This window comes from Marmota flaviventris, chromosome 14 (assembly GCF_047511675.1).
Source record: "Marmota flaviventris isolate mMarFla1 chromosome 14, mMarFla1.hap1, whole genome shotgun sequence".
NCBI lineage: Eukaryota > Metazoa > Chordata > Mammalia > Rodentia > Sciuridae > Marmota > Marmota flaviventris.
Window position 1 is genome coordinate 44,335,823 of NC_092511.1, and position 478,505 is coordinate 44,814,327.

Genomic DNA, 478,505 nt, shown 5'->3' on the forward strand with positions numbered 1-478,505 from the left:
GTGCCCACTGTGCATTGGTCCTGGGCTCCACAGCTGAATGGCATCAAAGCTCTCTCTCAGCTCTAGGCAAACTGAGACCTTGCTATCTTTTCCCCTTCATCTCACATCATCCAAGACCATTTATCTCATCATGATATTCCTTTGCCCTAGCCTTACTTAGGGTTAAGTTGTTTAGTTCTCAACAAATCAAAATTTCAGTTAAGAAAAAGCATCTTGGAAATGGCTGTGACCAGTTAGAGTTCATTCTTAATGAAGCCACACATATGGCAGGAAGCCCATATTAGTATCCAAGAAACCTATTAAAATACATGTGGAAGACCTGGGGATATAGTTTAGTTCGTAGAGTTCAATCCCCAGAAACACACACCAAAAAAAACATGATGCATGATGTGAGTAGTCCACGGATCTCTTGATTCTGGAACCTGGGTCTTTGGCACTTGCTTTTTTTGGTGCATCTGTACAGAATCCACTGAGGTCTGGAGGTGGAACATGATGGACAGCAAGAGGAAGAGCAGCATCAGGAGACCCCAGTCAAGACAAGTTCACTGCCAGGAGGGAGAGCCCATGCAGGGTGATGATCGTCAAAACTTTCAGGGTAATAATGGATCTTTCTTTTCTTTTATTCTCCCACTAATATTTTGAGGACTGTACCCATTCACTTTATTGCTATTATGTGCAATTTGTAGTGCTACAGTATGGGTGATACCTCGGGCCTGAGTATAAATCAGAAGAGTGAGAAACGTAAAAGTAAGTCTCTTGGATATGAAGTGGCACCCTTAGTTGAGTCAAGAGTGCCATTTAAAGTCACATTTAAACTCACAAAGTTAGGATGTGTCTTCATTGTTGTTTTAGTTGAGATGGCTGTAGTTTTCTTGGAGGTATTTAGGATGACGATGTTTCTTATAATTCATGGCATCTGGAATACATGAAACAGCATATCAGGCTGGACAGTGGGCACATTGTCATCTTCTGGCACTTGTAGAACTGGTTGTTACAGAGGTCCTGTGTTATTGTCCTTGGATACATTCTTTACATTTGTTAGAAGAAATATTAGGGGGACTCGGGTTGTGGCTCAGTGGTAGAGAGCACTTGTCATGCATGCATGAGGACCTGGGTTCAATCCTCAGCACCATATACAAATAAATAACAAAATAAATAAAGATACTGTGTTCATCTACAACTAAAAAAATATTAAATAAAGAAAAAAGAAATATTAGGGGTTAGGGGTACAATTCTATGGAAGAGCACTTGCCCAGTATATATGAGGCCCTAGGTTTGATGGCAAAAAGAAAAAGGAAAACAAAAAATACGTGTATGTATAATTTATCTTCATCTATTGATACAGTTCATATAGGAAAGGCAGAATAAATGCTTGACTTTTCAATTATTTACATAACTTCCATAATTTCCATATTAATTATAAAATGGTCATATAATCCTGAAAATGAGTAAAAAAAATTTTTTAATTGTTTTTAGTTGTAGATGAACACAATACCTTTATTTATTTATTTGTTTGTTTGTTTATTTATTTATTTATGTGGTACTGAGGATTCAACCCAGTGCCCCATGCATGCAAAGCAAGCGTTCTACCACTGAGCCACTACCCCAGCCCCCCAAATTTTTAAAATAAAAATTCAGGAGCTTAAAAATATCCGCCAAATTTTGTTCAAGTGAAATTCCCTCTTTTTAACTGAATATATTTTGTAATTTTAAGTTGACCTTCCTAAGCATGACCCCTAACCCAAAAAGCCATCAGAAGAAAGAACAGTTTATGAACATTGAAGATTTCTCTCCCCATTGAAGGTCAAGATGAAATATTTTACTTTACATCTCTCAGCAGTATCTGTTGATGAAATTATCCTTTTTGAAACTTAAGAATGCCCCATTTTTTAGTTGCTGGAAGTGTCCTCAGGTTGGCTTCAGAGACCTTTCAGTGCAAACCTAGTGGTCTTTGCCAGCTTCCTCCCCCTCAGATGACAAGATACTCCCAGCTCATTTAGTACAATTTCCTCCCTCCCTCCCTCCCTCCCTCCCTCCCTCCCTTCCTTCCTTCCTTCCTTTTTTGTAGATGTATACAATACCTTTATTCATTTATTTATTTTTTATGTGGTACTGAAGATCAAACCCAGTGCCTCACACATGCTAGGCAAACACTCTATCACTGAGCTACAGTCCCAGCCCCATCTAGTACCATTCTTGCCCACAGATCTGCAGTTACTTGTCTAAAAATCTGGTTTCTTGTGGTGGGAAATGGTATTTCAGGACCACAGCTGATCCTTATCACCAATGCATTGGTCTTTATTTCTAGACCATGTCAGTAGACAAAACTAAAGAAAAATAAGTTTATTCAGGATTTTAAGGGTGTTTTTGTTTTTTTTACTTAATGTCTATATTGTATCAAAATCTCCTTTTTTACTCAAGGATATAAGGAGCATAAAATTACAATATCATATAATTGTTCATTTGTTTTATCCCATGTTATATAGATAAACTGGGATAGTAATACCAGTACTGCTGCTACCAATTTAATTACTAAAAACAGTGTTTATGTTTTGTTTATTTCTGTGTGTTTGGTTTTGAGATGGGAGTCTCACTGTTTTACTCAGATGGTTTTGAACTCGGCTCAAGTAACCCTCCTGTCCAGCTCCGCTTGTGCTGGGAACTACAGGCGTGCAATTCCTTTTTTTTTTTTTTTTTTTTAAAGAGAGAGAGAGAATTTTAATATTTATTTATTTTTTTAAGTTTCCGGCGGACACAACATCTTTGTATGTGGTGCTGAGGATCGAACCCGGGCCGCACGCATGCCAGGCGAGCGCGCTACCGCTTGAGCCACATCTCCAGCCCAAGGCGTGCAATTTTTAACATGCAGTTGTTAAGAAATAATACCCACCCTTCACCCAGATTTCTGCAATGTTAACTTCTCACAACACTATAAAAAAGAGTCACATCCAGAATGTTGACATGGAGAGTCAGATACAGAACATCTCCATCATCACATTGTATAAATTTATTCACTTTCCACCTTCATTCCCTCCCCTCTTTAATCTCTGGCAACCACCAGTCTTCTCATTGCTAAAAAAATTTCCATTTAAAGAATGTTTTATAGCCAGGTGTACTTATAATTCCAGTGGCTCAGGAGGCTGAGGCAAGAGGAACCCAAGTTCAAGGCCAGCCTCAGCAACTTAGCAAGGCCCTGTCTCAAAATAAAAATGACTAGAGATGTGACTTAATGGTAAAGGGCCCCTGGGTTCAATCCCGAGCACCAAACATAATGATAATCATAATAATAATGTGGTATAAATGGAATTATATAGAATGGATTGGCTCCCCCCACCCATCACCCACCCCGCAACTTGGCATTATTCTCTGGAGATTCATGCAAGTAATACTTTGTCAATAGTTCCTTTTGTTACTGGATAACAAAGCATGGTATGGATGGACCAGGTTGTTTAGACATTCACTTACAGAAGGCCATCTGGGTTGTTAACAATTTAGGCTGTAAAACTGCTATAAACATTTATATGTGAAGTTTTATGTGAACATAGATCACTTTTTTGAAATAAAGAAATGCCCAGGAGTGCTGAGAACAATTTTTTAAAATGTTTTGTTAGGTAGTCTCTCCCTTCTCCCTTTCAATCTCATTTTTAGGTAGTTTTTACTATATCTGAAATACTGTGCAAATAGCTCATTTCTCTCTTTCTGATTGTTTTTTGATCCCTTGCTGTGCTGGGCAGCAGCAAAGAGCTGTGCAAGAGAAACTGTCATGTTGTACTGTATTGCTAAGCTATGACATTCAATAGGTCAGGTGTATTAATGCAGTTTTTTAAATAATGTTTTTAGCTTAAGATGGGTCTATTAAGGTATAACCCTGTAGGTTGAGGGGTATCTGAAGTTGTATGTCTAACCAGTCTGATTGTGGTGCTCTCTGGACATTGGTGGTGAGGTGTGTGTGTGTGTGTGTGTGAGACAGAGACAGAGAGAAATGTGTTCTCCTTGAGGCCCCCTCTTTTTTTTTTTTTTTTTGTCCATTCTCAAGTGTAAGAAAAGTGCTCTTTGGGGGCTGGGGCTATAGCTCAGTGGTAGAGCACTTGCCTTGCAGGTGTGAGGCCCTGGGTTCCATCCTCAGCACCACATAAAAGCAAATGAATTAATTAATTAATTTATAAGAAAAAAAGAGAAGTGCTCTTTGCTTTTAGAAATGAACAAAAATTTCCCAAAGGAGAAATGAATGTAAACAGAATCTTTTAAGGTTTAGATCCAACTTTAAAGAACACAGGCCACCCTAGAAAAATGACTTTTTCAACTTGTAAAAGAAAAATCCAACTGGCTTGGCTGTAAGAAAGAATGTCATATCCTGTTTGGAGCTTTGAAAGATGTTTGGGAAAGGTCAGCCTTCTAAAGGATGCTTTCAGGAAGCAGCATTAGAGGGACCTGGTCTTCCCCTTTGACTTAAGTTCGGGATGAAGATGTGTGAGAAGCCGGCCTCTCTTCCCTGCTATCCAGGGTATTTCCACTTCAGCCGAGAAAGCATCACCAAACCCTGATTCTCAAGGACCAGACTGACTGGAGAGAATTAATGATGGTAGGTGGGTTCATTGGTAGAATTCAAGTTATTCCAAGGTGATACCTTACCTAGACTCTTTTCTGCAGGAGTTTGGGAGACAAGCTTCCCCAATCACCTGGGTTCAGCTACCTGAGCTGCCTGGGTTGTCATTGTGCCTTTCAAACCTGCTGCAAGATATCGGGGCTTGTTTTTCTTATGATTTGGGACAAGTCATAGCAGGAAGAGGACACATAGGTATAGGACTCCTAAACTGAGACTCAGAGAAGCTGGAGAAGGGACTCCCTCATCCCCTTGCCTGCTCTGTGCCCACAGGCCTGCAACTGCTTCTTTGTGAGCCCTAGTTTTGTTTGGGCTGGTCCCAGCATAGACATCCTGGAGGATAATCATGTTGGGGTACAAGAACCAAGTGGCCTTGTGTAAGTTTCCACTTGGCCTTCACGGGTCCATTCTCATACTTTTCACCCTTTGAAGATCCACTGTGTCTGGGAGTGAGAATGGAGAAGATGGATTCTTAAAGGGAAAGGGAGTTTTCTCTCACATAAGCCCACAGGGACTTTCTCCATAGGGTGTGGCATCCTGCATTCCAGAGTCTGGGCTGGGTGGAGTCTTCTCCACAGGAGCTGAGGCCAAGTGCTGGCTCACAGCATTTCCCCCAGAGTCTGGTCAGCTTTCAGTGCCATTTCAGTCTCCCCATCACAGGGAATTATTTTCACTGTTGCTCTTCTTCAGGCTTAATTTTTGTGAAGAAAACAGTTGCCTGAGGTTTTAATCTCATCCAGGGTCTCCACCTTAAGGGACAACCTTAGGTTGTCCTACAACCCTAACTAAAATGGCCACAAAGAACCCATCTGCATCAGGGCTCACAAGTCTACAAGCTAAGCCCCGCTCCTGCTGCCGTCTGTACATGTTTCTCATATCTCATGCGTTCTAGGTGTTTTTTCTTTCCTGGGTGTATGTGAATTTCATTACTTTGTCTGGTATACCCAATCTCTGCTCATCTGGGAGAAGAACGTGGGCTCCAAGGCCAGAATGCTTGACCTGTGAATCTTCACTGGACAGCCCCATGACAAACATGACCTCATCAGCTCTGCCAAGCACCTTCTGTGCACCAGCCCTTGTGAAGTTTATAAAATGCTGCATTCCTTCACATAAGCCTCACCTGAGCCATGGTCTGCTTACCTTTAAAAGGGGATGGAATGACAGTGATGGACGCTGCACTCCATGAATCACTTCTGGGCGGGAGCCTCTTATTTTAAAACATTTGCTAACATATTCAAAGCTACCCAGACTTTGCACGTCTTGATAATGTCACTTTATTTTTCCTCAAAGGTACTTCTTTTGGGGCACATCTGGCCTTGGAGAGCAGACAGGGTTAACAAGTAGGAAGAGCCTCTGGGGTCCTGACTCATCTTCTACCAGCTACAGGGCTTCCTTATACAGCAGGCATGGGGTTACTCCAAACACTGGTACAGCTCAGCCGAGAAATGTGCAGATGTTGGGATGCTATAAACTTATAACTTAACTAAATGCCTGTCCAAGGAATTGGAATATTGTGAAAATTAGTATATAAGGTGATAACTAGCTGTTTCTTTTGAGGAGGTGAGTGCCCAACTTAATGGTCAGACCATTATTTGACCAAGAAACAACCTGTGTTGGTGTACACTGTCCCTAGGGCCCACCTTGTACTGTGGGTGCGGCTTCCTCATTTCTCAGCTTCCTGTTTTTTACAGTCTCCATCTCTGACAAGAGATGCAACTATATAGAGAATTGATGACATTAAGACCAAGGGTGTCCAATGTGCCTGAGTGCTTCCTGGTGAGATCAGAATGTGACCCAGCTGAGGATGCTGAGTCAGGGTCCAAGAGGCTTCCTGTATGCAGATGGGAGGTATCGGTGGAAGAGGGTGCTGCCTGTGCTTGGAAAAAGAAGACAGAATATCTGACATTTCTCAGGAGGGAAAAGAATTTAAGTTCCATAAGAAAACAGTTTGCAGAGATGAACCTGTCCTTATGTTGTCTTTTTAACTGTGGTGCTTGACATTTCCATCATTTCTCTATCACAGGTGGCTCTGGGAGCTGGGAGGAAGAAGGAACAACCCTGCTGGAGGAGCATAACCAAATGGCCCCCTATGTCTTAAATCCTTGGACTCTGGGAATAGGGGAGGGCCTGTGTGTCCCAGCCCATGATTGTCCTTGTAGCCCTTGAAGCTCAACCAAGAGGAGCACCATTACTACACTGGATATGACTAAAAGTCAGAATTGCAAGCACTTACGGCAAGCATCAGAGGCTGCCCTGGGCTCTTTATTCATGCCGTCTCACCTCACCTCAGTCAACCTGTACGGTGATGCTGTAATTCCTGAGATACTCTTAGAGCTGAAACCAGAACAGCCACCACAGGGAATGGAAGGCAGTGATCCAAGCCAAAGTAGGTAGAATTGAGGCCACAGTGTCCAGAGCACCTGAAGCTTTGACTAGTCCACCTGACTCCATGACCAACCTGGCCCCTGCCTCATCTGTAATTCAGCTGTCTTGACATCTGGAGCTTAGAGGGAGTATATTTATCAGGATGTCACTGGCATTCTGCATGACAAAGCCCAGGCTTTGTGTAAGTAGGAGTATGAGTGAGAACAACGGACCCCACAGCAAAAGGGAGAGGGTCTTTGCTGAGCAACAGGGGCTCCCGCTGGATCCTAACACTGGAAGAAGTCAGTCAGTGACAGACAGGGCACCCTGTGAAACTGGTTTTACTTGTTTCCACCCTTTGTCCTTCTCCAGACAGAATGACTTTATCTAATAATAACAGGTAACACTGGCTATAACATTGTGCCAGGCAGTGCCTGAAGCTCTTGGGATGCATTATCTCATCAACTCTTCCTGGCAACTCTGTGAGGTAATGTCTTGATTTTACAGAGAAGGAAACTAAGGCTCAGAGAGTTGTGCACTTGTTTAAATAGCATATGGGCATTCTAATTCTGACACATCTCTCCAGAGGCCACACTCAGACTATACTGACCATTCATTTGATGTTCCCCTCTAGAGATTCTTTCCTACACTCCTTTGTGGGCTTAGAAACAATGGGAAACAGAAACCATGCTAATTTAGCTCCCAGAGGGAACAGGTACATTTTCTCTTAACTTGACCCAACTTTTTGCTCTGTTGACCTATCAGGTTTAACCACTGTTATATATTCGATGATTTATTGTAAATTCTTCAACCTAGGCATTGTAATATAAATATGCATGTTTGCTTTAATCTACCATCTAAGACTATTCAATTGTCTTAATTCAGAAATATGCACTTCAGGTTCACTAGGCTATTAAAAATACTTGAGCTATCTTTATCTCTGATTATTAGCAGTAGAGCACCTCTGTTAATTAGCCAAATGGAAGTCATAAGTCCAGATGAATGGTATTCGAGATGTATTTGGAAATTACAGGCAATTCTACTCATATTAGAGTTTAAAATTTTAGAGTGGATTGTGACCAATAAAATAAAATTCTATGGAGTCATACTGATACAAATAAATGGAGAAAGGAAATTTCTTTCCTTATCATAGAAATTCAACAATGAACATAAAAAAAGAAATGATGGAATTAGAAAATCATTAGTGTTACCCAAAATTGTGGCTGAGAATTTTGTGACAACTGATATATTTATATAACCTTGAAGTGTCTTCCCAAGTATTGCTTTAATTCCAAAGGGGTAAAATAGGAACTTCATAGTGAAGAATCTTGGAGGGCTTTCTACCTCAACCAAACCATCAAAATTTGCATTACCAATTAGGGACAAACCAATTTTACATGCCTGTGATATGATTTGCTGAGAAGAACCAACATTATTTCTTGAGCATCCTTGTCAAAATGCATTCCTTATGAGGAAATATCAGATAAAACCAGTTGAGGAATATTCTCCAGACTGGAGAATAACTGGGTTTTATTGTTGAAAAATGTCAAGGTTGAGAAGGCCGGCGAGTGAGGAAGGTGGGGGGACTAAAAAGCTATTATAGATTAAAAGAGGTTTGATAACAAGGCAATGTGTAACCTTGGTGTGAATCCTGGAACAAGGGGTGGGGAGCCAAAAAGGACATTGCTGAGGCAATGACAAAATTTGAGTATGGATTAGAGATTAGATAAAAAGATTTGCATCAATGGTAAATTCCCTGATTCTGATATTAATCCTGTTCTTATGTAGAGGAATGGCCTTATTCCTATAAAAACAACACTAAAATATTTAGTGATGAAGGGCAAGATATCTCCAACATAGTTCAAGTGGTCTGGGAAAAAAAATACGCAGAGAGAGAATGATAACAGGAAAAATGCAAGCAACTGTTAAATCTGGATGAAGGATACACAGGAGTTCCTTCTACTAAAGTTTCAAATCACATCAAAATGGAAAGTTATGGGGCTGGGGATGTGGCTCAAGTGGTAGCGCGCTGCCTGGCATGCGCGAGGCACTGGGTTCGATCCTCAACACCACATAAAAATTAAAATAAAGATATTGTATCCACCTTTAAAAAATTAAAAAATAAATATTTAAAAAAATGGAAAGTTATCAGTGGGTGCACGCTTGAAATCCCAGTGGCTCAGGAGGCTGAGGCAGGAGGATCGCAAGTTCAAAGCCAGCCTCAGCAAACGTGAGGTGCTAAGCAACTCAGTGAGACCCCATCCCTAAATAAAATACAAAAGAGGGCTGGGGATGTGGCTCCATGGTGGTGTGCCCCTGAGTTCAATCCCCAGTACCAAAAAAATAAAAAAATAAAAAAGGAAAGTTATCCCCCAAAAAGCCTGTACAATAAAAGTAACCAAGTTGAAATTAAGTACTCCTTTTGGTAGCTCCCAAGGCTTGGTTCCAAAACTGTCCCATGTTCAGCCATTGGTTATGAAGACTTTTGTGCCTAACTGTTATGTCCTGCCACTAGAGTATTGTCACACGTGCATCTAGTTAGTCTTCCATGAACAGAGCATAGCTGGGATTACCCAAAGTCCTCGGAGCCAGTTATAGTACTGTTTTGTGCCTTCTTGCTAATAAACATAAGTGTGGCAGAATTCAGTCTAGGAATCAGCTTGAATAATTCATTAATTATACATATACGTTCATAAAAAATCTATTGTAGATAACTAAATTGTTTCAGATGGGTTTGCAACAGCCATCATTAAGCCTACTAGGGGTGTGGTACTCCTGAGGAAGGAGATCCCCCACCTCCTGGGGGAGTCCTGTTGCCATGTATATGGAAGAGCCACTGGTTTTTTGGGTCTCTTCCAGACAGATGCTGACCAGCACAGGTGGACTGATCACAGAGCTGAAGTTTTCATGACCCCTCATTTGCAAAAGCCCCTCTTAGGCTTTACATCTAATTTTGTATCCATCATTTTATGTTCTTTTCTCCTTAAGCCATTTCTTCCCTGAAAATTGTATAAACTTGCAGTTCCACCAAATCTGCTGGGTAGCTAAAGTACTGAAATGAATCAGAACAGTACATTAAGCTCCTTGGTCACTATTACACTAAGATAAAAACTTATCCCCTCTCCTGTTTAGGTCCATTCATATTGTTTATCACCAGAAGTTCTGCAATGAAAGAAAGTAACACTAATAGATTCCAAAAATAAAATTGGAACATTTTATAGAGGCCCCAGATGTAAATATAAAACCCCTCTTCCATTATAAATCTCAGGAAGACATAAAAATTTAAAGATTAGACTACTTACATGGTAAAGTCCAAAGACCGCGAGATCCAAAGAAACTAAATTTTGAAATCAAACTATCTTGCCCTTCAGAGTTGAAGTTCAAATGAATGGGAATTGATAAAAATTCATCTCCCTACCCTACCTCTGATTCCCAGCCGCTCCTAGATCTCGAAGCCTGGGTAGAGTTGGGACCCTCTTAGAAGTTATAACCTGGTCATCTCTTCCAGGAATGCAAGTGGTTCCTTTAGGCACAGCCTTAGTTCCCACCACATATTTTAAATGAGTGAATTTCCAGCCCTGAATCAAATTTCTCGGGGAAAATTTGCTTTTTTTTCTTTTGTTTTGTTTTTATTGTTGCTAAAAACCAAGACAGAGATCGATGGATCTAAAAAAAGGAGGAAAAGAATCCCTTCTTCCTCTGGCAGACCCCAGAGGGGTCTGAGGAATGTTCTGAGGAAGAGGAGGTCAACAGAGCAGCAGAAATGAACAGATAAAGGTCTGCAATATCATATGGAGCATGCCTTTATTTAACACATTGTGTGTCTAATGATGCCACACACTGTCTCCTGCTCTGATAACAGACTTTGACAATTGTGGCAAGGCAAGTGGGGTCCTTCCCCAGTACGGATGGGATCCATGCATCCCCAGATGTAGGTGGCCAGGATTTGCTCATAGTTTGTGGGGAGAACAGATTGACCAAGGCAAGATATTGGTTTGACTTCTTCATTTCTCCCCAGGTAACTGGGAGTCATGGTTCATCCTGATTTCATAGCAGAACAAGCCACCAAAAGAGGAAACATCTGGGAAGAAGAAAGTAGCCCATAGGTCAAAAAGCAAAACTAAGGGTAAAATAAAAAACAAACAAACAACAACAACAACAAACAAACAAACAAAAAAAAACAGGATACCTATTTCTTTTGGCCTTGCAGACATTCAGCTGTGTTGGCTTGGGTAGGCTTCTCCTGGGAGAGGGTGCCATTGTGTATCACGATACTGATCTCCCAGCAGAGAGATTGCTCACTTTCCTATTATTGACTATTAAAAGACTTGACTTTTTTCTGTTATTTCCCTATTACTTCTTGGGGCACAGTCATTCCTCTAATCTCCTTAGTAGCCATAATGCTTTAAACTCCTACTACTCAACTGGCCTTGCTCACTAGAAATACTCCTGCCTTCTAAGGTGTGTGTCCCACCTGAACATTCATCCTCAGCTAGGCGGCTACTCCAAATTGACCTTTCATTCCTCTACCTTGACGAAGAAATAAAAGAGTTTTAAACAGATGCAGCTGTTCACATGTCACAGTCCTTCATCTTCACAGAGTATGGAGATTCACATAATTACATAAATCCTCAACGGAGACATGAACAGTTAGAAGGCCAAGAGTTACAGCCATTATCACAAAGCAGATGTGACTTAGATGCTGGGGCATGCACAGAGTGCAGAGGACGGCTCTTGACAGTCCTTTATTTTACCCTCAAGACACTTATCAGTCCATGTTGAGGCTTTCTGTCTCCCTCCTCTCTCCACCCTTGAGTCCTCTCAGTCTGCATTTCTTAGCTGTGAGGAAAGGAAAGCAATCTAGACATCTCTGTGGCAGTATTAGAAGGGAAGTCCTAGGAAGCCCATGTCTTTCTTTTTTTTTTTTAAAGAGAGAGAGAGAGAATATTTATTTTTCAGTTTTTCAGCGGACACAACATCTTTGTTTGTATGTGGTGCTGAGGATCGAACCCGGGCCGCACGCATGCCAGGCCAGTGCACTACCGCTTGAGCCATATCCCCAGCCCCAAGCCCATGTCTTTCTGATGCTCTCAAGAATCTTTACAAAGGTGACAAGGTAGAATCAATTAAAGATGGAATGGACTCAGACATCTGGGGAGTCAACTACAACCAATCACTAATTCAGTCATTCTCTGATTTCTTGAATTTCCTTTCCATTTTAGTATTCTCACTTCTCCTGACCTGCATTTGTCAAAACAGAGCAAGAGTTCCCTGGGTGCACTGTTCATATCTAAATTAAGAACTGTTATTGTACTTGCAAATCATTGCCATACATTTGTTATTTCTATTTTTGCAAGGTTCTGTGGTCACCCCTAAAATTTAGACTGTGCAAGCAGAACATACAAATTGAGAACATACGGATTCAAAGCAACCAGCTGATTGCTCATTGTGATACCTTTAATGATTTTCCCCTCCCTGAATTAACAGAGTTCTAGGTGAGTTTGTCAAGACAACTTGTATTCCCAGAAAACCTAAATAAGGAAATCACTTTCCGGTATGAAAACAGAGCCACTAAATGGGCCAGATTTGGGATATATGTATAATCAAGAACGTTCCTTACTCTAAGGAATAACTTAAAAAATATAATAAAAGAGACTGTCCACAATAGAATCAAAATCCATGAAATACCAAGGAATACCTTTCTTGTGGTGCTGGTAATTGAATAAATTCATAAATTAAATAAAATTTCCAAAATAAAAAATACCAAAATACAACAAGCTGGAAGAAAAGAGAAAGGAATCTTTATTAGATCTCTGACAGAAAGGAGCAATATCAAAGCATGAGAGATGTAAATACATAAAGCCCCAGCACTCTAAAATGCAACAAAAATCAAAACAAAATGAACTGCAGATGACAGAGGACAAGAGATCTCCAATGTTAAGGATAGATGACATGTAGGACTTGCTGACAATTAAAAAAATACTTTAAAAATTTCTGGTGGCTGGGGTGTAGCTCAGAGATAAAGCACTTGCCTCCCATGTGTGAGACACTGGATTCAATCCTCAACACCACATAAAAGTAAAATAAACAAAGTAAAGATACTGCATCCATGTACAACTAAAAAATATATTTTTTTAAAGAGAGAGAGAGAATTTTTTAATATTTATTTTTAGTTTTCAGCGGACACAACATCTTTGTTTGTATGTGGTGCTGAGGATCCAACCCGGGCTGCATGCATGCCAGGCAAGCACGCTACCGCTTGAGCCACATCCAGCCCCCTAAAAAATATTTTTAAAAAAATTTCTATGACCTCAATATGGACAAAGGACTTAAAAAAATGCTTGGGAGGAACTAAACTGGTCACACAAATATAACAATGTTCACCTTCTTTAGTTGCCAAAGAAAATGTACAAGCAGATTAAAATCTGCTAATAGATTGAAAAATCTATTAGCAAAGTTTTTTTGTATGTGGTCATCAATGCTTTTAATAGTTCAATGAATCTAGTCAGGTGTGGTGGTACACGCCAATAACCCCATCAACTTTGGAGGCTGAGGTAGAAGAAGGTCAGTTCAAGGTTAGGCTCAGCAACTTGATGAGTCTGTGTCTAAAAATTAAAATAAAAAGGCTGAGAATGTACAGTAGTAAAGTGCCTCTAAGTTCAATCCTTGGTACAAAAAATAAAATAAAATAAAAAAGAAGAAGAAGAAGAAAAGGAAAAAAAAGTTTGATGAATCTAAAGTCAGAAATTTCTACTGACAATTCTTTTGGAAAACACTGACAATATTTATCAGGCCCTTTGAAACAGAATATCACTTTTGAGGATCTATCCTACAGATTAAAAGAAAACTTATGTATAAACAGACTTTTTTTCATCATTATTTCTTAAAGGATACAATAAAACAAAATGTTCAGCTACAGGGAAATGTTTAAGTGGATCTTGGTATATACAGTTAAGGGATTCCAGACTGTATATATTTGGGATTACAAAATTATGCATAAAAAATAATGATGACTCTTCAACAAATGGTGCTGGGAAAACTGGAAATCCATGTGTACTAAAATGAAATTAGACTCCTACCTCTCACCCTGCAAAACTCTTAAGTGGATCAAGAACCAAGGAATTAGACCAGAGAGTTGTGCCTAATAGAAGAAAAAGTAGGCCCAAAACTTCATCATGTCAGCTTAGGAACCAAATTCCTCAATAAGACTCCTAAAGCACAGGAAATAAAATAAAAAATCAATAAATGAGATGGTATTAAACTAAAAGCTTCTTCACAGCAAAGGAAACAATCAAGTATTTGAAGAGGGAGCCTACAGAATGGGAGAAAAATCTTTACCACCTACACCTCAGATAGAGCATTAATCTCCAGGATACATAAAAAACTTAACACCAAAAACAACAACAACAACAACAAACAAAAAACCCAATTGATAAATGGGTAAAGGAACTAAAAAGACACTTCACAGAAGAAATACAATTGGTCAATAAATATATGAAAAAATGTTCAACATCTTTAGCAATTAGAGAAATGCAAATTAAAACTATTCTGAGATTCCATCTCACTCCAGTGAGAATTGCAACAATCAAGAATATAAGTAATAAGGATATGGGGGGAAAAGTACACTCATACATTGCTGGTGGGACTGCATATTGGTACAACTACTCTGGAAAGCAGTATGGAGATTCCTTAGAAAACTTGGGATAGAACCACAATTTGACCCAGTTATCCCACTCCTTGGCATATTACCCATACTGCTTAAAATCAGCATACTACAATGACAAAGCCATATCAATGTTTATAGCAGCTCAATTCACAATAGTTAAAGCTATGGAACCAACCTAGGTGCCCTTCAACAGATGAATGGATAAAGAAAATGTGGTATATATACATATACATAATGGACTAATACTATTACTCATCCTTAAAGAAGAATGAAATTATGGCATTTGCCAGTAAATGGATGAAACAGAAGACTATCATGCTAAGTAAAATAAGCCAATACCACAAAAATCAAAGGCTGAGTGTTCTCTCTGATATGTGGATGCTAACTCAGAATAAGGTGGGGAGGAAGAATAGAAGTTCATTGGATTAGACAAAAGGAAATGAGGAGGGGAAGAGAGGATGTGGATGAGAAAGACAGTAGAATCAATGGGACATACCTTTCCTATGTTCATATATGAATATACAACCAGTGTAACTCCACATCATGTACAACAACAAGAATGGGAAATGATACTCTATGTATAATGTATGATATGTCAAAATACACTCTATTGTGATGTAAAAAGAAAAAATAACAAAATTTTTTTAAAGAGTAGCAGTGGGGCTGGGGTTGTGGCTCAGTGATAGCACACTTGCCTAGCATGTGTGAGGCACTGGGTTCGATTCTCAGCACCACATATAAGACAAATAAATAAATAAATGTCCATTAATAACTAATAAAAATATTTTTTAAAAAGAGTAGCAATGATGTTCAAAATAATATTATGCTGAGGAGGGAAGAAGCCTGGGTTTATTATACAGGATGAAATATATGTCTAAGAACTGATTTCAGCCCAGCCAAAGCTACAAAAACTATTCAAGTTAATATAATTTGGGCAAAGGGGAGATAGCTTCAGTGTGACTTAATAGTGCAGTAGCCATAAACCTAAGGCGACTGTATAATTCCTATCCCCCAACTATGACACCTTTAAATAGAAAAGGGTTAGAATTAACAATTCACCAGGACAGTAGGAAAACGCTTGCCCTCTTGCAGTATTGTCCACGCTGGTCTGAAGCAAGTTGGGAAGCACTGGTTCCCATGGTGCTTCATGCTTGTGACATCGCCACACAAGGACAAGCCTCTGGCAATCAATGAAGAAATCATCTTTAACAATGACAGCCCATGGTGGAGAGGCCAAGGGTGAGTAAAGCTTGTGTTATTCAACTGGCATTTGGAAGCAAGGAAACCAGGCTTCCTGCTTAAAGGAAAAAGGACTGTTTGCCTACCTAGTTGTACCTGTATGTGTGACTCAGATGAGGTTAGTTACAAACACATGGGTGTCAAATTTACATATTTTTGATTGTCCCGTTTTCAGGAGTTCTGCACAATATAATACCTATAAAATATTTGTCTCTTATGTATCACCTTCTATTTTGCAAAGTTTTTTTTTTATATTTATTTTTCAGTTGTAGATGGACACAATACCTTTATTTTATTTTTATGTGGTGCTGAGGATTGAACCCAGTGCCTCATGCATGCCAGGCAAGCGCTCTACCTCTGAGCTACAACCTCGGTACTATTTTGCAAAGTTTTGAGCATTTCAAAGCTAATTGAGTCAATAATTGAAAATACATCTATCCTAATTTCTATTTTAAAAACATATTTCTCAACATAAAACAGTTTCCCATTCCTATTAGATTTTTAAACTACTATGTCTACATACAAATACAAATAGAGATTTCCCTTTTAGCTCAAAAAGTAGCATTGCTGTTCTGACACTTGATTTTTATTGAAATAGAAATAAATCTAGGAGCCTTTTCCATATCAGTATTTAGAAATGTTGCTCTTTTTATTAGTTATATAGTGCTCCCTTGTGTGAAGGCAGTGTAGTTTTTTAACCAGTTCACTGTAAATATTCTTATTTTTTCCACATAATTACCTTGAATACAAAAAGGATTTACATTTCATTTATACACTTAATTATTAAAATTATTGATAAGGCTATTGAAACTGTCAAAATCAGTAGATATTTATTATAATTCAGAAATATTGAATTGCTAATTTCAGGAATTAAACATAAAGTCATAGAGATCTTCAAAGATAAAACTAATCACTGCAAAAATTTGCTCCTGTGAAGGCAACTGAAGATTCAGTGAGATGATATCATGACAATGTCCTTGAAGCACTCTGTCAGCACTTTCAGAAATCTGACTCACAATACCCAACCCTAGCCAGTTAGGCTCCTGGTAGAGGTGTTGGTGAGGACAGGGCTGCAAGGGGGTGGCATCTGTTTTTAAATAGCTCAGAGGTGAAAGCACATTGCGAGTATCAGACACCCTTCTGACATTTCAGTTGAATATAAATTTAGAGTTGAATCTTTATCAAAATGAAATGTGTCTATGCAGCGATGCTTTCCTGAGAGAAAAACCTATCGTAAACACCACATGTAATTAAGAAGGCAACTTAATACCACGTGTCCCAGCTATCTGTGTAATAAACCACCTTGAAAGATGGTAGCAAAGGATTTATGATTTCTTAAGATTCTGTGGGTTGATGGGGTTCCCCTGGGATGAGCTTCACGAGCCAGGTTAGCAGGCAGCTTGGCTGGAGGTAGAATGTCCAAATGGTCTATCATCCCCCAGGCTCTCTATCAACTTGACCTTTCACCCTTCCGGTGGTCTACCTCTATGATGCAGCATCTCAAGAAGACAAGATCCCACATGTAAGTGCTTATCAGGCCTCTGCTTGCACCACACTTGATAATGCCCCATTGGCCAAAGCAAACCCAGAGCCAAGACAGGAGTCAAGGGTGTGGATACACCAGAGTACAAATGCCAGGAAGGATGTTTCATTGGGGCACCAAGGTAACAGACTACCACCCTATGTTTTTCTGTAATGCTTTGTATGTAAAAATGGGCTCACTTCCCTCTGATAAAGCCACTAGGCTGAAGCAAGTGAAACACTGAAATAGGGCCAGGGGAGACACACAGGGGAAGTTTCTCTGTCCTTGCAAACATCCTCCCCAAACCTCAGAGTACAGCGGAATAATGGTGATTGCAACAGTGAAGCAAGTAACTGCAGCATCATTTCAACATGTGCCAGTTTATCCAGCTAGTGGAAAGCAAGCTTCATTACCTGGGTGGGTCCTCGGGTCCTTCTCCTTACCCAGAGTTCAGGAGAATCTCTCTTGGCAGGCCCCCAATTTCTCTGCAGTTCCAGTTATCAGGGTGAAGCAGGGATGAGTGTGACCACATGGATGGTGCAATGCTAGTCTTTGTTACTACCCAAAAGCTTGTGTCTCACTGGCAGCAGGTTGACACGACTGAGGATGAGTTCATTAAAAGCAAGCATTCCAACTCAAGGAAAGATGCTGCATAGAGGAAGAGTAATTAATGCAGGGCATGGTGGCAGGACAGCGGCAAGAAAATTGGGATTTTATAGATAAATTAAGCTCTTTTTGGAAAAAACAAACAGGCCAACTGAATCAACAGACTAACTGAATCCTGACCAGCTGGGAGCAGGTGTATCAGATGCTAATGTGGAAAATCATTCTGAAAATTTTAGAAAATTAATGACATCAAAAGAGTGAAGTTGAAAGAACTGCTTAAGCCCCCAATAACAATATCCAAGAGGAAAAGGAAAAAAAGGATAGTATTTTAATATAACGAAGCACCTCCTGCAAATACCTTAACTTGCTCGTTAAGGTCAGATAGCTTGGAACTTATTTTAATTTTCTTTTTTTCCCTCTCACAATTTTTAGAGTAAATGCTGAAAGAACATAAATTGGAATTTCAAATGTACATAAAAACTTATTTAAAAGAAGAAATAGATTGGCAAAAATGTGGTCTGTTGGATAAATTTGTTTTATCTATTTTTTTTTTTTCATTAAAGCCCAAACTGTCAAGAATCTAAGTAGCAATTAAAGTAGAGTGGCTCACTGGTTGCGGTGATGCACACCTCTGATCCTAGCAACTCAGGAGGCTGAGGCAGGAGGATCCCAAGTTCAAGGCCAGATTCAGCAATTTAGCAAGGCCCTAAGCAACTGAGTGAGACCCTGTCTCAAAATAAAAGGTAAAAAGGGCTGGGGATGTGACTCAGTAACAAAGCACCCCTGGGTTAAAAAAAAAAAAAAAGAGTGACTCATCAATCAGATTGACTGCACTTTGATAGCATCCGAAGTATAGAATGAACAATTTCACATTTTAAGCAATAAGCCAAAGATACTCCAATTATATTGTTTAGCTCTCAAAGTATTTTTCCTTCTCTAGGATTGACCAATACTAATAACTAGGCCTCTTTCTAAAATAAGGTCAAAGAAATGTTTCAAACAGTCCTCGGATCTCACACGGACGTGGCCCTGGAGCTGGGGTGATGACCGGAGCGTCCCTGTATCGAAGGCACAGTGTGTACCTGGTGCTGTTCCAAGTGCCCACATGCTCACTCTGCAAAGCTTCTGTTCATTATCCTCCCGATTTTACAACCGAGGACCTAACGACTCCGAGATCGTTTTCAAAAACTTGAGTCGCTCCTTTAGTGGAGATGGGATTTTAACAAGGCCAACTGGCAGCAGCTGTGACATCCCACTAATTTGGGAGCTGTATTAAAACAAGGGCTTGGATAAATGTGCTGGCAATAACCATAGTAACTGAAGAAAGGGACCTGAAAACCTGCTGTCACACCCAGCTCAGTGCTACCCCAATTTTCCTCTCTCTCCTCACAATCCCCTGCTTTTAATAACAAGGAAAACAAAACTGATCAAATAGTCCACCCTGAAAATTAACTGGAGCTTAGAAGTATCATTTATTTACACCATAAAAATTTCTTTGTAGTAAAGACAGGACTTCCATATTCTCTGCTTCAACAGCATGTGTTGGTCTCTTGTACCCAACACGTCCCTCTATAGAAGACACAGTCCTGTGTTGCCATCTTCAGGAAGAAATATAAACCTGTCCTCCGTCTTGCATCGTGCATTTTCAGTAACTTCAACTGAAGACTCAAGTACAAACAATAGAAATGGAATAATAATTAAAAAAAAAATCTCTTAGTGTACTTTGCAGCAACCTAATATTTAAAGAGGATATAAAAACCAGACTACAGCTCAGAGAAAGAAGAGTACTCAGAATTCTAAGTCGATTCTGACATGTTTAAGGGAAAGTGGGGCCTTTACCAAGCTCTACCGGTACTGAACTATTGCTTTGTAAATATATCTGTAAGCACAGTCTTTGTTTTCCAAAGGCTTTTGCTCAAAGAGCAGAGGACAAGCTGCATCTTATTTCTTTCTAAGGTTATTTCTGTTGGCATGGAATCCCTTCTTACCCCAGCGTTGTGTAGAACACACAAATTCTTTGCAAACAGGGACTCTAATCTATCCCCAGCAAACATCAAGGTTTGCGGCCTATTGTAGGCATTCAGTAAACACTTGTAAGTAAATGTTTTCCTTCTTGTGTCCCCTAATGAATCAATCTTTATTGCGTAACTTTTCAGATATCCTAAATTAAACCAAAAATTCAGATCGGGCCCAACCAGCTTGTCCTTGTCTTCTCAATGAGAGAAATGAGCTTTCTCCAAGGCAAGCCAGCCTTCAGGATTTTAAAATAAATAAATGACCTTTGATTTTCACAAGTCCCTAAAATCTCAATATGGAAGAAAAAAATCTGCTTTTTTGATTGGTAATCTTTAAGGGTCTCCTATTAAAATGTTTTTATTTTACAGGAAAATTAATATCTTATGTGCTATGAACTCTAAGCTTGCCTGGGTTAGGGGATACCTCATCAGGAGCACTCTAAGAATAGTGAAAAGTGATTGGTTGGAATATGGGAAGTGCTATAGTGCGGGTCTACACATTGAAGGCTTGGTCCTTAGCAGGGCCCCATGGGAATGTGGTGGAACCTTGAAGAGGTTGGGCCTAGTAGAAGTTGGGATACTGGGGCTGTGGCCTTGGAGGGGATAGGCGGATCCGGTCCCTTCCTGTCTGTCACTTCCTAGCTGTCACGAGGAGAACAGCCTCCTCTGGCACAAGCTCGCACCACAATATACTGCCTCACCACAGGCCTAAAAGCCAAGGCCAGCCAACGATGGACTGAAAGCTCCAATACAGTGAGCCAAAATAAACCTTTCCCCCTTTAAGTCTAGCATCTCAGGTACTTCATCACACTGGCTTCTCACTGACTAATGCAGGAAGAAAATATTAGAATGTCTATATGTTACATCTTTAAAATAACTGTTTTGTATGTTTATAAGATATATAACTAAATTCAGCTGTATAGTTACATAATTTATTATTATGTACAGCAGAGGTTCCTAAACCACAGGGAGACATTCTGAGGAATGCATTGTGCAAACCTTGATGGTACAGGTCCATTTCTCAGGATGGTCCCCTGAGGCAATCAGGAGACACAGTAAACCCAAGATGCAGGGGAGGCTGCTACCATAACACAGCACACTGTTTTACAGTAAGGTTGTTTTTCTTCTTTAATTTTTTTTAGTTGTTGATAGGCCTTTATTTTACTTATTTATATGCGGTGCTGAGAATAGAACCCAGTGCCTCACACATGCCATGCAAGTGTGCTACCGCTGAGCCACAACTCCAATCCCTGTTTTTGTTTTTTGAGTACAAGGAGTATAAAAATTATAATAGTAAATACATAAGCTGGTAACATAATTATTTGTTATTATCAAGTAGTAAATATTACACATAATTATCTGTGCTTTATTGATGCACGGCTGGTAATTCAGCAGGTTTTCTTACACCAGCATCACCATAAACACTTTAGTAATGTGTAATTCAGGCAATCACATAGACTTGTGTAATTAATTAGACATGTTCATAAATACTTATTTTATCCTCTTTGGGAGAGTTCTGTGGGAGGGAATTTAAAATATAATATATAACTGTAATTAACAATAATAAATATTTAGAGTATTTACTATGTGTTAGGTATAGAAAATGCTTTACATATTTTTTAATTCATTGAATCTTCACAATGTATTTATGAAATGTGTCATTGACTCTATTTTATTGTCATCTCTTTTTCTCCTTCTCATTTCACATTTTTTTAATTGGTGCAATAAAGTTGTCCATAATAATGGGATTTGTTGTTACGTATTTGTGAATGTGCACAATATAACGTATGATTTGGTCAATATCACTCTCTAGCACTTCCCTATCCCTTTGTGCCTCCCTAACCAGGTCCTTTTTCTCTCTGTTCTCCCTTTGAATTTTATGAGATCTGGCTCATCTTTCTTTTCCTTTTTCCTCTCTATCTTCCACATATGAAAGAAAACATACAAAAATTGACCTTCTGAGTTTGACTTATTATGTTTAACATAATAGTCTCAAGTTCCATCCATTTTCCTGCAAATGACATAATTTTATTTTTCTTTATGGCTGAATAAAACTCCATTATACACACACACACACACACAGACACACACATACATATATAAATATATATACATATCATATACATATATGTATCATAAATGGATATATGTATATGGATACCTCATCTGGTTCCATAGTTTGGCTACTGTGAATTGTGCTGCTAACAGGTCTGCATGCATCACTATAAAATGATTTGTCATCTCATTTTAAAAGGTGAAGAAACTGAGATATTGGGAGGGAAATAACTTATCCAGAGTCATATTTCTAGATGATACATGTGTTAGTCAATTTCCTGTTACTCTAACAAAATACCTGAGATAATTAACTTAGAAAAAGAAAAGTTTTATTTTGGCTCACAATTTTGGAAGTTTTAGTATATAATTAGTTGGTTCCATTGTGCCTGGCCTTTGGTGACTCAGCATATCATGGTAGGTGTATGTGGTAGACAAAGCCTATTTACCTCATGGATTGGGAATTAAAAGAGAGAGGAAGAGACCAGTGTCCCATAGGCAATCCCTTTTGAGGGCGTGCCTCAATGACCAAAGACCTTCCTTTTTTATTATTTTTTTAAATTTTTAGTTGTAGGTGGCCACAATACCTTTATTTTATTTATTTGTACATGGTGCTGAGGATCGAACCCAGGGCCTCACACATGCTAGGTGAGTACTCTACCACTGAGCCACAATCCCAGCCCCAAAGACCTCCCTTTAAGCCCCACCTCTTGAGTGTTCCACCACCTCCCAATAGTGCCAAGCAGAAGACCAAGCCTTTATCACATGAGTCTTTGGGGGATATTCAATGCCCAAACTGTAGCAGTAGAATTGATCTTGATTGTGAGTGTCTGATTCTAGAGCCCTAGTTCCTAACCATTACCTGCACTTTCTTCCTATATTTCATTGGAGAAAATAATAAACCATGATTTTACTTGATCCATGTTAATGAAACTATAATAAAAAAATTACAAGGGTAATAAATAAATAATTTCAGGTGGAAGTAAGCCCAAGAGAAGGTTATGTACAAGGTGCTGCTTTCGGGATAGTGCCACTTATCATCTTGGCAGTTAACAGAAAGAATGCACCCTAGCCAGGTATGCTGGTGGATATCTGAAATCCCAGCTACTAGGGAGACTGAGGCAGGAGGATCTCAAACTCAAGGCTAGCCTCAGAAACTTAGTGTGACCCTATCTCAAAAGAAAAAATAAAAAGGACCGGAGATGTAGTTCAGTGGTGGAGCACCCTGGATTCATTCTCCTGTACTGCAAAGACAGAGAGAGAGAGAGAGAGAGAGAGAGAGAGAGAGAGAGAGAGAGAGAGAGAGAGAGAGAGAGAGGGAAAATAAAAATGCACCCAGTTCAGGATTGTGGCTCTAATAATATTTGGGGCAGTTTTAAAAATATTTATTTTACAAATTGGTAAAACTGAAATAGGTGGTCCATTTCAAACATATATTTAAAAAAGCAGAATAGTATAGTGAACCTACATGTACCCAATACCCAGCTTAATTCGTTTTTTTTTTTTTTTTTTTTTTTTGGTTTTGGGGTTTTTTGGGTAGTACTGGGCATAGAATGCAGGTGTGCTTTACCCCTGAGCCACATCCCTGACCCTTTTTTTCTCTAATGATTTTTTTTAGTGCATTATATTTATGCATAATAGTTGGGTTCATTTTGACATAATCATACATGCTTAGAATTTAATTTATACCATTTCAGTCCCTGGTGCCTCCTCTTTCCCTCCCCTCCTCCCCTTTCCCCATTACCCTTCTTCTACTCCACTGGTTTTCCTTCTATTTATTTTTCTATTTTTAATTGACGTTTTGTAGCTATATAGAAAAGTGGAATCCGCTGAGGTGTATTTATACATGCACATACTGTAATTTGTCAAATTAATTTTGCATTTCATCCCCTTCCCTGTCCCTCCTCCTTCCTCCTTAATCTCCTTCTACTCCACTGATCTTCCCTCTATGATATCTGACTCCCCCACACCCCCGGCCAATTTTCCCCCTTACTTTGCTCTTGCTTCCACATATGAGAAAAAACATTTGACCTTGATGTTCTAAGTCTGGGTTATTTCACTTAACATGATGTTCTTTAGTTCCATCCATCTGCCAGCAAAGGCCATGATGTCATCCTCTGTGGCTGAGTAAAACTCCACTGTATGTATATATCACATTTTAAAATCCATTCATCTGTTGAGGGTACCTGGACTGGTTCCATAACTTGGCGAGTGTGAGACATGCTACTATAGACATTGATATGCCCAGCCCTTTTAAAAAGAATTTGATAGGGGAGGGGGGATAGTAGAGGATAGGAAAGGCAGCAGAACACAACAGACACTAGTATGGCAATATGTAAATCAATGGATGCGTAACTGATGTGATTCTGCAATCTGTATATGGGGTAAAAATGGGAGCTCATAACCCACTTGAATCAAAGTGTGAAATATGATATATCAAGAACTATGTAATGTTTTGAACAACCAACAATAAAAAATTAAAAAAAAAAACAAAAAAGAATTTGAAACAGGGTCTTGCGAAATGGCTGATGCTTGAACTTGTGATCCTCTTGCCTCAGCCTCCTGAGTTGCTGGGATTATAGGCATGCCCTACCATGCCCAGCCCATCTAGATTATTTATTTTAACTCAAGGCTAATCTGGCTTTATATCTATCTTACCCATTGCTTCCTACTTTGTCCAGAATATTTTAAAGTAAATTAAGCAAATTCATACCTTAAAACTTTTCATAGGTAAATAGTTAAACATGTATCTCTTGTTAAAACAAGATAATGGGCTGGGGATGTGGCTCAAGTGGTATCACGCTTGCCTGGCATGCGCGGGGCACTGGGTTTGATCCTCAACACCACATAAAAAAAATAAAATAAAGATATTGGGTCCACCTAAAACTAAAAAATAAATATTTAAAAAAAATAAATCAAGATAATGACTCTTGTTAAAAAGTATAACCACAATATCAGGATAGTTCTACAACTTAATAGTACTTTAATATCATCAAATATTAAGAGACTGTTCATATTTCCATGGTTATCATATAGTTGGTTTTTAAAAAAATTGTTTCTTCAAATCAGGATCCAAATAAACTGCATGAGAGGGTTGGTATGTCTTTTAAATATTTTTTACTATAGAATTTCCCCCTCAATCCTTATTTTTAATTCTTATTATTTATTTGACTAAAAAAATCAGGTTGTCTTTTATTTCTCCCAAATCTGAATTTTGCCCTGTGGTATTAATTAATATGCTCCAATATGATGAATGAAAAATATTTAAGTTTAAATTTTTACTTTAGGACCTATCTTTAGGGACCCATCTTTTTTTAAAAATTCTTTTTGTTCTTATGTATATCCTCAGGGATGTACAATTTTCCATATTTTAAAATCAGTATGGTTTGAATTTGCATTTTTCTTATTTTGAGAAATTTTTCTTAAGGGCTGTTTTGATTTATTTGAATATTAACTGCTTGATCACTTTTTTTCATAAAACTACTGGTTTTATTTATCAAAGAAAGCTCTTGTATTTTTAAAATGTACTATTCCTTAAATTTTTTTTAGTTGTAGATGGATAGCATGCCTTTATTTTATTTTTTTATTTTTATATGGTGCTAAGGATGGAACCCAGTGCCTCACACATGCTAGGCAAGCACTCTGCCACTGAGCTACAGCCCCAGCCCTAAATATACTATTCTTTCTTGATTACAAATATTTTTCTCAGTTTGCCGTTTTTATTTTATTTCACTTTATTATGAGAGTCTCTGCCATGTAAATGATCCTTAATTTTTTGGTAATTGAATGTATCAAGTGTTGTGCACATTGCTTCGGGATTTCCAGTCATAATTGGGAATGTTTTTCTCATATCCAAGTTTGTAGGTGAATTTACTCACATTTTTTTAGTACTAATGCTTTTGATTTTTTTTAGTTGTAGTTGGACACAATACCTTTATTTTATTTATCTTTATGTGGTATTGAGGATCCAACTCAGTGCCTTTTGCACATGCTAGGCAAGCACTGAGCCACAACACCAGCCCTAATGATTTTGAAATTTATCCAGGTGTCAGATGTAAGAAATAAATCACATTCTATTTTCTTTTCAACATTCAAGTCTTTTTTTCTTTTTGTACCAGTGATTGAACCCAGTGGTGCTTTACCACTGAGCCACATCCCCAGCACTTTTTATGGTTTTTTTTTTTTGTTGTTGTTATTTTGAAACAGGGTCTTGCTAAGTTGCTTAAGGCCTCATTAAGTTGCTGAGGCTGGCTTTGAACTTGTCATCCTCCTTCCTCAGCCTCCCAAGCTGCTGGGATTGCAGGGGTCAGGCTCAGTGTACATTCAGGTCTTTTTGAATTTAAGTTTTATTTTTTCATTCAGGTCTTTATAAAAGTAACGTAGGAGTCCGTTCAGTATGACCAAAGATGCATTCTCTGGTGTAATTAAAGTAGGGTGGACCACAGTGGGACTCTGCTCTGCTCTTCACTGACATTTCATCCTTACTGAAGAACTGGGGCTCACCACTAGCCCCCGGGGCCACATGGATAGTCCACATCCTGCTCTATTCAGGCCTGGACTCTTCTTCTCCCATGAGCTCTCACCCCATGCTTCTCTGTGCTGGCTTCACATTCACTATGGAATCTGGGTTAACCTGTCTTGGCACAGGTTAGGAAAGGTAACCTTTCCTTACCCCCTGTAAACTTGAAAAGTGGTTTGGCCCTTCTGCTTGGGCCTTGGGAAATCTCTAGCCTGAGAGCTTGTCTGTCATCTTCTCTTGGCAGTCCCCGTTCTCTCCAGTCAGCAGAAGAAAGATTTTATTTTCTACCATTATTGAGAAGAGTCACTTTCTTACAGTAGTAATAATAATAATAACAGCTATGAGCTTTGACTGCTCACTGTATGACAGGCGCCAGGCTTTCTTAACACCTGTGGGGTCAGGGCCAGACACTAAAGAAGGCCCATGTTCCATATGTCTACATACTTAAAAATGTAATATTAAGCAAACTATCTATCAGAAATGTTCTCCCCTCCTACCTTGTTAAATATGCCTCCATAATAAACTGGAAGGACAGCTTCAACGGTGGAGTTCTTGCCTCCTTGAGTAGGAAAAATGGCTCTGCCTCTAGCTTCCCCCTTCTCTCCCCACCTCCCACTTGGTTCCCACCACAGGGCCCTTACACACGTTTGTGTGCACTCAGCCCATATGTACATGTTCTCCCAGAAATAGCTGTCCCTTCAAGCAAACCTCTGGACTAGGCAGATACAGAAGATATCCCTGTAAGTAGGCTCTGAGCCATTGGAGCGGGTTGTTCCAGGGTTTAAACGTGATCTAAAAGGATGAATGGGGGCTCTCCTTTGCAGGGTGCAATCTTTGCTCCATAGGAAAAGGAGAGTCAAAATAGGGTCCTGGTTGCTTTGTATTTATTTAACTCATTCAATCCTTAAAACAATCCAGTGAGATAAGTACAATTATGTCCATTTTACAGATGAGGAAACTGAGACTTAGAGAGATGAAGAAAACTGTCCAAAGCCAGAAGACTACTAGGTGACAAAATAAGGATTACAGTTTGGACAGTCTGGCTCCAGAGCCTGTCTCCTGGATCTTCCATCACACTATTTCTTATTTTCTGTGTGTGCATGATGAATCCTTCCCATGCTCAGGCATTATCTCTCTGAATATACAAATGCTCAATCAAGTGGGTATTATAGACTGTTTATTGTCAGTGATCACCTGAGTCTCCTTTAATAGTAGAATTAAAATGTCTCTAAGATATCTTTAAGCTCCAGAATTCTGACTCGTAGTTGGAGATTATTACAATTTTCTCCTTGAAATAAACTTGACTAATATTCTAGGATATATATACCCAAAAGTAACACAATCATCAATGACTAGTAATCGTAGTAGTAGAAGTTTTTTATATGCTTCTTTTGAGATTAGAGATCTCACGCAAGTGTTTCAATAGAGGATTTATTAGAAAAGAGAACAACATGACTGAAATATTCCCAGAACTAATGTCTGGATTAAGAAATATCAAATGATGTGCTGAAGCTATCACATGTCTGTACATGGCAAGTTGGTCTCCAGGCGAACTAGACTTCAGAAGTAGTCCCAGCTAGTGACATTGAAAGACAGCTTCTCTCTGATTCTGGGAATGATTTTAGAATGGGTCTTTTTCAAACATGGGTTAAAGAGACCTTTTCTCTTTCAGCTGACTTGAGTCTTTTATGTTATGTGTATTGAACAGAGAATATAGAGGAATCCCATCTTCAATTAAAACATCCTGGCAACATTTCCTTGGTATGATCTCCTAGACTGAACAGTTGACCACAGCTCAATATACAGAGCCTCTTTCTCCTTTGCTGAAAATATTGGAAAAAAGAGGAAGGAAGATGAAAAACTGTCCATCTTCCCTCCACAAACTGATAACTACCCATTCCTTTTATCACTCGCATCTCATATATCTTCTAATGTGACTTGTGTAGTTTACCCAAGTGTTTAATATTCCTATGAAAATATTAAACATAGGATAGATTCTGGATGATAGATGAACTTTGGTTAGTTAAAATGTGGACTCTAACTATTAACTTTCAACCCTATTAGTTGATAGTTGGTGAAATATCATTGTCAATTTTTAGAAGTTTAATGGTATCTAGTTGTTAATGAAATTAACAAGGTTACAAGTTGGCTCCAAACAGATTGATTAGGTTTGTACAGAGAAAATTGTTGTTTAACAGCTGCACTCATACACTAACTCTATCCAATGCTTTAATAGGCTCTTGGTCTTGCCGGTTGTCAGGGAATGGATGGCTCACTCAAATGGTGTATTCTAAGGACTCTAAATACCATTTCAATTAAAAAAAACACAATTTATCAATAGATATTTTTAAAAGCAATAACTCATTATCAACAAAAATGATACATGCTCAATTCAAATATTTTTGAACTATCAAAATGATATAGAGAAGAAGTTTTCTGGTGGAATTTTTTGAATCTTCTAGTTATAGAATCATGTCATAGCAAATAGTGATAGTTTGAGTTCTTCTTTATCTATTTATGTCCCTTTAATTTCTTTCTTTTGTCTAATTTCTCTGCCTAAAGTTCCAAGGATTATGTTGAATAGAAGTGGTGAGAGAAAACATCCTTGTCTTGTTCCAGTTTTTATCGGAAACACTTTCAATTTTTCTCCATTTAGAATGATGTTGGCCTTGGGTTTCGCATATATAGCTTTTACAATGTTGAGGTATGTTCCTACTATCCCTAGTTTTTCTAATATTTGAACATGAAGGTGTGCTGTATTTTCTCAAATGCTTTTTCTGCATCTATTGAGATGATCATATGATCTTTGTTTTTAAGTCTACCCAAAAGTGATGATGAATGATGTTTATTGATTTCCATATGTTGAGCCAACCCTGCATCCCTGAGATAAATCCCACTTGATTGTGGTGCACCATCTTTTTAATATGTTTTTGTTTGTGATTTGCCAGAATTTTATTGAGAATTTTTACATCTATGTTCACCAGGGATATTGGTCTGCAGTTTTCTTTCCTTGATGTGTCTTTGTCTGGTTTTGGTATCCGGGTGATATTAGCCTCATAAAATGAGTTTGGAAGGGTTCCCTCCTTTTCTATATCATGTAATACTTTGAGTAGTATTGGTGTTAGTTCTTCTTTGAAAGTCTTGTAGAACTCGGCTGAGAATCCATCTGGTCCTGGGCTTTTCTTGGTTGGCAGGTTTTTGATGGCGTTTTCTATTTCATTACTTGAAATTGGTCTATTTAAATTATGTATGACCTCCTCATTCAGTTTGGGTAGGTCATATGTCTCTAGAAATTTGTCAATGTCTTTGATATTTTCTATTTTATTAGAGTATCAATTTTCAAAATAGTTTCTAATTATCTTCTGTATTTCAGACGTGTCTGTTGTGATATTTCCTTTTTCTTCTTGTATTTTAATAATTTGAGTTTTCTCTCTTTTCCTCTTCATTAGCATGGCCAGGGGTTTATCTATTTTATTTATTTTTTCAAAGAACCAACTTTTTGTTTTGTCAATTTTTTTGTTTCTTTTGTTTCAATTTCATTAATTTCAGCTCTGATTTTAATTATTTCCTATCTTCTACTGCTTTTGGTGTTGATTTGTTCTTTTTCTAGGGCTTTGAGATGTAGTGTTAGGTCATTTATTTGTTGACTTTTTATGAATGCACTCAATGCAATAAACTTTCCTCCCTTCATAGTGTCCCAGAGATTTTGATATGTTGTATCAGTGTTCTCATTTACCTCTAAGATTTTTTATTTCATCCTTGATTTCTTCTATTATCCATTCATCATTCAATTGTGTATTATTTAGTCTCTATTTGTTACAGTAGCTTCTACTTTTAATTTTATCATTTATTTCTAATTTCATTCCATTATGAATTCAGCAAAGTAGCAGGATATAAAATCAACACCCACAAATCAAACACATTCCTATACATCAGCAATGAATCCACTGAAAGAGAAATTAGGAAAACTACTCCATTCACAATAGTCTCAAACAAAACAAAACAAACAAACAAACAAAAAACTGGGAATCCAGGTAAATTGAAGAAAACCTCAGAAGATGGAAAGATCTATGCTCCTGGATAGGCAGAATTAATATTGTCAAAATGGCCACACTACCAAAAGAGTTATACAGATTTAATGCAATTTCTATTAAAATTCCAATGACATTTTTCATAGAAATAGAAAAGGCAATCATGAAATTTATTTGGAAAAATAAGAAACCCAGAATAGCTAAGGTAATCCTTAGCAAGAAAAGTGAAGTAGGAGGCATCACAATACCAGACTTTAGTAATAAAAATGACATGATATTGGCACCAAAATAGACTTTTAGACCAGTGGTACAAAATAGAGAACTCAGAGACAAACCCACATAAATATGGTTATGTCATACTAGACAAAGGTGCCAAAAACATTCACAGGAGAAAAGATAGTGTATTCAAACAAATGGTGCTGGCAAAACTCGAAATCCATATGTAGCAAAATGAAATTAAACCTCTATCTCTCACCCTGCACAAAAATCAACCAAGTGGATCAAAGACTTAGGCACTAGAATAGAGACCCTGCACCTAATAGAAGAAAAAATGGACCCAAATCTTCACCACATTGGCCTAGGATCTTACTTTCTTAACAAGACTCCTGAAGAGCAAGAAGTAAAATCAAAAATTAATAAATGGGATGGATTAAAATTAAAAAGCTTTTTCTCAGAAAAGGAAATAATTAATAAAGTGAGGAGGGAGCCTACATATTGGGAGAAAATGTTTACCACATGCACCTCTGATAAAGCATTAATCTCTAGGATATACAAAGAACTCAAGAAAATTAACACCAAAAATGAATGAATAAATAAATAAATAACCCAGTCAATAAATGGGCAAGGAACTAAACAGACACTTCACAGAAGATGAATTACAATTGATCAACAAATACATGAAAAAAAGTGTTCAACATCTCTAGAAATTAGAGAAATGCAAATCAAAACTACTCTAAGATTTCATCTCTTGTCTGAATGGCAATCATCAAGAATACAGGCAACAATAAATGTTGGCTAGGATGTGGTGGAAAAGGTACACTCATACATAGCTGGTGGAACTGCAAATTGGTATAACCACACTGGAAAGCAGTATGGAAAGTCCTCAGAAAATTAGGAATGGAACCACCATTTGACCCAGCTATCCCACACCTTGTTTTATACCCAAAGGACTTAAATCAGCACACTATAATAATGCAGCCACATCAATGTTTATAGCAGCTCAATTCACAATAGCTAGACTATGGAATCAACCTAGGTGTCCCTCAATAGATGAATGGATAAAGAAAATGTGGTATATATACTCAATGGAATATTACTCAGCTTTAAAGAAGAGTAAAATTATGGCATTTGCCAGTAAATGGTTGGAGTTGGAGAATATCATGCTAAGCGAAATAAGCCAATCGCACAAAACCAAAGGCCGAATGTTTTCTCTAACATGTGGATGGTAATTTACAATAAGTGGGGGGCACTAGGGAAGGATAGTATCACCTTAAATTAGGTAGAGGGAAGTGATGGGAGGGAAGGGGAGAGGATATGGGGATAGGAAAGATAGTAGAATGAAACAGATATTGTTACTGTATGTATGTATGTGACTGCATGAACAATATAATCCTCCAACATGTACACTCAGAAAAATAAGAAATTATATCCCATCTATATATAATATATCAAAGTGCATAAATGCATTCTACTGTCATGTATAAATAATTAAAACAAATAAAATTTCATCTCAACTAATTTTACTTGGAACAAAACAGAAAAAAACTTCAATGAAACTGAAGAATGAGTGAAGAGTGGTTTCTCTATTAAGTTAATTCAATGTTCACCTTCCATCTTTCTTACAACAATTTCTCCCCATTTCTGATTCTTTTGTTCACTTCTTGGGTGAATTAATATCATCTTCAGGAGATTTTTTAAAAAAGAATATGTGAGTGTGGCAGCATAAACTTCTGGGGAGCACCATTATTGTCCCCTTTCCTTCTGAAACACACATAGTGCCCCCCAAAATGCTTTGTACCATCTTAGCCTTCCTTACAGGTAGACGCATTTGGTGGCAACGTTCTTGCCATTGAGATATAAGCAAAGGTGTTACAAGAAACTTATGGAAAAAAAAATTTTACAGCCCATCTTCCATCCTCATTCCTATTAACTGGGATGCAAATGTAACCGCTCAAGTTAGATGTGTCATTTTAGACCATGAGGTGGATGATCTGTGCTCAATGTAATATAAAAAGAGAGGAGGCTTCTGAGTATCTGACAATTTCCTAAAGTTGCTGTGCAAGGCCTGCCTCCCTCCAGACTTTATGTGAGAGAGGAACTTCTTCGTTCTTTAAGGGATTATTTGAGGCCTTTACTCATTTTATTATTAAACTTTGTCATAACCATCATGCTACAAAATGCCCTTATGTTCTTTAATACTTGAGAATGTCTGTCTGCTGCCTTTCCACTTAAACAATTGAGTCAGCATAATTATTTTTTTAATAACACATATAATTCTATTTTATTTAAAAATCCATTTTTTTTTCCAAGAAGATGAGCATGAAAATGTCATTTGTGTTTGGATTTCTTTAGAGCCAGTACAAGAAAATCTAAAATCAAGATCTGTTAAATCCCTTCATTATCTAAGGTAGGTATAATTTGTATACTTACTGCTACTTGATAGAAATTCAAACTAGCCCTAATAATTGTATAAATGCTTCTATAGATTTTGGAATCAAATGAATTTTATAATTCAAAAGCATAAGGATATAAAGTAATTTGATCTCTGATATTATGTAAAACTTTATGTGTTGGAACAACAGAAAAGAAAATGTTTCATTTCTTAAAATAAAACTATATATGCATAATTTAAACATTTAAATTTATAATATTAAAAGTTTATATCTGTTTGTTAATCTTTTAATGTGTAGTCAAAACCATATTTTTGAGTGGAGTCAGCATAATTCTGATTGTACATGTTCCTTTTCTCTCAGTACTTAAAGACACTGCTCCAATTTTTTTTTCCTTCTGACATTGCAGATTGCAATGTAGAAAGCTAAGATCAGCCTGATTTCCATACCCATATCCACTTTTCTTTCTGCCTATGTCCCCACCAAAAAAAAAAAAATCTTTCCTAACTACTTGTAATTCCAACTACTCTACAAGGCTGAGGCAGAAAGATTACAAATTTGAGGCCAGCTGGGCAACTTAGTGAGATCCTGTTTCCAAATGAAAATTAAAAGAAAGGTTTGGAGATGTAGCTCAGTGGGAAAATTCTTATCTAGCATGAACAAGGGCCTGGGTTTAATCCCTGGAACAGAAACCAACCAAACAAACCAATAAAATAAATTATTTTAAAATATTTTTCCTTGAAGTTAAATAATTTAGCTAGGTTATGTCTCCATGGAGACTGTATCATCTTTTTTTTTTTTTCCTGGTATGTAGTTAACTGCATTAATCTGTCAATTCAGTTCTTGTATTCCTCTGTTTTTTTTTTTCTGAACATTTTTATATTCCATTTATTGGCTTTTCTAATTTAGGAATACCAATGATCTGCATGTTGGGTTAACTTTGTGCTCTATCAACCAACGTCTCTTATTTTAAACTACTTGTCCTTTCTCCTGTGTTCCTTGTGATGAATTCTAGAGTTTCTTCCATTTTGGTAGTTTGATTTCCAGTTCTTCTCTATTGTTTCAAATTTATCCATTATATCCCTAAATTGTATTAATATTTTTGAATTATTTCTTTAGCTTCGTTTTCTTTTGTTTTTACTATCCATCTTTAAATCCATATTGTAACTAAGTTCTTCTGTAGTAGAGAATCTGCTTCTTTGACAAATTTTCTTCCACACAGAGGACTTCATCCACCTTTTGAATATAATGCAATTTCCTTCAGGATTTTAGTTTGCTTTTGGTGTGTTCTTTCTTTTCATCTTGCTCCTGTTTGACAGGGGCAGCTCTTAATAGATCATTTATCTTTCTGATATTTCTTTTGTGTACGAGTTCTTCTTGACATATTTCCACCTTATTTGGGAATGAGTTGATTTCATAGCTAAAATCTGAGTTGATTTCATAGCTGTTACTGCTTTTTATCTACTTTTCTGGAACCTAATATCGGAAAAGTGTGGAGTAGGTAGACAGATGAAACTTATCAGGACTGAGTAGTTTCTGATAAGGGACAAGCCTTTGTTTTTTTATTGATATCCTATAAAATGACCAGTTCCAGGGATCATTCCTAGTAGTCACAGATGTATCTCAATCCCATGGATTCTGAATTATTTCTTTCACTTTACCTAGTGCCCTGATTATACAGGTCCTGGTAAAACTCTTTCTGCTGAAAAGACCAGGTACCATGTAGGGTCTTCTCTAAAAGTATCCCTTCTCCATCTCCACCCCTAGAATTGTATACTTATTCTCTCATTTGACTTTTATAAATTGGAGAATATTGTGAGAATTTCCATGAGTTTTAAAATTTACCTTTTGTGCTTAGTATTGATTCTTGAGAGTCTTTTCCCTATAGAAATTTGAAGAGAAAAAAATTCTGTGATTTTTGCCTTTATTCTTCTAGTATTTTTTTCAGTTTTTTAATAATAATAAAAAATGGATCTACATCTTGGATTGGGAGGTATTGGGGTAGTGACTATACAAGGTCTGTAGTTGGACAGACCTGAATTTGACTCTGATTCTGCCACTTATATAATTTGGTTAAATTACTTATTATCTCTGGGTCTTTTTACTCACTTTATAATGAAGACAGCTATCTATTCATAGGGTTGTTGCAGAGATTAAAGGAGATAAGAAATATAAAATGCCTTCTCTCTAATTCCAACAGTATAAGAAATATATGTATGTATGTATATATATGTGTATATATATATATATGTACATATGTATGTATGTATGTGTATATGTGTGTGTGTTGTGTATGTATACACATTGTGTGTGGGGGGTACTGAGGATTGAACCCAAGGCTTTGCATATAGTAGGCAAGTGCTCTACCACTGAATCACATCGCAGCCCTTTTAATTTTTTTTATTTTGAAACAGGGTCTTGCTAGGTTGCCCAGGTTGGCCTCAAATTTGTGATCCTCCTGCTTTGGCCTCCTGAGTATCTGGCAAGAACTCTCTATTTTTAGGTAGGCAGATAGTTGCCCAGAATAAAGACTACTTGCTAGATCCCCTTGCAGTTGTGTATGATCATGTAACTAAACTGAGACCAATAGGACATAAATAGAAGAGACTAGGGGTAGCTTTGAGGACCTTCCTTTTAAAGGCAGCCCAACATGTGCTACTTACCTGTTCTCTTTGAAATGTACTTGGAATGTACACATGATGGCTGGTGCTCTATCTTGAACCATGAGGTTCAGGGACAGCATAGCAGAATGCTGGCTTACTGGGAGTAGTGAGTATGAGAGGATTTCTAAGTAGAGCCAGCATATTAAGTCTGTATCACCTCCAGGTTTTTTCAAGAAATAAAATACTATCAAGGCATATTACATCTGTTGAGGGTTTGTCACTCACAGGTGATCCTACTCTTACTAATTTATTTCATAGTTCTTAGTGGTTGAGATCAGACCCTGGCTGGGCATAGTGGTACATGTCTGTAATCCCAGAGGTTCAGGAGGCTGAGGCAGGAGGATTGTAAATTCAAAGCCAGCCTCTGCAATGTAGTGAGGCCCTGAGCAACTGAGTGATACCCTGTCTTAAAATTTAAAAAAAAATTAAAAAGGTCTGGGGATGTGGCTTAGTGGTTAAGTGCTACTGGAACAGACCCTGGAGCCAGAATGCCTGAGTGTTCAAAACCAGCGTTTGTCACTACTATGTGCATTCTTGGTCGAGTTACCTAAACTTTTAAAATAAGGAAATAAGGAACAAATTCATGGATATTACTGGGATGAGGTCATTTAATACATGCAAAGAAATAGTTACAGTGACTGGAATATAGTAAGTGCCATTCATTATAATAATGAGTTATACTCATGGTTTTTCAGACTGCTTGTTTCCAAAGAATATGACTAAGACTTACATCACACTTTCAAAAAACTCATGTCTGTTGGCAATAGGAATGGTTAACATTTCTACAATGTTTTATAAATTGATTCTTTCAACATACATATTGCTTAGTTTCCACAACTATACTGTGAGGTGAGTATTGTTATACTTTATTAAGTGAGGAGAATAAAGATCAGAGAATTAAGTGATTTGTCTAAGGTTACAACTGCTACAGACCCAGAACTTATTCCCCATTCATCTAATAATCTAAGGAAGTATGGAGGTCATTAGTTAAATTAAAGATGACTTAGGAAATGTGCATGTTACATTCATTTCCAGTTGTTTAGGAGGGGCCTTTCAACATACTTTTATATTTCCCCTGAAATAAGTCCTTTTCCTTCTGGTTCATTGCCACTATCTTTAATGTAGTATCTCAGGTATCATCTCAGACCTCCAATACCTCATGTCTTTTTTTTTTAATTTAGAGACAGGGGTCTCACTGAATTGCTTAGGGACTTGCTGAGGCTGGCTTTGACGTGTGATTCTCCTGCCTCAAACTCCCGAGTTGCTGGGATCACAGACATGTGCCACTGCTCCTGGCATACCTCATTTTTTTTTTTTTAAACTAGCTATACATGACAACAGAATGCATTTCGACTTATTGTACACAAATGGAACACAACCTTTCATTTCTCTGGTTGCATTACAATGCAGAGTCACACCATTTGTGCAATCATACATGTATATAGAGTAATAATGCCCATCTCATTCCACCATCTTTTCCACCCCCAAACCTCCTCCCCTCCCCTCAATCCCCTCTGCACAATCCAAAGTTCCTCCATTCTTCTCTTGCCCTCCCCCGCCTCCCATTTTGGATCAGCATCCATTTATCAGGGAAAACATCTGGCCTTTGGTTTTTGGAGACTGGCTTACTTTGCTTAGCATGATATTCTCTAGCTCCATACCTTTGCTTGCAAATGCTATAATTTCATTCTTCTTTAAGGCTCAGCAATATTCCATGGTGTATATATACCACAGTTTCTTTATCCATTTATCTATGAAAGGGGCATCTAGGTTGGTTCCACAGTTTAGCTATTGTGAATTGAGCTGCTATAAACGTTGATGTGGCTGCAACACTGTAGTATGCTGATTTTAAGTCCTTTGGGTATAAACCAAGGAGTGGGATAACTGGATCAAATGGTGGTTCCATTCCAAGTTTTCTAAGGAAGCTCCATACTGCTTTCCAGTGTGGTTGCACCAATTTGCAGTCCCACCAGCAATGTATGAGCATACTTTTTCCCCTACATCCTCACCAACACTTATTGTTGCTTGTATTCTTGATAGCTGGCATTCTGGCTGAAGTGAGATGAAATCTTAGAGTAGTTTTGATTTGCATTTCTCCAATCGCTAGATATGTTGAACATTTTTTCACATATTTGTTGATTGATTGTATATCTTCTTCTGTGAAGTGTTGGCTCAGTTCCTTAGCCCATTTATTGATTGGGCTATTTGTTTTTTAAAATTCTTTATAAAATATTCTGGATATTAGTATTCTATCTGATGTGCATGCGGTGAAGATTTTTTCCCATTCTGTAGGCTCTCTCTTCATGTTATTGTTTTCTTTGCTAAGAAGCTTTTTAGTTTGAATTGATCCCGTTTATTGATTCTTGATTTTATTTCTTGTGGTTTAGGAGTCTTGTTAAGGAAGTCAGGTCAAGCCAACATGGTGAAGATTTGGGTCTGCTTTTTCTTCTATTAGGCACAGGGTCTCTGGTCTAATTCCTAGGTCCTTGATCCACGTTGAGTTGAGTTTTGTGCAATGTGAGAGAAAGGGATTTAATTTCCTTTGCTTCATATGGATTTCCAGTTTTCCCAGCACCATTTGTTGAAAAGGCTATCTTTTTTCCAATGTATATTTTTGGTATATTTTCTAGTATGAGATACTGTATTATACCTCTGTTTTGACTACTATTTTTATTGTTATTCCTCTCTTCAAAAATTAATTCAAGTACTCTTCATTATTTAAAAAAACAGTACAAAGCACTGTGTTCAGCTCCATTTGCAATCTTTTTTTGTTGCTTTAAATAAATTTTTTAGTTGTCAATGGATCTTTTATTTAATTTATTTATTTATATATAGCGCTGAGGTCAGAACCCAGGGTCTCACACATGCCAGGCAAGTGCTCTACCACTGAGCCACAACTCCAGCCCTCCATTCATAATCTTATATCCCTTTTCACAATGAATTTTCTTTTTCACAAAACTGGGTATATTCTAGATCTATATTATACTCCCACTTTTTTTGGAAACATTTTTAATAGACCCAGGTAGAATGCTCTTTCAATTGATTACTTATCTCAATTCTACCTACACCTTTTTTTTTGGTACTGGGCATTGAACCCAGGGTCTTGAACATGCTGGACAAGTGCTCTACCACTGACCTACATTTCCAGCCCTTTAAAAATTTTATTTGAGACAGATCCCACTAAGTTTCCCAGCTGGGAGTGCACCAATTGCCTTCCTATTTTTTACATGAAATTTCTACTGACTTCTTATATCTGGAAAAGTTCTTTCTCTCCCGAATTCCTACATAGAAATTAATGTCTCTATATAGTTCATTTGGTATGGTTTTATGGCACGGTATCATCAACTCTATTTTTTCTTATGTCTCTGCTATAGTTTGAATGTGTTTCCCCAAAATTCATGTATTAAAAACTTACTCTTCAAATTCATGTTAATGGTATTTGTAGGTGGAACCTGTGGGAGATAATTAGGGTTAGATGAGGACATGAATGTGGGGCCTCCATGATGGTTTTATAAGAAGAAAAAAAGCCCTTAGCTAGCAAGCTTGCTCTTTAACCATGGGTTGCCCTCTGCCATGTTATTATGCAATAAGGCATCATCACCAGATGCCTCATGCCATGTTCTTTGGCTTCCCAGTCTCCAAAATCATGAGCCAAATAAAATTTTCTTCATAAATAATCCAGTCTCAGGTATTTTGTTATAGCGATAAAAAGCAGGTGAAGACAGTACAAACCTTTTTCTGACCAAGTTTATTTTTATTTTTGGTAGTGCCCTTATTGCCTAGGCATTGCCATGAATATTTGTAGATTGTTTGCTTTAAAATAAAGATGCGACCAATGAACATCTTCATTGCTGGAGTCAGAAACTGTCACCTAAGCTGGCAGTTTTAAGCTTCTGGAGCCTTTCTTACCAAAGGACTGTATTAAGGCTTGAGGTAGACTGAAGAATTGAGAAGGCAATTTCATTGTGAGCATGGAAAGAATGTTCCAGATGTCCAAATCTATCAACCTTTTGCATGCTCTTACTCACTGAGATTTTGAAATCTCCTTTTCCCCAAAGCTGGCTGTGGCCCCAGTTTAAACACAGGCTGCCTCAAAACACTGTGGAGTCATAGTTTACCTCAGGCAGTGTTTGGGGGAAAAAAAAATGTTACCAGCTTCTGCCTTTCAGGGACAAAGTAAGTTAGTTATTCATGGTAAGAGCACCTTCCCGCTTCCAAATCTGGTTATCTTTTAGTAGCCACGCCCTCTAATTTAGAAGGCAGGTCCCACAGATCACATGCCAGGATTTTCTTAAATTTGGCAGTACTGCACTTGAACAAGTTAGAATCCATCTGAATAAATGGAAAAACTGAAGTAGGAACAAACGAGCTTGATTTAAGTGGTACAGCAAGGGAGGGACGTCCTCTACGGGAACGAGTCTAGGACTGGAGCAAGGGAATCTTGAGGCGGGCTGTAGATTTTCTCCACTCCAACTCCACTGCTCCCTCCAGAGACACGCCCTCCGACCCCGCGTCTCAGACCCTGTGGGACGCCAGCGCCCGCTAGCAGCCGCCGTAGGAGAGCCGCGGTACCCCGCCGAGGGAGCACCGCAGGCTCAGCGCACGACCTCACTGGCCTCTACAAGGCCCGCATGGGCGCGCGGAATCCTGGGACTTGAGGTCCGCTTTGAGCGCTCCCCCCGCCAGCCGGCATAGAGAGGACTACACTTCCCAAGATGCACTAGGGAAGGGGCCGCCGGGGCGGGGAAAGGAGGGGCGGCCCAGCCCTCTCGGGCGTCGGCGTTTCCTAGCGCCGCAATCTCGCCTAGTAACCCGTCGCAGCTGTCCCGGCAAGCCGCACTGTGGCCCCGCCCCCGGAGCCCCGACTGGAGGAAAAACCTGTCTCCCGCGGCGCCCCAGTGACGAGGCCCATCCCTGGGTGCGGGAGGCGGGGAGGGTAGGGAAGCGCAGGCAGAGGATTTCACTCGCCGGTGCGGGATCCCGGACGCGCCGGCGGCACTCGCTAGCAGCAGAGGTTAGAGGCGGAGAGAACAGGGATGCTCCGCGGGCGAGGCAGAATCTGGAGTGGGAGGAATGCAAGACTCCGCCAGGGCTGCAGCGGGTGCGGGTCGGGGTGTCCCTGCGGGTGGGCATCTCTTGCACCACGGCATAACTGTGTGTGTGTGTGTGTGTGTGTGTGTGTGTGTTGGGGGGCCTGCGGGCTATCCCCAGTGGTCCTACGCCCCCGTGGTCCTACGCCCCCCGCCCCCAAGTCCAGAGGCAGACCCAGGAGCCCGCGGGACCCCGTAGCTAGCACAGAGTTTCCTGAGAAGAGGTGCACGATTTTTGCCACTTGTTAATTTTTAAATTTCTCTGGACCCAGGGCATTTGTAGGTAGTGTTCTCCTACCTCCAACTGCACTAGTGCCTGGTTTCCTCTCCTCCGATTAAGAAAATCTTTTATAACGCTTGAGATTGGAGTTGCTGATTAGGGAGAACTGCTAAGTTCTTTATGGTTTTCTCAGTGGAAAGAAGGTTCAAAGAGGATACGAATTTTAATCACATACATGACAGCTAATTGGAGCATCTAAACGATGACCATTGCATGTTCGGCTGGTTTAATGGGGAAACAACAAATGTTCTTTCAAATCAGATCAACAACTACCAGCCAGCAGCATTAGGACATATTTCACATCATTATCGAGATCGATCTGAAGGGAGTAGTTGGCAATTAGGGGGGAAAACCCAACAACAAAAAACTTGGTTTAGTTTGGGGATCATTTTCTTGGACTAGGTGACTTATGAAAAAAAAAAAAAATCTGTTTCTTTCTTCCTCGGTCTCGCATCCTGGATATAGACTGTCAGTTTCGGATCCAAGGACGGTGATGGCAAAGCTTACTTGGGCTGCCTGTCAAACCCAAACTGTCACGGATTAAATCCCGCTGCCTGCTGTGAAGCCCCTGTGCACTGCAAACTTAGTGAGCGAACTGGGTAATCAGTGGTTGGATATGCAGATCTCTGACTTAAAAGGCGGGGTGACCCCCCCGAGAACATCTCCCAGGGGCCGAAGCCCGCAGGTGCAGTGAGGCGCGCGCGCGCACGCGGGTGCTGGCTCCCCCGAAGCCGCTTCGCCCCGGGGGAGGGAGCCGGGGCGCCCGGCGGGGTCTGGCTGCCGCGCACCGGCGGCGGCGGCTCGTCTCCGGCGGCGGCGGCGGATGATGGTGGCGGCCGGCGCGCTGGGCTGTGCCTGTGCGTCGCCTCGGAAATCAGCGCCCGGCGCTGCACACTGAGCCCTTGCAGGTCCGCAGCAGCCCGAGACTTGGCGAGGACAGACCCGGCGCGCAGGGGAAAAGGACCTGCGCGCAGGGGGGCCGGGGGGCGAGTGGGGTCGGCTTATCATGGCGGATCGGACAGCTCCCAGCTGCCAGCTCCGGCTGGAGTGGGTGTACGGGTACCGGGGTCACCAGTGCCGCAACAACCTGTACTATACAGCCGGCAAGGAGGTGGTCTACTTTGTGGCTGGGGTCGGGGTGGTGTACAACACCCGTGAGCACAGCCAAAAATTCTTCTTGGGACACAACGACGACATTATCAGGTAAGGGGTGAACTGGGGCGGCGGGAAAGGGTTGGGTGGAAGGATGGAAGGGTGGGAAGAAGAACGACCAGCTGGGCTTTCCCAGGGTCAGATCAGGGAGCCCCATGAAAGAAAAGATTCTCTCTGGAGCCTCATGGAATTACAGAGGGGCTACTGATCCTGGGGCTAGGGGAGAAACAGAGTGTGGGGGGGTGGGGGGGCGGTGCAGGTGGGGAAGGAGAGATCTCTTTTTTCTTTATCCTTCCGGAAGTCTTTTTAATTTCTAAGGAGTTAAGTGTTCTGATGCTTTTTTTTGGTGGTTCATTTCTGCTACAAGTGGAAGGACTGGGTACCTTTAAACACTTCTTTCCCTGCTAATTAGGTAAATGGTAGGACCAATAGATTAACCGTGGGTATCATCTTTGGGAGGCCCCTCAGTAGGTTCATCAGCAAGCAAAGTGGATTAAAAAAAAAAGAAAGAAAGAAAAGAAAAAGGAAAGGAAAAAACACAAAGAAATTTTGCTACAGGTAATTTGGAATCTTCATCTCAGGTGCTCTGGACCTTGGAAATTTCTGCAGTGGGTGGGGAACCTTGTTCTCTAATATTTCACTTTGCCGTGTTTTAATGCCCAAAGCATATTTACACACGAAATGGATGCTTCCACAACATCACTAAGGTTATAAAAGGCTGGCAGCTGCTAGACCACAAAATCCTATCAGGCATCCCACAGACATAGTCCAGCACTGACCGCTAGAACTCCATTGGTTGAATAACCATTGTAGGAGCCTTTCCTGTTAAATTGAAGGGGACGTATTTTGATTCTTGGCCCTATCCTCTCTCTGGACCAGACACATTTCCCTCCTGCCCTTGTCAGCTTCTTGTGTGGCCAAACAAGGTGTGGTCCAGATGCTGTTCATAGGGAATCCCTTTCCGCCTTTGGCAGTTAAGGAAGATTTCCATGATGTGGGAACCTCTGCTCACAAGGAAATGACTTGCTGAGGACAGACTACAACTGACAGAGATCATATTTTTACCTTCCAAACTTGTGTGTTTCACTGATGCAGAACAACTTCCATCAGAATATTGCCACTTTTACTCTGCCTTTCACAATGAAATAAGCAATTAAATATTGTAACACCAATAGTCCTAATTTTTCATTGGGGTAAATGACTTAAAATATTAGCTCCCCCCTCCTAATATTGTGCTTATATTCCTAAGCTTTTTTTTTTCCCCTCCTGAGACCTAAAGTTGAAAACTTGTTACAGAAAACTTGTTAAAACATTAAAATCTTAATGTTTGAAACTACAGGTGTGTGTGTGTGTGTGTGTGTGTGTTTGTGTGTGTCTGTCTGTCTGTCTGTCTTTCTATACATGTCTTTTTTGAAGATTTTAAGTACTTAGAGCTCTAATGTTCTTGAGATTTGTTGGAACTTAGTAAAACTTTCTTCATGTCACATAAGACAAAATAGCTTTCTCTTTTCCTCCCTGATACGGTAATGGTTGTGACTGAGGCATCCTTACTTAGTTCTGTCCTGCAGATTTTGCCTCTCTAATTGCCAGGCTGATTATTAAAGTCACAGGTGCAAATGATTAGCAGTGACTCATGAAAAGGTTAGATGTTTAAAAATTTAAACCCATTATGTTTTTGCTCTATCTTAATGCAGTGCTTTCCATTACTACATCAAAATAAGATGTAGTCCTTTGGGGGAAGGGAGAGAGTGGCAAACAGAAAATTCCCTGGGGTTAAATAGTATTAATGTGACAGTTCAATGAACTACTTGGAGAATTTGAACTCTTAATCCTCATTCTTTCTCTAATAGGGGAAAAATTAAAGGCACCATTGAAACTAAAGGTGGGAAAAGGGTGGAGTTGCAGTAGACTGTTGTTATGATGAGCAGTTGAGCTAGTGGGGCTTCAAGGCTATCAGGCTTGGATGATTACAGAAACACTCAGAATTGAGGGAAAGATGCATGAGTTATTTGTATAACTGGGTTTCTAGGGAGGCTTACTTGATGGAAAAAAAGATAATTTATCTTCTATTTATTAAGGTAATGGTTGTCTCTTTATGCTGATATTGACACAGTAGTAAGCCTGACTACAGAGAAAGGACTTTATTGCTACATTCTCCAGGTTATTTGATTGGGTCTGAGTATGTATAGTTGAGAAGAGTTCCCGAATATCTATGTATGTCTTTGCATGTTGGAATAAGATTAAGTCCAGTGGGTTAAAAAACACAAACCATAGATCATTATATAATTGAGAGCTGTTATTTTGTTTTATCTTATATATGTAAGTATCTTTTTCTGGTGAAGACAGTGCATAAACCACAATGAACAGTCTTTTATCTTTATGCATTTTTGTATATCTCAGCATACTACTGTTTTTCCACTTGAAATACTGAGTTCATGGAGAGGACTACTGCTAATGTTTCAATGCAAAAATATTTTGGCTTTTTGGAATCATTGCACGAACATTAAAACTTCTGACTCTTAATACATCAAATGAGATAGTGCAAGTAATTGTGCAGTTGGTACTTAGCTTTTACATTAGTTTCAAAGATATATTCCTGCACATACATTTCCTACTGCTCTACTTGTTGTGCATTGTTGCCTAAAATATTAACTAGAAGGCAGCCCAACAAATATTGGTAACAACACACTCCATTTTTGTAAAACAATGTGCTCTCTGAGATCATGATGAACCTTAATAATGATGTAGGATTTGGCAGAGCTCATTAGAGCTCAGCATATGTGTTTTCTTGCTTTGACAGGCTATGTATTTAACTCAGGTTTTTAAAAATGTTGATATGTGAGGCATGATATGATTTATTGGATGTGGAGGCTTGTCATATTCTTTCAATGCAGATAACAGATTAGAGAATGATGCTGTATTTTAGCTCTGATAAGATTGTGATGGGACAAGGAAATGCCGAAAGCAGCATTTACTGTTGGGCTAGCAACAGGATTCAAATCAGGCTTGAAGGCAAGGACAGTAATAGGGACTGGAATAATTACTAACTTGGTTTCGACTTCAGGTAGCAGAACATGACATAGAATGGGAGTAAATGAAAGAAAAGGTCATGAACACATTGGTTCCTGTCACCTGTTTTTCATTTTCACAGTGATTCCGGTTGAGACATTAATGTCCTGACTCTGGATCCTTATATTGCTTCTGGGGAGTTCCCTGTCTCCATTTTCTTCTGCCTTATTTTATGGTTCTCTGTTGCAAGGGAGGTCTATCTGCAGTGCTGTCTTAGGGGAAAAGACACTGATTTTTGACATCACACACAGAACCCACTCTGCCATTTACTGCAGGCATTGAATAAGTGGTGCAACCTCTCAGGACCTTCTTTATTTGCAAAATGAGGGTGACAATAGCTAAACTGCAGAGTCGTTGGAATTATTAGAAACAACATATAGAAAGGGTTTAGTGTGGGGTCTGGCCCTTAGTTGGTTCTCAATAAATGTTCTTAGTAATAGTGGTAGTATTTAATTAAAATAATTGAACATGTACACATCAAAAGCAAAGCAATGATTCTTCATTGCACTCAGGCAGAATTCCAGAGTCCTTTGTTTTCCATTCTCTTGGACCCTAATTTGCTATTATATCTTTATTTTCCATTTAAAAAACCCTCAAGTTGTTTGCTTTCCACTTGGCAATAATATAATTACTCTGTTGTTTCCTACCTCATACAGGAATAATTTATCTTCCTCCTCCCTCAGCCTCTCTCTGTGCAGCCTAGGTCTGCTACCAGTTGGGTGACTATATCATCAGGAAAACAGCTACTCTGTAAAATAGGGCTTACAGGTATTCACTTGAGTTTTTGTGAATATTACATACAAGGTGCCCACTACAGGGGTCCTGTTGTTATCCATATCCTGCAAGGCACCATCTGTTTCCCTCTCACCTTTGCCCGGAGACTTTACCATCCTCAGATGAAGGGATGCAAGTACTCCTGAAGTTTTGTATCTTTTGTGACCAGTGTTGCTGTGTATCTAGTGCCATTCTTTCATTCTGAGTATTTTCATTTGTAAATATATTTGGGGTCCTTGATGTTGAGAATGGATCTTAACATAAGCAGGGCTAACATTTCCTGAGCACCAGACTCAGAGCTAAATGTGCATACAGATTTGTCTCATGCATCCTCTCGGTAACCCTTCGAGGGAGGCAGAGTTGCTAACACCAGCCCACTGGTGGGGCAGCAGAGGCACAGAGTTGAAGTGTCACCCTCTGGCAGACTGGAGAACTCAGATCAGTCTGATTTCCAAAGCCCAATGCTATTGCTTCACTGGTATACAGCTGCTTATTTTTCTTAGTCACTGTGGTTCCTATCACTGTACATGGTCCTAACCAGAACTCAGTAGGCTCTTTCTTTCTTTTTTTTTTTAATTTTTTTTTTAGTTTTATATGGACACAATAGCTTTATCTTATTTTTATTTATTTATTTTAATGTGGTGCTGGTGATCCAACCCAGTGTCTCACGCATTCTAGGCAAGTGCTCTACCACTGAGCCCCAGCCCCAGTCCCTTTTTATTTTTTTAACTAAAAAAAATGTCAATGGATATTTATTTTATTTATTTATGTGCAGTACTGAGAACTGAACCCAGTGCCTCACACATGCTTGCAAGCACTCTACCACTGAGCTACAACCTCAGCCCAGTAAGTGTGTTCTTCATACCATTTATCATCTGTTTGTGTATAAATCCTGGGCTTTATTTAAGAGTACTTGAAACAGATTGCTAGAGCTCAGTCTAGAAATGGAATCATGTTCAAGTTCACTTTAGAACATCCCCACTTTTGAAACAATGTTTTGAAATAGTGATCTATGGGAGACATTTAATTAAAAATTGTGACATGGATAAAATAGACTAGTGTGGCAAATACACTTGCACTTGTTGGGTTTCAAGAGAGCGGTCTAACAGCCAAGATTGGGCATGGAGTATAGGGAAAGCAGGTTCACATGAAGTCCTGGAGATATGATTTCATTCTTATTTTTTAGTTTCTTGATCAGTTTTAATAGGGGAAGTGTGGAGGTACCTACAAAGAATTAAATTTATATTGGGTTGAGTGCCTACTTTCTACCACACACTTTATGTCATCTCATTGAGCTCCACCACTCTGGGATATAGCCTCATTTTTACAGGTATGCCTCTGAGAGGGAAGTAGATTTAAGCAGAGTCACTCAGTGGGATCATCCTAGTATTCATTGGATCTCCCTTTTTCTGTGCGTTGGCAAGAGCATGAAGCAAACATTTTTGATGAAAGCTATGGTTTGCTCATCAATGATCTCATTAGTGTTATTAAGTTATAGTCTATTTGGTTATTTCTGTTAAGATTTACTTATTCTCTAAGTTGGGTGGTTCTTTCTCATTGGTTTATTACATCTAAAATATGCCAGGTGCAGGGGGTGTGGCAGGGAATATGATGAAGTTCCTGCTCCTTGAAGCTTACGTTCTGGTGAGGGAGGCCAGGAGTGCCTTCAGAGGAAAACAGCTTGACTGAATGGTGATAAGTGCTAAGATGGAATAATCGTAGAACAGAGTTGGGTTGGGTAGGGGTATGGAAGTGACATTACATAAGGTTTGCAGAGCATCTCTTTAGGGAGGTGGCATTTCAACTGGGACCTGAAAGGCGGGAAGGGGCAGACAGGTGTAGGTATGGTGGCAGAGGAGAGAGTATTGCAAAGGTGTTAAGTGGGAAGGAGCTTGCTGTGCCCTGAATTCTGGAATAGACACCCAAAGAAAGACCAAGGTCATCATAATTCTCATTCAGGTTATTAAAGCCTCATGGGTTTTGGTACCATATGTCCTAGATTTCCCAGGACAGTCACAAATACTCCATTCAGTTATTGTCAAGGGTATACTTTTCCTTGCCACACCATGGATTTCAATTTTTAATTCAGAAATACAAACACATTTTTACTTGAAAAATATAGTTAGTATATAATGGTTCACTGGTTGAAAACATTGCCCTGAACTGTACTACATTATAAGGGATGATATCAGCCCAGTGGTTAGTCAGAGAAGTAGATTTCACTGTGGTGAAACTGTTCTATGGCAGCATCTCCAAGGAGGCCCTCCTACTCGCCTTCAGTCCCCAGGGATGTGGATCAGAACACCTTTGTAATGGAGGTGACATTTTGCTGCCAAAAAAGGAAAAGGAAGCTCTAGGAGGGTTGACTCTTCCTCCAGAAAACCATTCAGATATCCTTCCTTTAGCCAGTGGACTACACCCCTTCAGTGACTGGGCTCCTTTTGTTGATTAACTTTGAGTTTTTCAGGTGTGGATTGGTCAATTTCCAACTGCAAACAGTTCTCAAATATCACTTGTGTCAGGCGCATCTGGGCCCTTGCTAAAATTCAGATGTATGTCAGTAGGTCTGGAGTGAGGTCTCACATATTGCAGTTCTAACCTGCTCTCAGGTCCTGCTGATGTGGCTAATCCACAGAGCACATTTTCAGCAGCAAGATTCCAAGAACTTCTTTGGTATGTTGCAAAGCTCAACAGACCAGTGCTTTTCAACCCAAAAGGTTGCAAGCTGATGAAGTAGACTTGTCTTTTTGTTGTTGAGTTGTAAGAGTTTTTAATTTTGATGATGTCCAATTTGTGTATTTTTTTCCTTGTATTTTTAGTGTCATAACTAGGAAACCAGCACCTAATCCAAGATCAAAAAGACTTACTCCTGCATTTTCTTCTAAGAGCTTTATGGTTTTAGCTTTTACATTTAGTTTGATGATCTGTTTTGAGTTAATGTTTTATATGATATGAGGTAGTGCTCTGATTTCAAACTTTTGCACAAGGTTAATTGTGCTAACATCATTTGTTTAAAAGTTTATTTTTCCCCATGAAATATATTTGGATGCCCACAGTCTTTCAATTCTGCTAGCAGGGTACCCATTTCTCTACACAGAAGATGCTGAATGTTGAGGGACCCAGAAGTGGAAATAACCATTAAAAAGATTTATCTAAAAGTATTAGAAGTCAGAGGCTTTGGTTGCTGCCCTGTATTTGTAAAGATGCTGTAGACCTTATAAAGGACATACAAATTTTATATATTATAAAACAGAACCATTTAAGCCTTTCGGAATCAGTGTAGTATTTAGTAACTGTGACTTAGGGGCCAGAAATTGTGTACACATTTAATTCATGTATTCTCAATACATTTTTTAATTTTGGGTTTTTTTTTTTTAGTTATTGATAGAACTTTATTTTTATTTATGTATATATGGTGCTGAGAAATGAACCCAGTGCCTCACACATGCTAGGTAAGTGCTCTACCACTGAGCTACCACCCCAGCCCCACTCTCAATTCATTTTTAAAAATGAATTTGCAATGCACAAATAAAAGAAAAACAAAAATAGATTTTCAGATTTCAACCTTGCTGTTGGAAGACAGGTCTGTTGAGCCGGCCACTGGTTGTGGTAGTATAGAAAACAGATTTGTGAGAGATGTTGGGCTTTTATCTCTACCTCTTTATTAGTTTGTTTCTTTCTTTCTTCAAGGGGAAGTGGGTATCTGAATGGCTTCTATCATGAAGCTGAAGGATTTGGGGATTTCTCACTAGTTCTCTGCCACTCCTTTCCCATCAGCATAGACAAGAGAGCAACAAGCCAACTCTACCCTCTGGAGATAGAAGAACATCTCTGTACATAAACAGGCTGGTCTGAGTATTATTATAAGACTATTCAGGGGGCTGGGGATGTGGCTCAAGTGGCTCAAGTGGTAGTGCACTCGCCTGGCATGTGTGAGGCACTGGGTTCGATCCTCAGCACCACATAAAAATAAAATAAAGATATTGTATCCACCTAAAAAACTAAAATAATAATAATAATAATGATAAATATATAAAAAAAGACTATTCAGGATTATTTTAAGGTTTGAGCCTTCTTTTTTAATTTAAGTTTAATTCCTGTTTAATAATGTCATTAAAACATTCTTCTGTGTTCACTGTGAGTTGATTTTATAGATAATAAGAAAATAAGACCTACGATGGGGCTGAGGTTGTGGCTCAGTTGTAGAGTGCTCACCTAGCATGCATGAGACACTGGGTTAGATCCTTAGCACCACATAAAAATAAAATAAAGGTATTGTGTCCACCTAAAAAACTGTATGTATGAAATAAGACCTATGAATAATGGATTGTCTTCTAAGTAAGGGATTATCAGTTGCAAGAAATTAAAACTTTTTCAAAGAAGCACAATTAGGGAAAGGATTACAAGGTGCAAGACAATTTTGGACCTCAATTATAGGGAGTATGGCTGCCACTCATGCACTGCAGCTAGTCTGTTTCTATTTCTTTCTCTTGCTAGTGTCCCCATGTGTCACAGAGATTCACATACCTGCTTCTCTCTGAATAAAATATTTGCTTTTTTTCTGGCTTTATACTAGCTGCTTAACAATTCATTTTGCACATGACTTACCACCCTTGCTCCCCACCCACCCAATCTGTGTCAGTCCCTATGTCTGTCCAGCTTGGTCTTACAAAACCAACTGAACCAGTCTTATGAGTCCTGACTCCAAATTCTCAGGAAGGACAATCTAATTGACCTAGGATGGGTCATTGTGTATACCCAGTGACATCACTTGTTGCCTGGAGGGTGAGACCGTGTTACAGAGGGTTTCCCCTTTAAGGAAAATCATCTAATAAGGGCTATGGACTGAGGAGAAGCGAATGGCATCTGTACTGTAGAAGCTGGCCTAGAAGAAGAAGCAAATCAGTTTTGATTCATTAGAAACAAGGCTGGAGATGAGAAGTACTGAATTGAGGACAAGGAAAGGAATATCAACAGGGTTTAAATTTACAATATGGGTGATCTGCTGTGTAATGGAATTTTCATTTCTCAAAAGAGGCCACACCAGGTATCTCTGGGGAGTGCTGGCTCATCCCTGCACATGACATTTGGGCTGCCTGAAATGACCTCTCATTTCTCTGCTTGCAGAGTCTTTTCCTTTCTTCAACCTCAAAGCCAGTGTCGTCTCTCCCTGAGGTTTTATCTGACAGCTCCAGACTATTTTAGGCCATTTTTCCTTTGTGTGTCTAGACCACTATGCAGAAGCCTCCCTTAAAGACTCATTCCATCATGCTGTATTTGTTGACTTACTGCCTCTCCACCTGCTTGAATTCCATGTTGGAATCCCTATACCTAGAACCTTGTTCATGGGCATACTCAGTACATAATATATTTTTATGTGTTCTTTGTCCTTCATATTGGCTCGAAGGATCAAGGTGTGAAATAGGGGTGAGATTTTATATATACTTTGTGAGAAGAAAATCCTGAAAATATTCTGAGCTGGCACTGAGAAGCAGGCTTCAGATTTTTTTTAAAGAAATATTTGGATGACAGTAATGACCAATTCCTCTGGTGCTTTTAAATCTGACAGCAAATTCCACCTGACTTCCTTCTACTGATCTACTGGTCTGAATGGAAAATATAGCTATTGAGGAGACATTGTTTTCTCTTGAAATGTGGTCATGGACTTTACAAGGAATGAAACATTCCTTTTAAATTACTTGATTTTTTAACTGTATTATAAGGACAATATTGATTTGCATCCCTTCTGATTTAGCAAACATATGCTCTTTTGAAGTAACTTGAAAAAATGATGGAATGTTTATAAGAGGGTAATGAAATCTAGGTGTGTACAGAGATTGTAATATAGCACTTGCCAGCTCTAAATAAGTTTAAGTCTTTCCTAGCCCAGAAGAGTTTCTCCCAAAGATATAGAAGGAGTTCTAGGGCAGAAATTTAGGGGACTGCAGAACATCACTTTTGCAAAATAAAGAACAGTTTGACAAATGAGTAGAAAGGGAATAGAGGAAGAAGAAGGTAACATCAGGAGGCTATGTCTTGTACAGAGGTCCCGGAACTTATAGGAGCAGGGTACCCCAAGGGAAGAGAGAGTACTCTAGCTCAGCACTGCTAGAGTGAAGGTTGGGAGATGAACTGCATTAGGTGATATAGACTAGATCACTAAGGGATTTATTTACAGCTCATTCCACAAGTTGTGGGGACCAGTGAAGGGACTTAAAAGGGCAAGACAAGGCCAGTTAACATTTTAGGAAGATCATAAAATGTGGGAGACTTTTACTTTATTAAAAGTCTTTTATGATTTTTCTTTTCTTTTATTATTCTTTCCAATTCTTTCTTCCTTCAATACTAACTTCTCTGAAGAGGGAGCATGGTATTGTGCATGGGGACTGGGTTCCGTGGGACCAAACTCTGTTCTGGCTCTGGTTCTAAAACCAGACATGTAACTTCCTGGGCTTTGTTTTCCTCATCTAAAAATGAAGAGACTGAGTCTCTGATTCTGAGATTCTTTTTCCATTTATCCCTTCATTTTCTCATATCTCATTTATTCTTCAACATGATGAACTGGTTTTTACTTCTGCCAGCCACTGGAATCATTCTTTGGAGTTTCCCAAGTGACCTTGAGTGCTACGTGGGTATCCCACTTAACCTCTTCTACAGTTGACCACCTTCTAATCAGTACCCTTCTGATTTTTGCCGTGTTGTTGTGGCCCTGATGTTTTCTCTTACTGCCTGACAGCCTTTGTCTATCACTTCTCCCCAAGTCCACCTCTTATGTACAGGGACTCTCCAACACCACTTATCAGATTTTTCTGCCAAAAAATTTATGACTTTAAACTAATCATGAGAAATAGGCCAAAGCAAATTGAGGGACATTTTACAACATATCTGGCCTATCATTTATCCTTTGCAAAAATAATTTCATCCTCATTAAAAAAAAAAAAAAAAGACAAAAGCAGAATGAGTGTCCAAATTCAAAAAAGTCAAAAAAGATACTACAAATGTCCCATGTGCTTTGTCTTGGGGTGGAAAGGAGTTTATAAAGGACAGTATTGGGATACCAGGTGAATGTGAATGTGGGACCATATATTAAGAAACCTTGGCTTAGAGGAACAAAAATGCTTTACAACAAAGGTTTTTTTGAGTGCATATGTATTCCCAAAACTCTGTGAGGTACTGGGGAATCCAAAAGTGAGCAAAATTACCTCAAGAGACATATAACCACAAGGACAATACTCAACATAACTGTGCAGCTGGATATTGACTGTATGGAAGTTAGTTGGCCCAGGTATGTGAGAGCCTTAGGACATGGGCCTAACCCATTCTTGGGAAGGGTGGAAGTCAGAGAGGGCTTTCTAGAAGAAAGAGTATCATTAGGGTTAGGTTGTGGACTAGCCACTCTGGCTGCAGTATAGACAATAGGTTAGAGGAGAGAAGCTCTAGGGGCACTTGAAGTAGCACAGGGGTAAGATAATTTTGACAGTATTCAAGGCAAAATAACTAATATATTATGAAGATTCTAGATTCCTGATGACTGATTAGATACAGCCAGAGAGAGTGGGAGGGCAGAAAGAAGAGAGGGAGAAGGTAATCGTTAAGGTTGTGACATGAGCAGCTGGAGGGATGATGGTTCTCACTCACTAAAATAGAATGAGGAGTAGGTGCAAGGCCAGGGGAAACTGAGTTCCGCTTTATACATATAATCATGCGCTGTATAGTGACATTGTGGTCAAGGAGAGACCTCATAAACGACAGTGATCTCATCAGATTCATAATGGAGCTGAAGAACTCCTAATGCCCAGTGATGTCACAGCTGTCATAATGTGGTGCACCCGCTCACCCGTGTTGATAGTGAAACTAGTAAAGTAAACCTACTGAACCGCCGATCATATAAAAGTATAGCACATATGATTACGTACGGTACCTAATAATTGATAACAATAATAAATGGCTGTGTTATTGGTTTATGTGTGTCCTGTATTATAATATTTATGTTATTTTAGTGTGTACTCCTAGTTTATAAAAAAAGTCACTGTAAAATGGTATGTCATGTGACACTAGCACCAGCCTTGTCTGTTTCATGTTTACTATATCCTTTGATTGTGTCAATCACATTGAGTGATTGACCTGCGTCATCTATGTTTTTGTAAATGATGGTGGCACAGTGACACAATTGCTTAACAGTGCAGCTCTCAGAATGTATCCAAGTTGTTAAAGAGATACAAGACTGTATTTACATTTGAGTCTGTGATATATGCTAGAAGTGACTAGGTGGGTCAGGAGAGAGCCACAGGAGTTGTAGTATATGTGTAGGAGTGGATAAGATGTCCCAGGGAATGAAGGGAGGAAAGAGATGAAGTCAGGGTCAGGACTTCCAGGAAGATAGATATTAGAGACTGGAAGAGAAAGAGGTACCTGTGAAAGATGGTAATGAAAATAAACCAAGAGAATGGAGAGCTCTAGAAACCAAGATCAGGGAGGATATCAGGGAGGATGTCAAGGAGGAGACTCGACTGGATCAGTAGAATAGAATCAGGTATCTCCGGAAAAGGGCCCAGTGGATTTTGCATTGAGGAGGTTATTGATAAATTGCTTTTACTACTAAAAACTGGAAATATTATTTTTCTGTGGATTGTACTTTTATCTGGGTTTTAAACTTTCTGTTATAGCAGGGTCATTTCCTTTTAGTTTTCTTGTTACATCTCCTTTATATATTTTGCTCATGCTCCAGTGATTTTTATGCTGCAGTGGTAGCAAGCAGCATCACAGCTTAATGACTTCTATTGCTAGCAGACTTGCTCCTCTTCTTCTTTTATTTTTCCATCTTCTTCTTTTCTGACAATAAGAGATATTGTTATAGACATTGCTTCTTGCCTTGCAGGTCTATTTCTCTGCTAGTAGACATGAACACAATCACTTTGGCCAGACCACGTCTATCTATGTGAGAGCCTGGCCTACTGACAATGAATTCCTAAGTCATCCTTCTTGCCTTGAGTAAAACTCAGTTTCTAGTTTATATGATAAAAATATCATGGAAGAGGGATAGATTCTAGAATGTTTTACAATTATTTTCTTCCCCTATGTCACTTGAATTTTTAAGTAATCTATAGAAGTGAAAAGATAATTAAATAAACATGTGTTTAGTGTTCATTGTGTCAATGACAGTGTGCATGCCCCAGTGACTGCTGTCCAAGCAGGATGCCTGAGTCCTCCCTCCCACTCTCACCTCTCTTGTCCAGTCAGCTCCCAGTCAGTTGATCTTGTCTCCATCTTACTGCTTCTGTCTTGTTCACGACCCCTCAGCTTTTGTCTGAACAGTTACAGGAGCCTCCTAACTGGTTTTCTTGCCTCCATTATCACTCTTCTAGTCCATCCTTTGCCTGGCTAAACTTTAAAAAATTACAGATTTATGAGCCCACTCCTAAAGATTCTGATTCAGTAGATCTGAAGGCGAAGCCCCCAAATCTGTATTTTAAACAATCTCCCAATAGAAATATAGATAAAGGAGTATATAAATGAATATATATACATGTGCCCACACATACATACACACACACAAAGATCCACACGTATATTTCATTGTTCTGTCAATTTGTTGATCATGAGGCAGTGACACATCAGTAGCAGGAATACACCTAACACTGTTTCTAAATACTATTCCCCACAAAAAGACCAGAACTCCTTGGAGAAAACCTGCCTCTAGAGCTGGGGCAGGGAAAGCACAAGTTATATTTGGAATATTGTCTTATGTTAGAAAGTGTAAGAATACTCAAAGAATAAAGGGAGACATTAAAATGATATAAGAGTCAGCTTGTAGGAATTTCCACTGGCCACATCTGGGATTATTTAGGCATGAAATATAATTCACTGAATAAAATAAAAACCCATGCATCCACAGTGATATAAATAACTCAGTGGGGAGAAGGGAAGCTCTTCCTAGAGTCAAAAGTTAGTTTTTAAGTTTGGATGAAAGATGGAGGTAGAAAATCAGCAGATGCTTTAATTGGTGGTGAGAGTTTGTTGAGAACCATGTTATTTACATTGTACTTCACCACAAGATGCTTATTGATTCCAAAGGACAAACCATAACCACCGTGGGGAAACCTGTCCAGCTTAACCAAATTCTATATTAACATTCACAATATGGGACAAACCAATTCATTAAAAAAAAAATGTGTCTCTAGATGGTCTTAGTTGGTTCAAAACCCCTGTAGCATGCTAGCCCTAGGGTCAGTCCTCTACAGCACAGGTCTAATCTGTCCCTGTCTTGTTTAGACTCCTGCTGACTCTAGTGCTTCTGGAATCAGTCCCACCTGCCTTTTTGTTATTATTTCCTAGCACAGTTCCTTCTCCTGTCCTTCCCCACTTTTGCTCCTGTCACGCTCTACTCCTTGCAGTGACTCAAATGAGCTCCCTCTCCCCATGTCGCTGCATATGGCCCTGCTGCTTAGAATGCCTTCCCAGGTCGCTTTGTGAGGCAGATTCATGGACTCCAAGAGACATTGCTAGTGCCACCATCTCTGTGAAACCCTCCTAGACTTCTTGAGGCAGAATCAACGTCTCTGTCCTCTCTATCGCCACAGCATTTTCCATATACCTCTTAGAGCACTTTTCAAATTATGCTGTAACTTTCCACTTGTGTGCCTCCCCACTCCAGTGTGCGGCCACTGGCCCCTCTGTGACTGCAGATGCTTCAGATGGTGAGAAAAACTGGGGCTTGAGGGCCTGTCGGAGCTAGGCTGGAGTCTGATGCTACCACTTAGGAGTTGTTCCCTAAACAGCCTCAGGTTTTCCCTCTAGACCTCCTGGTTGGTTATTATGAAATCAACTAAATAAAGCATGTAAGGAGCTTTGTGAAGCGAGTCAGAGAATGACATGAAAGAGGAATAAACCCCTCTAGGCCCTGAGTAAGGCTTTTTATGCATGTACATACATATGCATGCATATATTTTATACATATACATTTTCCCCTGTAATCCTGCAAAAATTCAGAGATACAGTCATTTAGCTAGTAACTGACAGGCCCAACTTTAAACCACTTCTGTCTGACTCCAAAGCCATGTTCATTTTATTATGTGGAGATACATAAGCCAGGAGGGCGGGACAGAGAGAACCACAATTACCTTAAATCAGGAGCCCTTTGAGAAAAATGTTAGGCTGGAGACATATGTTCCAGATGTTTTTGATTTTACCTTTCTCAGTAAAATAATTTTGAGAATCTCCCAAAATTTTATTGTGTTTATAAAATATATACTTGTACTACTGCACTAACATGTTTAGAATGTGTAAAATAGCAATTTACATACAAATAACATTCTTCTTATGACCTCCCCCCTCAGTCATTTTGTACATCGTATTTAAAAACCCACTGTACTGGAGAAAAAAATGTAAGTTTGACTAGAGGGGTTTTGGAAGCCCATTCTGGAACCTGTTCTGGCATGGGCTGGTACGGGAAAGCATTACAGGTAGAGGTCATGGTTTGATTGAAGACATTATATTGCACAGCTTGGGGCTTGTGCGCTGAACAATGAATGAGTGGGCCAGAGGAGAATACTGTGTGTAAATCTGGGTAGTAATGGTAGTAATTCTAAGAATGCCACACTGAGCTGGCGGCCTTCTGTGCTAGAGGGCGTGCATTATATTATCAGTCTACGGTGAGGGACCCATGATTGCTGAAGATAGCTCAGAAGAAAACAAGAGCCAGCTGAGTACTCAAGTCTAGGGAGAAAGGGAAATAAACTCATGGTAATATCCTTTGGTGATAAAGTGACACTGAGGGATAAATTTTGGGAAATGTGTATGTAATTTTCTAATATCTGGATAGAATAAAAATCTAGTTGCAGAGGGGAGCCATTAAAGCTTGGAAATAAGCCAGTGACTATGATTGATCTGTTTTGGGGAATGTAGAAGTATATTAAAAAAAGTTGCATGCACGTGGGAATGAGGTGGTCATCAGGATCAGACACAGTGGACAGAGGCAAAGGAAGCCTTGATGGTATGGAGAAGGGAGAGCAAGGGAGGAGGCAAATGTGTGTCAGGGCTATGAAGACAGTGGTCCTCGGGGGAGAGGGAGCAGGGAGAGAAGTCGGTTCTAGCGTAGGAAGATGGTTGCCTATGTGAGCATGAGATGCCTGTTGAAAATTTGACTTTGGAAATTGGAAGTGCCCAGTAGAAACTCTGCGTGTTCCTTTAGTCAAAAAATATTTTCTGAGTGCTTTTCCAGATGCCAGTCACTGTGTACCAGTAAAAGGATGGGGTTGCATGTGTATGATACCCCCCCCCTGCCCCCACACACAGAGCCTTCCCTGGAGGCAGTCCCAGTGAAGGAATGAGGGGAACAAGGCCATGTGAGGATGGAGAGGAGGGGTGCCTGCCTGCACAGGGGGTCTGGGAGGACCTCATGAGAAGAGAAATGCCAGAGGAGATTCTCAAGGTAAGGTAAGAGGGATTCTCCAGGTAAATGAGTTAGGATGGTTCCCCTATTTCTGACTCTAGTGTGGGTTAGTGGTGCTGGTTTTGGTGAGGCAAAGAGGATTATAAGAACAATGAATTCGATTTTGAAGTCAGTTGGTCTTGAGGCAAGCCAATCTGTTATAGGCAATTTGCCAAGAAGAGAGAGACCAACAGTCTTCACTACAGATTTGACCTTCAGGGAAGAGTGGTTGGATGAAGATCCAGATGAGATAGTCTTTGTATGAAGGGTGATCAGAGGAATGAAGGTGACATGCATCTTACAGTCATTGTTGAGTGCCATCCAGGAGACCCTTCTGCCAGTTGCCACATGTGTGAGGTCAAAGGAAAGCACCAGAAGTCAAAAGGGATGAGGGCTTAGGCTAGAACCCTGGGGTAACTCTGACCTTCAAGTAGTGAGATGAAAGGGAACACCAAGGACCTGAGAAGGAGCAGAAAGACAGGAACAGCTAGACAAGTTCAGGGTCTTAGAAGCCAAGGAGAGAACAAACATCTCTCCATATCTGTGGGCTGGTGGTGGAGAGGTTAACAGTTGAGCTTTGCAAGATGGACCAGGAGTGGGACTCATAAGAAGTCAAGCGAAGAGCGTTTTCAAGTGATTTCATTTACGTGCTGTGGGGCAGAATCTAGATTGCTAGAACAATGAGTAAGAATGAAAATGTGGAGGAAACAGGAGTGTGTAGCCTAATTAAGACTGCGTTCCCACATATGGGGGCAAGGCACTTCCTGGTATCTGGTAGATCTGAGTTGTCTTGCTCATAAGTACCTATTCTGAGATATTGAGCACCCCCAAGATGCCATCTGTTTCAGTAGGGAGTATTTGAATGAAGGAGCAAGTTGACCATCAACTCTATCTCTTCTTCCCAAAGAGATCTCTTTTTTGCCAAGAGGGCAAATCTGCTTTAATGGAGCAACAAATCAGAGATTTGAAAATCTCTTGTTTCCCTGGAACACAGGGTTGTGGTTTTAAACTGATTATTATTATTTCTTTTTGAGACTTAACACAACATTCTATTTAAGTGTTTTAACAAACTAAATAAAGAAGAGGGAAAACAAATTTGTTTTTATTCATTCTTGGAGTATACCAAACTACCTAAAGAGTGAATTATCAGTTTGAATTTTACATAATTCAGAGCTTAATTTTCTGCACTAGGGCAGCTTTTTTCTTCAAGTGATATTTTTTGTTGTTGTGATATAGATGGAAAATGATTGATCTGTTTAGAAGAATATCTAATTCCATGTGTGTCCTAGTTTCATCTGAATGTCGCTCAAATCTCAGAAGCTAATTTAGCAGCATTCTCCTTCTGGGTGCTACCAAGAAAAAGAAAAAGAAAGAAAGAAATCAAATTTCTAGCAATAAATCAATGAAAATATTGAGCAGTCTCATGCCAGGAGTGATCACCAGAGGGGGCAAATCAGGCAGCCACTCCAGAGACATCCCAAAAGTGGCTGTGGAGGTACTGGATGTGTTATGGGATGTCTGAGTCGCCCTCCCCATGCCCTGATGCATCCCTTCAGAGACTGCAGAGTGAGCACTGCGATTTCCTACAGCCTTGACTCATTTGAAGTGAACACAAATCCTCATTTGACCTTTTCCCTTAAGTGTTCACAGGAATTTTAACTACAGGGCTTCAAAAAAGATTTCATTAAATGTTGAGGAGATATGTAACATTTTGACCAATATGTCTAGAGTATAAAAATAATTAATTAAAGGATTTTATTTTATTTATTTATTTATGGTGATGTAGTCCTTTTGTTCTGTTTTTAAAATGTGTTCTAGTTGGTTATACATGACAGTAGAATGCGTTTTGACACATCATATAAATGGATTATAACTTCTCATTCTTCTGGTTGTACATGTTGTAGAATCATACTGGTCGTGTAATCATATATGCACATAGGTAATAATGTCCGATTTACTCTACTATCCTTACTCCCCCTGCTCCTTTCACTCCCCTCTGTCTAATCCAAAGTACTTCTGTTCTTCCCTAGTCTGCACCCCCTTATTGTGAATTAGATCTGCACAGTATCCAGTTCAGTGATTTTCCAAATCACCAAATGTTATCATTATGCTGGTGGGTAAAATATTTTATTTATTTTCATATTTAGACCACAGTGTATGGTGACAGACCACGTTACCTTTTCAACCTCAAGGAAAGCAAATCTATCAAAAGGTCCCCTTCTTTTCATGCCAGCTATGCTTTCTGGATAATAAGGTAAAAGGTCTGCTGCACTGATGTTCTGGCAAATGATAATGGGGAAACAAGAAAATATACTATAATAGGACAAGATCTCAGAATAGTGGAGATTACTTATGAGATCTTTAAACTTTATTATTATTATTTCTTTTATTTAGATTAGCCTTATTCAATGGATTCAAAAACCTTCTACAGAAACACAATAAATGGTTGTGAAATTACTGAAAACAAAATCATTAACTACCCATTCTGCTATACTCTTACTTGTCACTAGACCAGAAGAAAATAGTATGTGTGTCTGAAGCCACATAAAGCATGAATTTAAGCCAGAATGTAGCTCCACAGTAGAGTACTTGTTGGTGTGTGTGACATCCTGGGTTCAATTCCCAGCACTGGGGGGAAAAAAGACTACATAAAGAGTGAAATTAATTCTCATTTTAGGCTCAAATGGCAATATAAAGTGGCCATTGTAGGGGGAATTAGAACCTTAAGTAAATGTATTTTGGGCTTTTTGTCTAACTTAAGTCTTAAGAAAAAAAATTACTATACTAATTAGAATGACTGATTTATGGTATGTTCTTTTTCCTTTAAGATATGTGAAATTAAGAAAAAAAAAACCCTTGGGATGTATATGAAAATATGTTAAACAGCTTTTGTTTCTGTGAATGTACTCATCTTAATATTCTTTATTTTAACTGTGTTGTAGAAATTTATCTAAGAGTATTACTTCACATTAATATTTAGACCACAAAATTGAATCACTATTACTCATTCTAATTTGTGCCTGGTTAAATTTATAATAATTTAGAGATTTATAAATTTCCACTTTAATACATACATGGTCCTCCAGTCATTTTGGAGAAAATGTGTTTCTTTCAGGGCAGTTTATTGCAAAAATTATAAAGGGTAAAGTTGTTTATTGATTTTTGGCAAGCCACCAAAAAGAAATTATAGCAATCTAACAGAAAACCCAGGAGAAATAAACAGTAAGATAACAGAGGAAATTATCAAAACTATGATTATATGGTGTCAAAGAAAAATTCATTGCACTTCATTTCCTTTTCACTCATATTTGCCTGATCCTTTTGGTGGGCATAATTTTTATGATTTTTAGTTGAAGTTATAAGCTACAGATCACAGACATTATTAAAAAGAATCTTTTAAGAATTGACCTGGATTAGGAGAATAAGGAGACTGACTTCTGTTTTTCTTCTTCTGGCTAAAAGCCAGAATCAGTCTGTTCAGTGTTATCATCACTGAGGGCCTGGTGTAGGGAAGACACTCAGCCTGAATCGATTCAGAGGCCACGTTTACCTGTATTTGGCTATTGGAAGGACTCCTGGACTTCTAATTTGTCAGCTCAGTCTTTGTTTTATGTCTCAGCATTCCTATTGATGGACATTTGTATTATTGACCATTACAGATACTGTATTGAACATCCTTATTGTATATGCTTTTTAGAGTACATGCATGTTTCTATAGCAGATATTTCTAGAAGTAGAATGTCTAAAGAATGTGGATGTTTTATGTTGTGATAGGTACCAACAGACTGCCTTCCAAAAGAGATGTACAGTGTACATGTAGGAGAGGGATGTTTCTCCACAGTTTCTGCACCTTATATCAGATTAATTTTAACTCCCCTGTTGTCAGAAGGAGTATAGACATTTTAGAATTTAAGAAAGCAAAGCATTTATTGGCAAAAGTAAACATAAAGATTCTTTTTTCTTTGGTTCCTTTAATGGGGATGTCTATATTTATCTATGTGAAGACTCACAGAAATAGATCCTATTAAAATATTAAATACAAGTATCTTTGATGATTTCACATGTGATGGTTTAATGGCTATCATAATATAAACAGGAATCATTTTGTGACATTTTCTGTGCAATGGTTCTATTAATATGTATTGTTGATGCAGACAGAAGATAAAATCAACATTTTGGATGTGTGCTTTACTGATTAATAATATATTATCATATGCTAAGCGCTTTGCTGAGCAATTTGATTATTATCTTCTTTAATCCTCACAAAATGTCCTTGAGGTAGATGCTGTTATTCTCCTATTACTAAAGAAGAAATTGAGGCCCAGAAAAGTAATTTGCCCAAAGACAACCAGCTAATAACTGTCAAGCTGGGATTTAAACTCAGACTTCAAATGAGATGAATAGATATTTCTCAAAATAAGAAGTACAAATGACCAATGAATATATGAAAAAAAAATGCTCAGCATCATGCCTATCAGGGAAACACAAGTAAAATCACATTGTGATTTCATCTCACCCCAGTCAGAATGGCTATCATCAAAACAAACAAACAAACATAAATGCTGGTGAGGATCTGGGGAAAAAGGAACCTTTATACACTGTTGGTGGAAAATATGAATTAGTACAGCTATCATGGAAAACAGTAAGGTGGTTCCTCAAAAAGCTAAAACTATGATCCCACTGTACCACCTGAAGGAATCAAAGTTAGCATACAATAGAGTACCTGCATACCCATATTTACTGTGGCACTATTCACGATGGCCAAGTTATAGGATCAGCCTAGATAGTCATCAGTGGATGAATGGAAAAAGAAAACGTGACATATATACACAACAGAGTATTGTTCAACCATAAAGAAGGATGAAATCCTGTTATTTGCAGGAAAATGGATGGTAGAGATCATCATGTTAAGCAAAGTAAGCCTCAAAAAGACAAATAGTGCTTGTTTTCCCTTATAGTGGAATCTATAAGGGAAAATAAGACACCCGAAAGTAGAAGAGGATCTATTGGGGGTAGTAAATCAAGGGGAAGGCTGAGGAGGACAATAAAAAAAAAAGTAGGGAAAGTGGATACATTCGAACCATATATGCATGTTTGGGAATGTTACAATGAAACTCATTAATTTGTACAATTAAATATGCTAATAATGATAATAATAATAAATGAAACCAGTCCTCTTTTACCCCAGACTCTAGTTCCTAACTTGCCTAATTGCCTGACCTATTGTTGTCACTCAGTTACTGTCATCTGATGGTGAGAATCAAGGATATTTTCCAAAGAAAAATAATGATAATCTAATATGAATACCCATTAAAGCTTATCCATTCATTTCTCTTCCTATTGAAAACACTAAGTCTCTTCTAAGAATTTCTGCTTGGTGTTGGGACCAGATCAACATTTTTTTCTTTGTGGTTGAGCTGAAAGCAGAGGTAACAGTCCCCATCACCTATTCCTCGAACAAAGGGAGATCAGTTCCTTCACGTGGAAAAGACGCAAGTTATGACAGAAACATTGTGTGCTTCAGCACTGAGCAAGGTCCTGCTGGGCGAGCTCCAGACTGCCCATAGTTCACTGCTTAACATGTTCCCTTACCTTGGCTGTCCAGATCCTCTAGTGTGGCTTTTGGATGTGGCTTGGAAGAATACAGGTTACCTTGCAGACTGGTAATCTTCAACTCCTGGAACTCAACTGAACTTTGAGACTGGAATGGCTGACCTGGAAGTCTGCTATTAAGAAGGCCACTTAGCAGCCTGTCCCACTGTAGGGTACTCCTCCTCTGAGAAGCTACAAGGAGTTGGTGAGAGCAGTTAGCTGTTGGCATTACCATTAGTTCAGCTTTTTTTTTGGTGACTTAAGATTTTTGGTTCAGATTAACAGGATCTCAAGGAAACAAGGGAATTTGGTTTATGTCACTGGAAAGTTCTAGATTTGTAAAACCTACAGAGCTTAAAGGGACTAAACTCTCCTGTCATGGCTGTGTTTGTTCCTCTCTGGTCGTTGACCTTATTCTTATATTTATTTGTTCTTTCTAGATATATGTGACAGTATATTTTGAGTATATCTTGACATATTACACATACATAGAGTAAATATAATTTGTTCCAATTAGGGTAACTGGAGAATATCATGCTGTGAAATAAGCCAGTCTTAAACAAAAAACAAAGGCCTTATTCTTTTCTTCTGCTGGCAGATTTCTTTCAAGCTCTGGGGGTGAGCAGGATGGTGGTAACATGTCATGGATAGTTTCTGGTTTCCAGCCTCCCTGCTGGATACCTTAAAGGAACCTGGGAGCTTTTCCAATACCAGCTCTTAAATTCAGGGACGGACACTCTGATTGGCCCTCATGGGGCATGTGACCATCCTTTGGCCATATGACAGTAAGAATGAGTATCACGGATGTCTTGCCATGTGCAAGGAATTGCAACCAAAGACCTCCCAGTTCCCATGGGATTAGGAAAGCTTAATTCTTATGAAAAGGGAGAAGAGTTATTACTAAAAGGGGAAAGAAATGTTGGGTTTACTAAAATAACATGCATTTCAAAGTTCAAAGTTGTAGTCACAAGAAAGTCTGGAAAGTGATAGGGCGTGGAGCTTGAAGTATCATTTAGAGAACAGATGAGTCAAGGAAGAGTAGATTCCTATTTCCTATTCCTTTGGCAAATATGAAACTTCCTGTTGGATTACTGATGTGGAGGACAGAGATCACTTCCTTGGTTTGATTTCTAGAAACATGACTATATAAGGGAGTTTAGGCAGAAGCTTCTTCTTACCTTGGGGGACTCTAACAAGAGTATAGAGAAAGTGGAAGCTTCTGAGCAGAAGATTCCCAATGAACTTCAGTTATTTGACGTATAACACAAGGAACAGGCAATTAAGTTAGAGCTTCCACTTGCAGAAAAAGAAAAAGAATGTTATGTTTAAAGAAAGAGAAACTCACAGAAGGAAGGACAAATGCTATGCATCACAAAGTGACATGCCCCTCCCTTCTGACCCCATATCTTTATTAAACTTTAGATCTGTTCTAAATCATGGGTTATTTTGTGGATTTATGTATAAAATGAATTTGCAATTCAGACAGAGCATGTTTTTCCATGTTGGCACACAGCAAGGTAAAACTTTTCTTTATTGATTGTACCTAGTTTATTATGCAAAATATCGGTGCCCTTTATTGTTAATTTCTGACTAATAAATGTCTTCAGTTTGCTTTCTGAAAACACAGGCAGTAAGAGAACATTAAAAACAGGATAAGAATTTTGTAATCCATTTGCAAAAAAAAGGGCAATGGACTTCTGGGTTTCATAATGATACCTGGAATGCTTTCAAGGCCTGTATTTTAAATGTTTAGTGATTTTGAAGATAAACTTGAACATCCTCTGTTTGTAACCTGGACTTCCAAAATAGTCTTCCTTCTTCCCCACCTTAAGAATGAGTTCACTCTAGGGCATCATTTTCAGCGTGTCTAGCAACCCAGTGTTTTTCATTACACTGTGTTTAAATTACACACTCTTATTAGATTTGTTGGGAACCTCACAGAATCTCAGTTCTGCATTTTTACAAAAGTTGCTTTTTTGTTCCTACTAAAATACTATATTTCTCATAATATGTTTTTTTTTCTCATGAAGCAAAATTTTGAAAACAAGACCTGAAAGGAAAAAAAATGAATACATCCACAAGAAATTAATTTAAAAAAAAAAACTATGGTAAATGGCAGAAAGATCAGTAGAGTAGAGGGAAGGAAGCTGGGGTGGGAGCAGGGGAGGGGTAGGAGAGGACCTGGGGACTGACTCAGTTAGAACAAGATATAGTCCATGCTTTTATAATTATGTCAAAATGGATTCTACTGTCATATATAACTAAAAATAACCAATAAAAATAAATAAATTTAAAAATCCACACTTGGACACCAATTATCTGTTTATATTTTTATAAGCTTAAATTGAAGTATGACATATATGTATAAAAGCACACGAATTGTCAAATGTTTGCACAAATTGATGAAATTTAACAAAGCAAATATACCCATATAGTCACCAGTTGGACCAAGAAATAGAACACTACTCTGACCGAGAATCTCTTACCTACCACCTACCAGTTGTTTCCCCTTCTTGACAATAACTATATGCTGATTCCTCTTAGATAGGTAAGCTTTGCCTGCTATTGAACTTTATGTAAATTGAATCATATAATATATGCTCTTTCATGTGGTGCTTAAATGGATCAAAATTTTGTCCATGAGATTCAGGCATACTGTTGCATATAGCAGTAGTTCATTCTTTTTTATTGCTCTATACTATTCTGTTATATGAATATAATTTATTGTGTTTATTATTGGGCCTTTAAATTGTTTCTAGTTTGGGGTTACTTCAAATAATGCTTCTCTGAACATTCTTTTTTTTTTTTTTACCTAGGAAAACATTTTATTTTTTTTTTATTGGTTGTTCAAAACATTACAAAGCTCATGATATATCATCTTTCATACATTTGACTCAAGTGGGTTATGAACTCCCATTTTTACCCCAAATACAAATTGCAGAATCACATCGGTTACACACTCACATTTTTACATAATGGCATATTAGTGACTGCTGTATTCTGCTACCTTTCCTGTCTCCTACTATCCCCCCTCCCCTCCCCTCCCATCTTCCCTCTCTACCTCATCTGCTGCTGTTCAATTCTCTCCCTTGTTCCCCCCCCTTTCCCCTCACAACCTCTTATATGTAATTTTGTGTAACATTGAGGGTCTCCTACCATTTCCATATGATTTCCCTTCTCTCTCCCTTTCTCTCCCCCCACTCGTCTCTGTTTAATGTTAATCTTTTCCTCATGCTCTTCCTCCCTGTTCTGTTCTTAGTTGCTCTCTTTATATCAAAGAAGACATTTGGCATTTGTTTTTTAAGGATTGGCTAGCTTCGTTTAGCATAATCTGCTCTAATGCCATCCATTTCCCTGCAAATTCCATGATTTTGTCATTTTTTAGTGCTGCATAATACTCCATTGTGTATAAATGCCACATTTTTTTAATCCATTCATCTATTGAAGGGCATCTAGGTTGGTTCCACAGTCTAGCTATTGTGAATTGTGCCGCTATGATCATTGATGTGGCAGTATCCCTATAGTACGCTCTTTTAAGATCCTCAGGGAATAGTCCGAGAAGGGCAATAGCTGGGTCAAATGGTGGATCCATTCCCAGATTTCCCAGGAATCTCCATACTGCTTTCCAAATTGGCCTCACCAATTTGCAGTCCCACCAGCAATGTACAAGAGTACCCTTTTCCCCACAACCTCTCCAGCACTTATTGTTGTTTGACTTCATAATGGCTGCCAATCTTACTGGAGTGAGATGGTATCTTAGGGTGGTTTTGATTTGCATTTCTCTGACTGCTAGAGATGGTGAGCATTTTTTCATGTACTTGTTGATTGATTGTATGTCCTCCTCTGAGAAATGTCTGTTCAGGTCCTTGGCCCATTTGTTGATTGGGTTATTTGTTATCTTATTGTTTAATTTTTTGAGTTCTTTGTATATTCTGGATATTAGGGCTCTATCTGAAGTGTGAGGGGTAAAAATTTGTTCCCAGGATGTAGGCTCTCTATTTACCTCTCTTATTGTTTCTCTTGCTGAGAAAAACTTTTTAGTTTAAGTAGGTCCCATTTGTTTATTCTTGTTATTAACTCTTGGGCTATGGGTGTCCTATTAAGGAATTTGGAGCCCGACCCCACAGTATGTAGATCGTAGCCAACTTTTTCTTCTATCAGACGCAGTGTCTCTGATTTGATATCTAGCTCCTTGATCCATTTTGAGTTAACTTTTGTGCATGGCGAGAGAAAGGGATTCAGTTTCATTTTGTTGCATATGGATTTCCAATTTTCCCAGCACCATTTGTTGAAGATGCTATCCTTCCTCCATTGCATGCTTTTAGCCGCTTTATCAAATATAAGAAAGTTGTAATTTTGTGGATTGGTCTCTGTGTCCTCTATTTTGTACCATTGGTCCACCTGCCTGTTTTGGTACCAGTACCATGCTGTTTTTGTTACTATTGCTCTGTAGTACAGTTTGAGATCTGGTATCACTATACCTCCAGATTCACACTTCCTGCTTAGAATTGCTTTTGCTATTCTGGGTCTTTTGTTTTTCCATATGAATTTCATGATTGCTTTATCTATTTCTACAAGATATGCCGTTGGAATTTTGATTGGCATCGCATTAAACCTGTAGAGAACTTTGGGTAATATCGCCATTTTGATGATGTTAGTTCTGCCTATCCATGAACAGGGTACATTTTTCCATCTTCTAAGATCTTCTTCTATCTCTCTCTTTAGGGTTCTATAGTTTTCATTGTATAAATCTTTCACCTCTTTTGTTAGGTTGATTCCCAAGTATCTTATTTTTTTTTTTTGAGAATATTGTGAATGGAATGGATTTCCTCATTTCCATTTCAGAAGTTTTGTGGCTGATATACAGGAATGCCTTTGATTTATGCGTGTTGATTTTATATCCTGCCACTTTGCTGAATTCATTTATTAACTCTAGCAGTTTCTTTGTAGACCCTTTTGGGTCTGTTAAATATATTATCATGTCATCTGCAAATAGCGATAATTTAAGTTCTTCTTTTCCTATTTTTATGCCTTTAATTTCTTTTGTCTGTCTAATTGCTCTGGCTAGTATTTCAAGAACTAAATTGAATAGAAGTGGTGATAGAGGGCATCCCTGTCTTGTTCCAGATTTTAGAGGGAATGCCTTCAGTTTTTCTCCATTTAGGATGATGCTAGCCTGAGGTTTAGCATATATAGCTTTTACAATGTTGAGGTAAGTTCCTGTTATCCCTAGTTTTTCTAGTGTTTTGAACATAAAGGGATGCTGTACTTTGTCGAATGCTTTTTCTGCATCTATCGAGATGATCATATGGTTCTTATCTTTAAGTCTCTTGATGTGGTGAATAGCATTTATTGATTTCCATATATTGAACCAGCCTTGCATCCCAGGGATGAATCCTACTTGATCATGGTGCACAATTTTTTTGATATGCTTTTGTATTCAATTCGCCAGGATTTTATTGAGAATTTTTGCATCCAAGTTCATTAGAGATATTGGTCTGTAGTTTTCTTTCTTTGAACTGTCTTTGTCTGGTTTCGGGATCAGGGTGATGTTGGCCTCATAGAATGAATTTGGAAGAGCTCCTTCTTTTTCTGTTTCTCGAAATAGCTTGTAAAGTATTGGTATTAATTCTTCTTTGAAGGTTTTGTAAAACTCCGCTGTATACCCATCCGGTTCAGGGCTTTTCTTGGTTGGTAGTCTTTTGATGGCTTCTTCTATTTCTTCCTTTGTTATTGGTCTGTTTAAATTGTGTGTGTCTTCCTGACTCAATCTGGGCAGATCGTATGACTTAAGAAATTTATCGATATCTTCACTATCTTCTGTTTTATTGGAATATAGGGTTTCAAAATACTTTCTAATTATCTTCTGTATTTCTGTAGTGTCTGTTGCGATATTGCCTTTTTCATCCCGTATGTTAGTAATTTGAGTTCTCTCTCTTCTTCTCTTCGTTAGCATGGCTAAGGGCCTGTCGATCTTATTTATTTTTTCAAAGAACCAACTTTTAGTTTTATCAGTTTTTTCAATGGTTTTTTTTTGTTTCAATTTTGTTGATTTCTGCTCTGATTTTAATTATTTCTTGTCTTCTACTACATTTGCTGTTGTTTTGCTTTTCCTTTTTTAGGTTTTTGAGGTGTAGTGTGAGTTCATTTATTTGTTATTTTTTTCTTTTTTTGAGGAAAGAACTCCAGGAAATGAATTTCCCTCTTAAAACTGCTTTCATTGTGTCCCATAGATTCCGGTATGTTGTGTCTATATTGTCATTTGTCTCTAAGAATTTTTTTATCTCCTCCTTTATGTCTTCTGTAACCCATTGATCATTCAGTAACATATTGTTCATTTTCCATGTGATGTAGGATTTTTCCTTCCTTTTTTTATCATTGATTTCCAGTTTCATTCCATTATGATCAGATATGGTGCTTGGTATTATCTCCACACCTTTATATTTACTAAGAGTTGCCCTATGGCATAATATATGGTCTATCTTTGAGTAGGATCCATGTGCTGCTGAGAAGAACGTGTATCCACTTGATGATGGTTGATATATTCTATATATGTCGGTTAAGTCTAGGTTATTGATTGTGCTATTGAGTTCTATAGTTTTTTTATTCAGCTTTTGTCTAGAGGATCTGTCTAATGGCGAGAGCGGTGTGTTGAAGTCACCCATAATTATTGTGTTGTAGTCTATTTGACTCTTGAACTTGAGTAGAGTTTGTTTTATGAACATTGCAGCTCCATTGTTTGGTGCATACAAATTGATAATTGTTATGTCTTGTTGGTGGATGGTTCCTTTTAACAGTATATAGTGTCCTTCTTTATCCCTTTTGATTAACTTAGGTTTGAAGTTGATTTTATTCGATATGAGTATGGCCACTCCTGCTTGCTTCCGAGGGCCATGTGAGTGGTATGATTTTTCCCAACCTTTTACCTTCAGCCTGTGTATGTCTTTTCCTATCATATGAGTCTCCTGAAGGCAGCATATTGTTGGATTTGTTTTTTTGATCCAGGTTACTAGCCTGTGTCTCTTGATTGGTGAATTTAGGCCATTAACATTTAAGGTTACAATTGAAATATGGTTTGTACTTCCAGTCATGTTTATTTATTTATTTATTTTAGTTTGGCTAGTTTTTACTTTTTGGTTATTTGCCTCCCCCTTTACTGAGATACCTCCCGCTGTTAGTTTTGGGCACTATTTTCCAATTCCTCTTCTTGTAGTATTTTGCTCAAAATGCTTTGCAGTGCTGGTTTTCTGGCTGCGAATTCTTTTAGCTTTTGTTTATCGTTAAAGATTTTAATTTCATTGTCAAATCTGAAGCTTAATTTTGCTGGATACAGTATTCTTGGTTGGAATCCATTATTTTTCAGTGTTTGAAATACATTGTTCCAGAATCTTCTCGCTTTCAAAGTCTGTGATGAAAAATCAGTCGTTAACCTAATTGGTTTACCCCTGAATGTAATCTGCCTCCTTTCTCTCGTAGCTTTTAATATTCTCTCCTTGTTGTGTATGTTGGCTATCTTCATAATTATATGTCTTGGAGTTAGTCTATTATGGTTTTGAATGTTTGGGGTCCTGTAGGCTTCCAGGATTTGGCAGTCCATTCCATCTTTCATCTCTGGGAAGTTTTCTAGAATTATTTCATTTAATAGGTTGTCCATTCCTTTGGTTTGAATCTCTATGCCTTCTTCTATCCCGATGACTCTCAAATTTGGTTTTTTTATGACATCCCATATCTCTTAAATAGATTGCTCGTGAGATTTAAGCATCTTTTCTGTGTTGACTATATTCTTTTCAAGTTGATAAACTTTGTCTTCATTATCTGATGTTCTGACTTCTACTTGATCTAGTCTATTTGTAATATTCTCGTTTGAGTTTTTAATTTGGTTTATAGTTTCCTGCATTTCTAGGATTACTGTTTGATTTTTTTTAAGATCTTTATCTCCTGGTACAGCTCGTTCTTTGCCATTTGAATTTGTTTGTTTAATTCGTTTTCAAAATATACTTTCATTGCTTGGACTTGCTGTCTCATGTCTTCTCTAATGTTCCTTTCCATCTGAGTTAGGTATGCCTTGAGTTCTTTCCCTATCCATGTTTCTGATGCTTCTAGGTCCTCCTGTAGATTTAAGTTGTCCTGCATTGTTTGTAATCCTTTTTTCCCTTGTTTTTTCATGTTGTTCACGTTACTTTCCAGCTCTATTTGATTGCTGTGTTTCTGCTCTCTCCTGTAGATTTGTTTTGGTTTTGTATATCTCTGTTGTCTCTCCTTTGTGTTGATAGACTATGCCTGCTAAAGTGGATTCCACTGGGAAGGAATTCCGGTGGCCGAGCTCCAGTGACGTCACCTCTCTGCTATGGCGGGCCCCAGGCTCCTTGCTGGGGTGTCCGAAGGTGGGGGTGGGACTGGACTGTCTCTGGTTGGTTTCAGCTCCCGGTTGGCTACTTCATGAAGGCCTGGCTATAGACCTCTTCCTAGAGTCTCTGTGCCGTACCTGCTGGGCTGCACCTCGGGGTCTAGCCACGCGGTCGCCGGCGGGCGGGTGGTCTCTAGCCGCCCAATCGCGCGGGCAGCGGGTGGGCGGTCGGTCACCGGCAGGCGGGCCGTCTCTAGCTGCCCAGTCGCACAGTCGGTTGCCCACGGGCCTACGGTCTCCAGCCGCCCAGTCGCGCGGGCAGCGGACCGGCTGTCGCCGGGTGATCTCTAGCCGCCCAGTCACGCGGTTGGTCGCCAGCGGGCGGGCGTTCTCCAGCCGCCCAGTCACGCGGGCAGCGGGTGGGCTGTTGCCGGCGGGCATGTGGTCTCCAGCCGCCCAGTCGCGAGGGCCTGGCCTCTAGTCCCCTGGTTTCTCCTGCTAGTCCTGGCTTCTCCTGCTAGCCCAGTCTTCCCCTGAGTGATGCCTCTCGGCAGTTCAAACTGTACTCTGAGCCTGCAGTTTGCTGGGTGTGGAGGGTGGCTATTGGGAACTCCGGCACTCTATTGTTTTGATTTTTTCTGCTTGCCCCTCCCCCAGCGCTGGCAAGACAGGTTTCATTTTCGCTGCTGATGGGAGGGGGAGTTGGAGGTCAGGTGTCTCTCCCTTTCCCCGCGTATTTATGCAGGCTCGTTCTGATAATCCCTCCCCCGGAAAGCCTAGGAGAGATTTTATGCGAATTCCCCACTGTATGGGAGATGGGCTGAGTAACACACACCTGTTTTATTGTTGCAATCTGTCGGAGACTGGCGGTGGTTACGTCAGCTCTCCAAGATGGTGGCCGCTGGCTTCCATGTTGGAGTTTCCGTTGTGGGGGATAGAACTGGACCTCTTCCTTCCCCGTCTGAAATCCCGAACTCAGCCCGGGGCTCAGTGAGGGCACAGCTGGCAGAATTCCACAGAATTCATAGCAACGTTTCTCTCAGCTTGCTGGTCGCTTCTCGGCGGCGCCCCGCCGTCTGTAGCCGTGGGGCGGGCCACGCGGATCAGTCAGCCTGGATCTCCGGTCGCACAGTTGGCTCGTGTTTAAGACTCAATGACCGGACCTCGGTGCTGGAAATCCTTCCTCTAGGTTTCGTTGCACCCCAGTTTTGCTGTAAATTCCTAACAAGATAGTTTTTTGTCGTTCTAACTCATTATTCACCTGCGCAGTGACGTGGTACACGGGGTGTGATGCACTCTATTTGCAGCCATCTTGGAGTCCCTCTCTGAACATTCTTATCCATGTATTTTGATACATGGATTGGTACTTTTCTGTTGGTTTGTATCTAGATCAGAGGGAGTGCACATGTTTAGCTTTAATAGATATCCTACCAGTCACTTTCCCCAGACGATTGTACCATTTTATGTACCAGCAAGGTGTGAGAGTTATAATTTTGCTACAGTTTTTTTTTCAGTTTTAATCATCGTGGTGGGGAGTAAGTAGCATGTTGTATTTTAATTTCATTTTCTCCAGTGATCAATAAAACTGTAGAAAGAATAATCTTCCTCCAAAGATTCCCATGCCCTAATCCTCAGAATATGTGACCTTACTTGGCAAAAGTATAAAACAAAAACATATTGAATATATGTGAATATGTGACCTTAGTTGGCAAAAGGGGCTTTAAAGATGTGATTAAATTAAGGATCTTACAATGCGGAGATTATCCTGGATTATCCCAGTGCACCTAGTAGAATCATAAAGGTCCTTATAAATGAAAGAGGGTGGCAGGAGAGAAGGAGGTGGCATAGTGGAAGCAGTGATGCAGCCTGAGGAAGACTCAGCTGGCCGTTGCTGGCTTTGGAGATGAAAGGGGCCCACTAGCCAATGAATGTGGGCAGCCTCGGGCAGGTGAAAAAAGAAAGAACAGATTTCCCCTAAGGTCCCTAGAAGTAACACAGCTCCGAGGACATCTTTGGTTTTGCTTCCTGAGACCCATATTGAATTCGTAATTTTCAGAACTGTAAGATAATAAATTTGCATTATTTTAAGCTACTAAGTTTGTGGTTATTTCCCATTACAGCTGCAATAGGAAACTAATGCAAGCACCTTTTCATCTTCTTCTTTGGTCATCTGGATACCCTCCTTTTTGTTAAGTGCCTATTCAGGTTTTTGGGTTTTTTTATCATTTAAAATAACTAGGTTGTCTGTTTTTTTCTTGTCAATATATAGGAGTTATTTATATAGTCATATGTTGCTTAATGATGGGGAGATACATTCTGAAAAATGCATTTTTTTTGTGATTTCATCTTTGTGCAAACATTATAGAGTGTACTTACCCAAACCTAGATGGCACTGCATACTATACACATAAGCTATGTGTTATATACCATCATATATGTTTTCTATCTTTGATTCAAATATTGTTATACAACGTATACGGGATATGAGTCCTTTGTAACACCTATATTCCAAATATTCTCTCTCATCTTGTAATGTTCTCATCTTATAAAGCACCTGTACTTTTAAGGGTGCTTCTGTGTCTTGTTGAAATATTTGCCTACTTCAGGGTTAAGAAGGTATTATCCTGTAGAGGACCACTGTTAATAGAATTTTGTGCAGTGTGGAAATTTTCTGTATCTGTACTGTCCAATATGATAACCCACTCTCCATATTTGGCTGTTGGTCACTTGAAATGTGGTTAGTGAAAACTAAATGTTAAATTTTAATTAATTTAAAATTAAATATAAATAGTCATACTTGGCTAGTGGTAAAGGATAATGTACTTTTAGAAACTATCATTTTACCTTTCAAATTTAGGTCTATAATCCAATGGAATTACCATTGAGGTCATGGTCATGATTGACAATTCTTTTTTTGCAGTTAGTCCAGGTTAATTACTGAAAAGACCATTTTTAAACCCAATGATCATTGGCCCCATTGTCATAAATCAGATGACCTTTATAAGTCTGTTTCTGGACTCTATTCTGGTCCATTGGTATTTATCTTTGCACTGATACTATACTGTTTTAATTACTGTAACTTGTAATCTGATAGCATAACTTCTCCAATTTTGTTGTACTTCTTCAGAATTTTCTTGGGCATTCTTGGTCTTTTGCATTTTTGTATTGATTTTAGAACTGACTTGTCAATTTCCATTAAAAATTTGCTGAGATTTTATTGAGATTACATTGATTGTATGGATCAGTTTGGAGAGACTTGACATCTTATTGAGTCTTATAGACCATGAAAGCAACATATCCTTTTATATATCTAGTTCTTTCAGTAATGGCTGATTATTTTGTGGGAAGGTCTTATCTTTTGATGTCACTCTTAGGTATTTGATGGGTTTTGATGTTATTGTAAATGGCATAGTTTTGCTTTTCATTTCCTAATTGTTTTGCTAGTATATAGAAATATAATTAATTTTTTATTATTGATTTGAATCCAACAACCTTGCTTAAAATTCACTTATTAGTGAAAAATTTATCCGTAGACTCTTGGATTTTCTATGATAGTTTTATTTTTCTTCTTCAGTTCTTAAAAGCTTATATTTCTATAAGTTTTTAGACACTTTGCCCTACTTTGCATTTGTCTATTGACTTTATTTATGGCATTTTTTTGCTTTGCAATATGTTTTCATTTGCCAATTACATTGTCACATATGAATTTTCTAATAAGATACATGCCTTATTACACAGCCTAATACCACCAACATGATGTTGAATGGAAATAGCAACACCAAAGATTTTTTTCTTGCCAACCCTAGAGTGAGGTCTTTCAATATTTCCAATTAAATATGGTATTTGCTGTAGGTTTTGTATGGAAAACCTTTATAAGATTAAGGATGTTTCTGTTCTTAGTTTACTGATAGTTTTTATTATGGAAGCTGTTGAATATATTCTTATTAACCTTTCTTACACAAAAGGTAGCATGCTATATCTGCATTTTTACTTAGCTTTATTTAGTAGTGTATCTGGGAAATCACCTCATATTTCATGGGGATTTCACTAATTCTACTTTTAAAAAACAACTTTATATTACTCCATTACATGGAAGTGTTATAATTTGTTCAGTATCCTATATAAAGGTTTTTGGGTTATTTCCAATATTTTGTCATTATAAATAATGCAATATGGGATAACTTTATGCTTATGTATTTTTGCATTTTGGAGGAGTTTCTCCAGGTGAATTCTTAGAGGTGTTTTCATGTAAATTTCTATGAGTAGGGTTTCTGTGTTAAAACATAAATAGTTCTATACTTTGTTAGATGTTGTCAGATTCCTTGCCATTGGGATGACAACTTTCTGTTTTCCCTCCAGCAATGAATGAGAGTGCTTGTTTTCCCATACCTTTGCCAAAATAAATAAATAAATAAATAAATAAATAAATTCATTTTTTGCCAATCTGATAGGTGGAAAAGAATACTTCTGTGCTGTTTCAATTTAGATTTCTCTTATTTTCAGTGAAGTTGAATATCTTTTTATATTTAGGAGATTTTTTATGTCCTTTTTTGTGAATTTTGTACTCACATTTTATACAGTTTTCTATTTTTCTTTTAAGTTAGTCTTCTTGACTTTTAAAGGCTCTTTGTAAAATAAAATAAAGTAAAATCTCTTTGTATACAGTAATATACATTATGTATGAAAATGTTCTGAGAATTTTGATGATGTTATTTTCCTCCGAAGGAGACTTAATTTTCTTTTGGTAGGCATTCATAGTAGGTGCAGATCACCTTGATTCATTAGCAATGGGGGTTTACCATGGCCTGCTCTTTGGTGGGCCTTGAACTCCAACTTTTGTCTTTCCCATGTGAGACTGCCTGAATGTCTGCTTAGGTTTTTAATCTCTTAGCTGCTTTCTGCTTGGCTGAGAAACCTTTTCACTCCATGTATATCCACAAATGCTGGAAGGAGAAAATGCACGTTGAACTTTTCTCTCTGCAATATCATTTTTCTCTGAATCTTGGCCTCTTTGGAAACCCTGAATTCTATTATGTTTCCCAGACCAGTGAGGAAGCTACCATCACTCATTGATGCTTTTTTTTTTTTTTTTTTAGTAACAATAGAGGTTCATTGAATCCACTCTGATGGCTGTCCAATATTTTCACACATCCTTTTAAAAACATACAAACACTTTAAATGTTCTTCAGTCAAATGAAACAACACACATGCAGTTGAAAATACAATTATCTCTTTTTCAAACAAAGAAATAATACCAGATATAAATCTCTTCCTGCAACCTAGCTCAAATCTTGGGTTATCTTTTATAGTATACATTGTTTCCCTTCAAGGAATTGAGTATGGCAACTCATTGTCTAAATGAAATAATCATTCATGTCCACTATATCTAGTATATATTGGTGGAAAAAGTAATGAAGAAATAAATACTCAGTAATTAAAACAAACAAAATCAAATAGTGACAAGACCAACCATCCTGGGATGTATGGGTGCTTTTCTCTTAACCTCTGTGATCTGCACCACAGATCTCTAGATGTCCCTAAGGAGGAGAAGTGGAGACAATACAGAGCTTCCTTCAATGCTCAGTATATTGCCTTTCTAAGAGAATCTCAGATCCTGAAATTCTGCTTGCGTGGGTTTGTTCTTTAGTGCCTTTGATTGATTTTGTTTAATTTCTTTAATTTTATCTAGGTTTCATAGTAGTTCTCAGTGGAAAAGTTGGTGTATTAAAATCCATTTTTTCAAATATGGGATGGAGGACTGGTGATGTAGCTCAGTAGTAGGGTGATTGCCTAGCATGTGAGGGCCCTGTACTGCTAAACAAAAACAAAAACATTGCAAGAAAGTTGTAATGTATGTCTCTGCTAACATTTTGGTGGATTCCCAATCTGTTTTCTTTTAACATACTTATACTTTTATGACTATGAACATGCTATTTATACAAGTCTGTGTTCTAATTTTATATGGTGGTGTCCAACAGTTGGACAGTGGGGTATTTCCTTTTCATAAATGGTGCTCTTGTGAACATATGTCTACAAAAGTGTTTTTCTGTATTTGGAATTATTAAAATATAGAATTACTAGTTTATTTTTGTTATTGCTTTCTCTGAAGACGTTAGGAATTTCTCTTTATTCCTGGCATGGTGAAATTTACTAGTAATGTGTCTTTGCTTGGGTCTCTTTATCCATTGTTCTAACCTTTTTGGGGCCTTTCTATCTGCAAACCCATGAACCTGAGTTCTGGAACATTGCCTTGTGTTTTGCTATGATGTCATTCACTACATTCTCTCTGATTTTTCTATTTCAAAGTCTTTTGGGCACCCTCTGAACCTGTAATTGTAATCTTGTTTTACATATTATTGTTATATTTCCTGTTTTCTGGTAGATTTTTCATTTTTATCTTCCAAACCTCTTATTTAAAATTTATTTCTATTACATTTTGTCTTTTGAAAAGCTCTTTTAGATGTACAGAATGTTTCTTTTTTGTAGCTTCTTGTTCTTTTTTCAATATATCACAGTATTCTCTCTTATTCTTCTGAGAATATTAATTATTTTTTCTTCTGTCTCCTTCATTGCCTCTACTCTGTGGGTATTCCTTTCTCCTCCTCTTTATTTGTATTGGTCTTTAACTTTTATTTAAGTTCACTGCTTTCATTAAATATGGGCAGCTTTTGGACTTCTTTTTCTGTATAAAAGCAAGGCCCTGAGGTTCATCAGTAGATCACATGCCTAGCATGTGCAAGGCCCTGGGTTCAATCCTCAGCACCACATAAAATAAAATAAAGATATTGTGTCTATCTACAACTAAAAAATAAAATATTTTTCAAAAAAGAGCGAGACCCTGAAAAAGCTGATGGGATCCTCTGTGGAAGGGGACAGGGCTTGTCGCTTGACTTCATCATGGGGGATGAAGATGGTGGTATGCCAGTTTTTTTTTTTTGTTGTTTTGTTTTTTAGTAGAGGATGCTAAAATGTCAGATGTGAGAGGGACTTTCTCCTGTGTTGGTCAGTTTCTCCAGAAAGGAATGCTCCAATCTCTTGGCTGGGGGTTAGTGGCCTGACAGCTGGTGTTCCAGTGGCCACGTAGGGAGGGATCTGTGGTTCAGAAGGTCGACTCTTAGCCCCCAATATGGGCTTTAGTCTGTCCTCAGCAGGGCAGTCTTACCAGAGAGGAGGTCTTCCAGACTTCCTCAGGGGTTGGAGGAGGATCTATGGTAAACTAAGCACCCTTTATACAAGCTTTCAACTAGTCCTCTCCCTGCACCCCACCCTGGACCCCTGCCTCCAGATATCTCAAGTCCTCCAGCTCTGAGCCCTTCCAGGTTTCTTTCTTTGAACTGGCTGCTGCTTCCTGGCTTCCCCCTCCTCCTCCCACTCTCACCCTGGTTGCTTGGATTTTTAGGGCTCTAAAATCAGTCACCACTTACTCATTTGCCTTCCGGCTCCTTTTCGTCTTTTAAAGCTTCTTTTTCATACTTTCTCCTTCTCTTTGTCTTCGTGGGTTTGTGTCTTTTAAAATAACTCATTATCTTTTCAGTTTAGTTTTGGCGAGAAGCTTAGATAACGTCTAGCTTTAACACTAAAAGTCCTGCATTGGGGTTTTGAATGTGATGGACTATCTTTTTCATTTCGAAAAGTTTTCTTTGCTTTCAGTTTTCTTCTGTGTTATTCTTGACATGTGGTGTTTATACCTTCTTTTATCCTTTTTAAAAAATTTTTGGCTTTTATTAGTGCATTATAGTTATACATAATATTTGGGTTCATTTTGACATAATCATACATGCATGGAATTCAATTTACTCCATTTAGTCCCTGGTCCCCCCATGTTCCCTTCCCTACTCCCTCCCACTATTCCCCTTCCTCTCCTCTACTGATCTGCCTTCTTTCTTTTATCTTTTTTTTAATGATTGTTTTAGCATTTTTTTAGTTTTATTGATTTTATTTTTTAAAATACACAACAGCAAAATGCATTACAATTCTTATTACACATATAGAGTACAATTTTTCATATCTTTGTATATAGAGTATGTTCATGCCAATTCATGCCTTTATACGTGTACTTTGTTTTTTGGGCATTACAATTCTTATTACACAAATATGACACAATTTTTCATATCTCTGTTTGTATATAAATCTATGTTGACACCCCATTCGAGTCTTCATACATGTACTTTGGATAATGATGTCCATCACATTCCACTGTCCTTGCTAATTCTCTGTCCTCTCCCTTTCCCTCCCACCCCTCTTCACTATCTAGAATTCATCTAATCCTCCCATGCTCCCCTTCCCTATCCCACTATGAATCAGCCTCCTTATATCAGAGAAAACACCCAGCATTTTTTTTAATATATTGGCTAACTTAGCATTATCTTCTCCAACGCCATCTATTTACCTGTAAATGCCATGATTTTATTCTCTTTTAATGCTGAGTAAAATTCGATTGTGTATATATGCCACATTTTTTTTTTATCCATTTATCCACTGAAGGGCATCTAGGTTGGCTCCAGAGTTTAGCTATTGTGAATTGTGCTACTACAAACATTGATGTGGCTGTGTTCCTGTAGTATACTATTTTTAAGTCCTTTAGGTATAGTCCGAGGAGAGGGATAGCTGGGTCAAAAAGTGGTTCTATTCTCAGATTTCCAAGGAATCTTCATACTGCTTTCCATATTGGCTGCACCAATTTGCAGTCTCACCCCACATCCTCGCCAACATTTATTGTTGTTTGTCTTCAGGATAGCTACTATTCTGACTAGAGTGAGATGATATCTTAGAGTAGTTTTGATTTGCATTTCTCTGATTGCTAGAGATGATGAGCATTTTTTAATATATTTATTGATTGATTGTATATCCTCTTCTGAGAACTGTCTGTTCTCAGCAAAAGAAATAATCTGTGAGGTGAACAGAGAGCCTACATCCTGGGAACAGATTTTTACCCCTCACATATCAGATAGAGCATTAATCTCTAGGGTACATAAAGAACTCAAAAAGCTAAGCACCGAAAAAACAAATAACCCAATCAACAAATGGGCCAAGATCTTTTATCTTTTTATTAATTTAAATATGTTTACAATCTTTCAAAGTGTTCTATTGTTTCCAAGTCTTACAGGGGGTGGGAAGTCAGTGTAGCTACTTTTCTTGTTCCTGTGTCTCCCGATTCTTCCTCATGGTGGTTTGCCTTCTATGGTTCTATGTAATATAGTTTTTGGTAGGTGTCTTGAGGACCCTGGTTTTAAAGACATCCCTACAGAGTAGGTTTCATCTTTGTTTATGCATGGACAGAATGTGCCCTTCCTTACAGTCTTTCTTATTTCTCAGCCTTTATGTACGTGGCTTCTGGAATGTTCTAGTTTATCATCTTTGCTTGACTGTCTCTTGCTTATCTTCTTAGATCTCTGTAGAGGTGGTTTTCTCTTGGACACTTTTCTGATCCCCTGTCCCATGTTCTCCCCAAGCGCCCTGTGCTTTTTCCATTGTAGTACCTATGTTACTCTTTAGCATAGACATCCATTTGTTTGCCTCTCTCTTCTGTATGAAGACTAAATTCTGGGAGGCCAGTCTCAATGGTGTCTTCTTCACTGTGAAAAACATAGTGCCTACCAAAGCACCTGGCCCTAACTAGGTGTTGGTAAATATTTTCTAAATGAATATGATGTTGTATCTTGTTTTAAGAGGCTTTGCAAGGATGGATTACGATTGTTCTGAGAGCATTATTTTTTTTCCCTGGTTTTTCTATATTACAGGATCTTCCTTCGTAAACAACGTGGGGGCAATGCAGGGATGCTCTGCAAGCATGAATTGTGGAGGGCATAGATGGTTCTCAGGTTGCTTTATACAGCTGTCAAAGGCAAAATTGCCACAAATTTTAAGATCTAATTGGCTTTCATTTGTTATTCTAGAATTGGGCCACACCTCATTCTGTAAAGTAGAATGGATGTTCGGATGAGTTCAGCAGAGGAAGCTGGCCTTATAGGCAAAAGGGCAAAAGCAAGCAGAAATAGGAAACAAAAAGCAGATAGGTAATATTTATTTTCTTTATGGAGTTAAAACAGAGTTGTCATATTACAATGACTCATAGAGTGGAATCTCCAGGGGTTTTCAGTTTATTTTTTTAACTGTTTCAAAATTCTGTTTGATTATGTGGCTCCATTCTGGTTTGGTCTGGTCTGCTGGAACACTAATCCAAAACAGTGTACTTGTATAAACTTTGTTGAATGCAACTATCCGGGTTCTTCCAGTTAATTGTCACTTCCACATGTATCATGTAAATGGGGCACGTGCTTGAAAACAAAAAATCATGCAATGCTTGGCACGTAGCTTATGTTGCAGGCTTGCTGTGGCTCCAGTCTTACAATGAAGCAGCTTCCATTAAGAGAATGTGTTGGATTCAGTTTTTTGCTTGTGAACTGTGTGACTGTGAAACAGCTGTGTAACTGTCTGTTATGTTGATAGAGCCTTCTTTACGGAAGAATTGCCAAATTATATAAGTAATTATTAATACGTACAACTAATAATTAAGCCTCAAGTTTACAGTGGTTTTGACTGATATTTCTTGTATTACCCTCAAAACTGGAGTTGGAATACTGCCTAAATCTTTTTTTTCTTTTTTAGCTGAATGAATGAGTAACTTTAGTTTTTTTGGAGTATTTCTATGGTAATACTAGAATGGAGAATGGTAGTAACTATTGTAAAATTGTAGGGAAATACTGTACTTCACTCATTCTGGAAATAGCAAGTATTTGTTAATATTTATTGAAGGCTTATTACATGCCAGGCATTCTTCTAGAAACTTGACATGTACCAACTTGTTTAATTCAAAAGAAATGTTGAGTTAGCAACAGTAAATCTTTATAATCCAGGAGAAAGCATTCAGAATCTGTTCAAAGTGAAATACAATTTAATTACACTCCAAATATTAGATTGTGCTAAAGTGATAACTGTAATTTTTTGACTGTTTTGTGTGAACTTACTCTTAAGTTTCTAGTAATGCCTAATGATGGACTAGTTCTCCTGGTGAAGGTAACTAAAAAGTTTGGATGAACAACAACTTCAGCTTCAACAACTCCTCCTGCTTCTCCTCCTCTTCCTCCTCCTTCTCCTTCTTTTAAATCTAAAAGCATCAAAAAATTAATAGACTTCTATTTATCTATTGACTGGTATCTAGGTCTGTATCTATCCATATGTCTACCTAACTATATAGATCTATCAATGTCTATGTCTGTATCTATCTAGAAAGATTTATTAAAATAAAAAAATTGCTTCATGTGATTATAAAGTCTAAGAAGCCTTCCTTATATTCTGCCCTACACAGCTGGAGACCCAGGAAAACCAGTGGCATAGTTAAAAGGCAGGAGAATTGGAGGGCTGATAGTATAGACTCCAGTTCATTATTATTATTATTTCCTCCTCCTCCTCCTCCTCCTCCTCCTCCTCCTCCTCCTCCTCCTCCTTCTTCTTCTTCTTCTTCACAGTTGATCTCTTTCATTTTATTTTTGAAATAAGATTTTACTGTATTTTAGAATGTAGTCATATTTTTTGTTGAAAAATAGCTGATACAGGAAAAAATTCTAAATAAATGCAAGCTCAATTACATTTTAGAAGTATAACATACTTATGTAAACAACACAAAGTCTTTCAGAAGGAAATAAAAGAATACTAGATGGTAACTTGAATTCACATGTACCAAAAAAAATGGTACATGACTAAGATCCCAGAATTAACCACTCTTGTCCCCTCTTCCAGTCATTTCCTGCCTTAAAGAATACGTACTATCCAGACTTCTAACCCTCTAGGTAAAATTCTTCCTAGTTTTAAACACTATATAAATGTAATTATAAGGTATATGTTTTGTGTCTGGCTTTTTTCATTTGATGCTACATTTACACAGTATATCCATGATGAGGCTGTGGTTGTAATTTGCTCATTCTTACTGATGTATAGGATTTCATTATGAGATTATACTTAATATGTTTATCAGTTATACAATTGATGGATATTTGGATAGTTTCTATATTAGGGGTAGCACTGCTATAAATGTTTTTGCATAATCCCTTTCAAGAAATATAAGTGCAGATATGTATGTATGTTTACATATCTATATGTATATATGTATAAACACATACATACACATTTTTCTTGAATATATGACTAGTCTTAGAATACTAAATTATAAGAGGTACAAGTGTTCAACCTAATTCAATATTTCCAAATATTATCCAAAGTAGTTGTACAAATGCACATTTCCTCTGTCAGTGTATGACAGTTTAGCTGCTCTATACCTATACTAATATTTTGATTTTTTTAAAATTTATTTCAGTTAATTTCTTAAGGCCTGTGAACTGGGAGCATGGAAGACAGGAGAAGGTCAATGTCCAGCTCAAGCAGTCAGGCAAAGTTAATTCTACCTTCCTCTGCCTCTTTGTTCTGGTTAGGCACTCAGTGGTTTGGATAATGCCCACCCATTGGGGAGGGCCATCTGATAGGTTACCTAACCTATCAATCCAAATGCTAATCTCTTCTGGAAACACCTTCAGATACACCAGGAAATAACGTTATCTGGGCATCCAGTGACCTAGTCAAAGTGACAAAATTAGCACTCAGGGAGCTTGGATTGATAAAGCTTTCAGGACTTCAGGAGCCTGGTGAAAGCAAGCAAAAAATTATTTGTGGAGAGTGATAGCATTCACACTTGAAGGTATTTCTACAAATCTGTTTTCATATACAGTGCCCAGTTGTGGTCAGAGATGCCTAGGCATATGAGTAGATAGAAGGAACAAAAGGAACAACAATCAGCAAAAATATGTAGCATATATTTTTTGATAATTCAGAAGAGGAAGAGAGAAAATGGGTAGGAAAGATATTTGAAGATACAGTAACTGAAATTTTTCTAGAAATGATGGAAGACATCAATTCTCATAATTAAGAAGCTCACAGAATCCCAGTTGGGATACACAAAAAGAAACCCACACCTAGACATATAATAGTGAATCTGCAGTTAATCCAAGATGACGAGAAAATAGGAAAAGCTTCCAGAGGAATAAAGAGATTACCTTCATAGGAGAACAGTTGACTGATAGCTGACTTCTCAACAGTAACAATGGAAGAAAGAAGGGGGAGATAAAGTGTTTCAGGCAGACAAAGCAAAAAAAAAAAAAACAAAAAACAAACAAAAAAAAACCTGAGAAGATTTGTTGCCAGTGAACTGTTCTAAAAGAAATTCTAAAGGATATTTTTTCAGCAGAAGGGAAGTCAAAGATGTGAAAGTGTCTAGTGGTAAATAGCATGGATAAATGAAAAATATATTGAAAAATAGTAACAATAGCTTCGAAGTTTTAAAAAAATATGTAGAATTTTTAAAATGCATAACAACAATAACTAACACTTTAGTTGAAAGGGGCTAAATGGGCTTAAAGTGTTGAGTTTTTTTCTGGGAAGAGTGTCAAAGTATGGATTAATGTTAAGCTTTTACAAGTCAAGGATATAAGGCTGGGGATATGGCTCAGAGACAGAGTGCTGGCCTAGTATGTGTAAGACCCGGGTTCATTTCCAGTACCTCAAATCAGACCAACCAATCAACAAACAAAAAAGAAGTCAAGAGTATATGTTGTAATTTCTGGAGTAACTTGCAAAAGAATTTACAAATTAGTTTATGAAATAAACCTCTCACTTTTGGTTAAAAAATTGCCAACATAGCTAACCTCTTATGTATTCCTAGTGCTACTTTCTTTAGCACTTAGGGAATAAGTATACATATGTGAAGGAATGGTATCTCAAGTCTTACTGATTAGGTTCAGACCAAGAAGCAAATGAATGCATCCATTGTCTCCTAGTGGAAATTACTAAGAAGAAATGGATTCCTACATCTTGCTAACTGCCTGCGTGTCCAAAAGGTATTCCACTAGACTCTGGGAGTCATTTCCATACCCTGCTGAAAAAGATTAGAGGTTTCCAACTCTCTAGAATCACTTACTCAAAGGCTCTTGAGCAGGACATCCCCCACCTCTTTTGGTTTTATGTTATTTATTTATTTAGTTAGTTGTAGATGGACACAATACCTTTATTTATTTTTATGTGGTGCTGGGGATCAAACCCAGGGCTTCACACATGCAAGGTGAGTGCTCTACCACTGAGCCATAACCCCATCCCCATTGGTTTTATTTTAAACCAAAGATTTTTGAGAGAATTTTCTGCTGGCATTCCTCTTCTCATCCCTTGAATCCTACACATGATCCAAGAGTAAAGTTTGAGGTCAGACAAATAAAATTATATGTAATACTTGTGGAAACTTCCTTTCTTCCTGATTTTTTTGTTTGTTTTTGGGCTTGAGTACAGATGAGGAAATCAGAGAGTTCTCTCCCTCAAGGTGTCAGTAGGATTCCTTATATACTACAGGATCAAGCCTCAGGCTCTGATTCTGGGACATTGCTCTGATGTAGCACTTCAGATTTAGCCTCATTATCACTATTACTCAGTATCCATTCTTTTATAGTCAAATTGATCTATGTACATTTTTACTTAGTTTTTAATTTGATCCAGATTTTTCTTTTTTAATCATGGAAAACTAATTTTTAATTACTTGATACATGAATAAATTTTCTCCTAAACTTTAGAACATCACAGATAAAGCTTTTGGGTTTTTTTTTAAATAAGTTTGATGAATATTCTTTCAGATCTTTATGTTCACGTATTTACACAAACATACAGAATATTGCTTTGCATTTCTTCTGTTTAACGTAATTTCTCATTAATAAACTTACAGGTTCCTTCAGTTTTTGGGTTTTTTTTGCATTTCAAATAGTGTTTCAATGAATATTTGTACATATGAGGGAGTGCCCTCTGGGTCACATAGCGGTGGAGTTGGATGGTCGTAGGGATGCCCATTTTCAATTTTAATATCTTCTGCAGACCTGCACTGCAAGAGGCAACAAGCCTAAAGGGTATGTATTTTACCATGACCTTGCCAATATATGACTATCAAATTTAATTCTTTTTTGCCAAATGTGATACTGTCTGGGTTTTCTTTCTTACATGCAGAAATAAGTTTTTGAATGTTCCATCTTTTCCTCACACAAGTAAACCTTGACAGATAACCGCTGCTCTTGCCCTAGAATTTAGAAGACTTCAAAGATGGTGGGGGTGTATGTGAGATTCCCTCTCTCCCACCTCTGCTTTAAAATTAAGAGAGTTTTTAACTAGAAAAGGAATCTGGGACAGATCAAAAGAAGGGAAGTTACCCTTCGTGTCTGGGTAAAACAGGCCTTCTGAATACAGAAGGATGAGGCTTAGCGTGATAAATGGTGACCAGTGGTGTTTTTATTAATCTGGGAAATGCTGAGTTTGGTAATCAGTGTCTTTGAGGTTTATGCTAGTGGAGTTAATCCCAAGGCATTTTAGAAACTAGATTTTTTAGCTTCTCTGCTCCATGATTTAAGTCCTTCTTTATTCTTAGTGGCAGTGCAACTAAGTGACAAGTCTCATCACTGCTGAGAAAATTTTTCCTTATCATTATTTGATCTGAAAATATGATTTTAAATGGATTATAAATGTCACAATACTTACAGTTTATGGAATGCACTTGTTCAATATTATAAACTTGAACTTTGCTTAGTTTTGTGAATTAGAAAATAGAATAGCATTTCTTTCTTTTTAAAAAAAGAAAGGAAAAAAGATTTCTTGAGATATTGCAACATATTTATATTGATAATTAAAGTACTTAACATGTCAAAAAGTGAAATGTACATCTTCCATTCACATACATTATTGAACAATAAATTATAATATTCCATAAAAAAGAAAATAGAATAGCAAATAATATACTTTGTTTTTTATGACTGCTTAATTGAAGAAGAGCATAAAAGAAAGTGCATGTTTTCATCAATCTTGGGAGAGGTACCAGGAATTAAGCAAATCTTGGTACTTCCATATTTATAGTTACTAACAAGGAAGTTGACTAAGAATGTTCTATTTTTGAGTAGTTTACTAGTTTAAAGTATGCTTTAATATATGAATGTATATCAAATATTTGGTTAATCATTCTGAAAATCATAAGGGTGCAAAAGTAGACATTTGCAATTTGGTTGAAAGAGCTTTTTATTGGCATAAATCATAAGCTGTGGATATCAATTTGCATTATAATATGGCTACATTTATGATGTTATAAACAAAAACAACAAACAAGCCTAATCATAAGTACCTATTCTTTATATTACAAACATAGGGTCTTTTTAAAATTATTTTGGAATAATTTTAAATTTAGAGAAAAATAGCAAGAATAGTGCACAGATTTCATCCATTCTTATTTGGACATATTTGCCTCATTTTCCCTCTTTGTAAATACATATTAATATTACTTTTTTCTGGATCATTTGAAAGTAGGTTGCATACATTATTCCCCTTTACCTTTAATACTAAAGCATGTAATTTTAAGAGCAAGAATATTATCTTACATAATTACAATACAGTTACTAAATTTAGGAAGTTTAATATCGACCTAATACTGTTACCTTGTCTACCAATCAAGTCATTTCAATAATTGCCTTTAGGGCAACTTTAGTTGCAGTATAGGATTAGGGCAACTTTAGTTGCAGTATAGGATGTAACCTGGACCATGTCTTTTACTTTGTTTGTCATGAGTTTTAGTTTCCTTTAGTCTAGAGAAGTGCTTCAGTCTCTATCCTAGGGCATTGAGAGTTTTTAAAATATAGTTATTTTATAGAATGTCCCTCAAGTTGCTGTATCTGTTGGTTCCTCCTGACTAGATTCAGGGTATGCCTGTTTGACTGGAGTACCTTAAGAGTGATAGTGTTTCCTTCTCAGAACCTCAACTCTGAAGATGCATGATGTCTATTTGCTTATTATTGATGATATTATATCTAATTGTGTTAAAATTGATTATTTAAGTGTTATTCAGTTTTTAATTGTAGTTATTATTTTTCCTTTTATAATTAATAAGTAACTTGTGGAAAAAATACTGTAAGACTGCATGAATATATTATTCCTCATCAAACTTCTCCCACAATCAAATTTAATATCTGTTACTAATTTAGATCTGACTTTATGGCTTTTAAAAACTTGATAACTCACATGTAACAATGAATCCTATCATTATGTGCAACTATGGTGCACCAATAAAAAATAACAATGACTTAAAAAAGTAAAAAACTTGATAATTCCTTTCACATTTATTATCAGCATTTTGCTATAATGAAGGGTTTCCTGCTCTTATTCATTCTGATGCTCAAATTATTCCCAGGGCCTGTAGGAGACCCTTTAATTGATATTCTTTGTCCTTTTTGACAGATGTTTATGATTTTTAAAAACATTTTATTACTTTTTGGCATAATTAGCCATTATAGATCCATCTCATGTTTTCCCTTCCCCAGAACTTGAATCTGCCATTTCTCCAAGGAGCCCTGATTCTTTTTTTGTTGTTGTTGGTGGGGGGTGGATACCAGGAATTGAACTCAGGGACACTCAATCACTGACCCACATCCCCAACCCTATTTTGTATTTTATTTAGAGACAGGGTTTTGCTAAGATGCTTAGTGCCTCGCCATTGCTGAGGCTGGTTTTGAACTTGTGATCCTTCTGCCTCAGGCTCCCAAACCACTGAGATTACAGGATGCACCACGGCGCCTAGCCCCCTGGTTCTTTAGTGGGACTGGTATTTAAAATCCATTATTCATGGAACATGAACTGGAACATAATTGTTTCTTGGCATTTTCTGCAGATAGAGCTGAGAAATACCTGTACACTTGGCCTTCTGTATTCATGGATTCTGATTGTGTGGATTCAACCAACCCTGGATTGAAAATATTCATGGAAAAACTGCATCTGTACTGTACTTGTACAGACTGTTTTTTTTTTTTTGCTTGTTATTATTCCCTAAACAATATAGCACATGACAACTATTTATGTAGCATTTATTTTGTATTAGTTGTCATAAATGATCTGGAGATGATTTGAAGTATATGGGAGGATGTACATAGGTTACATGTGCATCCCTATGCCATTTTGTTTAAGGGGCTTGAGCATCTGCAGATTTTGGTGTGTACTTAAGGTCCTGGAACCAATCTTCATGTGTACTAAGGGACAACCATACCTGTGCATACTCATAGATACTGGTAGAAAGCCAGATTAAAAATACATGAGTTTATACTGATACTTCCACTTCCAACACATCTCTTTTAATTATTTTTTTATTTTTATTTTTTAGGGTTTTAAAATTTTTTATTTGTTTGTTTTAGTTATACATGACAGTAGAATGTATTTTGACATAACATACATGGAGTACAACTTCCCATTCTTGTATCTGTACATGATGTGGAATTATATTGGTTGTGTATTCATAAATGAATATAGAAAATTAATGCCCATTTCATTCTACTGTCTTTCCTATTCCAATTCCCTCTCCCTTCCCTTTATTCCCCTTTGTCTAATCCAAAGTACTCCTATTCTTCCATACCCCACCTTGTATTGTGAATTAGCAACTGTGTATCAGAGAGAACATTTGGCCTTTAGTTTCTAGGGATTGGCTTATTTCACTTAGCATGATATTATCTAGTTCCATCCATTTACCAGCAAATGCCATAATTTCATTCTTCTTTATGGCTGATTTATACTGTGGGGTGTGTGTGTGTGTATATAATCTCACATTTTTTTAATCCATTCATCTGTTTAAGGGCACCTAGGTTAGTTAGTTCCATAGCTTTGCTATTGTGAATTGAGCTGCTATAAACATGGATGTGGCTGTGTCACTATAGTATGCTGATTTTAAGTCCTTTGGGTATATATCAAGGAGTGGGATAACTGGGTCAAATGGTGGTTCCATTCCAAGTGTCTGAGGAATCTCCATACTTTTTTCCATAGTGGTTCCACCAATTTGCAGTCCCACCAGTGATGTATGAGGGTACCTTTATCCCCACATCCTCACCAACATTTATTATTACTTGTATTCTTTTTATTTTTAATTTGCTCTAATTAGTTACACATGACAGTAGAATGCATTTTGACACATTGTACATAAATGGAGCACAACTTCTCCTGCCTCTGACTTTACATGGAGCAGAATCGCATCAGTAGTATAATCATACATGTATATATGTGGTAACCAACACATGTTTTTACTCCAAATTCCTCCTTGTCCTCCCCCCTTTCTTATTTGTATCTCTTTCCTTCCATAGTAAAAAGCCTGATTCACAAAAATATAAATATATGGACCCACCTGATAATCCTGCAAAATACATAGTCTCAGTATTACTAGACCCATTGACTATGAAAAACAAAACTACTAAGACAAGTTGAAGATTTATTTTTAGTTCTTTTATTTTTCTTTAGGCTAAGGATAAATAGTAAAAGTCGTTTGATGACTTAGTTCTGTTTTTCAGAATTCAGCATGGTTATGTTACTTATTTTAAATATAGTTGAGTTCACTTATTTTGGTTTGCATTCAGTTTTGAGGTCTTCCCCCTACCTTTGTTGATTTAACTTAATTTTTTAATGTTTATAGAACATTAACATGATTTCAAACCTCAAGACTATCCCCCCAAATTAAATAAATAAAAGAAAGAAAAAAGATGTGTTAAAAGAAGTATTATAAGATTCTTTTGTTATTTTATTTATTTATTTATTTATTTTTTAAAAAAATATTTTAAGTTGTAGATGGACACAATACCTTTATTTTATTTTTATGTGGTGCTGAGGATCAAACCCAGTGCCTCACATGTGCAAGGCATGCGCTCTACCACTGAGCCGCAAACCCAGGCCCTCTTTTGTTATTTTAAAGCTAACTATCTGCTTTTAATGACTACTTATAATTTAAAATCAAACATAGTGTATGGTTAAATGCCTGTGTTGTTTTTTTGGATAAGTACGTGTGTAGGGTATATTGGTGTCTGTTCTCCCAGGCATGGAGGATACCTGGAATGAAACAGTCTTTATCCTTCTACCAGGAGTTGAAGAGAGAGAATGTAATTCAAAATGTTTAAGATACAGATTTGGGATAACATTAATTACATTGGAAAAGTCCTTAGTAACCCCAAGAGTGGAGCTTGGAAGGCCATGGAACTTTCCCTATATGACTCTCAGATAGTGCCTCCCAGCCCTCTTCTCTGCTAGGCTGAGGCTGGGAAGGAAGGTTCAAGATCCCCAGCCCTCCCCAAACTATCTTGGTGGTTCTATGTCATTTTTGAGGGTTTTGAACCAGGGATCAGGGGTAAGTTGAGAGAAAGGGACATTTTTAGGTCTCTGGGCTTCTCTCCCTTTGATCTCCTTATTTTGTTTTCTAGTCAACATTTTATTTTGTTTAAGGTTGGCAAAAAAAAAAAAAAAATGGCTGAGTGTTAAGTAACCTGTCCAGGGTCATCTTTCAAACCCTGAGCTGTCTAATTATTTTTATCATGCCATTTTAGAAGTGTTGTAAAGAGCATCCATGTATGCTGTGCACCTGCCTATCAAATAAGATCAAGTCCACTAATTTCCTAATACAAAACAAACTGGCACAAAGTAGTCAGTGGGAATATTATCAGTCATACATTATGAAATTGGAAAACTCCAATGAGAACCATTTAAAGTAAATATGTGATTTGTGAGATTAGACCAAAAGGAAAAAATTAAACTGATAATTAATTCAACATCTGATCCCCCCAAAGTAATCTAAATTCATTATCCCTGTTGCTTGTGAAAGATGGGGATACTGCACCTGTATGCAGGATTCAAGGTGCATTAACTGAAAGTTGCACCCATCTGCCTCTTGCTGCTCACATGGGCTTATTCACATCGCTTGTATTAATATTTTTTTCAGCAGCGAAGTGAAATCCTCTAGCTTTAACTCTGGAGAGATAAAAATTAATTGTGCCTGCATCAGTTAATACAAGCGTGGGTTGAAAGGTGTACTTGATTTTTAAAAACATCTATCTTATCAGTGCAGTGGCTCATTAAATAATATTCTACCCAGGGAGAATCAAACCCAAGTTGGAGAAATGGGACAGCAAAAGGCCAAGGTGACCTTTGCAGCTTATTCCTGTTCAGTAATTGAGTGTAGAAGATGCCAAATTCTATTATTTAAATTCTTCTGTTTATAAAATTGCTTATCCTAAAATTTAGGCATGAGTGCTTTCATTAAGGCCTTTAGTGGATTTTCTTCATCTGGGGTTGCTGACATTTGATTAGTGGGAAATGGTAAGTTATACATATCAATAGTTAGCTAATGTTTTTCCCTTTCCAATCGTGTTTTTTTTTCTCACTACCTCTTTTTTGCCTTCATTATTAGGTCTACCCAAAAAAATTTTTTTCAGTGCTAGAGATCATGCACTTTCTTATAAAAATAATATTTTCTGGATGTATTACTATGAGTTGAAAAACCACCTACATTTCAAATCCAAGTGATTGTAAGTTTTAGAAGCAGTCAATATTTTTATTTTCAGCCTCTAGATTATTAATAACAATATGCACACATAAGCAGATCTTAGAAATTATGTGCAGATTAAAGATTCTGTTGTAAGAACAGAAATGCTGATAGATTTTATATTATGGACATGTAAACAGTGGCCCCAAATTGTTATAAAATACACATCCACACCTTTAAACTGTTTTGATTTTTAAATTGTATTAATCCTCTTTTCCAAATAAACTTAAACATGAAAATTTTTATTCTTTGTAGTTTATTTCTTACATACCTAGCAATATCTATATTATGTAATAGATACATAATTAATAGTCTATTATCTTTTATTCTTAATAAAATATTATAATCTTTCCTATGTATATACATTGTACTTTTTACTTTGAAATAATTTTAGACTTATAGGAAAGTCCTATACTAATACAAAGAATGCCCATGTACCCTTCACCTAGATTCTCCAAATATTAATGTTTTGTCACATTTGTATTAACATTTTCTTTCTCTTTGTCCCCCTTGTTCCCACCTCCTCATCTTATCCCTTCCTCCTTTCCCCTCTTCTTCCTTTACATCTGTTTGCCCACCTATCCATCCACCCATCCAACCATCTGTCTTTACACACATATATGCATACATATACAGACATGTAATTTTTAAAAAAAATTATTTATTTTAATTAGGTATATATGACAGCAGCAGACATGTACTTTCTTCATGAGCCATTTGATAGTAAGTTGCAGAACCAAATAATTCCCCTGCAACTTGTCATTCCTAAAAATAAGGATGTGCTTTTGTATAACCATAGTCCCATTCTCAAAAATCAATAAATTAACATTTATACAGTATTATTATCTGTAGATCTGACTAATATTTTGGCAACTGTCCCAATAATGTTCTATAGAGCAAAAGAAAACCCCAGGTTATAGTTAGATTTATTTATTAAGTCTCTTTAGTCTAATGTAGCCTTACTCTTTGTCTTTCATGACCTTGATATTTTTGAAGAGTACAGCCAGTTATTTTGTAGAATGACTCTTAATTTGGGTGTGTCCAGTGTTTCCTCATGATCTGGGTTGTCTAGTTTGCCAGGAATATCACAGAAGTAGTACTGTTTTAGTCAGCCTTTCCACTGCTGTGACTAGAGGACCCAACCAGCACAATTGTAGAGGAGAAAAGTTTTATTTGAGGGAGGGCTCATGGTTTTAGAGGTCTTAGTCCATAGAAGGCTGGCTCCATTTCTTGGGGCTTGAGGTGAGGCTGAGCATCATGGCAGGGGAGTGTGGACAAGGGAATCAGCTCACATCATAGTAATCAGGAAGGAGAGAGAGAGAGAGAGAGAGAGAGAGAGAGAGAGAGAGAGAGAGAGAGAGAGAGAGAAGAGAGAGACTCCACTGGCCAGATACAAATATATACCCCATAGACATGTCCCTAGTGAATCACTTCCTTCAGCCACACTCCACCTGCCTCCTACACATTTAATCCCATCAGAGAGCAATCCACTGATTAGGTTAAAGCTATAACTCAAGTCATTTTTCCTCCAAACCTTCTTGCATTGTCTTACATGTAAGCCTTTGGGGGACACCATATCTAAACCTTGTTCTTAGTATTTAATATCAAGAGGTGCATGATGTTAATCTGTCCTGTTACTGGTGATGTTAACTTTGGTCAGTTGGTTTAGGTGTGCTCTGCCAGTTTTCTGTACTTTAAGTTGCATTTTTTTCTTTGTAATTAATAATTATCTTTTAGGAAGACACTTTGAGACTATGTAAACATGTTTCTTGACAAACATTCACCCAGGAGTTTTAGCTTCAACTGATAATTCATTCCTTAATGAACCATTACTATAATAGTTGTCGGATTAGATTTTTAAAAATTTTTAAATATGTATGATCTTTGTTTAGCTTCAGAATTTTCTCCAAGTTCTTAGTATATGCCTTATTCTATTTGTGCAATAAATAGCATTTATTTATTTCTCATAAACAAATAACTGTATAACCAATACTTTTTATGATAGTAGGATCATCTACTACCATTTAAATTTGCAATTGTAGGTTAAGTACACCAAATGTATTAAATATCACCAGCAGAATAGCCGGCTTTCACATTGCTTTAGGGGAAGAAATATGACATCCAGTAATATATACTTTTCTTGTCAAAATTACTTTGCTTGAATGAGGTACTCAAGGTAGGTTTTTATAAGAGTGTCTATTTTCTGACTCTGTGTCATTAAAGCATCTTGAATATGCTTTTGACACAGTTGTTATGACAAAGGATTAACTGATGCAGCATAAACACAATCTAATTCAGTATTCACATGACAGTGTGACAATCCCTAATCTTTTGAGGATGTTATATCAATGGAGAAGAATCTACAGCTAGAAGAAACCTGGACTCTCATGGATCAACACAGAGAGAGTGTTGTTATTTATTATCTGGAAATAAAATAGAATCTACTAGTAAAAAAAAGTATGTAAGTATTTTTATTAAAACTGGATCACATATTTTACATTAAAAATAACAAAGCTTATACTTTTAGTCTCCAATCTAAAATGATATTTCACAGGGCTATTATTTTATTTCTACCTTCCCTGTTTCAATTCAGTTTTGTATAACTCAAATTTATTGAGTAGTCTCCCAGAGCCTGTGAAGTAATTAGGTAATATGAAAAGAGAATAGAGACATATATATGTATATACACATGTACAAATATGCATACGCACAATACCTACATATATGTACACACATGCACACAGTGTGCATATATGTGTGTATGTGTATATGTGTATATGTGCATAATATTATCATAATAGTGGTAACTTTTGAAAAAATATTGGAGGACATAATTTTAAATTCCACTTGCAAACATTTGCATGAGATCGCATTCTGAATAATGACTCTCAGGCTTCATAGAAATTGTGCAGTTGTCATCTGGGTTTTTTTTTTTTTTTTCTGGGTAAATTTTTGCGCAGGTTCAGGCACCGACCTTCAGAAAGGCATCCTTGTGGGTGAGATCATATTCCAAGCCTGCTTCCTGGTTGGTAATATCCTGTTTCTGTTCTCTCATAATTATAAACAGATCAGAAAAACAATTTTTTGATGATTCATTAGTTTTTAAAAACAACAAAACATTTTGTTTTAGATTTAGCTGATCTCAGAGATGATACTCATGTATGTACTTATTTTTTAATTAAAAGGATTCAGCAACTAATAGAGAATCAAACTGATTAAGCAATGTTTTGGTACCTTATTGCTAGAACTTACAGACAAATGAAGCATCTCAAGGATTACATGCAAGGACCTTTTCTAATTTGCCCCCACTATTTTCATTCCCAGTGTCAGCAAAGGAATTGACTGTTCTGTAAAATTTTCAGGGTGGCAGGCAACACAGTGACAAAAGCAATTGCAGGCAGTTTATATTAAACAGTTATAATTCATTGTTATCTATTAAATTTGCATAAATCTGTGTCTTGTGGAATGTCCCATGAGAATTTATTTCTTTTGTGATAAGCAATGTATTGGAGATACTGGTGGTAGTCAGAAGGCCCATCCTCCTTTCCAAGATCTGCTGTCAACTTTCTGTGTGATCTTGAGCAAGCTATTTCCCAACTATTTCCCCGGAGACTCTTTTCTCATTTGTGAAAATAACAGATTAGATCATCACTAAGGATTTTTATAATTCTAAAATTTTTCTGATTCATTATATATACTTATTTATAATTGGTTGTATTCAAAATTATTTTTATTAGAAAACAAATGGGATTTTTTTGGTGAAAATTACACAAAAACTCTAAATTTAAACCTATGATTTATTGGTTCTAGTTTAAATACCTTATATTCATTTCTACATAATGACAACAAGTGTGGATAATGAAGACTTTGCAAAAGGTTTTGATTGTGTGGGTTTCAGCTTCAAACTGAATGCAGGATAACTAAGAACTACTATCCAAGAAGCTGGAAAAGGACTTATTCTAATTAATCGAAATACAGTGTTCATCTGAGCTGGTTGAGAAACTAGAATTGGATGGAACTTTTAAAATAAACTGGCAGATTTAAAAGAGCACTCTGGCTGCAAGGTGCACCTGGTGGGTTGTCAGGAGGTCGTAACATCAGAAGCCTTCACCATAATTCTAGGCTTGAATATTGCCACCAGGATGCTGCAAAGGATGTCTAGTTGTACTGGAATTTATCTGTCAGAGCTAGCAACATTGAGTACTGCAGGGACCAGCCCCAGAGAAATAGATTTTAATACTATGCACCTGGTTGAGGATGAATTCCTATGTTTGAGAGATGGATAGGTATGTTTTAAAAATCTTCAAAATCTGTATTACAAAAGTAAGACACATTCATTGTAAAAAGAAAACATAAAAAACTAATGAAGTATATTTAATAGAAGTTAACAATCCTTACCCCCATCCACCTAAACCCTACTGAAGTGTAATCACTAGAAGATAACAGTCCTTACCCCATTCACCCAAATCCTTGCTCAATTTACATAAGGGCAGCTATGTAAATTGGCTTTAAAGCACTTCATTGAAGTTATGTTTGGCATATGAAAAACTGTACATATTTAAAGTGTATTACTTGATGAATCTGGAGATAAGTATATGCTGTAAAACCATCACTCAATCAGTGCCATACACATGTCTGTCACTCCCAAAAGTTTCCTTCTGCCCTCCTCCTCCTCCTCCTCTCCTCCTCCTCCTCCTCCTCCTCCTCCTCCTCCTCCTCCTCCTCCTCTTCTTCTTCTTCTTCTTCTTCTTCTTCCTTCTTCCTTCTTCCTTTTTCTTCCTTCTTCTTCCCCCCCCCCCTCCTCCTCCTTCTTTCTTCTTTCTTTTTTCTTCTTCTTCTCCTCCAGGGGTGCTCTACCACCAAGCTATACCCCAAGCCCTTTTTTATTTTTTTGAGACAGGGGGCTCTCTAATTTGCCCAGGCAGGCCTCAGACTTGCAGTCCTCTTGCCTCAGACTCCTGAGTCATGGGGGTTATAGGTGTATACCATCAAGCCCGGTACAACCTGATATCTTTGAATAATTACACTGAAACAACAGGTATGAACCAGAACTGCCTGGACACAGGTCACTCCAAAGGCTGACATTAGCACACTAGGGGTCACTTGCTTTCTTGTTCTGTTCCATCATTCCTCATTCCTGCTGGCTGACAAGGCAGCCCACTGGCCCTAAGTCATGGCTTAGGCTTGGCTAATGCCTTAGTTGATGGTTAGTGGCTTTTTTGCCCTTTGGTTTCTCTAATAGGGACTATGCTGTAATTCTTAGAGGAACCTGATAGCACCTGTTGCTTAGTCTTTCAGGTCCTTTAATTCCACAGTGGTTTTACATGTGTCTTTTCCACTTCTCACCTCCCGTTTTCTTCTCGGTCACCTCCAGCTGGGCTTCGCTTGCTGCCACTCTACCTCCATTCACAGACTCACTCTTGTTAATGGCATTAATGACCTCTGTGTTCACAAGTCTAGTGGGTCATCACACTACTGCCCTATATTGGTACAACTGGTCATTCCTTCCTTCTTTAGAATGTGTTCTTCCCTTTATTTCTGTGACCCCCACACTCTTTCACCTTCTCTCCATTTTCCAGTGTTGTCCTTTCAGTGTACTTTGCTGGCTGCTTCTCTGCTTGGTCTCATAGTGTTGAATTGCTCCTCTACCCCAGCCTCCTTGGCTGTAGTTACTTCTTCATGTTGGTGAATGCTGGAACCATGCCCTGAGACGAAAAGGCTGGGAGAGGAGCAGGTTTAAGGTGCCGGGGGGGGGGGTGAGAGAAGAGTAAAGACTCTGTTTTAATCATGTTGGGCTTCAAACGTGTATCATGTCCCCAGATGAAGATGTCACATGAACAGTTAGATACAAGAGTCTTGAGATCAGTGGAGGATTGAGACCGAAGTGTCCTGTCATCCAACCTTTGTAATTTGCTGTACAGTTAATCTTAATGGCATGCTACACATTTTTGCAGTTTTAAGCAGAGCTTAGTCTTACTACCGTCTCACCAGATCAACCTCAAAACCTTTAAGCTGGACTGGCAGTGTCCCTTGGTACTCTGTTCCAGTTCATTCTTTCTCGTCATGCTCATTCGGCACGTCACCTATGATGCCCCAGGCAACCATTCCTTACTTATACCAGAGTGAATATTACCATGAATATTGTGCATCCTGTATACATTTATTCTAAAGCCAGTCTTGACATTATTTATCTTTTCTGCCTCAACTGGTCTTCGTCAACTGTTTACCAGCTGTGTCTCTGTTGTTAATTGCATAGATGAATGCAGATGCAGGAAATTCTGCATGTAGGATTTCTTCTGTGAAAATGAATTCTGATGCCATTTTCAGAATGTCTGCTACAAAGTGGCTTCTATGAAAAGTCTGTATAATGTGGGTGTTATGTGTATGCATGTTGTCCAGTAATCTGTTGACTGATATAGTGTCAGTTGCTTTTGAAGCATAAAATGAGTACTGGGCAGAGAACTGCAGCTTATTTTTCTACTCTGATAGCTTCATTTGTGTTACCTCCTCAAGAAGAAATTTAAATTGACGAGACAAGCAAAGCTTAAAATTGAATTAATTTCAGATTTGTAATAAAAAATGGAATCTCTCCTACTCGGTGTTAACTAAGACCCTGTGGGCTATACAAATTAAATTGACAGTCTCTCATTAAAATGATATTTTCTCCAGTGAAATGTACTGGCACTAAATGGTCTCTGAAATGCTTTATGCTCCAGGATCACAGCTGCCATCAGGATTATGGAACTGAGAGCATTTTTCATGAAACCCGTGGAAGCCACAGCATTTATTAAATTGGTGCAATTTTACCAAGTATTTATGGAATTCCCACTCCGTGCCAGACATTTCAATAGGCAATTGGGATTAAGGGTAAATAATTTGTGATTCTTGTCATACATAGCTTCCAATCTGATGGGAGAAAGAGATAGCTACACATGAAACCAGGCTTAAAGTGAAAGTGATTCTGTTAGTGACATGAGAAGAGAGCTGTAGAAATATGGATGGAGAAGGTGACTGTTGCCATTTGGTTGATATGGACAAAAAGAAAATAGGTGACAATAGATGTGGACTTTGATGGATTTCGCTCACCCAGGACTGTGGAAATTAGAAAACATTTCATGTAAAGTTAAATACTATGGAACTAATCCAGTTTTAGCTATGTGCTTGCCTTTAAGGAGATCGGATAATTTCATTCTAAGAAATAATTTCCCCTAAACCAACTCTAATTTTCTGTAAGTAGGAATGGCAAATGTTTATTCAACACCTACCACATGCTTAGATGCCTGTGTCCCTTTGTCACAGTCAGAACTGCAGCTCAGCAATGTAGTTCATATCATCCACATCATTTAGAAGGGAGAGGTCACGAGCCTTGCACATGGTTATGCAGCTGGTAAATGGCAGAGCTGGGCTTTACACCCAGTTCCTTCAACTTCAGAGGCCATGAGCTTCCCCCCATATAATACTGCCTCTTTCACACAGGACTGTTCACAACTGTGACTGCTGGTCGGTGAAGGTGATGTCATTGGCCCAGTCCATACAGACTCCTCTGGATTAATTTAACAATTGGACAAGTCTTGGAACCAGAGGCTTTTTGCTATTTTGTTGGTTTAGTGATCTGAGAGTCTAGGTGCTGGTCAGGCCCAGGGCAGGACAACCCTGGCCTGTTTTGCTGTCCCCATATCAGAGGTAGCTGAATCTTGGAGAGTAAGACCAGTTGCTCAAGAGAATACTGAGTCCCTTGATGATTCCAAGTGAGCTGCCTCAGGAACTGTCATAATGTTGGCGTGGTGGGATGGAGGTGAGCTAGGTGTCTGGCTAGAGCCCCCTCCAGGGGCTAGTGTCAAGGGCCTCTGGCTATGTGAAGAGAAATATTTTCTTTTGAGAGGCACTGGAGTAAGTGACCTTGGTCCTTAGGGATTGGATGGTACCACTTAGCAACAAGGCTCACTGTGTTGCCCAAAGCTGGGAGGACAAGACCCTTGAGACAGCATCAGAACTGCTCTGCCTGCATACTTTGTGTATGCCCACCTCTCTTTTGTTGGCATTCGAAGCAGCCTATCACTTTGTTTATCACAGATCCCCAACTGAACCTGTCCTCCTTTCTTGGGCCCTTACCCAACAGTCATAGCTGGGGACAGCTACTGGCTCTTCTTTCCTTGTTCTAATGGATCTTGCCTGAAGGGCTGCGCTTTCTTCCACCTCTCATCACTCAAGTCAGAAAGAGGCACTGGTCATTTTTAGAAAGGAATTGCAAAGCTAAAAGGAGATCATGAGCTTATCAATTGCTGACATCTATATCTCTGGGCAAAACATCACTAGGTAATTATGTCCAGTTTACATTGTCTAAATCTCTCAGATCTCCATGGAAGGAGCCAAATCTCTGTCTTCTTCTTTTTAATCTCCTACAATATTTACAACTGGGAACTTATTTCTTGCAGCTAAGTTAAAGTTTGCATGCTTTACTTGAACTTCCATGTCTCTTTATTCAATATTTAGAGGAAATGGATAGTCATTATTTGCACTTCTCCCTTTTCTCGCTTTTCTCACTTTTCCTGCAAATGACATGATTTTTTTCCTTGATGGCTGACTAATACTCCATTGTGTTTCTATGCCACATTTTCTTTATTGACCCATCAATTGACAGGCAACTAGGCTGATTCCATAACTTGGAAATTATCACGGCTCAGTGTAGTATAAGTACAAAAACTTTGTGGTCATATCTGGATTTAAGTGTCTGATTCTGTTGCTTACCATCAGTTTGACCTAAGGTATGCTGTTTAACTTTGGGTCAGTTTCCCCAGTTGTCGCAAGGGGCACCATGACCTACTTCATAGGATTAAGTATCCAGTGCCTCCATCAATGACAGGCACAGAGCCTACTTTTCTCCTACTTCTTTGCAATCCTTGATAAGAAGGCTGCTCCCACCCTAGGCTTCATGTCTGTGTACGTGGGCATGGCATATAATCCTTTTTATATACTGTTCTTAAGATCCAGTTCTCTGTTATGTATTTTATTTAGTTTTGACAAGTTAGAATGGCTATCTATAGTTTTCTGCCATCTTTATCTAGTTTGGTTAACCATAAGCCCTTATTATGGTTGTGCCAACCTTACAGGACAACTTAGGAATGCAATCTATTTTTGTGCTCTGGAGCACAAAAATAATATTGGAATCCCTGTGAGTTTAAATAATATTGGAATGCCTGTGAGTCTAGGTTTGGTAAAACTTGTCTATAATAAACTGTCTGGGTTTGGTACCTTCATGTTTGGTAAGAGTTTGATTATTTTTATGATTGTTGCTCTATTTAAGTATTTTGTTTTTCTTGATTCAGTATCTATAATTTCATCTTTTGGAAATGCTTTCATTTTATCTGGATTTTAAAATGTAAGTAGAAGGCTCCTAAAATCTCATGTCTCTATTTCCTAATCTTATTTATTTGTGTTTTCTTCCCTTGGTCTTAATCATGCTTGTTGAAATTTCATCTACTTTATTGTTATTTTTTAAAAAATCCTTTGATATTATCCATCAAGTCTGTTTTGCGGATGTGGTTGTCTTATTCCTTATTTCCTCTGGATTTCTTTTTATTCTATGTCAGTTGCTGAAGCAGAAGCAGCTTTATTCCTGGGTGCAGCATTCTTGCCCGCCCTCTGAGGCCTGGAGGCCCCACATACTCAAACCTGCTTCTCTTTGACTTCAACACTTACAGAAAGGGAATCTCCCAGCCCTGGATACTTCATTTGGTTCAAATTTCAAAGGTTTTTCACATGTAGTCAAAACCGTTTTAGTGCCAGCTAATTATTTGGGGTAGGGTGGAGGAGTTGTGACAGTGAGGTGATGAAGAGGTGCCTCTCATTGGTTCAGCTTTTCTACAGGATTGAGTATCCTGATGACTTCACATCTGCTTGTTATATTTGACTCTAAAGTTTGAATTCCGAAGCCCATTTTTTTAAATTGAATGTTTTTTTTGCTTTCAGTTCCATGTTAATTTGAGCCCTCTGCTTTCTATATTCTAGATATACCTCAAAAATTTTAGTCTGTTATCAGCATCATTTCTCAGTAGTTAAATTTTCAGTAAAACAAAACTCTAGCCGGATCTTGCTGGTATGGGACAATCTCTGGAAAACAGAAACATAATTATTGTCTTGGTGTGTCCTTGTGGACCTCATTTAACCCATGAGGCCTTTAATTGGTCATTTGGGAGACATGGGAGTCAGTTCTGCTCAGAACTAGAATAATTTCTTCCCCATAAAGTGACCATCTGCCCTTAACTCAGCAATCCCCAGTATAGGAAGCGCCCTTTCCAGCCTTGTATATTTCAAATAGGCATGGAATGTTATTTCAATTAGTTTGATGAAAGTACCTATATTTTCTTTGGTTAAAAAACAAAACAAAACAAGAACAACAATAAAACTAAAGGTCCAGAAGTTAATCATTTTATAATATGATTTATTTATAGCAGATTTCTATTGCTCTCAAAATACTTTATAAAATAAATTTAATGAAATTATTGGGAAATTTGTAGATGTGAATAAATATCATAGTTCCATTTTCAAATCTAAGCTTATAGAGGAAAAGAAAAAAGAAAAGGATTTTTAAAAAGACACTAACCCCAAAGATAATGTAGCTCTTTGTTACCGAGACAGTCATAGAGTAAAAATATTGACTTGATTAGACTATGTTTTCTCTCCACCTGTTTGGTGTTTGTGTTGGTCTGTTTTCTGCTGCTATAACCAAATACCAGAGATTGATTTCTTACAGTTTTGGAGACTATCAGAGGTCAGCCTCTGTGAGGGCCTTCTTGCTACGTCCTGCCATGGTGGAATGCAGAAGGGCAGGAGAGCAAGGGGGGCCATAATCATTTTAATAATAAGCCCACTCTTGCAGTAACCAGCTACTCCTACAGTACTGACCTCAGTATTTTCATGAGGGCAGACCCCTCATGATCTAATCACCTGTTATTAGGCACCACCTCCCAAAGCTATTGCATTGGGAGTTGAGTTTTCAGCACATGAATATTGCGGGTCACATGAAACCATAGCAGGGTCATTTAAACATGTTGGGTAAGAGTTCTTTCCCACTTACAAGTACCCATGAATCTCTAAATGTTTGGCTTGCTTGGTATTATGTCAGTGTGCAAATCCAGAGTTAATTCTCAAAAGAAAATGAGATATCATCAGTATGCTGTTATATGTGAAGGATTTGTATAAGATTCTAATAAATCTTATTAAAGTGTCAAGATTTATTACTAAAGAAGGCTCTAAAGTTTGTACTACATATACATAGAGAGAGAATTAAAATGATTATATCTCATCCCAGCAGATGACATAATTGAGGAAAAAAAAGAGACAGAAAAGAGAGGAAAGAGTTCTGTCTAGGACAAAGAGAAGAGTTCTGTCTAGGACAATGAGAAAGCACCCCTGCCCCCTGCAGTTGGGGCTGAACCATAATTCTGATCCCCTACATTTGGCTACATTTCCAAATGGTGGTCTTGATCATAGACTGTCTTATCATTTTGTGAGAAATGTTGAAGCCACATCCTAAATCTGGTCCCACATATTTCTTTTTATTGTGGAAGAGAAAGAACTAAAATATATTTAGAAGTGCATTTTTAGGAAGAGAACATTAATGTATCTTAAATATATAAAAATGTTCCTTTATACTCTATATAATTATTATAGCAATAATGGCTGAATACTTTATACTTTTACCTGAGAAATGGCAGAGCTTCAAAATTTGATTTAAGTACAGTGTTAATGAAATCCAAGAATGTGTTTTATATGAACCAATAGGTAGGATGGCAGTTGTGTGAACTGGTCACTGGTAGAATTGGAGGAGACTCCAAGATTTTTAACATCTCAATTTCTCTTACCCTATCTGAGATGACACTAGCTTATTCTTTTAGAGGAGAGAGAGAGAGAGAGAGAGAGAGAGAGAGAGAGAGAGAGAGAGATATCTCATGTCTAGAAAGTAGAACAAGATGGTTGTAAACCTTCAAATAATACAATGTAGAATGAGACCCCCTCCCACTACTTCTAACTAATTCTACTTTCCAAAGGCCACTGCTGTTCACAGTTGGGTTATATCCTTACAGACACTAATAGATGCCCCTGCTAACATATATATGCCTTTAACCAACTGGGAGACATGTAGCTGTTCACAGTTTTTCACCACTACAAATAATAACATAACTCAATGCCCTTTTACCCAAATAGTATAATATTAGGAACTCAAAAAAACTTTACACACACACACACAAACCCAATCAATAAATGGGCTAAGGATCTGAACAGAAACTTCACAGAAGAAATACAATCAGTCAACAAATATATGAAAAAGTATTCATCCTCTCTAGCAGTTAGAGAAATGCAAAGCCGCGCGTGGTGGCGCATGCCTGTAATTCCAGTGGCTTGGGAGACTGAGGCAGGAGGTTTGCGAGTTCAAAGCCAGCCTCAGCAAAAGCGAGGTTGAGGTGCTAAGCAACTCAGTGAGACCCTGTTTCTAAATAAAATACAAAATAGGGCTGGGGATATGGCTCAGTGGTTGAGTGACCCTGAGTTCAATCCCCAGTAACCACCCCCCCCCAAAAAAAACTAAGATTTCATCTCACTTCAGATAGAATGGCAATTTTCAAGAACATAAGCAATAATAAGTGTTGGCAAGGATGTGTACACTCATACATTGCTGGTGGGACTGCAAATTAGTGCAACCACTATGGAAAGCAGTATGGAGATTCCTTAGAAAACTTGGAATGGATCCACCATTTGACCCAGCTATCCCACTCCTTGGTGTATATTCAAAGGACTTAAAATCATCATACCACACTGATGCAGCCACATCAGTGTTTATAGCAGCTCAATTCACAATAGCTAAACTATGGAACCAACCTAGATGCCCTTCAACAGATGAATGGATAAAGAAAATGTGGTACATATACATGATGGAATATTACTCAGCCTTAAAGAAGAATGAAATTATGGCATTTGCACGTAAATGGATGAAACTATAGAATATCATGCTCAGTGAAATAAGCCAATCCTAAAACAACAACAACAACAAAAACCGAAATGTTTTCTCTGATAAGCGGATGCTGATCCAAAGTAGGGTGGGAGATAGGGAAGAGTGAAGGTACTTTGGTTTGTGTTGAGGGAAGTGAGGAAAGGGGTAGGATTTTGGAAGGACAGTAGAATGAGACAGACATTATTACCCTATATACAAATATGATTACCCTTCTGGAGTGACCTTGCATCTTGTACAGCCAGGAGAATGAGAAGTTGGGCTCCATTTATGTACAGTGTGTCAAAATGCTTTCTACTGTGAAATAAATAAATTAATTAAAAAGTTATTATAAATGAATAATACATTTGATATGGGTAAAAACTACTTTCAGTCTGTACTTACATAAGCCTAAACAATTTTCTAGAATGTCTTGGTTAAAATTTTAAGAACCAGAGTGAATTAATATACCTTATCATTTAGAATGCATTGGCAAAAATGACATTTGTAACTTCAGACTTGCACAGATAGATGGTTGACTCTCCAGGAAAACAATTGACCTACTAATGCAGAGATGATCTTTGCATGTGCTTGCTTTCCAAAGGGCTGGTTAATAAAACCTCTCATTTCTTCCTATATTCCTTATTAATTTTCTTCATATTTAAGTAAACTTTATCTATAATATTGGCAATCTGGAGGAAAAGTCAAGGTTAAAAATAAATCCACAGCAATTATGTCATCTGCTGGGATGAGATATAATAATTTTAATTCTTTAGGGGAATACCTCACATGTATCACAGTTTTCTGTGGATTAATTGCAACCTGGTTATAAAGATGAAATGATAACCTGAATAAGATATTTTCACAGAAACATAGTAAAAGTGCACTGCTTAGGAATAAGCTGTGTATTGCTTGTGTGTCATGTGAATAATGATTTGAATTGTGAATGCTGGAATTGTTGCATTAGTATAATAGATGGTTCATTCTTACCTCTAAGCATTTAACGTGCTACTTAGTTATGAAAATTCATATCCCATGATTATTTATAATTATGTGATCAGTATGAAAGGAATTTTTAGCCCTGGTACTATGGATTTATATTTTAAAAGGTAATATTGGTTTCTGGTTTTCTGTATATGAAGATATAGTACTGAATAATAATAATAGAGCAATTTACTATCAAGTCTTTATTGTGTGCCTTCTACATTGCTCTGAGGGCTTAAACATGGGATGATCTCAATTTATACCTACTACTCTCCCTAGTGCCTTAGTCCATTTTGTGTTGCTATAACAAGATGATTGAGGCAGATTGCTTTATAAAGAAAAGAGATTTATTTTGGCTCAGGATTCTGGAAATCCATTGTTGAAGGGACACATCTGGTTATGGCTTTCTTGCTGGTAGAATCTTGAGGTGGTATGGGGCATCACATGGCAAGAGTCAGGGAGTGCCTGTATATACACACATCTCTCTCTCTCTCTCTCTCTCTCTCTCTCTCTCTCTCTCTATATATATATATATATATATATATATATATATATATATATATATATATATCTTTCTCTCTCTCTTCACACCTATACCAGAGAGAGAGAGAGAGAGAGAAAGAGAGAGATGGATAGATAGATAGTAGATAGATATAGATAGATACGGATATAGATATGTAGATATATAGATTCCATCTAGTCTTATAAATCCACCAGTAATTCAATCATGGGGCCTCTGCTCTGATTACCTTATCTAATCTAATCATCTCCTAAAGGCTTCACATCTAAACACCATAGTCGAATTAATTTTCTACTCTCTTAATACCTCATCATGGTGATTAATGTTCAATACATGAAGCCTTGGACACACTCAAACTATAGCACCCACTTTTTTGTGGGGGAGGATAGTGGGTATTCAACCCAGGGGCACTTAACCACTGAGCCACATCCCCAGCCTTTTTAAAAAATATTTTATTTAGAAACAGGGTCTTACTGAGTTTCTTACTGCCTCACTAAGTTGCTGAGGCCGGCTTTGCAATCCTCCTGCCTCAGGCTCCCCAACCACTGGATTATAGGTGTGTGTAATCTGCACCTGGTTTATAGAACCCACTTTATTTTTTTTTAAAGAGAGAGTGTGTGGTGTGTGTGTGTGTGAGAGAGAAAGAATTATTTTTTAATATTTATTTTTTAGTTTTCGGCAGACACAACATCTTTGTATGTGGTGCTGAGGATCGAACCCGGGCCGCATGCGTGCCAGGCGAGCGCGCTACCGCTTGAGCCACATCCCCAGCCCCTATAGAACCCACTTTATACACGAGGTACAGAAAGGGCAAGTGTCTTGCCCAAGGACACTAGGCTAGTGAGGAGCAAGATGGTATAGGTGTGAAGGGATTTTTTTTGGTACTGATGATGGATTTGCACTGAGTTAGTTATCCACTCACATTCCTGTCCAGACCCTTCTGTGGCTAATAAGAGCCATGAGATTTTGAAAAATAAATGGTTGCGGTGAGAATAAGCAGCCTCTGGCTGTGGAATGGGAAACACTTTCATCCTTGGGGAATTGACTCACATAGTAATTAAAACAGTATCACCATGCTTAAACTGTTGTAAACACCCAAATTATGGCAGTTTCCCTCCACTTCACCTGGAAATTTTGACACAATGTTATCTAGACAGTCCAGATAAGTTTTTGAGGTTAGGGAATCCTAAAATGGTATAAATAACTTTACTGGACCAACTTGGGTTTTTTCCCCTAATTTCTCTCTTCTTCTCCAAGATGCTTTCGCATCCCTACCCTCATTCACTGCTCATCCCCACTCTGTCCCTGTCTAGTAAACCTCTTATTCCTTGACTACAGGCCTTAGCCGCCTGTAGCAAGAATGCTGGGTTTCAGACCTGCACCACCTGGCAGCCACGTGGCCCATGGTGAGCCCCAGGTGCCCAATTAGTAAACAGACGAGGAGGTTAGTGCCTGATTCAGGACTGTTGGGATGATTAAATTTAATGAAATAATCTGTGTAAAGGGCTTCGCGTCGTGCTCGGTGCATAGCAGGACCCTGTAAATTATAGTTGTTTTTATTGCTGTCAGTTACCATTAGCTTTGTCCCTGCGGTCATTCTACATGGAAGGAAGTTAATATATGTATGTATGCCTGCATATTTTACGTCCATCAGCAAATAGTAATGACTAAGACTCTGTCACATCCAACATGGAAAATGCTTTATTACAATGACTGGGAAATACCACCCACTGACCTCATATTGTGTCTCATGAAACAAGAAATGACTCATTTTCCATGACAATTGATAAACATATATATATATATATATATATATATTTATTGTTATAGATGTCATATAAGTAATTAAACATTGTGCTAGACTGCAAGCAAAAACCAAACTTAAGTCTAGATTTTTTAGTTTATGCTTTTAAATCTCCCCTTTAATGCTTTAAATAATCCTCAGAACATCACAAACAGTTTTGTATATTACCATATGGTCAATTTGTATATAGCTTTTAAAGTCCTCTCCACATCTGGAACAAAATTGTATTTGATTTTAGGAGCTTATCTAACTAGCTGTGAAATAGACATAGACATGTTTTCTCATTCTAATTTTAAAAATGTGCTCAAATGTTAGTATCTGGTGTTGCACAGAAAGCAATATGTCTCTGTGTATAGGTAGCTGAAGTTTATGCTTAATTGGAGGTTAGTTTGACTCAACTGTGACAATTACATCTGCTGAAAAATGGTGAGGCTTGATTTTTTAAAGAGATTTTGAGAAGTCAAGATTTTTAAAAATGATATTAAAATCATTTTCACAACCCTAAAACTTGACTATTTTTTCTTTTTGCAGAATATAACATGTATAGGTATATATTAGTATAGTTATAATGAGACTGTACATGCTGTTTTGTATTTCTATTATTTTTAATATAAGTAAACCCACATTACAACATAATTATCATTTTAAATATCCATGCCCTGGGTTATCATATTTATATTCCTTAACCTAGTAAAATGTTTCCTTAATGTTAGAATTTTATGTACTTGTAAACTTTTAATTCAGTTATCTTTATTGTATTATATTTTGTTGCATTAGGATAAATACTTATGAGTAGAATTATTGGTAAAAATGTTCGAATATTAATGAAATTTCTGCTACATATTACCATATTAGTTCCAAAAGTGTTGTGATATCTTACCATAGCACTGTTAATGAATATATATGGCCAGCTTTGTCAACATTGTTATTATTATTTATAAATTGGTTTTCTTTTTTTTGCAATTTCCATATGGTTACAGCCAGGAGGAGGTGGAATGGCTGGCCAGAGTGTTGTGGCAAAGGAGTTAACTAAGAGCATCCCTGTAGAGCGCCTTCTGTTTTCTCTCCCTTAATCAATGTGGGGCTTCCCAAGGTCAGCGGTAGAGAGGATGAGATGGCTGGACCTGGGGTTCATCTGCTTGTTCCCTGAGAGACTTCTCTTCCTAAAAGGAGAAAAATCTGTTTCATCTTTAAGAAAATCTGCTCTTCTGTTTAGTCTCTGGATGTAACCTTTCATAACTGCTCTTATCTTGAACACCCTAAGATAGCAGAAGATGCCTCGGTCTCAGGTGTCAAGTTTTTGGCAGCCAGCAATCTACTATAAGTAGTATAAAGAGAAGAGGGTTGTTTTGTTTTTCCCAGTGTTGGGGATTGAACCCAGGGCCTTGCACATGCTAGACAACTTTTCTACCACTGAGATACATCCCCAGCCCCAGGAGAGTATTTTTTTTAAGGGTATTGGGATATTCACAGGATCCCCAGAGGGAACCGCACAGCCAAGAATAGAACCCAACCACATTGGGCTCCATGACCCCCTCAGGTGGTGCCACTGGGCCCTCTGCCACTCCCAGCATGTTGTGGTGAAGGAGGTGTGTGCTCTACCTTCTCAGGGGACATAGTTCGAGGGTAGGTAACAGTTCACACAAGGTAGAAGCCACAACTCACATTCCTCTCCATTATACTAAGTTTCTGGAGAACACTGAGGGCCACCACTGAGTCCACATTTCAAAGAAGAAATGGAACCATCAATTAAAATTACTCCCAGTTGCTTGAGCTTTGACACAAACGAATCCAAAACTCTGTTGAGACAGCCAGGTTCTAAAGCCCAGTTAAGATCTTTCAAAATAGCTGTTTTCTCTGCCTTGACTCTTTATTTAATCCCAAGTGCAGCTGTAGTGTGCCTCTGATTCTGTATTTGAAAAGAATGAGGCCCGTGGAGGTAGAAACCGAGGAGGCTTGGTTCCCATTATCAAGGTAGGTGCCTCAGGTGAGCCCACTGAGGACTCCAAGGAAGGCAGGCATTGCCCTAGGAGGCTCAGCTGGACTCCAAGGTCTCAGGTAGTGCCGATTGGTGGGGGAGGGGGCAGATGACATTCTGGCAGATGGCACAGGAGCTAGTAGTAATCAAATTGACCAAATGTTCGTTTTTCCAACAATACCCTAACTTTTATGTGAATCTTGGCTTTCCCATGCCGTGAGCCTTGTCTTTGGGGGTGCAGTGAGGAAGGAAACTTTGTGCCTAGATGTCAGGTTTTTTAAAAAGGTGCATTATAATTACATATAATAGTAGGACTTTTGTTACATATTTGTACTTGCACACAGTAAAACAATATAATTTGGCCAATTTTACTCCTCAGTCCCTCCCCTTTCAGATGTCAGGTTTTCATGAGTATTTTAAAAGGGATGTAGGGCTGGGGATTGTGCTCAGTGGTGGAGAGCTAACCTAGCATACATGAGGCCTGGGTTCAATCCCTGTCAAGGTTGGGTCCAGGACAGGAGTTACAGGGTGACTGACAGTAGATACCAGTTTCCTGGGAGAGGGACACCTGGTTGTGTGTCAGATGCTTAGTCATTAGACTGTCCAGGATAAAGAGTACTCCATGATAGGCACAGGTAAACAGGAAGGGTAAGAATTGACACCCCCTGTCTTGAGAGAGAGAGATCTCAGGACCAAATTAGAGGGAAGTGCAGCATTTTTTTTTTTTTTTTTAAGTAGAATTATCAGACAACACTTCACTGTTTTTTCTTTTCTTTTTGGCTGATTTTACTAATTTAGAACTGAACAGAGTGATGTATCAGCCACATTATTGGAAATCCTGCAGGTGTTTATTTTTGCATTTATTTTGGTGTGAAATGGTGATGAAGGTTGATTGGATATGACCAAAGTTCTTGAAACATTTACTTCAGAAGTTGAAAAATTATTTCCTCCTGGGGTTTTAATGATAGTATCATTTAAAATATATATGTTTCCATTTTTCATGTTGCCAGTGGAAGTGAAAATCATTTCTGACTGGCTGGTGTACTGCAGTCATAATGCCAGCTGCAAATGCTTAGTTACCTTAGCTTTTTATCCACTCCTACCCTTGCCCCTTGCTTACATTTCCTAATAAAACCAAACAGGTTTGCTCTCTTTTTGCTTTTTATTTTATGTCTATAATTTTTTATCTTCTTTCATTCATAGGTTTCCTCTGCCTAATTCCTTCTGCATTGCAGTTCTATTCCAATAAAAGCTTTTAGAAGATAAATAAAACAGAAGGGAAAATACTGATTTTTAACAGGTGTTAATGGTGGAGTTCAGAAAACATGTGCTTTCCAGAATAGACAAGGGATAAATGTTACTGGCTCACTCAGGCCTATATCTTCAATGGTTGCATTGCGTTTTCTTAAACTAGTCTGTGTCTTGGTTGTTTTTTTTTTTTTTTTAACCCTCACAACCACCTTAAAGGTGGTTAGTAATATTATTTCACAGATGAGCCAATTCAGGCTCAGAGACATCCTTTTTAACTATAATAAGTCCTAGAGATGAAATTTGAGCCCAGTCTGTTTAACTTCAACACAATTGAATTGCCAATTTCCTTACCAGTTTTTTTTTTTAATTTTTAAAATTTGTTTTAATTAGTTACATATGACAGTACAATAACCTTGACATATCATACATTTGAATCAGATGGGATATAATTTCTCATTTTTCTGAGTATACAGGTTGCAGAATCACATTGGTCATGCAGTCACGTATATACACACAGTAATAATAATGTCTATTTCATTCTACTGTCCTTCCTTTCCCCCCATCCTCTCCCTTTCCCTCCCCTCACTTCTCTCTACCCAATCTAAGGTGGCGCTATTTTTTTTTTTTTTTCATATCTTCATCCTTATCTCTCACCATGCACAAAAGTTAACTCAAAATGGATAAAGGATCTGGGAATCAAACCAGAGACTCTGCGTCTACTAGAAGAAAAAGTTGGCCCTAATTTCCACCCATCACATGGGGTTAGGCCCCAATTTCCTAAATAAGACACCTATAGCAAAAGAATTAAACCAAGAATCAACAAATAGGACAAATTCAAACTAAAAAGTTTTTTCTCAGCAAGAGAAATAATATGTGAGGTGAATAGGGAGCCTACATCCTGGGAACAAATTTTTACCCCTTACACATCAGATAGAGCTCTAATCTCTAGGGTATACAAAGAACTCAAAAAGCTAAACACCAAAAAAACAAATAACCCAATCACCAGGTTTTCTTCTACCTGTATGTCTAGCCAGTAAGTAAAGGACAGCTTTGGAACACAGGGTATTTACAAATGCTGATTGACTTCTCTGGTAATTGGACACTCATGTTAGAATAAACTTTATGGTGTGTGTGTGTGTGCGTGCCTCAATGTTTGAAAAGTTATATGCATGTTTATTTTTATTTAATTTGTTTTTCTTTTGCATGCTTATTTTTAAATGATGAGAAATATAAATGGTATCTGTACATTATAATGTCTAACTAGAGGAACACTGAAGAATAGTCAGGATTCAATAAATATTCTTGCAAAGAATTTCTTCCCAAGATATTGGACACAATTTGTAGACCTTAAAACTCATTAATTGCTAGTGATCTTAATAGTAAAGATTGAATAATGGGCAGTTATTTATGAGCTAATTGAAAATGAAATTGGATACTTTGCTGTGGGTACAATGGCAGTTCATTTGCTTCATATTTTATTTCCCACTGGTTTTCCATGTGTACATGCTTTCATTGAAGTATTAGTGAGTTAATTAGGTTAAGTTTTATATCTTTAGGAATATTATATTTATAAGCAAGATGTTAATCTCTGATTCATTGTTGGGTAGAAAAGCACCTTCCTTGTGAGTTGTACTCTGAATCATAGAATAAACTTCTGACTAGTGGGAAATAGGAAACATTTATATGGTATTCACCGAATCTCTGTGTGATTACTGCATGGGCTCTTCATAGTCACTGTGCATTCCAGTGACCAGGGATGCTGAGCCACTGAACCACATCCCCAGCCCATTTTTAAATTTTTGAGACAGGCTCTTGCCAAGTTGCTGAGGCTGGTTGAACTTTCGATCCTCCTGCCTCTACCTCCTGAGCCACAGGGATTACAGGTGTGAGCCACCTCACTGGACCTGAAGGCCTGTTCTTAACTTGCATTATGATATCCAGGCATGAATTTAGCCAGGCACCTAAGAGTTGGAAGCCAAAAACTAGTTATATTTTAAAAACTAATCACCAGGCTAGGTGCTGGTACACACTTGTAATCCCAGTGGCTCGGGACGCTGAGGCGGGAGGATGGCAAGTTCAAAGCTAGCCTCAGCAACTTAGTGAGACCCTGTCTCAAAATAAAATATAAAAAGGGTTGGGGATGTAGCTTAATGGTTAAATGCCCCTTGGTTCAATCCCCCAGTACCAAAAAACAAAACAAACAAAAACAAAAACAAAAACAAAAAACCCCCCATAATCCAAACAAACAAAATCCAAAAACTTATCACCAGGATTTCCCATTGCTAATTGGTCACATACATTTTAATATTGAAACCTCATACTGTGTAATGGACATTTGTCTTTTAATTTTTAAAATTTGAATCAAACATTTACCACAGGCCTAAGTGATTGCATTACCATCTGAATTTGTTCTGAATAAAGATTACAAAACAAATTAGGTATTGAAATTAATTCCAAGTATAAGGTTTTCAACTTTATTTCCTGTTTCCCTTTAGTTGTGCTTGGGAACAGGGATCTGACGAGTATCAGCCAGAGAAATGGCATAGTTAGGGTCCCACACTTATGGAAGTGGGGCTTTTTCTCATCTCCTTTTAAGATATTGTATTGGAGAGGTGCCTACATTCTTCCAGTTAGAGAAGTTAGTGGTTGTTTGCCAAGATGAGAATGAACCCTAGTTTCTTTCTTTCTTTTTTTTTTTTTTAACCGAAATTTATGTTCCTTCAAAAGAAACTGTGGCAGCCTTCCTCTCCCTCTTGTACCTGTGACAGATGATTGGAGTGGTTCAGCAGTGTGGACCCTGCAGCCGATCAGTTTGTTCTTACTTCTAATTCCAGTCAGTGAGTTCTATAATTAGAAGGAAAAATCGCTGAAGTGCTATCATAAAATATTTACACTAAACAAATAAAGCCACACAGTACCTCTTTTGTTCCTTTCTCTCTGTGTCCTGGGGAAAGTAAACATCACACCTGTGATGTTGGCCTGTGTCTAGAATCATTGAGAGTTGAAGATTTCCATCAGAGAACTACCTTGAAGGCTCAGGAAATGACCTCCCTTCTATTTACCCTCCCTTTGTGTGAAGTTCAACCCTGGATTAAACCAGAGTCGCTTGTGCCTTTAGGTGAGTCATTTCTCCTCTCTCTCTTTCAAGTCTGTGACCTGAGAGGGTGGGGAGAGATTACATTAGTGTGCTTTTAACCCTGATTTCTATGAAGGAGTAATAGGTCCTGTTTGACTCAGAAAATCCCAGCAGATCTCTTTAAGGTTTATTGTAGTAGCATTTATTCCCTCAGCAAGCTTCTCTTTAGAAGCTACACATAAGCAGGCATCAGAATGCACCAGGCCCTCCCAAAGTCAAACCCATTCTCTTTAATCTTTTAAAAGTTCAGAAATGTAATTTGTAGGAGGAGTAATGGAAGGGAAGGTAAATTACAGTTGGCAATGGAAAAACATTCATCTTGAAATCATATATTTCCCTGTCCCTCTTTCACATCTAACATTTCCTCTTTTTTCTTGTGTTGGGCAGAATGAAAAATGGATCTTGATATATTTTGTCCCTTCAATTCTAGCCTACTTTACTAATGCCCCTTGGGCTATCTCCTATGGTATTGGTGCCAATTTCTCTTTTTAGTAAGTCATTATGCAGATCTTTGGGGATGATTGTCAAGGCACTAAATCAAAACTAGGTAGCTAAACTAACTCTGGGTTTGAGGCTTTGAGTAAGTATCTGGTGGCCCCACAGTTAAGCTCCTACATATTTACCCAAGTTGAATGAAAACTTATGTTCACACAAAACCTACACAAAGGTTTATAGCAGCTACATTTGTAATTGCCAAATACAAAGGGGCACAGGAGAATTTTTGGAGGTGATAGAACTGTTGTCTATCTGGAATATAGTTGTGGTCATGTGACCACAGTCACAACTCACAGAACTGTACACAAGAGGGTGAATTTTCCTGTATGTAATTTTTTTTAAACAAAATTCACATTTTATTTAGATTGAAATAAACTATACAAAATTGATTTTATTCACCAAAAATAACAGCAATATTTTCTGTATTAAGTGAGTGGTTTTTTTTTTTTTTTTTTACTCCACCATGAGCTATTGCCACGATGTACTGCCTCACTATAGGCACAAGAGCCACAGAGCCAATTGATCATGGACTGGAGTCTTTAAAATGGAGTCAGTATGTTGACTTATAAGTTGATTATCTCAGGTGTACTGATAGAAAGCTGATTAACAGAATTCAAGTATTTAGTGAAGTGTTTTTATACCTAATACTCTTCTGGGAATGTTGGGGTAAAATAAAGAGACATTAGAGGAATAAGACAATTGTAAATAGAAACTTGATAATTCAAGGAGATTGAAATTTAGAATTTTGAAAAAGATATCAGGATAACTTATTACCAGCAGCTATTTCTTAGCCAACCAAAATAGGGGAAAAGCCAAAATGTAAAAAAAAATATAGAGTTAGCATTTGTTTTTTTAAAATATTGTTTTAAAGTTTTATGATCTTTCAATGTTGGGGAGGAAGATGGGAGGAGAACTAAATATAATAAGATCAGTCTTTTTTTTTTCCTGAAAAGGTACAAGGTTAATTAATTATGAATTAACTTTTGACTTCAGCATATAACTACTTTTGACAATCCCCATTTCAAAAAACATTATGCAAGCAGATCTATGTATATTTAATTTTTCTGTGCTGTTCCAGGAAAGCAAATGATTACTGTGATCACTAATTCTGTTGAACTTTCTCACATGCATCCCACACAGGCAACTGTCATTTCAAGTGCCAGACATCTATCAAAGACCTGTTCTCCCCTTTCTTGGCAGTAGAACCCCATTTTTTTTTCAAGAAAACAATGTGCCCCTTAAACTACACATCCCAGCTTGGAGTCGGGTGTGGTTGGGTGACTGGTGTTGTGTAGACTTGCAGGAAGGCGCTGGAAGCATCTGGCCCTGCTGGGTAGTGGTGTAGGTTCTGCCCTCCCCACCTCCCAGTTCCTGGAATGCAGCCCTGGTGACTGGAACTCCAGCCTTGGGTCCTTTCTTTTCCCTCCTCCACCACTTCATTGGCCCACTAGGAGATGTTTCCTTCTCTCCATTGAGAGAATAGTTTTTACTGATTTCTCTGAAATGGCTCTTTTGTCAGGCCACTTGACTGGTCCAGTAAACATAAAAATCGACCCTTCCTGCACATTTTCCACTTCCCAGCAGTGTGCTTAGCACTTTCCATACTTTATCATGTCGGTCTCATGTCTCCACAAAGTGTGTCCTCTTATTCCTGCATGGCACAGATAAGGACATCAGAAGGCTAGGATAAATTGGGGAGCTGTTACTGCTTGGTGATGGGGAGCTGGGTGAGGCCCTTTTGCTTCCCGCACATTATCCGGCCCATTCATCTGCACTCAACCCTTGTTGCTAAGGACCATTCAGAGATTAAATCCAGCCTTATGGATTCCTATTCATCACCTCTTTCTCTATTCTTGAATATTTTCTATATTGTGCAGATTTTTCATGGCAGAAGTTTTAATTTTACTACTTGCTGACCAGGTGATTTCAATATTAAAATATCAGTTCTCAATCCTTTTCTGGCAGAAACATCTGGAATATGTGCAGTCATTCTGCAGTATCCAAAAGGAATTGGTTGATTACAGGAACCCACGTGGATTCAAACTCTGCAGATGCTCAAGCCCCTTATGTACAATGGCAGGGTGTTTGAATATATCCTGCGCACATCTTTCCCATGGTGTAATTCATCTCTAGATTACTTGTAATACCTAATACAAAGTAAATGCTGTGTAAATAGTTATTATACTGTTTTGTTTAGGGAATGATAAGAAAAAGTCTGTATGTTAAGTGTAGATGTAATTTTCTCCCTAAAGTATTTTCTGTTCCTGGGTTGATTAAATCTGCTGATGTGGAACTGGCAGGTACATAAGGCTGCTGGATGTCTTTGTGGGGTGGGAGTGCAAGAATCAACTCATTTCCCCTCCTACTACATCCCTGTGAGTTCCTGAATTGCCTGGTTCTGATGCCCCCCTAAAGGGTCCTATCCGCCTTCTGTTTTCCCCATAAAATCTGGTATCCACTGGCCCCTGGTTAATGCTCTTTTTTCCTTTAAGTGGAGGAAAGTCTCCACCACCCATAGGTGTTAAGTAAGCTCAGTGATTAAAAGTAAAAAGGTTCTGAGTATCTTCACATGACAGGTGTGATTGTTGTTTGATAAATACCTGAAGGAGTTGGAGATGAATTTGTAGTAGGTTATGGTACCAGGCTGGTCCTCATTTGTATGACAGCAGCTAAACATTTTCGAATGTTGATCCTGTGAGAAAAGATTCAATTCTTCTGTGACTATTTCAGTTCCCACTGACCACTTTTTTTCCTACTCCTTTTTCATGTATAACCTTCCTACCACCATTTGCTATGTCATTCTCTACTACATAGTTGGTTCTCTTTCTCGAACTAGATTGTAAGCTTCTTGAGGATGCACAGTAGTATTGTTATCCTGCTCATTTATTCTCATTCAAACCCTGTTGCTGTAAACCAGAGATGGGAAATTCAGCATGAATTCCTATTACCTTTCTCTGTTCTTTTTTTTTTAAAATTTTTTATTGTTGGCTGTTCAAAACATTACATAGTTCTTGATATATCATATTTCACACTTTGATTCAAGTGGGTTATGAGCTCCCATTTTTACCCCATATACAGATTGCAGAATCACATCAGTTACACATCCATTGATTTACATATTGCCATACTAGTGTCTGTTGTGTTCTGCTGCCTTTCCTATCCTCTACTATCCCCCCTCCCCTCCCCTCCCCTCTTTTCTCTCTGCCCCCTCTACTGACATTTATTTGTCCCCCTTGTATTATTTTTCCCTTTCCCCTCACTTCCTCTTGTATGTACTTTTGTATAACTCTGAGGGTCTCCTTCCATTTCCATGCAATTTCCCTTCTCTCTCCCTTTCCCTCCCACCTCTCATCCCTGTTTAATGTTAATCTTCTTCTCATGCTCTTCGACCCTACTCTGTTCTTAGTTACTCTCCTTATATCAAAGAAGACATTTGGCATTTGTTTTTTAGGGATTGGCTAGCTTCACTTAGCATAATCTGCTCTAATGCCATCCATTTCCCTGCAAATTCTATGATTTTGTCATTTTTTAATGCCAGTAATACTCCATTGTGTATAAATGCCACATTTTTTTTTAATCCATTCGTCTATTGAAGGGCATCTAGGTTGGTTCCACAGTCTTGCTATTGTGAATTGTGCTGCTATGAACATCGATGTAGCAGTGTCCCTGTAGCATGCTCTTTTTAGGTCTTTAGGGAATAGACCGAGAAGGGGAATAGCTGGGTCAAATGGTGGCTCCATTCCCAGCTTTCCAAGAAATCTCCATACTGCTTTCCAAATTGGCTGCACCAATTTGCGGTCCCACCAGCAATGTACAAGTGTACCCTTTTCCCCACATCCTCGCCAGCACTTGTTGTTGTTTGACTTCATAATGGCTGCCAATCTAACTGGAGTGAGATGGTATCTTAGGGTGGTTTTGATTTGCATTTCTCTGACTGCTAGAGATGGTGAGCATTTTTTCATGTACTTGTTGATTGATTGTATGTCCTCCTCTGAGAAGTGTCTGTTCAGGTCCTTGGCCCATTTGTTGATTGGGTTGTTTGTTCTCTTATTGTCTAATTTTTTGAGTTCTTTGTATACTCTGGATATTAGGGCTCTATCTGAAGTGTGAGGAGTAAAGATTTGTTCCCAGGATGTAGGCTCTCTATTTACCTCTCTTATTGTTTCTTTTGCTGAGAAAAAACTTTTTAGTTTGAGTAAGTCCCATTTGTTGATTCTAGTTATTAACTTTTGTGCTATGGGTGTCCTATTGAGGAATTTGGAGCCCGACCCCACAGTATGTAGATCGTAGCCAACTTTTTCTTCTATCAGACGGGGTGTCTCTGATTTGATATCAAGCTCCTTGATCCATTTTGAATTAACTTTTGTGCATGGCGAGAGAAAGGGATTCAGTTTCATTTTGTTGCATATGGATTTCCAGTTTTCCCAGCACCATTTGTTGAAGATGCTATCCTTCCTCCATTGCATGCTTTTAGCCCCTTTATCAAATATAAGGTAGTTGTAGTTTTGTGGATTGGTTTCTGTGTCCTCTATTCTGTACCATTGGTCCACCCGCCTGTTTTGGTACCAGTACCATGCTGTTTTTGTTACTATTGCTCTGTAGTATAGTTTGAAGTCTGGTATCGCTATACCGCCTGATTCACACTTCCTGCGTAGCATTGTTTTTGCTATTCTGGGTCGTTTATTTTTCCATATGAATTTCATGATTGCTTTCTCTATTTCTACAAGAAATGCCGTTGGGATTTTGATTGGCATTGCATTAAACCTATAGAGAACTTTTGGTAATATCACCATTTTGATGATGTTAGTTCTGCCTATCCATGAACAGGGTATATTTTTCCATCTTCTAAGATCTTCTTCTATTTCTCTCTTTAGGGTTCTGTAGTTTTCATTGTATAAGTCTTTCACCTCTTTTGTTAGGTTGATTCCCAAGTATTTTATTTTTTTTGAAGATATTGTGAATGGAGTGGTTGTCCTCATTTCCATTTCAGAGGATTTGTCGCTGATATACAGGAATGCCTTTGATTTATGCGTGTTGATTTTATATCCCGCCACTTTGCTGAATTCATTTATTAGCTCTAATAGTTTCTTTGTAGACCCTTTTGGGTCTGCTAGGTATAGAATCATGTCATCTGCAAATAGTGATAATTTAAGTTCTTCTTTTCCTATTTTGATGCCTTTAATTTCTTTCGTCTGTCTAATTGCTCTGGCCAGTGTTTCGAGAACTATGTTGAACAGAAGTGGTGAGAGAGGGCATCCCTGTCTTGTTCCAGATTTTAGAGGGAATGCCTTCAATTTTTCTCCATTCAGAATGATGCTAGCCTGAGGCTTAGCATAGATTGCTTTTACAATATTGAGGTATGTTCCTGTTATCCCTAGTTTCTCTAGAGTTTTGAACCTTTCTCTGTTCTTGAATATCATTTTCCTACGTTGATAAACCTTGATCTAACACATCTGTACCTCATGGATTCAGGGAAGAGGGAGACCAATTTAAAATGTCTGAGCATCCTGCAAGGAGTGGATGCCCCAGGGTAAGTCTAGACTCCTCAGTGGACCTCAGCACTGTACAGTCTTTGACATAAACCTTGTGCACCATACTGTGCCTGATGGTGAGTTAAGGAACTGAGTACCAGCAAATTTTAGAGTCCAGTAGCTGGCATAAGTTGCTACCCCCTTGAGACAGTCACTTTAGTCCACTGACAGTGTGACAAATAGGCTTTGGGGAGGTACGTCTTGAGAATTCAAGATGAATGTTACTCATTTGGCTTCTGAAACCTCTCTTGAGTGGATTTGCATGGTTTCTAGTTCATGGACATACTTACTGGGCTACAACTATAAGTACACAAGGCCAGCACCAAAATCTAAATGAGATGAGTCCATCATCTACATTTATTAAAAAAATTAAGTGCTAGATAAAATTATGCAAATAAACAAAACTATAATCTTTCTCCATGAGAAAGTTTGAAATGGATTTCAAGGAATTTCTATAAGAAATAAAATGTGGTGATACAGAGCCCGTCAGTGTATAAATAAAATCCTGGGATATCATAGGATTATATGACATCTCTTTGTCTCTAATTTTAACCGAAAGAAATCCCTTTGGAAATCAGTCTGATTAATGGTTTCTAAAAATGACTGATGAGAGAGAAAATATCTTCTCCTGAATTTCCCTATTCTTTACTCATTGTACTCAAAATAACACAATAGCATAAGAAGATTAAATGACCTATTTCCTTGAGAATCTATTTCTTAAAGAAAAATGAAATACTCCTACTTCAGGAAGAATTCACATTTATATAATTTATGTCTTTTTGAAGAGCAATGAGTAAAGTAAGGGTTCCGTTTTTTCCCCCCTTTGGTAAATTGAATATTAAATGTTTGGAGAGCTCACTATTTTAAAGGAAGCTTTACTAAATCCTTTTATGATAAAAATTGGATACATTAAGTGTGCTCACACATAAGTGGCTGTCATTGACTCAGTGCCAGGTGACTCAGCATAACAGCAACTTAAGCATACCTGGCATCCAGTAAAGGTGTTCGTGACCTCCTCAGCCACTGCTTAGAAAAATATTTCAATCAACTGTAGTGACATGAAGTGAAAACAGAACAAAACTTTTGGAGCACCACCAGGCCATGTAGAGTTAAGTGCAGCAGTAAGTGATTCAGTTAGGACTTTTCATCCTGCCATGCTTTACCCCTTGTGGCCACAGGGACTCCTTTTAAAAGGTAAGCTCTGATCCTGAAGGTCCCAGGTGGGGCTGAGGCTGTGTTTGTGAACCCTGCCTGCTGAGGATGTTGCTGGTCTGAACACCACACTGAGTAGCATTGAGTGAATAGAGATGTTAATAACCATAGGAGCTCAGAGAAATGAATGTGGTCTGGCATGGAGACCTCCCTCTAACCCTATTACCATGGGTTATAGGAATAATCATGTCTTAATTCATCTGCTTTGGATATACATGCATCTTAAGCAAATTAAGGCATTATGATCTTATATATACTCCTATTCAATGAGTCTTAGGAGTAGCTCATCTCCACCGCTTTATCTACAGAGAATATGTTCCATGACCCCTAGTGAATGCCTGGAACCACAACTAATACTGAACTCTACACTATGCTTTTTCCTACTGTAAACCAAGAAATTGTAAATGAGGCTAAAATAAAAGCAAAGATAGTTTTATTTGGGTGCAGAATAATTTGCATATAGAGAGAACAGAGACTCTGTTTAGAAACCAAGCAAGTGCTTGGCTAAGGTTAAGCAGTACTGAAGCCTTTATAACAAAAAGGAAGCTTAGCATGCTCTGGGGAGATAAGTCCAGGCAGTTGGAAAGTGATGCAAACCAGGGTGGTCATAAATTTTGTAAGTACATTGGAATGCTCAGGTCAAGAAGCAAAACTAAACCAATCCAGTGGTTTTCAAACCTTGCAAGATATTGGAAAATTGTTCCTCTGGTGGATTTAGTTCTAGACATGATGCTTCTGTGGTAATTTACCCATGTCAGAAAAATCTCTAAGAGACAGAAAAGGATCTTTGCTTTTTTCTTGAACCATTCTGCAGCCATTTTGTTTTTTGTATTATCACTGTGCATACCTGCCTCAGATAAGGCCTAATTTATAAACTGGGCACAGTAAAAGATTAAGAACTAAGTCATAAAATGGATCAACTATAACAAAATACTGTAGTAAAGATTATGCAAAAGTGGTCTCTAGTATAGAGACCTGCCCTTCTTGTGAAGATGTGGAATGATTCAATTCTTATGTGATGAGATTAAATGGAGTGGACCATTGTGATGTAGCATTAGGCTGTTATGTTAAGGTTACTCGAATACAGGCAACTGTCAGGTGGATAACCAACAAGGATGCTAAGTGACCGACAGGTGTGTCAGAAGGATAATTGACTCCTGTACCAGGCAAGATGGCATGAACCTTTATCTCACTACTTGGGGGAATGTGATTTAAAACCTACAAGGTGTTTATTTCTGGAACTTTAAATATATATTTGGGTCGAGATTAACTGCAGGTAACAAACAAGGAAAGTGAAATCATGGATGAGGTGGACTACTAGAAATGGATTTTAGGGGGTAAATTTTAGAGGAAAATCTGCAAAACCTTTAGTAAAAGGTTAAGACTTATGTAAAATAAGGATTTTCTAGTATGGAACAGTTACAAATAGAAGTGAATTTCAGATAGAGTTAATTTTCTAAAAATAAATGGTATTTGATTCCCCTATTTTTTTAAAAAATCTTTTTCAATAATTTTACATTTGTGCATCACAAATGTAAAACAAATAAATAGGTATGGCGAATTTAGGTCTTCAAGTACATAGGAAATCATGTAGTGACTTAGAATTTTCCTTCTCTCGCTCTCGCTCTCTCTCTCTTTGATACTAGGGACTGAACCCAGGGGGTTAGGTACCAGGATGTACTTAACCACTGAGCCATATCCCCAACTCTTTTTAATATTTTATTTAGAGACAGGGTCTTGCTGAGTTGCTTAGTGCCTCTCTAAGTTTCTGAGGCTGGCTTTGAACTCACTATCCTCCTGCCTCAGCCTCAGCCTCCCAAACCACTGGGATTACAGGTATGGGCCACTGCGCCTGGCTTGATTTAGAATTTTCTTGGGAGTTGTCCTAAAGCCTGTTTTTCAATGTGCTGAAGTATCTTAGTGACTGTCTCAAGGAGTTCTGGTATTGTTCACATCTAATTGTATCATTGAGCATGGTTGCTTTTGGGAGCATGTGGCTTTAGGGCCAGCTCCACAGTTGGAGGGCACATCTGTACATAAGATCACCCTTACCTCTGATTCCAACTGAGTTTTGGTCCCTAAAACCACCCTCAGTTTTGATAATTGACTAGAAAGACAGAACTCACTGAAAGCTGTTCTACTCATGATTATGATTTATTGCAAAGAAAGGGTACAGATTAGTATCAGCCAAAGGAAAAGATGTACAGGGCAGAGTTCAGGAAAGTTCTAAATACAACACGTCCATTGTCCTTCTCATGAAATCTGGGAGGCCTTACCCTCCCAGTATTGATGTATGAAAATACACTTGGTGTTGGTAACTAGAAAGCTTACCTATACTTCATGTTCAGAGTTTCTACTGGGTTTCATCATTGATTGTCCATCTATTTGATCTCAGCATCCAGATCCACTGGTAGGTGTGATTCAAAGCCACATTGTTGGTTTCTCTGACATGGGCAGCCCATCCCCTATGTTTCTGTGGACATGGTCAGTTCCTACTCTGAATTGTATTGTTAGACCATGTGAATCACTTAAGATCCTCAGGTAAGCAAAGGCATTCCAATCAGGTATGACATTCCAAGGATCCAGAGAGTACCCCCTAGGTGTGGAGGACAGAGACCATACCATCTCTTTAGGAAGGCCAAATTCTTTATTCTACATGGAGTATTTTTAAGCTGCTGGTCGTGACCCAACATGTCCAGCAAAATCAATTTGAATGATACCATTGGCATTAGTACAACACTGGCTTAGAGTAATGTAAATGAAATTGAACTGCTTGATTTCCCTTGGGGGTAGTTCAGGTGAAACACGATTGCCTCAGTCGTGACCACACCCTCTGTAAACACCTACGGTTTTGTTTTTCTTGTTTTTATAAGTGCTTATCCATACTTAAGCTGTTGCTTTAAATCTTGGGTTGTGGTGGGGTTTTTTGTATTACTGGGGAAATCTTTGTCATTTGAAAGCAAAACTGACATTGATCTTTTCCATAATGCAGTAAATATATCAAAATAAGAACATCAAAGGCGACTGTAAACATTCTCACCATGAATAAACGACCTCATTTGCATATGTATGTGTGAAAAGAACTGGTAAACTGTAAATTCTCTTATCCATTAGAGATTATTGGGTAAAGCAATAATCCAGAACCATCCTTCTGTGAGTTCATGGCAGCTGTTCTTCACCCTGTCTCTGCAGTGTGCACATCACAGACCAGATCTAAATCCATTGAATTTTTTTCTTGCAAACTTTGTTGGGGCTTAGCTCCCCAGACAACTCTGATGGAGATTGTTCTACCCCCTCCCCCAGCTCCTGTTCCCTCTCCCTGTGGGCTCTTGCATTCTTGGCTACTTCCAGGCATGGGAATCCAGATTGCTACTGTGTGCTCCCATCTTTTTTTTTTTTGTACTGGGGATTGAACCCAGGGATGCTTTACCACTGAGCTACATCCCCATCCCTTTTTTACTTTGAGACATGGTCTTGCAAAGTTACTAATGGTCTCAAATAAATTGCTGAGGCTGGCCTTGAACTTTTGATCCTATACCTCAACTTCCCTAGTTGCTGGGATTACAGGCACATGCTGTTATACTTGACTGTGTGTTCCATTTTATAATTCCTTTGGAAGATTGTAGCTTTATTTTCATATTCGTTGTTCTCAATACTTGCTCCTGAGCCTCACCTGGTATCTGGGGCCTTGCAAAGGACAGGTTATTCTCTTCAGCTCTGCCTGCATGCCTTGAATCTGGGGCAGCTGACTGCTCTGCATCCATTTCCCATCTGCTAGATCACCACTGTGAGCCTTTCCTGCTGTCTCTGCCCGGTTCCTGGCTCATCCCTGGAAATCCCAGGCTGGATCCACACCTTTCTGTCTGTCCTTCAACTAAATGGTGATGCTTTGCAACTGAGAAATGATTATTCCAAACTGCTTGCACAACTTTAGAATTTTTGAAATCTGTTGCTACTCTTTGAAATTCAAGTGTATCAGACATTTAAAATTATTATACTGATTCGGTAATCTTTTTATGCACATTTGAATTTGAGAATTTAGTCAGGTGTATAAGCATCTGATATTTGTACCCAAAAGAGATACAGAGTAAATATTGTTTAATTTAGTTTTGCTTCACATAATAAAAAAACCTATCTCTTGGGGATTTGTATTGGGTGATAAATTTTTTCTTTTTCTTCATAAAAATTAGTTTACACAGTGTGTGTTACAATAGCTTCTCCCCAGCTGTTAACACTTAACATAGTTGTCTTACTAAATTCACTGTTTTGGCAAACACAAGCTCCTAACATTTAAGGTAATAATCCTGATAAGAATCGATTAGTTCATATGTGTCCATTATTTGAGGAAGAATTTACCATTGTCATTTCATCACATAGGATCGTCTTCTGGGTTAATGAAGAAGTACATGCTAAGAGCTAGATTGCCTCAGTGTACGAGGATGGGTGGAAAGAACAGGGCCCTGGGGTATCTGACAATCCAGAAGAGAGTATGGTGTGGATTAATTTACATGGATTGTTTAAAGATTACCACAAAGAAGGGAATGAACCCCAGGGATCTACATTTAGCCACGGAGAGTGCTAAAGCCAGGAAGGCAAGTGAATGAGAATGGGGACATGTCCTTTGACTTTAGCACTGACGTGGTGTGCATTCTCTACCTGCCAAATCTGTGTCCTCTGTCCACCTCTCTAGGCACCAGAATGAAAATTCCAACCCCTTTCTAGACATCTAAAGCTGCCTGAAACTTGACGTATCCAGAATGGGAGTAGTCATCAATCCAGCAGTTACTCACCAGACCCACTTTGTGTCAGGCAGCAGGGACATAAAGGGCAAGGATCCTGCCCTCAGTGAGTCCAGAGTTCATATTCTCTCTCTGCTGACTTTCCCTGTTTCCTTCCCAGACTCGCCCTGGGAGCAGTTCCCCTGCCCCGTTCATAGATCTGCTAGCCTGCAAGTTGGCTGAGCCCACCTCCATGGTTTACTTCCCCATTCACCCTCTCCTGTGCATCCCTCTCTCACTGCCCTGTTTCACTGCTTCCCAGTAGCTTCCTGAATGTTCTCAGCATTCCTCCTTTTGCTTTTATCCTTTTGTGCTTTCTCTTTGATACATGCATCCCCAAAGTCATTGTATTTTCCTCATCTGTCTCCTCAATTCTTAAACCCACCTGGAATTACAGTGTCTTATTCATCTGTATATGCCTAGCATTACCACAGTGGTGTTCAGCACATGTTTGAACAAATAAGAAAGCACAGCTGTGTCCTGGTAATGTGACTTAGAATATAGCACCAGATTTGAATGAAGCTACTCTTTCCCCGTAGTGTGATTTAGGTCTCAATTTACTTACATGTGTAATAACTACTGTGCTTCCTAAGGGTTGGTGTGAAAATTTGATGTAGATACCATCAGTCAAAATCGTCAAGTTGTTGGGCTGGGGTTGTGGCTCAGTGGAGGAGTGCTTGTCTGGCATGAGTGAGGCACTGGGTTTGGTCCCCAGCACCAAATAAAAATAAATAAAAGTATTGTGTCCATCTACAACTAAAAAAAATTTTTTAAAATAATCAAACTGCTAAGTTGTTGTTAATGTATGAATCATTTTTGCAGCAGCCTCTGCTTTCTAAATTAAAATTGGTTAATATGTTATTTATGCTTGGCATGGCTGGGTTCTATGTAGCTGTTCTGGTTCCTCCCTGTCCTGTGCCCTTATGGATTTTGTGCTTCCTGGTTCCCATTTCTGGGACACTCTGGCACCCCTGCCTGAATTGTCTCCCACCTCACATCTTTAACCTAATGCAATCCTTCTGGGTCCGTCTCAAGTGCTACTGGTCTTCTCAAAGACCACTGTATCCCACTCAGATTTAATCATTTTTTTGTTCCCAGCACCTCCTCCTTTTTCCTGCTATACAATAATTTTGTGTGTGTGTGTGTGTGTGTGTGTGTACTACTTTTAAGACTATTCATAGTTATTCCAGTGTTCTTTCCTTCCTGGAACATGGTGGGATTGTACATCCTGCGCATTTAGGGTTGGGTTGGCCATTGTGACTTGCTTTAGCCAATGAAATACAAGGAGTAGTCACATGTGTTGCTTGAGCTTCAAAAGCCAATATATTAAAAGAAAGACCAACGGAGTAGAAGAAAGGGATTGAGGGAGAGGAAGGAGGGATGGGAAAAGTAAGCAATGGTGAAATGAAATCAACCAAACTATCTTATGTACATATATGAGAATACCATGGTGGACCTCACCTTTATATATATCTAGAAAGCACTAATTTAAAACAGTTATGAATAAATAGAAGAAAGACCAGTAGAGTAAAGGGGAAGGGAGGAGGGAGAGGAAAGAGAAGTACTGGGGACTGAAATGAAGGTTATCTTCCATGATCATATGATTGACACAATGAGCCCTAATACTGTGTATAACTGGAAATCGCTAATTAAAGCCATGCCATGCCTCACCATGATCATCTTCCTCTGGTACATTCAGGTGGTGCTCTCTCAACTAGTCTAAGTCCCTGAGAGAGCCCCTTGGCTGACATGAACATATATGTTGTGAGGAGGAAGGAGTCAACTGCTGAGACTGTGGGGCTCTGGGTTAGTGTGTGATTGGTCTAGCCTAGTTTCTGCAGTTTTATAGGCTTATCTTCCTCCCTGAATTACAGATGCCTAAAAGGCTCTGTGTCCAACTCTTTTTTTATCCACACTCATTCCTAACCTCCCTGACCTACTTGCTGCTCCAAACAATTTTATTTGAATCTTCCTGAAACACAGGAGAACAATAATTAATTTGGAGAGAGCCAGGAGTGAGTAATATATACTACATTGTAGAGTAAATGTCCTATTTCAAACCTTAAAGGGAAAAAAGCTGGGTAAAGAGAGGAAGAGCTAGAGGGAGCAGCATGGAGAAAGGTTTACTGCCACATTGCATCACCTCGCTTGCCTGGCCACTGAGAAATGTTGGCTCTGTACTTTTTACTGTTAGCAAACAAATTCTAGAAAGACACTTGAATCTTTAGCTTTAGCTTAACACTGTTCATGAAGTTTCGTAAGTGCCATATTCTATTCTTTGGCTTTTTATTGCTAAATGCATTTTTCATAAGTCAGTGATATGCAGTAAATTTTAAAGTCATTAGCATGAATTAATGCAGCAGTTTTTCCTAGATTTATTAGCAAGATGTCTCTTTTAACATGACTTATAGAGGTAATTTTTTTAAATGAAAGAAGGCCAAAGACCTGAGTCATTCTAATTAACTAAATGTACAGTTTCCACAGTGTTAATAGAACTGTTTATTTCACCAGCTTGAGAAGACTAATGGTTGGTATCCTTGACTGCACCCCTCTTCCTCAGTCAAATCTATGATTCACAAATTTACCTCTGGGCAGCTGGTTTTGGGCCTCCACAGCATAGCCATTTTTCCAGAAAAGGAAATAATTTTGGGGAGCAAAAATATAGCCCTCCACTCCATCCCCCACCCTCCTCCTTCTCCCACCCCAGAGTTACTCTTTCCACAGGAATTCACTCACAGTGACCCTGTGTGTCTCTTCATCAGTGAACCCTATGCATAGAAATCATATTTGTGACTCATAACTCCTCAGATATATTTTTGTTGAAAGAATTTTGGCAGTTTAAACACAAATGGATTCTTTATTCAAAATTCAATTTTTTAAAATTGGGGATCTGTATTTCATTAAATTTACTGTTTATTATTCCATTAAATGAATACGCCACAGTGTCATCCATTCTTCTCTGGATAGGTAGATCTCTTGTACACGTGGTCAAAATCATGGATGTAAGTGATAAGAAATAGCCCAGGGGTGCTTAACCACTGAGCCAAGTCCCATCCCTTTTTTTTTTTTTTTTTTCATTTTCAGACAGGGCTTCACTAAGTTCCTGAGGGCTGGCTATGAACTCGTGATCCTCTTGTGTCAGCCCCCAGTTTGCTGGGATTACAGGTTTGTGTCACCATGCCCAGTGACAAATGTGACTTTTAAGAAGGCTTTTCAATCAACTGTAAGCAGCAGGTAGACATTTAAAAAGGATGTACAACTTAAGGGTTGGAAAACTGATATGCAGGCCAAACCCAGACTGTCACTTGTTTTATGGGGTCTGTGAGCTTAGAATGTTTTTTTTTTTTTTTACATTTTAAAATTCATTTTAGATAATAGAAGGAAGAATAATAACTCATGACATCTGAAAGTCATATAATTAGATTTCAGGGCTCATAAATGAAGCTTTACTGGAACACAGATGCACTCGTTCATTTATATATTGCCTATAGCCGCTTTCATACCTGCCCCTCCGAGTGGAGTAGTTGCAAGGGAGGCCTTAAGACTTGCAAAGACTGAAATATTTGCTCTCTGATCCTTTACAGAAAAAGTTTGTCAGCACCACTATAATGGAAATGAATCTGGAGTTAGGTAAAATTAGCTCTAAGTGGATAGACAAACTTGTTTGAGTCTTTGCTCACTCCTTACTACATAGAGCTCTCTGACCTTCAGTAGAAATTATTTAAGAGGATGGTGAATGTGAAAATAGCTAGCAAACTAGCACGTGCACCTTAGGGACTCAACTGTTCCTTTTGTGGACAAATTTATGGCTTATGTTAGCCCAAAGGATCTGGCAAGACTTCTCTTTGCAAGATTATACTAGTCATAGTTGAATAACATACGTCTGAGTTTAGTCAGGTCACCTTGTACCAAGCCTCAGTTTTCCCATTTATGAAACGGGAATAATAACTGTCTTCTGAGATTATGCTAAGGATGGGTAACATCAGTGGTTGTGACTGTTACTGGCCTAATCCCTTGCTCACTAGCTAGTTATCTATGTGGTACCTTTCTCCAGAGAACAAATTGATCATTTGAAATTTGGTCTGTTTTAGGTTAGCAATAGGGCTGAGATCAAGAGACCTAGGTTTAACTTAACTTTGACACTAGGTTTTGAAGAGCTAGACTAGTTACTATTCATGTCCTTTTTCCTTGAATTTACTTAGCCCCAGACATCAATTTTGCTCTTTAAAAGTTTCTCATTATTGTTGAAAATTATTTCCTGGAACGTGTCTAAGAACATGAAGTAATGTGACAGGGGCAGGTGGGCCTGGGCACTGAGGTGATGCCTACTAATTCCCATCACTTGGGAAACTTGCTTGACAGTGCAGGCTTATTCATGCGCCCCACTGTGATGTCAAGGGCTGAAGAGGACCTCCTCTGTGCCCCAGCTCTGAGGAAAGCAGAGTTGTCTTTTTTTCTTTTCTTTTTTTTTTTTGTGGAATAATAGAATGTAAATGAAGCTCTGTTTCCTCCTGAAACCACTTGTGCTGAACCAAGATACAAAGGAAAATTGATGACCTTGAATTACACTGGTTCCCAGTGTTCTTGGCTTTCAAAGATCCTTTCTTCTTTTCCATTTAACATTTTCTTTCTAAGCAATCTACTTTAAGGAATCGAATATACAATTTTTCAACACCAATATCACCCACCTACTTATTTCTCTTTCTTTTTGTACCCCATTTGGGTAGAAAAAATGTGAGACCCTATCAATCAAAATGTTATGCCTTTCCCTATCTAAATGGCACTTTTAAAAATTGGATTTTCATTTTATGGATAATTTCAAATATTTTTGGAGGACAATATTGAGTACAAATGTTCTTTTTCATGACATTTCTTTTGTGTAGAAGTCATAACAGGGATTAGGAGCATGAAGGATGCCTTGTCATTTAATGTGTTCTTTCCCCCATTTTATTCCATTCAGAATCGGGAGCTACATTTACTTGTTTTCTCATTTCAACATGTATTTATAAAAATATCCATTTGATGCCAGGCACTGTGTTGTTTTATTATCATTAATTAAAAAAAAAAAGACTAAAATCCTGACCCTTTTGTAGCTAGCATTCTTCAAAACAACAATAACGGCAGAATTAGGCTGGGTGTGGTATAGGCATGCATGTAATCACAGAGACCTGGGAGGCTGAGACAGGAGAAAAGCAAGTTTGAGCCCAGCCTGTAACAAATAAAAAGGGCTGGGGATGTGGCTCAGTGATAGTGTGCCTTAGTTCAATCCCCAGTAGCAAAAACAACCCAAACCGAAAACCTCCAATAAGGACAGAATCAGAGCTATTGCTTCCAGTAGGAGAAAGAATAAGAAAAAGATTATTTCCATTTTCATTTTCCACATGTAAAACTCACAATAAGTAATTCACCTGGTACTTCCAAGGGTTTGGATGTTTTTTCACTTGGTCATAAATTCAGTTGTTTTGATAAAGGACCTCGTCCCCTATGGCTACTATTTATTGAGTGCTTACTGTGCCTGACCCTGAAGTGTTTACCTTAGAAAACTGTAAAATCTCTACTCAGAAACATACGTATATGGAATCTTAAAAGGTTTTCATAGTCACTTATGCCAAGTTCACAGTCATAGTGTCACGGTGACAGATCCAAACTTTTGAGACTTGAGAGCTATGGTCAAGTGTCAAGTGTGGACTTTCAGTTGGAAACCTGGGAGCCTGAAGCGATGTAGTAGTACACATACTCTCACCCCCCCACCCCCATGAACACATGGAACTTCTAGATAAAACAATACCCCCTGTAAAGACAGAAACTTGGGGAAGGAAATAGGAAGGAGAAAAGAAAGAGGAGCCAATAAAAACACAAGGGGAGGTGTTAGTAACCAAGAGTAAAATAAAACCCAAAGCTCTGCGAGTTGCTATCCTGTGGCGTCTGCAGGTAGCAGGTGGCCCGGGAGCCCTCAGAGGCAAGTGTCCTGAATATGAGTTGTCTGATCAAAGTCAAACCCATCAATTGGATGGTTGAGCCTGACTTTATTAGAAAAGGGTAGGGCTTCAATTTAACATATACCGCTTAGCCTGAGAAGTCAATCTCGTGAAAGGGTCAGGAGTGAGGGTGGCAATGAAATGGTGAGCTCTGTTCCCCGCTTCACCTTTGCCTCATGCCTTTGTGAAACCACCTCAGACTCCTCCAGCCACTCCAAGCCCCCACTTAGCACTCGGGTTTAAGCATTTATCTTTGTCCCAAGTTGGTGAAGTGATTAATATATTAAAGTCAACATTGTCAGTGCTTTGGATACCTTGTGTTTGACCCAACTGGTTAGGGGATTGGTAAGTCAGAGGTTAATTCTACCTGATCAATGTACTGTCATCATTTTAAGATTGTCATTTTAATGTACTTTCACAAGGCTATGCAACCTTGTAATTAAAAACAAATCAAACCTGGCCGTGTTTCCATTTAAGTGAGCCCCAACAGGAAGGAAATTCTTCCAGGATTCTTGTCTTGAAGTCTAATAATCTCATGGGCATGAAATGTTGTTCACTGCTCCCAGTGCCCTCCTATGGGACACCATCTGAAATGCTTCCAGAACATTCTGAGGAAGCAGACCAATGAAATCACTTTGAATTCAATAGTGAATTCACTAGGCCACTTAATACAGCCTTGAAATCTTGTTGCTCAGTTGGTGTGGTGTTAACGCAGTTGTTCAGCTTGCCTTCTACTTTCCAAATCCCTTGATAATGTAAACAAGCAAATTAAGACTTACCCCGAAAATGACTGCATGCTACTCTACAATAGAGGTACAATATTCCAGGAGCAGAACAAATAGAGGTAGTAACGGTTTGCCATCTGGCAAAGCCCCTGGACCAGATGGATTCACTAATGACTTCTCTACAGTACTTAATCAGACCTTACTGGAACACATGACTGGCATATTTAATTATCCTAAATGAACAGGACTTCTGCCAGATATAACCCTCAATGCTTGAGTCATGCTCCTTGCTTAAAGAAGGGAAAAGAGAGATGAATAGATCTAGAAAGCTGGGTTTCGCATAGACCCCTCTCATTAGTGAAACTTCTCATTAGCAAATTGTTGTGTTACAATCTTAGGCAGTACTTCTTTTTCAAAGAATGCACCGTGAGACTAGCCATGCTGATCAAATTCATTTTATCAGTAACAGTTATACTGATGAGAACATCTGGGGGTAGATAAATCTGATATCAGACCTCCCTTCTGACTTCCTGCCCGTGGAAGACTTCTGAATCACCAGATGCCTTCTTTGTGTGTGTTTGTAGGGGAGATATTTTTGTTTCTTTAGGATCACTTTTATTTGATTTAATCTTTTATTTATCAAGGCAATATAGACATACAATTCAAAAATTACAGAAAGCCTTATAATGAAAAACTGTCCCTGCACCACCCTGCCCTTTTCCATCCCTAATCTACTTTCCAGAGGAACATTTTCAGTCCTTTGTGACTGTTCTTTTTGGTGGTTATTTCCACATGTTTAGAACAGTATGATTGATGGCTGTTTCTTGATTTACCCACTTCAGACATGATTAACCTTTAAAACACATGAAGATGGAGCTTACATATACCATTCTTAATCCTTTTTTCTCCTCCTTAAAGGGTGGTTTTATATCTTTTATTTCCTTAAAATTTATCTTGCATCTTTAGGTTACATTTTCACATCTGTATACTTTTGGTTTATCCACTAGAGATAACACCTCTTAGTTCTTCATCTATATGATGAAGACGTTAGTGACTTGATTATTCTGAATGCTCTAGATTATTCTTCTGTTCAGTATACTGTTTTTGACATTCATCCATGCTGTGTATGTCAGCAGTTCATTTCCTTTTTTTTGCAAAGAACAATTTCATTACATAAATATACAATAATTTGTTTATCCATTCACTTCTTGTGGGCATTTGAATTATTTCCAATTTCTGACTATTATAAATAAAGCCACTATAAAAATTTATAAACAAGTCTTGGTTTAGTTATTTACTTTTATTTCTCTTGGGTAAATACCCAGGAGTGGAATTGCTACGTCAAACACAAGTAAGTGTATATTTAACTTTAAAAGGAAATACCAAACTACCGTCCAAAATGACAGCATATTGCATTTCTAATAGCAATGTGTATGTATTCCAGTTGGTGGACACCCTCAGCAACACTTGGCTTTGTCAGTCTCTTTTATTTTAATCATCATTGACATGTTCTAGTCATTTGATTATATTTTAAGTGGGCCTGTGTTATTAAGTAGTAATCATTATATACTCTGGGTACAAGTTCTTGGTGATTTTTTTTTTCCCTGTTTGTGGCTTGTCTTTATATTTTACATTTTTATAATGGTATCTGTCAAAAACCAGAAATTTTGATTTTTGAATTCCAACTTATCCATATTTTTCATATGGTTCATCCTTATTTTTTTCCTCTAAGAAACTATTATCTTTCAAATGTCACAAAGGTTTTTCCCTTATATATTTTTCTTTGTTGTATATTTTAGTTCTTGTTGGTACACTTGAGAAAATTTTTGTATATTTGATGAGGGCTGAGATTGAGGTTTGATATATATATATATATATATTGATATATAAATATATATATATATATATATATATATATATTTGATATATAAATATATATATATATATATTTTTTTTACATGGGTATCCAATCATTTCAGCACTATCTGTTGACAAACTGTACTTTACGCATTGACTTGCTTCACCACTTTTGTTGGACATCAATTGACTAGGTAAGCGTGTGTTTATTTCTAGATTCAGCTATCCTTATGCCAGTGCTATATTATCTTAAGTCTGACTCCTTTTTATAAAGGCTTTTTGGTAGAATTCCACTTTTATTAACATTTTACTCTCAGATGTCTTGATTCTGGGAGAGCAGTACTGTTCTCTCTTGTCATTCATGACTGGATTTGATTTTTACACCCTGTCTTTTTCCTGTACCTGCTTTCTCCCTAGTGTGGCATCTTTGGAGAACCCATCTTGTCTTTTACGAGTGTTTTTTTTTTTAAAATCAGTTTAATTCTAGGAGGATAGTCTTATTTTAAAGTCTTGCTAGGTGGATAGTCTTATTTTAAAGTCTTGCTAGATACCTGAGTTCATATAACTAGCTCTCTATGTACGTGTTTCCTTGACTTTGAATGTCAGTTCTTGGGATAAGGGATATGTTTCATGTGTCTCTCTACATGTGGGAAAGAATAATAATAATAATTAATAATAATAATAATAATAATAATGCCTATATTCTGCTCACTGTTTTAAGAACTATTCTAATCACTGATTTAGGATTTATTAACTCCACATAGCACCTTCTTCAAGGTAGGTACTGTTGTATGGATGAGAAGCTAGGCACAGAGAGGTTGAGTAATTTGCCAAAGATGATTTATAAGAATTTTGGCCAGCAAATGGAGAAAACATACTTTAGTGATGTGCTGGCAACTGTTTAACAACTGCTTAAGAGAAAAAAAATTACACATTTTCATAAGTTTATCATATTTTCTGATATAAATGATACATAGCATGCAATTTATAAATAATGGGATTATATTATAAATTTTAATACTCTATTATAAATTCTACATAGCTAGCCAATTCCTATAGAATGCTTTCATTGATTTTATTTATTTATTTATTGGTAGTTATAGATAGACAGCATGCCTTTATCTTTATGTGGTGCTAAGGATTGAACCCAGTGACTCACACATGCTAGGTAAGCCCTCTACCACTGAGCAACAGCCCCAGTCCCTGCTTTCATAGATTTTTGCTGAATTTTTGAGTCTGGTCAACCAATAGTTGCAGTTAAACCATGATTTGGCAAAATCAAATGAGGAATTAAACACTTGATTACTATATGATTCAGAAAAGAAGTTTCTCACATCATTGACAAATGAGTGTAGTTCTAACATGAATATTGATAAGTTCCATTTAAGACAAAAACAAAACAAAGCAGTGTTTTGGAACTTTAATCAAAGATTAAATGATTTAAATCATTTGCTGTGATGTGAGCAACTTCTCTGAACGGTATAATGGTGTTTCAATACTGAAATATTTTCTCAATTTTATACATGGTGTAACAGATAACATTTATGCTATTTCCTAAGTCTACACAATCAGCAGAATAATAAACCACGCCCTGATTCAGAGCTTTTGTTGATTCCCATGATGTAAATTCACCTAGCATGGCTTATTTCAAGCTACCAATATGACATTGAAAATGAACTTGGGAAAAGAGGAGCAGTATAACACATCATTCTATGATATTTCTGCCATTCAAATGGGATAGCAATAAATAACCTCAAAACTAGAGTAATGGAAAATGCAAAAATAATTACAAAATGATGAATATAATATTACCTTTGTTTTTAATACCATTTATTTAATTGTAAGTTTATGTAACTTAATTTTTAACAGTGGCTGCTTAACAGTTGGTACATAAAGTTGGTGGAATTTAATAATCGGGCCTTGCTGGCTGGTCCAACCCGGCTCGAGCCATGCACTGTGTGCTCTGATCTCAGGCAGCCAAACCACTCCTAACTTAACTCCTTTTATGTGGTGTGAAGCTGTTCCTGGAATATAGTTCTGTACTGATGCAGTAGGTGGCACTCAGTAGGCAAGATTATAATTTCTTTCTCTAAATCACATTACTTCTCGGTAGATATCTCAGTCATTGTGTTTGTTGAGAAGTGCAATTTAAAAGATGCTGCTCAACCATGGATTAAACTAGTGCACAGGTACTTATGTGGTTCAGGAAAATGGACTGGATTCTGGTCTCTCCTAGTTACTGTCATGCCCATTTGTGCTGCCCAGGACCACTTGGAAGGGGAGGCCATCTCCCTGTTGTTAGGAGAGCTCACAGTTCCTGCAGTGGTACTGTACTCCAGGGCCAAGTACATTCCTGGGGACCAGGACTGGACCACCTCCATCCCTGTCTGAGGCTTCTCTACTTCCAGACCACTGTGCTCAAGCCTTCCTTTGCCTTTTCTGCCTCACACAATACATCCCTGAGGTCAGTCCACATCCCTTCAACCACAAGTAGCTGGCCTTCCCTCTGCCCTTGAACTCTCCAGCCCAAAGACCTTGATGCATGTAGGCCTCTAACACTGGAAAGCGCTGCTCAAGGTTATATGCAGAGAAATGGAGGGAGAAAGCTTTCATGCTTTTCTGGTAGTTTTTTTTTTTTTTTTTTTTTTAATGGTTCTAACAGTTATTCAAAGAATCACTGAAGCAGCCTGGGCAACAATGAAATGAGGTTTCACAAAGTAAAGTTAGAATCATCAACACTTTTTAAGTGCTATACTTGAAATAAGTATTCAAATATTTTTTGCCTTAGGGAGTCAAGAATGATTAGTGTTGATTAGCGGTTTTTGTCCAACCTCAAAAGCAAGCCTACTTCTTTCTCCAATCCTATTAATCCTCATCTTCTCTCCTACTCAACATATTTGGAAATCTTCCTGATCTCATCTGACATCAGGAAGACATGCTTTTGCCCTCCCGGCGTGTTACAGAAACAAATCAATTTCTTCTCCCAGATAGTTGATGAAAGTCCTTCTCTGCAGTGCTTTCTATTGCTATGGTAACAGAAGAAGGGATTTCCCAGTGGAACTAGATTTATACATATACAGAGAAAAGCAGCTCTTTCAAACCTCCATCCCTTTTTTTGTTGTTGTTGTTGCCATGTGTATAATACAATAAACACAATAAATTAAGAGCCAAAGGAAAAATAGAATGGCACTAAACCTTTTATGTGGATGTGAAATAAGTCTTCCATTTTATTGAGACCCTTGGTGAAAGGGAGTCAATGTGTAAAATCTTAATATTGTGACATTACTGTTGTAGCTGTAATAATTTGCAAAATTTGCACAAGCTTTCTTAGCAAAGAGTTGGGTTTATGAACTGTGAACTGGCAGATAGACTTGAAATATAAGTAGTATTAGTACTTCTAGTCACAGAATCATAACAGTATGTTATGGTAAAGAGGATGAGAAACCCAGGGGAGAACAAATGTTTTGTGTAATGATGGTGCTCTCCACTTGGATAATTTCCTTGATGGAAGGACATAGTAGTTGGCTATAGCTCATGAAATCTTACCACAAGCCCAGGAATTCAGGTGATGTGATTCTCTCCATCATGATCTCTTAATTGAATATAGAGATCTAACCTTAACTGTGGGATTCACTGTGATATTTTCATACATACATGTATCATGCGTTGATCATGTCTACTTACCTTATTCTACCCTTTCCTCCACTACTACTTCTTCCTGCTGCCCCCCACTTCCATGCTCCTAAGAGTCCCTCCTCTACTTGAAGTTTTTTTTTTTTTAAAGTATTCACATATAAGAGAAAATATGCTAGGCTTGTCTGGCTTATTTCACTTAATATGATGTCTTCAAATTCCATCCATTTCCAAACAAAGGACAGGATTCTATTCTTCCTATGGCAAATACTCCATTGTGTGTATATGTCACATTTTCTTTATCCATTCATCTGTTAACAGGCATCTAGGTTGATTCCATGTTAGCCATTGTAACTAGTGCCACAATAAGAATGGGTATGCTGGGTGTGGTGGTACATACCTGTAATCCCAGTTATTCAGGTGGCTGAGGCAGGAGGACTGCGAGTTTAAATCCAGCCTCAGCAGCAACTTAGCAAGGCCCTAAGCAACTTAGTGATACTCTTTCAAAATAAAACATAAAAAGGGCTGGGATGTGGTTCAGTGGTTAAGTGCTTCTGGGTTCAATCCCTAGTACAAACAAACAAAACAAAACAAAAAACAAAACTTGGTATGCAGTATCTCTTCAGATATTACCTTCATTTCCTTCAGGAGTGAGATAGCTGGATCATATGGGAATACTATTAATTGTGTTTTTTTTTTTTTTTTTGAGGAACCTTCACACTGTTTTCCGTAGTGGCTGTACTAATTTACATTCTTACCAACAGTGTGTAAGGGTTCTTTTTTCTTCACATCCTTGCCAGCATTTATTGTTGTTTTTTATCATAGACACTTCTCCTTGGGTGATAAGGAATCTCATGGTAGGTTTTTAAATTTTTTAAATTGTTCTAATTAGTTATACATGACAGTAGAATGCATTTTAACACATCATATATAAATGGAGTATAGTATAATTTTCATTCTTCTGATGTAGAGTTACACAGGTCATGTAATCGTATGTGCATTTAGGGCAATAATGTCCAACGCATTCTATCCTTCCTACCCTCATACTTCCTCCCCTCTGTCTAATCCAAAGTACCTCTATTTTTCCCTAGTTTTGTCTACTCCCCCCCATTATTGTGAATTAGTATTCACATATCAGAAAACATTCAGCCTTTGGTTTCTTTTGGGTTGGCTTTTTTTTGCTTAGCATAATATTCCCCAGCTCCATCCATTTACCGGCAAATGCCATAATTTCATTCTTCTTTAAGCTGAGTAATATTCCATTGTGTATATACACCACATTTTCTTTATCTATTCATCTGTTGTTGAAGGGCACCTATGTTGGTTCCATAATTTGGCTATGTGAATTAAGCTGCCATACACATTAATGTGGCTGTGCCACTGTCATATGCTGATTTTAAGTCCTTTGGGTATAAACTGAGGAGTGGGATAACTGAGTCAAATGGAGGTTCCATTTCAAGTTTTCTAAGGAATCTCCATACTGCTTTCCATAGTGGTTGCATCAATTTGCAGTCCTACCTAGTATCTTGATAGTTTTCCCTGTACATTCTTTTAGTATTTTCAGAGTTTTGGGTCTTACTACATTGAGGTTTTTGATTCATTTTGAGTTGATTTTGTATGGGGTAAAAGATGGGGGTCTAATTTCAATCTTATATGTGATCCAGTTTCCCAGTACTATTTGTTGAAGAGGTTCTTCTTTCTTCAGTGTATATTTTTGGCAGTTTGTTGGAAATCAGTTGGTTGAAGATGTATGGACTTACTTCTGGGTCCTCATTCTGTTCCATTGGTTTGTTTTTATGTGTCTGTTATTTATGCGAATGCCAGACTGTTTTGGTTGCTGTGGCTCTGCAGTATGTTTTGAGGTATTATGATGCCTACAGTTTTGTTTTGTCTTTGCTCAGAATTGCTTTGGCTATCCAGGTCTTCTGCGCTTCCATGTGAATTTTGGTATCCCCCACCCCTAGTTCTGTGAAGAATATCACTGCTATTCTGATGGAAATTACATTGAATCTGTAATAGTCCATGAACATGGAAGGTCTTGCCACCTTTCAGTGTTTCCTTCAAGTTTTTTCTTCAATATTTTGTAATTTTCACTGTGCAGGTCTTTTATGTCCTTAGGTTTATTCCGTGTGTGTGTGTGGGGGATGGGTATTGTATAGGGGATTAATTTCATGATGTTTTTCTGTGTTCATTTTTTGGTGTGTAGAAACATTAGATTTTTGTATGTTGACTTTTGTATCCTGAGAATTTTCTGAGTTTATCAGTTTGAATAGTCTTTGGATGGGAGTCTTTAGAATCACATCATCTGCAAAAAGTAATAATTTGACCTCATATCTGTGTGCCTTTTTCTTTCTCTTGCCTAATTTCTCTGACCAAAATTTCTAGTACCGTATTGAATAAGAATGATGAAAGTGGACACAACTTGTCTTGTTCTTGATCTTTGGGGGGAAAACAAAGCATTTCTTCTTTGAGTATGATGTTGGGCTAAGGGTCTGTCATATAATAGCTTCTGTTATATAGAGGCATGACCCTTCTATACCTAATTTCAAGACCTTTATCATGAAGGGGTGTTAAATCTTATCAAATGCTTTTTTTTTCATCTATGGAGATGATTGTAATTTTTATTCTTGATTCTGTCGTTGTGATCTACTCCATTTGCATATGTTGAACTATCCTTGTATCTGGAATAAAACCAACTTTCTCATGGTATATGATCTTTTTAACGTGCTATTGAATTCTAATTGCTAGTATTTTATTGAAGAATTTTGAATCTATGTTCATCAGGATTATTGGCCTGTACTTTCATTTTGTGTGTGTGTGTGTGTGTGTGTGTGTGTGTGTGTGTATGTGTCCTTGTCAGGTTTTGGTAGCAGGGTAATTCTGGCCTCATAGAATGAGTTTGGAAGGGTTCTTTCCATTATTCATGGAATAGTTTGGAATCACTGGTGTTCCTCTTTAAAAGTTTGATAAAATTCAGCAGTGAAGTCATCCTCTGGGCTTTCATTTGTTGGGAGAATTTTTATTCCTGATTTAATCTCATTATTTGTTACTGGTTTATTTAGGTTTTTTATATCCTCTTGGTTCAATTTTGGTAGGTCATGTGTGTCTAGAAACTTGTTCAGTTCTTCTAGACTTTCCAATTTATTAACATGTAGTTCCTCAAAATATTCCCTAATGATCTTTTGAATCTCTGGGGTTATTAGTTGTAATGTCTGTTTTGCACCTGTAATTTTATTTATTTGGGTCTTCTCTTTTTGGATTAGAGAAAGGATTATCAACTTTTTTTTTTTAAGAACCAGCTTTGCTTTTTTGATCTTTTTTTATGTTCTTCCAGTCTCTGTATCAGTTATTCCTGTTCTGATCTTATTTCTTTCCTTCTACTGATTTTGAGTTTGATTGGTTATTGCTTTTCTAGGACCTTGAAATGTATCATTAGTTGTTTAAGATTTGCTTTTTTTTAATGTAGGCATTCATTGCTGTAAATTTCCTTCTTGGTACTGCTTTTGCTTTATCCCACATTTGTGTTGGTATGTTCTGTTTCATTTTCATTTGACTCAACAGATTTTTAATTTTTTTTCTGACTTGCAACGAAAAACTGTTTGTTGAAAATGTGTTCTTCAGTCTCCATGTGTTTGTATAATTTCTGTACTTGTTGATTTCTAGCTTCATTTCATTGTGATCAGAGAAGATACAGGATGTTATTTCAGTTTCTTAAAATTTGTTAAGATTTTGTGGCCTAGTATTTCAGGAAAAAAAAACTCCATGCTCTGATGAAAAGAATATGTACTCTTCAGCCATTGAATGAAATATTCTGCAGATGTCTGTTAAGTCTACTCAATCTGTAGTAAAATTTAGCTCTGATGTTTGTTATTTTTTTTTTTTGGTCTTAGATGATCTATCTATTGGTGAGAATGCAGTATTAGAATCATCCACTATTATGTTACTGTATTGGGTCTTTCTCTCCCTTTACATCTAGTGCTGTTTATTTTATATAATGGGTGCTCTGATGTTTGGTGCATATAAATTTATAATCATCATGTCTTCTTGATGAATTTTTCCCTTGATCAATATATAGTAACCTCCTTTGTCTACTGATTTTGTCTTAAAGTCTATTTTGTTAGATATAAGTACAGCTACTCCTGCTTGCTTTCGAATTCCATTCACATGATTTTCCGTCTGTTATTTGGATGAGATGTCCCCCCCAAAAGTTAATGGTAGACAATGAAGGAAAGTTCAGATATGAAATAATTAGATTATCAAAGTTATGACCTAACTGGTAAATCAATACATCTGATGGATTAATAATTTTGTATGGATTACAGATGGTAACTGTAGGCAGGTACGGTGTGACTGGAGGAAGTAGGTCATGGGGAATGTGCCCTTGAGGATTATATTTGGTTTCTTGCTCCTGCTCTCCTTTCTACTTCTGGCTGCCATGAGCTGAGCAGCTTTCCCCTATCATGATGTTCTGCTTCATCTCAGACCCAGAGCAGTGGAGTTGTCTGACCATGGAAGGACCCTGAAACTAAGCCCCAGATAAACTTTTTCTCTTCTAAGTTGTTGTCAGATATTTTGGTCACAGTGATGAAAAGCTGACTAATATACCATCTTTTCACCTTCTGTCTGAATATCTTTGCACATAAGGCAAGTTTCTAAGAGACAGGGTATTGTTGGTTCTTATTTTTAATCAATTCATGCAGTCTGTTGGGTTTTTTCTTTTCTTTTCTTTCTTTCTTTCTTTTTTTTTTTTTTTTTTGAAAGGGGGGAGTACTGGGGATTGATGTACCACTGAGCTACATTCCCAGGGATGTTTTACTTATTGTTTTTGAGACAGTCTCACTAAGTTGTCAAGATTGGCCTTGAATTTTTGATCTTCCTGCCTCAGCCTCCTAGTTGCTGGGCGTATCGGTGCACGCCATCACACTTGGTCTTTTCATCAGAGAATTAATACCATTTATATTTGGTTATTACTGAAAAGTATAGACTTTTCCTGTCATTTTATTGATTTATTTTTTTCTGGTTATTTTTCATATTCTTTGTTTTTATTCGTCTTTTAAGTTTGATAGTTTACTTTATTGATAATGTTTCATTTCTCATTTGTACATCTCTTCTAATGGGATTGATTCTTCCATGTGCTGTCATGATGGTGATTATCTTTCTTCCTCTTTGAGGTGTAAATTTTCCCTAAGCCTCTTTTGAAATGTTGGTCTGGTGGTCATGAATTCCCTTAGTTTATTCTTTTCTTGGAAGGATTTTCTTTGTTGATTCTGAAGGATAATGTTGCTGGGCATAGTAATCTTGGTTGACAGTTGCTTTCTTACAGGATTTGAAATGCATCCATCATGTCCTCCTGGCCTTTAGGGTTTCTTCTAAGAAATCTGCTGTTAGTTCAATGGGTTTGACTTTAAATGTGACTTTCCCTTCCTCCACCATGAGAGATCCTCAAAGGCACAGGGGGCAACCAAACCACCAAGTTCTGTGCTGGAATGGGGTAAAGGAACTGCAGGATCTGTCATCCTCAATCCTGGTGTCTTTAATCCTGGCTCCTGGGCAAAATCACAGCTGACTATTCTTTCCCCAAATCTCAGAGGGCAGACCCCTCTGTCCATTGACTCCAAAGGGCAGTATCCTATGCTTTTCTCTGCATCAAGACCTACAGAATAGAACTCCCAGCAGGCTTGTGTTCCAGTCACTCCCTTGAACCAAGACTCTTATGTCTACCACTGCCCAGCCAACGCAGTAGGGTGTCCACAGGGTCCAGGAGATATGAATATGCTGGGGCTTCTGAACCACAAAGCAGTACAGTTTCAGACAATAGGACCCTTCTCAAGGGGGTTGCAGTGAACTTCTCTAAGGTTAACCTGCTGGGCAGATTCCAGATCTCTTCTTGCTTTAGGCTGTATGTCTGTAGGGTATAGACTTCTGCACCATCCTTCAACTTTCTCTTTCACTTTTAGAAAGTTCCCTTCTCCTGGATGTGGTGCTTCTACCAGGTGCTGGGGTTCTCCATTTCTCTTGCTGTAATTGCTAGTTTATGAATTTCACCAGGTCTTGATCTCTCTGCTGTTGATTTCTGGTACTCGCCCACTGCTACTTAACCTGCATGTATGGTTGTATGCCTGTTGCTTTAGTCTGTCCTGTGAACAATTTCTGGATGCCTCGATTGCACCATATTGCTCCCTTCTGCAGGTATTTAATGCTTACTCTGCCATATCATGTTCTAGGAACTATTTAGTGTTGGAAAACAACTGCTTTTATTAAGTATGCACTCAGTCAAATCCTCTTATTCATAGCCCTTAGGACTCCAGTGCTCACCTGAGGACATCTCCTTGGTTTCCCCACTAAAAATTGGATGGAATTAAGACCACTTTTCCCAAAGTCAGACTCACAGGCTTCAGATTCTAGTATACTCTGTGTGTCACAAAACCCTGTTGCCCAAGCCAAAAACTTCTATTGACTTTGACATGCTCATGTTTTTCCTTAACCTCAAACATTCTAAACTTTCTTTCTCTCTTTCTCTAAAAGCTCCTGATTCATCCTTTACCTATCTTATCTCATTATCTCCCCCAGAGCTCCTAGCTGATTTCTTTGCCTCTCCCATGAATACCCATGACATATCTGTCCTTTGCCTTTTACTGTGAAACATGCTTGTAATAGTTGGTGGTGATCTAACTTCCCAGCCTGGTTAAGTGGACTTTCATCAGCTGCCCTTGCCTGCTGGACCCATCTCATTTTGTGCCCAATTGTCTTTTCCCATGAATCCCCTTTTGCATCTTGTCTTTTATATGAAGTTAAGCTCTCTCTAATATCCTGGGTAGCTGGTCTCTCCATGTTCCCTCTTGCTCTGTCATTGTATGTGTGGGCATGCATACATGTATATGATATTATATAATGATTTCTTTATATGTCTGTCCTCCTTAAGGTGGGCTCTGTGAAACACAGGCAGGGTCTTTTCTGTTTATATATCTATTACACTATATCTCACATACCCAATCCTTAGTTTTGTTTAATGAGTTAATGAAATAAAATATACCAGTTTGTCACAGGGTTTTCATAGACAGCCTCCAGCCACTTCATTTAATGACACATGAATGGCATTTCTAATCTTCCTGCAGTTTGCTAGGACATTTCCTGTTGTAGTTTGCATCTGAAGTGTTTCCCAAAGGTCCAGGTAGTGAACACCTGCTCCCTGGGGGCTGTTGAGAGGTGTTGGGACCTGGTGGGAGACCATTGGGGGAAGAGGAGGGGGAAGAGCCCTTCCTCTTTCACTTCGGTTTGCTTCTCCCAATCATGATGTGTTACTCTGTATCATGTGCTGCTGCATCATGCAGTTGGCCAAAGGAATGGGGCCAGTTGATAAAGGACTGAAACCTCTGAAACAGCCAAAATAAACCTATTCTCTCCTTAAATTAGTTATCTCAGTTTTTTTAGTAATGGAAAATTATCATACTTATAAGCCATCTACCAGATATATCCCCAAAAAACAGACTTGGAGGCTCCTTTTATACTTTGTCTATCATCTCCTAACAACTCTAATTGCTAAAAGGTACTACAAGCTTAGAAAGTTTCAAAGCCCTATCATTCACCTGTTGTGAATGAGTTTCCTTTTTTTATATTACTTCCTTATAAAGATCCTCAAGGATATTTTCTAGAAGACACTTGTACATGTCTAACTGGCATTTAAAACTGTTTGGGTGCAACATGCCCTTTCAAAATCAAACAGACATGCATGTGTTGCTCATATCTATATAATGCCAGTCACACAGCTGATGATGATGAAACTTGTACTGTGCTCAGTCTGTGCTGGGCACTGTAGTAAATGCTTTAGATTGATTACATCATCTATTTCTATATAGTATCTCCATTTGGTTGATGAGGAAAGCAAGCAAAAGAGAGCAATTTGCCCCTAAAAAATTATTTTGTCCATAGAAACCAGAGATAGTAAGAGGCAGCCAATAGGCAAATCCAGGTGTCCTATTCCAGAGCATATACTTAATAACATATGGAAATTAATAAGAGTACACATCTAAGAGTAGACTCTTAAGTCTAGTTTTCTTCACTGAGCAGATACTGAAAGTTGAATTTGTGAGACATTGTATTTCAGAATTATCAGTTTCCTTGGGTAATGTGCTCTTTTTTGTTTTTATTTTTTAAAATTCTAACACATGTTTTTAGAAGGCACAACTTCTTCATGCAATGAATTTGAAACATTATAGTGATTTCTCACCTAGGAATAATGATGATAACCTTTCTCTCTTGACTGCTACAGATTCCTTCAATTTTTTGACAAAGTTTTATTTTGATTGGACTACTGAGGAAAATTGCTACAAAAAACCACCAGCCTAGTAATTGGCAGTTCTCTTGGTGTCACAGTAATTTACGTAAAATGGAAATTTTCATTTAAAATGCATAATCTATGACAATGGCCTCAGAAACAGCACTTCACTTTGGGACCTGTCCGTGCTTTGAAATCCTAATGAGGACAGTATGCAGTGTTCCTGCAGGCAGGTTTAATTGATTGGAAAAGTGAATTTTCTCCTAGCAACAGTGTTCCCCCCATCAAATTTAAGTCAAAAGCTAGCTTGAAAGTAGAGCAGTGTTTTGTAAGTACCCATCATCATATAAAGCATTATAGACTCATACAGATTTTCTAATTGGAGAATTATAATAGTATCTGCTTTACAAGGTAACCAAATAGGTAAGATCAGATGAAATCATCAAATTGTACTAAACCTCTCTTTACCAAAGCTAAACATTTCAACTTGGACCCATCAGGTAATTAATTACTTTGGGATACCTTAGACTCTTGGTTTTGAAATCAGCTCATTATATGATTTAAAATGAGAAACAGATTTGAATAAAAGGTGATCACTGTCTGTCTTTTATGTAATTGGAAGATGTAAAAAGAGGACATTTTTCTCTTTCAGCCTTGCCTTACACCCAGATAAAACTCTCATTGCAACTGGCCAAGTTGGGAAGGAGCCGTATATTTGCATATGGGATTCCTATAATGTCCAGACTGTGTCTATTCTCAAAGATGTTCACACACATGGAGTTGCCTGCTTGGCTTTCGACTCAGATGGACAGGTGTGTATCTTTCTCTGTTTATGTTTTCCTTAATTACTTTTTACAATTCACCTAAAATTAGAAGGCAAATAGCCAACCTTTGCTGGCTTCTCTTGGCAGCCTTCTTCCTTGAATTCCTCACAGCTTTGGCCCTTTTCCAAACTTGTTGTACTGTTATCAAGCTCTGTATATATGCACCAGCGTTGGTTTTCCCAGTCCCACTGTCTGGTTTAAAAAAACCTCCATAGAAGAAGTCATGAGCTTATGAAGGTAGGCCCACCATGATTCAGCAATTCCATTTTGACATCCATTGTAGCTTCCCCCTTAGAATAAGGACTGGACCAAGCCATTTTTGCAGACCTCAAGTCCTGAGCATCATGTTCTACCCCTTGATTTCAGAAGGTAACATCACCTAATAATCCACTGAGAAGATTCTCTTTGACTCTTTACCTTGAGGTCATTTCTGACTCCTTTTCCCCACCATTCCCAGTCATCAATTCCTGCGTATTTATAAGTTTCAAGTTTCTTTACAATAACTCTGACATTCATTCTCCCCTTCCCATTCTCAGTGCCACTGCCCACTAAGTTCCAAATTAGAGCCATGTCCAATTTAGTTTAAGTAACTTCTGGTCCCCTCTTAGTTTCTTGATAACGCTTTTCATCAACTGAAGGAAGCGTTGAACCATTCTTTAAAACCAATACAATCTCAGGGTACCACTGAATGAATTCCACACTTTGTAGATGGGCCTTCTAGGTTAGCTCCAAGTTCCAAAGTAATCAAATTGGACAAGTTAGTAAGATTCCTCTGCCAGGTCTTGTGCTTTGCTTACTTGCGTGGCCCCTTGAAGAGAACCATTCTTTGAAGACACTTCAAGGGTCCTTGTGAAACCTTCCCAGTCTCTACAACAAAGATATCCCCCCTTCACTGGATCTATAGCAACGCTTGCCAGAAAAGATGTTAATATGTTACAGTAAAGGATGGAAACAGGTCATTCCTGGCTGCCACTGCATGTGCCTTCCTGCTAAGGCTGTGCTTCTCCATGTGCCTTTGCCACCCTTCCTTTGTCTTTATCATCTTATGTCAGTTAATTCCTTCAATTCAGTTTTTGGTAAATTTTGGACTTGGTTTTGTAAATCAGTGCCATGAAATGATCTGGGATATTATTCACAGAAGCTTGACAAATAGGAGTTTATAGAAAATTCAGTAGTTATAGGAGGTGACCAGGTTTGACTTCTTTTTAAATAATTCACATTTACTTGGTGTTTTCTGCTAGTTTAGTCATTATTCAGTCAAATTTAGTCGTTATTTTTTCTAGCGCTAGATTTATTATATATGTAGGCCTCTGACATATGTGATTTTAATTTTACTAGTTGGTAACCTCATTCAGTTTTGTCAGAATGATGCATACATTCCGTCATAGTGCCACATCTAAAGAGCAGTGGCAGCTGGGTAGTGATAATTTGTTCAGGCTTGTGGTTTTATTGACTTCCTGATTAAATGGAATGAATGTGTCAGGATGCATATGTATGTATAAGTGTAAATTTGTGCTTCTATGTGTATCTATATGCACATTCTCTAATCTCATTACTTCAAGCAAACATCTAAAATTTGTTCTGAAATATAACAAGAAAATGTAATGCAGTGGAGGGTGATCCATCTTTAACTATCAGTTCTTGGTACATGTTATTTCATTTAGAATCCCAGCTATTCCCTTAGGGCTTTATTTTGAAGGGTGGGATGGGTGGATTGCGGATAGGCAACTGTCAATTGAGAAAAATAACCTCTTATTTGTTTACAATTATGGATTTCACGGCTTGTTGATGCCTATTGCTTCAGGTCTGCTATATTCCCTGGACAGAGTTCTCTGGAACCAAATGATATTTAGAAAACAATAAACGGCCCATTAGTTCACAATTGACAAAAGGCAATAGAAATGCTTATCTAGGGGTAAGTGGTTCAGTGGTAGAGCACTTGCCTAGCATGTGTGAGGCACTGTGTTCGATTCTTAGCACCACATATAAATAAGTTAAATAACGGTCTATCAACAACCAAAAAAAAATTAAAAACAAAAAAATGCTTTTGTAGGTAACTATAGGACCTGTCACTACAAATGAACAAAATCTATTTCTTTTGACTTTTTTTCATTCAAATAAGAATCTTACCTTTCCCATGTTTAGCTGCCTTTTTTTTTTTTTTAACTACTAAAAACTGAGTGGAATTCACCCATTCTAATTTTCTTATATGGATAAAAGCACAATCACATCTTATTTCCATTGCTGGAAACCTTGATGAAAAATTACAGCAGAAACCTTTCTTAAAGACATGTTTTAAAATCTCTGAGGTTCCCTAGGTCTGACATTAAGATTTTAAATTTAAAAAAATTAAAAATTTATCCCTTGCCTTCAAGTCCAGGTCCTATAACTTCTGCTGATCTTTCAGGACCTTGTGAGAGTTTGAATATGTTTTTCCTTTTTTTCAAAAGGACATATGAGCAGTGGCTTTTAGTTTTTTTAAAATTTTGGTACCTACTAATGGAAGTCATGTATTATAATACCTTTTGCTCTGTGTTTAGAATGGATTTCAAGAAATCAATTTATAAGAAATTCAATGCCTATCCTATAGGAAGAAATCACTATTTGTTGAAAGTAAACATGAGTAATAGGAAATCTTCACATCACTTTCAGATATTAAATTATTCTTTTTTTTTTTTAGCGTTTAGCCTCTGTGGGATTGGATGCCAAAAACACTGTCTGCGTTTGGGATTGGAGGAAGGGAAAACTTCTGGCTTCAGCCACTGGCCATTCCGACCGGGTAAGACCTTTATTAGATCAAACTATGCAGTTTTCAAAACTGTAGCATAATTGTGATACTGCTTCTCAGATTAGTATATTTCTAAAAAATAAATTGTGTTACATGTAGGTTTTTTTCCCCTACAAAGTCAATTTATAAACATTATTTCCTTTTTACTAATGATGTAGTGTGCTACGTTAGCATCATTGCTTCTAGAGATCACATACTTTGAATTTCTACTGCTTTTCATAGATGAAGAAACTTTTTTAAATCTGTTTTTTCTTAAGTTGTATATAGACTCAATGCCTTTGTTTGTTTTTATGTGGTGCTGGATTGAACCCAGTGCCTCATAAGTTTCGAGGCAAGTGCTCTACCACTGAGCTACAACTCCAGCCCTAAAGCAAATTTTTGATGCTGGCACTTGACTTCTTCCTAAAATAAAAATAGAATTAAAATTTAAATTATATATGTAGTTTAGATGTATTCATTTAGACATGGAAATAATTGCTAGAAATATTCACGATTATAAGGGTATGCATTTTAATTTTAAATGACCGTAATGACAATTTTGTGATTGTTATATTTGAGAATGTTGAATGCACATGTGGCCTGATTACCATTCATATTGAAGTCAGTGTGATGAGAAATGATAATTCCATGTAGTCATGGCTGGCAAGGTAAAGAATGGGCAGCTATATGCACACAACTGGTCAGAATTCAAATTTCTCCATTGTCTTGCATACTTGAATAATTCGACTCCTTTCTTGTCTTGCTTTCTAGTTTAAAAGAAAAATGAATTTGCATGAATATCTTACCTTGAATCTCTAGTTGTTTTGTGTTTCTATACAATATAATTATCTTTCTATATAGAATGAGGCCATAATTAAACTTTAAGTTCATTATCTCTTGCATAATTGGAACTCTGAAAATATTTTATAAGAATGTTACGTTCATCTGGAGATGTATAGTTATGAAGGGACTTCACAGCTGTTGCAAATTCCTCTCCAGGAACAGGTCTTCACAAAACCTAGCAGTGACAAGCAATATAATTTAAGTGTTGAAAAAGGACTGGGGCCCCTTTGATTCAGTGGATCCCAACCCTAGCTGCATGTAGAATCCCCTAGAGAGATTTCACTGCATAGTAACAAAAGGACTTTACCTTCAAGGATTTTATTTCTTTTTTTTCTCTTTCAGTGCTGAGGTTTGAACCCAGGACCTTGTATATGCTGGACAAGCACTGTCCCACTGAACTTTTCCCCTGGCCCCAGGGATCTGAGTTTAATAGATACTTAGTACTTAATGAAATATTTAGGTTGAAATATTTCAGTTCTTGAGTTTTGGTTGCTACTTTTCCTGCTCATACTGTGATCCTATCATACATATCTTGCAAGTTGTGTTGGACTGGGTTAATACATGAACAGACAGTGATTACCAAAAGTGGACTTCAGACCCAGTACACAGGATTGGGATGCCCTAGCCAACTCTGATGAAAACAAACTTCATGTAATTTCTAAGTAATTCTGAAATTACTACTTCTAATTCTGCATCATTTTATACAGCCTGATCTAATATACTGTATTAGCCTGGTTTAATATACTATATGTTAGACTTTTGAACCTATTGCCTTGGAAAAAAGTGTTGTAAATACAGTAAAATATCCTTACTTAGAAAAATGGCCTAATGTGCAGACCTTTGTATACAAACTTTCTATACCTTTGCATATATAAAGTGCTTTTAGTGTGTTGTTAAATTCCTGTTAAACTAAATTTGGCCTGACCCTGCCTCCATGTCTTAAGTCCCTACCAATCTACAAACCAAAAACCTAACTTAGAAGTGTACTTTTGAAACAAATAACTGAGGCTCAGCCTATCATAGCAGCTGAGCTTCAGTGAATTGCAGGCTGCCAACCGAGCAGACCATGGGTAAATGAGGCAAAAGCCAAGCTCTAGCACCATCTGAGCTATTGGTACCTGACTTATGTGTCCTGCCTGCATATGTTTCAGAATGGAGCTCCTGAATCTATGCTGGTCCTGAGGGCTGTCCAGTTTGTAAAGGCCTCTGTTCAGTTAAATTTTAATTTCTCTAAGTTGCTGCTTGTAACATGTCACGTGACCAGCTCATCTGATCTCAATGACTGTCCTTTTTGCTCAGTTATATTTTCCAATTGGGGGTAGATTGTAAAAAGTGCAGTGTTAGTCTAGTGAGAAATGAGTCCAGATTGCTTTAAGGAAATACCTTACACTGTCCCTAGGCCCTGTTAATTTGTATCACATAGTTTGTTCTTTATTACTGATGTCTTTATTATTGGTGCCAGTATGAGTTATTGGTTGCTTATGATTAACTTCAAGATTATTTTAGTCACTAAAATACTTAACATATTACATTTGTATAATGGTGCTTTATAACCTGCAAAGTGATTTCATTTACATTATCTTAACTGATATTATATATATATTTTTTAGATGTTGATAGGCCTTTATTTTATTCATTTATTTATATATGGTGCTGAGAATCAAACCCAGAGCCTCACACATGCTAGGCAAGCATTCTACCACTGAGCCACAACCCCAGCCCATCTTAACTTATAACCAAACTGAGGTAGAATTATCCATTTTGGAGACAATGAAGTTAAGGTTAGAGATGCTGGGACTGAGCTCAAATAGGGAAAACGAATCCTTGGACCAAGTCCTTTTTCTTTAGTGCACTTTCTAGAGCTCATAATTACTCCTTTCTAGGTGATGACAAGCTAGTGGCTTAGGTTCCTTCGCTTGTCTAGACTTTGTCCCTGACAATTGTTCCCTTCCCCTTATGAGTACTTCACAGAATGTGGTTCATGGACCACCTGCATCAGAATCTCCTGGAGACTGTTTAAAAGTTCAGGTTCTTGGACTCTATTCCAAAACCACCTAATGAGAGTGTTTTGAATGAATCCTGGAAAAACACATTTTAAACAACAGGACAGACACATTTGACTTTCAGTGTTGGTGGACCTCTCTTCCCTGTCTCCAAAATGGAAATGGAACTCCCTGTAGACTCTCTGGTAGCTTTTAAAGAATGACAAATAAGATTAGCTCCTGTGTTTTCAGTTCCTTAGAGAATTGGAAATGTGAGTATTTTGGGTCAAATTAAAATGAAGGTTTAAAGGACTATTTTAGGTGGGCTAATTAGTGTCAGACAACTAACTTTGTCTCACATTCTGTGATGATTAGAAGATGTTGGCCACATTAAGTTGTAGTTGACAAAAATTTTCCTAGCTAAAAGGAAGCATTTTATAATTCTTTTAATTTTTATTGAAAAACTGTCTCCAAAGTGTTTTATCTGCACTGCAAATAAAGGTAGAAATTTGGTTTAAAAATTACCCTAAATCATGAGAATTTGTTTACCCCAGATGAACAAAAATAAAATATGATACTAGTTCCCAGTTCTGGGGTTAATTACCTCTCTATTCAGGCCAAAGGTAAGTAGACATGAGGTGGTGAAGAGTTAGCTGTACCTGACTTGTTCCCAAAGCTGAATCCCAGTTTTCCATTCTGTGCAGGTTACGTTGTACGCTAAGTGTTTTAGGATAGAGACTTAGCAGTTGTACTGGTTTTCAGAAGAAGATAGAAACACATAAAATGACCAACTTTTTTTTTTTACAGATTTTTGATATTTCCTGGGATCCATATCAGCCAAACAGAGTGGTTAGCTGTGGAGTAAAGCATATAAAGGTAAAGTAGTTATTAAACAAAATTTTTATACCTTGTATGAAAAGAATTTTAGGTGTCAATATAATTGGGGGTTGAGAGATTGCTTGACTTTACTTTTTTTCCTTAAACTTGAAGCCCTTTTACCTGTTCCCCTGATCCTGAAGCAAGCCAGCATCAGCTGATAGTGCTCTTTCAGAAATACAAAGTCATGATAATCAAGTGAAACACTCAGCAGGCAGCTGAGAAAGAAACTTTGTTAATTAAATACGCAACTGGATACTTCTGATACTTCTAGAATGTTTTAAAATAGTTGCACTTTTTAATATTATGAATTAAGTTTTTAAATTATAATGAATGCTTACTGATATTGCTCGTTGAATCTTTGACACATTGGTGTGTTTTCTTAGGTGTTTAACATAGGGATATAATACAGTCCTTCCTAAGCTATTGGTGTTTTTTTTTAACCTTTTTAACTTTTATTTATTTATTATTTTATGTGATGCTAAGGATTGAACCCAGTACCTCACACATGCTAGGCAAGTGCTCTACCACTGAGTCACAACCCCAGCCTCTAAGCCATTGGTTTTTTAAAATTTTGCAGTATTGGGGATCAAACCTAGGGCCTTGTACATGCAACATAAGTGCTATACCATTGAGCTACATCCCCAGCCCAGGCCACTGGTTTTTAAATGCCTCCTGCCTTCCTCTAGACTATACAGGCTGAACCTGCCTCCTACAAGGCCCACATTTGCTTCTTTTTGTTTTGTTATACAGCTAACAAAATTAATACCATCAACATACTGTGCTTTCACATAGCAAGAATTTCTCCTGAACTATGGGATATGGTGCAGGATCTTCTGTCTATAATGTTGTAGATAATATAAATTCAAGTCCATAAATAAGAGTACAAAAATCGCCCTGGTGAATGGAGCATGTCTGAATCTCTGTTAATACAAAAATGGTACTTTTCTATATGAATCGAGTAGATCCTGTCATTCCTCCAAATTGCCCTTCTTGTTTCATCACATTCCCAACTTTTCCCTAGTGTACGTTATTTATATGCAGGATTTCCCTTGACATAAGTACCAGTAACACATGGACCTAGAAAACTCATAAGGAGAAGCATACATTATTGTTTTATTATAATAACAGCTATTTCTCTGAGGTCAAAATATCTAAAGATCACACAAATTTATATTATCCTGTTATGAAAAGACTCTAAGCCACATCACTCTATTCCAAATGAATGGGGTGGGAAGTATGCAGAAAAAGTACATCTCCCTTTAATCTTCTTCCTACAGCTAAAGTTTAGATCATATAATCTATCAGAGGGGGTAAAAATCTGGTGGGTTAGTTACAGATAAATGCGGCCACACTGTTATCACAAGAAATTTTGGTAATAATTTTTGTAGTGTGGTATTTAAAGGTATAAGATGTTCTACCAAGACCTTAAGGCTTCATAAACATTTTAAGTTTATGGTATAAGATGGTATTCAAAGTTATAAGATGTTCCGCTCAAAGGTATAAGATGTTCTACCAAGACCTTAAGGCTTCATAAACATTTTAAGTTCTTGTGCAAAGACCTCATCTTCAACCTGAGAAGATGTCTGCTGGCATGCACTTTTTGCTTTAGTGGCAGATGGAAGCTCCTTCCCCTATGCTTTGTACAGTACACCTGAAAGGCCAAAAATCTTGTGCCATTTAATAAATACTTGCTGAGTTTGAACTATGTGAAAGAGCAAGCACAGACCCTGTTTTCAGTAACTTGAAGTTTAGAGGTTAAAATGTTGGAACAGAACATCTATAAGAAAGGCAAAACTCCAAACCTCCCGGGGTATAAAGGAGATCCCATATGGTATGAGGTACATTGTTCTGGAGCCTTGGTAGGCAGCAGAGCCCAGGGAGACTTTCTCTTTAAATCAGGATGTTAGGGAGGCTTTGGTCACCCATGGAGTCATGGCACTGGGGAGCCAGGAAGGTCCTTGGCTCTTGATGTGTGCCAAGATTACCAATGGTTGCATCATTGAAGAACTTCTTTATGTAGTTTGCTTTCTGTGAGAACCATTGTTTTGAAAGATTTTTTGGCACAAAATAGTAATTAAAGAATAGTTCCCTTAGCAGCCTTTTATTGATCAAATATGTGTCTCTGCGGCGTGAGTTTCTGATCAGCTGAAGATAGGAAGAAGCACTGAGTTGTTTTTCAAGTAAAGTAGTAAAGAATCATGAGGTCATGATGAGCTGATTTCCATTAGGCTCTGGTGGTTTCCTGGATATCTGGGAGCCACAGTCCAACCTCCACTGTCCAGCCTTCTTCCACAGGAAGCTGAGACCCAGGAGGGTACTTGATTTTGAATCCTGATTCTGTTTCTCTTTCTTGACCCTGGTCAAGCTATTTAATCTCCGTGAGACTGACTTTCTTCCTCTCCCCACCACCAAATATGGGGATTGCTACCTCCTGAATTCATTGAGTTGCATTAAAGAGTGTATGGTACCAATAGGGGCACAACAATGTTAATTTTTCCTTATTTTCTAGGATCACAGAAATGGTGGCAGGGAGATTTAAACGCATCCTTTGGCTCCCTTTGTAGAGTTCTTCCTACAGAGCAATTCTCTCTTTAATGGTCTGTCTTGGCTTAACTTTTCTCCAAAACATAACATTAATTGGGTTCTAACTAGATGAGCTGTTTAATTGAAAGAATTCTCCAGCTTCCTCCCTATTTCTTTCCATCCTTGGTTAACTCTTTTAGTTCTAAACACACAGACAGATAAAATTCTGGAGCTTTATTTGAAAGTACTATGCTGGAAAAAATTATCCTGGAAATAATATCCTGTGGAAAACAGTAGCATTGACATCATTCAATCCCCTTCAAAAATACTATCCTGTTTTCCACTTATCCTGTTTAGTTATTGTAGCAGATTTATGCATTTTTTTCCTAAGCAAAAATGAGCATCTTTACCTCAAATGGAAGAATCTGCAAATGTCCACCCAGAAAGTCTTTATGAATTTTATTTAGAAATACAGAACAAATTTAAGCAGGCTTTGATAAGTTGTCTTCACTACCTATATTCTAAATTTGGGTTCCAGAATTCCTCCACATTTTTCTCCCTCCCCAACCTGTGTTAACGTTGAGTGAATGATTCTAGTCACAAGTTGGGCACAAAATCTTTGCATTTCAAGAGAACATTTTTATGTGAAGGTTTTGTAGCTAGGGTAAAAATCCTTCCTGGTTTTGTAAGTTCTGTGTTTGGCAAACAGGCAAATTACAATTATCTGAAACGAATGCTTGCAAAACAGTAACAGTTGAGCATCATCTGCTTCATTGGTTTTACAGCAAATGAGCCTACAGGTCTGTGCATACTGTTGAGCCTTCTCCAATTTCTAGTTGTAGACCTCGGAAGCCTGGGGGACTACCTAGGGCTTGATGAACTCCGAGGCACCTGCCAGTTCTAACAAAATTTGCATTGCAATTTGTGAATGGAGATTGGAGAAGATAAACAATGTCTCTCCATTGGATGGGGATTTAATGATGCCAATGCTACTCTTTTCCAAATAGAAAATGGTCTCCAGAAGAGATAATATCTTGGGTATTTTCCATTCTCTGCAGAAAATCTTCTGGCATTATATCTACATATGCCTTTTAAGAGAACCCTTTGATTTATTCAGAATGTTTCCTGTCATTACACTAACTGACTGGGTGATTGTTTTATCAGAAAACCTTTATCTGATCACATCTGAGGGTGTTCTTCTTTTTTTGTATGCGTGTAGCTGTCCATCAAAAAAATAATTAACTGAAGCTGGCAGTGCACATCTCAAGTCAAAGGACAAAATACTCTGTTTAATCCTCCTTCGTGAGGAGACACGAGAAAGGAAAACACCTGCCCTGGGCATCTCCATGAAGCAAGTTCTTCGTCATATTTGTATTAACAGTAATTATTTGTGTCCAATTGTACAAATTCAGAGTTAAAACCTCAACTTAGCTTAAACCTAACTAGCCTTTTCCCTGAATGTTTTTATTCTTTCAATGTACACTTCAGTGCCTTTTCACAAAAATAACGCCACCTAAAGAAATGAATGGTGCTCCTCCCTCAAGAGGAGCATCCTGAGTTGCTCCCCATAGCTGCACACCTGCTTCTCTTCCCACTTCCTCCAGGGCTGCCACAGTCCCCACCATGCTACCAATGGTGCAGTCATCCCCAGACTGCCTCCCTGTGTACCCAACTACACCAGGGGACCTCCCTTTTCCTCTCCTGTGGTCACATAGTATTAGGGTAGTCACTGAATTTCTTTTTTCCTTCCTCACACACTGCTGTCACCGGGTGGTGTCTGGTCTGGTCCTCCTGAGCCTTATGTAATTTCTTCCTCTCCACTGAGCTGAATCCTATCCTTGTTCATTCCATTTAATATAACTCAGGGGTTCCTCTAGCTTTGAATTCCCTTGTCCCTTGTGCATAATCTGAATATGATGTCTTAAAATTCTCACTCTTTTTTTCCATATATACATTTTAATTCGACTTATAGATCTCAGAGTAAATATCAAGATTTCGTTGGTTCCTCGTGTATGACCCCCATTTACCCGTACCTTTGCCAAGTCACTGATGCCTCCTTTCCCTCACTGCCCAATGGGGACAGTAGTTGAATCTGTCTTTGGCCAGTTCTCAAGCATATTAAGTTATTATGAAACACTTCTGTTCTTTAGGAGATCAAATAGCATGTGGAGAAACTTTTATAAACTGTGAGGTGCTATGTAAATGGCAGTGAAATTATACCACTTCATACTTTCAAAACTATATCAAAGTAAAGTGTTGGATTTCTGTATAATTATGAGTGTCCCTAATAGTAATGGTCCTCCCTTGAATTGTGCAACTAAAATGGAAAAACCTATTCAGTCCTTTGACTGTATGGAAATATCACTCATATTTAGAAACATATTTCTACAGTATAGAGGTGTAAAGCTTTTAGTTAGAAAGCAATTATTTCTAAATATATATACACATTAAAAATGCCTGGGCAATATATCATAGGCTTATACGAACTTACAAATAAATATTAAAAGGAAAATTATTTATTTCTAAACCTCACTGCAATAAACCCATACTAATGGTTGAGTCAGCTTTTTTTTTTTTTTTTTTTGTCACTGTGACCAAAAGACCTGACAACTTAAGAGGAGGAAAAGTTTGTTGGCTCATGGTTTCAGAGGTTTAGTCCATGATGGGTTGACTCCATTGCTCTAGGCCTGAGGTGAGACAGAACATCAAGGTGGAAAGACCTGGGAAGGGGAAGCAGCCCAGGACATGGCAACCAGGAAGCAGAGAGAGCTCTGCTCACCAGGAACAAAATATAAACGGGAAAGGCATACCTCGAGTGACCTACATACTCCTCTAGCCACAACCTGTCTACACCCAGTTAATCCACAACAGTGGATTAATCCACTAATTAGGTGATGGCTCTCATAACCTAATCACTTCACCTCTGAACATTCTTACATTTTCTCACACATGAACTCTTGGCGGACACGTCCTGTCTAAACCATAACAACTAGTTTTATCATTTGACAAAAAGATAAAAACATGATTTATCTCCCCTTTTTGGGGGGAGTACCAGGATTGAACTTGGGGTCACTCAACCACTAAGCCACATCCCCAGCCCTATTTGGTATTTTATTTAGAGACAGGGTCTCACTGAGCTGCTTAGTGCCTTGCCATTGCTGAGGCTGCCTTTGAACTCTCGGTCCTCCCTCCTCAGCCTCCTCAACAACTGGGATTATAGGCCTGTTCCACCACACCCAGCCTGATTCATCTACTTTAAAAAAAAAAAATGTATTTGTTCTTTTTAGTTAAAAATGACAATAAAATGTATTTTGATATATCATGCATACATGGACTATAACTTCCCATTTTTTTGTGGTTGTACATGTTGTGGCATTACACAGGTTGTGTATTCATATAAGAACAGAGGAAAGTTATGTCCAATTCATTCTACTGTCTTTGCTATTCCCATACCCCTTCCTTCCCTTCATTTACCTTTTTCTAATTCAGTCAATTTCTATTCTTCCCCCCACCCCCCATTCATTGTGAGTTAGCATCTGCAAATCAGAGAGAACATTCAGCCTTTGGTTTGGGGGATTGGCTGATTTCACATAGCATGATAGTTGCCAGTTGTATCCATTTACCAGCAAAGCCATAGTTTCATTCTTCTTTGTGGCTGAGTAATATTCCATTGTGTAAATGTATCACCTTTTCTTTATCCATTGATCTGTTGAAGGGCACAATAGCTTAGCTATTGAGCTGCTATAAACATTGATATGGTCGTGTCACTATAGCATGCTGATTTCAAGAGATTCATCTACTTTATTTATTTATTTATTTTTAAAATCTTTATTTTGTTTATTTATTTTTATGTGGTGCTGAGGATCGAACCCAGTGCCTCACATGTGCAAAGGCAATTCTCTGCCACTGAGCCACAACACCAGCCCTCATCTACTTTATTCCAAGTTTGAGAACATTGGCATTTTCTATCATATTGGTATTAAATATTATGCAAAGTTTTGAAATTTTGGAACATTGGAAGTTTAAAAAATATTATTACAAGGTTTTCTCATTGACCTAGAGGTAGGCTGAAATGTTTTCTTTGCTGTCACTATGAAACAATCTGTGCCTAATTCAGATATAGTAAATTATGTAATATGCACTGACACGAAAATACCAGTAACGCAGCACATCAGAGTACTCTATTTTAGATCCACTTATTTTATCTCTTACTTGCTAGTTTTGGACACTATGTGGAAATGCCCTAACTGCAAAAAGAGGAATATTTGGCAAAACGGGGGATCTTCAGACCATCCTTTGCCTTGCATGTGCCAAAGAAGACGTCACCTACTCTGGTGCTTTAAATGGTGACATCTACGTCTGGAAAGGGCTCAACTTAGTCCGCACCATTCAAGGAGCACACAGTGTGAGTATTACCATGTGGAAATTTGGAAATGACTTACTCAATCAGTTAAGATCACATATCCCTGTTGTCGAATACTCCTGAAGTGTTCATGATTTCCCAAAGTGTTTTTGTTCATCGAAGAGAAAAAAATATTTCATAATAACTGATTCTGTCCCAGTGGATCTGGGATTCTGCTGCTGCTCTGTGGCCCACAGTTGGACTAGGAAGGTCATAGGCAGCTCTTGCTTTCATGCTAGTTGGTGAACTAGACCTTCCTCACTCCATTGAGGTGGTGGGTGTTGGCCCCCTGCATCAGTGTCACAGGTTCCTAAAATGTAGGCAGATCCATTGGGTTCCTAAAACGTTGCTTTTTAAAAAATACAATCTGTGATCAATTTAGAAATGGTTAAGGAGCACTAGAAGTACTTGGGGCAATGGTTATAATCATTGCAGTACTGGAGAGTGAACCCAGGGCCTCACACATGCTCAGCAAGCAGTGAGCTATATATCCAGCCCTTTTTATTCTGTGACTGGGTCTCATTAAGTTGCCCAGGCTGGCTTCACACTTGTGATCCTCTGGCCTCAGCCTCCTGAGTAGCTGGGATTACAGACATGCACCACTACTCTGTTGATTGTTTTTTCTTGTTGTTTTTTAATTTAGCTGAGATGAAGACTGTTACAAATGGCTACTTGGTCAATTGTGAGAATTTCAGTAGAGAACAAGCTGTTTTATTTTTTTGTTTTGCTCTTGTGTTTTTAAATCAAGATTCAACTGTGGCAACTATAATGATTGCAGCATTATTTATTAATCAACAGGCTGGAATATTTAGCATGTATGCTTGTGAAGAAGGCTTTGCCACTGGTGGGCGAGATGGTTGTATACGATTATGGGATACTGATTTCAAACCAATAACCAAAATTGATCTCAGGGAGACAGAACAAGGATACAAAGGTAATATATGTATGAATGCTTATCTGTGACTCTGAGTGTTAAACACAATGCAAAGTTCTTTATTTATGTTTAAGAGGCATCGAATATAATGTGAAATTCTGTATTTCTCTGTACCTCACCTTATTCTATAAAGGATTAAGGAAGTTTATGTAAATATATTGAATAAGACCAGCAATACATTAAAAATAAGTGGACATCCTTTTTCCTAAGTGGCACAAAGTTGTCTGTATATGCAGGAGGTAGTTTTCAGTGATCAAACTAAGAAGTGCTGGACAAGTTTGTCACCCTAGATGTGACTCTTCTCAGTCTCTGAAAACAGAAATGAATGATAGGAAAAATGGGACAAGGAAAATATTCTTAAAAAATAGCTTTGAACTAGTAGCCAGTTTAGAACTGGCTACTAGTTTAGTAGAAGTTTAGAACATGAACTCAGAGTTAGGGGGCCTGGGTTAAAGTCCAAATTTTAACTCATGATTTGAGACCTCGGTCAGATTTCTTAACATCTTTGGGCCTGTGCTTCCTCATAAATGAGTGTAATATTAGCAGGGAACTCAGAGTTTCATGAGGATTAAATATACTTACACAGTGCTGGGGATAAATCATGATGCATAGTCAGCACTCTGTAAGGGGTAGCTGTAATTCCAACATACAGCATGTGGGTGTAGAATACCAAGCAGCTCATACACATTTTTGCGCTCTCAGGGTAGGCCTATTACCTTTTCATAGATAAAGAATTTGAAGCTCAGAAATAGTAAAGTAGAAAATGAAAATAGGAAAGATAAGACACAGTCACAGCAGCGTTAATATTCTAAGCACAGATGGTCCCCAGACCTGACCCCAGGCTCCTGTAGCCAGTGCTGTGTGAGGAGTGCTCAGTACCATGAGTCCTAGGATCCACGAGATGAAAACTTCAGTATTCTTCAAGTGACGGGGAATCACTTCCCATTTGAGATCAGAGAGAAATTTCATGTGAGTCTTCTTAGTAAGGACCCTTGACATGGAGGTCCACAGTCTCCAGAAAGCCTGAAATGAGTTGTTCTTCATGGATCTTTATTACAAAGTCTGTACGTGGGCTGATGGTGGTGCTGCCACGCATGTTCTGTAGGCCACATCTTGTGGCCATGTGTCCCACTCTCTGATACCTGGGGTAGATTTCAGAGGACTGAGAGAAGAAAGAAGGGACTGCACATCCCTCCGGCCATCCTCCTTAAATAGTGTTTTCAATCAAGCTTTTTTAAAAATTGAGCATCTGGGAAAGTGAGCTGGACATTGTACTTCCTGTTTGTTACCCTGAGGCCAGCTTCTTTATATAACCATTAAATGAAAGAAAGTGTCTTGACAGTTGGCCCTTATAGAGATTGGACTGTTCCTTCCCAGAGAGGCTCAGAATCCTGGTGTGGATCTATCTCTGGATACAAGTCGCAGTGGGTGCATAGAAAGCTGTAGAATTTGAGGTTTACTTTGGTGTATGGACAAGGAGAGATCGGATAAAGGTCCTTAAGTTCTCCGTCTAGAGCATGATTCAGTGTAACTTAAAAAAATATTTAGAAAAATATTTCAAATAGATATGAGCAAGCGGGCTGGGGATGTGGCTCAAGCGGTAGCGCGCTTGCCTGGCATGCGTGCGGCCTGGGTTCGATCCTCAGCACCACATACAAAACAAAGATGTTGTGTCCGCCAATAACTAAAAAAATAAATATTAAAATTCTCAAAAAAAGATATGAGCAAGCAAGTCCCTGTAACAGCAATATTTGAAAAAAAAAAAAAGTAAAGCAGTCAAAATGTTTGACCTTGAACCTTCTTGACATCCTTCAAGGTATAACTAAAACCAAAACATTTCCTTAAATAACTGGTAAGTTAACTTGCTAGATAGGATGGTTGACCATAAACTGGCTAAATATTGGGAGAGCATAGACTTGACTTGAAATAATGACTTCCTTTTGGCAATCACTTTGTTCACCTCTTTCAAAAATCATATCTTATAATTAATGTGTAAAATTTAAAGCACAGGGATCAGGACAGACGCCATTATTAATTCACCCTGCTATAATTTTATTTTAATCTGATATGAAGTCCTTGACCATGACTCTCAAAGGCCAGTTTAGGAACTGGTTCTAAATGAGCAACTATGTAATGAGGGTTTGTATTGATCACACACAATCAACCCCATGGCCAACTCCTGTTTCCCACGTCAAAGGAGGACAGTCAAGGGTATCCTCCACCTTTTATCCCTCTCAGCAGATTCCCACCTGCCTTTGCAGGATCAAAGCAGATCTGGATGGTGCATGGTGAACAGATGGAACTTGAAATAAGCCTGCATCCTGTGAGATATGGCCTGTGGTACCTGGGTTTGAGGTATATTGGGGAGGGACTGCTATGCCTATTACATGAATGGTTAATGGGACAGTAGCCTATATTTCAGGAGGAGAAATGGACTCTGCTTTTAAAGATGTAGATTATGTTCCTGTTCAAGCTCAAGGGAGTCGTAACTGGGGTGGGGAGTGGGAAGGAGCTCCCAGGAGAGTCGGGGTGGGGACTGCTCAGAACGCAGCCTCATAGATCACTGAGTGTCCAGCCATCTTCTTAAGTTTTAGAATTGCTGCTCCTCGCTGATACTCTTGTCTACTTTTTAAACTGATGTTAATGCATCTTTTTAATAAAACTTCTTATGGTAATTAATGGTAATAGTATTAATGGTAACATGGGCTTAATGTACTTTTTTTTGGCTCATTCAAGTTTTAATTATTGAAATAAATTTTATCCACATAGCACCCATTTAAACACACCCCCCAGCATGGTGCCTGGGATGACCTACTTTGGGAGCTCTGTCACACAAGTCTCCTATGGACCATGAACTTTAATAGAGATGCTGGTGTCCGTTCCAGCTCTCAGTGGAAAAACCATACACATCTCAAGTGAAAAGAACAAGAGGCTCCTGACTGAAGTGTTGGTAAAAACCAAATCCAACCCACCCATCACCCCAACTCGGAGTTCTCCAGCCTTCATGGCCTGAGCTGTGCAGATCTTGAGCCAGAGCTCGGTGCCAACTTCACGCTAAAGAAGGCAAGGAGGCTGTTGTGTTTGGAAGCTGCTTTTGCACAGCTGAAACCCCAAGAGAGTCTCTGAACAGGCCTCCTGTTGTGATCACTGAACCAGCTCTCCAGGGACAAGGGTAGGACCTCTAGAACACATGGAGATGTGTCCCAAGGCCACAGTGAGGCAGGAGTCCCCAAACAGGTGTGGGACTTAAAAAATGTAGGATCTGAGGAGGAGATCAGAGGTAATGAAGAGGTAAACGGTTTTCTGGCCTAGACAGGTACCACGCCCTTGATCCTTCAGCCAGGGCCTTGACCCTTTCAGCATGCCTTTTAGTGTGGGGTTAAAGAAGAGGGAAGAAAACAGGGTGCAGAAAGGACAGAACAGAAAGAATGGAGTGGACAGATGTTTGGGGTAGTTTATCACACCCTGAAGGAAATCTTGACCCTCTGTTCTATCTACTTTTTGTTTCAAAAGTGGAAATGAAGTACATTTGAAAGGAGCAAATCCAGGCAAGGAAATGTTAGAACATCTAAGCTTTCAGTTTGAACATGAACCTACACGTATGGATGGTTTTACAAGAACTTCTCCATATACATGAGCTTGCTTTCGTATTTTTGTTGTTTGGGTAACAATGACTGTTGAATTCATTTCCATGGAGATACAGTGATTTCTCAGTTTGCTCAAATGGCTTTCTAAACCAAATTTAGCCACAGAATTAGGGTCATATCCCAATACTCATGACTTGGTACTAATAATTATCTGTGTTTGTTAAATTAAAAAAAATTAAAATTAAGAAGCCAGTACTTACCAGCATTTAGAAATCAAGTGTAATGTGATAAGCACAGTGGGCTACCTGTAAAGACTTCCATTGCTTCTCCTGTAGACTTGTAGACCTATAAAATTAATCTGACAATTTCCAAGTTTTTTTAATGTAAGGTTTGCATACATTTGCATTTTCTAATAACTTGTTAGACATGGAGAGAATGATTTTAAATGAACTGCAATACATACTAAGCTCAGAAAAAATAATTCAGCTTAATTATAAAGAGACACTATTATTTCTCTTACATCTTTGTAGTCAAGCTTGAGCTAATTAAGACATTTGACTTCCAGTGAAAACAATTAACCCTACTTTAGATTGAGGGTGAAATCAGTTTAGAGTCGGGTCATATTCACATCAACAAGAATCAGTTAAGGCCGGGATTGATTCTTAGGGCTCCTTCCTCCCCAGCTTACAGCTTATTCAAAGAAAATGTCCTTCACATAATCAGGAAGACCATTCCTCGATCAAGGGAATTGTAATGTTTTAGTTACACCAGCGACTTGGACATCTTTTGTGAGTTACTAGATTTTTTTGTGTTCAAATTTTCTCTAGTGCCAATTGTACATGATGAATCAACAACCTAATTCATGTAGTGCGTTAGCTTTCTGTCACTGACAAAATATCTGAGAATGATAATTTAAAAAGAGGGAAAATTTTATTTTGACTTACAGAGATATCAGTCCACTAACACTCAGAGCCATTATTTCTGACCTAAAGTGAGGCCGAACATCATGGCGAGGAAACATCATGGAGGAGGGAAGCTGCTCACTCCATGGAAGCTGGATGCAAAGAGAGAAAGGAGCTGGGGACAAGATGCATGCTTCTAGGCACACCCTCAGTGGCCTCCTTCTTCCAACGAGGCACCACCTCCTTAAGATTCTACCACTTCCAAACAGTGCCACCACTAGGGACCCAGCCTTTAATACATGAGCCCCTGGGGGACATTTCATATCCAAACTATAACACTGAGCATCTTTTACCTGCAATTCTGAAAGTGAAACAGTTTAGAATAAAAATTTTGCTGACAAATAAAAATTTGTTAGCAGAACCCGACCTGAATAGTTATGAAGCTGGTTGGTGTCTTATACATATGAATTTTCCATAGGTTTCACTACAGAAATGTTTGATTCGAAGTGGTATCTCAGATCCCAGTAGACATATTATGATTCCAAAGTCCAAACTTCTCTAAATTCTAAAATGCACCTGGTACCAAAGGATTTCAGATGTCTAGGATATTGGATTGCCAATACATGTTTCAGTGAATATCAAATTCTGGAATTTCCAAGCTGGAAGAGATATTGGATGTCGGCGAGAACTCTTATCACCTTATAGATGAGTAGAAAGAAGCTTAGGGTCATTAGCATCGAGCTAAGTGTAAACTTAGGGCTCTCACTCATATCTCACCAAGCTTACTAATGGTGCATTTTGAATCTGATCATTTTAGAAGCTAATGGCTCAGTGGGGTAAAATAATGTAGCTTAAAATGATTTATGGTAGTGGCAAGAGAAGCCAAAAATAATCCTTAAGGCAAGTCGACCAAAATGACTTCTATGGTGATAAATTCTATGGTGATAAAATATTTTGAGTTAATGGTTATAAATGAGTATGTCTAAAGGAATACAGTAGTTAGTCACACAGCATAAGATGTATTATTTATCCATTTGGTAAATATTAAGCACCTACCAAGTGCCAGTTATGTTCCTAGGAAGTGGGTAGACCGTTCTAAAAAGCCTGCTCTAGTGATTAGTACATTTTGTTTGGGGGAGAGGGTTGTTTTAATTACAAGTGCATATTTACTGTTGCTGTGTCTAAAACTAAACTCCTGTCAGAGCGATTCTGCATTAAGCTGATCACTAAGCTAAAGGTAGAGGCTGAAGCCCCCAGGACAGAAGATTTTCCTCCTTAGACTTGTCACCATCTCTACTGCCCAGTCCTTGCCTGGACTACCATCATCTCTGACACTGATTACTGCAGTTGCTTTAAAATTTGTGTTGCTGCTTTGACCATTGTTCTCTGCACAGCAGCTACAAGGACTGTTCCAAGTTTTCATGAGTCAGATCTCATTATTCCTCTCCTAAGACCCTGTGATGATTCCCCATTTTTTCCTCAAAAGGCTGAAGTTTTTACAGTGGCCACCTTCCTGCTCTGGCTCCTCCTTGTCAGGTCAGGTTGGCTCACACCTTCCACTCTCTGCATTCCCAGGCTGCTCCCTCTGCCTGGAACACTGACCTCAAGAATCTGAACAAAAACTTCCCTCCTCCTCTTCAGGCCTGCTCTCTAGTGAATCTTCCCTGATAACCTACCTGGAGTTGTAGCCCCCTCTGCCTCCACCTGCTGGATGCTCATCCCTTCTCCAGATCTACTTTTCACCTCAATATACAGCAGAACTGATGTGTTATGTGTACGGCCCTTCTGTTTCCAAAGGACGAGGGTCTCTCATTTCTTGGATACCTCTAGAGCATTCACAACAGTACCTGGCACATGCTGGAAATAACTGTCAGATGAGTGAAGAGTGCATTCTGTGATGAGAGCGCAGAGCCCTGCTGTAGATCCAAGTGACAGCCATGCAGAAGGAGGAATGGATGACTTGTTCCTTGGTATCAACCTGCTGCATTCAAGCCTGACCCCCAAGGGCCATGATAGGAGGTCTTAGAACAGGATTAAGGAAGCGAGTGCCAAGGTCACATCTCTACTTGAGTTCTCGCCCTCCAAGGCAGAGAGAGGATAGGGAGGGATGGGTGAAGGTGGAGGCCGGGTTATAATTCCCTTCTATTCTTACCATTTTTCTCTGAGTACATGAGGGTCATATAGCCTAGCAGCTCTCAGCCAGGGGCGATTTCATCTTCTAGAAAACCTTTGGCATTGTCTGTAGGTGTGACTGGCACTTGCAGGTAGAGGTCAGGGATGCTTCTATATCTCCTACAACACACAGGATAACCACCACAGTGAAGAATTATCTTGCCCCAAATGTTAATAGTGTTGCACTTGAGAAGCCCTGGTATAAAATATTCAAAAGGCCAACTCTCGAATCTGAGAGCAGCCTTGTTTACTGTAGAAACATAACTCGCCCACCCTGTTCTGGTCTCTTGGGTAGCTTCATTACTTGCCTGTACTCCCCGTGGCCTCTGTCACACTTTCCCTGTGTGCCCACCATTCTCCTTTGGGCCAGGCCCTTCTGTCTCACTGTCTGTCCTTCTGCTAAGAAGGTGGCACAGAGGCATATGGTGTGGGAGCTGGGGACAGTGAGGCATGCCGCCAGGAGGCACAGCGGTGTTTGCTCAGACCCTGCATGCAATGTGGTGTCAGATGAGCAGAGGGCTGGCTGGCTGTTCCTTCTCCTAATTTCCCTGTAAACATCTTTCTGAGTCAGCCTCATATAAAAGCCAGCCTGGGAGACTGCAGGTTTCTACCTCTGCAGCCATGTTCGGCTGTATGGATCGAGCTTGGGTCCTGTGGGATGGATTTTTTTTTTAAATAACCAGGGATTTTTTTCAAGAACCACTTTTACTATGAATTCAGTTGGAAATTTTCAGGGAAAGAGCCCTTGTAAAGGGAAACAGTAGACTGAAGACTAGCCACTCTCCTTCAGCAAGGCTCAGCATTTAAGGGTGGCTCTGAGGCCGCCAGGCACACTCTACACAGGTTTCATTTAACCTTCAAACAGCCCTGGGGTCCCCAGGTAGGGTGGCCTACTGGGCCCAAGATCTGGATAGTTACACAGGGTGCCATATGTAGAACCAACCCTATACTTGATTGAGAGCTTTGCTGTCATTGCCTTAAAATTCTTAATTTTCCATTTTTAAATCGAGCTAGGGGTATGAACGTCAAGTACAGCTTTTTTTTTTTTTAATTTTATTTTTGGTTAACACCTATTTTCATATTAATGGTCCCTCCCCCCATATTCACTTTTTTTTTTAAGCTTCCATGTATAAGAGAACATGTGGTTATTGTCATTCTGTGTGTCATTTTGCTGCAAATGGCAGAATTTCATCCTAATGATTGAATCCTATTCCACAGTGTACATACACCACATTTTCCTTATCCATTCATCTGATGATGGATACTAGGCCAATTTCCTACCTTAGCTCTTGTGAATAGTGCCTCAATAAAAGTGGAAGTGCAGGTATTTTGGTATGTTGATTTCATTTCCTTGAGATACCTAGAAGTGGACTAGCTGGATCATATGGGAGATCTACTTTTAGTTTTTAAACAATCACTGTACTGTTTTCCATAAAGACTGTGCTAATTTACATTCCCACTAACAACAAGTAAGAGTTCCTTTTTCTCCACATCTATGCCAGCATTTGTTGTTTGTATTTTATTTTTGATAATAGCTACTCTAATTATAGTGAGATGGTATCTCGTAGTTTTGATTTGCATTTCCCTGCTGGCCAAAGCTGTTGAGCATTTTTTTCATATTTGTTGTCCACTTGTATTCTTTTGAGAAGTGTCTATTCAGATCATTTACTCATTTTTAAATTGGATTACTTAGGTATTTCTTTAAGCTCTTTGAGTTCTTTACATAGTCAGGATACTAACCCTCTGTCAGGTGAATAGTTGGCAAATATTTTCTCCCATTCTGAAGGTTCTCTCTTTGCTCTGTTGATAGATGTTGTCTTTGTTGTTCAGAAGCTTTTGAGCTTTATATAATCCTGTCGAATTCTGCTTCTGTTTCCAGTGCTTTGGGGGTCGTGTCCAGAAAATAATCAGCTGTACCAATGTCATGAACTATTTCTCTACATTTTCTTTTAGTACTTTCAGAGTCTCAGGTCTTATCTGTTTCAGGTTTTGTTTTGTTTTGTTTCATTTTTTAAATCTTTTTTAAATTTTGAGTTGATTTTCTACAGGGTGAGAGACAAGATCAAAACTTCTGCATGTAAATTTTCAGTCTTCCCAGTGTTACTGAAGATGCTTTCTTTAGCGTATATTTTTGACCCCTTTGTCAAGAATCACTTGGTTATAGATGCATGTGTTTAATTGGGGGATTTCTATTGTGTTCCGTCCACATTTGTGTCTGTTTTTATGCCCATGCCAGGCTGTTTTTATTACCACAGCACTGTAGTATGTTTTGAAATCAGGTATTGTGATGTCTCTTAGTTTTGTTCGTATTTTGATGGTGAATGCATTGAATCTGTAGATTGCTTCAGGTTGGATAGATATTTTAAAGACATTAATTCTTCCAGTCCATGAATGTGGGAGCTCTGTCTGTCTTTCTGTGTCATCTTCAATTTCTTTCATCAGTATTTTGCAATTTTCACTGGAGAAGGATTTACTTCCTTGGTTAAACATAGGTATATTATTTATTTTGTAGCTATTATCCATGGGATTATTTCTCAGCAAATTTGATATTTTAAATGGAAAAGCTATTGACTTTGTTGATTTTGTATCCTGCTATTTTCTAGAATTTATCAGTTCTAATAGCCTATTGGTGGAGTCTTTACATTTTTCTATCCCTACAAACCAGGATAATTTGACTTTCCCCTTTCATATTTGTATACCTATCATTTCTTTCTCTTGCCTAGTTTCTGTGATTAAAGTTTTCAGTACTGCCGGGCATGGTGGCACATGCCTGTAATTCCAGTGGCTTAGGAGGCAGAGGCAGAAGGATAAGAATCTTGAGTTCAAAGCCAGCCTTAGCAACTTAGCAAGGTCCTAAGCAACTCAGTGAGACCCTGTCTATAAATAAAACACAAAAAGGGCTGGGGATGTGGCTCAGTGATTGGGTTTAAAAACAAATCTAGTACTATATTGAATAAGAATGGTAAGAATAGACACCCTTGTCTTGTTCCTGTACTTAGAGGAAATGCTTTCAGCTTTTCCCCATTCAGTGTGATATTGGATGCAGGTTTATCATATCTGCATAGCCTTTATTATGTTGAGGTTATGATTCTTTTATACCTAATTTATTCAAGACTTTTTCATGAAGAAATATTGAATTTTATCAAATACCTTTTCTGCATCTGTTAAGATGATAGTGATTTTTAACGTAAAAATATTTATTAAAAATTGTTTATTTGAAAAGAAGAGACCCAGAATAGCTAAAGCAATCCTTAGCAGGAAGAGTGAAGCAGGTCTCATCACTATACCAGACCTTAAACTACACTTCAGAGCAATAGTAACAAAACAACATGGTATTGGCACCAAAATAGACTGGTAGACCAATGGTACAGAATAGAGGACATAGAAACTAACCCATAAAATTACAATTATCTTATATTAGACAAAGGTGCCAAAAACATGCATTGGAGAAAAGATAGCCTCTTCAACAAATGGTGCTGGGAAAACTGGAAATCCATATGCAACAAAGTCAAACTAAACCCCTATCTCTCACCATGCACAAAACTCAAAATGGATCAAGGTCTTAGGAATGCAATCAGAGACCCTGCATCTAATAGAAGAAAAAGTAGGCCCTAATCTCTATCATGTGGGATTAGGCCCCAATTTTATTAATAAGACTCCTTTGGTGCAAAAATTAAAACCAAGAATCAATAAATGGGATGGAATCAAACTAAAAAGTTTCTTCTCAGCAAAAGAAACAATCTGTGAGGTGAATAGAGAACCTACATCTTGGAAGCAAATTTTTACCCTTCACACATCAGAAAGAGCACTAATCTCTAGAGTATATAAAGAACTAAAAAAGTTAAACTCTAAAAAAACAAAAACAAAAACAAATAACCCAATCAATAAATGGGCCAAGGATGTCAACAAACACTTCTCAGATGATGATATATAATCAATCAACAAATATATGAAAAAATATTCATCATAGCTAGCAATTAGAGAAATGCAAATCAAAACCACTCTAAGATTTCATCTCATTCCAGTCAGAATGGCAGCTATTATGAAGACAAACAACAATAAGTGTTGGTGAGGATGTAAGGCAAAAGGTACACTCAAACAGTGCTAGTGGGACTGCAAAATGGTGCAGCCAATATGGAAAGCAGTATGGAGATTTCTTGGAAAATTGGGAATGGAAACACCATTTGACCCAGCTATCCCTCTCCTCAGTCTATACCCAAAGTAATTAAAAATAGCACACTGCAGGGACACAGCCACATCAGTGTTTATAGCAGCACAATTCACAATAGCTAAACTGTGAAACCAACCTAGATGCCCTTAAGTAGATGAATGGATTGAAAAAATGTGGGGTTGGGCTGGAGATGTGGCTCAAGCAGTAGCACATTCGCCTGGCATGCGTGCGGCCCGAGTTTGATCCTCAGCACCACATACAAACAAAGATGTTTTGTCCGCCAAAAATTAAAAAATAAATATTAAAAAAATTCTCTCTCTCTTTTAAAAAAATGTGGCATATATAAACAATAGAATATTACTCATCAATAAAAGAGAATAAAATCATGGCATTTGCAGGTAAATGGATGGATTAGAGAAGATAATGCTAAGTGAAGTTAGGCAATCCCAAAAAACCAAATGCCAAATATTTTCTCTGATATAAGGAGGCTGATTCATAGTGGGGTAGGGAGGGGGAGCACAGGAGAAATAGACGAACTCTAGATAGGGCAGAGGGGTTGGAGGGAAAGGGAGGGAGCATGGGGTTAGAAATGATGGTGGAATGTGATGATCATTATTATCCAAAGTACAGGTATGAAGATACAAATTGGTGTGAATATACTTTGTATACAACTAGAGATATGAAAAGTTGTGCTCTATATGTGTCATAAGAATTGTAATGCATTCTGCTGCATATATAAATTAAAAAATTGTATTTGTGCAGGCACTGAGAAAATAGAGCTGTGGGGAAAAGAAAGACAAAGGCTCTGCTATTATAGAGCTTTAGGTTCTAATGCAAGATGATTGATATACTATACTATATATATGTGTGTGTGTATATATATATATATATATATATATATATATATATATATGTGTGTGTGTGTGTGTGTGTGTGTATGAGAGAGAGAGTATTATGAAGCAACCATATGACCTAGTTCAAATTAGTGAGATGTTTGTGGAGGTGATTAGTGCCACTTCCTGATCTACATTAAAAATTTCCCATGTATGATCTTCTATTGTTCCCATTTGCTGGTTAGATGCCAGTTCTTAGGGAGGCCTTAGAAGTCATGTGTTGAAGATGGTAGAGGCTCCGTTAGCCTGAATCTATGTTTTCAATTCGTTCTAATTAGTTATATATGATAATAGAATGCATTGGGGTACTCTGACATTAGGTACATATAGATTTATAATCATTTTTTATATCTTGTTGAATTGATACATTGATCATTATGTAGTGACTGCCTTTGTTGTCTTTTATAATTTTTTTTCTTAAAGTATACTTTGTCAGATACTAGTATAGCTACTCCTGCTTGTTTAGGTTTTCATTTGCTTGGAATATCATTTTCCATCCTTTCAGTCTGTGTGTATTTTTACTGGGGAAGTGAGTTTCTTGTAGGAAGCATATTATTGGATCTTATTTTGTTTATGTACTTTCAACCAGCTAGTTTTCATTTAGCCACTCTATCTTTTAATTGGAAAATTTAGTCCATTTACATTTAGGTTTATTATTGGTAAGTAAGGAATTATTCTTGTCATTTTGTTGATTTTCTTTTAATTGGTTCAAATATTATTCTCTGTCCCTCCTTATTCATCTTTGTGGCTTGATGGTTTATTGCATTGATACTTCTTTTCTGTTTCTCTTTTGCATATCTATTTTGCTAGTGGGATTTACACTTTCACATATTTTCATGGTGGTAGTCATCTTTCTTTCACTTCTAGAGTAGGACTCATGTGAGCATTTTTTATAAGGCTGGTCTGGTAGTTATGAATTCCCTCAGTTTTTATATGTTTTGAAAGGTCTTTATTTCTCCTTTGTTTCTAAAGTTAATTTTGCCGGATATAATCTTTCTTTCAGGACTTGGAATATGTCATTCCTTTCCCTTCTGGCCTGTAATGTTTCTCTTTTAGTTTAATGGGTTACCCTTAAATGTAACTTGGCACTTTTGCAGATTTGAGAATTTTCTGTCTTATACTTTTGAAATTTTTATCATAATCAGTTATGGTGATTTTTTTTCTGGTCTTGTCTTTTTGGATCCTATAAGACTCCTGTACACAAATGTCCATATCTTTCCAAGATTAAGAAAGTTTTTACTGTCATTTCATTGGATAGGTTTTCTTTGCCCTTTCCTTCTCTCTTTTCCTTTGGATATTAAGAAATGTGGATATTTGTCCATTTAATGGGGTCACATTGGTCTTTAATGATCTCTTCATTCCTTCTTCTTCTTTTAAATATCTCAAAAGAACCGTTTTCAAGTTCAAGTACTCTTTCTTCTGCTTGATCTGTTCTGTTGTTGAAGCTTTAACTTTATTTTTATTTAACCTACTGAGCTCTTCATTTCCAAATCTTTTTCAAAATCCCTTTGCTGAATTTCTCATTATCTCATTAGGAAGACAATATCATTCATTGTCTTTCTAATTTCATTTAACTATTTATTGGTATTATTGTGGATCTCATTGTGCTTTTTCCCTATATTTTTTATTGGTGCATTCTAGTTGTATATATTGATGAGATTTGTTGTCACACATTCATACATGTACACAATATAACAATAGAATTTGGCCAATATCACTCCCTAGCACTTTCCCCTAATCCCCTTCATTGCACTTTTTTATAATCATTCTTTTAAATTATCAGGGATTTTATCCATATTGATGTCTATGTCGTTCATTGCTAGAGAATTTCTGTGTTCTTTTAGAGGCATTATATTGCCTTGTTTTTTCATATTTCTGATACTTCAGAAATTAGGTTTACACATCTAGTGGATCAGGTAAGTCTACCACGTTTACAGGATGACCTTCTTAGTAAGTGGTCTTCTCTAGAAGATATGTCTTGGGGTGTTGGTTTGTTAAGCAATGCCAAATTTATTTCCAGGCGAGCACTAAATAATATAGTCTTTCTGTAGCTTCTTTGACTATAATTATTATATTGGGCACAGTGCATACCGCAGTGCAGTTGGAGAGACAGTTGTAGGTTACACAAAAGGAGGGGTACTTTATTTCAGGGGTTCCGGTAGGTATGGGGCACACAGCAGTGAGTGTGGGGTGCTCACTATGTGGCTACTCTTACAATGGGGCTGGTAGCTTCAATTGAGCAGTAGAGGTTTCCCCAGGCACTGTTAGTGCCAGCTCTGCTGCTAGTAAGGGTCTCTGGCACTGGGGGCCCAGACAGTGGTGAGGGGTCTGCAGCACTTGTCCTCTGCCTAATGAATGGTGCAGGCTCAGACGTTACACAGGGAGAAGTGGGGGGAGGAACCGCATCACCGCCTCAGTGGTGGCACTCACACCGTCCTGACAGTGGTGGATCGTTAGATGAAGTGGGCATATGGAGTGGCAGTGGGAGGCCAGTGTGCCTCTCTGTTGCTTTGCTGGCAGTACAGGTATATGGGTGAGGTGGGGGCTGGAACTGTGGAGTTGTTACAGACCCCCTTAGCACACTGCTATGGGCAGAGCAGCAGTGGGAACTACTGGCCATCCCTCCCTACCCTGTCAACAACAGGCACCTCAGCATGGTGGCGGGGCCGGGGGATAGCAGGAACTGGTTATGTAGAGGGTCTGCTGACAGTCTTGGCACTGACCTGAGTCTACATGTGGTTGACCGTGCTGTGGATCAGAGGACAAGCCCCTGGTCTTCTGGTTCTCGAGGGTATCAACTGCATTCCCCTCTGTGTCCCTTCCCTTCCATGTGGTAATATCCATCCCTTACAGTGCAGTGCACCCAGCAGGTTTGGGCCTCAGTTGCTCTGCTGGGTTAAGTTGGGTTTGCAAGGCAGTGAGTAGACTGTGGGGTCCCAGAGGACTGTGGAACTTTCCAGTAGCTAGGGTTGCCAGTGTCTGGACTGATATTTTTGTGGGACTTTCCTCTGTACCCTTATCCCTACAAAGGGGGAGTCTCCCCTTCCCTGGCTGTGGAACTAGAGTGGCAGATACTGGGGTGCTTTCTCTTTCTATGCTTTTGTCCCAAGTCTTCTAATCTTAAAGTCCCAGTCTCTCTCATACTGATTCCCATGTTGCTCACCTCAAAATTCATTCATACGCTGTTACTTTAGTTCTTCTTTGTGGAGGAGGAAGGTGCTGTGCACCTTTTATCCATCCATATGAAATTCTTAATATTTTTAAACAAGGGGCTCCATGCTTCCATTTTGTACTGGATCTCAAAATTCGTGAGGCCAGTTCTCTCTCTCAGTCAATCACTGGGGAGATGCGTATCTTCCTTCCTCTTGTTTCCTTCTGGTTCCCAGCCTTGCCCTTAAGACATCCCATCAAGGCCGGGAACTTCTGAGTCCAGGCTCCTAGGTGGTCTCTTTCATCCTTGAAAAGGGGTTCAAAGGCCCCTAACACTTGCTTTTACATCTGGGTGAAATCTTGTTCTCTTACTGCCTCTTATTTCCCTCACCCTCCAGGCACTCCTTGGAATTGCATCTCTAATGACATTAGGTTGACAGGAGACAGCCATCACCTTGTCTTGTTTAGTAATCTTTGCTGCGTGCTGTGGGTACACATCCACGAGATAGGAAATATACCTTTGTGGGGAACAGTATTTGCTTCCAAATTGAACTGGCAGAATCTTTTATTTCTGTTGCTTGCTTGCTCCATGACTTGGCAAGAAATATAAACTTTCTATGCTGTAATCTCCTCATTTATTCAACAACTATTGATATTTCAACAACTATGGACGCCTGGTGCAGTCCATGGAGTTAATGATAGCACCTCCCCCTAAGTCACCACCAGCATTCATGAGCTCGGGGCTCAGTATTGGTGGTGAGGATCCTTATTGCCCACTTTCAGGACTCTCTTGTTGATTCAGAATCAACAAGCTTTTAAGGCTGGCACAGTGTTGCACACCTTTAATTTCAGTGAATTAGGAAGGCTAAGACAGGAGGATTGCAAGTTCAAGGCTAGCCTCAGCAAATTAGCAAGACCTGAAGCAACTTAGTGAGATCCTGTCTCAAAATATAAAGGGCTGGCAGTGTAGCTTAGTGGTAAAGCACCCTTGGGTTAAATCCCTAGTACAAAAAAAAAAAAAAAAAATCAGCTTTCCAAGGTTGCATTGTCTCTGGCCTGTAGTGCATCAGGCCTCAGTCTTTCTGCCCTGCTTCAGTAGATCTGCCAGCTGCAGCTGAGGATCCATCGCTTGAGCATTGTCTGGTGATGCAGCCTGGTGCTCTACATTGCCACCCGTCTGGCTAAAGTCCTAGAACACTGTAACTGGGCTTGGCAGGCAGTGTTCTCAACCCTGGTGACCTAAAAATAACTATGCCTTGCCCAACTCCAGACCAGTTGAGAGGAATCTCCGAGTGGTGTCCTGACATCTGTATTTTTTAAACCCTCCATGTAGATTCTGATACACAGTAAGTGTTGGGAACAACTGCTGTCAGATCTTCACCATATTTTCAGGCCTTGGAGCAGCAGACTTAAGAACATCATTAAGAATCAAACTCTGCCCTGCTGCCAGTTTTCTCCTTAGGCCAAATAATTGAGAGGCCATTTTATTCACGTAATTGTTCTCTGTTGGACAGCTCCTTTGCTTCTGAGAGTTTGTAATGCTATCCCATCAAAATTATAAAACAACAACACAAAAGAGTTGTAACACAAGAACTATCTGAGACTTGGGGGAATGTATGTGTGGTAACATCTTCATAGCTCTTGGCTGACTCTATGGGACTGGAATCTAAATACACACACACACACACACACACACACACAGTGAGTTGTGCTACATTGAAACATAAACGACCCTGACAAGGCACAAAGACCTGATGGTTAAAATAATAATTTATATCGATGGATTCCCTCAGTGCCAGACATATGTAGAGTGTTACTGCATCGAATCCTCATGATGCTGTGAAGTGGGAGTGCTAATGTTATCTTCACTTTACAGATGGAGAAACTGAAGATTTGGAAAATTAAATAACTTGGTATGTGTCCCTAGGACAGGCTGGGGCTGGGATTCAAATCCAATCTATTTAAACAACTAGTGAAAAATAAGCACTGTCCTTTAGTAATGAGGTCTGTGTTATTTTTTCCTGGACCAGATCTCCCTGAGCCCAGGTTTTAGGATGGTAGCAGAGAGTATTAGAAGGATGCTGTTTTCTACTTTCTCGTCTGAATGTAAAAACCAGAGCAATGTGCTGGTAAGAATTTGATCTTGGGCTAAGGATGTAGCTTCATGGTGTATAACACTTGCCTAGCCTGTGTGGGGCCTTGGGGACCATCCCCAGCATAATGGTGGAAAGGGATGGGGGAGGAAGTTTTGGTCCTAGCCTTAGAGGATTTTCAGGTTTAAATGGGTGGTTTGCTCCCTGCTGCCATCTGCTGACCATGTGTACCAAGCTCAGCCCAGAGCTCCACATTTCTCATAGCAAGTTGTGGAGAGGGGCCATAGGATCCAAAATGTGGATGCCTCTCCCTACTGTCAGAAATATCTACAATGTGCATTTTTAAGAAGAAAAGAGTGTTACTGAGGCTTCATGTAATGACATGTTTTTTTTCTGCCTCTCTTCATTATTGGCATGCTTCTCATCATTTTCCAAATCATACCCTGGGTTTCCCTGACTCCCAGAATAGAAGATAAAGAAGCAGAGAAAGGCTTGATTATTACCCAGAGCAATGATGGCCTTGGCAGTCTGGCTAGGGCACCACAGTCATCTTCCTCTTCTCTGTGTTTGTAATAGGGAAGTTAGACCAAGCCTGGATACACAGGGGGAAGGGAAAGACTGTCAGAACCTCATCAGGGATCTGTCACTCTGCAGAATGGCTCCAGGATGTGCCCAGAAGAGACTGTGCTTCTCTCCATACCTTTTGCAGGCAGAGGAGCAATTAGGTTTAGAATATTGAAACCAGAGTGTTGCTAGGAAGCTTGAAATACAATTCTCTCCTCACCGATGTGCTTCAAGAAGTAATTCCTATTTAAAATTATTATCTTAAGAATGAGAGTGACCCTGCGTCTCCTCAGTTGCCTGGTAGTAGACTCCAGGGGTCAGCTTGTCTGATGTCACAAAAGATAAATTTTAATATGGCATTATGTAAAAATGTGGATGTGTAACCGATGTGATTCTGCAATCTGTATTTGGGGTAAAAATGGGAGTTCATAACCCACTTGAATCTAATGTATGAAATATGATATGTCAAGAGCTTCGTAATGTTTTGAACAACCAATAAAAAAAAGAAAAAAAAGATAAATTTTCTGTTTAAAGAACAGAAATGTGTGGAGAAGCTCAATTGGTCTCAGACATACTCACAGCTCACTAAGTTTGTTGAAAATGACAAAAATGTAGCACTCCTCCTCCTCTCCTCCTGCTCCCCTGTCCCCTCTCTTTTTCTGTCTTTCCCTCTCCACTGCCCCCATATTCAGCCTGAGACATCCCTGGTGGTGTAACCTCATTGCCGTTTTTAAGCCCTCTTACATTACTTCACCAGAAGCCCCTTGTCTCCTAGTATCACACAGATCTCAAGGCACTGACTAAAGGGTGGGAGCCTCAGACCCCTGCCTCTTGATCTCCTGTTTCCCAGTCCTCTCCTTGCCGGGCCCCTGGAGCTCCTCTGAGAATGTAGTCTGAAGAGGGTGTGTGTCATGTAACTTAAGTCTGGGCTGAGTTGGAATGTTCATCTTTGTTTCTGAGCTTCTTTTGGTACCAGGGATTGAACCCAGGGGTGCTTAACTACTGAGTCACATCCCCAGCCCTTTTGATATTTTATTTAGAGACAAGGTCTCCTTAAGTTGCTTAGAGGGCCTTGCTAAGTTGCTGAGGCTGGCTTTGAACTGGCCATCCTCCTGCCTCAGCCTCTGGAGCAACTGGGATTATGGGGATGTGCTACCACACCCAGCCTAGCAAGACTATTTTTTTAAATGTTAATAGTTGCCAATTCCAGGTGATAATTTGTGGATTTCTTTGTACTTTTCTGAATCTGTTCCCACAAATAAGGCTAAAAAAAATAGTGGGGTAGTAGAGAGAATAATGTTTGTACATTGGACCAAATAGAACCTCAGGTCCTTGGGAGAAGTTTGTTTTCAAGCCATTTAGCTTGACTAGACATGGTTTTAGAGACCAGGGGGAGAATTGGTGTGTTTGTGCCTACCGTGAAGACGTGGATTTCAGGCCTGCTTGGAATAAGGCAGTGGCTTTGAAACAATGGGATTTTAAAAGGACTTGTGGCTTGAAAATTCAATATCAGTTAAAATATATAGCACATCATCGAGCCTCGCTTGTTCAATATTGAACTCCAGTGTCACTTATATAGTCATTTTTTTAAATGAATATATCCTTCTTCCTTTGTTCTCACTGAGAACAGGAATAGTATCTTTTATTCCTTGGTTATACTAAGGACTTGAGAAATATTTGTGATTTTTATATTTGCTCATTCATTCATTAATTCTCATTAAGCATCTACTACCTGCCAGCTATTTTGCTAGGTACTGAGGACACAACAGTAAATAAAACTGAGCTCTCTCGTCTTCACAGAGGAGGAATCAATGAGTGAGTGACTGATGTTAGAATATCGTTAACTCTTTACTTCCTGAAAACTCTGAAGAGCAAGTGCTGCACCTCTCTGTAATAAAATTATGGGTAATGCAAAGCCAACTAAGGAGGTGGCAAATCCAGCCCCTTCCTGTCGGCCCCCTGCAAGAGCTCACAAAACACAAGGGAGGAAGCAAGAACATGGGAACATGGGAAGAGATAAGGATAATTGGGCCAAAACTATTCTGCAGGCCAGTGGCCCCTGCACCACAAAGCTGTGTGCCATTGGCCCGTCTGGGTGCTTCCCCACGCATCTTCTTCCCATCCTTGCAGTCCATCCTGATGCTTGCGGTGGAGGATTTTAGGTGGCCGTGAGCCAGCTGTTGCCAAGGTATCCCCACACACAGCAGGAATAAAACATCTGCCTGTGTGCTTTTTTCCTTCCACTTCAGGACATGAAATGACAAATTCGGAGTGAGGAATAAGGAGCAGTATCTCATACAAATAGCCTTGTGTCCCAAAGAAAAGCAGATAAAAACCTCACCAAAAGTCATATACCCACTGCCCACACAGGCACAGTCTCCCTGACTCTCCACACCCTGAGCAGAGCGTAGGGTGGATGAACCTACATCGATGCAATATCACCACCCAAAGTCCATAGTTAGGCTTTACCCTTGGTGTTGTATATTCTGTGGGTTTTGACAGATGCATGATGACATGTGTCCTATGGAATAGTTCCACTGCCCTAAAATTCCTGTGCTCTATTCCTCTCTCCTGAAGTTTCCATCTTGTCACAGTGTCATTAGAATTCTGTATTTGAAATATTTTTGATAGAACTGGCCTTTCAACCCACTAGAACTACTTTCTTGGTCAATATTTCTTTTAAAAAATTTGTAAACTTAATTCTTTATAGAGCTTCCTTTTGCTTTCAAAGATCTCAAATTTGGATGATAAGTTACAGACTCTCCATAATTACAGTCTATACCTTAAAGGGAGAAAAACTGATCTCCAGAGAAGAGAGGACTTCCTGGAGTTCCTGGCCAACCAGATAAAGAACAAGAGTGAAACCTGGGTCCTGGGCTTCTGGAACACTATTCCAAAGACATGATCTGGACAGGCAACTCAGATCGCAAAGCTTATTGCAGCCTTGCTGAATTTTAAGAGTTAAGAAAATGGAATTGCTTGTGTAATTTCTAACTCAGATGTAAGAATCTTCATTACAGAAGTCAATGAATAATGAACTGGGTCAGGAATGGAATAGACCGCAAGAGGTCAGAGATGAAAACCTAAGTTGGGAAGCGAGAATCTGCCTAGAGAGTAAGAAATACTACAGAGGTAGAAGTTTGGCCTTAAAAAAGAGTACTGTGTTTTTAGAAGAGATTCCATAAATTCAGACAAGGAAGAATAGCATCTTCACTGACAAGTGTTCTGTGGTATTTTGAGACTGAGATTAGTTTAATTTGCATATTCCTGGGACATAATACATCTGTTTCTCCAGGAGAATGAGTCTAGGTTTCTATCAAATACACATTCAACCTGCCTAATATGATAATTAACGATTTTCTAGTTTTGCCCACATGTAATTTCAGCACAATGTTATCCTGAAGATTGAAGTGATTACTTTTTCATAGCAATTCAATAGTGGTTCATAAAAACTGATTTCTTCTTTTATATTCATTTTCAGATGTAGTATTTCAAATATATACCGCTGTAAAGACACACAGGTTTCTTAAATCAGACAAGAATGGCCATGGTAGGAGACAAGGTCACGCGGGGTGGTGAAGATGTCAAAGTACATTGTATTATACTTGCAAAAGAGACACGATAGTGTGTGGGATTGATTCTGCACCCCCAGGAGTTTTTAGGATGTGTCATCCAGATGCCAGCTTGGTGAAAGGATGTTTACTCTGGGTGTTTTCCTTCCATTTGTGAACCATGTGAGAAATGCTTGTATTTATTTTTGTTAGGCCTCTCTATCCGGAGCGTGTGCTGGAGAGCAGACCGCCTTCTAGCTGGGACCCAAGACAGTGAGATATTTGAAGTGATAGTGCGAGAGCGAGACAAGCCAATGCTGATCCTGCAGGGCCACTGCGAGGGGGAGCTCTGGGCCCTGGCCCTGCACCCCAAGAAGCCTCTGGCTGTGACAGGCAGCGACGACCGCTCTGTCAGGTGAGGTTGCAGCTGCCAGCACCTGGGAGTTATCCCAGGGACTCCCCCAGGGATTCCTGCAGTACAGAACCCTACATTTCCCAATTGGAACATTAGGAGGTTTAGCTAGACTCTAGCTGGTTTCATGACTTTTCATTATCTTTCTGTGGCTCCACCTTATTGGAATTGTTCTTAGAAGTGAAAATACAGGAATGCTGTTTAGGCTGGCTTGCCATTCTCTCGGGTTCAAGATGTGAGCCAGGCGTGCTCCTATGTGATGAGACCACATTTCCCCCTCTATACTTGGTCCTCTACACGGTCAATTTGCAGTTTAGAAACTCTCATTCCTCCATTCCTCACCATCAGAACTTCAGTTCTGATTTTTAAAGTTGTCTTCATCACATGAGTCAATTATTATTTCTTTGTAATTTTTTTTCTTGGTACTAGGGATTGACCCTAAGGGTGCTTAACCACTGTGCCACATCCCCAGTCCTTTATATATATATATATATATATATATATATTTTATTTAGAGGCAGGGTCTCACTAAGTTGCTGAGGCTGGCTCTGAACTCAAAATCCTCCTGCCTCAGCCTCCCCAGCCTCTGGGATTACAGACATGTACCACCAAGCCCAGCTTTCTTAGTAAATTTGAGATGAAATTTTGAACATTGTTTTCAAATCCACAGTGAAGGCTAATTTCCAAAAAGGTGCACAGTGTTATTAGTGCCTTCAAAGTTCTTGCTGTGATTCATCTATTCTTTGAGAGCTCAATGTTTGGGAAAAATTAGTATGCCATCAGGATCCTGATGATTATTGAAGGAATGACTATATGACTTAAACATTTGAGACTAAGATTATTGCACTGATTTCAATATTTAGGTATTTATTATAAGCTTTAAATGTGCTTAATAATAGGCTACAGAGAGGAAGAGAATGATTGATTGATTGTTTTTGTGGATTTTAACAGCTGAAACAGAACACTGTCAACTAGAGTAAAGGTCACTGCTTTTTCCCACTTATTCTGTATGTTTATGATTCTAATCAAGATACAGTCTGCTCATTTCTGTTTTTTAGTGTCTGCCAAGCATGAAAGCCGCATTCATCTCAGGAAGGTAGAGACAGCTACTCATGTAATGAGTGCTTATTTGACTTATGCTACTGGTGGCTCCCTTCTTTTTATTCCTTTACTCTGAGTTTTTGCCAAGTAGCCAAAACAATGCCATAAACTCATTCAAATACCTGTGTAACTTGATCGCTCCCATTCAGAAAGGAAGGACTTCAGAAGGTCCTGGGCTTTCATATTTTAAGAATCATATTGAGTCTTAGAACTTTGAGCTCCTTGAGGAGCCCTGGCTGCAGAATCTGTTTTATTCCCCCTTAATCATTAATTTGGCTAAAACTTTAAATGCTGTGTTATCTTGAGTTTGAAATTTAGGAAAGGAAAAAGTCATAATTTCTTGAAGGGTTATCTTGGCAGCTTTCTAGGGCTTCCTATACCATTTACTGAAAAGGGATGGGTTCTTCAGCCCACTAAAGCAAAGCTTACATTGCTTAAAATAGTACAAGACTAAAAACAGCCCGGGATGATGAATAATGGATGAGGTATTGAGAGACTATCATAAGCTTTAGGCCAAACAGTAGAGGCTGCCTAAGGGACCATGAACTGTTCATTATGCAACCCCACATTGTAGGGGGTGTGCCTGCCTCTCCTGATGGCAGATGATACTTGGGAAAGCACCACCTGTTACTCACTCTTGCCCTTCTGTTGCAGGACGATAGGGTTTCCATCCCCCTAGCAGATATTGTTGTTTGGTTGTTAAGAGAAGATTCTTGAAGTCCTGACAGGTCGGATGCCATAATTGTAACATGGAAACCTTTATTTGAATTTCATAAATACTTTGCTGTGGTTCACTTAGTTTGAGATGCCTGAATTAGGTGTTCTGGAGATGGGAATACGTGTAGTTGGCTCTGCTGAGAGATCAAGTAATTGCACTTACCATTTCTCCAGCAGTGGCTGTGCTCACTGGCCATGAGCACCATGAAGTGTCCCCCCACAAATAGTGGATCCTTTAGTAGTGGGGCATCCAAGGACCTTGAGTGATAGCTATGACTATATACAACCAACTTTGGAGCCATCCTGGATAAGGGGAACCCTTCATTCTTAGATTCACTTTCTTTCCAGGGAGGCCAACAAATGTGTTTCAGTCTGTATGTGCTCAAATATCAGTTACTAGAGCAGTACTCACATATACTTTTTTTCTAAGTGGTACTTAGGGATTTGAACCCAAGGTCTCACACGTGCTAGGCAAGTGCTCTGCCACTGAGCAATATCCCCAGCCCACATATTTTTAAATTAACAATAAAAGCATTAGTAGTTCTTTACCTATAATGTGATTAACAGCCACTAGTATAAGCAAATTAATTTTTTTATTTCCAATGAGATGAGAAGATCTTATGTGAAGTGGCCTTTATATTTTCCCTATTCATTTAATCCCCAAATATTTGGAAATGCTACTTTGTACATGTTGCTGGTCTTTTTCAAATGATGAAAGTGACCCAAAAATGGACAAAATATCCTTACAGATTCCCTGACAGGCCTCGACAAAGATACTAGTGGGAAATTCCTGTGTCCTTTCTTGCTATCCTCAGTGGCTGGTGGTATGGGGGGAAGCCCTTCCTACCTGGGGCTGACGGGTGACTCTGAGAGGTTGGTCTGGCTTTACTCTTACTTGCTCTTGGCGTAGGCTGTGGAGCCTGGCTGACCATGCCTTGATCGCTCGCTGTAACATGGAGGAAGCAGTCCGCAGTGTCGCCTTCAGCCCCGACGGGTCCCAGCTGGCCCTGGGCATGAAGGACGGCTCTTTCATCGTTCTTCGAGTCAGGTATGTGCCAATTCTGAAAATGGTTTTTAGAGATGGTCTTTTGTTAGAAGCCAAGATTCTCCTGGTCATAACATATGCCAGGACTTTAGGAAGCATATTTACCCTTTCAAATAGGAGTACCATTGTGCCTCAATTCCCTACCTATAATTCTGAAGTCCGAAACACTCTGAAAATCCAAATTTCTTGTTAATTTAGAGCCTGATCCAACGAACTGACGTGAGGCTATTTACAGTCTCTAGGAATAATAACATGTCATGTTATCTGCTAAAAAAAAAAAAAAATGTGTTTAACTCAGGTGCTGTCCCAGACCAGCATATTAACCTTTCTAAAATCCAATGAAGAACAATTTTCCAAGCACATCTGATCCCAATGGCCTTCAGATAAGAGATCGTGGGCTTTGTAGTTAAGCCAACAAAAGAGGAAGGAAGAACAAAGCAGCATCCAATGGCACTAGATATTTTTATAGGTGGACTTGAATGAAAGATTACTTCCATCCAAAATTGACACTAAAATGAAATATTTCCTACTTGCTAACATCCTCCATTATTTTTACTGGACAAAATTATGACCCATCCTTGTAAGTCCTCTGAATACATTGTTTGCTTGGCTCACACATTTTGTGCTTACAGAAAAGAAATGCATTGTAAATTACTGCATGTTCTGCAAAGAGAGAAGGCTATATGGCCTTGAAGAATGCTCTTGGACAGTTGATCACACTGCATTCTCATTGCCAGCCACACATAACTCATTACCAAACTGGTGGGCAACATTTTATTCCTCTGCTTAGTGATAAGATGGATAATTACTAGATCTCCTCTATGATAAATTTCCCAAGTCCAAGCCAGAAAGCCTACACAATCTATTTTATGACATTAGAGTAAACTAGAGTGCCACTAATAAATGATAGCAGGGATTATTATGGAGAAGCAAATATTTGTTATTTGTGCATTCAGTTTGTTTTGGAGTTGATGAAGCCATCTTTACTGGCTCAGGAGACCTGTCAGTCAAAATCCTGTCTCATGGTTGGAGGAAAAAAAATTCAGTGAGCTTTCCAACGTGGACAGAAATGCTTCAAAGAATCTTGTCAGCAAGCATCCAAAAGAGCCCAGTGATTCAGTGTATTCATTATTGACCTTTCATAGTGAATATTAAATGATATAATAATCTAACACTTACATAGATAATTTCTTCTGCTTTTTGGACTGACTTTTTACAGCAATAAGCCTTAAGTTTAACAGTCAGGATCTTGTCATTCTTCGAGTATAAAAACAATGTTTTATTTTCATGCCAGCCTTGATACATTTTGCCTTTCTCCAGGACATATTTAAAAAAATAATTTTTAAAATTCCAATGTTTTATATAAAAGTTTTAGGGAAAAATAATATATAACTAAATAGAAAAGAAAAATGCTTTGTATTAAATTTTTCTGTACTTACTTTAAAAACCCAAAGTTTCAAGTATTTATTTTCATAAACGTGTCATAGATTTGAAATAATGTTTCATGTCTTTCCTCAGAAGTTAATTTTTTCATTCTCTTTTCTCTTCCTTTTGAAACCTTTTTTCCTCCTTTGAGATGTGTATTTTAAAATATCAATTGGGTTTTCTAATTCTCAATTTTCTGCTTATCACTTGGCATTTTGACTCTTACAGAGATATGACAGAAGTGGTTCACATCAAGGATCGGAAAGAAGTCATTCATGAAATGAAATTTTCTCCTGATGGTTCTTACCTCGCAGTGGGATCCAATGATGGCCCAGTGGACATCTACGCGGTTGCCCAGCGGTACAAGAAAATAGGAGAATGCAACAAGTCCCTTAGCTTCATTACACACATTGACTGGTCCTTGGATAGTAAATACTTGCAAACTAATGATGGTGCGGGAGATCGATTGTTCTACAAAATGCCATGTGAGTCATACGTAGTCACTGGGTGTTTGTGAAAAGCAAACTTTCAACTACATGAAGAAAATGTAAGAGAATATCCTTATGATCTCAAGGCAGGGAATGTTCTCCTAAATAAGATCCCCAAATCATAAATCCTCAAAGAAAAAGTTAATGAATTAAAACACATTAAAATAAAAAAAAAACAACATTAACTACACAACTAAAGAGACCCTGAGTTAAAATTTAAAAACAAGGAATAAATGAGGCATAAATCCTTGCAGTTGTTGTAATGGACAAGGAATATTTGTCTAGAATATGTAAAGAATGCCATAAGTTAAGTGTAAGGGCCAGACATGGTAGCCCACACTTATAAAACCAGTGACTCTAGAGGCTGAGGTAGGAGGATCTCAAGTTCAAGGCCAGCCCTGGCAACTTAGCAAGACCCTATCTCAAAGGGGTGGGGATGTGGCTCAGTGGTAAAGCACCTCTGAGTTCACTCCCCAGTACCTACTGCCATTCCCCCCTCCCCCCCATAAAAGCTAAGGGAAAATACTAGAAAAAAATGTACAACTCTTAAATGACCAATGAACATCTGATAAGGAATCGGAGATGTGATAATTTTGACAATGAGAAACAATTTTACACTATGTAGACTGGCAGAAAAAAAAAGTCAATATTAAATGATGAGAAGAGGGGGAATGGAAACTACACACACTACTATTGGGAACATGCACAAAGCCACGTGCACAGAATGTTTACTGTAACAGTATGCATGAGAGCCAGAAATGAGCAGTTCCCAAGTGACGATCAGCATGAGGAGGGTTTAATTAAATATGGGACAGTCACATAATGGAATGTGAGAAAGAACCTGAACTGGAGCAATTTGTGTCAATGAGGATAGATCTCAAAAATAAACTGCTGAGCAAGTAAAAGTGGCAGAATGATATGTACAGTGTATGATCACTTATATAAATAGGACAAATTTGATATATTATTTTTGGCTGCATACATATTAGTAATATGTTTTAGAAATGGGTGGGAATAATAAACACCTAATTCAGGGTGTGGGTTACCTTTAAAAAAAACAGTGAAATAAGATTGGGGGGAGTACCCTGGATTTTAACTACCTGTAATGTTTTCTTTAAAATTCTTTGCTAAAGACGAGATATTAGGATTTGTTAAAATGGGTACTGCACACACTTGTTCATTATATACTTTTTTATATACTTGAAATACTTTACAATTTTTTACTTTCAGGTTGTGGAGACAACCTGAAATAATTGTACGGCCAACGTCCCCGTATTTCAAGGTTCATGACCCATTTAGTTCTGTATCCGAGTCTTTTGATTTATCGGCTGTTCCCTCTTCCTTCTTTGTTCCTGCTCTTTGTCCATTTCATTTTTTCATTAATGCATCTCTAAAAGGTTGAATAAATGGCAGTAATGCAAAATAGTCATAATGTCTCTATTAGTGCATTGCACACAGTTCAGCAGAATCAGAAATGAATAAAAATGAGCTGGAGGTGTAATCTGTGGGTTTCAGTTGCCAGACAGTAGCACCCCATCATACCCTTGATACCAAGAGTAGTTGGCTCTAGCAGAAGGACCTATTAAAACAGGCTGGCCCTGGGAAATTAGAAACTGTCTCTGGAGCCAGCCTAGAACTCATGCACAGGACCTCAAGATTAGAATGACTTCTCAAAGATTTGAGGATCATTATGTCAATTACTTTGATTGCTTTAGTCCCAAATAAGTGTTCTGTATAATTAGGACCCTTTATTATATGAGTATTTGGTGAAATATGCTCATTGGGATTATAAAAAGTCACAATTTTTTATTTGTGACCACGTGTAAGAGATTTGTCTGACATAATGCTAATTTAGTAACAGTTTGTAATACTGAGTGTCTTAAAAGTGAATTACTGAATTATAATCTTTGATGATTTTTAATGTAAGAGGAAAAAAATTAATAGTACTCTTGACCTCAGATAATTACATTTTGTCTTAAATCTTTTATTAAAAAATTATTTACCATAAAATAATGTGTAACATAACAGAGTTTCTGTCTTAGCAAATTCATCAATGTACCATTATTAGGTATGTATTTCTTTGTGTCTGCACTCTTTGCTTGATATTATTTTATATAGATATATTTTTCCATAGTGTGGAAACATGGAACACATTTGTCATTTGCAATAACAAAATAATATCCTTCTCGGTGATGATATCATTATTTACTTTATCGTTCTATTATTGGCTGTTTGGGCTATTTCTGGTTTCTTTGCTCATCCAATAGTGCAGTTCCAAATACTTCTTGTATATGTGTGATTTTTCTCTTCAGAGTTACTTCCTGGGAGAGTTTTCTCCAAAGAAAGAACACTGGGCCAAGGATTGTGTTCCAAATAACTACAAACTCTGATTCTATTGTCATTTTTTAATATTAAATGATCAAAGTTTAATTTTGTTAAAATCATAATATTCCACAGCGTATTTACAGATTCAGCATAATTAGGTCAAAATCCCACTGTTATTTTATAGAAGTTGGTCAACTGACACCAATAATCATAAAGTGCAAAAGAAATCAAATAATCAAATATTGAAGTAAAAAAACAAAACTGGCTTTTGCTAAAAATATTTGTTGCAAGGAAAAGATGTGTGTAGGATATTGAACTTAGGGTAATTATTTTTAAGTTACTGATTAGTGTTTTAGTCAGCTTTTTCACTGCTGTGATTAAAAGACCTGATAAGAACAATTTTGGAAAAGGAAAAGTTTATTTGGGGATTCACAGTTTCAGAGGTCTCAATCCATAGATAGCTCCATTCCTTGGGGGTCAGGGTGAAGTAGTCATCATGGCAGAGGGAAGCGGCTCACATGATGACTGGACAGCAGAGACTCCACTTGCCAGATACAAAATATTAACCCCAAAGGAACACCCCCAATGACCCACCTCCTCCAGCTACACCCTACCTGCCTTCAGTTACCATTCAGTCAATCCTATCAGGATTAATACACTGATTGGGTTAAGTCAATCATTTCTTTTCTAAACTTTCTTGCATTTTCTCACACATGAGCTTTTGGGAGACACATCACATCTAAACCATAACAAGTAGCATTCCCTGTACCTGAAGATTCTAATGTCTTTTTAAATGAATTTTTACATAATAAGGTTACAGTCAAGAATTTTGGGTTGCCAATTTGACCATGCACATTGATATACCAGGGCATCTGTTCTCACAGATATTTTATTTGAAAATGTTATAGAGGATATCAAGAAGTATGCTTCATTTTATTGATTGTGAATTTTAAGATGGTGTGTGACTAAGTATTTCCCAAACATTGCTTTATTGTTTTCCCCCGTGTGCTTTCTGTGGACTTCACGTTAGCTGCTGCTGCTGGAAATGGATTGTTCCCTAAGTTTGGGGACATACCCAGAATGAGTCTCAAGACTGTTTCCCCTGACCAACTATACTTATTTCAATTTTAGATTTAAGTAATAAGTCTAGTATTTTAAAAAACTAATTTATAGAAGCATTTTTTTTAAAATCATTTGTAAGCATCCCTAAAGTATGAAAAATTGAAATTTAGGATAAACATAGCAAAATGTTGACTCAGTGCGGTAACACATAATTTACTGATTTCATCAACAATACAAAGCATAATATCACCTATACCTAAGTAAATACAGATAAGTAAATATTAGTAGTTTGAGACATTACATCTAGTATAACAATCATTTTCTATTTTCCTTATAGGGAAGTTTTGAGCATGTGCTTTCTTTAAGCCCTGCTACCTGCCTCCAAATCATAAATTTGGTCTTTAGAACCAGTAGTTTCCTTGATTTTATTAGAAAAAATTTTTAAAGAGCTATAGAGTTTAATAAGAAAAATGAGCCAAGTAAATTAGAGTATGTTTTTTATGTAAATGTAGCATTTATTATTTTCAGCTGGGAAGCCTTTAACAAGTAAAGAAGAAATCAAAGGGATTCCCTGGGCGTCCTGGACATGTGTGAAAGGGCCTGAAGTGAGTGGAATTTGGCCCAAATACACTGAGGTTACTGACATCAACTCCGTGGATGCAAATTATAACAGCTCAGTGCTGGTGTCTGGAGATGATTTCGGACTGGTCAAGTTGTTTAAATTTCCTTGTCTCAAGAAAGGTAAGGCTAAGAGGGATGTTTCATTGGATAAAGATTTACTCTGGACTGGGAATGCACTACGATTAAGGCTTATGTTCTTGGTGTCTATTCAGCCGACTCATTTTCTCTCAGATGTGTGTTGTTACTCTGTAGCAGTTTTTCCATACAGCTGAGAGGGTGAGTTGTCAAGGTCACCTTTGTTTGCCATCATAAGACACATGCTTTTGCAAATTTAAGCTGGAATTCATTGATTTAATACCATTTTGTGCTTCATAAGCCTGGTGTTTCACAGTTCAGACAATCTTATTTTTATTTATACTTATGTAAATATTCATAACTTAAATTCCATATATTTCCATTAAAATATTATACAGTTTTTTTAATGCTTCTCAGCACTTGTGCATATATAGGGAAAGGCAAACCAAATCTTTTAAACATAATTAAAATCTGAAAGTAATTATTCTGGTGACAATGTATTTTATCTCTTGTCCCAGCACTAATTTTGCAAACCAGATTTGCAAAACTATGATGAATTTTTGAGAGAGAAGTTGAGTTCAAAACAACCTTCCCTGTCATGTTATGTTGTTGAAATTGTGTCACTTCAATTATGTGGCCCCTGTAGACTTCAAGTGACTGAATTAACCATATAATGACCCTTTCCTCCTCTTTTGCGAGTTTAGACAAAGACCTCACACAAGCTCTTCTGAGACTCCTCTGCTGTTTCCTGAAACTATGATCTTACAGCAGTAATCAGCAGGGAGCATGCTGCTGCCTGAAAACTCTTTCACTTGAATGATTTTTAAATTAAGCAAGGAAGGAATTGAAAAATATAATCAGAAAGTCATAGTCAGCTGACAGTTTTGAAGCAGTGACAATTATGGTACAAAATGGAGCATAAAACACCTAGCAAACCCACCGTCCCTTACAATTGACAAAATAGCCATCAGTTTAAAATATTTGAGGCACAAAATTACCTCAACGTGCCCAATTCAAACTTTCCGTCTCTCCCCCTAATGGCCCATGTGAGTAATGGGGCGTATCTGGTTAGATTGAGTAATGTACTTGCAGAGGGAAAGTTAGGCAAGTTAGAAGGTGCCTGGGAATTCAGGATCCAGAAGAAACATCATTGAGGTCAGAAGCATTGCTACTGGTCTCCAGGGTCAGAACTGGGGAGTGACATGAATGCAATGAGAGTTGGCATCTCCTGTGCTTCCCCTTGTAAGGTGGACTGGAGTCTGGAAAATAGCCATAGAGTAGTAGACTTTTATTGGAGCTGAGAGAGGGTGAGTAATCCTGTCAAAATGAGGCACTCTTTGGTGAAAAGTTACCCTGTGGGTGAGGCACACAGGGCCTCCAAGTGAAGAGAGATGGACAGTGGGGTGACAGTGTGGGGAGAGTAGCAAGACCCACTTCAGCATCGAAGTACTCATGCCCTCTTAGCAAATTAACTTGTTTTACTTTTCATGACACATGGCATCTGAGGCTCATTACAAGATTTATAAACTTTCAAGTTCTTGTGTCTTTTTCTTTGTGCCAAAACTGGTGGTGGGGAAGCTAATAAAATAGTGTTGGAGTTGTTGATAGGAATAGTAGTTGGTAGAACTCATCCCTCTAACCAAGGGTACCAGAGACACACATTTCCCCTGAGTTTTTTATTTTTTATTTTTTGGTGGGGTCTACGAGGGGTTGAACTAAGAGACACTCAACCACTGAGCCACATCCCCAGCCCTATTTTGTATTTTATTTAGAAACAGGGTCTCACTGAGTTGCTTAGCACTTCGCTGTTACCAAGGCTGGCTTTGAACCCATGATCCCCCTGCCTCAGCCTCCTGAGCTGCTGGGATTACAGGCATGTGCCACCGTGCCCTGCTCCCCCTGAGTTTTGAACCTGCAAAAAGATAAAGATGAGTAGAGGCTGATGGCTGTGAGCAAGTGTGGAAGCCTAAGTTTTGTAGTTTTCCATTGTGATGAACTATAACTCACAACCCAGTTAATTTGACACATTGGGAAATGCGTATGTATTCTGTGGTCCAGCAGCTAAATGTATAAGTGTTTTGCAGTTAATGGAAATTACTGAATCGATGTTATTTTTACACAGCCAAAGCACTTCATTTTTCTTACTTTGGCAATTTTCAAATCTTAAAATAATTAACATCAATGCTGACAGTTTTCTTTGGTGCCACTTAGACTGCTTGCTCTTTGACACTGACGTGAACAACCAACTCCATTTCCCATGACAAATGAGCTAGGTAGTGTGGACTTAGGTTGCAGAAACCTGAGACCTTGGAGGAGAGAGTGTCAGCCTTCACCACACTTGGGTGGGGTTGGTTTAGAGCAGGAACAGAATGGCTTGAGCAGAATGAGAGAGAGTTGTATACCAGGAAGATGGAGAGGGCCCATGGGCTGTGTCGTGAAGTTCCTTGTAGCCACTACTGAAAATCAGGTCTCACTCTGTGTAATTGAAAAATCACTGAGGATTTTAAGTGGAGGACAGACGGGACCAATGTAAATATTTAAAAGACCACTTTGATATTGTGTGAAATAGGTTAGGCCCCACCAAAAAGGTGATGTGGCTGAGAACAGATACAAAGAGTGTTCCAGGCAGAGGAAACAGCCTGGCACTCTTAAGGAATAGAAAAGGGGCCAGTATGCCTGTAGCAGAGTAGGCGAGGGAAGGATAGGGGAGAAGATAGAATCAGAGAGGTAACACATAAATACTAATGGCAGAATGCGTCTGCAGGTTCTACCTCCAGCCAGCCACATATTAGTTATTTATTAATTATTAATAAGTATTAAATATCTGTTATTATGTATTACCTATTATTTCATAACAGCTCCTCCCTCAAATTTAACAGCTCAAATGAAAAAATATATCACAAGTAGTGGGGGGGATGAGATCAGGGATTCATGAGCCGCTTAGATGGGTGGTTCAAGTTCAAGATGTGGGAGGTTGCATCATCTGAAAGCTAGACAGAGGATCCATTTCCTCTCACTTTCATGGCTCTTGGGTGGAGACCTCGGTTTCTTGCTACAAGAGCTGCTGGGTAGACTGCTTGAGTGTCCTTACAACATGGCGTAATCCAAGAACAACAGCACAGGAATCTGCAGTGCTTTTGATGGCCTCCTCTTGGATGTCACACAACCTCGTTTTTGACATATTCTATTTGTTTTTACTTGTATCAAAGAATTCTTGGACTATTTTCAAACCACTCTGAAAAGACAGGTTAAATGATCCTGTACAGACGTTAGTGTAGTAAAGGATAACCCCTCACTTTCGGATCTACAGAGGTATAGGAAGGATATACCTCTTTTCCCAATTATTGAATTATCATCCAGCATTTCCAGCTGACCCTAGTTGAAACAGTTTGACTTTGTTGCCAAAATTGATTTAGGCAAATGTTTGAAATAAGCAACCTTGCTTTTGAGACACAGTGCTTTCTTTGTGGCAGTATTTCTCTAATCTTTTTTTTTGGGGGGGGGGGCGTGTAGGGGAGTGTACAGGGGGCCTGAGAAAATAAGGCTTACTTGGTCAGACATGCCCTCAAGAAAGGGACCTGCAGTAGTCATTTTCACCTACATATAAAATGAAATCATGGTATCTCTGGTGGATATTTGAATTTTAAGTATGTGATAGTTGAATGGGATGACCTTTTCCCTCCTCTGAAAAGGATTTCATTTAGAGGATCTTCAAGAGTTAGAAGTGTTTTCAAAGTGGGGATGAGGAGCTGATGATCTTCTGAAATCTCCCATAGTCTGGAGTTCTAGGCCTCCACATGAAATGGACCCAGCTCATTACCACCAGGGCCTTTATCCTGCTGTGTTCTGAGCATACACTGGAGTCTTTCTTGCAAAAGTTCAACCACAGATATACTTCAAATAGGTTTTTCTATTGCACTCACTACTGGGACTGGTGTTTACTGAATAAAGCAACCAATTTAAAAGAAAAATAATTCATTCTCACAGCTAAGTCTATGTAACCCCAATAATAATAATAATAATTTGATTATTTTCACAGAATTATTTCCTGCTTCCCTGTGATATAAAACATGTAGTCCTTTACTACCATTTAAATAAGAATATGTAAGATGTTCATTCTTGATCAAGAATTATTTTCAGAATCAGTGATAATAATAAGCATTGTTTGGAACAGGTTTTAGTTACAGAGCTTAAATCTAAGAATCAGCGTCAGATTGATCCATATTGGAAAAATTAAAGTGTCTTTTAGAGTATTTTCTTGCTTATTATAATATGTAAGCCTGAAAATAACTTTATGATATATTTTAAAATTTTGCTTGATATGAATAGGAATGTGATTTCTTTTTTAACCAGTATGTTTTTGGCATAACTAATCTTCTAAAAAAATCTTTTTTCAGGAGCCAAATTTAGAAAGTATGTGGGCCATTCTGCACACGTCACAAACGTCCGCTGGTCCCATGACTGTCAGTGGGTGTTAAGTACAGGAGGGGCTGACCACTCGGTTTTCCAGTGGAGATTTATTCCAGAAGGTGTCAGCAACGGCATGCTGGATACTGCTCCCCAGGGTAAAAACCACTCATAACTTTTCCATGTCTGTTTATTTTTCAGTGAACTTTTCAAGGAATGTTCTAATGTCTGTTGCGGAGGTCAAGCGTTCAAAGCAATTTTGATAAAATTTATTCCTATAATAAATTTTGAATTTTTTTTAAAAAAGAAAAGCTTTTGAGATTAATATAGGTCAGATCATTTCCTTCAAAGGATTTTGCTTACACCAAATACAAGTTGAAGACTTAAGATTTATGTGAAAAATTAACCTTTGAAGATAGCATAAAAGTACACTTGGCCACCTCCTTGGTATGATTGTAATGAACGGTGTGCCTGCTCCATCAGGCTGCGGGCTGACCGGGTAATCTTGGAATGGAAGTCGTCACAGATTGGGTTCCAAGAATGTCTCACAATTTGGGGGCTCCTGTGTTCCAGTTCAGCAGCTGTGTCATATTTTTAGTTACATCTACTGTGATGTCCACACAGTGAGTAGATGACCCAATGAACAACAATTTGAGAAAATGTGTTTATTGGGAAGGATTTTGCAGAGATTTTGACTATGGCAATTACCAGCACTTAGTGGCATGTTAAGCAGAAGAGGATCTTTATTAAAGTCAGCTGCTGAATTTCCTTTTGCTCCAGCTTTTCCTTTGGTAAAACTTGCCACTTTTATATTTTTAAAATCCAGGGATCCTACTGTCTAATAAAAGGAAACATGTTCTATCTGCTTGGGAGACTGTTTTCCCAGAAGTAGTTAAGGGCAGGCCAAAGTTAGCCAAATGATGAAAGTAGGAGGTGGTGTTTTCAGGAATCTGTATTAAATTAAAACTACGGTGCAAATATTTATTAACTAGGATAGAAGAAAGGAAAGATTTCCAGTAACATTTTTAGCTATTTAAAGTCTCAAGATTTTGCTTGTTTGTGGGTTATATTTCTGCAGAAGGTGGCACCGACTCCTACAGTGAAGAATCTGATTCAGATTTATCTGATGTGCCCGAGCTGGACTCTGATATTGAGCAAGAAACTCAAATCAATTATGATCGCCAGGTCAGTATGAAGGAGCAATAAAAAATGTGTAACCTGGAGCCTGGATCTCCTTAGATCTGGACATTGCTGAAAATGGCTGGGACTTACGTAGAAGAGAATGATGCCAAAAATAAGAAAAATTGACTACTTCTTGCCTTTAAATGCAATCTTAAAATAAAGCATTTGCCTTTTTAGATCATTAAAAACATTAAGTGGAAGGTAGTTGCAAAGTTCCAAAACTGAGCCCATGATAGTTGGGCTTTTTGCCCAGTGTCTTCCATCTAAAACTTATAAATTTATAAATATCTATGCATATATATATTGGGGGGTGGCTATTGGGGATGGAACTCAGGGGCACTCAACCACTGAGCGACATCTCCAGCCCTCCCCACCCTTTTTTTTGTATTAAGAGTCAGGGTCTCACTGAGTTGCTTAGTGCCTAGTTGTTGCTGAGGCTGGCTTTGAACTTATGATCCTCCCCTTCTGAGCCGCTGGGATTACAGTTGTGTGCCACTGCACCCGGCTAAAACTTATAACTATTTTTTTCAGAACAAAGAAATACCAGCTCTTGGTGGCATGTTAAGCAGAAGATAATCTTTATTAAAGTCAGCAACTTGTTAAGCTACAAGTTTTTCATTTTCTTAGTAAATTGTGAAAGCTTGTATTTTCAGGATGAGTACCTGCAGGATAGTTTGCACGTAGCTATTATCCTCATTGGTCTCCTAACTCATGGCAACCATTGTCCATTTAATTAAAGTAAAAGCAAAATTACAACATGCATTCTCTCTCCAGTCAGATCATATCTCATAGGAAAGTTGGTCAATTGCCTGCAGTTTTCTTGGAAGTTGACATTTCATCACTGTTTAGCACTAAAGAGTGATTTTTAAAGAAAACGGTCTTTCAGAGGAATCTGGACACTCACCACCTTGTCATTGGTGATGACCATAGGGTTTGTTTTCTTTCCTGTCATTTTTAAAGGTATGTTAAGCAGATTCTATACATGAATGTGAACTGAATAAGATGTCAGATTTCAGTGTTGTCCAGATAGGCAGGTGGCAGCTACTGTGCACCTGAGAGGTTAGGGGATATGCCCACTCTTAGCATAAGAGTGCTGGGAGATGGTATTAGCCAAATTCTATTGTTACTTTGTGTGCATGAATGAATATAATAATGTAATAACAAATCACATCATTATGTACAACTATAATGCACCAATAAAAAATGTGGAAAGGTGGGGAAAAGGAATCCTGATCTAGGTTTTTCCCCAAAGCATATATTCTGTGCACTACTTGGTTTGCCTCTATATCAGCACTGGATTTACTGCTTTTCAAATGATTACACTTTTTCCTGCCTATAATCATCACTCACTGATTTTGTGTTTGAGAAATTGGATTAGTTCAAAGGTGGTCCAACTTACGGTTCGTGATTAGATCAGCTGGACTATGTATTGATGGATGCATTATGCAGTACCACCACTGAAGAGATGGATTTGAAGGGAAATGATTAATGTGGGACTATCAGGCAAACACTAAACAACATACCCTGACATCAAGGGTAATGAAATTTAAGCAAAGCGAATGTTAGATTTAGGGGGCAAAGCCATTTTGCTTAGATGGACAGTTTTTATTTAATGAAATGATGGTAGTTAAAAAACGAAAAGACATGATGGTATTGAAATGCATGCCCAGGCTTATGGATTCTCCCTGACGTCTTATCTGTCAGTGCTTTTACCTATTATTTGGTTTTATGCTCTCAGCATTCCTGAGTTATTCCTGAGAGCAGGGACTTTCATTCTGTTCTACAGATGGGAAATTGAGGCCCATAGAAGCTACAAGACTTGATCAAATAAGCAGCAGAAATACCCTAGGATTTAGTGCTAGGAAGTAAATAATTGACCTGGTAAAACATCATGATCCAGGATCTGGTCTGTCAGGATGTGTGAGGCCATGAAAGGAAGAGAATTCCAGAGGGCAATCCAAGGGGAAAAAATGACTCAAAAATGACCCATTTTGCAAATGTCAGAATCAAGAGATTTCTTACTTCAGAAGAAGTAAAAATATATTTTATTGAAAATTTATTTTGTTTACTAATATATCAACTTAGTATATTTTTTCTGGATATAATATACCTAAGAAAAATAATAACAAATAAGAGGGGAAGAAATTACTTAAAATTCCAGTCATTTGGAAAATATTTCATGTTATTTTGCTCATTAAGAGGAAATAGTATTCAATACTACGTCTTATGTTTTCAAAACCATTTATTGAAGCTTCAATCCATCCAACAATGTCAAGATGTTGATGTTTTGAAACCTGGAAAAGGCATCTTAGCGGAATGACTCTGTTGTACTTTTCAGGTTTACAAAGAAGATCTACCTCAGCTAAAGCAACAAAGTAAAGAGAAAAACCATGCAGTGCCCTTCCTCAAACGGGAGAAGGCTCCTGAGGACAGCTTGAAGCTCCAGTTCATACACGGGTGGGTGGCCTGCCCTGGGCACCTGTGCTCCTTCATTATCTCTGCCGAGCCTGTCATCAGCCTTACCTCCAAGATAAAGAGGTCCCTCTTTCTGGTGCTCTTGTCCCCAGTTTGCTCACAGACCTGGGGCTAATGTTTTAACTATGACCCTTTCCAGTTTCCTCAGTGCGCCAGGGCCATCACACTGTGGTGGTCATTAGGCTTAGTGTTCTTCCTGAAGATCTGTGGCAGCTGGTCACAGCCATCCCTGTTTCCTCTCTCCCCCAATCCCTTGCTGTGTTTTGCTGGCATTAGCCTAGGACAGTAAATTCTCAAATATTGTTCTCACATATGCCTAAAATGATTTCAAATTTTGTAAAATTGTTTATGACTTTGCCCATTTGAAGTCTACCCCTGAAAGGTTTCAATGTAAGTTTAAATGGTGGAGAAAAATATTATATAAACATTCACATCAGTCATCTAAGTGAACCCAGAGGAACTTGAATGCCAAAATACTTCATGGACTTTTAAAATTAATAACAGGGGGAATAAACAATGCTTCTACCACAGAACACTTTATATCATTTATATTTCTACTGACACTCCTCTCTCCATTCTAACTCTCTCATAAATTTTACCTTAACATTTTTTTTTTGCTTGAGTCTTTTTAACTGTACCATGAGAAAAAAGCCTACATGTTCAACTAAAATTTCATTTCTTGTGACCATAACTCTGTGAAATACGTATCCACTGCCCCACATGGCTAGTGAGCACTTCAAATATAGCTAGTCCGAAATGAGATATGCTGTGTGGGTAAGACACCTATTTTAAAGGCTTAGGATGAAAAAAAGAAGGTATAATATCTCTTTAAAATGTTTTTATATCATATTTTAAATGGAAATGTGTTAGGTTAAAAATATGATCTTAAAATAAATTTCATTTTTAAAAATTTTGTGTGTATAATACTAGGGATTGAACCCAAGGGTACTTTACCACTTAACTACAATCCCAGCCCTTTTAATTTCATTTTTTTTTTTTAATTTTGAGACAGGGTCTCTCACTAAATTGCTGAGGCTGGCCTCAAACTTGTGATCCTCCTGCCTCAGCCTTCTGAGTTTCAAGGATTGCAGGCATGTGCCACCACACCTGGATATTTTTATTATTTTTAATATGGCAACTAGAAAACTTGACTATGTGGCTTGCATTGTATTTCTATTAGACAATGCAGTTCTGTTACTTTTTTAGATTGAATTGTTATAATTATTAGTAAAAATGACCAAATCAATATAAATATATTACAAACTATGATAATTGTTAAGCACCAAAAACTTTATTAGATTTATTTCAATGAGATGAATTGTTTTCTATTCAGTTATCTGTGCATGTAGATTACTCATTGCTAGAATGTGGCAGAGTTTAGTGTTCACTCTATCCCCATGTTTTTTCTTTTTATAGATGTAAACACTGAGTTTATTCTCATAAATAAGTGAGAATGGGAGCTGGGGTTGTAGCTCAATGGTAGAGCACTTGCCTAGGATGTGGGAGTCACTGGGTTTGAGCCTCAGCACCACATAAAAATAAATAAATAAAGTTAACATGTCCATCTGTAACTAAAAAAATTTTTTTTTTTAATAAGTGAGAATGGAAGTGATTTTATCATGGCAATGTTGTTCAGTTCTTTATAAACTCCTTCTGTATTATAGACCCCCCAAATCACTTTTTTTTTTTGGTACCAGGGCTTGAACCCAGGGGCACTCAACCACTGAGCCACACCCCCAGCCCTATTTTGTATTTAGAGACAGGGTCTCACTGAGTTTCTTAGCACCTCACTTTTGCTGAAACTGTCTTTGAACTTGGGATCCTCCTCCCTCAGCCTCCCAAGCTGCTAGGATTACAGGTGTGCACCACCAATGCCCGGCTCCAAAATCACATTTTGATTTTGATATATCACAAGAAATAGTGACCCATCAGCTAACAATTCACTTAAGTCTCTGATCAGTTTTGTTATAAAGCAAAAACACTGTAAATCACTTGACTTACAAAAAGGTCCCTTAGCAATAATTAAGAGTTTTCCCTAGTATATTGAATCGTCTGTTTTGGTGTCCCAGAAGGTTCTATGTCCCAGAGTAATACACCATGCTAAAATTCCACATGGAGGAGAGAAATGGCTTCCTGAAGTAGGAGGGAGGTCATCGTGGAAGGAGAGATGGGGAGGGAAGGCCTGTGCCTAATAACCACACACCTGTTCTCAGATCAGTTTTAAGAAAGAGCATACACAGTAGCTGAGGATCCTGAAACAGGCTCTGTTAAAATGATCAGTGCCCATGTGCCTCCTAGAAAGTCATCCCAGGCCTTTAGGGGTCCTTGTACCCCATTTGACATTTCTAGCCTATGGAGATACATGGGGTTCCACTTGCATCGGTGTGTTTTGCCTCTGATAACTCCTACCCTGTTCAGTTTCTGTTCATTCAACCCTGTGCATGCCTTGGGCCTGTGTTTCAGTTACAGAGGCTACGACTGTAGAAACAATCTGTTCTACACACAAGCTGGGGAGGTGGTCTACCACATTGCCGCAGTTGCTGTCGTGTACAACAGGCAACAGCATTCCCAGAGGCTGTACCTGGGACATGATGATGATATTCTGAGCCTGACCATCCATCCGGTGAAGGACTATGTGGCCACTGGACAGGTAAGTATCTCTCCTCCAAGACTGAGGGCCTCACCCAAGAGAGAGGGCATTCATGTGAACATGAATCCAGTTTATATGTTAGAAATGCAAAAAAAAAAAAAAAACTTGGTAGAAGTAAACATGAGGCAGGAAGCTAAAGAATCAGTGAAATAGGATTGTTTCAGATGTAGTTCATATCTGGGGTGCATCCAAGGCTGAGATTGAGAGCATGAAGAGAGTCAAATCCCAGAAATGTCCATTTTGAGACAGAAACATCCATAGCTTTAGTATTTTTTTATAAAGAGATTATAATCTCCTGGAGATATGAACCACTTGTCTCCATGCTGATTTGCTGCCCCTTCAGCTGCAAATTAGAGAAGCTCTGCTGTGAGTTAGTAAATCTTACAACTGATTGAGCATTACTTTGCCTTCTCACCGGCACTTATTTTCTTGTCTGTCTCACAAATGGATGAAGCTTGGCTCAGGGGTATTTAATAACTTACCTTTGAAAGTAAGAATCAGAGATTGGTTCTTGGCACTCACCTGCAAGGAGGTAGGACACTCAGTATTGCAACTGGTGAGAGGCAAAGAGGAAGCCAGCAGCCATTGCTGGGGGACGGGGACTGGACCTCCACAGACCAGTGTAGGAGTTCTCTGGGTTCTACTCAGTTATGTCTATGGCTTAACCTTGAGTTTTCTCTTTTGGAGTCATCAGATTCAACAGTCATGTGTCTCCCCGCCCCCACCCCCACCCCCTATACTGTAAGTGAGAAAAACTACTTTGCTATTATAATTTGCTCTGTTGTTGAACCTCACATGATAAAAGCTTATAACCCTGCAAGGACAATCTATCTTAATGACACAGAGTCAAGCCATGAAACTTTCATTTCTCAGTGAGGGGCAGGGCCAGCCCTTCTAGAGGTGGGTGAAATCATTGAGAATGGGTAAAGAAATTCTTTTTTTTTTTTAAATATTTTTAGTTGTAGATGGACACAATACCTTTATTTTATTTATTTTTATGTGCTGCTGAGGACTGAGCCACAACCCCAGCCTGGTAAAGGAACTCTTTATAGTGCCCTGACAGCACCCAGGTGAATTTCTTGCCTGAGAAGTGGACTCCTCACTTGTGACATTGAGAAGGCAAGAGAGGGAAAAGTAGAAGTAACTGACAGAAAACTCAAGTGGCTGGATGCAATGGTGCATGCCTGTAATTCCAGTATCTAGGAGCCTGAGGCAGGAGGATCACAGGTTCAAGGCTAGCCTCAGAAACTTAGCAAGAACCCACCTCAAAATAAAAAGGACGAGGGATATAGCTCAGTGATAGAGTGCCTCTGAGTTCAAAAAGATGGGGAAAAAAGTACAACTGGACATTTGAAGTGGGGTCCTGAAAGTCCCTTAACTTGGAGCCACACACCAGGACAGGCTTTGTTGGAACCCAACTTGGTGCCACGAGAAAGAAGCCTTAGATGCTTCAGTTTCCTCATCTGGAAAATAATGGGGTGGACCAAATTATTTCCAAAGTCTTCCCACTTTTTAAATAACATGCATTTCTTTTCTAAGCAATACTTGACTCTAAGGAACCAAATTGTATTTCATAAATTGTTTATAACACTCATCCTGTTGTTTAAGGTTGGAAGAGATGCTGCTATTCATGTGTGGGACACACAGACTCTAAAATGTTTATCACTATTGAAAGGACAACATCAGAGAGGAGTGTGTGCGCTCGATTTTTCAGGTGAGCACCAGTTTTTCATTAGAGCCATTGACAGATGAGCCTACATTTAATTTTATTTTCAAGTACTTGGTTGAGTTCTGTCTGTAATGAGGTATGCTCTCGGTGTGTCAACTACACAGTCTGAGGCTGGGAGTCATATTGTGAATACCTCACCCAAAAATGTGGCCTTTAGATTACACATCCTTTCCTTGTCTTCCGAATTTCCTCTCCCAAGTCATTACCCAGAGCTCACACTGAGTTCTGTGTTTGCTTGAGCAATTTGAAATCCAGAGCAGCTGTTGCCGTTGGAAGTCTTAGTTGCAAATGTCTGGCAGTGACTCAGAACATCAATTTCATCTCCAGATAAGTGGGAGCGTGTTGTTTCTGTCTTGAAATATAAAGAACCAGAAGGGAGGCTGCAAATCCTCTGCAGAGGAGCACTTTATAATATTAGTATTTTAGAAATAAATTTCATGTTGAAAAATGAGAACTAAAGCTTTTCTCTCCTCGATTTAAAATTTGAACACAGTATTTATAAAAATACTAATTGACGAATGCAATTTCTTTTATTCAAGTGGGATTTATAAAAGCCCTTTTACAGTCATTAAAAAAATAAGTTTGCAAAAGGAAAAAGACAGAAAAACAATGAACTTGCTTCTTGTGTCCCCAAAGAGAAAAAAGAGAGATGATGCCAATATGCAATGTAAGTGTTTTTTACACTAGAATTCAAGATTGAGGATCTATCATGAAAGATGTTAGTACATACACATTTTTAATCATTTCAATTGTAGGGATTAGTAGGAAAGAAATCCTAAACCATCTGTGTAAAACTGAGTTTTCTAAATACCATCCAGGTGTTTACATTTGGAAGCGATGCTGCTATTCAATGTGTGCATGGTTAGTCTGTCTCTAAATCCCATGGCTCTACAACCTCTTTCCCCTGGTAGGTCCCTCCCTCTCTGTTCCCCTTGAGCCAGTCCTTGCCTCCTCTTGTCTGCCCATAGTAATGCCATAGGCTTGGATTCCATCCCTGCTTATTCTGGAAGCATATTTACCGCTGCTGCCATCGACTCCCCAGGTTGGAAGTGCTTGGCTTTTCCTGATCTGGCCTCAACCTTCTCCTGCAACATTTTCACCCACTCACCCGTTCATGCTCCTCCACATTCACCTTGCTGCAGAACCTCCATTCACTCCAGTCCTCCTCCTACCTCTCTTCTTCCATCAGGGCTTTCCCATATGTCCATTCAAGTCCCACCATCATTTAAGACCAACTGAATGTTTTCTCCTACATCCTCCAAGGCAGAAATAACCTGTCCCTCCTTCTGTAAACCGTAGTTCATTGTTGTCATTGCTTTGGTAGCACCTGTCAGAATCTGTGTAGTACTGCCCTCCTTTGCCTTGCACACACAGTAAGCTAACAGGGGTGGCAGAGCCCTCTGTATTTTCCCACCACACATATTACAGTATTATAGACATAGAAACCATTCCAAAAATGCTGTAAATGAATGAACAAATGAGATCTTGCTTAATGAGCTTTGCCTTACCTTTCACTGTTACTTCTAGAACTTCACATTGTAAACCATGTTGAATGACAAATATTTGCATTCCCTGACCAGTGCCACACAGGCGGTATTTTGTTTTGGTAACATGCACGTTCTTACGTCCTGCAAACTACTCAACAAATCTGAGTTGTTATGTCGTTGTTAGGAGTTATTCACTACCTTCTATGGCTATTAAGTTAGTAAAATCAAGGCTCAATAGTTTGTGCCTACACTGGTGGGTACATGATAGAAGGAGTTAGGAGTATGGAGGTAGAAAGAGCTGCCCAACCATGCCTACCTACAAGCTTAATGCAAGGGTGACACCTTTGATAAACAGTGAATACAAAGTCCTTTGAAAGTTTTGATGGACATGCAATTTTAAAGTAGGTGTGCCTTGTATCATTGATAAGGCAGTAAAATCTAAAAAGAAACTATAATTTTTGTTTGTATGTGACTCTATCCCAAAGATGAATGAATTCCCTCTGCTTTCCCACACCCCAGCCCAAATCTTATTCTTCAATGGCTGAACTACCTTCTTCCTAAAATTGATTTTTCTATTGGCTACATATGTATATGTAAGTATACCTCAGAAGAGTAGTGAGGTACCCACTAAAGTACCAAAATTAAATAAAACTAACAAACTGGGTCGTGGAACACACCTGTAATCCCTGCGACTATGGAGGCTGAGGCAGGAGGATTGCATGTTTGAGGCCAGTCTCTGCAAATTAGCAAGACCCTGTCTCAAAAAATAAAAAGAACTGGGGATGTAGCTCAGTGGCAAAATGCCCCTCGATTCAATCCCCAGAATCAAAAACAAATAACAGCCAGGCACGGTAGCACATGCCTGTAATCCTAGCAGCTTGGGAGGCTGAGGCAAGAGGATCGAGAGTTCAAAGCCAGCCTCAGCAATAGCGAGGTGCTAAGTAACTCAGTGAGACCCTGTCTCTAAATAAAATACAAAATAGGGCTGGGGATGTGGCTCAGTGTCTGAGTGTCTTCGAGTTCAATCCCCAGTACCCAATAAATAAATAAATACACAAGTAAATTAAAAAACCTAATGTTAACAGGATGATGAAAATCCAGTATATCCATGTTTTGGTGACATTGGAAATTGACTCAGTATTTTTAGCAAACAATTTGTCAGTGTTTAATAAGAACTATAATTTACAGTGTCAAGTATGCAAACTGTATTTCTTGCATATTTTTATGTATCAAGTAAAAGAATAAACTGAACTCAAAATAGCATCCATCACTGATTTTATATGAAAATGTGTGTGTTAAGATATAGAGTAGCAAATTTTGAATAAAATAAATAGAATATAATCATTAGACTATTTCTTCTATAGAATTGATTAGTGTTCTGGGTTTTATATTTAGAAGACTCAAAAGAACTCAGAGTTCCAATGTCTTTAGATAAAAGGATGAGCAGAGTCTTGATTGAAGACATTAATTATGAGATGAATTGATAGTGATGAGCTGGTACCCCAGTAGCCTGCCTCTGCATTTTAGGGAGCTCACCCCTCTCCTGGGCCTATTAGTTTTAGAGAAGAAAGAGCAAGAGATTGAGTTTAGAAATCCCTCCCTCAGAAGGCCACCTTTCAATTGATTGTCTGGGTAAGGAAACCAAATACCCCAGGAAGAGAGAGAGAAGCTGATTCTCTCCCTGCTAGTATCGTGAGCAAAAAAGAAATTCTTAGATGTGAAATATTTCTTTATAAGAGGAGCTTTTCAGACTTAATAAGAAAGTCTATTTTCCAGATAACAATCACTAGGGAAAAGCCCATTTATTCAGCAAATATATTATTTTTGATCATGGAGAATTACGTTTTTGTTTTAGTGGTTAAGAATGATGTTCATACATCAATGGTAGAAAGGAATCTAGTTGGTGGTTTTGGAAAGCAACTAATATGAAGGACTATTCAGGAAAGCTTCCACCCAGGTCTGTTGTGTGTGATTCGTCACCACGAATGATTACTGATAGTTGATGGATCCTTGAGTTCCTATGGCAAGACTTGAAAGAGTCGCGGTCTCTTTGGTTTAATTTTTCTATTAATAGCATTTTGTGTTACAACAATGTAACTTTAGACTTAGATCTCTTAGCCAAGACTGGAGTTGGCGAGTTTGGTGGCATGCCCTGGCTGACAGTCAACAGTGGCAGATCCAGAGCTAGAACCCAGGTCTCCTGGCTCTCAGTCCAGCATGATATCCAACAGACCCAGGTTTGTCAGCTGGCAAGAGGTATGCACAGAATTCTCTATTCTTGGTCCCTGGGACTTCTCCTGCCCCTGCCTTCCACCAGAGCATTGGGTGAGCTTACTTATTTCGCCGCTTCACATCCCCACCAGCAGGTGTCTCCAGCTGTCCTTTCCATCCTCAAGGTTAAATGTGGAGGAGTACCAGGATGCACAGATACTACCACTGGTACAGTCCCCTTGCCCAGTGAAAAGAGACCCCTGTTCTGGAACAACCCTAAATCACACACTGATCTAAAGTAGGAACAGGGGCAACTCTACCTCCCTTGTGGAAACTGATAGAAAGTGGGTAGCTAAGTCCAAATCACAAGAGACTGTTTAGATTTGCCTGTTTAACCACGTAAACGAGGCACCCACAGAATGCTCATTGGTTATCTGGCTGGTAGCCCATCTGTGTGCCTCAGTAGCCCTGCAGCCACCTGTCTTTTATGAGTCATCTCCTTTTGGGGGTCTCACAGAGACCTGCTAATAGTACTTTGCCTTTTGTTAGAGAAATAAATTGTCCTGGAAATATAAAGCAGACAAATGATGTGAAAACAAGACAACAAATAAACATTTACACAAAAGAATTTAGTCTATTCTTGGCCACTTTTCCAAAGCAAACAAAAGACATTTTAACCAAACATCCCTTGCAATATGATCCATAATTCTGGATTACATGGACAGGAGTGAATGTATATTAACTAGCTCACTTAATGGAGCAGCTTTTTTAACTCTTGGATTTATTATCATTTTCTAAGGAAAGGGGAATCCATCTTTATTTTTGTGCTAATGGTAGCAAAAGTGCTTCTCCATAAATAGAAGACATATTAAAATTCAGCCACATAAATATTTTCTAGCCTGAATATCATATGTGTGTGTATATATATATATATATATATTAAAACATTTATGGACTAATACTAATTTCCATAAGAGCACATCTAAGACTAACCTGATTTCATTGTGTTCAGTTATAGAAACCTATGCATTTTTTATGAGCTCAGAATAGGAGGACCAACTTGTAATTGTCTGAATAAAAAATTTCTTTCTAATTTGCCCTTTACTGTTGACATTAAGTGCCTTAGAATTATTTCTGGACTATGTCACAACCATCCATAATTAATACATACTGTGACTAGAAATATTTGAGAGGACATTACTTAGACTCTAAAAATATGGGCAAAAATTAAAAAAAAAAATAGCCGGTCAGGGAACAATAGATATTCAAAGCTAAGGTCAAGCCTCTGCAGGGGAAATGAAAACCAAGAAGAACATAAAAAGGTAAACAATCATATTCCAAACTCTGTGGCATGCAGAAATAGTTTACGCCTGCAGAATACAAGAACAAATTACCATTTCTGAAGAGAGGTGTGGCTATTGAGGTACCTCTGGGATGGTACCGTTTCTCCTGTTGCTACCTCCAATCAGGATACTCTTGTGGGAAGTCAAGGTGGTATAACTGAGGATAAGCTAATTGAGCCTGGTAGAAATTCTAAAAATCTCCCCCCTGCTGTTCACACATTCGCTTACTGTTTAGTCTTCTTCATAATAAAATCTAAAAAACTTGGTGTGAATATACTTTGTATACAACCAGAGATATGAAAAATTGTGCTCTATATGTGTAATAAGAATTGTAATGCATTCCGCTCTCATATATAAATTTCTAAAATTAATTTTTAAAACTGTCTTTTTAAATATGCAAATGTTTGTATCTCATGAACGGCATATAATATAGCTCCATTGTTTTGAAAAGACAGCCTGAGAGCTGGAGACATAGCTCAGTGGTAGAGTTTTTGCCTATCATGCACAAGGTCCTGTGTTCAATCCCCAGCAACACCACACACACACACACACACACACACACACACACACACAGCCTAAAGTATAAAATTAATGAATATAAAAAAAGACATTGAATATTTGTTCAGTGTTTTTGGAAGGAATGATAATTAAAACAAAGTTTTTATAGCTATATAAGGTGGCACATTTCCGTACCACCTTTGGGCATATCCTGTATTTGTCATCGTCCTCATTAGTGTCACCAGCACTGTGAGCAGTCACTGAAAATCAGTTCAGTGTGACAATTATGAAGGAAGCCTGATACAATTACCATGAGCCTTAAAACAACTTATGGTCTAAAAAGGGAGAGAGAAAATGACAAAAATAAAATCACCAAACACAGGGGCACACTAACAGAAACATAATCAGGCCATACCAAGAGATAAGGAAAAAGTAATAGTGTTGGTAGGGAATGGGCTGTCATTACCAGTTCTTCTCCCATATGCATGAAGAGTTTTTTACCCAATTTAAAGTCTGATAACATTTAAGCATAAGCACTTATTATGATCAGTTGTTTACAGTAATCACCTGATAGCTATTTAGTCCTGTCGTAAAGTATTAATGTCTTTATCTCATACTCTTGCCTAGGAGTTTGAAAGGGTTGACCTAACCCTTAAATCCTTGCCTAGTCCTTAGTTGAAGTTTGGGGAGGATCTGGTTTAGGCAATTTCTTCTGTTCCCTTATTCTCCTCCTTCCTCCAAGCAAGAAGGAGCAGCTCCCCATTCCATTTGGTTAGCGGAGGGTCACTGGCATAAATAGGGGCGCTCAAAAGGTGGGCATTGGTTGGCACTTGAGGTAGGGTTGCCAGATTTAGCCAATAAAAATACAGGAGGCACAATTAAATTTCAAACAGACAACAAATAGTTTTTTAATATAAGCATGTTCCAGGCAATATAAGTTTAAATATACAATACGATATAAATACTGCATGGGACATACTTATACTAAGAAACTATTCATTATGTATCTGAGATTCCAATTTTACAAAGCTTCCTTTATTTTGCCTGGCAAACCTAATTTGGAATGTACCCCAGGTCTGCTGTTGAAACTAACATTGAGTGGACCAGTAGGCTCAGGAGAAGCAGTTTATCACATATTTGATTTGTAACCCTAATGGCTGGTATGTCGAGACAAGACCCTGATAAACTGATGCAAAGCGAGCTGGATCACTCATCTCCTAGCAACCGCACAGCTGGGTTGGGGGGAATGTTAACCTTGAGATGCTTTTCCTTTGAATCTAGCCTTGCAGCGAGGCAACAAATAAATGGCTACTGATTGTACCTCTTCTTCTGTCTTGAAAGAAAAAAGAAAATTAATTGTTTTTACTTCAAATTTAATTTTACATTCACTGTGTTTAAATTTTTTTTGAAAATAGCCTGTGTCCAAGTTCTAGTAAATCATTGATAATATTGAAATACTTAATAAGGAAAAATGTTCATGACATAATAGATGAGAAAAGATTAGATGATGGGTGCACTGTGATCCTGGTTTTACTTTTTCAAAGCACATTTATGTATAGAAAAAGAGTGGTAATATATATATCAAATGTAGTCCTAGAAATTGGGAAGGTATTAGCATTCTCTTTATCCGTATTTTCTAAGTGTCCTGTGATAAGTGTATTACATTTGAAATAGGAAAAATAAGAAATTAAGACTTTTTATTGTAAAATCATCTTTTAAAGGAAACTTAGAAGCTAAATTTAGTTTCTATAACACTCTTGCTTTAGAGGATTAAACCAAAGCCAATTTTTTTAGAGTTGAAAATAGACCAAGAGTGACAAAGCCAAATGTCTCTTCCAGGGAATGTCAGGAAACCTGTCAGTCACTAAACAGACAAGTGTTTTTGTTACTTACCTGAGAAGCTCTGCCATAGCTCTGTGTCTCAGATTGAAAGTGGAATCAGCAATGGACTTCAATAACCAGTTATGATGCATTAGAAAGTTCGACTATTGCTGGTCATGCGTTTCATCCTCTAAGGTCCCTTCGGATATGATATTTCTAATGTATTTGAGCTTAAAGAATTTAAAGTCAATTTTTTGTTCCTCTTTACAGTATGTAAAATGTTTTGATTTATCCTGGAAGAAGCAAGTCACTTGACATTTGTGTTGTTTTCACACAGCTGATGGAAAATGCCTGGTGTCGGTTGGTTTAGACGATTTTCACAGTATTGTATTTTGGGACTGGAAAAAGGGAGAAAAGATAGCTACCACAAGGTAAGAAGCTGCCCTGATCTAATGGTCTCCCGCTGACATCACACTTCAGTAACAGCTGATAGTTTTCATTTTCTGGTAAGATTTCATCTTCTCAGATGAAATTCACCTAGCAAGCTTAACACCCGAGCGAAAACATTGCTGTTTCATGGTGCCAGCCCTGACGCAGAGCAGTTAATGTTTGTTGTGGGGAACTGGAAAATTCTGAAATGCTTTCCAGAGAGCTCTTATCACTTGCAGTTTTTAGTAATTTTTGTGTTATCTCTATCAAAGCTTTTTACCAGCAGCAAAAAAGCAGCTTTTCTTGCCTTGGCCCTTCTTTTTCCTCTCTGTCTTAGCATCTGTGAAGGATTGTCAATGTCACTGGAGTCAGAAGCACCATTTGTCAAGAGGCTGGGGCCTGCTGGAGAGGAGGCCCCGTCGTGCGCATCTGCCACACGCTTTCCAAGCAGGCAAATTGTTTCCCTAATCTCCCCATCTTATAAATAGACTCTTCAAAACCAACTGCTGTTTATAGACCACCTGTCCTCCCTTACCCCGGCCTCCCTCCCTGCTGAATCAGCACGAAGTCCGAACATTACTTTCCACCCTATTTTCATGTAGCTCAGCCATGTGCCCAGCCCTGGTCAGAGGTCAGAATAGTTGGCAGCAGAGGCCTAGCAATACAACTTGTTGTCCAGGCACAGAGTCATACCTCCCGACGCCCTTCCTTCTATTACTAACGTCCTGTCTGTCTTGCAGAATAAAAGCATTTCTAAGTTAATGGTCTTGAACCCCCAAGTATTCACTTTTCAAATGAATACTATCCTAGACAATGTTAGATGATAGGAGGGGGAAATTTTTTTTGGCAATTCAGTTTAATGAATGAAGATCTGCAGGTTGCTGGAAACTGAGCAGATGGAGCCCTGAGGACTCCAGCTGACCTTCTTGGGAGAAAAAGAAAAGCTTTTCTGATGACTGCTATCGGGATGGAATTCTTGGCAGCAATGGTGGTTCATAAATCTGCCCACCAAAGTGGTTTCTCTGTCTTTCTTTCTAGAATCTCTCACTGTTGTACATTCCTCTCTGGATTTCAGGTTCAGCTCCTAATCAGAACTTCCTTTTCCTCTTAGAATACCAAATGATGCAATTTTAATTTAATATTATTGGAAACACACTATCTGCATTTATAGATAATCTTAGGAAAAATACATGTCTGCATTTCAAAAGCAACAAATGCAATTTTTCCTGCTAGAAAACACTCTGTGAGTGGCTCATCAGTTATATGCCAGACACATTAATAGAAATAGAAGAAATAAATATTTCTTTTTTTAATATATTTTTTTAGTTGTAGATGGATGGATATAATACCTTTATCTTTATGTGGTGCTGAGGATAGAACCCAGCACCTCACATGTGCTAGGCAAGCAATCTACCACTGAGCTATAACACCGGCCCAGAAATAGAAGAAATATTTCTTAACATTAAAAAGCATTATCATATGCTTGGTGTGAAGTATCATGTCTATGTAATTAACATACAGAGACTTAACATTGTATGTTAATAACAGAATTTATATTTGGAGGGCTGGGGATGTAGCTCAAGCGGTAGCGCGCTCGCCTGGCATGCATACGGCCCAGGTTCGATCCTCAGCACCACATACAAAGATGTTGTGTCCGCCAAAAACTAAACAAATAAAATTAAATTTAAAAAAAAAAGAATTTATATTTGGAGTTGTTCCCAAGCCTTATGACCCATTCTAAAAACAGGAAACCTGCAGCGTTGCCCTCAGAGAACATTCTTGTAATTATGACATTAGCCAGTGCTCTTTCCCAGGAGAAATGTCAAGGATTGCTAAAGTTCTGTAAGAGCACTAGATTGCAAAATAATTAATAAATAATGTACACAAACACCTATTCGTGTAATATTAACAATAATATCTAAATAAGTATGTAAATAACCAACCAGAGAAATAAGTAAAAATTCTGTTTATGGCATTAACTTGGTATGCCGAACTAGATAGAAAATTTTTAAAAAAGAAAGCATATATCATATAGTTGGGTAGAATAAGCTTTAAAGAAGTGACAGAAGTAATGCTGTTGTGAAATGGTCCCTTCCTGACTTTGGGAATCCTCTTAGCTTTGAGAGGGCCAATTTATACTTAGAGAAAGGCTGACTCTGACACCCCTTTTTGCACTCTGTGTCTTGGTCACTGCCAGCCTTACCTCCAGCCAGGCTTAACTACAAACCTGCTTCTGGCAGGCTGTATTGTTCCAGCATGACATTGTTCTACAGTAGTGCCACCACCCAGGATGTGAGCCATCCATGGCTGAGATGGTACTGCAGGCAGTGCTGCTGGGGCCCAGGGCACACACAGTTCTGCCCTTTTATGAGTAACCCCATGTTGGTGAAAATGTTTATATGAATCTACTCTTTATCAGCTCAGAGAAAATTGAAATTGGCGCATAGAGATCTTGAGATCTCCATGAGATTGACCCAATCTCTTTGAACATTAGCTCTGTGTCTTTGCTAATTTTCATTAGTGATTTCCAGTATCTCCATTACAAATGGAGTTTTTAGTCTTTTTTTTTCCTTTTAAAAGTTGTTTGCTTTATAGTCAAGTATACAAGTAGCCCATTCAGAAACCAAGGCCAGTCTCTTCCAAGCAATAGTTAAATAACCTAATGTCAGTGGCCATCATGGCAGAATCATGAGAATATTAATGAGGCTCCTCTGTGCTCCTTTATTTGGATTTACTTTCTCTGGTAACATGACTAGGGGGGCCATGACTAATTATTTTTGACATGCTTTGCCCCAGAACTTTGAATGTGAGGGATCTTAGACAAAAGTATACAATTATTGAACTGCTAAACAATAATACTTAGAATGTCCATCTCCAATGGTATTGGTATGAGAAAGCTTAGGGACAGAATGTGGGCCCACAGACAGCAGTGCTACACCAGAACTCTTCTGAGTGAGGGATCCTTGAAATAAAGGAATCTTGCTTACAGAGCTAGTACAGATGCTAACCAGACACAGGACCAGATCCTCGAACAAGACTAACAGATAGCTCTAAGTCCAGTGAACATTTTTCTAAGAACATTTTTATAATGAAAATTTGGGGAAAGAAAGCACAAGTTGCTTACATTGAACCTCTATTGGCTCTCGATGAGGTGGGAGGGTGTGGATGACAGCAAGCAGGAAACGCTTTGGGATAGGATAGGACATAAGGAAAAGCCATTGTTGCAGTGGCACCTAGAGGCTCGTGATGGGATTCAAGGTAATGTTTTAACTTATATTCGAGAATGCGAAATTGTCTTTGTTGTTTTGGTCCCTTAGCTGTTAGCCAGCTCATCTATCCCATCTGTCCTCCCCTCCATCCTCCCAGCTCTTGTAATTAAATTTAGGACATCTCAATTTTTTTTCCCCTTCTGATCAGCAGAACTTCAGAGTAAGCCTTTTCTATATTTGTTTCATTGGCTTAATCTATTTTTAGGTGCCTGACCTTACATACGTTTAATGGATATGGTAGAGCCTTCTGCATAGTTTATCGGCACTTTAAAAATGCCTTTTAGAAGCGCATACCTTCCATTCATAACCCTTTCATTTGCATGGATGCTCAGTGCTGTGTGTGATTTTGTTTTCTGTCTTTCCAGAAAGTCATCCATGAAGAGAAGACTGAATGTTTGACTTATCTCCAAAACAGATTTAAAACGTGCATTTTAAAAATGTACATCTCTTCTTTAAAATAACATGTTCTCTGTTTTCAAAATAAAACATAATCATTAGAGAAAACTGAGAAAGCACAGAAAGTCACCAAGAAGAAAATGAGAATTGTCCACAATACCCATACACAGCCATGGTCAACATTTTAGCATGTATTTTTTTCTCATTTTTTTTAAGTTGTAGATGGACATAATACCTTTATCTTATTTGCTTTTATGTAGTCCTGAAGATCGAACCCAGTGCCTCACACATGCTAGGCAAGCCCTCCACCACTGAGCTACACCCACAGCCATTTTAGCATGTATTCTTAATATGTATTCTGCTAGAATTCAGATTTATTCATGTGTGGGCTCTGTAACTGGCTTTTTTCACATACTAGTATATCATCTCGCTATCTTCTATGTTACATGGTTATTTTATTTTCTAAATCATTTAATATCTGTTTTGGATGGGGTATAAATCAAACATTCCTTCAGTCTTCCCATTATGGACCGCCTTCATGGAAAAGATAGAATCTTGCACAGCACTCTCTATGCCAATGAAAGGGTTACAAATGGAAGTTGTGGAACCCAAGCTACGTAGCACGGCCTTGACTACCAGAAGAGGTTCATTCCTTCCCCTCTGTCCTGTACTTGCTGAGAGGGTGTATGTGGCCCAGCATGGTAGTTACTTATGACTCAGGCATGAGGAATTGTCTGGTAGCAGGGCAGCAATAACAGTGTTCTACATTCTTAAGTTTATATGTCTACATAGCTCTAAGTTTGGGACTGAAACTGCATTTTTTCTTATACAATCATAAGCCACTTCTCTGCAAATCTAATAAGCATCTGAAGGAAAAATGACAGGAACCCAATCAGTGTTCTTTATTTAGAACATTTGCTAAACATTTATGTGCTATCATTTGCCAGTTTAGAACTTTAGTCACAACCAAAACAACATTGGTGTTTCTATGACAATGAGAAATTACGTAAAACTAAAAAGTTTACCTCAAAGATTTTTCTGAATGTTCACATTTGTATAGACACAAGCAAACAAAATTTTGGTTTATTTATTTTTTCCTGTAGGAAATGTAATTTGTCATATTTGCTTTTAGTTTTCATTTGGGGTCTCCCTAGCTTCTTTCCAAAATATGTATTAATGATTTAGAGTTTGTGGGGATTTTCTGCCAATCAAGAAATCTTTGGATGTTTAAAGTCTTTAGGTTATCTGGTGCATTGCTCCTCTTAAGCACTTTTTCCTCTTTTATCTAAATCTTTTTTCTCTATGTCCTAATTATTCCTGATACATCTGGTGTTGTATAATGGCTCTAGTTTCCATCTCAACTTTTAACTCTGAAAGAGAGAAAGGGAGAGAGCCCCCAAATACATCCATCTCTTCTCCCCACCTTTCACTGTAGGGCTCACATCCTTGTAGCCATAATGGGTCAGAAAATGCTGATTTTTTTTTCTTCCAGCTTTTTATTATGGGAATTTTCAAAGTTATACAAAATGGAAATAACAATAAAGAATCCCCTTATGTTCATTGCCCAACTGCAATAATTATCAGCATCCTGCAAATTGTGCCCGTCTCTCCCTCATTAGTTTTTCTTTTCTTTTTTTCCACCAAGAATATTTTAAATTTAAAGTATCATGTCATTTGGTCTCTACATATTTCCCTAGGCATTTCTGACCAAAAAAAGGTACATTTTTACAAATCACCATGCCATTATCACAACTAACTACAGCAGCAGTCATTTATTTCTTTCATCTATTCCCCAATTCATAATCAGACATTTCTGATTGCTTCAAAAGTGAGAATTGGTTTGTTGGAATAAGCATCTAAACCAGGCCCTGGTGTTACATTTGGTGGTTGTATCACTTCTCTTTTACTCTATAGCACACCACATCCATTTTTTTCCCTGTCCTATTTGTACTGAGGAACTGGGTTGTTTGACCTGTAGCATGTTTCACATTTTGGACTTGACTAACTCTTCAAGAGATCCTTTTAGTCATTCCTCTGCATTTCCTATAAATAACAGTTTCATAGATTTGATTAAATTCACATTTGATTTTTTTAAAAAACAGATTTATTAGTAAATAGTTCAAATACCTTGTAAATTATATAATGCCACTTAAATTATATGGTTTAGTGACTTTTTTACACATTTATAGAGTTGTGCAATCATTACCGCTAATTCCAGAACATTTTCATCACCCTGAACAGAAATCCCTTACATGTTAGCACTAATTTGCATTCTGTCTCTATGAATTTGCCCTTTCTGGACATTTTATATAAATGGAATTATATAGTATAAGATTCTTTATGGTTGACTTCTTTCACTGAACATAATTTTTGAAGATTTAGCCATGTCATAGAAGTTCAATACTTTATTTTTTATTGCTGAATAATAATTTTTATATATATCAGATTTTATTTATTCATTAGTTAATGGATATTTGGATTGTTTCCACTTTTTTGACCATTATGAATAATATTGCTATGAACATTTGTGTACAGGGTTTTGAGGGAATGTTTCATTTCTCTAGAGTATGCATGTGTGTGTGTATGTATATCTAGGAGTGGAATTGCTAGGTCATATTTTTAATTATTTTCAACATTTTGAGGAACTGACAATGTTTTTTAAAGTAGCTGCCCATTTGCTATTCACACTAGCAATGTAAAAAGGCCCTAATTTCTCTAATTCCGAACATTTCTTACTGTTCTTTTCATTCTCCCCGTCCTAGTGGATATGAAGTGGTATCTCATTTGCTTTTGATTTTCATTTCTTTGATGGCTCAGGATGGTGCACATCTTTTCGTGTGCTTTCTGATCATTTTGTCAGTAATTTCAGACACAGAACTCGTATTTTTAAAAACAATTTTTTTGTTGTTGTTGTAGGTGGACACAACACCTTTATTTTTATGTGGTGCTAAGGATCGAACCCAGTGCCTCACATGTGCTAGGGAAGTGCTCTACCACTGAGCCACAACCCCAGCCCAGTGCCCATGTATAATAGGATTATTGAATGACCCTTATCATGTGTATGCCTTGAAAGTATTTTCCTCATTCGTTTGGGTTTTTAGACAAGAATACTTTATAAATACTTCTGGTTGCATCACATCAGAAGAGAGGTGATCAGTGACATAGCAGAGGGTAGGAGTGATGGAAGTGGCACTCCCAGGTGTGAGTGGTAGGAGGTGTGTTATATGTAGAGAATTTGAAACTAATGACTCCAACTAAAAGCCACTTTTTGTTATTCCCACTCGCTGGCAATTCTCAACAATGCCAGTGATGGAATTCCTTCCCTCCAGGCTGCCCTGATCCTCCAGCACCACCCTATGGTCTACCACATCCCAAAATGTCTACCTGCCTATTCAGCTTGACTGGTTTCTGATATATCAGCCTGGTCCTTCCATTACACAGCTTTTCATCTACATATCAGCTAATGGATACCCGTTGACAACTGTGGGCTAAATTGACAATTTAAGTAGGGATTAAAAATGGTAATTTTCAGATTCTGTCATTCATTCATATTAGCTAGAATTCTATAAGAGGTTTCCCTCATGGACTGTTTGGTTTTTCTAAAACACAATTCACACAGAAGGCAGTTCTTTAAATATTAGGGTTATTTGTCCTTTTTGTCTATAACGTGCAAATATTTTTCTGTTTGTCTTTTTGTCTTTGAAGTTTGCTTTTGCGCTTTTCATTATGCAAAAAGGTTTTATTTTTACGTAGTCAAATCAATCTTTCCTTCTACTGCTTTGGGATTTTGAGTGGGATTAAAAAGGAACCACCCATAATTTCTTCTAATTGTCTATGGCTTAATCTTTTACATTTTAGATCTCTAAGACATTTAGAATTTATCCTAGTATTTATTGTAAGGAAGAGCTCCAACTTGATCTTTTTACCATATGGTGTCCAGGTGTTCCAGACACCACTTATTTCTTTCCCTTTTTGAAAAGACTTTATTTTTTTAGGGCAAAATTGAGCAGAGGGTACAGAGAGTTCCCCTCTAGCCACTGTCTCCCACTCATGCACAGGCTCCTCTACTATCACCGTCCCCCACCAAAGTGGCACATTTATTATAAATGATGAACTACATTGACACACCATTGTCATCCAAAGTCTGTGCTTAGAGTTCATGCTTGGTGCTGTCCATTCTGTAAGTTTTATTATATACTATAGTTTTACATTCCTGTGGGTCTCTTCGTGGATGTTCTGTTTACCATTTTCCCATCAGTTAATTTATGCACTACCTGCCATACTGTTTTCATTATGGAGCCTTTATAATTATTTTTTAATATCAAAGAGAGCTACTTTTCCACTTGGTTCTTTTTTAGAGTTTTCCCATTTGTTATTCTCTATAAAAACTTAAAAATGTAGGTATCCAACTCCAGATTAAAAAAAAAACTCAAATTCCCATTGGTCTTGTTATTGGAATCAGGCTTGAATTTATAAAGTAAATTAAGGAGAATTGAGATAAAAGATCTACTTTTCCTATCCCAGGAGATGGGATATGGTTCTGGTTTTTTTTAAGTTTGTTATTTTTACAGATGTGGGTTTTTTCTCTCTCCTCAAGGATATATGTTATATGCTTCTTGTTAAATTTATGCCTTGATATTTTTGTTGTTGCTTATAAATAGTCCTTTCTTATATTTTCAACTGGTTATTGTATATGTAAAGGTTTTCTCTATTTAATTTTATATTCTGCAAGTTTACTAAATTACCTTGTTTGTAGTCACTTTTACATTATTTTGAGTTTTCTAGATGTACAATTATATTATCTGCAAATAAAGGTAGTTTTACCTTTTTCGTTCTAGCTCTCTGTCTTTAACTTTTAAATCTTGTTTAATTGCACTAGTTAATATGTTCAATGCAATGTTAAATGATAGCAGTAATAATCTTGTTCCTGACTCTATTGGGAATGCCATTAAGTAAAAAAAATCTGACTTTGGGGTATACACACACATACCATGAATATGTTGCTGTTCTAGCATGTTCTATCTTTAATGAAAGGATGATGTCATGGCATGCAACATGTTCAGAGAATCAACCTGTACAGTTGACTGAGTTTCTCAAGGACAGGGAGTACAAGGAAATGTAAATGTCAAGGCGTGCAAAGTCTGAAATGTCCTCTAATCCCTATTTTATTGAGTATTGGGTTTTTTTTAAATCCATGAATATTAGATTTTTGACCAGTAACTTTTTAGCTTCTGTAAAAATGAAAATATGATTTTTCTCCTTATACCTATTAATATAAGTTATATTATTTGATTCCTTAATGTTCAGCTATTCTTGAATTTAATCATAATTTATTATTTTTAATATGTATTTGGATTCTATTTGCTAATATATTTTATTTAAGGTTTTTTATACATAAGAGATAATGATTAGTTGTTTTTCTTTTTGTTAATGGGATTTTTTAAGCATAACAAAAATTATCTGCTAATATACCAGAGAAGACTATCAAATAGTGCCTTAAGAACAGGAAATCTGTAGAGTCCAATGTGATGGCTTTGTACTCTAAAACAGAAATTTCCCTGATACCAGGTCTTATAGCTCAGGTGTATAATCAGTCCTTACTTTTATACTTGCCTTTCTGCCTCTTGGTTATAAATCTAAATTTCTGAACATTTAGAATCCTAAAGTGCCTTGAATCAGTAGGTGACATCTTTTCTCTTTTCATTGGCTTCTATTTATAGTGACTACATTCCTAACCAAAAATCTGTGTAAGCCAAAGCGATGCCTTCTACAGTAAGAATGGTACATTTGAAGCTTTTCGTTAATATTATTGCAGTACCTTTTCCTTCCTACTGTGCAGGATCTTGATATCACCAGAATTACTTGTAGTCCCACCATGGTAGCATTAATTTTACATTATGAAGACATTCAATACATACTAAATATTTCATTGATTTGTTTAAAGCATAAGTAAGTGGACTTTGGTAGCAATATTAGGGTAAGAATAAAGATCAAACATTCACAGAAAAGCCAAAGTTCATTATTTTAATGTAGACCCCCAGGTGCATTTCAAAATTATTTTCTAATTAAGTTGTTGTGTTGCATGTGCTTTTAATAAGCACATTTTAATGTTTTAATCTAAACTAGATTTTTTAATTTGTTTCTTACAGAGGACATAAAGATAAAATATTTGTGGTAAAGTGTAACCCACACCACGTTGACAAGCTGGTTACAGTTGGGATGAAACACATCAAATTCTGGCAACAAGCAGGTACTATCATTTGGGTTGATTCATGTATTTAAAAGCTTTCCTTGAGCCAGGGACTAAGGATGCAGGACCATTGACACTATGTGGCCTGTCTCTCTGCAAATTAATATAAAAATGCACCTAAGAAATATCATTTCCCAAATTTACATTGGATTGTTTAACGTCTAAGCTGAAATTTAAATACTAAATGATGCCATGCATATTCATCAATGTCTAGAAAGCTTGGGAAATATTCTGCTATAAAAATTATAATTCTTATATTTAGTCATCTGTACTGAAAGCAATAATTATGTTGGACTAATGAGCAGGAAATAATCATTTTGGGTGAATAAAGCTTTCAATATTTTGAGGGTTCTATTATTAATCTATTACTGAATTTAGTACACAAATTAAACTCTGACTTTGCACACAGTATTTATGGATTACATGTTGACAGTAGCGATGGCTAAATAAGCTTGACACGACATTGAAGAGTATCTTACTTTTCTCACTAATAAGCCAGACTCATTATTGCAATTATTTCTGAATTCTCAGTATCAGCTTTGGTTCTAAGCTTAATCTTTTTTTAAATATTCTTTTTAGTTGTAGATGGACACAATACCTTTATTTTATTTATTTATTTTTATGGGGTGCTGAGGATTGAACCCAGCTAGGCAAATGCTCCACCACTGAGCTACAACCCCAGCCCCTCCAAGCTTAATCTTATGATGCACAAAACATAAATAGGCTACAGTTCCGATGCTTTCCACTTATAAAGGAAGAAGAATTGGTGATATGTGTGGAGAGCCAACCTGGGTCCAGAGGTCCTGAATGGAGCTGGGTGTCTCAGCAATAGGGAGCATTGGGAAATGGGAACATCAAGGGAACAAACCTGATGGTTTGTCACCATAGATACCACCTTCTTCAACATGACAATTGGTTCTCACCCCCCAAATTGCTGTGAGAAAAATTGAGGCAGAACATGTATAGCATGTTTATATTTTACATGTCCAGCCAGTCCTGACTATTTTTGATCAGCATTCATGAAGACTTTCCTTGTGCTCCAAGACACTTAGTCAACCTTTCCTCTGGCTGGCACAAAACTTTCACTGAGCCTTGGTTAGATGCAAACCTTAGTCTGAGATGCATATTGGGTCCTTTCTCTAGACAGACCCTACTTCCTTAAAGGCAGGAACTCTTGCTTTTCATCTTTATATTCCCCAGCATTGAGCACTGTCAGTTTGCCTGCCACAAAATAGGGACTCAGTAAATACTGAATGAATGAGAAACACTTCTATGTTATGTTTTGTTTATGATATACTCCATCGTTTTTATACATCTTTCTACATATAACGCTCACACTCTGGGCCTTTCGTTGAAGAAAATAGTCTTCCCATATGCTTATAGAAGGTACCAACTTTTTAAAAAAGTAATGTTTACTCTGGGTCTACTCCAGGTGGGGGCTTCACCTCTAAAAGAGGAATTTTTGGAAGTGCTGGAAAACTGGAAACAATGATGTGTGTCTCTTACGGGAGGATGGAAGATCTGGTGTTCTCAGGAGCAGCTACTGGAGATATTTTTATTTGGAAAGATGTCTTACTACTGAAGACAGTGAAAGCTCATGACGGACCTGTGTTTGCTATGTACGCGTTGGATAAGGTGTGGTATGAGTTTCAGAATTCTTTTCCTCATCAGCCCTCTAAAATTATAAGGTAGTCTCAAAAGCCTGCTAAGAGGATGCCTGGATCTAAAAATAGTCCTGATTTAGGAAGTTGTTATCATGGAAGCTCCAATCAAAGGAAGATAAGGAGAATGCGTATATTTTTATAGTTTCTCTTTTGTTTCTTCATGTGCAATTTCTCCACTTTTTCACACTTGCACTTCTAGCTTTCACCACTAAGAGTCCTTTAAGTGTCCGGATAAATGGGAACTCTGTAGCAGAAAAGTCCTGAAGTATTTCATCATTGCTGGCTCTTCAGTGACACAATGGACCAAGACCAGGAAGTCCCAAGTGGTTGGATTATTGTTTTACACATCAATTAGTTATGAGTCCCTTTCATAAAATGACATAGTGTTTGTATATAACTTTTGTATATGTTACAATACCTAATATTGTAAATACTATATAAATACTTGTAGTTCTGAATTTTTTAGGGAATAATGACAAGAAGAAAAGTATTACAGATGCAGTGCTTTTATTTCCCTTATATTTTCAATCCTCCAAAGATTCAGAGGGCCAATTATAATAAGGATATTTAATGTATTAAACTCCAAAGTAGTATTTCCTGTGAGCTTCATTGAAGTGCATTAAATTAAAAGTTTGAGAAAATAATTCAGTATTTTTTCCTTAAAAAAAAAAAAAAAACTTCCATGAACATTTGGTGTGTAGATAAATTGCCAGAAAGGAAAACTAATGAAGCTAATAAATCATAAGCTGGAACAAGAATGAAGATCACTGTTCAGTAAAAGAATGCTCAGCATGTTAAGCTTTTTACTTTCCAGGTTTTGTAAAAATTAATCTGGATATTAATTATTATGGAAATTATTGAACAAAACAGCAATATGACTTCATAATATTAAGTACTTAAGTTATTCTTAACAACAAATAATATTTTCTCTTGGAAGTTCCTAGTTAATCTTCTAAATATTTAACAATTCCCCCTGTACTGGACCTAGCACCTCACACATGCTAGGCAAGCCCTCTACCACTGAGCTACATCCCCAGTCCTTGACAATTGTTTTTAATTGTGATGTTAATCCCAGTTCATTTGGTGGGTATATATGAGATACCAGGAGCTCTGCTAGGTTTTGAGGCTCTTCCTGTCCCATGGGAATCCAGTTCTGGTTGGGGATCCTGGGCACAGAACCAGCCAGACAATCAAATCCAATGGGCAAGTGCTGACCAGTGGTCTGAAGAAAAGTAATCGACACCCAATAAAAAGACACCCAATAAAAATGTGTTTAATCTTCCTAGAGAGATGCTTCTAGGACATGTTATGTGAAGACTGTTATCACCAGATTTTTTCAGTCTTATATACTTGGAAAGAAAACGTACACAAAGCTGCCTTACCCAAGAGGCAGTCCTATTGGGGCCAGGTGGGTGAGTGGCCATTTTGCCGTGTATGAAATACCTGCCATCTGTGCCTTTACAGGGCTTTGTAACGGGTGGAAAAGATGGAATCGTGGAGCTCTGGGATGATATGTTTGAGAGATGCTTGAAGACTTATGCCATTAAAAGAGCAGCGTTGTCAACTAGCTCAAAAGGTGCCACTCCTGAATATGCTGTAGAAACCTTTCTGTTCATGGGACTGGAAAAGACAGTACTGAATGTCTTGTAGTAATAGCTCATAACCCAACCAGTTCTCTTTCTTACATAGTTAGGACTTTTAGTCCCTGGTAGAAATGTCAAGGATGATTGTCCAGTACCTAGTACTTTGGATTTTTTTTTATGTTTGATTTTTTAATAGTTCCAATCTATAGTAAGAGTCAGCCTTGTCATTGTATTAAATGCAATATCCCCTCCCCCATCCCCCAGGCCTGCTTTTGGAAGATAACCCTTCAATTCGTGCCATCACTCTGGGACATGGACATATCCTGGTGGGAACAAAAAATGGAGAGATTCTGGAAATCGATAAGAGTGGCCCAATGACACTGCTGGTTCAGGTACCATGTTTGTACATGTCGTACAAACCACAGTCGACAACAGGGCTGGGACCAGGTTAAGGCAAGAGGGCTCCTTAGGGTTCAAAGCCTGCTTGGCACCTCCCAGGATTGTGCTGTGCCAGATACCTGCTGAACTTGGCCCTCTGCTTAGGGTTTTGCCAGTAAAGGACAGAGATCTGGTCTTATCTGAGTCTCAGTGGAAGAAGGGACTCCTTTTAGTCTCACTCAGGTTGCTGGCAGAATTCAGTTCCTTGTGCATATAGGACTGAGGCTTCGTTTTTTGCTGGCTCTTGGCCAGAGGCCACCTTCAACTGCTAAAAACTGTCCACAGTTCCTTGGCATATAGGGTCTCCAATAGCCACGTGGTTTTTCAAAGCCAGCAAGAAAGAAAAAAATTATATACTACAACCTTACATAATATAATCATATCATCACATACATCTCGTCGTGAACATTCTGTCACTTCTGCCATGTTCTCTTGGTTGAAAACAAGCCACAGGTCAGGCCACACTCAGAGGGAGGTGATTATGCTACAGTGTGAAAATTAGGAGGCTTGCAAGGATCCCCCTGCAAGTCCGTCCATTAAGGTCCACCCTGCCACACACAGAATACCCCCACAAGAGCTGTATGTCATGACAGTACCTGCTCGCATCATCTAAATCAGGCTCAAATATGGACAAGGTCCTCTCCATCTGTTTATCCATAAAACTAAGACACATTATCCACTTCCTACAAATGTGCAAGTGCTTCATCAGATCCTGTGCCTCACTTAGTTCTCAGCCTTCTCTCCCATGGCCACATTAATATCTTTAATGTCCTTCCCCTTCAAGAATCATACTTAAGTAAAATCAGAAGAAAATGAACATCAGCAGCGTCCTCAAAGAGCAGAGAGATGATAAAAATCACACCTCGGGGGTGGGAGATTGGAGGAAGTCCCCCCTCTGGTGATGCATGGAACAAACCAAACCTATGGGGAGTTGGGGAGCTTCACTTCATTCCCCAGATCCTATCCATGCCTGCAGGCTTGCCGCATTAGGGGCTAACTCCAAAATCCCACTGAGAGAATCCCTCTGACTTGCTGTATCCTGGGGAGTAGGTCTGTATACACACATCATGGTTCAGAATTCCATGCAAAGTTTTGAAAATACATATGCCCAAGCCCACCCTGAATATCCTAAATAAGAATCTGTTTACCAAAAACCAAAACAAAACAAAAAAAAACCACTCAATCAAATCTCAAAACCTCTAGCTAATTGTGCCAGGTAGGCAGGCTGAAAACCATGCTGGAGGTAATTCCTTGAGGCATGACTTATTTGTTATCAGGTGTTCTGGCTTCTGTTATTTCCTTTCAAACTAAAATCATCTTCTTTTTGGCCATAGGTCTTATTTTTTAAATGCTTGTACTAGTGCATTATAGTTGTACATACTAGTGGGGTCCATTTTCGCATAACCATACATGCATGAAATTTAATTTACTCCATTTCAGTTCCCAGCCTCCTCTTTCCCTCCCCGCCTCCCTCCCCCTATTCCCCTTTCTCTACTTTCCTGGTCTTCCTTCTATTTATTTACTTTTATTAATTGATGCTTTATAGATGTACATAAAGGTGGGATTCCTGTGGTATCTTTATGTGTGCACATAGTGTAATTCTGTCAAATTTGTTCTGAGTTTTCTTCTCTTTCCCATCTCTCTTCCCTCCCCTTCAATCTCCTTCTGATCTTCCCTCTAATCTTATGAGATCTCACCCCTCCCCATCTTCTCCCTTATTTTGCTCTAGCCTTCCTGTATGAGAGAAAACATTTTACCCTTGATTTTCTGGCTTATATCACTTAGCATGATATTCTCCAGCTCCATCCATTTACTGGCAAATTACATAATTTCATTCTTCTTTATGACTGAGTGAAACTCCATTGTGTATATATAACCACGTTTTCATTATTCATTCATCTGTTGACAGGCATCTGGGCTGGTTCCATAATAAGTTCTTACTTAATATTATTGAAAAGTATTTGTTTTCGACCCCCAAATGTTTGGGAGTTTGAATTGTTTCCATCCATACTGTATTGCTAAATACTTTGGAAGATTTATACTGTAACATGATTTGACACTTAAGATTTAAACTCTTTTCTAATTTTGTGAAGTGTTATGTTATAATTGAGATTATTTTGTTTAAATATGTTTTAAAATTGATGGTCAAGGCTTTTCACATTTTGGTTCTTTAAAATTCTATTCTTTCCTATATTTCCTTCTGTTGCTCTAATAATAACCTCCACCATCACTTACTGAGCACCTAGTATGTGTCAGTCAGTGCCATTTTATGGCATTTCTCTCTCATCACCAGTACAGCTTTGTACAGACTGTGTTATAAGTGAGGGACCAAAGCCCAACACATACCCACAGTCACATACTGAGGACTGCAGATCTAGGACTCAAGCCAAGACCTATCAGATACTAGCCCCTTCTCTTCCACTACACCAGGCTCTTCCCACAGGTTTATTGGCCGTGGACAAGGTTCAGCCCCCTGAGATGTTGGTGGCCAGGTAAGCAGGTAGGGATAGGAGTTTCCTGTTCTCTCAGGTCACAGTGCTGACCTGGGAGAAGACAAAGTAACTGTAAGACCGCCATCTGCCCTGCAGTGGGAAGATTTCAGAAGCCCTTTTCCAGTTACACTTGGAAAGGATCATTTATTGTTTCAGAGAAGGAAGGCTAGTTTGGAGGAGAGGGAATAAGTGATGTGCAGTGAATTATGAAATTTCCATTGTGCGTACTTTTTGAATATAATCAACTGTTACATAGTTTGAAGGGTGATTAGTAGCAAAATAAGATCCTAGGCCCATTTCCTTGTGTCATTCAAGATACTTCTGGCCTGTCTGTCTACTCCTGTGTTATACAGGAATTGAAATAATTAGATTAAGGAAATATGATTTTGAAAGTAAGTATGAGGCAGCAGTTTGAAAGGTCTTCCAGATCTGCAACCCTGTCCTCAAGTAAAATGTCCAAAAGGGTTTGACCCATAGAAAGGCCCCTGCCAGGCCAGTCTGGGAGGATATGGGACACCTGTGCTGTCTCTGATTGTGTCTCGGGGTGGGAGGCTTCTGAAGAATAAGAAACTAGGGATGCAAGGTATGTCCAGGGATAATAAATGAAAAAACAATATCTTTCCACTTTAACTGCACATTTTCTCAGATATTTGAATGTCAGTTGTATTTGGAACTTTCCATATTCTACCAAATTATTGTTTTGCTCAAATAGTCTTCCAACTAAATTGAAATCATCCAATTTCTCTTTGGAACACCACCTGTTCCCACTAAGCATTCCAGCTACAGTCACCTTTCAGATGCCTTTCATGGTCTTTCTGTTTGCTTCACTATGAAAAGTCTTTTTATAATTAGTCACTAAAAATCAGAAATTCAGTAAACAATCTAGTTTATTTATTGCTCCATAGCACTAATCTCTCCTTTACACTCCTTTACTGAATGATAGATTATAGTAATCGAATTTATTTTTCTTCCTGCTAAGTGTTCATTTTTTAAAAATTATGTTTTCTCTGTTATTATTCTAAGTGTATGCATGGTAAGATACAGGTTGTGGAATTGGTCCTGTACATATTAAGCACCTTTCAGTTTTCTGATGTTTATTGTTGGCACATGTAGAAAGCAATTTGTGAACAAATGCTGATTCTGAGCTATACTCAGGGCAAACAAAAGGAAAATTTAAATTTATTTCAAATGCTATGCAAAGGACTAACATTGTATAAATAAGAATATTGCTGCCCCAGTCCATGACAAAGATAGGTGGTACCTACTTCTTTTAGAATATCATTTTATTGGAGGAAGTGGTTTGTGTGTTTGTGATCAAGCTGTTTAACTAGGAGGTACATACACACTATGTTTATTCAGTGTAACACAGAATAAAAGGTGGGCATTTCACAATTCACCTGGATATTTATTTCCAAATGGGAAGATGTTTGGCCTCAAACACACATAACCTGTAAGCAATTAATATCTTGCTTTTCAAAAGAATGCTTTTAGCATCATGTAGGCCTAGCTTTAAGTTCATGTTCAAGTGAAAAAATTATTCAATGCAATTGTTTTGGCCTGAGGAAGCTCTGTGTGTATTCATTTCTGAACCTGTCTGCTATATTCTTGGGCTGGATAGGGCTGAAAAAGGCCTTGTAGGAAGCATGAGCTGAGTTTCCATTGCCCTGGTTCCTCTCCTACAGGGGCACATGGAGGGAGAAGTGTGGGGATTGGCAGCTCACCCTCTCCTGCCCATCTGTGCAACAGTGAGTGATGACAAAACCCTTCGGATCTGGGAATTATCCTCGCAGCACCGTATGTTGGCAGTACGGAAACTCAAAAAAGGTACAGAACACCACCTGTACACATCATAAAAGTATTTACAAGCAACAGAATAGGTTGAATTCAACCATTCACTCAACTGATATTTATAGATAGCTCCTGTAATATGCCTGACCCCCAAATATGCTAGCAATAGGAATTCAGAGGTCACTGTGCAGGTAAACCTAAGCACATGTAAAGTTTTCCCAGAGACTGGCCTGATAGAGCAGTGCCCTGGCTCTGCTGTTCACCATTTTCCTTGTACTGCACAGACATTTGCCACCTGGGGGCAATATGTCCTTCTTCTTCTCATCGAGAGCTATGGGAGTCAGTTGAAGCACATCGATTTGTAAAGAATGCTATTTATCTTTGTTATTAACAGTCTCCAGAACTTATTCCTGAAAAGTGAAGGTAAGTTATAATAGAAAAATAATACTTAATATCATATGATGAACAACTATGTATCAAACATATCCACACTAGAATTAAGAGGAACACCAGGAGGTACCAAGTCAGCAGACATTTGCTGAGTAGCTTCTGTGTGTCAGACACTGGGGACCCCAAGGTAGCATGACTTATCTCTAGTGTCAGAAATGGACAGTATTTGAACAGAGTCCCAGCAACAGGTGGCCCATTCAAATTTGGTAATTTGAGAAGAGTCTAAAAATGGGACTCTTTATAAAGGGGGGTAGGAAATGACTGAGGATGGTACAGCACTATGCAGCTGGTACCAGCAGGTTCCATTGCAAGCCTTGGACCCAAAGGGTGAGAGGAGGGAGGGATTGCTAGAACTTTGAAAGTAAGAGTTGTGAGATGGCACCTTGAGAGAAGCTATAACTGTCAAGAGAGGCAGTGATCACAGCCAGCACACAGTGACCCTGAAGGAGGCAGCGAGGGGAACAAGCACCCCAGCCTCCCTGTCTTCCTCCATCCCTCCAGTCACCTGCCATGCTCCTCCATGGCCACATAAAATCAGAAACCCTAGGGCAAGGGAGCCCCTGATGTAGTCCTCCCAGTCCGGCTTAAAGCACAGAGCAGGTGGGCAAGGGTAAAAGGAAACGTGAGGGGTAAATTGAAACTGTCCCACACAAACCTTCCTGGGACCACTTCATCAGGCAAGTGACATTGATTGCTGAGGCTCAATGGGTCTGTAAAAGTTCTTAAGACAGGAAAGAATGAGATTGACCTTACCACATCTGTACTGGGTAGTTTATAATCAAAGAGAGATGTGTTCTAGAGGAATATGTAAAATGAAAACCAGTGTCAAGATAGCAGTTAACAGTGGTGAGCTCTCGACCCTGCTGGCACTACACATTCAGTCTGCACAGAAACCCAGCAGCTAAGGCCTCTCTTATTACCACTTGCAGATTAGGAAACTGATTAGGCACAGGGTACTTTAGTAGTTTTCCTAAGGTCACAGCTAGTAAATGGTGGAACTGAATTCAAACACAGGCAGGGTGGCCCCAGAGAGCCCACCTGTGGCTACCACATGATGTGGTCTCCCTCCACCACATTGTCTCTTTACCCTACATGCCTGGGCCTGGCTGGTAAGTGGTGGAGCCAGGATCCCAGCCCAGGTGAGAATCTCAAGCATGTATTTAATCACTACAAGACTGAATGGTTTGGCCTCTAATTTATAATGGGGAAATGAAAACAGGTCCTCAGTGTGGAGAATTCAAATGTCAGTCGTTGGACTTTATTCCCTGGGTTAAAAATTAGTTCAAAGGAACAAGTATCAATACATCTTAGATAGGACGATAGTTCAACCCAGTTTCCTCCAGTTATTCTGGTGTAATCATTAACAGCTCCCACTTTTCACTTTCAAAAGTGCCCTGGTGTGTACAGTCAATTATGGTTTGCCTAATCCTGATGAGTCTCTGAAAAGCAGGCTCGTCTTTTCATTCTCTCATTACCAGCACCATGATTGACTTTTGAGTAAGCAAATAAATGCCAAGTGAATGAATGATGCAATATATCATTTAGTTGAGTCAGTTTGAAGTTCCCAGCATGACCATAGCTTTCGGTATACTATGAACAGTGACTGGAGTTCAGTTTGAGATGCCTCAGCACAAGGCTGTATGGCCACTACATGGCTGTGCTTACCACAGTTGTGACAGCAATCTGAAATGGATAGTGGTGATGATTGCATAATTCTATGATCATAATAAGAACTATTAGATTCTATACTTTGGGTGAATTGTATGATATATAAATTACATCTCAGTAAAGCTATTTGGAAAAAAAAAATGGTCACAGGGATGGGTATGTTCTTTAGTAGGCTTTCTACTAAACATACCTCCTCAAAGTTCATGCTCCTCACTTGGAAATGCCACACCAAGCAGCAGAAAGCATGGCTCATGCAGCACCACCATCCATATGCTGCTTAGTTTCAGAAAGCCCCCCTTGAGAGAATGTTGTTATATTGCCTTCTTTCTGTGACAAAAGAGGCAGGTCCAGAATCTTCCACCTCTAGAACTGTGCATTATGCATGAGGCAGAGAAGTGGGGGTGAATAATGAGGTTTTTCAAATATAACAAGTTTATACCTAAGGCACAATATCCAAAAAGCAGTCTCTAGAAATTTTCTTGCAGAACTTAACATTCTTAAACATTTCCTCTTTCCTGAGAAAGCCAAGTAGAGGATATATTAATCTTTTCCTCCTTTCTGCTGTTCGCCCAAATTGTCTTTTGAAAAATCCAGGTATTTAGATACTAAGAAATAAATGATAAACCTTATGAAAATTGGAAATCTTTTTGACATTATGATGATTGTCCTCGGATTTGAAGGAAAGAGATGTTTGAAGTTACAAAGTTTAAGTTCTCATCAGTGTAGTGTTTAAGATCCAGTCATGTGTCCATTTGTAATGCCTGGTGCAGGTTTTAGCCATCTCTCCATTTGGTTTGCTCGATGGCGGGTGCTGGGTGGCAAGCGTTCTTTGTGGATTCTTTCATAGGTGGAAGATGCTGTGCCTTCTCCCCTGATGGGAAAGCCTTAGCAGTGGGCCTGAATGACGGGAGTTTCCTGGTGGTGAATGCTGACACCGTTGAAGACATGGTGTCCTTCCATCACAGAAAAGAAATGATCTCTGATATTAAATTTTCAAAAGGTAAAGATGACAGTGGAGACTGAGAAATGTCACAGTCTTGGAGCAAAAAAAGAATTATGAGAAAGAACTATTTTATTTATTTTTACAATTCCTTTTTTAAGCTATTTTTTATTCTTTTTATTTATACATGACAGTAGAATGTATTTTGACATACATACATGGAAGATAACTTCCTATTCTAGTGGTCATACATGATGTGGAGTTACACTAGTTATGTACTCATATATGAATGTAGGAAAGTTATGTCTGATTCATTCTACTGTCTTTCCTATCCCATCCTCCCTTCCTTCCTTCTTTTGTCTTATCCAATGAACTTCTATTCTTCTCCCCACTCCTTTACTGAGTGTTAGCATCCACATATCAGAGAGAATATTCAGCCTTTGGAAACCGAAAAGCCAAAAATAAACTATTTAAATGTCTCTTTGACCTTGTTCCTATTTTACTAGTTTCTTGGAAACAAATTCTCATATAAAGTATTTTGGTGTTAACTGCATATTTATCTTCATAGATACAGGAAAATACTTAGCTGTGGCATCCCATGATAACTTTGTGGATATTTACAATGTACTGACAAGCAAGAGGGTTGGCATCTGTAAAGGAGCTTCTAGTTACATTACACACATTGACTGGGACTCTAGAGGTAAAGTATGTTGTGACTTTTAAGGTATATTTCTGTTTTTTTTTAAAAAAAAAACAATGTTCATTCTCTAGAAACAATATTGTTTCTAGAGAAAAAGTTGAGTTTTAGAAAAAAGTTGGGCAAGGGGAACTCACAGTAATATAATGTACTATAAATCTGTAGCCTAGAAGCAGCTGTCATTACCATTCTGGGTGTTTTCCCATATTTTAAAAATAATTGTTATTGTTGTCATCATTGTTGATTCAGGTCATTAAGTTTTAGGACTGTTGCAGACACACAGTGCCTTCTGTTACCACACAAGCCACCACCTTGCCTTTGGGTTCAGCAGGCTCTGTCCTTACCCTGGGTTTCTTCCTCCTTCCCACTTTCCCCTTTTCTCCACCTCCTGGAGAACTGCCCCAAAAAGCTCCAGCAATTTCCATATTCCAATGGAGACAGAAAGCCAGATCCAGCTTGCCTAAAGTCTCTTGGCTTTCCCAAGCTCCCAGCCTACCCTCTGCCTCATCCAAGTCATGCCCACAAACGTCATGAAGACCTGTTTATTTAATACATCAAGCTTCTACCATTTGTAAAGACTTAAGCCAGAAAATATGGAGGATCTAGAAGTGAAACATGGCTCCTCTCTGTGGAACTTACAGTTTAGTGAGAGACATGCTTGGGCTGAACTAACACAAGAGCATAAACTGGGTAAGGTGTGGAGCGGTGAGTCATAGGAAGTGGTGAGCCCAGGCTAGGATGGGCCAAGTCAATATTGGGGTGGGACATCAGTGCTATAAGGTAGGTGACTTTTAGATCCTAGTCTAGAGATTTGGCTGATGTTTAGAGGCTGGAACAGGCATTTAGGAATGGGCAGAGTTGGTGCTTTTAAAGAAGTCATATAGTCTGTTTTGGAAGAAAAGCACCAGCACACCGTGTGCTCTGAGGAAGAGGCTCCCTGGGGGAATCCATGGAGCCTTCATAAAAGAATGACCTTCCAGGTGGATCTTTAAAGAGGTGCAGAAACTCACTAAACAGTAAAATCAGGGAAGAACATTCCAGGCAAAGGGAATATGGCCTTCAAAGCCTCGAAGGTGGAAAGAACAGGAGGTTAAGAAGTGGTGAGTAACGCTCAGTGGACAGGATGCAGGGGAAGCAACGTGGAAAGGCAGTAAAAAGGGACTCTTGCCTTATGCTAGGAAGTTAACATTGAACTTTATTTCACAGGCACTAGGTGACTCCAGGTTATTTAGAGCAGGGCATTCTCTACCATCTCAAGGAGGAAATGAACCTAGAGTTGGACAGCAACTAATGTAAGTCAGAGAAAGAAGTGACAAGGACCTGGGCCAAGAAGAGGTTACTTCCAAGACCCCAGAGTGTTTCTTAAAACAATAGGCAGAGACTAGGGCTCAGCAGTCTTTGTGCTGGGCAGGTTTTTGGTTGTGGCTGGACCTGCCTCACTGGAATTCAGGCTATTTCAGCTTTATAGCCTGCAGGAGTTTTATAGAGCACAGTAGATAGAGGAAGGCATGAGATTTATTGTAAGAGGAACAAGAACCCAACAAGGGCAAAGGGAGATCAGATAAGTCCCTTTTGCTTTCATGTCAGGGACGTGCCAGCCACAGTGCTGAGAGCTTAGCTGAAATTTATGATCAGGCAGGACACTGGTGCCTGAGTCACTTAGGAACTTGGGAGGCCAACTGGGTAGGCAGAGCAGCTGTTTCTCAAACCTCTTCTTTGATATTCCTTGTTTTATCATTTGAAAAAAGAAGTGATTTCCCATTTTTATTCTCCTCTAGTTGAGATAGGGTATAATGACTTTTATTTGAAATCCACCGCACACAAACACGCCACCTGTCACAGGTGTGACATCCCACCACCACAATCACTATTAAGGGCTAAACGTATTACTTCTGTTAGGAAGTGAGGGCCCAAAGAAAATGAGTTATATGAAGACAAAGTTTTCATTGGGAGGATTTTTCAAAAAATTATTTTTAATGGTGGCAAAATACATATGCAATTGATCATCTTGATCATTTTTAAATATACAGTTCAAGGCATTCATGTTGTTAGGCAACCATCATCCTCTTTTCACCTTGTAAAACTGAAACACCATACCCATTAGACAGTAACTGCCCATCCCTCCGGTCCCTGGCAACCACTATTCTGCTATGTTTTTACAAACAGACTATTCTAGGACCTCATAGAAGTAGAACTGTAACCAGCTTTTTTTTTCCCTTTTTTTTGTAACCAGCTTATTTTACTTAGTATAAGACACCCAGGGTTCATCCATGCTATAGCTTGTGTCAGAATTCCCTTCCTTTTTAAAGCTGAATAATATCCATATTTTGTTTGTTCGTTCCTCTGTGGATGGAGACTTGAGCTGTTTTCACATTTTAGCTATTGTAAATAATACTACTGTGAACCTGAGTGCAAAATATCTTTTCAAGATCCTGCTTTCAGTTCTTTGGCGTGTATAACCAGGAAGGGGACTGCGGGATCATATGTAGTTCTATTTTTAAGTTTATGAAGAACCACTGTCCTATTTTTGACAGCAGCTGCACCATTTTACTTCATCACAATCAGTACACAAGGGTTCTACCTTTCTACATTCCTGCCAACACTTGTTATTTTCTGTTTTTATTTTGATAGTGACCACCTAATGGGTATGAAGTGACACCTCATTTTGGGGAGTGCGGGGACTGGGAGAGCAGGTAGAGGTATCAGGGATTGAACCCAGGGAAGCTTACCCACTGAGCCACATCCCCATCCCTTTTTTTGTTTTTGAGACAGGGTCTCACGAAATTGCTTAGGCTAAGTTGCTGAGGCTGCTCTCAAACTTGCAAACATCCTGCCTCAACCTCCCAAGTCACTGGGATTACAGGTGTGAACCTCCACACCCGGCTCACTGTCATTTTGATGTGCATTTGGAGAATTGTTTTTTGTTTGGTTTTTTGTTTGTTTGTTTGTTTGTTTTTAAATTCTGCGAGTGTGCAGGTCCTGTGTCAGATACTGGGGATTAAAGAGGAGTAAGTCCAGGATGGAAAGCACAAGATCTTGCCTAAGATCAGTGTGTCACTGCCATGGTAGGTCTTGGATAAGGATCTGTGTCAGGTGCCTCATCTATAAGCCATCACTTGGTGGGAGAGGGGCAAAATTTACTATGTCCATAATTCTACCCCAAGTCCAGCCTCCTGGAGCTCAGACCCACAGAAAGGGGACTGGGAGTCAGGAAGAGGAGGCCAACGTGATTGTGGTGGTGGGATGTCACACCTGTGATGGGTCCCTTCAGTCAGGTGAGGGTGTCAGACCAAATGGTTTCTATGACTTGAGTATAAAGTAGAATACATGTGATTTTTAGAGAGGAATTATACCATTTGGAGAATAAAAGTGTGCCCATGAATCTTCGCTGGTTTAACTCTAGTCCCATTAGCTATGAGACATGTCATCCTGATATGCAGGTCCCAAAATGCCTGGAGAATGTGCCACGCTGCCTCAGGACCAGGCTACCCTTCCACAGAGGGGGCCTGGAGGGTCTGGCTGAGGCAGTGAGCAGAATTTAGAAGCAGGGATCTATTTCATTCCTTTGATCCTGTCAGAAATAGTGAAAGCATTTGCCAGAGCCAGCTGGCTCCTCAGGGCAGAGATGGCGCAGCTGTGACAGCCTTCCGGCCCTCAGCCTGCAGCAATCGCAGGTCAAACCGGAAAGTGCATCTACCTTTTGCAGAAACATCAGATACTCTGAATGAAAGTTCCTGTGTGTAGTCCTAGAGAAATAATATATGGAAAGAGAGAAAACACGGAAGCATGTATTCTAGATGCTACAAGTTCGTTTCTAGAAATGTGATCTTTTACCAATTAACAGTTTGAGCCATCGTAGGACATTTCCTTTCTATTTTCATTGCTAATGGGCCTGATAAATCTGATACATGTAGTACGACTTTTGGAATTATTCTAACCAGTAAATTATGTGGCAACTGGAATAACACATGTGACTCACTTTGTGGACAATAAAACTGTGTGCCTGAAAGATGTCTGATTTACTTTATCTTAGTAATGAAGACAGTGTTTCAGTCCCCTCATTCTGCATAAGCAGACTTCTAGTGAATGAAGACTTAAGAATTACAAAAGGATAGGGTTCTATTTTTCAGAAGGAATTACGTATTGGTTTTATCCCATCTTTTTCCTCTTTGCTCCTTCTCTGCCCTCTGAAGATTTCAGTGGTGATATATCTAGGTCTGTATGATATAGATATAGATCCACAGCAGCAGAGAGAAAAGAGTAGTGACCTAAATATTTTCTCTATGCTTAAAAAAAAAAACATAATAACAACAGCAATAAATTTCAGGGGGTTATAAGCATACCCATAAATTTGCCTTCCTAACCCTAGAATAGATTTTTTAAAATTATTCATCTCCTAGGTTAAGAAATAGAAACCCAAACTAGCGTAAATTTTAAAATAATAATGAAGGACCGTTCACCAGAGAGATCTAGGGATATCTGATAGAATCTAGAACAGGAAGCCGTATCTCCAGAGAAACTGGCTTTAGGAATGAACTAGAAAATAGAGACTGAGCAAGCAGTTCCTCTCCTGTTCCCCTCCTCCTCTGTGGCAGCTGCTCTTGGCACCCACTGCTCTTCTGGGCCTGTGTCTGCCTTTGGCCTCTTGGCATAGCCCAGTCTCAGCTGCCCCCAGATGCATTCATGATCCCAAAGTCACATCTCATACCAGCCGGGCCCTCCTGGGTCTCTGTCTGTGTCTGGAGTCAAACTTGATCATAGGGGCCTGGGCCTCAGTGGGGGCCAGTTCTCAGAAAGGAGTACAGACAGAGGGTACCCCACTAGGTGTCTGTGACACCATGTGGCACCTCTGGTGCTTGCTCTGTGTTATATTCTTGTCATCATAAAATGCCTCGCTCACAATATTGTAGTCTTTTGTTGCTGTTCATTCAGATGTTAGATTTTTTTAAGCAAGTATTATCTTTAAAACTAGTGTAAAGTGCACTGTTGGGATCATCTGAGAATTACAATCCTCTGAGTTCTTAGTATCTCTTAGCCAAAAATTCATCTAAAACTTTGCCACATTCCAAGAAGGTCTTCACTGAATCCTTTAATCCTTTTCCCACATGCTTTGTTATCTGCAATCACTTTTGAAAGCCCTAAAAATATAATTGCAGATATATTTAGTTCTTTGGAAAAGTATTGATTACTCATTTTCTTCAAATGCCAAAAAGACAAAGATGATTTAATCCCCTCTTTTCTCGTTTGTATTTGATTAGCCATGAAGTCAGAAAACAATATCCAGTTTAGAGGACATGTTTTCAGATTCCCTTGGTCCTAAGAGTCAAGGGAGCCCCCAATCAGCCATGTGCTAACTCACCAAATTAGAAACAGAAATCAGTAAAGAAATAAAAGAATCTTGCATTTAATTTATCACTCTTTAAGGTTAGCTGAGCTAGATTTCAGACCCAGCTGGTGCCTACTTAAACATTAAAGAATGTGATATAACCACAGAGTTCTTTTGGGGGGCATTTTTTTTCCCAAGGACACTTTAAGACTACTAGATATTCTTAGATGTGGGGGTTGGGGGTGAAAGAAGGAAGAAGGTTATTTTATACAGACATATGCTGAATTCTTTGTAGATCAAATATTATGATGTCTGAGATTTGCTTCAAAATAAACTGTGGTGAGATGGTCAGAGGAGTTTATGAGACAGGCATGGCCATGAGTGCCTAATTGAAGCTGGACAATTCCATATCTGTTTGAAATTTTCATAATTAAAAAATGCTAAAAAATAACAGACCATGTATATATCTTGAGACTTTAAAATTTTCAAGCCAAAAAAGATTATTGCCATCGTAGGAGGGAAACTAGGAAATCTATTCTTTTTCAATATTAATCAAAATTAAGATGATAGTTCTATGTCAGACTGAAAGATTATATTTGCTTAACATTCTGTTTGTGGTAAGTCTCGTCTTTTCCAACTTCCAAGTAAGACAGGGTGGGGAAGAAAGCATTTATAGTTTGTTTTATGTGTCCTTTCTGTTTCTAAATTTGTTTGCTGCTATGCTGGACATCCAATCCAGGGCCTCACGCAAGCTGGACAGGTGCTCTACCACTGAACTGTGTCCCCAGCCGCTCAGTTTCTAACTTTAAAGGCAAATTTACAATTTAGACCTGAGTGAATGCAATGCTCACAACAAGCATCTTGCCTCAAATGCTATAATTTTTGCAAAAGCCATTTGCTTCACTTCATTTATATGCTAAGAGACAACAGGGGAAAGTACAAATAAATTGATTTTGTCAGTCTTTGAAGATTTGTAGCTATTTTCCAGTGCAACAGAGTAAAACATATCAAGCTTGATTCTTCTATTGGAAGGATATTCAAGGTCAAATTTTATGAGTTCTATATTCTAAAAAATCACAGCTTTGGGGCTTGTACCTTGTCATGTTATTTCTTATACATGCCCTTCTGAATGATTTAACATGCGTTTACTCAATTTATGAGACTTTGGATTAGAATGAATCAAAATAGTGGTAACTTATAATTGTATAATACAATGATAAATGCACAACTTAATCATCTGTCTCCTCTCTGTCATCCCAGGAAAATTATTGCAAGTTAATTCGGGTGCCAAAGAACAACTTTTTTTTGAAGCTCCAAGAGGCAAAAGGCATATTATAAGACCTTCAGAGGTAACAATCATACACAAAGCTTTTTAAAAAATATTTTGTGTATATTTAATGTGTTAACTTTATAAAAAAACCTATCAATATTCACTAGTATGGGTGACATTTAGCTTACCTTTAAGCTTGATCATTTCTTAAGACTGAATCATTGCTTAATTTGGTTTCCTAATTTCTGAGGAATGGAGTCACTGAACCATTGACAGAGCAGGGTAGAGCTGGCATTCTGCTTCATTTTTCTTGCCTTCACACAATAAGTTAACACTTTGGATACCTATTTTTCCATTCAGCATGTCATTTTGTACAAAGCTTTTCATGAACATATATTTTTAAAATATTTTCTCAATGTCTATTGGTGGTAATAAACAATATTATATACAATTATAACAATTTTTTTTTGAAAGAAGTGGTCCACAGCCCAGCCATTCCAATGTATCAAGCCATTTTCTTCATTCCATGTTTTCCTCGTTTAATTGAAATCAAAGCCTCTATGGAATTTTGAATGCATAAGCATGCCTTCCTGGAAGATAGGTTGCTTTGTGGGTTAGTACCTCTTTCAGGGTCTTGGAATAATGATCTTGATTATCCAAATGTCTTTCCATGATTAAGCCCTAAGGAAGTCCTCTTGATCGTTGGAGACAAGTTGAGTCATTTGTTTAACCTTTGATGAAACAATAGGAAATATTACAACAGCTTTAGATGATAGTTGTCAGTCTCAATTTACAGATAAGGAAATTAGGACTTCAAGAAAGTGACAACCACGGAGCTGTAATCCAATCTGGAGGGTCCACATGTCACTCCACAGTCTGAACCCTAAGCCGTCTTGAATTTCTCCTGGGCACTAAGCATTGTTATACATCATTTCAGATTTATTTTTCCTTCTCTCGCTAGTACCCCAAAATCAGTACACTCAAATAAAATACAACCTAACCAAATGGTGGAGGAGAGATGAGGCTGGCTTGGAACAGATAAGCAGTCATTACATAAAAGAATATGCACAAAAGGTAAATTTGGATTATAAAGTTGACCAAAATGGAAGGGTCTTGCTCTGAAGAGTAAATTTGCACTCTCTGGTGCACATTTATTATTCCAGAGACTGATTCCTGATGATGTGAGTTTGGGAGTCCTCCAGCTAATGTTTCCTCAGCCAACCTCCCTGGTAGTACCACTACTAAGATCACCAAAGAGAGAGCTCGTCAGTTGGTCATCCACCAGCCCTTTAGCGGAGCATAAAGGGCTTTGAAAGTATTTTTCAAAAAGATTTTTTAAGAGTCAGCAATGATGAAAATAATATAAAAACTTACCCAGAAAGATGTTAAATATGACAAATATTAAAACATCCACTTAAAAATCTACCTGAGGCAGTAAGGTGGGGTTAAAGGAACAATATACTAGAGGGCAAACTAGTGTGACTCCCCCTCTGTTTCCTAAGCATGCTACCTGAGGGATGTAACCTCTCCATGGGCTTCAATTTCCTTTTCCACTAAATGATGTTGAATTTTGTAAAATGAGATTGATAACTAGCACATAAAGCCAGATGTGGAGGATTAAAACAAAGCCATATGAAGTAACTGGCACAGACATCAAATGTTAAGTGAATGAATGACATAATTAAAAATACTTCTCACTCAAGGTGCTAAGGAAGATGAGAGTTTTTAACAAGTTTATTTAATCCTTTGGAGTTTTAGGAATTACAAGGTCTTTTGTATATGTGTGTGTGTGTGTGTGTGTGTGTGTGTGTTTGCATACGTGCATCAAGGATTGAAACCCAGGGGCACTCAACCACTGAGCCACATCCACAGCCCTTTTTTCTTTTTTTTTTCATTTTGAGACAGGGTCTCACTAAGTTGCTTAGGGCCTTGCTAAGTTGCTGAGGCTGACCTCAAATTTGTGATCCTCCTGAGCCACTGGATTATATTCACTACTGTGTCGGGCCAAATCATTCTTAAAATTCCATTTTAAATGCAATATTTTAGCTTCCAACAAGTTTAGGCACGTGCTTCCCTTGGAGAGCAGAGTGTCCAGATCTAGCAGTGATATGTTGGGGTCACTACAGGCTGAGCAGAACCAAGCTCACTCTCCTGCCCATCTAACAAGGCCAGCACCAGTGCAGGGATTGGAGATGGACAAGGAGGGTCTCAGAAAAGGAACCTTGAAGGAAGTCAGTGGCTGAAAAGCCTGCTTCCAGAACCTGTGGGGGATGGTTGCCTGCTTCTCTTCCTGTGAAGGTTGGTGTAATGTCATGAGGGGCTGGAGGACCCCACTTCTGCCTCAGAAGATGGAAGTAACTGCCAAGTGACCAACCTGGAGTCACTTCAGCCTCTGGTCCTGCCTGGGACTCTCCAAGTCACTGGACCAGCTGCACATTTTTGGTTCCAGTTCTGCATTGTTCAAGAGAAGCACAGAATGTTAAATCAGGATAAATTTTGACTAAAAAGTGTATACCACCTTATGAGGGGACTAAAACCCTGACTGCATATTTATCTTAATTTCTCTTCTAAGCAGTCACAGCAAGCAAAAAACATAAGAACTGGAGGCCAAGGGCACTAGCAATGTGCAAAGCAGTTTTGAAATCCACAGGGAGTGGTCTGGGCTTTAACTTTAGCTATGATTCTCTAATGATTTTTTAAATATTCTTTAGACAGTGCTTATCTAAAGAAACTGTAACACTAAGACGTACTAGCAGATCTTTAAAGAAAGTAAATGAGATAAAAATCCCCCCGGAAAGCCAAAAACATAGTGTTGTCATTATTGTTTATTGTTGTTGCTTTAAAAAAAGAAACGCCTCAATTTTGTCAGGACTTAACATATAAATTGGAAATCTAGCCATGAATTTCAGACAAAACAGTTTTCAAGGATGAAATGTATATTCATGGCAATGCAGTATGAACAGCTCTTCAAATTTTAGGGATAGTCTCTGTAGAGCATAAAAGATATTAAGCAAGCTGCAGAATCTTACTTTCCCTCCAAGGAAAAACACTTCTTTGATTATTTAAAAAAAGAAATTATGTCTTATAATTTTTGAAAATAATTTGCTAAGAACACTCTAGCTCAGTAATGCTCAGCACAGAGCAATCTTGCCCCCAGGAACATTTGGCAATGTTAACAGACAGGGGTGTGGTACTGAGACCCCGTGGATGAAAGCCAGGCATGCTGCTAAACATCCCACCTAGCAAGGGACATTCCTCCACAACCAAGAATTATTCAGACTAAAGCATCAGTGCTGGGGTTGAGAAACCCTGCTCTGTTTATGGCTTATATGACTGTACATGTCTGATTAAAAACTAAAAATCTTTACTATTATCAGATTTCTACAATTCCAAAATGTACCTTTGATTTAGAGAAAAATATTTGGATATTTGACTGCAGCGGTTGCTTATTAAAATAATGCAGACACTACTCCAAATAAGTAACTTGGCATTTGTGCACCCTCAGCACATGACTCAAGTGCCTGAGGTTGTCATGGTCATCACTTAGAACCACTCAGCTGCAAATGGATTCTCTGAAAACAAAAGAAACTAGATTGTGCAAAACTGTCATTTTCCTTCCTCCTCTGGCAGATTGAGAAGATAGAATGGGACTCATGGACCTGCGTTCTGGGGCCCACCTGTGAGGGAATCTGGCCAGTACATAGCGACGTGACGGATGTCAATGCTGCCAGTCTCACCAAAGACTGTTCCCTCTTGGCCACGGGAGATGATTTTGGTTTTGTTAAGCTTTTTTCATATCCTGTCAAGGTAATATTTCATGTTTGTTATGTGTCCTTGCTCAGCCTCATTAATAACCCCAAAGCTATCTGTTACATCTAGGTGGATTTTTAAATTCTGAAGGAATAGGCAATCAATAATGTTATTTACAGTATCACTTAGGCTGTATAAAAAACCTCCTGATGTTTTGTTTGAGTGACTAACTAAAGTGAAATTCTTATGGCTTAAAATTTCTTCTTGAAAGGGCTTTTAGAGATCATCAAATCCAGCATCTTGCTGACTTTAAGTGATGAGTCATCTTTATGACATCTCAAACCACTATTTTTCTAATTAGTACTAGCACACTTCCAGGAATGAGCAACTTACTCCCTCACAAAGCAGTCCAGATCTTTTTTAAAAAGTTCCAGTTTTTTTAAAAAAAGCTATTGCTCTGTATTGAGAATTCCCTTCTCCTTAGCTGATGCTCTGGCCTCTGAACCAGGATTGAACCATCATTCCTGTCCTCTAACAGCCTTTGTAAGTAGGAGGATGATATTTGACCCACTTTAGCCTCACTTTCTCCAGCCTAAACCTCTGGAGTTCCTTCAGCCGTTTCCCACATTCTATGGTTTGCAGCTATGCCCTGGCATTCATTTTTATCAATTCCTGCTTAAACTGTCTCATCTAGAACTGAAGTCAATGCTTCAGGTGCAATCGGGCCAGCTCACAGCAAGCAGGACTTCTTAGAGCCCTACACTCCTTGGTTTTGGTTTTACATTTGCATTCGATCAAACTACAATGACATCCGCTGAATTAAAGTCAAATTACAGATGTCAGTCTTTAAAATAATCCATTTATCCCCATCCTGTACTTAGTGCAATTGATTTTCTGAGTACAGAACTTTATATCTGTATTCCTCAAAAAAAGTTTTCTCTTGTTTGTTTAATCCCATTGTTTCATCCTATCAATATCTTTTAAATACCTTTTGGAAATATTTACTCTCCCTTTTAGCATTGTGTCATCTTCTGCTTTCACAATTGAGTTCTAGATCATGGAAAAACAAATAGAGAAACTAGAATACTACTGTACCAGGAAACCCATTCTGACATTCCATTTGCTAAGCCACACATTTAGTTGCAGTTCTTTGATCAATAACAGAATCTTACATCATCCTGACTGTATAATCATGCAGCCTAGTCCAATAAGACTTTGTTAAATTACTAATGAAACACCCTGTAAAAGATGTGAGGTTAGTTCACAGTGAAGCCCTGCTGGTAATCACTTGATTCCTTTCACAAGGGGGTATTGAACTTCCGTGTAATATTTCATCCCAGAATTTCCCACAAATTACATCAGATCATGAACCAATATTTGCCAGTCTATTTGTTTTCCCTTTGGGATACAGAAACCTGTTTTATGCCTGATGCCACCTCTCCTGATGTCTAAACTCCTCAGCTATTGTTGATACTATTTCTGGGGTCTCCTTTGATGACATCCACTGTTGTGTAAATGAACCTTTCTGTTTTGAAGTGCCTTCTTTTTGACAGAGGAGATAAGTCAGTCTGCTTTCTATTAATATTAAGCCATCAAATCTAAGAAGTATTCCTAACTTTTTTCTGTTTTTCTTCTTAGTGTTTTACAATAGCTTTCCTGAAACTACACCAAGGGTCCATGCAAGACTTTTTTAAAAAAAACAAAAACAAGGAGTATTGTTTTGATCATAACTTAAGGTTTCTTTGTTTTGTTTTTTTAGTTTGTTTTGTTTTTTTGTGCAAGATTTCTGTGTTCCTCCATGATGATTCGCTCCTCCTCCCATTATTCACACTTTTCAAACCTGAACACACTGGTTCTATTGGCAGACACATTGGTTTCTTTGGATGCTTTTTTGTTTTTCCTCTTCATTTGTTAATATCTGGCTGGATTATTGTTTTGAGTAGCCCTAAGAGACACATTTGATTGTGTCTAGTGTTCCCTTCATTGTCTATTCCAAGTTCCAGAGTCACATGGTAACCTTTGCCCAATGACCTATCCCTTCTCCTTCACTTACCAGCCTTTCCTGTTTGATCAGAATTCAATTCTAAGTATCCATTCTCCTTGATACTTCTTTGAAAAAATAAATGAAATTGCTTTCAGGACAAGTCAAAAAAATTGATACTGTGATTTTAGTAGACCACAGTTTGGGCAGGCATTTAGACAGCAAAAAACCTTGTGTTACTATTATCTCACATCTTCTAGGATTATTATTGGTCCTGGGATTTTATCACCCATCTTCCCAGCCTGGTGAGGTGGGATGTATATCATTTTATGCTGTGTTTCTCAGACTCCCAGAGTTCCAAGGGAAGTGTCCTAGAGACCACCTCAGGAAGGAGGACAGGGGCCAAGTGGAGGGCTCTGGGTTCTACCCCTGCTTCAGTTGGAATCACTGTTTTCTGTGTCTTGTTCATAGAGCATCTGTGTAAAATATTTTTTCCCAACGTTTTATTGTGAAAAACTGAGCAAATGGATAAAATAGAATGATAACAATTAAAACTCCTAGAAACCCACAGTCTACATTCTACATTAAAAGTAAATTGTGGAATTAATTTTAAAAAGTCTCAACTTTACACTTTGAGGGACTATTTAAAGAAGAACTAAATGAAGGAAATAATAAAGATTACAGCAGAAACAAATAAAGCTTGGCCTGATGGCACACAGTTGTAATCCCAGTTCCTCAGAGGCAGTGCCAGGAAGACCACAAGTTCAAGGCCAGCCTGGGAAATTTAGACTCTTTCTCAGGGGGGAAAAAAAAGATTGGGGAGACATGGTGCTATATAGTTCAGTGGTAAAGTATGCAAGTCCCTGGATTCAATCCCAGTACTTCCAAAAAAGGAAAGAAATGAAATGGAGATTATAAAGATCAATAAAACAAAGACTTTGTTCTTTTATTTTTAAATATTTATTTTTTAGTCGTGGTTGGACACAGTACCTTTATTTATTTATTTTTATGTGGTGCTGAGGATTGGATCCAGGGCCTTGCACGTACTAGGCGAGTGCTCTACCACTGAGCCACAACCCAGCCCCAAGAGTTTATTCTTTTAAAAGATAAAATTGACAAACCTTTAACTAAACTAACCAAGAAAAAAAGGGGGCTTAAACACAACTATAAGTGAAAGAAGAGATATTATATGATACTATAGCAATATAAAGGATCATAAGTCTACTATAAACATATGCCAACAAATTTGGATAACCTAGAATAAATTGATAAATTTCTAGAAACATACAACCTACCAAGTCTAAATGATGAAGAAGTAGAAAATCTGAACAGACCAATAATGAGTAAGGAGACTGAATCAATAATCAAAATCTTCCTTAAAAAGTCCAGAATCAGGAGCTGGGGTTGTAGCTCAGTGGTGAAGCACTTGCCTGGCATGTGTGGGACACTGGGTTCAAATCTCAGTACCACATACAAATAAATAAATAAAACAAAAGTATTGTGTCTATCTGCAACTAAAAATACATTTTAAAAGTCGAGAATCAGATGGCTTCGTGGGTGAATTATACCAGATACTTAAAAAGAATTACTGTTGAAACTTTTCATTCTTTCAAGGAAAAAAAGATGAGGGAACATTTCTAAACTCATTTTATGGAGCTGGCATTATCCTCATACCAAAGCTAGATAATGACACTATAAGAAAAGACAATTATAGGCCAGTTATACCTGGTGAACATAGGTGCAAAAATTTTCAACAAAATGCTAGCAAACCAAATTTAATATTAAAAGGTTTATATACCGTGAACCAGTGCAATTTATCCCCGGAATTCAAGGATGGTTGAATGTATGCAAATCAACAAATGTGATATGCCACATTAAAGAACGAAGAATAAACATGTATGATCGTCTCCATATATATGAAAAAAGCATTTGACAAAATTCCGCATCCTTTTATGATTAAACACTCTCAACAAATTAAGAGCAATGTTCCTCAACATAAAAAAATGCCATAAATGATAAGCCCACAGCTAACATAATACTCCATGGTGAAAAGCTGAAAGCTTTTCCTCTAAGTTCAAGAATGAGGCAAGGAATCCCACTCTTACCACTTCTGTTCAGTACAGTTCTCAGTGAAAGAGTGCTTAACTCTCATCCTGCTGTTTGCAAGAACATAAGTAAGAAATAAAACTAAAGGATGCTATGCTAAGTGAAATAAACTAGACACAAGTACCAATGCTTATATGATCTCTCTTATATGTGGAATCTCACAAAGCTGAACTCATAGACACAGAATGGTGGTTGCCAGGAATGGGGTAAATGTTGGTGAAGGGGTACAGACTTTTAGTTAAGATGAATAAGTTCTGAGAATCTAATTAAATCATGGTGGCGATAGTTAATAATGCTGTATTATTTACATGAAATATGCTGAGAGTTGATCTTATCATATACAAACACAGAATGGTAACAGTATACGGTACTGGATGTGTTAATTAACTTCATAGTGGTATCCGTTCCATAATTTGATACATGTATCAAATCACCACACTGTACACCTTGAATATATATAATTTTTGTCAATTATATTTTGATAAAACTGGAAAAAAGTGAATTATCAGGATACTCTTAATTGCATGTCAACATTTGTTTCATGGCATCTTTAAGTATAATTTATGTAGTTGAAATGCACAGATTTTGAAGTTTCTGTTAGGCGAGCTTTGAAAGCTCATACACATATATGACCCAAACTCTGATGAAGATGTAGAGTATTGTCCTCACCCCAGGATACTTCCTGAAGCTCCTCCCTCATCAGTTCCCACCCGCTACTTCACCCTCAGGTAAAACAGCTGTTTCAGTTGTTCACCAACAGATTAATTTGACATGTTGTAGAATTTCTTGTTAACATGATCAAATAGGTACTGTTTTGCATCTGGCTTCTTCCACTCAGATAATGTTTGAGATTTATCTACATTGTATGTAATGTCTGTTCATTGTTATAACTGAGTGAAAAGTCCATTGTCTAACAGAGTTATATATAACAGGGTTTGTTTATATGCATTGATGGGCACATACTTTTCCAGTTTGGGATTGTGATAAAGCTGCTATGAACATTTTTGGATGAATGTTTGTGGATCCTAAGTAAATACTTAGGATTGGAGTTTCTGGATCATAGGGGAAAATATATGTTTAGCTTTTAAGAAACTGCCAGACCTTTTAGCAAAGTGGCTGCATCATTTTACATTCCTACCAAAAATGTAAGAATTCTGGTTGCCAGCATTTGGATTGGCACTTACAATTTAGCGGTTCTGAGTGATAGATGGTGCTATGGATTATGTTTTTAATGTACATTTCTGTGATAACTAATGATTCAGAACACTTTCATCTGTTGGCTATTTGTGAAGTGTCTCTGCAAATCTTTTGCCCATGATTTTAAGCTAAATTGCTTCTTGTATATTGAGTTCTACTGTATAATACTGGAAGAAACAGTTTCATAGTTATTTTTCTTCAAAGAGTTTGAAAACCGGTGGCCAATATGAATTCCTCTGGTGGTGTCACCTTTGTTCCTTCTCTATTTTTATCTGATTTTTTCAGCTCACTTTCCTTTTCCAATATGCGGCTTCATACTAATGAGTATTTCTACCTGTGTGTCATTCCTCCAAGTTTCCTGGGTCTTTTGAACAAAGTTCACTTTCTGTTCTCAAGTGACTGTGTCCTTCCTTCAAATTTCTATGTTGAAACCCTCATTCCAGTGTGGTTGTATATAGAGATAGGATCTTTACAGAAGTAATTAAAATTAGATGAGTTCTAAAGGTCAGGCCCTGACCTGACAGAATGAGTGTCCTTTTAAAAAGAGACACCAGAGTGTACTCTCTTTGCAAATGTTTGTGAACAGACACTGAGGAAAGCCCAGTGAGCTCACAGGTGGGAAAGATCTATCCGAAGTCAGGAAGAGAGCCTGAGAACATTCCTATACCATACCATTTCTGCAGTCTGCCACTGAGTTCCATGTTACCAAGTCTTGATGGTACCTGTGAGATCTTATTACCACCACACAAGTCAAAAATTCAAGCTCCATTTATTATATGCTGAGACCTTGGGTCTTCCTCTTGACCCTGTCCCCCATTCTCCCTTCCCTTTAATTACTAGGCATCTCTTCCAGGCATTTTTCTTTTTATGGCAAACATATATCCTTATTAATATTTGGGTTTATAGTTTAAAGCCTACCCACTTAGGTCATTGGTTCCCTGACAGTCATCTTGTCCCCAGAATCCAAGCCAAAGCCTATACCCTTTGCCAGCACCCACCCGTTTTGCCCATACCTTAAACCACTTTCTAGAAAATCAAATTCTTTTTTTTTAAGTTGTTGATGAACCTTTATTTTTATTTATTTGTATGTGGTGCTGAGAATCGAACCCAGTGCCTCATGCATGCCAGGCAAGCGTGCTACACTGAGCCACAACCCAGCCCCTAGAAAATCAAATTCTTTGACACCATCTTTTTAGCTAACCAATTGCTTCTCATAGCCTCATTTCCCTTTCAAACCTAAGTCTTTCCACTGGAGAGAGGCTAAAAGACCACCACACAGCTTACACTTGTACAAATCCTCCATGCTCTCAAGTCTGCAAGTTTCCTTCTCAGAACATCAACATTTTATAGCTAGAGAAACTATATGAAGTCTTGTGGTTATGGGGAGAGAGTTATCAGATTCTCAGGAACTTCTTACCTAAAAATGGATAAGAACCAGTGCTCTTGTACACCCCAGCAGGGGGTTGCACACCTGTAATCCCAGCAGTTTAGGAGGCTGAGGGAAGGGGTTTGCAAGTTTAAGTCCAGCTTCAGCAACTAATTGAGACCCTGTCTCAAGATTTTAAAAAGGACTGGGGATGTGGCTCAGTGGTTAAGCACCCCTGGGTTCAATCTTCAATAGTACAAAATAATAATAATAATAATGGTAATAGTAATAGTAATACAACATTGCTCTGGAGACATAGTCCAGATTCTCGTGACTCATTTTTCACTCATGAGTCACTGAGAGAAGAGAATTCTGGAGAAGGAGTCCAGAAATGCAGTTTGGCATGGTGGCCCATGGAGGCAGCTCGTCTGGCTATGCCAGTCTTCAAAAGTCCCTCCATGTGCCCTAATAGGAACCACCCAGCATCCCTTGCCAACCTCTTCCTCCTGAGACAGCAGGACCTTCTAGTAACTGTGATTCCCTTTATTGTTCCATGGATCACTGATCTTGTTTCCTATTACGAGAATTTTGAATCGCCCTCTGCAGAAAGGATCTCAGCTTTGTTAAACAGTTTCAGTGGCCCATAATATTGTCCTCTTTCTCTGTCCTGCGTCTTCTCTCTAAAGCATGACTATAGTCACCTTAACATCTGTTTAAATTCTCCCATCCTGTCCACAAACCCTGTGTCCCCTCTAATAAAGGTGCAGGGAGGCATTTCTCAGGTTCTTTCACTTTCTCCTCTTGTAGAGAAACCAACTTGGGGTAGATATGCATGGGTGGGTTTGTGCTTCCAGCAGGAAGGCCAGCAGGACACATGGCTATAGCCACTGTGACTATCCTGTACCTGGATCTTACATGATCACACGGGGTTCCCCTGGGAATTCTGCCTTTATTCTGCCTGTGTGCTAGCAAACGAAGGATTGTGGAGAGCTCTTGGAGCTGCTGCCTGCCTGTTTGCTTCACTGATCTTTCTAGAGTCACTACTCTGCTGTGGAGCAGGCAACTCCACTAAACTGTCAGGGAGGGTCAACCAGAGACAGCTCTTGACCAAGAGTACTTCAAAGTCACCAACGCTCCAGCACCTGTTTCCTGCCCTGTGTCTGCGCTGGTTTTAGGTTTTCTACTGGGCCTTCCAGAGCCCTGTGGAAGCCTCTTGTCAGTTATTTACTAAAGTTTTCATCTGGGACACCCATGGCCGTCTCATGACCTCCGAGAGTTCATGTGGCTTCGCTCATTGCAAAAGGTATTCCCTGGAAGCCGCTGAGAAGATGGAAAACTCTACCTCTTTAAATGGCTCCCTCTGGAGATGTTTTTGCCAGGCTGTGTCTCATGAGCCTAAAATGGAAGCTCCTCCTGGTGCCAGCTTCGGTTTCCCAGCACTTGTCAGGGCTGCCCTGGGGGGAGCTGCTGACCGCATTCCACCCTCTGCCCCTTGCCACCTGAGGTCAACGTGGTGGCCTGGGCACCCCACTCCAGGTGCTTCCAGTAATTACTACTAAATTGGGTCTTATTCAACTTTGTGGGTTGAGCAGGAACTTGCTTTGCTCTTAAATCCGTGTTTTGAGTGTTTCTAGTGTTAGAAATGGTTTCCAGTGGCCACAGTACAAACCGCTGCTGTGTTTGTTTTAAATCTTGAGATTTCTTGCTTTTCTGTCATTTCTGGGTCTGTGGTACAAAAGCCACTGTAGGGATGGCGGGGAAGACACTTTTGATCTCAGATGTCAGCCAGACTCTCAATCAGAAGTTTATACTTGGAGACCCGTGGAGATGGCACATTTGATATGTGACAGAAACAGGCTTTTTATACAGCTATAGGCTCCTAGAAACATTCATTGCCTCAAAAGGTATTTATTGAGAACCTGTTATGAGCCAGGAACTAAGAGACCTAGTCCCTGTCCTTATGGATCATGTGTTCTGTTGACATGTAGGGAAGTTTCTCTTTGGGATGAACTGCTTCATCATATCCAGTAGAGTCCACCTAGAAAACAAAATGGAAGAAATAGCCCATAAAATAAAAAAACAATAACAAGCCCACCTGGCTGGGATAGGTTTCAATGTCTGGCTTTATATACAGGGGCAGCACGCAAGGTTCAAGAAGTACGTGGGGCACAGTGCCCACGTCACCAACGTGAGATGGCTGCACAATGACTCTGTGCTGCTCACAGTGGGCGGTGCCGACACAGCCTTGATGATCTGGACCAGGGAGTTCGTGGGGACCCAGGAGAGCAAGCTGGTGGACAGCGAGGAGTCTGACACGGATGCGGAGGAGGATGGAGGTGAGTCCCAAATAGCCACACGCCACCGCACCTCCCTCTATGGCCCCTCCTGAGCCACTGCAAACCAACTCACTCCCCAATTTCTCTGTGTCGTTTGAGGCTATGACAGTGATGTTGCTAGAGAGAAGGCCATTGACTACACCACCAAGATCTATGCTGTGAGCATCAGAGAAATGGAGGGCACCAAACCACACCAGCAGATGAAAGAAGTGTCCATGGAAGAAAGGTATGGTGTCGCAAGGTTTGTCTGTGTTTGTTGTGCCTGACAAGAGACTTATTTAAACCAGAATGCATTTGTCCTCAAAAGCTGGTACTTAAGCAAGTCTTTTATAATCTGTAGACTTAACTTATATAGGGTTCAAGCTGGGGAAATTGCCCAGTGTCCTCACGATTTGTCCTCAGGACATGGCACTAGATAGGACTTTCTGCCTAGTAATAACTATTAATAAATATAATGTCACCTCTGATCACTCTTTGTAGAAGTTGATTATGGGTACGACTTGAACAGAAATGAAATTTTGTTGGACTAGACTCCTCTAGCTTTGCTGGGTCTGGAGAAGATGCCAGGATAGCCCAGAAGCTGTCCCGAATGCAATAGTTGACAGGAACATATGCTGATTAGTGAGATAGGAGTGAAATCGGGCTTTTCTCATTCAACAATATTTGTGGAGTTGTGAAAAATCATCTTCCATTCTGACTAGAGTCTTGCCATACCTAGTCACTTGGTAGAGATCTCTTACTGTGTCTTCCCTTACCCAGAATTGTTCCGGGAGGTCAGTAATTCCACATCTAACTCTTTTGATTTAGTTGCCTTGAATGCTGTATGTAAAAGAAGGTTTCTAGTAGCATGTGATTCCTTTTGATGAGTGATTTTAAGTATAGATAAACTTCCAACATTGTAGAATTCTAAAAAGCAAAACTCATAATTATGTAATTGACCACATTTGTACTTTGGATGATAATGAGTAAAGATTCTCATACATAAAGTGAATTTCATGGATCTCAAAAGTACTTTAAGAATTCTCTGTGGCACTTCACCTTGTGGTGGGCTTGGTGTTCACAGCTACGTTAGTCTTGTGATGTGTAAGTCATGAAATCAAGTAATTTGCACTTGATAGGACTTTCTGCCTAGTAATAACTATTAATAAATATAATGTCACCTCTTATATTAGGTGGGAGTTTAGATGAAAAGAAAGAAAATGTGACTCCCAACCTTCTGCTTCAGTTCAATGCCAGATGATAAAATAAGCTTGATAAGTGGTGGGTGTGCTTCTGGCAAGAAGATGGTATCTGATGCAGAAAAGCACTAATTTTTCCCTAGCATCCTCATTAAATGTTGCTATGATGGCTCAGAGTTCTCTTTTAATTAAAAACACAGATTTTTTTTTGCAATGGTCTGTAAAGTATAGAAGTGTTGTTTATTTTGTTTGTAACTTGGTTTTAAAGTGGCCACAAAGACAGGAGGACTTAGTTCTAAGAATTAAGAAAAAAAAATGAACCATATGCACATAAGTACATGAGTAGGCCTCCCACTTAACTAATCCACTCTAAAAAAAAACAAAAACCATTTGGTCTAAGTTAAAATTCTTTTTGGGGGAAAAAATTATCCGTCCTTTCCAACTGCACATTCCATTGTGAAGTGCGTTGACTTGGCCATTATTCCAAGGTTGTTTCTGGCTGATGTCTACAAAATGTGATGGTGTCTCATGCTGATATTTAGACCAGTGTAAAATATAGTCAGCTAACCAAAGTCTTAATTCCCAAATAATACAGCTGATTTCAAACTTAATCCACAGCTCATCTGAATCTCTCCTTGTCATATGTCTCTTAAGACTGGGCTACAGAAGTGTCACACTGTCCAATTTTGTATAGGGTGGGAGGTGTAAGGGTAGAGAGAACCTTGAGGCTTTTTCCATTTTAAAATTCAGAATTTTGAAGTTCCCTTACTTCATCATGCAGTTGCAAATTTGTGATACATTAGCACACACTGAATTCACTTATTTTTAACAAAAGAAAAAAAATACTTCATACTATTATGAGATATAGGAGTAGGCCTTTCAGTGCTTTACTGGCACTTTTAAAAATAATTCACACTAGAATGCAGCGAAGAAAACAATTTTAAGATAAGTATAGGGTCCGGAGGAATAATCAAGTGTTTTCTATAGAGAGCAACTTCCTTGATAACTTAAAAAGCCTTGACAGCATCAGTTTGCAGAAGGGGCTGTAACCAGAGAGACAATGCCAGCTGCACAGCATGCTGGGAGCACAGCGTGCCCACGCCAGCCAGGGCAGCAGTAGATGATACCTGACTTAGAAGCCTCCATGCAGGCAAAGCAGAGCCAAGGACAAGCCGTCTCTACCCACCCCCGTCAGTCATTTTTGGGGAGCCTGAACCTCAGAAATCAGGTTGTAGGCAGCTTCTGAACCAGTGCCAGTAAAAAGGTACATTTAGGCATTTGTGAGAAAGCAGGGTGAGTGATGAAAGGTGGGTTCTTTTTTTTTTTTTTTTTTTTTTTGGTTCTGGGGCTCAAACCCAGAGCCTGGTGCATGCTAGGCAAGCACTCTAGCACTGAGTTACATCCCCAACCCTGGGTGGTACTCTTGACCATAAATGACATAGAACTCTTTAGTGCTCAGCTAGGTAGAAAACAGGTTGCAGGGACTCAGGGTTCCTAAGAATTAGGGGCAGTGACAGAAAAATGCTGAGTGCCTTAGACATCAGGAGCATGGAGCCAAGCAGCACCCAGTTCCTCCCTGGGAATATTCAGGACTGTCAACCAACAGCTCCTGAAGCTGCTCCCTTTAACTATTCAAGCCCTGCTGATTTGAGAGGCGCAGGCTCTCCTTGACTTTCCCTTCATTGTCCCCTTCCTGGTGCACGATGCCAGCAGATACCTGGGCGCATTTCCTAATCACTTAGGCTGAAACATACACCCATGAGACTAATGAGTGACAAGCACTCAAAGATGGAGATGTGCACTTGAAACAATTGTTCCATGCAGGGACCTATTTTGTCTCTTATTAATGTTCCAGGCAATTCTGTCTCTAATTAAATCTCTTTCCACCTCTAAAAGCAGTTGGAAACCTTGAGATGAATAGAACATCTGTCATACTGAGAAGAAAAAAATGCCTTGAAGACAGCTGCACATTATGCATCAATCATTTTCTAACCAACCAAATGCCTAGTGCCTAAATTGTAAGATAGTCATGGGCTGTTTCTAATTAGATTCAGTTATCGGATTTAAAAATAGCTATGAGACTTTAGATCATACTTTTCTGTGCAGTTTCTAATACATTGTAAGTTCTTATTCTTCAGAAATCATATGATCTTCAGTTCCAGTCTTTTGAGAAATGAGAAAGTTGAGAACAAAGTTGTAATTGCTCTCATAATAATACTGAGTGGTTCCTGCCAAATGTGGAATATCTTACAGGTGTTTATCCACCCACTTCAACTTTGCTCCAGCACCTTGCTTTCTTCCTTGACTTAGACTTGTTTAGCCAGTCCCCAACCTTGGGTAAACCTGTTGTTCAACTGCCACGTGCAGCACGTGGCTGAGAAGTCCTGAAGTCTTTTCCATTCTTGGGAATCCATGCTTTTGCCTGTCATCTGAACACTCAGGGCTGCCCCACACTGCTCTCCTTCATCCCCAGCTGACTCAGATCTAATTCTGGCCTACAGGAATCTTTCCAAACCTTCTCTGCCTCTCAGGTTCCCTACTCCAACATGGCATATCCCTTACTCTCAACTTTTGACCTCGGATCCTCCTTTGCCATGTTTTCTCATAAGGCCATGGCTGTTTTGTCCATCTGCAAACTTGAATTATTTAATAGATATTTAAAATGTCAGGAAATTCCTTTTGGGAAAAAAAGAAGGGGGGAAGCATAGTTTTTCTCAGAAATTTAAGGAATAAAATGCTTACTGTTAGGCAGGCATGGTGGCGCATATCTGTAATCCCAGCTGCTTGGGAGGCTGATGCAGGAGGATCACTAGTTCAAAGCCAGCCTCAGCAACTTAGTGAGGCCCTAAGCAACTCAGTGAGACCCTGCCTCTAAATAAAATACAAAAAAGGGCTGGGGATGGGGCTCAGTGGTTAAGTGTCCCTGAGTTCAACCCCTGGTCCCCACCCCTGCCACCCAACAAAAACACTTACTGTTATCACAGCACAAAGGACTGTACTCAAATTCTGTATTCTGACTTTGTTTCTTCTCCCAATCTAATTCGATGACAAAATCCCTAATGTTTGCTCAGTACCAAAGTACTAGAGTTACCTATAAAACTAAGATGTTTCTTTCACCACTTTATCAAAGCCACATCTAGATTATGTGTTGCTTTTGATTGATAAGATAGGGCTCTTCAAGAGAGTCACCCAACCCAAACTGGCCATTTTTTGGCTCACACATCTAAAACTTTAGGGACAGAGCAACTTCTGGTGTCTCTCGATATGAGGACTCAAATCCTGTTGCTGGGATTGTGCTCTTGCTCCATATCTCAACTCTACTCCCTCTGGATTATTGAAATTCTTCAAGTAGCAAAATGGCGACAGTACCTAGACTTTCTAGTCTGAGTCAAAACCAGCAGGAAAGAACTACCTCTGATTCACAATCTACATAAATGTCCTGTCATGCTCAGGTGGATCCCATGATAACTGTTGAGCCAATCTCTATGACCCAGAATAAAAGAGACTTTGAAACTGAGTATATAATCACATGCCAACCATAGACTAGCAATGTAATCACCTTCACCAGAACCAAATGCATTGCAAATGCAGTTACCACCACCCTAAGAGAGACATCCCAAATAAGTTACTGCATCCAGCCCTATACTAGTATCTCTAGGTGCTGTGAAGTCCTCTCATCCAGGTCCAGATAAAACTCCTCACTGTCCTGTTGCTAATGATGTTAACTATCTTAAATATACCAAGTACACCATGGTGAAGAGAAGACAGAATTGAGATTTTTTTTTAAACTATGAACAAGGAAGAATAAGACATAATATGCAGTGGTCACTGTTCTATGGCCATATTATCTTCAACTGGACAGGACAGTCGAACATTCCTGCCCTGGCCATGAGCATGCTTTGCACAATGGAGAGTTATATGAATGTTGGAAGATGCTGACAGGATGTAAAGGTTTTGTTCATAGACATACAGCCTTGAAAACCTGAAGTAGGAGGTGACTCTTTTAAAAAAGCACGGCTTCTCAATTCTCCCAAATTCCCACTGGGATGTAAATGATGCTTGTGCTTCATCATTTGCATAGGAAAATATATACCTTCCCACCTCTCCTGGGCTCCTCCCTAAACTTTGAGAGACTGGCACCGGGTTTGGCTGTTCCCCAGATACAGGTGACCAGTGCACACAGGCTGCCAGGTGGGGAGGGGCAGGTTAACTTTCAAAGACATTTCCCAGGAGACGCACGTTTCAGGTCAGTCTAAATTCCACTTTTATCATCTAATTCTCTGGCCTAACATTGGGTGTTTCATAGTATCAACCTAGGAGAAAAATATCTTTTATGTCTCAGGTAACTACTTAATTCCTAAAGCGAAGGTCAGTTAAAACATCTGCCACTCTACTCTCATATTTTGGTGGTAAACTAAACACCAGTTAATCAATTGCTATTGGCAAATATTCCTCTTTTTTTTTTTTAGGCTCAACTTATTTTAATTAGTGGTTATCACTGTGTCACATTTATAATTGTCACTGTCTGGTCTTCAGCAGACTTTCCTTTGGGTTGGTGTAGATGTCTTCTTCATAGTACCACCGTGAAACTCTGAAATTGTCCTTGTTTTTTGACAATAGGTTCTACTCCCAAATTTGGTTTCCCCTTTCCCAGGAATGGCATCTGGGCTCTATGAGTAGTGTTTTTCCCCAGGACTACTAGAGATAGCTTGAATTGTTACAGACACCCCAGGCAAGGTGGCACACACCTGTAATCCCAGCTACTTAGGACACTGAGGTAGGAGGATTGCAAGTTTGAGGCCAGCCTAGGCAACTTAGCAAGACCCTATCTCAAAATAGAAAGTAAACAAGGCTGGGGATGTAGCTCAGAGGTGGAGTATCTGTGGGTTCCATCCCTGATACTACTGGGGAAAAAAACTGTAGACGCAAAATAGAAAATAGTTTTTTTTAAAAAAAGATGCTGAGGTTATATGATATTTTAATTTTTTCCCCCTCATATTAGCCAGGTTTCTGTTGCTGTTACCTGAGATAACCAACTCTAAAGAAAAAAAAAATGTCTATTTTGCTGGGGAGGGCATGGTAGAACAAAGCTGCTCACCTCATGGCTGGGGTAGAGAGACCAAGGTTCCATCCATCCAGTTTAAGGACACACCCTCACACACACCTTAAAACCTCCCAGGAGGCCCCACACCATTTCCCAATAACACCAAGCCAGGAATTGAGTCTTTAATACATGGGCCTTTAGGGAATATTTTAGATCCTAACTAAAGCACCTTGTTTTAATAGTGGCTTTTGTTTGGTTGCTTTTTGCCACTGTTTTTGAGGTATCATGTTACATATTATAATTTTAAATGCTAACAATTATGTGTCATTCAATTATGTTTTACACTCTTGTCTCAAATTTAGAAATCTTTCCTTTTCTGATTCTGATTCTTCACTGAAGCTCCTAAATTGGCTTCAGAGAAAGCAAAAATATGGGACATCTATTATCTTAGATAGAATTTTGTAAAATTGGTAGACAGTGAAAGAGATAACCTAAGTCTTTGAGATTTGTCCTAAACTCTGTCATTTGTGGTCCCAGGAAAGAGATGATCCTCCCAACAGGAGGTAATTAAAGGGCACTTAATGAAGAGATTTAACAAGGGGTGGGCAGGGTTAAGAAAAAGGGGCAGGAAGGGGTGCCCTGGAGTTAGCATAGCTGGATGCCATTACCAGCCCTGGGCCTGAGGGGAAAGGGGAAGAAGCTGTTGCCAGAGGGAGCTGTACTAGAGGGCCTCACTGGGACCAGAGCTGGAACCTGTGGGAGAGTGTTGGAGGTCATCAGCCTGGGTCCCAGCAAGGAGGCCTGGAGAGAATAAAAGCCTTTGCATTCTCCTCCCACGCTGAGATCTGCCAGTGCTTCCCCTTAGAGGAAACCAGCCAGAGCCATAGTTTTTACACCCCTCTCTGGGGGTACCACAGGAATCAACTTTAAAAAGATGTTAGGACACTGGGGAGTCTTTCTTTCTAAAGTCTTACGTGCACATTACATTCTGGCATTCCCAGATCTTTGGCTCGTCTTCAGAGGTTTTTGTTTTCATGTGAAGAAAATAACAGAGACGTTAGAAATTACAGTTGATTACTCTCAAACAAAAACAGCCCCAATCTTGCATGATGGGTGTGATTATCACGGAGGTGACTCCCAAAGGTCCTTCCTTCTTAATAATGTATAGATAGGCCATAAAACGATCTACAGCTGTGTTCTACTGCAGTTCAAATGAACTGTGGGGACGTGGTTAGCAATTTATTTTTAAGTGTATACTATAGATAGAGCACAGGCATTTCCTAACTGCTTAGATTAACCATCTGCATGGGGGAATGATAACAGTGTTTTTGTTTTTGTTTTTTTTTTTTAATTTACTATATTCAGTTGGAACCTGCATTCAGAGAGAATCCTAACTTTGTATTGACAAAATACACACTAAATACCAATTGAACTATGCTTATCAAAATTGCATATAAATATTCCCTCACCTTAGCTGAGTGTTGTTTTCTCCAGGTGAGGATGTAATGTAACTCAGCATTAGGGTGATTGCCTAGCATTCAGAGGCCCTGGGTTCAATCCTCAGTTGGGGTGGGGTGGGGGTGTTTGTTTGTTTGGTTTGGTTTCTTTTCGTTTCTTTTTTTTTTTTTAAGATCTTTTATTAACAGGCACTATTGCAGATTTTGACTATCCACCAGGAATGAATTAAAGAATGGAAGACTTCCTCTTTGTTTCCATACCATCTTCACGAAGTTATTTTACTTAATACAGAGTTTTCCACTTAATTGCAAAAGGAGAGATTCAAATCCAACTTCTAGTCTTCTTCTTTTTAATATACATTTTTTTAATTTTTGGCAGACACAACATCTTTGTTTGTATGTGGTGGTGCTGAGGATCGAACCCGGGGCCGCACGCATGCTAGGCGAGCGCGCTACTGCTTGAGCTACATCCCCAGCCCCAACTTCTAGTCTTCTTTACCTCAGAAGCTGCATAGCTTATGGCTACAGATTAAAATCCTGCACTGACCTAAGGTCTCTTTTTCTTCTCCCCCACCTCCGGCCCCCAAAGGCCTTTGGCTTGCTGCCAGCCTCTCCTGCTTTATCTCAGGCTAAAGGTCATCACGCCCTTAAAAAAGAAAAAAAAGTAGAAAAGTTATTTTTAACACTTAAATTATATTATCTTGGCACAATTTAATTTAACTTACCAATGAATTATGAATAACTATAGAAAATATATTCATTATTTTAGCTACCAATTTATCAATTATAATTCATCTAGATATTCAGCTATTTTGCCATGGTAGGTAACATGTACACAACCACCTTATGGCACAGGGATATTTTTCCCCCCAGTGCTGGGGATGGGACCCACAGTCTTATATGTGCTGGGCAAGTGTTCTACCCCTGAACCCCAGCCCCAACCACCTTATTTTCTACAAAAAAAAAAAAAGTGGGCTTTTTTAATACTTTTTTTTTTATTTAGAGTCTTATGGATATGCATGATGGTGTATATTCATATATGTACATGGAAAGTTAGGTCAAATTCATTCCACTGTGCTCCCTTATCCTGTTCCTTTTCTCTCCTCCTCAATCCCATTTGTCTATTCCACTGATCTATCTACTATTTTGATAGAATGACCCCCTTTTATTTTCCTCTCTCTCCTCTTATTTTGGACTAGCTTCCACATATCAGAAAACACTCAACCTTTGACTTTTGGGATCTGGCTTATTTTACTTAGCGTGATAATCTTCAGTTCCATCCATTTGCCAGCAAATGGCATAATTTTATTCTTTTTTATGGCTGAGTTATACTTCATTTTGTATATATACCACATTTTCTTTATTCATTCACCTGTTGATGAGCATCTAGGTTGATTCCCCAGCATGGCTGTTGTGAATTGTGCTGCTATGAATATTAATGTGGCTGCATCCCTATAGTATGCTGATTTTAAATCTTTTGGATAAATACTGAGGAGTGGGATAGTTGGGTCTGGTGGTGTTTCCATTCCTAGTTTTCTGAGAAATGTCCATACTGTTTTCCAGAATGGTTGCACTAATTTGTAGTTCCACCAACAGTGTAGAAGTATACCTTCCCCCCCCCCCCCCGCACATCATCCCCAACACTTACTATTTGTGTTCTTCATAACTGACATTCTAACTGAAATGAGATGAAATCCTGATGTAGTTTTGATCGTATTTTCCTAATTACTGCAGATGTTGAACATTTTTTCATATGTCTGTTGGTCATTTTTTTTTCTTTGAGAAGCATCTGTTTATTTCTTTTGCACATTTATTAATTGGGTTATTTGTTTTTCTGGTGTTAAGTTTTTTGAATTCTTTATATATACTGGATATTAATGTCTATCACAGGGCAGCCAGCACCCCACCAGGGTCGTTTTCTGTCCAGGAGGGGATGAGCCACTTGAGAAAATGCAAGTCTGAAATAATTAATAAAGAATTAAGAGAGAGACAGAAAATAGTTTTAAAAGCAGAGTGTCTGATAGATCCTCCAGTCCTGGTAGTAGCTGGAACTGAACAACTAGAAAATGGCTCAGATCATTTTTTTAAGGGAGAGTACATCAAAGGCAGGGATAAGGTTTCAGCAGGAGGAGTCTTGCCTCTTGGTGTGGCAGGGGACTTGCAGCAAACAGGTTGATTGGCATCTTGGCAAGCCACACCTATCTCTGAGAGGCTGTGTGGCTGTTTGACTCTAACTCCATTGCAGTGCGGAACCTGGCAGAACTAGATAGGATATCATATGTATTGGGTAGTCTAAAACTAGCAGGAGTGCCGCTGGGAGTTCCCAGATACCAGACTTTCCCACCCAATGGCTTCCATTTCAATTGGATTCATGCACAGATCAAGATCACGGCAGGAACCGTGGTGCATGCCTATAATCCCAGCAGTTTAAGAGGTCAAGACAGGAGGATAGTGAGTTCAAAGCTAGCCTCAGGGGGGAAAAAAATAGCAAGGCACTGAACAACTCAGGGAGACCCCTGTCTCTAAATAAAATACAAAATAAGGCTGGGGATGTGACTCAGTAGTCGAGTGCCTCTGAGTTCAATCTTCTCCACTGCCAAAAAATAAATAAATAAATAAATTAATTAATTAATTAATTAATTAAAAAGTGGTTCTATTTAAAATTTGCAACCCTGGGCAAAGAAAACTATAACTTTCCAAGGGGTAGTTTACAAAGTAGAGCCAATCCAAAACAGGGTGGCTTAAGACATAATGGCATTGCCATTATTGCTTTTAATTATAAGATTTTTGTGAGCATAATAGGATTTCTTGATTATTTTCCTAAGATCTTATTCTGTAGCTTTCTACCATCTATTCCACCCAAAACACATTCCCAAATGTTTAGAAGAGTCTGAATATGTGCCTTAGAGCCCAGGAGGGATGAGTACTACATTGCAGTTCTAGTACATGTCGACACGTCTGCCGGGAAGTTAGAGAAGCTGACTTTAGCTTCAGCAGGCCCAGCACAGTGGGATAGTTCCTTGGTCATCCCTCTGGCTGTATCATCTCTGCTCCTTGAGAAGAACTCTGCAAACAAAACGTGTTTTATAAACTGTTTCGTGTCTAAAACCAAGACTGTGCAGGCACTCAGTGAAAAAGTTCCTTAACACTTTACCAAATTCATTTAAGACCATTTCCAGTACCCATGGATTAGATATTAAAGTTTGAGATCTTGTAGGCTCCTTGTCTTTAAAATGCAAAAGTTCAGGATGGAAATTCCACCTCTAAGCAATTGGCACCCCTGCCCACCCTTCCATCTGGCTTCTGCCTTTAAGAGAATCCAAACAATGGCTAGAAGTGGAAAGGCCCTTACCTCTAGGATGCATCTCAGCAGCATTCAAGGTGATTTTCCTCTTTCTCTGGGAGGGAATTTGGGCAGCTGGGTGTTCAGGAGAGATCTTGGGGTTCAGGCAACTCCTTTTTCTCAGTCATACATACTGAAAGCTTCTTTTCATATGTATGGATGACTGGTGCCTCCCACAGTCCCAGGGACAGGGATTCATTTCCGGGTACTTGTGGCCTCTTGCAGTATTCACCCACATTTTGGCTGATGCCAGCTATCAGCAGCTCATGTCTTTTCAATAACCCCCAACTGTGGACCTGTGGGCAAATCAGGATCCTGAAGAGCCCTTCCCTGCAGGGCTCTGCCAGTTCTCTCCTTACCTTTCCCCATTCCCCAGCAACAATGGGGGTGCTAACTATTTTCATATTGATATGAAAGTAGAATCGTTCTTCCAATCCTTTATGGTGGGGATTGGGAAAGGAACAGTTTTCACTTCACAAACTGTCTTCTACCACAAGGCAGCTCACTCTCCATCCACCTCAGCCTCCAGCATGAAGAAACATGGAGGTGGCAGTGCCAGGATTATTCTTAGCAGTGGATTATAGAGAAGGAATCTGTGAATATTCTCTTACATTAATATTTCAGTCCTTCTGGTACATATTCACTCTGAGGCATATGTTCCTTATGAAATCAAGGAACTTTTACCAAAGCAAAATGAGAAGGCAGATTTTGAGTCTTTTTAAGTGGCAGTGCCTTCATTTGTGAAGTGATAGGTACCAGCTTCAGTGACCTTAGAATTCCACTCTGGCACCAAGGTTTCCCAGACATTTTTATAAATTTTGCCTATGGCTCGATAGATTTGGCCCTAAAATTTATCTTCCAGCTCTTTCTTTGAGTTCATTTGAATAGGTTTTGAACCTAAGCAAAAAAGGAAGTCCTATATAGAAAACAGCACATTGTGGGTTTATAAAGAAATGTTATGGGGGTTTTGTTTGTCCAGTTTTTGTTGTTTTAGCCTCAAATTAATAGCCTTCTTTAATTCTTTATGGCATCAGGATACTTAAAATTCTACCAGATGCAGACTTTGGTAAGACTCTGGGTTCCCTGAAGGTCACAGTTCCACTGTAAGCCTGGGTGAATGGAAGAATTTACCTAGACTGCTTCTCTTAATAGATAGTTTAAAATAAATAAATAAATCTGTCCCCAGATGCTGTGCCAATTCATTCTTTGTCAGTGATGACTTTTACCTTCATTTTGTTAGCACCTGTGGGTGGCCTTATCTTTGTTTGGAAACCATGTGTTGCATTTAGAATCTGAGGATGCCCCATCTGGCTATGGGACGAGTCAAAAAACATTTGGTTGAACAATTTTGGTGTTTCTTTAGCTTTATATCATGTGTCCATTAGGAATTGAAACGTTTGGTTTAAATCTATTTAACCCCAGGCAAAAAGAACTGAAAAAAAAAAATTCTGTGTTACTACTGCCATCACACGTCTTCTACACACAAAGCTTCTTTGTCAGCAAATTTACAATGAAACAACAGGCTCTCTGAAGTGGCAGAAGTGTTTTTAAAAAATAGGGAAGATTTAGACAGATTTCCTCCAGCTGAAACAAACCACCATATATAGGCAATCCCAGTTTTTCTCTTAACCTTTTATGCTATGTTTGGAGACAGAAATCTTCTGGGAGAACCTGCCCCCAATTTTGAGAAATGTTTTATTTAATCAGTGGTTGTGTGGGAATGTCAAGCTTGCCTGAGGCATGATGAGCATGATGAAGCCGGCAGCTCCCTCCACCCATGTCAATGGGCAAGTTAACAGCCTGCTCTCCTAGCGTTTTACTCAGCTCTGAGGGCCTGGACAGAGGCCCTTTGTCATCCTCCATCAATAGCTGCTTTGTAAGCTCCTATTGTTAGAGTTGCTAAGAAATGACAATCTTGCTAAGGAAGCGCTGCCAATTTACCATAGGGAGACCTATGGAAACTGCTAAATCTTGACTTGAAACTTGGTCCAGTAAACAGGGAGGAACCTTTAATCCTACATATCCATCCCATTTGTGAGGATGGAATGACCTTACAGAGTTAGTACAAAGCCCTGCAATTGCTTATCTGTTTCACAAACGCTAAGCCAGCTCTCACGGTGGGAGAGTGCGCATGCGTAGGGCGTACTGGCTCAGCCCTCACCGGAGAGTGTGACTGCGCATGCGCATGGGGCGTTAGGCCTGCATTGCCTCTCCCACAGAGCCCCTTTCTCTAGGCTGCTTTCTCCTCTCTCGCTCCACCCCATAATTCTGTGAGGGTTCAGCCCTCAGAGCTGTTCTGAGCAGATAGAGCATAGCTAGGTTGTTCTTTTTACGAAGGTGGGTGGAAGGAACTGAAATTATATAATCTATTAAACCCTGAAATGCTGAAATTATTTTACAGGCCTATGTTTAGCTGGGTAACTGCACCAAAACTTAAATAGTTGATTTTTTTTTTCAGTGAATTTAATGCTACTTTCCTAAGTGATTTTTCTTATTCAGCCTCTTGGTTTTCTGTCATGGTTTGAAGCAAAGCTGTAACTTCCATGCAACTGACAATTTTAGGATTATAGTTGCCATTCATTACAAGATAATTTGTTCACCTTTTATCACAAAGAGTGTGTCAGGGTATAAAAATCTAGAGGGAACATGCTAGAAAATGTTTTTGTTTTTTAAAAAAGTTAACATTCCTTGGAAATCACACTCCTGCAACCTAATCAATTAAATGAAACCTATTCACTTATATTTAAAAAAAATGATAAATAAGTATGCACTTTTCTGTCAAAAAGGAGCATCCTGTAGACTATGTCTGATTGTTTCAGTCAGCTCTCTGAAAAGCTCACAGATACTGTTTGGAGGGAGTGGATTGCCAACAGGATCATTGACCTCTTTCTACAATTGTGGGTAAAAATGTGGTCACCAAGGAGGTATTTGTAGAAGCAATTGTTTGGATGCTCAATTTATGCTCCCAAAATAATGTTAATGGGTTATACAGCGGGGAGGGGAGGGATACTCTTGTGGGTGTATTTAAAGTGTAATGGCACACTCCAGAATATGTTTCCTCCTGCTCCTTTGACATTCACTTCATGCTTTGCCATTTTCTGCTCCTCCCTGTTTCTTTCATTTATCAACTTCCTGTGTCTGAGGAATTCAGCTAATGTCACCTGGATGACCCCAGCTCCTGCCATGCCTTGTGTACATCATCCTCACCCATTCTTTCTCCTTCAGTGACTTAACCTTCTCTCCTCTGGATTTCTCATTCTCGGCACACATAATCTCTAATCTCATGAAGACATCTGATGCCTAGACACCTCCATTTTTTTTTCCCTGAGTTTATCAGCCCCCTTGTATGTAGCCTGGTTCTTTTGCCTGCCCACTGTCATTCTCCCAGTCCACTTGGCCTTTACCCCTGTAGTCTCCTACTTCCTACTTTTCCACTAGGAAACCACACCTGGTGCAGGTTGACCCCACAGAGATGCCATGTTGCCAGCCACGCTTAGTCTCTATGCTTCTGGTTCATTTTATTCTTCTCTTTGGTTGGCTGCTTTGCCATCCTCCCAGCAGTCAGCCAAATTTTTGCCCCCTCCTCAACCTTCTGCCCCATAGGTTTGGCAGATAGCCATTTTCCCCTCTGTCACTGAGAAAACAGAAGCCATTGCACATGAACTCCATCTTGACAATTCTTTTTCTTCTGTATTGCTTTCTACATCCTCCCTTCTCTTCCTAGACACAATGAGTCCCTCTTCTTATTCAAGGCTGGATCCTCTGCTGATATCCGTGTCCCTCATCATCTCTTCTGTGTCTGGTGCCACTGCCCCATAGCTGGATCCATGTTCCCCAGGAAACACATTCCAGTGTTTCTCATTCCCACCCAACTCCTTTCCCCCCAAAGCCTTCAACTCATCTTCTACACTCACATACAAATTCCTTCCTTCCCTTCTCCCCTTCTCATACAGGCTTCACAGAGTCTTTCCTTTATTCTCTGTCCCCTTCTGTCTTCTGTCCCTGCCCTTCTCCTGACATGGATACTTTCTAATTCCCTAATCTAGTCAATGCTCTTTCTTTCAGATGAGTATCATGTAATAGAAATATAATGTGAACCCCATATGTGATTTTTCTAGCAGCCAGATTAAAAAGGTTGAGATGGTGAAGTTAATTTTAATGATATATTTTATTTAACACAGTGTATTGAAAATATTATGTCAACCTATACTATTTTTTAAATGAGTTACTTTATATCCTCTTTTAAAATTAGTTTTATTAGGCCTCTAAAATCTGGTATGTATTTTACAGTTAGAGTACATCTTTATTTGTTGTGGCCACAGTTCAAGTGCTAGATAGCCATACGTGGCAGTGGCTACAATACTGGACAGTGCAGTTTAGGCATTCTTCTTTCATTCATCTTTTTTTAAAATTTTTTTATTAGTTGCTCAAAACATTACAATGATCTTGACATATCATACATTTGATTCAAATGGGGTACGTAATCTTAGTCTTATTTTTCCACGTGTACAGATTGCACCTTTTCGGAACAACCTCTCTTGGCCCTACTCCTGCTTTTCTGTTTCTCCTCATTGTCCCTCTTTGCTTCATCTTCCAGTCCCTTATTTAGTGTTAGTCCTCAGGATTTCACCTTTGGCTGACTTTTCTCTTTACCCTGTACCTGATGAATCTCATATGTCTCCTCTATCAGCTAATGATTCCCACAGTCATATCCCTTAGCTGAACTTCCAACTCCTGTAGCCATCTTGCGGATGTCTGAAGCATGACTTGTCCAAAGTGAAGCCATCATCTTCCCTATAAACCCTCTTCTCCTGTCTCTATCAATAGTACCATCATCCACCCAGACGCCCGGCTAGAAAATTGGTATTCCACTCAAACTACTTTTATTACTTCATCCCCTATAAAGTGTGGTGAAGCCCATTTCAAAGATATTTTATTAAATAATTGCTTGTTTCCTCCTCCTCCTTGACCACTATTCCATTCAAGCTCATCCTTCCTCCCTTGGGTTACTGCAGTGACCTCTTCACTAATCTGCCCATCTTTACTCTTAGTTCCTTCTGCTGTATCCTTTATCCCCTCAATTTGTATCCAGATATTTTTACACTCACCTAAAATGGCCAACTCTGAGACTTTATTCCCACTAAAAACAAAACAAAACAGCCATTTGGTGGCAAATGCATGTAATCCCAGCCCGGGAGGCTGAGGCAGGAGAATCAAGAGTTCAAGGTCAGCCTCAGCAAAAGTGAGGTGCCAAGCAACTCAGTGAGACCCTATCTCTAAATAAAATACAAAACAGTGCTGGGAATGTGGCTCAGTGGTCGAGTGCCCATGAGCTCAATCGCTTGTACCCCACCCCCCGCAAAATCCAAGACTTTTGTCATAGGCTTCAGTCAAGAGCATTTTCAACATGGTGGGCTTATTTCTGGATATCCTATTGTTCTCTTGCCTGACACTTTTCCCTTAACTCCACTTTGCCATGGAACAACTCAGTGGATGGTTCTGGAAGACACAGGAATATACTTAACAGAATCCAAGTCCTTTCATTTTGATAACAGAGAGCCCCGTGGCTTTGGAGATTTTTCCTAAATCTGGATTTATCCCAGAACAGCAAATCTTAGTTAATTTCTCTCTCAAATTCATCACCCTTTCTGGCTTTTCTCTATTTTGCTCTTAAATCACAGACTTCTTTGAAAAATCAAATTAAATCATGCCTCATTTTCCACACATGTGCAAACACAATTTTGTAAATGTCTGGGGATTCATTTGAGTTTTAGAAGTCCATTCATGGGGTAACAGATCTTGTTGGAGAACAATTCTAAAATGGAGTTCAGATCATGTATTAGTTCCCACCTAAGATCATCCAAAGGTAGCTGGATTTCCCAAGACATTTTGAAAACACTTGGAGCATTTTATGGCCCATTTTGGAACCTAAACAAAGTTAATTCTTCCAAAAGCATGTTGAACATTAAACACTGTCTGACTTAACACTAAAAACAAAAGTTGTATTTTGTGGCTAATCGGAACTGTTTCCCCACTGCCAGACCCCTCTTTATCAAAACAACTTTGATAACTTTGAAAGCTGCATTGGAGCAACTTCCTTTCTCTGTTTCTCCAACTCTTGAGCCCTAGCCCCCAGTTGGCTTTCGCAGAACCTCCTCTTGGCTTGCACCTCAGCCATCACAGAAGCTTCCCTAAGATCCTTGGCTCCGAACTCCCTGTGCTTCTCAGGCTGCTGTGAGCTCTGCTCCTCCTCCTGCTCAGCCAGTCCAGCATCTTGAGGGGGGATGAGGAGATAGGAAAGCAACCAGGGCATGGGCCACCCCTGTGGGCCTTGGTGGGGTGAGACCCTGCATGAGGACTACACTCCACACATCTCTGAGTGAGTCTACACTTCTCTTCAGCAGCCTGGCTGCAAAGCAGTGGAAGAACAGCAGAGATTAACCCTCTCATGGTTCTGCACTGCCTACAGAGCTTGCCACCTATTTTGGTGACCTTTAATGATCTTCAGTGACCTTTACTCTGTGCACCCCTGGCCCCCAGCACGGAGCCCAAGAGCAGGGCCGCCTCCTTACCCAGCACCATGTCACAACCTAGCCTCACAGGCCTCTCCTTGGGCTCCCTGCCATCACCTGTCTGCCCTGGCAGAGCTTCTCTTCTACTCTCTGGAGCGCAGGCCTGTCCATCACCCTCATTAATCTAATTTGCTCTCTCACCAGAGTCCATCCTTCAATTTCTTGCTCATTGAAAGCTCTTTTTCCCCTTTGTTTCCTGATCCCCTTCAAAGCCCTCCTTCCTTTTGGGTCTCCACCCCCTACAGTGATTCTCTGCCCCCCTCACCTTCAAGTGCTTAACTTTGTGGGGTCTCCTGCCAACATCCAGTAGCTCTCACGGTCTTCCTGGTTCTCCCATCCTAGGCCAAATGGGAACAACCAACTCTAAGGAGTTTATGGTTCTGAAAAGTGAGTGAATGCCCTCGCACCCTCCACTCCTTCCCACCTTAGCAAAGCTTTTCAGCATCACATTTCCAGTGGAATCTAAATCTGGAAGGATTCAGATCTGCTGAAAAATGCTAAACCTCCAGTGTTTGGCTATGTTTGAGATTTTTTGGCAGTTCCTCCCACGTTTGATGTTACGAACGCTGTTTATAGATGCTTGGAAAGAAGCCTTTAATACTTGTATTGTGTTTTAACTTGCTTTCCTCTGGAGGCAGGGAATTGTCAAGTAAGTATCCTCAGCACTCTGGAAAAGCACAGGTGGTCGGTGAGCATCCAGTACTAGTGCTCATGCAGTACCCACACACGCGAAGGGTCACTACTTAGAACCCGCTGAATTTGCCACAACGCAGGTTTCTCCCCCTCGCTCCTCTCATCTTCAGTTTTGAAGAAATACCGCTGTAAACATATGCTTGTGAAATAAGAAAGAAATGTTCTGAGATTGCTTTACTTTTCAGTTTTTTTTTTAACTGAAAATCAAGGTGAAAAAAAAAGCACCGATTGCCTTTGTGTGTATATATACAATCTTGTGTATATATAAGTACACAGCGTTTGTGCTCGTATGCATACTCTCTCTACACTGTATAATATGCTGCATATTATACAACCATGTGCTCCCTGGGAACGAGCCCTGTGTTGAATCTCAAATGATGCCTCCCCGAACCGAACCGTCTGCCGCTGCAGTGACCTCTTGCTGTCATCACAGCCCCTGGCTTGCTTTTGTCATCCACTTAAACATTTTTAGGTGAAAGAAGAAACCCACGGATTTCATTTGAAAGTCCCACTAAAACAGAAGAAAGAGCAGATGTCCTGGGAAGCGATAATTAATGTGCAGGAAGTGTCTAATTGTGAGAACTGGCATGCCCCAGCCTTGCGATTTTGCTCAATTTGGTGGCAATGATGTCAGCCGGGGGTGTGTGCTCTCCTCATCCTTCAGTAGTGATTATAATACCATTTGGTCCAATTATCACTTATGATTACATAACATGTTTTGATTGAAGAGGTTCTGAGAAAATAAAGGTACCTTGTTTTTTCCTGCACTAAAAATCCAGGAGCTGTTTCGGCAGGCAGTCTGACCTGCCGAGAAACACTGGGAAGACTGGGCTAAACTATGAGTCAAACTTAATTTGGGAACAAAGCACCCGTTGTGCATAACTCCCTTACAACATCCAGGAGGATGTCATTGTTTTTCTGACAACAAGTTTCTCCCCAGCACACTCTAAAATAAGCAGAGTCCCCAGGCTTGTAAAGCCGCAGAGAGCATGCCGGAAGCATTGACAAGCTTCCTTTTTTTCTCCCCATTCCGTAGGCGCTTTAGTGCAGAGTTTGCCCAGAGACGCCAGGGTATGAGCTTTCTGAATTTGTAGACTGGTGCACTCTTTCATTTCTGTTTTAGTTCTTTGCTGGCATGCTGGGGAAGCATGGTTTGTGCCACACAGGAATGTGTTCACTTGGAAAGTGCTTGTGCATGAGTGAGGTGGTTGCTAATGCTGCTCTAAACTGTACTAAGTTTCTCACTTGGCTTTGTTTGCTGCTTCCAAGGGGATCAAGGTAATCCTTTCTCTTTGCGTTTCCCCAGAACAATAACTAATGGATTTGGAAGGAGCAGCAGGAGTGGAGCAGTTCTCCTGCGCCCCGCCCCACCCCCCCAGTCCCCAACACCCTCTTTTCCTAATCTTAGAGAAGTTTGATTTAAGGGAACCCTTTGCCACAAAGCTTTGGCCTACTCAAGCAGGAGACCTTTAAGATTTCCTCCTTATAAAATCTCTTCATTGAATTTGGAGGCCTCAATCCCCTAAACTGAGAAGGGAAAAGCAACCTTTAGCGAGGTAAGAGTGCAAATCATTGCCCTGAGGTATAGGGCAGGGTAAGAGCAAAGTTTTGTCAGTACTTTGCTTCCCTCTTGCCCTTTGGTGTGGCTAGACCAGCCTGGGCACTTTGCAAGTGGCCTTAGGGCATGTTCCAAAGCCTGGCTTGTGAGTCCTGTCTCACACCATGTTGTGATCTTTGACCACCTGATTCTGAACAGCATTGGCACATCCCTGTCTGGAAAATGGCCAGTGAGTTCAGTAAGTGAACTCTTACTTAGGCTCCTGCTTAGTTTTAAAACAAGCCCTTCTAGCTCAGGGGTTCCTCCTGGATCCCTGGAAAATGCCGGGTGGGGAAGGAGGGGCAGCTGCTGACCTGGGTGCCTTAGGTGTGCAGGAGCCCAGCTCAGCACCACAAACCCAGGGGAACCACATAGGACCATTTGTGTCAAAAGCCACTTTTTATAGGACAGGGTGAGGGAGTTGGGCAGGATAGAACAACACCAGGCAGAGGGTCCACTGATCAGGGAAAAAAACAAAAAGCCCAGCCTTGGCCAGCCACGAGCAAGCAGCCTTTTGTTCAATATTGTGCTTCCTCTGACTTCTCTGTTTCAGACCACCTGTTAGCCGAGCAGCTCCCCAGCCTGAGAAACTCCAGAAGAACAATATCACCAAAAAAAAGAAACTGGTTGAGGTGAGGAGATTAAGTTACTGTGCTTTTGATCTGATATCAACGTTCTAAGATGGCCTGGCGGACATCTTCATCAGCCTGTCTCACAGATTCCATCAAATGAATCTATTAGCTCTCTCTTGTCCCCTCTCCTTCTACATGGCATTGTGTCCATCATCCCCAGAACCAGATTCACATCCAGGTCACATTCTTCCTTCCCCAGCTCTACAACCAGGTTGATCAGTACTAACTCTGAAATGACCCATGTCCTTCAAGCCTATGCCTCCTACCAATGAGGCCCTCAGTATCCCTTCCTGAAAGGGGAAGAGTTGGGAGAGAGGGCACTTGAGCATTTGTACAGGGAGAGCTCATTTACTACCTCTAATGTTGCATGAGAACTTTCCATGCGCCGGCACTATGCTTCATACTTCCCATGAAATATTTTAAACAAATCTTTCACATGTAAGGTAGGTGCTGTTGTATCTACTTGCAAATGGGGAAACTGTGGTGGTGCAGGAAAGTTAAGGGAGTTCTCAGGTCCTTGACCACCAGCCCAGTGAGTGAAAGGGTTCATGCTTAGTCATTGAGACTTGAAGATCAGTTCTAGTGAGCCTGCTGTTTTCACAGAGACCAGCTAGCCTAGAGTTTTTTCTTTACGCTTTAGGACTCAGGAGATTCTCACATTACTAATAGGGTTCAAGTTCATGGTTTCAGAACCTTACCTAGAGCCACCTTCCAAGCTCATTGCCTGTGATTCCCCACCACAACACAAATTAAATTCATTGCCCCCAATTCTAAATGCCTGGGGGAGACTGACTGGCCCAGCTTGGGCCCATCATTCACTCACTCCAGGAGCAGAGTCATGTATTAAACACGTACTATCTGGGACACACCTTGCAGAGAGTCTGAGGGGTGGGTAGAGACTGAGTTGAGCAAAAGGGATTTCCAGTTGAGCATTTGAAAAAGCAAAATCATAACAATGAGAAAGCTTATAATATGTGGGTTGAGTGTCAAGTTGACCAAGGAGTGCAGCAGTCAGATGTGTGGGAATGGGGCCCACTGGGCCAACTTTAAGAGTGTGGGCTTTCTCCTGGGTTAGTGGAAGACAACAAATGCTTCTGAATAAAGAGGTGGCATGGTATTTTAAGATAATTAATCTGATGTTTGCAATTGGCAAACTTTGGAGAGAGTAAGAGCCAGAATCAGAAACTGAAGAAAAAGGACCCACATCCTGTTAACCTTGTATGCTGTCAACCAGCACAGTGCCAGGCATGGAGGAGCTGCCCAATATGTGTGTGTTGAATGGAATTAAGAACTGATCTGAGTCAGCCACTGCTCTTTGTCATAGAAGATGAGACAGGAGGGAGAGAAGACTATAAACCCAGAATAGTATCTAGTTGCTGGAGGGGAAAAAGTCTAAATGTGCAGAAGCTTTGTAGGGCAAGTGCCAACTGACAGAATGAGCATGGCATTTGCCCCAGGATTCTGCTCTGCCTGTCCCAGCTATATCTATGGGACTTCTCAAAACAAACCTGAGCTGTTGTTTAGCTCATCTCGAGCGTCAAGTGCAGGCCAAGTACAGATGCAGGACTTCCAGATCACCTTGACAGGGCGTCAGATCAGTGCACTTTAGCTTACTTAAGAATCCAGGAAGTAAATCTGGCTTATTTTGAAAAGTCACTAAAATTCTATGCCACCCATAGCATTTCAGGGAACTAAATAAAGGTCTGCATTTTATCCTCAGTCAAGAAGCAAAATGCTTTCAGTGAGTGGTGGACCTTGCTAGCCATACCATCCTGTAGCGTGCATCGCTGCTCCTGGTTATGGGTTTGGAGCAGCTTTAACGTGTGTGTGTGTGTGTGTGTGTGTGTGTACATGTGTGCATGCAGGAGCTGGCTCTGGACCATGTGTTTGGCTACAGAGGATTTGACTGCCGCAACAACCTGCATTATCTTAACGATGGGGCCGACATCATCTTCCACACAGCAGCGGCTGGCATCGTCCAGAACCTCTCCACAGGTAGGGGGTGGGAGCCGCCTTCTCAACCCAGCTCCTCACGTCCACCCTGATGTCTGGTTCCCACTCTTTTGATGCCTGAAGCTTAACCATTCTCCTTCCCTTTAGAGCCATTTCACTCGCTTCAAGGCTGATATCCTTTAGTCCTAGAGGAGCCCAGACTCAGTTCCAGGAGTCGAGGTCCTCTTCCCTTCTGGCCTGTGCCCAGCCTGACTTGGTGTAGGCCCAGGAGGGAGCCATCCATGTTTCCAACAGCTGAAGCAAAAGACATGGAGAGAAGCCAGAGAGAACAGGGCATGGAGCTGAGAGACTCCCCGGACACCAAAACAGACAGAAAGCACAGGGCGACTTTTCTCATTAGTTTTCAGCAGTTTGGATTTTTCAAGTTTTTTTTTTGTTGTTGTTGTTGTTCTGATTCCTGAGTTACATGTACAATGAGAATAAAAACCAACCAACAAAAATACCTAAGGAGTCCTTTAACCATATGACTTTAATTAAAAAATAAGAAACATTTCAAACCAAGAAACATTTAGAAGTTAATGTAACAGTCGTCCATTATCTTTACCTCCAAATTTAAATATGTCAACATTTTGTCTTCATATGTCAAAACAAACCTTTTTTCAAGTTTTTATATTCCTTGCTGGTTCTGTAAAATTGTTCATGCTTAGATTTAGACAGGAAGTCACTGGGCACATATTGGTTTGTGTCGCTTTTGGGGAAAGAGGTCTTATAAATTTCTACACATTTTCTCCATTTTATAGCCACATATTAATTTAGAAGAAATGTGTCATTTCCTTTTGTATCATTCTCTTTTCTTGTTTTGGGGTATCCAAGTGGGTTTAAAGTGGCTGCTTTAGGAAGTCAGCAAATCCATTTGCTGTGATGGACAATAAAGTATTTCTTTCTGATTTTCCCCTTTTTGCAACATGTTGAGTTCAGCTTTGGTGATAAAGCCTTGACCTATGTCACCTGGGCACACCAGTGGGTTTATACTTGGCAAGTAAAGTGATTAAAGGGTTCCCTCAGTATTTCTTATCCACAAAGTTCCTTCACGCTAAATAGTACCATTTTACACAGAGGAGGGTTCTCTCCAGGCCTCTCACCCTCCCTTGCATAGAAGCAGACATGGAGAGGCTGTCAACCCTGTGCCATGGAGAGGAGAAAACTCTCACCCTCATTATTCTGGGCTCTGGAAGCCTCTACACTTGGACTGTGCTCTAGCCCCACATAGAACAGGGAGAGGGACTGAGGTGGAGCTTGAGTGTGCTAGATGACAGACATTGGCTCTTCTCCCAGCCCTTGTACAGATTATGTGAAGAAGAAGAAGAATCAAACTCCTGTCTTTCCAAGAATGATTTTAGAAGTAAGAATCGGGGGGCTTTAAGCTGTTTCTTACAAGCAGTTTCCAAAAATTGCACATGAAGCTATGGGGTTTTCTTGAAAGTTCTTTAGTTTCCACTGTTCACCTCTCTCCTAGGCAGCCAGAGCTTCTACCTGGAGCACACGGATGACATCCTCTGCCTCACAGTGAACCAGCACCCCAAGTACAGAAACGTGGTGGCAACCAGCCAGATAGGTAGGGGCCATGCAGCAGCTGAGGCTCGTGCAACTGAGCAGGGACGTCAACTTAGTAGCAGTTATTGGGAGAAGGGGGTGCATAGCTGACACTCACCTTGTGGATGTTGCTGTTGATTTTTTCAGCCTTAAATGTATCTGCCGTCACCTAAGTTCTCACATTCAGCGATTGGTGATTCTGAAAAAAAGGAAAGGTAGATCAGAGTCTGAGAGTAAATAAATGGATGGTCCCCATCTCTGTGCACTTGCAAGAATAATTTTTCAGGCCCCATGTGTTGAAGACCCCCATGTCTTGAAGCCTGGTGCTTGTGCTCAGCAAGGGTAGATGGCAGTATGTGTGCCCCGCTCTTCTGTACCCTAGGAAGCTGCCGAGGACAAATGTGGACTGAGTCACATTTGTAAAATGTTTGTTTGTTATTTGTTTTTAATTTGTCATTTCAAAGGCAATTCTTACAAAAGTACCTTTCCGCTTGTTTCCATTGAACCCATGTCCATTTTTAAATTTAATTTGGAACTTTCTGATGCTGGTGTTGAGTGCTTCACTATTGGAAACATGACTTATTTTAGCTATTGTTTTCCCTTGATGCTTCTTCCTCATTGCCATTGCCCACCCAATGCAGGTGATATCACGGAAGCCCCAGGTAAGGCCACTCCATCCGTGAGTAGTTTGAATCTGCACAGCAAAATCATGTCAATGTATCATATTTGCTGATTGTATCTGGCTGACTTGCAGATACAAATCACTGACCTCACCAGTTTTCTTTGTATAAGATCCTCCACAAGTGTGTTGGTGTGTGTATGTGTGTTAGATGTAAGTGTCCATAGGGCTTTGCCTTCAATAGCAATTTTCCATTGTATTTTCTGGCCAGGTCAGACTGTAAGACTCTTATTCTGTTAGCCATAATGTCCCCCAAACACTTGTTTAAGGAAGACTTTGAAACAAACACAAGCATTGCCTGGGCTCCACTGCTCTCTGTTGTGCTTCCCCACACCCAGGGACAACACCTTCCATCCACATATGGGACGCCATGACCAAACACACTCTCTCCATGCTGCGGTGCTTCCACTCCAAGGGGGTTAATTACGTCAACTTCAGCGCCACTGGAAAGCTGCTGGTGTCTGTGGGAGTGGACCCTGAGCACACCATCACTGTCTGGCGATGGCAGGAAGGTAAACCAAGTGGGGCTGTTCTGTACCTTCCAGAGGGTTCGCCTGCGGCTCAGGCTGGGCTGGAACCCAGATGGGCCTCACTCCAAAGCCCACCATAGGCACTGCTGCTAGCCAAGCAGCAACCGGACTGTTGGGATCCTGGAGAGCTGCTCCTCAGATGTCACTGTGTCCTTTGGCCCCATGGCCAGGTGGAGGATGGCCTGGGAATCCTGGGCCAGTTAGTGAAGGGTCTTTGGGCACTTTGGTGAAGTACCGACATTGGCAGCCTCCCCTCCTCAGGCAGCATCCTCATTTCTGCCTTCACATCTCACAAAAAATTCCTTGTCCTCAGTATTCTTTCTGTTGTCCTGGGTTCTGTTACAGCCATCTCACCTTAGTTGCCTTATCATAGGAAGTAGGGTGGCTTTCACTATCTTAGTTTCCAAAGCAAAGTTGAATTTAAAATTTTTTTTTATTTATACATTTTAACTTTTTTGGAAGAGGGACTCATTTTACAATCAAGGTGTATATTTAATGAATTTCTTACTCTCCTCCAACACGCATGCATACTCGCGTGCATGCACACATTCACACGTACACACACTAGCTACTACTAAATTTACGGTGGTCTTACAATTAAAGATGAACAGGCTTCTGAGTATATCTTCAGGTCAGGTACTGCTCTGGCAAAAGCAAATCCAATTAGTGAGGACATTAATGAGGTCTGTCTGCAGCTGGTATCTGGGACACGCTGAGCAGGCAAGCAGAGAGGTGGCACTTCTCCAATTCAGAGGTCTAGAGTCCCATTATCTCCTCATCTTCCCATGGAGGGGGTAGGGAGGGACTATAAAGAGATGGGCACATTAGGAGGACAGTTTCAGTCCTTCCTGAGGTCCATTTGAGAAAGATGTTAAGAATGAGTCTTATGTCTTATATTTCATGGGAAGTAGCTAGATCCACAGTGTTCCTGGGAAACTATCCCTTCTCATTTTCTTATTCACCAGTTCCTTTCTGTCTAAGTGGCCCCATAATTGATCTGTAGATTATCTGTAGATGTAGATTCATTCCTTGTGAGTCAAGTGGGCCAGATGAGAAATCCAGTTTAACTTACAGACTACTAGCATCTTAGAGTTGGAAGGACTAGAGATGTCTTCCAGTCAGGCAGGGTGCATCCCATGGAGAAATTCCTCTGAATGCCTTTTTGATGTTTTTTTTTTTTTTTTTTTTCCATCCTCTGCTAGTCATTCCAAGGACATGGCCCTCTTCACTTCCTGATGAGGAGCCCACACATTGTGGGAAATCCCTTACCATAAAGCCCTTTCTTAGGGTTTTGTGATGCTTTTCTTTACATTGCTGATCCTAGTCCCAGATCCTGGGGCGGGAGTGAGAGCAGGGTTCCTACACGCAGACTTGTCTAAGTTCAGGTTTCCTCTCCGACTTCTTTCATCTGTCCTCCAGGCAGAATCTGCTCTGGCCCTAACTTGGCACAGACTCTTGCTTACCTGGAGCCTCTTCTGACCTCCTGAGGGAGGACTAGAGGACCCAGGTCTTTAAATAAGCTCCCAGAGAGAACAGAAGGCTGCTCTTTGGTAATGTTCTCCTGTTGTCTCTGTTGGAATCAATCTGTGCAGAAGGGTTCTGAGCCAGAGGTAACATCCAGCAGACTGTTCCCAGCCACACCTCCTCCCAGTTGACTGTGGACATGTCCCTTCCTCTCCCTTACTTCTCTAATGTACCTTTTCCTCCACATCAAGTCCTACTTACAAATAAATAACATGTGTCTGGAGAGGTTTACAAAAACTTTTCTTATCACAACAGAGCATATTATATCTTCCTCTTTTGCTAAAGTATTACTTGGGGGAAGATGTGTGTATATAATAGAATAAAATGAGATTTTAAATGAACTTTTATTACATAAAATGCATGCTGTTGGGTCCTAGACAAGATTATGTAATTCACTGTGAGCAGACTAGAAGCCAATGCAAAGAGGAATACAGATGTCGCCATAGTTAGAAATACCCATGAGATTCAAACAAGGAAAGAACAGAGGCTTAAAAAAACATGCATCTTATCTCATTCTTTTTCCATCTCTTTTGATCACTTGGATTGTTTCTTCTTTAATTCACCTATTCAAATCCTTTCTCTACTGGGGATGGGAAGGTGGTTTATTCATGGTTTGTTGCTCTTAGATTATTAACGTCAATTATAAGAGTTTTGAGTACTTTCTCTCAGTCTATTGTCTTTTAACTGTTTATGATAACCTTGGAGACCATGGACTTTAAAACATTCTGAGCCAAGGTAGTGAGATATATTTTACAGTATGTCCTGGATTCCAACTGGAGAGAGAGAATTACAGCGAGAAGTGCCCTGGGCCTCTCCTAGAAAGGGCTTCCTTTAGGGAGCATCTGAGGGACAGCTACAGGCCCAGCTGCCTTAACACCCCACCACCACCATTCTACCAGAAAGCCATGGTCAAAACAAATAAATAAATGCAAAATGATAAGAGGAGAGGTAAAAAGATTTGCATAAATAATTAAGGGAGGGGAAACTAAAAGTTGGAATGAAAACCCTGAGAATGTTAAATTTTGAAACTTGAAAGAAAAAGTACCAAGTTTAAAATAAAAATTAATGACATCAAAAAAGGTAGATTTAAAATACAGGTAAAAAAAGAATGGAGACCAAGGAATTTTAAAAGGAGGTAAAGAAGCGATGATTATAGCTGCCCTGAAAGCTTCACTATGTAAATCCCTTTGAATCCTCAACACCTTATAAAACGAAGCTATTAGTATCCCAAATTTATAGCGAGAAAACTGAGGCATGAAAGTAAATAAATAGTAGATTTGGGATTTGATTAAGACAAAGGTTAAATAAAACTCAGGAGACTACAAAAAAATGGATTAAGGAAAAAACTTCAGAATTAAATATTAAAGGTAAAATAAACCCACAATGTAAAAAGGAATATGGAGAATTTTTTTTTTTAAGAAAACTATCTCAGAAATGTTGGAGAGCAATAAGTTTTCTAAAGGAATGTGAGTCCCCATTGGTACCCTGGAAGGGGATTTGGCTTCCTGTGGGGGACAGCGGGGGTGGGGGGACTCCTTGGTGATGCTGGAGTAGGGAGGTGGGGCTGCCCTAAGTCATTCTGCCTTTTCCTCCTGTCTGGGAGCTTCCCTCTCTGGGGCCATCCTTTTCTGCTCTGTTTTTGGACACCTAGGTGGGGTTAGGGGCTGGGGTTCCCATTTGCAGTTCCTAGCTCTGGAAATTTCCTAGACATACTCTCGCTCCAGTCTTTGGAGACAGAGTGTGAAGGGGAGAGGGTGCTGTTGAAGGAACACTGAGGTGGGCCTGAAGCCCACTGGGGTGGGAACCCATCTAGGCTGTAGCTTCCCTGGCCTAGCGTGTGCCCTGAGGAAGGACTGGCCTCACTGGATGCTGTCACCCCTACAGGTGCCAAGGTTGCCAGCCGAGGGGGTCACCTGGAGCGCATATTTGTGGTGGAATTTCGCCCTGACTCCGACACACAGTTTGTATCTGTCGGGGTCAAACACATGAAGTTCTGGACCCTGGCAGGCAGCGCCCTGCTTTACAAGAAAGGAGTCATTGGGTCCATGGAGGCTGCCAAGATGCAGACGATGCTGTCAGTGGCCTTCGGTGCTGTGAGTTCCAACTGATGCTTCCCCAGTAGAGACCCGGAATCCCTCTCACTTCTCTCCCCAGATATGAGGGTGGGGGGTTGAAATTTAGCCAAGAAGCTGAAAAAGCAAGAAGCCCCATTTCTACCTTATCTCTTTTGTCCTGGCTGCTGCTGCTGCATTTTTTTTTGGGGGGGGAGTGTCAATGGACCTTTATTTTATTTATTTATATGAGGTGCTGAGAATCGAACCCAGTGCCCCACACATGCTAGGCAAGTACTGTACCATTGAGCCACAACCCTAGCCTCCTCTCCTGGCTTCTTAGTAACCATTATTCCCTTTTCTTAGTACAGATGGGTGAGTTTTTTCCCCATGTTTTCCTCGAACTACTGATCAGAAAGAGTAGGACCAACACACACACATACACACACACATACACACACACACACACACACACACCTCTGAAGGAGATGATTCCAGAGGCAGACCTTGAATACATAGCTCTGAGGATGCTGGGAATAATTTCCACAGCTAGGTGGTGGTCCTTTTTCTTTCCAAATCTCTTGCTCCACACAACCCTCAGCTGCTGCCCTTAAGTGACTCTGGAGTCCCTCAGCCTGTGCAAGCTCCCAGGGACTTTTTGGAATGCAGTCAATTCTTGGTCCTCTGTGTGTGGATTTATCCACTTTATAGATGAGTCCCAGGAAAGTTTCCTCTTGGGCTGAAGCTGGCCCTTCCCCTGATGTCCCCCAGGCCATGCTCTTGTGTATACAGCACTGCACTCAGTGGGGAAATAAAATGCCCAAAACCAACTATAAAGGGTGAATTTCAAAGCCAGGTAATTGCTTTATGCTTTTTGTGATTTTCCTGCAAATTCTTCTGCTTTGCTTAATGAAGAAGACAAAATTGACTGTACAGGTCTTGTTCAAGAGAAATAAGGAAGCAGGTGGCTTGGGAAGAGACCCTCTTGAGTGTGCTCTTGGTGTGGAAATGTCCCTTTGTTTGCAGAACAACCTCACGTTCACGGGTGCCATCAATGGAGATGTCTATGTCTGGAAGGACCACTTTCTCATCCGGCTGGTGGCCAAGGCACACACAGGCCCCGTGTTTACAATGTACACCACTCTCCGGGACGGGCTCATCGTGACTGGTGGGAAAGAGCGGCCGTAAGCAGAAGCTCCTCTTGCAAGCAGTTTGTCTTTTGTTAATGTCTTGGGAGAAACTAACAGAAGCTTTCTGAACTTGGGGAAAATGCAGATGGTTGTTCTCCTATCTTTTCTGCATTAGGGAGTTCAGTCTGTCAGCTCTCTAAGAGGGCCGAGGCCCAAAACCACATAAATAAGAGAGAAGTAGAAGGGTGGGTTCCTGGTAGTTTAAAAATGTGAGAGGTATTCTTAAATAAACTGGGGCATTCAAGCAACAGGAACTCTGCTGTTTCCAGTGCTACTCTGAGGAACTCTAGGGGAAGGGAGGAAGGAGAAGTGAAAAGAAGGGACAGAAGTTCCAGTGACACAGGAAAGCCTGAACAATGAAGCACAAAGACAAGAGAAACATTCTTAGTTGGTGTCATGAAAACACAGTCTGACTTTCCAGATTTATTTTCTGCAAAGACAGTACATTGAAGGCGTTTTAGGTTGCCATGGCTCATCAGCAGGGCCTACCAGTAGGGGATATCCTGCCGGTCCTGGGTCCCCAAGACCTTGAGGAGTGGGAGAAGAAGTTGGGGAAGGGTCATGGGGAAATCTTAGGACAACAGGCTGAGTGCTTCTTCATGGTTTTTTTTTTTTGTTTTGTTGTTGTTGTTTTGTTTTTTTTTAGGACCAAAGAAGGAGGTGCCGTAAAATTGTGGGACCAGGAGATGAAACGCTGTCGGGCCTTCCAACTGGAGACAGGCCAGTTGGTGGAGTGTGTGCGCTCTGTGTGCCGTGGCAAGGTGAGCCTGGCTGGTCTTCCCTGAGCTGTCCTCTGGGGCCCTGGCCAAGAAAGAGAGAATTCTTAAACCTTCAAGATGTGGATTGTACTGCAGTGGGGTGTAGCCTAGCTGAGTCAGATGGACCCGGGTAAACTGTGACTTCCTCAGGAAGAGCTGGCTGGGTGACCCTGGGCGTGTTTCCTAACCTTCACTCACCCGCCATTGTTGTGAGGACTGCGCATCATCCGTTAGTGCTCTTCGTTACACCTGGCATGTGGTCATCCAGGAGATGTCAGCTGCTATTATCGATTATATTCTTACAAACAGATTAAATAATTTGCCATGTCTAGAGTTATGAGGCCAGTAGGGAGAATGTTGGGGCCAAACTGTCTGGCTCAAGGCCATTGGTTTTCAACTCATACTTTGGCTAAGTTTCAAAAACATCTGAGCTGCAAATCAGAATCTCAGGGGTACAGCCTCAACCTGCGTGTTTTCTTTATTCTCCTATCTTAAATACCCCCAGGAGATTTGATGCACTTGTAAACAAATAATTTAACCTCTATTTAATAGCCTGTGTATATAATATTTTTAAATTGGTATCAGCCTAAGAATTTGCTTTCTAGTTGTTCTTCATGAGAAAGGCAAAACTGAGTTGGTGTCCACATACTGGGAATTTTATTTTTAAGGTTAAATAACAATCGGGGGATAGGAATAGGAAAGACAGCAGAATGAGTTTGATGTAACACTCCTGTGTAAATATATGCATACACCACAGTGAATCTCACCTTCATGTGTGTCCACAAGACTGGGATCTTAATTAGAATAAGATATATTCCGTGCTTGTATAAATAGATCAAAATAGATTCAACTGTCATAAATAACTAAAAAGAACAAATTTTTAAAAAAGGTTAAATGACAGTCATCTGGGATAGTAATTATGGGAGACGTAGGGAGGAGTAGGCCCAGAACCAGGAAGTTGTCAGGAAGTAGATCTTTGTTCCCCGCAAGGAAGAACTTATTAAATGTCTGAGCTGTCCAAGAACAAGGATTGGCTGCCCCACCCTGTAGTGAGCTTGTTGTGAATCCCTGGAATATTCTAGCAGCAGTTGGATGATAGGAACTCTGGGTTCAACCCACCCAAGGTAGTTGATGAAGAAAAGGCAAAACAAGAAGGATGGAGGGAGCCACTTGAGACAGTTTAGTTGTTAAAAGCAAATCACCTGTATGCTTTTCCTCTTTTAATAGCAACATAGCAAAGCAACTTTCCTAAGTTTCTCTAATAGTGGTTTTTAAATGTTTTTTTTTTATTGTGGCATAATATACATAAAACCATTTCAGCCATTTTAAAGGGTACAGTCTGGTGACAGGACATTTACTTTGTTGTGCAACCACCCATCCACAGAACTTTCCGTCTCTGAAGCTCTGACCTCATTAAATGCCAACTCCTCTTCCCTCCTGTCCCTGGCAACTTCATTCTGCTTTCCATCTCTCTGGGTTTGACTTCTCTAGGTGCTTCATATGAATGGAATCCTACAGTTGTCCTCTTTCTAATAGTATTTTGATTATAACAGGGAAAAATTTTAGTAGGAACCAAAGATGGAGAAATAATTGAAGTTGGTGAAAAAAATGCTGCTTCTAATATCCTTATTGATGGACACATGGAGGGGGAGATCTGGGGCCTGGCCACACATCCTTCCAAGGACATCTTCATCTCTGCCAGCAATGATGGTACAGCCCGGATCTGGGACCTGGCTGACAAGGTGAGGGACTCACTCTGCCCAACTCAGATACCCCAAAAGTGGGAGCATAGTGAGGAGGGGGCTGGTGTTAAGCCAGAGATGGGGGACAGGTGGGACAAACCATCAGCCAGAAGTCAATAATTAAGTTAGAAAGCCTAATAATAAAAGTCCCCTCACACACCCAGCCTGTCTTGTAGCTGTGTGTCTGTATATGAACTCATAAAGTACAGGGATAATCTATCTAATTGAGACGATGATTCTCTTTACATGGAAGAACCCACAAAATCTAAAAAAATAAAAATCACATCTTCCCTGGATGGAAAGACTAAAAATAATTTAAAATGTCACACATTTCTACTGTACTTCCACCAAAATTACAAGAAGTTTTCTTTTAGAAGTTGGAAAAACAATTTTAAATTCATCTGAGACAAAGGTAAAACAGCAAAGAATAGACCAGGGGAAAAAATGTTTCCCACTTCATCTAATCCAAAACAAGTACTTAAGTTCTAATGATTAAAATACCTGATTTTATCTCATAATGGCTACTAAATTTTTGTCCTGTTATTTAGTACAAAGGTCAACAAATAGACATGCAAATGCATAAATGTAGTTGTTACACTCCTGTTAACTTTTAAATTAACAGCTGTTGTTTATTGAATACCTACTGTGTACAGGTACTTCATATGCATGGTTGTTAATGCTTATAAAAACCTTCCAAAACCAATATTAATATAATTTCCTTGTAAATGGGAAACCTAGGAAGTGACTGACCCAAATACACCCAGCTAGTAAGTGACAGAGCTCAGGATTTGTGCTAGCAGGTGCTGAGGTTCACATTCTTTCCCCTAAGTAAAAGGTTGTCAATCTATGACCCAATGGCCAAATCTGGCCAATGACCTATTTCTACAACTAAGCCACTCTCAATTGTTTATGTGTTATCGGTGGTAACTTTTGTGCTGCAAGGCAGAGTTGAGTGGTTATGCCAAAGATCATGTGGCACGTAGTCTGAAATATTTTGACAGGTTACCTAAGTTTACGGAAAAAATTTGCCCAACCCTGTCCTAAAACATCCTGTCCCCCAAGATGTTATAATCAAACATGCTGTTACCCTGGCTACTGAGGGACATTTATTATGAGAAGCAGGAGGTGTAGTGGCCTACAGGGGCTAGCAGCCTGAGTATTCTGGCCTGGTGCAGAATTTTCCCTGGAGACCAGCAAGAGAGGAGGCAAGGGCTCAGGGGACTTTCCTTATTTTAATGTAGAAGCTGCTCAACAAGGTGAACCTGGGCCATGCAGCCAGGTGTGCAGCCTACAGCCCTGATGGGGACATGGTGGCTATTGGCATGAAGAATGGAGAGTTTGTCATCTTGTTGGTGAACAGCCTGAAAGTCTGGGGGAAAAAACGAGACCGGAAATCTGCCATCCAAGATATCAGGTACATAAGCAGACTGTCTTCTACCAGTGGGTTCCTTCCAGAAGGGCTGTGGCTGGAATGAGGAGCAGATATGTGAGGGCCACTTTCACAAGCCAACTATGAAAGGTTGCCCCCTCACGTGTTCATTCTTGGACGTGTCTTTGCTAATTTCCACATGAGTGTGGCAAAACTGCTTATAAGATATGATATCATTCTACAAAAGGCTGCACACAGTTGTTTCCTTCTGTGGGATCTGAGCCAGAAAAATTGTTGAATTCCACAGACTGTAGGGAGAAGCCGCCCATATATAGGTCACAAGGAGGATCTCACTGCCTTTGGGCCTGGGAGGTCTATCAAAGAGCAGCCTCCATGCCTGACCAGCCCCAAGCAGCCTCCTCATGGGCCATGCTCTTGGATTGCTTTTTCTAGAATCAGCCCAGACAACCGATTCTTAGCTGTTGGTTCTTCTGAGCACACAGTTGACTTCTATGACCTCACTCAGGGCACAAGTCTGAACCGCACTGGCTACTGCAGAGATATCCCAAGCTTTGTCCTTCAGATGGACTTTTCTGCGGATAGCAAATACATTCAGGTATGCCTGGGGTTTACTTATGTCAAGGGCAACCAAAAATAACTGTAATAGTAATAATAGTTTATATTAGTTACATGCTGTTTTACTCTTCACAGGAAACCTTTAAGTACTTTTACTTTTTCTGTTTTATAAATTTAGAAATAGAGGCTTAGAGAAATTTAGAATAGTTAAAAAATTTAAAAGTAAAGAGCACTTTAATTTTTTTCAGTAAAAAAATAAATAAATAAAAACAAACTAGGAAACTCTTTAGCTTCCCCTCACCATCTCCCTTTCAAAACTTCTTAATTTCTAGTCCTCTGGGGCTGCACAAAGGCTTGTATCACTTATGTTTACTCATTTTATTTCCAAAATCTGCTGGGTAGTGTGGCCCCTCCATGCTTGGGACCTGAATTCCAGATGGTGGATCTGGAGTAAGAACTCATCATTGGGTCCCCAAGGAGATGACCAGTGAGGAAGAGGGATTGAAATTGAGAGGGGTCCCAGTCTTGGGACTGACAGCTGAAATCAAAAGAAAGATTTCTGCAGCACTCAACAAATACTATGTATTTGTGAGCCTGAGGTTAGGTATTCACCACAAAAGGAGAGAGAATGCATTCATTCATTCATCAGCTATTTACTGAACCAGATATGATGCTAGGTGTTTGGACAGACAAAATGGGCTTGGTCCCTGTCTCTTGGAACTTGATCAATTGCGGAGAAGATAAAGCATTAAACAATTACAAAATATACATCTAATTACAGTCTGTGATTGCATGCTAAGAAAAAGGCGAAGTAAAGGGTGCTGGGGAGCATTTAGCAAGGTGCTGAATTTAGATTTGCTTCCTGTCTGAGCAATTGATATTTAAGCTGAGGTCTGTAGGATGCGTAGGAGGTAGCTAACAGAGGGGCGGAAACACTGTTCCAGGCCATCTGCATGAGAGCCCTGCTCATTACATGAACAGAAGGAAAGCCTGGGTGGCTGGAGTAGAGGCACCCTGGGAAGAGAGTGGGGTAAAGATGTAGGCAGTAGCCATTGACTGGCAGGTGCTAGCAGATGACCTTGACTGTGCAAAAGGTGATCCATTTCCTATAGAAGACTCTAGATCAGGTCCTAGACAATTCATTTCAGCAGCTGCTGTCCATGAGAAAACTTGCCTTATCTTCATACCACACTTTCTCTGACGACAGGGATGCCTGTTTCAGAAACACTTGGGGGCTTTAAGATTTCTGGGCCCCACTCTTGAAATGGCAGATTTGGCAGGTCTGGTGTGCTACTGAGAATTTGTTTCTAACAGGTTTCCAGATGATGCTGTCAGCATCACTTGGGAAACACTGCCTTAGGACTTTGGGAAACGGTGAGAAAATGATGGAAAAACACCCTGTGCTCTGAATTTTGCCGTGGGCTGGTCCCGGGCTTTGTGGCCTGGATCTGACCTTGGATTTTGAGAAAAGCCCTATAGATTCAGAGTCTGGGCCTATCCTCAGAATAGCACCCCAAAAGGGAAGTCTTTGGACTGAGAAAGTTGATGAACTCGGGTTCCCTTCCACTTGCAGGTGTCAACAGGAGCCTATAAGCGCCAGGTGCATGAGGTCCCCTTGGGGAAGCAGGTAACTGAAGCCATGGTCATTGAGAAGATCACCTGGGCTTCCTGGACAAGGTAACTGAAGAAAGCACTTCTTAAGGAAGCCCATAAGGGAGTCTTTTGTCCCTGGCTCTGCCTCTGGATTTGTGATGGCCAGGATCTGCAGAAGTGCAGACAGAGGCAGAGCTCTTTTTTTTTTCCCCCTGGGGGTGGGGTGGGGTGGGGGGTAGACTTCTTGGCACTGGTATAGGCTGATGGCTTGATCTGATCAGGGCTTTTGAAATGTGAAGTCCTTTTTTCATGTAGTCACTCCAAGTTCCTAATCCCAGCCAAGAAGTTCAGAGGGCAGCCAATTCCTGTCTCTTGGCCAAGCCCAGGTACACAGTGAAACTTCCAGTCACCAGAAGGGAATGAGAGGGCCAGAATCGCTGTCAGCAAGAGAAGATTCAACTTTTGAGTCTGAAGGAGCCTTCTTTCCCTTCTCCTTCTCATTCACATACTGAGGACTAGAGGGAAGAGGGAGAGAATTAATGATGGGGGTAACTTTTCTGGAGTGTGGGAGAATGAGAGAAGTAATAGTAAGAGCTGGCACAAGAGTATAGAAGGGGGGCGGATGGATGCTTTGACAGAAGAGCCACATGACCATACTGGATTATGCAAAATATTCCTCCTATCCCTAGGAGGGAATGACTGTCCACAGGACTTGCTCATGTGTCTTCCCCCTAACATTTCTTCCTGATGAACAGCATTCTAGGGGACGAAGTCATTGGCATTTGGCCAAGAAATGCTGACAAGGCTGATGTCAACTGTGCGTGTGTGACTCATGCTGGCCTGAACATTGTCACAGGAGATGATTTTGGGCTGGTGAAGCTGTTTGATTTTCCTTGCACAGAAAAATTTGTGAGTCTTCCCGAGTAACTTCCCTGTTCTGCTTCTGGGCTCTTCTGAAGTCTATGGGATATAATGGCCACATCCAGGTGGTATCTGGGGGAGAGAGGCATCTTGTCCCAACCCTGTGAAGATCTGACAGTGACTAACCTTTTCATCTCCCTCTGGAACCTGAGAGAAGGAATGATGGAAGGTGGACAAAATGGCCACAAGTGGAGCAAGATGAGACAGGAAAGTCAGCAAAAGGCTGGCTGGCTGATGCTGTTCAGCCCCAGTGGGAATCCCCCGAGTAAAGAAGTTCTGGAGAGATGGGGGTGTGAGTCTTGAAAGTGCTCTGTAGTTGCTAGGAGGAGCAGGATCCCTTAACTATCTCCATTTTCCTTTTCTTACAGGCCAAACATAAACGTTACTTTGGTCACTCAGCTCATGTGACAAATATCCGTTTCTCTTACGATGACAAGTATGTGGTCAGCACTGGAGGAGACGACTGCAGGTACTAACATGGTTAATCTGGTCCTGACTCCTCAGGCCTTCCTTCTCTCACTCCCCATCTCAGGTATCCTTTGGGCCAGGCTCTGCCAGGGACATGGCAAAGAGCTGACGATGTGGGACAATAAATGGGAAATATTACTGAGTCCTAATGAAAGAAAGGACTTTTTAAAGTATAAGGTATTCAGATTGTGATGTTCAACCCAATCTGTCATGCAACAACTACTCTGATCATTGCTGGAGAGGTAGGTACAAAGGTGGCTGGACAGCTGGCAGGCATCATTGACAGAGTAGAATTCATCCATGTCTTTTTTAAGAATTCCCAGTCACCAGTGTCTTTAGGATGCATGATTAATCCCCAGCCAAGTGAAGTTTTCAAAATACAACACTGTGCCTAGGTTGCCCTTGGCAAGTGCTAGCCAATGTGACATGAGATCAGATGAGAAGTAATACTAAGGCCCAGTGCTAGTTAGTGGCAAGAGAACCCCACCTTGCTATTTATGCTACCATCTAGGGCAGCTTTTGACCTTAGTGTGAAAGAGGCACATGGTTCTACATGAGCTGTGCCTGGGGAAGCCAGTAATTTAGATGAATGCATACTGAACTGCTCCACAAATAGTATTAGCCTTCTAAGCACTTCAGAGTAGGCAGCTGCCTTCTGTCTCTTCACCAAGGATATTTAAGAGCATGGAGGAACAGGACTAAGTGATTCTCAAGATTTTCTACATCTGATATCAGAAGACTTTCTTGCAGTATGAATGTTGTTTTCCATTCAACCCAAGCAAAATTCTTAAAGGGATATAAAACACATGTATTCTAATATCTTTAGTAGTCTAAGTTACGTTGTGGTAAACATAAGACTTGAATCTACTTCCCACCCAAAAGCACTGCATAGAACATGGCACCAACGAGGCTTTCTGATGCCTGTCTAGGAGCTACCTTGCAGTGCCAACTGTTGCTGGCACTTGAACTCTTGATAGTACTGGCAGCTACAGAGTGTAAACACCCATTCAGAGAACCAGTCAGACTGAACAAACTAGGAACAAGAGACCTAAGTCAATTGGTCACCCCAGTGCAGGAGATAGGTGACTTGTTTCCTATACAAGTCTTCTTTAGAATTAACTGTAAAAATGCAGGGCCTGCAGGCCTTGGTAGGCATGTGAGTACACTATGATCCCTGGCTCTGTGCTAAACTCTCAAAAGAGCTCTCCAATTCGAGTGGCATCGATAAAACCTTTCTGATAGTAACAGGAGAGAGTGTAAAGTCGTTTTCAAAAGTTCTCACCACATTCAGCACAAGACGCTCAAGCTGCTGAAAGAGCCAAAGCAAACAAACAAACAAACAAAAACCCTTTTTAAATAAAAAGAGCCATGGTGGGGGGGACCTGTAAGTCTTAATTGGAGTCAAGATTCCTTGTTTATTAAAAATGTTCAACACATCTCCTGAGCTTGATTCCTGAACACCTGGCAAGATTGTTTGTTTGCCATTTGACGTATGTCCAGCCATACAAAAATGACTATTTGGTCTCTCTTTTTCAGTGTATTTGTGTGGCGATGTCTGTAAATGCAGAAATTTCTTATAATAGTTATTATTGCTGCTACTGCTACAACCCAGCAAATGCAGAGGCAGTGCCGAGGTGGTGCCGAAGCTGCTGGGAAATGCCTACGATGCTGCGGGCACGCACAAGCTCCAAATGCTAGTGAAATTCTATGACTGCTCCCATAATCTGGACTCTCCAAAACTGTGATGCCAAGAGGGAAGGTAAAGTTCTAAAATGTAAAGTCTGCTGGTCTCTCTCCAGGAGATTAAAAACTAAATGTATTAACTACATTGACAAATCCTGATGATGTAGCCCAATAACAAAATTTAAATCCTCAGTTAACCCTAACCAATATGTAGCTTTTAATTTGCATCAAAACTTTTACAAAAGATGTTTTGCTATTCTGTTTCTATAATACTTCAAGAATGTTCATTTTTACAAATAAGTTGAACACAGCTTAAGTTAGATGCACTGAAGTACTAGAAATAGCCTGTTCTCCACATCTAGCTTTCAAAACCAAATGAGCCATGTTATAAACAAGTTGAGAAACTTAATTTTTTAATGTTTCCTTTGCAGTTTTATATCCATTAAGTGCCTTTGAAAGTTTCCAGTGTGTGGGCTGCTGTCTCACCTCCCACAAAGTTTATCTCCTTTCTACATATGGTGCTAAAACTTCAAAACTGAGGAGGGCTGCAGGACCCTTAGCAGATTCACTCTGTCATCCATGTCCTGTGTTTGTCAAGGCTTTGTAAATGACAGACATCAGTTAATTGCTTGAGAAATGGTGGTTATAAGGAAGGTGAGCAGCAAAGGAACTTAAGTTCAGTAGAAAGTAGAATGAATTTTCATTAGATTAGTGCCAAACCTACAAAATTCAAACTAGAAATCAAAACAAACCTCTATTACAAAACAGAAAAGGAAAACAAATAAAACTCAAGTATGACCAAATGGAATTGAACTGATTTGTCTTGTTAAATCTTTAAATGGTAACACATGAGGTGACCTGAAGCTACACCTTGGTTTTTACCACTGGTGGAGTGGGGTCGAGTGGGGTGAACTATGACAAGTCCAGATTTTCAAATTCTGCAGAACAGAGTCAAGTCCAGATTTTCAAATTCTGCAGAACAGAGTCCTAAGTCTGAAGAATATTTGCTGAATCAAAATTATGAAAAAAAATAACTCAGCTTTGAGCTCCTGAGGTAGTTGTCCAACAGAATATGTTTGGGCAATATTAATTTGAAGCCATCTCTAAAGCCCCTCAAGTCAACTTATACACAGTCAACCACTAACTGTTGGATGGGGCTGACAGCAATCACTGAGAGGAAAGGTGGCTAAGCACAGACGCCAACTAGTCCCGTCAGTCAGTGCACTGAAATTCTGAAACTTGAGTTCCTGGCTATTTGCAGTTGTCAGTTTAGAGAAAAGGTGAAATGAAGCATTTTCAATTAAAGAATAGATTAACATCTACCACAGAAGTGCTTCAGCATTCTAAATGATTAGATTACTCATTAAGTTATTTTTATATGCCAATTTATTAATGCCTTACATTAATCCACTAATAGGTTGTTGGGCCCACAGTAGAGTCCCTATGCAGTTCTAATTGTTTTCTGTAACCATGTGACTGGTGATGCTGAGTGATAACCATGTCTGCCTATATTGTACTACTGACCTTTCATACTGAATTGGATCTTGTATTCAAATAACCATGTGGACAAAAAAATGAACTGAGAAATGATATGTACAACTATTTAAAGAGCAATAGTGTCTGTGTCAAGAAAACTTCTTAAATCTTATTTGTAAACATTTATATGGTATAATTTTATGTATGTTCATAAATCCTGCACTGTATTCTACATGTTAAAATATTGGTGCATGAATTTATTTTCAAAGTATAAAATTTAAAAACATTTTGGTGTCAAATAAATTTGATTATGTAAACATGTTCTTTGACCTTTGTTTGAAGTAAATATAGCTGAAACTCTAAAAGCACAAATTGCCACTCTAACTGGTTGAAGCAAAGTCTACCCTTTGTGTACACAATCTGTCACACTTTTATGAAATCAAAATACCAAACACATTTTAAGTCTATAAGCTTTATTGATACTTTGCTTTTACAGTTCACAATGCATTCCACAGATTTAGTTCAGTACAGCTTAAACCACAATGGTGTAAGTCTTCAATTTATAATTTCTTGCATAACAATGTTTGATATTTGCAAACAACATTTTTGGAAGCATTAGATTCAGTCCATATAGACCCAGAGTTTGTGACAAAATTAACTACAGTAAGTTTTGTGCAATGAAATTTTATTTTGGAGTTCTATGTATGTGGCATTGTTTCAAGATGAAAACAGATGGTAGTGCTCCTAGAAATATATTCTTTTTCTAGCTTAAGTGCTTTGAAACTACACATGTATAACCAATGACTGAAATATCAAGCACATTGTGGGGCAGCCGGAAGGTAAAGGTCTAAGCTTTGTGAAACACTATATATAGATATATATAAACTATATTTACTTATATTGGCAATTAATATAACAGTAAAATTCACAATACACCTAGAACATACCAAAAAGGCAAAGCTTTTTCAATCCTGCTTTAGTGGTATGATCTCATCTAAACATTTTATTTCAGAAAATCTGCATCAATCTACACAACCATACACAGTGCACAAACTGTGAAAAGGGGTTTTATTCTTGCTCCACCTTCTCTGCAACTTCCCCCAAATACAGCAAGACTACCTGCAACAAAGTGTAATATACAGTTTTCTCAGATTACTTTTTATTCACCAGTGCCTCATATAGGAAAAACAAATATGATTACAATTTAAATCCATACATAGCAGCTTACAATATTTAAGATGATGAACACATGGCAGTCAAGACAGGTAATTTTTCCTCAAACAGTGCATTGCTAAAAATAAAGATCTGTGAAACTGCACTGCTATGTCAAGGTTTCATTCTTCCCTGACCCTCCCCCATGTAATCAAAAGAATATCCCCTTTAAAGATGAACTACTGTTAATTGTTTTGGGCTTTTTCATTCAGCTTTGCGCTTCAATCCAGGAATTTTTGCTTGGATTCTACAAATGAAAAGAAGGGGAAAAATGGTCAAGGTAAATATCATTATGATATCTTTTTTGAAAAATTTTATTTCAATAGAAATATTTCAGAAAACTGGTTTTAAAATGCAAACACTGAAGATCACACACATTTGCATATTAAAAAAACAGAGGAACCAAGTTGCACCTCACTCAAGAAGGTCATAGTGCAATTGAGTGCTTCATTAAAGTACAAGTTAAATGGGATAAAGAAGAAAAAAATGGCTATGTTTCCTAAATATTATCATCACTGGGTACTTTTCCCCACAGATACTTATATATTATTTAGCTTATACAAGAAAGGAAGTCCTAAAGCTGCCAAATTATTACCTATCATTTTGCTACCTTTGCCTCACAGATTAAAAATGCCTAAATAAACCTAGAAAATAATGATGTTAATATCAGGAAAAAATATTTTGCCAACCCTTATCACTCTGATGGAGATTTGCTACTCATTATGCCTGTAACATGAAAAGATTATAGTATTTTCAAACCAGCACACTTCATCCTTAGAAAAGTTGCGGATTATACTTACTTAGCCATAGCATCTTTAACATTCTTATATGCAAGTCCTAGATAGTGATCTATTTGTGCCTGAAAACGGAAATAAAAAGGATTATTAGAAAATTATCATTGCTGATGTATCTTATTTAAGCATTACTAAGTGCCAACAAAGGCTTTTTATAAGGTTTTGGAGTGAGCTCTGTATTCTTAAATTACAATTAAGAAATTACCTGATGCCGTTCGTAAATAACAGGAACGCTGAAGAGTGAAATCAGAGCTGTAAAAGGAAATTCAAAACTTTAAAGGAGTAGAACAATTCAGGGTACAAACATTAAACTATCAAACTGGAAACACTCACTCAGGCAGTGTTCCTAATGAACAAACAAATATACAAGATGTATCTAAAGTACCACTCCAGAGGAACAAATTACCTGAGTGAGGCTACAGGAACTATGCCTAGTTTCAATTTCAAATCATATCACACTGTTGTTGTTTTTTTTCCCGGATTAGACTTGTGACTGCACCATCAGGTAAGGCTACACATTTTCTGATTTACATGGTTAGTTAGGTGGAACAGTCTTCAGGAACTAAAGTAGTATATTTCAATAAATACGGTATCTGTTCACCTATTTAAAGCTATCACAACCTCAAATTTACATCATTTTTAAGAATATTCTACACTACAATGTCTTAAGCTCCTTGCACTGCAATTTTTTTATTCCAATGGTTTTGCAGACTTACCCAAAATCAGTAGTGTCAGACCATTGAACAAGGCACCAACATAGGTAAATACCCACATCAACACTGCAAACTATAAGAAAACAAGAGCCTATTATAAGCATAATTCAAGTAAAGTTTTGTAATTACATTTCCTCAAAAAGCATCTGTCTAAACTGCCTACATACTAGAGGTACAGCACATACTCTAAACAAAAATATCTCAATGACTCCAACTCACCAGCCTCAATTCAATTACAGAAACCTAACTCAATATCTTTTTTGGGGGGGTTGGGGGTAGATTACAATACAAGTTAATCTGTTCCTCTAAAATCAGAAAACATGCCAAAGATAATCCCTTACCTCTCCAGCTCTAATATTCATTTACCTCTGAAGTTATTTAGCTTTTAAAAGGGAAAACTGACAAGGCTTAACTATTAAAATTGGTTTTAAAGTACTAACAAAAGTGCTTGAAGATATATATAACGTGTATTTTATATATATATATATATATATTACACATCTGATGAGCAATGATGGGACAGGGAGTACTTATCTGGGAAATTAGGCTTCAGGTACCAAAAATATTACCTCTAGAATTTTAAGGATCAGGTACTTATCTGCCCAGTGATGAATGTTTAAGGGCCATAATTAATCTTGGGAAGGAGGACTCCTCATACTTTTATACCTATTAATAAAACTGACCATTATTATTTTAACCACTGCTGCCTTTAACAAATATTAATATATGCTTTACAAATGTACTATTTACAACTTTATAAATTCCTTTAGCCCTCTTACCCTTATGAGATCATTACCATTACCTTAGCAGATGCAAACAATAGAAGACAGGTTTAACAACGTGTCTGATGTCAGATTATAGCAACTAGATTCCACTGTCCGGTCCAGGGGCTGATGACTGCAACAAACTGACCAAACTCTATTTTTAGTACTCCTGGCTTCAAAATCTGAGTTTTTTTTTTTTTTTAATCATCAAATGAAACAGTTGGGGTTTAAAAGCTTTGCTTCTGAAAAGCAATTTCATTTGGAGACATCCATTATTTCCTTTCACCTCCATACTCTCTAAATGGTTAGACAAGATTTGAAAGTTTTCTTCCAGTTCTAAAATTTCATGACATCATATAATATAAAGGTTCAATGACATGTTCAAAAATAGCTCTTGAAAACTTATAAGCACAAGTTAGTCTGAATTTTATCAAATATTCATCATCTGCAATTAACTGTGCTTCCTAATCCAAAGCATCTGGCAATCACTCTGACCTGTTTAAGTAGGTGACAAACATATCACAATGATGCCACCATCTACATTGATTATTCTGGTGTGCATCTAACACAGTATAAAAGAAAAGGAGAATAGTTAGCATTTAGATTATAAACCAGGAATCAGCAAACTTTTTCCTTAAAGAGCCAGGCAGTAAAAACTTCAGGTTTTATGGGCATTTTAGGGTCTCTAATTCATATTCTTTGTATTGTTGTTCTTTTAACAACCTCTTAATGGTGGCTCTGAGCCACCATTCTTAGCTCCCAGGCTGTACAAAACTAGATATTGGGCTGAAGAGACACTAGTTTCTAACCTTTGATCTAAAATATTATCTTTCGTAACATATCCATTCATTCAACAAAAGCTGCCTACTATGAGTTGGGTACTGAACATTAAGGTGTTCAAATCTGAGTGAACACACTTCAGGTTAGGAAGGCCCATTGAATTCCTCTACAAACTGTCAGTTCTACCAAAAGTAACACTTTGATAACCCCTACAAACTGAATTTAACTACTATTTAAGTAAGAAAATCAGGCATTCATCTGTCAACTGAAAATAATAAAAATGCCTCCCTGTTCTTAGATAGCTTCTGAGACAGTAGAAAGGTTTAAAGGACAACTATGTGATAGGGAAAGTTGTTAGCAACCATCTACATTGATTATTCTGTATTCTGATTATTATTTTTTACCTGGGCAAGTTACTATACACCTAGAGAGCTGTTTTCATCCACCACAATCCATTAGTCTAAAGAGAAAAAAAATCAACCTTCCACATTTTAGAAGAAATTATTTTAGCAATACAGATAACTTTACCATGACAGAATTCAGATAGGGCTTATTTTTAGCATGTGCATGCTACCAATTTGATCATCACAGTTACTGACACTGACCAGGCTGCACTCCAACTCCACAAGGAGAGAAGCTCAAGACTTCCCACCTAGGTCATCTATAAATGTTATTTGCCATTTTGAGGACACTTGTTAAGAGCCAGGCTATCCAGAGGCAAGGAACAGAGGCAGGCCTCAAAAGTCCTGCAGTCCTTGGGCTGCACAAGGAAAGCTGGATGAGAGAGCATATGCACTGTCCTTATCAAGGAGCACCCACAACCCAGCTCCATAACTGGGGATACCCAAGTGTTCTAGGCCAATGTTGCCAAATTTTCCCATTGTAAGAAAAAAAAGCCAGAAATATACATTTTTATATGCTATCACAGAAGTTGTAAATGTTATAGCTACATTTGGAGAAAATTTAATAACTCTCTCTCTTCCCAAAACAAAAACAATAGACAAGAAAAAGGAGGTCTCACTTAAGAATTAGCATTCTACCATTTGCATAATTACTGGAACTGTTACATAATAACAAAAGTGACTAACTTTTTTCTAAACATTTTTTTAAGATAGTTGATGTGTTTTATATGCATTGGTCAGTTATCATAATTAACCCAAACATTAAATAGTGTTGTTATCTTTCTAGAAAAGACAAGGCAGAAAGATTAAGAAAGTTGTTAGCTAGGGCTGGGATTGTGACTCAGCGGTAGAGCGCTCTCCTAGCATGAGCGGGACCCAGGTTCGATTCTCAGAACTACATAAAAATAAAGGCATTGTGTTGTGTCCATCTACACGCCCCCCCAAAAAAAGAAAAAAAAGTTATCTAGGTCATAGTGATCTCAGTGATCTCCAGTATATCCAATTCCAGAACCTGCTCTTCTATAAGTCACCTACAGAGTAACCAGTTATTAGTGAGAATCCATAACAAATGTACATAGTACCATAATGAGGCAGGGAAAAAAAAAATTCAATGAACACAAACTTTTTTTAGTTGTAGATAAACACAATACCTTTATTTTATGTGGTGTGAGGACAAAACCCAGTGCTTCATGTGCGAGGCAAGCGCTCCACCCTGAATCACCACCTTAACACCAATAAACACAACTTTAAAGAAGCATGGAGCTGGTGCGATGACACACACTTGTAATCCCAGTGGCTTGGAAGGCTGAGGCAAGAGGATTGTGAGTTCAAAGCCAGCCTAAGCAACAGCGAGATGCTGATAAGCAACTCAGTGGAGACCCTGTCTTTAAATAAAATACAAAATAGGGCTGGGGATGTGGCTCAGTGGTCGAGTGTCTCTGAGTTCAATCCCTGGTAGCAAAAAGAAAGGAAGACAAAAAAAAAAAAAAAAAAAAAAGTATTTTGAACAATCGACTCTAGGCCATTCTATTGCAAATACTTTGCAACATTATAGCCAAATAAGCATTAACTGGAAGTCAAAGCTCACCTCTCCTTTGGGCAGAGGTGAAATATGCAAAGATGAAGATCTAAGAAATAAGAAACACTGAAAAAGGGCAAGGACAGCCTTTCTTCTGTGGGAGTAAAGTAATTAACTATGTATCACACAAATGATTAAGAGGTCTGCAAAGTTATGATGTCTCAAATGGGGGGAGAGGGAATTTTTAAAGAAAATGGAGGAAGGAGATGTTAATAATTTCAGATATTGCTTTGGCAATTCTGACAATTTCAAAACTTTCTTCATTCTTAAACACTAAAAATTATTTGGCTTTTTATGAAACTTCAGACTTATTCATTAGTATATTTCTCTACATTGGCAGTGTATTTCCCTTTTAATTTTTCTGTGAGTCAAAGAAATCTCACAGAAAATTGTCAAAATTGTGTACCTTAACAGCAGCATAAATGCCCAAGGGCTAGATTTTAACATTCTTTTGGGTCAACTATTTCTGGAGCTCAGGCCTTTTACTTGCTTTCAGATTGAAGATTATACCTAGAACATTACAATTGCATATCAGTCAGCTACAGCTAGAAATTTTCATACAATTTTAACAAAAATTTTTCATTGAAAGGTATAATCTTTATCATCCAAAGCCACATTACAGAAACATAAGAACCTGTGCAGAAAATATCTAGTCTTGGTTTATTGTAAAACTATTAGATGACTTCTTGGAATTTGGGCTTTCAAATAAAGCATGTAACTTCCCTCAATTGGCCCCAAAGCAGAGCCCAGTAAAGACTTATCATCATTTTAAAATGGGGGTTGGTTGGGGGAATAATCCAGGTTTAGAGCTATTGCCAAAACAGTGATTCTCCAGGCAGTACACCTAGAGAAAATCAGTTTCAGGGGATGGGACCCTCTGCCCTGCCATTTTCCCAGTTATTTTTTAATTTTATAAGTCCCCAGGTGATCCCAATGTGCAGCCAAGACTGAGAACCACTGTTTTAAACAGATTCCTTATCAAAGATTCCGACACAGATTAATCACAGGAAATGGGTGGTTTAAATTTGTTCCAACTACCATACCATTTAAATCTCACAAAATTTGACAAATATCACTAGGTCAAAAAGTTATCCAATCTCTTTCCAACTTCTCACAGACTGACTATATACATTAGACTCTGGGATGGGAACACATGCACAGCTCTCTCAACTTATTACTGAAGGACATTCCTCCTTGTCCCTTCAATATTTATTTCCATCAACTTTATGAGAGGCAATTAATGGAACATACCCACTTTAAGAAATATAACTTTTAAAACAAATCCTGGAGTCTGGTCAAAGCATTTAGCTGCAGTAAAATTTTATACTATTAAATGTTTGAACTAAGTTCTACTGAACTGTAAGAATAAATATTTTGCCAGTGATTTTTCCTATACTGTTCAACTAGAAAATGAATTAATGCTCAACCTCTGGACACTCAAAATCTTTTCTAGGACTTCGAAGCTTGTAGCTAATTTCAAAGGGGTAAAACAAATGGAACTATCACACAATTTTAAAGAAGAAATCTACAAAACACATTTTTATGTGCTCAAAGTCAACCACCAAGAAACCTGTTTCCAAGCACAGTAATGCCTACAAATTAATGTCAGGTCTTAGAACTGATGAGCCTGCAATTATTTCTTTGATCACACTTAAAAGAACAGCCTCTTCCCTCATATTGCTGGGGAGAGAAAGTATGAAAAAGTCTCACATGCTAGTAAGAATTTAATTTCTGAGGAAGATTTCAAACAGAAGTGGTAACTGTGACCCAGAATCTAAAAATGTAGGTCATATAAATTTGAGGGAGCCAAAATGTCTTGCATTTATCAAGGCAATGAGTTAGAGAAATTGCTTTCAAATTTTTGTTTAAAAGCTATTATTTTATCTAAGCCACAGGGCTTGATACAATATATATTTTCTAAATAAATTTCCACTATATTTTCTAGAAATTAGGATGGTTTCCATTTTCTTACTTAGGAATCATACTAAATCAAAGGAATTCCAATCAAAAGCTGGTATATGAATTTTTAAATTAGTATTATTAACAAGATCACAAGTTCATCTAGAAACCAGAGAGACCAGAACTATTTATTAGCAAACTTTCCTCAGATTTAAAATGTGACTATAAGGAAGCAAAAATAAGTCAGTCTAAAATAAATCAGTAAAATAAAATTTTGTTTGCTTTAGGGTAAAAGAATATTACTTTTACCAGTTGTTGTGGCTAAAAAGCAAAAAGTAATTGTGTCTACTCCCAGAAGTAAAATCATTTACTTTTTAAAATGCTCTCATAAACAAAAATTCTGATAAGTATGGCCATGTACAGAAGGCAAGTAAGTACCCAGGAAATCTCTCTAGAAAAGAATACCATCAATTATTTCTGCAAAGAGGCAAGAGTGCTAGTAAGTTTTCCCTCGACTTTCTTAAGCAAGAATTCTGTATTTATATAATATTACCCTTATTCAGTGGAAACAGAATCTGTACTATTCACATACAAAAACAGTAGCAAGAAAAGGTTTAAATAAATTCTTGTGTAGTAGAATTACAAAATTCATCAAGGAAGTCCCTTTGTGCACTTAAATTACCATTGTCTTTGCATGGTGAGAAAAAAACAGATACCCCACCTTATACTTTTATCTCAACAGATTGAGACCTAATGCCAGGTTAACTTTATGTGCTAACATAATAAACCAACTATTATTGAGTCCTAAATGAATCACTTTCTGGGTAAGTCATCAAGCAGCTTTCCTTGAGCTCTTGGCTTGCCTAAAAACATAATTTTCTTATTTTCTCTTTTCAAAAAAAAGTTAGCAAAGTACAATTCATGTAAATCTTTTTTCTTCAATTAAAAAAAAACAAAGAATGCTTTAGAAATGTACAAAAATGTCATAAAAATAAGACTTTCAGAAAATAAATCGGTCATTTTAAATTAGCAATGTCATTCAATACACCCAATGCAAGACTTTATCAACTTGAGTGTTTAGTTGTGTTTTTCCCCCAGTACTTGGGATTGTACCCAGAAGTAGTGTACTGTAAGGTACACACCCAACCCTTTTAACCTCTCCCCGCCTACCCCCACCCCAAGAGAGGGTCTTGCTAAATTTGCTAAGCTATCATAGAACATGCAATCCTCCCAAGCCTTGGCCTACTAGGGTAAACTGGGATTACAACTACGCCCACCACACCTGGAAATAATTGCTGTTTTAAAAAAGACAATTTTCAAAAGAAATTTTAAAATTATATTTAACAGCAAAAAAGAAACTATCCCATGCAGTTTACTCATGAAACTTCCTCATATTCTATTTTCAAATATCTTTACAAAACAGATTTAAAAGTCTTTATAAGTGTCTAAATCAGCCTTCCCCTACCATTCTCTCATTTCCCCTTCCCTTTGACAAATATTCCCATGCCTATATAACTGTCTACAGATAGGACTGTGTAATAGATGACAATACACTTTCTCCGAAAGATCAAGTAAGTTTTCTTTTAACTAAAGACACATGGAAACTTTACTCTCAAACTTATAAAAACTGGAATATATAAAATTCATTTTCTGATCAATTTATTTACTTGGTTTTTAAATAGTGTTCTTCCAAGAATGCCTCTCCCCTCAAGAAAAACACTAAATTACAGACATATAGCGGCATTTACTAACTATATTGGGCAAACAAGGCCTATGAAGACAATGGCTATGTCACCTCTCTCATGCTTCATGATGACATTGTTTGAAGTCACCTTTCCCCAACCAAATTCAGAGATGGACCTCTGCTATTTAAAGTTCTGCTGTTTATAACAGTGTTTCTTCTTAGTCAATTCCTACCCACAAACCCTCCACCTTAAACTGAACCAGTACCTCCTCAATGATTTTTTACCCACGTTCTACCCCAACAGTTAAACCATGTACAGCAAATATCACTTTGATAGGCATCAATTTCTTCTAGACTAAGTGTACAAAGTTTCATTGTATTTAACTCCAAAATATTTTAATTCTGTTTTGAAACTAATTAATCAAACATGGTAAATGACATAACTGTGATCTTTTTATTTACAGTCTGACATCAGATCATTTCAAAACATTACTAAATGCAACCATTCTAAACAAAAGAGACAATGTGTGATAAAAGAAAACCAAGTAATTTACTGTTGATATCATTAGTTACTTAGGTTTCAAGTCTAAAATAAGAGAAGCACATAGCTAAAAATAATGTATCATCTACAAGTTTATGAAAGCTAAAATGTTTATTTAAAAAAAAAAAAAAGCACATTTAAGCATTTAAAACTATCCTGAGCACTTCAGAAATTGTTCTGAATCTAAAGCCCCAAGCCTACTGGTCCAACATTATGAATTGCATGGTAAAACTGTAAACTAGAGCATTTCTCTTGAAAATAAAAGAATTAGCAGCATACAACATTTCTACTCAGGCTTAGATCAAAAAGGATTTAGTCTGTTTTAAGCAGAGTTATTGGCACACAGCACACAAACCACAAATGACATGTTCTATGTGAAGGAAACATTAATGATTTCAGTATTGGGGGGTTCAAGTTATATGATTGTGGTTTAATTGTTTCAAGTAAAGTCATAACTTTGGGAAAGTTTATTTGTAAGATGAGATTCTTAACATGCTATGTAGCAAGATCCAATAACTAAAGACAAATTTCCAGCAATTCAACCAAAATTAGCTGAGGCATAATAGAATATTAAATATTTTCCAGAATAAACACTTGAAGAAAGAATTCAAGATATGAAGTACCTTATGTGCATGTATAAATCCCATAAAAACTAAAAGACTAGGTGCTAAACTCTTTAAAATCTAATACAATCAATCTTTTAAAATACTTTTAGTTGTAGATGGACACAATACCTTTATTTTATTTATTTATTTTTTTAATGTGATGCCAGGGATTGATTGAACCCAGTGCCTCACACATGCTAAGCAAGTGCTCAACCACTAAGCCACAACCCTGGCCCCTAGACAATCTTTATTTTTAATCAAAATCCAACTTTTTTCCCCCCACTCTTAATTCATATAATTTCCCAAACTATGAAGTTATTTGAAAACTAAATAGCACCTTCTTCCACTCAAAACATGATTAGATACTACATTTTAAAACATAAGTTCACACTAATGTGATTTCATTATATCTGAATCATTTATTTGAATACAGAAAAACAATTTTATACTCAATTCTTGATATTAAATTTTGGTATGTCAAAAATGAAAAGCAAAATAAATTTACCTTTAGAGAATCAACTAAATCATCAACTAAGAAGAGGCGTCTAAGTTCTTTTATCGTGCAGTTCACATGACCAAGAGCAGAATTACTGTATTTCTGAATCAATTCCTCAGATATAGCAACATCAGATTCCAAATAAGCCCTAGAAAGCAAAACACACAATTGTCACTGACTGGAGGGATTTGTCTTCAACATCAATAGCAATTATATGTCTGTAAAAGAAGATTAATAAAATATCCTACTAGACTAGACTTGGTGGTCATGTATATCTATAATCACAGATAGGGAGGAGAACCAAAAATTTGAGGCATATGCAAGGTCTTGGTTCAAAGATAAGCTACCTGACCAAAATACAGAAAGACAGTACTCTCCATGTACCACCCCCTCCCCCAAAAAAGCCTATTGTTTGCACATTAAGCATAATATACATACACTATCAGACCAATCTGAGCTTGAATCAAGCTCTGCCACTTATTTGGCTATGTAACTCTAGTGTTTATTTGATCTTCCCAAACTTTACATTTAAAAATGAGATTGTCATGATGAAGATTCAGTGAATAAAAATGCTTAACACAATTAAGCACAAAGAGTAACTCAGTAAATGGTACTTATTAGTATGGGTTTGATTTTTTTTTTTTTTTTTTTTTGGTGGTGGTGCTGGCGATTGAACCCAGGACCTTGTGCATGCAAAGCAAGCACTTTACCAACTGAGCTATATCCCTAGCCCCTGGGTTTGATTTTTTAAAACTGAATATCATTTTGTCAACAAATTTTCCTATCAAAGATCCTATCTGTTTCCAAATTCTACATTCTCTTGGCCTATTCTTTATGGGAAACTCCCACAAATGTTAAGTACCAGATTGTAAAACGGCTGCTAAAGTATAGTAGCAATCCCAGTTTAAATATTTACTGTCCATCTAACTGCCCTAATTTATACCAATAGGGCTGGAATTATTAAATTCAAGAAGATCACTATAAGCAAGGCGTGGTGACACACGCCTGTAATCCCAGTGACTCGGGAAGCTGAGGCAGGAGAATTCCAAGTTGAAATCCAGCCTCAGCAATTCAGAAAATCCCTGAGCAACTCAGCAAGATCCTATTTCTAATAAAATATAAATAAAACTCCTGGGTTCAATCCCTGGTACCAAAAAACAAACAAACAAACAAAAAAACACGACGACCACAACTCTAAGAAGTAGGAGGAGTCAAGTCTACAGGAATGCAAGAAACTGTTTCGTGTGCTATGTTTCAAAGAAGTCTTTTTATCTTGGATAAGTGGAACCCAATCAGAAGTGCTAGATGTTTCTTCCTATCTGTTGGATGTAGTTCCATATCTAGTCCCTCCTTATCACTTCCCCACCATCTGGGAAGCCGGTTGTTTACAACTGGAAATAATAGTTCTCTGAGACAACTTCTTGTCCCATAGTTTCGTTTCTGCAATATGCCTCAAATATGTCTCCTTGTTTTTATTTATAGTGTCATCACTCTACTAACAAACTGAAATACTCTTATCAGTATCCAAACCAGTCTCCGAGTGGTCTCCAGCCTAATCTTTATTATCAGCCCAGCCAGATTAGCCTTATTTGAGCAAGCTATCCACAGAGTGCTATTTCAGTAGGAGTTTAGGATACTTGCTACAACCTTGCTACATAAACTTGCAAAAGGCACTTAACTTCACTGGATCAGATTCAAACTCAGGAAATTAGAGGAGTAGACCTTTCTAGGTTCCTTCAGGCTCAAACATTCTGTGATTATATGGCTCTAACATTGCAGTCAAAGAGCCAACATTGTCTTTCCAAACTTTCTTCCCACTACACTATGTGTTGCAACCAATATACAAAATATGTTTTAACCTTAATGTCTTTGGGTTATCGTGCTGTTTTCCCAACCCAGGATGCTTATCCAATTAGATAGACTCATCTCATATCCCAGCAAACAGGAAGCCTCATCTAATACTTGATTCCATAAGACCTGTGTACCCTGAACAAGTCCTTCTTCTGTATTAGTCCTACCTGTATCTACTATAACCATCCCTGAATTATAGACATGCATATATTTGCATATTTTTCCTACTAGCATATGAACTGTTGAGTACAATTTAAAAATGACTTTTTACTAGTACAATGGTTTGGAACACTGTTAAACCATTGATATTTATTAACAATCAAGTTAAAACTCTCAAAAAGTCATATCAAACTTTAAACTACCAGTAATTTATACATTTTTGAGCAATATAGAAAATTGGCTGATATAACGTTGGCTGGATTACTGCTTCTTTGTACCAGTGCTGCTAGTTCTTGCTAAAAACAAGTTACCTGACCAAAACAGTACTGTCCATCAATGCATCTTGCATTTACATTAGTTTAACTGGCATTTGTGTGATATTAATGCAATGCCAGCACTGTGAAACACTATTTTAATGACCATAGGTATCTTCACTTGTGTGACTAGGGAACTAGGAAAAGCTGTCCAGTAGGCTTAAATTGGGGGCCATGTCAACTGAATTTATGACAACTACAAAAGCACTTCGAACTAAGAATCAAGTGTTTTTAATAAGAATATAAAGAAATAATTAGTCTTTTCCAAAAATCTTTAAAATCAAACAAGGCATAAAAGTTAATTCAAAAGTTGTGGCTTGGCAACATTTTTACATTCTTCCATTTAACTAATTAAAAATCATACTCCTTAATGATTTGTGATATAATACGGCTCTGCCATTCTAAAGCTGCAGTTTCAAGTTACCAAATTTTAACTGTCTCCCCCCTTTGTAAAATGGAGTTATACCATATATTCTACAGAGTTATCACAAAAATTAAATATGTACAGAAAAGACCAGACACATAGTATGAAACCCACTAAATAAACGAGCATGGTTATGTTCCAATAAAACAACATCCATTTATAAAAGCAGGTAGCAGAAGCCATTCAATCAGATTTGGTCTCACACCTCAAACTCATATAACATCATTACTTCATTAGTAAAAGAAAGCTGTAGTAAAACAAATTACTGGTCTGTACAATTAGCAAAAAAAATTAGTACGTCTCTGCTTTCAATGTTTAAAAATCAATTTAAGTTTACCCACTAATATTAGATAGGTACATACATACTCATTCATACCCAAAAGATACTTATTTTGCTAAATTAGATTGCCTTTCTGTTTGTTTTGTTTCTTCCCCAGTACTGGTGACTGAACCCAGGGCCTGTGAATGCTAGGCAAGTACTTTACAACTGAGCTACATTCCCAGTCCTTTTAAATTTCTGAGACATAGTCTCATTAAATTGCCCAGGCTGGTCTGGAACTTGCCATCCTCCTCCTGCCTTATCCTCCTCAGCAGCCGGGATTACCAGTTTGTACTATCCTACCAGGACCAAAATAGTTTTTATTTTTTAAATTTTCTTCTTATTGTTATTGTTATTATTATTTGTATGGGGGATTACACCCAGGGGTGCTTAACCACTAAGCCACATCCCTGGCCCCTTTTTAATTTTGAGAAAGGGTCTCACTAACTTGTTTTTTGGTCTCTCTAAGTTGTTGAGGCTGGCCTTAAACTTGTGATCCTCCTGCCTCAGCCTTCCAACTCACTGGGATTACGAGTGTGCCACCATGCCCAGCACCAAAATAGTTTTTAAATGCTCAAAACCTATTTAAAAAAAATCTTGTCCAGGTATAAAACAATTAAAAGAACATTTCAAAGCCACAGTCAATACATTAGAAAAGGAATTCTCAGGTCTTTTTGGGTCAAGATTAGGGAAATCTTCAAAGAACTGGGTCTTAAATCAGAATCAAATAAAAAGTATGATACAGTGGAACACTGGGGAATATAGAATGACAACATGAGGGCTGAGGTTGTGGCTCAGTGGCAGAGCACTTGCCTTGCATATGTGAGGCACAAGGTTTGATCCTCAGTACCACATAAAAATAAATAAAGATATTGTGCCCATGTAAAACTAAAAAAATATTTAAAAAAAAGTGAAAACACAAAAATGAGCACAAAAACCCAGAAGGGATGGATAAATGTAACAAAATATCTGAAGTTCAGCATATAGTGAAGGTAAGAGTCCTGTGCCTAAAAACATGATAAAAGCAGTATTTTCAAAAAATTAACCTAACAACATCCCTAAGAGTTAAAATAATCTGAGGTAATCAGAAGTCAATCTGTTAGAGGAGTCTAACCAGAGGTAGGCAGATCTTCTGTAAAGGGCCAACAGTATTTTAGGCCTTGTACTCCATATGTGTGTCTATCACAACTACTGAAACTCTGCTATTTTAGTATGAATGAAACCAACTAAATAAATGAACAATGGTGGTGTAACAATAAAACTTTTATAAAAATAGCCCACAGACTGGATTTGGACATGGCTATGGTTTTCAGACTCCTGTTTTGAACTGAGGGAGTAGCAGGAAATGAAAAATTTAGTAATCTTCCTTACATGAGACAAAAACAAAGATAATATCAAAACTGGGATCTTAAAAACCAAAATGATAGTGGTGTTGCTGATATAGGTTAACAACTTTGAAGAAAAAAATTTAAAGACACATGAGTTAATAGTTATAAAAGGGGTACTTGGGGATTAATTGCTAATAAATATGAAGTTTCTTTTTAGGGTGATGAATATGTTCTGGAATTAGATGGTGATGATTATATAACTCCAAATACATTAAAAACCACTACTGACGCCTGGGGATGTAGTTCAATGGCAAAACTCTTGCCTAGCATTCACAAGGCCATCGGTTCAATCCCTAGTACCAAAATAAATAAAATAAGAATTAACACCACTGAATTTTATAATACCTGAGTTGTATCTCAACTTAAAAAGTGAGTGAAAATGTGGAGTATCAACTGAGAACAAAATACTCGAGTCAAGAAGTGTTTCAAGGGCTGGGGTTGTGGCTCAGAGGTAGAGCGCTCGCCTACCATGCATGAGGCACTGGGTTCGAACCTGTATCCACCTATAACTAAAAAATAAATATTTTTTAAAAAAAAGAAGTGTTTCAATAGTAACTAGATATATAATGTTAGGTTGGACTTGTGAAAATAAGGGCATAAGATTAATAGTTGATACTCAACAAGGAGATGCTGAAAAAAGAAACTCTCCAAAAAATAAAAATAAGTAATGCCTTGGGGAATGAGGAGAAGAAACCAAATAGAGAAGGAATGGTAAGAAAAGATATGGCTATGAAAGGGTAAGCAAAGGTTATGAAAAATCAGTATTATATCAGAGTATAAAAAATAGCAATAAAGAAAATATAACCCTTACCCATAATAATCATGTTAAAGGATACACTTTCCATTAAAGTAGACTTCCTAACAAGTAGAGTTTTTAGCTAATCATGCTTACACCAAGTCTTTTTCACCATAAGTCTTTCAATGTAACCTTTAGGAAATCTCAAAAAAAAAAAAAACAAGTGCTTTTAGAGTATGCGATTACCTTTAAGCAGTAAAGAACACACATTAATATTGATCCTATTTACATAGTTGACAACGTATGCCTCATTTTTCCAGACATCTCACCTGAATGGGTGGCCTTCATCTGATTTCTGGATAGCTTGGATCACACCCTTATATATCCTAAAGCTGATAGTCACAGAGAGCAGGGCCAAGGCAATGTAGGCTGTTACACTCACAATGCTGAATACTGTCAATGAAAGCAGCAGGAATAAGCTGGCACCAAACACTACTCCAGTCTTCTTAATGTCTCTCCAGTAGAGGAGGTCAACAACTAAAATGGAAAAAGAAATTTTAAATGAGAACGTTATTTTATCCATTTGGATTTTGCACACTTATATTAACTCTACCTACAAAAATATAAAAAAGGCGCTGAGTATGGTGGTACACAACTCAGTGAGACCCTGTCTCTAAATAAAATACAAAATAGGGCTGGGGATGTGTCTCAGTGGCTGAGTGCCCTTGAGTTCAATCCTTGGTACTCTCTTCCAAAAAAGATTTCAAATGTATGAGGCCCAGCAGACTTCTTATGCAAAATAAGAGGTTACTACTGAGGTCTTCTTCTTCATACAATGCATGATATATATTCAAATAATAGAAAAATGTTAAGAAGTACTAAAATGAGAAATTTCAGTGATACAAAACTGTAGAATCACTAATTCAAAAAATGTTGAGAAACTGAATGAAACTGAACCCTTATTTAAATCTACTCTTCTGAGATCTACAGCTCTTCTTTTATGATCCCTCTTTGAGAACCTTAAAAATTATAACTCAATCTAACTATCATTAACAAAGTTTCCTACAGAGCAAAAGAAGGGGAAACCACCTTTAGATAACTAAAAAGCTACTTTTTTTTTTTGAATGGCATAAAAATTTTGGAGTCAAAGAAAACCTACATTTGTTACACTGTTATATAATGTTTATTAATAGTAAGGAGTCAGACAAAGCCTAACTTAGCAAGTCATCTCTTGGACCACGGTCACAGGCCCACTATTAGGATCAAATAACACTATATGCTTGTGGTCTCTAGATCGGGTTAGCGCAACCCAAGGATAATTCTGCACTGTGCAACAGACTCTTGAATTCACAGGCTAATGAAACCATCCCCCTCTGGATTGTAACTAGAAGAAAAATTTTTTTCTGATTTATTATCTTTATGATTACGCACAATAGTGGGATTCACTGTGACATTCATACATGCACATAACAATGTGATCAATTAGCATTTTTACAGTAAAATGAATTCAGATACACTTGAGTACAATTTTTAATACCTGTTAATTTTAAAATGAAAGGAGTGACATTAAAAACAAACACATTCTTAGGGACTGCTCTGGCTTTGATCCCTAGGTATCCCAGGTATATATGGCTTCCCTTTACTCTTAAGAGTAGTTTTGGTGGACACAACATCTTTATTTTATTTTTTTATGTGGTGCTGAGGATATAACCCAGCACCCCACGCATGCCAGGTGAGCGCACTACCGCTTGAGCCACATCCCCAGCCCTACTGTTAACAGCAGTTTTGTAGAGAAAACTTATTTATGTGAACTATAAAATATTGGATTATCATTACAAAGTCCTTAATTCCTGTGAGTATACATCACAAGTACTGATTTCAGATATTTTAATTGGGGCTGGAGGTGTAGCTCAGTGGTAGAAAGCATTCCTACCATGTGTATGACCCTGGGTATTTTAAGTGCCCATCACTCTGTTTTAGCACAGAGCAGCAGTTTATAGCATTAAAAAAAAAAAAAAGTTTCAGACTTTTGATTTTAAGCCTTCCTCAACTGGTTTGTAACTGACCCTGCCTAAAACATCTACTTCAGTTTTGATGTATGCAACTAGTTTTTCCTGTTGTACCAATACAATAGCATGTCCAAGACTGACCAGAACTTGAAATAGTCTATGTTGTCAAAATGACATTATGAATAATAAAAAGGTAATAGCAATGTTAATTCTTTCCTAAAATTCAGCAAACACTGAGATGATACTGTTCAAGAAACTCAACTAACTAGAAAAAGTTAGAAAACCTGACAATGGGAAAATGGACTTTTCTTAAAGGCCTATCCAACTCTAGAATGGTACAAGCCTGGAAAAGATGGTAAGATATGTAAAAACAAGTCAATAAAGGCATAATAAAACAAAGAACTGCATTGTGATGAGAACTTAGGAACAGGAAAAACTGGAAGAAATTTTAAAACACTGAAATAAAGAGAAACTCGGCTGGTCTTTAAAAATGCATAGGGATCTAGGAAACCTGAAGGGACAGGGCTAATTTATAACAGCAGTGGTTCTGATAATTATTATCATTTTTTTCCCTAGCACTGTTAAAGAGGCTGTCTTACCAAGAGGGCTCTTGGTAAGATAATTCTTGCTGGACATGGTGACACATGCCTATAATTCTAGCAGCTTGAGAGCTAAAGACAGAAGGACCAAAAATTTGAGGCCAGCTTCAATAACTCAGTGAGATCCTGTCTCAAAATAAATAAAAGGACTAGGGGTAGTAGCTTAGATGTACAGTGTCCCTGGATTCAATCCCCAGTACCAAAAGTAAATATTTTTTTTTTAAAAAAAGGAATCAGGGATATAGCTCAGTGGTAAAGTATACCTGGCTTCAATCCCCTGTACCCTAACCCAAAAGATCATTCTTGGCTATGAAGGTCTCCAGAAATGCCATAATCGTGGTTTGTGTGTAACAAACACAGAATTTAGGTTCAAGAGCTGGATCTCCTTGACTCCAACAGTGGCTTCATAACCTCACGCAAGTCACTAAAATCCTCTATACCTGAGCCTCTTTACTTTAAAAAAAAAAAAATAGTGTATAAAAATAGAAATGATGGGCAGGGATTGTGGCTCAGTGGTACAGCATTTGCCTGGCATGCGTGAGGCCCTGGGTTCAATCCCCAGCACTGCCAAAAATAAATACATAAATAAATAAAATGATCTCACTGAGGTGTGATTTAGTTAGATAGTGAATTTTTTCATTAATAATATAAAGCACTTAATGTAGGTCATCAGCATACAATAAATTCTTAATGTCAGGGCTGTTATTTGTTGTTGTTATTGGTATCACCATAATCACTATCACTTTTCTTATCTAGGTAATTTAAATAGTAAGTGCATTAAAAATTTTTTCAAATTTAGGATTAACTTCTAGGTTAATGATCTTCTGTGTTACACTGTAACCACAGACAAAAGGATTTTAAAACTCATATCTAAGCTTTCACTATTATTGGGTACATAAAAGTTGACAGCCTAAATGAATCAGCAGTTAAAGCATACCTCAAATCTATTTTAATATGAACAAATGCCACTTTATAAAAATGGTACTCGAAGTGCTCAAAAATATTCATTAATCTTCAGAATCATTATTGATGAGAACCTAAAACAAATGCAGAGGTATTCACTATTCCTGATCATTGTTTTAAAAAATGATTATGAAATCACTGGCTTTAGACCATTAATTATGTCTAACCAGAGACTATTAATGTCTAACCAGAGACTATTCAAAGAGGCTTGAAGACTAGATAAGAATTAGTTATCTAATCTGTGCATTCTATAAATGAACACAGAAGGAGAAAAAAAAAATCAGCACTGTGATTCCAGAGACTCACATAGGCATCTAGGAAACCTAAAGGGACAGGGCTAGTAAGCTTACATCCTAGTAAGCTCTGCAATCATGTAGCTTTGGGTAAAAAATTCCTCCCCTCCTGGATTTCAGTTTAATAATTCATAAAAGACATTAGTCATCTAATTTCTCTTTTCCCTTCAGAAACTAACATGAATCATAGCACAAAGACACACCTCAGTTCTACATTCAAATTCCCCTCAATGGATCCAGATCAATGAGGTTTTATCACTAGTATTCATCTGTACCAAATATAATTTTAGCTTAGATGTAAAATAATCCCCTTTAGGGCTGAGGTTGTGGCTCAGTGGTAGAATGCTTGCTTAGCAAGTGTGAAGCACTGGGTTCAATTCTCAGCACCACATATAAATAAATGAATAAAAAAAAGGTCCATCAACATCTTAAAGTTTTTTTTTTTTTAAATAATCCCCTTTATAGATCTAGATTTTGGGGAAGAGAGAGGTGTAAACACTTTTATTCATACTAGTCTCTTTTGAGCAGAGCCTTTCTAAAAACACTTTAAATGCCCAATACAAATTCTTGTAATTTCGCAAGCAACTATAAACTATATCATTATTGTAAATGTATGAGGTTTTTTTTTTTTTTTTTAATTCTGAAAAGCATTTTAAGCCTGATGGATGCTTTAGACATGTTCTCCAGATTGCTAATCTACATTCTCCAATCTCCACACCTTCATTTCCTAAGTCAACCTTTTATTGAATATATACATAATGCCAAACACTGTAACCTATTTGTTTCAATTCTCAAAACAGAAGGAAAGGTAGCCTTTCAGACAAGTGAAACCCAGTTTTTACATGACTGGGCCCAAATAACATTTATTAAGTGGTAGAGCACTTACTAATAGAACAAGAACCCAGATTTTCTACTGATAAACTCATTCACCATGTATGCTACCAAACTGAAGGCTCAGCATACAGAAGTTCTTCAAAATGCTACATATGTGTTTGCTTAATGAATAGGACAGTATAGGTATATAATTACTTGTGAGATGAATCACAAAGGTGAAGAACAAAGTCTAAATGAAATTAGACTTAATTAGTAAGGTACATATAAATTTTAATGTGAATGTTAGCCTTTAGTTAATCTCAAGAGTTCTACTCCAATGTATTTAAAGGTACTTTCCCATAGTATAAAAAATATAATCAAGTTGTTAAAAATGTCTTTTAAAATCCATGTGAATTTGACTGAATAATTAGATAAATCTATGCAATGCAATTATAGAAAGTAACAAAGATCTACATTACCACAAAAAGATGTGTACAAATGATACAGGAAAACAGAATGTTACCAAAAAAGACTCATATAGTACAATCCCACTTCAAAAATTAAACACTTCTATCTATGAAGTCTGAAAGCATATCTATTAAACGATGCTTTTACCTCTAAGTAATGGGATTTTTGGTTTTACTTGTTTCTTTATTCTTTTCTATGCTACCCGAAATTGTTCCACTCCAATGGGAAGTATAAATTACAATCATACACTGAAAAAAAAAAAAATCTCCCCTCCTCTTTCTATACCAGTAATAGTATATATACTTCAAAATTCTTGTAACACAAGTGCAGTTTTCCCAGGAAGCCTTTTTATTGGAAAGAGAGTGCACTGTCTGCTAGATTGATCAATATATGGGTCCAGCTTATAGTTAGAATTTTTAGGAGCATCTAAGTTAAAAAGTCTGATGTTTTGGATTGAATTAAGTCAATTTCCCCAAAGCTGAGAGCAATCAGTGATCACAGTCTAAAATAAATTTAACTACATGAAAATGTAATAAATCCTCGCCTATAACACTTTCCTTTCCTCCTGTTACATAATTCCTAGAAATAAGGTATTTTTAATAAATGCAGAAACTCTGAAAAATCATACAACATTCTAGGCAGATACCATTACAGAAATGTTGAAATAAGCCCTAAAAATGCTGTTAGTGGAGCCATCAGGCTCTTAGAGCACTAAAGGCAAGAGAAGTAAGACAATAAGGCAATGAGTGTCACACAGAAGAAAAAAAATGAATATATTCTAGAGGGAAAGAATATATATCTGAGGGGAAACTTAACACTACTACCTACTACCTAAACCTAACCTACTACCAAAGGCACTGTGAAAAATATAGGAGGATTTTAAGTTTGTTTTGTAAAAGAATTTAAGAGACTGTTACTAAGCTGCAAGAATGAAAAAATATTAAGATTTTAGCCAACTGGGTTGTCTTGACACTTGCCAACAATATTGCTATTAATACAGCCATACCAAAAGAGCTATAGATTCAATGCAGTTCCTACTAAAATTCCAATGACATTCTTTATAGAAATAGAAAAGGCAGTCTTGAAATTCATTTGGAAAAATAAGAGACCCAGGATGGCCAAAGCAATCCTCAGGGAGAAAAGTAAAGCAGGAGGCACCACAATACCAGACCTTAAATTATACTACATAGCTATAGCAACAAAATGGCATGGTTTTAGCACCAAAACAGACATGAAGACCAATGGTTCAGAACAGAAGAGAAACTCACATGAATACAGTTATCTCATACTAGACAAAGGCACCATAAACATACTTGGAGAAAAAATAGCCTCTTCAAAAAATGGTGCTGGGAAAACTGGAAATCCACATATAGCAAAATGAAATTAAACCCCTATCTCTCACCCTGCACAAAACTCAGAAGTGGATCAAGGGGACCAGGTTGTGGTGGCACAAGTCTGTAATCCCAGAAGCTCAGGAGGCTGAGGCTGGAGGATCCTGAGTTCAAAGCCACCTTCAGCAATGGTGAGGTGCTAAGCAACTTAGTGAGACCCTGTCTTTAAATAAAATACAAAATAGGGCTGGGGATGTAGCTCAGTGGCTGAGTGCCCCCTGAGTTCAATCGCTGGTGCCAAAAAAAAAAGTGGGGGAGGGGATCAAGGACCTCGGCATTAGACCAGAGACCCTAATCTCTATCATGTTGGCTTAGGAACAGAATTCCTCAATAAGACTTCCAAAGCTTGAGAAGTAAAATCAAGAAAAAAATAAATGGGGGGCTAGGATTGTAGCTCAGTAGTAGAGCACTTGCTTAGTATGTTTGTAAGGCACTGGGTTTGATCCTCAGCACCACATACAAATAAATAAATAAAATAAAGGTACTGTGTCCATCTACAACTAAAAAAATTAAAAAGAAATCAATAAATTGTATGGTGTCAAACTAAAAAACTTCTTCACAGCAAAGGAAACAATAATAGAACATGAAGGAAGAACCTACAGAATGGGGGAAAATCTCTGCCACCTGAACCTCAGATAAGAGCATTAATCTTCAGGATATACAGGGGACGCAACACACACACACACACACACACACACACACACACACACACACACACCAAAAAAACTCAGTCAATAAATGGGCTAAGGAACTGAACAGACACTTCACAGAAGAAGAAATACGATCAGTCAACAAATGTATGAAAAATGTTCATCACTAGCAATTCAAGAAATGCAAAATAAAACTACATTGATATTTCATCTCACTCTAGTCAGAATGGTAAAACTATAAAAAATACAAGTTAACAATAAGTGTTGGCAAGGATGTAGGGAATAAGGTACATACATTGCTGATGGGATTGCAAGTTGGTGCAACCACTCTGGAAAGCAGTATGGAGAGTCCTCAGAAAACTTGTAATAGAAACATCATTTGATCCAGTTATCCCACTCCTCGGCATATACCCAAAGGACTTAAAATCAGCATACTTTAGTGATGCAGCCACATCAATGTTTATAGCACCTCAGTTCACAATAGTTAAGCTATGGAACCAACCTAGATGCCCTTCAACAGATGGATAAAGAAAAGATAGTATATACACACAATGGAATATTACTCAGCCATAAAGAAGAATGAAATTATGGCATTTGCCAGTAAATGAATGGAACTGGAAACTGTCATTCTATGTAGATGCTAACTCACAATAAGCGGAGAGGACAGGGGAAGAAGAGAAGCTAATTGGACTCGACAAAAAGGAATGAAAAGAATGGAGTGGGGATGGGAATAGGAAAGAAGAATGAACTGGACATAACTTTCCTATGTTCTTATATAAATACACAATCAATGTAACTCCATGTACAACCACAAAAACAGGAAGTTATACTCCATGTATGTATGAGATACCAAAACACACTGTATACAACTAAAAAGAAAAACAAAAATATTTTTTTTAAATTATGCCCTTTACATTCACATAAAAAGAATACAATGCTTAGGAATGAAGTTAAAAAAAAAGTAATGTAAGACTTATAAACTGACTATAACTTGATGAAATTTTATGACTTAAATAAATGGAAAGATATCCATGTCCATGGATTGGAAGACATTGTTAAGATGGAACAGTCCTCAAATTGATCAGCAGTGCAAGCCCCATAAAAATCCTAAAAAAATCATATGAAAATTCAAGGAATCTAGAATATTATTTTGATTATTCAAAACAACTAGGAAGAATTCAACAGTTGAAGAACTCACTGCAAAAGAATGAAGTTGGTCCCCCTCTCTATGATATACAAAAGTTAACTCTAAATAGATTAAAAATCTAAAGAACTTAAACTCTCATAGAAGAAAAACTAGATGTAAATCTTTGAGATTTTGGATGACGCAAAAACAAGAAGCACAAAATAAAAACAAATTGGATTTCTTAATCTTAAATAATTTTGTACTTGAAAGTACACAATTATAGTGAAAAGTCACCCCATAAGGGCTGGGTTATGGCTCAGTGGTAGAGCACTTGCCTAACACATATGAGCAATGGATTAAATTCTGAGGGGGGAGGGAGGGGGAGGGGGGGAAGGAAGGGGGGAAGGGAGAGAGGGAGAGGGAGAGAGGGAGGCATTGTGTCCATGTATAACTAAAAAATATTATTTTAAAAAAATAAAATAAAAGTCAACCCACAAAATAGAATATTTGCAAATCAAGTACCTGATAAGGGACTTGAATTCAAAATATATAAAAATTTTATACTCTACAGTAAAAAAGACAACCCACTTAAAAATGGGCAAAGCATTTGAATAGATACTTTTCCAAGGAAGATATACAAATGGCCCAAAAGTACATGAAAAGATAATCAACACCATTGAGTATTTGGGAAATGCAAAGCCAAAACCACAATGAGATTTTATATAATAAAATGGACTATAATAAAAATGGACAATAACAAATATTGGCAAAAACTAGAACTCTCACACTACTGGTGGGAATATAAAACTCAGCCACTGTAAAAACAGTTTGGCAGTTCCTCAAAAAGTTAATCATAAAATTTTCATATGACCCAGCAATTCCACACCTAAGAATGCACCAGTAGACTAAAAAAAACCTATGTTCATACAAAAACTTACATATAATATATTCTTAGTAGCATCATACATCCTAGTCAAAAAAGGAGATCAATTCAAGTGTCTATCAATGGAAAACTGGAGGGCCATAAAAAGGAAATAAGTAACAGATACAGATGAGCCTGGACAACATGATGCTAAATGAAAAAAATCAAAGTCATGAAAGGCCATATATTTGAGTCTATTTATATGTATTGTTTAGAATATATAATTTTACTGATATAAAAAGTAGATTAATTGTTGCTGGGAGCAGGGGGAGGAAGGAGGATGAATGTTAATGGGCATGTATATGATTGTGACTATGCTGAAAATCAGTGAATTGTACATTTAACTAAAAAAATAAAAAGTAAATCAAAAACCTTTGTTTTAACACATAAGCGAAGAGTTGGTGGGTCCTTTATTTTTGAGAAACCAAAACTAAAACAAAGAGCTTGTATAAGAAAAGCTTAACTTTTCATGGTTCTTCAAGTTTCCTTCAATATTGAAAAATAGTGTTAAATCATTCAAGGTAATGATTAACTGTAGCCTCAACTACTACTGTGGCCTCAACTTTAAACACCATTTTAAATATCTGAAATTAATGCAATGGTGTCTTTCCTCTTATAATTGTAGGGAAGGCTTATGAAATACTAAAATAATACTGATCAATTTTAATAATTATTATAATTTAGAAAAAAGTGATTTACTTCAAAACAAAAAAATGTGGAAAACATTTTATTTTAACTGTGTTTTATGCAGTGCACAGAATAGTATAATCCTTATCAAACTAAAATTTTTATTTAAAATAAATCAGTAAACTTATTATTTAAAATAAAAATTTCTGATCCAATGCAGAGTTAAGAAGTGTCGCCTACGTTTGGTAATCAAACTGTCAACTGCCATAGCTAAAAATAATGCCAGCCCACCTGCCTTACACGCAGAAATGATCCTATTACATTTTGCTTCAAATCAAATTCTTACTGATGCTCTTCAATTTTAAAGTCTTGTCTAGGGGGGATGAAAGTAACAGATAGTCCTAAAAATAGCAGAAGGGCAAGGAACAGCTAACAGGAAAATATTTCTGGAGCAAAAGTAAATAGACCTTACAGAATGAAAGTTAGGTCAAGAATGAGAACAATAGTTCAACATGAAATTAACAAATAAATATATACATAAATACTAGAGTGGCATAAAAATTTTTCATCATCATCTTTATATTAATAAATATTTATTAGGAATTGCAATTCTTAATTAAATTCTTCCCAACTGCCAGGAAGTTACTGGAATTCAAAACTGACCATTTAGCATGCTTGCACACAGTAAGCATTTGTGCAGCAAATATGTGACAGGTAAAGGTCAAGAAAATGGATCTATGCAGAAGGGAGACCTTAGTTCTTTCCATAAAGACAGTAAGAGAAGCTTAAATTCTATTTCTTCCTTCAATTTACTATCAGTGTAATCTGAGTAAACAGATTAAGTAACCTGTTTCCCCATGAAAAGTTAGAAAAAAATTATATCTACTTAAGAAGTTATTTGAAACAGGAAATTTTACCTATGGAAATGATTGTCTCGTTCATCACTTAATCTTTCCTGCATTACTTCTGACAATAATATTATAATGCTTTGATCAATTTCAACTACCACATGCTTAAGGAAAGCAACAACTAGTATAATAAAGTAGAAGTTTTGTACTTGCCTTTTCTGTTATTATTAAGCAATTCCCTATTCTGAGCAAGGTCCAAGTCTTTGTACATATTACCTCTAACCACCTTTCTATCAAGTATTTATTATCTGTATAAATTAAAACCATAACTAAGTAACTATGTAACTATAATTATAATCAATGTTTCATTTTATAAAAAACTAATTCTATGCTAAGGCAAGATCTTCAACACTATTCCTGAGAATACAATTTGTATCCAACATTGTGGATGTTTTCAGACACAAATCCTTTCCTACATACTAAAATTAAAAGGCAATTAAAATTATTTAAAAAGTAATTTTAAATGGGCTGGGGATGTGGCTCAAGCAGTAGTGTGCTCGCCTGGCATGTGCAGGGCGCTGGGTTCGATCCTCAACACCACATAAAAATAAAAATAATAAAGATATTGTGCCCACCTAAAACTAAAAAATAAACATTAAAAAAAGTAATTTAAAAAATTACTTCTAGCCCTCTATAATTATACAATGGGATGCTCGCTCAAATTTAAATTTAATATTAAATGTAGACACATAGGAAAGCAAGTCATCATATGTGAGAAAACATACACTAAACAACCTCAAAATTAATACAATCTCCTAAATATCCCATATGTTTAACAATATCCAGTCTCACCCATTGTCTAAATTTGTCACATAAAACAACACAAATCAACCATAGTGTGAAACTGCAAATCTTCCTAATAATGCAGAATTTTATGAAGTAGTTATTGTCAGTGATGCTGGAGAATTGTTCCAAGAGATTAACAGTCTAATAAATAGGCACTTCAAAGCTAGACTATCTGACATCATGAGATTATGAGAAGCCCCCTGGAAAGTAATAAAACCCTTGAACATTTTTTGTAAAGGGATCATTATATACCATTGTATTCCCTGTGAAATTAAACCACAAAAGATGCCATTTTGTGCTACCATACAATTTTGTGGCAAAATTATACTCCCACAAAATCCAAAAACCTGATTCATCCTCTGTGTATTCTAAGAAATTATACACAGCTGTGATTATAAACTAAATTTTTTTAGGAATAAACCAAAACAAACTTCTTTTCCTAATTGTTGATTTTATGTTTCAAGATAAAAGTCATAACTCATTTTCCTTCCATTAGTTGGTAAGAAATTTGGGTTCACTAAGTAGTCTTTTTTTTTAGATGTTGATGGACCTTTATTTTATTCATTTACTTATATGCGGTGCTGAGAATCAAACCCGGTGCCTAACACATGCTAGGCAAGTGCTCTACCACTGAGCCACAACCCCAGCCTGCAAGTGGTCTTTTCTTCCTTAAAGTATCTTCAAGTAGATAGAAAATGCCTCACTATATTGCAGAAAGGTAAAAACCAGCTACGCTAGTCTATTGCCTTCTAGAGATAATAAATATTTTTGTAAGTTAGAGAACACTGGAATGCAATCATCACCAACATATGTCTCTTGTACAATTAAAATCATCAATTAACTTTTTAGTTTTATGTAATTTCCAATACAAAAGCAGGACAGAAAATAATTCTAATTTCCCACTTTAAATTTTTCTATGCCATGAGAATTTTTCCTTCACAGGGAAATCCATAAATTTAATTCCATTTCTTTTAACATAAATCTTTAAGTGGCATCTCTGTACTCTACGTACATAAATTTTAACATATTTAGTTGCAAAGGATAGTATAAACATCAAATAACAGTTGTAATTCCTCACATTCTTATGGAAAATAAGAATACTAGGAGTAGAAATTCCTAAGTCTATCTCAATGCCCAACTCTTACCAACAGATTTGTAGGGATATCATTAATAGTTGATACTCCTTGATTTTTAAGTTGGTTTGAGCTCCTAAAGCAAATGCTATAATAATAAGATGGTGGTGACGTGAAGAAAGGCAATAGTATGTTATTGTCTACCACACCTCACACAAGCCTTGGTGGCAAACATTAAAACCAAAAGCATGTGTGTGTGTGCGCGTGTGCGTGTGTGTGTGTATCTCCAGTAATAAAAATCAGAAATTTGACCTCAAAGCACTGCTCTAAGCTTGCAAAAAAACAGCACTGGCTAAATTAAATTCAATATTCTTCAGCCCAAATTCTAGCAGAAAATAAAGTAAATAAATAAAACCTAGGGATACTCAGAGAACAGAAGAATTCTATTCATTGCTGAAATATTCTTCTCTACATTCAAGCATGTAATGTAATCCTTAAGGACAAGGATAAATTGCACCCCAAGCCTGGGAAGTTCTCACTAGGCTTAACTTTCTAACAATACTAAACTACTAACCACACCTACCTTCTTCCATAGCTGGTGAAATAGACTACTGCCTCTCATTGCAGAGTATGTATCATATAAAAAAAAGATATATATGCACATGTATATACAATATGAACAGATATACATATATATTTATATATACATACACCATTTATAGTAAGATGCCAGGCAGACCAAGTGCAAATAAAAAAACATGGATCATTTTAAGCTTTCAAAATTTCCAATCTTTAGTTCTGTCCAAGTAAAATACAAATTGCAAAATAAAAAGAAAGGCCTCACACCACTAGCTGTGTGGTCCTGAGCACATAATCTAATCTCTTAAATTTGCTTGGATGCCTTAACTGTAAAATAAGAATATGGAATATATGACTATTAAAATGCTATGTGAAGGTATATTATCTAAAAATCCTGAATTCATAAGATTATGTATGTTAACTGCTTTTAAGGGGAAAAGCAGGAAATACCTTTTCTAAATTTTTTGTCCTATATAAAAAATATGCAAAATTTTTCCCCAAAACAATATATTGTTCAAGGCCAGGAGTACACCTGGCTGAACTCAGAGGCCCAGTGATTAGGCTACCATTTCTGCCCTCAAAGAATTTACAGGCCAACCCACAATAAAAAATAAAAAAATAAAAAAGAATTTACAGGCTAGAGAAAGTTTACATATTACATTTGTAATAGAAACCACAAAGTGAAAAGCTGAGATGGGAGTTCCAAAGAATGCTGAATCACCTCCACCTGGGAAGACTGGGATCTCTGATAATACTACTTAAGCAAAATGAAATGGGAAGAAGGGCATTCTAGTTAGAAAGAAAAAACACAAGCAAATGCATGAACAGGCATGTTTAGGGAACAAATCCTTCAATGTATCTAAGAGAAGAGTAATAGGAGATGAGATTTAGGTTGAAACTATGCTGTGAAAAGCCTTTTAAAACTTTAGTAGAGACAGAAAATAAATTTTTAAAAGTCCAGTTTAGACAGTATAATTTAAGTTGAAAAGTAAAGGAAACCCCTCAGTGCTATGATGAGAACTGCATTTTAGGAAGATTCATTTTACTTTGGCTGAGTCAAGGGATTTGGTGGAAAGACTAGATAGGTATCTGGCAAAAACTAGGAGTACCAAGATTTAGGTAAATAAAACAGGCTATTTCCAATGCTCTTGGTACTTATCCACAGAAAACTTAAAGTCACATATTTTCATCACATATAGAAACATGTTCACATTTGCTTTTCTTAATACATCCTGGTTCTTGTAAAGCAATTTACTTAAAACTGACAAAACAGTGATATAAGGAGCTAAAATCATCAGATGTGCATATACAGCAGATGTACATATCTTAGCCATGATTCCACAATACACTCACTCATTGCTCAAAATAATAATTTATACAATATTTCCGGAGAGCAGTTTTGCAACATGCACCCAAAACTTAAATACTATAACCCAGCAGTTTAGAAATAATCATGGATAAGAACAAAGATTTGGGCTGGAGTTGTGGCTCAGTGGTAGAGCACTCACCTAGCATGTGTGAGGCACTGGGTTCAATCCTTAGCACCACATAAAAATAAAGTCACAACTAAAGAAAATTATTTTTTTAAAAAAAGAACAAAGATTTATATTCAATTATATTCATTTTTAGCATTGTTTATACTTGGAAATCTTTAGGAATGCTTTATTTAAATATTTGGGATTAATAACACATATAGAGAAATATCACAGTGATACAGAATGCAGACTATTTTCAAAAAGGAAGATAGTTCCTTATTTAGTGGTGAAAGATTTACAGAACAAAATGTACCATATGTTCACCTCCCCAACAAGTACACCCTGTTATAAATATACCCCCAAACCATTCTCTGTGTTGGGATAGGTTCTTCTACATAACTTCTAAATTTTCTATTACACATATAAACCAAGACAAGAAACATCTAATAAATGCCTAAACACTGGGTTTCAGCTAAGCTTAAATTTCAAAGGTAGGGGCTTTCCTCATCAGTTGGTCTCATAATTTGTTAATACTAAATGTCTTCAGGCATTTTTTTGGCATTCTCCAAGAGAAATAAGGCATTCTAAGCACAAGGACCTCTGCTCCTTTCTACCTGAAACTTCAAAGCCACTGGTCTGAAAGTGTAACTGAATCTTAATGTTAGGAATATTTCTGTTCCCATGTTTCCTACAGAAACTTCTCTCAAAGGTCACCTATGGCATATTAACTGCCCAATCCAAAAAGTTATTAATAATAATAATGAACAGTCTTGCACTTACTCCTAAGATTTAACAGGGTCAACAAACATCTCTCCATCTTCACACTATTTGGCTTCTATATATAATTTAATTACCCAATTCTTTAAAATTCTCTAGCCCTTTTATAGCAGTGAAACTACACTAACCACTTGTGGCTTCTGCTCTGAGGATAATTTTCTGATTTTTTTTCTGGTGCCACATACCCCCATAATGTATTTTAGGCTTTCCTTCCTTAATCTTCAGGCCTTTCATTGGGAACTTCCTGCAAGTATTCATCTGTCTCACTTTGCATTTGATTCCAAATTCTTTATCATTAAATTGTCATTTCTTGGAAATTCAGATATATTCTATATTACTTCAAATTCAAAACTTAAAACCCAACTTGGTGTGTTTTTCTGTCTACTTATTTCCACTAATGATAAAACAACATCATTGTTAACATTCTACTCTGGTTGAAACTTCATGCTATCTTTTGAGCACTACCCCCACCACCCCACTCTCATCCTTCAAGTCTCTGCCAAATGCCAAGTAGTTCTTCCTTGAGTTTCTCAAATCTGTCACTTTCTTTTCATTCCTATCTTGATAAATACAGGACTTTTTAAAATGCCAGTATAGTAGGATGCAGTGGCATATGCCTATAACCCCAGAAGTTGGGAGGCTGAGGCAAGAGGATTATCAAATTCAAAACCAGTCTCAATAATTTAGCAAGACACTAAGCGACTTTTCAAGACCCTGTCTCAAAATAAAAAGTAGTTGGGGATGTGGCTCAGTGGTTAAGCGCCTCTGAATTCAATCTCTGGTACAAACAACCAAAAAACCTCAGTATAACTACATTCACCCTAACTGGTATGCCTCTAGGTGCTTCTCCAACTTATATTATACACCCTAAACAAATCTCTTTAACTTATCATTTATTATTCCCTAATTTAAAACTTCCAAAGGCTCTTTATTTCCTTTATGACAAAATCCCAAACCCAATGTCTTCCACAATCTGGTCTAGGGAATCTTTTGATAAAAGCAGAGAACCTCAAAACTGGAACCCTACAAATCATGCAAATAAGGAAACTAGAAACTAGTCTTAGTCTAGCCAAAATCAAAACTTTTATTGTAAGAACTACAAGATGTTTAAAATACATATTACCAGGCCCTGTAAGCTCTGATATGGTAAGGATCAGAGGAATGTGTATTTTAAAGAGGCACCAGCAACAGAAAAGACTAAGAAAATCTGACCTAGATCTTCTTTGACCACACCAATCTTATCTTTCAACTGCTGCGCTATATATATATATTCTGTCAACCAGAAAGTTCTAGTCTGACTCAATGATTACACCATTCTCTCACCCCAACCCCTCTAACCTACCCATCCTTTGATAGTCTTAATTCCAAGAGTTTAATATAACCCCAATAACCAAATATTACATATGGAGCTGGCACAGTGGCCTGTAATCCCAGTGACTTGGGAGGCTGAGGCAGAAGGATCACAAGCCAGCCTCAGGAAATTAGCAAGGCCCTAATCAGCAAGATCCTGTCTCAAAATAAAAAAATAAAAAAGGCTGAAATATGGCCCAGTGGTTGAGCGCTCCTGGACTGAATTCCTGGTACCAAAAAGAAAAAAAACTAACATTACATGGATTTCATTTGTTCTAAGCATCAGGAAGAAACAATATAAAAATAATTAAGAATATATAATTAAGAATACATTTATATATAAAGGATATATAAAGAACATGATAATATTAAGAATATATAGAGAAATACAAATTGTTAACACTGTTATTAGTCTGAAAGATCATGTCTTATATATCAGTTAATCAGCAAACACAAAAACAAAATGACCAAAACAGCAAAAAAAACTCAAAAAAACAACATTGAAACATTTTTTAAACACTGAAATCAGAGAAATTCTCAGGTTGGGCAAAAATAAAAACAAAATAGAGAGGAAAAAAAAAGGGGGGACCTGGCGTGTTTTTAAAATTTACCTAGACCCTAGATTAGGATCACTCTTTTACTGTCCAACACTTTTCAAAAAATGAGGAAAAACTCAGCCTATGGCAGCTTCAGCCTGTCAAGTGTTTTCCAATTTATATCACACACACATTTTCTTTTTTAAGCATTAAATCAGAAAAATAAAGCTGGTCTTACAAAAGAGCCAAAGACAAGCACTAAAAAATACTGGGCCATTCCAATTACATACAAAGTAGACTCCTCAGAGATATTCAAGAATAAATTTGATTCTGTATTTGTGCCTAAAAATAAACAGATATGGACTGAACTGGATCTTAATTTCTTCTGTCTTAAACATTCCTCAAATTATTTTAGCAAATGAAGAACTTAAGGCCTTATTTAATGTTCTAAGATTTAAATTATTAACATTGAGCCTTAAAAGTTGCAGAATAGGCTCTATTTTGACTTTTCACTTATTTTTAAAGCCTGTGCTTACTACTATATTATCACTAGTGTAATTTTTATTTATCAAAAACTTCAGTGTATCAATTCATCTTTCACTTTTAACATTAATAGCTCAAAAGATTAAAAAATTCTTTTATTAAGTTCATTTGTGAAAAAAAAAACCATACAGGTAAAAACCCAAAGCTTCATTGTTCTCTGTTCTTTATATTAAATATAAAACTTTTCTAATGTGTTAATCTTAACTCAATCTTAGACTCAACTTTTCCCTACATTTCTTTATTGAGAAATTTTTTTAAAAGGACATTGTGAATGTTACTGTTATTAGCTTTAGACAGTGTTTTTTTAGAAACATCCCCATCCTACCAATAATATATTCTAGAAGAACATAACATTCAAAAAGAACTATAAAACTTGAATGTTGTCAGAGAAAAAAAAAAAAGCTTGCTTGTGTAGAATGTCAATTTGGGATACTTAAAAGCAGTTCTAACGATTTTAAGATGATTTTTTTCTAAGTGGTCAAATATATGAACTACTACCTTCTCTTAAAAAACAAACAAAAAAAAACTGGCATTTAAACATCTTAAAATGCAGTTAAAATATGCATTACAGTCAACATTTTACCACTTACAAGCTTAAATTCTTACACAATGATCCACTGAGATTTGAAAGGATCTGGGCTTTCAAGGGGGAGGAAAGGGGATCAAGATCACTGATTGGTTATTACAAGGACAAAGGTTAGTGATTTAAATATAGATATGCATTGAAAATTATGCATATATTTGAAGGATTTCACGATACATGAAAACATATTAAAAGGCAGTCAGTAATTTCAAAGGTTCAAGTCAGATTTCCAAAGAAGAAAAGAGGATTATTGCAAACGCAGTTATCTCGCTACCTACAAACATTTGGATAGAATTTCAACTAACCAAATAAGCTGCTTTAAAATAGTCACAGAAAATAAGTCACCATGGACTACATAAAGAGAATTATGTAAATTTTTTATATCAAAGTGACCAACAAATGAAATGTTAGACCTACACTATTTACAATGTGCAAGGTTAGAGAACAAAACCTAAATGATAGGACTGAAAAAGACTAAACCAAACACCAGTGAAAGAGAACAGCATGTCATTTTCTAGTACACAACCAACTGTAAAAACACGATAGCTGTTTTAGTCCTTCAGCATTAAGCTTTCCATAGGCTTCACTTTTAACCCCAAATATATCTAAGTTGCAAAGCTTACTCATAGAAATATATACTAGTTCCATACAAAAAACTGAATGAAAGATTAAAAAGCAGATATACCCTTGTCCTTCCAATTTTTCTTCTGACCGTCCATCTCTTGTCACGATCTGCCCTCCAGCTGCAATTATCAATTATGCATACCAAGAGAAAAGCTGTAACTGCAAAAATCTACTCCTGGGAGACATGAAATACCCGTTTCCTCAACCCAAGTCTGCAGTCTCCTCTGCTGCACAACTGCAGCAGGACTGAAGTCACCTGACGTCTTCTGGGTGTGGAGCAGTCTGACGCAGTGCAATCTGTAACTAGGCTACTAATACTCAGGCATTAATGCCTTCCTTCTATCTGTTTATTGTTCTAGTCATTTGCTTGTTGCACATACCAAATGAGCATTTGCAGGGGGAAGAGGCAAGCTACCAAAAGAAAAGAAAAAAGGGTTGTTCTTTGACCAAACACTGAATATAAAGTCATATGCAGGGTTTCGTGTTTTTTTTTTTTTTTTTTTGTGTGTGTGTGTGTGTGTTTTTGACAGATGGTTGAATTATGTTGCTGGCTTAGTCTAATTTCAAACTCTAAAATCAATAGTTTCTCACAAAAATAAAAATGGACTGATCCAACAAAGCTTAAATTTCAAGCTTGGGAAAAGCTGAGTCTCACTTTCTTCCAAGTTTATTAAGGCTTACATATTCAGCATTTTGCACACTTATAAGGGAACAAACAAAAATCAAAGTAAAATTAATTAATGTTTACTGAATATACATTACTTTGATAGAAAAAATTTCAATTTCAACCAATCTAATTTTTACAATATTTTTTCCTCTTAAAATTATGAAAAGCCAGACACTTACAAATATATACTTAATTATCATCTACTTGAATTTTATCATTCAATATTTATTAGATCTCACCATAGACACGATTAACAAATCCATATCTTGAGGAGAAAGTGCTAATTATATAATTTGCCTTGGGAAAATAACATGAGCAAACCAAAATGTTATTGATAAACATAAAAACAAATCTATTTAAACATTTCTAATATTTTTTTCTTTGAACTTCATAAAATTGGCATTTTTTTTTTCTAGGATAGAAAGTATGTTTTTATGTTCCACAACTGGTTTACCTGATGCTAATGTCTGCGTAAGCAGAAAAAAACAATAAATAATGACAAATAAGCTAAAATAGTTTTAAATGTTTGGCATAATGAAGTATTTTCCAAATACGTAGCCTCTGTACAAAAATACGTAAGATTAAACCAATGCTTAAATAGGGTTATTTTCTGAAACTTGTAAAACTGTGGGCTGTAAAACCTTGAAAAATCCTTAATATCAGAAGAGACCCATATACCAATGACTCATTTCTTTTCCTATCTAACTCCAATTATAAATAAAATAAAATCATTCTGAAAAACAACCTAGTATTCTCAGTTAATATTTAAACTTTATCCAATGGACCACTCCATTTGAGAAACCTGTTATAAATCTGATCATGGGTGAAAACATGTGGCTTCTTCATGCAACCGTTTAGAATCCCAAACTATTCATTAAGTATAAAATATTCCCAAGAAAATACTTCTAGTAATAAGTCATTTAAACTGAAAGCCAGGGGTTAGGAGTATAGTTTAGTAATACAGTGTTTGCCTAGCATGCTCAAGGCCCTGGGTTCTACTCCAGTACTGCCAAGAACAACAACAACAAAAAAACTTGAAAGCCAAAGAACACTTAAGCATGGGAATGAAGTACTCAGAAACAGTACTCAAACATTATTTCAAGTTAGAGATTACTAAATAGGAGAAAAAGGTTTCTTGAAATAAAGGGGTTTTTTTTCCTCATCTTTCAAATTACTTTAATACTTAAAAAGTCTGAGAGTGGTAAGAATGTGCAATAATACACATTCACTCATCTTAACATTAAACATGCTTAACAGTGCTCCAGGCAGATTAAAAAGTGAACACAGGAACCATAAGGTTTCAGAGTAAGCATTTCATCTTCTTTGCAAATTAGGGTACTATAAGTGTACAGGGAAAACTAGCTCATGGAAGTCCACTGCCATTCTGTCCATTTCATTGTTACAAAGTTTTTAAACTATTGTTAAGTGTAGCTAGCTAAGCAAAAAAATGTTTAAATCTGAAAAATGGATGAGATTAAAATTTATATGTGCAGTTTACTGGTCCTATTTCACATTAAACCCCATCTTAATGAATTGAATAAAGGACATATCTTTCTAAAATGTATCTTTATTTTTTCATCAATTTATTTTTTAAAAATGAAGGAATTTTCAAATAGAGCACATCCCAACTTGCAAAATGTCACTGATTATTTGAGATAGAACCCTATTTTTCCTTAAAAGTAAAAGGCTCCCAAAGGAGGAACCACACTTTATTTATAACTCAAGTAAACAGAAGTTTAGTGTGCATTCTAAGTCCTGTTCCATATTGGGAGGGTATAAAGTGGGAAGGGTGAAAAGTATTATTTTACTCATCTGAAAAATCAGCCTTCTTTAGAACTTTTGAAATAAAAGTTCAAAGTTCATATTTAGCATCTTCCCACTCAGTATTCCCCTCTCCTAAACATGATAAAGACCTCCAAATATACCTAACTCCTTTCTAAAGAGTTTTACATTCTAAAATTACCTTTGTAATTATATCTCTAATAAAAATGTTCATCTTTTTATTGTACAAAGTTCACATGAAAATTATGATTAAATCAATTCCTTCTAAAGAATAAAAATATTTCTGGGGCTGGAGTTGTGGTTCAGTGGTAAAGTGCTTGCCTGGCACACATGAGGTACTGGGTCCAATACTCAGCATCACATATAAATAAAGTGAAGGTACTGTGTCCAATACTACAACAAAAACAAAAGTTTTAAAAAGATTTTCGATAACCTCAGAAATTGAGCGTATTTTTTTCTGACTTGTATGTACTTGTATGTAATTGGAAGGATTTGAGACAGCATTGAACTGCATTTTACAATAGGCATCAATTTAAAATTAAAACAGTTTTCGGGCTGGGATTGTGGCTCAGTGGTAGAGTGCTTGCCTAGCATATGTGACATACTGGGTTCGATTCTTAGCACCACATACAAATAAAAAAAGTTCATCAACCACTAATAAAAATATTTTTTAAAAAAGTTTTCTTCACAATGTTTAGAGATACAAAGGAAATCAGGTGAGAAAAAAAGCGGTCGTTAATATTGAAAGTGCAACACCCTAAGTTAGCTGCTTTGTATACTGTCTTGGTAGCTAAAATAATTATATCTACTTCCGGCCAGAGAACAGGAATTCTTTTAAATTAATCGTTCTTTTATAACAACAATTACAGCTACAGTGTAATGTTAAACTTACTTTACAATATAATTATTCTGAGCTACGCAAAGGTATAAAATTAAACATACATTACTGAGGTATTAAACACTTTAAAACCCTACCATGTGCTGTCATACAATGCCCTCTATAGACTAAATTATAGCACTTCAACATAACTGAACTGAATCTTAAGAAATGAAAATGTATGAAATGAATGACGTTTTCACATAGCCAAAAAAATGTGCATTTTTAAGTCTATAAATAATTTCACATGAGCTGCTAAAATCTACAAAGAAATTGAAAGTGATACTATTTAATGAGAATTAAATGCTATTACATTAAAATCTAAAATAAATACATAGATACTCCTAATAGACCAAAGCATTTCTAAATTCAGAATTCAAAAAGTAACTTGTCTTTAGGCTCTGCACAGATCTTTTAAAGATTTTTTTCATTAAAGTACACAGTTGTAGGGAAATCTTGAGGGTCATTTCAAAATGTTTATAATAACATGATTCAAATATGTGTGACTTAGTACAAAATGTCAAAATGCAAAATTTTTTTATAAAATAATTTTTAATGTCATTCCTAAGTGTGGAACAGATAATCCCAGCTTACTAAATTTTTCTGCCTGACTGAATTTATTCCCTATGGTCAAAAGTTACAAAGTACTCTATAGAACTGGTTTTCTATCAACAACACTAGATGGCAGCAACACCCACAGTCTACAACTGATTGCCCAATCCAGGACACACAATCTAGCAAAAACTACTCTGAATTTTTCTGGCACTTCCATAGATTGTTCCTGGCAATAGAGAACTAGATTAGAGTACAATGGAAATAGGCAAATAACTCTACCAGCAAAAACACGTAGAATAAAATGATTTTCTTCCAGAATCCATTTAAAATAGATCAGAATTAAATGTAAAAATGAAAACTACAAGGAAAGTAAATAAAGATAGATTTTTCCTTTGTGAAAAAGTAAAAATGTAAAATAAAAATATTTTGGAAAATTGCAGGAAAACTCTAACATGACTAGAGTTTTCATCTTTCTCATATATATATATAGCAAAAAACATATTGGAAGTGTGTTTACATTCACTAATAATTAAAAATCAAAAGAGAGATACCACACCACTTTCACCTATCACACATAAAGTTTTTAAAAAGTATAAAATGTCTAGAACACTACTTAAGTCCAAAAAGGTGACTCTGGTAAAGAGTGTGAGGTGAACAAGCAACAGAAACAGGAAGAAAACTATTCTACTTTTCGAATTTTAAATAATGTGGAAATCACCTAAAAAAAAAATGATATCAGTTGGTGATAGAGTATTTTCTTATTCTGTTGTAAGGGTAAAATTCATACTTTTCTAATGTCCACTTTTGTTAAAACTCTGAAAATGTTCATGCTGATATCCACTGACACAGGTTTTCTAGAAATTAGTGAAAAGAATAATAATTTAAATATGTAAAATATATCCAGATATAAAGATATCAATAACAAAAGCAGCAATACTCAGAAATAATCTAAGGGTCCAACAACAGTGAACAGACTGGTTAAGCTATATTCATACTAGGAACACTAAACATTAAAATATCATGCAGCAACAGAATATTTAAAAATACAAAAATGTTTGCAATTAAGATACTGTTAAAAAAATTTTAAACTTACAAATGACAGGCAGAATATGATCCCAATTTTGTAAAATGCTTGTTTTATTACATTTATAAAGTACACACATACACTGAAGACTAGAATGAAGTATTCTGAAATATTAACAATGATTGTTTGAGCAGTTACTACAATTTTCTCCATCGCATTCAAATGCCTTTCTATATTTCTCAGATCTGTACAATGAACATAAATTTCAGATTGCTTCATGAACTATTCTCCTGAAAATCAGATTATTAAAACATTTGCCCAAACTAAGAAAAAGGCAAGGATAAGAACTCTATAGTCTGTAAAATGCTCAAAATGAAGTTCTTTTAACCACATATTTAGTGGTACCTGTCTTACATGGTATATTTTTTTATTGGGTTCTTGGTAAGCACTAAATAAATCCTCACTAATTTAACAACGCTACTTTTTAAAAGTAAATATAATCAATTCCTTTATTAACAAAATATAGGTTTTAATTTAGCTACAGTGGAAATTTACTAATACTATTTCAGTTATATATCTACTTATTTATTCCAGGGGTAGGGATCAAAAACCAGGGCCTTGCTATGCTAAACAAATATTTATATATTTGAAAGTATTTAAAGTTCTTACTTTTAATCAGATTAACTGCCAGCTTCATAATCAAAGTCTAACTAATATTTGCTTACTAAAAATATATTTTTATAAGTGGACAAAACTTAGAACCTTAGTACCTACAATGTTTTAGTGAGAAAGGCCAAAAGCTATAATTTTTAAATTAATATTAAAGTTTAATCATAAAAATATCAAATGCAAATTCTTTAAGTACACACATATGAAGCATATATATTTTATATATATATATTTGTGAAGCATAATTTTTAAACTCTTTACCTTCATAATGGAGTTTTAAGTAGCTTCTTTTACTAGTTGCTTAACCCTGAACATTATGCAGTTTAAGTATAACGAATAAATAATTTGTGAATGGTTTACACTTTTACTCACCAAAAGGTCAGGAAGATACAATCTATATTTTGATTATGAACTGAAAAATAGTTTATGCATTAATGACAAATCAAGCAACAAAAATATATATATCAATCAATCACTATAATTAAGTCAAGATCTCAGTGGTTTGAACTGGAGACATTAGCACCTTTCTTTACCAATGGCCTACCAACAGTATAAATGAACAACAATTGTCTATCACAACAGGGTTTTCATAGCAGCAACAGAATATTCTAGTTGATATTCTACATATGGAAGAACATGAAAGAAAATGTTGACAATAGTCAACTTTCTTGACTTCTTATCAAAGCCTTGCATTGCTTACTGCCCAACACAAAGCCAACACAAAACCTTGCACTGCTTACTGCACACAACACAACACAACACAACACCAGCATCTCTGTTTCTCACTAAAATCAGGAGAATAACTGCTATTTCAAAATGCACAAATAACTGAGAAGTGGACAAAACCTGGGTTGGAATTGTAGTTCCTATCGGAAATAAGATCATCTATGTGGAATCAGATAATAACTAATATAAATAAAAAATTAGCTGAATGTCTGGGATACATATACTCAGAAGCTCAAAAGTATTATCTACATTATATAATTTGCTACATAATCCTAGGTCAGTTACTTAGCATCCATAAGACTTAAGAGGTTTCAATGACTATAAAATGGTTCCTTCTTTTCAGTTAAGGGTAAAGACAAATGAAGTAAGAATGTGAAATTGCTTTTAAAAGAATGACCTCTATTTGAAGTATTTAGGGGTAAAAGGCCAAAGATATAATTTATTCTCAAACAGTTCAGAAAAAAACAAGGATGAACACATGACCACATCTAGTTTATACAGAAAGAGCAATCACAAATGAGAGATATATAAATGTATATGTATATATATACCCACACACAGAGAAATCACAAAATAAAACAAATGGGGTAAAATAGATGAAGTCAAATAAAGGGTTATAAAACATTCTTTGTACTGTTTATTTTTCCAACTTTGTTTTAAAGTTTGAAATTATTTCCAGTAAAAAGTTAACTTTTTTTAAAAAAGCAATTAGCTTTAAAACAGAAAAAAAATCATAAATGATACTATGGGTTTTTATTGCTTATTTCCAGAGATAATTTTAGCAACTAACTGACCAAAAACCTTCTTTAGCATAGGTTGATTTTTTTCAGTTTAGTTCTGAATAAACCTAAATGTTTCTTCACAATTAGTCACATGTGGCCAGTGTACAAATCTACCTCTGTGCCTAGCTACAAAGTAAGTAGGATTAGATACTGAACATATTGTATCTACCACAACAGAATCTGGAAAAACTTCTGTGTGTGCCTATTTGTACACACATATAAATGTCTATGTTTATTTACTCATATTTGCTATCTGTAACTTTCAAAAAATCACCTCTTCTGTGAAGCCATTCCTATACCAGTGGCCTCTTTTTTCCTTTACCATGTACCAATGCTTTTTCACTCACAACCCTTAAATGCTGATATCCATAAACCATCATTCCTATGCCACACTGAGATTCCATGCATCATCTGACAAACATTTTAAGTTTCAAGTGATAGTGCCACCAGTCTGTTAACTTTCTTTTCAGAAGTTTTACCCATTTGGCTGGGATACAGAATAAATTTATGCAAGTATTAACAAGTATTTTACTTTCTACTTTATTTTTTAAAGTGAGTGAAAAACTGAAAACTTTTAATGCTAATAATATTCAAAATATATTTTAAAAACAAAAGTGGAAAATAAGTATCAAAATCATAAATTTTTAGCCAGGATTTTAAAAAATTTAAATAGAGAACACATATAAAATACTGGGCCTAGATAATTAAAAGCTTACTCTGAATGATGAGATATAGTGCAAATAAAATATAGACTAAGAAAAAATCAGCATTTACATTTCAAATTAAGAACATTTTGTTACAAATTTTTCATTCAACAGTGGAGGGGAGGGGCCAGTATTCTTTTCCACCTGACAAGTTTTACTTAAAAAAGTAACAAAGCAACAAAGTATGCACCATAATACCTTGTTCATTTTCCTTATGAAATGTCTTCCTTTCCAAAATTAAAACTGAATTCGGCCTACAAAATGTCATTTTAAGAAAACAAAAATTTGAGATAATAAATGACCTGAGGAAATTGACATTTTGTTATCTAATATCTATCAATGTTAAAAAACATTAAATATAAAAACAATAATAAGACTTGGACATTTGAAAAAAAAAAAAAAAAAACCCAAGTGGAGTGTTTTTGCCTAGTATGTGTGAAGCCCTGGGTTCAATCCCCAGCACTGCAAAAAACAAAATTTCCTATATATCATAATTAGGAATGCTGTAAAGTTCTTAAGCCATTTGAGCCTCTATTATTAGTCTAATGGTATATATGCTGTTACATCTGACTTCAGTATGCTTAGCCCATACTTTTGGGAAGATAGGGAAGTAAATGACTGTACCCATTATAACATGTATCACAATGTAGTTCTGTTCTTAACCAGGTCTGTCTCTACCAACTGAAAGTTATATCAGGGCAAAATTTCGTATTCATTTTTCTCTCTCCCACCAAAAAAAACCTAGCACAATGCTTGAAATAAGTAACTGTTTTTAACAGATGGCTTTACAAAGAAGGAAATTATCAAGTTATAAAGATCTAATCTCACCCCATTCCTTTTATAGAAAAGTAAAGTGACATGAAGAAAGATGAAGTGATTGTCAGTGGTACAGCCAAGACTAGAACTAATGTCACTCGTCATTTTCATTATACCAACACTTGATTTCCTTCCCATAGTTTTTCAAGAATATACACATTTAGTGCATCCAAATTACTCTATTCAGTCAGTACATATTATATATTATTTATCAAAGTATCATGCTGTATCTTATAAATATATACAATTTAATCTGAGAAAGGAGGAAAAGGGAGAAAGTGGGAGAAGCAGGGGAAGAAAAATAAATAAAAAAACAAAAAGAAAAAAAAAAACCTTGAATAAGAAAGTCATGAATAACAATCTTCTCAGAGAAAAGGCATAAATAATTATTTTCCTTTAAAAAAGAAAAGAAAGAAAGAAAAAAAGCCCAAGCATTACTTAAACTTTCTTCAATCAACCAACACCACTAAACCTTCCATGGCAATGGCCCTATTTTTCCCTTAACATTGACCTATTAGGCCATAGATCTCTAGAGGTTTAGTAAAATCAATCCAAGAAATAGTCAATTTCTGAAACTCCTGGGAGCTTCCATCTACCAGAGGACTAGAAGCTTTAAGTTCTCAGGCAGTGCTGGATTCATCAGAAGCCTTTCAGTCCTGCTCACATCCTGGTTTCTCCTTGGTCTTTACCCACATTATCATCAACACATTGTACTGGGCTTCTCAGGTATTGTCCTTCCATTGATCCCTCCCAAAACACTTTCCCATGTTTGTGAAACCCACCTTCCACATGAACCAGCTCTCATAATCCTTAACTTTACTAACTTCTTTACAACTTGATGAATGCATTACCTCACCTTCACCAAAACCTGACTCTTCCTCGAGGATGGATACTGCTTTTCCCATAGAACTTTCTAAATGGAGGCTGTGTGCTCTCCTATATTCTACATCTAAATGAGGGAGAGGTACTACCCTCTGCTCACCATTGCGACTTCCAGACAATTATTAAACAGACCTTGACTATTCAGTTATGTCATTCTCTATCCTTCCTAATTGCTCTCATCTACTATCTTGTCAGTTGTCTCACTCACTGTCCTTTACCAAAGACTTATGTCCCTAATTCCTAATCTTCTTCTCCATCTAAGTCAGGTCATTATCATGGGTGACTTTCCAGAATGTAATTCAAACTCTAGCAACCTTTACCCAGCTCCACTGTAGGCCTTGTCTCATGGGCAAACATTGACCATTTGTATTCAAATTGAACAGCTATTGTTCTGAAATTCCAAATTCAACATCCAACACACCCAGCCACAGACACTCACAATACTAAACTGACCACAACATTTTGGCAGTCACATTTTTACTCCCACCACTTTGGGTTCTTAGATCTAATTTGGACCTCAAGTTCAATGACCTACTCTCTTCCTATCAATGCCTTCTTTTCATTTCCTCAATTTATATGCCATAGTCCATCACTTTCAACTGTTCTTTGCTATTATCCATAACTCTCTTGACTCACTGTCCTTCCACTGAGCACATCTAGCAAAACACAACCTTAAGTCAATACAACCATTTGCTTTCTCTGAACCCATACCCAGGATATTTATCATCCTTCAATCTTCACAAACACAAAGAATGTTTCCCCAGTCAGAAAGTATTTCATATCTACTCCACCCAAGCATGTTCCAGTTCATTCTCAGCAAAGAACCTAACACACACACTGCTTCAAACAATAAATGTTAACCATTAAATAATTCTCTCAAACTTCCAGCCACAAATTTCCAGCAGTACCAACACCCAAACCTTCCATTCACTACAAAGCACTATCATTCTTCCTAAGACTAATTCTTCCACCTGGGCTCTACAATCTACCCTCAGACTCTATACCAGCACCTGGGATCACACTTTCCCTCCTCGAAAAAATTGCCCTTCTTCAACCTCATACTCTCTCTTCTGATTGCTAACACTTTCCTTCATGTTCTCAAACTAAAATAGTCAACATTTATTTACATCCATTTGCTCTAACATTCACTCAAGCCTAGCCCTTCCCTAAATCATTTGCTGTTGTAAAACCAACTCTTTCCCTCCATTTTGACAAACTTTCAATCCTTAGCTTAACTGACCTCTCTAGATTTTATAATGCTGATCACTTATTTTACGTTAAATCTTTCTTTTCTCTTGGTTCTCTCCACAATTGATCTCTATGGCTTTAGTTTCTACCTTGAAGTCCATTCTAATGTTTATAGGTATACATAATATCCATAACTTCTTGGGTATTTCATAGGTACCAATGCCAACATATTCAAAACTGAATTTCTTATCTTTTCCTCTTTAGTCAACTTTTCTCATGTTCCCTACACCTCAGCTTCTCATACTGCTGTCTATATATGCACACACCAGAAAGCCAGAATTCCTGGAGTCATCTTTGACTTTTCCTTTTATCTTCATGTTCACATCCATCAAACACGAAGTCTCCATGCTCACACTTCATTACCTGAATATTTAGAATCTCCTCTTTCTTGTAATACTGCAACATTTTCTAGACTGATCTGATGGTAGCAAGTGCTACCTATCTGTATTCATAAACATATTCCTATTTTAATAAATAGAAAACACAGCCAAATTAGAATACTAAATTTTAAAAAGTGTGCAAGTCACTTTATGCAAATCAGGTATATGGGAAATGTAGTCAAAAGAAAAAATTAGAATCAGAACTTTTAGAAGAATTCCTAATAGCATACCTCAATTTACACTTTTCTAAAAAAATGCCTCCACTCAATATGCCTGACTTTACACATCTCACTGGAAAAATAATGTTAAAATATATGCCATAGAAATGTTCTTTATAAAGTAAATATAAAATCATTTCTAAGATAAAAATAAACATCTGAAAATATCTTAGTATTTCTTGCTCATCATGTTATCAATAAACACTGAAGAAAAAATAGATTTTGAAGCTGATTCTAATTAAATTCAATGATGCAATATAAGTGAATAACAACTATGTGGAAAAATTGAGAGCAAGAGTGTGTGGTGAGCATAAAAGAGGTAGAAAAAGCACTAACACTTTTAAATGAGATGGTGGGAAAGTTCTAATCAATGTGACATATTAGGTATTATAAAATATACTACGTGATACAAAGAAGGAGTATTTCATACAAAGTCAAAAAGTGATGTGAAAAGATAAAACAGTACACAAACTGATTACCTGAAGTTTTACTCAGCTCTGCTGAAAAGATAGCAGATGGTGATCTGTCCTCTTTTTCTGTATCAGAAGGAAGTTTTTCCTCAGCTTCTTTCATAAAAACTTTGGGTTCAACTATACTGCCTATCTCTGTTGTCAAACCAGAAACATCTGGAGGCAGTACGGACATCTTTGATATATCAGACTCATCTGTGACTTGCATTTTATCTTCATCTTTAGGAGTGTGTATGTTCTTAAAAGAAAGGTCATGGGGCAATTCTGTGCAAGGCAATGACCCAGCTCCATCCTGGACGTTAGCAACTTCACTTTTGTGGGATACTTCTAGGTCAGTGTATTCCCTGGCTAATTTAGAAATAGTTTTAGAACTGACAAATGTAGGGAATTCATCTATAATCTCAATTGGAGATGAATCTGAAAATGTTTCACTTTCTCTTATTTTTGCTTCCTTAGAAATAAATAAATCATCATTTGAATAAGCTGCAGTATTGAGCTCTTCCATCTGCAAAGGAATTTTCTCCTTTCTGGTCAATGTTGAAACTTCATCAGGCAACAGGGAATCTTTTTTGGCACCTAAACTGGGCTGAAAAGATTCCAAATATGGCTTTCCCCCCTCAGGAGGAAAATCACTGAGTTTTTCCTTATTTTCTTGTTCTTTTATTGATTCAAAGGAAGTTTCAGTGAGATTTTCTTTCATGAGCATCACAGCTTCCTCTTGTTTATGTGGAACTTCAGGTATTGAATCATCACTAAATAAGTCAACTGGTTCAGAATCAGGGGAGGAATCCTCAACTAGCTCAGAATGATCAGGCAATGGCTTTTCAGCTTTTACCATTTCTGAATAATTAGAGAAATCTGGACTTGGTTCAGTAGAGAGTTTTGTTTCTTTAATTAAGTCACATGCAATAGATATATAAGGAGCTTCTGTTTCCTGAACAACTGCATTAATATGTTCAGGTTCTTTAATGTCTTCCTTTATTCCTGATACATTCATGGCCTCTTCATAAGGTGGGGGATTTTCAGGCTCAAGTTTTATGCTGTCGTAATTAAGTGGAGGAGCTTCTAATGGTGATGAACTAGGCTGCACTGCAGAAGCACTAGCACCAGGAACTACAGAATTTAATGGTGCTTCCATTACAATGTCAGGCAAAACTGGTGAAGGAGTTGCTTCAGATTCTTCAAATGATGGGCAAAGCTGTGTTACAGGGTACAGTGAGTCCTGCAGGGCTTCCGATGTTTGAACCAAGTCCATTTTTGTTTCATAAGCAAGTTTTGTACCTGTAGCTTCATTCAATTCACTTTCACATGCTTCCTGTACTAAATCTGGGGTTAGACCTTCAGTCATGTTTGCCACTACTTCCTCGGTCATCTTTAATAAATTATCTGTTGTGACATAATCTGTCTCAGAATCCTGTGATGCTACAAGAAAAGGATTTGATGTTTGGGTGCTCGTTTTCTTCTCTGTTACAATTTGGGCCTTCTTTTCTTCTATTTTTTTTTCATCCGTCTTATTTTCTGAAGTATGATCTTCTAATGAAGGAAAAATGTTTGTTGCAATGCTTTCTGTTGCTTTTGGGTCAAAGGGAGTACATGTGATATATGCTCTTGAATTGTCTTTTACAGCTTCTGGTGTACTGGGAAAAGAAGCATCATCATTACTGCTTTCACTATCTTTTTCATGATTTGTCTGCTCAAGGCTATCTGGAAACCATTTCTTATCCATTTTATGTTCCAAATTGCTCTCTATATTACCTTGACCAGCCAACACATCACTGTCTTTCTTATAAGTATCTTTCACTTCCCATACTCGCTCAAATGGTTTGAAGTCTGCATATTCCTCCCTCATAGGTGCTTCTACTCCAACTTCCATTTCGTTAAAACTGTCCTTTGTTTTTTCTGGAGACATAACTTTGTCCTCTTCTTTAACCAATTTAGAAAGGGATATAGGTGATTCTTGTTGATTATGAAGGATGACGTTACTAATTAAATCCTCCTCTTCATCTTTACTCTTCACAACTATTTCTTCCTTAGAGTTTTCTACTAGTATGGCAGATTCTGCTTTTGGAGAGCCACTGAAGGATGAACCCATTTCTGAGTATTCTAATTCTGAAAACTCTGTTAAATCTTTATCTACAAATGGATTTTTTGCCTTCTCTGAGAACTCTTTAGATGCTTCATTTAAAGTTTCTTGAAGTGTTCCTTGTGTGGGTGATACTGCTGGTAAATTACCAAGGTATTCATGTTCTTTAAAAGAAGCAGTTGAGAGAGGAGATAGAGAAGGAAGAGAAGCAGCAGTTTCAAGCAGGACAGATGGGAAATCCTCTTGACCAGCCGAAACAGTGTTACCTGGCTGCTCCTTCAAATCCATAATTTTGTCTGTGGCCATGGACAGAAAGGAAAGTTAGAGAATGCCAGTGTTCACAGAGTCAATGCAAGTTTTATGACAGACTCATAAAATAGTATTAGTAAAGACTCACTGTTAACTAAATTGAAATGTTAATAACAATAAATATGAGTAGACTTGAATTACTGAAAATAGTACTATTACCAATAAAACATGCATGGCTATCGTATAGCATGGTGACTATAGTTACTAACAATGTATCATTCATTTCGAAATAGCCAAGAGAATTTAAAATATTCTCAAATAAATGAAAACTATCTGGTAACAGATGTGCTAATTTGCCTATTTAATAATTCCACAATGTATTGGGCAATAAAATATCACACTGTACCTCACAAATACAGTTATTTGTCAATTTAAAAAACTAAGAAACACATACATGGCTTCAGAGGCAATTACATGCTATGCAAAGACACAAATCTGAGAAAAATCTTAAGTATTATTAACTAAAAAAGCTACTTTTAACTAGTTTTTGAGAAAGAGAAGATTTGGGAATAGAATCTGACAGAAGGGGCACTGAATAATTTAATGCCACAGACTGGCATTCATTTACATTAAAGTTGGCTATCTCAAGTAAACTTTATGGGAAAAAAAAGGACTGGTCAATATGTAAATAAATCAAGGGTCCAAGAATTTCTTATACGCTTCCAATTATTAATCAAGCTCTGCCCATTTCTCCTTTGGACAGAGCATACAAAATGCAAATTTAAACTTTTTCAGTAGACAAATCTTGGAACCATGCTAATTTTCAGTAAATCCAATCTACTCTGTATGGAGTTAATACAACTAAAGAGTTAAAGTTAGAATACATAGAGGATAAAAGGCTGGCAGAAAGAACTTGCCTGCAGAGGAGTGTATCACAGGCTCAGATGCAGCAGGAAGAGCAAAAAGGGTCTCATCTGAAAAACAAATAGAATATAACCTCAGCAGAAATAAAGACAGGTTGGAAAGAGACTAAAGATAAGAGGAGCAAGCAAGGATTCAGTTTGTAATAAATTAACAAAAACTTATCTATAGAGAAAAGTCCAAGATAGAAAGGAAGTTAGAAATAGTAGTACCATTAATTCAGACAAATTACCACATATATTATAAAGTTGACTAAATGCTATCCAGGGGATCTATCCTTTTTCAAGAGGAAATACAACATGTTTATGTTAAAGAAACCTTTCACATAAAGAAACCTTATGAACTAAAGCAACTTTTAGACAGTGTCCTCATTTAACGTACTGCATTTAAGGTTTTTACTCACATTTTCAGTTAGATAAATTATCTTATCCTATTCAAGCTCAAAACTTAAAAGATTAATTTGAACAAAATTAATAATTACTTCCATTTAATCTTTTGTTACTGGTCTCCATTCAATTCAGAAAAACACTTTAGTGAGAATTTTCTCCCAGATTCTAGGTTGTCTATCTTCATTGTACACATAGAATATCAGTCCTGTGTATCCTTGTCCAAATGCCAGAGACAGAAATACCGAAAAATTACAACAAAAAACCCCCCACGTAATCATCATCAGAAATGTTTTTGTTTGTTTTGTTTAAAACAATGGTTGAGAGCTACTTCTCATTCCAAATGCTTTACATGCAAGAATTCATTTTACTCTTACAATCCTTATTTCATAAGCAGTGGTGTGAATATAGCACCCATTTAACAGATTTAAATTGAAAAGAAAAACTAACTCCAGTACATACAACTAGTGAGAGACTCAGGTAATTCAGCTTCAGAGCTGAATTTCTTAATTGATGTATGTTAAAGATGAAATGTTTATGTCTTGCTCCCCCATTTTTAAGTTGAATTCTTAACCCCTTTATGATGGTATCTGGAAATGGGGTTTGGGGGAGGTGATTAGGGTTAGATGAGGTAGTGAGGTTAGGGCCCTGGATTAGTGTCCTTTACAAGAAGACACACCAGGGAGCTTGCTGTCTATGTGTATCTCTACCCTCAACCACATATAGAGATGAAAGTCACCAAGAAGTCAAAAGAAAAGTCCCCAGAATAAAACCTACTTTGCCAACACCCTGATCTTAAGACTTCCCAATCTCCAGAATTGTAAGAAATTTCTGTTGTTTAAGCCATCTGGTCTATATTTTTGTGATGGCAGCCCAAGCAGACAATACACTATAAATTGGTATAATAACTTTGAACAAGTTCTTTTTGTACCTGCAATTGAAAGATTCTGAGGTAAAGATCTTCTCTTTTACACTAGAGAAAGTGTTAAGCATAAGACAAGTTTGAAATAGCCTGAGAAATGACTAGCAGGTGTTCCTACAGTAGAACACCAATAAATTTAGACAGTTCTATCTGGAAAAGTCAAGCTAGACAAGGCTGATCACAATAAAAATAAAAAAGATGTAGTTATCATGAATATGCACTCGGTCTCCTTGATAATGTCAAGAAACCTAACTTCATAATGTCAAATAAATTATAACTAAATATGCTGGGCATGGTGGTGCATGCTAGTAATCCCAGCAGCTCAGGAGGCTGAGGCCAGAAGACCTCGAGTTCAAAGCCAGCCTCACCAACTCACCAAGGCCCTAAGCAACTCAGTGAGACTGTGTCACTAAATAAAATATAAAAAAGAGCTGAGAATGTAGCTCAGGAGTTAAGTGCCCCTGGGTTCAATCCCCAATATATGTGTGTGGGGGTAGAATGTCAGCTTTTAATTTATTACTGGTCAATTAAAAAACATGTATGAGATCATAATCTCACCAGTGTCCACACACTCAAATACCAAGTTATTTTCTTTGACTTGTTCATTTCAAAAACTTTCATCAATCAAAATTGTGACTGGTCAGTAAAACTATTATAAAACAAGGGGAAATCCATTTTAAAATCACATAGAACTTCTGGTTTTGAAAGTAACTATATCGTCTATAACTAATAACCTTTTCAACATAAATAACTATAAATCTGGGCAAAATAAATGAAGTGACTATCTTAAGACACTGGACAGCAGGCAGTACAAAAGTGTGAGTCCTGAACAAAGGGAAGCCTGAAGGACTTAAATTATTGATTAACAGCCCAGGGAGGAGGAGTCCAAAATTATCACACTTTTGCTGAGCTTAGAAGGCTGCAAGATCATCTGGAATTTGCAGGGCAGGATAACATACAAACAAATGAAAGCTTCACAGAAAAGATGCTTCAGAGGTTTAGGTAGGGATACTGTTTTAAACCTTTTGCCGAATATTATGCTACCCATGCACAACACAAGACTCAGCAAGATTAGACAAGAAGTCTATGGCAGATTTGTAAGGTAAATTAATATTTCAGAGGTCAGACAGTGCAGGAAGACATGACATACAAATTTTAACCAGCCAAAGTGGAGAAATCTCACTGAACATCCCAAACACACAATGGAGACTCCCAACCGGGCATATTTTATTTAAAAAGCAAGACTATTAACCTTATTTAAAAATTACACAATGTAAAATGAATCAAACATAACATTACCCCATTAATATGTCCAATTTTAATGTTTTCATGTTACAGTTAAAAAAAAACTAACCTTACAATAAGGGATACAAGAATAAGCAAATTTATGGCTCATGTGCCAAAGTTATACTTCTGTAGAATAAGGAGAATGAGTAGTTAAAGACTGTACAGTCTGCAAGCCTAAAAGATTTACTCTTTAAATAAATTTTCCCTTTAAGGAAAATTCTGCTGACCCTTGATCTAGAACAATTCTAACTTTAAAAGAAAAATTTGAAAGAATTAAGATGATCTGCCATAAAATAAACTGCATGCCAGTACAAAATTAACAGTCATATCCATGTGCAGTATAAAATAAAAATATCAACACAAAAATTTCAGGAAAACCCTCAAGTGTTTGGAAATTAAACTATACACTCCCCAAATACTCCACAGATCAAGATATAATGAGAGAAATCAAAGAATACTCTGAATCAAATAATGAAAACCTATATGATGCTGTTAAGGCAGTGCTTAGAAACATATAGCTGTAAATGTTCTTAAGGGCTTGGGAGGCTAAGGCACGAAGGAACTCAGTGAGACCCTGTCTCCACATAAAAGCCAAAATAGGGCTGGGGATGTGGCTCAATGGTCAAGTGCCCCTGAGTTCAATCCCCGCGATAACCCCTCCCCCAAAAAAGGCTTAAAATTGACATTTAAAGCCTCTATTTTAAGAGACAAGAAAAAGAATAACTTAAACCCAAACAAGTAGGAGAAATAAATAGTAAAAATAAAAGTATAACCCAACTATACAGAAAACAGACAACAGAGAAAAAATCATTGAAATCAAAATGTTGGTTCTTTAAAGAGATCCATAAAATTGATAATCCATTAAAATGATCAAGGGAAAGACACAGCAAGAACAAGTTTTAGAAATAAAAGAGGTGCTATCACTATAGTCCTAAATTCACAGATAATACTATTAACAAGTTTATGGCAATAAATTAGACAATTTATATGAAATGGACAAATTCCCAAACACCCAGTCATCAAGATGAAATAGACAAACTTCTGTAAAGACAGAAATCACCAAAACTGACAATAGCAGAAACTGAAACTCTGAATAGCCCTTATTGCTGAAAAGAAGTACATTTGTAATTTAAAACCTCCAAAAAGAAAACTTCAAGCACAGAAGACATCACTAGTGAATTCTAAAAACCATCTAAGAAACAGTGGCCAATCTTATACAAATTCATTTCAGCATATAAAAAGCAAACATTTCCAAAAATTTTTTATAGACTTATGCATTAATACAAAAAACTAGTCACAGGTATTAGAAGAAAATAAGTTTACATAACATCACTCACCACCACACATGCAAAAATGTTTTGTCTTGTTTAAACATGTAGGGTAGACAGTAAGTTAGTATGTACAAGGTCCTGGCTGCAATCCTCAGCATGCACGTGAGGGCTCACTCACACACACACACACACACACACACCCTCCAACAAACAAAATTTTAACAGAATATTAGCAAAAATACAGCACTCCATGAAAAGTATAATCATTACCAAGTGAGACAGATCTCGGGAATAAAGGTTGGTTTAACATTTAAAATTAAACTAAGAAATTTGTCCTATTAATAGTCCAAAAAAGAAAAAAAAAAAAAAAAAAAAAGATCATCCCAATAGATGCCAAAAAGGCTTGTGACAAAAGTCAACACCCATTATCACTAAAATTCTCAGCAAATTGGCAATAGAAGGAAACTTTATCAACTTAAGGGGTCAGGACCTCTAGGACAAGTATACAGCTAACAACATACTTAATCATAAAACATAAATGTATTCACTCAAAATCCAAAATAAAACAAGAAATCCAGTAGTCTTTTCACCACAAGATAGCAAAAGAATATGAAAGGGAAAGTAAAAACTATCCTATCTTGCAGACAACAGGACTGTGTAGTCAGAAAAATCATGTGAGGGATGTGTGTGTATATACCTTAATAAAGTTTATAGTAAATTTAGCAAGGATGTAAGACAGATATAAAGACAATACACAAAACAAATTTTTGTATTTCAGAACAACAGCAACTAACAAAGAGAAAATCAGAAAATTTAAACATCATTTATATTATCTACAAAAACCAAAATACTTAGGCATAAATTTAATAAAATGTACAAAATTTCAAACCCCAAAACTATAAAATACTGCCGAGAAAAATTAATGTTCTAAATGATAGAGATATATTAATGTTCATGGAATGGAAGATTTAATACTGTTGAGTGTCAAGAAATAAAACTAGGAGTTTCTTGTTTTTATACATCTTGGGAACAGAGAGACTGGGCCTTTGTTCCTATCTTTACCAAGTTGTTGGTTTGGTGAACAGACCTTGGAAAACAGCAACAGTATCTTCCTATTGAGCTACAGGCAGGCATGCATATTATACAACATAAAAGACTCAGTTTCCCTGAGCTCAAAATCTCTCTCTTGTAATAAAACCCACTGAAGATGCAGATGTCACTTGGCCCTCTCAGTGTTAACTCTGAGAAATGGGTCTCAGGAAACCAGAACAAGAAAATGCTGATATGCGAGCTACTGTCATTGCTATAATAAAGTTCTTTGTCTCTGGCCTAGGCATCCTGTCTTTTGTCGGCATCCATAAAATGATAACAGGCTAACTTGATTGCCTATAGATAGAATAAAACCACAAAGATGTCAATTCTCCCCAAAGTGACCTACAGATTCAATAAAGTCCCAATTAAATTCACAACATACATTTTATAAAAATGAACAAGCTGATTCTAAAATTTATTAAAAAAAAAAAAGTCTGGTATTGGCGTAAGGACAAACATCATTAGAACAAAACCGATGTACAAAGACATACTTCATATGGTCGAATGATTTTTGATGAACACACCAATGCAATTATCAGAAAGTGAATACTTTCAAAAACAAGTCTGCAGGCACAAGTGAGAAAAATATGGAAAAAATAATCCTATATTTCTTATTCATACCATAAGCAAAAATTAATTCAAGATGGAGCTCAATATTAAACATAAAAATGAAAACCATTAAAACTTCCAGAAGAAAACACAGCAAATCTTCAGAGCCTTGGAGCAGGCAAAGGTGTATTAACACACTAATTGCACTAACCATAAATGAAAAGAACTCATCAATAGGCAAGCGACAGACTAGGAGAATATATAACAAAGTCATGTATCCAAAACATAAACAGAACTACAAATCAGTAAAAAAAGAGACAAACAACCCAATTTGCTCATTCCAGGAACTGTTTGAAAAGATACTCTGAAAAATATACATGTATCCAAACATGTAAAAATGCTTTAATTCATTAGTCATTTAGGGAAATTTGGATTAAAGCCACAATAAGAAAGTATTACACACCCACTAAAATAGTTGAAAGTAAGAAAATTGATATATCACATGTTGGTGAGAATATGGAGCCACTCATATACGTTGTTGACAGAAGTAAAATCACTTTGAAAAACAGTTTGGCAATTTCTTATAAAATTCAACATACATCTACCTGATGATCAGCAATTCTACTCCTAGGTATTTACACAAGGGAAATAAAAACATTTATCTACAAAAAGATATTTATGGGGTTGTAAGCCCTCAATGGTAGAGCACTTGCCTAGCACATGTGAGGCACTGAGTTTGATCCTCAGCACCTCATACAAAAATAAAGGTATTGTGTCCATCTACAACAACAACAAAAATTTTTTTAAATATCTATGTAAGAATGTTCCTAGCATTTTTTGTTCATAAATGCTAAGGCAAAAAATATAAGTAATTAAAATGTCCAACAAAAACTGAGTGAATAATTAAATTGTGGTATCTTCAGATCATGGAATATTATTACTCGGGAGTAAAAAAGAACAAATTATTAGTACTGCATTTTCACCGATAAATCTCAAAAATATTATTCTTGAATACAAGTAGCCAGACATAAGAATATGCACTGTATCATTCCATGTGATGCTCTATAAAAAACAAAATTCATCTACAGTAAAAGAAATCAAAATTAGTTGATTGGGATGGAGTTATGGGAGAAGGAATCAGTATAAGAAACAAATTGAAAAACTGGCTGCTAAGGACCCAAGAGAACTTCTGGGATAATAAAGAAATTCTATATCTTGACAGAGATGTGGATTTAAAAGAACATATGCATTTGTAGAACCTAAGCATTTGCTAAATGTAAAACTGTTCACACCTAAGATCTTCGCATTTTACTATATATAAATTATATTTTACTAAAAACATTGAAAAGTGTTTCACAAATAAATTTCAAAGAGAAGAACATGAGATTTAAAGGCAAATCAATTTATGCTAATAGCGGGATCTTGCTTGGATTCTGATTTAAAATAAATACTAGACCAAGGGCACTGTGGTTATGTTACTAAAAGTAGTCCTTACAGTTTGCAAGACACAAAAATGACATATTTATAAGCATTTGGAAATGGCATGGTGGAAATTTATAAATCCTGTTATAATTAGGTTAGCCTGTTTCTAACCATGCTCTACACATTTCTCATCTTCTTTTTGTCTTTAATCACATCAGTCCTCTCAGTCTTGTGAATCTTCAAGACTATATTTTAACTCCAAAACTGTAATTAAGGAGCATATTCCTAAAATAAGTAGATTAAAGCCTCTAAGAGGCCCCCAAATGATTTAAGGGCAGCCCAGAGCTTCACACTCACCTGCCACCACTTTCCCCAGGTTTTTCTCACCATTCCTACTGGATGTTCAAATATTTAACAAAGCTCATTACTGCCTCAGGGGGGTTTGCCCCAAGACTTGCTTGGATTTGATCCGCAGATCAAATCTTGAATTCTCCAGATCTTTCTTAATGTCACCCAACATAAAAAAAGGCCCCACACATCTCAATTATTTTTCCCATGCCATAATTCTGTTTATTTCATTACAACACTATTCTGAGTTCTTCCTGTGATTATCTGTATCCCTCTCCCCTGGGAAACAAGTGTCTTCTTATTGCTATCCCCTTAAAGCTTAGAACAGCATCTTTGTCTCAACAGGCTATCAATAAGGAGCACAATAAATGAACAAACTCTTCAGTGCATTAAGAAATCTAGATGCTCTGAAACAGTTTAAATATCCACAACCATAATCACTGTCCTTGCATTCACTAAAGGAATGGAAGATTTCAAGTATCATGGATACAAAATTGTACAGAATTCCTGAGTAGGCAATATTCTCTCTCCTTTGCCTTCCGAACTTAATATTCCAACAATCAAGACTTCAAGAAAACACTGTCACCTCCTGAATCCACGATGTTCAAAGAACAAAACTATATTCCCATGCGGAAATATAAAACAAGTTAGTATTTATTCTTTTGTCAATCATTACATTTCCTGTCTAAAAAATTCTTCCTAATTTATACGTTTCTACCTTAGTTTCCCTCAAACGTGTATTTTTCCTGCCAAAAAAAAAAAAAAAAAACAAAACACTTCAGTTACTCCTGATCTTCTACTAGTGTTTTAAGTAGTGCCTTCCAGTATGTTAGTATAAAATGTTACTCAGAAGCATCACAACTGGCTTATTTTCCCCACTGTGGACAAGTGAATGGAAAAAAACAAATCGTGTGATCTCAGACTGGTATTCTTTTTCTAGGAAAGGAACTACCTCCCAAAGCCTACAAGGTTATTAAGATCTCTCAGCAGGCAGTTACATTACTTCCTTCTTGACCTTTATACTTATATATTGGGACACTATATCCCAAAGCAACAACCTATTTACCCATATGCATCTCAGATGCATTCTTAATCTCTAATAAACTTAACTTTATCCCTTCTAAAATAATCTCCCAAGATACAAAATGCAATAAACAGTGTTCCTTTTTAAATAATATATAATCAAGTACCTAAGTGAATAAAGAGATTCAAAACTATAAAACACACGTTTTGTTTTAGTCCATCAAAAACGTTATTTTTCTAAAAAAAATTTTAAAAAACCGCATTCTTCTAAAAAACAGCATCTCTCACCAATATATGAAAACGTCCGTCTCAAAATATTTCATTAGGTCTCATGGTAAATTTGTCACAATATCATTTTGTCAATTCCTGGCAAGAAATCCACAGGTTTTCCCTTAAAAATGTCAACCATTTTGCTTGCTTCTCTAAGAGTCAATTAATGATGCAGTAAGAGGCTAAGCCGGTCCACACTAATACTTGGCAATTCCTCTCACCCTGCAGCTAAGACCCTTGCAAAACTGCGCCCGGATGAAACATTACGCCCAGATCCCGCTTCCCTGGCTCGGTTTAGCAGGTGGGGAGTCTTCACATATCCCTTGGCAGAGCAGGGCGGTGGCAGGACTTCGCCAGAAGTCTCTTTTTCCCAATTCTCCTCGCACCACACCACTGGAGGCGCTCTCCCTTCACTGCAGTTGGGTCACTGTGGACGTTTTCCACTAAGCCAGCTCCCCACAAGCGCATAAGGAGGAGGGGTGAAGCGTAAGGGGGCCCCACGCCAGACAGGGAGTGAGTGAGCCGGGGGTCCGGGCTAAATGCAAACCAACAGACCCTCGGAAAATCAGACTGGTCTAGAAAGGGCCCTCCTAAAAAGATAAAGGAGTCAAGGCTTTTCCATCCTCACCTCGAAGCCAAGTCACCCCAACGAATCCACAACCCTAATTCCTTGGTCCACACCCAGCTCCTACTAGGGGTGGTGCCTAACTTCCGGGTCGCAGTGGACTGGGGACCAGAGGAAAGGACGTAGGAGTGGGGTGGGGTGCACGTGTTCCCCGAAACCGAGACAATAAAGAACTAGTCTGGGTTTCCGCGGCCGCCCCACCCTTCTCCCCAGCGCCTCCCACCAAATGGGGGCGCCATCGCCCCGACGTCGGCAGACAAAGCCCCCTCCGGGCGGAGAGGAGGCCTTGCCCTAGGCGTCGGGGACTTCACACAAAAGAGGGAGGGGACGGAGGGGCGCGAGGGGCGCGAGGGGCGGCGCGAGGCGGGAGGGCGCTGCACTCACCCACAGAGCCTGAGGAGCCCCTGCGCTTGGGCGCGGCCGGGGTGGAGGGGGGCGCGGCAGGGGCCGGGGCGGGCGGGGTCCACGCGGGCTCGGCCTGGGGACTCACGCCGGCCGGGGGAGGAGGAGGAGGCCGCGCCGGAGGCTCGTCGTCCTCTCGGAGTTTGGAGGGCGAGACTGCGGCAGCGGACGGAAGGGATGGCGCGGGCGCCGTCGACGATGCGGGACTCGGGTCCCAAGACGTCTGCCGCTCGGGTGCAGCGGGGGGCGCGGCCGGCAGGGGCCCCCTGGGCGCAGGGGCCACGAAGTCCAGCGGGGGCGCTGCGGGGGCGGGGGACACCGGGGCCGCAGACAGCCCGGCGGCGGGCTTCCTCTCGAGTACCTCCAGCTCCTCCAGGTCTTCGTCCTCGTCCTCCTCTTCCTCTTCGTCCTCTTCCTCCTCGTCCTCGGGCTCCCTCACGAACTGGTACTTGAACGCGGGCTGAGGCCGGGGAGGGCTGTCCGCGGACGAGGAGACCAGAGGCGACTGGTCCATGTCTTCCATGGCGGGCGGGTCAGAAATGATGCTGCAGCTGCTGCTGCTGCCGCTGCCGCTGCCGGGACCGCTTCTCCTCAGAGCCGCAGGCGGTTGTGTGGGGGTTGGGGAGTACTAAGAGGGGCCGGGCCAACCGAGTCGAGGGACCTGCAGTGGCGACGGCTCCCGGAACAATGAGACTGCTCCTCCTGCCTCCGCGCCCGTGATGCGCCACCCGCCCCGTCCCCAGTTGCCGCCGCCGCCGCCCAGACGAACGAAGGAGAGAGGCCAGTAGACTCTCCGCCCAGTTTGGCGTGACTCACCCGCCCCAACAGGGAGGGCAGGGACTGGCGCGGGAGGGAGAGGGCCAATCGACTGTAGGATAGAGAAGATGGGCAACCCGTCTGTCCAAAGAAAGGGAAGAAGATGAGAGTGGGTGGGACTTATTGCATTTCTCTCTCACCGGCTGGTCTTGTGCCCGGTGGGCGGAGTTTGGATCTGAGACCTCTACCCGCCTCCCCTCGCCTTGTGTAGATGTGGGGTGGGGTCTTGGCCTTGCTTGCAGCTCCAGGTCAGTCTGCGACCGGGGACTGGCCGCCCGCCCTCAGGGATTGGAGAGGTTCCCTGAGAGCCGCCGGAAGGGCGTTATCCTGGGGGACTAGAGGTGGAAACTTTCCTCCCCGGAAAGGAAAAAACCCTAAGTGAAGAAAGATGTTAACAGGACTGTGAAGTAGGCCGTAAGGATTTTTTAAAGATTTTGAAATACAAGATTTTAAAAAAAAAAAAAAAACTTAGATTCCTAACCATATCATGATCACCACCTACTCTCAGAGAACATTTTTGTTGTTGTTTTGGTATCAGTTTTAGGCTCATTCCCAATCAATACAGCAGGCAGACCCTGAGTGCGGTAGGCAAAAACAGTTGTGCTAGATTATGTGGGGATATCGGGTCCACCATCTAAAAGTCTGCTCTTCTCCCAAACGGAGTTTTGGGCGCTTGCTTGCTGCAGGACTCTAACAGGGTAGGAGAATGAGTCATCCAAAAAGAGAAAGGGAGGGAGAGAGGGAAGTGGTAGCAGCAAGATTCTTTGGAAGTGCAAATTTGGTTCACGTTACATTTCAATCACCTTAAAGCAGTGAGTCAACATTTCAGAGGATTCAGGCTTTCTTGGAGTCAGGAAGCCCAATACTCACTGGTTTGATATGCGGGAAAGGTTGTTCCCCAGTCTACTTTTACTGAAGCTGGTGAGTTTTAAAGACTGTGGTTTCAGAACATGTAAGAATCAGCACCCAGAGGTTTAAAGAGCCCTTTTATCTTTCTAATATATACCTTTAAAAAATATTGACCGCTTTATTCAACCATGAAAAAAAAAATGAAGTCATTGGCACAAGAAAATGGATGGAACTTCAGGGCATAATGTTAAGTGAAACAAGCCAAACTCAAAAAGTCAAGAGTCCTGTTTTTCATGTGTGCAAGATAGAGAAGGGGGCGGGGGTTATAAAAATAGAAGGGAGCCCAGCAAAGTAGAGGAAGGGAATCGAGGGGAAGTGCGGGAAAACAAAATTGACTAAATTATGTTGTTGTAGGCATGTAACAACAAATCCCATATTATGTATAATTGTAATGCACCAATAAAAATATAGCAATATTCTAAAACAGATTGGCTGCATGCCTATTCCAGAAGCCTGGAAGAACATACATTCAGGTTGCTGAGAGGATGCATCTTTGCTGTCAAAACCCTTAGTCACTGGCTAGTTGTGGTTACTGAACACTCAGAATGCCTGAAATGAGATATTCTGTAAGTGTAAAATGCATACGGAATTTCCAGAATTAGTACCAAAAAAAAGTGAAAGTATCAATCTTCACTTAGGTTTCATGTTGAAATTACTAATATTTTAATAAAATAAACATTAAGTTAACTTCATTCATCTTATTAGATTTTAAAGCAACTTCTAGAAAATTTTAAATACACACATTATTCACATTGTATTTTTTTTTTTTTTTTTTTGGACAGTGCCAGTCTACATTAATGATTAAGACATTTTGATTGCCATGGGGAATCACTGGTTATTTAAGCAAATTCTTAGCTCCAACTAATTAATGTTACCCTAGGCTTGGGTATTAAAGAAGAAAAGTAGAGTTTGGGGGGAGGGTTGATTAGGTGAAGCACTAGATATTCTTAGGGCAGTAAAACTATTCTGTATAATATAGTAATGGTGGATATATAACATTATACACTTAGCAAAACCCATAGAACTACACAACAGAAACAGTAATGAGCTGAAAAAGCCCTACTATAAACTATGGACTTTAATCATCTATTTGGGGTTGAGTGGCAGAGTGCTTCCCTAGTCATGTGCAAGGCCCTGGGTTTGATCCCCAGAACTTCAAAAAAAATTGTATAAATATTGCTATGTTTATTATCAATATTGGCTCATGAAGAAATGGACAACATCAATGCAGGATGTCAAAAGAAAGGAAACTGGACATTAGGGTCAAAAGCAAATGGGAACTCTGGACTTTCTCTTCATCTTTTCTGTGAACCTAAAACTAAGAAGTAAAGTTGTTAATGAGAATGTCATTTAGGTCTAGTTATGGTAGTAGGTAACTAGCTAAGAAAAATAAAGTTTACTTAAAAAAAAAGAAAAGAAAAAGATTTCCTGGATATGTTACTATATCAGGTTTATTATCAATCTATTCAAGAGCTAGCACACAAAATTCAGAGATGAACTGGCTTCTCTAAAAGGGTTGTGAGTTGATTCAAGTTTGGTTTTAATTTTTTGGAGGGATTGGGAAGAGTTGGATGAAAGAAATGTGGATGTTAAATTTAGGGGAAGTAGGTTAATGTCACATTCAAATTTTAAAAGTAAATTCCTACAGTGATGACCAAAATGGTTATATTTGAACTCATTGTCAAATATTTGTCAGAAATTACCAAAAATATGTCTTTATTTTCAACTAATTGCATCCACTAACAAAATGTTACTTATGAACTTTTTGTATTTAGACAAATGTTACTGCGTGGACTTTTTCTAATAACTTTAGCTTTAAACAGTGCAGCCTTTCTCATACTGTTTTTGCAATAGGTTTGTTCTGAAACTTCTTTTTTTCATATTTTTGGTTGTAGATGAACACAATATGCCTGTATTTTATTTATTTTTTTATGTAGGGCTGAAGATAGAACCCAGTGCCTCACACCTGCCAGTCAAGCACTCTACCACTGAACTACAACCCCAGCCCCCTGAAATTTCTTAATAGAGAGTTTCACAGGCTTTTTTTTAAATAAACTATATTTTAGAAATATTTTAGTTGTTGATGGAATTTATTTTATTAATTTATTTATATGCAGTGCTGAGAATCAAACACAGTGTCTCACACATGTGAAGCAAGTGCTCTACCACTGAGCCACAATCCCAGCCCCTCACAGAGTTTTCATATATTATTTGTAAGGTACAGTGATAGTTCTGCATCATGTGTCTCTGTAGCTGTCACTGCTAAAAATAGTCTCAAGAGGCATATCTTTAATAAAGCTTCATGAAAGAATGTAAAAAAGTAGATTTGTAACTTTAATAGTAAATGACAGTAAATACCAAGGCAATAATAGAATCACTCTCCTCTGATATAGAATAAAATAAGAACTTAATATTTTTAATCCTAGAGATTCCTTTAAAAATTAAGTATTTGATGGATGAATAAGTGAAAACAGTTTACCTAACATTTATAGAATGATCAACAAAGCATAAAAAAAGAATGCTGCTACTATACTAGAATTAAAAATAGAGCTAGTTAAATATTACTATAATGAGATGTAAATATCACTCTCAACGAGAAAATTGTGGGGATTCGAAATAGTTAAAGGAAGAATATAAATAATATCTAAGTAATAGTTTGAAAACAATTATTCATTGAATTATATTTTAAAAATACTTTACCAGAGGAAAATTGAGGTTTCCAAATACCAACAGCTAGTAATTATTCTGAGAAACATGGCAAGATTCAGCTTGGTGAGAATCAGAGTTGGAGGGATTTTGGTCAGCTTGACCAATCTGCCTCCTATTGTAAGAGTTCTCTAACAGAGGTTTCTTTTAAAGTTGGTCATCTCTGATAAATTAAGAAAACAGCACAGACTCTTCACAACAATTCCCATCAAAGGTGAGGTCAGTTTCCCTACTTCTTCTGAGCTGGCCTTGTAAACTTCTTGACTAGTAGAATGCCCTAGAAGTGAGTTTGAAGCCCAACATTGCAGCTTTTGCTCTCACTGTCCTAGAATGCTGAGGCCCAGTGAAAAGGCTCCAGGAAAATGAGAGACACCCAGTTGTCCCTACTGTAGAGCTGGGGTCTCAGAAATATGAGATACTCAGAGCATCTATCCAATCCACAGAGTCATGAAAAATAAGGAATTGTTTGAAGCCGCCACCTTTAGGATGATCCATTACCCAAAAAAGTTAGCTGAAATGCCATCTATTTTGTGCTTCCATTTTTTGCTTTATTGACTCATACAAGAAATATTTATTGGTTATACCTCTGCACCAAGCCCTGTTCAAGACTCAGGGGAATTGTATTCCCCAGAGGTATGCTCTAAACAAAACAAATACAAATGTGCTTATATGTGTTCAGGACAAGGAGACTTACTACTTAGGGAAATAGCTCATTCAATTTCTATATTATACCTTATTGCAAAAATGCTTAATTGATATCTAATCTGGTATATGTTGAACAGGTTAAGTAACCTTGTATCATGTATGCCCCTTGAAAAAATTAAAAGACCTAGGAGGGGAATGTTCTTGTCTCCATATTGTAAGACTACAAAGTGGGTTCAGCAGTCATGGAAGAACAATGAAAGGTAGATTCCAGACAAACCTGTTTCGAAAGCTTTCAACCACAGCTTTTTCACCTAATGAAATGACTTAACTGTATTCAAAAGAACGAATGAATGACATTCAAACATTTTCTTCCAAAAAGACAAACATCATTTTGGCATTTTTAAGTGAAAATTTTATCAGCTTGCTACATTATTATCCCTACCAATTCACTGGGATTTTATACTTCATTAACTATAACTTTTTGTGAAATACTAAATGCATTCTGTAATAAAAATAGAAATAGAAATTGTATAATGTTAATACCTTTGGCCTTGCTAATAAAAAATTGACAATTAATGTTGGACCTAAAATAAAGTCCTAAAAAGAATCACATAATAGGCAAGGAAAAGTCATAATTAAAAATGAATCTAGGGTTGTAGCTCAGTGGTAGAGCACCTGCCTAGCACATGTGAGGCAGTAGGTTCGATCCTCAGTACCACATAAAAATAATAAATAAATAAATAAAGGTATTGTGTTCATCTACATCTAAAAAGGTATTTTAAAACATGAATCTAATTTTTTCCTTTAACTTTCTTGAGTCCGTTATACTTTCACTGTATTAGACTATTTCAATATGCCTCATTTTTCTGGAAAAAAAATTATTTTTATCTAGCAAAAAAATTGCATTTGAGCCATCAAAATATTAATTTTCATCTAGCAGCACAAATTCAAGCAAAAGAATTGCTATGCTACCTTAGACAAATAAAAATGCCCTTACAAAGCAAAAGAACTATAGAAGAGTTCACAAAATATATAATTCATTCTAATATCTAACCCACTCTTCCTAATACATAATGATTGAAGTTCTGAGGCTTTATCTTTAATGGAAAAAGAAACCAGGTGGTCACTATCATTAGAATAAACATGATTCATTTATTCAACTAAAATTTACTGTATATCTAGGCTTTGGTAATGAAGAATAAACTTCCTAATGTCAAAGAACATAGTTTAGTTCACATAAACATATATATGTGTGTCTCTGTGTGTGTGGAGAGAAAGAAAGAGGCAAATTCTAGCAGAATTTAGGGAAGACTCCATAAAAGTAGTTGATACTTGATCTTTTAAGATAGAGAAAGAAAAAAGGCATTTAAAGAGAGGGAATAATATCTACAGAGGCAGGGAGAGTGAAACAGCAGAAAAGCAAGGCATAGAAAGACATCTGGTATAATTATAGAGGTAGGAAGTAACTGAAGAGAAAACCAGAAAAATAAAGTAAGTGGAGATAGTGACAAAACTCAAATGCCTTGCTAAAGAGTGGAAGCATTATTTTTTTAAGAGTTATTAAAGGGACTTAAGTACAATTGTAGAATGATCTGATTGGTAATTTACAAAAATAACACTAATGGAGGATGAATTATAGGAGCTAAAGTAAGGAACAGAATGTTAAAGATGAAATTACAATATTTCAGCTAATCATTGTCCAGTAACTTTATTACAGATACTATGGTTTATTTTTATTAATTTATTTTATGTGGTGCTGAGGTTTGAACCCAGGGCCTTCCTTACACATGCTAGGCAAGTGCTCTACCACTGAGCCACAACCCAGTCCCACCTGAAGTTTTTTTTATATGTTTTTTTTGGTGGTGCTAGGGATTGAACCCAGGTCCTTGTTAATATGAGGCAAAGCACTCTACCAACTGAGCTATGTCCCCAGCACCTGCTACTGTGGTTTAAATGAAACAATTACCATTCATAGTTAAGGCAAAAATTGACCAGAGCCTAAACTAACAGCACAGGTGATAGAGAAGAAAGGATACATTTGAAAAACATTTAAGAAGATGAATTCAGAGAATTTGGAGACTAATAGGATAGAGGCTGATGGAAAAAAGAAAGAAAAACTGATTCTGAGGTTTAAGACTAAGTGACAAGACAAATTGGTGTTGCCATCAAAGAAAATAAGTCAAAGGGGCTGGGGTTGTAGCTCAGCAGTAGAGCACTCACCTAGCATGTGCGAGGCCCTAGGTTCGATCTTCAGCACCATGTATAAATAAATAAAATAAAGGTATTGTGTCTAACTACAACTAAAATGTAAATATTAAAAAAATAAGTCGAAAGAGGGAGCATAGTTTGAATAACGTGCTGGAAGGATTATAGAACTAAGTTTTTAGATACCTGCACTTAGTCGACTGCAGAACACTGGGTTAGAAATAATCAGAAAGCAGCTGGAATACCAGGGCCAGGTTTAGGACAGAGGTCTAATCTGGAGAGCAGGTACCTGAATCTATTAGTTAGGTTTTGTGGGTCAAGGTTTGGGGAAAAAAAATTTTGAGGTGGGTAAAGGATGGCCAAAAAGGTTGATAGATACTTTCTGCTATCTGTAGGAGAAAATGGTCAAGAATGGAGCCTTAGAAGTCATCAACAACTAACATAATGTACTTTTTATAAATATGTATGTGCCAGAGATTGACCCCACTGCCTTGCACATGCTAGGCAAATGCTCTACCACTGAGCTATATCCCCAGCCCAGGATGTATCCTTACAATCTTATCTTAATTTAGACTTTATTTTCTGGACAAATCAAATCAAAATAAAGCAAAAAGCAAACAACAAAAACTCTCTTTTGCTTTGCCTTCTAGGTTCAGTTCTTCAGTTTTTAAGTGAATGTTTAAAAAAAAACTTTCCTAACCACATTAAATATGAAACTCAGAACTCAAAAATAGTGTTCCAGTAAGTGCTCAGGATAATTATATTTAGCACTAGGTAATCTATAGCAATAGGGACAACACCAATAACATAAGGCTACAGATAATCCTTGAACTTTTATTGAGCTGATAGCTCCATCCTCTTAATGCATAACAAGTAGTAGAATTGCCTGGTGGATTTTCACCTCTTTCTGTGACTATCTACTAATGGAGAAGCTAAAGAGAAGAAAATGACTGAAAGAAAAGCAATATGAGATTAAGCAAGCTCCATTAGGTTACAAAACTAGATAATACATTTTTCTTTTATAATGCCTCTATGAGCTATATGATTTTTTTAAATCAACAGATCTGTAATTCTCCTATGCACCTTATTTTCTACCTTTTCTCAGGAAATCTAGACACAATCATTGGAAATTCTATAGGAAATTACCTAACTATTCAAAAACATTTTTCTTTATTACTAAAAAAGTTACTGTGATTTACAGTTTCCATTTTATATTAGTTTTATTTATTGTCCTGAGTTAAAAAAAAAAAGAAAAAGAAAAAGAAATTTTTGCTGTCAAGAAGTGAAATAAATGTTGTAAATCATTTATTAATGATAAATTCTAGTTACTCTAAGGAGTTAAATATGATGTATTATGTGTTCACTTCCTCTCCATCTAAAACCCCCATCAAAATGTCAGTAAAGCAATAAAAATGGTATTAACCAACAAGGACAAAGAGAACAAGAGAAGAAAAACAGTGGATAAAATATTTCAATACATTTTTTGGAAGACAAAAAGCAGATGGAAGAAAAGTTACTGACTTAGCAGAATGGATAAAGTTGCAAGTAAAATATCTCAAGGGAAAATAACAACTAGAAGCAAGACATTTTGTGGTACAGAACTCCTCAGAGACTCAGTATTGGAGATGTCAGGATTCAAAACAGGTGGATTAAGTAAAAGTGGGTCCCCCATTCTGCTTTCAGAAAGCCTATTACGAGGCTTACTCATATTCCTGTCACCCACATTACTGCTTCCCCAAACACTGCTGTCTCCTTTGCCCCATTTCCCCCGACAGGAAATGAGAATTCTTACATCGAGAAAAATGGCTCCAGAGAAAATTCTTCAAAAGATTGGCATTTGGAGTACTCCAATAAAAAGACCTGATCAGTCCCCACACTCAAGTCTACCAGTCTAGCCACTTCTCCCTACAAAGCTTCAAGCATTTTTTTAATGCTACCCTCTTACACATGAAACAAAGAACCACCAGACACTTAACAAATGCACTGAATGAAAGCTAGAAATAAAACAAACAGAAAAAGAAACTTGAGGGAACAGAGACATACAAAGAAGAGAAGAAAAAAGTAAATTACACTATTTTGAGGGAGATAAAAGAGGAGGTCACTTCCATAAAACAAAAACAAAAAAATTTTAAAAATAAAAAAATCAGAAAATATGAAAGAGTTCATAATTTAAATCCAATTGTATAGTCATAACAAACAATATTCTCAATAGCCAAAAGGGGAGACAACCAAATGTCCTTCAATAGAAAAATGGTTAAACAAAATGTGGTGTACACATACAGTAGAATATTATTCAGACTTAAAAAGAAATAAAATTCTAATACATGCTACAACATAAATGAATCTTGACAACACCATGCTAAGTGAAATAAGCCAGACACAAAAGGACAAATGTTGTATTATTCCACTTATATGAGTTACCTAAAATAGTTAAATATATGGTGAAGACAGTAAAATAGTCAGGGTCAGGTGCAAGGAGAAGGGAAGAATGAGGAGTTAGTGTTTAAGGGGTAGAGAGTTTCAGTATGGAATGAGGAAAAGTTTCTGGGCACATGTACTGGTAACGGTTGCACAACAATGTGAATATACTTGATGCCACTGAACTGTATGGTTAAAATGATAAACTTTATGTCATGTATATTACCACACTAAAATTTAATAGCAATGTTTTCTTAAATTAATAAAAGTATTAAAAGATAAAGTTGAAGAACCTCCCAAGAAATAGGAAAAAAAAACAAAAAGATATATTAGCAACAAACAAGTAGAAATTAAAGTTCTTTTTTAAAAAGCCGTGTCAATGTTGATAAAAGGATGACAAATTTCAATTACAAAGGAGGAGTAAATGCAAAGAACTATTGCACAACATGGTGTCTATAGTTCATTACAATGTTTCTTGAAAATTGCCCAGGGAGGCACTATTGAGAGGTGGTAGAACCTATAAGATAAGGGCCTAATTTGAAGACTTTAGGTCATTGGAAGTGTGTCCTCAAAGGAAATAGTGGGACCCCAACCTCTTCTTCTTCCTCTCTTTTGCTTCCTGGCCATGAAAGGAGCAGTTTTGCTCAACCATGTAGTGCCAAGTGCTCCCTGCTGTTGCCATCTAGCATTCCCACCAGGGAACTAAAAGCACTGGCTTTGTCTAATTGTAGACTAGAACCTCTGAAACCATGAGTGAAAATAAACCTTTTCTCTTTAAAAGTTGATTATCTTGGGTATTTGTTATATTGACAGAAAGCTAACATTGCTAGAACAATTGAATGTACATATGCAAAAATTATAAACCTTGAATCCTCATATCATAGTAAAAAATTAACTCAAAATGAATCAGTGAATAGTCAAAACTATAAAATTTATTAAAGAAAAAATATAATAAAATTTTGGCAAGGAAAAAATGTTTGCAATTATAAAATCGTACAGCCACTTTGAAAAACATTTGGAAGTTTCTTATAAAGTTAAATGTCCCTAATCATAAGGCCCTGTAACTTCATGCATAGATATTTATCCAAGAAAAATTAAACTTGGAAGCAACCCAAGTGTCCATCAACTGATGAATAAATAAACATATGGTTTTAGAATCCTAGTCAGCAATAAAAAGGAACAAACTATTGATATATACAACAACATGGGAGAAATTCATAAGGATTATATTACATGAAAGAAGCAAGACAGAAAATATTACAAACTATGGTTCTATTTATGTAACTTTCTAAATACAGTTTTGCCATGATCTATCTAGGTGACCCTCAGAACTGCCAGGGATGTGGGGTGGAGGGAAGGGTTCAGAATTTCTGGAAATGGTAGAAATCATCTATCTAATGATATCATGGCTATATACATTACCCAAACTCATTGAGGGATGGGATTGTGGCTCAGTGGTAGAGCACTTGCCTAGCACATATGAGGCACTGGGTTCAATCTTCAGCACCACATAAAAATAAATAAAATAAAGGTATTGTGTCCATCTAAAACTAAAAAAAAAAATTTAAATCATTGAACTGCACACTTAAAATGAGTGAACTTTATTGGCTACAAATTATACCTCAGCAAAACTGATTTTTAAAAATATTAAGAGATGTAATATAGGAGTCAAAATATAAGAATACAAGAAGATCTGTCTGTGGGGCCTATGAATCACTAATAAGAGATCCAGAATGAGAAAACAGAAAAACGCTGAGTTTCCTATTAATCTAATTTGTCCTTGAGAATGGTGAACTTGCGATATAGTATGCTGTGCTCCATGACACAGCATCATTTAGGAGTTAACATATTAAATGTGTGCAGATTTAAGACTATTTCTTAAACAATTTTCCTTTTCTAAATCACCGTCTACCTCTATGAAATGATAGTGCTATAAATAAAAATCTAAAACTACCCTAAGTTGCTACTTAGACCTTAGAATTGGGTCAAATTGCTGTTTTCAGGAGCTGTGTATGACTGTGCAATTAAAAATCATTAACTACTATTTAAAATCAGTGTTTCTTAAGCATATTGTATTTTTATTACTGTATTTTGGAAACCCTGCAATTCATCTTTTTTCCAACAAATTTATTGAGATATAATCTACATATTGTACAATTAATACTTTTATTGATCGCAATTTGTTCTCTTTTTTTTTTAGACGTTTATTTTTATTTTATTTTTTTATGTGCTGTGCTGAGAATCAAACCCAGGGCCTCATACATGCTAGGCAAGCGCTCTACCACTGAGCCACAACCCCAGCCCCCAATATATACTTTTAAAGTGTGTGATTCACAGCCAGTCATTTATCTTTTGTGTAACTTTGAATACGATATGGAAGAAAAGAAAATGTGTGCCAGTAGAGCAAGATTCTAGATGTAGTTTTGCCATGCCCTCACTAGGTGACCCTCAGTAACCTCTGGCCTTCAGTGTCCTCACCTGTAAAATCAGCGGGTAAGACTAGATGTCTGTTAATTCCTAGTTCTGATCTATCTTCAAAACCATTTTAGTTAGTTAGGTTTTATGTGTGCATGTGTATGTGCGTGTGTGTGTGTGTGTGTGTGTGTGTGTGTGTATGTTTATGTACGTACCAGGGATTGAACTCAGGGGCACTCAACCACTGAACCACATCCCCAGCCCTATTTTATATTTTATTTAGAGACAGGTCTCACTGAGTTGCTTAGCACCTTGCTGTTGCTGAGGCTGGCTTTGGATTCACAGTCCTCCTGTCTTGGTCTCCAGAGCTGCTGGGATTTCAGGGTTAGTTAGGTTTTTTTGTGGGAAGCCAAACTAGCACGTGACTGTGTCTGTCTCCCCTGCTGACCGGTTTAGCACCTGTCAAAAACCTGTGATCTGGTTGCCTAGGTAACCTAGAAGATTGCCCCATCTTCTAGTGTGCACTGTGTCTTCCTGCATGGGCGTGCCTTCCCATATCCCCAGGGACCCAATTACCTCACCTGTCCTTGTAACCCTGCCCCCTCTTGACCTTCAATGGGTGAAATTCCTAAGAATTTAGAGTTCAGCTAATAAAAGTCCACTCCAAAATGTTCTCCCCCCCCCCCCCCCATCAAACTTGAGGCTGAGGGCAGAGGAGCCTTCCTGGAGCTTGATTTAAAGGTAAATTGTGTGTCTGTGTTTTCTTACTAATACCTTGGGAATTTCCCTTGAGTGTGCAAGACGGGGTCTCACTGACTTGCTTAGCACCTTGCTGTTGCTGAGGCTGGCTTTGAACTCACAATCCTCCTGTCTCGGTCTCCAGAGCTGCTGGGATTTCAGGGTTAGTTAGATTTTTTTAACCTCTAATTTCTCTTTATCCCTAACATCAAATATTGGGATGAGCAACTCAGAGTGAAGTAATTTACAGTAGAAAAATTACAACCATCCTCTGATGGCAGTCTTATTCGGCACTCAGAAGCCTTTATAAAGATCCTTTTCAGGCTTTCTTGAAAGAAAACAGCTTCCTTTTGCATGTTTCAAAGTAATAAAATAAAAAGAAAGAGGACAGTCATATAATGTGTTTAACTTAGATGATCTTCTTTTCCCTATTCTTCTTACTTCTAGAAGCAAATATGAAGGCTTCATGTAGAAAGCTAATAGACTTGCAAATATGTTCAAGAAAACCATATAAAAGCTCATGACTCAGCTAGATATAAAAAATATAAACAATATTGCCTGCAGAGCTTTCGCTGAAGAGTTCCCATACGGGCCTAGTTGGCAAGCAGAAATTCTATCACCATAGATATTTCATCGTACATTACTTCATTTCTCTATTTCAAACAGCAAAATCGAATCTATTAAATTATAGTTTTAAATTAATATGCCTATATTCCTAAAAAAGTTTATGTGTGATCTTTTAATAAGTAATTAGGTATTGTTATATAGGTAGAATTATAATCCCCAAGAAGATATGTTGATACCTAACCCCCAGTACCTCAGAATGAACTTATTTGGAAATGGGCTTGTTGCAGATATAAGTGGTTAGGACAAGGTCATATTGGAGTCCGGTGAACTCTTAATCCAATTTGATTGTTATTGTCTATAAAGAAAAGACAGAGACATACAGAGAAAATGACCATGTGAAGACAGAAGCAGACATTGCACAAACACAAAACATACAATTTTAAATGGTTCATGCATCCTTTGAAGACCATGATTGGATGCCAATGAGTTTAACTGCCAGTAAACTTAAATTTAAATTCATCTCCAGTTTAGCTGAAAATGAATTTACCTACCTGAAACAATTAAATAAGCATATAGTGATATTAAATATCTAAGTATATAAGATAGCAAAAGCATATTAAAAAGTCAGATAGGAATGAAATCAATGTGTCCAGAATGATTTAAGGGGATTTTTGGAGAAGCTAAAAAAATTTTAAAATATTAATAGTATTTGGCCAGGCGTGGTAAGGCACACCTGTAATTCCAGAGACTTGGGAGGCTGAGGCAGGAGGATGGAAAGTTTGAAACCAACCTCAGGGAGACCCTCAACAATTTGGTAAGACCCTGTCACAAAATAAAAAGGGTTGGGGATGTAGCTCGGTGGTAAAGTGCCTCTGGGTTCAATCCCCAGGACCCACCATCAGAAAGGCTTTGGATAGAAGGTATAGAAAATAGAACATAGAAAAGAGCAAAGCATGTATGGAAACCATGGTACAGGTTTAATTGGAATGAGGGTTTATGTTAGCAATTATATATGGAAAGAACCCATCACAGAGTCTGGCACTTGAGTACTTGATTAATAGTATATATTTTTTTATTATTGTATTTTTAGAAGAGTAGGATAGGGTTTCATAGGAAAGGTTAAAGCCATATTCTGGAGGATCTTGGATGTCAGAGCAATTAAGAGCCCACAAGTTATTGTGTTTTTGAGTAGAAGCATTTGATTCAGTAAAACTATTTGGAACCATGTAAAGAATTTCTTGGAGAAAGTAAAAAGGCAAAGAGTAGTAAGAATAGTTCAGTGGGTTTATAGTACCAAATGGAGGAGAAACTTAAACTACTGTGGTGAAAGTGGAAATAAAGTACATATTTGAGGGACTCAAAGAGAGAGAGAGAGAGAGATACGTCTCAGGATAGTGATATACAGGGGGTAATGGAAAGGGAAGAGTTAGAGGAAATATTTTTGAATTTATTATTATTATTACTTACCTGTTCATAGTATCACTAAATTAACCTTCTATTTTATACTCCTAAAAGCAACGCACTACTGGAAGGATCGTTCTGGGTAAAGAGTGCAAACGCTCTCCACTAAGCCACCCACAGTTCACACCCAAGCTAAGCTGAGATGTGCTGTAGGAGGGAATCAGGGGTTTCTCTTCAGCCACGAACAGCTTTTAACTGACTGTGTAGGTGGTGATGATGTTAAATATACCACACAAAATCACAGATTCATTTTTTTATCCATACGGAATTTCCATGGTATAGATGCCAACTACCAGCCACTTTCAGCCTTGCCTAGGACACGCAGCTTCTGAACTGTTGAAATTCTAGTGGAAGTTCTCATAGTGGAATCCAAAACGTTCTCTGACTGTGTTAAGCATGATTGGTGGTACAGAGATTTTTTTTTGCTCTTGGGGAACATATTGGGTCTGCAGCTGCTGGAGCCAGCATAAAGGGAAAAATAAAGATTGCTTAGAAAAATGGGGGGAAATCATAGCAATGACAGAAAGTTTTAGGAATCATCTCTGCAGTTAAAGTTTATTTCAGTCAATCACACTATAGCTCCATTAGCTGTCCTTGGCCCATTGTACTGTCAAAAATATTTTGAATCTCAGAAGATAGTGTGATACACAAAGAAAATAGGAGAAGGAATCAAAAAACATGAGTTCTAACACCAGATATATCTCTCACTAGAGAGATGACCTTGGGCAAAATTTTAAAAATCTAGCCTACAGCAAGAACTCATTTCAGGAAAGAATGAAACTTTATCAGAGTTTTTTGTCAATGTAAAGCACCACATCATCACCACAGGTATTGTTGGGGTTTATGCTTTTACTTGTGTTGACCTTGACTCCCCAAGGACAAGTTCTATGATTTAGACTCAATTGGTTTTTCTCTTTTTTAATACTTTAATAAATATAGTAAAGATTTAACTTATACTTTTTGATAAAGATGCAAGAGGAAAACTCTCCTGGAATGTATTTGGCTAGCAAATCGGCACCACGGTCAGCAAGTGAGTCTTGCTATCTTACTACAGTAATGGAAGAAGAAAGGAAGAAGGTGAGGAGCGAGGAGGGGGAGAAAGCAAGAGTTGGAAAGCTGCAAATTATGACAAAAGGCCTTATTAGACTTGAACACATTTGGCAAAATTATACTATCAGTCACATCAGAAGACACAGAAACCTTGATCACTGGATTGAATAGATATCAGCCTAAGTCCTCCCCTTGTAAGCTATTTTTTTTCTCCTTGTGGACAAAAAGTAATTTGTGTAGAATTATTGTGACACCTTATGAATGTTCTTTTCCTATTAGCCATTCACTTAATAGTTTTAGCGTTATTACTAGCATGTTAATAATAATTGTTTTGAGCAGTGAATAAAAAGAACCACATCAGAATGTTCTAAATGTTAAGTACATGTTCTTCTGTAGTTTGTGTAAAAATTAAAACAAAAATAATTTTTAATATTGCAATTACTATAGAGCATAATTTTTATTTTTTATTAAAATAAATATTTATTTTTTCACACAAATGGAGCACAACTTTTCACTTCTCTGGATGTACGTGATGTAGAGTCACGCCATTTGTGCAATCTACCTATACATAGGGGTAAGAATGTCCATCTCATTCTACCATCTTCCCCCACCACCACACACTCCCCCTCCCGACCCCCACAATCCAAAGTTCCTCCATTCTTCCCTTGCGCCTCACCCCACACACATACCGCCCATTATGGATCAGCATCCACTTATCAGAGAAAATATTTGGCCTTTGGTTTTTTTGTGATTGGCTTATATTGCTTAGCATAATTTTCTCCAACTCTGTCCATTTACCTGTAAATGCCATAATTTCATTGTTCTTTAAGGCTGAGTAGTATTCCATTGTGTATATATACCACAGTTTCTTTATCAATTCATCTATTGAAGAGTATCTAGGCTGTTTCCACAGTTCAGCTATTATGAAATTGAGCTGCTATAAACACTGACGTGGCTGTGTCACTGTAGGATGCTGTTTTTAGGTCCTTTGGGTATAGACCTAGGAGTGGGATAGCTAGGTCAAATGGTGGTTCCATTCCAAGTTTTTTGAGCTATCTCCATATTGTTTTTCAGAGTGGTTGTAGCATTTTGCAGTCCCACCAGCAATGAATCTGTGTGCCTTTTTCTCCACGCCCTTGCCAGCACTTATTGTTGCTTGATTTTTTTGATATTTGCCATTATGACTGGAGTGAGATGAAATCTTACAGTAGTTTTGATTTGCATTTCTCTAATTGCTGGAGATGTTGAACATTTTTTTCATAAATTTGTTGATCGATTGTATATCTTCTTCTGTGAAGTGTCTGCTCATCTCCTTAGCCCATTTATTGACTGGGTTATTTGTGGTTTTGGTGTTAAGTTTTTTGTGTTCTTTATATATCTTAGAAATTAGATTTAAAATGTTCTATCTGATGTGTCAGTGGTAAAAATTTTGAGCATCATTTAAAAAACATTTTTTTTAGTTGTCGGTGGATCTTTATTTTCTTTATTTATATGTGATGCTGAGAATTGAACCCAGTGCCTCCCACATGCTAGGCAAGTGCTCTACCCCTGGGCCACAACCCCAACCTCATTATTGAGCATCATTTTGGTAAAATAAAGCAATATAGTACATTTAAGTGTCACTTGTTTTACTTATGACATACTACATGAAATAGTAAATACTATCCAATTTTAAAGATCTGAATTAGGTAAAATATTAACTAAAGACAAACTATTGTACTGGAGTATAATTCAGTAGTTGAGGGCTTGCCTCGTATGCACAAGCCCTGAGTTGGATTCCCCAAAAAACAAATGTAAACTGAAACTCTCAAATACCTATAGTGTTAACATTTCACATTTTACTACCATGTATTTTATTACTATTTACACATAGTAGTACAGATTTATTTTAAAGTAGGGTATTATGATGCATGCCTATAATCCCTGCTATTTGGGAGGTTGAGACAGAAGTATTAGAAGTTCCAAGCCAGCCTAGGCAACTTAACGAGACAATGTCTCAAAATTAAAAAATAAAAAGAGCCAGAGATGTAGCTTAATGGTGGAGCAACTCAGGTTCTATCCCTAGTACTGCAAAAAATTTTAAAAAATGTATTTTAAAAATAAAAACTTCCCAGATTTAGGCTATCTATAGCACTTTTGTGACAGTAATTACTATTGAAGATGACAACATAAATATTCATCACCAAAAAATCAGAGGGATTTATATAACAAGATACTAAGGTTAAAAAGTATAATAATTTACTTTTAAAATACTCATCAATGAGGAATAAAAAGAGGGCTGGGCATTTAGCTCAGTGGTAGAACACTTGCTTAGCATGAGGCCCTGGGTCAATCCTCAGTGCTTAAAAAAAAAGAGAGAGAGAATAAAATTATTTAATCTTCTTCTTCTTCTTCTTTTTTTTTTTTTTTTTTTGGTACCGGGGATTGAACTCAAGGGCACTCGACCACTGAGCCACATTCCCAGCCCTATTTTGTATTTTATTTAGAGACAGGGTCTCACTAAGTTGCTTAGCCCCTTGCTTTGGCTGAGGCTGGCTTTGAACTTGAGATTTTCCTGCCTCAGCCTTCTGAGCTGCTGGGATTACAGGCATGTGCCACCACTCCCTGCATGAGTTAATCTTTAATTAGCCAAAAATTAATGTAAAATTCCAGTTACTTGAAACTTCCTCATATTAAGATATATGTCTATGGGCTGGAGTTGTGGCTCAGTGGTAGAGCACTTGCTTAGCATGTGTGAGGCACTGGGTTCGATCCTCAGCACTACATAAAAATAAATAAAATAAAGGTCCATCAACAACTAAATATATATATATATATATATATATATATATATATATATATATGTCTAACTAAACATATAAATTAGCTCCTAATGTAATTTTCCTTCCTTATAAAGAATCATTCATCTGAAAGTGATTTGATATCCAATTAAAGTAATCTTATAGGTCAAAAACTTTTGGTTTTCCATTTGGGATGCATATATTATAGTATATGGATTTTTATTTTTCTATTTTTGGGGGTACTGGGGATTGAACTCAGGGGCACTCAACCACCGAGCGATGGGCACTCACATCCCCAGCCCCATTTTGTATTTTATTTAGAGACAGGGTCTGAGTTGCTTAGTGCCTCATTGTTGCTGAGGCTAGCTTTGAACCTGTGATCCTCCTGTCTCAGCCTCCTGAGCCACTGGGATTACAGGTGTGTGCCACCACACCTGGTTAGAATGTGTTCTTTTTAAAAATATTTATGTAAATATTTATGCCCCAAACAATGGTGCAGCTATGTTCGTCAAACAAACTCTTCTCAAGTTCAAGAGTCTAATAGACCACCATACCATAATCATGGGAGACTTCAACACACCTCTCTCGCCACTGGACAGATCTTCCAAACAAAAGTTGAATAAGGAAACTATAGAACTCAATAACACTATTAATAACCTAGACCTAATGGACATATATAGAATATACCACCCAACATCAAGCAGTTACACTTTTTTCTCAGCAGCACATGGATCCTTCTCAAAAATAGATCATATATTATGTCACAGGGCAACTCTTAGACAATATAAAGGAGTAGAGATAATACCATGCATCTTATCTGATCATAATGGAATGAAACTGAAAATCAACGATAAAAGAAGGAAGGAAAAAGCATACATCACTTGGAGAATGAACAATAGGTTACTGAATGATCAATGGGTTATAGAAGACATCAAGAAGGAAATTAAAAAATTCTTAGAGATAAATGAAAACACAGACACAACATATCGGAATCTATGGGACACATTGAAAGCAGTTCTAAGAGGAAAATTCATTGCTTGGAGTTCATTCCTTAAAAAAAGAAAAAACCAACAAATAAATGATCTCATACTTCATCTCAAAATCCTTGAAAAAGAAGAGCAAAACAACAGCAAAAGAAGTAGAAGGCAAGAAATAATTAAAATCAGAGCTGAAATTAGTGAAATCGAAACAAAAGAAACAATTGAAAAAATTGACAAAACTAAAAGTTGGTTCTTTGAAAAAATAAACAAAATCGACAGACCCTTAGCGATGCTAGCGAAGAGAAGAAGAGAGAGAACTCAAATTACTAGCATACGGGATGAAAAAGGCAATATCACAACAGACACTTCAGAAATACAGAAGATAATCAAAAACTATTTTGAATCCTTATACTCCAACAAATTAGAAGATAGTGAAGGCATCGATAAATTTCTTAAGTCATATGATCTGCCCAGATTGAGTCAGGAGGATATAGAAAACCTAAACAGACCAATATCAATTGAGGAAATAGAAGAAACCATAAAAAGACTACCAACTAAGAAAAGCCCAGGTCCAGATGGGTATACAGCAGAATTTTACAAAACCTTTAAAGAAGAACTAATACCAATACTTTTCAAGCTACTTCAGGAAATAGAAAAGGAGGGAGAACTTCCAAATTCATTCTATGAGGCCAACATCACCCTGATACCTAAACCAGACAAAGACACTTCAAAGAAAGAAAACTACAGACCAATATCTCTAATGAACCTAGATGCAAAAATCCTCAATAAAATTCTGGCGAATCGGATACAAAAACATATCAAAAAAATTGTACACCATGATCAAGTAGGATTCATCCCTGGGATGCAAGGCTGGTTCAATATACGGAAATCAATAAATGTTATTCACCACATCAATAGACTTAAAAATAAGAACCATATGATCATCTCGATAGATGCGGAAAAAGCATTTGACAAAGTACAGCATCCCTTTATGTTCAAAACTCTAGAAAAACTAGGGATAACAGGAACATACCTCAACATTGTAAAAGCAATCTATGCTAAGCCTCAGGCTAGCATCATTCTGAATGGAGAAAAACTGAAGGCATTCCCTCTAAAATCTGGAACTAGACAGGGATGCCCTCTCTCTCCACTTCTGTTCAACATAGTTCTCGAAACACTGGCCAGAGCAATTAGACAGACGAAAGAAATTAAAGGCATAAAAATAGGAAAAGAAGAACTTAAATTATCACTATTTGCAGATGATATGATTCTATACCTAGCAGACCCAAAAGGCTCTACAAAGAAACTATTAGAGCTAATAAATGAATTCAGCAAAGTGGCAGGATATAAAATCAACACGCATAAATCAAAGGCATTCCTGTATATCAGCGACAAATCCTCTGACTTGGAAATGAGGACAACCACTCCATTCAAAATATCTTCAAAAAAAATAAAATACTTGGGAATCAACCTAACAAAAGAGGTGAAAGACTTATACAATGAAAACTACAGAACCCTAAAGAGAGAAATAGAAGAAGATCTTAGAAGATGGAAAAATATACCCTGTTCATGGATAGGCAGAACTAACATCATCAAAATGGCGATATTACCAAAAGTTCTCTATAGGTTTAATGCAATGCCAATCAAAATCCCAACGGCATTTCTTGTAGAAATAGAGAAAGCAATCATGAAATTCATATGGAAAAATAAAAGACCCAGAATAGCAAAAACAATGCTAAGCAGGAAGTGTGAATCAGGCGGTATAGCGATACCAGACTTCAAACTATACTACAGAGCAATAGTAACAAAAACAGCATGGTACTGGTACCAAAACAGGCGGGTGGACCAATGGTACAGAATAGAGGACACAGAAACCAATCCACAAAACTACAACTATCTTATATTTGATAAAGGGGCTAAAAGCATGCAATGGAGGAAGGATAGCATCTTCAACAAATGGTGCTGGGAAAACTGGAAATCCATATGCAACAAAATGAAACTGAATCCCTTTCTCTCGCCATGCACAAAAGTGAATTCAAAATGGATCAAGGAGCTTGATATCAAATCAGAGACGCGCCGTCTGATAGAAGAAAAAGTTGGCTACGATCTACAGTCGGTGGGGTCGGGCTCCAAATTCCTCAATAGGACACCCATAGCACAAAAGTTAATAACTAGAATCAACAAATGGGACTTACTCAAACTAAAAAGTTTTTTCTCAGCAAAAGAAACAATAAGAGAGGTAAATAGGGAGCCTACACCCTGGGAACAAATCTTTACTCCTCACACTTCAGATAGAGCCCTAATATCCAGAGTATACAAAGAACTCAAAAAATTAGACAATAAGAAAACAAACAACCCAATCAACAAATGGGCCAAGGACCTGAACAGACACTTCTCAGAGGAGGACATACAGTCAATCAACAAGTACATGAAAAAATGCTCAACATCTCTAGCTGTCAGAGAAATGCAAATCAAAACCACCCTAAGATACCATCTCACTCCAGTAAGATTGGCAGCCATTAGGAAGTCAAACAACAACAAGTGCTGGCGAGGATGTGGGGAAAAGGGTACACTTGTACATTGCTGGTGGGACTGCAGATTGGTGCAGCCAATTTGGAAAGCAGTATGGAGATTTCTTGGAAAGCTGGGAATGGAGCCACCATTTGACCCAGCTATTCCCCTTCTTGGTCTATTCCCTAAAGACCTAAAAAGAGCATGCTACAGGGACACTGCTACATCGATGTTCATAGCAGCACAGTTCACAATAGCAAGACTGTGGAACCAACCTAGATGCCCTTCAATAGACGAATGGATAAAAAAAATGTGGCATTTATACACAATGGAGTATTACTCTGCATTAAAAAATGACAAAATCATAGAATTTACAGGGAAATGGATGGCATTAGAGCAGATTATGCTAAGTGAAGCTAGCCAATCCCTAAAAAACAAATGCCAAATGTCTTCTTTGATATAAGGAGAGTAACTAAGAACAGTGTAGGGACGAAGAACAGGAGAAGAAGATTAACATTTAACAGGGATGAGAGGTGGGAGGGAAAGGGAGAGAGAAGGGAAATTGCATGGTAATGGAAGGAGACCCTCAGGGTTATACAGTGGAGGAGGTAGAGAGAGAGGAGGGGAGGGGAGGGGAGAGGTGGGGAGGGGGGAGGGTGGAGGATGGGAAAGGCAGTGGAGCACAACAGACACTAGTATGGCAATTTGTAAATCAATGGATGTGTAACTGATGTGATTCTGCAATCTGTGTATGGGGTGAAGGTGGGAGTTCATAACCCACTTGAATCAAAGTGTGGAATATGATATGTCAAGAAATTTGTAATGTTTTGAACAACCCACAAAAAAAAATTAAAAAAAAAAAATAAAACCAAAAGAAAAAAAAAATATTTATGTATTTTTAGTTGTAGCTGTCAATACCTTTATCTTATTTTTTTATTTTTATGTGGTGCTCCGGATCGAACCCAGGCCTGGGATGTGCTAGGCGAGCGCTCTACCGCTGAGCCACATCCCCAGTCCCTAGAATGTGTTCTTTATCCAGCATTCTACAGAAGGAGTTTCTTCATATCAGAATTCAGCATCACTCTAACATCCAGCTCACATAAACAGCAATTTACTAGATCATTTGTTTTTATTTATACCACATTTTCTTTCCATTTCTGTAACTAAAAGAGTTTCTCAGATCTCACTCATAATTTCTGTATTTCATTCCATCTGCCTTCTACCACTATTTTGGTAGTGTGATTGGTATACTATACTTTCTCTGTACTGGGCTGTCTTTATAAGCATATTCAAACATTGAAACCGAAATCAAATCAAATAAGAATGTGCTCACTGTAGTTTGGATCTTGACTGTCTCCCTATGTCCCACGTGTTAAAGGCTTGGTCCCCAGGCCACAGCACTATTGGGAGGTGGTGAAATGGTTACCCTTGGGACTTACTGGAAGAAAGTTAAATCACAGGGTGGATGCCTTTGAAGGGGATATTAGGATCCTGGCCCCTTTCTTTCTCAGTTTGCCATGAAGTGAGCAGTTTGCTCCACCACATGCTTCTGCTATCATCTCTGCCTTGCCACAGACCTAAATGCAAGGAAGCCGACTAACCATGGACTAAAATCTCTGAAACTTGAGCCAAAATAAACCTTTCTTCCTTATAAGTTGTATATATCAGGTATTTCAGCATAGTGACAGAAAACTAACACAATACCAAAGAAAACTTACGGACATTTCTACTAAAGGGCACTTAAAGAATGTTTGTGGAAGATTAATTCATAATATCTAAAACATAAAAAACAAAAACAAAAATCAAATGTCCATCATCATTAGAATGGATAAATTTGTGTCATAGAAATACTATACGGGGGTGCGGGGATTGTGGCTCAGCGGTAGAGTGATCGCCTAGCATGCACGAGGCACTGGGTACGATCCTAAACACCACATAAATGTAAAATAAAGATATGTGTCCACCTAAAACTTAAGAATAAATATTTTTTTAAAAAAAGAAATACTATACGGTAATCAAAAAGAACAAAGCAGTACATACAGTAATATAGATGAACCCCAGAGGACTGATGCTGACTCAAAAAAACATATATATACAGAAAAAATATACTATATGATTCCATTTATATTGAAGAATAGGCAAAACTCAGCACACGCCTGTAATTCCAGCGGCTCAGGATCACAAGTTCAAAGCCATAGGCACTCAGCAACTCAATGAGACCCTGTCTGTAAATGAAATACAAAATAAGACTGGGGATGTGGCTCAGGGGTTGAGTTCAATCCCTGGTGAAAGAAAGAAAGAGAGAGAGGGAGGGAGGGAGGGAAAATAATAGGCAAAACTTATGGTTATAAAAATCAGAACAACAGTTGATGAATTGGGGAATTTTTATTGATTGAGAAGGGGCTTGATTGAGTCTGCTGGGTTGCTAGGAATGTTCTGCACTCTGATTTGGGTGGTGGTCACACAGAGATACATACACATGGAAAAAATGTACTTACACATGCATATATATATATATATGTGTAGAAATTAAACTTTAAAATTAGTGCATCTTCTTATGTGGATAATTATTCTTCAATTATTTTTAAAATTCACTATTAAATTATGATATATCCTCAAATGAACTAATAGAACGCAAAAAGGAACAGAAACTATATGAGTTGAATTGAGTGATATCCAAATATATTAAATTAAAATAGCAACTTATAAAGTAGTTTAATTTGACCTTGTGTGTACATGTGTGTACATATGATTATATGTGCTTGGGCAATTTCTGAAATGATATACTTGGAGTGTAAGACTAAGGGTTGGAAAATAAAAGAATAAAATATTTTTAAAAAAAGACTAAGGGTCAGAGTTTGTATAGGGACTCTTGTTTTTCAGTTATATTTTTAAAATACTTTCTATGTAAGTTTTAAACTTAATTTAAAAGGTTTCACTAATATGTTATGTGTTTTTAAGATTGTATGAGGTCGAACATATGAAATTGTTTTTGTAAGTAAAAATTGAGAGAATATTGAGGTTCATATAGTTCAATCTCATATGATGAATAGAGATGTTTATAAAAAACAATCATTAGACATTAATGATTCAAAATTTTAAGTAAGTTGTACACCCTACATACAGAATATTTCTCAAACTAATATGATTTCATGTGTATTTAAGTTTAATGTTTTTATCTGAAAATAATCTAATATGGTCTTTTAAATTATGTTTATATTTTATATTAATCAATTTCTAATGGTTTCTGAACCTATTTCAAAAGTAGTGTTACAAAAATACGATGAATTTGGAAATTAGAAAAATCCGGGGTTGCATCCCAGCTCTGTCACTGCTCTCTGGCCTAGAATAAGCTGTTTGTTGATTACTCGGGACCTCAATTTTCTTTATTGTAACATGGAGAAAATAATACCTGACCTATAGGATTGTTCAAAGGATTAATGTGTTGATGCATGTAAAAGCACTTTGAAAAGTACAAAGCATCATCCAAATGTAATCATTAATATCTTTAAATGAAGAAAGAGAGTAACCCATATTTGCTTTAAAGGGATCAAGTTTGCAGTAACCATGCTGCAATCCATATTCTTCTAGATCAGTTGTTCTCAGATCTTTCATTTCATGACTCCTTTATACTCTTTGTGATGTGGACTTTAGGTATTAGTATTTGCTGTATTATAAATTTTTAAAACTATATTTTAAATATTTATGTTAAAAATAACATTAATAAGTCCATTATGTGTTAGCATAAATTACATTTTATGAGAAATAGTATTTGTCCCTAAGACAACAATAACAAAAAAAAATAGTGAGAAAAGAGGCATTATTTCACAGTTTTGTAAATTTCTTTAAAGTCTACCTAAATACAAGACAGTTGGATTCTGATATCTACTTCTGCCATCTGTTGCAATATGTTGTTTTGGTTGAAGTATATGAAGAAAACTTGGCCTAACATAGATATGTAGTTGGAAAAGGAAAAAATATTTTAATAGCTTTTTAAAGATAATTGTTGATATTGCTAGTTGATAGTATATCAAAACTCACCAAGTACCAGTTCCTTAAAGGTTATTTGCAATGTGAACTCAAACTGTGTCAGTATCTTTTCCCACCAAACTACATTAAAATACATTGGTCTATCTTGCACTGTGAGTGGATCTTTCACCCACACATGAGTTGGTAACATCATTCATTGGTCTTATTAAAAATATCAGCACATGGACTTCTTCAGATCTTCCCAATGTTTACACATTTCCTTATATGATATAAAAAAAATCACATTCATAATATCACCATTCATCTCACCAGAAAAGTATTTTACTACTGGGAAACTGCCAAACTCATCATGGTGTATACAAATTTCCAAACTTCTAATTTTTTCTTAAAAACCCAAAAATTTTTAAAAAATTTATTATTATTTTTTAGTTGTATTATTTTCTAGTTGTATTATTTTTGTTTTTAGTTGGACACAATACCTTGATTTTATTTATTTGTTTTTATGTGGTGCTAAGGATTGAACCCAGGGCCTCGATCATGCTAGGCAAGCACTCTACTGCTGAGCTACAACCCCAGTCCTGAAAACTCAAATTTTATTTTAGCATAATACTGTCATTTTTCTATTAAAATGATAGGTTTACTTTATTTATTTATTTAGAGATGGGGTCTCACTATTTTGGCCCAGGCTGGTCTTGAACTTATGTCCTCAAGTGTTCCTCCTGCATCAGCCTCCAAGTAACTGGGATGACAGGTACACACCATTGTGTCTGGCTTATTTATTTATTTATTTATTCATTCATTCATTCATTCTTTTTTTTTTTAATTTTTTTTTATTGGTTGTTAAAAACATTATAAAGCTCTTGACATATCATATTTCATACATTAGATTCAAGTTGGTTATGAACTCCCAATTTTACCCCAAATACAGATTGCAGAATCACATCGGTTACACATCCACATTTTTACATAATGCCCTATTAGTAACTGTTGTATTCTGCTACCTTTCCTATCCTCTACCATCCCCCCTCCCTCCCCTCCCATCTTCTCTCTCTACCCCATCCACTGTAATTCATATCTCTCCTTGTTTATTTTCCCATTCCCCTCACAACCTCTTATATGTAATTTTGTATAACAATGAGGGTCTCCCTCCATTACCATGCAATTTCCCTTTTCTCTCCCTTTCCATCCCACCTCATCTGTCTGTTTAATGTTAATCTTTTCTTCCTGCTCTTCCTCCCTGCTCTGTTCTTAGTTGCTCTCATTATATCAAAGAAGACATTTGGTATTTGTTTTTTAGGGATTGGCTAGCTTCACTAAGCATAATCTGCTCTAGTGCCATCCATTTCCCTGCAAATTCTATGATTTTGTCATTTTTTAGTGCTGCGTAATACTCCATGGTGTATAAATGCCACATTTTTTTTATCCATTCATCTATTGAAGGGCATCTGGGTTGGTTCCACAGTCTAGCATTCATTCTTTATGTGGTGTTGAGGAATGAACCCAGTTCCTCACATGTGCAAGGCAAATGTTCCACCACTGAGCTACAACCCCAGGCCCTGGCTCATTAATCTTTGATCAAAGGTCTGCCCAGTACTCAAGTCTGAATGACCATTGTTTGTCTGTCAGTTGCTCTTTCAAGTAAAAATGTTGTTCCATGAAAAATTGTGGCTAGTTTGGCTTGTAACACAAAGAAGCATTTTAATACTTCAATATGTTGTCACCATGCTTTAAATTTACTTCCCATGTTGTTTTGTCACAGAGAATAGTAAAAATGAAGGTGGGTAATCAAGGAGCAAGATTTAATTTTTTTTTACTACTTCAACTAGAACCTTCTTAAGTGAAACTGACTTTTCCTTTTTCTGTGAGCTTGTGGAAATAAGATTACAATGAGTACTAGTACATTTAGAGCCACTGCCTTAGGAAACATGGGAATAGGAATTCAGCCAAATGTTAGCCAGGGAGGTGGGGACGAAGACAACCAGGGAACAAGGATTCAGAAAAGAGATGAACAATTGAGGGTATGAAGGAGACTCATTATTAAACTTTTTAAAATTTTTTTCCCATCAATAATTTATACATTTCTTTTTCTTTTTTCTTGTACTGGAAATTGAATCCAGAGGGGTTTAACCACTAAGCCACAACCTCAGCCCTTTTTATTTTGTTGTTTTGAGACAAGGTCTTGCTAAGTTGCTTAGGGTCTCACTAAGTTACTAAGGCTGGCCTCAAACTTGTGATCCTCTTGCCTCAGCCTCCCAAGTCACCAGGATTACAGGCATGCACCACTACACCCAGCCTAGTTTACACATTTCTTTTTCTTTTTAAATATATTTTTAGTTGTTGATGGGCCTTTATTTTATTTATTTATATGCGGTGCTGAAAATCAAACCGAGTGGCTCACACATGCTAGGCAATCACTCTACCACTGAGCTACAACCCCAGCCCTGGTTTACACATTTTTGATGGCAGAGACAATACATAAGACAAATTGAAAGTATGCCAATCCATTAACCAAAGCACAGAGGCAGTCTGAAGCAGTGCTCTTTAATCTCAGCACTATTAACTTTATGAGGTAGATCATACTTTGTTATGGGGGGAGCCCGTACTGTGCACTATAGGATGTTTAGCAGGCCCTTGGCTGCTGTCCACTGGATGCTAATAATATTCCCTACCATTTAGAATAACCAAAAATGTTTGTAGGTATTGGCAAATGTCTCTGGGGAGAAGGGTAAGGTGAGGGTGAGCATGATCTCCCCTTGTTAAAAACTACTGGTCTAGATGTAGTATTATACCACACACAAAACTCTCCTCTCCTTTCAAGGGCAAATAGTTGTTCGATTTTTTTAAACAATTTTTAAATATATACGTGTGTGTGTGTGTGTGTGTGTGTGTATTAGTTGTCAATGGACCTTTATTTTATTCATTATTTATTTATATGTGGTGCTGAGAATTGAACCCAGTGCCTCACACTTGCTAGGCAAGCACTCTACCACTGAGCTACAATTCCAGTCCAGCCGATGATTTCTTTTTTTTTTTAATACCTTTAATTTTATTTGTTGTTTTTTTTTTTTTTAAGAGAGAGAGATTTTTTTAAAAATATTTATTTATTTATTTTTAGTTTTCAGCGGACACAACATCTTTGTATGTGGTGCTGAGGATCGAACCCGGGCCGCACACATGCCAGGCGAGCACACTACCGCTTGAGCCACATCCCCAGCCCCAGCCCATGATTTCTTTAGTGGACCTTCAAAACTCCAAGCCTCCAATCATGTATGTCTGTAATTCCAGTGACTCGAGGAGGCTGAGGGAGGAGGATGACAAAATCAAGCCCAAGTCAGCAACTTAGCAACCCTGTCTCAAAATAAAAAATAAAAAGTATTAGGGATGTAGCTCAGGGATAAAATGCTCCTGGGTTCAATCCCTGGTACCAAAACAAAAGCAAACAGACAAAAAACTTAAAACCAAAACCAAACAAACAAAAAACACCATAAAACAAAAATCTCTAAGCCCAGGCTTAGAATGTTTTCATAGACTGCCTAACTTCTACAGTAATCATTTAATAATGTGGCTGGCGGTGGCGGGTAGAGGGTTCCTGCTTGTGATCTACAAGATTAAATGGCCAGCTCAGAGTCCTGGGTCCTATTACTCTGCAGTTAACCCCTTGTGTCTCATTTCATCATTTCATAAATGAGAGCAATAGTTCCTTGCCTATCTTATATACAGGTGATTATAAGGATACAATGCAAAGTGCTGTGAGTAGTTAGGAGAAAATACAACTAAACAAAATTAGGTCACTGTTGTCTTTGTAATAAACAAATAAGTAAATGAAACCAGAAACACATTAGCAAAGAACCTCAAAGTGTTTGATGCTCTTTTCTATTTCTACCTACCTGTGATTTGCCTTGCCAGTGTAGGAGTGGGACAATTTGCCACTAAAAAAAAACAAAACAGTCATTTGCTACTGCTAATGCAGAAAATAAATGAGATCTGTTTTTATGAAAAATGCTACATGCAGTGACTTCAAACCTTCAATTTGTCCATCACCTCTTCTTAGCAACACAGCCCACATCCTGCTGCAAGTGACTGTGGCTGTAAAAACAAATAAACAAAAACCGTGAATCTTTGTAGAGATTCTGTAGAATTATTAGTGAAGAACAGGGGAATGTCTTAAAGATCATAAACAGGAGAGAGGGTTCCAAATTACTTTGTGACATAGAGATGTTATAATGATTGAGTTAGAGTGCTGGTTTTATGGCCCAGAAGAAAGACATGCCAAGAGATAAGAACAATTTCTAGAGCATAAGAAAGTCAAAATGTTCACCATCTTCCTCTTCTTGCTTCCTATACTAAACGAATCCCATGAATAACTCAAATCAATAAAATATCCTTCCACTATATGAGTGCGCCACAGTTTATATAAACTATCCTTTATTGATGGAAGTGTGAATTATTTCTTTTTTCCAAAAAATTATCCATAACTTTGAAGTAAACACTGACAAAGCAATTGATGTGTTTCTATATTCCCTTTGGACACATTCCCATTTGTGAAGTTTCTGGATCAAGGACCATACACAATTTAAAGCTTTCATTATTGATAATTTTTGAGAATTTCCTCTCTTTAATTATCACGGTGCCATCTTGCTGTTCTAGATATAACTGTACCACTTGGCACTTGAGCACATGCCTAATGATACTTGATATATATTCTAATTTTGAAAAAAATATATATTCTAATTTTGAAAACCCTCAGAGGAATATTTATATGTTCTTCAAATGTGGAAAATCTCTAAATGGAAAGATCACAATTATAGCTGTTCTTTGTCTTTATCAGGGTTACCACTTGTGCTTTATTCTTCTATAAATGTGCTGTATGTAAGTAATCAAAAGAGAAATGGTTACAGTATTCTTTGTTACTTTACCTTGCAAACAAGCTTCTTTGGTTACTCGGCTTCAGCATTTCTTCATCTTATTCAATTCTCTATTGTAGTTTCCATCACCCAATACAGTTATGTATTTCTGACATTTATTAGGCAATTCTGTTAAGAGGCCAGGCTAGGTTTTATATATTTTGAAATAAATTATAAAGAAAACTTCTACTGGGCTGGGTTTGTGGCTCAGTAGTAGAGTGCTTGCCTCCAATATGTGAGGCCCTGGGTTGGATCCCCAGCAGAAGAAAAAAAAAAGCTTAAGTGTACATACTATCCCAAAATAACACAAAAAAAGACAATTCTAACTAGTTATGTTTCTTACAGAAACCATTATTAAATGGAGTTTATTACTATGCAGAGACTCATGACTTTTTTCTTTCTGGCTGGGGATAACCTTTAGTTAAATATTATTATTTTTTCTCTTCATAGATATCAAAAAAGTATTACTTTCTTTTTTAAAAAAAATACCTTTATTTTATTTATTTAATTTTATATGGTGCTGAGGATTAAACCCAGTGTCTCACACATGCTAGGTAAGCGCTCCACCACTGAGCCACAGCCCCAATAGTATTAATTTCTTCATCCAATATGCATTCCATCATATCTTACTATTTACTATATTGTCTACAAGTTTCATTGTAGAAAACATAAATATGGAGTAGCACAGCACTTGATAATGACTACTAGAAGTGGTAGCAGTAGTTCAACTTGTATGTAAATCCATGGGCTAAGAATAGAAGGAGAATGGGGAGATGAGTAGCCGGTCTGTATACTTAAGGGAATGGCTAATTCCCAACTCCAGTATCTTTTGGAAATAATTTTGGGAATCACAGCAGAAATACTAATAGATTACATCCATATGAAGCTACAGTTTTACATCAATGTTAATAAAATTCCATTATGTGGAATTTGTGCCACTTTAAATACAGTTTTCAGGATTCTCATTTATCTTCAGACTGCTCACATCAATGGCTTTCTGGGGACATTTGCTGATTCTCTGCACTGAAAATTACAATGTAACAGCTTGATGCACAGATGTCCAGAGCTGAAAAAAAAAAAAAACCTAAATTAGAGATAGAGCACAATTTTCTTCACTTAAAGGCAAAGAGAACAATAAACTTGTGGCAACATCAGGACCTGAGCTCAATCTCTGCAGGAGCTCCAGTGCATCACCCATATCACCACTCTCCCTCAGGGCCACCTACGCCGATCACATCACAGGGTCACATTCATTATGAACTTGGACCAAAGCCATAGCATATCCCAGAAACAACTCAGTTGCTCCACCTAATTAATGAACTCAGAAAGCAACTAAGCACAATCCACTCTTGGCATAAATTTCTGGTCTTCTCTCTCAGATGTTCCCAATTTTGCTTGCTAAATTTACAAGATGCTGTGAAAAATGATAGTGACTCTGAAACTAGCTCATAGATGAATGACACAGCATAAGGAAAAGACAATGTTTTAGAAATTATATTCCAGTTCTTCTTCTACACTACAGAGGAGAGGAAAGAATAACAAAAAGTAAATGACTTCCTGTTATTAAATACTTTTTTTATTTTGCAGGAGATTTCAGTTTATGTTCCATTTGTCTTGCCTCCAGCAACTATTGAAAAACCTTCTAAAATGGTTGAAGAGAAATTGTTTCTAATTGAGATTATGGAAAGATAGAGAAAGGTTACTGAGAGAGGAGAAGAATTGGAATATGTGTAAGGGATGAGAGGAAAGGATTGTAAGTTGAGAGAATGGAATGATCACAGAAATAGAACAACCCAGGAGAGGTACTGGGGAAAAGAGAAATTGGTCATCTGAGCCCTGGGATGTGAGATGGGAAATGGAAAAGAGTAAAGATAAACTGGAGCCAGTAGACTTGTTAAGAGGTCATGTATTAAAACAGCCCAGACAAAGCGGGGGGCTGCATTAAGTTAGGAAATATAGAGGAGGTTGTAGGCATAAGCAGTTTGATGGTGGAATCGAGGATTTGGCAGTTGATTTATCTGTGAAGAAAAGATAAGGAACCAGCCAAAGAGGTTGCCAAGTCTTCAAAAATTATCTGACCCTGGGGAGATAGATGAAGGGAGAAACCAAACCAATCTCAGCCTTAATGGAAGCAAAAATTGTACTAGTGTTAATGAAAATTTAATTGTGTCTGGGTGGTTGACTCACCAGGAAGGAACAAGTGGCATTTCTTCCACTTCTGGGGAGGGTAGATAGAGTTTTGTCAGGAGAGGAAAGAACTTTGTTTTGACAAGCCTGACCTAAGTCTATCTAGCAACCTAGAGGAGCAAAAGATCCGAGGATAGAAAGAGGGGGTCCACTGGAGCATAAAGTCGTAGGCAAGGAGCTGAGCCTCAGCTGATGGTCCTTAGCAACACTTGGCAGTATTGCCAAATTTTCTGATCAAAACTAGAAATTTCAACTTTTAAATGAAATGTCTATATTTGAATGTTGCCAATTCAGAGTGTTGAAAAGTAAGTCTACTCATGGAACAAAACGTGTGTGCTGTCAGATCTGACCTTGGATCACCAACTTTCTGACTTCAGATGTCAGATCATGGAGCAACAGTTCTGAACTCTCCTACAGAAGGTGGTACTTAGTAGAGAAGGGCCCAACATCCCTGCCCCAATGCTACTGACGTGCATAATCTCTAGTATTAGCAGAGTAGACTGTGGAGTTAAAGAGCACACATTCCCAAACCAGATGCAAGTGTCCAAATCCTGGCCCCTTACTAGCCAGGTCATCTAGTTAGTTTCAGTCCAAACTACTCTCTGAATTCGGTTTATTCAATTAAAAATGAGTACAATAGCCAGGTGGTGGAGCACACCTGTAATCCCAGCAGCTCAGGGTAGGGGTCGGGGTGAGGCAGGAGGTTCTCGAGTTCAACGCTAGCCTCAGCAAAAGTGAGGTGCTAAGCAACTTAGTGAGACCCTGTCTCTAAATAAAATACAAAAAAGGGTTGGGGATGTGGTTCAGTGGTTGAGTGCCCTTGAGTTCAATCCCTGGTACAAAAAAAAAAAATGAGTACAATAAAACTATGACCTACTTCCTTTGGAGAGTTTTGTTGAATCTCAAGGGAAAAGGAAGGGCCCCTGAAAAATAACTGACACTTGGTTTCCAATCATCTTGGGTAGGTGGAAGTGCTAAACCAAATTTAATCTGATATTAAAAAAAAAAGAAATGTGACATTCCTTAAATTTGGGTGTCAAAGAGAAAATTCATACCAGTTACCATGATTCTGTTGTCATATTTCATCTCCATTATAATATTTCTCTCTATATCTTACTTAGACTTGTAATTTTCATACCCTTCTTCAATGTCTTAGTATCACATTCCTCAACATTACTAGTATCAAGAACAGATTTTGTCACTTTCTTTTTTTTATTTAACTGATTTTATTTTTTAATACACGACAGTGAAATGCATTACAATTCTTATTACACATATAGAGCACAATTTTTCATATCTTTGTATATAAAGTATGTTCACTCCAATTCATGTCTTTATACATGTACTTTGTTTTTTTGTTTTCGTTTTTGTTTTTTTGCATTACAATTCTTATTACATGAGGGAAAGGGAGGAGTAGCAAGGATGGTGGAATGTGACGGACATCATTATCCAAAGTACATGCATGAAAACACGAATTGGGTGTCAACCTACTTTATATACAAACAGAGATATTGTCACTTTCAATGACAACTTTCTATTGTGAAAGGGTGGAGAAAATGCAGTAGACTAAAACCACCTTTCTATTAAGACAAATTTTTTTATTCTCTTTTAAAACACCTTCCCTTAACTGATTGGACATATGACCTTTCCTTTATCTTTCATAAGAATCTAACATATTAAAGTGTTTTTGCACATGCATACACACATAATGCATGTACAAAAACTGTGTTATTGAGAACAAGCCCTTTACTCAGGTTTAATTAAACTGATTTTCACCTTATGCTATGCAGGGAATGTGCAACCTTTTACCTTTTCAAAAAGGTTTTGATCTTAAAAAGGAAAAAGGAAAAAAATCTTTTAGAAGGTAGTGAGTGACATTATACTTTCTTTTCTATATTCAGATTTCTCAGAAGTGTGCTGTCTTCACTCACTTCACACACCAGGAAAAAAACTCAAAATTCACTCTTTGTCTGTTTTAAATTGCATATTTGTACCTCAGCAATATATATATATTCCAATGCACAAATATAATTTTGAATATTAAATTATTATTGTGCTGCCAAATGTGGTGGTGCACACCTGTAATTCCAGTGACTTCGGAGGCTGAGGCAAGAGGATCACAAGTTCAAGACCAGCTTAGGCTCTTTGGCAAGGCCCCAACTTAGTGAGTCCTTGTCTCAAAATAAAAAATAATAGGGCTGGGGATGTGGCTCAGTGGTTAAGTGCCCCTGAGTTCAATCCCAAGTACCAAGAATATATTTGTGGCTTATATATTCATGCTAATTGCAAACCCAAAGATCTTATTTCATTCCAGTGATAGGGATTAAAGGGGGTGGGGGTCCCTGCCTTTCTGCTAATCAAGATTACTAATTCATTTTTATCTAGTATGAGGAAAAAGAGGCCTCTGCACACATAAATTCTGCCTTTTCTCTCATGTTGCCTTTAAATTCTATAATCATCTTATTCTTCCCAGTAACCATCTGTGTACTTTACTGAAATTAAATTTCAGTCTTTGACATAATCAACAGCATAAATGTATAATCATTTGTATATATTAAGACTGTAACTACAGAGGTTGTTTCTCATTGACTATACCATTTTCATGGATGGAGCACAAAATCAGACTGATAGAGCTGTATCCAAAGTGCCTTAATATTTTATAGCAACCAAGATGTAGTCCCCTGATGCTTCTGTCTCCTACAAAAATAATAGTAAATAACCACTTTTGTAATTGTTTTGTACATACTCAGAAATTATATCACAACTAAAATGTTATTATAGATAGACTTATTGCCCAAAAGTCAAGGACTCAATAAGAGCCAAATCAGAAGCAGCCACTAAAAACCAAACCACCATACTCCCCCATGTTCTCCTAAAATAGTCAATTCCCCCCATGGCTGCCCTAGCAAGCTCAACTGTGGTCACTGGACCAATTTCACCCACCCCTGGCTAGATACAGACCAATCTACAACATGTTTCAAGAGCCTCACCTGTTGATCGAGTGATTCCATGTAAGAAAACAATCCTAAATTTCTATAAAATTCACTAACCTGGTTGACAGTTCGACAAACAGATACTGTACTAAGCTCTGTGCATTATAAACCATGTCAGATATTGGAAATAATAAAGTCATTGCTTGCTCTTGGGAACTTTAAAATTGACCAGAAATCTTATATTTGTCATTGTCTGAATATCTACTATGTGCCAGGTACTCTACTAAGCATTTTATATGTGTTATCTCACTTAATCATTATAGCCTATAAAGTACAAGTAGTACCATTCACTTCTCCCACTTAAGCGGTTGAGTAATTTGCCCTAAATTGTACAGCTAAGAAGAAGCCTTTCTGAGAATCAAATCCAGGGCTGAATGACTCCAAATTTTGTGCTTTACTCACTAATCTACATTATAGCAACATCAAAAACATCAAATGTAAACAATAGAGGAAGGCATAAATAAATTAATAGGAATAAATAGGCTATGCAGTCATTAAAAGTGACATCTGTGACAATTTGTCACAACACAGAAAAATGCTTGTATATAAATATAAGAATACAAATAGGACGTGAATTTGCACATTAAGTATGATCTATTTAATACACACACACAAACACACACACACACACACAAGAACAAAACATATCAGCTTTTTAAAAACAAACAAACCTCCTATGATTTCATTTAAATAACAAAAAAAGAAACTACTTTTAAATGGAAAAATTGGGCCAGAGAAAAGCCTTTATTTTCTTGAGTGGGCACTAGATCGTCTTTTTTCTTTTTTTGTACTGGGGATTGAACCCTGGGGTGCTTAACCACTGAGCTACACCCCCATCCCTTTTTAATTTTTATTTTGAGACAGGGTTTCAATAAGTTGCTGAGGCTGGCCTCACACTTGCTACCCTCCTGCCTAAGCGTCTGAGTCACTGGTATTACAGGAATGGGTCACCACACTTGGCACTAGATCATCTTTCCCATAACAGTTAATAAAAAAAAAAAAAAAGCAAACAAACCTAATGTCACTCTCCTGTCTTCTTTCTCTCACCTAACCTATATGAGAAACAATAAGAAGTATGTAGTTGGTTTCTGTATTCGGATTCTCCAGAGGGACAGAACAAATAGGATAGGTGGATGGATGGATAGGTGGATGGATAGATAGATATGAAAGGGGATTTATTAGGAGAATTGGCTGATGTGATTATAAAGGCTGAGAAGTCCCACATCAGGTAGTCTGCAGTCTGAAACCCTTGGGATGCTAGTAGATGACTCAGTCCAAATCTAAAGGATTCAGACCCAGAGAAGCTGAACATTATGTTCAGACTAAGGCCTGAGAACCTAATTGGACCATTGGCATAAGTTCTGGGGTCCCAAGGCCAGAAAGCCTGTATGTTTAGGGGCAGAAGAAGAGTGTTCCAGCTCCAGATCAGGGGGAAAAAAGGAAACTGTCTTTTCTCTGCTATTTTTATTTTTGTGTGTGGTGCTAGGTTTCAAATAAGGTTTTATGCATGCTCAGCAAGCACTTCATCACTGAGCTATATTTCTAACCCAGCTCTCTGCCTTTGTTGTTATTATTGTTATATGTCTATCTAGGCCCCCAGCTGATTAGATGGTGCCCACCCATAACCAGGACAGATCTTCCTCCTTCAGTCTGCAGACTGACATACCAGTCTCCTCTGGAAATACCCTCACAGACACATCCAGAAATAATGTTTTCTCAAGTCTCTGGGGATTGCCTTAATCCAGCCAAACTGACATTTAAAACTATCCATCACAGTTTTTGGAAATATTCTAAAACTTGATTTTGAGATTTATCTATGTTGACACGTATGGTTCCAATTTATTCTCTTTCACTGCTCCATGACATTTCAATTCTTGAAATCTGAATCCTATTGATAGTCATTCAGGTTATTTCCATTTTTTCATGATTATAAACAATGATGCAAAATTGGTTCCTGTGCCTATGTGTGAGAATTTCTCAAGTGTGCAACTGTTCAGTCACAGTATATGTAGATCTTCAATTGTATTAGATCATACCAAAATTGCTTTCCACAACGTTGTACCAACATATGCTACTACAAGCATCCTCTGAAGGTGTCCATTACTCCAGAACCTTGTCAATAATTCACATGGCTAGTTTTGTTGTTGTTGTTATTCTGGGGATTGAACCCAGGAGTGCTTTATGACTGAGCTATATAGCTAGGCTTTTTTTTTTTTTTTTTTTTTGAGACAGGGTCTCACTAAGTTGCTGAGAGTCTTGCTAAGTTATTGAGGCTAGCCTTGAATTTGTGATCCTCCTGCTTCAGCCTCCCAAGTCACTGAGATTATAGACATGTATCACCATGCCCATCTATTTAGCTAGATTAAAAAAAAAAAAAGTTTGTCAATCACAAAGTGTGTGATATTCTTAATATATCTTTTAAAAATATTCTAAATATTTATATTTGCAGAGAGAAAGACATGTTCATTTCCCTTCTCTGTCCCCACAAAACTGTGGTTCTGGATCCTTAGTATTCCTCATCTAACTCTGGGGTTCAGGAAACTGCTGCCCATGCATGCAGACATCTGAGGACCATGTGTTGAGGAATGTGGCTACAGGGCCTTGTATGTACTTGAGATCATTATTAGAACAGTTATCTCAAGTATACTTAGTGGTTATATCAACTTCTCCCTAGTTAGGACATGGACTGCTGGGTGGCAAAGACAAATTGTATACATGGTTTTGTATCCCTAGGGCCCAGGTCACAGAAAGAAATCAATGAGTATTCAAGGATGGAAGGTAGGAAGGGAAGTGGGAATGGCAATTTTTTTCTTGCTTGGTCTGCATCCGGACTTAAGTGTCCGAAGATACATAAAGTCTGTTTATTTAAAAAATGCAAGTCACACACATATTCTTTTGGATTAACTGTAAGGTGACTTGGTAATATTCTTTAACGCAAATAATTTCCAACTTGGACTAATTAATGACATTATCAAAGCCTTCCATCGTATAGCATTTTCTCTCAGGAGGAATACATATTGAATACATTCAGAGAAGGGTACTTTCTGAACCCAGTAAATTATAAGGTGCTGGCTGGGTGGGATAAACAGGTAATCATAGTTGGAAATCATTTACCCAAACACCTCAGTTTATAGAAAAGGAAATATAAAGATGTGCTGTGCTTATAGATGATAAAGCAAAAAAGCAGAGTTGGCTGGGGACCAACAGTGAGGCTCTGACCACATGTTCCTATCCCAAGGTCATTGCTCTAGCCATAGTTTATAACTATAATCCAGAGTTCATGACTATCCCCCTGCAGCCATTGTATATCCCCTCAGAGAAAAATCCTTAACCTGGGGTCCATGGAGAGATTTTAGCAGCTCTAACAATGTATATGCATATACATACATTTTCTTGCCTACATCATTATGACATTTCCCTCCCATTCTTGAAGCATGCAAACTCCCCTCTGCCTCCAGCTAATCTTCAATGCAGTTTCCTGAACATTCAGTATCTTGGCTGAATATGGACATCAAGGAAATGGCTGAATTCCATGTCTGGGGAAGGGTGAGGCAGAGGAAAGAGATAGACCATAAACAGCACTAATTCAATAAAAGAAGCAGCTGAAACTAGACTCGACAAACAATGAAGTGACCATCTTCTCTTTATCCACCTGGAACTCCCCCAAATTATTTTAAGAACTTTGGAGTTGCATGAAATGTGGAATTAGGTTTGGGGCTCATTCTAAGGGTCAAGGGACACTACAGCTCCTGATTCCCAAAGACCTGTCTCCATTCCTAACCTTGGATCCAATGCCTGCTCAATTTTCTCTCTTAAGTGTCTGATAAGTAACACAAATTTAAAATGGACAAGAACCAAATTTGACTCCACCCCCTAAACATGTTCCTCCTCTCTCATGGTCTTCCCCACCTCGGAAAATAGCCCCACATCTATACTCTGTGGTTCAAGCCCCAGATTTACAAGTCATCATCATTCCTCTCTTTCTCTCATCCTCTTATACCCAAACTATCAGCAGACATTGTGGGTCCCTCCTCCAAAACATCTCCCAAGTCTGGACACTACTCACCTTCTCTGCACATCTCCACTGATCCCACCCAAGTCACAGCTACTGTTCCTCAACCAAACTAACGTAAAAATCTTTTAACTATTTGCTTTGCCTCCAAATTGGCCCTTAAAGCCCTTTTTATTACTCAGTGGTAACAGCTTGCTAGGGTGTGCTTGTGAGTGAAAGTCAGATCAGATCATGCCGCCATTTATAATAATGCGTGGTTTCTCATTGCAATCCAGACTCTTTTCTGTGGCCTATAGGGCCCCATGTGACCTGGAGACCTGACCTCTGACCTCACTTCCTTCTGTTCTTCTTTCATTCATGTGATGTCAGCCACACTGGCTCCATTTTCTCTCTCTCTCTCTCTCTCTCACAAACACACACACACACACACACACACACACGCCTCAGTCTGGCTGGGCACAAATCACGAGCCACTCAAGCAGGAACAAACTTTATTTCCGAACTCCCACAGCACTCCATGCACACTCCCCGGGAACTCTCCCGAATGCCACCCACGCGGCTCCTCCAGGAACACACCACACACCACCCGGAACTCTCCCGGAACACCACCGGGCTGTGGGCGCACTCACTTGCGGAACCCCGCGAGAACTCAACTGAGAACTCCAAAGTAGCAGGCGCCGGAGTTGGACAGTAAAGATCTAATATACAATTGAATACACAGCCTGTTTCAATCCAGTCACAGCAATTATAGACAGCTTAACTTAATATCATCATCTTAATGGCTTGCCTCTCAACCAATACTTCTGGCAAAATGCCAGGGGCCATTCCGACTCTGCTGTGGCTCTCAGCACACACACACACACACACACACACACACACCTCCTTATGCTTCAGAGTCTTTTTAGTTGCTGTTCTTCATTCTTCTTCCTTGAATACTTTCCCCCTAAATTGTTGCATAGCTGTCCAACCCCCCAAACATTTATCTTGTAGTTACTTTCTACTCTTTACCTTATTTTATTTCCTTGTAATACTTATTTGTGGTTTGATTACATAGTTTTCCTCTTTCTCTCCTCACTAGAATGTAAGCTTCATGAAGGGAGAGATTTTTCACTCCCAGCTCCAAGAACAGTACCCAGCACAGATCGGTGCTCAAGAAGGCTGGGGATTTATCTCAGTGTTAGAGCTCTTGCCTAACATACCTGAGGCCCTGTATTTGATCCACAGCACTACCAAAAACAGTGCTTAATATAAATTTGCACTATGAATGCATCTGAATTTCACCTTCTGCCTGCTTTCTTTCTACCTAAGGCTACCCCAAACTGTGGCATTTGGTAAAAGCTTCACTTACTAGAATTTTGTCATTTAACCCTTTCCCATACATCAGGTAAAATGGACCACAGATCCATGCAGATGCCTTTTTCCAGTTTAACTTTGGCAGCTCCTCTGGAAAAAGCAGAGGCCTCATTAGAGCTGGTAGAGGCCTGAGGAAAATTTACACAAGGGGGAAGTTTCATTTTTTTGAAATAACCAGTTTTGCCCTTTGTCATTTCATATTATCTTCATCGACATTTTCCCAGAGGGAGAAACCTTTTTGTTTTTAGTGACTAACTTCAGTTTTTTTACTTATCTTTATCTATTCAATATTGCTTACAGAGTTCAAATAAATGACATAAATAACCATGGTGTGTGTGTGTGTGTGTATGTGTGTGTATACACACATTATATATGCATGTATACGTGGATGTGTTTTCCATTCTTCTGTTAGGCCAGAAAAGTATTTGTTGTTTTGAGGGAGATCCTTGCAGCCATAATCCTTGAGTGATTCCCCAGCACAGCTTAGAGGTGATGTTTTTCCCAGAGTACACCCTGAGTCATTGCCTGTTTCTCTTCTGAGATCCAGAATGTGCAGAGTACCCACAGTTCTCCCCCAACCAGTTCAGGGAATTGGAAGAGTCAGATATAAAGGAGAGAAAGAAGGGAAGAGAAATTGGTAAGAGGAAAAAGTCACATGGGGCCAATTCTTCCCTTTCCTAATTACAGTCAGAGGAAGGCACTCTGAGGGCCTTTTAATTAACTCACTTCTAAGGTCTGGCAAGGATAAAATGTATTGCATTTAGATATGCTTACTTCTGTGGCTTAAATAGCTTGCTTTTTCTAAGAGGAAAAAAGAATTAGGGAAGGAATAATAAAGGAAAATTTTTTCTTGCTTTTTTTCTTTTCATAAAGAGAATATGAGAGAGAAATTGAAATACCATAAAATAGTCACACCATTTTCTTCCAGTCACTAATATCCTATATTAATGTATCTGGGTGGTACAGGGGATGGAGCTATAATGGTGTTTATTATGGACTGATTTATGTCCTCCCGTCCAGTCCATTTATCTTTTGAAGCCTCATCTCCCATGTATTTTGGAGGTAATTAGGTTTAGTAAAGGTCATGTGAGTGGAGCCCTGACATGGGATTAGTGCCAAGATATCACGCCTACATATAGCCATGTTTCTTTAGGCTTCTCTTGGCTTTAAATTTCTTAGACTTCCCTATTTTTTATTTATTTATTTATTTTTGGTACCAGGAAGTGAACTCAGGGACACTTACACAGCCCCAGTCTTTCTCTCTCTCTCTCTCTCTCTTTTTTTTTTTTTTTCTTTGAGCTAGGGCCTTGCTAAATTGCTAAGCCTTTGATCTTGCAATCCTTCTGCTTCAGCCTTCTGAGCCACTGGGATTACAGGCGTACGCCACCATGCCTGGCTGTCAACTTCCGTTTTTTACTTACCTTGACAATGTTGAGGGGTACTGGCCTGGTATTTTATCGAATGTCCCTCAACTGGAATTTCTCTGATGTTTTTCTCATGATTAGGCTGCAATTATGGATTATTGGAAGAAAGACCCACAGAAGTAAAGAGTAATTCTTGTGTGCTACCCCATGACTTGGACTGCTGATGTTGACCTTGATCCCTTGGCTGTGGTTCCAAGTCATTTTTGATTTCTCATTCTCTCTCATTCCTGGCATCCTACATCAGGTCTCACCTAATATGCCTCCCAGACTCTATCCCTCATTAGCATTATCCCCGCAGCCTTCATTCTAACCTCTTGGCTCTTTTCAGCATCCTCCACTGCACCATCAAAGCTGTCTTCTGAAAACAAAGCCATAATTATATTCTATCTGTAGTCAAATAACCCTACTTAGGAACAAAACCTTGGTGTTAGCTGGAAGGTACAGCTCAAGCTTTTCAGCATTGCTTTGGGCCCTTTTTCCTTAATCTGAACTCAAGCTACTTGCCGGTTTTGTCTCCAACCCTGAGCTCTAGGTACCCAACTAGCTCTGCTTGCTCACGCCCTTCACTCATCCCATCATGCTTCGGTGGTTACTATTCATACAACTTCTGTTCTGTGCCAGTCATCTTTCTAGGTCCAGGAACACAAAAGCTACTCAAAAAAGGTCCCCTACACTCCAGGAGCATAGTGTAGTTGGAATGACAAGTATAATAAACAGATGCTTGCAGGGTTGTGAGGTAGATGAGAAGTATTAATTTGGACATGTGCGAATTGCAAATGAGCATTTAGGCTGAAACTTGGCCCCAGAACTTAGGGGAGAGTACACAAAGGAAGTATTATCTGAGCAAAGATTTGGAGAAGGACAAAAGTTCATCAAGCAGACAAGAGCCCAGGGGAAGGTCTAGGCATGAGGGTACAGTATGCTAAGGAGTAAGGCATGGCATTAAACAAATTTAAATGTAAGTATTGGCAAAAGACGAATAAGAGCTAGACTGTGGCTAAACAAGCTAAGGAACTTGGATTTTAACCCACACAAGAGTAATTTTAAGTTGTGGGCCTTGAAATCTATTCAGTAAGTCATCGGCTGTGATTATTTTTAAAATGAGATAGAATAGAGGAGAAAATTAGTCTTGAGGAAATTGCTTTTTTAAAAAAATATTTATAATTGTTGATGGACACAATACCTTTATTTTATTTATTTATTTGTATGTGGTGCTGAAGATCGAACACCAGTGCCTCACATGTGGTAGGCAAGTGCTCTACCACTGAGCCACAGCCACAACCCAGTTTTGTTTCTTTTACTTCACATAAATATGTCTGTTATGCCCTGGTTTACAGCATGTTATACTTTTTAACCTGAATCACCTTTATATAAGCGTGGAAAATACTGCTTCATGGAGGTATTGCAAGGATATTTAGCAGGATTATGTTTTCAAACAGTGTTTCTCAAACTTTCTTAAAGACAATAACAAGCTGGGTGTGGTGGGCCACGCCTGTAATTCCAGTGTCTTGAGAGGGTGAGGCACGAGGATTTTGAGTTCAAAGCCAGTCTTAGCAAAAGCGAGGTGCTAAGCAATTCAGTGACAGCCTGTCTCTAAATAAAATACAAAAATAGGGCTGGGGGTGTGGCTAAGGGGTATGGTGCCCCTGAGTTCAATTCCCAGTACACCCCCAACAAAAAAAAAGACAATAACAAATCAGCATCCTTGTTAGAACATAAATTCCTTGGTCCCAACCCAAATGCATAGAGTCAGAATATCCAGGGGGAAGCCTAGTAATCTGCATTTGTAATAGGCACCCTGTGAGGAAAGCTTTGGGACCCTGATACTCCCATTACCAGAATAGAAAGTAGATTAGAATGAGAAGAAACTAGAAAAGCAGGTGGAAGATAATTGCAGTTGCCTGAAAGACAGCAAGGCTTGAACCAAAGGCAAACAGGAAGAGCTAGCCTCGGGAAGCATTTAGGTTGCAGACTGTCAGAAGTGGAGCTGCAGGACACAGGAGCACCGAGGTCTTAAAGAGTTGTCTCTTGAATGCCTTCATGGACATTGGGAATGTGAGAGAGTAGGTGCCAGGGAAAAATAATGCACCATTTTTGGACATGTTGAATTTGATGTAAAAATATAATGTAGAGTGGGCATTTGGACCCTTAGTTCTGGAGACTATAGGATAGAGGTCAAGGCTGGAGATGAGGATTTCTGATGGTCAAGGCTAGAGATAAGCATTTCTGAATCATTAGCAGGGAGGTTAGGCCATGAAAAATGAGATTCCTCAGGAAACTAGGTGGAGTTTGAAGGGCTGAGCATACTGTGTGGAGGGCCTGAGCACTCACTGCTCCTCCTCGTCAACCTTCCCCCTCCTCCCTTTTCTGTCTCTTTTCATGCCTAACACATTTTACCAACAGCCATCTCCCTGACTCTCACCACTCTAGACACAATTAACCTTGGCACCAAACTACAGCATATACTGGTCCTCTTCTCCATCAAATCTCCAATCATTCTGGATGAACGCTGATGTCCAATTTGCTCTTTTACCTACTAAATGCACCAGTGTGTCTGGATTCCTAGCACCAAGAACAGAGTAGACATTCAATAAATATTTGAGACATGCTGAAGATTTAAGGAGAGGTCATTATTTTGTACTTTTAATTCTAATGCTTGAAGTACAAATAAATCTATTCAAATGTCAGCTACAGACCTATTATAAATCATTGCTGAATCACGGGGATTATAGGAGTGCACCACTGCACCTGGCTTAATATCTACCATATTTTCGACAAAATTATTCATGTATTCTTTTATCAGAATCAGTGTGCACGTTGTGCAATTAAAAAATTAGGCATTTGATAGGGCTGGGGCTGTAGCTCATGGTAAAGAATTTGTCTAGCATGTGTGAGGCACTGGGTTTGATTCTGAACACCACAAAATAAATAAATAAATAAAATAAAGGTGCATCTACAACTAAAAAAAATATTTTTTAAATTAGGCACTTGAGCCCGGCACCATGGTACACGCCTATAATCCCAGCAGCTTGGGAGGCTGAGGCAGGTGGATAGCAGTTTCAAAGCCAGCCTCAGCAACTTAGCAAGGCCCTGAGTAACTTAGCAGACCCTGTCTCAAACTAAAAAAGGGCTGGGGAGGGCTGGGGTTATAGCTCAGTGGTAGAGTGCTTGCTTCCCACGTGTGAGGCACTGGGTTCAATCCTCAGCACCACACAAAAATAAATAAATAAAATAAAGGTATCCATCTACTACCATATATATGTAAAAAGTTGAGATGTGGCTCAGTGGTTACATGCCCTTGGGTCAGTACCTGGTACCAAAAAAAAAAAAAAGGAAAAGCAGGCATTTGATTTTAAAAATATTTTTATTATGGTAATGTTAAAGTTAATACCATAGTATAATAATAATAAACCTCTGGGTACCCATCATCAAATTTCAATAATAATTAACCCAGGGACAATTCTACTTCATCTCCACCTCCTACCTCATTGCATATTATTTTAAAGCAAATCTTGGAGACTAAATAATTTAATCAACAGAAGAGAAGGTTTTTAATACATAACCACAATATTAACAACCAATCTATAAAATTAACAGCAATTCCTTAACATAATCAAATATATAGTCACTGTTCAGATGGTCAATTTTCTCATAAATGTAATTTTATGTTTTAAAAATATTAAGATCCAAATAAAATCCACAGGTTGCAATTGGTTGATATGCTTTTAAATCTCTTTTGATCTATAGGGTTCTCCCCTTTTTTGCAAATTAATTATTAAAGAGATCAGGTCATTTGTTCTGTAGAGTTTCTCACAGTTTGCTTTTCTCTTGTTTGCATTCCTTTAGCATAGTGTAATCTGTTCCTCTGTCCTCTAAATTTTCTGAAATTGGTAATTGGAATGAGAGGCTTGATGAGATTCAAGTTTACTCTTTGGCGGGTCTTCATGAATGGGGCACGTTCTTCTTTTGACAAACAGGTGGCACATATTTTCAGGCTGTCTATGTTTTTTTCTGTTAGCAATCATTTCTCATCCATTAGTTCTTTAAGGGCTGTGAAAATTTGATACAGGTTGAGCATTCTCGACCCCAAACCCCTAAATTCAAAATGCTCTGAAATCCAAAAGTTTTTGTGCACTAGCCTGACATCACAAGTGGAGAGTTCCACACCTGACCACATGTGATTGGTCACATTTAAAATGCGAACACACTAAAAATACAGTATAAAATTACCTTTGGGCTCTCTGTTAAAGGAGTATAAGAAACATAAGCAAATTTCACAGGGGCAGGGGATGTGGCTCAGGCAGTAGTGCGCTAGCCTGGCATGCGTGCGGCCCGGGTTCGATCCTCAGCACCACATACGAACAAAGATGTTGTGTCCGCCGAGAACTAAAAAATAAATATTAAAAAATTAAAAAAAAATAAGCGAATTTCATGTTTAGACTTGGATCATATCCCCAAGATATCTCATTATATGCAAATATTCCAAAATCTGAAAAAATTCAAAATCTAAAACACATTTGGTCCTAAAAATTTCAGGTAAGAGAATCAACCTGTACTCTAATTCTATCCTTCTTTTGTCATTTACCATCTGGATCAGTTCTACAAAGAGGAGTTTTATCTCATGTACTATTTAGTTACCCAGGGATACAATTCACATTGGGAAAGCAGAAAAAAAAGAGTAGCATTTTTTTTCTACATTTTTTTTTACGAGTTTTCAATTCAACAATGAATTGCTTCCCAATCAGCTTCCAAACATGGCAAATTCTTTGAGCACCATTATGAACTCACAGGGCTAAATATACTTGTTGTGTTACCTGTTATCTTTATTGATGCTCAAATTGTCATCTCTTTGGCCATCCAGAGTCCCCTTCAGTAGGCTTGCAGGCCCTTTTGGAACAACCCTAGTAGTCTTCAATAACCTCCTCACCATCTATATGACAAGATGCTTCAGGTTTCTCTGGTTTTCTTCCTTGAATCAGCAATTTCTCCAGGTGGTCCTGGCTCCTTTTTATGGAAAATATTGTCTCCATACTTTTCAGTGCTCTGGGTGTGTTTACTGCTTCTGATCTGATTAGATGTTGACTTTGAAGTTTTGGATTTCTCAGACATACTGTTAGCTAACAGCATAGGCTCCAGAAGTAGATTACCAGGGTTTGAGTCACTGCTGTACCACTTATTAGGTATGTGACATGGGGTCAGTTTATCAACTTCTCTGTGCTCAGTTTTCTCTGTTGTAAAATAGGAATAATAATAGTGCCAAAATTCCTAGGATCCTGGTGTGGTCTAAATGAGGCAACTTATGTAAAGTGCTTAGAATAGGGTCTGGCACATAGGGATGTGTAAGTTGGTTTTAATTATTCCTACTATGGTCTCTTTCCAGCCTTGTCACTGTTGCCTGCTCACACTGTGGGTCATCTGATACTCAGCATGGACTTTTATTCATATCTAGTGAATGATGTGACTTTTACTTTATTTGTATCTAGTGACACACTGATTTATTTTTTAAAAAACTATTCTTGGGGTTGGGGCTGTGGCTCAGTGGTAGAGCACTCGCCTAACATGCACAAGGCATTGGGTTCGATCCTCAGCACCACATAAATGTAAAATAAAGATATTGTGTCCACCTAAAACCAAAAAACAAATATTAAAAAAAAACTATTCTTATGCTTCATCTGCAACATTTGTCCTACTAATATGCTGCTCTAAATGACGCAACACACATATGTTAGAAAATTTCCTATAAAGGAATCCAAGTTCAACAAAACTAATGGCATTCATAAGGGCCTCAAGTGCCAATGTACTTCCTGCTTTTTCTATTTGTCGGGAAAGGGGCAAGTTAGCAGAAATCTAGCTAGAAATAACCCAATCAAGAAGTTAAGGTCTTGCTTGGCACTGAGGTCTTTGCCAAGCCACATTCGTCAGGTCTTTCCTAGCTGAACACAGGAAGCTATCAGGGGTGGCATTCCCCCAAAGGCCTCCAGCTCCCTTTCTAATCAAACTGGCAGAGACAAAAGACACATCCCAGATCACACAAATCCTGATGCTTGTCCTGCCTGGAAGCTTACTGATATTATCCAACCTCCATCTATTAGCCTTTGCCAAGCAACTCCTGCTGGGAGCAGTTAAAAGATTTCAGAACTGCAGCCACTGAATGATGCAGAGTAAAGGCAGTGAAAGGTAAGCAACAGCCCTGTGGGATGTTTCTTTGGTGGTCCACTGGATCCCAACAAAGCTTCAAGATCCTTCTTTTCTAAACCTGAAAACCCTGCAGAGCTCTAACACCAACAGTCTCTACAGTGGTTATGACTTGCCTTCTTTAAAACAAAGGCATTTGTTTGCAATTTCACATGCTTGCCTCGGTGACATATAATTGTGCTGTCATTGCATCAGCCATGCCAAACTGTCTGCAGCTTGCTGGCTAAAAATTCCCAGGATGCATGCAGGCCTATCATTGCTTAAACAAAATTTACTCACTTGTTTAACTCTTTCTTTTTCCTCTCTCTCTGTCTCAAGCACTCAGTATTCTTTGTCATTAAGATTACTTGGGCATCTAAAGCACTTCAAAATATAATTAGTTGTTAAATCGAAATGTTTGTCAATAGGAAAGTGTGGATAAATGATCATGGTATATTCATATAATATCTGTTGTTCAGTCACTAAAAATAAGAAAGTGAGGAGCTGGGAGTGTGGCTCAGTGGCAGAGCGCTTGACTAGCATGTGTGAAGCACTGGGTTTGATTCTCAGCACCACATATAATGAATAAAACAAAGGTCCATAAACAACTAAAAAAAATTAATTAAAAAAATTTTAAAGTGATATTTAAGTACTGACACAGAAATTTGCTTTTCACAGGAAAAAAACAGGTTTCAAAATAGTATGTATAGGGCTGCATTTGTAGCTCCATTGTAAAGCACTTGCTTGGCACATATGAGGCACTGGGTTCAATCCTCAGCACCACATAATATAAATACATAAAATAAAGGTGTTGTGTCCATCTACAACTAAAATATTTTTTAAAAATAGTATGTATAGTAGGATTGTATTTTAGTAAGTTTATATTATTATACATGTTGCCATATGTATGGAAAAAATCTAAAGATAATCCAGGTTGTTAATAAGAGTTATCTTCTGGGATAAAATTATCATCGACTTTCCCTATATATTTTTATAGTCTCTGAATTTCTTATGAAGAGTATTTTTTCAATCAGAAAATATATATATTTATTTTGCAAAATCAATGTTGTTATAACTTATTCAGAGCACAGAACACATTACCAATTGTAATAATAATTTTAATGAGATTTCTTATGATTGCTTCTCAGGCAAGTTGTATAATATTAGTAAGCATCTGTGAAAATGAAAGTTATTATTAAAACAATAAGTGAAGTATTGAGACAGAATACTCGGTCTTTACAGGATTCAAAATAGCTTAGTATGCCAGGCATGGTAGTGCACGCCTATAATCCCAGGGGCTCCGGAGGTTGGGACAGGAGGATCACGAGTTCAAAGCCAGTTTCAGCAAAAGTGAGGCACTAAGCAACTCAGTGAGACCCTGTCTCTAAATAAAATACAAAATAGGGCTGGGGATTTGGCCCAGTGGTTGAATGCCCCTGAGTTCAATCCCCAGTACCCGCCCCCAAATAGTTTAACATGTACTTTTATACAAAACTATGTGGAACTTAAATTTTATATCTTTAGATCAACAAACCACATTCATTCACTAAACATATTTCTGTTATATCGTACGTGCCAGGCAATGTGCTAGACATGTAAGTACTAGCTATATAGTGATGAAACAGATAAACTTAGTTTCTATCTGCATCTTGTGATATGAACCAGCCCTGTGTATATTCTGGAACATATCAAAATTAACTAGAAGAATCAGTGCATATGAGCATATGAATAAATTATAAGCAAATTAATGGTATTTCTGTTCAAATTTTTATTGCTAAGGCAAAATTTTCATGTGATGAGAACAAAGTGACTGAAAAGATCATATATTTCACTAGCATTTTCCAATTTCACAAAATCATCACTCACTGTAGGATATCTGTTCATGTGTCTTATATCTCTAGATCAAATATAAAATAGAAAGAACATAAGTAAAGGTTAAAGCTTATTATTCTTTCCGACTGGTATTTCAGTTTTAGATGTGAAGCTGAATTCTAAAGACATAAAAAAAGGCTTTTTGAGTTACAAGAATAATAAGTCAGATTTTAAGACCAACTTCCTTAAAGATGAGATATTCTTATTTCATAACCTTAATTCCAGATCATACCCACATTTTCAGTCCTTTCTTTGAAACAGATGAAGATTTAGGGAGAAAACAGAAAACCCAAAGGTCAAGTGAAATTTCATTGAGCTTTTATGTGTAGAATTGAAATTCCTTGAAGATGCAATATCTACCCTTACTCTAGGCCGGGGATTAGCAAACTTTTGCTGTAAAGGGTTGTAAATGTTTAAGTTTTGGGGGGTCATGCACAGTCTGTCAGAATGACTCAACTTGGCTGTTGTAGGGCAAAAGCAGCCCTAGATGATCTGTCAGCAAATGGATATGACTGTGTTTCAATAAAATTTGATTTATGAACACTAAAAATTACAATGTTATATTATTTCCACATTATGAAATATTCTTCTTTTGATATTTTTCATTCATTTAATAACTTAAAATCTATTCTTAGCTGCCAGAACTCACAAAAGTCTGGTGAAAGGCCAGACTTGACCCAAAGCCAATTTTTGGCCCTAGCTCTAGGCCTGTGCTTGGTACTTCGAATCTGCTCATTGTCTTTTCACCTATTTTTCTTTTACAATGTTTATTTTTCTAATTTATTTTATGTAAGCTCTCTGTATTAATACTGACCCTTACCTAATATCAAGTGGCAAGCATTTCCTTATTCTACCTTGTTTTTTTTTTATCTTGTGTTCATGTTTATGATAATCATATCTGTGAGTCAAACGCATTATTTTCTTTTGTATCTTATTTCTTTTCTCTTACACGTCAAATAAGATTACATAAACATTTACTTGTGTTTATTATTATTATATTACTATTTTGGGGGGGTGTACTTTTAAATATTAAACTCTCAGGATTTGGAATTCAATTTGATGTATAAACTAGGATCCAAAGCAATGATTTTCTAAATAGCTCACCCATTTTACCATATTGAAATCCTACCTAATCTTCAGTCTCAGCTCAAGTGCAAGCCCCAGGAAGCCTTTCAGGAGCCCCCATTTGGAAGTGAGCTCTCCCTTCCCTAAATTCCTCCAGCTCCTCCTCTTCCTCCTTTCCCATGGCTCCTCTTTCATTCTCCTATTATAGTTATCTATGTGTGTCTCTTTTTTAAAAAAAATATGTTTTAGTTGTTGATGTACCTTTATTTTTTATTTATATGTGGTGCTGAGGATTGAACCCAGTGCCTCATATGTGCTAGGCAAGTACTCTACCACTGAGCCACGACCCCAGGCACTATGTGTATCTCTTCTATTGCACCACACTATATGCTCCTTGAGAGCTGGGACTGAGTCCTATTTATCTTTGTATCTCCCAAGGCCTTCATCCAGAGCTTCACACATTTATAGAAAGAAAGGGTAAGTGATGGCAGCTCTAGGCCCTAACCCCCTAGCCCCTGCTCCCTCTCCTAGAGGGAGTCAGATGAAAACTCACAGCCAGCATGGGACATCTGGGGGATTTTGTGGTGGCCGGGAATGTAAGGCAGCTCTTATTTGAACAACAAGGCTGATATTTATAGAACGAGGTCAAGTACTTCAGGCTAAGCAGATACAAAGTGAGTAGAGATGTCAGTCAGGCTCTGGGTAGATAAAGAGCTCTCTGGGCATCCAGAGCCCTCATATCTGTGAGCATCAGGAATGTCTGTGCCACTCCCAGGGCAAACAGGAATCCCAGGACTGGGTTTCTCACCCTTGGTCAATTATGATGACAAAAACAGAGATTGTGAAATACTTCTGTGTGCCTAGGAAAGACTTCAGTGGTATGGGTAAATGTGTACTAGATTCTGGACAACCTCAACATGCCCTCAACTACCTTAGAGACTGGTAGTTGTAAGTATATAAGACATACTTTCCCTATCTTGTTAAATGCAGATAGATACAGATACAAACATAGTTTAGGAAAATGTGATTAAGCCTTTAAAATTTTTTAAAAATTGGACCATTTCATTTCCAGCAGAAGGGTGGGCCTAGAATTCTACCAGGGAATAGCCAGGGATGGATGATATAGCACCAAATGTCTAAGATTCTAACCATAATGAGAAATCCAACAAGTGGAGGCCTATATGGGAGAGAGTCACTGAATAGTTTGAGCCCTTCGATAATAGATGCAAAGTTAAGGAAATGTCAAAATAGTGATAACAAATTGCTCAGGGTGACTCAAAAGCAGCTTTTACACCACTGATCATTTCTGATATTAACTGTGTTTACAAAAGCAAATAATTCCCATTTCTTCCTCTGTATAGAAAAACCAACAGGTACAGTATCACAGAGCTAGATGGACCTTGAATAGGAAAACAATAACTCAGCTTTGATAAGTTCCATTTTCTTATGGTAGATATTCCATGAAACATCTATTTATGGAATTCCTGTCCTCTGAAAATATTATGAATATTCATTTGCTATTCCCCTACAACTCTGCTGAACCCTCCACTAGAAAAGGAAGACCTTGCTGGGCACGGCGGGGCACACTTGTAATCCCAGTGGCTTGGGAGGCTGAGGCAGAAGGATTGTGAGTTCAAAGCCAACCTTAGCAACTCAGTGAAGCCCTAAGCAACTCAGCAAAACCCTGTTTCTAAATATATATATATATATATATATTTAAAAAGGGCTGGGAATGTGACTCAGTGGTTGAGCACCCTTGGGTTCAATCCCTGGTACAAAAAAAAAAAGGAAGACCTCAAGCAGTATGATTATTTTGCAGGGACGCTCTGGAGCAAGAGGGTGTTACTGTGCAAGCACTGTGTTAGGTATTTGTCCAGGAGAAAGCAGCACACAACTAAAGAACCAGAGCACAAGCTGGCCTGAGCACCTACCTCACAAAGGATCTCCAGGCAGAGGAAATATCCTCTAAATATTTGAAAATGAGGCTCACCCAGCCAAGGAAAGAGGATTCTGAAGGAACACCCAAATGAAATCTTAGACTCACAGAGGGGCATTTGTTATTCCCTGAGAGCAACTACTTGCCTCTTCAGAGACACAGACCAGATGACCTCTCAGAGACTCTTCTCACCTTCCATTTTCTTATGGTAGATATTCACTCTAAGTTACAATAATATCCAAACAGAACAACCAGGAACACTTTGTGACACATCAGAGCCAATAAAGCCTCAAAAAATCTCTTGCTGATGAAGAAAACAAATGTCCCCCAACAGCATTTCCTGATGACTTATCAATAATGCAGACCAGGGTCAATTTATCTTAGGAGTCATATACATCCGTTTGGATCCTTTTTAAAATTATTTGTCTTATTCTTTAAATAAATGCCAAATTTTTCACTCAAGAAATAAAACTGAAAACCAATCTCAAACCAGGAAAGGTACAATATCATCTTTCTTTTTATTTATTTGTCTGATAACCTTGAGAAATTTGCTAGTTGCAAAGTTGATTTTTATTTTCCAAATTTTTTCTTTCCAGAATTATTTTCCAACGCTTTATGAGGGAACAATGGAATACTTGCATAAAAGAAACCTCTTCATTTCAACATCACCTTTCCAAGAATGATTGATTGATTTACCAGTACTGGAGATTGGACTCAGGGGCACTGTACCACTGAGCCACATCCCCAGCCCTTTTTATTTTTTATTTTGAGATAGGGACTCATTAAGTTGCCCAGGTTGTCCTTGAACTTGCCATCCTCCTGCCTCAGCCTCCCCAGTTGGGATCACAGGCATGTGCCATGGAACCTGTCTCCCTTCCAAGATTTCAAACCAGACTGAATGCGGATATAACTGAGAAGCCTTTTTCAGTGATGTCCTCATATCCTAATTCCACATAGACAGTGGTATTAACAGAGATAACTAAATATCCATAGCAACTGTGGAAAACAGATCGCTTATGAAGCCTTTCTTGCAAGTCACTTCCTTTTGTGAAACCTCATTCAGCCCCAGAGAGAAATAAATGCTCTCATAACCTCACCCCATCCAAGACCATGACAGTGAATTTCCCTTCCACACAGCCACTTCCCACCCTCCACTGGGAGACAGTGACTCCTTCCAAGGACATGCCATGGTGGGTGTCTGGGGCTGTGTAAGGGGAAGGAATATCCACTGGGTACTTTGGGGTATTTGATAAAAGCAAAGCCTGATTAAGGTCCAGGTGGATTGTAAATGTTGGATAAATATTAACACTCACCCCTCCCTTCCTTCATCCTGACACATTGAACAGATATTTACAAAAAAAAAAAATCCCCTCAAAAATATTCTGTGCACCACAGCTGCTGGTCCTTCTGACTACTGCCTGCCTTTTGCCTTGGTGACTGGCTCTGCCGGCAGACCCTGCAGTATGACTCAGCGTGTTGAAATCTGGCTTTGAGAGTCACAACTCTCAAACCTGCTTTGACTATCAGCAGCAGCTGACTGCAATGAGTCTCTGGGGACCCTGCTCCAATGGTGATGCTCAAAAGGAGTGAACACTAGGACAATAACTTCCAATTAAATGTTGCTGAAACTCAGAAGAGTACGCCTTGTCCTTATGAAAAGTTCAGAGGCTCTGAGGGCCTCTCTTGTGAGTAATTTTGCTCAGGACTATCTGAGGCCCACCTTACCAACTTGAGCTGTGACACTAATGATGTACATTGAGCTGTGACAATAATGATGGAGGCAATAAGAGCAAATCATACCAATAATAAAGGTATCATTGAGCACTTATTATTTACTAGATGCATGGTATATTTTGCCTCACGTATCCCCTATAACGATCCTGGATGATAGACAATAAAATCTCATTTTACAGATGAGGAAGTCAGAGGTCACAGACTCAAAGTCAAGTGGTGATTAAGCAAGATCAGAGCATAGACTGTGGGGTGAGGGGGCCTGGTTCCCAGCCATTTCAACACAACAGGCCTTAGAAATGCCGCACTTTCTACACTAGTATTGTTCTAAATCTAAGCATGGTCAGAAGAAGAAATAGGAAGCCTCAAACTGACCTCTGAGCTTTATATAGAGCAATATCTCCCCAGACACTGGCCTTCCAGCAAACTTGGAGCCAGGCTGCCTCAACAGTGTCTGCAGTAGCCCTCCGAGGCTCTTCCAGAACCTGATCTTGCAGTTCCTGCATCCAAGCTGCCACTGGCTCCCAGCCCAGCCTTGCAGCTTGAACTGTTTTTATGAAAACAGATTTCCAAATGGATAAACCTTGAAGATTCAGAGATAGGCCTGTACTTCTATAAATGAATAAATAGCAATTGGAGTAGTTAGGATAATTAAAATAACAGATAATCATCAACTCTTATTTGATGATAGAATGAAAGTTCTCCTGTTAGAGAGAATTCACCAGACCTGCTCATGGCACCGGCTTCCCTGTTTTATTTCTTCTGCTAACCTTCAGTAGGAGCTTATGAAGTAATCAAATAAAAAAAGCAAAAAGAAGAAGTGGTAAGAGCCTGACATTTACAAAGATGGGGAAATTGGTCACTGGACACATGAGAACAAAGAAAAAAAATGTGACCAGAACAACACGGGCAGCCAGAGCTCTGCAGATGGTCCACAGATAGAAGGCCTTGTCCACACTGTGACTCCAGGTCCCAGATGAAGCACCTGGGATGCTGTGAGGAGGAAGGAGATTGTCCTGGAAAAACAAAAAGGTCCCCATGGAAAGAACCCCCTCCTTTCTTCTGGGAGGAGAGGAAGCCGTTTGGTCCAAGGGTCCCTGGGGTGGGAAAAGCCATATTCTCTTCTTTGCTAGTGGAAGCCTTGCCTACCTACAGAAGTGAGCCCTCACAGCCCCAGTCCTGTGGTTTCTGCAGTCTGGAATATGGTCACATATGGTCAGGCCAGGGTGGTTATTAACTCAAGCTTCATCAATTATACAAAACATTAAGATCTCAGGTGAGGCTGTGGCCACCTTCCTCCTCTTTAGCATCCTTGACTGGTCAGTCCTCCTCTGTAAACTTGTGTCAGTCTGTCTACAGCGGGAATAAAAGATGGAGTAGAAGCCACTGCTCTGAGGGGAGAAGCTGCTGCCATGTCTCTTATTCAAATTGAACAATATAATGGATTTCCCTTCATGAGTGACCATTCACCCATGACCTCAACTATGCATCCCAACACAGGGAAATTTGCTCATCAACCTAGTTTTCCTCCCCCATGTGGCCCTCACTCTACCTGCTGAGAGTGGCCAGGAGCACCTATTACCCTTGTAATAGGAAGATGAGAGACAGGTGATGGAGGACTTGATTGACAAGCCTGGGATCAAAAGGCCAAGGAATCTCTTGCTTATTCATCTGGTACCAATGGTAGGCCCTTCTCTGTTCCTGGGAATGTCTTGGCCACCACACCCACCCAACTCCAGCCAAAAATAGAATATCAACTAATTCTGAACTTGAACCCTGAAACTAAGCTGGGTTGTAAAAGAAACTGCTCTGGTGGGCCCCTTGGGCCCTGAAATGGTTTTACAAACTTGTTTGGAGAAACTGCATGTTTTCTACAGCTTGATTTTCTTTGTACTTGTTGAAAATCTTATTTTCCTTTTAAAATGCTAAAGATACTATTTATAGAAAATATTGCTAGATTTATTTTTTCCAATCAGCAGTTTGAAATCATTTGCCTTTACATTAATCTATAAGACAGGCACACTTAGAATATTTTATGATGCCACTTTTTTGTTCTGGGACTTGGTGCATCTTTTGCTCATGATGACATTGGTTTGTTCTGCCTCCCTCTTCTATGAATGAGTCTGCAGCTCCACTTTGCAGTAAGAGAAGTGAGTCAGCACAGGGAGAAACTCACTTGTGTAGGCCTAGAGCTGAAAGGGAACAAGAAGGCCAAAGTTCAGGTCATGATTGATGTCTTCTGATTAAGGCAATCCGCAGAACCACAGAAAGTTAGCATACCCATTCAGGCTGCCTTCAAATAGCTGTCCTACTGTGTGTTTCCTCTGGATCTTTCCTGGGAGCAAAGGCTCAGGAGTGGCCATAGCTTGATGAGTAATGACCCCCATTCACCTCCCTTTGTCAATCCCAGGAACACCAGAAGATGTACCAACTGATAGATAGCATTAAAGATGGTTTTTTATTTACTGTAATCACTATTTACTCTACACTAACACATGCATATGGGCTTAAAAGTTTCATGTAGGGCTGGGGTTGTAGCTCAGTGTTAGAATGCTTGCCTTGCATGTGGAAGGCACTGGGTTTGATCCTCAGTACCACATAAAAATTAAAATTAAAATTAAAAAAAGGTATTGTGTCCATCTACAACTAAAAAAATATTTAAAACAAAAGTTTTATGTGCTTGGAATATGGAAATCAAGGCTTAGAAAGAAAATTTTAAAATTCTCCTCTTAGCCTACTTGATTTTCCAAATCATATTCTTACAATACACGTTAAACTGCACTTAAGTTTTTGTAACATATTACCACAATCAGTGACTTAAAACAATACACATGGCCGGGCATGGTGGAGCATGCCTATAATCTCAGTGGCTCAGGAGGCTGAGACAAGAGAATCATGAGTTCAAAGCCAGTCTCAGCAATTCAGCTAGACCCTAAGCAACTCAGTGAGACCCTGGTTCTACATACAATACAAAAAGGGCTGGGGATGTGGCTTAATGGTTAAGCACCCCTGGGCTCAATCCCTTGTTAAAAAAAAAAAATACACATTTATGATCTGAACAGCTCTGGCTGAGGATATAGCTCACTTGGTAGAGTGCCTGCCTCGCATGCACAAGGCCCAGGTTCAATCCCCAGCAACACACACACACACAAAGATTTCTATTCCTATGATCTTAACAACTCTGTACTAGAAGTCTAACACAGATCTCTCTAGGTTAAAATCAAGGTGTTGATGAAGTTGTGTTCTTTTCTAGAAGCTCTACAGTAGCATCTAATTCTTCACCTTTTCCAGTTTCTAGACGCTCTCATATTCTTTGATTCTTGGTACCCATCTTTCATCTTTAAAGCCAGCAATGGCTGGTAGAGTCTTTCTCATACTGCATGATTAGGAAACTGACTCTCTTGACTCCCTCTTTCTCCTGAAGGACCCTTGTGATTACCCTTGGGCCCCCCATATTCATAGATCCCAGAGATTAGGATGTGGACACCTTTGGAGGCCATAATTCTGCCTGCCATACAGTAGAAGATTTTTTAGAAATAGGAGAGATAATAGCCTTATAAAATTGTGGGAAAAGAAGGGAGGAGTCCACCTCCCTGTCTCCAGCTGCTGCTGCTACTGCCCATGAAAATAGTCTAAGTCATTAACAGAAGAAAAACACTCTGTCTTTTGCTAAGTTACTTCTCCTGCTATACGTGGGTAGGGTAAGCTATTAATTTGCATAAATAAGTAACAATAAATAAGTAACAAATATCATACAATAAAGAGGTGGGACCATTCTCAATTTCCATGACCATCCTCATATCTAATTGTTTCATCACACCTATCTGAGACCAGCAGCTGATGGGACACTAGCTGTGCTAAAAGTCACATGAGAGGTTAAAAACAGATAATGAGAGAAACACATCAAAAATATCAAAGCTGGGCTGGGGTTGTGGCTCAGAGGAAGAGTGCTCGCCTAGCATGCATGAGGCACTGGGTTTGATCCTCAGCACCACAAAAAAATAAAATAAAGGTGGGCTGGGGTTGAAGCTCAGTGGTTGAACGCTTGCCTAACATGTGTGAGGCCCTGGGTTCCATCCTCAGCACCACATAAAGATAAATAAAGGTATTGTGTCCATCTACAACTAAAAAAAAAATTAAAGAATACACCCAATAATTTTTTAAAAAGTGAAATAAAGGTATTGTGTGCACTTACAACTAAAAAAAAAGTTAGAAAATATCAAAGCCCTAGGCATAAGTTGATGATTAAAATAACTTACAATTATTGAGTTGTACAATAGAGTGGTTAGAAGTATTACATTGTCACTGGGTGTGGTGGTGCATGCCTATAATTCTAGCAGCTTGGGAGGCTAAGGCAGGAGGATTGTGAGTTCAAAGCCAGCCTTAGCAATTTAGCAAGGCCCTGAGCAACTTAGTGAGACCCTATCTCTAGATAAAATATTTTAAAAATAGCTGAGGATGTGGCTTAGTGGAAAAACACCCCTGGGTTCAGTTTCCAGTACAAAAAATAAAAAAAGAGTTAAATTGTCTCCACCATGTAGTAGAGCAAGTGTTTTTTGTTTTGTTGTTTTTTGTTTTAACCTCTTTGAGTCTCAGTTTTCTCATATGAAATTGAGGCTAACCACAGAATCAATCATAGAATTCCAGATCCTGAAACATTGGAAGCATTTGCCTACAGTTAGCTAGGATTATTATTAGTCAGATGCTATGGTAAGCATTTTTCAAGCATTTCTTAATGAATCATCAAAATAGCCCCATGAGGTATGTACTATTGTTAGAATCTCCATTTTTAAGATGAGGATGAGCTTATAGTCACATAGTGATGAGTGATAGAGCCAGGACCAGAACCCAAGTTGGTCTGACTCAAAGTCCATGCTCCTAACTTTTGTGAGGACTAAGAGGCTAGGGGCAAAGACTGACAGTAACTGTACCTGAGATGTCCCATCTCTTTGTCTTTGCAGCACTCCACCTTAGGCGGAGATGTGGCTTGTGTGATGCAAAGAAAACTGTAATGAAATGAGCTTGAGACAGTCACATGTTACTTGAAATAGTCCTGGCTTATCCCAGACCTGATCCAAGGCCACCCGTGGATTGATTGTTGGGTCATGAAGATCCTGGGAGTGAATAGCTCTGAGCATTTCCTTCAACAAAGCCCCCACTCCTGAAAGGCCTCCTGACACCTCAGGAGAAGAGCACAGAGAAGACACAACCGGAGCCCAGGAGCAGTAATTCCCAATCCTGACTGAGCAATATCCTGGGGAAAAAAAAATGGCTGTTTCAAGGAACATAATAAAATCCTCATTAACCAAAGTAATTTTGATTACATATAACTTTAAATGAAGAGCTATATTTCTCTTAGGTGATGCTATGGATTTAAACAACGGGAGGGCGTGGCAACCCTATTAAGGGCAAGAATCGCTGTGTTGAAAACCTAATGAAATCTCAGAGACAAATGTTGAGCAAATGAAGCCAGACACAAAAGAGGATGACCTTGGCAATCCCATTAAGACAAAGGTCAAATAGGAAAACTACCCTGTGCTATGTAGGGATGCATTTTAAGCTAGTAAAAAATGTAAAGGAAAGAAAGGGATTGAGTACCACAGAAGTCAGGGGGGTGGTTACTTTTGGGGTGAGACAAAGAGTTAGATTCCAATGGGAAGAGGGGCTTTCTAGGGTGCTTGCAATGTTCTTATTCCCTGGTTAGGGTAGAAATGATCCAGGTTTCCTTTTTTGGTACTGGGGATTGAACCCAGAGGTGCTTAAGCACTAAGCCACATCCCCAGCCCTTTTTGAGACAGGATCTCGCTAAATTGCTGAAGCTGGCTTTGAACTTGCAATCCTCCTGCCTCAACCTCCTGAGCTACAAGGATTACAGGTGTGTACCACAGTACCTGGCCAGGGTTCCTTTTATTGAGATTCCTTTTATATAATTCACCCATGCACTTTGTGTTATATTTCACAGCAACACAGGTAGTTTCATTCTGGGGGTTTTGTTTTTGTTTTGTTTCACTACTGAAATTTGTAGCAATCCCAACTAAGAAGATTGAATTTCTAATAAGCTCCCAGATGCCAATGCCACCACACCTTGATAGCACCTATCTAGTCTGCTCCCAAAGTTTTGCCCTATCCTTTTTTTTTTTAACATTATTATTATTGTTTTGATAGTGTGTGTGTGTGTGTGTGAGTGTGTGTGTGTATGTGTGTGTTGCTGAGGATTGAACCCAAGGCCTTGTGCATGCCAGACAGACACTCTACCACTGAGCTACCTCCCCAGCCCTGCCCCTTCTTTAAAAGATTCCCAAGGAGACACTCCACATGATACAGGATATAAAATATAATCATCTGCCTGTTTGACAATGTAGATTTACCAAGCTTCTGGTCTGGTCAGATTATTGAACCTAGTTCAGGATTTTTGTTCCTCAGGAAGGAAAAATTCCTCCCTGCTCCCCCTCCAAAAACACATACACATATACCCCTTCCCTCTCGACATTTTCAATTACCTGTGTCAATTCAAATTCCTGCCAAGCCAGGAGTAAGTTTAGTGGTTACTGAAGCCGTGCAATCAGCCATCAGTACAGAGAGAAAAGGGCAGAGAGGTTCTAGCTCAGGAACCCTGAAAAGAGACTGTTCTCTGAGGCAAATGAGGGCACAACCATTCTGTTCCCCGTTGTTCTGATTGCTATCAGCCTTCAACTATCAAAGATGGACCCCTGCCAATACAGCAGGAAGCAAACAGCCTGACTTCTCTCCTGTCTAAATTCTGCATTATATTTCCTAGGACGTTACACAAAATGCAAAACAGCAGCTAAAATTAGAAGCTGAGGTGCTAGTGAGGCTGATTTGAGTGTGGAGAAGGCAGAGACGAGATGTCATAATGAAGGATTCAGAGGAGAGCTGCCTGGGGCTCCTTCCAGAGCTGTCACAGACAGCAGCATGGGAAAGAAAGGGCAAGGGGACTGGGTGGGAGGCTGGATGGACTACCCAATTATTATGCCTGCAGAGAATCCTAGTGGGTTTTTTTGATTCTCTAAAAGCACCCTGACCTATTTTTTTTTAATGTTTCCTTATTCATCAAAATACATTCTTAGTGAATTGCAGCAAAGTTTCCTGCAATTACCCAAGCAAAGTTTTGTTTTCTGCACTGGGAACTTTAGTCTAGATCTCTGTACATAATAATAATGTACTCAACAGTATCTGGCTGATGGTAGATATGATGAATTTCTTATACTGCAGCTTGCAGTTTTAAACTCCCCCCCCCCCCAATGCTGGGGTTCAAAGCCAGGCCCTTGCACAATGCTAGGCAAGCACTTTACCACTGAGCTATACTCCCAGCCCTGCAGTTTGCAATTTCAAATGAATCCATCTTCAAACCTTTGGACAAAGCCTTGAATCTATTTAAGATCAGGGAGCTTGTGATAGCTGGCTGGCCTCGTGCCTCAGACTTACTGGACATGAATATAAAAGCCTTACAGTGGGAGTAAATATAATAATGTCTCAGATTTATAGAGCACTTTCGTTCATAGGACTTGTGTTCTTTCTGAGCAGTGACCAGCCCAACTTGGAATGTTGTTCCATCACAATGAAAATTATGGAAGTATTAGAGGGAGCAAAACTTAAATCAAAACAAAAATAAAAACAAGGGAGAGAAGTAAATAATTACCCAAGACTCTCCCAGGGCAGCCTTGCTCCTAAGCACACTAGGATCCAGAGCATGCAATCCAGCTGCCTCCTCCTCCCTTAGGAGGGCTGTTGAGAAAATGAGATTGATCATGAGGCCAACCCATAATTTTCAGGGACATAGGAATCCAGCCATTGACTATTCAGCTTCTCATTACTTGAATTCCCCTCCGCTGCTCATCAGCCTCAGAGGCAGAAGGATGTAGATGGGATTCCCAGTGCAACTCTCCATTTGTTCTTCTGAACTGGAAAAAAAAAAAAAGTGCAATAATTTTAAGTAGCTGTAAAATGCAAACCCATGCCTCAGTGTGGGCTGTGCATGGCCTAGACTGGCCCATGTCACTGAGAGGTGGGGTGATGAATAACTCCCACACCCACCCCGCACACTCAGGCTTCACCTCAACAGCCCTTGAGGAGGGCTAAGTTGTACATCCGCATCTTGGTAGAGAGCAACCCCACATGGGCCCTAGGCAGAGGAAGTCAAGGTTCTTTGGAGAAAAGCCCTTCGTGACCTTTATACTTGAACTCTTTCAAGTAGCTTTTGCCAGCAGGCTTTCCCCATCCCTGGCTCAGCAGGGTATGCACAGATAGGAAGAAGCTGCTGGCTGAGCACCCTGGGAGCCCCAGAGAAACCAGAGCCTGGGCTCTGGCAGCCCTGCCAGCCTCCTCCTCCCCAGGCTTCCTGAGGGGCCTTGTCCTCAGCCGGGAGCTAGCACCCAGGCCCTCTCTTTCCTCCACAGAAAACCAAGGGGATATTAAAGAACTTGAACCTGACCAAATGAACTTGGAGATAGCTAAAGAAATGTCCAAATGAGTTTTTTATGTTTCTATGCTTTGACTCCCATTCTAAAACAAGTGAAAAAAGGTCTATCTGAGTGAAGCCCTCAAGCTCTGGCTAAGAGCATAGTGCTGTTATTATTAGAGCAACTGGGAGGCAGCCATGCCATCACCGGGCAGGGCCCTGGTGGGCTGTGTGGGAGGCAACTGTCAACAGCTGCTGGGAGGAAAGCTTGTTTATTGTCAGCAGCCTGGCGCAGAGATTAAGACAAGATCAGGTCTCTAGCTCACACCCACGTAGCTGTAGGCAGCGGCTGCTACAGACATTGCATTCAATTGCAGGGGTTCTCCAGGGTCTTTACTAAGGGATGACTCAACCAACAAGGAAACCCAGGAAGCCACCAGACAGCTGGGAAAATTCCCTTGGGGCCTCCCAACCACACACTCCAAATAAAATATAGAATGACTTCCCCAGCACGAAACTCAAGAACCCAGGCCAGCTGTGAGTCCCACACAATAGCTGTGTCCAAGACTTTTTCAGTCATTCACCAAATACTTATTTAAGAGTGCCGTCTCTGGCAGACACGCATGCAGGACTAGGAATAAAGCAGTGAGTGACAGTCCTGACCCCTGCTCTCACAGAGCGTATAGTCTGCTAGAAACTACTAGCAACTATATCGGTTACCATGTGATGAATGTGATGTTTCAGAGTGTTTGTTTCTTCATAGTCCTGGGTCTCTCTACCACTGAACTACATCCCTATCCCTTTAATTTTTTAAATTTTGAGACAGGGTCTTGCTAGGTTGCCCAGGCTGACTAAATTTGTAATCCTCTCGCCTCAGCCTCCGGAATCATTGGGATGATGGGTGTGGGCCGCTGGCCAGGAGATGTGGGGAGGGCTATGATTGGGGAAGTTCTGGGAGTCACAAGCACAGTCACAGGGGAAATCTAAACCAACCACAGGGAATTACCTTGATGGGGAATTATTTTTCCCTTCAGCTAATTAAACTTTTAGCTAATATCCACCCATCTGGCTAACGTTCTATTTAATTACCAGTGTCTTGATTAGAAAACTCTGGAAAATGATAATTATAATCACAGAGCATCCATCAAAGTATCCAGAATTCTTTGGGAAGCATGACAGACCCCTTTCACCATTGAGGGCATTATGATTTCATGCTATTGTCATCTGCCATTATTCTTACTCTTCCCTGACAAAGAAAATCGCCAGGAGTCTTTCTTCAGGAAGGTCCAGCCCTTCGTGGCCTTATAGAGACAGCCCACATCAGCTAAGAGGAGAGGTGGGTTAGGTACCCTCAACCCCTGGGCAGAAATAGTGAGATGTTGAGAAGTTTCACTGGCTTCGGTCAGCACAGCAAGCAACCAGGGTGAATGTTCTAAAATCCAAGTCAGATGGTGTTCTTTGCTCAAAACACCTTCATGTTTTGTTGAGTCGGGATGAGGCATGGCATTTTGCCAGAAGGGAGTGGTTGAGAGGTGACGCCAGTGAGCCACGGAGATGACAATGGTTATGTTAAGCTGTGTATTCAATTGTATACAGACCTTTACTGTCCGGCAATAGGGCGGCTCTTGCTGCCTCGGGTGCCCCCGCTACTTTGGAGTTCCCTTGAGTTCTCGCAAGCGAGTGCACGCGGAGCCCGGGGGATCAGAGAGTGTTCCCCGGGGAGCGTGTGGGTTGTGTGCTGGTGGAGTCCGGGAATAAAGAATTGCTGTTTGAACCTACAAGTGCTTCGTGGCGGCTGGGTTATTTGTGCCCAGCCAGACTGCGGCAATGTTTCCCAGCTCATTCTGACTAAAAGCCAAAGTACTCACCATGGCTCAAAGACCCTATGAGATCCAGCTCCTCCTTACCTGACTTCCTCTGCTATGAGGCTCCCCTGGCTCTCTGCATGAGCTGCGTGGGTCCCCTTGCTGGTTTCCCCTGAATATTTGAGCACACTCCCTTCCCAGGACCTTTGCATTTGCATTCTCCCCATTCATCTGCATCCTTACTCTCATCTGTTTCAGTGTCATGCTGTGAGTGACATCATCCCTGATAGCAACGCTCCCTCCACAGTCCTCTTTCTCTTCTTTACTTACCTTCAGAGACAGGGTCACTATCTGACACACTGTGTACTTTATCATCTTGTCCCTCCTACTAGAATATATACTTTTTGAGGACAGAGGGTTTTTGTTTTTTTTCCAGCTTCATTGTCAATGTCTAGAACAGTGTCTAGCACTTAGGAGAAACTGAATAAATATTCATTGAATGAGTTAATAACCAATTAGTTGGGAAAAGAAAATTTTTAATAAATGGCATTGGGATTTGGAGTAGTCAAGAGAGAAAATAACAAAATTTAAGGCTGGGGATGTAGGTCAGTGATAGAGTGTTAACCCAGCTTGTGCAAGGCCCTGGGTTTGATCCCCAGTAACACACACACACATAAACACACAGAGTGTGGCGTTGTAGAAAATAACAAAATTCAATTCCTACCAAAGCAAATTCTAGATGGATTTGCTATTTTATATAAAAAGTAGAAGTTTACTGGGCATGGTGATGCATGCCTGTAATCCCAGTGATTGGAGAGGCTGAGGCTGGAGGATTGCAAGTTCGAGGCCAACCTCAGCAACTTAGCAAGGCCCTAAGCAACTTAGTAAGTCCCTGTCTCAAAATAAATAAATAAATAATAGGGCTGGAGATGTGGCTCAGTGGTAAAATGCCTCTGAGTTCAATCCCCAGTACCATAAATAAATAAATAATATAGAAATGTAAAATTTTAAAACCATAATATATGAGACTGCCTTTACAGTTTCAAGATAGGAAACTTGATATAAATCGATATGATAAACTTAAGGATTTTTTAATTTGTTTGTTTATTTGTTTTAAGCAATAAACTGGGATGGAAATAAAATTTTTAACATATCTGCCTCAAAAAGGATTAGAATTCAAAATATATGAATAATTCTTAAAATGATAAGAGAGATCTCAATAGGAAGAGGGCATAAAGAAGGGCAATTTACAAAGGAAGAAATTGAATGGCCAGTAAATTTAGGAAAAGCTGTCCAGCTTCACTAGAAAACAAGAAAAATGAGCCATTCACCTCCATCAAATTGGCAACAGTTGAAAATCTGATCAACTTAAAAGTAGATATGAGCTGGGCGCGGCAGCCCACACCTGTAATCCCAGTGACTCAGGAGGCTGAGGCAGCAGGATCGCAAGTTCAAAGCCAGCCTCAGCAAAGCAAGGCACTAAATAACTGGGCTCAACAAATTTTCTGGGCCACAAAGAAAGTATTATAAGCTTTGAAGATCATTTAAGTCTGTGTTGCAGATATTTTTTTTAAAACAATCTTTAAAAATGTAAAACTGCCAGGCCTGGTGGCTGAGGCCTGTATTTCCAGCAACTCAGGAGGCTGAGGCAGGAGGATTGCAAGTTCCAGGCCAGCCCTGGCAACTTATAAGGCCCTAAGCAAATTAACGAGACCCTGTCTCAAAATAAGAAAAAATTTTAAAAGGGCTTAAGAGGTGGCTCAGTGGTTAAGAGTCCTCTGGGTCAATGCTTAGTACAAAAAAAAAAAAAAAGTAAAAACATTCTTAACCATACAAAACAATCAAATTTAGTCAGGTGCAGTGGTGCACACCTGCAATTCCAGTTACCCAGGAGCCTGCAGCAGGAGGATAGCAAGTTCAAGGCCAGCCTCTGGGGATGCAACTCAGGGGTAAAGAAACCCTAAATTTATTCAGAGACTGAATATGCTTTCAAGCCACAGTTTGCCAACTCTTGCTAAATAGCAGTTAAAATTACTGAGTGAGTTCTATATGTGTTGACTTAAATAACAACCAGTGCAGGGGGCACGGGGAGGACAAATTCCAGAAAAATACATAGTGTTTAGGTAACTCTTTAATTGTTCTCAAAATGCTCTATGAATACATACATGTGGTAAATCTATAAAAACATGTGGAAAGGATACCTAGAAATTTATAAGTTGGGTATGGTGGCATACGCCAGTGACTTCAGGAGGCTAAGGCAGAAGGATTCCAATTTCAAGGCCAGCCTGAATAACTTGGTGAGACCCTGTCTCAAAAAAAAAAAAAAGGATAGGGATGTTCCTGGGTTCCACCCCAGTGCCACAAAAACAAACAAACAACAACAACAAAAAAAAAAAAACCTACAATAGAAGTTATTTTTTTTCCCCCTGAGCATTAAGCAAACAGGTCTTCGGAGCACTTGAAGGACCTTAAAGTTAAGATCGCCCAGGTCCCAGTTTGCCTGGGACTGTTCTGGTTTGTATCCATTGTTTTAGGATAATCATTGTTGACACCCAATTTCATCCTGGAAAAACTCTTGGTTGGGAATAGAACTTTATGACTGTCTTACACAATTCAGACTACAAGAGATAAAGCTTTTGGACAAAGTCACCTTAAAAATAGAAGTTATCTTTTGGGAAGGAAAGAAAAAAATGGGATTTGAATGAGCTACATGAACTTTATCAGTAATATTTTATTTCATTTATATAAAAGAATCTGACTCAAATAATACTAAATATAAATATTCATTCAGGATATTAGGTACATGAGTGATTATCATATTATTCCTTATACTTTTAGATATTTATTTATTTTTTCTGAAACATATATAGAAAAACAAAAAGGTTTCTAGAGCATATTCCCAAAGTTAGTGGTTATTTACACTCCGTGGGTGTGTTAGTCCACTTTCTGTTACCATATATCTGAAATATCTGAAATAATCAGCTTATAACAACAAAAGAGTTGTAGTTCATGGTTGGTTGACCTCATTGCTTGGGGTCTTAGAGAAGGGAGTACATTCATGGCAGGAAAAACATGGCGGAGCAAAGTTTTTAACCTCATGGCCAGGATGTAAAAAGACTAGAGTACAAGGGCACACCTCCAGTGACCTAAGACCTCCCACTAGGTCCCAATTTTTTTTAGTATTTATTCTTAAGCTTTAGGTGGATACAATATCTTTATTTTACATTTATGTGGTGCTGAGGATCTAGCCCGGTGCCTTGTGCATGCTAGGCGAGCACTCTACCACTGAGCCACAACCCCAGCCCCTAGGTCCCACTTTTTAAAGGCTCCATAAGATCCCAGTAGTGCCATAGGCTAGGCACTAAGCCTTTAACACATGGGCCTTTAGAGGTCATTTAAGATCCAAACTACAGCAGTGGATTTTTTTATTTTTACTTATCTGTATTTTCTAAATCAAACATCTATTTCTAAAAATGTGAGTCAATGTTGTAATGAAAAATAAAGCAATAAAAACTTTCCAAGTCACTAGCTTAAATACTGAACACATTTTATTTTTTGGAATCCTAAATAAATAGATAAATCCCATGTCTATCTTCAAGGATATTGAATGCTATCCTGAATGTACCTGTTTAGAGTCAAAACAAGTGTCAGTCTTCCTGCCCAGACATGAGGCCCGGTCTGATTTTCTGCATCTCCTATTTTCTCTGTCTAGGGTACATTTATTTCCTTGGCCGGGGAGGGCTTAGGGGACAGCCCACTACTCTAGCACTGTTGATGGCATGAGCACCATGATGATAGTTAAGTATTGGTTGCACATACCTAGCAATGATCACCTCGTGTGCTTGTCCAACCTCTCACAAGGCCTAGGTCACCATATTTTGGAGTGGAGGGAAGAAGGAATGAGTAATAATAATAATGGTTCCCTCTCCACTCTGGGAAAATAAATCAAACTGTTTGTCAGTATGGTGCTGGTACTTTACAATGTGGGATGTGCTGGGTTTCCATTTTTAGAACACATTCCTGAGTTTTACTGGTCCCCTGACTTAGAGTGCTATCTGGCTTATAACACAAAGAAACTATTGCTTCCCTACTAAGGTTTGCATACATGCCTTGGGTCAGGGCTGGCTCCATGGGCCTGCAACCTGTATAGTCCCACAGGCCTGACTCTCCAAAAGAGCCCCACCTTTGGTTTAAGGTTCTGTGGAAACTGTCTTGAAATTCTTAACAATTTTATCTTTGAACTTGTGTTTTGTGTGTGAAGTCTGATAAGTGATGGAACAGGTATGTGAGCAGAGGAGATAAGCTGACAGCAGGGTGTGCACGTACTGCTTCAGTCCTTGGGCCCAGGACCAGACCCGAGTCCAGACCTCGTGATGGCTGGTGGAGGCAGCAGAAGCCTCAACCCCAGAAAGAGAAGCTGAAGTGCCAGGATTGTGGAGGGAAGCCAGCGTGTCCATCAGCCCTCTTGTGTATCCCTGCAGCATCTGCAAAAATAACAACTCTCCAGTTGGAATACTGGGACAGGAACTGCCAGTGTTTAGGCAGTGAAGTTGGTCAATAAATTATTACGAAACAAAAATATACACGTGGTCATTGCAATAGATCTATCGGAGTTATTAGAATTTTCCCAAGATTTTAGAACCTTTGGTTTTGAAAAATTGTTACAGCACTGCAATGCCAAAATATCCACAGGCCTAAAAATAGAAATTAAATTTTAAAACTTGCACTCAACAGAAGAAGGCTATTTTCACATGAAGTTTCACATAAGCCAATTATTAACAACAAAGACAATCTAAAATTAATTTTTCTCATAACGAGAGATAAAGCAGCAGAATGCATAAATCGGCATTTTTAATTATATACAAATCATAAAACTGTTATGACAGATTCATGGGACCCCAATAGACCTCCAGGAGCCCAATCCGATGCAATCACACAAGAGTCTTTATTGCAAGCTCGAGCCTGGACTCACAACCGTTCACGACGCAGCGGTCCCAGGGAGTGAGTCCTGGTCCTTTGTCCAGTGAAATTTTATAGGTTTTGGGGGGATACTCTATGCGTCACAACATCACACAGCAAATCATTCCATACCGTGGGAAAATCAAACAACAACTCTTAACATTGATTAGCACATTCACTGGCAGGAACAATTGGGTAGGGGTGATTGGTTAGTACAAGAGGGGGATTCCTTTGAACTGAATGGTTTAGGCCACCAGGGGAGGGGTGTCCGTGCTAAACTACATGGTTTCCCAACATGTTATCAACCACCATAAACTACTGGGGGGTCATCTGGCATCCCCGGTATTTTCCTTGTCTCATGCTGATTGGAGGTTGCTGCAGACCTCTCCTGTTATTTACAAACAACTCTGCAGGGTGGGTATGTGTTTAGGAGTGCTCTGTGGGTTTTTCCAAGGACAAGGGTCACGCCCTCTTCCTTGGACAGGCTTTGCTCTGAGGTAGAGGCTGGTTTCTCAAAAATGGAGTCCCATTAGTTTCTCAAAACCACTTTCAATTCTTATGTGAGCTCTACAAGTTACAGGAAAGGCCAGAGAAAATGCCATTGTATAAACTTATATTTGAATTTAAATTCAGACTTACATCAACTCTAAATGTACTAAAATTTATATTATTAAATAACTTATCAGAAACTAATCCCAGTGCTGTTGCAGCCCATAAAATATACTTTACAGCTCCAGCAGCAGTCACATCAAAGAAAGATCCTTCTCAAAATTCAACATCATCAAAAATTATTTCAGATCTTATATTTGCCAAGAATGACTAATATCACTTTCAATTACATCAATTGAGAAGGAAGTCACTAAAAGAAAAACTTTTTATGACCTCATAAATGAATTTGCAAAGAAGCAAGCCAGAAAAAAATCTTATGATCAAGTATTATCACTTATTATCTTATATAATATGATACCAAAATTTTTTGCATTTATAAGTTCATGTTGTTACTTATATAACACTATTACATTTTCTGCATTTGTAAGTAACAAGATTTTTTTTTAAAGAAAAAGCCATATAAAACATGCTTAACAGTACTTTACTGATTTTTGAACAATAGCTCCACATTTCCATTTTGCACTAGATTGCAAATTATGTAGCTAGATCTACCCTGCACTATCTTCCAGAGGTGGCCCAGTCACCACCTCCCTGTGTAAAGAAAGTTCGAATCTATCTATAAGGCAGATGGTCTTGGGAAGTAAAATGGCCCATTCAGAGATGGACTGGGGACTTCGTATCCTCATTGTACTGGCCCACAACCGAACAAAGGCAATGTAACACAGAAGCCAGTCATATGTTTTTTCCTCCATGGACCACAGCTGGAGCCCCCCCCCCCCCGTACATAGACTCCGACAGTAAGTTTTGACAGAGCACCAATTCAAACCTCTCTCATTTGTCAATTTCTTTTCCTTCTCTGATGCACCTCTGCATTTCTTTGGGGACATACCATAGAATAAGACTGATACTTTCCAAGGAAGGAACTAGGTATAGAGCATATTGAGACCCAAAAAGCCAATTGCTTAGTCTTTCTGTCTGGATCCTGTTTACGGATTCCTGATCAGATACCAGAAGCCAGGGTCTCTGTATCAAGTCTCAGCAATGAATAAAAGTCCTCTAGGCATATGAGGCTAAATGGAAGGAAAGAAAGCAGTTAGCCTTTAGAGCTAGGAGCCTGGGGACAGAAGCTGCCCTGACTTGTGCTCCACTGACCTTCAGAACAAGCCAGGACAGATTCAGACCAACAAGCTGATCTCTGTGGGATTATTTCATTTCATTTTACACATATGGCAACTTACATAAAAACACAACCACAAATAAGATTGTGCTCAGGTCACCTGAACACTAGACTCATCTCCAACCTCTACTGTCATAGGATTTATCAACTTGATCATTTCCTATCCTGTTGGCTATTTTTACGTGTGTATAGCACAAGCTCCTTGAGGACAGAAAATATATCCTCTTCGGCCCATGTCCCTCGAACACCAAGTACGACAATGAATTTTCCCAAGAGTTTAGAACCTTTAGGCCTAGAGCCCTGTCAACCTGCTTCCGGCTCATTAAGCCACTAGTCCTCACAGTACCCTGCATCGCCTTGATAATTCCATTTCACAGAGGAGAACATCAAGAACTCAAAAAAGCTCATTCATGTGCACGTAGTCCCACAGCTGCTAAAAAGCACAGTGTGGACTTCATCAGAGATCTCTGATTCTGCTCTGTTGTACCCCCCAGAAGGGGCCATCTCTAAAATAGCAGATGTCCCTCTTTTTGTATATTACCTGGCCTGCTGCATTATCAATACAGATAATTCAATAAGAATTGTGGTGATGAATGTTTTCACATTTGCTATCAGAACCACAACACTGTGACTGTTTTTTCTACTATACAGCAGCTGCCTTTACAGAGAATGTCCTCCAGAGTGTCTCCTGTTATACCCATTAGCGTCATTTCAGTTCTGCTGTGTCAAAGGAGGGACAGAACTCCGCAAAAGCAGGACCTTGAGGGTAGCCTCACTTTTTTTTATTATTAACCTTCTGAGATGGAATGAGCAATAGCACCAGCTTAAAGCACTCTGTCTAGGCTTGCTTTCCGGTGGCAGAGATGATGCTCATGGCCGTGGCTTCTGTTCCTTGCCCTGAGATGAGAAAATTGAGTTCTGGGCCCCTGGAATACACTCATTCTACTCAGGTTTCTCTCTAAATCTCAAAGGCCAACCAGATTCTGTCCTCTAGGACAGTCCCAAGTTGTTGCAACCCTAAAATAGTCTTCACAAATTATAACCACAGGGCAAAGAAGGCCTGCTTAAGAAGAGCAAAAAAAAGCACTGGGTGTGGTGGTTCGAGCCTATAATCCCAGCAATTTGGGAGGCTGAGGAAGGGGTCTGCCTCAGCAATTTAGCAAGATCCTCAGCAACTTAGCAAGGCCCTGTTTCAAAGTTAAAATAAATAAATAAGACTGGGGATGTAGCTCAGTGGTAAGGTACCCCCTGGGTTCAATTTATAGTACAAAAGAAAAAAAGAGTCTCAGGAATACCACCTCTGGGGAGTGAAGGCAGGATTGAGCACAGGGAGAAGTTGGGTTGTGATGCTGTCACAATAAAAGCCTTGGTGGATCCAAGAAGAGCCAAGGCCCTGAAAGGGCCCTTCAGAGATGCCCTAGAATGAAGGGTGGGCCTTTGTACCTCCAATGACTTGTCATTGGATATCCCTGAAAAGGGAGTGTAGCTTTGGCCAAAGCAACTTGCTTCAGCTGAGGAGCAGTCCTGGGACAGACACAGCTGTGGGCATCGCTGATCACCAACACGGTGGCGGTTGGGGAGATGAACACCTCAGTCCTGAAGGAGGAACTGGGAAGTATGTTGTGTCCAGGGGAATCTGGGGCAAGGTAGGCATTTATCTCTGGGAGTGAGGAAATGAGAACTGAGCACACATTTTGATCTCCAGTTCAGAGGCAGAGAAACTCAAAGTTCTTACAGGTATGTCCTGGAAGTCTGTCAACAAAGGCAGCATAGAACTGGACACCCAGGCCCTGACCCAGGTCTGGTTTACCAAGTCTGCCTGTGTCAACATCCTCTGAAGGATTCATGAAGAAACCTGCATAGGTTAATTAAAAGATTAATTATGAGGGTGCCCCAATTAAACATTATATTGTGGTACATCATAAGGGTTTTCTGGATGAAATTAGCATTTGAATTGTTGCACTTAAAGTAGTGCCTTCCCCTGCACCCACGTGGGCATTATCCATCTAACATTGAGGGCCCCAGTGGGGAAAGGCAGAGGAAAATGATTTACATCAGCTTCCTGGTTCTCCAGCCTTCATACTTGAACTGAAATTACATTACTGACTTTCCTGGGTTTCTACCTTGCAGACAGCAGATCATGGGACTTCTCAACCTCCAAAATTGTGTAACCCGATTTCCATAATAATTCTTGTATTTGTACACGTCTGTCTATCTATCTATCTATCTACCTACCTATTTCTATAATCTCCTACTGGTTCTGTTTCTTTGAAGAACCCTGACTAATGCACCTTGAGGTCTCACATTTCTATTGGGCAGTTATAAATCAGTGGAGATGAGGGAATAAAAACAAAAGGATCCAATACTTTCAAAGATGTCAGGTTGTACTAGATGTGGTGCTATACATCTGTAATCCCAGTGACTCAGGAGTCTGAGGCAGGAGGATTGCAAGTTTGAGGCCTGCCTGGGCCAGTTAGTGAGACCCTGTCTCAAAAAAATAAACAAAGGGCTTAGGGTATAACTTGGTGGTAGAATGCCCCTAGGTTCAATCCCTACTACCAAAATAATAATAGTAATAATAATAATAATAATTAATAAATAAATAAAAGATGTCAGTTTACAAAATGAAGGCATAATCCCAAGGACAATATTCTGAAAATCTTTGATTTCTCAAACTTTTACTGTCTGGTGGGTCCAGAGCCAAGTCCCTAAAATTCAGATGAGATCAGATATATTCGAGGCATCACGACTGAAGACAGGCCCTAACATTCATTGTCTTCGGTAAATCTCACAACTCTGAGGTAAGTACCAATGTTATCCATTTTACAAGTACTAATATTATTTGTTTTACAGATGAGGAAAGTGAGGCTCAGAAAGGTAAAATAATTTTCCTGAGATGACAGAGCTATCAAGTAACATAGAAAGGTTTCAGTCCATGTTGGTTATAGAACAACTTTCCCCTCAGGGAGGCCAAGGACACTAGGTTTCTTATTGCCACAAATGTAGACTCCATCTGCCTCCCACACACACACCTCTAAAGGCCTCTCCTAATGCCTAAGGACAACCCTAGTTCCCCTGGGCTCTAGATGATCCAGTTTCCTGTTCCTAAGAGTTAGCTGCAGAAGTGCTTAGAGAGCCTTGCTGTACAGAGAATGGTGGAAGAGGGTACAGAGACTGGAGGTGAAGGACACACCCATCCCTGCTTTCAGGGGTTAAACACCAGTGACACTTGAATTTCTGAAGTTGTCCATTCCCTTAAGAAGCTTGAGTAGCTGGGATGCCAATTCCCTTCTCCTTGGCATCTTGTGGAACCTCGGGGTTCCTGTGTGGCTTCCCCAGGAACCACCCCGACACCATGTAGCATTTCACTGTCCATGAACCAATAAGCACTGCACAGGATAAGGTGGACCCAGGAAATGATGGAAGGCAGCACAGCTCAAAGGTCACACCAGACATTTTTTTAAAGCCCCATATTCTTTTACTGGTTCTACAAACCAAGGGTGAAACCATATTTTGAAATCAATCAGGAAAATTGAACACATTATTTAACATATATTTTTAAAATTATTTTAAGTTACGTTGTCCTAGTGGCGTTTCTTTGTTAAACATCCTTATCTGTTAGAGACAGCTACTGAAGTAGGAGTCCTACAGGAGGAACGATGTGGTATCAGGAACTGGCTTTAAACACCCCAACAGACACAAAGTGGAGGTGGGAAGGAAAAGATGGCGACAAGCACATAGGAAAACCAATTATGCTATGCTTTCTGCTTTTATGTACGTTTGAAACTTTCAAATAAAAAGTTAAGAATAAATATACTGGGCTGGGGTTGTGGCTCAGCGGTAGAGCGCTTGCCTTGCACGTGTGAGGCTCTGGGTTCGATCCTCAGCACCACATTAAAAAAATAAACAAACAAAAATAAAGATATTGAGTAAAAATTTTTAAAAAAATAAATAAATATACTGATCCCTTTAGGGATTAGTTCTTCACTTCCTTTGCTGTTTTGTTTTGGCTTGGTTTTTGTTTGTGATTTTATTTCTCTCTCTGCCTTTTTTTTTACTTACAAAAGTAATAAATATTTGCTTTAAAAATGTTAAACACCACACAAAGCTGTAAGTGCACTTCCCATTAATACAGGGGAGGGTTATGCCATCTGCAGTTCTTGTAACCTGCTCCTTGGGCAGGACACTGCCTGCCCCAGGATGGACTCAGTGGCATTGTTAGTCACTGCTTCTCCCAGGACCGTGAGGAGACCTTCTATCCTAAGCCCTTCACTTTATGGAGGGGAGAACTGGAGGGCCTAAGATAAAAGCTAACTTGGTTAGGTTTCCTGGGGTTAGTAGCAGAACTATAAATAGCTCTCACTATCCCTAACACAGTCTTTGCTGGTAATCCCCAAGGGGACCCAGCAACCACAGGACTGGTGAGCTCCGGCTCATCTTGCCATCTGCACCCACAAGCCCTTTACCCCTCCTTGACAGTGGCTGAGGGAATGGGAGGGCAGATCCCAGGCTTGGAGAAGGCCTGGGTGAGGTCCAATGCTGCTGACACTAGATCTGTCACAGGTCCAAAGTTCAGATACAGTCTTCTGGACTCATTTCAGCCCTTCTTAACTGGGAACATCTCCCACCTCTGACCGCAGCATAAGCCTCCTGCACACAGTCAGTGAAGCAGAATTTACTTCCTGCTACAAAGGGGGAAATTAGAAGCTGTTCTCTTAAAGCAAACAAATGTGCAAAGAGAAGGTTACTTTTCAAGTTTAAACAGAGAAAGAAGAAAGGGAGGGTGGGATAGGAGGTGGGAGCTCATCCAGTGCTCTGGGTTTATGATCTAACTCTCGAGAGCCAGCCTCTGACCCACAGTCCCCAAGACCCACACTTTCTTTTTTTTTTTTAATATTTATTTATTTTTTAGTTTTCGGCAGATACAACATCTTTGTTTGTATGTGGTGCTGAGGATCGAACCCGGGCCGCACGCATGCCAGGCGAGCCCGCTACCGCTTGAGCCACGTCTCCAGCCCCAAGACCCACACTTTCTAAGGGCTGCAGAAAGGGACTCTCACGGCAGGTCAAAACCACCCTAGAAGTAGATGGGAGAAGTTGTTTGCCCAGAGTATGCCCAGTTCCAAGGAGAAAACCATTCTAGGTCAGGGGTTTATTTCACTTAGAGGTTCTCTATTTCTGCCATCTAGCACAGTAGACTAAAGTACAAGGATACTGAGTGCCTGAAATGTGAGGACCAAAGTGAGATGTAGGTCTTGGGCTATGACTCCATAGTGGAGTGCTTGCCTGGCATGACAGGTTCAATCCCCAGCATCACAAACAGAACAAAACAAAAACAAAGTGAGATTGTGCTATAGGTTTAAACAAGCATTCAGATTTCAAAAGCTATAAAAAAAGGAATGTGAAGAATTTCAGTATTTAAATATTATTTGTATATTTAAGTGATAATATTTTGATATATGACATTAAGATATATTATCAAAATTAATCATTCTGTTTTATTTTTTGCCACTTTACTGAAGTATAATTGATACACAGTAAGTTGCACATATTTAAAGTATATAATCAGGGAAGTTTTGACATAGGGGTACACCACCATCGCCATCAAGATAATGAACATATCCATCATGCCCCAAAAGTTTTCACATGCCTCAGATCACCCACCACACCCATCCCTAGATAGTCACTGACCTGCTTTCTGTCACTACAGAATCGTTTACATTCCCTAGATTTTATGTAAGGGGAATCATATGCTATTATGTACTTTTTACTGCTTTAACTCAGTGTAGTTACTGTGAGGTTCATTCATGTTGTTGAACACGTCAGTGCTTCATTTCTTTTCATTTCTCAAAAATATTTTGCCATATGAGCATATCATATTTGGCTTATCCACTTGCTGTTGATAGACTTGGGGATGTTTACCACTTTGGGGTTATTATAAATAAACATGATTATCTGCTTCATCTAAGATTCTAAAATGTGGCTACGAGAAAATCTAAAATGTGGCTCCTATATTTCTACTAGACAGTCCACATCTAGGTTCTCTTCTGGACCCTCCATTTTCCTGTGACAAACAAACTGCACACTTAATTGACTTTAATTCAATATACTGGTACCCTGGGCTAGATATACAGTGGAAGCTATTACAAATGACAGTGGTCTTCAGGCATGGTGGCACATGCCTATAATCCCAGCACCTTGGGAGGCTGAGGCAGGAAGATTGCAAGTTCAAAGCCAGCCTCAGCAACTTAGCAAAGTCCTAAGCAACTCAGTGAGACTCTGTCTCTGAATGAAATGCAAAAATGGGCTGGGGATGTGGCTCAGTGGTTAAGTGCCCCTGAGTTCAATCCCCAGTACAAAACAACAACAACAACAAAAATAGTCTGGGGGAGGGGGATGGCTACTGGTTACATCCTCCATTTCTGCCCCTTAGTCCAGACTTTACCAGACATAGCTTCAAGGAACTGGTAGTCAGGTGGAGGAGACAGTTGCATTAATAGTCCCCTAGCATTCAAGAAGAGAAGCCAGAGAGAGATACACAAAGTGTAGTTCCGGTGACACAGAGGAGGAAGCACTTAGTTCTATCTGGGGAGCAGGGGAAGTTTCCCCAGAGAGGTTATTTGCATGCTAGGGTCTTAGAGGATGAGAATTCACCAAGCAGAGTAGAGGGAGAGGTTTCAAGTGTGGGAAAAAGTACTGAACTGCTAGTCACGTGGTTCAACCCAGACTGAGCACAAAAGCTTCAGGGCAAGGCAGGTTCCAAGAGCCAGGAACTATGAGCAGAAAGGAAGGTGTGCGATGCGGGTGGCAGAAGAGCAGGCTCAAGATGAGGCCAGCTGAGGCCTAACTGAGGGATGTGCCATGCCGTGCTGAGGAGCTACACATTGCCCTCTGGACAGTGAAACCGCCAAGCCAGACCAGAACTGATCTTTAGGAGAAAACAGGAGTGATGAGAACCTGGACGTTACCAATGGGGAGGGACAGCATAGTCAAATTCACAGGTCAAATTCTAGATGGTTCCAAAGTAGACTGGGCAGGGGGTGGTGATGGATTGGATGGAAGGTACTTGGATGAGTACAACTCTGGGGCCCCTTGTGGCTGCTACTCAGGGCAGATGTCATCCTCTTTTGCCTAGACTCTGGCTGCAACCTCCACACAGGTGTCCCTCCTGTCCTGGCCAGGCCACCCTCTCCACTGTTAGCACAGGATGAGTTGAACAGCCTGTCTCCTACCAGCTCAGTCCTCCCTGTGGACCAGCTGTAAAATGAAATCCCACCTCCCTTACATGGGCCCAAAGCACTGGGTAAACTTCACCTACTGCAGGGCTGTGCTGCCTGATCCTGCCAACCCACTGTGTTTCAGTGGCTCTCCCCAGATCCCCTTCCCTCTCCCCAACCCCCACCACACACACACACACACACACACACACACACACACACACACATACACAATGTGCAGTATGCATGGGCCCTCTATCTCTGTGTTCTCTCTCAGGCTTGAGGTTTGTCAGGGGGCTCAACCCAGACTGAACACAAAAGCTTCCTCCCTCCCAGGCCTGGTTTGGAGGCTCCTTCTCCAGGAACTTTCTCTGAGGCCTTGGATCCCCTGGGACCCAGCCCACACTGTGCATTGCTCTTTATAACCCCTTTCATCCCCATGAGAAACATCTTTTTGGTTTTGGAGACAGAGATTTGAATAATATGGTATTGGCAGTTATTACTTTAGGAAAAGCGAAATAAAGGGAAAGCCCCATGAACCACCAGGATTTGTTTTTCTTTTCTTTCTTTCCATTTTATTAATTAATTAATTTTTGGTACTAGGGATTGGACCCAGACATGCTTTACCACTAAACCACATCCCCAGTCCTTTTTTTTTTTTTTTTTTTGCTGAGGCTGACCTCAAACTTGCAAACCTCCTGAGTCACTGGGATTACAGGCCTACACCATGCACTCAGCCACCACCAGGAGTTCTGACCCAACACGATGTGGGAAAAAAGTCAAAGGCGATTTTTTCCAGATAGAATCATTACTTTAGTCTCTACTCTGAAAGACCTGGGGAATATTTATTTTGTCAAAGGAAGGAAAAGGTATATGGAGATTAAAAAAAAAAAACAGATCTCTGCCCTTAATATATTCATAATTAAGATGAAGAAGATAGAATAAGTATACACAAAAGGACATCGAAACATTTTTAAGGAGCAGCAAATGGAATGCCCAATAGAAATTTATTGAGTTCTTTCAACGTACTTAAGTGTTGCTCTAGAGCTATAAAAGATACCACAAACAAACCTATGTCTCCTGTTCTTGTCATCAGGTGGTAACATCTTCCTGGGGAAGCAAGACCCACATACATGAAGACATTGGGGCTAAGTGGATCATCAGGTGGAGAGAACCAGTTGATAAATGCCAGAGGTATCTGGAACAGGGCTTCTTAAACTTCACTGTGCCCACTAAATACCTGGGAGTCTTGTTCAGGTGCAAATTCTGGCCCAGTAATTCTGGAGTGGAGCTCCAGATCCTGCAATTCTTACATGTTTCCAGAGGAGGCCCAGGCTGCTGGTCTGGAACCTCATTTTGAAGGGCAAGAACCTTAGCAAATGGTGAATATAGTGAAGAGCTTGCACTCAGGGAAGGCTCCATAGACAGGGAGGGCTGGGGCCTGAAGGCAGGGTGGACAGGACCAGGCAGGAGGGGGGCTTTTCAGGTGGAGTCAGAGCCAGAGCAGAGGCGCAGAGCAGAGTCAAGCTCACAGATGGGGAGAACGCCTGGGACAGGAAGCAGATACGCTGGAGCTGAGAATTCCCATCAGCAATCAGCCAAACCCCAATGAGACTAAGCTATGTGGAGTCTTAAATGGTGTGCTGAGGAGTGGCAGCTTATTTTAAAAGAGAATAGCGGATGAGGTTGGTTCTTGAGTCAAATTCTGCTGACATTTATGGGAAAAGTAGAGGAAGAGTAAGGAATATCCATTCATGCCGAGCTAGCATAAGAAGAGATGGAATAGGGTTTCTCTCACAACTTAAGAGATCCACCTCAGCTCTTTCCAGTGCCTACCCTCCATGTCATCGCCTCAATTCTAGGCCCTTTTCTCTGAGACCTTGAATCCAGAAGTCTTTTAACAAGAGAGCCAAGTCTCAGCTGATCTAGCAACTTGAGCAAAGAAATCTTCTACAGTTCTGTGGAGTCTTTCTCTCGACAATCTATAAACAATCCAATAGCATATGACAAAAGTGAAGGGAGGGGAGACCCACATGAATTTCCTAGAGGCAAATGATAAGCTGGCAGGTTGGGCTCCATGGAAGGAGATAAAAGCTCCAAACACGGCTGAATGACTCTTGGGATCCGAGCCTGGTACGGATGCAAATTAAAATAAAAACTATATAAACAGCAGCACAATCGCACTATTCAGGGCTCCTTCATTAGCAGCCAGCTCTCCAGTGCCACTGCCTGCAAAGACAACTTCCCTTTCTTCTCCCTCCTAACTAATTTCCAAGCTGGTCAACAAAAGGATGCTAAGGACAAAAGCAGCTCTAATTGACGAGGCTCTGGGGAGAGGGTCGTTAGGGAGATTCATTCTATGTGTGCAAATCAAAAAGCAAATGTGGTGTGTCAGAACAGCTGAGGACAGGCCTCCTACTGGGGTGCCCAGGTCCTCTCAAAGCTCACAGGCTGGCTGGGTTAACAAACCAAAGGTTGTGTCCACCAGCCCAGGCCTGCCAGTGCCTGAGAGAACCCACTTCCCCCAATGCTGCTTTGTGTCAGGGGACTGCATTTGACAGCCAGGCCCAGGATTCCATGACACACCTTCACAGAGTACACTTGAAGGCCAGCCTCCACTCTATGGTTCATTCACTGTAATATCATGAAGCATTATGCTGGGAAGTCATTGGGGGGAGGAGATAGTTTTCCCCAAATCTACCTCTTATTGAATGTTCAGGCTCCAAAAGGGAAACTACAAACCACAGGTTTCCCCCATTCTCTGGCCATTTGGTTGGATTTTCTAGTCACCCATCCCTGCCTCACCAGGAGCCTCTTCTACGGCAGAGCTCTCCTCCGGTCGTCCACCCCTGTGCCCTGCTCTCTAGGCGTGGAGATTTCCTCACGGTTCCAGCCTCCTTCATGCTTATCCCCCAACCCCCACTTGGAATTCTCTACTATCCCCCCCATCCATCTGCATCTCACAAGCCACCATTTCCCACTTCTAAACGGGGAAGAAAGCCCAGCTCTACCCATCTCACGGGCTACTGTGAGACTCAAAAGAAATAAGAGACATGAAAGCAATTATAAATGACCTAAATATGTTCACAGAGGTGCCTTCGTTCAGACTATAGCACTGGACAATTTAGTGACTGCCCAAAAAGCTCCCTCTTTATTGCTAAATGAGATCATGTGTTTTTCAATCAGTAGAATAAATTGAGATCCTTGCATGTCGTCACCAATATGAACTTGAAGACATTTTAAAATTATGAAAGCCAAAACAACCAAACCAAGCCAAGTCCCACCTTGACCCCTTGGGGGTTCCCCAGAGTATCTCACCTGCATGTGCTAGTGGTCACCCTCTGCTTCATCCAGTTTAGAGTTTCAGCCAGTCTGATGCCAGGTGAAAGGGCTGGTGGCTGGGAGAGGAAAAGACCAAAGAGAGGAAGCAGGGTGGTCCCAGGGATTGAACCCAGGGGTCTTTCCCCACTGAGCCACATCCTCAGCCCTTTTTTTTATTTTTGATTTTGAGACAGGGTCTCACTAAACTGCTTAGGGCCTCACTAGGTTGCTGAGGCTGGCCTCAAACTTGCGATCCTCCTGCCTCAGCCTCCTGAGCCACTGGGATTACAGGTATGTGCCACCACACCAGGCTTCTAATTTTAAGTGTTGTACTGCTTTGCACTTTAAGATCCCACCACTGAGAAAATGAACTGTGTTTGTAGTCTAACTGGTGGCTACTGCTGTGGACAGGAATGGTGTTGTTTTCCTACTTACCTTCTCGGTAATAAAAGAAAAGTGAGGAGAGGAAAGCAACGGGAAGGTCCTATGACCTGCTCAAATGATTGTCCTCTCCACCCTCCCCACCCAGCTGTGGACTCCTGGGAGCTGTTCTTCATTTTCCCAGCTGATAAGAACAAGAGCAGTGTTATCTGCTATGATCAGCCTCCAGCTTTAGGGGAGAACTCTGAGGCTGGTGGCTACCAACACAGGACCCAGCATTATTTTCCTCAACACTTCCAGTCCCGGCCCCATCAGCCTAGATAAGGCTGTGGGGAAGATAATAGTGTCAGTTGATATGCTTAGGTTTTAAAGTTCTTTTTCAAATTACACACATAGCTCCACCGTATTAGTTTCTTAGGGCTGCGGTAACAAATGACAACAAATTAGAAGGCTTAAAACAACAGAAACTTATTCTCTCACACTGGGTGGATGACAGAACTGCAAAGTCAAGGTGCTGTCAGGGTTGGTTACTTCTGGAGGCTCTGAGGGAGAACCTAGTTCATGCCTCTCTCTTAGCTTCTAGCAAAAAAAAAAAAAAAGATGGCTACTGGCAATCTCTGGCATTCCTTGGCTTATGCTCCTGCAATTCCTGCCTCTGAATTCATCTAGCTTTTTGCCGGCTACAAAAATTCTAAAATTATGCTCCCTGAGAAAAGGAAGGAAAATGGTTATGAATGGATAACTATTCCCAAGTTTCAGAGGAAAAGTTCCTTAAGTTCTTCATGTTACTTCCAAGAAATTGCTGTCAATTATGTGAATAAATAGAGCAGCTGTGTGAGTGATAGTTACCAAGAAAATGTGTGTTTGTGAGAGAGGAAGGAAGGAAGGAAGGAAGGAAGGAAGACTAGGAATTGAACCCAGGAACTCAACCACTGAACTATATATCCTTAACTTTTTTTTTTTAAGTATTTTTTATTTTGACGTAGGGTCTCACTAAGTCACCCAGGCTGGCCTTGAACTTGTGATCCTCCTGCCTCAACCTCCTGTGTTGCTGGGACTACAGGTGTGTGCCATTGCACCAACCCAAGAAAACTTTCAAGATATGGTCTAAAAAAGTTCTGAAGGTTACTTGAGCATTTAAACTTCCACATTCATTCATTCGGTAGGTATTTGTTGGGCGTGTGCCTTCTGTGTTGATCCCTCTGCTAGATGCTAGGAGTACAGCCACGGATGGCAACTAAAACATGACCCTGCCTTTATGGGACTTTTGTTCTTGGGGGATGGAGAGACTTGTTACACTGATTAACACACTAATAATTCTAGTTCATCTAAATATTACAAATCAAATATATGGGGTGTCATGGAGGAACACAGCCAGGGACTCTATACACCTAATAGATGCTTTAAAAACAAACATGAGATACAAGTACTTTGCTCTCAGCAATGATGAAGCATCCAAGGGGTCTCCCTTGAGGGGTTTGCACATAATCTCTCTCTTACTCTCTCTCAAGATTGGTGGACACAATCAAATCAGAGACTCTGCGTCTGATAGAAGAAAAAGTTGGCTCCGATCTACATATTGTGGGGTCGGGCGCCAAATTCCTTAATAGGACACCCATAGCACAAGAGTTAATAACAAGAATCAACAAATGGGACTTACTTAAACTAAAAAGTTTTTTCTCAGCAAGAGAAACAATAAGAGAGGTAAATAGGGAGCCTACATCATGGGAACAAATTTTTACTCCTCACACTTCAGATAGAGCCCTAATATCCAGAGTATACAAAGAACTCAAAAAATTAAACAATAAGAAAACAAATAACCCAATCAACAAATGGGCCAAGGACCTGAACAGACACTTCTCAGAGGAGGACATACAATCAATCAACGTACATGAAAAAATGCTCACCATCTCTAGCAGTCAGAGAAATGCAAATCAAAACCACCCTAAGATACCATCTCACTCCAGTAAGATTGGCAGCCATTATGAAGTCAAACCACAACAAGTGCTGGCGAGGATGTGGGGAAAAGGGTACTCTTGTACATTGCTGGTGGGACTGCAAATTGGTGCGGCCAATTTGGAAAGCAGTATGGAGATTCCTGGGAAAGCTGGGAATGGAACCACCATTTGACCTAGCTATTGCCCTTCTCGGACTATTCCCTGAAGACCTTAAAAGAGCTTACTACAGGGATACTGCCACATCAATGTTCATAGCAGCACAATTCACAATAGCTAGACTGTGGAACCAACCCAGATGCCCTTCAATAGATGAATGGATAAAAAAAAAATGTGGCATTTATACACAAAGGAGTATTATGCAGCACTAAAAAATGACGAAATCATGGAATTTGCAGGGAAATGGATGGCACTAGAGCAGATTATGCTAAGTGAAGCTAGCCAATCCCTAAAAAACAAATGCCAAATGTCTTCTTTGATATAATGAGAGCAACTAAGAACAGAGCAGGGAGGAAGAGCAGGAGGAAAAGATTAACATTAAACAGAGACATGAGGTGGGAGGGAAAGGTAGAGAAAAGGGAAATTGCATGGAAATGGAAGGAGACCCTCATTGTTATACAAAATTACATATAAGAGGTTGTGAGGGGAATGGGAAAAAAACAAGGAGAGAAATGAATTACAGTAGATGGGGTAGAGAGAGAAGATGGGAGGGGAGGGGAGGGGGGATAGTAGAGGATAGGAAAGGTAGCAGAATACAACAGTTACTAATATGGCATTATGTAAAAATGTGGATGTATAACCGATGTGATTCTGCAATCTGTATTTGGGGTAAAAATGGGAGTTCATAACCCACTTGAATCTAATGTATGAAATATGATATGTCAAGAGCTTTGTAATGTTTTGAACAACCAATTAAAAAAAAAGAAAGGCATTGTAAAAATAAAGGGATACTTATGGGGAAAAAAAAAAAAAAGATTGGTGGACAGAGGTCCCTGCTTCTCTAGGAGCCACAGGTATTTAAAGTAAATTCTCAGATACAGTTTTAGGGTTATGAGCCCAGATGATCATTGAAGGGATCCTAGAGCCCCACAGCATGGGAGAGAGATGATCTTTAAAGAGGAATGCAGCAGAAGCAGGTCTGCAGAGCTGAGATTTGCAAATAAGATTCTACCCACCTCATATGTATTAGAATGATTATTATGAAAAAAAAAAGATAACAAGTATTATTGAAGTTGTTGTTGAAGATGTGGAAAAATTAGAAACTTTGTACACTGTTGGTGGGAATGTGAAGTGATATAGCTACTATGGAAAAAGTATGGAGGTTCCTCAAAAAAATTAAAAATAGAATTACCATATGATTCAGCAATCCCACCTCTGGGTATTTATCCAAAAGAACTGAAATCAGGATATGGAAAAGATATTTGCATTTGTAGTGTTGTCCACAATAGCCAAGTTAGGGAAAAACTTAAATCCATGTTATGGATTAATTAATAAATCTGGTAAATACATTTAGTGAAATATTACTCAGCCTTAAAAAAAAGAAGAAAATCCTGCCATAAGCAGCAACATCAATGAACCTTGAGAACATTATGCTAAATGAAACAAACTCATCACAGAAGGACAAATACCCCAGGATTCCACTTATGTGGGTTACCTAAAGACTTAAACTCAGTACAGGCCAAGACTAAAATAGTGGCCATCAGGGCCCACAAGTGGGAAAACTGGAAGTTGCTATTCAGTAGTTATAAAGTTTCAGTTGTGAAAGATAAATTCTAGAAAACCACTGTACAACATTGTGACTAGTTAACAATATCATATTATACACTTAAAAATTGTTATGAGAGTAAAATTGATACTACTTGTTCTTCCTCTGATCAAGAAAGAAAGAAGAAAGGAAGGAAGAGAGGGAGGGAGGAAGGAAAGAAAAAGAAAAGTCTAGACCCAAGATTGACCAACAATTTCAATGCTCTGGGTCGAATCCACCCTCCCTGCCTGTTTCATAAGTCAAGCTTTATCAGAGCTCAGCCACACTCATTCATTTATGAATTGCCTGTGGCTACTTTTGTACTATAACATCAGAGCTGAGTAGTTGTGACAGGGACCATATGATCCATGCAGTTGAAATTCCTATCTATCCTGTACGAGGATGCCAGCCTTGGTCATCTTGATATACTCCACGTTTCTGCTCTTGATACCCTTGTCCTGGAGAACTTGAAACATTTCCTCATTGCCTGTCTGTCTGGGTGCACAGACTTGGCATTTGTCTTATGCACCACAATTCTAATTCACACATTCTAAGGTGGCTGTGTTCAATACAGTAGTGGTTACACACATATGTAGCTACTTAAATTTAAAATAATGACAACTGGCCCTTTACAAAAAGAACTTTGGCAGCCCCTGCTTTCAAATCCCTGTGGCTCTCACCATCACATCAAACACCTTTGCCTGTATTGCTTCAAAGAGAGAGAGTGTGTGTGCTAAGAACATCAGGGTGTACTCAGGCTCTGGTTTGGAAATGTCATTGCATTTAGCATTCACATCAACTTCATAGGGTGGGATGATCACCTGCGTTTTGCTGATGAGGAAACAGAGCTGTAAAGTCAAATGCAGATATTTGAATTCACATTTGAACTTTGTCTGTTCAGTTTATCACTGCATCCAACTTCCTATACTGTCTGCTTCTTAACCATTTCCACAGAATTAGTAAGAAACATTTCCATCACTTTGAATAAAGAAATGATCAGTAGGAATTATATCAAGTGAATTCATTCTGCATCAGACTACATCAAGTCTGTAGTCAAGGTCACTGTGTTGATTCCTTGGAGGCTTCAGATCTTAGAGATTCAATTAGTTACTGCTGGGTTCCTCTCCCTACCCCCCCCCACCCCGGACCCCTTGTACTGAGCTTTGAACCCAGGAGTACTTAACCACTTAACTACATTCCCAGTCATTTTTATTCTTTTATTTGGACACAGCGTCTCACTAAGTTACTTAGGGCCTTACTAAGTTGCTGAAGCTGGCCTTAAACTTGAATTCCTCCTACCTCAGCCTCCCAAGTTGCTGAGATTACAGGCATGTGCCATTGCACCTGGCTGCTAAGTTTCTCTTTGAAGAATTCTAGCAGTTATGTGCTGCAGTAAGGGTACAGGATGCGCAAGGGAACCATTCAGAGGGAAGTTTGTCACATTTCAAGGCCATCAAAGACCTAATTTCTCCCTGCCAGTCTATTTTAACCCCAACAATCACTTACAAACCTTCATGCTCCTCATCCAGAGGAGGGAGCCAGGATTGTGAGGAACACAGAACAGGTACCTGACGAAGGTATGTTAGTGCAGGGGAGACCTGACGGAAGCATACTAGCTGTGCATTGCTCTTCAGGAAACCCTGTCATATCAAGAAGGGAGCAGCCTTCTGTGTGTTCTGTCAGAGTTGAGAATGAAGACCAATTCTAGCTCATAAGTTGATAGGATATTTCAACCGCTAGAAATATCCAACAACGGAATGAGCTGTTGAGATGATGAGCCCATGTTACACTAGCGGTGTCCGAGCAAGAGCAAGTCAGGGATGCTGGGCTTCTGAAAAGTGTGAAAGGTCAGATGAGCTCAACTCTGCAGTCCCTCCAATTCAAAGAGCCCATGATTCTGTAAGCAAGAAACCAGCCTGAGAACCACATTGGGGAACCACAGTGCCCATGTCCATTTCCTCTTTCCAAATGCTTCCACTTCCTACTCACTTCTCAACAAACATGCACTTTTTATGAGCCTGCCAGTACTTAAAATATTAAAATGTGTTTCACATCCTGAGGATGCTTTGAGCCCGGGAGGCTAGATACTGCAAGAGATAATTACCAAAGCTCATGCCCCTTAAATATAGGTTGTCATTATTATTCATTGCTCACATCAGTGGTATTGGATTTTATATCCTGTTTTCCCATCACATCTGAACTGAATCATCCTCTCTTCTGTCACAACACTCGCCTTTGGAAGCTCCCAGAAGGGAAACAATGAGCAAATGATGGTTAACTTGTGTGCTGATTAGAGGCTGTTTGCAAACTGTCACCTGAAGAAACCCTTCAATGTTGCTGAAGCTCTATTAGGGTGATCAAGGGCTTGTGAATAACTGGAGATAGTCATCTTGTCTTCTCAAACTGAAAAACATCAGAAACATGCCTGCCAATATTTAAAGCCGTCAAAGTTTTTAGGTAAAGAATTGAGCAGACAGATACAGGGAAAGGAAGGAGGAATAATTCCAGGCAGAGGAGCCATTGGAGTAAATGCAGGAAGGTATGATAATGAATGATGACTTCCAGAACACAGAATGTGTACCGGGCACAACATGGGGCAGAACAGGGTGGGTCTATAATATGAAGTCCTTCCAAAGGCAAGCCTCAGAGAGCCCTAAATGTGCATCAGAATCACTGGAGGGCTTGTTAAAAGCAGTTTACTGGGCCACCCACAGAGCTTCTGATTCAGGGGGTCTCAGATGGGGCCCAGTAATTGGCATTACTAATAAGTCCCCAGGTGATGCTGACCACTGCTGGTGCAGGCACCACTCTTTGGGAACCACTGCTACAGCCATTCAGCATCTGATGATAGTTTAGAGTAGAGAAAATAAGAACTGTGCATTTACCATCTTTAATGGACCAATTTGAAGAGCCCATAATTCTATGAGAAGATAAGTAGGAGAAGAAATTCGTAAGAGAAGAATTTAGCGCAGGCAGTTGGTCCATGTTCAGTGGTGAGATCCGATCAAAGCATCTCACTTTTGACCTAGATGCCAATGGGGACTAAGGGAGGTGAGCCACATAACCCATGTTCCTCACAGAACATGGAACATCTAAAGTTTTAAAATCATCTTGTCATTTATAATTCTCTAAACAGTGTTTTTAACACCCCCCGTCCCCAAATGCATTTTATTTGGTGTTACCTTTTCTTTTTCGGTACCAGGGATTGAACTCAGGGACACTCTGCCACTGAGACACATCCCCAGCCCTATTTCTGTATTTTATTTAGAGACAGGGTCTCCCTGCATTGCTTAGGGCCTCCCCATTGCTGAGGTTGGCTTTGAACTTGTGATCCTCCTGTCTCAGCTTCCAGAGCCACTGGGATTACAGGCATGCGCCACCAGGCCCAGCCTTGGTGTCACCTTTTCTAAAGACAGTTACCATTTTAGTCATCCATGGCCCTAATGGTTGGCATAAGAAATAATTTATAGCTTTTTCCTCCTCTCTTCCTGACCTAGGTGAGAACAGGGAATGAGTGATTATGATATTTATTCTGGAGCATCCTGAGTTTCAAATCCATTATGGAAATTACAACTAGAAAAACACAGTAAAGGTCCAAAGATCTGCCTTGTCTAGGAAATCATCACATGGTCCTTACCCCAAACAGGAGAGTCAGCATGGTTTTCTAGGCTAATTATTAGCAAAAATGTTCCCTGACTGAGGGGGACATTTCCTTTAGGCCAGGCTAGAGGGAGGAAAGAAAGGGAAGTTTTCACCACTAGAAATTAGGGGACTGTTCATCTTAAATCCTATACTACTTTCCTGGTTGATGTAAAACACTGTCACTATCCACAATGAATTATAACGGATGATTGGAGCTTAGTGCATAGCCCATTTTGTGTTTTATTAAGGGACTTCTAAAGGTAAGAACCTTAATCAAGCCCAGCTGAAGAACATGCTCTAGGCTGCTCTGCAGAGGAACTGACACCTCTGCAGGAGGATCCTTTCCTCTGAAACTCTGAATTTGGGCAAGAGCCTAACTTCTCTGGGCTGCAGAGTCATCATGTGGGTGAGAAGGAAAGTTGTACCTTGTTGTCTATTTGATCCCCACCATCACTGGTCCTCAATAATTCTGCCATATGCTGAAGCCAGCTTTATGGAATAAGAGTGTCCTGAGGTCATGGGACCAACCCCCTTGGACAACTGGTTTTTTACATGAACCGTTCCAAGTTTAATTACCTGTTGTGATTAACTTTTACCTCTGTGGGGAAAATGGTCTCTTTGGACTAGAATGAACAAGGGACACATGGTCCTTATCGCCTCCTCATCAGCAATTATTGAGAAATGTGTGTCACAAAGAACAAACACTATCGATCCCTTTCATAGATTTCCAAGGAAGAAAGACCACTCTTCCCATCTGGATCACTAAGATTGGCCAATCTCATACTCAGTTCACCCTCAGTATTTTCTCTCCTTATTCCCAATTCTGTTTATTCCCCTCTATTATGTGTATCTATGTCAACTCATCACAATTCTGTTTATTCCCCTCTATTATGTGTATCTATGTCAGCTCCCCTAAACATACCATCACACTGTGATTCTTTCTGAGAGCAAGGACCACAGTTTGACCTTCTTTACATGATCTTTGTTTTCTATCATCATCAAACTTGGGTAAATAATTAAGGAGGCTGAAGACCTGAGAACTTGGAATGTGGAGAAGAGAATGTGAAGGAAACTGCTATATTGGGACTAGAAGAGGGAAATAATGACATGAGGAAATGAGACAGGAAAAGAAATCAAGGTGGAAAGATGCTCAGTCTGCAACTAGCTCACCGGAGAAGAGCAAGGTGGGGAAGTATCAGCATAAACAAATAAAAAAGTGATCTAGCATTTCTGTACAAAGTACTCTATCCTCTAAGGAAAGGCAGGAGGTATTGCATCACTCAAATATCTAAGAATCCAACACAGAAGTCCTAGTCTTACCTGTGGTCTCCATCCGTCTGTCCTCTCTGAGTAATTAACATACTTCACCTGGGACTTCGGCTGGGGCTTAGAAGCAAAATCAAGTCCCCAATCAATAGTCCCCAACTCCCCCCTCTCCCCAGCAGCCACTAACCTGGCACAGTGCTTGCAGCTATGCCCCTGGTACTTAGCGCAAAAAACCTGGTCCTGAACTGTCCAATAAAAAACAGCTCTCTGTGACAGATGTGCAGCCCCCAGAACACAGCCCACAAGACCTCTGGAGAGAAAGGTTCCTGATTAGTTTAGAGACCAGGAACTGTGAGATCTACAGGTGATATAAGGAGATAAGACCAAGTGCCCTATCACATGAGGGGGCCCCAAAGGAGATCGTTGGGGTGCAGTCTCCCATTGGAGAATGGCAAGTGCTATATCTCACCTCCAGGAGCTCGGCCCCCAAGATCACCCCTCCCACCCTAATAACCTTCACATCTGGAGTGTGGAGATACCAGCAAACAACCCATCTATTGGATGACAGGGAAGCAGGAAAGATACTGATCTCCAACAAAAACAATCCTGTATCTTCCTTCGAGATTTTTTTTCTCTCTCTTTTCACTTTCTCTTTGGCCCTCACATCCCCAATGTTTATGAAACCAAGTAATTTTTATAAATTAGGCTACTGAGGACTGGGATGTCTGAATAGTATAATTCAGTTGTGTTGTATTTTCTTTTATCTCCTATTTTTACATTTTTAAATTTTTCTTAGTTTTTACGATTGTTTGTTTTCTGTACTCTCTCTACTGTCTTCCCACTTACTTGTCTCCCCAAAAATCACTTTCTCCCTCTTCTCCTGCTACTAACCAACTTCTTTGGATTCTTCTTTCACACTTCCTAAGATCTAATAACTCGATATCCTGACCTCCGACCGGCTCAACATCTATCCTACACCTCACCCCCAGTTCTTTGTCCACCATCAGAAACTGAAGACCCTCTTGCAAACCTACTATTTATATTGTAGATAATAATTGAACTCTCCATTTCTGTATATTGTGACAAAACCATAAACATCTTATTTGGTTCAAGGCTGTATATTGTTTGTATTTGGATCTATTAATATTGTTCTCCCCTCAAAAGAGACGTATTGGAACCCTGCAGGGACAATGTAAGCCTATAGGGTAAAAACTGACACCTCAGATCTGCAGTGCTAGAAAGGAAGACACATGAACAACATGAACACACAAGGGAAGAAAATGACTCAAACAAACCAAGATACTACATTATTAGAATCCATGGCTAGCACAACAGAAGAAATTACAGAAAAGGAGTCCAGGATATACATAATTAAAATGTTTTGTGAATTAAAGGATGATATAAGAGAGCAAATACAGGTAGTAAAAGATCATTTCAATAAAGAGCTACACTTCAATAAAACCTGCACTACAGAACATCCTTGGCAAAATATTCCATGTGGAGGGAATAAAGAACAACAATGAAAATCAGCAAAAGAAGTCATTACACTAAAGGAAAAAAACAATTGAAGGAGAAATCAAGTCAAGTTAAATACCAAAAATAAGAAAAAATGACCAGGAATACAAATCATACCTCAATAATAACCCTGAATGTTAATGACCTAAAATCACCAATCAAAAGACATAGACTGGCAGATTGGATTAAAAAAAAGAAAAAAAGACCCAACAATATGCTGCCTTCAAGAGATTCATAGGAAAAGACATCCACAGACTGAAGGTGAAAGATTGGAAAAAACATACCACTCACATGGACTGCGGAAACAAGCAAGGATTTCCATCCTTATACCAAATAAAGTAGACTTTAAGCCAAAGTCAATCAAAAGGGGTAAAGAAGGACATTTCACACTTCTTACCAAGACATAACAATTATATATGCCCCAAACAATGGAACATCTATGTTCATCAAACAAACTCTTCTCAAATTCAAGAGTCATTTAAACCACAATACAATATTTCTGGGTGACTTTAACATACCTTTTTCACCACTGGATAGATCTTCCAAACAAGAACTAAACTATAGAACTCAATAGTACAATCAATAATTTAGACTTAACAGACATACATAGAATATTTCATCCATCAACAAGTGAACACACTTTCTTCTCAGCAGTACATGGATACTTCTCTAAAATAGACCATATATTATGCCACAAGGCAACTCTTAGCAAATACAAAAAAGTAGAGATACTACCCTACATTCCATCAGATCATAATGGAATGAAATTAGAAATCAATGATCAAATAAAAAATAGAAGCTACTCCAACACCTGGAGACTAAATAATATGCTATTGAATGAACAATGGGTTGCAAAAGACATCAAAGAGGAGATTAAAAAAATTATTAGAGGTAAATGAGAACACTGATACAACATATCAGAATATCTGGGGCACTATGAAGGCAGTACTAAGAGGAAAGTTCATTGCATGGAGTTCATTTCTTAAAAGAAGAAAAAAAATCAACAAATAAATGACCTAACAGTACATCTCAAAGCCCTAGAAAAAGAGGAATAAATCAACACCAAAAGCAGTAGAAGACAGGAAATAATTAAAATCAGAGCTGAAATCAATAAAATTGAAATAAAAGAAACAATTGGAAAAAATGACAAAACAAAAAGTTGGTTCGTTGAAAAAATAAATAAAATTGATGAACACTTAGCCATGCTAATGAAAAGAAGGAGAGAGAAAACTCAAATTACTAGCATTCATGATGAAAAAGGAAATATCATGACAGATACTACAGAAATACAGAAGATAATTTATTTAGAAAATTTGTACTCTAATAAAATGGAAAATATTGAAGGCAGTAACGAATTTCTAGAGTCATATAATTTGCCCAAACTCAATCAGGATGATATACATAAGTTAAACAGATCAATTTCAAGCAATGAAATAGAAGGCGCTATCAGAAGCCTACCAACCAAGAAAAGCCCAGGACCAGATGGATACACAGCTGAGTTCTACAAGACCTTTAAAGAAGAACTAATACCAATACTCCTCACATTATTTCATGAAATAGAAAAAGAGGGAACACTTCCAAACTCATGCTATGAGGCCAATATCACCCTGATTCCAAAACCAGACAAAGACACATCAAAGAAAGAAAACCTCAGAACAATATCTCTAATGAACATAGATGTAAAAATTCTCAATAAAATTCTGCAAATCTAATACAAAAACATATCAAAAAGATAGTGCACCATGATCAAATGGGGTTCATCCCAGGGATACAAAGTTGGTTTAACATACAGAAATCAATAAATGTAATTCATCACATCAGAAGACTTAAAAATAAGAATCATATGATCCTCTCAATAGATGCAGAAAAAGCATTTGACAAAATACAGCACCCCTTCATGTTTAAAACACTAGAAAGGGCTGGGGATGTGGCTCAAGCAGTAGTGCGCTCGCCTGGCATGCGTGCAGCCCGGGTTCGATCCTCAGCACCACATACAAACAAAGATGTTGTGTCCACCGAAAAATAAATAAATAAATATTAAAATAAATAAATAAATAAAACACTAGAAAAACTAGGGATAACAGGAACATATCTCAACATTGTAAAAGCTATCTACGCTAAGTCTCAGGCCAACATCATTCTAAATGGAGAAAAATTGAAAGCATTCCCTCTAAAAACTGGAACAAGACAGGGATACCCTCTTTTACCACTTCTATTTAACATAGTTCTTGAAACTCTATGCAGAGCAATTAGATGAAAGAAATTAAAGGGATATGGATAGGAAAAGAAGAACTCAAACTATCACTATTTCCCGAGGACATGATTCTATATCTAGAGGATCCAAAAAATTCCACCAGAAAACTTCTAGAACTAATAAATGAATTCAGAAAACTAGAAGAATATAAAGTCAACCCCCATAAATCAAAGGCATATCTTTACATCAGTGACAAATCCTCTGAAAGAGAAACTAGGAAAACTACTACATTTACAATAGCCTCAAAAAAATAAAATAAATAAAATACTTGGGAATCAACTTAATGAAAGAGGTGAAAGACCTCTACAATGAAAACTACAGAACACTAAAGAAAAAAATTAAAGAATACCTCAGAAGATGGAAAGATCTCCCTTGTTCTTGGATAGGCAGAATTAGTATTGTCAAAATTATCATACTACCAAAAGCACTAATACAGATTTAATGCAATTCCAATCAAAATCCTATGACATTTCTCAAAGAAATAGAAAAAACAGTCACAAAATTCATCTGGAAAAATAAGAGCCCCAGAATAGCCAAAGCAATTCTTAGCAAGAAGAGTGAAGCAGGTGGCATCACTATACCAGACCTTAAACTATACTACAGAGCAATAGTAACAAAAACGGCATGATATTGGCACTGAAATAGACTTGTAGACCAATGGTACAGAATAGAGGACTCAGAGACAAACCCACATAAATACAGTTATCTCATATTAGACAAAGGCACCAAAAACATATTGGAAAAAAGATAGCCTTTTCAACAAATGTTGCTAGGGAAACTGGAAATCCATATGTAGCAAAATGAAATTAAAACTCTATCTCTCATCATGCACAAAATTCAGCTCAAAGTGGATTAAGGACCTATGAATTAGACCAGAGACCCTATGTCTAATAGAAGAAAAAGTAGGCCCAAATCTTCATCATGTCAGATTAGGCCCTGACTTCTTTGACAAGAGTCCTATAATGCAAGAAATAAAACCAAGACTTAATAAATGGGATGGATTCAAACTAAAAAGCTTCTTCTCAGCAAAAGAAACAATCAATGAGGTGAAGAGAGAGCCTACATCTTGGGAGCAAATTTTTACCACACACATATCAGATAGAGCACTAATCTCTAGAATATATAAAGAACTCAAAAATCTTAACACACACACACACACAAAAAAAAAAAAAAAAAAAAAAAAAAAAAACAAATAACCCAATCAATAAATGGGCCAAGGAACTGAACAAACACTTCTCAGAATATGGTATATAATCAACCAACAAATATATGAAAAAAAATGTTCAACATCTCTAGCAATTAGAGAAATGTAAATTATCACTCCAGTCAAAATGGCAGCTATTAAAAAATACAAACAACAATAAGTGTTGGCAAGGATGTAGGAAAAAAGCATACTCATACATTGCTGGTGGGATTGCAAATTGGTACAACCAATATGGAAAGCAGTATGGATACTCCTTGGAAAACTTGGAATGGACCACCATTTGACCCAGCTATCCTACTCCTCGGTTTATACCCAAAGGACTTAAAAACATCATACTACAGAAACACAGCCACACCAATGTTTATAGTAGCACAATTCACAATAGCTAAATTGTGGAACCAACCTAGATGCCCTTCAGTACATCTACTGGATAAAGAAATCTAATGGATAAAGAAAACATGGTATATATACACAATGGAATATTACTCAGCAATAAAAGGGAATAAAATCATGGCATTTGTAGGTAAATGAATGGAGCTGGAGAATATTATGCTAAGTGAAGTAAGCCAATCCCCCCAAACCAAAACCGAATGTTTTCTTTGATAGGAGGATGCTGACTGACTCATAATGGCAATGGTGGGGGAAAATGGGAGGAATGGAGGAACTTTAGGTAGGGCAAAGGGGAGGGAGGGGAACGGAGGGGGCATGAGGATAGGAAAGATGGTGGAATGAGAAAAACATCATTACCCTAAGTACATGTATGAAGACATGAATGATGGGATGGTGTGACTCTACTTTGTGTACAACTAAAGACATGAAAAATTGTGCTCTGTATGTGTACTATGAATTGAAATGCATTCTACTGTCATGTATAACAAATAGAATAAATAAATAAATAAATAAAATTTTTTTAAAAATTTTAAAAAGACAGGGTCTCACTAAGTTGCTTAGGGCCTCGCCAAGTTGATGAGGCTGGCTTTGGACTTGTGATCCTCCTGCCTTAGCCTTCCAAACTGCTGGGATTATAGGTGTGTGCCACCATGCCTGTCAAGGACAAGTTTTAAATACTAGAAAAAAATAAAATACTATTTAGGACTGGGGAAGTTGCTTAGTGGTAAAGCACTTACCTAGCATGTACAAGGCTCTGGGTTTGATCCCCAGTACTGCAAAATTAATAAATTAAAATAAAACAGTATATATTATGTGTGTGTGTGTGTGTGTATATCTTGTAATACATCATTCTCTGAGAATGAAGAAAGTTAGAAAAATAGAATGTTATATGTAAGAAGTACTTTAAATGTCTGCCTTAATGTATATACATATTTGCCTGAATAACTACCAAAGTGGTGATTACCACAAATGGGGCAAAAAAAAGTCTTATACATGCAATATTGGTAGTGATTACACAACACAGAATTTTACAAGTATTTTGGATGTTGTATACAAAAACTTTCTGAAGAGCTAAAGACAGGCCCTGGGGAATTCTGGTCCTGGCAATGCATCAATAAAACCAGCAGCTACTCCCCAGGTATCAAAGGCTGTGATCCCCTCAAGGGGTTGCTGACAGCTCAGCAGCTGAAAGAACTCCTAAAATCAATACCCATCATGAGGCGAGGGCATTGAACACTAGGATAATTATTTCAGGGCGCCATTTGCCAGAGCCAAAAGCTTGCATTTCCAAATGGCAAATCTTTTCAGGAGCAGATGTGTGGCAGTGCGGGCCTGGCGGTGCTGAGAGCCATGGAAACTGTTGTGCAAGCTGCTAACGTCAAGCAAGTAATAGCAGTCCTAACGCCAGCCTCGGTGCTTCATTAAGACAGGTTTCAACTCATCAGACACCACACCCATGTCTCAAAGCATCCCAAAAAGGATAAGTAAGCCTGTAATAAGATGAACTAGGGCAAAGTTAACAGCTTCCAGGTAAGTCGGCCTTCTGGAAGCAGCTGTGCAGAGATAAAATCTGCAGCACCCTGGGAAGCCACTTGCCTTTATTCCTTTAAAGAAGTGTCAGATGGGAGAAAGGGGGACTTGGGGCATCCTCAAAGTCCAGGAGGTGTGCTATGAGTCTTCCCCAGGCAAATTCTTCTCTTTTCTGAACAATGTTGTCCTCCGTGGTGCTCTGAGCCAGGAACATAGAGCCTTCTATACCAAAAATGGTGGGTTCAGTCTCAGGTGACTGTTGGGACCTCTGCTGACCATGGAAGTGCAATCGCTGGGGAAAAAGAAATCCCCAGTCTTGTGATTCTGGTTTTGTGATTCTCCATGTACATGACAGTTAGAGCTTGAGAAATGGCTTCCATATACGCGCCTGAACGGCCCCAAGATATGGCTTCCGCAAACACAAAGAATAACTCCCCAGCAACGGGGCACACATACCTAATGGGGTATTGTTTCTGTAACTGGGGTAACGGGGCTCTGTTTCAGTAACTGGGGTAACGGGGCACTGTTTCTGTAACTGGGGTGCCTAGGCTATCCCAACCTGGGGGACTCTCCAATCTCTGATTGGCCCCTGCCTTTGTCCCCCCCCTCCTTCTCCTCTCTCTATATAAGTCCTCTCCCTCCACAATAAACTGAGTTGCTGCGCCATCTCGGCTGACTCAACTCCCGACTCTGTGATTTTTTGCCAGGCAGGGTGGTGGGCCGGGTTGCGACACTCACCCTCTCGTTCAGCCCGGAGACACTCACTAGCTGGTCTAGTGATTCTCCTCAACCTCTGTCTGAGGGTGGTCCGACAGGTGACATTTTATCCAAAGGCAGAGAAAAGGAAAGAAAAGACACCATACTGTGCCCACCACACCAGCCTAAGCACATTTTGGGTTGCATGATGGTACTGCCAGCACCTGTGCTCAGCAGCATGCTCTCTGTAGTCACCTACTCTGCTAGGAACTGCCTTCTCTGGGCAGATTCTATTCATTTGCCCTCAGAAATCTAAGCAGAGTGACCAGGAGTCAGTAGAGTAGAAAAGGTATAGCTTTGGAGCCAGGTAGATCTGACATATAATCCGGGCTACAGCTCTTATTAACTGGGCCACCTACGCCCTAACCTCTCTGAGTCTCAGTTTCTACAAGTATAAAAGGGAACTAATAATACCATCTTTCATATGTGTTTTAAGAATTTGAGATAATATGGTATCTAGCAGAGTGACTGGTACATAGGAGTTGCTCAATAAATAATGGCTATTATTACTAACAGACTATCAAGTTTGTCATGTGGAATCAATTGCTATGCAGGAATGATTAGAAGAGAAGTAGAAAGAAAAGAGATAAAGGCACAAACAACAAAATGGGCTTTTCCAGGAAAGATTTTTCCAGGCCAAGATATAGCTATCACATAGAAAATGTATGGGCCAAAATCCTGCCTTCCTCAAAGGTATTAAGAGAATTTAAATATTCTTTATTCTCTGTGAGTGAGTTTCCCACAGTCTTGTGGTCTGTAGTGGGCAAGTATCATCTTGTTTTTATGTGTAAGAGAAACTGAGGTACAAAAGATCAACTAATTCTCTGAGTCAGAGGCACCTCCCAGAGCAAACCCAGGAGCAACACAGCATGCTTTCTGGCCTAGAACTGTTTTAACAAATGATTCATATTGACAGAAACCCCAATTTGAAAGAGAAGGAGGAGGAGCAGGGAGGAAAGGAGTGGGGAGGTTAACTTGCTACAGAAATCCCTGTTTGGGGCAATCTGGAAATAAACTTGTCATAGTTTGAGCTGTTCTCCCACAGTACATGCTCTGACATCATCCTGGGTCGATCTCTCCTCTCATGGTTGTCTGGTTGTCACAGCAGTGAGCAGGAACACAGAAGGATTCAGTCCTACAACATACCTCCCTCCACAGGACCTTCCAAACTCAACCAGTGGTGGCCCAACCTGCCCCACAGCACTGATTCTTTTTTTTTTGAGGGAGGGGGGAGTATTGGGTACTTAACCCAGGGATGCTTTACCACTGAGCCACATCCCCAACCCTTTTTATTTTTCATTTTAAGACAAGGTCTCACTAAGTTGCTGAGGCTGGCCTCAAACTTACTGCCTCAGTCTTCCAAATCACTGGGATTACAGGTGTGCACACTGCACCTGGCACCTGTGCTGATTTTTGAAACACACCCTTCCACCCAGAAGGCTAGTTCAGATGAGGTTCCCAGAGCCTGGGTCAAAACAGGCAAGATGCCCCTGCTTGTTGTATGAGGGACCAGCTTCATCAGAAGTGGGCCTGTAAGGGCTGGGGAGATACTCAGTGGTAGAGTGCTTGCCTGGTATACACGAGGCCCTAGATTCAATCTGCAACGCCGAAAAGAAAGAAAGCAATGAAGAAGTGAGCCTGTTTCCACTCTACTGCAAGACTCCACACAGGTTTTTGTTCCCCATTTCATAGATTATTCAGATTATTCTCCCATCTCTGTGTGTGGGGGGTGCTGGGGATTGTGCCTACAAGGCAAACATTCTACCAATGAGCTATAGCCCCAGCCCTCTCTCCCCTCTCTTGATCTAATGCTTCCTCCATATCTAGAGCTGAACAAGGGCATTTTCTCCAGAAATTTGGTTGGTAGCCTCACAAAGACCTCAGAGGAATGAGACTAAAGCCTCTAGCCAAATGGAAAACCACTAAAAAATTCCCTTGTCTCCATCCTTTCCATTATGTGAACATTTTGTTTCCTTTGGAAATAGTGTCTCAAATTCCCGTTCATTCATCTGGATAGTATCCTGATCTTGAACATTGGAGAGGCTAGTTCAAGGGGTGCTTTTATAAGTAGGCATTTTGGTTTTGTGCCTAGCAGAAAGACTTGAACATAGGGACAAAAATACCTGCTGAATGAATCCTCATTGTTGGCAGTCCAGTGCTCTTTTTTCATGTCTGGATTTTTTTTGTTTGTTTGTGTGTGTGTGTGTGTGTGTGTGTGTGTGTGTGTGTGTGTGTTTTCCAGTGCTAGTAATCAGAACTCAGGGCCTCACACATGCTAAACAAGGCTTTGCCACTGAGCTACGTCCCTAGCCCTTGGCTGGTTTTTAAATTATACCTTAAGTGATGATAAAACAGCTTTTATAGCAATCAAAGTAAGTCCCTTTAGAGAAACCACTAGAATTCAGCCATGTTCGGAGAGGAAATACAAGGACCAAAATTATCTGTCTCATTTGTAGTTTTCCTGCTAAAAGGACAAAAACCTTGTCAACTGTTACTCTATTTCAGGGACCACAGGCATTCCTCTGTATTCAGGGAGAGGAAACCAAAGCAAATTTTTGGGACAAGTTCAAAAAGCCAAAGAATCTACCAACCTGGAAAGATCTGCCTGGCCCTGTAAGACTTTGCTGCCACAGTCGTCAAGACAATAGCAACAAAGCAACATCAGGAGATCAGCCCCAGGCTGGAGGGATGGCTATTAAAATACACTTATGTTTGACCTCTGATTTCTTTTCTTTCCACTTTTGCTGGCTAATTCTACTGCAATTTGGAAGCTCTGCAACACAGGACCGCTCACTCTCTCTGCACATTCCTCATGCCAATCCTCTTTGTAAATGTTTGCTTTAAACATAATCTGCAGCTTTACTAAGATTATGTCCTGAGCACACATTTTATAGTCATCTGAATCTCTGTACTGAAGAGCTGACCCTCTCCTGCACCCTCAATTCCTGCCTCCGGCTTTGTACCTTAGTCTTCTCCATCCATGGCTTTTCCATGCCGTTGGAGACATTTCAGAGTCAGTCTACAGACCTACTGAGGACAAAGATCACGTATCACCCTTACTTTGAATCTGCTCTGTGTCTGGCACATGGAAGGTGCTTGATAAATATTTTTAGCACACCAGTCTACTCCTTGCTCCCTGAATTCATTTGACACATTCCCGTCTGAGGCCTAGCTGAATCCTATCTCCTGCCAAGAACGCATTCACTCCTTACCCCTTTCCATTTATGCAAATCCCGACTGTCCCTCAGGACCAAAATCAAGTCCTCTGAGATCTCACAGAACCCTGTTCTCTCAACAATTAACATACTATTGAAAAAAAAAAAAAAAAAAAAAAACCACCAGTCTAGGTCTTGAATTCTCAGTTACACTCAAGCCCTTCAAGATACATCTGGGTTGAAGGAATTTGCTGGAACCCAAACCTGGAGGCTGGTCACAGTGAAAAAGGAAGCCCAGTACCAAAGCCTTGCCTCAGGGGTGATGCCAGGGGTCTTTCCAACCAGATACAGTTATATGAAAGACACTCATGTAGAAGTGTAATCTATGCCCATGATTCACTGTCAAACACCAGAACAAAGGAACAGAAGAGGTACTAAAGCTGAGGTTAGGATGTGGTCCAGAATGATGCCTGTGGATGAAGCTTGCTTGCCCTGACATGGATTTTGGAAGTCTAGATCCCAGCCCCTTCAAGCAGCATAACTTGGCCCTTATAGCAGTACTCCCCAACTCTGGCAATGAGATTTCTTCATAAACACTGTTGAATCCCTTGTTGTGACACATCAATTCCTAACCCAGAACCCAGCACATTGCTATACAAATAGCAGATTTTCAATGAGAAGGAAAAGAAACATGGAGGGAAGATGGGAAACAAGCAGATTATTAATTCACTGCCCTTTGCCAGTTCAGAAGGCCAAAGTGAGCCCAGGTAAAATGCCATCCTCACAGCCACTCACTTATACAGTTGTCTTGTGATAACTGGCACATCCTTCTTGCTTTAGGAATTGTTTTGACCTCTGGTAGATGTTGAGCTTCTCAAACACAAGAACTTCCTTCTTGACTCCTTTATTTACTTATTTGTATTGGCAATAAGGAATGTCCTCTGGTTCCAGCCTTTAACCCGGGCATGAAGGGTCTAATTGCACTGCTCACCAGGAATCTGGTCAACACTACTTCCACCTTGGCCAGGTTGGCTGGCACACTGTCTCGATGGGCAAAAGGTGCGACTCATGCAATGGAGGGGGAGAAATAAAGAATGTCTACCGCTTCTGCCCTTTTGAATGCTTTATTCACTCAAATCACTCAATATAATTTCACTCGGTAGGTTCTTTTTTTAAAAAAATTTTTAGTTGTAGATGGACACAACATCTTTATTTTTTTATTTTTATGTGGTGCTGAGGATCAAACCCAGTGCCTCATGCATGCTAGGCGAGTGCTCTGTCTCTGAGCCACAACCCAGCCCCCTTTATAGGTTCTTAATCAAGAAAATGACAATCCTTAATGCTAGGCACTGCAATAGACATAATCAATTCACAGCAAACAATTCTAGATTAATTCAAAGCACTGCAAACACACTTAATCATGACAGGCTCATGACAGACATTCTCTCTGCATGTTAAGCTCAAATGTCAGATGGAAAGTCCCAAGCCTTAGGCTTTTAAGTCCAGCAGATGCATCAGACCGTGGTGACCAGATCAGAAACCAAGGCAGGCTTATCCTGGGGTGGAGCTGATGGCTGGCTGAGAAGGCAGTCATAGAGAGAAGTCCTTTTCTCACCAGTCAAGAGGTTGCTTTAGAATTTAAGAGCGGTGAGAACAACACGAAGGATCAGGCAGTGAGATTCAGTAGCAGTGTGTGTGCTTAACATGCTGGCTGAATGTCTGTTCATTTGCTCCCTCATTTAGACTAAATTTTGGGGCTTCTGACCACCCTTTCAATACCTATCAGCTGCCACCAGGTTTCTCAGTGATGTCATTTGCCCTGGGGTTAAAGCATCTGGTCTGGTTGTCCCCACCCTGATTTTCTTGCCTTTCCCCCTTCTGGGGGTGGGGGTGGGGAGGACAACATGCCAGAGACCTCACTCTGAGTTTGTCAGGGTGGGGAGAAGTGAGTTGTTGGTGCCTGAGGGCCACTGGAGGGCTCCGTAGGTATGCCTGGTGAGATTGCAGGTTTCAAACTGGAGTTTTAAAATGGAGTTGCTTAGGCTAAGTCCTAAGGCTATCCTTACACACACCTCCTGCTTTAGCCAGTCTGCCTTTGTCTTTTGTTTCCTGTGGTATCTCTTTCTGTCTCCTGACTCAACACACCCAATGCCAACCAGGAGGGATAGAGTCCCTTCTGATAAGTCTTCCCCAAGCTACTGCCTATTCTAATGGGTGTGTTTTTGCGGCAACTGCACCCTTGGGAATTATTCCCATCACCATTAACAGAGGGATCAAGGCCCATGTTGATGACCCTGTGCAAGTCTTGCCAAACTCACCTCTGAAGAGTGCAACACAGATGGACATTGTAGAAGCATAACTTCAACTGTGAGAATGGGTCTCTTCCTCCTCCCTCCCTCTTTACTAATTTTCAAGGCAAAATGACACATCAGGAAGGGGAAGTTATGGTCTCACTGCTATTCTTACTATAGCCTCCTACTGTAATCACATGCAAAGTTGGAAAACCAAGTGTATCAGGGGGATTATATTTTCTTTTGTATTTTTTTTTCAAGAGAGTTCTGAACAGTAAAAACAAGATTTAGAGAGGCTGGGATTGTGGCTCAGAGGCAGAGTGCTTGCCTAGAGTGTTTAAGGCCCTCGGTTCGACCTTCAGCACCACATTAAAAAATAAATAAATAAATGAAATAAAGGTGTTGTGTCCAACTACAACTAAAAAGTAAATATTAAAAAAAAACAAGATTTAAAAATGAGACAAGTTGGGAGTGAGATTCAGTAGCAGTGTGTGTGCTTAACATACATGAGACCTAAGCTTGATCCCTAGCATGCATGTGCACTCGTGTGTACACACACACACACACACACACCCTTTCAATCCCTATTAGCTGCTAGAAAATAGAAAAAGAAAATAATGAAACAAATCTTACACTTTAATAAACAAAGAGGGGAAAAGTCTGATGGATCATTGAAATCCAATTTCAGAGCAACAGAGTGCAGGGGGGGCGGGGGAAATGTGCTAGGATAGTGAATTAGCACAGCCACATAAAATTCAAACAGCAGACAGACTGAGGAGGTTTGAGGAGGTACCCGGTGATTCTCATAACCAATGAGGAAGAGGCGGGGATGGGAAGAAATAGAGGCTGACCCAGGCACAAAACAGAAGCTCTCTGGGCAGACAACCGGCTGGGGCTCGCCTTTCCGGTTCTAGACCCTGTAATGCCTGTGTTATCTCTGAGAAAACAAAATCTGTCTTATCAGCTTGAGAAGTCTAATGACGCAGTGCCTGCTACACACAGCCACACCTGTGGGACCAGACTATAGTCCTGTGAGGAGGCAGGGCAAAGACTGGGACAAGAAAACCAAGTATCAGGAAGATCTGCTCCGGGCCCTTCTAGCTAAAAAAAATGATGTAATCTGGACTTGAATGTGGTTCTTGTAATGGCAAGCTTAGAGCTCCCTGCCTTGAGCAGTTGCGGGAAGGGCAGGAAATGAAATGAGTAGTTAGTGAGGCTCCTTGGGCTTCTATTCTGCCTTTTAAACAGGAAATAAAAGCCCAGACTCCTACCCAACCCCCAACCTACCCTATTATTCCACTTGACCCCAGCATCAGTGGTTGCAAATTCCAGGTCCAGAAAACTGGCCTTCAGGCCAAAGGCACCCCAAAGCCACACCCTTTTATACCAAAATGTCTTCTGGTAAAACAAACCTATCCAGAGAGATTTATTCTAAGGAGGCCCCACCCAGCTCAGCCAAAGGGAGAGAATGGGCTGGTGACAAAGGCTTCCTATTTTAGGAAATGTGTCAGTACTCTATCAGCACAGCCTGGGCATCTGGCCAAGTCCCTGGAGAGAGGAAAAGTGAGGAGAGCTCTCCACCCCAGAGACTCCAAGGCCCCAAAGAGCCCCTCTGAGCTCACACTAGAGCAAGGTCTCCAAGGCCTGTCTTCCCTCCAACCTCCATTGGACAGGTATCCCCTTCCCACAGTGTCATCCTGGGCCCACTAAAGAAGAGATGGGGAGGGTTGCTGCCCCTCCCCCTAACAAAGTATACAAGGAGAACAGGCCCAAATCCTTTCTCTGCTCTTAGTCCTTCCTTGGAGAGAGTTGATGACCTCATGCAATAGCCATGGGCCCTTGGTAACTTCCAGATTTGTAAAAATATGGCAGCTTCTTCAACCAATGATGATTAAATGAGATAACATTTGTGAAGCACCTACCATGTGATGGGTTACTCAACTAAGAAATTGTGTCTTCTTCCAGCAGTAATTCCTGAATTTTCATAGCCCCCGGCTCCTCCTAGATTTGTTGTCTACCATCAGTAGACTCTCCCTAAACTCCAAATATGGCTTTCTTGGTACCAGCTGTATATTCTATCTGTAGCTCCTCCACTCCCATTTGGCCCTCGGTTCTGGTGTATATTTTATTTATCGAGCATTTATATAGTATTTATTACATACTCAGCACTCGTCTAAGATCTTCACAAATCTGTTTCTCAAGGGCAGAACCCCTTTTATTTAATCACCACAGCCTCATCAAGAACTCCCAACAGGCTGGACGCAGTGGTACATGCCTTTCTCAGGAGGCTGAGACAGGAGAATCCTGAGTTCAAAGCCAGCCTCAGCAATGGCAAGGTGCTAAGTAACTCAGTGAGACCCTGTCTCTAAATAAAATGCAAAATAAGGCTGGGGATGTGGCTCAGTGGTCGAGTGCCCCTGAGTTCAATCTCAGGTACCAAAAACTAAGAACTCCCAACAGTAGGCATCAAGTGCTAATTTTGCAAAGGAAAACTTGGCTGCTAACCTTTGTTTCTATTTTCAAATACAATATATTCTCATCAGAGTGTTTCAAAGTCTTTCTCTGCCTGCTTCTGATATTAATACATTTTCTTTCTTTAAGAACTTTCTTTAGGGTCTGGGGTTGTGGCTCAGCAGTGCAGCATTTACCTGGCACGTGCGAGGCCCTGGGTTCGATCCTCAGTACCACATAAAAATAAATAAAATAAAGGTATTGTGTCCAAATACAACTAATAAATAAATAAAAAGAACTTTCTTTAGGGGCTGGAGTTGTGGCTCAGCGGTAGAGCACTCACCTAGCACATGTGAGGCCCTGGGTTTGATCCTCAGCACCACATATAAATAAATAAATAAATAAGGTAAAAGGGTATTGTATCCAACTACAACTAAAAAATACATTTTTTTTTTTTTAAAAAGAACTTTCTTTGGAGGCTGGGGTTGTGGCTCAGTGGTAAAGCGCTTACCTAGCCTGTGTGAAGCACTGGGTTAAAGCCTCAGCACTACATAAAAATAAATAAATAAAGTTAATGAGTTCATCTACAACTAAAAAAAAAAAAAAAGAAAAGAAAAAAGGAACTCCTTGGCTCAGCTCCTCCTACCATAAATTCTAAGACCAAAGAAACTTTAAGAATCAAACCAAACTGCTGTGCCTAGCAAATTATGAATGCAAATGTTTTTTCTCATACCTTTTCAAACTAGTTGGGTGTCCAAGCAAATCTGATGGGGTAGCCAAAGGAGAGAGGGTCAGCAGCTTCCAGAGAACAAACATTTCAAGCTAAAATCTGTTCACAGGCCCTGCGCCAGTGCAGCACAATGCAGTGTGATCAGAGGGAGCAATCGAAAAATCAATATTGACCGAGCAGCCGACACAGCACCAATGAAAATAGCCAAGCAATGGATCTCTGCTTCAAGAATCTGTCAGCCACCCTGCACCACACATACAGATAGAGAGAGAGCGCAAAATAAGTGAACTTTCTAAATCAACATAGTCTCCAGATTCTAAGAAATAATGGCAACTCAGGAGGCCAATACAGGAGGATTGCAAATTCCAGGCCAGCCTCAGCAATTTAGTGAGGCCCTAAGCAATTTAGCAAGACCCTGTCTCAAACAAAAAGGAATGGGAATATGGTTCAGGGATTAAGAGCCCCTGGGTTCAATCCCTGTACCCGCCCACCACCAAGAAGGAGGAGGAGGAGGAGGAGGAGGAGGAGGAGGAGGAGGAGGAGGAGGAGGAGGAAAGAAATCCCAAAGCAGCTCTGCAAAGAGAAACTAAAATAAGATAAATCCCCTGAGGGGCTGTCAAAGGTCATCATCATTATGGCCCCTATTAATGATAATGAGTAGAAGAAAAAAGTTCTTGTATCATATTTATCCAACACATCTCTCCTACTCAGCCTCCTGGCGTGCCTGCAGGTGAATAAGGTAAGCAAGGAGGTTAGATGTGTTTAAAGATGTTGATTTGGGGAACCACAAAAAAGCAGCATAAAAAGAGAGATGCAGAGCAAAAATTCCTAGCAGAGAAGGCCCATTACCAAGTATTTGAGAATCCACTGAGTCCCTGATCTCCCACTGGGAAAAGTGAGGTGGGGTGGGCCCTAGAGGCAAGTGTTCTGCACCTGTCTCCCTCACTTTCCCTGGGATCCTTGGAGTAGGGGCACAGATTGAAAGCGCTAAGAGAAATCAAGTTCCCAAGACACTTTCCCCACATTTCTTTACCTTTTCTGTTACACTAAGAACACCATTTTATGCTTATTTAGTGATACTTCACAATTTTCTTCCAGACCAAGGCTAGTTTCATGAGATAATCCAGGCATCTGCTGGTGATCTACTATCAGGAATGCTGTAGAGGGTTGGTTTATTAACTAATTAAAGTAATGACAAAATATTGCCTCCACAGAGGTCTGGGACATGGAGGCATTGTGTGGTTTACCTAGGACCAGCCCAGAAGGGTTTCAAATTCCTGAACTGCCCCATAGGAGAGAGACCTCTTATTCTGATTCTGGCTGTGAGATTAATATCTTGAGAAAATATTTCAGCATTTAATAACCCAAGTCAAGCATTAGTGCCTTTCTCCTTGCTAGGGCTTGGCCTCCTAAGCTCCCAACAAGCAGAGAAAAGTCCCCTCTGATTAATGCATCCCTATGGATAGAATCCTACCTGAGCTTTGTCCACCCCACCTACTTCTCTTTTCCCCCCTGTCTCCACCTCATCGAATGGGAAAGGGTTTCTTTTCACTTTAAGGTGTAACCTGACATGAACTCCCTGGTGGCAGCTCTGTGTGGTTGCCATGGCACCCTGCAAGACTGTTCAGTGTCCCTGCTTCCTCTGCAGACCCAGCCTGAATCTCCCTAGGCAAAAAGGCAGAACATCAATAAAGCTGGAGGTAATGAGCAGTGGGTGTTAAGATCTTATTCAATCAATATATTCTCATCACCCCCTTTGTTTTTTGGTACTGGGAATCAAACACATGACCTTGTGCATGCTAGGCAAGTGCTCTATCACTGAGCTACAACACCAGCCCCCCTTATAAAAATTACTTTTTAAGTATTGGGATTGAACTCAGGCTACTTTACCACTGAGCTACATCCCCAGCCCTTTTTATTTTTTATTTTGAGACAGGTTCTAAGTTGTTCAGGGCCTCTTTAAGTTGCTGAGGCCGGCCTTGATCTTGGGATTCTTCTGCCTCAGTCTTCCAACTAGCTGGGATTACAGGCATGTGCCACTACACACTGCCCCTGTCACCCCCTGACAAGCATTTGATTTCTTTTTACATTCCTTGTCAACTCTAGAGAGCAAAGGTTAAAATAAAACCTTTAAAGTTCAGGCCTGGTGAGTAGATAAGAGTATAGAAAGAACCCTGCCAATCCATAAGGCAGAATATAAGCCCCTGGCATATGGCAAGTACTTAATAAATATCTGTTAAATAAATGAATAAAGGCAGCTCAACCATGGTTTAGGCCCCTTAAGGGACATTTTTTCTGAAAAAACATGGTAAGTATTAATAATTGGTACATTTGCTATAACATTTTCTGCCTTCCAAAGTGCTTTCATGTGCTATCACTTTTGATCTCTGCAACAAGAAAAGGGCACTAGAGCTGGGATAGGAAGTCATTTCTATTTTGCAATTGAAAAAACTAAGGCAAATAAAGGTGACTTAGCTGAGTGACTCAGCATGTCAGTAGAGCTCATGAGGGGCAATCCTTGGCCTCCAGCCTCTGGCTCCTGACCCACCCCTCTCCCACCTTCTCTAATGACTCAGCCTCAGGCCTTTCTCTGTCCCCTTCCCTAGATGGGAGTCCTTGAACATCTGAGAGGACTTGGGCATATACCAAAGCCCTGTCCCTGCCTCAGCTCAGTGGGGACTTGAATGATGAAATATTCATTTGGTGATAAGACCTTGCATTTCAGATCAAATGTCTGTTCTTTCTTGAATTAACTTACAGTGAAGTATACCTGATGTCAGTGTCTGCCTGCTTCCCCCAGGTCTCTAGGGGGTCACTCACTCAGGGTTGCACGTGAGCTGTCCCAATCCCTCAGTCTGAGAAACAGCAGCCGAGGAGATTCATACATCCAAGGAGCTAGAGACACAAAGTCTAGGTCATGCTCCTGCGTGCCCAAGCCACATGCCCTTCTCAGGACCGTCAGTTCTGCAACCTCCCTTCAGGATAGAAAGCACCAATATGGGAATGTCACAAAGGCTGAAGAGAGTGGACAAAGTGTTCACAGTCACTGTCCCACTGCCCTCAAGCTCCAGATGATGGGTCCCAACACACTTACCCTCTTCTCAGCTCATCAGCCTGAACATGCAATAAGGCGTGAGTATGCACTATGCCCATTAGCCTCTGGTAGTCTATGGAGTCCCCGGCTCAGCCTCTTTATGGAGTAATTTTTAAGGATTAAATGAGATAACATATGGGAAGCTATATGAAATATTTAATATGCATGATTTATGGTAAGTGCGTTAGTGATCAGTTTGCTACTGATTGTTCTCCATTTGGCTACCTTCATGTACACTCAACCCACAGGAGGCTGACCCCCGAGAACCGCATCATCCAGAGAACACTTGGGGGCTAGCTTCCAGTTGGCCAACAGGAAAAACCCAGCAGGAAAAAATGGGCAGAGTATTCTTCCCCACTGCTTCCCTGATTGGGTGTCCCATAGCCATGTCCCTGAGTCCCTGTGTGATGACAGTTCCATGGAGGTCCCACCTTGCATACCTCCAGCTCTCATTGGTTCATGTACAGAGTTTTCTTCCTTCCTTTGTCCCTTTGCTTTATGGAGGTAATGGCTTTCCACTAGTACAAGTCTCTGGGTATCCTGGCATTCTTTATTTGTTAAGGAATAATCGATAATATCTGTTAGTAATCTATTAATTTATTTAACCACTGGGGTAAATTCCATCTTCCCGTCGGGCCCCTGACTTAGGAACAACTGTGTCCACATCAGATCAGCTGCAAAGATCGTCCTTATCCTCATTCATCACTGGGGCAGAGCAACTATTGTGTCCAATGCCTGTTCACTTATCTTCAGTGCAAAGCTTCCAAATTCCAGCCAAGGGTGCTTGCCCTTCCTTCCCCTCATCTTTCTGGAGGCCGGGGCCTAGCAGCACATTCTTACAAAGCAGCACAGCGTGGGCTGCCAGCACTGACCTCAGGGTGGAAGAATACAGAGGCCTCAGAGGTTCGGCATTTTCTGGAATGTAATGATTCTGCTGATCCTCTGGCGTTTGGCAATAGTTATTTCAATTTCAGAATGCTTAAATCACTTCTTTGTTCTTTCTGCTGTGTAATGAGGGCACCACTAAGAGTCTGGGGGAGTATCTGTTTGAGGTAGGCGTTTTTGAGTGGGGGAGGGAGAGGGGTTTCTTTTTGTTTTTAATTTTTACCTTGTTCTGGAAGACTCAGACCTATACACTTGGACAAGGGTCAAGTTTATTTGGGATTTTCTCCCACCGCAGGTCTCCAGCTGGCCCCTTTTTCAAGAGTGATTCTTCCATTCTTCAGTCTCTCCCTCAGTGAACTCTCTCCTCACACTTCAGGATGGATATCCTGTTTGGGAGTTCCAAGTCTTCTCCTCTTTTGTATTTACCTTCCTCCCACTTTCAGGTATTCGCAGGCTTCATTGCCAATTCAGTCAGCAGATTACTTTACATCCTCAATTTCCAAAGGCCTAGGATGTGCAGGGAGTAAACAGTAGTGACCAAATGCTGTCCCCACTGTCCTGGTCTCCACTCTCCAGAATCTCAAAACAAGTAAATAGACTTTTTGAACTCTGCCACTTCAGCAGGGGAATTATGAAGGTGGGATGGGAAGAATTGGGGGGTGGGGAGTCCCTGCTGGATTCTGCCTCGTGAGCCTGAGCATCCTAGGGCAGAGATCAGGTTCACAGCAAGTCTGTTTTCCACACCTCAGAGGAAATGTGCTTCGTAAATAAGTAACCATATCCAAGTTACTATGCAAACAAGCTCAGGTCTGCTCTCTGAACAGCCAAGTTCACTTTTCCACCAGCCTTTTCTCTCCAACTTCTTCTACCCTCTGTGCTATATTTACTCTGCAACTCATTTATCATGGTCTGTCATTACTGAATGAAACAACCAGCCCAGAACAAAAAGAACTATTTGAATGGTCTTTACCTGGTCTCCCTGAGTTCCTTTCAAGGGCCAATGTTTATCCAAGCTCAGTCTCATGAAACAACAACAACACACACACACACAAAAAAAAAAAAATTGAAAAAGTAAAAAACAAAAACAATAATAAAAAACCTTTACATTAAGAAAAGCAGAGAGACGCCAATAGAATGAAATCAGCAGGGCAGGAAACGCTCTTGCTGCAGTGTGTTCCCTTGTACGTTTCAAATGCTGCAAACCTGATTCACCTTCATTTAACCTCACACCAGTTGCTTAAAAACAGAAAAAGTGCAGCTTTAGGATGAGCTGCTAAGAACTTGCAGATTTCAATTCAGACAGGTTTCCAAAATGTTCTGGGGCATTCTAAAACTTCACTTCCCAAACACTTCAGTTTATGCCACCTCAAATTTCACATCTTGCTTTCATTTGGGGATGGAGGTTCCAAGGTATTCTGTGTGGGTGAGGTAGGACACAAAGATGGCAAAGGGCGACCCTTTTGTTTCCATTTCCTTTTGTGAAAAGCCTTCAAATCAAAAAGTTATCAGCCAGGCACCATGATGCATACCTGTGATCTCAGTGGCTCGGGAGGTTGAGGCAGGAGGATCACGAGTTCACAGCCTCAGCAAAAGCAAGGTGCTAAGCAATTCAATGAGACCTTGTCTCTAAATAAAATACAAAATAGGGCTGGGGATGTGGCTCAGTGTTCTAGTGCTCACAAGTTCAATCCCCTGTACCCCGCCCCCCCACAAAGTTATCAGACATTGGAGTTAGAAGTTGGAGATCACTTAGTCCAATGGCCTCTCTATTTTAGAGAGGTAATCAAGGAAACAGGCCTTGATCAAGACCCTGCCAGCTAGCACACCTGAGCTAACCCGACTCTGGTCCATCACTACTGCCCTGGGAATTCGTCCACAAGGTATTTGCAGAGGACAGGGGGAACACGTGGCCAAAAAGCTAAATCCAGTTGACATTTGGCTTGCTATCTAGGCTGGCTGTGATCTGCCTAATGAGAAGGAGGAAAGTAAGGAAATGAGGAAGGAGGGAGGGAGGGAAAGTCAATGGGATTCTGCATTTACTCCATGTACTGGGGTAGTAAAGAGGTAGATGGGAATGAGGGGAAGGGAAACATGTTCCCAAAGGAGGGAAAATGCTTCTTTTGTAAATGAGTAAGGGTGAAGGAAAGTCTCAGAGTTCAGTAGAAGACAGTGGAAGCTGCTTGTGGTAGAGGTTGTGATGTCGCCCTTTCTTGAAGGAAGGATTTATTCCCTCGTGTGGTGGGAGAGCTGCTGGAAGAAGACCCTGGTTATCAGCACTCCTTGGGGAATGCCTGGGCTGAAGGAAGCCGCCCTGCCCAAGGTCATGCCTTCTTCAGGTGACAACCCCCATCTAGCAACACATTCATCAAAGTATCAAAACCCAGTCCCTTTGTTCCATCTGGGTCACCCCAGTGGGGCCCTCCCAACTTCAGATCCATGTGATCAGCTGAAGTCTTTGTGGGGACTTCTTCAGGGTTTAACTTCTCCCAGCCCAATGCTGCTTCCTTCCAGTGTTGACACTAAAGCTCTTCCTGATGGACAACCTGCACACAAATCATCTCAAAGTCTGCCTTTGGAGGAGCCTAACCTACAACGCTGCTTAAGTAAATGTGCAGAGCCCCAACTGAAGGCAGAGAGATCTTCATCCACGAATCTTTTCAGGTAACTCATACCTGTGAATGAACGTTGCCCAAGTCCTTATTTAGAGAATAAAGTTAGGTAGATGACAAATCACTGCCAACCACAACATGTGTACTGGGCATCTGAGCACCAAAGCAGTAGAACTCAAAAAAAACTATCCTTTCCATTACAGGACCACACCCTGCCTCAACCAGTCAGCCAGATATAGCTATAGGCAATTCTCAAAGATCTTTAAAGATGTCTCCAAAACCACACTTGGTCCCCATATAAAGTTTATGAAGGAAGTGGTGGTGTGTGTATTCAGGGAAAACAGGGATAAAGGTGATTTATGCATCTGTGTTTTTGATGGGATGACAGTGAGTTGTGGGTCCTGCACCCGTTTCCAAAAGTGAGGGGTTTTAATGATATCTGTGGTGGAAGGGGTTGTAATGAGTGTGCATCTTCACATGTACGTGCCTCAGCAAGAGGTGTTCACAGGTCTCTGTGGCTGGGTGGCATGTGTAATCATCAAAAATGTCCCCTTGCAATAACTTAAAGTCCTCACGCCCCATGTTAGCTTATTTTTGTTATCTTAGGCTGAGGTAGAAAACATTTATAAGGTTCTGTGCATAAACAGTGACCCTCATGGTTCATCTTTAATATTTTTTTATCTTCAATATTTTCTTCCAAATGAATGATCCCATTTTCTATTAGCTTCTCTGTAAGGGTTATACTTTTAATCCTATCATCATCTCTGTGGTTTTCTATAAAGAGCACAAAAGAGGCCCTTTCAAATCTTGGTTTGGATGCTGGTCAGTTTAATGGCTGTACCAATTGCTCACCTGTTAGAGTCACCTCTATTATCTTCTGCTAAAGGAGTCCCTAGTGCAACAAGTTACCATTTACAAGCCACTGAGAGCACTTTCCTTCATTTCCATTCTTCTAAGCAGGTATTCCCACAGCCTGGAGACTCTGACTGGGATTCTAACTGAAGAGACAGGAAGAGATCCAGAGGTGGGAAGAAGAAAAGTAAAATAGAAGACATGGCACCTCACAAAACAAGAGTGATGGTGAGGCACTTCTGCGGAGCTCAGAAGGCAAACAGCTCATGCTTGGGGGTGACATGCTTTTGCCTGTGCAAGAAATCTGAGCACCTCAGTTACTTCCTTCTTTTTTTAATATTTTTTGGTTGTAGATGGACATAATACCTTTATTTCATTTTTATGTGATGCTGAGGATTGAACCCAGTGCCTCCCACATGCTAGGCAAGTGCTCTACCACTTAGCCACAACCCCAGCCCCAACTTCCTTCTTGATGAGCATCCCTGAGTTATCAATTAAAAGTGAGGTAAGCCCTGTTTTGTTTCTCTGCAGTTAACTCATGGTGCTTTCTGGTTCTTCATGGTAAATGGTGATTTATGCACACAAGAAAGATAAAGAAGGCATATTCAATTATTTTCTATCTTTGACCCTGTTTACAGAAGAATCACCTATTAATATGTTTAATTGTAGATTAGTGGAATTTTTATACATATTAGAAAAACTACTGGCATCTAGCAGATTGAGGCCAAGATGCTGCTCAGCAGCCTACAGGGCACAGGACAGCCCCATACAGCAATGACCTACCCCAAATGTCAACAGTACTGAAATTGAGAAACCTTGACTTATGAATAATTTCATGTCCTAAATGTACTCACTTCCTCAAGAAACTTCAAACACTGTTGTTTCTCCTCCTTTAGACACTCTTGGAGAAATTTCAAGGTGCTCAAATGACAAGTTCACTACCCTATATTAGATGAAGGTAGAGGTGGAAACAAAGGAAGCCCCAACTGTGAGGTGAAACCAAGCTTAACCTTGGCTCATAAGCTCCCTTTAAAAGCCATGTGTTATATGGGGATATATCTGCAAGCTAGTAGGCCTGATCAGAAAACAACAAGGAATTCTCAGAATTAGTCCCAAGGTCAGGGTCTTGTTCAGAGGTATAAAGAGATGCCTCTTGCTTTCAACTCTGCAATAATCTCACTTTCCTATTTTGAATCTAGGGTTGAACATTGGGCACACAGAAGAAGCAGATTCCTTCTTCAATTAGTTTTGAAAACCATTTCAATGGTTTGGGGGAAAAAAAAATTCCCACAATCTAACAGTTAATTGACCAGCCTGTTGTATTTTTACACCTACATTTCTTTCTTTCTTTTTTTTTTTAAATAACACAATGCCTTTATTTTTCTATGTGGTGCTGAGGATCAAACCCGGGCCACACCTGTGCTAGGCAAGCCACAATCCCAGCCCACCTTAGTTTCCTAAATAATAGACTAGGCATGCCAAACTGTTTCATAGCTACAGTTATGGCATCAGCAACAACTTTTCAGCCAGTTTGTGCTTCAACCCAAAGCAGCACAAATAGAAAAGTCAGCCAAACCTTAAGGATCTGGTCAAGCTTCTAACAGTGTGGGATCTCTGTGTAAGGAGCAGGATTCTACTACAATAAAGTCTTTGAAGTGCCTTGAAAAGAAATCCAATGTCTAGCAAACAAAGCCCTCCTCCTGAGGCCCCATTCACCCTACTCACCCCACCCTAGCCTCTGCTTCTTTTGAAACGCTCAAAAGAAAAAGAGCTAGGACTTTAAAATATTTTAATGTAGAGTAACTTTTTTCTTTAAAGGGCCATCTTCCTAAGAATACAAATTTCCAACAATAGTCCTCAAGCAATCCAAGCTTTCCAACCAGAATAAACATATTAAAAATAAATAAGCAACAACAATAAGACCAACAAAAAGCTCTCTTTCTTCCCCCAAAACAATTCACATTGTGGTGTCACTGGCAATTCTGCTGCCATCTACTGAGTCAAATTGGTACTACATTCTAATAAGTCCTAACCAAAGAAAAGTTCCTCCTATCATTATGCTTCCATTTTAATGCTTCCCAGTTTGTGTTACAATTGTTTGTGTTTACCTGTATTTCTAGATTGCAAATACCCACAGATATGTAGGATGTCTTATTAACCTTTTAATAGATAATCAGGAAATGGTTATTGAATTAAATGATCTTGCATGGCCCTTAACCAAAAAGACTAGCTCAAAAAACTTTCTTGAGGGCTATTCTCCAACATTCAGAACTACCATAATTATATGACACTGAGGAAGGAAACTAGTTAATTTTTTAATTCCATAAGAACAGATACTCCTAAACCAAGTGTGGTGGTGCACAGCTGTAATCCCAGAGGCTCATGAGGCAGGAGGGTTGCAAGTTCAAGACCAGTCTCAGCAATTTAGCAAGACCCTCAGCAATGTAGCAAGACCCTGTCTAAAAATAAAACACAGGGCTGGGGTTGTAACTCAGTGGCAGAGCACTTGCCTAGCACGAGTGAGGCACTGGGTTTGATCCCCAGCACCACATAAAAAATAAACAAATAAAATAAAGGCATTGTGTCAATCTACAACACAAAAAATATTTTTAAAAAATAAATAAAGATAAAACATAAAAAAGAGAGGGGATGTAGCTCAGTAGTAAAGAGCCCCTGGGTTTAAACCCCAGTACCCAAACAAAACAACAAAAAAACTCCTACAACTTTCCTCATTCATCCAGTATCAGCCTTCACAGTCTCCACTTTCAGCAAATTTTAGTCTCAATTTAAAATGCTTTATTCTTAAAAAAAAAAAAAAGAAAAAAGTTTATTCTTAGGCTATGGACATAACTCAGTAATAAGAGTGCTTGCTTAGCATGCTCAAGGACTTGTTTGATTCCCAATACTAGGAAGGAAAAAAAAAAAAGCTTATTCTTTAGTTCTTTACCTGATGTAGATTAAAGTTGATTGTATCTTTAATGTGAGGGCCTTTACATACTCACAGGCCGAATGGATTGTGATTGTACTTTTGTTTTCTTCCAAAACTGAATGATCCCTTTCCTTCAACTTTTTTTTTGTCTTCATTTTCTACACATGCTCAAAATGCATAGTTTTCTTAATGTTATACTTCAAAATTATTTCCATTGCTCAAATTAGCATTTAGGCAGAGATGAGTATAAACAAGTATTTTTGGTACGTGCTATTACCCTGAAGACACAGACATACCTTGCATCAGGCAAACCTTACATTTGCCAGGAGTTGGTGATTCATTTCAGAACATTCTCAGCAAGATATCTTCAACATGACTACTTCAGTATTATAATAACTTATAAAATGTTCACGTTGAGCAATTCTTTCATAAATTACAAACCACAGAGTGAATGCAGCCATAATCCTACTAATGTCTAGCTAATGTATTACTTGGGTTTAAGATATGGGCTATTATGATTAGCATACTGCAGCACAATTCACAATAGCTAAATTATGGAATCAACCTAGATGCTCATCAATGAGTGAACAGATTAAGAAATTATTCTCTCTATATATATATATACACACACAAAATGGAGTTCTACTCAGCTATAAAAGAAAAAATGAAATTATGGCATTTGCTGGTAAATAGATGGAAGTGGAGAATATCACACTAAGTGAAATAAGCCAAACATAAAAGGTTCAATGATTTCTCTCATATGTGGAAACTAGAGTAAAATAAATGAAATGGGGAGGGAAGAATAGGATAATATAAAGAACCAATCAAATATAAATTAATGAGTGAAAGGAAGTTAAGTAGAGGAAAGAGAATGGGAGAGGGAAGGCAGGATGGGAAGAAAGGGAGAGAAAAGGGAGACTCATGAACTAAAATAGAATTCCATGAACATACAAGTTTGTGGGGATTAACCAAAATACTATAAAACTGTATAACTATAAAACCCTAATTTAAAAAAAGAAAAAGAAAGATATGTGCTTTATTCTTGTATCTGCTACTGGAGATATGAGTTCCTCAGCTCAGTGGTAGAGCACATGCTTAGCATGTGCAAGGCCCTGTCCTGTGTTCAATCACAACACCAAAAAAAAAAAAAAAAAAAAAAAGTGTGAAGTGAATGTGAATATGTGTGGTGAGCAAAGAATTCCAGGAAAACATGAATAGGATGTAACGTCAGATATATATTTATAAATAATGTAGAGTAACTTTTTTCTTTTAAGGGCCATATTCCTAAGAATACAAATATATATCTGGCAATACATATTATATATCTGGCAATACATATTTTATACAAATTATATATATGAATACAAATTTTATATATATATATATATATATATATATATCTGGCAATACATTTAAAATATATATATATATACACATAAATTTTTTTGGACTGGGGATTGAACCCAGGGGCACTCTACCACTGAACCTATTTTGTATTTTATTTAGAGAGAAGGCCTCACTAAATTGCTGAGACTGGCTTTGAACTTGAGATTGTTCTGTCTCAACCTCCTGAACCACTGGGGTTACAGGCATGTGCCACCATGCCCAGCTCAGAAATCTTAATCTATATGCCACCAGAATTGGAGTGTTTATTTTGTGCTACTGTAAAAGAAAACAATAGACCAGTAATTGATAATGAACAGAAATTTATTGGCTTGCAGTTCTGGAGATTGGAAATCCAAGTCCAAGGTGCTGGCATCTGGTGTGGGCCTTCTTGCTTCATCATACACACGGCAGAAGGCAGCACATGGGCATGAGAGAGAGGGAGCACAAAAGGCCAAAGCTGTCACATTTTAAGCACCTACCTCCTCAATAAGAAGCCCATTCCCTTTATAATGGCATTAACCCAGCCTCCCAGCTATGCCACAGTGTGGATCAAGTTTCCATCGTATGAACTTTGGGGGACATGTTCAAACCACAAGAGGGTGAGATGGACTTCACATAAGCCCAAATTTAACTAAAGCTGGCCCTATTTATAGTACCTTTAAGATTTCATCCAAGCAAACAAAATAACAGAATATAATCCATATAAGTGCTCCTTGGATTAAAAATATGGCTTCTCCCCATTATTATAGATGAGAGCTTGAAAGGTAGAGTTTGCACCCAGTAGAGGACTGAAAATGCTTGGTGGTGATTTCTGCCACAAGTATTTTGATAAACATGGTAATGGCAAATCCCCACAGCCACAGTGGAAATTCTACTAAAGAGTAACTGAATAGAGATATAAGAATCATGTAGGGAAATCTTCAACCTGTATCTCAGTAGCCTCTTTAAAAAAAAAAAAAAAACTTTAATATTGCTTCTTAACCACCCTGCCAGCAATACAGTTGGGGAATGATACTGGTAAATTAATTCTTTAGAGAAAAAGATGTCAGCATTACTTGTGTATCTTTTCTTCTTTCTACACACAATTACATGTGTGCTACCTTTCAAGTTCCTTAACATTAGATATCAAAATAGCCTCCACACTAGATCCGCAATACAGGTACCAGTACATCAATAAAGTGGGTACTCGGGCTGGGGATGTGGCTCAAGCCTGGCATGCATGCCGCCCAGGTTCGA

The 478,505-nt window shown here is 38.7% G+C and overlaps 2 protein-coding genes and 1 non-coding gene across 6 annotated transcripts; 2 read left to right on the plus strand and 1 right to left on the minus strand.

Annotated features, from left to right (window-relative positions):
• The first annotated feature begins 42,265 nt into the window (after positions 1-42,265).
• On the plus strand, positions 42,266-296,712 carry Eml6 (EMAP like 6). Its single transcript, XM_027934520.2, has 41 exons — positions 42,266-42,462; positions 149,821-149,980; positions 152,673-152,771; positions 156,392-156,460; positions 163,206-163,391; positions 164,187-164,322; positions 185,619-185,820; positions 188,546-188,683; positions 190,334-190,590; positions 194,509-194,721; positions 199,074-199,241; positions 200,162-200,268; positions 202,604-202,722; positions 205,204-205,390; positions 206,999-207,104; positions 214,817-214,910; positions 224,723-224,823; positions 226,256-226,458; positions 227,952-228,063; positions 228,335-228,462; positions 232,683-232,824; positions 235,754-235,906; positions 236,415-236,546; positions 243,130-243,218; positions 246,770-246,946; positions 255,674-255,875; positions 255,975-256,101; positions 276,313-276,391; positions 278,257-278,386; positions 279,861-279,959; positions 280,955-281,128; positions 284,555-284,763; positions 285,748-285,905; positions 286,558-286,672; positions 288,223-288,411; positions 289,653-289,825; positions 290,234-290,396; positions 291,930-292,033; positions 292,705-292,858; positions 293,239-293,339; positions 294,875-296,712. Exons 1-41 carry the CDS (start codon positions 42,266-42,268, stop codon positions 294,897-294,899), a joined length of 5,877 nt encoding a protein of 1,958 aa, XP_027790321.2. The 3' UTR covers positions 294,900-296,712.
• A 241-nt stretch (positions 296,713-296,953) lies between these two features.
• Positions 296,954-357,683, minus strand: Rtn4 (reticulon 4). Of its 4 annotated transcripts, XM_027934333.2 has the most exons (9): positions 356,884-357,678; positions 347,301-347,357; positions 344,061-346,430; positions 313,486-313,693; positions 307,975-308,113; positions 299,220-299,289; positions 298,709-298,755; positions 298,510-298,568; positions 296,954-297,956 (listed from the first exon to the last, which is right to left on the minus strand). In XM_027934333.2, exons 1-9 carry the CDS (start codon positions 357,422-357,424, stop codon positions 297,914-297,916), a joined length of 3,534 nt encoding a protein of 1,177 aa, XP_027790134.2. In that variant the 5' UTR covers positions 357,425-357,678; the 3' UTR covers positions 296,954-297,913. The 4 variants fall into 4 exon arrangements, with proteins under 4 accessions (XP_027790134.2, XP_027790133.1, XP_071457673.1 ...); XM_027934332.3 differs by lacking the exons at positions 344,061-346,430; positions 347,301-347,357 and having other exon boundaries at positions 356,884-357,664; XM_071601572.1 differs by lacking the exons at positions 344,061-346,430; positions 347,301-347,357; positions 356,884-357,678 and adding an exon at positions 332,313-332,542.
• On the plus strand, positions 316,259-316,334 carry Trnaa-ggc (transfer RNA alanine (anticodon GGC)). The gene has a single exon. It is a non-coding gene; the product is annotated as a tRNA-Ala (tRNA).
• Positions 357,684-478,505: the final 120,822 nt, after the last annotated feature.

Excerpts from the sequence above, each read along its gene's own strand:
- Eml6 (XM_027934520.2), top strand. The coding sequence starts at position 42,266 with ATGGCGGATCGGACAGCTCCCAGCTGCCAGCTCCGGCTGGAGTGGGTG. Across the intron at positions 164,323-185,618 it reads GACAGAACAAGGATACAAAG|GCCTCTCTATCCGGAGCGTG; the intron begins GTAATATATGTA and ends TATTTTTGTTAG. Across the intron at positions 200,269-202,603 it reads AAATCAATTATGATCGCCAG|GTTTACAAAGAAGATCTACC; the intron begins GTCAGTATGAAG and ends TGTACTTTTCAG.
- Rtn4 (XM_027934333.2), bottom strand. The coding sequence starts at position 357,424 with ATGGAAGACATGGACCAGTCGCCTCTGGTCTCCTCGTCCGCGGACAGC. Across the intron at positions 346,431-347,300 it reads TGTGATACACTCCTCTGCAG|ACAAAATTATGGATTTGAAG; the intron begins GCAAGTTCTTTC and ends CCATGGCCACAG. Across the intron at positions 308,114-313,485 it reads GATGAAGGCCACCCATTCAG|GGCTTATTTGGAATCTGATG; the intron begins GTGAGATGTCTG and ends TTTGCTTTCTAG.